Source organism: Ischnura elegans, chromosome 7, assembly GCF_921293095.1.
Source record: "Ischnura elegans chromosome 7, ioIscEleg1.1, whole genome shotgun sequence".
NCBI lineage: Eukaryota > Metazoa > Arthropoda > Insecta > Odonata > Coenagrionidae > Ischnura > Ischnura elegans.
The window spans coordinates 20,593,464-21,170,179 of NC_060252.1; the positions used below are offsets into that span (position 1 = coordinate 20,593,464).

Here is a 576,716-nt window from a genome sequence, read left to right on the forward strand (position 1 = left end):
CTTGTATTCTTGGAAAGACAGACTGGGATGCGAAGATGTATTGAGAGGAGAACTAAGGAGCATCATACGGCATATGGCGGATAGGCCAGCTTTTAATGCAGTGATTATATGAAAAGTGTAATGTAGGGGAAAATTGACAAAAAATCCCCCGAATGCAAGGCCAGAACATTTTTTCGAGGTTAGGGAAGGTGAACATTGATGGGGAATAGATTTTGGGTCAAGGGGCATTCTGAGGAGTTACGCTTCAAACTGCGCATTCAAATATTTCGAGGGACGGGATGTTTGAACTCCTAAACCCCCCCCCCCTGATCCTCCCCCACTCTCGGCGTTCTTGCCCGAGGAAGGCCAAGGGATAAGTGTAAACTAGTATTTGATAAGTATAATTGAGATTGATGAAGGATCTCAGGAAGAAGAGCATAAGGAAATGAAAATGACTGACTTGAGAAAGGGAGAAGTGGAGGGAAGATGTAAAACGATCATAGGGTTGCAGAGCCGTGAATGCATAACGGGTATGGAGTACCTTAGAGTAAAATTTCCTTCATTCATACCTTGATGATACTCGAGAATCCATGTATGCGTCTGTATACACGAATACCTAGACGAATGCACGAAGACTCAGCCGAGTAGACAGATACCTCGAGACCTGAGGTGAAGTGCTCATAGAAATTCATGTATATGTACAAATACCTCCAACCTCAGGTGGATACTTAAATATCCTTATGTACACAAACTATAACATTGACTATTCTGGGTGAATACCGCCCTTCACCCTCTGATCCCCTGGATACTCGAGTTCCTTGACGAACTCTGGTAGATATTGAATATTAGGACACGAGTGCCTGTATGTCTTCTTATTTATTTTTAATTGGACGTAAAAGTAACGGATAACTGACTTAGCTTCGTGTGTTTTAAGTTTTAAAAATGAAAAACACCTTTATTTAAACAATTTAGTTAATATTATTGAATGTTTTAACCTGGATTGGTCAATATAAACCGCAAATACAATCTGTAATATTCTTTAAAAATCCATGGCGATTTTGGGTTCTGATTCGTGCGACATTCAGGCTAAATATTAAATACTCTCCGTCAGTAATTATATTCAAAAGAAACTGCTTCGAACATTTAGAAGACATCAACTGATTCTGTCTAAAATTATTTTGAACGGTTAAATACCCAGCCATTGTCGTATGAAAATTTCAATTGTTCTATCTTGTGTTATCGTACTCGTGACCCGCCCTTTTATGAGTTTTTATCTTCCTTATCGTCATAAATGACTCCTAAAAATATTTATTTTGTTGCGCAAACACAAACACGCCCGTCTGATAAATTTCTCCCCGTCGTTTGTGTAAGCTGTTAGAAGCGATCGTACCCGGGGCAACTTCATGAAACTATTTTGTCGTGGGATTAATATGAAAAACTACCGAACTATTTCCAGCACGACTTTTACCGCCCATTACCTTGGTTTCGTCTTGAAATCCTCGTGTTTGGCTGTATTAAATCGTTAAGTTGATCCCAAAATTCAGCTGCTGATGTCGATCATCGTCCACGTCAAAGATGTAGGTGTTGAAATGGCCATTGGAAATTGATATGCCGAAAATTCGTTTTCATGCCTCGGGAGATCAGATTGTTGGGCATCATAATGATTTCCTCGAAGAATATTGGAATATCGACTACCTCTAGTTGGTAGTAAAAATTGTGCGTCGAGAAACACTACTCCCGGTTACGAATTTTAAACTGTAATCCAATATTTCCCTTAATTTTTGCCGTTTCAGAGGAGTAAACATTGGATCAAGAGAAATTACCTCAGATCCTGATGTAGCTCGATATTCTATTTATTTTTACTTTTATTGAATCATGTGTGATACATGTATATTTTGTAAGTGGAAAAAGGATTAACTTGTAAATGATTCTCTCTCCAGCAGTTTCTCTTACCATTTTCCGTATTTTTCCTATCCTTCATTCTTCATAGATTTGAGATAGTGTTTCTTGTAGTATTCCAAGCTACTTAGCCTGAGTATGCGGGTTAGAATTTGAACCAAACTCTCTTTAAAAAAGAATTAATCCATTAATAATAGAAAAAATCACTGGAAATAAAATACCAGTACCAAGTTTTTCTCCAGTTTATTATAAAATGTACATATCGTTATCAGTTTTTAATAAAAATATCAGAATTATTGTTATGACTGCTAATTTGAATTTTTTTTTAATGATTGATTTTGATTGTTTCACTTGTTTCACTTGAATGCATCTTACATCAGCTAGCGCTGCCTCTCCCGTTGAAGTCTCCGAGTTCTCGTCGCGACCTTTGTCGTTCATGTTCCGTACCACTGATTGGTATGTGGTCTGACGTCATGTCTTCGAGAGGAAAGATGTAGTGAGCATCACATTTAGTCGCTGACGTCTTTGTGTTAATAGAAATTCATTCTTTGTTTGTATTCGATGTTCCAATTCGCCGATCTCTGCCTAAAGTTCCCTCTGGATGTGGATTCATAATTTTTTTATAAATAAAATTGGAATATATTGAAGCCGTGTTGTTGGGCTAAAAATTCGTCTTCAATTGAGTGCCGAGTGATTTAAATTAGTTTAAAACTTGATTAGCGGTTTCAATGATCCTGCTTTTATCATGAAGGATGTTCTTTTGATCGCCACTTTGATCAGTATTTTGGAATTTAAGCGAATGAAATTTATATTTTCTCAATACGAGGAAATTTATGAACGTGCATCAACCCCAGCAACGAGATTCCAATGACAAACTCTTCTTTGACCCCAGTTTGATTTATATGTTGCGGATTTTATGATTTTTTTGCCATTGGTTGTTCGTAATGCGCAATCGGCGTCTGGCCTGAGACGAATAGCTTTTCTGAAAATATTTGGCGGGATTGTGGAGGGCAGGAGAGCGCGAGAAGGTAAAGTCACTCCCTGGTGTCGTGAGCGATCGACCTTGAGAGGTTTCCCTCTCACTTGGCTGCATAAAAAAGACTGGTAAAAGTGGCAGCCGCCATCTTTGGAAGACAGCGCTACCCTTCCGTGACACTCTTGGGCACTGTCACCTTTCCACAGCTTGGCCATTTGTGCTACGTGCACAGCGGTCGTTGGGTTCTTCATGTCTGCCGTAATTATTCCTTGCCGGAGTTCTTCAAAATCCGGTTCCCATGTCTCCTTCTTCCGTCGTGTTCACCTTAGTATAACCAGGTGGTCTGAAGCGGTGCCTTTGGGTGTATGCCACGATAAGGCCGGAGCAATAAGTGACCAGACAAATACCCACTACTACGCCGAGGTAGATGTTGTGTCGGAGGAATTCTGAAAACAAAAGGAGGACGACAATTATAGGGCATGAATTCACCAAGAAGCAGGATGGCAGCAGCGTTTATCACACCTTTTGCGCTATAAGAGTGTAACCGGCTCTCCGTTGGTATTTGCACAGGGGGCAATTACCATCGCGCCTTATCGATAAGATTTTCAGTGGCATCAAATACGATTATGTTTATAACTACTTAAAATTAGATGATGTTGTAATTTACAGTACCAACGTCAAAGACTATATTAAACAATTGAGAGTAGCGTTAATGCAGTTACGCCAGGCTAAGATCACTGTAAATCCGGAAAGAATTCTTTGGAGCAAAACGAAATCAAGTTTTTGGGGCACATAATTTCAGTAGAAGGACTGCATATTGATTCCGAGAGAGGGGAGGTCGTGCACGATCCCCAACGCAAAAATATAGAAGCAGCTATGAGGTTTCTAGGGATGCGTCGCTACTGCTCCCGTGTTATTCCAGGATTAATTAATCAGACGTTTTCAAGAGCGGTTTTCGATAAACCCTTAAGCCTCATATTCAAGTTATTAACCGCGGACTAGCCCGCGGGGTACCTTTACGGAGTCTCGTGAGATCTGGGTTAGAATTCCGGCCAGAAAATGTCATTTTTTCCTCTGCATGAATTTTCACACCTCACGCTGTTTTCGCATGAACTTGACTTAGCGTAGTTAAAGAGTTAGACCGTCATCAAAATGGTAAAAACAACTTAATTGTTAGATCGCAACTACTGAAAATGCCCGTCAAGCAATAAAAGCTCAATTTTTTCTTTAAATTAAGCAGTCGCAAGGAAGATTGTCATATCGAAAGGCATAGAAAGTGAATGGTTGGTTGTGTTCAGCCGCTCAGCCGTGGAGCTGTGCTGCGGCGGGCGGTAAATCGCAGCACGCCGCTTTTGCAGCAAGGTCGGATTCATGGGCGTACCCAGCGAGGGGCAGGAGGGGGGAGCTGCCCCCCCCACCCCTAGAAGCAAAAATCGCGAATGTCTTTAAAGGAAATAATATTTTTTCAAGCAAATAATTTTAGAAACTAAGTCATGGATATGGTTGGCGAGGAAAGGCAGCTTTTAGATGAGGTACGGAGGAGACAGAATGTATGGATGGAGCGAATCCTTAGCGGGGAGGGGATGTTGAAAATAGTGTTAGAGGGTTGAATGTTAGGGAAACGAGGAAGGGGAAGGAAAATAATAGGATTTTTGGATAGATTGAAAGGGAGTAGGCCTTAATGTGAATTGAAGAAGGTAGCGCTGGAAGGAAAGGGAGGCTCCCAGATCACTTCTTTAGTACTCCATGGAAACCTACCTTAATCGGTAGAATACTGTAATGATAATAATAATAAAAAAGAGCTGTTACAGTTTCCTGAAAGTGCTGATTTCATTCACCTTTTCCATGCTTAAATCTTACGTACAACTCGAACAACCATGGTTTGCCCCCCCCCCCCCTCTCTAGTTTTGATCCTGGGTACGCCCTTGGTCGGATTCGACCTCGGGGGAGAGTGGTGATGGGAGTTTAGTACTCAGTTATCTTTTGCACTAAGTGATCTGCAGAGTTGGTAAAAGTACTGAGAAAAAGTAAATTGGCTTAATTACAGTTACGTCATGAAAAAGTAATCAATTACGTGCATAAATTGCCTATTTTAAAAAGTAATCAGCAAAATTACAATTAAAATGTGGAATATTTGAATCATAGAAATTGATAAAGTTGCAATTTCACTTGCGTTAAATACAATTATAACTGCTGTGCAACAGTCATATTTTGTACCATCATAAGAAGGCTTCAACATAAGGATGGCTGAAACTTAATAAGAAAATTACATGGAGAGGGCGAAGTAAACTTCGATTTCGAGCAATTAACGGTTTCCATGAAAGTAACGATTCCTCTTTCACCGCAAGGAGTAAATTACAAATAGAAATTACATTTCGTAAAAAATATTCGTTACATAACTGCAAAAGTAATCGTTACAAGTAATCCGATCACTTTTACTCGACTATTTACCAGCACTGGTGATCTGTAATTTACTTCTGTGGTAAAATAATATTGTTGGAATTGCCGCCGAGTCTTTATTGCCGCAGCTCGTTAATTTACCATCAATGGCATCGACACCTGATGCAAACGAAAGCCCCCAAATTTTTTCATAAGAGGTCCCTCTGAAACCTCACCCCACTTCATCCAACTAGCTCATAAGATCTTCGCCGATTTTCTTTTATTTGACGGCCAAATGATTTGATTCCCTGGCATTACTTTAGGCATTTTGCCTGCTACGAAAAAGTTAGTTGCCTGACTGAGCGAAGTGAGTATGCAATATCCCATGAGTTCATATTCGAGAAACACAGTAAGTATGCAATGCAGGCGTGTCTTCGGTAAGTGGCGCGCAGACGTGACGGTAGTGGGAGCATGACTGTGAACTCCCACCCTCTGCAATTTCAAGTGCTTCGGCTTTGTTCAGCGTAGCGCATGAAAATCATCAAGTGAGTCATGGGAGAAACCGGAACCTTTCTCTATTTTCCAACTCGAGGGTCTGTTTTGTAGATGCTTCAGTATTAGATGGCGACATATGTTTTTTAATACCTTAAAATTTGGGTTTCTTACTTTTTTGTGCACGCCGAAAGTTGTTGATGCCTTATCCATGGTTGTATTAGACTATGGGTGAACAACAATTCATGAGTTTCCAAGGCTGTTGCCAGAATACGTTTTAGGTAGGGGTTCATTTTAGGAGTACGTCTCTGGGGGGCTCCCTTGAAGGGGGTACACATAAGACCGTCATCTCCACAACATTTCTGGGGCTGAACCCCTTGACTTGTTCGCTATGGCTTCGTTTGTTCCTGCAGTTGACTCAAACTGTCGAAACTAAGGTGGCGAGTGTAATTTTCAATGTGCTATTCCCATATCTTGTTCCTTTTCCATCATGTCAATGAGTTTGCGTCTGCCTCTTAGTAATTTTTTGGCTCACCCAGCGTAATTACCCAGGCATACCAAATGCAATGTCTTGCCAGTAACTTCCCTCAATCATTATTAGTGCTTCAAGGCCGGATTATATAAAAAAATAGCAGATAAATTGTCCATTCGGAGCACTTATCGTGAAGTTTGCAAATTCAAGTTCGCATACTTCATACGTCGCATGATCGATAGCGGCGCACAGTGAGCTGATATTGAAAAACGCTGGCCAAAACCTAAAAATGTTTTTTTTTCAATGGAAGTTGAAACTTAGCACATATATTGTCAATACATTAATGCATCTATTGATACATAACGTTTTCATAGGTTTTTTTCAATAATGTACATGTCCTTAAAGTTGAACAAAATTAGCAAAAATTGCCCGTATTAAATTTTTTTCTTAACTCAGAATATTAATACTAATGGTATAACTTTTGTAATATTAAAATTCAACCAAAATTCACATTGTTATTTATCGGTTTGTAATTGTTAATTTTCTTCGACTTTTACGAATTAGTTTTTATATTTGGGATCGATATGATACAAAATGGCGGACCTTGTTTGTCGTCAAATTTATGTTTCTATAGGATTGTAAGAATAGGGTCACCAAGTTCCCATGAGATTTTTACACCACATATGCTGCAAATCCTGTGGAGTGCGGAAGAGATTTTTCGACCCTGCGGCACAGCACAGCAGGCTGTAGGCCTCAAGAAAACCGTTATCGATGGATGTCGGAAAGAGTATATTTAAAGCTAAGAAGTTGAATTAAATATAAATTTAATTGTAAAAAATGCCATTTATTATAATTGATTTCTTCACTGTCTTGTGAAATTTATCGTCGTTACATTACAAAATTTCGCTGATTTCAGTAAATAGTTTTCCCATTTGCGTGTATTTAGGAATGAAAGAAGAAAAACTGCGAATTACTGTCAGATATTTGCACAAAAATTACAGACATGTGTTAGAATGTCCATCCGAAGACATAATCTGCGATTTTTTGGCCGTGCCGCGCAGTCCGTGGTTGCCCCCTTTACGCATGAAACACCACCACGCCACTATCGATAAGTTAGTGGCGTGTTTCACGTGTAGCGTGTTCGAAACCTGCGACGCAGCCGTAGTTTTCTTCCCGTGGACAAAAATATCATTATGTATACACAAGACCGTAGCCAGGGGAGGGATCAAGGGGGATTGACCCCCCCATCCGCCCCCGGAAATGAAAAAAATTAAATAGATACTTCATGCTCGCTTGGTGCTCACACGACGATGTAATATAGCGGCGCAGGGACATCTAGTAGTCCAATGAGACGTAAGTCAATAATTATTCTAAGCGAATTTGTAGGTGCAGTGTGTGAAATAATAGTGCTGTGAATTAGTAGAGAGGTGAGTGACTTATGAGCCTACTGAGGGACCGCAGAATTGACATCGACACCGAGGAGTTAATTCATTTGGTCGCTGCAAAAAAAAGCTAGAAGGCTAAATTCAATTTTATAATAATATTTTTATATTTTCCTTTAAGGGTTTATAATAAATATGTATATTTAACCGTATACGCTATTTCATTTATCTTATAAAAATAATTTTATGTTAGTCTACTATTCCATAAACCCCCCCTCGAAAATATTTTCTGGCTACGGCCTTGTGTATACAAAGAGTTCCTTCAACGTTTTGTATACATATATCGATGCCTCTTCCAGCGCTGAGTCGAAAAATGTGCGAACATCATTTGATATCTCCGAATTCTGTGCTGTTTCCTTTCGTATGAATGATTCTTTTACGGGAAGCACTTTTACTCATTACTAGTCGTAAGATTTGAACTCCATCCGTGCTGACTGGGGTTCGCGACATTGCGATTTATTCCGTTTGTCTTTGTTCTGATTGTCGAAATCGGCGATGATTTTCATGGGCTTCCTTGTTATTCCAGAAAATTCAAAAGCGTCTTTAGTCCGTATAAAAATGTCTCAGGTCATGTGTTAGCATTTTGAGCAATTCCATCTTCAATATTCACCACCAAGGACGTAAATTTATGATTTTTTTTCCTTATTGGATTCTGGTCAACCGTATTCCCTACTGTCTGTCGAAATGCCTTCTAGGGAAATATTCCCTTTCCGAAGTTTTGCGAAATAGTTGAGTTACCGAATGGCAAATATTCGCAGTGGATGGCGGCTGGATTAGCATATTTTCATTCAAGGATCTTCCGTTATGTTTTAGCGCTGAAGTTCATCGGCTAAAACCGTGCGTCAGCATTAAATCTCTCAGTTACAAATATTATTAGTCTTAAGTCGCATATAAATATTATTTTTTATTATCAAGACTTCTTCCCTGTACTTGACTTACACCGTTCTAAATTTCCTCAAGCGGACGAGGGAAGAATCGGAAATGAAGTTGTCAATTGCCTTATGTTTCATCCAAGGACGTCTACGAAACTTGACCTCAACGAAGGTCAGTAACTTCCAGCGTATTCGTGTCTCACTTCCTTCCTTTAGCTTGAACACATCTGGGCGCATCTGAAGCTCGAACGATACATATTTTAGCGTATATATGTGTAGTATACCGAATTATTTATGATGTTTAACGCTCTTTAGCAACTTAATGCCTTTAATCGCTCAATTGTGGATTCTGCGAAAGTTCATGACTAACTTAAGCAAAATATTTCTTCCACAATTAATCGTGAACTTTAAACCATGACTGTACCTACTGAAGACCCGTGGCCCTAAGATGCCTGAAATTCTGTGGTTATGTATCGCATGTACAGTGATCATTTGTTAGCTTTCTTTTGACTGCTTTGGTTATATAATCTAGCGTGCCAAAACTAAGATCTTAACAGGGAACGTTGTGGAGATAAGAGATTCTCGGAAATGGTTGTACCTTGGTTTTTTTCTCGACAAATTAAGGGAGTTATGTTAGTGAATGCGTATGAGCCCAACTGAATTTTACGGGGAGTTTTTCGAAGTTTTAGATTCCGCTTGAAGGTTTCTGGTCAGAAGGACTCTTTAAGCGTTAGACTTGATAAAGTAATATTTCTATTTTTACATGCTTAGCCACCGCATTGTAAAGGAATATCGCAGTGGTAAGAGTAGGGTAGACCGGGACGCGTTCACATGTTCTGTTCGTACACGTACATACACTGTTCTTTCAAAATGTGAGATTTCGTGCATATCGCAATTCAGTCTATTTTGATTTGATATATCCTGTCGGGCTTCTTTCCTGCTTACTATTGCGTTCTCGAAATCTGAAGATACTCATCTATCATAGAAGTTAATATTTTCTCGCATTTTTCTTACTTAATAAGTCGGCGCTCATGAAAAGTATGTATTAATTTGAATGAGAGATCATTCGTTCAATTTCTTTTCAATTCAAATCCATTCATATCATTCATTATTTCGGTAGAATTAAGGGGAAAATGTCTAATCATGATGTGAACTAGTGTTCAGGAGAAAAGAATTACTAGAGGGCATGTTTAAACACATACCGTGGGGCAGTTTTACACGAAATTGTATGTATTCTTATGTTTTATGTATTGTTTTGAACTTTCTTATTGATCTTATCTTAACATTCGTAAATTTCTATTATTTTTATTGATGATAGTCGTGTATTGCATGGAATTAACACCATTGCCTCGTACAATGTTATTTCGATAATAGTTAACAGAAAAATGTCACATCTACGCATTTACTCTATTTTTACTCCTATACAAGATTTCGATTACTTAAAAGCTGGCTATTTATTGTTAGATTTTCATCGTTTACAACTGATATAGGTGGTCGAAACGGCTGGGTTTCTTACTCAATATTTGCCCGCATTTTGAACAGGAGGGTCTGGATCTCAAAGGTATAGTCCTGCAATTCAACAACTTGATATAGTACTGACAAGTAGACTGATAACATCTTTAAATTTGGCTGTGTTTGAATAATTTAATAAATAAATAAATTATGAAAACTTTTTCATCGAATGTTTTAATAAGCTGCAAGGCACCCCATAATTGGTAAACAACTGTCTTCCGTACGGCCCTAGAGAAATGACTTCTACCGCTACGTTTATATTCACTATGAAAATGCTTTGAACTCTATTTATCAATGCTATGTTTTTATTTTGTTTACTTTTGTTCTGTTTGACGACATGTACCGCAACGCTTTTGTGTACCTGATAAATAAAGATATAAATAATTGTTACTAAATTCACATAAGTATATATATTGTATCCTACAAGCCGCATAAAAAGCGTTAGGTATTAGGGCACCATTCTGGAAACTGAAAATATTTTCTCAAAACTTTTTGGGTATGTTTATCAGGGTATCTATATTTAATCAACACGTCCTTGTGTGGGTGTAATTTTTTGTATTTTGGAACTGTGGAAAATAGAATTTAATCATCGCGTCCTTGTCTAATTGATTTGATTATCTGAAAATGAGTTGTATAGTGTGTTACAGCCTGTTGTTAGTGATAGTACAAGAATACCAGATTGGGGTGTAGTCGAATCACTAGAGAATAATATTGATAGATGACCAAGGTTTGATGGAATGATCTTTCGGGAATCGTGCCAGAATCACTATCGAAAGTTTTGGAATACCTATCCCGAGTTTGTTTTCTGAGAAAGAGTTAATCTATGGCTTGTTGTGTGATTTTTCTTATCCCCGATAATTCTTTTCACGGTTCCTTGTTTCACTGACAGTGAAATCATTTTGTTGTTCTGATCCGTAGCTGATTAGTGCCTGAAATAATTTTGAATAATCGTGGCCTCTCACGAGGAATTCTGATTGGCGAATTGGCTGTGTTTTTGCCGCCCTTTCGACGACCTTGTAAAAGGCTGCTGCCTGGCTTCTATAGCCCCTGAAATTAGTATGCACTTGCTCCCGATTCATTTCAAACAGCTAGAGAATGAACATTTTCTCCATTAATGGTGTAGATTTACGTAGACAGCCACCATCTTTCTCTAAAGGATATTATTTGAAGCTCCTTTCTAGGAATTACACCGTCTGTTGAGTGTGTAACGTGAATATTTTTGCTTCTCCTGTTGTGGAAACATGCAAGGCCTATGAAATAATACACGTGCTATATGTGAAGTAAAAGTGAGCACATTTATGATTTACATAATTGAGATTTGATGACCCTTTAAGTACGAAATTCGACGTTGTAGTTTGGTTTGCGTCGTTTCGTAACTTGAATCCTCAAAATAGTCCACGTCCTTGAATGTTACGAGTTGTATGCTGGTAAAGTAGTAATAAAATTCTTTGAAGTTTTTGAGCATTTATATATGCATTTAGAATTCTCTATTTTTATAAATAGTAAGTCAAAAGTTGAAAGTCTTGAAATGAGGTCAAAACAAATACGTAAATTCTAATTTTATGTCTCATACGGACAGCTTGATGAATTTTTTTCCCTGTAGAAGCATAGTTACCTAAACATTACAGGCACTATCAGACGTGGCATTTAAACGGTTTATCTTTGTCTCTCTTTTATATTTTTTCACTTTGTTGACGCTTCCTGCTGATTGATTTCGTACAACGCGTCTTTCCGGAATTTCGCTTTGTGACCACAAACAGCGCCAAATTGAAGAGGCTTCGCCTTGCCCTGGCGAACTCGGGCTTGTGCTGCGATCTTGCGGTCATGATTATCACCAACTGACTCGCCGCGCTGGCGTCATCGCAGCAGCAGCAGTGTATGAATCCATGATGAAGAGGAACCGAGGCGGGACGCGCTCTCAATGCGTGAAAGCGAAGCCGTGTGCGGGTTCGAGCGTCCGAGTTGGACTTCGCGGTAGTTGCGGTCAACGCGAGCGATAATCCCATTCGTCCACGGTCGATGTCGTATTAGTGTGAGCGGGGGAATTTCACGCCGGGAAATCCTTGTCTCGTGATGCGATTTTATTTGGAATTTCCCCTTCAGCTATACCTTCCGTTGATTATTCAAAGGGAACGTTATTTGCGTTTAAATTATTTTCTTGCCTACTAAATTCACTTTACAGTTATTTTTTTCGTTAATATAACGGCCACTAATGTTGAAATGGAAATACATCGGGAAAAATAATATAGAAATTGCGGAAAGCACACTGTTTTGCGTGAAAAATTTGTTGGTGGTACTTGCCCAATCGGCAAGCACAATACATACTCATGAAGGTAGTAGGTCTTATTAAGATGTGCTGTCAAAGTTGATTATTGTAATTTTGCTGCTATCTTCGTATCCACATATTGGGATAAATTAACTGTTTTCGCCAAAGTTCCAAAACTTACGTGCGAAGTGCTTTAAGCGTATTAACTTCATCAGAATACATAAAAGCCACATGGGCGTACCTGGTGGGGGGCAGCTGCCCCCCCTAGAAGCAAAAGTAAACTTAGTTCGAAACGAATTTGTTGAGAAATTTTTCTTTAAATCCAAGAATAGTGATATTAGTGTAAAATATGTAATTAAAATTAAAATATTTTTCCGAGCAAATAATTTTCAAAATTAATAAAGGGCTGTTATTATTTTCTTGATATTTTGTTTTCATAAGCTTTTCTTTTTTGCAACTTTAACTACCACGGCTAGCCCCCCTCTAGTTTTTATCCTGGGAACGCAGTTAAAATTACCGAAATCGCTTTTGGTTGAGGTTTTACCTTTTTATTTTTCAAAATTATCGCGATAAATTTACTTGTTACCGTTACATAAGCGAATGTTGTTTAAGTATTTCGAAACGAGAACTAAGGTTGACGTGAATGGTGCTGAATTGATTATGGCCATCACAATCTAATTATCGCTAAATTATTAGCCTTAATTCAAACAAGTACTTGTTTTAGAAACCCGCTTGATATATTTTGGGATAAAATGAAATAAGTCAATCAAGTTTGTGAATACTTGCAAGCATTAGCGAAGCTGTATGATCATGGCCAAATTTCTGCAAATCTCCGAATTAATCGCTTTGTTTGTGCTTATCAGAATGGTTCATGGAAATGCCTCCATTTCATCCATGTTTTGTAAACAAAGATAATCTTTATCTCTCATCGCCATCCTCAATTCAGTTCGGTAGCTAAGCTCCTTGTGCATTTAGTTCAATAACATTCCCATGCTTTGCAATCAACATTTATGTTTTATAGTTTCCTCCTCACTCATCCATGAACTCAGGAAGCTTCTTTCGCCTCTAGTTCAAAATATCAATTTTGTTTGTCAAACATGAGCCACGTTATCTATAATTAAACACCCGGATTAAAGTTTATATTTCAAAGGTCATTCATATCATGGAGGAAAACATAGTGCGGAGCGAATAACCGTGCTGCTGTGTGTGAACAGATTGGGTATGACAAACTCTAGCCTATTGTTATCGCCTTGGCTCAGAAGTCAAGGTGTTTCAAAAATGTTTAAAGTTTTCCGACGGATTACATAGTAAACAGGAATAACGTCAATGTATGAGCTATTTGAAATGTTCGGAGTTATTTTTTTAAGGCTTGGACAAGTAACTGAAGAAGAAAAATTCCAATTTTCATCGATAACTGCTGGGCACCTGGAGAAACTCCAAACCGGACAAAATTTAAGGTAAACTCCCTACCACCTAAAAATCACCATGTATTAGTTACAACCAGTTGACCCTTAAATTTTGCTTCATAAAAATACTGTACAGTACTTGATATACGTCTTACCGTTGGATTGCTCAAAGGTGTACTTGTTAAAAAGTAACTTCAATAGCGTCAGATGTTGAAATGGGGGGGTGAATTTCGTGTTTTTTTATCACGAGCGAACGGCTGAATGGGGAATCATTACTTTCCTTTTTAAAAAAATCTACCAAAATGTTTAAATGAACTGCGATTTGATATATGGGCTAACGATTCTCGGAAGTATTCTGACCTCATTTTTAGGCTGTGGAATGAAATTTATTGAATGTCGGCGATCCTGCTTGGTCAACTTTATTATCTAAAATAAATAAATTAATTACACTTGTTTGTTGTAAAAATACGGACGGATTTTTTTCTCCGTTTCCGATGCTACTTCTTACGATGTTACGAACCGATATTGTAATCATTAATGAAGACGTTCATGCTTTTTTAATAGAAAAGTCAGTTACAGTCTACTTTTATCGGATCCCCAATTTTCGTCGAATTTTCTCCAAATTACGGATTTTTCACTTATTTCTCTTTCTTGAGAATCTTAGATATGGACCAAAGCCTTGCGCGCAACAATTAAAGTAATTGTATGCTTGGTGCTCACCTTTATGAGGGAATGGTATATTATCTACATCGGCGTTCATGACAGATGACACCAGACGATCGAATCAACAAGCAGCCAAGTGATATCAAATTATATTGTACAATAATTCGTCCTTCTTAATTATATATAATCCGAGGGAATTGATATCGGATCGGATTATGCTCGGGTGGGTAGGGTCGGGGCAGGGTGTTTGTACGAATGACCTTATTTCCTCGCCGGTCCAAGGTTTATATTCGAAAAAATCATTTTCTCAGCTCGAGATAAATTATTTTCCTCCGACGGTAACAGAAAGTGGACATTTACTCTTATTTTCTCTCATTTCGCTGCGACGCTTGTTGATTCGATTGTCTGTTGTCATCAATTAAGTAAGCCGATGTACCATTCTCTTATTGAGATAAGTTCATATGTGCCATTAGTTTAATTGTGGTTACTCCGCTTTCGTCCGTATCTAGTGTTGTTTAGAAAGGGTAAAATGTGAAAAATCGTGAATTTTGTGAAAATCCGACAAAAATTGGCCATTCGATAACATTAGACTGTCACCGAAAAGTCTTCGGCTTTATGGTCCAATAAACAAAAGTCTTCCTGTCATCGCAGGTCATCTCGTGGCGAAAGCCCTGCTAAAACTTTGAGAAATGAAGCCAGTGTGTGTGGGGCAATGATTGCGCTTCCTGGTGAAACTTGTGGACCGCCAACTATTTCCCAGGAGTTGATGTTTCGGAAAAATTACGCCCGCCAGCTGGGGAACGCTCTCACCACTGTATTTCAAATCGGGCTGAAACTCTCATCCTTTGGCATCGTTGCGAACTTGAAAAGCTGGTGATAATTTTTTATGAGGAATTCAACTGCTTTATTTTGGCTCCGGAAGTCCCATTATTGACTAGCGTCTTAATCGATTCAGAAATGACCTGGTCGCTCCATAGAAATGTGTTAATGTATAACATTTTTTTATTATGGAGGGAGGTCGTGTGCGATTCGTGTGATAACACGAATAGATGCTTGAGAGAGTGCCAAACGCGTATCAAAACAGCAAAGATAAGGATTAATGCTACAGCGTAATTTGAATTATTGAAAGATTTTGATAAATCTAAATGTATTTTAGTTTTTTTTATATTCGTTGTTACCTTTTTGAACATCCTAATGAAAAACTAAAAGGAAGATGATAGTATAAAATTTAGATTCACGTATAGAATACGGTTTCTATCGAAAATTATTGTTTTTGTCACCCTGTTTTTCACAATCCTGGTACATGTCATCCAGGTGAAATCGTTTCTTTGAAGAGAAAATCAATAGTATCAAAATGGGATCAGTTTTTTACTATGCAGCTCATTGCGATCGAAACACTTAAGTCAATGTTGCCTCGAAATACTGTCGAATTAACTCAGTTAACATATTTATCAACTCTATTTTCGCTGTTAACGCGAAGCACGGCCTAATGCACTATGATAATAATAATAATAATGTCGTTTATTTTCGTAGGCACTGGGGCCCATGAGAAAATAAAAGTACAGCTTTCTACATTTCCATCTTGGTAGATAAAAAGAAGTAAAAAAGTAAATAAACATAATTACAGACAAATGCAATCAGTGCAGACCGCCAAGAGCATAAAAAAAACAATACAATATTTTCTACAAAAAAATAAATAATCGCACTTAGATATAACATACTAAATACAAGAATTTAAGGTGATGTTTGAGAGTATGATGAAGAGCTATGTATATCCCGTAACTGAAAACAACCATTGACTGGTCAATACAACTGGGCACATTATTAGGTAATTGGTGAGTAGGACATCGAAGAAGTACCTTCACTGCCGTACGAAATACCATGTTCAACTTGCGTGGTAAATTCTCTTTTTGTCTTTATTCACTCGTGGGAAAAAATGAATTTTCGGACTTCAACTACGAATGTATATTCCTAAGTTTTGTGTGATGACTTATCATAGTAAGAATGGCCTCTCGTGATCCCTTCGGCGTCTTCTGAATGTACGAGGTGTGTTAAGAAAATAACGAGAAATTTTTTTAAATTTATCGCGAGTTAGGAGAGTTTGATTTTTAAATTTCTTGATAGTGTAGTTACCGTCATCAAAGAAAACGAAATGCATTGATAGCGATTCCTCACCCACCATTAGTGTATTCATAACATGCAAAGTATTTGGTTTTAGAAATCCCAGTTTAGACGAATGGCAACGGTCAATTTTAAGCTCATTTGAAAAAGGCCAGATTGGCGCCGATGCGATTCCGATCCACGTGACGTCACATGGACCTAGTTTCTATTCGATAGGAGTTTTACATCGTCCGAGATTACTAATGCATGCATGAGGTACAGATCTCAGGGAACCATGCCTTAATAATCACCTATTAAAACTGCCTATGGTCGGAGAGTTTCCTTCGTTTGATAGGGGAATAATAATCCTTATTTAACGAATTTAAGTATACCGGGACTAGCCACGGTGATAACTTTTACGGGTGTCACCCGCAATGCACAATTGTGCGAAAAATCCACAGAGAAAAAATCATCGCCTTGACCGGGATTCGAACCCGGATCCCGGTCAAGGCGAAGGATTTTTTCTCTGTGGATTTTTCGCACAATCCTTATGTAAGCCAAGCGCTACGTGCTAGCAGGGTACTCGGCTACCTGCTAGCAGCCTGCGTCGTATCAGCGCTCAAGCCTCGCCCCAAGGTCACCTCACACGGCGACAGCTGGAACCAGAAATACGTCACACGGACTTTTCCCATCATTCCTACTTAGCAGTCGCGTTTACGCGCGCTTGAAATTTTTCACTTTTCGTTTAATCGCGAAAAATAGATATCGTCATTCGAAAATCTAAGAGCGTGAAATGCGTACTCCAGGAGTAATAATCTTTCGATTTAGGCAATAAAAAAATAATAGGAAACCACCCTATTGTGTTGGTATACATGCCCCTGGAGTGTGATAAAATTTTCAGCTGTATTCATAGCTTACTTTGTTTGCGGCAGCCGCTGAGATATTTTCATGAGCTGGGCGATTTTCGGCTCGCACTTTATTGCTTACTCGTGAAGTTTTGGCCAAAGACAATGCTGTAACGATGCCCTCCCAGCCTCCATATTCGCCATACATGGCTGCGCGTGAATGATTTTCTGTTTCCAAAAGTAAGGAGAACCGTAAAGGGCCTTCGTTTTACTAGCATAGATGAAATTAAAATAAATCACTGACAGAGCTAAAGGGTATTACAAATATCGAGAAATATTTCGAGGATCGGATGCAGCACAAGTGCTTTATCTATAATGGGGACTATTTTGAGTGCGACGAAATTAATGTAGACGAATGGATAAATAAATAAAAAAACTAAACTCCCCGTTATTTCCTGATCGCCTCGTATTTCAGTAATCCTAGCATTATAAAAAAGATGATTTTATGAATGGAAAGGAGCTGATGAGGGGGTCGTTACGTGGTTGAAGGAAAGGCTAGAGAAGGGTCGGCAATGGATCTTTGCTCTTCGAGATTCGGAAACGTGGGAATATAGGAGGGAGGAGGAAAAATGCCTTATGGCGGAGGGAGGGGGAACTGAAAGGGGTGATTCGTAAATTACAGTGCGATCTCGTTAATCCGACCCATACGCAGTCGTGGCATACCCGGATTATTGGAAACATACAGGGAACAAACAATGCACGAAAAGCTTTTTAATGTATAATTTTGCAATTAAATACATAAAGTGACGCCAACTCTCCATGCTACTCAGGGTGTGATATTCAAGGTAGATAACCAAGTTAATAATAACGATTATGGTCGATAAAGGAAGAATGAATCCTGAACACCAATGTGATTTCTTTTCCGGATTCAGTGGGTCTCATAACCAAAAACGTATGCAAATGAATAACTGGCAAACACCTGCATACATAATAATAAAATAAATATTTAATATGTATTGAAAACTCTTTGATTTAAAACTCATAAAATTATATTATACGAAGGGAGGTCGCTAGTGCTGCCCGCCGGATTCCTGGACGCGTCGCATTGCTGCAAGGCAGGATTTCAGATATTGTACTGTACTTCATATAAACCCACCTTAACTGGTATAGTGATTAAATAATAGGGTGGTTTCCTATTATTTTTTATTGCCTAAATCAAAAGATTATTACTCCTGGAGTACGTATTTCACGCATTTAGATTTTTAAATGACTATATGTATTTTTCGCGATTAAATGAACAGTGAAAATTTTCGTGCGCGCGAAAACGCGACGGCTAAGTGTGAATGCCGGGAAATCTCCGTGTGACGTCGTTCTGGTTCCCGCTGCCGCAAGTGAGGTGACCTTGGGGCGACGCTTTGAGCGCTGATACGACGCAGGATGCTTGCAGGTAGCAGAGTACCCTGCTAGCTGGTAGCGCTTGGCTTAAATTAGGATTATTAATACCTTATCAAACGAAGAAAACTTTCCGACCATAGGCAGTTTTAATAGGTGATTATTAAGAAATGCTTCCCTCAGCTCTGTGCCTCATGCATGTATTGGTAATTTCAGACGATGTATAACTCCTATCTACTCTTATAAAAACTAGGTCCCTGTGACGTCACGTGGAGTGGCATCGCGTGAGCGCCAATCTGGCCTTTTTCAAATGAGGATCAAAATTGACCATTGCCATTCGTCTAAACCGGTATTTCTAAAACGAAATAATTTTTATATTATGAATACACTAATGGTGGGTAACGAATCGCAATCAATGCCTTTCGTTTTCTTTGATGAAGGAAACTGCCCCATTACTAACCGCGGCGATACCGCGCCTTCTGTGTAGACCGTGGGTATCGGGTTGGTGTGGTGCCTAGTGAGTTGGCTTCCCACCTCGTGAGCTCGGGTTCAAATCCTGGCGGTGGCAGAGAATTTTCAGAGATGCCTGCTTGAATGTTGTGTGGTGGACATTTCAAGCGCAAACCTCCGTCCGTCGGATGGGACGCTAAGCCGCGGTCCCCTTAATACCTTTCGTGAAGAGCACGCTAATGCCTACGCCGGGTTTCTCTCCAACTTACCTTCCATACCATTCTCTACGGCGCGAATGACTTCAGCTTTAGGTTGCCTCCTCCAAATACCATCACTACCGTGTAGAGCGTCTTCTGGAGGTGACGCCGCACAGCAGGCGGAAATTGAAAAAAGCTTGACGAAACCCTAAACTTTCACTATTTTTTTGGTGAACAAAAATGTTACAGTCCGGTAGAATAATGTCGAAGGATCAAGGAACTATGGCTATTTAAATATTTGGTTCACCCTTTAATCATTAAAAGCCGTTGAAGACGAGAAAAAATATAAAAAATTTCAATTCTGAATTTCTGCAAAAATCGGGTATTTACTTTCGCTGGTTAGCCGATAATATGGTTTTCCATAAATTTCAAAGAATATTTTCTGAAAGATTAAACCTTTTCTAAGAAGTATACGGGATAGTTTATTTATTTTTATCAATTTTTCTTATAAAAATTAAACATTATATTCGGATTAAGGAGGTAAAAATAATTAGAAATCGAAAAAATCGTGGATCTGCGTTGAATAATGACGGAGATATTAGTTTTGTCAAGCTTTTTTCGATTTCCGCCCGCTGTGCGACGCTTCCTCATTCGTGAGGAGGGTTGTCTCGGTTGGCCCCCCGTCCGCTCGCCCGCATACTCTCGTGGCATTCCCACTCTGAATCTCACGCCCAGGCGTTAACCCCTGACTCCCGTTCTCCTCCGCTGACTTTCGGGCACTTTTCACCACGAATACAAATCCCCTCCAAAGCGGAAATTGGATCTCAGCTCTATATTCTCAACAGCATATTATTGGAGTGGGTAGAGCGATATCCTGTGTTCTGTAGATACTTGTAACCAAGGGTACTTATATTTTCATTTTCTCAATGGATGCAATACGTCTCTGTTAAATAAAATTTCAGGTAAAATTGTATTGTAGTTCCCGGTGAGTGAGAAGGCTGCTCTGGTCCTCCGCCGGGTCCGTTCGTTACGACGCACAGTGGGGCCAAATCCATAAAAGGTGCCCATAATTAGAAAAATAAAAGTTCGGGGTTATGATTTCTTTATACATGGTTGGGAAGGCACTTATTTGAGCTGCTGAGAAATAAGTTCGTGAAGCAGATAAGTGTGCACCTCTTCGTAAAAATCACTTTCAAAGTGACATGTGCGCTGCTGGGATACATAGCCTCCCTCTCGCTTCGAAATACCCTCATCTTCTAGACTCCTCCTCAGCTACCCAATTTGCTAAATTTAAAATTTAAAAAATAGAATCAACGCAACAATGTGCATAGATAAAAAATGTTGCTTTACCATAACATTGAAACAATATTAAAATTATTATTAACATAAATATTAACCAAGAAATTGCACAACTTTTATTCAAAAATAAAAATACGAACATCATTAAGTTATATAGCAGTGCTCTGCAGTGCTCTTATATAGTTATATTATTGTAGCCACAACTCTCGGCTATCAAAACAAAAAAAAAATTAACCGCCCCAACCCGCCCCTTCGTGAATTAATGAAGAAATACGTAAGTAACCTCCAACCGTATGGACGCCGAAGCGCGCAGCTCGTTGACACGTTGCATGCAAGAGGGAGCACTTACTTTATAATCGGTGTTGAAATGAGTTCTTTTGCAATAAATTGCCGCAACAAAGACTCAAGACAAAGTATGTACAAAGTCAATGCTATAATATCTCGTCCAGTAAAGAATGATATCCCTAATGTAGTTTAACCACGTTGCATGCATGGATTCGTAATTTCGAATGCTGCTTTGCAAGTGGCTTTCAGAATGTAAGTTAAAACCTGGCAGATCTGCAATACAAACGCTAAAAAATGGGTGGAGGAGCCGAAGAAGGAGAAGGACTTAAAAAGGAGCTTAGTTTAAACCGGCCAAAGCAGGTGTATGGTAGTAGTAATGACGACAACACAGCTCTAGAACTCTGAAATTTCCGCCAATAAAACATGCTTCAATTTGGAGCTTCTTCAGAGATTTAATACTGTTTTACAAGCTGTCTTCTGGCTATAGAATAAATATAGATATCTGCGAAGTGCATTCTATCTAAACAGCACGGCTATTGTTGAATTATATCACTGGTTTTGCATGCCAACAATGTTTACCCTAAATACTGTTGCACGAAAGGAATGCCATACAAAATTCATTGTTACCAATCGGAAAAATGTCAGAGGAAGTGCAGGAAGCGTACAACAAATTGTTGAGGAAATTCAGGGAAGATTTTACCCGAAAGTGCTCGAGGAAAAAAACTGTAGTGGACTTCGTCGTGAGATTGATGTTACATTCCGACTCGATTAATGAAAGTCATATTGTGATGCGGTCCAAGTCATCGACAGTTTTATGTTCCGGAGCCATGAATATTTTGTATGAATCCTACCTGATAGAATCAGGATCTTCATCGGAATCGGTAGACGATTCTTTGGATGGAACGAAGTCTGATTGAAATTTGTGTTTACGTTTACAAGCCTATGTGCGCAGCTCTTTTCATATTCAACGTAGAAAACCTACTATATAATAATGTGTGATGTAAATGTGTTTGTTAACTTTTTATATATTCTTAAAAAGACATTTAAGTTATTAGTTTTCATTTACTATTTAAAATAATAAGTGGGTTTATTCAATAATGCAGTTTTGTGCTGAGATAATTATTCATGGGACGAATTAGAGACGGATTATATTTAGTGTTTGCATTTTTTTAAGTGAGTGGTCGCGGGCCTGTTCATATTTTACGCAGATTGACTGTTATACAATAATGTTTTACAATTTCTTTGCTACCTTATTATGTTCCAGGCTGTATTTTTAAGCCATTAGTATGCATACATTCTTATAAAGTGTACAAACATTAAGATACATGTAACAATATCCGAAATTAATTCGTTTAAAATGTTTGAAAAATAAAAATAGCCATAAAATGATATTTATTTAAAATAATTCATAAAATTATTAATTGGTTGCCTTAAAGCTTTGAAATTTATTTCATATAATTTTCATAATCAGTTTCATATTCGTTATATTATACAATTAAAAATATTCCCCCCTTTCTACTGGACATATGGAACAATTACTGTCTTATTTTAGCAAAAATAACCAATTTTTTGGCAAAATATAAATTTTCTTTATATTTCAATATCATATTCGGAATTAGCGACCTCGAAAACTGTTATGTCCCAAATTTCAAGCAAATTACATGATATTTAATAATTATGACCAACTTTTAAGCATTTGGCCCCACTGTGCGACGCGTCGTTTTCCCGAAATAAGCCGTGTATGCGATTGGCTCTCTCATTTCTAGCCGAGTTAGTATCCCTTCAGTACTCCTTGTCGAATTGCCGAAGGACGTTCATAGAGTAGTTGCTCAGTTAGGGATACAACGAAAGTGACTACTGAAGATTTACATAGTGTAGTCTTGGCAAATAGAGAGGGGACTATAAACAAAGTTTTAATACATGGAGCGGGAATTGTGAAACATGACATTCTTCCTATTGGACAGCTTTCCGAAGAGGCATTGGAAGCCCGACACAAGGAAATTAGAAGATTAGACATTAGACACATCGAGAAAAACATACCAGTAAAGTTTATTTTTGGACTCAAAATTTACCTTATGCACAACTATTGGATAGCTTTAACGTTGTTAACAGTGGAAAAAATTCTATTTTCCCCTTGATTTGTCAAAGCAGAAGGTAGGCATGCCCCTTTAGAGTTTGCTTCTCGCATCACATTCGTCCATTTTAATTGTTATCGCCCATCTAAACAATATTGTGGCCTCCATAATCTTAAATAAGTTCAATTGCATCTTTACAATACACAATTTGTAGAAAGTTTCGTTAATTTACTAACACTTTAGACTTTAGCGACTTTTGGCCGGTTTTTTTCGATTTTAGCTCACTGTGCGTCGGTGGACATGCCTGTGAATGTGGGTTACTCGGCTATCGAATCGTCGGCAGTAACGAACGGAGTGACCCGATAAAGAAACCGAACAGCCCTCTCCAATCACAGAAGCCATATTTTCAAGCCCCTTATCTATTCTTTCGTACTATTTTTTCTGTATACGCCGTCAATGACCGTCAGGCACTCGCCAAACACATTGTAAACGCTGCGCTATCCGATGTCAACTATTCAGTTTGATGTGAACTTCGGGAGCATAGGAGGCGAGGGAGGGTCTGCCTGAGGGATCCCTCGGCTGAACCCCAGGGATCACTCTGGCGCCGACCGACCCTTCAGTGACACGTCGCTTTCCCTTCGCCCTCTCTCTTCACGTGCCAATGCCGTTCACCGCATCCCCCCTCCCTCCTCCGCCATCGCTCCCTCCCTCTTCGCCAACTTCTTCTGCCGTCCGTCATGAAGGGAGGAAGCTACCGGAAGTGATGCTCACGGCTTCCGTCCCTCGGCGCGTCTTCTTCATTCTTTATCACCCGAAACATTTTGCCCCGTTTACACCACGATCGTCGCGACGTTGATCGCGACTACTGCACGTCTACACGTCTAAAAGTTACCATCGTAACTCAGTGCTGCCCTCGTTGTGGAACTGTGTCAGATAACAACTGACGACGACACTGCGTGAGAAAATTGAAATCCTGGAAATTAAGAAGCAAAAGAATATTAATGTTTTCATGTGCTAAAACTGAAGCTAGACCGAACTGTCGGTAAAACGTTAAAGAATATAGGTTTCTTTATGGGAATCTGTCCAAAGTTTAGCAATATTCGTGCGGTAAAGACAGTATGGAATATTTTGCTAACTGGTCACTTTATTATAATATCGACTCCATCCGGACTGAACGTGTCCAAAATAAATTTTTCAAAGTAAATAATTGCGATTTATTAATCTCTTTGTCTGATTACATCACTTCATATATTCTTTCCCTAGTTAATTTGAAAACTCTTGCACGACCAAGGATCCTCCAACAAAGGCATATTCCTCTACAAAATTATCAATTAATATTTAGATTGTTCCAATCTCCTTTATTAGTAACTTTTAATGGATCCCGTCATAGCTATATAAATCCTCACCTGCTTGTTTTTAATTACCATAGAGCAAATTATGTCTTCAACTCCCACCTATGATGAGATAAAACTAAAACTAGTCACAACAGTCCGTGAAGTCTTTAAGAAACTAGATTCTTCGAGAGAATATGTCAAAACATTCAAGAATATTCACGCATTAAAGACAGTACATATTGCTGTTATAATTTAACTAGAAAAGGCTTAGATTTCGGCTTGATTCGGCACAAGTATTGATATCTCCATGTCCTCATCTAAATGTTATGGTTATTTCTGGCGAATTTTATTGTGAAATCCTGTATACAATGATTTAATTGGATAACATTTTGTGCATGTTTGTTATTTTCCATCATCTGTGAATTATAATGTAAGGATACATGGTTATGGGTTAACCTGTAAATAACGAAATGCATAAAACTGGTATAGTACAGAATATCCGATATCTTTTGGTAAATAGAACATCAGAAAAAACTTTCCCCTAACGTCCTTCCATTGCCTGTTGAATAATGTCTTCAATCGTTGCCATATATCTTTGATATATTAGAGTTATTTATGAAATATCAATTACTGTATCAAGATTGCAACGGCGCGAAAGAATCGTATATGCATCGATCTTCATTTCGATCTCTTTTTTTCTTGGCACACTAGCGATAACCATCGTAAGTTCGGCAGTGTTAGGTACTAAGGCCTACGATGGTAACTCTGCGCGTCTACACGACGTTTTGAGGTTACGATCGTACGGATCAACGTCGCGACGATCGTGGTGTAAACGGGGCATTTGTTAGCTCACCTTGCGTCATCTCCTCCGCATTACTTCCGGACTCAACTCCGATTTCTTTCGTTGGCATTGTTTTGCATCTACCAGCAAATGGATTGGGCTCATTTGCCTATTTGTTTTCGGTTGTGATTAGGTTTGAAAATAAAAAATGCATCCAGATTGGTTCATTGAAACGGGAAAAATAATTTTAAAATTATAATTTATCCATATTATTCATTCATTTGTTGTATCGCTTTTACTTTGTGCAAAATGCCTTGGTTATTATGTTTCCTTATTCATACAACACCACGTTATTCTGACAACGCGTTATTATGCGCCATTTTTATATGCTTTTGTCAACTGGCTAGTTGGGGTGAGTTAAAGACACCGACAGGTACAGCCCATGAGTCGCGACTTCGGCGCGGTCACTGTCGTTATGGATACCGGTGTATTACCGTCTTTTGATCCGTCGCGACGCGTCGCCTTACTTTTCCGCGACGAAAAATCGATGGTATTAACCATTTCGCTGGTAAGTTGTGGCGTCACGAAATCATGGCTAGCGCATCGTCACTTCTCCGGAACTCCTCGTCCTCGCATGGTTAATTGTTGTTAGCAGCAATGTTTTATGGGTATTTTTAATGAGAGATTCCGTCCCTCTATAAATGATAAAACCGTGAGTCAGTAATGTGCCATGATGACGTCACCAACTCAACTCTCTCAAATCTCTCTGTTTGCAGTTTATTTAATGTATTTTCTTCTCGTGATCACGTCTACCATAATACGACGCTAAACGAAGGATATTTTTCAAGTCGTATGAGAAAAACTCTTCTCCAAATTTATTCGGTTACTCGAGTACCATCTGGGTACTCGAATACATGTGGTACACTCCTAATCTTACCTTATATGAAAGGGAAGGTGGTTCCGGGGCGAATATTGACGCGCGTGCTTCGCAGGGGACCTTCTCGGCTCTTCTCCTCAAAAGGCACTTGTCACGCGGACGCCCTCCACTTCTCATTCACTCAAAGAGCGTTCACCCTCTCCTCTCTCCCCTCCTTTGCTCTCTCCACATCCCACCTCCAATCCTTGCTGCGAGAAAGCAAGGATTGAAATTATTAGCGTACCTTCCCCCTTGACAAGGAAGGCTGTCGTTTGGCTGGTTCTCTCCGTACCATCGTTTGACTATGAATAGGGTAGTTTCCTATTATTTTTTTAATGCCTAAATCGAAAGATTATTACTCCTGGAGTGCGCATTTCACGCTCTTAGATTTTCGAATGACGATATCTATTTTTCGCGACTAAACGAAAAGTGAAAAATTTCAAGCGCGCGAAAACGAGACGGCTAAGTAGGAATGATGGGAGAAGTCCGTGTGACGTATTTTTGGTTCCAGCTGCCGGCGTGTGAGGTGACCTTGGGGCGAGGCTTGAGCGCTGATACGACGCAGGCTGCTAGCAGGTAGCGCTTGGCTTAAATAAGGATTATTATTCCCCTATCAAACGAAGGAAACTTTCCGAACTTAGGTAATTTTAATGTGTGATTATTAAGAGAGGTTTCCCTGAGCTCTGTACCGCATGCATGCATTAATAATCTCAGACAATGTAAAACTCCTATCTACTCGTATAGAAACTAGGTCCCTGTGACGTCACGTGGAGCGGAATCGCATGGGCGCCAATCTGGCCTTTTTCAAATGAGGTTAAACTTGACCATTGCCATTCGTCTAAACTGGGATTTCTAAAACCAAATAATTTGTATATTATGAATACACTAATGGTGAGTAAGGAATCGCAATAAATGCATTTCGTTTTCTATGATGAAGGAAACTACCCTATTTTCATAAGTATTAAAAGAAAATAGAGATGGCACTTTTCCGCAGGTTTATTTAAAGTACGACGCGTTTCAACCGTTAGGTCATTATCAAGTACAGGTATCATTGTTAGGTCATTATCATGTACAAGTATCATTTTACTAGATAATGACCTAACGGTTGAAAGGCGTCGTGTTTTAAATAAACCTGTGAAAAGTGCCTTCTCTATTTTCTTTTAATACTCACAGGATGTCATTCCACTACATTTCGCCTGCTTCTGTTACTTTTAATATGAATTTTCAATTCACCAATTGGTTTCGAAGTAAGCAGATGTTTACGTTGTTTTCAACAAATCCATCAATTTTAGTAGTATAAAAAACTTTATTTCTATAAAATTTAATGCTAGATTTTGGCTTCCTTGTATCTATAGTTCAAGCTAATGGACCGAAAAATACTGGAGTACCAAGCGCTCCAAGTTGGGCAACTTGATTTTTCGCACAAAAACGGGTACTTTATTATAAAAAATAAAGTACAGGAAATACTATTGGGCCGAATATTTTTAAAATTGAATGATCTAATGTAGAAATAAATTCTCTTCCGTTTGCTTTTTGTTGCATTGAATTTGATTGCTTCGTTTAGACGATAGAGCTCTTTAAACTCGGGTGTCTTTATTTTTTTTCAGACAGTAGTAGCAGTCACATTTTGTTCATTTCAACTGAAAATTTTATTTCCATTAACCTTATCTCACACGATGAAAGAGACGAATCATGAGTTCCATAACATATTCCTGACGTCTCAAGTCCAATAGTATTTGGAGAAGGCGAAAGGCATTTAAGGTCTTTTACGCCACGCTGGAATGAATGGCAGAAAAGGTGGAAGAAAACCGACGTCGGCATTAGCCTGCGTTAAGGGGACCAAGATGAGCACCTAAGGGATAGCGAATTGCTTAAGGCGCCTCAGGTGATCACAGTTTAACGTCCCATCCGACGGACGGATTTTTGTAGTTCACTTCACGAGGCACTCCAGCAGGGATCGGGAAATCCCGGAAAAAAATCCGCTTCAACAATATTTGAACCAGGATCCAATAGGTTGTAAGCCAGCACTATGTCCATACCACACCTACCCGATCCCCCTCCTAAGTCTCAGTTGCGCAGCGAGGGGGGGGGAGTTGAGGGGGGAATTGGCTCAATCGGTGACGTCAACCAAATTTGATCCCAAAATCAAAAATGCAGAATAACCTTCCGGGATCGGAAAAGAAATGAAGCAATCAATCACTAAAACTTCAAAGCTAACATGCAATGAGCAGTAATGTACCAGAAATAATTTGTTCTTTTGATTTCACATAATATTATATTATTTATTCTACTAGAGTAAGTAATTTGGAAGGTTGAGAAGACTGGGAGGAAAGAGAACTACTCTAAAATCTTTAAGGAGCAGACGGGACGACTTAGTTGGCCATATTACGTGGCATGATGGCCTGATGAAAACAATCGTAGAAGGACAGGTGGAAGGGAAGAAGGGCAAGGGACGGCCCCGAATGAGTTACATAGGACATGTAATAAAGGATGTAAAAGATAAGAAACACATTCTTGTAAAAAGGAGAGTGGATAGGAGAGCTGCGTCAAACCAATATTAGGATTATTGATGGTGATGGTTAGTTACTCAAAAGTAGCTCAAAAACTTAAAAGGCTTAAAAACTTACAGTTGCATATCCACAAGGAGTGCGGGCGCTGTGTTGAATGCTTGAAAGAATATCTGCTCCCACCTCCAAGAGATATGGATCTTTGGTAACTCGGTACAGGTACATAGTCGATTCCACCAACTCTGGTCTGAGAGGGTAACCCTCCCTATTGGTTCCAGGCTCACCCTTTTGAAAAAAAAACGCGCAATGGGTGAGAAAATACTACTTCACCTCATTAGCATACTGAACTTATTAACATCAAGTGAAATTGAGATTACACCATAGGAGGAAACTATTATAATGAGAAAACTATTATAACTGAAGCTGTGTGAAATCTTTCCACTTTGGAAAATGAAAGAATAAACTCTGTTAGGTTAACTAGCAGACACCCGATAATCCGGCTGTGGTTTATCCGGGTTGCGGATTATCCGCGCATGATTTTTACCCTCGCTCAATTTTTTCGGCGATCTTTATAAAAAAAATAAAATAGGACGCAAAATCATCAGAATTACTGCATTAATGCTAGGATACACCGGGCTTATTATTTCCGTTAGAATCCTCTTCGTAAAACGGAAGCAATCGCACGCTAGCTGCATTCATGGGAGCACCGTGTTCCTGTTTTCCAAGCCTCACAGTGTGCGACCACACTCCTTGATCACGGATACACGTACCGCAGCAGTTGCAACCCGGGCCACTCGTGCGAGATGCGATTACGTGGCGTGGTGCCTGACAGTGTAGTTTCCGATGTTGAGCAGTGGTTTTGAAGCATTTGTGCAAACCACTTTTCTGTATCCGTGATCACGCAGCCATGGATGTGTGGGCTTTGAAACCAGGCCTTACATGGAGCATTAATAATACGAGTACAACCAAGTTATCGCCACTAAAAAGATCGTGAACTGGCAAAGAAAGCTCTCATTGAGTCCGGGGAGCACTCTAAAATAACAGAATACCTGCATAAATAATTGTTTGTTTTAGACAAATTATGAACATTGCAAGACATGTAAGTGAAAGTTTGGGTTATTCGTGTTTTCCGAATATTCGTGCCGTCTCTCCCCATCATTAGCCATTAGGATAATCGCGAGTGTACTGTATTGGAAAAGTAAGACCCCAGTTTCCACCAAACGATGCAACTATGTTATGAAACCCAGTTTGTGCTTTTTCAAATATATTAGTGAACCTAACTAAAAATACGTTCATTCTTTCATTATCCATGAGAAAACTATTTACCTCACATGAAATACACATTATTTCTACAATGCAAAAAAGGAAAAGCTTTGAAATCAGATTCTGGACACTAACTGAACACATTAACATGAGAACATTATTAAAACTATTCTATTACAGAAATATTTTGAGCGCGTGACTAGAGAGTTGATTAGTCATTGCAGGACGAAACACAAACACCAAAGCAAATGTAAGCCCTTTACGCATGTCCAAAATGTTCAGAAGCACATGGCTAAGTTACAGAAAATCACAAGACATGTGAAGCACAAGGGGTCACTGAGAAAAGACACATGATATTCTCATTGTCACTTCTAGAGGAGAATGCATTTACAAACCCATGCACTCATCACTCTGTCCAGCCGTTCAACTCGCTTGAAGCAGAATGAAACTTGATCACTCCATTCAAATGTGTCACAGATTCTGGATACAAAGAGTATGGTGGCGTTTCTTTCTGATTCATTTCCATAAACTTTAACTGATTATAAATGAAGAAGTACATCATTTATACCAAGGGTGAAATTTGTGATGTAATGGCTTAGCCATGGCAATGGATGCCAAATGATTTTTTCATGGCAACTTCCATCCTTAGCGTTAATGACTTAGAATCCATGAGCGAGAAAGTTTAGAGGTACTTGTAACATGCAGTAGAAATCACACAGTTCACTACATAATTAGCTTACTAACTTTTGTTTTAACACTTTTTCTGAGTACAGTTTTACCAAAAGTGACCCTTACCATGTAGCATCAAGTGCGTAAAAGAGGAGAGAAAAAGTAAGATTAAATCACATAAGTACACATACTATGATCGCCAATGATTTCTCAATTACTCGATGGGCTCATAATCCTATATGTACTGAGGCAAATGTGTCCCACCAAATGAATTCGATTCTAGGCAAAGCATGGAAAAATACATGCCTAATTTTTTTTAAAATTGGAGGAAAAATTTGTAATTGGGTATTTAGCATGCGGTCACATTCCAATCCATACGGTTGGATTACACTGGCGCAAAGGGTATAACAATTGAAAATTCCGGGTTGCATGGAATATATTTTTGGTTCCCACTCAACCGGGCAAATTTTAACCGGATAGATTTTTTTCAAGTACTCCCTAAGTTTGTCATATTCAGATTCGAATGAGCTTTGATTTTATCTATTTATGTATTCAGCATATTCACCTTGAAAAAAGGAACTGCAAAATTTTTTGGAAAAAAAGGAAATAACTATACATTGATACAATATTTATGGGCACAAGAAAACAACTAGACAAAAACCCAAGAGGGAAAAAATAAAAAAGAGTCAGGGTTACCTAACATTATGTACTAACCTGTGGTATGTTATAAAATTCCGGGGTGAAGCCGTACTGTTTCCAAACGCTGTGGTAATTGTGAAGAGATTTCATTGCTCTATCAATGTCGCCTGTTGGAGATTTGAGATGAAAATATTTCAAAGTTTCAAAAAAAGGAAGATAAAGATTTTTCTGCTCACTGACTTATGAGGGAGTAAATGGATTCATTAGGTAGTAAAATTTATTTAATCTCATGCCAGCTTTTTCACTAATAGTTAATACCATATATCAATCTAAAGAAGGATACACAATTTGCGGGTGAATATGTACAAAAGTGCAATAAAAAATGAAAATTGCACAAATTAATTAATTTGTAAGGACCAGACACTTATCAGGTGTGTGAATGTTAACTGTAATTTTTTAAAATATTAAATTGGAGAAGTATTGGCAGGGTGGAGACACATAAAGGCGAAAATATAAGAAAGGGTAGTAAAAAAAAGCTAAGTAACTGATGCAGAAATCTGAAACAAATGGCTTCGCTGACAATTTAATTTTCATGCGCAATACCCTCACACCCAAAGTTTTTTAAGGCAGCAAAACCTGAAAATAACATAAAAATCATTCTCAAAAATGCAAGTGATGATTAGGATATATACAAGACATTTCTTGCCATTTATTATGCATTTATAAAATTCTAATATCTAACTTTTGGCAGGAGTACCTATATCATGAAATCTGTCAATACTACCAGACAGACATTAATAAAATCAAGGTAAAGGAAGCAAAAATATTTTTCTTAAATTTTCCCAAGTTCTGACCTACCACCTTAAATAGCATTTAATGACGTAAACTTTGAGTAATAAGTTTTCCATTCAAATAATTTGGGCAGGAATTTAAGCACGCCAAAGATCTGAATATTTGAGGTAGATTTTTATCATTCCTACATAATATGAAGGACTTCTATCAAACACAAAAACTAATTTCATAAACAAATGTATCTGTAACTGTGTAAAGTAATCAGCCGTATAAAAAAACTTAGTACAATCTTAAAAATTTCATAAAAATTTAAATGCCCGGTTAGAATTGTATGCATACAAGATCGCAGCATGTTATGTCAGTCTTTCTTCAATTACGAGTAGATAAGTCCAATGGGTGGTAAAGAAGAGATAAAAAATTTATTAGATAGAAGCAAAATGGAAAATTCAATACAAATTAATATCATAGGATAAAAAGTCCAGGATTCCCTAACATAGTGGCATTTGAATCCACAGAGATCCCATTCAAAGGAGAAAAGGGTCATTTTAACATCCAATGCTCCAAACCCAAGGAGATATTCATCAGTCAGTATAACAGCCTACTTTTCAGCTACAAGCCATTCCATAAGTTATCACTAATCCTCCGAAAAAACTTCTGTCCTCTTCAAAGGGAAAAATCAACCTCCTTATGAGAAGAGTAGTATAAAAAAAAGGATTTTATGTTCTGAAAAATGTAAACTTAAGTTTATACATCAATTCTGCCTCAGATTTTTTTCTTTGACATAAACTAGGTAGATATAAGAAAAGGAAACCTACATGAATGTACATCCAGCATGGGTGTATCATGACAAACAACATGATCATATGATCATATTTTACCTGAAGTATAAACATACTTGAACTTCTTTGAAACATTTCCTGTGTTTCTTTCTACACCGTACACCAAAGCATTTTCAATAACAACCCTAAAGCATTTGCACAATATCTATTCCTCTTCACCAAATCTAATTTAAGCACATCTATTAAACGAGAATGTTTAGTAAAAGCGTTAGCACCCAACATAAAATAGACAAATTGAAAATCTGATGTTCATTTGTTTAGAAAAAGATCACCTACAGGACCATGCACAAATGAAGATTTCATAAGAGTTAATGATGGTTAAAAATTAGAGAAAAATTACGCTGACACAATCTGCAAGAGATGCTTTCAATACCTTCACTGACATTAGAAAAACATGTGAAGCATAGAAGTGACACAGTTATGGCAAATTTATATTCCTTACTGCTGTAAGGTAATATAAGATATGTATTTATAACTTCGATAAAATCCAGTCCAGGATCAAGATGTCTAAACACTCAAGAAAGAGAATAGAATGCATCAAAACAAAAAAATTGCCACTATTTAAAAGCAAAAGCAAAGAGACATCCTGACAGAAAGTTTTGCATTAATTAAATATTAGTTGCAAGCAAGAGAGCTGAAATGTACATTGAAGGATACGATACAATTTTAAAAAGCAAAGTAGAGTGTTTCTGCATGGGACAGATGACCCCAGTATGCTCTGCCTTTAAGGGCATCTGCACACAAGTCGACTGCTTCCCAAGCCAAGCTGCAAATCAGTTGAACAAACAACCGTTTCATTACTTAACAAATTTAAAAAATAAATACATCGGCAGCAGCACAAAGATTGAATGAAACACAGCAATTTCAAATCATTATCCATCTGGTTGCCTGCAGCCAGTCTTGCAGATTGCAAAACAACATCAATTGCATAGTTGTTATACCTTTAGAGCTTAAAATGTTTTCAAGCTTTGACTTTTCATTTCCTCTACATATTTATGTTCTTTATTCTCCTGGACATAGATAATAAAGGGAGCATTATGCGCAAGAGGGTAGGATGATGGGCTACTGATATATGAGCCTCCGGTTCTAATCTGGGTGAAGCCTTTAGACCCTTCGAAACAAAATCCTCCGATTGCACCCTGGCCCAGGGAAAGCACCTGGCCCTCAAAATGTTAACTTCACACGCCTTTGGCTGGTTCAGGAGTGAGCTGCTGGCGAAACTGTATTCATGTATACATAGATTATGGGCACATCAGCATACCTCTGCTACTATTAAAGAATCGACTAATCTTTAATCAGTCACACTTGTGAGGAAACAGAAATCATAAACTGGTTGCTCAAGAGTTATGCTCGCCACTGACATGCAAAGCAGTCAACTCATGTGTAAAGGGCCCGATGAAATATTGCATCCCCAGCATCTTTTCACCATTCCACCATGTTGTATAATACTGGACGTAAATATCCTTGAAAAGAGCTGAATCCAAACCATCTCATTGCTACAAATATGTATATAACCACTTCATAATTCACATATTTACTGACCAACTCCAAAGGACTCTACCCTCAATTTAAAGCTAGTTCTGAAATGCATTAATATGATTTCCCTGGCCAACTACTTGCATTGCGTATAGTATTTTTCTTTGATTACATATATCAATTTTGTACCAAATCATGGGCCATAAAACATTAAACATGATACATATCTGAACACGATTTCCACATCAAAGATTTGCTTTCAGTAATTTTATACTATTTCAAACTCATGTAAGCACTACTTGTGAAAATTAAACAATGCTGACAATGAGTGCTGAAACAACTCACTTTGTGCACATAAACAAAATTTGTTTAAGCACCTTACCCACCGATTTAAAATTACATTATGATCATCACAATCCTTTGTGAGAGCTACAATAAAGCCTGTATATCTGTGAAAAACTGACAGCAAAAAATGAACAGCAAAAATTAGCAAGAAAAATAGACTGTGTAAATACATGACTAGATAAAGCTAATACACCTCCACCTACACAAAAATAATCACAGGATGATGTCAGCATTTTTAAGGTATGGGTCTGCATCAGTTGGTTTTTAGACAACAGCTTTACAGACTATCCTGTCAACGTCTTCAGGTTGAGGGTGATGCTGTCTGCTCTTGGCTAATTAACATGCTAGTGGTGATCAGATTATTGCACGTTGATTGGCCTGAATTAGTCTCTTCCATGATGAGACAATAAACATGCAGTACACTGACCACCACCAGCAAGTAGACAAGACAAGAATCACACAGCATAACCTTTGACCTGAAGACACAGAGGTATACCCAAAAAATTCAGACATCAACGGGTCAATGTTGCAAGTATTTTCGACCTAACATAAATAATCACACTCTGATGTGGTTGAATGTATTCAGGGGGAGTCACAATGCGTTAGGGGGCGTGTAGAAGCATGAATGCAAACACAAGGAGGAAGAGAGAACAATGAAGCAGCCTACTAACCCACAAGACTCAAGGTGCCAGGCCAGAAAGCTTCGAGGCTTTGGAAAATGGGAAGCGCCACTTCACCCCTCGTCATGGACACCCAGAAGTGCCAGTCGTTCTGACGCAGATACCTAAAGATAGCCTTCCTGCTCTCGGCAAATGTGGCTGCCAACTCAGGTCGGTGGAGCAGCATGGCTCCCTTGGCCAAGTACTCATAGTACGAATCCACCCCGGCACCAATGCCGGCATCGAGAGCGGTCCACCGCCCACTCTGCACGTCAATGTGATTTCCCAAGAGACCAATTGAAGAGCGGTGGTGGTGAAGGGCATTCAAAGCCTTGAGCGCCACCTACAAACAGCACAAAATATCAAGTCACGAAATGAAAAATGCAAATTATGACAATTATTCTTTGTAGTTAAAGACTTCTTTAACGCTTTCACTGCTGTGAACGTACCTTTTCGTTCTCCCAGTAGCGTGCCGTAGACAAACTTTCCCTTCTCCATACCCTCATTCCTTCCAGGAAGGATCATCTTATCCCCAGACCATAAGTGAGTAACATGAATTTTTTCACAAATTTATTATTATTAACAAATGTAATAATTTGCAAACTAAAAAGACCCATATTTTTCCATTTTTTGATTCATCAACTAGGTACTTTACGAGTTATCTATGGCAAAAGCCAGCTGTCATAACCCTTTTGCAGAGAATTTGATGATGTCACTGACTGCGTGAGTGGGTCATTATACCGCACCCACTCTTGGCTTTGCGTATCGACTTTGTGTGGTTAACTTTTCTTTACACTATCGTGAGGGATTCCTTCTTTCTTTGAGCAGTTCTCTCTTGAACAAGTTAGTTGGCTGACATTTTAATGATGTTACCAGCTTATTGAAAAAGGGCAGCGACTTTCTGTTTTTTTTTTCATTTAAAACGTATAAGATAATAGATGAGTGAGGAAGATTCATTTGTCATCACTTATCCTCCCTTTCCATCCCTCATTTTCTTTTAATTCATTGCAATTTCTGGTCTAAATGAAAGATCTCATTGAGACAGTATACAAAGCAATCAATTTAAAATACATTGGCATTATGCTCACCTCTTCATAGAGGGGGTCTCCAGTCAGTCGTGAGAGGGTCCCAAACTCAACAATGTACGTCCCCACACCTGCAGTACAGGTGATTGTAGTTTCTCCGGGAGGAACGCCATATCGCAAGTTGACAGTACCATATGGCATTCCAGTCGCAGTATCAAAGGCAGCAAGAAGGCGACGTGCCACATCCTCAGCCAAACGAAGCAGGGGTCCATTGCAAGGCCAACCAGGCTCTACGTTCACCCCGGCTCTGTAAAAGAAGTGTGGTTATACATACATATGATGAGTATCTCATCCAGAAACATAAAAATAGAGAATAGAGAGTGTTTTCAGGCTTTATCTTGAAGAATTCTAACATATAATTGAAATAAAAGTTACTGGCAACTGTCTACAAATACGTAGTTACATCTCACGACCGGTTTCAGATTTTGTACAACCTGAATATAATACCGAAAGTATGGTAACCGCTCGTGAAATCAAACTAGTGGAAAATTGCCAGTAATTTTTCATTATTTTCAACGGAGCATTCCTCAGCTGGCAACAAGATGTGTTGCCATCTATCACAAATTTAAATTGGTTTACATAAGTGAACATTCGTGATCAGGGCGGGGCAAAATACAAAATAACTTTGACTTGGATATTTGAAAAACAAGCCACAGAATAGTACTTTAAATACATTTTACAATACAAAGTACATTTGTACAGAAACAAGGAGATCTTAAAAAAAATAACCTGCCTTGGCACGTTATGGATAGTTGCAAACACAAAGAAAACAATTCTAACGAAAACGAAGTAATCTCTGAAGCATAATGTCACAGAAGTGTTAACAGAGCTACTTCAAAAGAATTTTACAGATGTATTTTTTTACTTTAGAATGGGAAAATACCAAAAATCTGTGCTTGAAATACAAGATACATCCAGGACGTGAATTTGAAATACTTCTATGAATTTGAAATTTGGCCTTCCCTGCTCATGATGCGGACTTCCGAGCAACCTAAATTTCTCAGGGAAATAAGCTTTTTAAATAATAGGGTGGTTTCCTATTATTTTTTTATTGCCTAAATTGAAAGATTATTACTCCTGGAGGATGCATTTCACGTTTTAAATGACGATATCTGTTTTTCGCGATTTAATGAAAAGTGAAAATTTTCAAGCGCGCGAAAATGCGACGGCTAAGTATGAATGCTGGGAAAACTCCGTGTGACGTCGTTCTGGTTCCCGCTGCCGCCGTGTGAGGTGACCTTAGGGCGAGGCTTTGAGCACTGATATGACGCAGGATGCTAGCAGGTAGCCGAGTACCCTGCTAGCAGGTAGAGCTTGGGTTAAATAAGGATTATTTATACCTTATCAAACGAAGGAAACTTTCCGACCATAGTCAGTTTTAATAGGTGATTATTAAGACATGTTTCCCTGAGCCCTGTGCCTCATGCATGAATTGGTAATCTCAGATGATGTAAAACTCCTATCCACTCGTATAGAAACTAGGTCCCTGTGACGTCACATGCAGTGGCATTGCATGGGCGCCAATCTGGCCTTTTTCAAATGCTGTTAAAATTGACCATTGCCATTTGTCTAAACAGGGATTTATAAAACCAAATAATTTGTGTATTATGAATACACTAATGGTGGGTAACAAATCGCAATCAATGCCTTTTGTTTTCTTTGATGAAGGAAACTACCCTATTAGTGCTGTGAACCAAAATTTATATTCATGATGAAATGATCAATCAAATTCATAGCATTACAATGCTATGCCACGCAAATGCAAGCACTCTATTGCACATATGCAGGGCACTTCCTCCCTCACACCACAAAATGAGGAAAGGTAAGAAATAATCAACTATTTTCATCTGAAGCAGTTTAATCAATCATTTGCAAGGACATGGCCATGGCATGTAGTCTTACTCTGTTATTTATATTATATTTTTAAACACTGAAAAATAATAAATGGGGTGCTTTAATTCACTGTAGGCCTGGAAAAGAAATGTGGTTGCATGGCGAAATACACATAATGAGCATCTCATCCATCCAGGAGTGAATAGAAGGAAGAAAAAGGTGAGGTGCCTGTAAAACGTGCATTCCTAAGAAATTGTGAGGGAGGTATGGGATGAGTTAAAGCTGAAGGATTGAAGTTTAAACCACTGATGTTCGCAAATCATCAGGCATTGATTAACGAGATGGGAAAAGCATTGCAGGCACCGGTAGATGCATTAGAAAGACTGTGGGATGGATACGGTAAGAAGATTTATGATAAGACAAAAGTTATGGGGTTTTGTAAAGCATTGCAAGCTAAGAGTGCCGGGCTCTAGATGAAATTAACTTGAGCATGTGAATCAGTTCTCTCATTTGAGAAGCACATTAGAGAAAAACAGAGACAGCAGTAAAGACATCAGGAAGAGAAATGCAATAGCAAAGGAAGCATTCTTGACTAGGAAGTAGCTGATGAGAGGATCAGTGTGCAAGGACTGGAAGAAAAGACAAGTGACTCTCATTCAGAGCAAAGCACTTTAAGGTGTAGAAAATTGGACGTTGAGGAAAGAGGGCAAGAAACAACTAGAGGCATTTGAAAATGTGGGTTTGGAGAGGAATAAAGAAGGTGAAGTGGACAGTTAGGAAGAGGAAAAGCAATGCTAGACATGGTGGGTGAGAAGAGAAAGATTTTAGATGAGATATGGAAAAGACTGGGTATGGATGGAGAGCAAACTAAGCAGGGAGGAGATGTTGAAAAGAGTGCTAGATGGAATAATAATTGGGAGACAGGTGAAGGAGAATAAGATTTAAAGATAGAATGAAAGGGAGCAGGCTGTATTAAGATTTGAAGAGGGAAGTAGAAGATGGGTGTGCATACGGCCACAGTGATTCTCAAATGCTCCATGTAAACTTACATTAAACAATTCAATACTTTAATAATAAAAATATACATCATGAGATATTGTTATTTGAAATGAGTAAATTAAGCTAATGGCCACGAAAGCTTGCGTGACTAATTATAAGTGCAAAATGCAGCTGCTCCCGAAAGTTGTCGACACCAAATTAAATTAACCTAATGTTGATCTGAACCCCACCTACCATAATCCACCCATCACCTAAGTTAACGCTATGTGCCACTAGCCTGGGTATTCATATGAGATAGAGAGATGCAATCTCAAAGTGCCAAAATCATCTATTGAGGCATGGGATATGAAGGCATCCATATGATTACATTGTATCTGGCACCCACATCATTTTTTCAGGTGTGTGTGAAGGTGGCCTGACCCATTCTTTGGGGCCTTGAGGCAGTGCTATAGCAAGCGTTGATGTATCAAAAGGGATCCATGGGAAGGGGCGACAGTCCAAAGAGAAGAGAGAGGAAAAATGCGTTGTGGTCCCTTCAACGCCAAGATGCTCAGCCTCAATGGCCTACTTTGCCTTGTTGGAAATTATGCACTGTTTCTGAGGCATTATATAACCAGAGAATTTATTGATCCATTCAACCCTCTTATGTAACCACGAAAAACTCAACTTTTCAAGGAACCACTGGAGCCTAGAGCTTCCATCATGACCTTTTAATTACAGTTGCTTAAATAAATTTTCAATGCATGCATTTCCCTCCCACAGGTCTTCAACAGTACCATCAATTCCTTCAGCCCCAGAAGTCTCCCATTTCTTCAGTACTGAGTATTCTATTCATTGAATCTATCTATCCTTCGCATAATTTGTGGTAGGAACAAAGATTATCCTCTCCATCATACAGAGTAGTATAATTCCATCTCCAACAAAAACAAAGACTTTTTCAAACTACTCGCAATTCTTCTACATCTCACTTAGCTACAATTCAACTTCTCCACTTCAAGCAGAAGTGGACTATCAAAACATTTCCAATGCAAGCCCAAGTAAACTGGATTAAAATCACAGTCAGAGAATTTTGTCACTCATTTTCTATAATATAAAACATAGGACAAAGTAATCTAGATCATGGTTGCAATGGTGTGACTTAATGTTAGAAAAGTCATGATCCATAATCAGATTTATATAATGTACTCAGCGTTTTTAATCTGAAACTGAACGGCCCACACGAGAAATCTTGAACATTAAATATTCTAGTGTACATCCTTGACCTTTTCATTATTCCACAACTTCCAATACAAACATTCCCTATAAACATACACCTGATGGCACATTAGATCTACCTTCGCCAACGGTTACTTTTTAATATTTCAGAAAAACAAGGAGTATATAATAGCACTTAATATAAGTGTGCAGTGCTTATTATATCAATAGAAAAACTATATATCACATGCAACTGGTTTAAGAATTTTTTAATGAAAACTCCGCAATGACTAGAAAGATTCCACCAATTTAGAGATAAATTTTAGGCACAATATTCCCACGGAATATAATGCCAGTGTGCCAAGTGTTGTCAAACAAATGATACAGGTTGATCTGATATAAAACCGATAAGGAACCGATAAAATTAACACTCAGAATAGGTGTGAATTTTGATGCAAGATCTTAGATAGAGAGAGAATAAAAAAGACCCAATTTTTCACTTTGATCAGGCTAGTTATCACAAATTTGAATACTGTGAAAGGTTTCATTGAAAATTATGTCATCCACGCAATAAGCAAAGAAAGACAGGGCTTAAAATAAGAAACTACATCAATAAAATTATTAGATACGAAATGAAATGAACATTATTTTTTTTAACGCTAATGCATTGAGAAAGTTATTTCCATTAATTTAAGTACAGTAAAGACATACCTGTAGGACAGAAGATGTGCACTGAGTAATCCCCCAATAATTCTAATATTTGTTTCGAACACGGACACGTTGATATTGGCATCAAAGTTAGCATTGTTAGCCACTATATCTGCAACCCTCTGAAACTCACTATAATTGCCCATGACTGCAAGTGTATCGAGGGCATCTATTAAGGTGAGGGAGTAACTACCCCAAGTATCAATTCCATCACAACTAATAGGCCGTAATTCATCGTAAGGATATGCATATTTTAAATAACTGTCATATGCATGCTGGAACATGGACCGTACTTCTTCTCTGAAAAAATACGTACACAAAATTTGATGGTAAGAATGAAATCATAACATAGGAGCCTTGTACTTGGAAGGTGAAAAACTATATGTATAAAGGTAAATGGGCTCCAAACCTTAGGTCCTCCAAATCTTTGGTGCTATAATATCTTAAACCAGTTACAAGATTCACTGAAATAACATTAATTATTAAAAAAGCCACGTAAACACAAAAACATAACTTAAGCAGAAACATTTCGAACAAACACAAGAAGATCTATCAGCGAATGATGTGGCGCACATGCGCACCAATCGCCAATCGAACCAATTGGAAGAACGCGGCAAAGCGGGTGGATGAGTGAGATTTGAGAACGTGGAAGTTGACGAAAAATTCCTAGAGGTTCATGGAAACTTCAAGTAAGACGAAATTCTCTGCATGATATCATCTTGATTTTATTATTTTTTTGTCATTTATTCGTTGTTTATTTGTACCTTAATTTTTTCTGGATTATTTATGCACCTCATGTAATGTTATTAGCATGAGCTACAACTAAGGCAAGGGAGGTTTTATTTTTCTGTTGTGTATGAATTGTTTTGGCAGTCAAGTAAGAACTTTTTTATCAACTGCTATTGCGTCGTGTACCCTCATGAAATGTCTCGTTTTTTTAAAACTAAATTTTCTGATATTTCTCATGTGTCTGTCTTATGGTTTTGATAATATATTCTGGATTTTCGTTCAGCTGATTATCCTTTTTAACTTTGCGCCGCCTTAATTTAATTGGGAATGATCGCAGTTTTTAGTAGCATGGAATTTTGGAGTAAAGTTTTTAGTAACATCGGAACAGGAGCTCCTCCTCCTTCCATGCTGTCTCTGCGTTTGAGTTGGTCATGGGATGTTGTTTTTCCTCGGTGATAAAGGTCTTTTGTTTTTTATAATCAAAATAAAACATAAGCTTTCTTTTGTAAAAATGTGGCACCACTCCTTGGTGATATGTAGTATAAATAAAGTATTAATTGGAACCATCGTGTAATTACCCTGATATCACAACATGGGTTAACCATGTTGAAAACATTTTCATGCCGTGACAGCTGGGCCTGTCACAATCAGCAGAGCATAATTGTCAATCTATTGAACACTTTTTTAAATTAAAAATTTGTCTAGTGCGTATCATGTGCAAATAGTGTTACAACACTCTTGTAACCTATCATACTATCCATCACAGCCTGTTTCCCTGGGGTTCTTAACATTATATGTAAACTATTTGAGACTGTAGTCTTGAATTGAATTATTCATGTTATCTTTCATTATTCGCATTACATTGAATATTCATGAATAAGCTGTAAAGAAAAGATCAGGAGATGTACAAAAATTCTCAGTTTTTAGGATGACACCTATTGGCTTGCACTGATGAATACTGATACTGCTTGATTTTCAATGATGACATGATGTCATCCAGGGGCAGCCTGGCCAGGTCGGCAATTGCCAGGGTCCCGAGCTTAGGGGTCCCCCACAATGCTAGTTTGTATATCGTGAAGCACACATGAAAGGTGTAATAAAAAATGACACGGCTTACCAGAACCAAAGTTTTTTTGCAATTTAAAACTTTTCACTAATTTGCTTTATTTATTACAAACTCAGTGTTAAAAGGTCATAAAAATAAATGAAATAAAGGAGAAGAATAAAGAGAACCCGATTCTTTTGAAAAGGTTATTTGAAAACCTTTTTTTAGAGGGTTTTTTTAAGATTTGATTTAGTACATTTTGTTGGCTGTTAAATTCTCTCTTTTTGCTGTATTTTTTTGACGAAATTGCTATTTTTATTAGCTTTTTTATATATTTTTAAGAGCCAGAATAGTGTCAAAATCGATTACTGGGCATGCAATTTCCTACAATTATCCATAAGTAGTTCCCCATTGTGAGACCCAGTCACGGGACCCCATTCATCCGAGACTGCTTATATCTATATTAGTCTATGTTGGCTCAAACATTTCAGTGTGGGTTCGATAAAGCGTGCATGGAGCCAGGATTCATATTATGTCCTTTCAGGGGGTAGAAAAAGAAGGGGTGGAGTCAGAACACCCAATGCCTAGTGCTACAGTCAGGCAATTGATAATGTATCTACGAAATCTAATTTTAGGTCAGACACAGCTGCCCTCATAGTGATACCTGGCTACACTCATGGTCTTATATGGGTTTATAATTTCACTCTGTATATTATGAGGAGATCTATTTATCATTTGTGTCCATATTCTATATCCCATTCAAATTTATTTTTCTAATGATCTAAGTACTGATGGTAAAAATGATCTGTACTTGGTTGGAAATTTTACTTCACTCCAATTCCCATATTATACACCTGGTAAGTGCTGTCCATTCTGATGGAAAATTTCATTCATTATGAAGATATTTCATGTCTTGGAACAATGTGCCGTCTCGAGGGTTTTGTTCAAGTTTCTCAACCAATGCTCTTCAAATACTGTAATGAAAATAGCCACAGACTGAAATATTTGCTCCGTGCTTCTTGGCATTCTTTTTACACATTCACTGTGACACCAATTTATTGTAGTTTGGCGAGGAGCATTTATTTTGTTTATGTGAATTGGCATCTGGCAGCTCTGTGATCAACACCGGCATGATGCCAATACGGTGGTTTACTATTTTTTTTAATTGCCTAAAATTGTTTACCATTTTTAAATTGCCTTTGAAAGGTTATTACTCATGGAGTACGTATTTCAAACTTACCGATTTTTATATTGCGATATCTATTCTTCGTGATTAAATGAAAAGTGAAAAATTTCAAGCGTGCGAAAATGCGATGGCTAACATAAGTATGAATGCTGGGAAAAGCCCATGTGACATCATTCTGGTTCTGGCTTCCACCGTGTGAGGCTACCTTGGTGCGAGACTATGATTGCCGCCACGATGCAGGCTGCTTGCAGGTAGCTCTTGGCTTAAATAAGGATTATTAATTCCCTATCAAACGATGGATACTTTCCAACCATAGGCAATTTTAATAAGTGATTATTAGGAGATGTTTCCCTGAGCTCTGTGCTACATGCATACATTGGCATCTCAGACGATGTAAAACTCCTGACTATTCGTATAGTATCTAGGTCCATGTGACATCAAGTGGAGTGGCATCACTGAGCGCCAATCTGGCCTTTTTCAAATGAGGTTAAAATTGACCATTAACATTTGTCTAAACTGGGATTTCTATAACAAATAATTTGTATATTATGAATACACTAATGGTGGGTAACGAATTGCAATCGATGCCTTTCGTTTTCTTTGATGAAGGAAACTACCCTATTGGTGTCAGCCGTAGTGCATGTGTTAATTGATTTGTCTCATAATTGCTGTTCATAACTTCTGGTCAAAGTTTGAGGTGGTCCCATCATTGTAAGAATATATGCTTTGAATTCAACCATTATGAGGATTAGAGGGGCATACCGTATATGTCTGAATATAGTCCCCCCCTTTTTTTTTTTTTCAAAAAATGCCCAACGTAAAAGTAAAAGGGGGCACAATATTAAAATGCATTTTTTTTTATTTTTCCCGAAACTGAAGCCTCAAAATTAGGGTTGCGGGGACTATATTCAGAGAAATACTGAATGTATGTTCAGGAGCGGAGGTGGAGCAGGTTCCTCAAATGAGTAAAATATAGACAACAATTTTCTTGGTTGCTGTAAAATGGTACTGTTTTGTGAATTTATTTTGTGAATTAAGCATGATTGATGACGTGCAGTGACACTCTTTCAAATATATATTTATCTATTCAAATATAAAATTAATGGGGTATATTTATTTGAAATGAGTTGAAGTATCTTTTTATAAACCTTTGCTCTTGATATTGATACATTATATTCGCATTTCATTAATCTTACTTTCTGGATTGTCATTTTGATACCTTTGTAATGCTACTTCACATTATCCATGAATTGAATAAAATACAAAGTAAAGCCACTTGATTTGTCACAAACTTCTACAGGCATACAGAAAGCATCACAGAGATTTAAACAAATGAGGCTGGTTGCTGCTAGAGATTCTGAGTCTATGTGCTAGACATAGATTTTTTGAGCAATTAGGAAAAGATGTCTTTCAGAGAGAAATACAGAACATCACATTAGAACTTCTCAGTGTTTCCAGGTCGTACAGAAACAATAAATTAAGAGAGATATTTTGCTGAATGGATAGATATAGGAATTCATTTTTCCTCAAACTATAAAGGACAAATAAATGTTAGGCAGAACGTAGTACACACATTTCCTTTTTTTGTAATGGCTGATATCATATAAATCCCCCATCACTTGCCTATTGTAAAATTTTGCAAGGTAGTATTAAGATGTAATTGTATAGGTGTCTCCTCATATTCCTTCTTCAATGTGCACTCCCAACCAAAGCATAGTGTGTGTCCCATCTCAATTCTTAATGTAATTGGAGTTGGGTCGGGGCTATACTCCGTAACTGTTTAAGTTCATCAAATTTCCTAGTGGTGATTAATTTCAATTCAGGTTTAACCTTAAGCAGCACTTAATCATGTTTTTACATCTTGTAAAGAGTTTGATAACTATTTTTTAATACAAACAAAGCTTTCACCTTATTGATTTTTAATGATGTTACCTACTCCTTATTTAGCTCCTTATTGCCTGCTCATAGTGGCTGGCCTTAAGGACTGAGAATTTATTTTCAAAATTTGAAAGTATTTTTCGTAAATATAAGGCATTTAGTTTGTCTCCATGTATCTCACCTTCCATGTTTATTAATTCTACTTGATTATAGGCCGTATAGTGAGGCGGTTTGATTTTGAGGAATTGAAATTACTTCTCTGTACTGAAGTCCTCAATTTTTGGCTCTTTGTCGATGGGCTGGTGATAAATTTTCCTTGTTTCAAGGGTGATATGAGATATGATTGGGAAACATTTTTGGAGATAACAATTTTATCGGGAAACGTCGATTTTTTCTGATTTTACCTTCAGTAAAAATTCATTAGTTTTAAAATTTATTTAATTTAAAAATGTATTTACAAGTAAAACAGGCACAAAAATGAATGTTATCTCAGATTTTTTTCATATGCACTTGGTGCTGATGGAAAATATGTTTCTGAACAAAAGGTCAGAGACACACATGCCACTTCCAGAGAATGTTCAAAATTTTCCGTTCTTTACTTAGATATCACAGAAAATCATCCTCAGCAGTGGCCCATTGCAATTGATTTCGGTGGATACATCAACAGTCAGGTTTCAAATGCCACGGCAGGGCACAAAAAAATTATATCTATTCCTGGAGCGCATTGTTGTACTTCTGCTGTCATCCTCCACGCATGAAAGTGAGCAGGAGGGCTGACACGATGCCTAAAAGAGGGTTGGATAGTCTTGATGAAGAATTGCACAGGTCACCTAGGCAGAAGCACATGAAAACTTCTTTGTGGTTCCATTTGGTGTAGGCACACCTCTCTTCGCTGTCGGAAGGACCTCGTTGGAGGCAAAGCCTTTGAGTTGCAATGCCATAGTCTGTAGGGAGAGAGTGGAATAAGTTTAATCAGGTTTTTAGTTTATTGCGGTTAAGTATTAACCAAGTGCAGTTAAAATTTGAGGGAACTTCATAGAAGCCACATTCAAAGTTGACTCACTCCTGAAATTGTTATTCATTAAAATAGTTCAGGAAATGGATGGGAAATATAAGTTAAAATTAAAAAAAATATTCTGTTTGACTGTATGTTCATACCAGTTTAAAAGAAGAAAATTCTAGAGTTACTCTTGACTTTCCATGATTTGGTGATTTATTTACTTAGTTGGAGAGAACCTTTCATTGAGTAGTAGAATTGCGCTCAAGAGTAGAGCAGCAATGATCCATACGTACATGGCCAAGGAGTTGCTGAGAAACAGTGAACTGCGCTTGGCATCTGTTCCGATGTTAGAAAATTTCATGTCTACTTTTATTTCAAACTGTAACACAATCAAAAATAAAACCAAATTGAAGCAGAAGCTCATTTTATTAGCAGTGCTTTGCTTTAACTATGATCAAGAGTGGTTTGAACTTCACTGCTGAGTCAAGTTTATTATCAGTGCATTGTTAATTTGTATTTTTTTATAAATATGATTACATTACAAGATTAAAATTTTGTTGACTTGAGCATTCATTTATTGGGGCATTTGATGAAAGAAATTCCCAGTAAATTAATTTTCCAATAAACAAAGGTGATGTAATTTTCATGAAAAATCTAAAATATTTTCTTCTGATGGTACTTCATGATTGTTTATAATTTGGGTATTCCATATTACATTTACTGATGCTGACCTAAGCAAGGGAAATGTTCATTACAACAAGAATATCATAATGTCTAGAATGAACTATTATGTATATGTGACCAAAAAAAGATACGAAGTTCATATTGTCTTGAGAATCGTTATCAGGAATGAAGTTTTGTCATGACTCTGTTCTTCTTAAGTTTCTATTAAGTACGTAAATGCTATATTTATGACCAAATCACTATAGCTACATATAATAGGTAATGTGGTTGGCTTATTAAGTGGGTGGCCACAAATTTTGAGATCGAACTTCCCGGAGAGGCTCGAATTTCTAGACCAAAATTTTCCATTTTCTCTGAGAATTTTAAGTGCATGATTACATGTATTATATTATGGCTGTTATTCATAACATGAAGGACATTTTTAATGCGTTTCTGTAAAAAAAAATGGACAAACTTCAAAGCATAACAATCTTTCAAGCTGAAATGAAGATAAACTGCATTTTTACAAGTTGCCTTCTAATATTTTGAAGAGTCATCTCAAATTTACAAAATTTACTTCTTGATATCACTCACTTGTTTGTTGTCCTCGGCAAGTTTTCATTTGTGACACTCTTGGGGATATTAAGATAACTGAATTGCCACTGCATATTATACAGCAGTAAGGAACGGCCTTTATATGCATTTTGTAATGTCAGTGACTATTGGAGAGGTAGTGTTAAAAAAGAGAGGAGAGGGTTAAGTTTTGGTGATAATTGTTGGTTTCTAAGAACCAATCTCCAAGATCTTTTGACATTCATGGCAAAGGAAGAAGAGAGGAAAGTGATGCTCGGGGAAGGGTTGTTTTTAGCATAAGAGTTAACTTATTTACTAGTGCGATGCCTTACAATCTCTTCTTGGCTTCCATTTCAGTGTGTACTTATTTTCTACTTTGTCAAACTTGAAACCAATTAATTATGTATTATTTTCCTCTGTGTCTGTTTCATGACAATACTTTTCTATTGTGTGTCAAATAAGCATTGGCTCACTATCCATAATCACCTCATACTTCATACCATCTGTTTCTCGTACATTGGCTCTTGCATACTATGCTCATGCGTTAAGAATTACATCTGGTGGATTAGTCTCAATTAGCGAATTTAGGCTCAATTCAAATGACTACATATATTTAGCCAAATAGTGGCAATGTTTCAAAGTTCAATTCATGACGGCCTACAGCATGTAAGTTGAGGCCACTTGAAGGATTCACTTCCACGGGAATTGTTAATTTCTGGTGTGTGATCGTTGTTGCCTCAAGCTATGAATGACTCATTGAATAATTCATATGCTGATCCTCGAATGTGATCATGTTCATTCGGAATAACAGAATCACCCCCTATATATTGATAGGTGATGTCACATTTCAATAAATGTAAACACAAACTTTTTGCTATCATTGTAACAATCTATGATATTAAAAAGTATTTCACCATAGCTCACTGTATTATAACATTATATGTGTAAGTGTAGCATTCTCTTTTCATAATGTCTACTAATTTTTGTGACAGCCTGGAGAAGAAAATTTGAGGAGCTGTTTGAGCATAGAGAGGTCCTTACTCTGAATGTATCCTTAAATCCCAAAGCCTCAATAAGAAATAGGTTGTGAAACACCTGTATATAACAACCTGTAGGTATTTTGCTATACACTAATCTTAGTCATCCTCAAGGACTATCTCCAGCAAGAGTCATTCACCCTCTTCATGATCAGGTATTTGCGACTCTTTGCTGTGAAGTGCGATCACAGGCATTAACCCTTTCGCACCGAACGACAGGTGGAGCCTACAAGCATTTTCATGTGCTGAAGACCTACAGTCCAGCCGGCAAGAGTTGTCCGATGGCACTTTAAGAGGAGGGGCGGAGAACCCAGTGCCAGCACGGTTTGCAGCCAATCGCTGTCCCCCAAATGCACCTCACACTCTTGCCCAGTCATGCAACGTTGTCACGTGCATATGAAGCACTGAAACAAGCCTGGACAACCAAAACAAGCCCTTTCTGCAAATCGCCAAAACAAAGGATTCCGCCATTGGATCCTTCACGCTCGTCGTCCCTTCTGGCTGCTTTCTTCACTGATCCCTTTTGTTTACATGTGATATGGGCGTTTCCCTTTCTTACCTGGCAACCTTGCCCTCTACCCTTTCTAGCTGTCAACGGACAACTCTCGGTGGCCGGACTGTAACGTTGGGTATAGCTGGCGTGGATTTTTGAACGCAAACCACCTGACGTCAACTATAGCTGATGTGGGGGATTGAGGTGACTGATAAGGTAGCAATGATTGGATGCATTCAGGCCCTGCTGGAATCCCTGCTTAGCGAGGCCTTAGGACCACTCCTCGGCAATGAAGCCTAACCCTCTCACTCATTTATGATCCTCCTCGCTGCAGGAATCTGTTGTAAAGTGGTTATATTGTAAATGGTTTGTGTGAAGAAACATTTTGTTGCATACTCCAATTGCACTATATGTACTTTGAAATGAATTCTTAGATTTTTAGAGCTTAAGCAATTTTTTTTAAATTTAGCGATACTTATTATGGACCTCTGGATTTAGAGTCTTTGTACTTTACGGTAACTTTGTTATTATCAACGCTAGAAATCCATTTAAAATTCCACAGTGCTTAAAATATGTTAGTTATTCTCATAGATACGTAAATTATTGAAAATGTAAAGCAATATTTGGTTTAAAAAAAAAACACTGGTTACGCCATAAGTTGATGGTGAACTCATGCTAAGATTGGATTAGAGGGTCTAGTCCAGTAGCCAGTGTAATGGTTGGTTGCCTTTTTTAATTAGTTGGGTCCCAAATTGGAGGAATGAGAATACCAGGGCAACTCCCCTGAAAAAAGAGCTTTAAGCTGAAGAGCATAGAGAGTTGTAAAATATTCTTATGCTACTTGTAGCACGGAAAACGTTTTTCTGTCCTAGGCACCAGCAAGAACTCAGATAGCACAAACTAAGAGTTATCCATTTCTTATGGTTTTCTTACAGAAAAAATTGCTAAGCTGCTCATTCTGACATGAATTTAAAGCCTACCCGTTAAGTTCAGCAAGTCTTTATAAGAGCTTCACAACTGATAACATTTTCCTGTAAATAGAAAAATATGTACAACTGCAAGCGACCGGCTGGTGATGATACGAAGAATAAGATACTTTATCCTTGTGGCAGAAAAAAAATAACACCAGGGAGAACCGAATGTATGACCGACGCATCCGCAGTTCTATACGCTACCTACTACACCATGGCAACGGATGAGTGTGGGGGGCATAGTTACCAGTTTAAAATCCAATTATGTAGAAAAACTTGGCTGGTAGTTGCATTGAAAAATGAAATTATTCAAGGTTCACTCAATATAACATTTATGAATTTCAGTTTATGGTCTGATAACCTGATGAATACAATATATTTATATTAGAGATTCCTTCAGACATTTTTATATTATTCTATGTCGCTATTCTTGTTAAATTATGTGTTTTTCTTACAACCGTTATTTCCCCATCAGTCCATAAATGTGAATGATTTTCAAATTATAGCCGTATGATATTATTTCTACTCATATTATAGAACTGCCAATAATGGAAAACTTATTCCTATGCATAAATCCTTCAATGAATACTCTAAATGATGGGATAAAAACAGCATCTACAGAAGTGTTGAAAGTTAAGCATACATTTTGTCATTACTCTGGATGTTTGTCGGCCTGGCCGTAAGAAACCCATAACAAGCTTACTTGATATGCACCTTACTTATTTCTTCCTTTCACCTTATCTCAATGACTTATAATGTGCTAGCTGGGAAAGGGTTAAAATCTGGTGGCTAGAGGTTAATATGTGAGGAGTGTGAATAAAGTGGAATGGTTAATGTGACTCACCGTCATCTTTGAAGCTTGTTCCACCTTCTAAAAACTTTCCACACCATCCGGAGGCACAAGGGACGGCCTCAACTCCATGAGTTACATCAATAGACGTTGCATTATATGTGAAAGGGTCTCTGCATGTTCCCAAATCCCCACGGGATCGACAGGAAAAACATCTGCGGACCAATCCTGAAAGAAAATGCACCAAAATCAGCACTTGAAATCAGCTGGTGTCATTATTTCAGTTCCAAGTTTAGGTAGTCAAGAACTCCTCCATAGGTCAGTATTCCCCCATAGGAAGAAATGGAGAGAGGACATTTGGGGAGAATCATTCTTGGTTAATATTTTTAATCAATCATTTTTATTTAAAAAAATTATCCATGGAAAAATATGCACTAACATAAAAGGTTAATTAATGGTCAATTACTTGGGTACTTGTGTTAAGTATTAAATCAGACAAAAGTAGCTGGTTCCCAGTAAATGAATAAAAAATTTAATGTTTTCTTTTCATTTTTCATTATGTGATACTAAAAAGTTAGGATGCGCTTTAGATTGTTATTTTGTTCATGAGGCTTAAGTGTGTGATACATAATTATTGATTTCATTATATACATTGCCTTTTGCTTGATTAAGATCTGACATTTGCTAAACATGAATCCTCAGTTATGGTCTTTGGATAAATTCTCGGAAGAATTCTTTTTTTTTTAATTCTAACTTCTTTAACTAAAATTGTAAGTATGTATGTATTTAGCTAGCAATTATGCCATACATAAATCAGGTATTTTTAAAAATAAATTAAATGTTTTGCCACTTTTCAATGTCAAACTACAGCAATACACAGCTTATCCTCATAAATGAAAATTCTGCTTTTGATGTTCAGGATTGTAGCAGGTCTGTGTGGGGGGTCACTGCCTTGGTGGAAAGAGTCACTGTCTAACGTAAACTACATCCCTTTTAAAGTTTAGCATTAGTGCTTGGTGACTTTGAATTTTCAATACATATATACTTAGAAAGGAGGTGTCTATCCTGTCATTGCAAGATTTTTTTCATCTCAGCATTGATGTTGAGAATCAATCACAGACTTCAGACATAATTTTATTTTTAATGTGCTTTCATGCAGTTCCCAACCCCTAAAAGATATAAATCAAAGATTATCGTTATGGAAAAATAGAATTAAGTCCTGTATGTATGAATGAAATGTTTGAGTTGGTGTTTTGAACTTGCATTCCCTCTTCATGAGTGAAAAAGATCCAAAAAATATGTGAATAAAAGAGAGTTGTGTGAAAGAGGTGAATATTCAATTAAAATCAAAGGAACTGAATCATTTGTCAAGTATTTTATTTCATTGTGACTTGATGATGTGCAAATCAATCAATTTCGTTGCATACCTAACGTAAACTTTTTCTGTACTGACAAAATTTTATCATTCAACTGACCTGAAGTTAATCATCAGGGCTTACCTGGTAGTTATAATGATCGATTTGATGAATTCGGAAGTTTAAGTGATAATCGTCTTGTTTTTCTCAATTACTCATAAGTCAGTTGATGAGTCGATCACTTGCAACGAATCAATCACGGACGCTCCATCACACTAACATATACAGGGTGTGGAAATATTGTCACGAAATTTTAACCCTTGAGAGCTGATACCAGTAGGAACCAAGGTTTTTCTTCACATATATTCTCCATGCCGAAGAAGTATACTAGAGCTGTACTGTTGGCGTGAGTCAAAAACTCACCCCAAACAGCCAGTTGGCAGAAGTAATGAAAAATGGCGCATGTGTACCTTTGTCAGTATTAAATGTTGTGTGTGTGGAATAAGAAACTTGAATTTAAAACAGGAAAAACAACTGTTTTGAATTTTAAAGTTCAAGTTGTTATTGGATTTTGTTGCCTTTTTTTGTTTCTTTTTGTTATTTAATTATTTTTTGAGGCCGTTTTTGTTCTATTTTTTCTTTTTTTTTCTTTCATTTAATTTCTTTTTTAATATTTGAATATCACACAGTGCGTTCCATGAATGCAATAAGGAAACAATGCAGGAGAAGACGTACGAAAGACTAGGTCGGAAACGCAGCAGTTTTAAACGACAAATTTCGAGTCGTGCGCTCCGATTGGCGGCGAGTTTGCCCTGTTGCCTGGCCTGTCGGAGATCGCAATGTATCCAAGTGATCCGGCAACAGGGCAAACTCGCGGCCAATCGGAGCGCATGACTCAAAGTTCCTGTTTAAAACTGGTGCGTCTTCGACCTAAACATTATTACATTAATTTTGGTTCCTACTGGCATCAGCTATCCAGGGTTAAAATTCCATATCCAGGAAGGCCTGGAAATGTTTATTTTGTAAGACAAGATATATGGAGAATTTGTACTTGTTTTACTTTCGTATGCACCCCTTTACATTTTTATTCCTTACTATATTTATGCTTATTACTTAATTATGCTTATTACTATATTATATATACAAGGTATAGTTACTTTAAAATTAAAAAGAAGTTTAATCGGTAAATTATTTGTTTCAACATTGACTAGGTACACCCTGTAGCGCTTTATTTTCTTTATTTTGTCGTTGTTACACCTCTCGGCTGTTACAAAAATGCTGAAAATGGCATTTAATGGGGGGTGGTAATTCAAATGTCTCCGGAAGTAGTGATGACTCCGTTTCAATGTTATAAAAAATGCTTTAATCGCCGGGGAAACTTTGTGATAAAAATTAAAAGTAGAATTATTTGTTCTTGACTTAGGACAGTGTTGAGTTTGGCAAATTAAACTCAAAAACGAACGGGATCAACCTATGATTAGGCCAGAAAATGGTTAGAATTCCAAATTTATTTGGGTGTACTAGTTTGGACAATTACGAGCATGCATCTATAACGAAGGGGGAGAGATGCAAATGTGTCTGTGATTGTGATTGTGCGTTAACATATGCTAACTTTTTAACTGATTAGACTGCGGCATCCGATCTTTAGTTAATTTTGCTTCAATTTACTTTCATTTCAGTTATTTACGGGATAATCCATTGACTCATAGTCTTACAAATAATTTCACAGATAATAGAAATCAGAAAATTATGAACACGCACACAACTAACCCATAAAAATAAATTTTAAAAATCTATACATAATTGCAAGTAAATGGTTAAAATATGTAGGTAGATACAACAATATAAAATTTAAGTTATAAATATGTTCTCGTGGTAGAATTTTTACATTGAGTTCATCTTTGCCACAAGTGACTTTGAAATCTAGAAATAGACATAGAGAAATCAAAACTTTTGCCGAGTTTATTAAAATTCCTCATCATTCTTGATAGCGGGGAGTGAAATGTATAATTATTTCTGTGATAATTAACCTTCCTCGTCTTCATTAGAGTTGGGAAAAGCTAGTGTTTGCTGCTATATTTTCAAAATTGCCGTCTTTGCAGAGTATGAAATTCACAGGAATTGCTCGTTAGCCATTTTTTAATTGTCAGTTTTGAGAAAGTGCTCTGATTCCTTGGCTCCCTCGAACTTACCAAATCTCGATTGTTGTGGTTTGCAGGAATATAGACGAATATCGTACATGTGATGGAGTATCAATGCATGCTGAGGCCATGACCACTCGCGTGATCATCTCGGGATATTCTGACCAGAGTACATGATTTTTTTCTTTATTTTCCCAACTTAGGGTAGATTCGTTCCCCCCTGCCCGTATACACTCCTATTTTTTAGAATTCCTCCGTTCTGTTATGTTGAAATAGTTGTTATCTATGTTGTGACAATTTGAATGAGCCGTATACAAATGCAATTTGTTTTTATTGTTGGGGAAAGAGTTTCCTAGCGTTCACAATCAGTTAGTTTGATCTGTAGTTTCCTTGTTGGGGGAAGTTATTTTTAAATTTCTCCGGAAGGGAGAATACAGATTACACTGATTCTGAACGCAAGTAGACTTTTCCCAACCAGTCAAAACAACTAGTCTTCAAAGGATGACGGGGGAACTAACGTCTCTGCTGGCCTCCATTCGACAAGTGTCACCGTATTTGATTTATGAAGCGACATTACGGGACCGTGTCAGGGGTGCCGACTTAGAAAAAAAACTAGTGGAGGTTCTTGCCCCGAGAAATTTTATAAATAGTGAGTTTTTAAGTTTTTTAAATACATTTTAGAAGAGTCATATGATCAACATTAGAACCCTGGAAACTCGACTCTCGATAACGTGACACTCCGGTGAAAATCGACGAGCCTGACACATCTTTCCTCCTCCCACATATCGAATTTTTGGGGGGCCTCGGCCCCTTTCATGCCCCATGGAGGCGGCGCCAGTGGTCAGCGTTAATCATTCGGGTCGCTATTTCTATCGGCTTGATATTTGAGAGCTACCTTATGAATGTTCTGTGTAAATATTCATATTGCGTTTTTACTGTTCAAATGTTGGTAATTTCAGTGAAATTAAATTCCAAGTATCAGAATTTAATTAATGTTAAGGTCTAATATAATACTTTGTACAGTCCTCCAATATCTCTCTCAGTGCTAGGGTGGGGTTTCATATTTTTATTTTACTTTATTCATTAAAGCGTTTCACACTCTCCCCGATATGACTCTTCTTGAACCCTTTTAGGGAAAATTAACGTTGATTCAGTTTCTTGGAGTGTATGCATTGAAGAATTAAAACGGAAATTTTGCCTCCGTTTTAGTATATTTATACACCTTCATCATGGCTATGAATGAAGACGAGTACACATTTAAATGAAATAAGAGACTAAGAAAAATAATACCCACTGGAGACTAACAAAAGGTATGTCAAAATTCTAGTCACTTTTTAGGTAATTAACGACTGAATTATTTTTATTTTTTATTTTGTTAATTTAAAAATATTGCAACAGCCTTTTATGCTTTTAAGTATCAAATTCATGTGCCCATATTCATTGATAGCTCCGATGAAGGTTTGTGAATACACCGAAATATTTGCAAAAATTTGTTTTAAATTCTTCAAGAACTTTACTCCAAGACACAAATAAACGTTAAATATAGAGACTAAGAGAAATAAAAACGCAATTTATCAAACTATCCTTTAATTTGTATGATTATTTAATATATACTATTATTAATAACATTATTTTCGGGAGGTTCACGTAAGACAACTACCTAAATTTGTGGAGGGGCTGGACTCCGTGACCCCCTGTTGTTCGTGTCGTCTCCTTGTGCATGTTACGCCAGATGGCGACATCTTTGGGTCAGGTGATATCGTGAAGTCTGCTTATTATTACAGAATCAAGAGAGCCCTACTTCAATTTCTTTTCCTCATGAAATATATCTCTTTTTACGGTTTTAATTAATAGTGAGAAAGTTATGTATTTTCACTCATTATGAGCAATATTTCGAATGTATCTAACTATCGCGGCGTTTCATTTCAAAATAATTACTGGTGGAAATTTACTTGCATCCCATACGGTGAATTAATGTGAATATTCTCGAAGTCTGAGCGAATTGGAGTCCTTGAAATTCACTGGTGAATGGCTCGGAATTCCTGGCAATAGATCGCCTTTTTCGCTGATACTAATTTATGAAGATGAAGGTTAAAAATCTTTGGTTAAGAATGTGTACAATGACTTAACTTGTTACTTCTAATACTGCGCTATATAGCATTGCAAAGGAATTATCGGCATTTAGCTTACCGCCAAGGCTTTAGCGCTTTAGTATCTCTTTTAGGTTGTCAAAAATGCCGGACTCGTGAAAGTTTTATTGGTGAAATTAGTTAGCAGCGTTGACCTTGTAACTGAAAGCTCCAATTAGTTCCTTGTTAGATGTTAGTGTAAAGTTCTCCTTCAGTTAGTTATTGCCGTAATAAGTACTTACTATCCTTCTAGTAAGATAATTATTTCGCTCGTACATATTCAATTACTTCGGTATTATTCGGGGCTTGTTTCTGTTTTTTTAGTCATCAGTCAGCCGCAGTGATTTTTTCGTATTCAGAAAATAGGGTTTTCCTCATAATTTTTTTCTGCAAAATGTGTTGTGTAAAATTGCTATTAAAGTGTGTTCAGTGTAAATCGGGGGAGACAGGATTGGTATCTATGCTCGAGTGAATTACATTCCTCCTCTAGTTTTCTCAAATAATTTCTACTCTCTCGTAGTAGTCAATCTTATGATAAACTTCTATTGGCACTTAGTGTTTATCAACCGAAAATCCTTCTAAACCCTGGAATTACCCTCTGGTTTTATCTGATGGAAAATAAGCCGGAAGTTGCATTTCAAGAGAGGAGTTTTATTTTTTAATCTTGCTGTTTACTCCTATTTCTCTATTATATCCGTTAATTCATTCCAGAAAATTCGTAGTTTAGTTGATACAGTTGTATTCAAATCATAATACTCCTTGGGTAATGTGATATGAGGTAGTACCATTTTACTATAGTGTGATTTGAAGCCCCACAAATACCTACTATTTAAGAAGAGCGCTAATAATATGAGTATCGGTCCATCATACCCTGATTTTTCTCAACTTTTTTCATAAATTATGTGTTTTCAAATTTGGATAAATTTTCCATCATTCGTCTATATGTAGAACAGGATGCGTTGGATATAGGTTTTTATTTTTATGTTGATGCACACTTATATAAAAAATGCACGATTTTTCATGATCGTTTTTCCGGTCCATTGCAGTCCGTTATAATCATTTTTAAGTAGGAGTAAGGTACCTAGTTAATAGTAGAGTAATTACTTTGAGGTGCATTGATTTGTGCTGTCGCAAATATGATACTGTTGTTCCTTCAGTTCTCACAGTTACGAGGAAAGATATTGGTCACATTCACAGCGCCGGAAAAATTCACACGATTAACTTCTCCGAAGTTATTTTCATTTATTATCCATTTTGTGATATTTTTTGAAATTCTGAGGGAAAATAAAATTAGATAAATTGAAAGGTACGTACAAATGTAGTAAATTAAATCACTACAGTCGGGTAACCCTAAAAAAAAATTGGTGCAACGCATGATGAAATAAATGCATCTATCTTGAATTGATAGTAAAATATGGATTGATATTAATTAGTAATTTTGATTAAAAAACCTTGACAACCCTAGAAAAACTTGACAAAAGATCTGGTAAAAGTCTTATATTTTTTTTCTATAAATATCACTCGAAATACTGCTGTTAAAAACGTTTTGGTCATTGTAATAGTTAACTTTCTCCATGAGTGATGTAAATTACGGGGTACCATTGGCGGATCCAGGATAGGGAGAAAGGGGGGGGGGAGCTAAGTTGGGGGTTACCTCCCAGCAGTAGTGGGGGTCTGAACAAAATTACCATTCTATCTAGTGTTAATTGGATATCCAAGCCAAAAATAAAAATCTGATTGCAATTTACAATAATGTATTTTTCCGAAATGGAAAGGTACAAAAAACATACGAGTCGATACTTCCGTAGTCTTGATTGGTGTGTCCTTGCCTGAAAAATCCCAATATCCCTATAAGTTTATCTCAGCAAAGCGATATCTGTCTACTAAGGCGGTGGGGCGCGTATCAGAATGCATTTACAGTCGCCATTCAGCGATGTTTTCATGGGCGTACCCAGCGAGGGGCAGCTGCCTCCCCTAGAAGCAAAAATCGCTAAAGTCTTTAAGCAAAATCAGTACTGAATTGAAACGAAATTATTCAACAAATTTTCTTTAAATCCACGAAAAGTCATATGTATTAGTATAAGATATGTAACTAAAATAAAACTATTTTTTCAAGGAAATAATCTCTTAAACTAATAAAGCGCTGCTATAATTTTCTTAAAATGTTGGTTTCATTCACATTTCCCATGCTTAAATATCACAACTTGGCTCGCCCCTCCCCCTAGACAATGGCTTGCCCTAGTTATGATCCTGGGTACGCCTTAGGATGTATTTTTTACGTTCTGAGTGAGATAATTCCTATAGGAATATATGTTATCGTACTGTGCATTAGAGAGTTTCAAGCGCCCTATCTTCAATCGAAAAGAAAGAATTTGTTTCCGTTGTTCCCTGCTACGAATATTAATGCCGTGGCTTTTTAGGTTAGCATCATGCTCATTCCAGTTATAATACGATGTGCATTTCAGCCGAAGCTCACGTTTCATTTCTTCGTGAAGAGAGGATCCGAGATGCGCTATTTTGTTCGGGTGATATTTCTGGTGACTGTATTTTGGTCGCCCTTGGGTATTTCAATACTCTTCTGACGCTGCTCTCATGAGCACCCGGAATCACGTCTGACATCAATATTTGCTCCATTGTTACCGAGTGAGCAACAAAGATTCCGGGAATTTCCTCATTCCGGGTTGCACAAGATTAGCAAAACGCTGCTGCCAAATGCCTTGGTGAAAGCCAAAAATGCTCGCCAAGCACTCGTTGGCTCATCATGATTTCACTCGATCGTGGAACAAGTTTTTGTGCAACATTATCCTTTGTATAATTAGTTCATGCGGTAAATTTTGGTTAATCAAGGTGAACAAAGATGTTATTTTACCTTCCATTATTGTATTTTTGTTGTGTGCCCTCATGGAAAGAAATCTTTGTATCGGTACTTATTAGAAGTTGTGACTTTTGCCTTTCTTGTCTGTATCATCGCAGTTCTGTTGAGTATAATCTAGAAAATTATGTTTGGCCACTATAGGAAGTATGCAGGAGGCAGCGAGATGTATATGGAAGCCGTTTTTTGTAAATTTCACAGTTTTATGGTAGATATGTAAACCCCTTAGCATCCGAGTATTGAATTCAATTCGAAATGAATTGGTGACGCCTTAATATAGCCGTATTCCGATACATCAGTGCTGATAACTGTAGTATATTAAGTGTGAACGTTAAGATCGTACTCACCGTTTCCGTAGCCAATATTGCCTATGATGATAAGTAACACAATCCGAGACACAAAGCTCCAATCCATGGCTGCTGTTCGCTTAGGGATGCTGTTGTACTCCAAGTGTAGCGGATGAGTATCCCAGACGACTAGTCGCGTGCCACTTTTTGAGAACTTTTCTTCCCGAAATATGTGCCACCAGGTGAATGCGATCACAAAATGTTTTGATGTGAGAAAGCCAGCTGGAGTTGAGGCTCCCCTCTCGAGAGAGTCGCTACTGCCGAGCCGAGAAAGGTACCCAGGCCACGTCGGTACCGGTTTTCCCCCCCCCCCCCCTACCATTCCACTCTTTCCACCTCCTTCTCCCTCCCCTCCTCCACCCACCCTCTTTGAGGCCAAGCCGTTCCCCTCGCTACCAACCCCCTCTCTATAAAACACCACGCCCGTTCGACCTTCGCCTTCTATGCTGGTCCAGCCCTTATACCGTATAAACTACATGCTTTGTATAATGTAGTTTATATGATCTAAGGTCCAGCCATTTATAGGATGGCACCGAATGCATGTACTCGAGTACGGGTATTTCACTGATCAAGGCACGTACTCGAGTATGCTGTTAGTAAAGGATGCTGTAGGGGCTTGAACGCCCTCCTCCACCACCGAAAGTTGTTCATTTTGTCCAAATGTATTGTGTGCGAACGACTTAGCAGAAATTTTTTAGTGTATGATGCTTTTCCTGACAAATTTCTTAGTTTCTGAATTCATATACCTAACATTTTCCTTAAATATCTAGATAATGTGATCTAGTTAAATAGGATTTTTGCCTTGTTTTAGACTTAGCCCAAAAATAAATTTCTGCCCTTGTATTCTTGGAAAGACAGACTGGGATGCGAAGATGTATTGAGAGGAGAACTAAGGAGCATCATACGGCATATGGCGGATAGGCCAGCTTTTAATGCAGTGATTATATGAAAAGTGTAATGTAGGGGAAAATTGACAAAAAATCCCCCGAATGCAAGGCCAGAACATTTTTTCGAGGTTAGGGAAGGTGAACATTGATGGGGAATAGATTTTGGGTCAAGGGGCATTCTGAGGAGTTACGCTTCAAACTGCGCATTCAAATATTTCGAGGGACGGGATGTTTGAACTCCTAAACCCCCCCCCCCTGATCCTCCCCCACTCTCGGCGTTCTTGCCCGAGGAAGGCCAAGGGATAAGTGTAAACTAGTATTTGATAAGTATAATTGAGATTGATGAAGGATCTCAGGAAGAAGAGCATAAGGAAATGAAAATGACTGACTTGAGAAAGGGAGAAGTGGAGGGAAGATGTAAAACGATCATAGGGTTGCAGAGCCGTGAATGCATAACGGGTATGGAGTACCTTAGAGTAAAATTTCCTTCATTCATACCTTGATGATACTCGAGAATCCATGTATGCGTCTGTATACACGAATACCTAGACGAATGCACGAAGACTCAGCCGAGTAGACAGATACCTCGAGACCTGAGGTGAAGTGCTCATAGAAATTCATGTATATGTACAAATACCTCCAACCTCAGGTGGATACTTAAATATCCTTATGTACACAAACTATAACATTGACTATTCTGGGTGAATACCGCCCTTCACCCTCTGATCCCCTGGATACTCGAGTTCCTTGACGAACTCTGGTAGATATTGAATATTAGGACACGAGTGCCTGTATGTCTTCTTATTTATTTTTAATTGGACGTAAAAGTAACGGATAACTGACTTAGCTTCGTGTGTTTTAAGTTTTAAAAATGAAAAACACCTTTATTTAAACAATTTAGTTAATATTATTGAATGTTTTAACCTGGATTGGTCAATATAAACCGCAAATACAATCTGTAATATTCTTTAAAAATCCATGGCGATTTTGGGTTCTGATTCGTGCGACATTCAGGCTAAATATTAAATACTCTCCGTCAGTAATTATATTCAAAAGAAACTGCTTCGAACATTTAGAAGACATCAACTGATTCTGTCTAAAATTATTTTGAACGGTTAAATACCCAGCCATTGTCGTATGAAAATTTCAATTGTTCTATCTTGTGTTATCGTACTCGTGACCCGCCCTTTTATGAGTTTTTATCTTCCTTATCGTCATAAATGACTCCTAAAAATATTTATTTTGTTGCGCAAACACAAACACGCCCGTCTGATAAATTTCTCCCCGTCGTTTGTGTAAGCTGTTAGAAGCGATCGTACCCGGGGCAACTTCATGAAACTATTTTGTCGTGGGATTAATATGAAAAACTACCGAACTATTTCCAGCACGACTTTTACCGCCCATTACCTTGGTTTCGTCTTGAAATCCTCGTGTTTGGCTGTATTAAATCGTTAAGTTGATCCCAAAATTCAGCTGCTGATGTCGATCATCGTCCACGTCAAAGATGTAGGTGTTGAAATGGCCATTGGAAATTGATATGCCGAAAATTCGTTTTCATGCCTCGGGAGATCAGATTGTTGGGCATCATAATGATTTCCTCGAAGAATATTGGAATATCGACTACCTCTAGTTGGTAGTAAAAATTGTGCGTCGAGAAACACTACTCCCGGTTACGAATTTTAAACTGTAATCCAATATTTCCCTTAATTTTTGCCGTTTCAGAGGAGTAAACATTGGATCAAGAGAAATTACCTCAGATCCTGATGTAGCTCGATATTCTATTTATTTTTACTTTTATTGAATCATGTGTGATACATGTATATTTTGTAAGTGGAAAAAGGATTAACTTGTAAATGATTCTCTCTCCAGCAGTTTCTCTTACCATTTTCCGTATTTTTCCTATCCTTCATTCTTCATAGATTTGAGATAGTGTTTCTTGTAGTATTCCAAGCTACTTAGCCTGAGTATGCGGGTTAGAATTTGAACCAAACTCTCTTTAAAAAAGAATTAATCCATTAATAATAGAAAAAATCACTGGAAATAAAATACCAGTACCAAGTTTTTCTCCAGTTTATTATAAAATGTACATATCGTTATCAGTTTTTAATAAAAATATCAGAATTATTGTTATGACTGCTAATTTGAATTTTTTTTTAATGATTGATTTTGATTGTTTCACTTGTTTCACTTGAATGCATCTTACATCAGCTAGCGCTGCCTCTCCCGTTGAAGTCTCCGAGTTCTCGTCGCGACCTTTGTCGTTCATGTTCCGTACCACTGATTGGTATGTGGTCTGACGTCATGTCTTCGAGAGGAAAGATGTAGTGAGCATCACATTTAGTCGCTGACGTCTTTGTGTTAATAGAAATTCATTCTTTGTTTGTATTCGATGTTCCAATTCGCCGATCTCTGCCTAAAGTTCCCTCTGGATGTGGATTCATAATTTTTTTATAAATAAAATTGGAATATATTGAAGCCGTGTTGTTGGGCTAAAAATTCGTCTTCAATTGAGTGCCGAGTGATTTAAATTAGTTTAAAACTTGATTAGCGGTTTCAATGATCCTGCTTTTATCATGAAGGATGTTCTTTTGATCGCCACTTTGATCAGTATTTTGGAATTTAAGCGAATGAAATTTATATTTTCTCAATACGAGGAAATTTATGAACGTGCATCAACCCCAGCAACGAGATTCCAATGACAAACTCTTCTTTGACCCCAGTTTGATTTATATGTTGCGGATTTTATGATTTTTTTGCCATTGGTTGTTCGTAATGCGCAATCGGCGTCTGGCCTGAGACGAATAGCTTTTCTGAAAATATTTGGCGGGATTGTGGAGGGCAGGAGAGCGCGAGAAGGTAAAGTCACTCCCTGGTGTCGTGAGCGATCGACCTTGAGAGGTTTCCCTCTCACTTGGCTGCATAAAAAAGACTGGTAAAAGTGGCAGCCGCCATCTTTGGAAGACAGCGCTACCCTTCCGTGACACTCTTGGGCACTGTCACCTTTCCACAGCTTGGCCATTTGTGCTACGTGCACAGCGGTCGTTGGGTTCTTCATGTCTGCCGTAATTATTCCTTGCCGGAGTTCTTCAAAATCCGGTTCCCATGTCTCCTTCTTCCGTCGTGTTCACCTTAGTATAACCAGGTGGTCTGAAGCGGTGCCTTTGGGTGTATGCCACGATAAGGCCGGAGCAATAAGTGACCAGACAAATACCCACTACTACGCCGAGGTAGATGTTGTGTCGGAGGAATTCTGAAAACAAAAGGAGGACGACAATTATAGGGCATGAATTCACCAAGAAGCAGGATGGCAGCAGCGTTTATCACACCTTTTGCGCTATAAGAGTGTAACCGGCTCTCCGTTGGTATTTGCACAGGGGGCAATTACCATCGCGCCTTATCGATAAGATTTTCAGTGGCATCAAATACGATTATGTTTATAACTACTTAAAATTAGATGATGTTGTAATTTACAGTACCAACGTCAAAGACTATATTAAACAATTGAGAGTAGCGTTAATGCAGTTACGCCAGGCTAAGATCACTGTAAATCCGGAAAGAATTCTTTGGAGCAAAACGAAATCAAGTTTTTGGGGCACATAATTTCAGTAGAAGGACTGCATATTGATTCCGAGAGAGGGGAGGTCGTGCACGATCCCCAACGCAAAAATATAGAAGCAGCTATGAGGTTTCTAGGGATGCGTCGCTACTGCTCCCGTGTTATTCCAGGATTAATTAATCAGACGTTTTCAAGAGCGGTTTTCGATAAACCCTTAAGCCTCATATTCAAGTTATTAACCGCGGACTAGCCCGCGGGGTACCTTTACGGAGTCTCGTGAGATCTGGGTTAGAATTCCGGCCAGAAAATGTCATTTTTTCCTCTGCATGAATTTTCACACCTCACGCTGTTTTCGCATGAACTTGACTTAGCGTAGTTAAAGAGTTAGACCGTCATCAAAATGGTAAAAACAACTTAATTGTTAGATCGCAACTACTGAAAATGCCCGTCAAGCAATAAAAGCTCAATTTTTTCTTTAAATTAAGCAGTCGCAAGGAAGATTGTCATATCGAAAGGCATAGAAAGTGAATGGTTGGTTGTGTTCAGCCGCTCAGCCGTGGAGCTGTGCTGCGGCGGGCGGTAAATCGCAGCACGCCGCTTTTGCAGCAAGGTCGGATTCATGGGCGTACCCAGCGAGGGGCAGGAGGGGGGAGCTGCCCCCCCCACCCCTAGAAGCAAAAATCGCGAATGTCTTTAAAGGAAATAATATTTTTTCAAGCAAATAATTTTAGAAACTAAGTCATGGATATGGTTGGCGAGGAAAGGCAGCTTTTAGATGAGGTACGGAGGAGACAGAATGTATGGATGGAGCGAATCCTTAGCGGGGAGGGGATGTTGAAAATAGTGTTAGAGGGTTGAATGTTAGGGAAACGAGGAAGGGGAAGGAAAATAATAGGATTTTTGGATAGATTGAAAGGGAGTAGGCCTTAATGTGAATTGAAGAAGGTAGCGCTGGAAGGAAAGGGAGGCTCCCAGATCACTTCTTTAGTACTCCATGGAAACCTACCTTAATCGGTAGAATACTGTAATGATAATAATAATAAAAAAGAGCTGTTACAGTTTCCTGAAAGTGCTGATTTCATTCACCTTTTCCATGCTTAAATCTTACGTACAACTCGAACAACCATGGTTTGCCCCCCCCCCCCCTCTCTAGTTTTGATCCTGGGTACGCCCTTGGTCGGATTCGACCTCGGGGGAGAGTGGTGATGGGAGTTTAGTACTCAGTTATCTTTTGCACTAAGTGATCTGCAGAGTTGGTAAAAGTACTGAGAAAAAGTAAATTGGCTTAATTACAGTTACGTCATGAAAAAGTAATCAATTACGTGCATAAATTGCCTATTTTAAAAAGTAATCAGCAAAATTACAATTAAAATGTGGAATATTTGAATCATAGAAATTGATAAAGTTGCAATTTCACTTGCGTTAAATACAATTATAACTGCTGTGCAACAGTCATATTTTGTACCATCATAAGAAGGCTTCAACATAAGGATGGCTGAAACTTAATAAGAAAATTACATGGAGAGGGCGAAGTAAACTTCGATTTCGAGCAATTAACGGTTTCCATGAAAGTAACGATTCCTCTTTCACCGCAAGGAGTAAATTACAAATAGAAATTACATTTCGTAAAAAATATTCGTTACATAACTGCAAAAGTAATCGTTACAAGTAATCCGATCACTTTTACTCGACTATTTACCAGCACTGGTGATCTGTAATTTACTTCTGTGGTAAAATAATATTGTTGGAATTGCCGCCGAGTCTTTATTGCCGCAGCTCGTTAATTTACCATCAATGGCATCGACACCTGATGCAAACGAAAGCCCCCAAATTTTTTCATAAGAGGTCCCTCTGAAACCTCACCCCACTTCATCCAACTAGCTCATAAGATCTTCGCCGATTTTCTTTTATTTGACGGCCAAATGATTTGATTCCCTGGCATTACTTTAGGCATTTTGCCTGCTACGAAAAAGTTAGTTGCCTGACTGAGCGAAGTGAGTATGCAATATCCCATGAGTTCATATTCGAGAAACACAGTAAGTATGCAATGCAGGCGTGTCTTCGGTAAGTGGCGCGCAGACGTGACGGTAGTGGGAGCATGACTGTGAACTCCCACCCTCTGCAATTTCAAGTGCTTCGGCTTTGTTCAGCGTAGCGCATGAAAATCATCAAGTGAGTCATGGGAGAAACCGGAACCTTTCTCTATTTTCCAACTCGAGGGTCTGTTTTGTAGATGCTTCAGTATTAGATGGCGACATATGTTTTTTAATACCTTAAAATTTGGGTTTCTTACTTTTTTGTGCACGCCGAAAGTTGTTGATGCCTTATCCATGGTTGTATTAGACTATGGGTGAACAACAATTCATGAGTTTCCAAGGCTGTTGCCAGAATACGTTTTAGGTAGGGGTTCATTTTAGGAGTACGTCTCTGGGGGGCTCCCTTGAAGGGGGTACACATAAGACCGTCATCTCCACAACATTTCTGGGGCTGAACCCCTTGACTTGTTCGCTATGGCTTCGTTTGTTCCTGCAGTTGACTCAAACTGTCGAAACTAAGGTGGCGAGTGTAATTTTCAATGTGCTATTCCCATATCTTGTTCCTTTTCCATCATGTCAATGAGTTTGCGTCTGCCTCTTAGTAATTTTTTGGCTCACCCAGCGTAATTACCCAGGCATACCAAATGCAATGTCTTGCCAGTAACTTCCCTCAATCATTATTAGTGCTTCAAGGCCGGATTATATAAAAAAATAGCAGATAAATTGTCCATTCGGAGCACTTATCGTGAAGTTTGCAAATTCAAGTTCGCATACTTCATACGTCGCATGATCGATAGCGGCGCACAGTGAGCTGATATTGAAAAACGCTGGCCAAAACCTAAAAATGTTTTTTTTTCAATGGAAGTTGAAACTTAGCACATATATTGTCAATACATTAATGCATCTATTGATACATAACGTTTTCATAGGTTTTTTTCAATAATGTACATGTCCTTAAAGTTGAACAAAATTAGCAAAAATTGCCCGTATTAAATTTTTTTCTTAACTCAGAATATTAATACTAATGGTATAACTTTTGTAATATTAAAATTCAACCAAAATTCACATTGTTATTTATCGGTTTGTAATTGTTAATTTTCTTCGACTTTTACGAATTAGTTTTTATATTTGGGATCGATATGATACAAAATGGCGGACCTTGTTTGTCGTCAAATTTATGTTTCTATAGGATTGTAAGAATAGGGTCACCAAGTTCCCATGAGATTTTTACACCACATATGCTGCAAATCCTGTGGAGTGCGGAAGAGATTTTTCGACCCTGCGGCACAGCACAGCAGGCTGTAGGCCTCAAGAAAACCGTTATCGATGGATGTCGGAAAGAGTATATTTAAAGCTAAGAAGTTGAATTAAATATAAATTTAATTGTAAAAAATGCCATTTATTATAATTGATTTCTTCACTGTCTTGTGAAATTTATCGTCGTTACATTACAAAATTTCGCTGATTTCAGTAAATAGTTTTCCCATTTGCGTGTATTTAGGAATGAAAGAAGAAAAACTGCGAATTACTGTCAGATATTTGCACAAAAATTACAGACATGTGTTAGAATGTCCATCCGAAGACATAATCTGCGATTTTTTGGCCGTGCCGCGCAGTCCGTGGTTGCCCCCTTTACGCATGAAACACCACCACGCCACTATCGATAAGTTAGTGGCGTGTTTCACGTGTAGCGTGTTCGAAACCTGCGACGCAGCCGTAGTTTTCTTCCCGTGGACAAAAATATCATTATGTATACACAAGACCGTAGCCAGGGGAGGGATCAAGGGGGATTGACCCCCCCATCCGCCCCCGGAAATGAAAAAAATTAAATAGATACTTCATGCTCGCTTGGTGCTCACACGACGATGTAATATAGCGGCGCAGGGACATCTAGTAGTCCAATGAGACGTAAGTCAATAATTATTCTAAGCGAATTTGTAGGTGCAGTGTGTGAAATAATAGTGCTGTGAATTAGTAGAGAGGTGAGTGACTTATGAGCCTACTGAGGGACCGCAGAATTGACATCGACACCGAGGAGTTAATTCATTTGGTCGCTGCAAAAAAAAGCTAGAAGGCTAAATTCAATTTTATAATAATATTTTTATATTTTCCTTTAAGGGTTTATAATAAATATGTATATTTAACCGTATACGCTATTTCATTTATCTTATAAAAATAATTTTATGTTAGTCTACTATTCCATAAACCCCCCCTCGAAAATATTTTCTGGCTACGGCCTTGTGTATACAAAGAGTTCCTTCAACGTTTTGTATACATATATCGATGCCTCTTCCAGCGCTGAGTCGAAAAATGTGCGAACATCATTTGATATCTCCGAATTCTGTGCTGTTTCCTTTCGTATGAATGATTCTTTTACGGGAAGCACTTTTACTCATTACTAGTCGTAAGATTTGAACTCCATCCGTGCTGACTGGGGTTCGCGACATTGCGATTTATTCCGTTTGTCTTTGTTCTGATTGTCGAAATCGGCGATGATTTTCATGGGCTTCCTTGTTATTCCAGAAAATTCAAAAGCGTCTTTAGTCCGTATAAAAATGTCTCAGGTCATGTGTTAGCATTTTGAGCAATTCCATCTTCAATATTCACCACCAAGGACGTAAATTTATGATTTTTTTTCCTTATTGGATTCTGGTCAACCGTATTCCCTACTGTCTGTCGAAATGCCTTCTAGGGAAATATTCCCTTTCCGAAGTTTTGCGAAATAGTTGAGTTACCGAATGGCAAATATTCGCAGTGGATGGCGGCTGGATTAGCATATTTTCATTCAAGGATCTTCCGTTATGTTTTAGCGCTGAAGTTCATCGGCTAAAACCGTGCGTCAGCATTAAATCTCTCAGTTACAAATATTATTAGTCTTAAGTCGCATATAAATATTATTTTTTATTATCAAGACTTCTTCCCTGTACTTGACTTACACCGTTCTAAATTTCCTCAAGCGGACGAGGGAAGAATCGGAAATGAAGTTGTCAATTGCCTTATGTTTCATCCAAGGACGTCTACGAAACTTGACCTCAACGAAGGTCAGTAACTTCCAGCGTATTCGTGTCTCACTTCCTTCCTTTAGCTTGAACACATCTGGGCGCATCTGAAGCTCGAACGATACATATTTTAGCGTATATATGTGTAGTATACCGAATTATTTATGATGTTTAACGCTCTTTAGCAACTTAATGCCTTTAATCGCTCAATTGTGGATTCTGCGAAAGTTCATGACTAACTTAAGCAAAATATTTCTTCCACAATTAATCGTGAACTTTAAACCATGACTGTACCTACTGAAGACCCGTGGCCCTAAGATGCCTGAAATTCTGTGGTTATGTATCGCATGTACAGTGATCATTTGTTAGCTTTCTTTTGACTGCTTTGGTTATATAATCTAGCGTGCCAAAACTAAGATCTTAACAGGGAACGTTGTGGAGATAAGAGATTCTCGGAAATGGTTGTACCTTGGTTTTTTTCTCGACAAATTAAGGGAGTTATGTTAGTGAATGCGTATGAGCCCAACTGAATTTTACGGGGAGTTTTTCGAAGTTTTAGATTCCGCTTGAAGGTTTCTGGTCAGAAGGACTCTTTAAGCGTTAGACTTGATAAAGTAATATTTCTATTTTTACATGCTTAGCCACCGCATTGTAAAGGAATATCGCAGTGGTAAGAGTAGGGTAGACCGGGACGCGTTCACATGTTCTGTTCGTACACGTACATACACTGTTCTTTCAAAATGTGAGATTTCGTGCATATCGCAATTCAGTCTATTTTGATTTGATATATCCTGTCGGGCTTCTTTCCTGCTTACTATTGCGTTCTCGAAATCTGAAGATACTCATCTATCATAGAAGTTAATATTTTCTCGCATTTTTCTTACTTAATAAGTCGGCGCTCATGAAAAGTATGTATTAATTTGAATGAGAGATCATTCGTTCAATTTCTTTTCAATTCAAATCCATTCATATCATTCATTATTTCGGTAGAATTAAGGGGAAAATGTCTAATCATGATGTGAACTAGTGTTCAGGAGAAAAGAATTACTAGAGGGCATGTTTAAACACATACCGTGGGGCAGTTTTACACGAAATTGTATGTATTCTTATGTTTTATGTATTGTTTTGAACTTTCTTATTGATCTTATCTTAACATTCGTAAATTTCTATTATTTTTATTGATGATAGTCGTGTATTGCATGGAATTAACACCATTGCCTCGTACAATGTTATTTCGATAATAGTTAACAGAAAAATGTCACATCTACGCATTTACTCTATTTTTACTCCTATACAAGATTTCGATTACTTAAAAGCTGGCTATTTATTGTTAGATTTTCATCGTTTACAACTGATATAGGTGGTCGAAACGGCTGGGTTTCTTACTCAATATTTGCCCGCATTTTGAACAGGAGGGTCTGGATCTCAAAGGTATAGTCCTGCAATTCAACAACTTGATATAGTACTGACAAGTAGACTGATAACATCTTTAAATTTGGCTGTGTTTGAATAATTTAATAAATAAATAAATTATGAAAACTTTTTCATCGAATGTTTTAATAAGCTGCAAGGCACCCCATAATTGGTAAACAACTGTCTTCCGTACGGCCCTAGAGAAATGACTTCTACCGCTACGTTTATATTCACTATGAAAATGCTTTGAACTCTATTTATCAATGCTATGTTTTTATTTTGTTTACTTTTGTTCTGTTTGACGACATGTACCGCAACGCTTTTGTGTACCTGATAAATAAAGATATAAATAATTGTTACTAAATTCACATAAGTATATATATTGTATCCTACAAGCCGCATAAAAAGCGTTAGGTATTAGGGCACCATTCTGGAAACTGAAAATATTTTCTCAAAACTTTTTGGGTATGTTTATCAGGGTATCTATATTTAATCAACACGTCCTTGTGTGGGTGTAATTTTTTGTATTTTGGAACTGTGGAAAATAGAATTTAATCATCGCGTCCTTGTCTAATTGATTTGATTATCTGAAAATGAGTTGTATAGTGTGTTACAGCCTGTTGTTAGTGATAGTACAAGAATACCAGATTGGGGTGTAGTCGAATCACTAGAGAATAATATTGATAGATGACCAAGGTTTGATGGAATGATCTTTCGGGAATCGTGCCAGAATCACTATCGAAAGTTTTGGAATACCTATCCCGAGTTTGTTTTCTGAGAAAGAGTTAATCTATGGCTTGTTGTGTGATTTTTCTTATCCCCGATAATTCTTTTCACGGTTCCTTGTTTCACTGACAGTGAAATCATTTTGTTGTTCTGATCCGTAGCTGATTAGTGCCTGAAATAATTTTGAATAATCGTGGCCTCTCACGAGGAATTCTGATTGGCGAATTGGCTGTGTTTTTGCCGCCCTTTCGACGACCTTGTAAAAGGCTGCTGCCTGGCTTCTATAGCCCCTGAAATTAGTATGCACTTGCTCCCGATTCATTTCAAACAGCTAGAGAATGAACATTTTCTCCATTAATGGTGTAGATTTACGTAGACAGCCACCATCTTTCTCTAAAGGATATTATTTGAAGCTCCTTTCTAGGAATTACACCGTCTGTTGAGTGTGTAACGTGAATATTTTTGCTTCTCCTGTTGTGGAAACATGCAAGGCCTATGAAATAATACACGTGCTATATGTGAAGTAAAAGTGAGCACATTTATGATTTACATAATTGAGATTTGATGACCCTTTAAGTACGAAATTCGACGTTGTAGTTTGGTTTGCGTCGTTTCGTAACTTGAATCCTCAAAATAGTCCACGTCCTTGAATGTTACGAGTTGTATGCTGGTAAAGTAGTAATAAAATTCTTTGAAGTTTTTGAGCATTTATATATGCATTTAGAATTCTCTATTTTTATAAATAGTAAGTCAAAAGTTGAAAGTCTTGAAATGAGGTCAAAACAAATACGTAAATTCTAATTTTATGTCTCATACGGACAGCTTGATGAATTTTTTTCCCTGTAGAAGCATAGTTACCTAAACATTACAGGCACTATCAGACGTGGCATTTAAACGGTTTATCTTTGTCTCTCTTTTATATTTTTTCACTTTGTTGACGCTTCCTGCTGATTGATTTCGTACAACGCGTCTTTCCGGAATTTCGCTTTGTGACCACAAACAGCGCCAAATTGAAGAGGCTTCGCCTTGCCCTGGCGAACTCGGGCTTGTGCTGCGATCTTGCGGTCATGATTATCACCAACTGACTCGCCGCGCTGGCGTCATCGCAGCAGCAGCAGTGTATGAATCCATGATGAAGAGGAACCGAGGCGGGACGCGCTCTCAATGCGTGAAAGCGAAGCCGTGTGCGGGTTCGAGCGTCCGAGTTGGACTTCGCGGTAGTTGCGGTCAACGCGAGCGATAATCCCATTCGTCCACGGTCGATGTCGTATTAGTGTGAGCGGGGGAATTTCACGCCGGGAAATCCTTGTCTCGTGATGCGATTTTATTTGGAATTTCCCCTTCAGCTATACCTTCCGTTGATTATTCAAAGGGAACGTTATTTGCGTTTAAATTATTTTCTTGCCTACTAAATTCACTTTACAGTTATTTTTTTCGTTAATATAACGGCCACTAATGTTGAAATGGAAATACATCGGGAAAAATAATATAGAAATTGCGGAAAGCACACTGTTTTGCGTGAAAAATTTGTTGGTGGTACTTGCCCAATCGGCAAGCACAATACATACTCATGAAGGTAGTAGGTCTTATTAAGATGTGCTGTCAAAGTTGATTATTGTAATTTTGCTGCTATCTTCGTATCCACATATTGGGATAAATTAACTGTTTTCGCCAAAGTTCCAAAACTTACGTGCGAAGTGCTTTAAGCGTATTAACTTCATCAGAATACATAAAAGCCACATGGGCGTACCTGGTGGGGGGCAGCTGCCCCCCCTAGAAGCAAAAGTAAACTTAGTTCGAAACGAATTTGTTGAGAAATTTTTCTTTAAATCCAAGAATAGTGATATTAGTGTAAAATATGTAATTAAAATTAAAATATTTTTCCGAGCAAATAATTTTCAAAATTAATAAAGGGCTGTTATTATTTTCTTGATATTTTGTTTTCATAAGCTTTTCTTTTTTGCAACTTTAACTACCACGGCTAGCCCCCCTCTAGTTTTTATCCTGGGAACGCAGTTAAAATTACCGAAATCGCTTTTGGTTGAGGTTTTACCTTTTTATTTTTCAAAATTATCGCGATAAATTTACTTGTTACCGTTACATAAGCGAATGTTGTTTAAGTATTTCGAAACGAGAACTAAGGTTGACGTGAATGGTGCTGAATTGATTATGGCCATCACAATCTAATTATCGCTAAATTATTAGCCTTAATTCAAACAAGTACTTGTTTTAGAAACCCGCTTGATATATTTTGGGATAAAATGAAATAAGTCAATCAAGTTTGTGAATACTTGCAAGCATTAGCGAAGCTGTATGATCATGGCCAAATTTCTGCAAATCTCCGAATTAATCGCTTTGTTTGTGCTTATCAGAATGGTTCATGGAAATGCCTCCATTTCATCCATGTTTTGTAAACAAAGATAATCTTTATCTCTCATCGCCATCCTCAATTCAGTTCGGTAGCTAAGCTCCTTGTGCATTTAGTTCAATAACATTCCCATGCTTTGCAATCAACATTTATGTTTTATAGTTTCCTCCTCACTCATCCATGAACTCAGGAAGCTTCTTTCGCCTCTAGTTCAAAATATCAATTTTGTTTGTCAAACATGAGCCACGTTATCTATAATTAAACACCCGGATTAAAGTTTATATTTCAAAGGTCATTCATATCATGGAGGAAAACATAGTGCGGAGCGAATAACCGTGCTGCTGTGTGTGAACAGATTGGGTATGACAAACTCTAGCCTATTGTTATCGCCTTGGCTCAGAAGTCAAGGTGTTTCAAAAATGTTTAAAGTTTTCCGACGGATTACATAGTAAACAGGAATAACGTCAATGTATGAGCTATTTGAAATGTTCGGAGTTATTTTTTTAAGGCTTGGACAAGTAACTGAAGAAGAAAAATTCCAATTTTCATCGATAACTGCTGGGCACCTGGAGAAACTCCAAACCGGACAAAATTTAAGGTAAACTCCCTACCACCTAAAAATCACCATGTATTAGTTACAACCAGTTGACCCTTAAATTTTGCTTCATAAAAATACTGTACAGTACTTGATATACGTCTTACCGTTGGATTGCTCAAAGGTGTACTTGTTAAAAAGTAACTTCAATAGCGTCAGATGTTGAAATGGGGGGGTGAATTTCGTGTTTTTTTATCACGAGCGAACGGCTGAATGGGGAATCATTACTTTCCTTTTTAAAAAAATCTACCAAAATGTTTAAATGAACTGCGATTTGATATATGGGCTAACGATTCTCGGAAGTATTCTGACCTCATTTTTAGGCTGTGGAATGAAATTTATTGAATGTCGGCGATCCTGCTTGGTCAACTTTATTATCTAAAATAAATAAATTAATTACACTTGTTTGTTGTAAAAATACGGACGGATTTTTTTCTCCGTTTCCGATGCTACTTCTTACGATGTTACGAACCGATATTGTAATCATTAATGAAGACGTTCATGCTTTTTTAATAGAAAAGTCAGTTACAGTCTACTTTTATCGGATCCCCAATTTTCGTCGAATTTTCTCCAAATTACGGATTTTTCACTTATTTCTCTTTCTTGAGAATCTTAGATATGGACCAAAGCCTTGCGCGCAACAATTAAAGTAATTGTATGCTTGGTGCTCACCTTTATGAGGGAATGGTATATTATCTACATCGGCGTTCATGACAGATGACACCAGACGATCGAATCAACAAGCAGCCAAGTGATATCAAATTATATTGTACAATAATTCGTCCTTCTTAATTATATATAATCCGAGGGAATTGATATCGGATCGGATTATGCTCGGGTGGGTAGGGTCGGGGCAGGGTGTTTGTACGAATGACCTTATTTCCTCGCCGGTCCAAGGTTTATATTCGAAAAAATCATTTTCTCAGCTCGAGATAAATTATTTTCCTCCGACGGTAACAGAAAGTGGACATTTACTCTTATTTTCTCTCATTTCGCTGCGACGCTTGTTGATTCGATTGTCTGTTGTCATCAATTAAGTAAGCCGATGTACCATTCTCTTATTGAGATAAGTTCATATGTGCCATTAGTTTAATTGTGGTTACTCCGCTTTCGTCCGTATCTAGTGTTGTTTAGAAAGGGTAAAATGTGAAAAATCGTGAATTTTGTGAAAATCCGACAAAAATTGGCCATTCGATAACATTAGACTGTCACCGAAAAGTCTTCGGCTTTATGGTCCAATAAACAAAAGTCTTCCTGTCATCGCAGGTCATCTCGTGGCGAAAGCCCTGCTAAAACTTTGAGAAATGAAGCCAGTGTGTGTGGGGCAATGATTGCGCTTCCTGGTGAAACTTGTGGACCGCCAACTATTTCCCAGGAGTTGATGTTTCGGAAAAATTACGCCCGCCAGCTGGGGAACGCTCTCACCACTGTATTTCAAATCGGGCTGAAACTCTCATCCTTTGGCATCGTTGCGAACTTGAAAAGCTGGTGATAATTTTTTATGAGGAATTCAACTGCTTTATTTTGGCTCCGGAAGTCCCATTATTGACTAGCGTCTTAATCGATTCAGAAATGACCTGGTCGCTCCATAGAAATGTGTTAATGTATAACATTTTTTTATTATGGAGGGAGGTCGTGTGCGATTCGTGTGATAACACGAATAGATGCTTGAGAGAGTGCCAAACGCGTATCAAAACAGCAAAGATAAGGATTAATGCTACAGCGTAATTTGAATTATTGAAAGATTTTGATAAATCTAAATGTATTTTAGTTTTTTTTATATTCGTTGTTACCTTTTTGAACATCCTAATGAAAAACTAAAAGGAAGATGATAGTATAAAATTTAGATTCACGTATAGAATACGGTTTCTATCGAAAATTATTGTTTTTGTCACCCTGTTTTTCACAATCCTGGTACATGTCATCCAGGTGAAATCGTTTCTTTGAAGAGAAAATCAATAGTATCAAAATGGGATCAGTTTTTTACTATGCAGCTCATTGCGATCGAAACACTTAAGTCAATGTTGCCTCGAAATACTGTCGAATTAACTCAGTTAACATATTTATCAACTCTATTTTCGCTGTTAACGCGAAGCACGGCCTAATGCACTATGATAATAATAATAATAATGTCGTTTATTTTCGTAGGCACTGGGGCCCATGAGAAAATAAAAGTACAGCTTTCTACATTTCCATCTTGGTAGATAAAAAGAAGTAAAAAAGTAAATAAACATAATTACAGACAAATGCAATCAGTGCAGACCGCCAAGAGCATAAAAAAAACAATACAATATTTTCTACAAAAAAATAAATAATCGCACTTAGATATAACATACTAAATACAAGAATTTAAGGTGATGTTTGAGAGTATGATGAAGAGCTATGTATATCCCGTAACTGAAAACAACCATTGACTGGTCAATACAACTGGGCACATTATTAGGTAATTGGTGAGTAGGACATCGAAGAAGTACCTTCACTGCCGTACGAAATACCATGTTCAACTTGCGTGGTAAATTCTCTTTTTGTCTTTATTCACTCGTGGGAAAAAATGAATTTTCGGACTTCAACTACGAATGTATATTCCTAAGTTTTGTGTGATGACTTATCATAGTAAGAATGGCCTCTCGTGATCCCTTCGGCGTCTTCTGAATGTACGAGGTGTGTTAAGAAAATAACGAGAAATTTTTTTAAATTTATCGCGAGTTAGGAGAGTTTGATTTTTAAATTTCTTGATAGTGTAGTTACCGTCATCAAAGAAAACGAAATGCATTGATAGCGATTCCTCACCCACCATTAGTGTATTCATAACATGCAAAGTATTTGGTTTTAGAAATCCCAGTTTAGACGAATGGCAACGGTCAATTTTAAGCTCATTTGAAAAAGGCCAGATTGGCGCCGATGCGATTCCGATCCACGTGACGTCACATGGACCTAGTTTCTATTCGATAGGAGTTTTACATCGTCCGAGATTACTAATGCATGCATGAGGTACAGATCTCAGGGAACCATGCCTTAATAATCACCTATTAAAACTGCCTATGGTCGGAGAGTTTCCTTCGTTTGATAGGGGAATAATAATCCTTATTTAACGAATTTAAGTATACCGGGACTAGCCACGGTGATAACTTTTACGGGTGTCACCCGCAATGCACAATTGTGCGAAAAATCCACAGAGAAAAAATCATCGCCTTGACCGGGATTCGAACCCGGATCCCGGTCAAGGCGAAGGATTTTTTCTCTGTGGATTTTTCGCACAATCCTTATGTAAGCCAAGCGCTACGTGCTAGCAGGGTACTCGGCTACCTGCTAGCAGCCTGCGTCGTATCAGCGCTCAAGCCTCGCCCCAAGGTCACCTCACACGGCGACAGCTGGAACCAGAAATACGTCACACGGACTTTTCCCATCATTCCTACTTAGCAGTCGCGTTTACGCGCGCTTGAAATTTTTCACTTTTCGTTTAATCGCGAAAAATAGATATCGTCATTCGAAAATCTAAGAGCGTGAAATGCGTACTCCAGGAGTAATAATCTTTCGATTTAGGCAATAAAAAAATAATAGGAAACCACCCTATTGTGTTGGTATACATGCCCCTGGAGTGTGATAAAATTTTCAGCTGTATTCATAGCTTACTTTGTTTGCGGCAGCCGCTGAGATATTTTCATGAGCTGGGCGATTTTCGGCTCGCACTTTATTGCTTACTCGTGAAGTTTTGGCCAAAGACAATGCTGTAACGATGCCCTCCCAGCCTCCATATTCGCCATACATGGCTGCGCGTGAATGATTTTCTGTTTCCAAAAGTAAGGAGAACCGTAAAGGGCCTTCGTTTTACTAGCATAGATGAAATTAAAATAAATCACTGACAGAGCTAAAGGGTATTACAAATATCGAGAAATATTTCGAGGATCGGATGCAGCACAAGTGCTTTATCTATAATGGGGACTATTTTGAGTGCGACGAAATTAATGTAGACGAATGGATAAATAAATAAAAAAACTAAACTCCCCGTTATTTCCTGATCGCCTCGTATTTCAGTAATCCTAGCATTATAAAAAAGATGATTTTATGAATGGAAAGGAGCTGATGAGGGGGTCGTTACGTGGTTGAAGGAAAGGCTAGAGAAGGGTCGGCAATGGATCTTTGCTCTTCGAGATTCGGAAACGTGGGAATATAGGAGGGAGGAGGAAAAATGCCTTATGGCGGAGGGAGGGGGAACTGAAAGGGGTGATTCGTAAATTACAGTGCGATCTCGTTAATCCGACCCATACGCAGTCGTGGCATACCCGGATTATTGGAAACATACAGGGAACAAACAATGCACGAAAAGCTTTTTAATGTATAATTTTGCAATTAAATACATAAAGTGACGCCAACTCTCCATGCTACTCAGGGTGTGATATTCAAGGTAGATAACCAAGTTAATAATAACGATTATGGTCGATAAAGGAAGAATGAATCCTGAACACCAATGTGATTTCTTTTCCGGATTCAGTGGGTCTCATAACCAAAAACGTATGCAAATGAATAACTGGCAAACACCTGCATACATAATAATAAAATAAATATTTAATATGTATTGAAAACTCTTTGATTTAAAACTCATAAAATTATATTATACGAAGGGAGGTCGCTAGTGCTGCCCGCCGGATTCCTGGACGCGTCGCATTGCTGCAAGGCAGGATTTCAGATATTGTACTGTACTTCATATAAACCCACCTTAACTGGTATAGTGATTAAATAATAGGGTGGTTTCCTATTATTTTTTATTGCCTAAATCAAAAGATTATTACTCCTGGAGTACGTATTTCACGCATTTAGATTTTTAAATGACTATATGTATTTTTCGCGATTAAATGAACAGTGAAAATTTTCGTGCGCGCGAAAACGCGACGGCTAAGTGTGAATGCCGGGAAATCTCCGTGTGACGTCGTTCTGGTTCCCGCTGCCGCAAGTGAGGTGACCTTGGGGCGACGCTTTGAGCGCTGATACGACGCAGGATGCTTGCAGGTAGCAGAGTACCCTGCTAGCTGGTAGCGCTTGGCTTAAATTAGGATTATTAATACCTTATCAAACGAAGAAAACTTTCCGACCATAGGCAGTTTTAATAGGTGATTATTAAGAAATGCTTCCCTCAGCTCTGTGCCTCATGCATGTATTGGTAATTTCAGACGATGTATAACTCCTATCTACTCTTATAAAAACTAGGTCCCTGTGACGTCACGTGGAGTGGCATCGCGTGAGCGCCAATCTGGCCTTTTTCAAATGAGGATCAAAATTGACCATTGCCATTCGTCTAAACCGGTATTTCTAAAACGAAATAATTTTTATATTATGAATACACTAATGGTGGGTAACGAATCGCAATCAATGCCTTTCGTTTTCTTTGATGAAGGAAACTGCCCCATTACTAACCGCGGCGATACCGCGCCTTCTGTGTAGACCGTGGGTATCGGGTTGGTGTGGTGCCTAGTGAGTTGGCTTCCCACCTCGTGAGCTCGGGTTCAAATCCTGGCGGTGGCAGAGAATTTTCAGAGATGCCTGCTTGAATGTTGTGTGGTGGACATTTCAAGCGCAAACCTCCGTCCGTCGGATGGGACGCTAAGCCGCGGTCCCCTTAATACCTTTCGTGAAGAGCACGCTAATGCCTACGCCGGGTTTCTCTCCAACTTACCTTCCATACCATTCTCTACGGCGCGAATGACTTCAGCTTTAGGTTGCCTCCTCCAAATACCATCACTACCGTGTAGAGCGTCTTCTGGAGGTGACGCCGCACAGCAGGCGGAAATTGAAAAAAGCTTGACGAAACCCTAAACTTTCACTATTTTTTTGGTGAACAAAAATGTTACAGTCCGGTAGAATAATGTCGAAGGATCAAGGAACTATGGCTATTTAAATATTTGGTTCACCCTTTAATCATTAAAAGCCGTTGAAGACGAGAAAAAATATAAAAAATTTCAATTCTGAATTTCTGCAAAAATCGGGTATTTACTTTCGCTGGTTAGCCGATAATATGGTTTTCCATAAATTTCAAAGAATATTTTCTGAAAGATTAAACCTTTTCTAAGAAGTATACGGGATAGTTTATTTATTTTTATCAATTTTTCTTATAAAAATTAAACATTATATTCGGATTAAGGAGGTAAAAATAATTAGAAATCGAAAAAATCGTGGATCTGCGTTGAATAATGACGGAGATATTAGTTTTGTCAAGCTTTTTTCGATTTCCGCCCGCTGTGCGACGCTTCCTCATTCGTGAGGAGGGTTGTCTCGGTTGGCCCCCCGTCCGCTCGCCCGCATACTCTCGTGGCATTCCCACTCTGAATCTCACGCCCAGGCGTTAACCCCTGACTCCCGTTCTCCTCCGCTGACTTTCGGGCACTTTTCACCACGAATACAAATCCCCTCCAAAGCGGAAATTGGATCTCAGCTCTATATTCTCAACAGCATATTATTGGAGTGGGTAGAGCGATATCCTGTGTTCTGTAGATACTTGTAACCAAGGGTACTTATATTTTCATTTTCTCAATGGATGCAATACGTCTCTGTTAAATAAAATTTCAGGTAAAATTGTATTGTAGTTCCCGGTGAGTGAGAAGGCTGCTCTGGTCCTCCGCCGGGTCCGTTCGTTACGACGCACAGTGGGGCCAAATCCATAAAAGGTGCCCATAATTAGAAAAATAAAAGTTCGGGGTTATGATTTCTTTATACATGGTTGGGAAGGCACTTATTTGAGCTGCTGAGAAATAAGTTCGTGAAGCAGATAAGTGTGCACCTCTTCGTAAAAATCACTTTCAAAGTGACATGTGCGCTGCTGGGATACATAGCCTCCCTCTCGCTTCGAAATACCCTCATCTTCTAGACTCCTCCTCAGCTACCCAATTTGCTAAATTTAAAATTTAAAAAATAGAATCAACGCAACAATGTGCATAGATAAAAAATGTTGCTTTACCATAACATTGAAACAATATTAAAATTATTATTAACATAAATATTAACCAAGAAATTGCACAACTTTTATTCAAAAATAAAAATACGAACATCATTAAGTTATATAGCAGTGCTCTGCAGTGCTCTTATATAGTTATATTATTGTAGCCACAACTCTCGGCTATCAAAACAAAAAAAAAATTAACCGCCCCAACCCGCCCCTTCGTGAATTAATGAAGAAATACGTAAGTAACCTCCAACCGTATGGACGCCGAAGCGCGCAGCTCGTTGACACGTTGCATGCAAGAGGGAGCACTTACTTTATAATCGGTGTTGAAATGAGTTCTTTTGCAATAAATTGCCGCAACAAAGACTCAAGACAAAGTATGTACAAAGTCAATGCTATAATATCTCGTCCAGTAAAGAATGATATCCCTAATGTAGTTTAACCACGTTGCATGCATGGATTCGTAATTTCGAATGCTGCTTTGCAAGTGGCTTTCAGAATGTAAGTTAAAACCTGGCAGATCTGCAATACAAACGCTAAAAAATGGGTGGAGGAGCCGAAGAAGGAGAAGGACTTAAAAAGGAGCTTAGTTTAAACCGGCCAAAGCAGGTGTATGGTAGTAGTAATGACGACAACACAGCTCTAGAACTCTGAAATTTCCGCCAATAAAACATGCTTCAATTTGGAGCTTCTTCAGAGATTTAATACTGTTTTACAAGCTGTCTTCTGGCTATAGAATAAATATAGATATCTGCGAAGTGCATTCTATCTAAACAGCACGGCTATTGTTGAATTATATCACTGGTTTTGCATGCCAACAATGTTTACCCTAAATACTGTTGCACGAAAGGAATGCCATACAAAATTCATTGTTACCAATCGGAAAAATGTCAGAGGAAGTGCAGGAAGCGTACAACAAATTGTTGAGGAAATTCAGGGAAGATTTTACCCGAAAGTGCTCGAGGAAAAAAACTGTAGTGGACTTCGTCGTGAGATTGATGTTACATTCCGACTCGATTAATGAAAGTCATATTGTGATGCGGTCCAAGTCATCGACAGTTTTATGTTCCGGAGCCATGAATATTTTGTATGAATCCTACCTGATAGAATCAGGATCTTCATCGGAATCGGTAGACGATTCTTTGGATGGAACGAAGTCTGATTGAAATTTGTGTTTACGTTTACAAGCCTATGTGCGCAGCTCTTTTCATATTCAACGTAGAAAACCTACTATATAATAATGTGTGATGTAAATGTGTTTGTTAACTTTTTATATATTCTTAAAAAGACATTTAAGTTATTAGTTTTCATTTACTATTTAAAATAATAAGTGGGTTTATTCAATAATGCAGTTTTGTGCTGAGATAATTATTCATGGGACGAATTAGAGACGGATTATATTTAGTGTTTGCATTTTTTTAAGTGAGTGGTCGCGGGCCTGTTCATATTTTACGCAGATTGACTGTTATACAATAATGTTTTACAATTTCTTTGCTACCTTATTATGTTCCAGGCTGTATTTTTAAGCCATTAGTATGCATACATTCTTATAAAGTGTACAAACATTAAGATACATGTAACAATATCCGAAATTAATTCGTTTAAAATGTTTGAAAAATAAAAATAGCCATAAAATGATATTTATTTAAAATAATTCATAAAATTATTAATTGGTTGCCTTAAAGCTTTGAAATTTATTTCATATAATTTTCATAATCAGTTTCATATTCGTTATATTATACAATTAAAAATATTCCCCCCTTTCTACTGGACATATGGAACAATTACTGTCTTATTTTAGCAAAAATAACCAATTTTTTGGCAAAATATAAATTTTCTTTATATTTCAATATCATATTCGGAATTAGCGACCTCGAAAACTGTTATGTCCCAAATTTCAAGCAAATTACATGATATTTAATAATTATGACCAACTTTTAAGCATTTGGCCCCACTGTGCGACGCGTCGTTTTCCCGAAATAAGCCGTGTATGCGATTGGCTCTCTCATTTCTAGCCGAGTTAGTATCCCTTCAGTACTCCTTGTCGAATTGCCGAAGGACGTTCATAGAGTAGTTGCTCAGTTAGGGATACAACGAAAGTGACTACTGAAGATTTACATAGTGTAGTCTTGGCAAATAGAGAGGGGACTATAAACAAAGTTTTAATACATGGAGCGGGAATTGTGAAACATGACATTCTTCCTATTGGACAGCTTTCCGAAGAGGCATTGGAAGCCCGACACAAGGAAATTAGAAGATTAGACATTAGACACATCGAGAAAAACATACCAGTAAAGTTTATTTTTGGACTCAAAATTTACCTTATGCACAACTATTGGATAGCTTTAACGTTGTTAACAGTGGAAAAAATTCTATTTTCCCCTTGATTTGTCAAAGCAGAAGGTAGGCATGCCCCTTTAGAGTTTGCTTCTCGCATCACATTCGTCCATTTTAATTGTTATCGCCCATCTAAACAATATTGTGGCCTCCATAATCTTAAATAAGTTCAATTGCATCTTTACAATACACAATTTGTAGAAAGTTTCGTTAATTTACTAACACTTTAGACTTTAGCGACTTTTGGCCGGTTTTTTTCGATTTTAGCTCACTGTGCGTCGGTGGACATGCCTGTGAATGTGGGTTACTCGGCTATCGAATCGTCGGCAGTAACGAACGGAGTGACCCGATAAAGAAACCGAACAGCCCTCTCCAATCACAGAAGCCATATTTTCAAGCCCCTTATCTATTCTTTCGTACTATTTTTTCTGTATACGCCGTCAATGACCGTCAGGCACTCGCCAAACACATTGTAAACGCTGCGCTATCCGATGTCAACTATTCAGTTTGATGTGAACTTCGGGAGCATAGGAGGCGAGGGAGGGTCTGCCTGAGGGATCCCTCGGCTGAACCCCAGGGATCACTCTGGCGCCGACCGACCCTTCAGTGACACGTCGCTTTCCCTTCGCCCTCTCTCTTCACGTGCCAATGCCGTTCACCGCATCCCCCCTCCCTCCTCCGCCATCGCTCCCTCCCTCTTCGCCAACTTCTTCTTCCGTCCGTCATGAAGGGAGGAAGCTACCGGAAGTGATGCTCACGGCTTCCGTCCCTCGGCGCGTCTTCTTCATTCTTTATCACCCGAAACATTTTGCCCCGTTTACACCACGATCGTCGCGACGTTGATCGCGACTACTGCACGTCTACACGTCTAAAAGTTACCATCGTAACTCAGTGCTGCCCTCGTTGTGGAACTGTGTCAGATAACAACTGACGACGACACTGCGTGAGAAAATTGAAATCCTGGAAATTAAGAAGCAAAAGAATATTAATGTTTTCATGTGCTAAAACTGAAGCTAGACCGAACTGTCGGTAAAACGTTAAAGAATATAGGTTTCTTTATGGGAATCTGTCCAAAGTTTAGCAATATTCGTGCGGTAAAGACAGTATGGAATATTTTGCTAACTGGTCACTTTATTATAATATCGACTCCATCCGGACTGAACGTGTCCAAAATAAATTTTTCAAAGTAAATAATTGCGATTTATTAATCTCTTTGTCTGATTACATCACTTCATATATTCTTTCCCTAGTTAATTTGAAAACTCTTGCACGACCAAGGATCCTCCAACAAAGGCATATTCCTCTACAAAATTATCAATTAATATTTAGATTGTTCCAATCTCCTTTATTAGTAACTTTTAATGGATCCCGTCATAGCTATATAAATCCTCACCTGCTTGTTTTTAATTACCATAGAGCAAATTATGTCTTCAACTCCCACCTATGATGAGATAAAACTAAAACTAGTCACAACAGTCCGTGAAGTCTTTAAGAAACTAGATTCTTCGAGAGAATATGTCAAAACATTCAAGAATATTCACGCATTAAAGACAGTACATATTGCTGTTATAATTTAACTAGAAAAGGCTTAGATTTCGGCTTGATTCGGCACAAGTATTGATATCTCCATGTCCTCATCTAAATGTTATGGTTATTTCTGGCGAATTTTATTGTGAAATCCTGTATACAATGATTTAATTGGATAACATTTTGTGCATGTTTGTTATTTTCCATCATCTGTGAATTATAATGTAAGGATACATGGTTATGGGTTAACCTGTAAATAACGAAATGCATAAAACTGGTATAGTACAGAATATCCGATATCTTTTGGTAAATAGAACATCAGAAAAAACTTTCCCCTAACGTCCTTCCATTGCCTGTTGAATAATGTCTTCAATCGTTGCCATATATCTTTGATATATTAGAGTTATTTATGAAATATCAATTACTGTATCAAGATTGCAACGGCGCGAAAGAATCGTATATGCATCGATCTTCATTTCGATCTCTTTTTTTCTTGGCACACTAGCGATAACCATCGTAAGTTCGGCAGTGTTAGGTACTAAGGCCTACGATGGTAACTCTGCGCGTCTACACGACGTTTTGAGGTTACGATCGTACGGATCAACGTCGCGACGATCGTGGTGTAAACGGGGCATTTGTTAGCTCACCTTGCGTCATCTCCTCCGCATTACTTCCGGACTCAACTCCGATTTCTTTCGTTGGCATTGTTTTGCATCTACCAGCAAATGGATTGGGCTCATTTGCCTATTTGTTTTCGGTTGTGATTAGGTTTGAAAATAAAAAATGCATCCAGATTGGTTCATTGAAACGGGAAAAATAATTTTAAAATTATAATTTATCCATATTATTCATTCATTTGTTGTATCGCTTTTACTTTGTGCAAAATGCCTTGGTTATTATGTTTCCTTATTCATACAACACCACGTTATTCTGACAACGCGTTATTATGCGCCATTTTTATATGCTTTTGTCAACTGGCTAGTTGGGGTGAGTTAAAGACACCGACAGGTACAGCCCATGAGTCGCGACTTCGGCGCGGTCACTGTCGTTATGGATACCGGTGTATTACCGTCTTTTGATCCGTCGCGACGCGTCGCCTTACTTTTCCGCGACGAAAAATCGATGGTATTAACCATTTCGCTGGTAAGTTGTGGCGTCACGAAATCATGGCTAGCGCATCGTCACTTCTCCGGAACTCCTCGTCCTCGCATGGTTAATTGTTGTTAGCAGCAATGTTTTATGGGTATTTTTAATGAGAGATTCCGTCCCTCTATAAATGATAAAACCGTGAGTCAGTAATGTGCCATGATGACGTCACCAACTCAACTCTCTCAAATCTCTCTGTTTGCAGTTTATTTAATGTATTTTCTTCTCGTGATCACGTCTACCATAATACGACGCTAAACGAAGGATATTTTTCAAGTCGTATGAGAAAAACTCTTCTCCAAATTTATTCGGTTACTCGAGTACCATCTGGGTACTCGAATACATGTGGTACACTCCTAATCTTACCTTATATGAAAGGGAAGGTGGTTCCGGGGCGAATATTGACGCGCGTGCTTCGCAGGGGACCTTCTCGGCTCTTCTCCTCAAAAGGCACTTGTCACGCGGACGCCCTCCACTTCTCATTCACTCAAAGAGCGTTCACCCTCTCCTCTCTCCCCTCCTTTGCTCTCTCCACATCCCACCTCCAATCCTTGCTGCGAGAAAGCAAGGATTGAAATTATTAGCGTACCTTCCCCCTTGACAAGGAAGGCTGTCGTTTGGCTGGTTCTCTCCGTACCATCGTTTGACTATGAATAGGGTAGTTTCCTATTATTTTTTTAATGCCTAAATCGAAAGATTATTACTCCTGGAGTGCGCATTTCACGCTCTTAGATTTTCGAATGACGATATCTATTTTTCGCGACTAAACGAAAAGTGAAAAATTTCAAGCGCGCGAAAACGAGACGGCTAAGTAGGAATGATGGGAGAAGTCCGTGTGACGTATTTTTGGTTCCAGCTGCCGGCGTGTGAGGTGACCTTGGGGCGAGGCTTGAGCGCTGATACGACGCAGGCTGCTAGCAGGTAGCGCTTGGCTTAAATAAGGATTATTATTCCCCTATCAAACGAAGGAAACTTTCCGAACTTAGGTAATTTTAATGTGTGATTATTAAGAGAGGTTTCCCTGAGCTCTGTACCGCATGCATGCATTAATAATCTCAGACAATGTAAAACTCCTATCTACTCGTATAGAAACTAGGTCCCTGTGACGTCACGTGGAGCGGAATCGCATGGGCGCCAATCTGGCCTTTTTCAAATGAGGTTAAACTTGACCATTGCCATTCGTCTAAACTGGGATTTCTAAAACCAAATAATTTGTATATTATGAATACACTAATGGTGAGTAAGGAATCGCAATAAATGCATTTCGTTTTCTATGATGAAGGAAACTACCCTATTTTCATAAGTATTAAAAGAAAATAGAGATGGCACTTTTCCGCAGGTTTATTTAAAGTACGACGCGTTTCAACCGTTAGGTCATTATCAAGTACAGGTATCATTGTTAGGTCATTATCATGTACAAGTATCATTTTACTAGATAATGACCTAACGGTTGAAAGGCGTCGTGTTTTAAATAAACCTGTGAAAAGTGCCTTCTCTATTTTCTTTTAATACTCACAGGATGTCATTCCACTACATTTCGCCTGCTTCTGTTACTTTTAATATGAATTTTCAATTCACCAATTGGTTTCGAAGTAAGCAGATGTTTACGTTGTTTTCAACAAATCCATCAATTTTAGTAGTATAAAAAACTTTATTTCTATAAAATTTAATGCTAGATTTTGGCTTCCTTGTATCTATAGTTCAAGCTAATGGACCGAAAAATACTGGAGTACCAAGCGCTCCAAGTTGGGCAACTTGATTTTTCGCACAAAAACGGGTACTTTATTATAAAAAATAAAGTACAGGAAATACTATTGGGCCGAATATTTTTAAAATTGAATGATCTAATGTAGAAATAAATTCTCTTCCGTTTGCTTTTTGTTGCATTGAATTTGATTGCTTCGTTTAGACGATAGAGCTCTTTAAACTCGGGTGTCTTTATTTTTTTTCAGACAGTAGTAGCAGTCACATTTTGTTCATTTCAACTGAAAATTTTATTTCCATTAACCTTATCTCACACGATGAAAGAGACGAATCATGAGTTCCATAACATATTCCTGACGTCTCAAGTCCAATAGTATTTGGAGAAGGCGAAAGGCATTTAAGGTCTTTTACGCCACGCTGGAATGAATGGCAGAAAAGGTGGAAGAAAACCGACGTCGGCATTAGCCTGCGTTAAGGGGACCAAGATGAGCACCTAAGGGATAGCGAATTGCTTAAGGCGCCTCAGGTGATCACAGTTTAACGTCCCATCCGACGGACGGATTTTTGTAGTTCACTTCACGAGGCACTCCAGCAGGGATCGGGAAATCCCGGAAAAAAATCCGCTTCAACAATATTTGAACCAGGATCCAATAGGTTGTAAGCCAGCACTATGTCCATACCACACCTACCCGATCCCCCTCCTAAGTCTCAGTTGCGCAGCGAGGGGGGGGGAGTTGAGGGATAAAAAAAAAACCCGGAACTCGGAGAAAATGTAAAATTTAATCCATTTTAATTAGTTGGATTAATATTACGTATATTATAGTGTAAGGATTAGTAAAATATCCCTCATGAAGTCGTACAACTCACCACTTTCAACCATTTATCTTAAGAATTTTCTAGGGGAGGGCACCCGCACCTCCCGTATTCCATACTCCCAGTATTAGTTGCTCCAAAACCGCCCCCCCTAGCCTAGCTGCGCGCCTGCTATGTCTAGTGTGCCAACTATTTCTGGTTGCCATAGTAATATCTGAATTATTGAGAAGTGGAGGATTTCTATGTTGTCCTTATCTTTCGACTACTGTGCAGCCACCGTGAGCTATTCATTTACATTTGTGCGCTCTCGCGGGCGAATTCCGACGCGAGTCCCCTTCGGCGGCTGCAGCGAGCGGTGTGCTAGACGCATGTCACGCAGCGTGCCCGCCCGGACGCCCGCTCGATGAATCTAGGTCATTTCAATTTTCACGCGTTCGCTCGCGGACAATCGGCCGCTGTCCCCGTGCACTTGTGCGGACGAAGCGCGCTGCCGCGGCCGCCAGCGCCCTCTTTCGCCCTCCCACGTGACTTCGAGGCGACCGATGTTTAGGACAAGAGAGCCTAGATGCTAATCTACACTGGAAATATGCCGTAAGAAAGATGGTCAGTTTTCATTATTACTGCCATGGTCCTTGTATGCAGGGACCGTGATAACGGCTTACGTATGTATAGCCTGTGAGAGCGTCTCGCCAAACCGGAAGTGGGTGGTCAGTAATTCAGTTGACCACAGCGGTAAGCCTGAGAAATGAAAACTACGGGAAAGTTGTTGCGTTTATTACGTAAGTAAATCGATTTCTTCATCATGACCTCAATTTATATGGCAATTAATTATTTCTTGGAGTGAGGGACAGTGAAATAAAATGCAATGTGTTTGCCGACGTTTCAATATTATGGTATGTCTTCATCAGGGCTATAAATAATGGTTGCAATAAATTAATAACTATATAAAAATATGTTATTGTACATAAATGGAAAAGAGGAGACAATAATTTTGACATGCCTTATTTGCGATTTCTTTATCGATTGTAACGAGATTAGTGAATATCATGGTTACCATCAATTTGGGCAAACAACTAAATAAAATAATATCCGAGTAAATATTATGTTTACCCTTCAGTGAGTGAAATATTTCATTATATAGAAATGAATTAAGTAGTTTGATGCTAACTAGAAAGAAGTAAAAAATTCAAAAGTATGACTTACACCGACTATGGTTGTATCAAGTAACTCTATGTGGTTAAAAACATTGAATTATTGGGTACACAGTTATATAGAGCTTAAAATAAGTGCATTGAGTGCAAAGTGCCAAATGTCCTTCAAAAATTAGCTGTGCAAACATAAAAATTACAATTAAAACATAAGTCTGGAGTTTCCGTCTAAGCGTTATATCGAAATCGTAGTTCTTGACCGCTTTTTCTTGATGGATAATGTTAATGAGGTTTGGTATTTAAGTTAAAGTTATTTATTAAATTTTACCATGAAAGATTCGCTCTTTTATTCGATAATCCTTAGGTCGTAGTACAACAGCATTAATGAATTGACGTAATTTTTTGCATAGCTAAATAATACTCACAAAAATATTATGAGTTAATAAATTCTTTCAAACACTTTCTCAGTATTATTAAATTTGCATCGTGTAATTAATGCGGAGGTTCTAGGGAGGGTAGGAGAGAAGTCCTACGAAAAGCCTTCGGTAAAAACTGAACAATTTAGTCAGCCATATTATGAATTAATTTTTGAAGGACAGGTGGAAGGGAATAACGTCAGTGGGAGGAAACGGATGAGGTACATGGAGGACCGTGAATTCAGCAGAACAATGATGTAGGCAAGGGCGGTTCCAGGTTTTTTTTCTGCGGGTGAGGCACGAGGAACTGACACGCAAACAGTCTTCTCGTATTTGGGATTAAAACAACATACACAAAATACTATACGAAACATTTTCTTTATTTTAATATGAAAGTTATAAAAATGGAAATATTAATAAGTTACGTGTGTAAAAACGACAGTTTTCGGTCCCTTTCTCACAAGCGATGCTTTCTGGCTAGCGAATGACCAATGGCCGGAAAATCCGTCTTCTTCCCTTGGGATCAAGGCTTTAATGATTGAGGCTTCGTAATACACAAAACAAAATGAACTTACGATAACCGCATTAAAAATCTTGTCTAATTTTTTATCGTCTGCGGGAGGTCACGTGCCCCCTCCCGAATCCCGAAAATGTGTGTAGGTTTTTAAAGATTATGCGACAGGAGAATTAAGGGAAGAGCTGCGTCAAACCAATCTTAAGGCCGTTTTAAACGGGGCACGTACCTGCACAATCTGACGTGCGTACGAAGGCGCAGTCAAAATTGCGTCGTGTAAAGCGGTGAATTGCTAGAACACATGCGAGAATGCGTGGACGTGAGATGGCAAAATAGCCCCTGTTGTAATTTCGTTCATGCACTCGCGCAATTCCACGCCATTTTATAAATTAATGCAGCTCTAACCTGCGCAATTCCGTGCCCCGTGTAAAACGGCCTTTAGGATTGATGCTGATATCATTTACAATGAATAATGTTATCTTTGAGCATTATTTGTGCGGGCCGCATGATTTGGCTTGAGTATGTGTTGGAAGTGGCAAACAGCAGGGCCTTGCCCTACCTGTGGAGAGAGAGAGAAGAATGGTGGTTTCCGTGGCAATGACTCACCGGCGGTCTTCACGAGGGGCGACAGTTCCACCGTCACGCCCACCACGGCCGACTCGACGCCGTCCACGGCGCACGCGTAATTGGCCGCGTCTCTAGGGCCCACGGCCGGGATCACCAGCGTTCCCAAGGCGTCCACGGGTCCCCCCGGACCTCCCACGCCCCCGCTCTCCCCCAGGTACACTCCGTTCTTGGTCCACGTCACCACCGAAGAGGCCGACGCACTAGAAGGGTTGAAGGGTCCAGTATGTTACAAGAGTTATGATGGGAATCTTTACTGGAGCGTAGACCGAAGTATAGGCTTAACTTACTTAGGAAATTCGAAGGAGATGTTTTCTCAGACGACGTGAGTCATATCCTTCGTTTACCATCGCACCATGGTAGATGTGATCATGAGAAGAAAATAAAAGAAATAGTCTGCAAAACAGAGAGATTTAAAATGTCATTCTTCACTCGTACTATTGAGGATAGCAACGTTGTCTCAATTGATAGCATTAATGGCGCCACTCGCTAGGATCACTCATTGCATGTTTTTTTCCAGAGTTCTAACTTTGCATGTATTTGATCTAGGAATTACTAACCATTAGCAATTTTTTTGATTAATAAGCATGTATATTTTGCTAGTATGCGTAATATTTCTATGACCGTGCAGTGTGCATGTGGCGGTCCTCTTGCATGCTGCATGTTGGTGATTGGTCATCCCCTGCCAAACACCTTAGAGGTGGCTCGTAGGGAATTAAGTGGATGTTGATGGGCTCGTATGTGATCGGTCGTATCGAGTACATACCTCAAGACCAGGGACGGACTGGATTGGACGAGACCAGAGGACCCCCGGCCCTGAGAGGGGCCTTGGTCCTCTACTTCTGATATGCAAGCCAGTGCTCTTTAAATTCATGGCACTAACTTCCAGGCTGCGTATCCACATGTTAGCATATTAGCCACATTTTTACATTTATATAGGGTGGAAAAAATTGTCACGAAATTTCATCCCTGGATAGCCAGAAGAAACCAAAATTACCAATGATGATTAGTCGAAAACACACCAAAGAGAACTACTGATATGATATTCTAATGGGTTTCGTTGTATTTATTTGATGCCCTTGTACACATTTGTATACGTGTGTCATTAATAGGCGTGTACGAGTAACGTAGATTAATTTTGGCGCATCTGAGATTTAATATAAAGTAAGCAAGTATTCAATGTGGCTGGGGATTTGGCAAAAGCTGAGCCCAGCATTGAAATTAAAACCTTTGTATAATCTTCTTTCAATTTTCGTACTTAAAGTGCAGGTAAATGTATGTGTCCTCTGTACTCTCCATGAATATTTCATGGTGAAAGAGTGAGTTTAAAGAAGCAATGCATTAAGACAGCGCGAAAAGGAAAATTGAATCGTCACGCCAGCAATTTGTGGTCAGTCATCTCTTTTTGCATTTCGCTGACTAGATACGATGAAAAGCCGTGGTTGGAAAATGATTTCCACTGACTAAGCTTACGGCTTGCGGCATGTGGCAAACGTTGCTGTCTCTGGAATAAATGCACAGAAAATGAAACCAGAAAACCCTAGTTTATGGTGCGAATATGTAAGTTTTAAAATCTCCTTAATCCCAGTACAAACATTGTTACAATAGACGCACCAATATGAAGTATGCGGCTGAAAATACGATCGCTCATTGTTAAACGCTTTTGTTTAATCAGATGAGAGTCCACTACGTAATACCCTTCGAGTTACCTCTAGGGTGTTCGGCAGGGGGTGGCAAACACACATATGATCACAAATAAAATACGTGCAAGTTCGTTTATATGTATCCAGAAAATCTACATAATACCCTTCGAGCCATCTCTAGTTGTTTGCTGGATGCAGCAGCATGATATGATGAAGATCAATCACCAACATGCTGCATTCAAGAGGATCGAGACGTTCACATCGCCCGGTCGTAAAATATTATGCGTAATTACAAATATACGAGTACATTCATAGAAAGTGAAACTTTTCCGAGGTTATTAATTTCATACGAAATCCATGCGGGATTAGAACAATGGAAAACAAACAATGAGTCGACCTAACTAATGACGCCATTAATTCTACTAATCGAAAATATCATATTGAGGTAGAACGCTATTTACAAGTATTATTTATCAATGCGGTCACTCTACCCATCTTAAGTATTGAGTATGCTGCAATGTGAAATCACAGCACTAGCTCATTTATCTCTGGTAGTATATTTTCAAGGTGGGGGAAAATCATTACGAATTCATGTTAGGTATTTTTAAATCATCGCACTCCATGACATCTTATTAAAAATGAAATTGTAAAATTAATGAATGTTTAAAATACTCTGATGACGATCCATGTCGAAACCAAGATATTAGCTAATTTTTGTAATGCCCGGTATACAAAAGGCATGTAGTAGCACAAGCCGAGTCTCGTACAAGAGCGCATTTCAAATTACGTCATGTAAACTCTTTTTTTCCTCATTTTTGGATGCGCCGTAGGTGCGATTCAGACGTTAATCATAAAGTAAATATTTTTGATCTCTGCATTTCTTCAGGGTTTCCTTCCGCGTCAGCTTGTTTGTGGACAACCGTTTCGCTGGCTATCCTGCCAGCGTCTTCAGGTCGAAGGTGAAACTGTTGTCTATAAACAAGCTGACGCGGAAGAAAACCCTGAAGGAATGCAGAGATCAAACCATCGCCGCGGAAACCTACGTTCTAACAGTAAATATTTTTATTTATTAAATTATTATAACTGTTTTACATCTTGCTGTGTGTGTATTTAATTTTGTATTTTTTTGTCATAAGTAGCAATGGTTTTATTTTTTTCAATTAATCCTTCAAATACAATAAACGTATTCATCAATTGGCAACATTCAAACTGTAAGAAGGAAAGGAATTGGAAATGTCCGTTATAAAGTTGCTTGATGAGGCAGTATTAATGTTGTTAGAACTGTGGGGTCGTAATTCCTAATATCTGTAATTATTGTATAATTGGTTGCCCCGCCCCAGACTTAAAATTATTCACTAGTTGGGAGGTGAACTGATTCACTGTGGGGAGTTTATGGGCGGAAAGGACGTATGGAATTCGGATTAATTTTACTGGTTCACTAAAAATCGAAGGGATTTATTCTGGAATATATCTAGTTTTTTTCTAAACAGTTTGTAACGGGAAAATATTTCGCAGCCGTAAAGAAGTGTTGGCCTGACTAGGGAGGAATATAATTTAGATATAGAATTGTAGGAAAGAAAAAGATGTGGGGTACGAGAGTGGCGATGAATTGCTAGAAAGCATGCGAGAATGAATGGACGCGAGATGGCACAAATAGAGATCTAATTTCGTGCGCGCATTCGCGCAGTTGCACGCCAGACTGAGAAAATTCAAGACTATCTTCATTTTTATAATTATATTTCCCGTGCGAAACAGCCTTAATAAATATATATACGTACAAAAAATACGTTATTCTTTTTTAGTATGAAAACAATTGTCATCCCTTTCCTGAAATCCGTGAAGTGTGAATCATCTTAACAGTTTTTACACTTAATTCCGAGGGATAATTTGAGTTGAGTGTCCGAAGAGACTTTATAGGGGAGTTTTTTCATTAGAAGCTTGATATGCGTTGCTACTTTAGGCGCATTTTAATCGGCTTACGAAAATGCCCACAGCAAGGCGATCAGTGTAAAACGACCCATTTATTCCCAATATTTGCAATATTATATTTTCAGTCGTGAGGAATACCAATGAATAGTTATGAATTTGATGTATCACATCGTTGCGAATATAAATTTTGATTAACAGCCTATTTATACTTTATTTCTCCGAGAAATTCGGATCGCCTTTCTACGGCTAATCGAGTGGCGACTTATGTAAATTGATTCTATTGGCTCAAGCTTATTAACCGCTCGCTCAGGTAGAGATTCTCATCCGTAAAGATTTGAAGATTTTCATATCGTCTTTTACAAATCTATCCCCTCCCCATTGTGTGCCATTTATATTTGCTGTTTGTCGTTCATAGTAAAGGTCCCACATGTCACCAACACTCCAATTGAAGCCTCGCAAGAAAATACTTCTAAAGCTTCTTTTCACATTTCCGTAGGTTCATTGGGATAAAACTGAAGCTAACATTCAGCCTCAGTAACTCCTCTGAGTTGGAGCGTGTTTCATGAGGATATCTAACTTTTATTGCGCATTAAAGAATGAATTATTCTGATACACTGGGAGTTCGCCGAACTCTTGTGTATATACTTATGAGAGCAAAAGAATATTTATATACCCGTTGAATGAAAGACCATTGCGGGCATCTGGAGTAAATACTGCTCTGTATTTCGCGTTAAGTGATTGAAGAGTGCGTCCTGGAAAATTTGATTGAATTTTATTTAAACCGATCCTCATCATAAAAGTAAATTGGAGGTTTTTTATGCGAAATTTCTGGCAATACACATCGTTTTCCAATCGACTTGGCTCGTCATTCGCTGTTTGCTGTCTTTTTAGACACCATATTTATTTCTCTCAACTTAGCTTTGTAGTAAATCAAGATTTCATTGACTCAATAATCAATTAATCTGGCGTACTTCATGGCTCGAAGTCTGCATTCAACTGGAACGCATCGTAAAGACAAAATTTTCAACGCTGTGTGATTACGATTGATTCAATATAAATTAAATCACATTATTCCTTTTTCCCCGAGCTCTCCGTAGGAAGTTGACGTTCTACATTTATGGAGATAGTTTTTACAAAATGCTTGCTCCATGATCACCATCGCTCGCACCAGTGGCAGAGCCAGGAATTTCGTTCGGGGGGAGGGGGGGTCCAAAACCAGGGGGAAAATTTTTGAAAAACCGGGCACTAAGTAATCGGTTTTTAAATAATTTTAACACTTTTCATAATCGGAAAAACTTAATTTATTAAAGACACATTTTGTAAATTCCTGATTTTTCAATAGTTTGTTTTCTTTTATGAAGGACAATAATGGTGTTTTTATAATACAGGGGGGGGGGTCCGGACCCCCCGGTCCCCCCTGGCTACGCCACTGGCTCGTACCGAAGATTTTTCGAAAAATTCCTTGCGTGAGAAGCCGTTCAGTAGTTGCAGCAAGCCTTTCTCGAGTGTCTACGCAGATCTTGACCGTGCGAACTTCATCGTTTGTGTTATTGAGGCTAAATTTAGAATGGACGAGCACGCTCTCCCGTGTTTACAAAATTGCTTCCTCCACTTACTCTACTGCCGCTACTTCACTCACGACCTTGCATTTTCTTTTGGTTCGCGTTGATTGGGCTACTGCTGCACCTGTGCTGTTCCGTAAGCCAAGACGGTGTCGACGCGGTGGTTTTGAGGTGGCTGGGAATGGAACGTCATGGGAAAATATTACTTATAAGTCAACTATTCCTGAGAGTTCTGAGGAATATACTGTGATTGAACCCGAAGGTTGGTTCGAATGAGATAGAGCTCTCCCCGGACTAAGTAACATGCGTGAGTATTCGGTGGGAGCAGGTTTCACAAGTGTATCATACTTTTATTGCCCATGAAATAAAGAATTGTTCTGATACAGTGGGAGATCTACATCTACGTAATACCCTGCGAGATTCCTCTATAGTGTTCGGCAGGGGGTGATCAATCACCAGAATGCAGCATGCAAGAAGATTCCCACAAGCACACCTCAGGGACATAAAAATGTTACTTGCGAAAGCCCGACTCGGACTTGGCAAACGGACACGTCTCCGAATGTCTAGTTAATAATGTAATATTCGTAAAAACTAACTATATCTGCTTTGTTTTTTTCTGGTCTGACAACGTGTCGTTGTCCTAAGTGCATCGCCTGTGTCCGGTGAACAAGTGAGTTTCTTATTAAGGCCAGGATGAGTGCCGATTGGCTATTGTGGAATCACCCCGTGCCACACACCCTAGTGGTGCCTTGCACGGTACCTCGTAGATATGGATGACTTTGTTTGGGGAGATCAGAAGGCCTCACCTAGAACAAGGGCGTACCTTGGATCAAAACTGGAGGGGGGCAAGCCATTGTTGTTCAAGTTATAGGTAAGATTTAAGCATGAAAAAGGTGAATGAAACCAATATTTTAAGGAAACTGTAACAGCTCTTTATTAGTTTTTAAAATTATTTGCCTGAAAAATATTATTTTCCTTAAAGAAATTTGCGATTTTTGCTTCTAGGGGGGTAGCTGCCCCCTCCTATTCCTCGCTGGGTACGCCCATGACCTAATACCCTTCGATCAGTAGTCAACGGCATATCTTTAGTTATCCAGAAGTTGTATTGGCTTACGGAAGCTGCAGGTGTGGTAAACACAAATTCGCGGCATCGAGAGGAACCACCTCACATTGCTAAGATCGAGAACTGCTTCCCATTCGTGGCTGGTGTGGGCTCTGTCACGAAACCCCTTGCATCGGCATGCTGATGGATGCGATTGCATAACCACCGTTGCCTCCGTTCTTGCGATAGTGCGTCATCGTCGTTGGTCGTTAACCTCCGGGCAGCAGCCTTAGTGCAATTAGCCGCTTGAAATTCCCTCATGACACGCCTTACTCGACCATTCGCAGCGCCAACCCAAAAGCTCCTTCCATTAGTGAAATGTTGTGCATCAACTATTTAGCCAACTTGGAGCGAGGGCGCGCTGATAAACTTATTCCTACGCAATTCCATACAAGCTACCTCTAGGGTGTTCATCTACATCTGCATATTACCCTGCGAGCCACCGCTAGGAAGTTTGGCAGGGGGTGATCAATCACCAGCATGCAAAAGGATACATGCATGCAAGATTATGCATACCGCACAGTCATAAAAATATTTCGCATAGTAACAAAATATCAGTCCATATTCATGCAGGGAATCCAATGCATACTGCATGCTGGTGATTGATCGCCCCCTGCCAAACACCCCAGGTGGCTCTCAGGGCATTATGTAGATGTAATCGTAGCTTACTGAGTACTACTTCACCAATTTTTATATAAAGAAGGAATAGGAGTGGGCCAATGACACTACCCTGAGGGATGCCAGAAGTGACTCTAACCTCTTTGGCGATTGCACCGTCTAATACTACTCTTAGCACGCGGTCGCTCAAAAGGTCTCTAATCCAGGAAATGATATCTTCATCTAGGCCGCAAGATTTCATTTTTATTATCAACTTTCCGTGGGGTACTTTATCAAATGCTTTTCTGACATCAAGAAAAATCGCGTCTACTGGAATGTTGTCCTCTCCGGAGACTAAAATATCGTGGGCGAAAAGCGCTAACTGGGTTTCGCATGATCTACTTTTCCTGGATCCATGTTCAGTTCTACGGTCTTAATTTTGTCCTGGCAATATCAGCAATACGCTCAACGCCTATCACAACTATTCTTATTTCTAATGGTCTAAGGAACGAACTACAATTGTAAGTTATCCGTTCCGCATTCAATTTCTAATAGTTTCCTCTCGTGATCTTCTATACGGTGGTAATACACAATTTGTTAAAAATACTCCTCGTTATCTGAGAAATGCCTTCGTGGCGGCGGGGTAAAGATCTCGCCAGCTATTCCGGAGGTATAAGATTTCGAATATCGCCTTGATGGGTTATCCACGTGTCAGGGCTTGATAGCGTGTGCATTTCCAAACTCATAAAATGTATTAGAGGGCTTAACAGTTAAGATTCCCAAGCTTGCCATTGAACAGCTTGGAAAAAATCGCATCTTGAAAACGCGGTGAAAATCTACTCCACTGCGCCTTTACATTGCTTTGAGCTTATGCTTCTGGTCGCGTGCTATCCAAACTGCTAATGCTTGTGGGCTTTTCCGCAACCGCGGTTTTAACGGACTCGCTAAGCGCTCCGCTATCTCTGACTCACTTTATCTCCCTGACGCGTGACGCAGGCTCTGAACCCGAAATTTTTTGATGAACGTGTTTCTTTGGCAGTGGTTGAGCCCCCCTCTGCCGTTCTTTCCTGATAATACTGTGGCCAGGGAGACGGCCGCTGCTTTTGGAAAACGTGGCCACCACTCATCTCTACCTATACCGTTAAAAGCATGAGGATCGTCACTTTGCCCGATTTCGTTAAATACGAGGGATGTGAAGAAAGTAAGTTGAATTAGTTAATAAAAAGATACTATTTTTATATACGCATTGTTTATCCCACAACGGAGTCGTGAAGTCGCCATGTATTGAAATAATTCGTGCTGTGGAAAAGAAAGGCAATAGGGTGGTTTCCTATAATTTTTTTATTGCCTAAATCGAAAGATTATTACTCGTGGAGTATGCATTTCACGCTATTAGATTTTCGAATGACGATATCTATTTTTCGCGATTAAACGAAAAGTGAAAATTTTCAAGCGCGCGAAAACGCGACGGCTAAGTAGGAATGATGGAAAAAAGTCCGTGTGACGTATTTCTGGTTCCCCCTGCCGCCCTGTGAGATGACCTTGGGGTGAGGCTTGAGCGCTGATACGACGCAGGCTGCTAGCAGGTAGCTGAGTACCCTGCTAGCTGGTAGCGCTTGGCTTAAATAAGGATTATTATTCCCCTATCAAACGAAGGAAACTTTCCGACCTTAGCCAGTTTTAATAAGTGATTATTAAGACATTTTTCCCTGAGCTCTGCGCCTCATGCATGCATTGGTAATCTCAGACGACGTATAACTCCCATCTACTCGTATAGAAACTAGGTCCCTGTGACGTCACGTGGAGTGGCATCGCGTGGGCGCCAATCTGGCCTTTTTCAAACGAGGATAAAAATGGACCATTGCCATTCGTTTAAACCGGTATTCCTAAAACCAAATAATTTGAATATTATGAACACACTAATGATGGGTAACGAATCGCAATCAATGCCTTTCGTTTTCTTTGATGAAGGAAACTACCCTATTCTGATGCTTTTAAAAACGTAGCATACCATCAATTCATCTACATAATACCCCGCGAGCCACCTGTAGGATGTTTGGCAGAGGATCATCTGTCACCAGCATGAAATAGAACCCTCAAGTGCTAATAAAAATATTACCCTTAGTGACAAAAAATCCGTCCTCATTCATACAAAGGCAAAACCTGCCAATGGATAGTAATTCCTCTATCAAATCCATGCAAGGTTAGAACAATGGAAAGAGTGACATTTAAAATATCTTTGTTTTTAGCCGTCTCCATGCTATGTTCTTCCCTTCATCACGTCTAGCACAGCACGACGGTAAAGGAAGTATATGTTTCACGTCGTCCGAGAAAATGTCTTCTCCGAATGAGGAGCGCTTAACATACATAAACAATATTGGTGAACTGCGAAAATCCAGTGTTATGTAAGGTACCCTGATTTTTCTTAGTGAAATTATCTTTATAATTAATATTTTTATAATTTTGTCATCACCCTACTTTCCTTTGTGCATCTCTATAGCGCGTCATATGCGAAAGAAACGCGACGCGGACCAGTTGTTGCTGATCAAGGGCAGTCATCCGAGTAAATGTTAACAAGAGTGATTTTCGGGTTTTGCGAATGAGAATGAAGCTCGTTTTAATCGGGTCACGTAATTACTCATGTTGATGTATGTTCTAGCATGCATTTCGAATTGCGTCGTGTAAAGTAAGGAATTGGTTGAACGCATCCGCGGATGCATGAACGCGAAATGAAAAAATAGGGTCCGTTTTCCTATCGCTTTTTCCGTCACGTTCTGTTTTTCGACTGTCGTTCAATAAAAATCCAAGCGTAGGGGTTAAAATCGCTGTAAGAGGCTGTTCGTTCTCATTGACTTGAAAGATGCTATCAGAGACGATTTCAGTAACGAAAATAGAGACGTATCGAGTGATGGAAAAAGGGTTGAGATTTCCATCTATGGAGCCATTGCGAAAAATGATCGCATAAAACGGTAATTTTTCCGTAATCATTGGAACCATCGTTCGGAAGGGACGGAGGTTAAGGTGCGTTTGGTGGGGACATGAAGCAGGTAGTCCGAAGATGGGCGTGGTACACCCTCCGTAGGGTCCTTAATCCTCAACCCCTTCCTCGACGCGTTCGCCCTCGCTGGCCCGTGTCTTGGACCCTCGCAGGGGGGGGCCTCTCTCCCGAAAAGTGACCGCTACGACTGCAATTTGGAAATCAATCAATCAATCCAATAATCAAAAAATGACTGTTTGCATAGTACTCCTGTCAATCGTGCGATCAAGTACGTCTTTGTAGCGTGATTCTACGATGAAAAATAACGATTTTGTTAACTTTGCTAAACACGTGGCTGTGGACCACCGGAAAATGGCAACAACGCTTTGGAATGGGCAAAGTAGCGGGCTGTTTGAATGAGTTACGAGCATGATTTTGCCATCTGGTACCGCTCATTTGCACGCCAAGGCTTCAGTTAATTTACCTTCAGTTCCACATTCTTTACCTCTTGTTAATCTTGTTAGTGTTAATACCTCATCGATAAACTCGAATGGAAATCTCTATAAGACCGCAGACTGAAAAATAAACGTAGCCTAATTGATAAATTCAAGAGACATGTATTTTCTGGCGAAGGTAGACATATCTTACCAACGCCAGCGTACCACGTAGATCGAATCATAAAAAAAATATATGAGAGATATACTGTGGAACAGACAGATTCAGATTTTTTCCACAATTTATAAGAGACTGTACAGACAGCATAAGAACTCACAAATAGATTACATGAGTTATATTGTAGCTTATAACTTACTTTTATTTTTTTTATTTATCACATCCCCCGTAAACAGCACATGATGGCCTTTTACGACGAGGGTTTCCAATATTAACAAAGTACAACACAAACATCCATGCCCTGGATAGGGATCACCTACCCAGGCGGGATTCGAACCCACGACCTACGGTTTGGCAGGCGAGGACTTTACCCCACCGCCACCGACTTAAACATTAATGCATGTTTCTAAATTTTAACGACGGCTCAAAATGCTTGAAAAAATGCTTGACAAGTTTATACTGATAAAAGAAGACTATAATGAACAATGTAAAACAATTGACCCAGTATAATTTGATTTTATTACCTTTTCTAAAAACTTTCTTTTTTGTTTTGGAGTTATCCTTTAGACTAGCTAATTTTTTGCTACCTGCTCGAAACCCAAGCTAGTCTTGACCGACTTTCATTAGGCTGAGAGTCCAGATCGGAATTTCCGATATCGCCTTCATTCCTGCAACCCTTCCTGTATAATGCAAATTGCACGACATTTTGGATGGTCATTAATGGGGTGCATTTTTTTTAGCGCTTTAGAGTCCATATCTACAAAAAACTTTACTGCAATGGCTGAAAGAGGACTGAGTAGTATATGTTAGCATTTATGTGTGACAAATTCAAAGAATACCTGTCAGTGCGATAGTTAACGTATTCTTAACCCAGTATTCCCCAGACTGTATTCAGGGCTTTTAACTTCGGTTGTTTCGCATTTTCCGATTTATTTCGGCCTAATTAACATGAATTTTTGGAAAAAAATATTTTCATCATATTATATGATTTTCAAAATGCTGCGTGTACACAACGCTGGGAAAACTCCAGTAAATAAATGTAAAAAAGTAATTTTTTGAAGCTTATGTTACATCTTTTATTTTTTGTCTTGATTTGTACACTCAACATCTTCGCCGGGAGTTATCAGTATTCCTTTGGAAGAAATGCCCCTTGCATTCTGCCTTGCATTCTGTCTTGGCGGACATGCTGATGTATGTCATTTTTCCTAGGGTGTCTCGTATTTGTGGACCGATTTTTATGCCAAACGCCATCAGTCATAAAAATACAATTATATGAATGAAAATGTTGGTGGAAATGACAAAATTAAAGCTACAGATACTTAAAAAAGGTCAGTAAATCGAAGAAGAACTATTCTGAGGTAGAAACCTTTTCCTAGAATTAGAATTCTATAATGTTGCGTTAACGCAACGCTGAGGATGAATGGGTTAAAAAAATTTCTTTCCTTTCTCTGGAGAGAATATATAAAGGGCCTCGCAATCACCGTCTAAAACTCACGCAGCCTAACCACCTCTAGGGTGTTTGGCATGTGGTTTTCAACAATTATTTGCTATAGCGTTATTATTACAGCGCTATTTACCTTTACCTCTCTTACAAATAATCAGAAAGCCTTAGGGCTAAAATAATGGCCATATTTGCCCATTATTTTACGTTTGAATTCATTCGATGCCCCCAGAAGAGTTTCCTTTGTATCATTTTTCGATTTTAATAATTGTCCCGCATTTATTTTATTTTCACACAAGAAAGATCTACACGTGTCTTTTTCATTTTTGCGAGAGAAATTAGCTACTTCTCCCTCATTAGACTCCATGTAGAATACGCTGTCAGTGTTTGGGATCCTCGTGAAATAGGCTTAAAAAACAGAGTTAGAACGCGTGCAAAGAGGAGCTATCAGGTTCGTAAAAAATCATTACGATAGTCTTGGGTGACTGTTGCATACTTCACATACGATGTGGATATTGAAAAGAATGGAGAAGGTAAGATGGACGGAAAGTAAAAGGAACAACGAAGTGCTGGATATGGTTGGCGAGGAGAGACAGCTTTTAGACGAGGTACGGAGGAGTCAGAATGTATGGATGGAGCGAATACTTAGCGGGGATGTTGAAAATTGTGTTAGAGGGTAGAATGCTAGGGAAACGAGGGGGGAAGGAAAAGAAAAGGATTTTTAGATAGATTAAACAGTACATTAAACAAGCCATACAGTGAATTGAAGAAGGTAGCGCTCGACGGAAAGTGAGGCTTCCAAATCACTTCTTTAGTACTCCATGGAAACCTACCTTAATCGGTAGAATACTATAATAATATATGATAAATTAAAGAGCAGTGTATTTTCCGACGAAGTTAGCCATATATTACGAGCGCCACCATACTACAGGAAATCAGATTATATAAATAAATTAAGTGAGATAGGCTGTAGACCAGTCTGATTCAGAATATCTTCTTTTCCACGATCAAATAGAGACTATAACGGCAGTGTTAAAACTCAAAAAATGATTAGATGACTTGTATTGTTGCTTATGTAGAGCGATGGCTAGGTTCTAAAAACAATTCTCTCAAAAATAGCAACCTTTCGGGAGAGCAAAAGAAACTATTCATATTTTTAATTGTAACCTGAAATTCAAAATCAAAAATACATTTACTAAATAATAAATTCCACAATGATTTCAGAAGGGAACTTAGGAAGCAGAGCAATTTATAAAACGTGTACAGAAAGTCCATTACGTCATGTAATAAATTGAAGGAACTGGAAGCTAAAGAAAATTACGCTCCACAACGCTCAATAACTGAGTTAGCTCCACAGATCACTCCTTACTAAGAGATAATATCTTGAAGTCACTATCAGAAGGAAAGTTATCGCTAGACTGGAACATTGCAAGCGTTAACCCATATTTAAAAAGGGAAACAGACATGACCCAGGCAATTACCGTCCAATTTCAATAACATCGATCATAGGCAAGATACTTGAGCATATCGTCGTTAGCAATATCATGACTTTCTTGGACAGACGTAACTTCCTCCATGACTGTAAGCACGGATTCAGAAAAGGTAGATCATGCGAAACACAGCTCAAGCTATTTCATAACGATATTCTAAAATCTGGTGAATCGAAAAGACAAGTTGACGCATTTTTTCTAGATTTTAACTTAATCTGAACAAATGCATGTCGGTACATTTCTTGCGGAATTTGACCAACTATAACCATTTTTATTCTGTGCATGGTATTAACCTAGAGACAACAGACGAATTGAAGTACCTGCGAGTTACCATAACCTTGAACCTCTCGTGGGGAACACGTTTAAGGAATATCTGAGGCATGGCCCGGAAGAAATTAGGATTCGTCAAGCGTATTGTGGGAATATTTTCGGATGAGCAAGTGAAAGAAAGGTGCTATTTCGCAATTGTACGTCCGCAACTTGAATATGCAGCGAGTGTATGGGATCCGGTACCGAAAAACTCAATGCGCGAACTGAATAAAATACAAAGGAAGGCTGCGCATTTCGTCAAAAACTGCTACGGGCGTACAGACAGTGTTACCCAGATGTTAAGCGATTTACGCTGGGAGCCGTTGGAGACTCGGAGGCTGCGCGCTAGACTTAGATTGCTTGAACGATTGAGAATAGATGTCTTTAAGGGCGACACGTAGAACAAAATATGAAAGACAAACTATATTTCCAGGACCGATAGAAGCGATAAATTAAGAGAGATGTTTTGCCGAACGGATAGATTTAGGAATTCGTTTTTCCCCCGGACCATAAAAGACTTAAATAAATGCTAATCACAACTTTGTAGAGCACTTCATTTTTTATACGTAGACGGCTGGTATCCTGACACCCCATTCCACACGCCCAAATAGGCAGCTTGCGGGGTATAATGTAGATGTAGATGAACCATGAGGTATAAAATATGTGCCTTGTGGTCAATAATAACAGCCTCAGTTCTGATTTCGCACTCGCTGCCAAGAGGTCAAGGTTGTTGTTACCCCTGGTAGGTGTATTTTGCATAATAATATAATACGTAAAGGGAATCGCAGTCACCGTCTACAACTCACATAACCTATCCACCTTTCGGGTGTTTTTTTCGGGACTCGGGACTTTTTGAAGCAGTTCGACTGCTTTAACCCTTCAATATCCGACTCAGGGAATAATTGACCCTTTATCTCGACGCAGGTTATCTAATCGGAGACTATTTGGAACTGAAGGTAAATTAACTGAAGCCTTGGCGTGCAAATGAGCGGTACCAGATGGCAAAATCATGCTCGTAACTCATTCAAACAGCCCGCTACTTTGCCCATTCCAAAGCGCTGTTGCCATTTTCCGGTGGTCCACAGCCACGTGTTTAGCAAAGTTAACAAAATCGTTATTTTTCATCGTAGAATCACGCTTCAAAGACGTACTTGATCGCACGATTGACAGGAGTACTATGCAAACAGTCATTTTTTCATTATTGAATTGATTGATTGATTTCCAAATTGCAGTCATAGCGGTCACTTTTCGGGAGAGAGGCCCCCCCCTGGGAGGGTCCAAGACATGGGCCAGCGAGGGCGAACGCGTCGAGGAAGGGGTTGAGGATTAAGGACCCTACGGAGGGTGTACCACACCCATCTTCGGACTACCTGCTTCATGTCCCCACCAAACGCACCTTAACCGGGACGGAAAAAATCATCGTGTGAGCTAAGCTTTAACTAGGCGTTTCTATGTTGGTCGCAGTTTTTTACTCTAGTGCAGCCACCCTAAGCTCTCTTGTTTATTTTTCTCAGTGATGGGCAACCCTCTTTATGTCTCATGATTTGCGTTGCTCTCATTTTCCTTTTTTCGGATTTTCTTTACGACTCGCCCGATATTACAATTCAATGGACGCGAATTGGGTGTCTTTCCTGGGCCTTCATGGACGTTGGTGAGTGCGTTGAGCTTCCACAGCTGTGCTTTCTTCTGTGGGGAACAAGAGTAAATTATCGAGGTCTTCTTTCCGGTTTGTAGAGAAAAAAAAACATCAACTTATCCGATGGGAGTACTTAGAGTTAGATTTCGTCATCCATTCCCATTTTAAAAAATAGCGCTGAACCTGGCTCGATTAACGGGGAAATTAGCGTGAAAATTTGGAACGCGAAGTGTCTTAGCAATTTTTAATCGCTCTCCAACTGTTTTGCTAGCTCTAACCGTTAATCATGGACGATTGACATATCGGGATGGAAAATATCATGAACACAGTGAGGAAATAAGGAGGAAACTCCGGAGAAGAAATCGATGCGGTTAAAGGCCATTTGTAGAAAAAAGCAATAAATTATCCCCAAGGAACACTTGATATGAGCATCCAGTACCCGCACGCCATAGAATAAATTAGATTAGAACCTTGCAAAATGAACGGGAATTTGCATTATGGGAAAATTAGCGTGGAACATTCAGCCATTCTCTGCCAAGTTTAAAATTATAAACGCGAATGTTTGCTAAATCTACTTAATACCCAGCGAGCCACCTCCAGGGTCTTTGGCAGAGGGTGATCAATCACCAGCATGCAATTGGATTCCCACATGCCCACCACACGGTCGGAAAAACGTTACACATGCTAACAAATTATGCTACCACATTCATGCAAAGGCAAAACACGCCAACTACTCACTGAGGTTTTCTGCCAATAAAGGTAGAACTCACGAAACATGCTGTTAGAAATAATAAGAAAATTCAGAAGCATGCATTAAGGTATACATAAGTTAGTAGGCTACAATACAAGGCATCTAATCTACTTGTGAGTTCTAGCGCTGCCTTTATGATCTCTAATTGATCGTGGAAAAGAAGACATTCTGAATCTATCTGTTTTACAGTCTATCTCTCTTATTTTATTTCTATGATGTGATCTACCGTAGTATGTTGGCGCTCGTAAGTTATGCCTAACTTCGTCAGAAAATACACTGCTCTTAAATTTATCTATTAGGTTTAGTCTATTTTTCAGTCCACAGTCTGACAGGGATTCCCATCAGAGTTTATCTATCCACCATCTTTTCATCATTTGGTATGTTGGTTTGGAGTTCGGGTTCATTAACTCTTTGAGGTAGAACCGCTCATTGAGGAAAAAATCTCTTATCAGAGTGAAAAAAAACAAAGAACTATGATAGACTGATCTGCGATGAGGGAATTAGAGTAGAGACCCGCTCTGCATGAGTTCCTTACGTAATCAACTTGACTGCGAAAGGGTGAATACTGTAGAATAGGGTGGTTTCCTAATATTTTTTTATTGCCTAAATCGAAAGATTATACTCCTGGAGTACGAATTTCACGCTTTTAGATTTTTATATAACGATATCTATTTTACGCGATTAAACGAAAAGTGAAAAATTTCAAGCGCGCGAAAACGCGACGGGTAAGTAGGAATGATGGAAAAAAGTCCGTGTGACGTATTTCTGGTTCCCCCTGCCGCCCTGTGAGATGACCTTGGGGTGAGGCTTGAGCGCTGATACGACGCAGGCTGCTAGCAGGTAGCTGAGTACCCTGCTAGCTGGTAGCGCTTGGCTTAAATAAGGATTATTATTCCCCTATCAAACGAAGGAAACTTTCCGAACTTAGGTATTTTTAATGTGTGATTATTAAGAGATGTTTCCATAAGCTCTGTGCCTCATGCATGCATTAGTAATCTCAGACGATGTAAAACTCCTATCTACTCGTATAGAAACTAGGTCCCTGTGACGTCACGTGGAGCGGAATCGCATTGGCGCCAATCTGGCCTTTTTCAAATGAGGTTAAAATTGACCGTTGCCATTCGTCTAAACTGGGATTTCTAAAACCAAATAATTTGTATATTATGAATACACTAATGGTGGCAAGGAATTGCAATCATTAAATTTCGTTTTCTTTGATGAAGGAAAATACCTTATTTTCACCACGAATAGTTGGAGAAAAAGGCGACGCGTCGGATTGAAAAATAGAAATACACGTGTCCCTTTATTTTTCAAACTATTTCCATCGACGATTTTTTTAATTGATGGACAAGCGCACAAATGCCTTACTTCGTGTGTAAGGTTCCATGCAAGGCTCCTTGAATACACACGGATTTTGGATGGCTGGTAAAATATCGGCCGCCCTCATTCCAATAGTGATCATGTGTGTGCAGGCAGCGCTCCTCCGATAAAATATCGGCCGATTCTTCACCGGCCGTCCAAAATGGGTTTGTTTTCAAGGGGCCTAATCCATTCAGTGACGCATTAACAAGTAGGTTGTAAATATCTGGAGACGCTGTTTCCGAGTTTTTGGCGTGGTAAAAGTTCCGCCATTTTAGTTTGACAATTTGTGGACTCGGTCTCCGACTGATATTTTGAGGTGGCTAAGATTTATTCTTAAAATGAGCTAAATTAAGTGAAAAATGCTAATATAATCCTTATTATTTCGCCGGTGATTGTCATCGGATTTTTATCATAATTCGCGATACTTTTATTATTATATAAACTCAATTTCTGTTAATCACTTTACTGGTGGGGATATCCTTGAAAATATACTTTATCTATTACTGTAATTGATAGATTTACGTTGGAAATAATAAAATTCAATCCCTGTATAAGTGCAGGTAAATGGCGAGTTTTCTCTCATAAAATTTTATTTTCAGCTGAGCTGGTTGTGGAACGTAACCATGGTGATTGATGGATGAAATCTTCTCGGGTTTCCAACCGGGTCAGGGTCTGCATGGTGTAGGCCGACGTTTCGTTGGGAGACTTTCCCAACATCCTCAGGGCTGATGATGCCGATGTCGCGGTGTTTCGATATTTATACCCTCCTCCTTCACCTAGGTGGTCTCAGATTGGTCCGGGATTTTTCCTCCTTCCTCATCCTATTTAATGCCAGGTTCCAAGCGCTACTTAGCTGCAGTCCTCGATCTCTGTTGATTTTTTTGGGGTGAAGACGGATCTCTACGGCTTCTTTAGTTATACGGTCCCAATAGCCTCTTGTTCTTCCAAGTTGGGCAGTTTCTTCCCAGTGGATATTATGATTTTCCTGGACACAGTGTTCAGCAATGGCCGATTTTTCAAGTTGTCCGAGTCGGAGGTGGCGTCGATGCTCCTTCACCCTCGTCTCAATGGTCCTCTCCGTCTCTCCAATATACACTTTACCACATTCGCATGGAATGCGGTAAATGCCGGCTGTCTTGAGACCAATAGGGTCCAAAGTCTCCCAACGAAACGTCGGCCTACACCATGCAGACCCTGACCCGGTTGGAAACCCGAGAAGCTTTCATCCACGCTATTCACCGGGAAAAGCTCAGATTCTTCATGGTGATTGATGATAATTTTTCCCTTGGAAAAGATATATGAGGCATAACTTCGCGAAGCCTACCTATGAAGTAAGAAAAAAAGGTTTACATTGTGTGATCCATAGTTTATTTTAATGTATTAACGAGTTATGTCAAAAAATTTCACCAAATAGTTAATAGACACTTATGGGATTGTCAAAGTGGGCGTGGCTTGTCCTTCCCAAGCACCCCCATTCCGGCCACACTTCGCTCCACGCTCGAAACCAGTGGTGCCCCCTCCATGTAAGAATTTACAACCTCCTTGTACATTAACACCTGTATGAGTACCTGAAAACGGTTGTATCTGCGGAGAAAAAAACCCATCATGTGCTTACCCTGGGCAGACGAGCCTGAGTCGTTCTCCGTGTTGCAGCTCCACGAGCCTGTACCCTCCTCCGCCCTCGTCCACCAAGGTGCCCTCCTCCTGCTCCTCCTCTTCCCGCTCCGCCTCCCGCTCCACCTGCGACGACAGCTCCTCCGCGTCACCGCGACCTCTACCGCTCCTCGGCTCTCCGCTCTCGAACGCCCACTGCGACCTCAAAGGCGGTGCGGCGGCAGCTGTTCGAGGAAAAGCATCATCATCCCTCCTGAAGGCGTGTTCTCATACACCGCACACATATATTCATCAAAATATTACGCGTAATGACAAAAAATGCGTGCTCATTCGCGCAAAGGTATAATTTACCTACGGTTAAAGCACTCGGCCGGAAATCGAGGGATCCGGGTTCGAATCCCGGTCAAGGCGAATGATTTTTCCTCTGTGGATTTTTCGCACTACGGTTAGTAAATTATGTAGTAAATCCATGAAGGGTTAGGACATTGGAAAAATGGAAATATGCAGTGATTGTTTGAGTGATAACTTTGTGAAAGCGATAGAAATAGAATTTTAGAAATGTGCAATTAGTCGTCCTAGCGAGTGATGCCGTTGATTTTATCGATGGCATCGTAGCTATTCTTAACAGTACGAGGATGAGGAAAGAAATAATTTTTAAATCTCTTTTTTGCGGTATATTTCCTTTATTTTCTTCTCGTGTTTACGTCTGCCCTAGTGCGACTTTAAATGGAAGATATTTTTCGCGTCGTCTGAGAAAAAATCTCCGAATTTACAAAGTATATTTAGAATATATGTACATATATTGGTCTACGCCCCTGTAAAGATTCCCATCCTAACTCGCCTAACATATTGGAAATACCTCAGTTCCCTTATGTTTTTATTTTCATGTGACCTTTTTAAAATGTTGTATAAGTAGATGTATTAAATATGCGTTGGCTAATATGCGCTTTGCACTGTATATTTTAAAAATAATTTGGGATATTTAAGCAATCATATTTGAGTCCAATACAGCCCAAATGTTTTTATTTAACATATTTCAGTCGCTCTTAATGGTTTTTCTCGCTCGAAATCATCTAGAGCGGTTCAAATGCCTCTTTTGTTGCCATAATCCCCTTCAATCACTCCTCAAAATTCTGAAATTCGCGACATAATTAACTACTGACGAAACTTTAGTTTCACAGGAAGAATAAATTAAAAAAAGGTAAAGGCCATCTGCATAATGAAACAGTTTTCAACAAATTTCCCTGAACATAAATGGGCAATATTTCATTTTTTGGTTTAGCACGAAATCACTTCCCCACTAGATTCTTCATTTACGCAATCGACCACGGAGCAATCCATATTCCTGATATCAGATCTTTCGGGTTTTGTCTCAATAAACCATAATTACTTGCAATAGTATCGGTGTATACTTAAATCATGTTAAGGTCCATGTATAGAGAAGCAGTGGGGCAGCGAGGGGGGGTTTGGGGGATAACCCCCCCCCCCCCAGAGCTCAGAGAATTTTTTAAGTTTAATCCATTTTACTTAATGGATTAGTATTACTTATAGAATAGTGTTAGGATTAATCAAATATCTCTCATAAAGCGGTAAAACTTGTCATTTTAACTGCAGAAAAGTTTCTCGGGTTTTCCACCGGTTGATGTCGTCCATGTCTCCCGACGTTTCGATCCGCGACTTGCTGATCATCCTCAGGGGATCTTCCGAATGAATTGTCATTGAAATGTGATGTCCGAAATTGCCATTTTAACCATTAATCTTAAAATTTTCTGGAGGAGGACCCCAACAACTCCCAGTGGAAACGAGACTCCAGGGCGGGCTCGCAAGGTTACACTCCTGGGGCAGGGACTATAAGCGCGAGCTTTTTTCCTCTGCACCCAGAAAGGGAAGGACGGGAAGGAATAAGGAAGGAGTCGTCGCCGCGATAGGAGCCCGACGCGTCGCGACGCCTCCTGGGTGTGGATAGGGAAGGGACGAGGAATCCCGCACCGTCACAAAGGCGGGCCGGGCCTACTATTAGCGAAACCATGTGCCAGCGATTTTAGTGGGTTTTCCTATGAGGAAGAAAAATCCATCGATCAAATCGCTAGATCCCACAACTCCCACTTACCATGGTGGGTATGCAATACCCACACACCCCAAAGTATTAGTTGCGCCCTGTACCCCTCCTAGCCTTCATTCCTAGCTGCGCCCCTGTGGAGAAGGAACATTCCGACCCGATGACAACTCTTAACAGTACCCACGTGAACAGGCGTCTTGTATTCTTTGTTTATAAACATCGTCGTAATTGATTGGAAAGCCCTTGAAAGCCTAGCCACACACATATATTAGAAAATTAAATACTAATTCACAAAATAATGCGAAAATTATCAGTTGCAGTTCGATAACATTTTCCAAAAAGAAAACGATTTACCCTAAAAAAAATTCACAATATACGTAATTTATCACGGGAGATGAACTAAATAGTGATCGAAAAGTTGGCAAATAATAATGCCTTGCTTTATCGACCAAACCACCAAGAACTGCGTCCATCGCCAGTTGGAAGCTAATGATGCCTCTCCCGCAGAAGTTTCTCGTCCCCAACGAGCCTAGGGTCGACGGTCGACTGTATTTCGCGCCCTCTTGCAAGTCTTTGTTGTGGTCGGTGGGTTTGGGGGGCGGGGTTTTGGGTGGTTTGGGGTCTCTCCACGTTTTCCCTTGGCGCGGAGTCCCGACCGCCCGCCCGTTCGAGAAAAGGCGGGAAACGGGTGAGGCCCAAACACGATGGTCTTCGGCAGACGCCGATCGCCCGCCGGCTGGCTCCGTGGCGCGCCCTGGCGGTGGCGAGTGGAAGGGCGGGCGGCCGAGCGCTTGGCGGCAAAATAAAAGGCGCCTGCGAACTGGAGGTGGCGGGAGGGAGGGAGGGAGGGTGCTCTCTCGCTGCACCATGCATGCATTCATCATTGGCCGAATGAGTGCGCCACTACGTCACCACGCATGCGCTCTCGTTGCACCCACGTATGCCGGCTCCTTCCTCCGTCAGGTTAGATCCCATCAGGAAATATTAACAAGAGCCCGTATCGGGCCAAGGTTGAAACCGGTATCACGGAATGGGTCTGCTGACTACCCGCAACGAAAGCATTTGTTTACGTGTTGTTTATTTATATTTTAATTTACATTTCTATGAAACCGAATTCTCACGAAGAAGGATAAATCTCAGAATTTTGAGATAATCAATTTATAATAATTTAAATTGCTGATAACTTCAGGCTTAACTCTGTGAAACCTCTCCATGGTGGAAACAAAATAATAAAACATGTAAGGTTCCCTTGTAGGTACATTTAAATGTTCACGACCCGGGTTTCGTAACGTACCTGAAGATGAAACTACGATACGAAACCCGGGTCGTGAGCATTTAAATACACAAGTGAACCGTACAAAGTTTTATTCTTTCATTTCGAATTTAATTTGCTGTTTCTATTTTTTTTCTATTAAAATACGGAGTTTGGGCTTTATATGTTGGCTTCAGTTTTTGTTTACTGCGCGATCTTCGCGTCCTCCCTTGTTTACATTTCATCAGAAGTCTTCGAAAACTGTAGCGAAAAACTTACGAAAATTCCTTGGTCACTAGTGGTAGAACTAGCCTTTTTTTCTGCGTAATTTTCGCAGTTCAAGTTCTCTCGCGAGTGACATCGTAAAAGTGACTTCCCTAGTTATTCTTGGAAGAGCGTTAAAGGTGAGAGGAGCAGATTTTCTGAGACTGAGTCGGTATAGCCATAGTGTATTTGTGAAAGTACTGAAGTACTGTGAAATTACTGATTTATATTTTTTGCTTACCTCATTCAGGTAGAGTACACGCGTCCACCTTTTTTTCTACACATCTTCAAGGGAACCAAAAGTGACGCAATTTTATGCATGCATTTGTTTATGTGGTCAACGTACGATTTTAATTTTAGCCCTTGTACGTGTTGTTCCTGTTTTGCCTTGCAATTGCTCAATTGGGTGCTCAAGGAATGCTCATAAATGTATCAGTATCATAAGAAAGATTTTCCTAATTATTAAAAATTGCTGGCGGAAAGAAATATTTTGTAGAAAGATTATTTACGTTGCATCACAGATTCCGTTGATTGCTTGAACATTTTAATTTTTCGCTCATTGATCCAATTTTTACGGTGGATATACATACTAGCCAGAGAATTTTTTTAACTCAGCCTTAACAAGAATTGATATGTTCTGATTTACGGACGCAGGCTTTTCGGGCCATTTCCCCATTCCCCAATGCTATTTAAGCGTTAGCCGTTAAGCGTACGCAGGATATGATCGGATTGTCCTTTTAATTAAAGGTGAATTTTATAATATTATTTCCCAGGGCGAATGTGTACTTTGTTGAATGTTCACTTAAAACTTCTTTTGAGGGCTGACGTCAGAGCAGCGGCTGGGTCCTGTTAATTAGGAGGGCCTTATTTCGTGGAAAATAGTTGGGCATTTTTCTATTGTACTCAACAATAACACGGTGTTCGTGGCTCTTTTTCTCTAGCTTTTGTTTCCAAAAGCGTGTTTTCATTTTTTGTTTTTATTTTTTTTTGTTTTGCCACCTGTTTATTTACTTCGCCGCTCGTTTGTTGAATATTCAGTCATTAGAATACGTTAACAATATTGATTGACAATTATCAGGATTCAAGCCGAGTAAGAATTTTGACTGGCGTTTCAATGGATAATTCTTCCATCGTTCTCAGAGATATTCTTACTCGGCTTGAATAAAATCTTTAATAAGTGTAATTCGCTGAGAAAGAACTAAATCTTTTATCGAAAGTATGTTTTAACAGAAAAAACGAATATTCAGTTCTTTGCGCAGAAGCTTTTTCTTTATTTGTAAGGGTTGCGAATTGCAATCAAATGTTTCGATGATGAGTACCTATATGGGGCATATAGCTCGAGAAATAATAAATCATACCTCTGTTGGTGCACGTTCCTCGGCACTTCTCCACTTGAATGAAATCTGGCACGAGACGGAGTTGGTCCGTGATCTGGGATGGAATTCCTTCCAGTCTGAGGATGTTCTCCGATCTGCATGACAGGATCGGAGTCATACGGAACATTTCCGCCATCGGAAGTGTGAATCCTTCTAACGGTTGCTCTTCACCTTCACCACTCGCCTCGTCGTCTTCCGTTACATTAGGGCTGGTTTTGATGTCTGCCACAAGCACTTCACTAGAATTCACTTGACGCCGAACCAGTTTGGTGCCTCCGCCCTTTGTGGCCATAAATTGCGTGATTAAATATGCGTATTGAATAAAATTGCATAAATATATTGGTTGAGCACTTCGTAGCAGATATCCTTCAGAGCGACTCGGAGAAAATGTCTCAAGGCCTGTTCACACGGTTCATTAACACGTACGGGTTAGTTTCTAAATGTATGAACGCGAGAATAATCGCCAAAATGCACCTTGTAACCACCCACCTTGTGCGAATGCATGCACAGAAAATAGAACCTGTTCTAATTTGGTTCATGCATTCGTACGTGATCTGTTACGATCCACAAAAATCATTCATGCAAACAGACATTAACTCGTACGTGTTCATGTATCGTGTAAACAGGCCTTCAGAATTTAAGTATATTTCCAGGCGCGACAGAAACGATTATAAAGGAGACATATTTTGTCAAAATGATAGGTATAGGAATTATTTTTTACCCCAATTATCAACGAACTTAAATAAATGATACTTAGGGATTTAGTTGTCTCCCTTCTTTCACTTTTTGTCAGCGGCCAGTGGCGGATACATATGAAGGACTCAGGACGCGGGCAGACCCCCCCCCCCCCCTTGCGGGGCTGCCCGCATTGCCGAAAAATGCAGAACCCAATCGTAACTTTTTTGTAACATAAGATATGTCTTGTATGTGTATATAATCAGTTTAAATAAAACTATCTAAAATTTTGCACGCAACTTGATTATTTTTCATTATGATAAAAGTACAGGTAGCTCAAAATATCTTTTGCGCCCCCCCACTTGAGCTTTTCTGTATCCGCTACTGTAAGCGGCTAGTGTCCAAACACCCCCGCCACACGCCATATGAAGCAGTTTGCGGGATAGTATACAGATAGCCCGGTCAAAATAGACATTGACCCTTGCATAAATTCCCAACAAGCTGAAAACTTACACGATCGTTAGGAATACCACTCTAATGGGATCCTGAAAAGTCTTCATTGATACCGTATACCGATTGTAATGAGTTGTACCTTTGCTATTAAATAAAAAATGAAATCAACTTTCGAAATAAATACATTTCACACTATTTTCTAATAAGGATTTTTCTTTTTGACTCAGCTACCTATTTTAGGTACAGAAGGCTTGAGAAAAGTTTGGAAGTAGTGCTACCTTCAATTAGATTCGTTGATTATTTAAAAAATAAAAATAGTTTATTTTTTAGGTTGAACGGCTCAATGCAGACTCTTGAAGAGTAGCTTTTAATGTCAGTGAGGACCGTTTTATAGTCTGGGAAATAAAGTTTTACGAGCGAAGTCAATCTTATGGGCGAATTTTTGTGTGGCAACTTCAGCCGTAGCCGTGAGAATGGGCAACGAGTCGGTACCCGAAACGTCGGCGCTCTTACAAAATCTTACCCGCGCGCAATCCCGAGAAAAGTTTATAAAACAAAATACCAGACAAATGCCGTTGTGAAGAACCAGTACAAAATGCGGATTATGAAATTCAATTTCCAGTAAAGGTTGCGCGGATAATCTATTGATTGTGGCCGTTAGTTGATGAATGGCAATTTAAAAAGCATATTTTGAAAACGTCTTGATTGTGACTTATATTTTATTTCTCAGTCAAACCTCCTTAATTGCACGACCTCAGTTTAACGGCCCCTTGGTGTTTTTCTGTAGAAAGTCGATGATTTTCAAAGATAACGTGTGTGAAAGCTTTGAATTTAATGTAGACGGTGTGCAAGTCGGCAATCATTAACCTTCGACGTCTACCGATTGCAATGAGTTGTGCATTATGCCATCAAATAAAAAATGAAATCAACTTTCGAAAAAAATACATTTCACACTATTTTCTAATAAGGATTCCCTTTTTGACTCAGCTACATATTTTTGGTACAGAAGGCTTGAGAAAAGTTTGGAAATGGTTCTACCTTCAATTAGATTCGTTGATTATTTTAAAAATAGTTTATTTTTTAGGTTGAACGGCACAATGCAGACTCTTGTATAGTAGCTTTTAATGTCAGTGAGGACCGTTTTATGGGCTGAGAAATGAAGTTTCACGAGCGAGGTCAATGTTAAGGGCGAATTTTTGTGTGGCAAATTCACTAGCTATATTTCTGCAATACGTAGGATTCGATGTGAATAAGATACATAACGCAAGTGATAATGTATTCCTATTGAAAAATCCACTTCTGTTTACGTTGTACGGACAATTTCTTTCTCAATATCAGCTGTTCCAATGGAATGGCAAATGACTGTAGATGATATTTTCAGTTCGGTTATCTTATATGGAAACCTTATCGCGAACAGTCGATACTGGAGAGTGTGTTGTATGGGTGTGACTTTCCGTCATGACAGTCACGTCATCACTATGACTCTATTCCCCGTGACCTCATCCATCCTCGCCTGAGGATTCCGATATTGCAAGCCGCATTTTCGCCCACTTCTTTCTCTTTCACTCCTGTTCCATCTCTACCCTCCGATGCGAGCTTAGGCGTGTCTGCATTGGGTGCCGTTGCACCCACGCGCAATCTACAAGAGACGCTGAAGTAGTTTTGACAGCCCAAACTACCTTGTATTAAATGTAAACCTTAATCCTAAAAAAAAACTATAAGCAACAGGCAAATGTTATAACTTATAAATCGTATGCTCTATATTCAAGCCATCTATACCTTATTATCTATAATTAGTATTAGGCTTCATTAATAATGTATTTAAATATTCATCTAAGTAATAATATTTACATAATTATTACATCTCAATTCTTTGCAGACTTAACCAGAGACAGGTGAAGGTGCTAACATCATGTCCCGTTGAGGATATCGAAAAAATATCATGAGGAGAAATACGCATTTTCATTCATCATTTATCTTTTTAAAAACCGACGTAGACTAGATATGCTTAACTAATTCTCGGAAATTGCCGGTTATTTTTAAAAAGTCGATCGGATTGCTAGGTTTTCTGGGGTCCGTGGGCACTTTGAACTTACTGAAGTTCCTTACGAAATATCTTCGAGCCGTTCACCGGATTGCAATCCGGTTCTGCGAACGATTAGGAAATGTTTCGTTCAGCTTCGGGCGTCGCTTCATTAATATAGCAATCATTACGTATGAGGCTAAACCCACGAGACCAAAAAACTCTTAAATCATTTACATGAGTTAGTAAATTTGTAGGGGAGGCACATAAGCACTGTTGGAACCCACGCGAAATAATTCTAAATATGGAGGGGTTCCTTGTCGCCTTTGACTTTATTTTCAGAGCAAGTTTGGCGTTGTGCTTTGCTGGTATGCTTCCAAATTGCGTAGGTATTTTACCAAGTCCGTTCATTCCATCGGGACTACTACTTATAACACTAATTATAAGTCATGAAGATAACCTTCCTGGAGCGATGATTTCTGCTAAGTCGTATGAATCAATCAATTCCTCCAAATTCTATATTCCTCCTAAATTCTTCGTATGTGATGAAGATATATTTCGCAGGCGCTACAGACTGCGCCTTGCTCCTAATCTCAGCCCCCCTGAGATGTACCCCATCGAAGAACCTAAAGTTTATCTGCGGTATCTGCCCTGTGCTACTTTGTTTCATTAACTGATACCCTTTTCTCCGCTAAATTTCAGTTCGTTAAATAATACATTGCAATATTTCCACTCCACTTATTATACAAAATATTCATGAATTTCACCGTGCTCTGTGTTGCTATTCATTTCATAGAGGCAAATATTGTCCACTGATAGCGATTGGTAGTAATTCTTCGCCATCATTTGCTTTACTCTGTTTATCTGTATACCAGTGCCTTTTTCCTCATTACGGCAGCATGAAACTGTAATGATTATGTGAAGTCGTTCTAGGAACCATTGCATCAATGGGATATACCTCCTAGGTCGACAACTGCGAAATAGAGGATAGTATGCTTTAATAATGATGGGGAGACCGCTTGGGCGACTCGTAGTAGAAAATGCCTCTCCAAAAAAACGGATTTTGTTGATTACTTCGCTCCGAATCTGCTGGACAGGGCCAGACAAAGGGTGCCCACATCCTGCCCTTCTGGATACTTAAAGGGAAATCATATCAACTCACATGAGTGAACGAGGACTCTCCTTTCGGCATCTAGGTACGGGGTGCTGTCCCGAAAAACTCCTAAATAAAGTTACTGCCAATGAAACTGCACATTCTAATTTTTCCCCACTTATCCCTTTTGCAGTTTTAGCGATTATTTTCTCATCGTCGCAAGCCGGTAATCATAAGATTGGTTTGACGCATTCCTCTCTCCTATCTGCTTCCCTTTTCATGCATTCTCTTTTACATCCTTTATGACCTGTCCTATGTAACTCATTCAGGACTGTCCCTTACCCGTTTTCCCGTTCACCTGTACTTCGACGATTGTCCTCATCGTGCCTTATGATGTAGCCGACTAAGTAGGGTAGTTTCCTTCATCAAAGAAAACGAAAGGCATTGATTGCGAATCGTCACCCACCATTAGTGTATTCATAATATAAAAATTATTTGGTGTTAGAAATCCCATTTTAGACGAATGTTAATGGTCAATTTTAACCTCATTTGAAAAAGGCCAGATTGGAGCCCATGCGATTCCACTCGACGTGATGTCACAGGGACCTAGATGCTATACGAGTAGTCAGGAGTTTTACATCATCTGAGATTACCAAAGCATGCATGAGGCCCAGCGCTCAGGGAAATATCTCTTAATAATCACCTGTTAAAATTGCCTATGGTCGGAGAATTTCCTTCGTTTGAAAGGGTATGAATAATCCTTATTCAAGCCAAGCGCTAACTGATAGCAGGGTACTCTGCTACTTGCTAGCAGCCTTCATCGTAGCGGCGCTCATAGCCTCGCACCAAGGTGGCCTCATACGGCGGCAGCCGGAATCAGAATGATATCAAACGGGCTTTTCCCAGCATTCATACTTAGCCGTCGCGTTTTCGCGCGCTTGAAAATTTTCACTTTTCATTTAATCGCGAAAAATAGATATCGTCAATTAAAAATCTAAAAGTATGAAAGACGCACTTCAGGAGTAATAATCTTTCGATTTAGGCAATAAAAAATAATAGAAAACCACCCTGTTGTCCCGTCAGCTTTTTAGGGGTTTCAGATCACTTCTTTTTACCCACTCTTTTTAGCGCTGCTCTTTCAATTATACAGGTGGGTAAAAATTGCGTCACAAAGTTTAAACCCTGAATAGATGATGTCAGTAGGAACCAAAATTACTGGTGATGTTGACGTGAAAACGCACCATTATTGAAGTATAGAAACTTCGATCCAAGTGCTTCGATTAGCCGCGAGTTTGCTCTGTTGCCGGATGCCTGGGATACATCACGATCTCCGACAGGCAAAGCATGAGTTGCCCAGAGCATCCGGCAACAGGGCAAACTCGCGGCCAATCGAAGCACTTGGCTCGAAGTTTCTTTGGTTCAAAAATTGCGCGTTTTCGACGCAAACATCATCGGTAGTTTCGGTTCCTAGTGGCATTAGCTCTCCTGGGTTAAAATTTCGTGACATAGTTTTTCTGTATAATACTCTATAAATATATTTCAGTCAACCATGGTATAAATAAAACTTGTAAAAATCTCATGGGCTCGTATGAAAGCTGCCAAAGTTAAACGTGGGATTTTGTTTAGCCTTGAAAACCTGGTACATATTATGCTTGATTTTAATAAATTGATGTTAGTGGACTTCATTGGAGGTTTAGGTGGATTGAAAGACTTGGCAATATCAGCCTAATATTCTCCCGGAATGATGTATAAGAAAGAGAACCAATTTTATAGGGTGGCCGGATCCAATTATTTTTTAATCAGTATCACGCTAATTATGCGGTTTGCATTAGTCTGTCGGCCTAAAAGGCCTTCAGGGTAATTTTTGGATATGAGAAAAATTATGCATTCCTGTTTCATCTAATCAAGCGCGCATTCCATCTCAATAAGCTCGATGAATATTTCTTGGTAAGAATCAGTAATACATAACATTTTATGTGGCGGGTAATGCCATTAAAAAGATGTCTAAAGTTTGGCGACGGATTTACAACTTGGCTTTTCAGTGAAGCGCTTACTATGCTTACACTCAAGTTAATTATTCCCAGAAGCCTATGCATCGATTATCTATGTCCCTGCATAGACTTAACTCGATGCAAACTTTAACTACCGTTGTTGGTGATTAGGAACTCAACCCTTGCTCATCATTTTTTTGAGATTTTTCAAAGATATAATTAAGTGTTCTGTCTTGTCTATTTCAGTGCTTCGAGGGATTTTTAAAATTTACTTTCTATTTACTCTCATATTTTTTTTACTTTCCTATAACTTAATTATTGAAGATTGAATACTACACTATTACCTTTGACACTGGATGTGATAGGTCTCTTTTCGTTGCTTTTAACCGGCACTTTCCTCTCCTCCGCCTCTGACCTGCTGGTGACCCGCAGGCAACACAACTCCCCCACGGTTCCCACTCCGTGATTGCTTTCAGATCATGAGTTGGGGCTACAGTGCTATTATCGCCGTTGATACCCAAGTTTTCATCTAGAACCTTATTTATTGGATCTAAATATGTATCATAATAGTTTTTCCAACTCAATGCGTCGCCAACATTTGCTTCTGTTTCACTGACGTTCGCTATTGCTGAAAGTTACAAATGTCTGATAAGATAGTTTATCGGAGGTATGTTGTTTGAAAGCATTGAAACGAAACTTACTGTCAATCAAATAGTTGAACTTGTTTTCGTTTTCCTCGCCGTCAAGTCCTTGGCAATAATAAAGACCTTCATCCAAACTTGGTGTGTAGTTCTTCATGACCAATGCATGTTCCGGATTAACATATACTCGTAATTGTCTTGTCTCGAGTGTACTATTCCATTGCATTTCTTCAGGAGGTTTCAGGAATGGCCTGACTTGTTTGTACCAAATCTTTGGGTTGTGCTTATCTTTTTCCTCACTGTATGCATGAAAAAACGCTTAATGTACAGTCAATCAACAATATGAGAACTTAAAACTAATGAGTTATTGTGGCATTAATTTTATTCTCGGTAGCAAGTGGAACATTAAAATCGAAGTATACATACAAAAAGTTACCCCGTTATGATAATTATGCCTACGCAAATAATGGTATAAAAGGAAGAGCTAAGATTCGGAACTCTGCTTTAGTTATATTACGCTGAAAGACAGATGCAAATATGTATAAGTGATCTTTCGAAAGAAAAGATACTATTTATATTATATATTCCTAGCGATGACGGTGAAGTTTAAGAGAATTTCTAAGGTCATAGTTATACTTGTAAACTATAGAAGCCGTGACTCTACTATAGATCTGTGAATAAATACCAGAAGTGACATTCTATGATGATCTGTTGTGAGTTGATGGCATCCACAAGTTCGTATAACTCGTTTCGTTTTCCTGTTATTAAATGATTTTTTTGCCTGCATTGCTTCATTTTTCCTATTGCCAAGACACTCTTCATGATTAGGAGATACATTAATAAAGTTGATAATGAGATAAGCATGAGAACAGTAACAATTTTTATCCAAAGAATGAGTGCATGCTTCGTTTTCGCGGTATTTTCATCACATTTCGTTTGAGTTTCCGGGTGTTAGTCGAAGTTAATCCCACAATTCCAAGCGGGAGTTCGAAGACTGCGTCAACATGGCGGACCAGCTTGAAAGTGAGTAATTGGGTTGTAAATAATAAACCTTCAGGTTAAGACACTAGACGTTAATCAAATTGCTGTTCAAGTTAGGTAGTAACATCGTTACTTAATGCTTCATATTCCGAATCTATATCAGCGTCGTTTTCAGTCTGTAGTGTTTTTAAAGTGTGTTGATTTTTTGCCAATACGATTGAGATTCGAAATGCTTAGTAACGCATATAAGGTTAATATCGGTCCTAGATAGGGAGTTTATCAATTTAAAATGAAGTTTAATGTCTCTTCTGAATTAGAGGGGAATTATCTGGAGTGTTCGTGGTTATAAATTTGAAATAAGTGTTTTGTGATTGCGGCTTACGCTATGAATGTGATGAACGTGGGCGCTATTCTTGAACTACCTCAGGTGAATCTGCAGCTGCACTGCTGACATTTAAGAATGGTGGGATCACCTACAACAGTATCAAGCAAGAAGAAGATACTTCCATCGAAATAGAAGCAGAGGAGCCAACTACCCTGGAGCCAGCAGCTCTCGGTTTGCAGAGAGTTGGAGAAGAAGTGTCTCCTAGGCCAGCCTCGGGATTGGTTCTGAATAGACGTGGAATGGTGCTTATTTATTTCATATTTTTAAAATTTAGTTCCTGTGAATGCCCATTTCATTTTCACAAGCTCCTGATTTCTGTAGCACTCCTTATGTGAAAACCATGTTATTGTTCTCTGAAGTTCTTCCTTGTACCTAATGCTTAACCGATCGCTTGTAGTTTTTGAAAGCAGAGTTCCAAAATTCTTTGTAAGTGGTATAAAGAAGGATTTCATTGAATCCTTCCGAGTATGCCTTGGTTAACAAGTTAGCTAGGTAATGTTTTATTTGCAATAATCAAGTCAAAGTCTACGAAAAAGAATTCTTGACGACTTGCTAGAATACTGGTGACGATTCCCAGGTTGGTGTTGCTCTTTGGTGTTGGGAGCGTTTTAAATTATATCCAATTTAAATTAGTGCTTGTTTGATTCAGCTTACTTTGGGAACTAGCTTATTTTCAGATTGTTTGCATCTTAACTCCCTGCATGCTATTTCGTTGCCTTCGGCGGACAATCCATCTTAGTTGTATGTCTTTCAATAGCTAGTAAGTAGGATTTTTATTGTATTTCAAATAATTGAGAAAGTATATATTTTCTTCAGTAAATTAGATAGTTTTTGGTTAGTTGGGCCTCAATTCTTTCTCACCAATGAAAGGAGAGCCTAACAATCTCTTTTCATGATCACTTGCTAAACTCTGAATTTGGCTGAGTGAAACTAATCAACCAGTAGTAGAAAACTGGGTTCTGAGATCTAGTTATTATGCTTTTGAATGTTTAAATTTTAAATTCCTGGGGATATAAGCGAGTTAAATCTTTATTGTTAGAATGATGGACAAAGGTAATAACCTGTTTAATTTCTTTGGGGAAAGTGCTGGTGTTTATGTTGAATGGTAATGTTGATTAGAAACAATGGGAATTTAACAATATTTTTGCTGCCAGAAATGTTAAATTTATGATCTGGTTAAAATCATGTAAATATTTCCTTTGTAGTCGGGGTAATATTTGTGCTGTAATGTCATTCACACAGCCAAAGTCAAATTCTTTTTTTTTCTAAGTACTGATTTTCTCCAGAGATGGGATTATCCAGTACTCAATCTTGCCCTGGTCAGGCAGTACTAAACTTGCACTAAATGTGGACAAAAGGTAGTACATGGGATCATCCATTGCTCGACCTTAAACTTGAACTGAGTGAAGCATCATATGTTGTAATGTCATCATTCAAAGAATCCTACACCATTGCTAGTCTATTAGCTGAAGTGCTTAATTTCATAATTGGTTTGGTACAAATTTGATACTTTGGTACAATCTTGATACTTCTGATCTGTTGAATTATATTGTAGAAGTGTCATGGGAAATATATGCATTACACCTCTCCATCATAGCATGGAAAATTGCTGGTGAACCTTCCAATGTCGGTGTCTAAATGATGTGCCACTGTGCTGTGCAAATTTATATCTGGACTTCAGTTCATGCCATAATAATGAATTGTACATCTTTTTAAAGGAAATTTTATTCTCAATTCTGATTTATTTTTTTTATGAATTATTCAAAAGTGATAAATAACTCCGCTCACAATAAAATTAGCCGTTTTGTCAACTTCATGAACTTTGTAACTCAACCTATGGAAAACTACTACGTGTACAACATTCATCTTCCACAATAAGTTGCAAACATTAATGTAGATTAATAAAATGGCTTATACATATTTTTAGAATGCATATTTTGTTGTAAAATAGTGAAAATGTTTAAATACTATCTAGTCCTACAGTTTTCCAACAAAATATGCATTCTAAAAATGCGAAAAAGCCAAATTATTAGCCTTCATTAATGTTTGCAACTAATTGTGGAAGATGAATGTTGTAGACGTCGCAGTTTTCCCTAGGTTGAGTTACAAACTTCATGAAGTTGACAAAACGGCTAATTTTATGGTGCCCGGAGTCATTTATTAACTCCCGTGTCTTCATTTTTTAATTTTTCATAAAACAAAAAATAAATCAGAATTGAGACTAAAATTTCCTTTAAAATGACGTATTATTCATTATTATGGCATGCACTGACGTCCAGATATAAATTTGCAAAGTACAGTGGCACATCATTTTGATGCCGACAGTAGTTCAAGTATTGTGTTATACCTCCTGGGACAGTTTCTTACGTGTTAGATTTCTTTTTGCAATCCTGTACGCCTGTGATATCCTTGGACTTGAGGTGAAGTCTTTTTAGTAGAAGCCATGGGCGTACCCAGCGTGGGGGAGGAGGGAGTAACTGCCCCCCCTCTCCTCAGAAGCAAAAGTAAATTCAAAACGAAATTTTTGAATTAATTTTCTTTAAATCTAAGTAAAGTGACAGTAGTATATAACATTTATCAAAAGTAAAAATATTTTTTCCCAAAAAATAACTAAAAACTAATAAAGGGCTGTTATTATATTCTTGAAATGTTGGTTTCATAACCATTTCTGTATTACAACTAGAACGACCACGGCTTGCCCCCCTCTAGTTTTGATCCTGGGTACACACATGGTAGAGGCTGTGTGCCTAAAGGAAACTTTGATGCAAGCATTTGACCGTAATCTTCTAATTTAAGATTAATTTTTAGAGAGGCAACATGGGAGGCATGGCTCATTCATGCTCTCCTTTTCATTTTTAGGATGGTGACATTTCCCAGCATACATTGTCTTGGAGAGTTCTTGACAGTATTTGCAAATGTAGAGCCTCTAGTAACTGCAATGAAAACTAAGTTTTAAGTAGTGGTGGTAAAAAAATTTTGGGTTGTTATGCAGCGTCAATAGTCTGTTGGCCCCAAAGTTTCCTGGCTGAGAAGAGTGTCCAAACCGTCTTCCCTTCCTTCCCAAAACAAGGCAGTTTGAAGCCCTGTTGAAGGCTGCAATTGGCTAGATAAAAACAGAGGACATTGTTTGGGAGCATCCCTTAATTACATGAGGTGTTTAGGTGGGGGAGGGGGTTAAGCCGATTCTCACCAAATCTCACATTGGGTAGAGGGGGGGGGGTGGTCCCGGCAAGTATCACATAATTTTTTTCCGCAAGAAACTGTGTAAAATTGCTATCTTAGTATTCATAAATAATTGTCTTAACTAATCTTTAGGAAAAATAATTAATTTTTTTAAATAAATACAACACAATGAAACATAGATTAGGGTATTTACACTGAAAATATGCATTTTGAACAATCTCACGTGATATTAGAGGGAGGACGGGGGTCGAGCCAAATCCCACGATGTCTCACAAATGGGTAAGGGTGGGAGGTCCAAAAATCATCAAAATCACCTCAAGTAAATAATGGACACCCCCTTATGTCTGTGTATTAGAAATTTAATGGCATCATGGTAAGGCGCAGTACACATCATTTTTGCTAAATTAGTGGAATGTGTTTTGGTTTAGCTTCAAGACTTATTGAATCCAGGAAATGGCCGTTTTCACATGGCCACACTTCTGTAGCTCATCCTCCAATGAATAGGTGAATTCCTCAGCCTGCTTTCTACATTTTTTGTAATTGAGTTTCTTATTTTACCATCACATTGTTGTTGCTGTTTCATCCATGTTGAATGAGGGCAAGCGTTACAAATGTCAGTGTTAGTAAACAGTTTGTGGAAATAATCTAGCATATACTGCGCAATTGGGGTAATTCATTATCAAATCATCTGACATTAGAAAGATTTTGCCTGCTCTGCTCACCTGCTCAACATAGATTTTGTTAGTTCTTGTATAGCCTAGTATGTATTAGTTATGTTTAATTCATTTTTTTCTTATTTTGACAGTAAATTTGATACTGTTTTGTGGGTTTTGTCTAATGTTGGAATACTAAGTTGGATTGATTTATTTCTAAGTATGCTAAATTTAACCACAAAATTCATTTATATAGATGTTTTAGGTTTTTGATAGATAGAAAGAAAAATATTTATTGTTCAGGAAAAAATCCATAAGAACAAAAATAACATTAAATTACATAAATAACTTGGGAAATTGAGGGAAAATGGGTGTTATTTAAAGTGTATAAATTGTTCTTAAGGCAGGAAACAATTTTTCATGAACTTTTGACGGTGACTTCGATATAATTTTTCCTTTCCCATAATTTTGGTTTATTGATCACTGACCATTGATGAGAAAGAGTGGTCTCTTTAAACTTAGTTCATGGATAAGTAGGGTGGGAATTTTCTCTTTTTTTAGAAATAATAGAATAAAAAAAGAATTTTATCAAATTTTAAAAGTTTGCTCTCTGCACTGTGTATGCAAGTTTTGCCCAAAAAAGCTTAGATTTTTAAACTGCATCTTCGTTTCATTACACACACTTTATGTAAACTATGTTCCTCACAGTGCTCTAAATGGCAGGCTATGCAAAATAACAGTTTATCGTCTCATTTGGACTACCTTCATAATGCTCAATCCTGATACAATTACTTATTGGCCCATTTATGGTGTAAAATTTGGTATTTCCTCTTTGGTAAAAGAAAAATGTTTGTGGAAGCATCGTGCAGGAAGTGCTTTGTTTGAGGGACAGCTTTTTCCTGAAATTTCCTAGAGGCTTGTTTGAACACTTTCAATTTTTATGGCACTTAGCATAAAGCTTCCGCAAAGCAAAGAATGTACAGATGTTTGTCTTAGGCTTTTATTTTCACTGCTGAGGTAGAAATTGTACCCCTGACTGTTGAAGGTTTTGACAAGGGCTCCTTACAAAATTCTGTGTCTATTATTGATGTATCGGCAGTAGATGTATTGGTGAGTTAGAGCATTGATACTCCCATTTTTCCACTTTTTTTTAACAGCGTGAGGCATTATAATACATTTTCTTCTGAAATATTTTTGAAAGACCTTTACATCAGTCGAAATCAACTGAAAAAATTAAAATCATGAAAGATTCATGCGTCTTTGAATGTTGTTCTAAATTGAGAGGAAAGTAAGAATATTTCCCCGGTGAGATAACTTCCTTTATTTTAACTTTTATTTAGGACTGTATTCCCAGGTGAAGCTGGCATTATGTTATGGTTACCATAGACCTTGACCCGACCTTCACAGAGTGACACTTTTGCCATTTAAAGTTTTAGGTCATAAAAGTTGAATTTTTGGCTCATTCTTTTAACTTGACAGAAAACACGGCCTTCGTACTTTGTACTAGTGTCAAAACATTCAAGCCGTGAAAACATGGCCTACGTAGGGAAATTTGAAATTTTTGTGCAGTTACTTTTGGTAGAACTAGTAGAAGGCATAATGTTCATGAAGAATATTTCCTAAATTAAAAAGAGGTATAAACTAGCAAAAATATCCCTCCACAAAAAAATTTGAGTGTATATTCAACTTTAGTTAAGTGTCTCAAAAAATAATTATTATGGATTCAATGTGTATTAATTTCAATTTGGTCAGTATGTTCTACATGGATACTGGAAAGTGCGTGACTTAAGTGTTTCAAATTAAGAGTATAGTAATGTTGCTGACGTTGGTTGTTTGTTTTGTGTAATATCTGTGGCATTAAGCTAAAGCCTGTTTGAATTTGCAGCCTGCTCGTATTCGGAAAAAGAATCGGAGGTTGTTCTTCGATGAAAACATGGTGACACCAGTGGTTGCCAGATGTTCTCCAAAGAAACCACCTGTTATGAAAGGTGCTCCAAAGAAGCCTAAGTTGGAGGTAGTTATCGAGCCAGTTGTGACATCGCCAGACAAAAAAGTGGCCCAGAAGATTGGTGTTCGTCTTAGAAACCTTCTGAAACTACCGAAAGCTCATAAATGGGTCTGCTACGAATGGTTTTATAGTAACATTGACAAGTAAGTGACCTTTTAAGAGTTTAAGCTATCTAGCTTTGCATTTGTTTAATCGGATAATTTTTTCTGTGGATGAAGTCTCAATCCATTTTAACACACATCAGCATTGGTAGTGCTGGTAGCCAGTTTAACATTTGATGTGACATGTGAGGCAAAGTCGGTATGCATGTGAAAGTCACATCGAAATACATTGTCGATGACAGCACTTGCATCTGGCCTTCCAAGTTCATATCTTGCTGCACTTGCCAGTTCCGTGCCTGTTATTCTGTGAAAACTTCCATTTGATTACAAGGCCCCTGCCAATACTCACAAGTGGGAAATAGGCCTTACAGTTTCTAATCACCTTGTAGTTTTGAAAGTTGTTTAAACGAGAACTATCCAGAAACAACGTTATTTTCTTAAAGGTGTTTTGGGTTTTAATTTTTGTGACTTTTCCAAAGCTGTTTAATCATAAGTGATATAAATTGCTGCATGTGATCTCATCTTTGGAGAATCAAAGCCATTTATGAGGTGAAAAATGTAATTCTTAAATTCACATTAGGTCAGTAAGCTTTCTGAAATGCAGATTTCAATTACCGTTTTTATCTGAATATAGGTACAACAGATTCAGGCTTGAATTGGTGGAAGTTAGACATATTTAAATAAATAAAAGTGCTATGATATTCTATTCATTTAAATATATCTGAATATAGTCCCCCTTTTTTCCAAACATTTCCGTGGTAAAAGTAGAATGGGAAATATTCCTTTGAATTTTTAAAGTTTTTTCCCAAAATTTAATCCTCCAAATTAGGGAGGGGACTGTAATTGGAAAAATACGGTATGTGATTTGTGTGTCACTAACAAGCTTCACCTAACTCAATATTCACTCTTTATCTCACATACTTCATATTCACTCAGTTTCCGACGAAGTTTTAAAACAAATTTGGATAAAAGGTGATTAAACATTGTACTTAATATGATGTGTATTTATACAGCATGGTAATATTGCAGAGGATCGTAATAGCTGCATCCATGGAAGGATGGCAGTATTTTTATGAAAACCATTAAAAGGGGGTATCAGGTTGGTGCAGTGGCTAAAGTGGCTTCACACCCCATTGCCTCAGGTTCAAATCCCTGAGGTGGCAGGGAATTCCAGACACTGCTTAATCCGTGCTTCTGTGTTGTGTGGAGGACACTTTGTGAGAAGCATCTGTCGGATGGGATGTTAAGCAATGGTCCCCTTTATGTCTTCAAAATCCCCTTAAAGCAAGCTATTTCCAATGCAGATTATCTCTCCATAACCTTCCCCCATGATGCAAATGACCTTAGCTGTTGCTCGCCTCCTCCAGGTGCTATACTCTACCATTATAAGGTTTCTGTTGGTGAATATAACTAATTCTGGATGTTTGCATTGAAATGGGTCCCAAACGGAACAAGTAAGGAAGACCACGAAGCACTGCGTGACTGGTTCTAATAAAATCCAATTTCGATACAATACTTCATGCATGTATACTTAAAGAATTAGATACTTCATAATCAAGAGAGTGAAAATCAGGTTTGATCTTTGTACACAATTATCCTCATAATAATTATATGCTCATATATGTCCAACCGTCTTCAATGGATGTATGTGGGTCTGGTCTTCGTCCTATTTTATGTTTTATCAAATGGCTGAATTGATTTCTTTGCAAACCACACTTGGTTCCACTTTGCAAAAAGCATGCAAAAGAATCATGGGTAAGGTATAAATAGTCTCCCAGCCAACCTTGGTCTGGCCCAGTATCGCTCAGCTTAGGTGAGCTTACAGGAATGAGTGTGTCAATGTGGCTAATTCCTTGCCCTTGGTTTCTACTTTTTTTTTCAAGTTTTCGTTTTGTTACTCTTCCATTATTTATTATGTTCCATTTTTATTTTCAGACCTCTTTTTGAAGGTGACAATGATTTTATGATATGCCTCAAAGAGTCATTTCCTCAGTTGAAAACGAGAAAGCTCACCCGAGTTGAATGGTGTAAAATCAGGAGGATGATGGGGAAACCAAGGCGTTGTTCACAGGTATGCTGTATGGTCGTTAAGTAATTTTAATTTCCTATTCCCTGTCATCACTGAAATTTTTATCCTAATGTGCTCTTCATGAAGATTCATTGTGCCTCCAAAATATAGTCATTTTCTTGTGTACTTGATTCTTTTAAGAGCTAAGGGCTTAGGATCTTGGAATAAGTAATTTTATTGCTGTGAAAGAGGCACGAATGAAGGTCAGATATAGGTTGGGACATGTGGAAAAAAATTGCATTAAATACCATATTATGAGATTTGGGACAATTTTTATGTGGTGGAAGTTGAAATCTCATCTTCAATGATCATAAAGTTTTTGAGGGACAACCCTGGAAAATTTCAGTCATTGATGGTAAAATATCCTCATTTTCATGTCGCAAAAACCACAGAAGTATCAAGACCCAACCAAATAGGATTTTGTGTAATTTAAAAAAATATGATACAAATTTTGGTAATAAGCATGTTTAAGGCATAGACTTCTTTAAATGAGCATGATGGAGTTCAATTGTGCCTTCAAACATCACTTTAGTAGATAAATATATTAAGTATTCATAAAATAGGAAAAAAATGATTTTAAAGATAAATGCCGAAGCCTTGATGCTATCATGTATCCCTTTCAAACTACCTAAGAAGAGTCAATGTTTCCTACAATCGTGTGCATATTCCTATTTCTGTTTGGATTGCATTTGAAAGATTTGTGAAGAAGAAAAATGATGTGCGAATTCATTCTTTGGAAAATTGGAGTATTTATTTTAAGATTTAATGTTGTAATAAAATGTATTTTAGCGAAGTTAATCTTTTATCAGTTTCTTGACTAATCAAATCTTGTTTCTTTGTTTGTTTGAATGAAATTCAACAAAATGGTTAATTGATTTCAAATACTAGATAGATTTTAACTAACATGCGTTTACCTTTCAGGCTTTTTTTGAAGAGGAGAGGAGGGAGCTGGAATTGAAACGGCAAAAGATCCGGTTGTTACAACAGCGCAAAACTTCCGATGTGAATCATTTAAGGGAAGACCTTCCAGATGAGATACCATTGCAGTTAGTGATCGGAACAAAAGTGACTGCTCGGCTCAGAAAGCCTCAGGATGGCTTATTCACGGGTAGCATTGATGCTGTTGACACTTCAGATGATACTTACAGGATCACTTTTGAACGTCCAGGCTTGGGAACACATTCAGTGCGAGACTTCGAAGTGCTGGTAATATTTTGTTGAAAAACTGTTGATTTTAATGATTTCTTGTAGTATTGAGTGTTTTTCATTTAAGAAATTTCCTAGTTAGAGGAACTAATTAACTGTCTATTTGTTCTGGGGTGAATAATACGTTTTAAATTGCGTTCCAGTTAGCTTTGATGTATGAAAGGATAGATAGACTATTATTTAATCATATATCCATGAATCTAAGGCAAGGTTTTTCCCTCCTAACTCCTGTTGTAAAGAGTGTTTGTCTTACAAGTATATATACAGGCATCCCCCGAGTTACGTATGTCTCGACTTACGTAAATCCGTACTTACGTAAGCGATAACCGTATTTAAAATGATTACGTTAATTTTCGAATGCGAGCGCGAAGAAGTAGATATTCGCTCGTACAACCTATGGTAGAAAAAATATCGAATAGTTATCGAGTTTTTTACGTGCTAAAAATAACAAAGTGACCCATTTTTGTCATTCCTCGAAGGAATTTTCATTAATTTCTGTAGAAAAATCACTTATAAATCCCAAGTCAGCAATCATCGTGAAAATTTGCAGTTCTAGCGATGGATGTGGTTGCGCTCATTCCTGTACGATACAACTTGCACAGAGTATACTTGTGCCATTGGACATTTCCATCTGTGAAATTAAAAGAAAATGAAGCTCAAGCAGAAATCTTTATTGCGGAAAAGAATTGTTTAGTACCCACGTAACGGCATTGAAATTTTGAGTGTTAGCAATGAACGCCGCAAAAAAGTTGAGAAAAAGTTGACACACGATATTAATTGCGTAATTGTTTACATTTTTCTGGCGGGAAATTTTATTAAGCTGGATTTTCTCGTTCTCTCATATTGTGTGCAACTGTAAATGAATATTGCGTCATTGAAAGCTTTTCCCCACTCACTTTGTTGCACGTTAATGACGGAGTTGGCAGAATAAAAGCTCACTTTTAATTAGCTTCGTGCATTGGAAATACTCTTCGATGTTTCTAGCGAAGTAAATATTCAAATGATGATATTTTCACGTTATTTTATTGGGATATGAGAGAATTAAAGTATGTCGTGAAAGAAAGAAAGGAAAGTGAAAGTTGAGTTTATGTGCGTGTGAATGTATCTAAGAATATAGTAATTTACTGGTATTTTTTTGTGTGTTATTTGCTCGTAATCCTAGACACTCCTCCTACGTGTATTAACTGTGGCAGTGAAACCATCAGATTCATCGATCAACGTAATATGTAAAAGGCAGAAGATATAATGATTATAGTTAGGTGCATAGACGATGCATTCTTTGGGCCCTTAGATCGCAGTATAACATAATGAATCAATTTAAGTATTCAGTTTAGTAATGTAGCGTTGAGATACCGTATTTTCCCGAATCAACACGATCGGTCAACTCTGGGAATAATATTACGCATTTTGATTGGCAATGCTCGAGATGCAACTCTCAGACTATATTAATGTTTATCGATTTTGTATCTAATAACGTAAGAATACGCGGTAGAGTTCATGAATATCGCAGTGAATTGAATGAAACTTCACCAAGAATTTACCGCGCATTTCTCCGCTGAGAATTTCACCGTGCCGATTGCAATTTCCGAAGCACTAACGCAAAGGTTCGACTTACGTAAATTTCGACTTACGCAGAGTCTGCCGGAACGCATCTTTTACGTAACTCGGGGGATGCCTGTATGCAAAATTCTTGACTTCAAATGTAAGTTACCTAATCTATTGCGAGTTGCATGATGTAAAATATGGATATCCGAGTTTGCTGCCTAATAGCTTTGCAACAAAAACAAACATTAAAAATAGCAGCACCATAATTTAAAGTATTTCATTTTATGTTTATAAAAATGGCTTTCAATCAGATGTCGTTCGCACTTCCGTGAATTCCAAAAATTCATCTGTGTTACCCTTTTTTTGGCTTAGCAAATCGCCCATGTTTTAATTGTCACCACAGTACTTCTTGTGACTTGGTAGTAATGCCATAAATACATATAATTTGGAGAACTTAATTTCATAATTGGCCATGAGTTAGAGATTATCATCATTTTTCAAAATTAAATTTTTTTCCTGGTGGAGCTCCAAGAAGAGTGTTTTTTCTCATTTTTCTTACAGTACTGATTTGATAGATAAGAGGGATTTTTGGGGCTGGATTAATGTTAGCTCTTCTTTCAGATTTCTCTCATGTTATTTTATGGAAATGGACATGTTTCAAGTAAGCAATGAGACGAAAAAACCCTTAAAAAGAGCCAACAATGAACTTATTTTTTCATCGTAGCCTAATTAATTTTCATCGTAAACATTTTAGATTAATAGTAAATGAAATGTAATTTTTGGGGGATGATTGAGTTGATTGGTGAATACATTGCCTTTCATGCATTCCTTTCATATTTAAACTCATCAAATTCACCTGGGAATACTGTTCGTGATTTTCATTCTAGTCAAAAATTTACTTTGACATTTAATGATCAAATTCACATTATTGTCCGTAACTATCTTTGACAAGTCATGCCCGTCATTGCATCTTGATATTTTTCATTTATTTGTTTGTAATTTGCAGTTCCTTTATAATTTTTCTGGTATGGTTAGTTTTCAGTGTTATTCAGCTTGATGTAGTCATCTTAAGTGCTTCTATGTATTCTTTTGCAGTCAAATGAACCTCCAGAGACGATATTAGTTTCCAGTTTTGCACAGAAATTCAGACCGCGACAAATAACTCCATATTCACCACGACTGCCTTCAACTTCAAGCAGCGGCCCAGTGCTGGCAGCATCTATGGATGCATCATCGGCAGCATCGTCTCCAGCCAGTCACCTCCATAGCACCAACGATCCCTTATTGACGGGGCCACTTCCAGTGACATCGCCCACTACCAAAGCCATTGCACCTGCTGCTCAGGTCTGTCTGAAAAACAGGGAGCTTCCTGCCGAAGGAACTCTGGGAGGATTTCCAGTGCCGTTCCTGGAGATGATTGTGAGTCTTTCTCTGCTCTACTTGAATCTTGTTTGAGCTATCTAAGGGTGATGGAAATGCTACGATTATGTCAGTCTATTTTCTTGTGGATTCCTACCATTTCAATGAAAGAAAAGAATAATGTAAACATTTGTTCCGCAAATGTAACTAGTATTTTAAGTGTGACGATGCTGGTTACCTCATCCTTGTAGTAAGTTGGCTATGTGTTTCTGTTGGGGATTTAGTTGATGGGGATAATCTAAATAGCTTGCATGAACATGCTATCTGTCTTTGATAATGATTTTTTTTTTTTTTAATTTTGATAATTTTATTTGTAAGGAGGGCTCTGGGTTTTCTGCTTCCATTCTCTTTGTGTTATCGGAGGAAATAAAAAGGATTGTTTAAATTATAGATTTTTAAGAAACCCATTATTTGAAGTTAAATAGAAATGTACAGAGAAAGCCTCAACCAAATCGCTTTAATATTAAAATTACTTTTGTCTGCTACTATTCAATATTGTCTTAATTGAATAAAAAATTTCTTAGCTTTGTATATGATGGTAAGTTGACAGGTGAAAATGTGTAAATAAGTTTTCATATTCACTGTATGATTTGAATTTCGTTTTTCAATATAACTGTCCTTAAGGAAAGAATATAAAGATGAAATATTTAGTTGTATACTTCAAATATTGATTTTGGGCGGGAACAATCATTATCTATGTACTTAATTAATCAAATGGAATAGAATTAAGGTTGTTCTGTTTCCTTCTGGTGGTTGTCAAGAATTGTAGTTAACATTTTCTGAAGAAGCTTTTCTTTTTAACCTTTACCTTGTTGTGATAAAAGATTAGAACTTAGGTGTACATTTATGGTAAAAACTCTTCAGCTTTTCCTTTTCAATTATATATTAACCCTTTTACTGCCAGCCCATTTCAGGTGGGATGTACGAAGACTGTCAAGGCTACTTTCCGGAAATCGCAAGATTTCCAGTATTAGAGTTTTTCAGCCACTTAATTTTATTATTTATGGTGAAACCATCTTAGTAAGCTGCAGAGATAAAGTACTAATGTATAAATGAGACGGCAGCCATTGAAAAGGCCACAATCACTAAATATAAAAAGTCAAATAAGTGTTGAAAATAATGAAAGTATAAGGTATAGTGAAACAGTTAACCCTGAATATTGAACTTATAAAAGCATAGTCCTAAATGACCTGTTGATATTCATAAAAAAATTATGTCAGTGTTGTTTTCAATTGATTGTGTTGTTCTTTTTATCTTAACAAATAATTCATTTGTATTTATGTGATGAAAACTCCTTTTCTCTAGTAAGTATTAACTCAGGCCTCCCTGATAAAACTGCAAAAACTTAATATGATTTGGTGGCTGTAATACTTTTTTTAATCTACAGGTACGGCTCTCTAAAATATTAACCGTTAAGAAGGAGAAAATCACTCAGTTGAGAGAAATGAACAGTGAAGCCGAACGGATGAAATCATATGGGGCTGTAATTTTGCCAGAGGATTTCCAGCAACGATACGCAGGAATTGTCATTGAACTTGATCATCTGAATCGAGATTTGAAAGGCTATCTGAAGGGTGTACAACATTACTGTCAAGAGGTTAGTTTGAAATACATTTTTCAGGCTGGTGTTTGCTCTCCGGTAAGAGATTCATTGTACCATCGAGCTGGAATGTTGCTCATTTGTGCAGACAATTTGTATTGATATATTTTCTCCCTTTTTATGAATAACAGGTTGCTCCAGAGCCAAGTTTGGCTGCAATGCTTGCACCGTCACGACTGCGTGAGCGTTGTCGAGATCAGGCAAGCGACATAGTTCAAAGGTTTGCCAAACCTCTTGATCAAGTCAAATCCCCTGGGATCGACAGATCCATCTATTCTCTCATCACTGATCTCACGTCTCTGATGCTGCAAGTTAAGGTAATAATACTGATTTTTATATGTTCTAGGACCTAAAAGAGGCTATATAAGACAGACCACAACAGATACAATGGTTTAATAAATAATACACTTATGGTTTCTAATTATATTTATTATAGATCTTATGGTAAACAGTAAATATGTGATAGAATATACAGTCCTCATGTATCTCTGATACACTATTTGATAGAGAGATTATTAATGAAGGACACGTTCCATGTTTGAATGGAATAAAAAAAGTTTGTATTTGGATACAGTGCAACCTCGATAAAACGTGATCCCAAGGTGCTCAAATAAAAACTCACTAGAGTGAATTGTGGCTGTACTGTAGGTGGAGCAAACAATAGCCAATAAACCTACTTAACACTTATATAGGAATAGGATTGTTGTGGCAACGGAGATATTCTATCCAAGAAACTTAAGCATTAATACAGAAGAAAGGCAATGTTTTTTGCATCACTGAATTTAATTGCCTTAATAACAAACTAGCCATTCAATTTATAAGTGCTATAATGAGTAAAAATCATGCAAAGCATTGCTTTGTCAATCATTATCCCAGAACACCACCGATGAAGCTCGGTGTAGCCTTGCAGTAAAATGCAATTATCCTGGTGCTATTGTGTTCGATTTAATTATTTTTACGAATGGATAATCCGTAGCACAGATAATCAAGTGTTTACTGTTGTTTTAAATTTTAGTATTGAGTCCCTGCAGCATTATTACATTCTACATTGCTCTTGACATGGCAATACACTTTCACCTTTCCTTCAATTGTTCATTTTCTTTGTCATTCTTCGATCCCCTTGGTGTTGCTTCAACAGTGCAACCTCAATATAACAAGACCCCACGGTGCTCAAATAAACACTTGCTATAGCGAATTGTCACTTTACCGGAGATGGAGCAAATAATAGGCAATGAATACAGTGGAAGCCCCTTATAACGAGTACGGGATATAGCGACAAGCTCGAATTAGCGACAGCTACCCAAGGAACCATTTTAAACCCTATGATTTAAATGTAAAATAAATTCGTATTAGCGATAATGGCTCGATTCCTCTCTTGCGCCATTCGTAATTACGACAGGTTGACTTTTTGACCACGTGCCACATCTCTGGAATTCAATGCTTTTAAAACAGCATTTTTTCCGCCAACGTCGACGTCTACATGTTCCGTATTCTCCTATTCTTCTTTCCTTAATAAATTTCTCGAGTACACATTTCATTGCTCTTTTGTCATCTCCCTCCCGCGCCTCCGCAGTGAGGTTAATAATTATTCCACCCGTCTGCTAGCACCATGGTTGGTAAACGCAAGTCCTTGGATTTAAAAACCAAAATGAGAATTATTGCAGATTGTAGAAGTGGAGAGTGTTCAAAGAGTGAAATAGCGAGGCGATTTGGAATTAATACACCGACATTGTTCACTATTTTAAAGAAAAAAGAACAAATTGGTTCGGCAGTGCTTAAAGAAGGGCGTCCAAGCACTCAAAAACACCTGCGGCCCGGAGAGCATCCGCAGCTAGAAACTGCTCTTTTCTCATGGTTTTGCCAGCAAAGAGCCGCAGGGATTCCTATCACCGGCCCAATGATGAAGGCCAAAGCTGAGTATTTGTGTGAGAGGCTTGGTGAAGACAATTTTCAGTGCTCGGATGGATGGTTTGCACGATTTAAAAATAGGAAGGGGATATCCCTTCACAAACTATCCGGTGAATCATCAAGTGTTGACGTTAATGCTGTGGAAGGCTGGGCTCCGGTCCTTAAAGACTATTTGGACAATTACAGCCCCTGCGATATTTACAACGTGGATGAGACGGGCATATATTTTAACCTTCTCCCGGACAAAACTCTCACCACTCAAACGGACCCCTGCGAAGGAGGGAAGAAAAGTAAAGACCGCGTAACTGTTCTTTTATGCGCCAATATGGATGGTTCAGATAAGTTAAAACCGTTCGTGGTGGGGAAATCCGCCCATCCCCGATGTTTTAAGGGAGTTAAAACTCTCCCTTGCACTTACGAAGCAAATAAAAATGCTTGGATGACGGCTGCTATCTTCACGCAGTGGTTACGAGCGTTTGATGCCAGGATTGGTGGAAGGAATAAAAAAGTACTATTATTCATTGACAATTGCCCAGCCCACCCACCAATAGAACTAAGAAACGTTAAAATTGTGTTATTGCCGCCTAACACTACGAGCGTTCTTCAGTTCCAGTCGGCATTCCTATCAAAAAGTGTGCGCTACTGCCGCTAGAGGTCTCTACGTCCGCTGATATTGCGTCTGATTGCGTGAATCTCTACGAAACATAAATATTGCTAACAGACAGACAAAGAGTGGACTTCATTTATCATTTGTCCTTCTATTTATTTGAAACAGTTTTTCACCCTTTCCACCGAAGATAATTGATACGACTAATATGCTTTTAGATGCCGTAATGCTGTTCGGTTTCATGATTCCGTTAGCATTTGAGTCGGCTGTTTTGAAACACGATAGTAAACCATTCATACAGGCAGACTTGAAGCATAAGAAGATTACTTCCACATTCATTCCGCCGTTAACCTGAAAAAGATAGAATTGCAATGCTCATGTGGAACCCTAAAATTTTATCATGCCCCTTTCGTCACCCAATTGCAGCAGCCACCCATCATTTTCATTACTACTCGGAAAGATAGAAGGTATGAATTTTTTAACAGACTCCGAAGTTTTAGCATTTAATAGTCTGATGCATAGCCATAACTGGTAGTTATGACATGTTTATTTGGAGCATCCAAGAAATAAGGATAATAACAGCTCATAATGCACAGTTCAGTACGAGTGAGTCTGAAGCTGGGACTTTTAAAATCGACTTCTTAATGCCTCGGCATATAGCATCCTGCATAATTACATATGATTTGATCATAGATTGCATGTGAATATGATCATTAGGGAATTAAATGTTCAAAATAATGATTTAAAACTGCTATCATGCTGCAATTTTCGCCTCTCGGCAGAAACACCGCCTGATGAGTGATTTTTTTGTGACGATGTAATTGCATTCGGTAACAACGACAGCTCACTATAGCGACAGATTTCTCTGTTCCCAACAGCTGTCGTTATAAGGGGCTTCCACTGTATATGTATTGTCAAAACTTATGTAGGAACAGGATTGGTGCGGCAACGGAGACATTCTATCCTATGAGACATATTTTGGGTCTAAACTGTTTGGATGACATTGTACCTATGGATTACTTTAATAATCAACCTTATAATCTTTCATTCATGTGCTTTGTGAGATAACTGATCATCTCTATGGTGTCACATTCTTCCATCTCAGCAAGTGTAATCTGTACTGACATCTTCAATCTGGTGAATCTTAGTTGCCCGCTATGACATAAAATTTTCATGAATCCCTTCTTAAAGGAAGCTAGTGATGCAAAAATTGTAACTTGAATCTGGTCAGTTAAGAGTGCCAGTTTTCCAATACAGCCATAGAAAATAGGAACAGAGCATAGTTGGTGCGACAAGAATTGGTAAATGATCCATTGTAAAGTATTTGGTGTGCTGTTAACCCTTTCGCTGCTGTGAACGTGCCTTTACATCCTCTGTGACGTATGCTCAGTGCTTTTGCTGCATGTGACGGGTAGGTTTCCCGATGGTGGGCCGCAGCGAAAGGGTTGATCCACGTGCAAAGAAAGAAAATGCTTGGATGATTGCAATCTATGTTGTTTCTGTCAAGTTCAATGATTTTAAAAGTTTCAGAATCACATATCTATGAAATCTTGTAATTTCTTTTGTTGGAAATATTAATTTAGATGCAATCCTGCTGTATTTATGCTGTAACTTTTTCTCTTTTGTAGAATTTAGCAGATGCTGACCGTAGTGCCTATGAAATGAAGGTTCTCCAAGGGTCTTTGGATGAAATTAGAGAAAAGCTGAAGCCCGAAAACCAACAATGCTTTCAGAATTGTGTGGAGGTTCATTTACAACACATACAAACTGGATTTGGTCAGATGGGATCGTTGAACCATTCATTCAGTGCTCAGAAGACATAGCAGTGTTATTCCAGTGGTTAAGGCCATTTTTTTATAATTGTGGTCATAGATACATAGTTACTCAAAGTGTCAGGACTAATTGGTGTTGTGGCTGAAGCGTGTAGCAGTGATTGATTGAGTGGTATGGAGTTCTCTCAAAATCCTGTGTGCCTGAACGTTATGTGAGCTTTGAGTGGTATGGTCTCTGTTGAAGCCGAATCAACTTACGTCACCATCTTGTTTCCCTTTTTTTGTGTACAGAAATAAGTGTGGTGTGGATTTTTGAACGTTTTGTGATGTCTCTATGGTACAATTGTGGGTCGTGTATGGTAATTTCAAGTAACAAATTGTATATTGAAAGGTTGCATATTTCATATATTTGCTGGAAAGCAAATGATTTGTTACAGCATATCATTACCTCTTATTAAGATTTTTTAAGTTATCACTAGCTAGCATTTTGAGAAATATTTTAATCGCGAATTTACATGTTAACTGGGTATCTTGTTGAAACACTTTTAATAACGGAAAACCTAGTTAGGTACCGTAATTATTATTTAATTCTTCCTATGTGCGAGCTGCATAATTTATGCATTCAGTAAACTTAAGTTTATGAGTTGTCTTATGAAAGGAATAAACTAACAAAAGAAGTTCTACGAGATGTACTGGTACTTATCTGGTATTTTTTCAATTAAAGCAATCAGCTTATATTATCGACTATATTTTTATGGTATCCAAAAGCTTTTAACCAGTTATACGATTGTCATGTTGGTAATTACTATGTTACTATGTATTTGAGTGAAAGTTGTGCAATAAGAGATGTTTTGCTAGGAAAAATTGGAAGCTAGCAATGGTAAATACCAACAGGTTGGAGTAAATAATGGAAGGGGTTTGAGTCACATAATTTTTCTATGCTGTAAACAAGGATATATTTTTGTCTATCAGATCAATACAAATATATTTGTAAATTACTTGTTAATTTGTGTATATGAGAGGCATTATTATGGTTTGTCCTTCAATTTTTATAAGAACATTTTTGTTATGATATAGTACAATGAATAGCTGTAGACTGTTTTATGTGCCAAAACTTAATTTTGATGGTTCTGTTTGTAGCACTGTACAAGGCCTTGGAATGTGTGTTAATTGTAGGATCAATGTAAATAATGTAAATGTAAATATCTTCTACGCTGTAGGTCTATTGTTTGATGGTGCGACCTTTTCTTAATCACTTATATCATACATTAAACTAGCTTATTAATGTAGGAGAGGAATACTGTATGTAAACATTTTGTGTAAACTCACACTAATTCTATTTGGTAAGGCCTTTAATTATTCTGGTTATTATGCTGCTTGGGCTTCCTAAATTTATTCTTCTTTGAACTTGATGTGCGTTTGTCTTGAAAATGCACACTTTCTTTGCCTATATTTTTGGTAGCCAGTCAAAGATTTATCTGGGTTGGGCAGAAGTGCAGCAGAACTTTTTTTAGGAAACCCTTCAGTACAACACAGTGGAGTAGTCAGACTTTTAAAAGGACAAGGATGCTAGTAAACTGCCTAAAAGGTGGCAATTTTTTAGGATCCTTGAAGAATTAATGTATTTCACTGGCTAAACCATAAATATTGCTGTAGCTTTTGTAATTGTTTCTTTATTATAAATAAGGGTCGAACTGAGAGATATACCCTTGTTAAGTCTAGTCTAATTTTGTGAAATGATAGATTATTTTACTTTGGCTGAGCACGGTTTATATTAATAGGGTTAAGTATTAGTATTTTTGGTTAATTTAAATGAACTCATTCGATAAAAAAATTTTGAATGATATTTGCTTATGCAATTGTTTGTAGAGTGCAAACTAAGTTTGTTTGATATAGAGCCAGCCAGTTAATGTTATGATACCTTTTGAAAAATAGGACAAAATGGCATTTGTTTTGGTTTGAAAGGGACTCTCTGTACATACTGTGCTCTCACTGTGTAATCATGGGGATTAAGCTTTTTATTAAATATTATTTGTAACATATTGTGCTGCACACAGCATTTTTCTTGAATGAAGGTTTATTTTACTTGATGTAAAAGAAGTATATTTGGGTCCTGGTCTTGGAAGTTATTTTTAGGAATTAACATGTGCTTATGAAGAATTGGGGGTGTCAAGATATGTTGTGCGTTTCTTGATGTAGCAGAGTGTTGATCAGATTCAGCCAACCATTCATCTTTTAGATAGGGTTTTTCTTAGTTACGTGCGAGAAAAACTTTTGATTTATGATTGAAGGCTTTTCTGTAAATCAGTATTACTTTTTGCTTCATCAATGGAACGTTCAAATGTTATTTAAGACCCAAATAGGGGTAAAATTAAGGGTCATGGTGATGCGCTGTAGAGATGAAACTTAGGGTGCTTGAATAAAGTATTGAAGCACTTCTCTCTCCATTAAAGGTGGAGTGATATATCTGCCAAGTCATGCATGTGTTTGCTTTTACTGTTCAATTGGTTTTTTACTAAAGTAATTCTTTTTGTTTTTTTCTGTAGAAAGCAGATATAAAAAATTGGAAAATCTTGAGTTACACGAAGAGGTAGTAGTTAAGAAGGGTTTGTCAAATGCTTAATTTTTCTTGCAAGGGGAGGTAGGCATCCAAAATGGCCTTTTATGTGCCTACATATTACTTAAACACTCCCTTGGTGAAACAGCTCATTGCAGCCAGCATTTCAACCCTTGAGTCATGAGTGAGCTGAGAAGATTTGAAGAGCAATGGGAGTTTTCCCTCATGTTTCTGAGAATTGGCCAATGGCTAATTTTAATTGTGGGATATATATTACCAATCTTAGGTCTATCATTATCTTCTACATTCTCTGGAGTTGCCTACAGTAGTAACATTTAAGCTTAGGTGATACCATGGTCTCACTGGCTCAAAAAAATCATCCCTAAAAGGCTGTTGACAGACCCAAGGCACACGTAAGACTCACGGTTTGGAAAGTGAGAAGTCTCAAATGAAATTCCTCCTTCCCAGTCCGTATTGAATGGCCTCCTTAATAATGGGGTTCCATTACTCAGGGCAGTCAGCTATTCTCAACAAAATTATCGGAGCGGTCCTTTGTGGTGCCCTTTTCAGCACTGGTGTATTTTTCCATTTTTACCTGATGTGAGGCGGCATTGCTGCCCCTCCATTTTTATTTTGATAGTCTCATTCGTTTAAGCTCATGTGATACCTTCGTCTTTGACATTGTTCCTTGTGCTTGGTTATTACCAGCCAGGGAAACAAAAATCAGGACGAAGTCATTGGAATATTAAGGAAATTTGGTTACGGTCAGGACAAGGCTTCCGAGGAACAGATAAAAGATGAAAGTAGTCGTTACGTATTTGGGGTGTTGCTGTGTACAAGTGGCAAGGTAGGAATTAATTTTTCTCCCTGGATGGGCGGTAAGGTTATCACCAACTTGGCCCTACTTGACTTTATTGCTGCTACCATTACTGCTCGACACTATTTCACAATATACATACCTTGCTGCATTTTTCTAATAAAAACCCCTTATAAAACTTCTCTGCCATCCATATGAAGTCCGAGAAATTGATAATGGAAAGATTATATGAACCCTGAATTGGAGTATACCCACCCGGAGAATTCCTGGAAGCCGGTGAATTTAAGTTTTGAATCTGTGATATAATCTGATAATGCATACGTATAATCACATCCTAACAGAGACACATGGTTACACTTTTATATGAAATAATCACTTTTTCTAAAAGTTGTACATATCTATTTCTTAAGCACATTTTCCATCAGCACCTCAATTGCAATGGGAACATGGGTTGGCTGTTGTGTGTCAGCAATTTTTCAATATCTGGCAATGTTTTCTTTTCTGGCCCGTTGGTATCATAGTTAGTACATAGCTCGAGGGAAGATAAGGGTTCAGTTTCATTCCTCATCCCCACAATTGCTTCTTCTAGTTTTTGAATCACCCTTTTCCTACCAATGTTGGTTGCTATTTGACACTACATGCTTCATGTAACACCCAACTGTTAATCCAAGTCAGGTCCAAAATGTCAAAAAAATAACCATTGACTACATATTGCAGAGCACTTCCTGCAAGTGTTATCCAGGATATTGACTCCTACTTCATTTTTGTTGTAAAATTATCCCTTAACTGGCAGGGATGGTCTGGCCAGGTTGGATGGTCGTTAATCACCCAGGGTCCCATGCTTGGGGGACCCCTACAACTCTTGAGTCTTTGAGAGCATGAAATGCATCTACATATGTTGTAGCTTTGGTGGCAATCCCTGCAGCCGTATGGAAAACACTAGAGAGAGACTTAAAAAGATTCATAGCTCTGTATTTTGCCATTGGCATTGAGTTAACGACAGGTAGCAGGACTATGTTTTTATTAGAATGGGCCTAACCCAAGTAACATTTTTGGTTGGCCCTCTGTTGGCAGATGGGACACAGCGGTTGGCCCATGGTATGATTTGGCCACCTCGCCAACCGTATCCCAACCAACGATTCCCCAACGATGGGCCAACAGAGCATTACAGTCAGGCCTTCGTATTCCCAACCAGAGGCCAACCCCTCTCCAACGATACACCGTTAGCCCTTTTAAATTCTGCCATCCGTTTCCCAACAAAAGCTATATTTTACTGGCATTACTCATTTTTATAGAATGAAAGTTAAATTAATTTACCTTCTCACTTGATATGATACCGGTAGATAGAATCTTTACCTTTAACTCCCTATAAATCAAAATGAAATTAAATACATTAACAATCAATGCTATAGGACAAAGTAAGGTTACAGTGGTTAAAAGTCGAAAACAAAAAATCAATATCAGTTCAGAAGGTCCCTAACTTTTATTTTCACAAATTAGGACAATTTTTATTAGGACAAAATTAGGAAAATTTCAACAGCACCTTTCCATATTACAATATGGCACACACAAAAACTGTCCATCTTCTTTGTAGGGCAACAAAACACACTTAGATAAAATCTGGGTGGACTGCAATTTGCATCCAGGTACTAATTTTTTTACTACAAATATACCAATGGTACCACTTCTAAGAGGTAATTCAAAGAAATCCTCCTTAATTTCAAACATGTCACACTGCAAGATGTACACCCCTGAGTTATTTGATTCAATTGCCTTCACAATTCCTATTCTCTGGTCTTCGGTAACGAAATTGTTAAGTTTAGTCCATTTTACTTAATTGGATTAATAAGTGCAAGATTTAGGGATATTAATAGGAATCACAGAAACACTGATTGAGTATAATAGTTGATGTATTTTCCATAAAATAATAATTGTGCAGTTGTTAGTTAGGTTTACTCCTACAAATTCAATCTCATTCTCTTCAGAGAGGACTAAATCACTCACTTTTGTCCATTGAAACACTGTTTTCATTAAAACTTCCACTTATACTAGATATACCACAATCTGAAAAAATATACATATCAATCTATCTAAATTAATGATGAAAAGTTTAAAATTCCACGAAACTATCTGTTTAAAGTAACATGATTTTAGGAATGCCAGTTTTGTGAGACTTACCAAATGAGGTCAATGCCTTATTTTTGTTAGAAGCACTCGACTTGTTTTATTTAACTGCTATCACAAAGACAAAGCCCTTGCAACCAAACAAGTCTTGGTTGTTAGGTTGCTAGGGAAACATGTGAACCGTATCCTGCAACGTATGCAATCGAGGTATACATCGTGCTTATTCACGGCCCATATCGAACTTCCATCGGTTAAGTTATTAGACTCGAAACAGACAGATCTTATAAGTCTACAATTTTTCATGTGCCCTCCGGGACATATATACTACAAGTCGCATTAAAGAAGCCTCCGCTTCTTGGAACCATTTATGTCAAATACCATGCTGAAAACACCAGAAAATTAGCAGAAGATTACCTACTTAAAAAAGAGTTATACATAATTTCCAAAAATTATCTTATAATATATTCTTAAAAAATTAACTTAAAATAATTATTCTGCCTGCACATAGTCGGTAGCACTGACTGTCAAAGCAAGCGATCTTATGCCATCCCTATTTTTTAATGAATAGATGCTACCAATCCGATAATCATTTGATATGATAAATCGATTACAATGGACTTTCGCCCATCTCTACGTTGAAGATCTTGTCGGAATTTTGTTTGCAGCTCTCATGGCGGAAATTGAGGAAATGGTATGACGTCCCAACGGTGGCCCAATGATAATCTATTTCGTAGGGCCATCGTTGGGGATTTCCGTTGGGCCAACAGCATAAACCGTTTCGTTGGGCCGACGAACAATATCTGCATTGGGCCAACAGCGGAATTTGGTAGGCATATCCACCCACAATGAGCCAACCGTGACTACGGTTCCCCAACCGAGGCCTAACGGTCAATGTTACTTGGGAAGTTACCCCAATTCAAGATAACTTTGGCCCAAATTAAAAAAAAAAATATTGATCAATAAAAGATAGCCTTAAATTGAAGACACAAGATCTGACAATAATTTTAACCTCTGTAAAAACATTTTTTATGAATGTTAATGCTTGTATCCAAGGAATCATGAAAAGTTTAGGAGGACTATGTTACACTAAAGTTGATGGTACAAAATATAGTATACATAAATATCTTGTATTTCTACATACAAAAATCAAAAACATTATTGTGACCAGTGGTCAGTTTATATCAGGTATCTAGCCTACATGGAAGAGGAAGGCTTTATAGGATATGGTAGTGAGGTCAGCTGCGATCCATGGGCAAATCACAGCAAAGGTGGAGGAGAGAAAGATGGGAGTGGTAAAAGTGAGGATGATAAGGTGAATGAACTGAGAGTTGTAGGAAATAAATATTAAGCCACCCATATTAACCAGAATAATTTTCAAATCCTTCTCTGTTTCTGCTATGACAGCTATGTCATCGACAAATCTTAGCATACTAATTTTTTCTCCATGGATATTCACTCCCGAGGCCTTTTCTTTGATTTCATTAATGGCATTCTTGATGTAAACGTTGAAAATTCCAGGTGACAAAGCACACCTTGTCTCTCAACTTTCCTAATTCTTGCTTCTTCACAGCTGGGCCCTGATTTTATCACCACTCCTTGGTTTTTGTATAAACTGTGGATGGTTCTTCTGTCATTGTAAAGAACTCCAAATTCCATTTAGGATTCCAAGCATTGTGTTCCAATGCATATCAAAAACCTTTCAGTCCACAAATGCAACAAACATTGTCTTGTTCTTTTCCATTCTATTCTCAATGAGCAGCCTAAGGGCCAATATTGCTTCCTTTGTGCCTTTTCTTTTTCTGAATCCGAAGCGATCCTCATCCATATACTCGTCTGCTCTTCGCTCAATTCAGATGCATGGTGTTCAAAGTGGGACTGCTGGGTAGGAAGTTAAAGGAGTGTAGTTTGAGGTGATGTGAGCGCTGTGGCATATGCTAAACTATCTCTACATATAAAAGAGGATGTCTTTTTGTCTGTCCACTATTGTTTTCCTTGCGGCTGCAGGTATTACCACCAAAGCTACAACATAGGTGTATTTCATGCTTTTGAATCCCATAGTGCTACTTTTGGTTGCAACCAGTGTGTCCTTTGCATCTTTTTCTCATTATTGTTTGTTATGTCACACCATACAACTTCTGCAGTTGGATATCCTGCTGGGTAGGCACATCTCTTGACACTCTCATAGGGGGAAAACTCGAAGAATACTCCACTTACCTAGTAATCCTCTCGGAGCAAACCTTTTTACTGGAATATGCCATTCCACGAAATTTTTGGTCTATGTATATGATATGGAAAACCCGCAGGAGATGCAGGGGGCCTCCCCCAAAACATTTTTAAGATAAATGGTTGTGAGTTCACGGCCTTTTGAGGGCAGTAGCGGATGCAGAGAACACTCAAGGGGGGGTGCAAAAGATATCTTGAGCTACCTTTACTTTCAGCATGATGAAAAATAATCAAGTTATATATAATATAATATATAAATAAGCAAAGGTTAAGAAAGTTTCATTTAAAATGATTATACACCTCTACAAGATAATGCCATCTTATGATATAAAAAAGTTACAACAGTGGATCTGCAATGGTCGGCTATGCGGGAAGACCTGCGAGGGGGGGGCGTGTGCCCCCCATATGTATCCGCCGCTGTTTGAAGGATATTTTATTAATCCTTACACTCTTCTATAAGTAATTTAAAAAAATAAGGTAAAATGGATTTAACTTTTAAAATTCACTGAGCTCAGGGGGGGTCTATCCCCCAAAACCCCCTCGTGCTGCATCACTGCATACGCATAAGGATCAATGTTGTGAAGCAGGGTATTAGCATTTCTCATGCACGGTATGTGGAATGTGATTCATACATACCGTCACTGTAAGTGCTTTGTTCCTTTACCTAAACATCCCGGCAAGTGACAATCAATTCTATATTTCCTATTTCTATGGGTAATATCCTCCCTGAGCAATGCCGGGTGTCCTGCAGGCAATAATAATAGTTTTATTTGCCAGAAAACCAGAACAAATAGTAAGTTTCATATGCCTCGTAAAGACTAGTAACATATACAGGGATTCATATTCGAATTTGTAAATTAGGTCATCTGGTCACTTGCTATATAATAAATTCAGAAAATTATGTGGTATACAATATATAATTCAATGTAGAGTCATTAAATGTGAAGAAAAAAAGACATTAATAAAATTGGACACTGCAATTGCATTAATATTTCCACTCAGTTTGCAATGTCCAATTTTACTGATATTAAGAACTTCCACCACATTGTGGCTCACAGATATCTTACAAGAAAAAAAGAGATGTTACAGATCCTCATATTTGGGGACCAGGACCCTCCTCTCTCTTAATCCCCCCTGATGTGACTAAAATTAGCAACTCTGAGCATTGCTGTGGGCCCAATGCAGACAGTAACATCGTTGATGGGGTTATTATGTCTCTAAGGAAACTTCATGATGTTCGTCAAAGTCAGGCAGGTGATTCCAGCCCTTTGGATTTGCCTCTCGCTGCCCTTGGCTTGTATTCTGGACAGCAGAGCTATGGACAAAAACTTTAAATAGGTAATAGGTAATAAAGGTGGGAGGAGCTTAGTTCAATTAAAAGTCAGGAAAAATAATTTTTGTTAGGAAATGTCATGATATTTTTTTAGCAAAATGGATATGATATATAATATCTATGACATGGTATCATTGCAAAGCTCAGCAATGTCCTCAGGCATGATTCATTAAATGAATTCAGGGTATGGTACCTAGTTAATTTTTCCTTTATTTTCTTCATTTGAATGGAAGCAGTCCCCTTCAGCCCCACCTCGCCCAGAATATGCTCCTGCTTGGACAAGTGGAAAGGAGAAGGATAGAGTGCAGTGGTGAAAGAATGGAAAAGTTTCAGATGGCAGTGGGGAGAAGTAAAAGAGGTAGGCTCAGGAGGAAAGATAAAAAAGTGGTATGGGGAAAATGGAAGATAAAGGCTTGATGCAGGAAGATGGATAAGAGTGAAAGACTCATGGAAATGCTGACCCAATTTAAACATTGGAGTCATCATCACTGGTCAACAATCCTAAGATGGGTTTGACGCAGCTCTCCACTTCTATCCAATTCTCCTATCCAGTGGCGCAGCGAGGGGGGGTTTAGGGGGTTAAAACCCCCCCCAGAGCTCAGAGAAATATTTAAATTTAATCCATTTTACTTAATTGGATTGATATTACAAATAGAATAGTGTAAGGATTAATAAAATATCCCTCAGAAAGCCGTAAAACTCACCATTTTGAACTGTTTATCTTAAAGTTCCGAAATTTATTAATCTCGCACCTACCGCTTATCCTGGTGGGTATTCAATACCCCCACACACCCCGGTATTAGTTGCACCTTAACCCCCTCCAGCCTTAACATTTTCAGTACGGATGACATATATATATATGCCATGAAGGCTTTTCCACTCAGGCGGAAGACATAAATGTATGTCTTCGGGAGTTTGTTTTTCCACTGGTCACTAGGGTGCTCCGAGCGTGCCTAGCGTTACTTTTTCACCCTCCCGCAGTTCGGGAGTGACCTTACACCATTGCGGAAGTGTCTGTTCCTTGTTCTACGTGTTCCTTTATTTTTAATGTTTTTTTGTTTACTTTATTGCTATTTTTGGAACAAATTGGCAGGTTGAGATTTTTCTTTTCATTTCCTTCACCTCTTTTTCATTGTTCTTATCGTAAATATCCCATCATGTCTTACAAATGGATTATTTTTTTAAATTTGTTTTTTTTACATACCTTTTCCATTTGTTCATATTTTATGTGCTATCACAAAAATTATGATTAGACTTACTTTTTCATTAAAAATATTTATCCCCATTTCATACTCACTACATTATAACAAAAATGATCTTAGTGCAGTGCTTCAGTTAATTATGTCATATTTGAATATCTTTTTCTAGGAACTTTTTTTATTATTCCAAATTAAGTTTATCCTGGGTGATTTTTTTTTGGGTCTTTTTCCTACTTTTACAGCATATTTTCTCATTCGTTTCTCTAAGTCAATTACTAATCCTCTATTCATTTCCATTTCATTTTCTGAGTTTTTCATACATCTTGGGGTTAGTTGCAGATTTTCTCCCTTTTCATAAAAAATAACATATTAATCGCGTACGCAACACTGCATTACATAATATACAGTATTTGGTCTGTATTTTTTAACTCATGTATTTGTTTCTTTAGCTTTGTAAACGAAATTGTGGAAATGAATAGATAAATTCAGAGGCATTTTAAGCATTATGGCATTTAACCATTCTTTATTCCCTCGAATTAGTATTTTTACCTTATTTTTTAATTTATTCATATCTTATGTGCAACCACAAAAATTATGATCTGACTTATTTTTTGTCAATAACGTGTATTCCCATCTCAAAACTCACTATTTTATTCCAAAATGTTTCCATGCGGTCCATAAGTTCATATTTTATACTTTATTAATAATTTTTAAAATCATTATTGCTAATTACGTTTTTTTTTTACATATTTTAGGTTTTTTTCCTATTTTTACGGCATATTTTTTCAGTCATTGCTCCACATTAATTACTTAAGTAAAGTATACTTACTGACAATTTTCATCTGTTCATTATGGTGTTTTCATTTTGTAGGTCATTAATACGTTCCAGTGTTAGGTAGAGATACAGTCTTACTTTTCATAAAACCTAACATATGAATCACATATGCAACACTCCATTACACAAATTGTACTATTTTGCTGGATAATTTTTAAGGCTCAAGGTTGGAGTCCTTCCCTACCAGCGGCACTCCCAAGGATTATTTCAACTTGCAAATGAAATTTTCTTTGAAATAATCCTCTCATAGAAAAATGCAGAAAGCATTTTCATCCGAAATCCTTCACCAAAGGCCTTCACTAAGGGCATAATGGGTTGGAAGCCGTTGGGCAGGGAGAACTGGAAACTTGGCTGGGCCCTCCTCTCCACATGGGCGCAATTAGGGTTAATACGATTTCTAACGATTGGAGGAGTTTATAGTGCGAGTACCGATATTCGGGGAGAAAATGTGCCGTGATAGGTTATTAGGAATGATGCAGGCTCTTCATTTATCCAAAAACCCTCGAGAAAATGAACCTTTACCTAGCGATAGGCTGTATAAAATTAGACCCCTGCTCAGTGGCGGATACAGAAAAAACTCAAGGGGGGGGCGCAACATATCTTGAGTTGTCTTTACTTATATCGTAATAAAAGATGATCAAGTCACAGGCAAAGTATATGAAAATTTATTTAAAGTGATTATAAACATGTAAAAGACAATGCCATCTTATGATATAAAAAAGTTACAATTGTGGTTTTGCAATGTTCGGCAATATAGGCGGAGCCGCAAGGGGGGGGTGCGCGCCCCCCATCTGTATCCGCCACTGCCCCTGCTCGACTGTTTCCAGCAGTCCATGAAAGACATTGTTTCTTCAGGTAGGGAATTGTGCGTTGACAAGTCAATGGTGCTTTGGAGGGGTTGGCTGATATTTAGCCGATATTTATAGGGTAAGAGGCCTATGTATGGCACTAAAATTAACATACTTTGTGAGCTCTTTGGCCTTGTGTTGAGGCTCTTACTGTATGCTGGAGCTCGTGATATTGAAGTCAGCGGTCGGAGCCACGAAGAAAATGTTGTCCATAAATCGATGCGTGATTTCAAGGAAGTGGGACACAGTTTACGTATGGACACTTTTCATAATAGCGTGAAGCTGACCCAAACCTACTTGAAGAACGAACATTTTGGCCTGGCACTCTACGGGTAGGTAGAAAAAAGAGCCCGCATGATGTCAGCAGTGCAAAATTGAAGAAAGGGGAGATAACTGTCCGCTACACATATGATGCATGTGATTTGTGTTTACAAGTGGAAAGACAGTGGGGATGTCACAATGTTCTCCTCTGAATTTGGATGCAAATTTTTGGATGTGCCTAGCACAGAAGGGTCCCAAGCGAAAGCCTGAGGCGTTTGCCAAATACAACATGAACATATAAGGAGGAGTTAATCATTGTGACCAACTCTTGTCTTATTACCCTTGAGAGCACAAATCCCTTAGGGGGTATAAGGAGCTGGCAATTAATCTAATTCAAATGATAGTTGTAAATAGTTATATTTTGCATTATAACAAATTTAGTGGGGCTAAGAAAAGCCGGCATGAATTCAGGTTAGAGTTAATTGAATCCCTACTAAAAATAGGGTCGCAGCCGGCCCCTCCTAAGCCCATAGCTACCTCCCCCAGCCATGCTGGAGAGAAACAGAAGAAGCAGAAAAGTTGTAGAGAGTGCCATAGTGAAGGCATCCGTAGGACAGTGACTACGATTTGCCCAGAATGTGAAGGTCAACCAGGGCTCTGTCTAAGGCTTTGCTTTCAAATATATCATAAAAATTTGTAAGAATTTTTATTGGAATGTTTCAATTTTGCAATAACTCTGAGGTAACATACATTTGCTTTGATTAAAAAAAATTATTCCATAAATTTATATTTTTCTTGCCGTTCATCGTGTTCTACTTCTGTGACATGAAAAAATTAAATCTACGGCCTTTGAAACAAAAAAATTACACGTAAAGACTAATTCCAAGATATTTTCGTCATTATCCTAAGGCATCAACGGTAGAAGAAGTATTATAATCGGAAATATGAAAAGTTTACCACTTCATACATGTAAAATTGCATGTGTGTAATGCGGGTTGCGTGAATTGCCAATTACTGGTGATGGGTGGCATACATGTATGTCATTAACGTTTTTTACAAATTGCATGAAATAGAAACAAATAAAAATTGCAAATTCTGTTGTATTACTTCCAACACCACCGTAATGAAGGAAAATCACCCATCCGTCACTGGAGGTTATGGCGAAAATATCATCTGCATTGAATGTGTTAATTCCTGGCTGTGCCCCTCCTCCTATCAGCTAATCTTTTCACACCGACATATTTCTTCTCTTTCTCATCCTTCTTTACCTGCTCCGTATATTTCCTTCTAGGTCATCCTTGTCTGTTATTGCCATCTACTTCTCCCTTCACGCTTGTCTTCATCAGGCCATCATGTCTCAAGATATTGACTTTAAGATTGTTCCATCTTCTAATTGAGGTTTCCATGAGCCTTCTCTTCTGTCCTACTCTTCTTAGAACTTCTTCATTACTAACTCGGTCGATCCATTTGATCCTCATCATTCTTCTGTTGCACCACATTTCCAAGACCTCTATCCTTGCTTTCTCCGCTGCGGTCATTGTCCATGCCTCACTTCCGTATAGTAGCATACTCCAAATGTAGGTTCTTATGAATTGTTTCCCTACTTCCATACTCAAATTTCCGCTGTTAGCAGGTCTCTCTTTTGGTGGAATGTTCTCTTCACTTGAGCTATTCTGCTGATAACTTTTTTCTTGCTCCTCCCTTCACTATAGTTATCCTGCTTCCCAAATAACAGAGTTTATCCACCTCTACCAGTTTTTGCTTCCCTATTTTAATGCTAGTCTTCACTTCTTCTCTTCTGCTGCATACTAATTAGATTTCTTTCTGTTTAATTTCAACTGATATTTACCCATTACCCTACCTATATTAACCAGAATAATTTTCAAACCCCTCTCTGTTTCTGCTATGACAGCTATGTCATCAGTAAATCTTAGTATCAGTGGCGGATACATATGGGGGGCGTGCGCCCCCCCTTGCGGAGCCATCCTTCATTGCTGAACATTGCAGAACCACAATAGTGACTTTTTCATATCATAAGATGGCATTGTCCTGTATATGTGTATAGTCAGTTTAAATATACTTTCTTAAACTTTGCATGTAACTTGATTATTTTTTATTAAGATAAAAGTATAGGTATCTCAAAGCAATGGCGTACCCAGGATCATCACTAGGGGGGTGGGGGAGGGGCAAGCCATGGGATTTATGAGATTATTTCCTTGAAAAAATAGTTTTATTTTAGTTACATATCTAATACTGTAGTATTAGTTCTGGGTAGTAGTACATGGGTGCTGCAGCATGGGTCCCCCAATAATTTCATAGGTCGGCAACCCTGCTCATGGTCTATAAAAGCTTAGGCTAAATATATTTGGCACAGTGATCACATGTATGTACCGTTACTGCGTGGTTTAATCCTGATTGCAAATTCTCCTAAGAGGAGGATGGGGACCCCAATCTGGTTAATATCCATGATGGATAAGAATTATGTAGATATCAGATATGGATGGCTTTTGGCGGCAACTTTGATATTATGTGGATATTCATACAATACTATTGGATGAAAATTGGATATTAGGTAATATCCAAATTGAATATTATATAGATGGCATTTGGCGGCAACTTCAGATATTATGTGGATATCTAAGCAATATTGTTGGATGAAAACTGGATATTGTTTGGATGTTACAGTTGGATATTATAGATATTGCATGGATATTTTATGGATATCAATTGTTACTAGAGAGGTGGAAGGATGGTGGGGACTGCTGGAGTGATGGGTAAAAGCACATATAGGGCGGAGAAAAATATTGCCATGAAATTTTAACCCTGGATAGTGGCAGTGGGAATCAAACTTACTAGTAATTTTTAGGTCGAAAACATACTACATACATATTTTTAAACTATAGAAACTTTGAGCCAACCACTCAGATTGGCTCCAAGTTAACCCTGATGCAAGATGTGCAACTACTGAGCTAACAGGCTGCTTTGGATGCATAGAAATCTTGGTGGGCAAATGATTTGAAGTCATGAGTTGTTCAGAGAATCCATGCAACAGGGCAAACTTGCAGCCGACTGGAGTGCTAGGCTTAAAGTCTAAAAATGGTGTATTTTTGACATAAAAATTATCAGTAATTTTGGTTCCTTAAGACATCAGCTCTCTAGGGTTTACATTTTGTGACACAATTTCCTCCACCTCGTATAGTGGTTTGGAGGAAATTCAGCAAGGGACAGCATTAGTACCTGTTAAATGGGAAGCTTGGTAAGAGGGTGATAGATATAGATCAGGTAAGCAATAGGATTCTGGTGGTAGAACTTGGAGTGCAACCCACCAACCTTATGGTGGTTCAAGTTTGCATGCCTGCTAACATTCATAGGGAGGAAGAAGTAGATGAGGTGCGTGAACAGCTCAAGGAAATAATTAGGGAAATTCTTTGGTAAGGATAATTTAGTAGTGGTTGGGTACTGGAATGCCTGAATTGGGGGAGGGCGGGATGGAAATGAACTACATATGAAAATTTGGATTAGAAGGATCAATCTCCACAAAACGTACATTTTCTAGAGGCAAAATTAAAAAAAAATAATTTTTGTTTATTGAGAACCAAAATAGTGTAATTACAGCTTGTCAATCATACAATCTAATGACGTAAAAGGCAGAGATCGTCAGTAATATTTACTTTTTTTTTTCTTTTTTGCTGTCTACGGACATGATATGTATGTCCTCGGACATAATACAGAAGAGTGTTTACTCATGAGAATTTTTTAAAAATTTGTCATTGGATATTCTGTAACTGATCATAGTGTAAGTATCATCATATCTATTACCATCTGTTGTTTCCATGGAGTGCAGATTTCACGAACATGATGTCCACGGACACGACGATTTCCTCTAGATTAAGTTATAGTTGCGACTTACAATAAGTTAGGGCACTGTCCTCACTACACTGTACATGTATTTTATTGCTGCAAAAGGTATCTCAATTGTAATCAGTAAAAGATTTTACTTTAATTTTTGCCTGTCCGAGGACATGACTTATGATCATGGCTCTTTCTAAAAACTGAACCAAAATTTTTCTCCCAGCATTAAAACATTCACTAAAGCAAAAGTAAATTCAAGCAACCCAATATAGCCGACAATATCTTTCTCTACACACTGGTTTTTCAGGGCTGCCACCATATCCTATGAATAATTCCCCCTCTTTCCTGTGTGTCCGCGCACATTGCTTTCTTCGGTAGGACACACAATTTCATTTTATAATAAATATTATGAAATATAAGCAACCCAAAAATACTATTTTGGAATGCCTATATTTTTGTAACTTGTTTAATCAAAGATTTTATAATAAATTATTTGGTAAAGGTTGTTAATACAATAAACACCTCTTCGAAAATCTATGTGAGACTGTCCACGGGCATGACGAATCATAGTCTGTGGACATTAAATTTGGGGAATATGATTTTTTTTCTTTGCTAGTTTGTCTCTAAAATTAATAAAAGGGTACATAAAATAATATGTCACTTAATTTTTGATTTAACAGTTTTGATTTTTTTATGGCAGTCCATGGAGATAATTATGTACGATTGTGGGAGAATGACCCAGGAATGCCGAACGACAGAGGAGAGAAAGTGGCATAATTTTTAAGGAGAAACATGTTATTCTTCACAAACAAGCAGTTCAATCATCATAAAGGGCAGAGGTACAAATGTTAGAGTCTGTGAGATATAGGGAGATATAAGATAGACTATACCATGATGAGATAGAGGTTTTAGGAATAGTGTGAAAAACTGACAGAGCTTCCTTAGAGCAGATGGGGTTTCAGACCACAACTTAGTGCTTATGAAATAGGTATAACGTAAGATTTGAAAGACTTATGAAAATTAGAAAGACAAGGGAATGGAATGCTGAAGCACTGAAGGGGACTTTGAGGAGAAAATATCAGGAATTAGTGGAAAACAGCATCTGGAAGATTGAAAATAGGTACACAGACTGAAGAGGAAGGTTGGGATAATATTAAAACTGGAATAGCTGAAGCCGTGGAGAAGTCAATTGGCTATGCTGACAGTGTAAGGATAAAGAAACAGTGGATAAAGGAGGACATGATTAAGGAAATGGAGGAGAGGAGAAAGTGGAAGAACGTGGACACAGAGAAGGGCAAAAGAATGTACAGGCAAATAAATAATTGATTACGGTATGAAATTAAGAGGGCAAGAGAGGCTTGATGGAAAAGACAGTATGAGGAAATGAAAAAGTTTCAGAAGGAAGGAGAGGTAGGAATGCTGTACGCCAAGGTCAGTGGCGTAGCCAGGGGGATACAGGGGGTCTGGACCCCCCCCCCCCCAAAATATAAAACTCAATAATTTTTCTTCATAAAAGAAAAAAAATATTGAAAAGTCATGAATTTACAAAATATTTCTTTAACAAATGAAGTTTTTTCAGCTATGAAAAGTGTTAAAATTAGTTTAAAATCCATTACTTAGTGCACCATTTTTTAAAAATTTCCCCCTGGTTTTGGACCCCCCCCCCCCCGAACGAAATTCCTGGTTACGCCCTTGGCCAAGGAAAAGTTGCTGTTGGGTGGAAAAGGAGGGCAAGCCATGTTAAAAATTAAAGCGAAAGAAAGAATCATGCTAACCAAGCAAGAATAGGTTTGGAGTAGATGGAAGAAATACAGAAGTAGATGGAAAATTTGTATGATGGAAGGAACAGGCCGGAATGATTAAAAGTTGAGGAGGAAAGTGCAGTGGAGGAGGATGAAATTAAAATATTAGTGCAGCGGTGAGGGCAGACTTCCATTTGAATGTAATATGGTGTCAAAATGTAGTGCACGTCAGCTGAAGCCCAGAAAAAAATTTAAAAACAGGCGTCCAATATGCTATGCACTGATGGGTTAAATACTCCATGGAAACCTACCTTAATTGGTAAAATACTTTTGTGCAATAAATTAAGGGAAATCCCTTATTTTTCACAAAGTTATTCCCTTAACATACATTTCTCTAGAAATAGAACTAATAACTTCAGGCTTAACTGTGTGAAACCTTTATGGAACACACTTTGAAATGTTCACTATTATATTTGTGTAACTTGCTATGCTTATTGTTTATTTTCCATTATATATAAGTATTCATACTTATATATTAATACTGGAATTCACACAATGAGAATATGACATCATTAACATTGTGTCATCTGATGTGCCACCCAACCATCTTTTGAAATATCAAAGGGCCATTCCAGCATGGAATGGTTCACCATTTCGAAAGGAATAGCAAATTCAAATTTGGTGGGTTAATCCTCACACCAACTCAAAGCAGCAAGATTGTTTGACCATTTTTCTGCCAACCTTCCTGGCACATTCATTAATGCTTCAAACTGTTGCTGGTCACCAATTGGTAAGGTATTGCACTTCAGACTTGGATAGGATTTTTATATTAGAAGAAATGATTCAGTATCGTTGTTTGAATTAGTTTTATATATTGCATGATTTCATATCCTCGTCGTGCTGTAATAATCCATCACATATTTATTTCTTTCAATACAAAATGTCATGCTTTGTGTTAATTTAAAATACATTAACCTAAACTTGCACTGATCTTGATCCCCTCAAATATTACCTACCAATCTATCACCTTAAGTTTTTGCTGAACTTTCTTAACCAGAGTATGCATGAGAGAGAGTGAGAGGAAAACAAAAAAGGACCAAAATCCCGAACTGTAGTTGATGAATAATTCCAGAAACATTCGAACGGGTGAGGTAGCCTCTTGTCACCGAAGTTAAGCTCGGCATTGGGGAAAAATAATGTTTATGTACTGACACGCACACACACAGACCTTCACAACTCCTGTTCTCAAGATTTGCTCCTCTCAACAGCTCATGTTAGCGTACCAACCAGCAATCAATATCCCAATAACATCTAGACAGCAATGTCAGTGTTACAATATGGCACCCACGCAATATCCATGTTAATCCAATTGATGTTGTATGGATGCCAAATAGCCACCAAACAGCATTGCAGCTATGTCCAACAGTAGATATGGAGATCCGTGTTACAACATCTCTTAGATAGGTATCTTCACTGCATCTATTCCTCTTTCATGTATTCTAGAGCTCTTCCATTCTACACAGAACATATGCTACCAATGGATACTGCTTGGAGTAACAATTTTTTAATATCATAACTTCGATATCTATGTACCACTATTTTCACAACTTGTCATGTTATGTTACAAATATAATACCTATAATAGGGTATCTATACAACTATGTCAAATTTTTCCATGGTATAATAACAACATGTTTTGGATATATCAACCTTATCTACTTATCCGCTGGATATTGTCTGCTACTTGGGGTCAGATAAGAATAAATTCAGCATTATTTCTTACGAGAAACTGTAATGTCCCTTCTTGTTTAAAAGGTTGGGAAAAGCCAGATCTTCCCATTGGCCCAATACAAAATTAAATTCCCAGTGAATTAGACAAATTCATTCCACATTGGTTGAAAAGTATTCTGGAGAATTACTTTTTTCTTTTATTAAAAAAACTATAGGATGAGTCTATGAAGCCATTCTTTAAAAATTTCTGCAGTGAACTATCCAGATTATATCTCAATCCAGGCAAAGATTAATTTTCTCGATAGATAGCAAAATGACTGATGCCCACTTTCATGACATATATCTTAACCCATTCGTGCCGAATTAATCCTTGCCGCACCTGTGCGAGGTTTCTATTCCCTGAACAACGAGTGCCGCAACTGTACAGCACAGGTTAAAAAAAAGTGACCGTGGCAGACACAATAGACCCACGGACGGAGTCACCCCTCGAGATCCGCATTAGTGCGAGCCCAGTCCCTTCTTTGGCCGCTCAGGTCGACCCTTTCCTATCCTCTCCACAAGGTCAACTACTGTTATTTGCAGTGTTTTTTCCAACAAATACTTGTTCCTTACTTTTGAAATCCAATGCTAGAAATGAATTCATTGCTTTTTGCTGACCACACGGAAATTTCAAACAAAATTCTAACGTTAATACCAACGGAGTTATAGAACAAATAGTAAATATACTAAATCCATCTATATCAACATTTGAGCTTCGTTTAAAATTTCTGCATGCTCAGAAAAAAACACAAAATTCATTTTGTACGTAAAAAAATCAATGCCAACACTAAGTATTTGCATATATTAAACATTAATATTTTAGCCAGTTGACCGCGGACTCGGGCTAGGAAGGAGCTTTTAATCCTTTGAGGGTCTGGGGCAGAGGCTGAGGAAAGGGATTGGCACCTCGCTGAGTTGGGTCCAAAAATAGTTAGGGAGGGAACCACTGCCTTCTATGGACGCAAAAAAGCTTCGTACATGGGAATAAAGAAAATTTTCAAGAGACTCGTAATGAGGAAGAATTTCCCTCAACGAAGGTCCGGCACGAAAGGGTTAAGTGTATGACTTTGATGAAATTTAAGTTGAGTTTGTGACAGATATATTTTTAAGTGCGTTCTTGTTAAATTTTAAAACAATACAGCCACATCACATGTGTACAGTCTCTGGTATAAAACACACTCAAACAGCTTCAATTGCTAATGTGTGCTTTCTTTTTATCAGTGAATTTCCAACCAACTTGTTGAAATATACAATAAAAACTAGTTGCAAATGTAATAAAAGCATGTAGTGAAATTTATCTGATTTTGACCGCACGTAAGTAAATGTGTACCAAAGAGTCAACTTATTGTCAACTGGCCTGAATTTCAAGTTATTTCAGAAAATGAAAACAACATTAAAGGAACACTTATATGATTGCATCAGAGGATGGTTCCTACTAGAAAATATGCATACGTTTTTGTAAAAATATGCTATATTTTGCTCAACACAAGAGACCAAAGGTTACTCCGTTCTAACTTCTACTAATTGAAAAACATTGACTGCATGTTAAGGTACTTGATCAGGACTTTAATGCCACACTTGCAGTGGCATTGAATGCTCAGTAAATAAGTTTTGTTCCCTCTTGGTATATTTCCTGCTATTGAGTAGAAGTAACCATGGATTTTGGAGGCCTGTAAACCTGATCCCTCCTCATTCGCAGCCCTTGCCTGAATCAGTTCGTATCAAACTGGATTAATGAGGTGTTATCAGTGGCTTTTCGCCTTCCTAGTCAAGCAATCACCTCTCTGGCTGAAACAACTCCTTCCAAAGGAAATGCAGCAGGTGAAGAAGGCCTGCAAAGGAATTTTCTGTTTTTCCTTAATCTGTTAGGGGACTAATGTGAACTCAAACTTATGAGTCCTGAACATCGAATGTTTAGGTTTAGGATTTGCAGGCCTCAAATGGATACAAGCTAATTGATGAACATCAAAGTAAAAAGCAAATCTGTCATATCGAAGCATGTAAATGTTATCATCTGATTGTCAAGATGCATCATTGCAATGGCATCTATTCTCATATTTGAGGATAACGCCTAATATCCTGTACTCCCATTGTAATCTTTTGCTAATTTTGTTTCATCAACATCATGGAAAAAATAAGAAGGAAGTGCTCTCCTTCTATCAGAAGAATACCAAAACCTAGAATATGGGTTGGTTTCTTCTGGATAACGGAGTCATCCATTGACAAGTACTCTTTGAAATGGAATTTATAAGATTCAATTGAGAGCATATATCACGGGGAAGTTAAAATTGAATGCATACGCTTACCTTTGATTTCCCACATTCTCTCTACCATTTTGGGATTAATTTGATACAGAGCTTTAAACAAAATGTCACAATTTCAGCTAGTCAATATGGATTAATTTTGGAAGACTAATTCAGTAAGAAAGAAAGTGAATTCTTTAGAACATATGATATATATTTGAAGAGGGCTGAAAATTGTGTTCACACATTTTTTCCAAATGAATTAAAGTAATGAATTTTCTCCTTGCAGCTAAGTGTTTTACCGATGTAAATAACTGATTTAAATAACAGCAAAAAAAGCATTTATGTATTCATCATGATTTATGCTTTTTCAACAAAAACAAAGGTTATAACTTCACATCAAGATGTCTTCTATACAAGAAAGCACTGTAAAGTTAAACTACAGGAATGATGAAATTTTACTTTAAAAATTCCTGTTTAGCACCATCTCTCAAGGTAAAATCACACTACAGCAAATATGTATGCCGTTTTTAGTTTCGGTAGAGATGGGCTTTGAGCGAGTGTCAACCACCGACATATGAATCAACAGTAATATAAAAATTCACTGATCGTTCAAATCAACGATGTCCATATACCCTTTCAAATTCATTAAGCACACAGCAACCTTACAAGCCACCTAACACAGTCCAGTTAATATTAATGAAGTTCCTTATGGCCGACTCGAATTGCTCAACAAGAATCCATGCATGCCAAGTTCATTACAACAACGTCACATTCAGTCAATATTTCAAGCTCAGAGTCATTATTTCATCCTAGTGGAAAGACATTGAAAATTTTAAAAGACCTAAACACTCCACTTGCAACCAATTGATACTAACTGCTGAGACCTCACAGAAGAGGTGATCTTCAATTGTCAAGGTCAGTGAGGTGTTTCAAAAGCTCATCAGCATCACTCCCATCCTTCACACGGACAAGAACGGGCAAAGGCTTGTTATCTGGTTCTGAAGGCAAGGGACAAACCAGCATGACATTGTTCTTGCCGACACGGGTTGGGGTAGGGAGAGACGAGCTGCCACCATAGAGCACATTGAGGAGGACGGTCCCAATGGCGTTGTCCGCTCGCACCACAACTTGAATCTTTTTCTTCTTCTGCTCCTCATCCTCGGACACTGGCTTTATGTGCAAAGTGCCAACTCCACACTCATTGAATTTACCTTCTTTCTTCACAAACAGCTTGCAGCTATATAATTTAATAAAAAATGGTACATTATTAGATGATAAGCAATCAAAAGTCCTGTGATATCTGTCCTTTCTTAGGGTCAATTGCTGTTAAGTTAACATAACTTCTATGATCAATCAACAACAGGGCTGATATCCATTTTGCTAAGACTATAACTTTGCTGACTATATCAATTAGCTGGTTCGATTTTCTCTTAACATCAATTTGCAAGAGCTTGAAAATTGAGAGGCATGTATTTATTTAAAATGCAATCAATTCAATACGAGAACTAAAGGCCTGGTTACACGGTGCATTAACCCGTACGGGTAAATGTCTAAATGTATGAACGCGAGAATGAACGGAAAAATTAACCGTGTAACCACCCCAAAATGTACAAATGCATGAACGGAAAATAGAACCTGTTCTAATTTCGTTCATGCATTCGCACAAGTTGAACTCACAACAGAGCCACCTGGTGGCAACAAAAACTAAACGCCTCACGTTACGAGAAAATGTGTGAAAACTTGTGCAAACGCATGTACCATGTAACCGCTCATTCATGCTCCTCATTCACGCAAACGTCCATGAATTCAGACATGGAAACAGACACGCATTCATACATTTAACCCGTAGGGGTTAATGCACGGTGTAACCAGGCCTTAAAACTATCACATCATATAAACATTGAATTTTTCTCATCAATCAAGCAAAATAATAAGACACGACAATGACAAAGAGCAAAACTGATGGAGAAATATATCCATATGTTGGTTACAGATTGCTTAACTGCAAACAAATGCTTTTCTTGCAATACAGTGTTGCTTGGGCATGATTGCATGATGATTTGATGAACATCAATGCATTGGACATGTACAAAAAAAAATTACGAATCAATGTGGTTCTACATTTAACCAAATGTAATCCAGATGATGACCAAGATCCATTGATGGGCCAAATAAGCTTCTAAACGCGATGCAAGCGTGCAACTAGTGTGAGCTGACACATTGGACAAAAAAGATTATTACCGTTTAGTGTAAATTGCATCATCCTCAACGATTGGCTTGAATTCATCCTTAGGGGTATCTTCCTCATCTTCCTCCTTCTCTCCACTCTTTTCCTCCTCTGCTTTTGCCTCGCTTTTCGCAGGATTTAAGAAACTGAAAGTGCTATTCCTAAAATAAAAGCATGAAGGAAATGATGAATTATAGGGTGAGTTGGCACAAAATTTTGGATCGAACTGTCAAAAAAAACTGAGGCACAGATGGCATAAGAACACAACTTAGGGTACATGACTACAACGAAAGCAATTTCAGTGTTGCATATCTAATGTATCATAGCAATATAAGCGAAGAAAACACTAAGAATTTTAACAAATGAACTCACCCTCCGAAGGTGAATCCGGCGGATGGAAAGGATGTACTAGCACCACCCACTGCGCTTTGTGCCTGGCCGAAATTAAAAGTCTCCTTTGAACCGGATAAAAATGGGTTCACTTCGTTCTTTATGCTCATATCCTTTGTATCTTCCGACTTCTTCCCAAAGGTAAAACCTGACCCTATGAAAGCTGTACCAGAACCTTGGGCACTACTTGGTGAACCGAAAAATGGAGAAGAGGATGTAGTAGACACAGCAGATGTTGTGGTTAAATTAGTTACAGCTGGCCTAGGACCAAGAGTGAAACTAAAAGTGTTATCAGATGATGATTTTTCAGTTTTTTCTGTGGTATCTACATCCTTCGATGAGCTTTCACTGGTATTGTCCTTCTTTCTTTGACTTTCCGCGTTTTCTATGTTCAAAAGATGACGCTCATAGTCACGAAATATAGGAGTTAATATACATATTGGATTCTTATCCACGTGTGACTTAATCCACGCGGACACACTCTCATTAAGCCCTTTCAATTGAGCATAGTATTCACGGGAATGGGAATTTTCAGTAGATGTTCCTTCGCTGGCTCCTGATGAGGAAGGCACCGAGGATGACATTGTGGTAGGAGTGGACTGTGTAACTTTTACAGCTGTCGAACCGTCCACCTGCGTCCCGTTTGAAGACGAAGAAGAGCTATTGCTTCCCGGGCCAAAAGTAAAATTTGCTGTTTTTGGAGCACTCGCAGTGGAGGCAAAACCTCCGAAGCCGGCAAAAGCACTCTTCGTTGAACCCTAGAATATGGAAGGCTATTAACAAAAGCACTCATCAACAAACACAGGATTTCTTGAGAAGCACTAAAAATTATTCCTGGACCATTAAAAAGACAGGAAGGAGTGGAGCATGATAAAAAAAGACAATACAATATAACGACTTCATGAATGCCCATTTTGTAAGAACACTAAGTTGTAACCACATTAATGTGTTTAAACGCACAATGCAAAGCGATAGTACACATTTAAGATAGTTTTAACCGATAGCTGAAAAGCAGAGAGATAAAAGATTTTCCATGTGAAAGAATACTGGAGGGAGAAATAACATTTACATTCCCCAATCCTGGGTTCCTTCTCCTAGCTGTTTTGATTACTCGTTTCTTTAGCTCATCAGCGGAGGCCTTTTGGAATGTTCCTGGTTCTTCGGGTTCTTCTTCTTCATTCCAGTTGTCATGGTTTAATTCTGTGGTCGCCCCTCTTTTGGCCATAACTAAGTCCTGCGGGTGACGGCATGCACATTAAGTAGTAGCCGAAATCAAACAAAAAAACTAAAAAAATACTCTGTACAGGCAAATTAGAGCAAGAGATAAAAATGCAACCCAATTACTTCGAACAGACCCAATTCTGGAATGTATAAAACAATATACAGAAAGGTGTTTTCAACTAAGAAAAATCACATGTGACTCTTTGGACTCTAGTCACCTTTTCCACTTGCAAAAACAGCCATCAAAGAAGAAAAGTGAGAATAAAAATACAACAATTATTTTCCGTGAAAAATTGATGGGCTTACCGAAACGCCTCAACTTAACATAAGCACATGCAAAAGAAAATTTATACTTACCGATTTTAGCCTTCTTTTGTATTGTGACGTACGACTGCCGTTGCGCTCTCTTGCCGTTGTGTGATTGCGCTTCGGAATATAGTTCCTCAACGTAAAACCAATCGATTGCAAAAAATAGTTGCATATCGAATCCGAGCGTATAAAAGTTCACTATAATCTTAGTATAAATATTTTAAACAACTTTTTCTCTACAAGGTCGCTTTTTTCCGCCCATTATTAATTTGATAACAAAAGTTTCGACAGCGCAAGAATGTAGAACGAATCTGTTTTTGTGCCCTGCTGCTACCTTCGGATCTTAGCGCCCTATCGGTCTGCTACACCGTTGAGTGAGGGAGTATTGGTACCGAAGTGCTGTGAAAAAGAAGAATCAAGACTTAATCATGGAGTTATCAAGTATACTGGAAGCTGATATACAGGGTATTCAAAAGCAGCTGAAAAATGCTATATTGAACCACCAAGTAAGTTTTTATTTAAGGTTATCTTGCCTACTACCACGCTCTCGTTAGTTTTCATCGTTTTCACATAATAGAGGTCCGGCGCACTTCGTCATGATGTTGTGAGATTGTATATTTCAAAGTTATTTCTGCTGTAGATCGGTGTTTTTAGGTTATCGATTTATTTTATCACTTTTAACTCTTACTCAGCGTTTTTCATGTGAATACAATTTTGTTTTCGTGCTGTACCTCATGAGTTAAGCATTTATTTTTATTTGGTTGATCTTGCCTTTTGGATATGAATTGTTGAAGTTACGAACTCATTATTTACTCGATTATCGTTCCGTAAGTATGATTTATAGATTTATTTCTTTAGTACTTGTAGTTAAGAGTTTGAACTTCATAGTTTGAGATTGTATTAAAAGTAATGATATAGCGCATGTGGGACTTCGAGATCTGGGAGTGGGATTTTCCCTCCGTTTTGATACCTCAACTGAATTCGAAAGCTATTAAATTCATATTGAAGCTACTTGAAAGTTGTGAAAAAAGTTTAGGTATACATTTCAGGTTAAATTTACGACATTGGGATTGATCGTATAGAACTTGGAAACGTTTTCAACTTATCGTGCGCTGGACAAGGCCAGCGGTACGTGTGATGTATGGAGTGGTGCAAGAAGTTTTTAAAGACATAAAGAAAATAGATACCCAATTACCCGAGTGCTGGATATTTCGCTCTAAGCTCGGATTGTATATGAGTATTTTAAAGTGTTCATCTTAGTGTACCAGGCTGTCCGTATCCTTAGTTACTCTCGTTTCCGATCATGTTTTCCTTTTCAACCGGTGTTACGTGACCTGTGAAAATTTTGCTATCACCATAGCAATTTGGAAACTATACTACCAAGAAATCACCCCTATACTGACTAATTTTGAATTAGGTATTTTGATTTATACCTAAAGCAGGTAGCCAGTGATTTTGTTAATACATGTAGCTAATCTAATAATTTAATCTTTTTCAGATTGGAATGATGAAACTTAAAAAAGACCCCGAGGCAAGTACTTGATATTTTACCATAGCTAATTGAAATATTTTGTAACGGTTAATTGCTCGTGAATAAGCAATTGCCTTGTTGGTGGTAGTTTATTATAGTTATTGCATAATAATTATCGTACAGTTTCCTTTAACTTCTTGAAATGGTGATAAACTAGTTTACAATTCAATTTCGTAAACAGTCGAGGTGAAACGTTTCTTATTTACCCATTTTCAGAATGCTGAAGCGAAAAAACAAATTGCGGATGCTCAGAGTGCGATAATATCGCTAAGTACGAGTCAGGTGAGTACCTCTATCGACTATTTTCATTTTGTTTGGTTCTTTCCGAATCGTCATTTAATCCAAAGCACCCTTTTCTGGATTCTACGCTTCTTTGAATAGAAGTTCAGCTGTGTTGCCTAAGTTTTTGGTCCGAAAGTATCGATTTGTTTGTTCCCCTCCGTTCGCTCGTAACCGAGAGGGAGCGATTTTAGGAAACAAGTGCCTACTTTTTGACTTGATGACCTTTCATCGCTAACTAAAATTTATTGCCCGCTGTTTACGTAGGACATAAAGCATTGCGTGGAAACGTCAAGTGGTTGCCCTACACCATCACACTACTTTTTCTGCGGTATCCCTTTGTGTACCTATTTTTTTTTCTCCAAATTCTGCAGTTTGTTTCGTGGAAGTTTTTTTTTGTTTCCCAGTGACTTTAATGGAGTGAAAACGATGGACGTGCATTGAAGAAACTAGTGCAGTGGTTTAGAGAATTTAAGTGATTTTTTCATTCCTATGTACTAATGCAACTTAATTCAACAGTGGTATTTTGAGTGTTCCCGTCTCATCGCATTGAAGTGATTTATCGCTATCGTTTTTTCATTCCTTTTTTTAAATTTTGATTTAATTTATTTATTTTCTCCAAATTTAAGTTTTGGTGCTAAAATTTACGGTGCTAAAAAGCCTCTAACTTTCGATTTTATCGATGAGGGCGATGTCAGTAATCAAGATACTTATTACTTCGGAACTGGCCCATAAAATTTATGATACCTTCCATAGTTTTACCTGTTCGAGGTACTTGTACGAGGAAAGTGGTAGAAAAATTGGTTTCAGGAGTTATTTCGCCCTTATGCTTTCTCTTAATATTGTGTAGATCTTTGATTAAAAAATATTTTTGGGGTAGCAGAATATACCACGTAATTTATCTGCCTCTGCAGTTCCTCTATCATCGACGCAAGTATTGCCGAGATATCCGCTTTTTCGAAGTTGAGCATTAGCGTATTGAGACCCTTAGTTCTGGCCTGTGAAGGATGCCGTGTCGGCTGAGGGTATTGGTTGGCGAATCTTTTGCTGCGAAGCAGTCGCTGAAGGAACGCGCTAGAGGGAGCGCTACCCTTGCCGGTATCCGCTGCGTACCTGTGTGATAACTTTGGGTCGCGTGAGCAGATCGTGAGCCTCCGGGACCCCAAGGAGATATGCGCGTAAGAAGATAATTTACTCAAATGTTAACTGTTTATCGATATTTGTTTTACTATTTTCTATCTGATTTTATTTTTTTTCCGAATGCAATGGCGTCGTAAATGAATTTGACTGTGATTATATTCTAGAGTTTTGGACGTCCTCGTTCTTTTCAGTTATGCGATAAGAAATCGCACTGTGTTCTTCTCAACGTCAACGTTATGGCGTTATGATAGTCGGGTAATTTTATGTTCCGACCTCCCTACACGAGGCCAAGCGGCAGTAAAATTCTATGGTTATGAGTTATCATTTCCAATTTGCCACATTGCGTGAATTAATGCCGTAGTGAATTATCAGTGCGTCGGAAGTGTATTATGGTCACTCGTAATGTAAATCATTAATGGATTCCGTATTTTTCATATTATATGTTTCTCATAGTTTTTTAAAATCATGGTTGTTATCCCATTTGCAAAATTTCGTCGGTTATATATGGAATCAGTCGCTATTTTTTTTTTGCCGAGGTGTAATTCTACCAAGTGTGCTGCCATTTATTCTTAGTTATGGAAATAATACTCCTTGTATATTTGCATTTCGTTACTTACCCAAGACAATTTTCCTGATCTTTCTATCAATTCTTAAAAAATCGTTCCATCAAAAAGTTCAGTCGCTGATGTAACTCGGTTACTAGGCACTGTTGATGTCATGGACGATATCATTTCTTGGTAAGCAGCACAGTAAACAGAAATAAATTGATTTATTTCGACTGTAAAAAATCGCTTGTTCGGTTATCAATGGTTGGAATTTAGTGTCCTTTTTCTAATAAAATCTTTATGCATAAAAATGCCGTTGCGCTCTATTCCGCTGGAGTTGAAACACATTTTATATTTATTTAAGTACCGGATTATGCTCATTGTATCAACGTCTCGTTACTCGCTACTGCTCTCGCCTGCAGAAATGAGGGTCGTGAATGAAATAACTCTTTTTTTATTCCTGACCTTAATTCTCCTCTCGGAGTGGTCTTAGAAATTAAAGGCAAAAAATTAAAATCGACTTTTTATATTTGCATATTTTTTTGCGAGCCAAGCATTTGGCGTCGTAGAATTACTTGCTAAAAATAAATGAATGATGTCGTTGTCCACTTGGGATGATTATTTTTCATTTATTCCTGGCAGTGCAAACATATTTAAGCCATAGTTTTTACATTCGCCTTTGAAGCGTAGTTGTTAACTGCTTGATGCATAGGAGTGCTCTTCTGGATTTTATAGTGCAAATGAAAATATTCGTAAATTTGTACTTTTTGTACTAAGAGTTTGTCTCGTATTTTAGCGGGAGCATAAGTGTTTGAACAGTGTAATAGTCATCCTACTTTGTGGGAATTCTTTATCACGATAAATGTCGAAGAAATGTGAAAATATTTGACAAAAAAGGTTTAACCGAATACGTGCTGAAAATTTATATTAATTCGCGTAATTTTTTTCAGTCAGAGTATCGACTTTTAATTATTTAGATACCTTGGATAATTGATAATCGAAATTAGAATCCCGCGTTCTTTGATGGCGATAATTGTGTGATATTATCAAAGCGTGGCTGTGAATGCTTTTTAATCATCACGTTTAAGTGCTATAAAGCTTTCATCTGTCATTGAAGTCATGGCAAACTTAATCTTGGATGATCATATTTCCTATCACGACTCACAGACAAGTGTTGTATACGAGTATAGTGTGGAACTTTTGAAGAGTTTGGGTCAAAACTTCGGACCAGCACGTGCAAGTTCCCAAAAAAAAAGAATCTGTAATGCGATTTATTTTCAGTCGCTGTATTGACATTGATTTATTTTGATATTTTGAATAATTAATCTTGGAATTGATATCTCTGCGTTATTTTATTCCTGCAATTGTGAGATTATATCTTAGCTTTTTACATGTAGATTATACATGTTTTTTCTTTTTAATCATTGCATTTCAAGGGTGAAAAAAGCTTTTGTCTTTAATTAAATTCAAGGCTAACGTAATATTCGATACCTAAACACTTTTCCCATCCCTTTGTGCCGTCAATTGTAGACGAATATAATTTTTTAGTTTTGAACAGTCGTGGTTAACCCCAATCGGTTACCTTTTGCCCAGCTTAGAGTTTGAAAAATATTTATGAAGCTCAGTTTTTTCACTCAGGATATCGACCGTAATTTATTTAGATATTATGCATGATATTGGGGACTCTACTCTCTACTTGTGGAATTTTGAGGATCATGGCTGCGTGATTAGCGGGCGCTTTAGAGAGAACAGCTACGAAGTCTACGTTGGTGAACGCTCTTTTATTTTACGCGGGTAAAAAATGGAGGTTAGTCTTTCGATAGCGGGTGAGAATTTCCGTTCGAGTCGAGAATTATATCATGTCGGACTGCTTTTGAGAATTTTCCCGTGGCGGCGAGAGCGCCTCTCAAGGTTAACAAGTGTATTCTGATTCGAGGCCTTTTATCACATTTCGTCGACTCCTTTCCGATTGGTTTCCATCGAAGCTAACTTGCTGGCGGACCTCGGAGAATTCGTTGTTGCAGAATTATCTATTGCTATTTATTTTGCGAGTATTTTTTCGGTGTCCGCGATTCGAAAAGGCTTTGGCTAATGATTAGTCTCACCAGCCCATAGTATTGATCTCGACTCGATCCTCGAAACGTTGTCAGTGGCGAGAGAACTTAGGCGGTGAGAAACTCGAATAGCCTTCAATTACGCTGTGCGCCAGGAAGAACATAGTCTTTCGCGGGTGTTCGTCATTATGGTTTCAAAACATTTTTGACTACGTTTCCCCACCGATTCTGTACTTTCTCAAGAAAACATAGTGATGACTGATTAACTCATAATTCCACAAGTGGAGAACTCAATATGATGTAAAATATATAAATAAATCATAGCCTATACTAATGAACTAGTCATCACTAGATTCCTTTGGGGCCACTGAAGCATAGACGCGGTGAAATGTTCCAAAAAGTTTTTATTCGCCGTGAAGAACATAGTTTTTTTTTTAGTGATTTCTACCTATCTTAGTATTTTCATGTGAGAGTGGGGAGTGATTTCTTCATCAAAACAGAAAGTCGCAGGCATACGCCTATGTTATGATCTTAGCTTACTACAGTGCTTGCCGAATTCGGGGTTTGTTTAATTTCCCAATTTCTTACGTTTTGCCTCCTCCGAACTCCAAAGAAAAGATTCTTTCTTGATTTTTTAAAATCTTGGTTCTGACTTGGGAGGGTAAATAAAATCTCATGGGTGTAATAGAAGTTAAGGGGCACGGATGAATTTCCAGTAATTTTGAATTTTCCTGGTATAAGGATTTATTAAATTATTTCCTATGGTGTTCCTAGTATACTTACAAGTAGTTCCTATCTCGTTGTATGATGTCGCGGTATGTATTTTGTTCTCGTCATTTTACTGGTGAGATATAAATCAATGACAACAATTCTTTATAATTGGTGTTGGAGCTAGGCACAGCGATTCTTAAGCGACTTGTATCCAGAAAAGGCTGAATAAAATTTTCAGTTTTAATGGCTTAGTTAATGATTACCTTTTGCTTTATGTCTCAACCCCTATGAAATCATTACGTTACTTCTGACCATCAGGGTGAATTGTCTGTTGAAGGCGAGAGATTTCTAGGATCTCCTTTGGCTAGGTGGTGATAGTAAAATCTTATATTTTTGGAATTTCTGACTGAAGGGCCTCTGGAGGATATATACTTGTAACATAGCCCGTCTTTAAATATAATAAGTGACATTCAAGGCGAAGATTTTCGCGCTAAAAGATATAGTGTGTGAAAATGAAACACAGTTCTTCAAAGTTTTCATAACAGTTACCGTCGGTGAAGTGGTGTCACTTGGTTTTTCTCTAATAAAAGCTTCGCTCTCTTTCGAAATAAAAATGCGCTTATATAATCACAAATCCAATGGTTGCGTAACGATACGTTTTTCTTCCTTGCGGGGGGAAAGTGTAATACTTATGTTGGGTTTGAATGGTGGTTCTACAAAGGCTCATGATTTTACTTGCCTATGGTCGAAATTAATTGATGCAAATGCTTACAGATCCGTTGTATTTTCGTCAGCATAAGATAATGGATTGCTTTGGCTAGAACTTCAGCCTGTGATTGGAGGCGCGTGAGGTCTTTCAAGGCTACGTCTGCGCTCCGTGAAGCATGAAACAGCCAGTTACTTCCTCAACACCAGCTATGCCTGCTTGCACCTTTTATCATCTCCCGTATTCGAGCGAGGGATTGCGTTAGCTGGGCCCGGGGTTGTCATGGAAATCAGTCAGGATCTCTCATTCATGGCGTCATGGAAAATTTTACATCTCAAAAAAAAGTGCCGCCGTGCTGTCTGAGGTAATGAGTCTTCCCGGAAGATGCAATAAAGTTTCCAATTAGAAATGTGGAATTCACAAGAATAGATTTTTTCGTTGTGATTTAATAAGCCAAGTAAATTAAGTTAGTGCTTTTATATGTTCTATGCAGTAATCTTATTTGATGTGTCGATTTCAATTTGGCATATTATATTTTTTGAATGATATAAATACATATATGGATATAAAAATATTTATTGTTTAGGGAAAAATCCATATGTTAAAATTATATTAAGTTTCAGGCATATCGATAATTATAAAAATGTGTTAGAGTAAGATACGATATATGAGTGTACAAGTTACTGTTCTTTATAAAGCGTACATTGAAAATAAATGTACTGTAGCGTATTTACGTACACACTCTTTAAAATGTTTTTAACGTCGGAAAGGAGGGTGTGAAAAAGTTATGGTGAATTAATATTTCCGTGAGGGGAAATTCTGGGGAGAAGTTAGGGAATATTTATTCGGGAATCTTGCAAAAACCGTGATTAGGGTCAGATCGTTGTCAGTTACGCTATCTTCTCCTGCTCACGTAACGGTTATTTTCACTCCGTCATTGGAAATGGTTTATTCGTTGTATTAATTTGGAGGGATGGTTATTATTGAATGTGTTTTTGATTACAATTAGTACTTTTTCCTTGCTCTATGACTTTGTTTATCTAGATTTAATTTCCAAAATTCTATCCCGGGCTTCAACGTGATAAATTGAGATACGTAACCCTAGTGTTGTTCTCTTTAGCCTAAGTTGTTGACGTAAATTGTGCTATTAACCAGGGTATTCATTAATGTGAGTATTATTACAGCAAAAATTAATGTAGGTTTCGTGGTTGTGTCAATCCGAATGATAAACATAATATCGTTGTGTGTCATCCAAGTGAATAACCGATTTTTGAAGGCGGTTGTTTTGGGCCAAATTCCATTCTGTTTTCATCTCTGCTTTCCTTTTACTATTAAAATTTTCATTCACGAATAGTAAAGAATGCGAAACACGTCGATTAAGTAAAACAAATTTAATGAAGAATAGAATATTACCTGAATATAAGGCACTATTAAAAAGAGAGGCATGACTCAGTGAATTATTTGTATAGTTTACTTTTAGCCCACCTGTAATATTGATGAGTTCATATTTCACCTATTTTTTATTATTGTTCAGGAAAAAATCCATATGAAGAAAATAATATTCAGTGCCTTATTATTAATTTTTGTGTAACACGGCGTTCGTTTTGATATTTTTAGAAAATAAGTATTTGGCGTTGCTAACAAAATTTAAGTCATTTATTAATAACTTCATCATTTCAGTCTGTTGTCGTAGTTTAGTGCCTTTCAGTGCCTTTTAACTGCTCCGTTCTTCTCTTTATATCATATATTGCCCTCTTCTATCAATTTTAGTGCCATTAATATAATTGTGTCCGCGCCTGAAATCGTGAAATCCATTTGGGAATGATTTCATGTTTGCGTCATCAATTATTCATTTTTCTCTGCTCCCTCCCCTTTTGTCCTGTGGATACGCGATGGATTGATTTACGCAACAGTTATGAGGGACGATGGGGATTTATTTTTTTTCGTTCCGTTTCCGCTAACAGAGTTGTGCCGGCAGCGTGTCTCGAAATCAATACTCATGAAATACCATTTCGCCGGGTCGTATCGCTAAACACGGCGGAAGCACTGCTTTAACTTCCCCCAACTCCCACCACATTTCAACTATATCATCCGCTCGCCGGAGGTCGGCGAGTAAATAGTTATTCTAATAAGGCACGTTCATATTATGCTCTTATGTTTCTGTCCACTCCGTATAGCCATAGAATACACTTACTCTAAGGTATAGCCGTCCTCGTAGAGTGATGTTATTTGTTTCACACTTGGCAGAAAACCTAGCAAGCTCCGTCAGACCTTTTTCAACAATATGATTTTTTAAATGCATGTGATAACGGTGCTTCGATCTTGTGGTGGATTTTTTTATTAGAATTTTCTGTTGATTTTGGGATCTCGCCTTTTTGTAATTAATTTTGTAATTTGCCGACTTCTGTGGCGGCGGAGTAAAGTCCTCGCCTGCCAAACCGAAGGTCACGGGTTCGAGTCCTGCCTGAATAGAGTGCCCCTAGTTAGAGTATGGGTGTCCGTGTACTTTTAATAGTTATGAAAACCCCGATGTAAAAGGTCAAATAGTGCTGTTTTCGGTGGTATGGCAGTAAATAAATAAATAATGATCTGACATAACCAAGGTCTACCCATAACCAAGGTTAAATGATCTAAATCTAATAGTATTATAACATTTTTAAAAACTTAAATTAAGTTATTAGATGATCGTTCGCGTGTTTCCTCTGCGTTGAATGGATGAATTCAGCATTTTCAGGATCCCTCCGCGAGTGTTGACAAAGATTCATGTCAGCATATCATTCACCTGAGGTCGCCAGCGGGATAGATGGCGAAAATTTTGTTAATATTTGTCTAAGTACGCTGAATGCAAACGGAAATGTTAAATTCATCGAAATTATTAACTGTTTCAGTGGTATATTTGTCGTGAATAATTTAATTTCATTAAAATTTAGTGAAAATTCTACGCTTTCCATTTGCAGCGTTGACATAATTTTCAGCGTTATTGTTCATTATATATACGTCTGTGGGGGTGATTATGTTATTCTTATGTTTCATTTGTGCCCCGCTTTTAGTAATATTTATTTGATGCTGGAAACATTCCTCGTGCTTTAATACCGAATGTGGGAAGGTCGATGCGTCGTAATTAAAAGTCAAAATTAGTTTTACGTGTGTGTTTAGTTTTGTTCTAATTGTTAGGTTAGGTTATTCAAGACACAGACTCGTAGTTGGACCATCGTACAATTCACTCTCTTTCCCCCTTCCATTCCTCCTACTCATTTTGGTACCGTAACATCCGCTCGCCTGAGGCACACCGATAAACAGTCATTTTAATACGATGTGTTCTGCGATTGTTTTTTTCTGTAGCGATGTTATTATATCGTTGCCCTTTCTCTCTAACATTCCTCGTTGGGTGATATTTTCGTTTCATCTGTCGTATATATTTTTACCAGCGCCATGAGACTTTTTTTCAATGATATAATTTTTGTATGATATGTTTTCGGTCTTGCGAATTTAATCTGCCTAATCAATGTTAATAGCTTTTGCGGACGGTTTTTATAGCTTTTTTTTTGGAGAAGCATTCCTATAAAAATATAAATTTAACTCCTTATTCATTTAAGCTTTTTGGAATTGCTTTGTAATTGAAATTAATAACAGAGGTACTAGTTGTCAATTAGTTTTTCCTCATAAAAACAGTTGTTGTTTTATGAGAAACAACAGTCTATCTATTTTCATTATTTCCTTCGATAATAAACATTACAAATCTTAAATATCTGTTTCACTAGTGAATTAATCATGTGAAATTTGGTTTTATTCCGCTTCGTTGAAAATTATCCACGGTCCAATAGCTTAATTTGCTTTTCTTCTCAGCAATGTATATATTTTACTTAATTGTTGTCAATTTATAGATTAGGAGGTCGAATTCATGATGTGTTTATTTCGTTTCTTTTTGTTTTTCCAGCTATGTGAGTTTGTTACGAGAAATATTTTTCTGATTAATGTCGAATGCGGGAAGACCAGTGCATCGAAACCAAAATAAGTTGTACGCACGTGGTTTGTTTCTGATTTAATTCGCGGTTTGGTTACGTTAAGTTCCTGCTACGCAAGTGGTCCATCTTATTATTCACCTTTGCAACGCGAGGTGCGACTGAGTGCTTGCTTTCTTAATTTGTCCACTTCCTCGAATGATTTAATCAAGTTGTTAAGTTGTCACGCATGAATAGCGACCTCATACTAATCACCTGCGTAACTAGTCTTCGAGTAACTGGACGGCAAGGGTTTTATTTCGCGTACCGTCTTATTTTAGCGCAGTCCGTGATTTTAGGAGGAGGTGAGTGAATTTAATAGAATGTTGGTCGCGCGTCTTATCTGTAGACTCTTCGGTATTTGTATTCATTCCATCGTATTCAGTTGAAATACCCACTGTTTATTTTTTTGATATTATTTTATTATTGTCCTTATTTGAGTTTAGTTTGCCCTACTTATATCGAACGAAGCGTTTTGCTACGATTCTGTTTGGTGTGTTGGCTTCATTCTGTTGGAATTTTAACTTGAAAGCTAGTTTGGGTAGAGCTAATCCCTGAGTAAGGCGCAGGTGTGTGACTTGTATGTTCATGTTATGGATTATGGGGCTCATACTTGCCCTGAATATTCTCTCAGCGCGATTGTGTTCAAATATGGTTTAAATGCTGGCAAGTATATCATACTACCAGCGTATACATATAGTGCTTTTTTAGTATGGTGTGCAAGTCAGCGAATTGTTTTATCGGTTAGATTTACTACTTGTTAATAATAATCCAATATGTTCATCCTCTTCAATCATTCAGGCAGATGGTATAGCATAATACACGCCGAAATAATTTTTCTACTGTAATCCACTCTTGTCCTAAGTCAAAAATGGTCGTTGCTTACTCTCAATCGCTAAGTCCTTGAGTTAATCAGAGAACTCAATTCGTTCCCTAGTAAACAAGGGACAGTAATACTGCGTGGCTTCGTGGTGATTGGTCGGGGGCAGTCGGTTAGCTCAACAGCTTAACCTCTTTCATAAAAGTGTGTAAAACGCCGAAGATAACACAAGATATGACCATTGGACAGGGACGCCGACTTACAAAAAATATTGGGGGGGCCCAAACCGGGGATCCTGCCCCGGGAAATTTTATAATTAGTGAGTTTTAAGTTTTTAAAGCATTTTAGAAGAGTCATACGATCAACATTAGAACCCTGTTAACTCGAATATCGAGATCTGGACACTCCGGGGAAAATCGACAAGCCTGGCACATTTTTTCCTCACCCCCAAAACGAATTTTTGAGGGGGCTCGGGCCCCCTCAGGCCCCGTGGAGTCGGCGCCACTGCCATTGGATCGATAATAGGTAAATACCTCATTTTAAGGATGCGGAAGAAAGATTGTTGACTTCTTGTCTTGCGTTAGATCCGCGGATTCGCGTGACCTTACCCCCATAGGTATATACTACTACGGCTATAGCCATCTTCCTTTACGTTACAACGGACACAGCTAATTGGCTGATAGCGTCATTTGAATTTTAGCGGCTAGGTTCCTTATTTCGGACGAAAATTTTCCTTCCCTTAAAAATTCTACGAAGCAGATGTATGTTTAAATTTTTTGCTGGAACTATTTTTAAGACTTTATTTTCATATGTATTATTATTTTCCGTAAAATTCCTGAATTTACGTATTCCCGCGATGTGATAGCTGGCCTAAGCTTTCGCTTACCGTGTTTCTGAGTTGAGTGCTCTCGTTTATTCCCACTCTGAGGTGAATGCGGGTCGTTTTATTTTTAAAACCCAATCAAACACAATCGGAGATAAAAGCCCATCGAAAGGTGTACGAGCAGCACACCCTGGCGGCCTCTCGACCATTTCCGACCTCTTTTATTCATCAGCTTCGCAGCTGTTGCCTGTGAGCATTCTCAGCGTTGACTATCCGATTAGTGTGCTCGGGCCAGCCACTCCTCAGCCGTCCACGGAAATCGAACTTCGAAGGTTGTTCGCGTGACCCGCCCCGATGCCTCGCACCTCGTGAATGGCCGCGACTCCTAGGGGCATCAGCAGCAGCCGATAACCTTGCTTCCAACCCCCTTCACAACATTCTGTTACCCTATTCGGACCCTCGGCTGCACCATCTCATTCTCTCCTCGTTCCATGCATCCCGCATTAGTGCAACAGGTACCCCTTCCTCCCACCATGTTTTGGCCTCCCTTTTTCCTCACCCTTAACTAAGTTAAGGTTTATAAGCTGTGAGGTTGACTCGTTAACTTGAACGCACCGTTCTCCGACGAGCGAGGGAGGTGGTGTAGTCAAGGCCTGACGATGAAGATGAGTCGACCTCAGTGGCTTAGCGTGCTCGATGTAATAGCCCGCACCGCGTGCCTGTTGGCTCGCGACGGTAAAATACCTTCTTTTATTAATTCATCTTCTTAGCTATATCGGCCGTATTCATAGATTTCCGCTAAAACACGCTAGTATGGCGACTAATTTAGTCGGCTACTAAGACCTTTAAGTCGCATACTAAGATATGGTATTCATGAATTCTTCTAAGTGAGCTACTAACTTAGTATGCTACTAGCCAGCTCGGTAGCCGATACTCGGTACCGCTTTGTGTTCAACCCGCTAGGCTATGCTTGACAACACTGCATCCGACTCCTCCGAGGCGCGGAAAATTCGTAAAACCACCAATCAAAAGAAATTGATTCAGCAAAATGTATCAAGTTTCTACTTCATAATGGATAATTAGATGTGGTATCGCATCGCATAGATTTTTTTATTGCTGTACACAAAAATTATGCCGTACCATATATTTCTGAGTACTAATGAAGCATTAGTATGTTTGAGATGCAGTTATTCTTTTACAAACGGCCGTGGATATTTTTTTCACGAGTGTATGCGTTATTAGTATGGAAAAACATTACTAGTAACGTCAGTGTGTGAATGACACACATTTATTACGTTACAGATACCTACGTGCGAGCAATTAGTAACATATGTTTGCAACTCGTAAAATGTTATAGTTAAGGAAACAATAATCTGCCTCGCCACATTTAAATTTTTCAAATATTGACTGCGTAAAACTGCAGATACATAGAACATATAGTTTACCAGAGTTGGTTAATGTAAAAATCAAAGCATAATTAACCTAACATTGTTTTACTTATTTATTGCTGATAATATCACAAATAACACTACAACGCACACAATATTTCACTTTAGATTTCACGAGCTGTCTTTATGATACTCATAATCAGTACGTTCCAAATCAACTGATTTAAAGAAAAACTTGACACATAATTAATTTAAAACACTATAACGTAACACTAATAAAGCATGATAATCAGTTTTCCAATCACTCTGCACACACTGAAAGAATTTGCACTTCTTGAAGTTCGAAAGGATTCTTCACATCTCACTTCCCACTCGTCACTTGCGATTTAGAATCACTTCATGTTATTTCACTTTATCATTACGTAGAAAATGAAATGAACAGGCTGAAACATATTGCTAAACCAGTTATTGTATCATCAACAAACTTCCATTCTCACAATCACTCGTATCGTAACCACAGAATAGGGATATATATCTACTCTTTGCGGAAGATAGTAGCATACTAAGCTTAGTAGCCCTTACTAACTATCTATGAATACTATTTTGCTAGTATGCTACTACTTAGAACGCTACTTAGGCGTTAGTAGCTTGCTAGGGAAACTATGAATACGGCCGTGTGTTTATAGTTCAAAATTTTGATAAAAATAAAGTTAATGAATAATTTCACATGGTAAGTATTAAAAAAATGATAGTAATTGTAATCAACAACATAGTCCTGAAGTCTCGTAAGAACGCCACCTTAATACAACAGTTTATTTCTTTTATAGATAAAACAGACTTTTGCAATGAAGTTAATAATTCTGAATTTTGGATAATAATTTTATTCAGAGTTATGTGTTCATCTCTTTAGAATATTTCTTATTGTCATAGTTTGCAACGGTGGACGGTATGTTTCTTTCTGCCCCCGGGTGGCAGGATACCGTCACTTTACGCCACTATTGGGCTCGGTTGGTGTTAAAATGAAGAAAATGAAATTGAATCGAGTTTTCCCTTGGAGAGTGCTATCTTTATTTCCCTCTTTGATTGTCCTTTTGTCCTCATCGAGAGGAGGGAGTTGTTTGCTATCCGTTACGTTCTTTTCCAATGGCCGGGGAGTGGTCTTCTAGCTGGCAGTTGGTCGCTCGCCCGACTTACGCCAATTCCATTTCTCCCTGTCCTCCCTCGTTCGCCTTCCGCGATGATAACAGTATCTCCCTGCGCCCTTCTTAAACTGGTCGATCCGAGAAATCAGGCTCACTTCAAGATAATTTCAGATAAGTGCTGCCCAAATTGTAGTGGCCGCACTGAATGTGCTTTACTTGCTGTATTTTCTGGAAGTTTTTTCAAAAATCCGCATTTTCATACAGTCTCTCATGGCGATACCTGTTTTAAACACACGATGAATGTTGATTGATGCAAGGGTATGTGTTATTTTGGCAAAAATTTTATAATATGTTGAAGTAACGAGGTGCATCTTTCTACAGAAGTTAATTTTTATTTGTTCCGTTTTTCGTTGTTATTATCAAGTCAATCCGGAATCACCCAATGCATTTTGGTGGATTTTTGAATTTTATTATTTCAATGTGGACAAATTCCACTTAATCTGGCTTGGAATCTTCGGATTTTTATGTATTATAAAATATAAGTCACCGCTTAAAATTCACGGTAAAATGTAAGGGGTAGGTCCGAGAAATAACACGTATGTCATTTTCGTATTTTTGCACTCCTAATTGTAATTCAAATGTTGACTAAATAGTATTTCAGTACTATATTTCCCATTTTGTTTAAATTTGAAAATCTGCGTTATTGTGAAATCTATAATGGCGATATTGGTCTAAGCAAACGATGAATATTGATAGATGCAAGAATGCGTATGTCATTTTGATAAAATAATAATATTATGTTCTTTGCACCGTAATAATCGCAATAAAAATAAAATACTGGCACGAGACCGGATTTCTTTTTAAATTATCAGGAAATGAATTTTAAAATTATAGTAAAAACACGTTAAGTGCTCGAAAATGGCGCTCCGGTCTACACACGTTGTTAGAAAAAGTGTAAAATTTAATGCATATGAATTGGATCGTTCGCCAGCCTACCTCCTTAGCGTTTCGCCAGGTGGCACCAGGTGCTACGGGGTGAATCCAGAGCATTGAATATGGATTCTATTAGTTTGCTTTACTTGGTTTGTTATTTTCGGTTTTCGTTGCCCTTTCCGCTGGATGGCTGTGGCGGCATCCCATGGTGGTGTAGGAGTTTTTGTATATTTTATCTTGGTCTGTATATTATACTTATATACCTGTTAAAGGAATTTTCGCCGGGGCTTGGCGATACAAAGAAAATCCGTAACTCCAAATTTTCGGTAACAATATTTATAAGCGTTACTCAAAAATCTAATAGCATGAGACATCCTTCCATGTTTATGTAAAGGACGTAATAGCATGTATATAAGTAAATGAATATGTTTAATAAAACTTCAGTGAACATTAAGTCTGAGTCTGCTAGCACGTCATGTTTTTTCTAATTTTTATAAGTTGATATTTCATTTAATTTTCGCCTTCAATTTTAATATTAATTTGATGATAATTCAAGTTTGCATGTTTTTCCTAATGAATTACTTGAAGTAATCGTAATCTACATTTTTTCTAAGAATGCGAAAGCATTGCCTGAAGAGGCTCTAAAAATGTATCTATTTGTTAAAATGTTTTTCTTTTTTTTCCAAGGTAGCCAAGGCATGATAGAAAAGTATAGTTTGAAAGTGTTTTGAAAATCAAATTGTTTCATTTCTCGGTGGAACGTTGCGTGATACTCTTCAAGTTGAATTGTTTTACTCAGTTGGTCAATCGCGTGAAGTTTTATTGCCAAACTGGGATTCGCATTTTGATCGTGACGAGTTCAGCCACTGGTATGATACAAAGAGAGTGCATTTAAAATTTATATTTTCCTCTGATGCAAACGTACTCCTTTTAAAAAAGTAGTGGACATGAAAGTTCTTTTTTTCCTCTGAGGTATGAAGAAAAAAAACATTTTTAGTCGTGACGGCGCCTGGATATTCGGATATTTTTGAAAGGCGAACTCGTTGGATTTATCTCTGTGTTGTTACTTTTTTGTTGGAATTTTGCTTTGTTTCCGTCTATTCACTCAATGTTTTAATGCCGGCCATCGAAGCCCAAAAAATTATTATACTACCTGTTCGAGAAATTTACCTTTTCCTTGCGAATTTCATGGTTTTTGAACACTTATGAAGTGGATTTTGTTGGAATGTTGTCATCTATTTGACGCCTGTACCTGTTAGCTTTTGGAATATTATGTCTCGTATTGTTTGACGATTTTTTTTTCAATCAACATGCTGGGAGTTTGCTGAGTGTTAACTTTTAATTAATAAGCCTCTGGAGGTAAAGTCGTTACTCAAAGGGCTCTGTTGGTTGGTAATTAAATTGGCTGACTTCTAAATTTGGGATAGTCGTTCATTTTCGTTGCTCTGTGTAGGTCTGTTACTATCCTTAGGCTGTCATTGTGTAATAGTCCTTTCAAATTTCGTCTGAATTCTTAAAGCCTGTTTATTCGCGACATGATGTGACAAACTTTATTGCTTTTAATGACCATTTATTTTGGCACTGAAGGAAAGTTTGCTCGTTCTTGGGTCTGTAGCTACGAAATGTGCTCAACTCCATCGGAGTTAGCCACAACGGATATCACCCTATATACACGTGCTTAATACTTCGTAATTACTCCTTAAATTAAATCTAATTGCTCATCGAACTACGGGTGGCGAACTTCTTAGATGCAAGTAAGGAATAGATGCGTATTGCGCATGGGGTGTAAGGAATTATTATCAATAACACACTTTCTCACTTTGTTATTGATAATATGGAGCCCTTCCACCACGTACAAGCTTCGAGTTTCCATTTCATTGGTGTAAGGAATTGGTTTATTTTCCACTCCTTGAAAAATGCTTTTGTTTCGAGTAGAGTAGGGTAAGCTCCTTTCGTTTACTAATGTAGTAGAACGAGAACATTTTCTACCGGAAGGGTCTATATTAACCTGATACATCTAAACGTTATATCGGCGTAGAATTTGAGAATAGCTTTTTACATAGATTACTTACCCGACGAGGTTTAAAAGGGGACCATTCACGATTATCAATCACCTAACTTTTTTCCTTGCGTTACTGAAAGTTTGGAATGAATTGCAACCCACGGAAATCATAAACTTAGTTTTAGTGAAAGGTGCTACGGGCCCAGTAAACAGTTCAAATTTAAGCTAATGTCGGTCTTTGAGGGTTTTAACTTTCCCATCTCTGCTGTATACATTTTTGATAATTATTTTTTTGATATGATTATTTTTTATCTTGTTGTTGTTTTTTCTTCTCGATTATTGTGCGAAGGAGTTTTAAGATTTCTTTCCGAGAATGGGTTAGTTATTTTATTTGTAAGCTATGTTTTCCATAATGCGGAATTTCAGCTGGCCTAATTCAATTCAGTGACCATTATCCTCTCTAGACCTCGTTGCGAAATTTAATTTCGACGATAACTGGTAGTCATGCTTTAGCACGCCTTGTGGCCCTGGGCGTCGTCATTTTCGTGCGACTTGGAAATGTTCCAAGTGAAAACTTTTAATTCTTTGCGAAGAATACTTGTCTGGAGAATAAGATACGGTATCTAAAGAATCTCGTCGAGGTTGTGGACTTCGATTTGAAAATAGTTTCGAAGCTTGCCATATTATGAATGAAAGGACGCGCTTCCTGCTAATATTGATCTTGAAAGTTTGCCCCTTTCGAGGGGTTGAGTTGGTATAAATTTTGAGTGCTTTTGAAGTTTGTAACTTGTTATTTAAAAAAAAAGTTTGAAAGTTATGCTAGGGGAATCCGTTTTCGAAGTTGGCACTTCAAGTCATTACAGATTTGGAGGCATTACTGTGATGGATGCTTTTTTTTCTTCTTCAGTTTCTCTTAAAAACCGTCCCATACTTCTTTGCTTTGTGTACTATGAAGAGGGGAATATATGCTTACATCTAAGCTACTTAGAAATGCTGATTATCTTTTGCTATTTGCTTGATTTATCCGGAAAGGTTAGGTACCCAAACTTTGGTTAACCCTCGTTCGGTTATTTGGCTGACTTTAATCATGATAAGATACAGTTCACTCCAACTCCGAACACTGAACTGCGGCGTTCGTATACATCAAGTTTTTTATTTTAATTTGTTATCATAATTTAGCCAAAGCTTTTTTGACGCTATAAAAGCTATTTTACCGTATATGGTGAGTGTTCTTAGGAAACTAAAAGTGGAAAAATGAGTTGGTTCTACCTTCATAATGAAATATGTTTGTCAGACCTTTAATGCAGTGTGTTTTTTCCTTTAACGTTTTCCCATTTTTTATTGATATTTGATTATTTGACTCCGAGGTAATTTAATCTTCATCGTGTTGTTTTCATTCTTAATTCTTGTAAAAACTTACATATATAGCTTAGATACTTCGCTTGTTTTCTATTTAGGACACTTGAAGTACGGCTAAGGTGAACGAAGCGAGGGAAATGGCCTTATTTTCAATGTTTCGCCCTGCTTATGTTTTAATGACCTTCCGCCAAGGTTAAAGTCTCGCGATGAGTGTGGTCGGGTGCCCTTCAAGGGTCAACCGCTGTCACGCAAATAAATACATGTTGTATGTTGCCCTTTGTCGTCACACCGTTGTTTTTATTTTTTGCCTTTGCCAGGAAATAACACAGGAATTGTAACAAAAAAATTGCCGTTCCATACTTTTCTTTCTCCAATGTCAACTTTTTTCGGCTTTCTTTTCTGTTCACTTGTCGTGGAAATTTGAATGCGCGTGAAATTTTACCCGTTACGGTTTTTACGGGTTAGTGTTTGAGTTCGTTCGTTTCGCGCGCAGAGGAAGTCTTCGTCAACGCGTCTAATTTTACGTCCCTGCGCGGATTTTTCTCACCGGATTAATAAAAAAATATTCTTTGCGGCCGACATCGATTTTTATTCTGGTTGAATTAAGTGCGAAGTGTACACCGTAGGGGGACTGAGGAAATCTGAAGTCAATGTAGTTTCAGTCGATGGAATTGTATTATTGAACTCTGATTCAAAAGAAACATATGTATGCACTTTCAATAAATATTGTTTAAAATACAATTTTCACATGTGTGAATTTGGTGTTAAATATCGAACTTATGGTTAAAATATATAGCGATATATATATTGATAGATCCGCTCCTTTTTGAAATTGATAGCTGAAAGGTAAATATACCATTTTGCAGCAGTGCAGATGTACGATGCCAAGTTTAGTCATCTGATTTCGGCCATGAATATTTTTTCTACGCTGTATGCGGAGTTCGACTTTAAAATTCTACTCCCAGCTAGTACCATATTGTGAATTTTCTAATTCGTTTGCCTATAATACAAAGCGGTGTATTATGCTTATTTTTTCTCTATTAGACTATTATTTATCTTTAATTCCATAAATTAATAATATTTCCATAACTTTGGTCTTAATCGCCATTTCCATCAGTGTTTTACATTCGCATATTTTACAGCACTTACAGCTTGAAAGAGTATGATAGCTACAATAAATGTACATTCGTGGTATAATTCGCCTCGCGTGGGTTTATGTTAAAATTTCAATAATGTTGCAGTTGAAATCGCCTATATTATTACGCAAGCTTTCGCAGTTAAGAACAGATATCTTTCAGAGCGACACGAAGAACATATAACCCTACTATATGTCAAGTTTCAATGGTAACGATAAATTAAGGGAGATAGTTTCCGGAAGGATAGGTATTTCATTATTTTTTTCCCCGATGAATGAAGTACCTTAATATGTTTTGAGCGAAATTTCGTTTGCGCATTCCCTTTTAATTTGTTAACGGTGGGGAGGGGGGGTGTCGCTACACCCCCTGCCAAACGGCGATTGAGGCGGATTGCGGGGTAGTAGGTAGATGTAGGTGAACAGGGTTATTTTTGAATTGGAGTTTTATTTTAAATTTAATTTCCGAATATCTGTTTATTAACATTTCGAATTATTTTTAACGGCTTTTTCATTTGTTGAAACTTTTTTTGGTTAACGAACTTTTATTAGTTTCTCAGTGGAACTCACTATAGCCCGTTCGTTTAGTGTCACGGCGAAGTTTTTTTTAGCCACTTTAATTTTATGTTCTTCCTCCCATTTCCCTCAACGGTTAAAAAAAGTCGGTTTGCCCGTTAAAATAATTGCCTTGCCCATTACATAAAAGTTAGTTTTGCGGCCGAGATCGACTTTTTTATTCCGGTATTATGAGGTTTAAAGTGTGTTTCGCATTTGAAGTTCTTGGGAATAAATGTAATGCCACGGGAGGGAAATTAATCTGTCGCGGAGAATGCAAAGATTGGAATTGAACGATTTTGGCGACTAATCTCCCGGTATGCTTTGCACACATCCTCTCTGCCGTGTTTTATCACCTCTGTACGAGCATATATACGAAACACACGGTCGCTAGTGTGCGGGTTTGTGTAGCAGTTGTGCGCATGCGCTTGTCAATCGCGTGCCCGTTAAAAAGTCCTTGTGGGTAGTGGGAATCGATATAGCCGCGTGAAACAGTTTGGCACACTTGCCCTTCCACCTCCTCCCTCCCCTACATCTCCCTCCCCTCCGCCCCTCCATCCCCCGACCCCTTCATCCCCCTCCCCGCTCTGAATGGATTGAAGTTTTCTCCCAAGTTTTGAAAGGGAGGGATTTCCTCCCTAACCACGGTTATTGCCTGCGGTTCTCCCGAGCCTTTCTGTCGTTCGAATTTGCATGAATACTCCATAATGGATAGTAGAGATCAAGAAAGGACTATCTGAGTCTCTTTTGTCCCTGGTTTTGCCATCCGGGTTATAACTTTTCTTTGATGAGTTTATTTCCTCGAAATTTTCGAAGTTTTTTTTTATCCACCGTCGCGAGGGTTGGTTTGTAATTATCATCATTTACTCAAAAATCGAAAGCGGCAGTCTTTTTTAGCTAACTGTTTCATAGAGGAGAAACTTTCGTTTAAGTGTCTCGCGTGCACATGTCGTTTATTGCCAAGGATTATTTTTTTTATGATAACGCCGCCTATAGCGTTTTATGCGTTAGAGTGATAAGTACATTCAAATTAAGGCTTCTTTGAGTATTGTTGATTGCTATTTTGCCTTTGGCGTGCGATGTTATTATATCGGTGGCATATAATCTCAATTACGAGGAATTTTCTATGGTAGCATATAGACTTGATACAAATTATTAGGTTATTAATTGCTTTTATTGTTGTTTTACTTTCAGAATTTCTTCGTTGCGAGTATGTTTTATCATATGTCTTGTAAACGGTCATGTACTATTATAATAACAATGGGAAATGTATAGGCAAAACTACCCCTGCCTAAATTAAGGCATAAATTAAAAAAAGGCATTAATGTATTGATATTTCGACTCATTGCTGGATAAATTGAGTTTTTGTAAAGTAACTGTGAGATACTTTAAATTGTGGCGTTTTGGAAGTTGCTGATTAATAATTGAAAATTGTTTTATTTTTTTTCATACATATTGCTTAATATTCTTCGAAACGAAGCTGATTGTAAAAATATTGCGTTTATTATTAGAGCTAAGTGGTAGTAAAGAAATAGAGTGAATGTGTTTAAGGGGTTAATATTGGTCGTTCTTTTTGGTAAAATCCCATTACCTGCCCGTGAAGAGTCAGATAACTGAACTGTCATTTGCATAGGTGTTAATACCTTTCATTATACAACTCGCTCATAGAGTTAGGCTTGAGTATACGTAAACATGGTAATGATTTCCTCGAATCGGTTTTTTATATTTTTTATGGCAACTGTTTATTGTCTAGAGGGTACCAATGCACCTCTGGACTCGTGGGAGATCACTTCTTCGTCGGGAGTCTCTGGTAATTTCAAAACCTTACAGCCGAGTAGTTTTTAGAAGGGCTTAGAATGCTTTTGTGTTGTCCTAATGATATCTTTAGATTTAGTTATAATAATAGATTTAGGTGCTCTCTTGTTCCTAATTAAAGTCCTGTTTTTAGTTCAAAATCTTATTAATTATTCATAGATATTGCCTGTTTACTAGTTTCTGTTCTATGAAGAAGGGAATAGAGTTCTGGTTACGTAATGTTGTTTTTTTATGTAACTTCAGATATTTAATCGTGTCATCCTGTTTCTCCATTTCTTAGCAATATATTTTGGCTTCTGTTTTACGTATCACTTGGTACATACAAGCCCGGTGGCTGAATTAATGGCGGAAAACGGATCCTTCCGTGAAGTATCCTCTGTCTTGGTGATTCTTGTTTTTCGGTCCATCCGAAAAATTTTCCAAACTTTTCTCGTTAATCCTCCGCAACTTGAGCGCTTTGAGAGCGTCTTACTCGGAGGTAATCGCGCTCAATTATTCTTCTTCAATTTAATGGTATTCCCTGCTGTAGCGCTTCAGAAATTTTATTTGCACGACGTGTATGAAATTTCAACCAATTGGAAAGTTGTTTGGATAGTTACCAAATTACTTCTTGGAGTCTGTGCGATGCTTCTTGTTTCCTCTTTGGTTGCTCCGCTTGCTGTATTCATTTCCATATTTCGATGACGGGGACTCATCGTTCGGCGCGTTTAATCCATCCTAGTTCATTCCTATCATTAAGGAAACTACATGGCAAAATTTCTTAGCGGTGCTAGAAACGTTCTAATCGGGAACTTATGGAAAGATCAGGTAATATTTTAGAGTAAAAAAATATATTTCTTTACTTCTCACCTCCTATAGAGGTAAAAAAGTGTTCGCATTGTTTTGACAGTGAATAAAAACTGTATGGAACAATTAATCTAGTGAAAGATCAAGATCAAACGAAGAAGGGAATTGTTTAGGTGTCGTTAAAGAAAGATTTGAAAACGATGGCATAAAAGGTGAAGTCGAGGCGAGGATATTTTAAGTGTGCGGATTATGTAAGGAGGGGAATCGGTGGAAATGAGAACGTTGAAATATGGAGAGGCGAAAATGGGGGAATATGAATTAGACAAGCATTACGTAATGGGCGAGGAAGAACATGCAAAGGTATGGGATTTACCACTGTGCATTTTTAATCATCGTATCATATTGAAACTTCTTCATTGGTGCTTACGTTGGTAACTGTTAGCACTATCAATGGTATATGAAAGGGTGAGAAGCCAAGGGGTACAAGTGATTTATTTTTTCTATACGCAGTTATATACAGAAATTAGGTATAGAAAACAAACGAGATCAATTAGATATTTAGTACTTAGCGCATTTGATTTTCCACTCGATGTCAGCACAGAACGGAGACTCTCTCGTATCCCCTGGCAACCAATTTTTTTGTGTACTTCTTCTAACATTTAACTTCACCTAACTCTGTTGAGAAAAAAATCACTTGTACCCATTGGCTTCCAACCCACTCATATGCATGCGACCTCCTGCACATTTGCTATCTCTAAGTCGACTTTAACGCCATTATCAATTTTGGTGATTTATTAATGTCGATTTACGCTTGTAATTTCTTATCTTGTTTGAATGAATGTTAAGCCTTACGGTTGTTATCGGATTGGCTTTAAATGCTTTTATATCTATGTTATTTTAATTTACTGTTGTGGATTTTAAAATTTATTTTCGTGTAAAGGGGAATTTGCTTTGTTTTATGTCTGCAATCGTCATGAATTTCATGTGAGTGTTCTGCCAAAAATGTGAGATTTTTTTTTGTAATTAATGACCCCTTTTGCATTTGGATACCATGAAGCGTTTGTGATTTTCGTCCCCCATTTCTATGTATTAGGTACGTGTTCAATCTTTAAAATTTTAGAGTTTCAATGTATGAATTTGAGGGAATAAGGTCATATTTTTGAAATCTTTTACCCCGGAATTCCTTCCCCGTCTTTTTTTTTCGTCGCTGAGAGGTACGTTTTCGTGCTCAAGAATTTTGATGCCCTTTTTCCAGTTGAAATTAGTATTATTTTTAAATTCGTGACGTCTAATTATTATTTCGTCGTTTTAAATAGTTTTCTTTTTGAATTCAATTGATTCGGCTTTTACTTAGTGAAAATCCATGTTGAAATGAAAATACACAACCTTGGTAACTTTTCCCTGGAAAATTATTTATTGGTACTTTCTTTTTCTTGTTAGAGGAAACGACGCTTTTAGATAGCGTAATTTTTTTGACTGTTGAATTCTGATTAATTTTCTTAATTTGAATTATTATTGGTAAGGAATTATAGCACATTTTTTGAGAGTGCTGAAAGTAAGCTTAGTCTTCCATTGGAATCAATATAGCTAAATGCTATAAAATAAGGATATCTTTCTGCCATCTTTATAATATTTTTTTCTTAGATTTTGTTTGCACTCTCCGTGTTGCCTATTATCTATGTTATTTTAATTTACTGTCGTGGATTTTAAAATTTATTTTCGTATGTCTTTATCAACTGCAAATTAATGCAATAACTTCAGGCTAAGTACGCGAGGTAACCGAAAATGTTGTAACAGCTTACCCAAATCTGCAGGAATAAGCGTGGATTTCAAATATATTCTTTGAAAAAAATTAACGCTTCATAGCCTTGCATAGCTTGTTCACGTTAAAGTGTATAACCTGCGAAAACATTCACGTATTTTTTTCATGATATTTACCGAACTGATGGGGTTTATGTATTTGTTTTGAGTCGCGTAGCCTCGGGGGCGAAATCTTCCTGTGCATTCAATGGCATCCAAAATTGCGGAGCAGATAGATCCCGGGGAAGGGGCTGAAAAGCCCTCGGAGCGAAGAAACAATAGCAACCCGCCACTTTAACCCCGACCGGAGTGGCTCACGGGGAGAGAACCCCAACGATGTATATATATACATATCCCACTTTGTCATCCCTTCAGAGCTCTTCGCCCGACACTCCTACACACGCACACTTATATATATGTATGTGTACACACACAGTCGTCGTGGGCATGCGAACGACGCGCCTGCCCTCACACACACAAAGGCCCCGGCGATGAAGGTTCGGAAACTGGTGCGGAACTGATTACCGATTCCCCCGCCTCCCTTCCCACCCTTAAAAGATTCCATCTCCATTCCGCGGCGTCTTAGCTTTTCGCTTCGATTGCCGGGGCTCACACTCTCTATAAGCGTGTGCGCTCTGTGAATGACGACGATTTTACTTCGCGCGCAACCCCGCGGCCACGCGGGTTCTCTCCACGAGTGTGTGTTCGTTCCCTCGCTGGGAATTGAATTTCGGCGAGAAGGTTTGAACAGGCGGTGGCTGGGGTGTGCACGCTTCACCCATGATTGGCGAAATCCTGCCTCGCACGTATGCTCGACAGGGCGACGCTGTTATTCAGAAGAGGGCAATCGCAGGGAAAATTACGCCACAATGCTTAATCAGAGACAAGGGACTAGCTAACACGGCATGAGATATGAGAGGAGAGCGATCCGACGAATCCGTGTAAAATACATACAAAGTGGATCTCACAAAATTACACAATCCTCGTTGACCACAGTTGAGACAGCAAGTTCCCTGGGTTTGAAGAGGGTGTCTGCTCTTCAAGAAAGGGGAAAAGGAATTTTTAATATAGTAAACGCTTAGTTAATACTACTTGTTACAACTACTGGACACTCTGAAATAACATTTACTCCTATACAAAATGTGGTTTCCGAACTAAGCCTTAACCTCCAGAAAGTGGCATGGTTGGAATCATAGGTTTATAATTTCACTAAAAATCCCTATTTTATGACCCAATCTTAATCTTTTTGTTTTAGAATTTTTTATATGAATGGCGTTGTTTATATGTAGGCAGATTTTTTCTACGGGCAACAAGCTTTTACCAATCAGTCGGTATGCAAATTCCAACTATATGGTTGGCGCGTCACCCTCGCTTGATCGGGTGCTGTTTAATCTTTTTTCTTGACGTATTACTAAGTAGACTAAAGAGTGCGAATTTTTTCGGTTTCGGTGATGAGGTTAGAGTGCTTTACTCGGCAATTTCGTTTTTGGTCGGGCGTTTTTGAACTTGCTAAACCACAGTTAAACTTTCTGAAGCAACGATTCACCCTACTGCGATGTCATTATGCCATGAATTTCTTATGGTTTCACACCTTCACTTCTCATAAAACGCAATACCGTTCACTTCTCTGGCGCGGTGCATTAGGATGGCGAAGCATCCTTCTTGTTATGGATACCACTTCCCTCTCCGGAGTTGCAGAGTCATTTTGCTACCTGCAGACCATTTTGTAAACCACAAGGACTACACCCCCCCACCCTCCGATAAATCGTTCAAAGTTTCGCCACTTTATGTGACTTTAATGGCTTTCATTACTGAATATCCCTCCTATTTTGAAGACTACATGACATTGGCATTTCCTTCGGTAAGCAGAGTAACTTCCCAAAGCTCTGGGTCCCCCCTCCCATTGTTTCTTCCTCGCCGATGGCTTTTTCCCCCATCATCCGTCTGCTCCGCAATTTCGCTTGCCTTTGGCGTGCACGAAGGGTGGCGCTATTTAGCCTCCCGGCCTGCTTCCCTTGGTGCACTAAGGGGATGGCTCATTCGTCATTCTTGCCGCAAACGTTCCTCTCCGTTCCATTGTTGGGTTTATCAACGCTCACCCCTCGGCTATACTGTGTGCATGATTTCCCTTCCTCGCACGCGTTCTGACACGTTGCCTGCGGCTTTTGCTCCACCTCTGCGTGTCCTGTGAATCTCGAGTGTGTCAGCGCTCATAGGCTTGACGGCTCGGCTGTAGACGTGCCATTTGTTTTCTTTGATAGCTCATGGGATTGGACCCTTCTGCGTGGGAAACGCATCTCATATTTCTTGTTTGCGAATGCATTTGGTGGTAATTGGAAGTACATGCGCCATATTTACCGAGTGCCTTAATGTTTTACCGCAGAGTATTGTTTTACTTATACCCCGGTAAATCGTTCCGAAATTTTGTAAAACTGCCTAATTTTTCTATCAGAATTTTCCTTTTAGCGTCGTTATCTGGTGTGAAAAAATCGTCAACTGGAGCGGGTCTATGGTTATTAAAAATATTTTTCAAAACTTTGCTTAGGGTTCATATTGCCCTTTATTTGTAATAAAAGAAAAATTTTCCATTCCATTTGTATATTAATTTAGAATTTGTTCATTCCTGGTAACTTAAATTTAAGTTGTGTATGATTGATATTACTGTTGTATGAATACTAAGTATTAAAATAACCTAATGTCTTTTTTGGATAAACTTACTTATATATTATATGATTGATTTATTTACATTAATACAAATAAGGTGCATTTTCTGTTCCCTCATTGTATCCAGTGAGTTAAATAATAGGCTAATTTTTTCCGGCTTCCAGTCAACCCAAGTTTAGTTATCTCTTTTTTTCCCTCATTGACTTATGGATGCATTAAGTCGTATATAAGAGTTTTGTTAATTTTTTTTGGAATCGAGGTCAAAGATATCAATTAATGGGCGCTAGTACAAAATCAAGGAATTTATGTTGCGATTTTTTCAATGGACATATTGCACGCGGAGCATATCAATTCAGCGGCGAACAAAGCAGATATCCTATGACTCGTAATGGCGGCGGGACAACTGTTTGCGTTGACCTAGATTCACTCCATCGCTGCAGGAGTGGAACACTCCTATTCCCATAGATTACGACACCAACGTCGTTTTTGTTATCCAAGTGATTTAATCACCCGGGAATCATGGCGTATTTATCATGCTCCCGTAAGGATACATTTAACAGTGAAAATTTGCTTTATAAAATCAAGTTTTGCTCTTGCCAATGTTGTTTATTGCCCATGAAAAATTTTTTGGTCCAAAAGAGTGCAAGCTTGTTAAATGCTGACCGTACCGCATGATCATTTATTTCTGCGTCAAAAAAGTAGACCATAGGAAATCAAATGCTTTTAAATTTCTATGAAGTATATATATTAAGTATAAGATAGAATCTTCGATCCGCTTGCTGCTCAAAGATTTAAAAGCAAAATGATTTGCATGAATATATTTTTAAATACTGTAATTACGATGATTTAGTCTGAGTGCAGAAACCATCGGTATTCTTTACGAGCATAATACTAAGTCTCGTGTATTGATTTTTATCCTTCTTGAACGGGTCTCTGAGTATTTAATTAAACCTTATTTCATCGTTTCGAGGTTAATATTTTTGTGGCGTTAAGTATGTAAGTTACAGCTTCTTTTATTTCATTTTGCTCTGTTATTTTTCTTCGTCTTGTTAGCCTTGAATGTTTGAGGGAAGATTAAGGCAGTTGCCTTAAACTGAGTTTATTATATTCTCTTCACTGTAATAAAATTATTCTTTTAAAACTATGTTGAATTAAGGAGAAAATTTTTATCCCTCACCGTGATCATTTGGGATAATATTTCAGCCTTGCAACAGGTGAGCAAAAGACCATCTGGGGTTTCGAACCCGCGATCATCGGGTTATAAAGCCTAGAACCGCCGCAACCTTAAAATTTTGCTGTACCTCGATGCCTTTGAAATGAAAATTTGTCGTTGAATGATTTTGGGATTTCTTTTTTATGTAAATTGCAATTTTTCTCATTGCAAATTGAATTTGCAAAATGCAATGAATCAACAGCTTTTGGCTCAAGTAGTAGTATTTAAATTTAGGGTGCGTCGACGGCTAGGTCATTTCGCACCACTACTGTGTCATTTAATTCCAAAACGTATGTAGAAAGAGAGCCACTGCATATGGTGTCTTCGTACAAAGAGTGAGCATAATTAGATTTTATTTAAAATATGTATTTCTTTGAGGAACTGAAATGTATAATTAACGTTGGTAGGGTGATCTCATAAAAGGGCTTCTAGGTCTCCCCCTAGATACGTCTTCGCGCGTCGCGGCACTTAACCCAATTTATCAGGATATGTTTAATATTTGACGGGCACTTACAATCATCACATTGGGGAGCATTTGGCTCAGGTTTGTGGAATTTAGCCGTGGCGGGAGTGATAACAACATTTTACTCTTCCGCACATCGTTCACTCAGGGTGCAGGGACAGAATAAGTGTTGTGTGGTATTTTTCAATAGTGTTATCTCTCCAAACTTCACAGTGCGATGTAATAATATTTTCTTTTTGCTCCAGCGCAGACTCGCTCTATATACCTGTGCCTTTATTTAGAATAGATTTCCGCTTCACTCAAATACTGTTGTAAATAACCTCGGCGTGGATTTTCATTGAACGCCCTGCGATGTCCAATGAATTTGCGTGTACAGCTAATTTGCTCACCGATACCGGATGGGAAGTCAGTTGCCTTTTATCTTCCCTGCTCTCGGGAGTAATTAAAATGCTCGCCAATTATCAAGGGTTTCAAATTAAATCGCTAGGGAAGGAGAAGCGTTCGTTATGGCCCGGAGTGTAATTGGCAGAGATTCCCCCATTACCCTCTCCCTATGCCCTACCTAGCTTAACCCCGTCCCCCCCCTTCTTGGCCCTTTCTTCCTTTGGCCATTGGTCGTTACTTGGGAGAGTTGGTCGCTCGGCTTTTTCCGCCCAACCTCGGCCCCTGGCCCCTTCACCTCGGCATTTTGGCCAGGCGTCTGCACGCGCAGGTGCACCCCTCCACCCCCCCACCTCTGTCTATGAGCACGTGACCTCCCCAACCCACCTTCTCTACGATCCCCATCTGCTTGCTCCAGCGCAGACGCCTATGATCCCGGCCCCCTGCGATTGTGCTATTCTGTGATCATTACCGTCCGTTGATGATAAGTGGATTAACCTTGCACGTCCCGCTGTATAAATTGCTTCAAGTGTAATGGGGATAAACTCGAGTTTGTTCGGATGAACATGGTAACTCAGGATTAGGAATGCGATCTTTGGTTTTGGTTCAAATACACACGCTTTTTGCTTTTAAACTGAACTTTTTCTTCGAGTAATCTATTTTCCGCATTTCATCTTTTTCTTCTTCACGTTTACTTATCTTTATTTATTTAAATATTAAAAAAAGCGCTTTTTAGTTTTTGCGTTCTCTTCGTCAGATCATCACGCCACTCTTTATATTTTCAACATGCCACATTTATATTTCCTACTCTTCCTTCAGTTTTTTGGCATGGGCCTTCTTTAGCTGTCATGAAATATCTGACGCTATGAACATTTTTATTCTTTTATGCTCTTCGTAAACTTGTCCAGTAAATGGATGCCAGTCGCTGTTCGATTCATTCAAATTTGCAAAGCAGTTCGATTTTTGAAGGCTGCTTGTTCTTATTTTATTCTTTTCCTTTTTATGTGAAGGAGCAGTGATGTGGAGCAAAAATGATCAGTTTTCCCGCTCTCAAACTACTAGCCGATAGCCTCCTCTGCGTTCCAAACTTACGTGAATTCTATGAAAACTCCAGGCGTTGGCCCAAATACTCTTTGATAGAGACCGCAGAAAGTTGGACTGCTTAGGTGACAAACTTCTCTGAATAAATCACTTGTTGCCTGCATACACGGGACGAAGTTAATCTTGGAATATGATTGATATTCCTAGTTACTCCTTTTATGACAGTGAATGAAGAAGTCTCTTCTTAAGATAATTCATCAAACGGATCTTTTAAAGTAAAGTCTTCTCTTTAAGAAAAAATATTGTAACGGTTGAAGGAGCTAATGATTTGAAACTTTACATATAGCACTATTTTCAAGCACAGGAGTGTGAGGCAGATAAATGCTTTTTTGGTTGAATAATATGTGCTTAGAGCCGGTGATGAAAATAAAAATAATTTTATTTGTTATAAATGCGGCCTCTTTCTAGGTTATTGTGTATTGTTACTATTATTCGAATATTATGTTACCTTCTAGTCATGTTTATCCTTGACATGACTTCATTTCCAACTGGAAACTATTTATCATTTAATTGCATTTTGGCATAGAGTCAGTATTGGAGATACATGTAAATGAATCTGGTTTGAGCGTGGCCTTGTGATAGGTCATTAAGTTAAGTTTGAATTTTATTACGAATCACCAGTTGCCTCCTACAAAATATGTAGGGCAACCGTTACAGAACGGAATAACGCCCTCCCTATTGCTTCCGTTGTGGCTTTCCTGTTGCGATGTTTGTGCGAGGCGCAAAACCCCTTGTTTCCATGTTTGCGGAGCGAGCATGTAAGCTAAGGGAGGCATTGGTGTGGTCATAACACTTAGGCGAGGCACTCCTTCCGACTACGACGAGGCAGAGATAACACTCCTCTAGTGGGAGGGAAATTCGTATCCTGTGCGCGTCCCCAAATGTAGCCGAGCATGATTCTCGGGGGAATATTCCGCGGAAGTCGAGATGCCGGGAAAGCGGTCGATCAGTTTAGGGGCCATTTCAACGAGCCAACAGCACAGCCAGGGATGGGAGGAATATGGAGCTACTCGCTCGGAATTCCTTGAATAGTGGAAGAAAATGTTCCGCTCGAGGCTCATTGTTTTGCCTGACTCCTTGTCCCCTGCTCTCCTGACTCCCGGAGCCACAGCTGGAGCGAAATGAATATTTACCAAGTTACATTGAGGTGGGTAATCTCAGAGTACTGCATCGAAATGAAAGCTATTTCATAGGATGCCTTCTAGATTGCTGTAAAGCCTTAACGTCATTATTTCCATCCTTTTGAATACTCCACACACACACACACCACACACGAATTACATGACAATAGCAAAAATTGAGTAATTTTAGGTAGCCGCGAAGGATAACCTGTTTGACTGATAACCATAACCACCTTTGATAACCATCCAAAATAATATACTGTTTGAACACTGTTCGAATAGGTAGTTTCGTTCATATTATTGCTGCTGATATCTTGCTACCAGTTTCAATACGATTTATAATGGAAAAATGTAAAATCCCTGTAATAACTAAGTTTCTTTCGAGGTGTTTTTTCATGTTCGATTTTTCGTTTGTTGTTTTATCTCTTAAAAATACGTTTCCTTCGCTATAGTCACTGAAAGATTGGCGGTGATAAAAATATCTTATTTGCTCGCAACTTGGGATAATACGTCGTGATGTGGGTTTTCAGCCCTTAAAATGTTGCTCGTACAATAATCATCCTTCTACTATTGAAAAATAATAGTTACAACTTCCATACACGTTTGCTCGTGGAGTTATGTTTTCCTCTTATACATTAATCATCAGGTGTAACTTTAATTTGTTCCAATCCAATTACATTATCCGTTTTACTTCTCTCATTCGTTTTTTATTCTCTGGCCGGTTGAATTTTCATTCATCATCATCATTAGTCATCAATCCTAAAATTGGTTTTATGCAGCTCTACGGTTTGCTCTTCTATCTGATAATATTTTTATGGTAACGTATTTATTCTCTTTGACATCCTTTATAACCTGTCCTATGCAACTCATTTGGGGCGTCCCTTGACCTTCTTCCCTTCCACCTGTCCTACGGTTGTTTTATCTAGCCCCAATGCCTCATTGCACGACCAACCTAGTTGTCCTATCTTCTCCTCAGTCTTATTAGAAGACTTTTCTCTTCTGCGACTCTTCTGAGTCCTTCCTCTTCTGAGTACAAATTACTTGCTCGGTCGTTTTTTTTATCTTCATCATTCGAATATAATTTTTCGCCTCAACATCTAGTCTTATCATCTTGTTTTCCTTTTTATTGAATATGATATTTGGTATTCGCATTCACCATCTGCTCCGCAAAGGCTAGCGTTTTCTGTGATCCCCACCCAGAGTTTCATCTTGCCTTGGTTGTATTATCTTGCGGTTATATCGTAGAACAACAGTTGCTACTCCGAGAGCATGAAACTCGTCTAGCATCATCTCTAGGGCTGAAGTGCCTGCAGCGTTCATGAGCAATTCTCGGAGCGTACAGGTGTGTTCATTTCCTCTTATCCTCGTGATGGGATTTTCGCTTTCCTCTTCTTACACGCCAGAAAGACTCGCGTCATTCTGAGAAGCCTTAAAAACTTAACGGTTCTCTAGGGAACTAGTGATTATAAAAATAAAGCTGAACTTCGTTTTACTTCTCCGCGATGAACTTTATTATTTCGCTCCTTTAATCCTATTCTGTTGCATCGTCGAGCGTCTTTGTTTGCAATTTGCATCCATGCAAAACTTTTTGTTTTTATCCTATTTCTTTATAAATATTTCATGTATGATTTTAGGTATTGTGAGGTGCGTGGTGGTCCAGTGGATATAACGTTGGAGTACTGACCGGACGTTCCTATGATCGTATCCCTGGTGAAATTTTACGTCCCACTAAATCGAAATATTTACAGTGCGAGTGGGCCTAGAGAAAGAACGTGTGGTATCACACACTTTTGGCTTAGTTTGGAGAGAGCTCTGCCCTCGACAATCCAAATCAACATAAGGGGTGAATCACCGGGTGAGCGATTGAGTTGGCTAGTTCATGATAGTGCCACTTATACACCAAGATTCCCATTATTTTAGTGAAAACGCGCGAGTTTTACGCCTTCCCCACCGTTGCAGCTACTTTGATAGCTACAGATTCGGGTACAGCAAAAAACTCAAGAGGAGATGGTAGCATTGATTGAGGAAATGTTTTCTTTAGAGTACTCCTCACTCCCGCTGTGTCGGCTGTATTTTGTATTTTTTTTGCCACTGCCTTTTGTCGTATCATGAAACGTTCAAAATAATAAAAGATTAAAAAATAATTCGGAACGTTGGCCTTGCAAGATTGACAAAACCCTCGAGAATTTTTCGTTGTATAAATTAAATTGTTTCAGACTCGAATTTTTAGAAGTTGTTGTTATCCATGAGTCACTATGGTAATGCCACACAATTATAACTGTTGTTTCTTTCTGCTCAGAAATGGACCAGAACTGACGAAACCCTGGTCGATTGATATTTCATTAAGTCTGGAGTATTAATGCTATATATCAAATATGAGTAAAAAATTAAATATTCCTATATTCAATTAAAATCATGAAGTAATTTTTGGTAACAGATTATAATAGGTTTGTCTTCAAATTTTATTCGATTGCATTTGAAATCGATTTTCAACTCCGTGCACGACCAAGTGTTGCCTCCCCCGCAGCTCCTTTGCAACCTCCCCCATTCAATCCCTCCCACGGAGGCATTCGCGTCGGGAGCGCTCAGAATTTGCATAACATCGATGAGCGGTTGGGTGCGACATTCGCGGGGGAAGGGCGGGTGCGGAAGCCGTGCTAAGCGCTAGATACATCGGTTTAAGGTGCACCCTCCTGCTTGTCACCGAGATTGGAGCCTGCATGAACTCTTATTACAATAGAGTGTTCTACAATGGGCCATCTACATCTATATTATACCCTGCGAGGCATCTCCAGGGTGCTTGGCAGGGGGTGATTAATCACTAGCATGAAGCATGCAATTTATATACCTCTAGGGCACCACGTGGTCATCTAAAATATCTATAAAATAATACCTATTAAATGCAAACACTCTGTCGTAAGCCCCCACCTAGCGTGCTTTGCTCCATGCAACACAAGATGGTAACGCAATCACTCTTACATAGTAAGCTGCAATCTTCCAGCGATTATTAGTTCAAAATCCATGTTAAATCCATCCAAATAAACCGGACGGGTTTAACGCGAAGAAAATAGGTAAAGAGATACTAAAAAAAAGATAATATTTGTTGTCACCTTACTCGCATTAAATAGGTTTACGAAACTCGCAGACGGTGGAGCAATCCTAATTTTTACAGGTCCTCGTGGTGAGGGGCGTTAATCGAGCTTAATAGTCATTATAATACAGTTTCTACAAGACATAACGTTTCAGTGCTATTCCTTGCGAGTGCAAATTCTCTATTGCAAATATCGAGAATTAATGGATCGCGACGCTCTCATCGTCGCGATGCGGATGTTTTTGAGAACTGATTAACATGAGCCTTGAGTGGCAGCATAAATCGAGCTTCTAGCTACGGGATGGACTGGGAGCTCCTCTATGTAACTCTCGCATGCATTCTTGCTGCGGGTCGTACCCCCCCCTCGTATTCCCCTCTCCCCCCACCCTCCACCTCCCTCCTGAGCGCTCGGGTAAACTGGGATGATTCCCATCTGATTCCACCGCAGGCAGATACCGAAATGAGGTAGCGGAATAATTAATATCTCCATGCCTCTCGACGGGGTAATTGTTTTCCCCGACTTGCGTACATCCTACGCTAGTCTCCTGTCTCGCCATTTACTTTTTGCTTTCCGCATTCATTATCGTCCCCATTTTTTCTGCCGGCTTGTATTAACATTCGGCGAGTTTTTTCCCCCCTTGCTGTTGGCCGTAATATTACTTGACTGCCGTACTTTTCGTCTGTTTTTATTTTATATCAGGAAAAGGAGCGTGTATTCGTAAATGTTTTGAGAGCCACGCAGTTCGATTGAAAGCGATCATATGAAGCCACTCAATAGTATTCCAGTTTATCCACCGTATGGAGATAGAAAACTCTTCATTTACATTCGTTGAGTAACATCCCTTGAGTTCTGTAATTTTTCATCATTTTTATCTTTGGGAGATACCGTTTACACGTTTGGTAAATTTTTATAGAGTCAAGTGGTTTTCTGTTAATTGAATATCCTGAATAAATTCCAATTCATCCCCGATGCAGGAATTCTTATTTTAATCAACTTTGGTGCTATCTTTTCAATGATTTCTTTTATCGAAATTTCCGCGCTCCATGAAGCTGATTTCACTATCGGCCTCATGTAGCCGTACTTTGTTTTCAGTACTCCTCCCGCTGTTCAGTTGAGGAATTAGAGTACTGAGTGCGGTAGAAGAGTCTTTCATAGTTATCTTGTCCCTTAGGAGGCAATAGGCTCATTTCACCGGAGGGGATGACTCACAATCAAAGTTCTTATCGGTAAAGGAATTCAGGGAAAGTCGGAGGCTTTGGAATGTTTCAGGAAAATCAGTGATAAGCTAGGCCGTCTCGTCCATTGATTCAGGGAAATTGTCTTTACACGCAAGTTATAATAACCGCCGTATCATCGGTTGGCTAAGGGCTTGACTTTTACGCGGACAGATGAGGTAAAATTGCTTCATCAAATGCATTCATTCCATGTAAATCCATTTTTGTCTTTTTTTAGGAAAATTAAGGCTCCTGTAACATCGCATTTAATTGCATTGTTTATTTATACTCCATCGCTGTATATTTATCATGTTTTCTTATCTCCAGAGAATTTTAGAGTAAAATTATCCTGCTCCGCGCTCAGATTGTCCGGGTTATTTTGGTAGAATATTTGTTTGCAATGCGAACTACTTGCAATGGTTTGCAAGCACTACATGATATTTTTATCCGGGAAAACGTAATTCACGGATTAAGTTGTCCTTCATCTGGCAAGACGAGTGAATACGCGACGTAATGATCGGAAGGAGAGTGAAAAAAATCAGGGGAAATCAAGATTTTTGTAAGGGATATTCAGGAAAAAGTCAGGGAATTTGAACAACTCTTGTAGCTCTGTAAATGAGAATTTGAGGCTTGAAACGGGGTCTCCAGAGGAATCGTGTCTGCTCGAAACACACTTCTTGTCCCTATACGCGCTCTCTTTCGCCTCATAATGCTTATTTGCGACTATCTCCTAAATGACGTCGACTCTCCGCTCTCCCTCTGTAGCTCTATTCACAGAAATCTGAATCCAAATTTAATGGCTATGCGGAAAACGGGGAAAGCATTTTCTCCCGGTTAAATGCCGTCTCGATGTTTATGGAGGTTAATGATTTCGTGTTCGCTAATCTTTTTAAGGGTCGTCTCAGTGCTCTCTTATTGTTTCTTCCCCCGATTCTCTCTCTTTCTACACCGCTTTCTGAACTCATTTCGGTCCCGCGTAGCATGCGAAACATCGTTTGGTCGTCTCACATTTCCTCCTATGCCCACCCTCCTCCTTCGCGTCTCTTCCGCTTCCGAGTGTTGCTGCATTAAAAGATTTCATCTGCGCCATAATTCATCCCTTTCCCTTCGACGATCATCTCCCGACGCACTCTTCTGCGCTCGTTAAAAGAGGCGCGGCATTCCTACCAAGTCGTTCCCCGAAGGGAAGGGGCGCGTGGGTGGGGGGGAAGCAGTTTCCTTAGCCGTTATACATTGGGAAGGTAACGGGCTTGAATTTCCAGCCCCTTTGCCGCCGAAACTGATTATGCAACTTGGAGGAGTTTTAATGTAAACATTCTGCGAGACAATAATCGAAATACATCTTCCTTCCCCATCTCACCTGCCTTTGTCTCCCTCCCCCTCTGCTGTCTCTCCCCCCACTCCTCGTGGTGAGTGGCAGGTATTGAAAGGGCTCTTTTGGGGTGGGGTAGGCGAACGGCGAGGGTGATGGTGTAATTCGGAAAAGGTTCTCTTCGGATTCATTTGTGTTCTCGCGTCGTGGATGACGCGCGGAATGAGAATCGGGGCGTAGGTTGAGAGCGAGTCTTTATGTGACGCGAAAGAAACAATTGGGCTCCCGAGCGTGGTATTAGACTTCCTTTTAGACTTTGTCCCTCCAGACAAAGAGAGCTCACGTAAGCGTTACCGTCAGATTTTTGTTTACGTGATGAATTCGAAGAAAAGGGATTATGGGAGTTCCGTCGGTTTATTTTCCCCTCTTGCGTTGTACTTACCGCACAACCCGGCTGCGTGCCGTACGTTTTACGAATAATTGATACTTTGAGTGCACCTTTTTGTGCTCGGGGTTACGCTATAATGACGCGTATTCTCATTTCCATTGAGTAAAAACAGTCATGAATTGTGCGAAGGTAATTAATATTTGGTTTAAACTCGAATTTAGTGTTGATGATTAATTAAAAGGCCGCTTTACTGTGATTTTTAACTTCGAGATATGTAATAAAATCAGAAGAAGCAAGCTTGGTGTAGTTTAATTTTTTTCATATCGAACTTGCGATTTTCCACAGTTATGGAATAATCGTGGTCATAATCATAATACGACATGTAAGAGTAAAATATAGTATATTAGGAATAATATTTTAAACTCGAATAATTAATTGCATATTATCCAAATTTATTCAACAAAATATTTACTGGAAAGATCTGTTCTGATTTAGATTAATTTAAACAATTGTATTTTTGTTTTATTTGGATAAGTATTTGCGATATGGGAAACTACAGTGGGACCGATAGAGCTTAAGGAACTTAATGGATTATTTTAGCATTTTATATTTATTTTTGTTTGTTTACCAGAGGCTTTCAGTTTGTCTTAGGTTTTAGGCTGTCCTATTTGTAATATTCTTCAAATTTGCTCGGTATTTCATTTCAACAACATATTTTTTGAATCTATTTTTCTTTACAATGTATCAGAGTTCTCATCGGCATTTGTTTCGCTGGGACACTTTTAAATACCTGATTAAATAGAACTATGCCCGGGGAAATTAATTTCTAATTTTAAACGGGCTATCGTTATAATATTCTATGTTAATATTCGTGCAATGTTATAAGTTATAACAAATTCATAATATTAAGTTATTTTTGTTTCTAGCTTAATAATTTTGGGTTTGAGTAGTTTTTTTTAGCGGTACTTTAGCAGCTGTGCGACCTTTAGAATCGTTGATATTCATTGCAGTGATATAAATTGTTCTTGTTTAACAGCAGTTTCCAAAACCTCTGGAGCCGTGACGGCTTAATTCTCTGTGGGAAGTATCTGAATCAGTGGCTACCCTTGTACAGTTGAATTATGACTGCTACATTTTCGCCGTTATTAAGATTTTCCTGGTGTTTCCCTATTCCGCAAGGGGAATACCATTTGGAAGTTCTAGGAATATTCTCCCGACGGAGTTCCAACATCAATTCAACGGGCGTGAGGCTGAATACAAAGTAGATTTTAAATTCTCCTGTACGTTGTTCTGTATTGATGACCGACAGCATATTTTTTCATTGGAATGTGAGCCTAAACACTAGTTAATTATGTTAAATAAGGATGAATTTTTTGTTTTCTCTTTCTGGACACTTCTAGTGTAATTTGTTATTTGTTGATTCATCTGAATTGTGCACTCTCTCTTTCTGTATTGTGTTAACTTTGTTCGACATGGGTACGATTTTGCTGATACATCGTGGTAAGTGTGCGAGGTAAAGGTACCAGTATATTCATCATGGCCATTTTCTGCAGCACAGTTAATCTTTTTAGAAATATATTAGCTCGTTTTTTATCGTAAATTATTACAGAGTTTTTAATTGGGATCAAGTGTTATGTTAATATGTTTGTCTACTTTATAAATACCTATATTTTATCTCAAGTTGGATACGAATTGAGTCTCATGGTTTACTTGGCTAACCGCATGCCGTTCGAATGACTTGAATGTAATCACTAAATTTTTGTTTTCGGACCTAGATTACAGATCCATGTGTCCCATCATGGTTTTAAAAAAGTAGTTACTGATCAATACTAGCGCTGAAGCGTTTTTTTATTAATGTGGAGTTAAGACTTCAATTATATATTCAAAGTAATTCTATATCGAAAACCGGCCGTCTTGTCTACACGAATGTTGCGCACGTCAAGGTATTATTCCACGGAAAAGAGTCCTTTAGCTATTGCTCCAAGTTGGCGAAAGATGTTCGTGCAGGAGCATAATCGGCGACCACATTCTCTGGAAGGCAATGGGTGTTGCGGTGCGTTTAGGATGCACTTCATTGCTTACCCATTCGTATTCAAGCACGGCGTTAGCCGGAAAAATTAAGCAGTTGTGGAATAATTTCAGTATTTTTTGATTTAAAGTTCACTATTTGTTTTCTGATTACGTATATCGATAACATTATGAAAGATTTGTATGCAAGTAATATTTTTATGAATAAGTTTCGGAGAGTCGTTTAGTTGGCTTGTTTTGTTTAGCATTTGTAAGCAGGGTTTGGGAGTTTTTTGTTTCCTCTCAATACATTCACCTCCTCAAGGAGGAACTCCGAGAGGAAATCTGAGATCCTCCTCCGAGAGGGGAGAATAGGAGAAGGGAGAAAGTCCAAAAACTCTCACGAGTTTCTGAAGCCAGAATACTCCCTCCCGATCGAGGAAGAGGACATTTAGTCATGGAGGAAGAGCTATTTTGAGGATTATTTCAGGTAACCAAATGTTCTCCTCTTGTTAGAGCTATGCTGTGAGGACTCTGGGAGGAAATGAAAAGTGGGTCCCAACCGCCATTAGGGTCCCTCGGCGCGAGAGGTCCGACCCTTTCCTATTGTCCGTGTGGGGATTACCGCGGCCCATTCCGGCTCTCAGTGTCCCACTCAAGGAAGGGGCTCATGGTCACTTATTTGTTTATAAGTTAAAATAACTAAAAACTTTCATGTTGAATTTATTGAAAATCAATGCGAGGAATTAAATTCTGTATGTTCTGCTGATTGGTTCCAAATTTTAAACGGAATTCTAGCGTTCATATTAACGGAGTTGATCATCACCTAGAACAATTTTTGGAGACGCTAAGGTTAGATGTTTAATTATTATTTCTATAACTCACTAGCAAGTTTGTAGGAGCGATATTGTAATGATTTACATCTAAAAATATACGTTAATTTGTTAGCTCCATTCCAGATGTACATTTGCGGTGAAATTCGATAGAATATTCGATTTAACTTCTATGAAAAAAAGCCCTCGTAATGTAATAAAATATGATTCTCTCAGTTCTTTGTCGTGAGCCAAAATTACAGCGACTATTTTTAATAACCTCTTACCAACCTTTGAATTCAAAGGTATTATAAACGAATTTCGCTATAAATACTGATTAATGCATATCCTAAAAATTCGTAAATTTAATGTACGATAATGTATGATAAGGAATGTTTTACGTAGACACATGTTGTGAGAAGCATTCCATACCATTGGAGGAAAGACAACTGCTCTACCCAGGTAGTTACTCTCATATCTTGGATCTCTGGTCAGGTTGCACCTCACAGAGTTAGTTCGGGACACATTAGCGCATTGATGTTTTCTTGGAAAAACTTATTATCCTCCAACTGGAAGACCCAAGAGTATATTGGTGTAAGTATTCTCCTACTGAAATATGTACGTGGAAGGTGATAACCTCACTCTTCTCGGAATAGCTCATTTTCTTTTCAAAATTTTCTTGGCGTGTATTCAAATTTAGCCTCTGTACGCATTCCGCTACCTATACCAGGGATGGTTTTTGTGGAGCCCTGCTGTGCGATGCAGTCCATACCATGAATGAAAGAGAACTGCACCACCCAGGTAATTACACTCATATCTTGCTTCTCTGGTCAGGATCCAGGTGGTCTGCTTTGTGCCCCTCACGGGCTTATTTCGGGACACATTAGCGCGTTAATGTTTTCTAGGAAAAACTTATCATCCTCCAACTGGAAGACCCAAGAGTATATTGGTGTAAGTATTCTCCTACGGAAATATGTACGAGGAAGATGATAACCTCACTCTTCTCGGAAAAGCTCATTTTATTTTCAAAATTTTCTTGGCGTGTATTCAAATTTAACCGTAAATGTTCTGTATGCATTCCCCTTCCTCCTCCTGCAAGGATTTTTTTTCAAATGATGTTTCGGTGGAATTACATTTTTTCTTGGAATTATACAGCCAGGATTTTTTTCTTGAAGTGCCTTTCGTTTCGCTTTCGTTAGTTTTGCTTACGTTCTCGACCTGTTCGGAGTTGCTTGGCCGAGAGGAGCGTTAGGCAAATTTCCTGGACTTAACTTGCACTGGGAAAATGTCCCGGCTAGTAACGGATCAATCGATCCTGGAAATACTTACGCAAACAGACAGTGAAGACGAGGATGTGAAAATGAGGAGTGTGGATTTTGGCATCATGGATCTAAATTATGTTAATATCATAAATCGTAAATACCTAGAAGTAGGCTAGGAACATTGAAATATTTAATTCCCTTTAAAGTATTTGTTGGTCTATGATATAATGCCGTTTTGCTGAAAACCCTAAAAATAACCGTAGAACTTCGTTTAAAAGTTCTACAGGCATTGCAAAATGAAAGGAATACATTGATGAACTGACATTTAATGCAACAGTAACAATTAAAAAAAATTAAAATTGCACTGGTAACAATTAACTGACCGCAAAAGTACGCCGGGATGGGCTGCTCTCGGGGAAAAGGGTCGAGGATTATCCCCACTAGGAAAGGTCATTATGGGGAGGAAGCGACTACCTGGTCAGTCCCAAGCCGAAAAAAAACTCCGTACGGGGCGAAAAAGAAAATCTCAAACCCTTCGTAGAGCCAAAAACAAATTCCCGCGAAGGAGCATTTATTGTTAGTCATCGGAGAATTTCGCAGTTGTTCACAGCCCTGCGTGTCTATGCCAAAAATGTCTCCAAAAACTGTCCCATATGGCCCAAAAACTGCGCGGAATAATTTATAAGTGCTCTCCAAAAATGTTTCAAATATAGTTAAAGTTACTAGTCATTTTAAATTCAAAGTTTTGCCATTTCTATCACTTCTACAGTTAACTCTTTCGCTGCTGTTCAATCTCCGAAAATCTTCTCCTCACATGCTGCGAAAATGTTAAAATGCGTTTCGTGGCCCCATGGAGCAGGTACTTCCAGGATGGGTGTGGTGCACACTCCGAAGGGTCGCTAATCCGCGGCCCTATCCTCGACGAGCTCATCCACGCAGGACCGTCTCCTCGACCCTACCAGCGGGGGGCCTACCTCCCGAAAAATGACCACTCTGACTGCGATTTCTAATTCAATTACTCAATGTGATCATCAAAAGTAATTGTTTTCATCGCACTCCTGCCAATCAAGCAATCAAGTACGTCTTTGAACCGTGTTTCTACGATGAAAAATAACGATTTGGTTAACTTTTCTAGAAACGTGGCTGCGGACAACCGGAAAAATGGCCATTTCAGCAAAGTTAACAAAATCTTTATTTTTCATCGCAGAAACACGGTTCAAAGACGTACTTGATTGCATGATTTTCGGGAGTGCGATGAAAACAATCATTCTTTGATGATCGGATTGAGTAATTGATTTTCAACTTGCAGTCGGAGAGGTCACTTTTCGGGAGGTAGTCTGCCTGCTCGTAGGGTCGAGGAGACCTGCGTGGGTGAGCTGGTCGCGGATTAGCGACCCTTCGAAGTGCTTCGGCGTAAGTGCTGACCGCATGTCTCCACTCTGTCCAGAGCTTTGCCTCATGAGCCGTAAATACTTTTTTTGTATTGCTCTAGCTCATTTGGGAGGAAACTCTTTTCGGAGGAAAGCCTTTTCATTCTCCTCTTCACATATGTTGGAGGAGAAAAAAACTCTCAGAGTTTTTGTATTTCCTCTGAACAGAGTTCTCCTCCCAAGAGTTTCGGAGGTAAGGAGTTGGGAGGAATCCCTCCTGACTTTCCTCCAAGGAGGACTCCCAAACCCTGTTTGTAAGCATTTCTAGAGAAACAGTGAATGAAAAGTCTCAAGTTTTGAGCGTAGAATATTTGTCTTCGTCAAATCTTGTGTATGCGTGTTAATTGGGAATTGATTTAATAGATTTCATGATTTTTCACGAATAATCTGAAGAAACATTTGATGGCCACGTAAGATTTTGAGTGCTAAAATCGATTTAAAAATTATACTTTTTGGTTAACAATAATCAGAAATTCTTTGATTAACAATAAGTATTATTTTTTTAATCATTGAAAGTATGATGTCTTTTATCGCTAAGGTAATTAGGAAATCATACCGGTCAATACATTGAATTTTTACATGTAAATGGAAATATCCCTTGTATATGTTAAGTCCTTTTAGAAGGATTTGATAGTTTCTGCCTGGAAAGAGTTAGTGGGAATCCGCAGGTGGCTCAGCTGTGGAATCGATCCTTTTGCCTTGCGTATCTTGAGCTATTCCCTCAGTTGTGTTCTCTGCTTGTGTTTATCCGCTCTCTTGTCTATTCTCAAATCTTTGGACTTAAATTTGTGATATCGTCGTGGAAAATAGCCAATTCTATAAGGTGACGACGACTAAACAGTAGAAGAATTCATAAACGAACAGATTGTCTGTTATATTTAATCTTGACTCCATCAACTTCTGTATATTTTGCCGTCAAAATTAACTTTAAGCAAGTTTTCAGTAAAAAAATCTTAATTTTTTATCATACAATGGATAATGCGAAGGGTGTAGTTACCTTAAGTGGAGGAGCGATTGGATTCTGGCTCAAGGGTTATGACATCAGAACCCTGGTGAACCCATTTGTCACCAAAACTCTTCGAAATGCGTGGTGTTCCAGGGGAAGGAAACAGCCATTTTGCCCTAAATATGTGTTGTTCACTTACCCAATGCCTTGGTCCGGAATGACCTCTACCCGTTCCGATCCAAGTCCATTCTGGTGTTAAATCACTGTGTGAGTGAGGGATCACATACGGATACTTAAAGAATACCCGAATAAGCTATGAAGTCCTGCGCAGAGTCTTGAAGTCTCGATATATTTACATACCATATTATTCACTTCTATCTTGTAGATTTGTTTGTGTTTGCTGCTCAATCCTTCCAGTTCGGGAGATATATTTTTATCCATACGTAGTGACTTGCATTGTCACTCCTTAAAATATAGTTTCATTTTGTTTCGGTCGTAGCTCATTTTCTTTAGTTCTGGAGACTTTTTTCCTGATTGATATTTTATATATAACAGGGTAAAATAAAATTCGTCGTCGTTTCTGCCTCCGTGAGCTCAAGGGTTGGAAGAGTGGGTGGAGTCGGTGGCTGGTTGTGACGACAAAGGGGATTCATTTAATTGGACCGCTGGATGCTGGGTGAGGGAGCCCAGGTTGCCGTTGTCGGGGTAATTGATTGACGACTCGAGTGTGCGGAGGAATGGAGTCGAAAGAGGGGATTCGTGGCGATAAGACGAGTGCGGATTGTGACGAAGGGGCGTGCGTCTCGTGCGAAATGGCCCGCGAAGAACAAATGACGCACGCCGCTCGTCTCTCCGGTTTCCGGCCAACTTAAGCCTGGTTTATGCGTCGAAGCTGATTGCTGCTGGCGTGGCTCAGAAACGATATCTCAATCCAATAGGGTAGTTTCCTCAATCAAAGAAAACGAAAGGCATTGATTTCGATTCGTTACTCACCAATTAGTCAAGTATTATATTAGTATTATATCAAAATTATCTGATTTTAGAAATCCCAGTTTAGACGAATGGCAATGGTCAATTTTAACCGCATTTGAAAAAGGCCAGAAGGAAAGTTTCCTTCGTTTGATAGGGTATTAATATTCCTTATTTAAGCCAAGCGCTGCCTGCTAGCAGGGTACTCTGTTACCTACTGGCAGCCTGCATCACAGCGGCGCACATATCCTCACCCCAAGGTCACCTCACACGGCGGCAGCGGGAATCAGAATGACGTCACACGGGGTTTTCCCAGCATTCATACTTAGCCGTCGCGTTTTCGCGCTATTGAAAAATTTCACTTTTTATTTAATCGCAAAAAATAGGTATCGTCATTTAAAAATTTAAAAGCGTGAAATACGTACTCCAGGAGTAATAATCTTCGATTTAGGCGATAAAAAAGTAATAGGAAACCACCCCATTATCAATGCTGAAGTTTCACAAGCAATGGGACTAAAATTAAGGCCCTGATCCGTCCCATGGAAGTGTGATTTATGTTTTTTTCATTTTTTAATTAGTTGAATATTAGTGGTGCATTTTTATCGGCTTGCAAAAATGCTCGCTACGCGGCGATAAGAGCATAGCGATCAATTAATTGTAATCATTTTCTATATTTTTTTATGTGTATAACCCATGCGTTTTTTCTTTCTTGACCAAAAATAGAAATTGAAGCAGGTCCTTTTCGGGTCAAAATTCAACCATTTTTTGATAGTTTTTCTTATGAAGCCCTCATTAATGGAGAAGAGAAATTAAAAATGAAAACTTCAGAAGCACATCTGTTCTTTCATGCAAAGTAGCGTCCCCTGTGATTTTCTATTTTTTATGAAATTGGCGTTCATATTTTTATAAAGGATGATTGATGTATTAGGTTTTTCCATATCGCTGCCGAAGTGCAAATTTCTGTTTCTGTTATTATTTTGGCTATTCATTTTCAAGGGATTCATTTCATTCCATGTTATTCATTAGGACATGTCAGTAGTCTAAGTCAATCATCTCCCTGCTGAATTTTTACAGACGTGTCGTGAAGCTTTTTATGGTGTAATGATATTTGATGTAATTTATTCTGGTGGAGGTAAAATGTGTTTTTAAGTACCTTTTCTTGGCGGTGGATTGATTTCCCGGCCTAAGTTACGTTTGTTTTCACTCGGTAATATACTTTAAGATTTCTCCATGCATATGTATTACACATAAGATCGAATATTGTTAAAAACGAATTTTATAATCGTCATGGCACTCATGGATTCTATATCATGGTATTTAATTCTTTGTATGTGAAATTTTAAAATGCTTCTTACTGAATTTAAAAAAATATTGACTTGTTATTATTAATTTGTGAAAGTTGTCCTTTTATGTATTTTGGCACCTAAATAGATATTAGCCGTATACCTCATAGTTATCATTATCACGATCGAGCCTCATTTATCAATTATTTTATACTAAATTTCTATAAATGTGTAGTGATAATTACCACCATAGACAAATAAATGCTATCATCTTTATTTGAGAATATTATTCCTCGATGTTAGTTCATGGAAGGTTTTATCAACGGAAAAATTATCTAACAGAGTCTAAGCATGCCATCTCTCCTTGATATTATGAATTCAGGTTTCTACGTGAGTGAGATGTTGAGTTGAATTAACTTTCCGAGCCATATGTTTATCTTTAGCTTCCGACTAATAAAAACGGACCTCACAAAAAAGTTCCCGTGAAAATGTCGCGAAAATAGAAAATTCGCATTAGGAAGAAGTGAGTCAATTGTAATACCTCCGGTGCTCTTTTCTCTCCTGCTCCCGTGTGCTATTTTTTTTCTTTTTGACATCCGCCCGAGGATCGGCTTAAGGGGGCGGCGTCCAGTGCGGGGTGGTGGGGGATTTTGGTGGGCGGGGTACTTTGATGGGGATGGGGTTGGGAAGGGCGACCTTGGGTTGTCTAGGCATGCGCCTTGCCGCAATGGAGCGAGCGGGGAAGGGGTAAAGTTTGATTCGTTTATCAAACTTGCGAGGTAGGCGAAAATTGGTCTGAGGTTACACTGAAAAGTTTCTGTCGGACGGAGTCTGGGGGGGAAGGGGGGAGAGATTTCAGAACTTTTTGTTCGTCCTAGTTTAATGCCGCTGTTAACGCAAACTTGATAGCGCGATTAAGTAAGACTCCTGTGAAAAGTTGATGCGAGGATGGGAATGAAAGGTCTATTTCGTTATTATACTCGTTAATTTTTGCAGCGGCTCGGCGCTCTCCTCTCCCGTTCTTCATGGAACTCCCGTTTGTTTTAAAAGTTTAATGCGCCGTTGAAATTTCTTGCGCAAGTCATTTGGAAACTATTCGTACGGTCAAAACGTGCCTTTCTCACATTTCCATCCTTATTATTAATTCAGTGAAATGCTAAAAGGCTCGTAAATTTCTGTTAATGCGCTTGCCTCGTTGATCTTGGTGCTGTTTTCAATTGTTTATGCACATTTGAGCATATCCCATTCCCTATTTAGCATTCGCCCTAGCTTATTGCTAAAGAATGAAAATATTTAGGTATTTCCTACTTTTGGAAATGTAATTTTAAGTCGCAGTTTATAATAGTTGCGATAAAGTTAGTTATAAAATGTTCTGGTTATGTTTTTCGCCCAAAGTAATGTGTTGGGTGTAATGATGTCATTTTCACAATATCTGACCGTTTACGTTCTTTACGGCATAAGACTTTTATATAGCTTAACGTTTCCGTTCTTGTAAGAGAGTGGCTCCATGTACATCTTATTTCTCGGCTGCTATATCGGTGTTGAACCGCCGTGGATGAGTCGTGAGCAGCCCTGGCTGTTTATTTCGCGGAGTTGGCATCATCGTAGTTGAAATGCGTTCTATTTTTCTCTTAAAATCTTTCCTGCTGGGTTTCTTTTTAGTCTGTAATCTGTTGAATCCAGTTTAATCCAAGGGTTCGCTGTTTTCGCTTACTATGTAGTTTCCCTAGCTTGTTTTCATCTTTGTTATTTTAATGTGCTACGGCAAAAATATTCCCCAGAATGTTGCCTTTCCTAACTAGTCAGGGTGACTCTAAACAGTCTTGAAAATATATATCGAGTTTCCTCTCTTGTTATTCGTCGCTTCGTCATGTATTTTGCAATAGATGCCGTATAACACACATTGTCTTCAAGATGTGCCCTTGATATATTTTCAATACATGGAGGGTTATGTGTTGTTTTAGCCAAGTATTTTCGTTCTTTACGGCATTTAGAATGTATAAATCAGGTCTGTGGACGTACACTAATAATATTATTTTGGATTGGTACATATTTTTGTGATTTTGGGAATTGAAATGCTCCAGAGTTTCTGAAATATTTACTATTGGTTTTATTAGTAACTATTGGCACTTGTAAATGTCGTACGAGTTGAAATTATGTTTTAATCCCTTTTTTCCATGCGCAATTTTTACCGTGCTCGGGGTCCCCTTTTCAATTTTGCCTTCCCCTTTTTTTGGAGGCGAATTGGGTAGGAGCATTGAGTCGATGTACCGTGACCTGCCCTTAAAAGAGCTTGCCTTACTTAGTTTATTACGATCGAGAGTGCGGTGCATTGGTGGAGAAACTGAGTAACTAACTAATTTACTCAGAAGTTGTAAATTGTCTCAATTTAGCGGCGAATATGAGACTCACTAATTGTGATCTCGGAGTTTCTAATTAAGGCCGTGAACAAGGGTTTAAACCAGCATCCTTTTTTTTCTTTCGCTTCCCTCTTTCCACTCCGGCTTCCCGCTTTATCTTTGCCGCTTTATATAACTCGATAAAGAATCTGAGGGGATGGCTGTTCAGGCGAATGCCCCTGGTGATGGCAGGATATAGGCGGGAAATATCCCATTGAGCGTCTGTGGCGTTCTTTCTTTATCACTAACAAAGAGGCGAAAGGAACCTCGGGTAACGTACTTTGAAAGAGGAAAGTTAGATGCAAGGATTTCCTCCTCGATTAGCCTATGTGTTCCCTCTGAGTTTCTAAGTAGAATTATCGGTAAACTTCAGGTTTCCAAACCCGTAGTTTAGTGCGTTTTACAATCCATTTTGTTGACGGAGTATTGCCAATTTCCTAATCTCCCTCTCGAGCCCACTTCTATGTTCTACCCCGCCAGCCGTCTCAATGGGAATGTTTGGTATTCGTCAAAAAAGAGGTGTGCTTCGGATTCACATGACTACTCAGTTCCACGTGGCATTTAATTTGGTCTTTCACTTTTATCTGAAAAAAGTGAATTCATGTTGGTACATATCCGTTTGGTACAATTTTTCTCTGAATTTGTTTCTTTTGGAGCTGAAAGAAATACCAGTAATTCGAGTAATACTATGGGTATTGTAATATTTAATCATGCATTTGTAATACATAGTCGATATATACTGTACTAATGTGGCATTCAGGTGATCCATCAATTTTCGAAATTCATCTGGTGTATCTGCGTTTTTTTTCGGTTTTGGTGTTATGTTCTTGCTTCGTGAACATGTTCCTAGTTTTATTCGAGAGCTTTATGCTTGTGATTTGATAGTGGAGGTAAAGCGTGTGGAAACGAGCAAAGTCATACTAGTTTCTTAAATATTGTGTACGTGTGTTTAACTTTTGACTACTTTTTTATTTTTGTGTTTGTAAATGTATTCTGCAGAAATCACAATCTCATTTCCTTCGTAGTTGCAATGAAACATTTGAAAAAAATTGGTCTCTTGATGTATTTTCTCCTAGATTAGGAAGAAATGCATGCCTTGGTGCCTCTACGATCGGAATTTTCTTCAGTATTATTTTCGGCTATCATCTCAGGTCGTGTCCTTTTATTTTTATTTATCTTTAGGTACATAGTAATGAGTTCTATGGCTTGCTCCGAAAAGCAATTTCCTCGCATCGCGACTGCAATCGAATGTGTTTTGAAAGCAGTGTATTTTAACATCGTAGGAGTGCGCTACCTGGTCAGTATTGTGTGGGATACGAGACTGGGTGGATTTTATCGAACAGAATAACAATCCCAATCGGAGTTTCTTAAGGTCTAACAATTAGTGATTATAAGATTTTCAGAGGACTATTGTTTCTTACTCTCCATTTACTGTCGTTTTTGTTATCATCAATCTTAAATACTTAAAGGAGCCATATTTTTATGTTTTCCTATGTATCAGTAGCTTCCGTTTTTTTCTATTAATCGAGTTTAAAAAGACAGTTCTTAGCTTATGACTTTTTTGGGAAATTTTCGGGATTGAGCTGACCCGTCTGCTAACGCTTTGTTTTGAACTCCTTTCGCGGCCAATTTTTGTGTGTTTTGAGCGCAGTGTGCAAAGGGGAAAACTTGTTCCTTGAGAGCGATTATTTGCCAATGAAATATTAATGAGGGTATTTTCCGTCGTGTTTTTCTTGCGTAATTTGTCTGGTATATCGTTCCGCGCCTTTTTTTAACATCCCATGTTATCATGGTTAGTGATGATTATGTTAAAACATTTTCCTCTCATTCTAACGGTTTTTTATTGTATGTTGTTTGCACTTCCATTCGCTGAAAGAATTTCGAAGAGAATGTATGCGCCCTTTCCCCTCAGTGAAATGTTATCGTATTCCTCCTCTCCACTCGGAATTTTCCATTTAGAGCATTTTTATCTGGAAATAGTCATGAGTTCAGCGGCTTGCTCCCCAAAACAACGTTCTCGCATCGCAAATGCAATCGAGTGTTTTTTTGAAAGTAGTTTATTATAACATCGTCGGAGTGCGCTACCAGGTAGGCATTTTGTACAGTATTCGCTAAAACTGAACTTGGTGGAACTTGACTTTTTATGAACCGACATGTTCCCTCCGTCACAACACGAACTGTGCCGCAATTGTGAAATGAGCGTTAAATGGCTCACGATGGTTTCTTGACGTAAAATAATATTTGATGCTTTCCCTGTGAATTATGTGGATAAACTTTCTAAGATAGAGTCGGATGAGGGTTACAATACCTACATCTGATAGATTATTTAACGAAGTCGATACAATTTGAAGAGGGATAATTTCATTAGATTTTTTTATATTCATACATGATTATTGCTACTTCATGTTTGGTGGAATCCTCCTACTCTTACAGTAAGTGGTAAAAATATGATAATGAAACTAAAAAAAATGTACCATGTGAAAACGACATTAATTTTTGTATGGCAACAGAGAAGGTGGGTATCGGTGTATACAATTAAAGAAGCACTGGAGATGAAAGGATTCATTATATTCCGAAACATCGGAAAAGGGTCAATTTTTATAATCATCCAGATCGTTGTGAACCAAAAAACGCTATTTTTGATTCAGTACTCCATACTTGGCGTAAATTCTTAGTTGCGCCTAGTTAAGTCAACTTAAGTTTTGTGAATAAGGTTAAACGGAATCGTTTACATGTATTTTGGCTATTCCTCCGTGTGATCGTTCACTTAATCGCGATCCACCCGTTTCTTTACGACTCTCTTTCTATCCTGTTTTGTGGCGAAGGTGTGCTGTAATTGGAAATGTGGAATCGTATCGGATTGAGCGCCTTGAATGTCTCTGGGGTGAAACCGATTTGCTCCGCCGTTTCCGTTGGCCAACGATCCACACAGCTTGTGTCGACGGTCCTGCCTGAATTCTAAGTGAAACAAAAGTCCTGGAACCGTACGGCACCTGCATTGGATCTGAAGCTGTGATTTGTGTGTGGAAGAAAATGTACCTTACGTATCCTCTCCCCCTATGTAATTACCATATTTTGGAGGGATTGCGATCATCATCAGTCATTCCTGCAATATTTTCGTCAATTGCCGCCCATTCATTTGTTTGTAGAAGCTTGATGGTTGCAGTAAAAAAATCATCAGCCTTATCAAAATCTTCTAGTCGTGTTAGCTGTTATGAATCAGTTTATTTCAATTTTGCCTGTATTCCTGTTGTTTTATTACTTAGGTAGTAATTGTTTTTGTGATACTTTCTATGTGAAATGAATCACATTTAATAGCGTGTGTCTAAATGTGGATTACACGAGTTGCTCTGAACACCGAGTCAGTCAGAAGTTGACTCTTGGTAGGATCTTAAGACGCATGGGGATCGTGAATTGCTCAAAATACCAAGTCATTTTCAGTATTTTGATAATAAAATGGATGATCTATCGAGCACTACCAGCTATCGTGCAAGTATAGTATGTGGTCCTCTATCAAGTTCCTTTATCCTAGTATCGTCCACTTTATTTTCTTTTGTATATTAATATAATAGCTGTACTTAACGGTATATTAAAAAAAGTCCCAGAGTTTTATTACATTTATTTTTCCTCTCCAAGAATCGATGAAATAGAACTTTTGGAGACCAATAAAAATGTATTGTTTGCGACCCTGGTGTCAGCGGAACTTATTCAGCTAAAATGTATCAACGATTTTTAACTAAGAATGTGTGAATATTGAGTACCCTTGTGGGCTTTTATCTATTTTAGTGACACTTTAAGGTATGCTCTTTAGGTTACGTTCGTGCAGCTGTTCTAGACCCCAAATTTGACCTGAAATCAGCCTTCATGTATATGTACATTTTTCCTCTCTACGCTTGTATATTACGTTTTAAATGCTTAACGTTAAGTTAAACTGGGAGCGTGCGGCTGAGGAATGACTGGTTTTAATTCTAAATGCGTTGTATACTTTATTAAATAGGTCAGGTCGTCCATTTGCTATTCCCCGGCCTCCTACCTGGAGTACGACCGCTGTGCGGCGTGGCAATAAATGGCTTTTCTATTCAGGAGCTGGATTCACGGCTGCGCGATTCAAAAGAAGCATTTATCGCATGTTTTATAAAAAAAAGTTTTTCCTCTTAGACGACATCTATTGAGGTTTATAAGCATAGTGAGGGTCGAGAAAGTATTGGTGCTTCAACTCTTGTATTTTTAATTTATCCCTTTTTCAATATATGTAAGCCGACCGTAGTGCTATTTTTGTCTAACTAACTTGATTTGGGGAGCAATTCTATTTTAGCAAAAACGCTTCAATATCGTACGCTACGATAAAATAGGGTATCTTATATCCGCCTGCTTGATTCCGTTTTTCGTATCTTACCTTCAATTTACGTACGTTGCACTAATTTATCACGTGACAGAAACGAAACTTCAACCTTAGATTAGCCATTTATGTTATATTATTTTGCGATAATCCCGCTAGATTTAGTTGCTAATTCCTCAGAAAGTAGTTCGAATTTAAACCGAAATTTTATTTTTTTACATTTTATTTCATTATTATAATCATACAACGAACAGTACATCAGTATTTGTTAAAACGGTGTATGCATTCCTGAATTAATCAAAAAATTTCGTATGGCTAGATTAATATTACATTGCCTTAAGAGCCTGAGCAATGTGAATTTTCAAATGCAATTACGGATATGTATTGCGCGGCATATTCCCTTGCATTGAAGGCATAAAATCCCGTTATTTATGGCCATTAGTCGATAAAGCACATTTAGAATAGAATATTTTGAAAATGTCACTAGAGTTATGTGCGTTTCGCTTCGAAGGGTAACCTCCTTAATCTTAAGAGTATGCGGCTGAGGAATGAGAAGGAGTGATGCTAAATACGATTTCTGGTTTATTAAATGGGCCAGGTCGTCCATTTGTTATTCCGCGACCTCCGACCCCGACCGTGCGTCGCGGCAACTAATGGCTTTTGCATTAGCCTCTCTCCTCTCGCGACGATAAGCTCGCTGTTTCGGAAATGACCCCACCGAGCACGCGGGGTCGCGCTCCATCCGCGCCCGTCTTTTGTTTGCGCTCCTCATGCCGTGGGTGGCGGCGGCGTCTTCTTTTGCCCGGGAATCTTCTTTTTCGCTTGAGGGGGGGGACGGAGCGGTGGGCATAAATCCCTCCCCACCCGGCTTCCCTCCATGCTGGACTTGTTTGCTCGTATGCCTTTGTTTCCTCTTTTTCCGAAATCTTTTATCCCTTCTCCCGATTATATTCCAGCCACGCATCCGTCTGATCCGATGAAATTTGGGTTTCTGGCGGTGGGCTGGCCAAATACTGGAACTGGAACGCGTGCCAATGTTTTATATAAGACAGGTTCTATGTAAAATTAGTGTGGGAAGTGTTGAGTCATGTTTAAAATTTTTTTATTGCGTGTATTATGGTGAAGGTACCAATGTCTCTGGTATTAATTAGGACGGTTTCAATGCAAAATTGCTTTGGGAAGTTAAAAAAAAAAGCTTAAATATTTTTCCTTGTGAGTAATCTGGTTATGGCATAAATTTCTCTGGCTTTATAGTCTCATTGTCGTATTAGTGTTTTACTATCTGTTCAATGGATCTTACTAATTTTATGCCATGCTAAGTAATATCACACCACTAAATGGCTGTAAAGACTCGGTTGATTTTGGCGTTCCGTAGTTGGGAAGGCTGCCAAGTTTGCTCGTATGCTTTTGTTTCCCCTTTGCCGAAATCTTTTATCCCTTCTCCCGCTTGTATTCCAGCCACGCATCGTCCGCATCCATCTGAATCCGATGAAATTTGTGTTTGGAAATGGGTGGTGGGCTTGGTAAATCGTGGAACTGGAGTGCGCGCTAGATACACACGGAGCGCCAGTGGTTTAGTTAAGGGTAGTTTAATAAAAGTTAAGTAATTCGTCGAAATGTTTGTCGCTGTGTATTCAGGTGAATAAAGGGGTTTGAGCATCAACTTCTCTGGTGCTATAGTGTCACTGTCGAGTTATTTTTACGTGATCAACTTCTTGTTTTCGCCGTGAGACCGAAAAATTGATGTGCTCACGGAAACTCGTCCTATGTTCGGGGATTTTATTACGATATATTAGTCAGGGAAATTAGTGTACCCTTGTGGAAGGCCAGGATGAAGTGAGGGAATTGAAAAATCGGATAGCAGTTGTAATCATGAAGAAGCAAACATATCAACAAGTGTCACTTGTAGATTCAGTCGTTATAAGCAAGCCTGCGCTTTTCAGTGGTAACGAAGAAAAGAACACTGAGCACTGCATCTTTTATCCACATTTTCGCATTTCCTTTCGGCTGGACCGTGTTTCTCTTTCCAACCATTTTTCTCTTCTCCATTTCCATTTCTTACTCGTTGTCTTTCCTTTGGTGTAAGTTTATGTATCTCCTTTATTTTCTTTAAATCTTACCGGGATTTTTACCTTTTTAAATCGTTGTTTATTATCAACGTTTCGGCGGACGACTCATCCATCGTCAACAGGGTGAATGGAAAGGTTTGAGTGAATAAAAACCGTTGAGATATCACCCTGATGCCGAGTCGTCCTCTCAAACGTTTGTCATATACAACGATATGAACCAGGGGAAACCCCGGGAAGACTTCACGAAAATATTTTGCCGAGAGAGAATTAAATCGTTTCCAGTTTTTTTTCCGATAAGTGAAGTAAATTTTTATAATTTATGTATTGTTACCTGGCCACTATAAAATGGCAAGTATATGCTGTATGTGGTTATATTTCTTTAAAATTAAAAAAAGTAACTTTTCATCGGTAACCATCCTGGTGTAGACCACCTGGAATAAATTGACTTGTGTTAAATTTTGAACCAATTCAGCTTTTATCGCTCAGAAAGAGGGAGGGATTTCGAGTTTTCCAGCGAATTCATTCTCCAGAGCCGTGTGCATAACTCTCGCAGCTTCTTTTATTTTCCCATTCCAACCCTTCTTATGTATATATGAGGGTATGTATCCAGTTTATGTGTTTTCCTCAAGAGTTAAATATCTTTTATTGGTAACTAGGTATCCTAAGAAAGAAAGTCTGGTAATAAGTGACGTTGGTTAAATTCAATTATTTAAAGCCAATTCAGCTTTTTTTTTGCTCTCAATGAGGGAGGGATTACGAGTTCTTCACTTAAGCAAATTCATTCTCTCGAGCCGTGTATATATTCCTCTCGCTGCTTCTTTTATTATTCCACCTCCTTCCGTCTTATGCCGCTCTTCGTTTGTTCACTTCTTCCCTAACAACCGCGTATTATACTATGCATCATCATATTAGCCAGCGATTGGAAAATTTGTTTGAGCTCCAGCGCAGCTCTGCACTCAATTCTCCAAACAGGCTTTTAAAACTTGCATTAATTATTTAGTTAATTATCTTTTTCTTTCACTATCCTGAGGAAGCAAGCATGGTAAAAGTGGCTTGTGCTAAATTCAATAATTTTGAGCCAATTCAGCTTTTTTTCACTCACAAGCAGGGAAGGATTTCGAGGTCTCCGCCTCCTTAGCATTTTCATTCACGCGATCCGTATATTCCTCTCGCTGCTGCGTCTTTTATTTTTTCATTGCCGCCCTTCTTTTTCTTTTCTCTCTTGCCTTTCGTCCCCCGGTGCGCGTATGCGAGTGTGCGTATGTGTATGTAACTGGAGTGTGTTTTTCTGTGGAGTGGCCCCGTATGCGTGGAGAGGGAGAGGGGCTGCTCTTTATACTATCTGTATCGATCGCGCGGAGAAGGCACTGGGGGGGTTGGGATCTCTTGGCGTGGGAGGAGGCACGGACTTATACTCCGTCCGGGATGTGGCGGAGAGAGGGTCTTTTTGGGGGGGTGTCTCTCTCCCCCCCCCGTGTGGAGGGGTTTCGGATGCTGGCTTAGCGAGAAAGGTTGTCTGAGGGTAGGTGGGGGTGCAGGGGACCGTGTGTGTGTGTTTGGGGTCGAGGTAGACGGTTCAGCCCTCTCTCTCTCGAGGAAAATAGAGGAAAAAATAACGTCCAAAAGGGTTGCGAAGGGTAGCGCGCGGTGGCGTGATGAAGCGGCTCTGCTAACGTTGGGAAGAATAAATAAACGAATTTACGTCGTTAATTCGGTGGCTTCTTGTACTAAGTTCTCTCGCCCCTGTGCTCAGCGATAATATGATGTAATTTGGCATTATTAGTGTGGTAGCGTAAACTGTAATTTATAGCCCTCGCAACCGTGCATTATGTCCATCATCTATGCCGGCCAGCAATACGGAGATCAGTTTGACGCAGCTCTGCACTCAATTCTCATATCGGCTTGTCTTTTGCCACTGAGATAATTATGATATATATTTTCAGGCGGGGCTTTGTAAAATTTATTTTATTATTTTCAAGTGTAATATTAATTCTTAATTAATCATTGCGTAGTATTTATAACAAAGCAATAATCTCCACCATTAATTTTATGTCAGTTGACCTGGGTTTCGGCAGTTCATAGCCATTTTCTAGGTTCCTTTTTTTTCATTGTGTAACTTAGATAATTCTTCTGTTGCACGACCGTCATCGCCTGTCCTGTTTCTCATACGAGGCCTTCCTTTTCCTCCCACCTGTCCTTCAGCGAATATTTTTATCGCAATATCTTTTCGCACGATATGTCCGATTTAGTTGTTCTGTCTTCTTCTCAAGGTTATCAAAAGACTTCTGTCCCTCTCTACTTAAAATCTTCCACATTACTCACTCGGTTGTTTTATTTGTATCCATCATCCTTCTGTAACATCACGATAAAGAAATGTATAGTTTCCGTTGTTATTCTGTAACCTTGATTCCTCTGCTGTTTTGAAGTTAAATAGAAATATTATCAAGAAATAACAACTACAATTTTTTTACCATCGGAGGTGAATAATACTAATCATCATTAATGTCCAAAATTAATATTTTAATTTAAACTAACCTTTGACACCAGGAAATTAATATCTTTATTTGTATGAGTATCTAATTGCACTATTTTTATAGCAACAAAACTTCCTATGTCTATAGGAATTACTTCATTAATTCAAGCGGTGTTTATTTTTTTAATCACAAAATATGAATCTCAAAATGCATAATTTTTTTTATACATTGTATTACTCGTATATTTGGGGGTATGCTGGTATTATACATGTATAAAACTAGAGTAGCTTCAAATGAACTTGTTATAAAAAATTAGATACCATTTTTTAGTCTTATTTTTATTTAGTGGATTATTTAGAATGAAATTTGTATTAATTGACCCGATATTATTAAGAAGACCCATCCTCTTTGGCTCACTACCATGATAAGCATGTTCCAAATGTAAGTCCAATTGAATTTCTTTCTTAATTCAGTGCTTATATTCCCAGCACTTTAGATACTACTATTTTTGAGGAATCTTCTATTTTTATTTCCTTCCTTCTTTGTTCATCGGTGTTCTATTTATTTTATCTATCGAATTTTGTGCCCTAATGCTTTATTTCTGGAGTTTTTTCTATAGCTAAAGGTGGGTTTGGGTGTGGATATCGTACTTCAAGGTGAATAATATCCCCTTTCACTGGTGTGACCTTCTCTGGAAAATGGCTTGGCGTCTCCTTCGCTGCGTTGTGTTCTCCAAGTGATGGATCAGGAAGCGTAACTCCGCATCAGCTCGCTGTATAATTCTCTCTTTCCTTATTCTCTTCCTCGTAGTAGGAAAAAAAAATATTTGTTATCTTCGCATTGAGAGACTCCGGGTATTTGTTTCCCTCGCTGTTGAAATTCGAATTCATTTTATTTTGCGGCTCTTTACCTCCCACTTCTTCCGTTGACCTTTCGTGAATGCGTTCTGTTTTGTTTTTTGTTCTCGTAACATTTATGACCGTCTTTATTAGTCGTAGATTTTCAGTTTTGTCCTTCTTTGCCTTTCAGGCGATGCATGTCGTTGCTATTTTTGGATAAATCTTTGTTGAGGAAATATGCTCCCTTGCGAAGTAATATTAAATGCGTTTAGTCTTTTTTCATTATATCAATATTAATATAAAGTCTTGGTTTAAAATGGCTCTTAGTTGAGAAACATATGTGTAAAACATTGAAATTTTCTTGGAAATTACTTTGCCTGTATCTCGGTGAAGTTTCATTGGTCGCTATTCACAAGTTCCTTTTTCATTTTCATTCCTGACGCCTGGTGATAACGTTACAATTGAGCTTAGGTAATCATTGCTTACCAATCGGATGCGAAATAATCCTCTTGCTTTCATCTTTTTAATCTATTCTGATGCTCTGCGCATGCGTAAAAGTGATTTCACAATCACTGGGCTGAATTGGAGAAAAAGGAATGCCTGAATAGTGAATTGATGCCGGTGTATCGGAGAAGTTTTGCAATAAATTTAAATAAAGCACGTTACGAAAAATTAGCTTTACAGCTTTGAGGCGACTGTAGAATAAATTAGCGCGGGCTGGAGGCCAGAAAGGAAGAAAAGATCTTCTAAAGAAATAGCTACCAACTGCCGCACACAACATGTTGAAATTTAGTGTTTTTTTTACCAATCTCGTTGTTTACGCCTTCATTCCATTTTATAACAATGTTATTATTTTTCATCCCAATATATCTTTTTCAATGATTCACAGCCTATGATTTCACCCTGAAGACGATGGCAGACTTAGCCTTCGAAACGTCGGTGCAGAAAAACCATTGGACCCGGCGGGAAACCCGAGAACACCTCCTCCAGTCTATTCGCCGGGAAAACCTGAGATCCTTCGTTAATTTTCCTGTTAACTTAAAATCGACCAAATTCTGCGCCAATTTTATCAGGTTTTGCGCTAATATTTTCTTCGCCATTGACGTATGGAATATCACCACAAGTGTTAATTATGGCTAATCTTTTGTATGAACCAGCCTTTAGGGTGATGGAGGCAGTTAAAACAATCAACAGCAATCCTTATCGACGTTTGTTGCCCTTTCATCAACCGCCGAGAAATTGAGGGGCCTATATTAATTACCTATCTTTCGTCTATCTCCGCAAATGTCAGTGATGATTCTAATGTGTTCCTTCGTGGGCAATGTTTGCGATATGAACGTGCTGGGGTCGCGTGGGTGTGTTTGGGTCGAGAAGAGGGATTCCTCTGGTCTCGGTGGGCTGATTTCTTTCCAGGGCCTCCAAAGGGGCGTGTGAACATCTCTCCGCCACCCCTGTGTCCTTCTCCTCTTTTCATGCAAACTTTATCGCAGTTATTCCTTCATCCCTACTCGTCCTTACCGCGAAAGATTTCTGTGTTTGTCAGGGACGTCGTTAATTACGCTCTCTTCCAACTTCGCGCCTCTCACTGTCAAACCTTGATGCGCGCACGCTCTCGTTCGATGTTATCTCTATGTATTCAAATTTTATGTGTATTCACTACAATTATGTTGCTATAAAAATCTGATATTTGTTCATTTCATTCATTTTAAGATGTAAATACAAACATTGTCATTTTTTAAGGTAATCAAGTTGTCAAATACTCCTGTTACCTCTCCCTTATTTCTAGTCACTCGTTTCGCAAAAATTGCATAAGTAAATTAACTCGCATCTTATATTGTTCTAGTTTGTCGACACCTAGTCTGTCGTCATAGGATTCAGATATCTGGACCAGTAGGTTTTAATTGACAATAAGTTAGAATTCTTCAAGATTATGCCTTTAACCACTCTTCGTGTATGTTGTACTTCATGGCCAGTGTATTTCTAGTGAATGTAAATTCTGTATCTAACTTTGCTTGCGTTCCTCGTGGCTCTATTCGTCATCTTCCATTTCGGCGTCAGAAGACCCCCTCCTCACGTACCATTTTTCATTCCTCCTACGCCGCCTCCTTCCCCTGGAGAGAGAGAGAGAGAGGGTGGGGGGGTGGTTTGCAGGCGCGCGGGGTGGCCACGCAAAGGAAAACCCTTCTCCCGTGCACCTCTCTCTCCGTGCGCCTGACAAGTGGGTGTCTCCCTACACTCCTCTCCATCCCTCCCTCCCTTCCCACCCTCCCCCCTTTCCTCCTCCACACCCTGAGAACGAGCAAGAGTTGAGCGCTCGCTCCCAACTTTGACGTGCTTTGCCCCTCCCTATCCCACCTCCCCCCCCCACCCCTTACTTGGAGCCGAGATGTACAGGACAGAACCGGGGAGTTTATGAACACTCGAATTTCGATTGTCATCTTTTTGAAACAGGTAGGCCTGTCTTAATGTATGCCCTCATGGCGATACTATGACAAATGCCTTGTAAAGCGTTATCTAGGCTGCCAATATTTGGTTTGTATTGTATTTTTCTTTATAATGATTATCATATTTATCGCTTAATCGAAACTGATGGCTCATGAAGGTTTTTATGTGATTTTTATCCATTACATTGTCTCCTGGTTCAAAAACAGAAAGCGGAAGGTTTTATTGATTTTAGTAATAAGAGCCCAATAACCCACCTGAAATATTACTAATAATACTTAAAATGGATTGATATTTTGGAAGAAAGGGAAATGGTACATAAAGCAAGCCATGAAATTATAAATATTTGCATATGTTTCTCAAACTCTGCCAAAGCATTTTGTCAGAAGCGGCGTAACTTCTTTGGTAATACTTGCCTGAAATATAGCCTCAAATGATGCTAATGCTTTCTCTGGTGCATAGTTATTTAAAATGAAATTGAATTGTCACATAAAATGAGGCGGTCGACAAGATTTGAAAGGTAAAATACATTGAAGTCTGCCATAAGAATGCTATTGGAAGCGCACGGCCCGCGTTCTCTTAGGCCGTATATAAATAATGGTGGCGGAGGTCTGTGCTTACATCTTGGAGGTTTCCCCCCACCCATGGCTAGCCCTCTTGCGAGGAAATCCTCGATGCTTTTTCCTCCTCGTTCTCTGTTGTGGGAGAGAGAGAGAGAGAGAATGGAAAGACAGCGGTTAAAACTTTGCAACTCTCCGACTCTGATTTTTTTTCATCCCGATCCTCGTTTTTTTTCTCTCGCTCCATATCGCTTCGTTTGTTTTATTTACTCTCACTGCTGTATTCATTAGTATTTAAAATTAAGGGCGTTTTCGTTCGGAGTGGAGCAAGTGATTTTTTTTGTGTATCTTGCCACTCGAGCGGTGATGCAACGAATATATGTGATGAAACAAATGCGTGTGCTTCGTCGGGAAATTTCGTTCTTTGTTTCGTTCGATTGTGTGGCCCAAAGTGAATGTGGCAGAGTGTTTTCATTGTTTTTTATTTGGTGGGAGTGTTTACCCGTCGCCAAAAGTAATTTAAGAAAGTGGTAGAGAAGAAAGGGGACCTGGATTGCTGTTTTTTGAGCTAGCATACCCATCGCAGTAGGTTTGTCAAACGTTTAAATTTATTCTTGAAACGCTTGTTGCCTCCGAAATATGATATCTTTTCGTATGTATTCGTAAATGTCATTTTGATAACGGTATTGAATGCGAGTATAATTGTGGCAAGCTAATTATTTTCCCGTGTATTTTCCCCTGTTTGTTGAAAAATGCGATGCAGTGGATTATTTTGCCTGATTTAAGAAAGGAGTCATTCTTTTACTCCAGAAATTGTGATTACGTAAAGGAATTGAGTGGAAGTGAAATGTTAGTGTAAAACGAGAAAAAGAAATCTTCCTCATTCAGGCAGTCCTTCGTAAGTTTAAAATTTAAATTTATTGCTAAAAATTTAGCAAGCTGCTGCCATTTTTCATGAGTTGAGGATGTCATTTGAGTTCAGGTTTGTTCAACCCGTTCAAGGATAACCGCTCAACAATTGTAAGAATCGATCAGAACTTTGTAAACAACAACGAACCACGTGAGACCGATGCGCGAAACCAAGAAGTAGCTGAAAAGGGGCGATCCGCTTGACAGGAGTGTGTGGCGTCATCGACTTGTCTTCGAAAGGGTTAATTCAGTTAATTTTTCGCAGCTAATAGCTCGAGACGTAAGCGTCGCGACGGATCGAACGACGGAAGAAAAGGGCTCTCTTTTTATTTAAAACTGTATTGCAGTCCGTAGTAAAATAAAATTAGTGGAGCAGCCTATTCCCTTCTTGGTATCATTAATCTATTTGCCGTTTCAAACGAGTGTTGGCAGAAAGCACTTATGTACTGAGTGCAAAATTTTCATTTCATATGGAATACAGCAGGTTTTCATTCCAACCGAAATAGGGGATAAATTGATCTCTTGTGTGTCATATTGTTTTCGGTAACGCACGCGCTTCCCTGACAATTCCGGCTGTGCGCTATTTGCTTCATACGTCATGTATGCTTTATTCATTTTAAAAAAAATCCTATTTATTCAGTCGGCTACAATAATGTCGCAGAGAGTTCATGAGTTTTCACTCACAATTTATCCGGAGATCTGCCGGGTGGCGGCTTCCGTCCCCTTCCCGTTTCACAGTTCAGCACCCTCGGACGGACAAAAGGTGTATGTGTGCTTTTTGGTTGTCCCTTTCCGCGAATCACGTCAATTTATGTGCAACACCATCCGCCCACAGAAGTCTCTACAATGGATACCGTGGCTTTCACGCGCGCGAGCTCTATGGGGGTGAAAAGTAGCCTTGGAAAACACGATAAAACCTGTAAAAAAAGCAAAGACACACGAGTTTGGGGAGCTGTATAGTCCAATCGAAGCAACAATTTCAATGCAATGAAAAGCAGTTTATTTCTTCTTAAAGAAAATATCTGCCCCGTAGTATTTATTGTGCTTAATTTTTCTCTATCAAGTACCTGTTCCAGCGTAAGATCACGTTTTCCAACATTGGGCGCATGGTATTCCTGTAATTTACATTATCATAACTTGTACATTACCATAATTTGTTATGGTATAAAATCAAACATAGACCTTAAAAACCCAAAATAAGAAATAGGCAAAAGCTTAAACTTCTAAATCGTTGATAGTATTTTTTGTTTGGGATGAATTTGAACCCTTACTTCATATTCATTCATATAAGAGACCAAATTTATTATTTAAAGGGCTCATTAGTCCTCTATGATCCCTGTGGAAAAAGTCTGAACCAGTTTTTTTTTCTGTCTCTCTCCTCCCGCGACCCCCATTCACGCACTTCGCACGCTCTCTTTTCTTCCTCCGTGTCCCTCCTCCCTCTCTCTTTCCGTCGAATGTCGCCCTCTCCCTTTCTCCACATTAATTCTCTTTTCCTCCCTTCTCGCTGCAAAACGTGTCATAAAAATCCTTCCTCCCACATTCTACCGCACACCCTCCGTCTCTTTCTACTTCCTCCTCCCTGGGGGTAACATATTCGCCGCCCTTTCTCTCCATCGCACATACATACACCCCCTGAAACCCTCTTTTGCACCCCTATACCCGTCCCCGGCGGCGGCAGCGGTGGAGAGTTGATTCTTTTCGACGGGATGTGGTTGTGAGGGGGTGGGGATGGGAGGGAGGACGGCGGAGGGGAAGGAGGAGTGAGGCTTTCCTCTGGTCGATGTGAGGGATGTCTTTTTTCCTCCCTCCCCCAGCGTGTGCTTACCTTTTTTCCATCTAACATCCATTTTGAAGCTCTTTTCGAACACGGAAAAAGAGTGGCGAGATGGCGCGGAATGGAGAATGATTTTTTTTATTCGGAGTTTATTTTTATAAATTGAAAACAGGGATAAAAGCTGGCGTATCCTTCTCTGTTTTGTTCCTCGTCTGACAGGAATATGCCCCGACCCGAGCGCCGAGGCAGTAGTCGCTCCTCTGTGCCAGCTATGAAAGCCTTCTGATTGTGGGTAAAAACATTTGTAATGCTAATGGTGGATTTGAGTGAGTCGGCGGGGCCACGGTGCAGTTGGGAATGTATATAACCATGTAACGTTGCTGAGAGGAAAAATTTGTTCAATTCAGAACCGTATCTCTTTCTCATAAATCGTCGTAATCTGCAGTGCTTTTTTCATAATTCGCAGCGTATAGTTTTTGATGGAATTACCTCTTTGTAATTCAAAACTCTGATTTTTAATTTATAATAATTTGCTTTAAATCGTAAATATGGGCCTAAAATGAGTAGTGGAAAGGAATTTACTACTGCGCGCTCATAGGCCATGACTTCGGGAATGGGGTATTTTCAATTCTAACTTTCTTTCCTATCAATCAATTTTCAAATAATATAATAGCATGGATAATATGTAAGTAATCTTTTTGATGAATTCTTTATTTGAAATTTAACCTTTTGGTTTTCCTAGTTTTTTTCTTTTTTCTCTTGTGCATTTTGTGACTTATGAGAACTTATCGCAATCAAATTAGCCTGAATTCCTAATGCATTATTGAAAGTGGATATTAGTGTAGTTGTATTCTTTTCATTTCTAGAAGTAGTGGTGAAGTATCAATTCCCTTGAAATTCATGAAGTGTTTCTTCGACCGAGTATCGTTCTACGCGTTTTTCAAACACAATGGCCGAATCGTTGCGAAGGCGCTCTGGCATCGATTTCGAGGGTACCTATGGAGTATGAATTGAATTGAATTTCTCGAATAAAAGAGTTCTTTTTTACCTGAAGGAAACGGATTTTCCCTTTGAGAGATTCTCTGCACGGATGGAGAAATCCTTTTCCATGCGGGCGTAATCATTTTCAGACTTGGCATAATATCGATCCGCTTTCGCAAGAGTCTCTCGCACTTATATTCGGGAAGAGAGGAAGGGTGATGGGTGCGCTTCTCAGAAAAATACGCGTTCTCTCTCGTTCAAGTTCCGTTGAAATGATCCTGTATGGTGCGGAGTGACTTGGGGAAAATGGATGGGCTCTGAGTTGCTGGCGAGATGTGTTGCAGGCGAATGTTTCCCGAGATTAATGCGGTGGTGCATCGTTTATTCTCGTGAAGCCCTGCCTCCGTCTGTGCTGGTATTTTTTGCTTACATTTTTACGAATCGTGGGAAGTTATGCGGAATGACTTTGTAGATTCGCAATCTCGACTGTTTTGCCTTGTATGCTCAGTGATAAAGTATTTCAACTTAGTAGCCCTTTACTCTTGCTTGTCAAGTGCACTCTTATGCGGAAAATTTATGTCCTTAGATCTTTGAACTATGAGTTTCAAATTGAAGTAAGTTATCGAGGACATTTATTAACGGTGCGTGGCATGTAAATACTATGGAACTTGGATAGTTCAGCCATGAAAGGAAAAGGAGATTTGAGTTATTATACGAAATGTCAAATTGTATACATTTCTTAAATATGATCTTAAAACTAAGTTATTTCACGTTAAATGCTCAGTAAAATTTATTTTTGACTAAATACCATGTTGAGAACCTAGTTTTATTTTGAATATTTTAGTAAATAATTATTGAAATCATACAAATTATTAAAAAAATTGGATGCCAACGCTACAAGATATACAAAAAATTCTAATTATAGACAAATTTAAAGTAAACAACGTCGAGCATCGATTCGAACGTAATGGTAATTCCTGGTGCCTGGGAGAGGAAATTCTCATAAATTGTTTTTACTTCTAGGCCTTTTTTGTGATGCATAATAGGAGTGTGTTCGCGCACGGAAAAATTTACCAGTCTACACTTCAAATTTTCTCGCAAAATGAACAGATGTACGTTATCTCTCGAAATATACGAACTATGGGTAATGCTTGTGTGAAGCAGCATTTGATTGTCGTTTAGTTTAATCAGACACTAAGATCTGGTAAAAGCGATCGTGATGATTGGAAGTCATTGGATAATAGTGATTATTGTAGGCAAGTTCGTTTCCTGTACAAATTTTTTATTAAGTTCATCTATCTTCCCATTTTTTTTAATTTCATGAAATGTTCCTTTCTGAGTGTGACTTTCAATGGGAGTTGCTAGTCCATACCTTAAACGAAGCATGAGTTCAGTCTTCGTTGTTCATATCAATGGCAATAATTTTTCTTGCGTATTTTTTGTTATTATGTTTTTCGAGTAGGTATTAGGGAGAAATGGCGTATTATTTTTATGTAAAGTGTCAATTTTCACTCGATGAGTCGTCCTGAATAGCCTTGCGTGAATCAAAGAGATGGCCGAAAAAATATCGGTTTCCCATTTAGGCCACATCTCAACTCGGTTTTGTGATCTAGTTGGTGACAGGGGGTGAAGACTTATTAATCTCCGTCGTGTGTGATATCTTCATCCTCTTGTGTTGAACCAGTAGTTTTGCCTTGAAGTACTGTTGCCACTTTTTACAGTGTGAAATCAGATGGTATTAGGAAATGATTTAACTCGATGGTACTTTTTCATTATCATTCTCCATCGGGCGAGATTATACTCAATCTCTGTCAATGCGCAAATCGCTGGAATGACTTTGTGTATTTTGGCACCGTTAAAAAACATAAGGTTTACTGTATTGGCTAATGAGGGACATCGCATTTGCCGTCATTTGTATTGGAAATGTGGTTATAAAGTACACTTGTAATTCATTTTTCATTCATGTTTATCTTTTTCTTCTCTTCTTGCCTTTCTCGTAGTTTTTTTGTTTACTGAAGGCGCCTTTTTATGTGAAGAACGAATAGCGAATGCCTCCAACGAAAACGCACAGATACGATATCCACTTTGCAGGTCGTCGGTTTTCATTATTCAAGGTCATATGGATTATTATGTCGAACGAGCATAGTGGTAGTGACACGTCTATATAAAACAAAAAAAAAAAAAACATTTCAATCTACACCTTCTCCCGATCATTCAACCCAAATAATGCGGAGTGAACGAAAGATTTGGTGGAGCGCAAAAAATATCGGTTTCCCATTTGGTTTCCTCGACTTTTTTTGCTCGCTGCGTGATCGAGTTGGTGACCGGGGAGAAAAACTTAATAATCTGCGTTAAGTGAGAGCGGTGGTTGGGTGGGGGGGGGTGCGGTGGACTAAGTGGGGGATGGGGATGGTGTGTTTGGCAAGAGAGGCCGCGCAGTGGGGAGAAGAAAGAGACGGAGGTCGGAAATCAATGGGATGGGATGGGTGGTTAATGGGATGAGTGCGGGGCTTTAGGAATATAAGCTCTGGCAAGGGATGCCATATCGATACCAGTGCATCGAATGGCTCGATATTTATGGTCGATGTATCGAAAGCATCGAGTGGGGAGAGGGTACATGAACATCATCTCGTTGTGTAACGTCAGTATCCCGCAAGTGATATAAAATTCCTTGAAATCTCAATTTGGCATCGCCCCTCTTTATTACACAACTCTTTCAAAATTTCTTTTTAACATTCCCCTTGTTTTCATTAATAACACATATCAACGTTCATTTAAACATGCAATAAACAATCTAAAACACCAACCGAGCAAAATATACATTAACGTGTAAATTAATAAAATAAAAACCCAAATAACAAACGAACATTAAATAAGTAAATTTAAATAAAATGGAGTTAGACAAGGCACGACCTAACAATTGTTTCCAAAGCACTCAGATTCAGTTCAGAAAATGGCAGACGATTTTACTCGGTGGAAAATCATCTTAATTAATTCAGAGAGTAAAAATTTGCATGAGTTTTCTTTCAACAATTATTTTTATTGAAAAGTAAACTAGTGAAATAAACGTGAGATCATAGAGTAAGTAAATACTTACTCTATGATCTCACGTTTTTTTCAATGGCATGTTATTTTTTTTGGTAATTTTCAATGGCATGTTATTTTTTTTGGCAATTTTCAATGGCATGTTATTGGTGTTATCCAAAGCGAGCCATGATCAATATAACGCACTTATAAATGCATTAACTACGTTAATTTCACTTGATTTGTGTCCGAAGTTTCACGTGTCATTGCGGACAGTACTTCGAAATTTCATTGAAAACGAAGCCACATAGGCAAAATTTTCACTGAGTGAGTGCGATTTTCGTCCAACCGCGGCTAAGTTTTTAGAGGTTAGACAACACTGTTTCAAAGAATGGACGAGTACGGATGAGTTAAGATAAGTTAAGAATTATGTATAAAGCAAGCATAACTTTTCCCCCTTCATTAATGATCATCATCTAAAAGAATGCGAACATAATGACGGGCAAGGACTGAAATGGGTTGATTGACGTACCTATATCTATAAGGAAATACAAGAATCATACTAACGATAAATATTATTTTCAAAACATTTTTAGCTTCAGTTAAACTGAATTATGCTGTCATAAAAATTCTATACGCTCAAAAATCGATACGTATCTTTCAAAACTGCCATTTCTTTTGTTTTCCTACCCCAGCCATCGCGAACGTAAGATTTTACTGAATTGCAAGTTTTTCTTCTTGATGAAGACCTCTTTTGCCATTGCTATCCTTTTATGTCTGTATTACTTTCGCAGTCGTCGGTGACCATATTTCCTTGATAAGGGTAGGCTTTCACTTTTTATAGTATACCTTTTATTTTCACACGCATATTATTTTCGCAGTTTACTGGCATCGCCTTTGCATTTCCTAGAATTATCTCCATCCCTTTTTCTTTCAATGATAAAAGTTGCGAGGTATTACGTTAAAGCTACTGCTGTGGCAGTCAACTTGGACGTGTGAAGTAGGCTTTTAAGAAAACGTCGCAGCATCGACCACTCGATGTTTTTATGGTAGGCGTGGCTCAGCTCTCGGCAGAGGTGCGGGGCTGAGGGGAGTGGGATTAGGAGGAGTGTGGAGGAGGGAGATAAAAGTTCTGGGGGACGGAAGAAGTGGAAGCGAAAAAGCGGAGGAACAAAGTTTCGGCTCCGATGTGGGGGTGGGCGATGGAACAGGATTCGAGCGCCCCTGCGTTTTTCAGCTTTCCTCGGACCCAGCGCGGAAGTCATTGTCGTACTCGTCTGCTCCTCTGCCGGAAGCTGAACATTTTTCGCGATTCTCCCGTTTTATGTCCACCTGTCGTTCCGAATTATGGCCGGGAACCTTGGCAAACTTTAACTATCTAGCTCTCGTCACAAATACATCGGTTATAGTGCTCTGATCATTAAATTTGTGTCACTTCCACATGCACATAATGCCCCGCAAAGTAGTCTCAATAGGCGTGTGGCGTAGGATGCTATAACGAAGTTCCGCCTAGCATTTATAAGTCCTTCATTGTTCTTGGGGGTAAGAAGTTCCCACACCTATTCGTTCGGCAAATATCTCTCATAATTTATCGTTTTTTCGGATCTAGGAATGTAATATTTTTTAATATTATGTTCTCCGTGTCGCTCTGAAAGATATCGATTCTCAATGTCTCAAGCAATGTAAGCCTAGCGCGCTGCCTCCCAGTCTGTAGTGGCTCCCAGCGGAATTCTTTTAACACATGAATAACGCTTTCTGTACGCCCGTGTCAGTTTTTGACGAATCGTGCAGCTTTCCTTGTATTTTATTAAGTTCACGAATTTAGTCCTCTACACTGGATCCTATATGCTAGAGAACTTCGAGAAATCGCCGTTGGGGAGTTTTTCAATAATTTCTGCGAAGATCATGGCGTTATTGTCAACAAATACGGTGCATTTTGCTGGTGAATTAACGCGAGATATTTCAACTTTAATATTCAATCAGTCTTATAAGCTTAATGGGTTTTAGCTTTTCTCTGTAATCGACTATTCAGTCTTGGAGGCGGTTCCTTAGAATTAAGTTTTTATCTTCTATGGAATGATAACGCTTCTGTTTTACATATTTCAACATATGCTTCTTGTATATCGCTTGAGACCTTCATATACCGATCTTCACTTCCGCTTATCTTTCTATGATTGTCATCTTCACGTTAATATGTCTTATGATGAGCCCAATTAAGTGTTTACCCTCTTCTAATGAAGGTGTTCAAAAGACTTCCCTTATACTCTTCTTTAGACTTTCGTATTGCTCTCAAAGTGTAAAAGTAATGATTCGTATTGAAGTAATGAAACGTTTTATGTCGTGTGGGCCACATGAAATTTCAGGCAACGCCTGGCTGACTATTTCTCTGGATTACTACGACCTTCCTCGGCTGCGATAAATGCGGTAATCTTTCCTTTACGAATTCTTTTTTGGCTCACATGCCCGATTTTGTTACGACGCAACGGCTCTTTCTTTGCGGTAAACTGTGTTCTCAATCTTCCCTGAGATGTCCATCCTCGGATTTCTTTTCCACGCAATCCTTTTGGAGATAAATTTGATTCATTGGTATTTGGGTTGATTGAGCTCTGTTATCGCATCGATTCGGGTGATTGATTGGTCCCGAAGTGCATTTTTTTAATTTTCTATGCGTGTATTGGTGTCTTGTGTGTGGATGCGTGCCTTTGCTCGTCCAAGGATTCCTCCAGACTCGGTCTATCAATCTTTCCTCTCTTGCTTCTTGGAAGGGAGTTCGTGGTGCGTGAGTAAACAGGGGTCGGAGTTGTCGGAAGTTTTAAGAGTGTAATTTTTTATGTCGTTCTTTTTTTATTTGCCGAGTCAGCTTTAGGTATAAAAAATATCTCTCTCTCTGTAGGCCCCTGTGTGATATCGAAAAAAAATCGCCAAGATTTTATTAGTCAGTATCGATTAACTCTCTTGTCTTCGTCGAAAATAGAATGGGCTAACTTTAGTTTTCCGGGAACTCAGGTCAAGGAGTCAAGGTTTCTGGGATGGAATGTTAATTCTGGAGTTAGTTTCATGAGTGTTTTTTTTTTGCTTTTGATGCTCCACTAAATTGCATTTGAGAAAATTAACCCAGTATAGTCCCCAAATTTTTTCAGTATCGATTGAGATAATTAGCAGAACTTTAAGCTTAAAAAAATAAATTTAAGGCTGATCTTTAATTTTCAGAAAGTTTCATCTTTTCGATAGATTTACTGGAACTTTCTGGGAATGGATGGAAATTTTACGAGAGGAGTTGTTAGGAATTCGGTCGTAAACATGTCGGTTTTGAGGACCTTTTTTTCAACAGAATAAAAAAAGTAGCTCCCTAAAAACCTTTCCAACGCGGATCATGCACGAAACTTTTGAACCCGCAATTTCGGGGGAGTGACTCATTCGAGCGTGAAAAAAAAGTTGTGGGCGAAACTTTTTTCAAACTGGCGCGGATAATGAAATTTCCGGGCATGGTCTCCGGAGCAATAGGCGGTCAATTTGTCGCTTTAATTATGAGCGGGAACCGTGTCGCCTCGGAGTTTGGAAGCAGGGGTCGCAGTCCCCCGCTCACTTGTCACGGCCGGGTCTCTTTTCGTGCGTGCCTAGAATACCCGATTGGGGAGGGGGAGTGTGGTCTAAGATGCGTGCCACAGTGCGTCCCGTGCCGCTCTGGCATTTGGGGAGGAGTAACGAAGATGATGAACGAAGAAGGGTGGTTGGACTCAATCAGAATGGGGAGGAGGGAGATATCTCCCCTTGGGAAGAGGGGGTGGGCTGAGAGAGTGCCCCACAGTGGCCTCACCCCTCCGTTTCGAGTGGTGGGCTCCGTGGTGGGATGAGTTAGTCCACTTTTACTCTCGTGGGCACATCTTATGGGGAACGTATTGGCTTTGTGGGTAGATCCCTTAGCCAAGGGTTCCCGGTTCAAATCCATGAGTAAAAACTACACCGAAAATATTATCCATCTGCAAAAAAATCATTCTATTCATATAATTAATAGTAGCGGGCGTAACTTGGTGGAACTCCATAATCGCAGGAATGGAAGGATCAACAACTTGATAATGTTACTCTGTAACGAAGGATCAACAACTTGTTTTTCACCTTGATAATGTTACTCTGTGACGAAACCATGGTCGGTCTCAATAAATTACTATGTGGAAATAGCAAAGTTGTTGATCCTTCTATTCCTGCCATTCTATCCATGTAGGGAGTATACTGGCACCGGCAGTAAAAAATCGTCGTCGGCGGCGTCCGGTCGCATTTTGAGCGGCGTGTCGCGGCGACCCACCACGCCGATGATCTTCAGGGGGCGCTTCAGTCACTAACCATTAAATTGGAGTTCTAAGGATTAAGAAGCGTGAAGCTGAGATTAAATGTTGAGCATTTAGTCTAGTACCCAGTATTTATGGAAGATAAACATCATATTTTTTTTCTGAGTTGGCAGCGCGGCGCCCACTTCTAGTTGGCAATTCGTAAGTGACGCTGACAAAGACGATGATTTCGGTTGTTGGTTCTTTAACTGCTAGAGTTATGATCGGGGATTCAAAATTTAATTTTTGCTGGTTTACTGCTATTCGGAAATAATTGATCCTTTCGTAATTTATTGCTCAAATATTATCATGGCCTTGGCATCCGCCAATTCGCGTATTAAATTTTGACTCATGCAGTGGCTATGCCTGTTCAAAAAATAAAAATGATACTTTTACTTTATGTTTTAGCGCTATAAAAATTTCCAATTGCGTGTAAATAATTTACGTACATGTGTACTGTTATTAAGTGTATTTTCGCTATAGCTTCATTTCAGGATGAACTTTGTCATCAGCACTTAGTCTTCATTTTGCATTTATAATTTCAATGCCCTTCTGTGTGGTGTTATGTTTGTATATATCTAGTTCATATCTCAATTCGTATGCGTTACACGTTTTCTTATTATTTAACATGAAGTGTCTATTTTTTAGTCAGTTAAGTTTTCGGATTTCATTATTGTTTCATTTATGAAGGTAAACTAAAAAATTTTGGGTCATCAGGCTGCAGTTAAAAGTTTATCCTCTTTTTTTTTTGTGCTTGCACATCTGATAACTTCGGTTAAACGTGAATTTAGGAGCAAAAATTTCTGCTAAGGGTAGCCAGAAGTGCCCAGAAGTTTTTCTCTTTTATTGGTATGATTTCCGTTGCGCTGTTTTTTGTGCGTGATGAATTCCCGAGAATAAACAATGCTCCCTCGAGTGTATTAAAGTTTTCTCAATTTCCATGGATACGACTGTAGCAGGAGGAGAGTGTTTCACATGGAACTTGGAAGGGCAGCAGCGGCGTGTGCAGGAGCTAATTGTGTGTGTGTGTGAGAGAGAGAGAGGGAGTATGAGGTGGAGAAATGTTTTTCTGCGTAGAGGCTGCACTCTTTTTAACGATTCAACTTGCGGAGGAGTGGGAACGCATTCGCTATTCAAATCCACCCTCTCCGAGACAGTCATGAAAAATGAGAGTTCAGATGAATGGATACCGAGTGACCAAGGGAAGTTCGTGGAGTAAGCCACAGTCCGTCACGTGGAAGCTCGATTTACGCTGCCGCTTCACTCACTTTTTAATCGGTTTACAAACATGCCGGAAGCGCGGTGGTGAACGCAGATTATACCATTTATTCACAAAATTTGCAATTCAGTGTGTGCATTCGCAAGGAATAGCTTTAAAAAATTGGGAATTCGATGGATTATTTCGTAAATAATGAACCTTTCGGTGAAAATCCTTAGGTACTTACAGGTTACTTACTCTAGAAATTCGGTTTGCTCTACCGTCAGCGACGCTAGTGGCTACTTTTTAAACCCCTTAAAATGTGTGGCGGGTGACTTTTGTGGCCGACTGGAAAGTCGTCTATTAAAGTGTTCGTGATAGTGAGCCTCGTCAATGAAACAGCGTGTTCACAGACGTGAAAACCGAGAATCATTTATGAAATTTCTGTAGGATGATTATTATTGATGAATTGTTCGCGAATAATGGTTTTAAATTTGGGAATATATATCCTTTATAAATAAACTACCGATGTTAACATAAGGTGTGCTGCTGTTTATTGGATGAACGTAACATGATGTTGTGACCGATGGTACGCATGGAGAAAAACCAACGAGCAATATCGTAGCCATTTTTTGTCTACTCTGTGCGGATTGTGAATGTTTACTAATTAGAAGTAAACACTCGTTACCGTCAGTATCACGCGAAGAGACATTTGCTCCTTTTGAATGCGTATCGCACAATGACGTTAACACGGTCCATAAACGTATTCATAAAGTAATATTTTACCTATTTTGGCTGTAATTTGAAGCCATTCATCCCTCTGAGTCTTATAATAATAGTATAGAGCTCATAGTTAATAGTATTTAACGACTTTATTGACGCTATGTTTTAATTCTAACTGTGAAAATCCTTACTCTAATTAACTATAACAAGAATCACTCCGGCTAACGTCCATAGTGCGAGTGTGCAACTTTGAAGTTCTTCACAAGGTAGGCTTCGGAAACTTTTGAATGAGCATTTTCTATTTTGACTTGCTGCGAAGGGAGAGAATGGGGGAAGGGATCGTCTTGAGGGAAAAATTGACGGAACAAGAAAAGTGGTGTGCGTGAAGTGCGGGTGGTGGCGGGGAGGATGAGCGTTCGTGGAGTGTGGACTTAATAGCGTCAAGCAGAGAGAGAGAGGGAGAGAGACCTGTGCGCGCACGGCGAGCGTCTTGTGTTACGGCCCGGAAAAAGGAAAGGCCGCCCCGACGAGTTCTGAAAGGCAAGCAAGAGGGGGTGGTTTTGGCTCGCAGGGTTCTCAGGGAACGATGAGAGAGGGGGGGGGGGACGCTTTTGAGCTTTTTCGTGGAGTATGTGCGCGAGGAGTAATTACGGGGAGGTAAGGAGAGGGTGGGTTGGGCGCCGTGGAAGGATTAGGGACGGGAGGGTGGGGAATAATTAGGAAAATAAGTGGAAAAGGGGATTAAGAAAGCGGAGGGTTGGGAGAGAAAGAAGGGAAGGTGGCGAGGGGGAGGCAAGGGGGTGTTTTGGAGATTGGTCGTCTTGGGCGGCGTGCGAGCGAGGAAGGAATCTCGCTTCCCGTCGACGTTTGATCATTTCCTCAAAGATTGAATCTGCTTTTCTGCTCCGCCTTTCCTTCCCTCGAGTCGGCTACTCCTTATTAGGATTCCCCGTCTCCGCTACGCGAGCGGAGAAATACTAATTTAGAGGCACACGTCGACACCTCGTGTACCACTCTGTTGCAATCTCGATCGGTGTGCGTGATATCACTGGAGTGGATTAGCTTAGCCGAGTTGTGTGCGCTAATTGGAGTTCATGGGGGCCGACATGGATCAATGCTCGGCTTTGTTAACTCTACACCACCCTAAAAGTTACCCGGATTATGTGCCTTGCCTCGTGCGCGCATTATTTTTGCGTTGGGAAATTCACAAATGCTCAGCATACATCCTCTCCTCACCTTTATCCCTCGTTATTTCCTCCGCGTGTTTTATTTATTCCGAGCGGTTCTGAGCTCTTCATGCTTCCGGGTTCATCACTCTGGTTTTTGTTGCGAGTGGTAAGTTATGCTTTCTGAAGTCAAGTGGGTTGCAGCGAGTGAGACGTTTTCCCTCATATGTCACGCACACACGATCTCTCTTTTCTCAAGGGGCTTCCCCTGCAGCTACGCTCTTCAAAACTAGCAGATTAACAAAAATTATTTTAAAAACTATTTTGAACCTACCATTTTCACATGTGATATCCTTGTATAGAGGTCATAGAGATGAATTAAGAATTATAGCGTGATGATTTCTCATTGAATACGGTGTACATTTACCATTTTTCCCAGCAGTTTCTCTCGACTGTAACGGCATCTCCATTCAACTGCCATATTTTGGCTTCATTGAAGAGTCATTGTAAAGTGGTTTGTCTCGGTGTCTCGGTTTTGTTGCTGTCATGGCCCTTATGCTCTGATCTGCCTTTAATAAGTCTTTGTCAAAACAAATTTTATTCTAGTTGTAATTAAAATTTTTCCAGTTCTCCACGCATTGATGGATATTGCTACAAGAGCCCTGAGAAATTTGTTTTTTTTCTATAAATTCCAAAATATATATAATGGATAGGGCATTTTTTTTAAATGGCAGTATAAAATCTTCATATGCAAGTTTATGAGGTGAGAAGTTACGGGAGGCAGTTCGAGACCAATAGAGAAGTTTTAGGCAACAGGTCCTTTCATGTTGATACCTATTTGTTTCGTATTTATCGACCGTCAGGGGTGGAACGTTATATTACGTCGTAGCGTCGCCGAAGAATTGGCAGTTACCGTCGGGGTAAAGATTTCAAACTTTTATCTCTGTGCTGGCTACATTAAAGAGCTCAGCAATCAGGAAAGTGCACTTACTAGGTCATGTGCGCTCCCTAGGCGGACGATTTGGATTCATGGAGCAGTTAGGGAGATATCACTTTTAATGCAGTGGTATCGAATGATGCCACAATATTGTTGCTTCAAGGAAATGTTGGTAATAAATTATACAAATTATGAATGGAAATGCATAGACATTAAACGATTAACTGTGGTATCTATGCAAATACTGCCTGGAAAGAATAAAGTGTGAAGTGTGATAAAATGATTTGAGATGATCCGAACACTGAAATGAATGTATCATTTATGTGTAATTGCTGTGGATCATGATTAAAAATTAAAAGCTATGGTGAAAATGGGGATGAAACATTTGAAAAGACGTGGTCATTCTTCCACGTCCACCGTCGCCTCACGTCAACAATTGATCTACTTCAGGTCACCTTGCATGCCTACCACATAGCCTACTTAATTTACACAACTTCCCTTAAGGCACACATTTCAGCATCAATTTCAGAACCAATTATTTTTACGTATTTTACCTGAGATCTAGAAGCAATCGAGTAGTTTTGTTTTGAGTAATCTGCACGGCATATAGATTTAATGACTACTTCATAGTATCGACTGTTGTTAAGGGACTTAAGCTATTACTTGGGTTATGTATGTACACAAGCCTTTAAAAGTCTTTTACTCCGTGACCTAATACACTACGGTTGGGTTTTTCCTTATTTCTACTTGGCGATGCCGTTGGTCTTGGGAGTTGGGGCCTTAAATTGTTTTTTTGTTTAGCTTTTGAGTTCGTAATGAGAATTTAGGCTTAAAATAGTATTACGTTAATTTTACGTATCTATTATGTCTCACAGTTACTTATAAACGGTGTTTACCTCTCGTGTAGCATTTGGTATAAATGCAATATAGGTTCCATCACTTTGCTGACATCACCATTTTCTAAAACCTCTGAATATTTTTGTGAAATCTTCCATGGTTATGTTAATCTGACTTGGTTATGAGGCACTGTTTTATTAATTTTACTAAAGAAGCTGTGGGTTGCCTGGAATAAAAGATATGTGAAAAGGAAAGAGTGATGCAATGCATTAATATTGTATTTGTAGCTCTGTGATGTTAGAAATGGTAAAATTATTTTTTAGATGCGCATTTATGCAATGCTAATCTCTCCCCTCTCACCTCCAGAGCTGAAGTACAAATTTGCTGGAATTTCGTCACCTTAGTCGCGGGTTTCAACGTTATTGGATTCCATTGTATGCTGAGAGCCAAATAAATTGCGTTTGAGAAGCTAACGGATCGCCGAAATAACTTCGCATTCGCACATTGAATCCGTAATGCATTCCAATGAAGCACACTACCTACGCAGAACTTCCTCGAAGTCCTCCTCCGCACCAGCGCCTCCCTCCGCGTAAATATGTGATAGAGGGGTGGATAATCGACTTCTCTGCGTGGCGGAATCGCTTAGTACATATTCTGGGTTGGCAACGGCGATATGCGTTTGTTGTCATGTTGTTTATTTCGATTGAAAGTCTTATGCAGGGTTCCCACTCAACCGTGAAAACCTTAAAACCGTGAATTAGCCGTGAATTTCGTCTACCATGAAAAAACCTGGAAAAAGCCGTGAATTTCGTCCTAAAACCGTAAAAATCTCTCAATCTTGATAATAATACCTTCCCAGAAAATTTCAACTTCGTTCGTAGTGAGCGCACTTCTATTCATTGTAGTGATGAGCGATATATCGCTAACTGTGATTGAATCACCGTTACTGAAAAGTAGCAGTCACTGTCGGTGATTCAATATTCGAAATCACTGGATTCGGTGAAGATAGCTCTGGCTGCTACCAAGTGATATGCGATATATCGCCACCTGTGATTGAAGAGAAGTAGCCGATCACTGCCGGTGACTGAAAAAAATATCGAGTTACGCGAGAACAATAGAAACGTGTTTCGCGCTCCCCCCTCTTCTCACCCACTAACCTTTTTCAGCTTAACTCCTTTAAGGTTCCCAGTTCCTGGAGGTCAACTGCTGCATGTGTCACCTATTAGCCCAAAAGGTATCTTACAATGATATTCAGCAATTGCTATTACGCTTTTATTAGATTGAAATGTTAGTAATTTGCACGTAATTAAAAAAAACGAGACCAAACACGACGTATTTTAAGCAAGGAAATAGATGGAAAAATACGATGGTGATTTTTGGCGAAACGCGATATCCTTGTAGCTGAGCTTCTCGGCAGTTAATTCTGCATTTTGTTCCGAAAACATGATATCAGGTTGTTATCAGTTATCAATTTACGAGCTATACTATAAGTCTCACTTGTCAGAGTTACTGACGAAGGGATATCTTCTCAGGATTTTTGTTTCTCCCTACTAACAATCCAAATTCATCTGCTCATCGGGCGCTACGATAGTTAGAAAAGAATGGGTATCTTTAGGGTGAAAAATGTCATGGCGCAGTCATATATGGTCACGCTTCGCCCTCTGAAGTATGCTCTGCGTACCCCCGTACGCGATAGCATCAGTTCCGAACTTCTCCTCGTACGAGTGGTTCCCTACTCTCCAGGGTGGCTGGACTTCGAACCACCGAGTGTTTTCCATGTGGGTTTAATAAAGTCAGGTTCCATTTTCACTAGTTTAATTTTATTCGTCTTCGGACCATGGCCCCTCCGAAGAAACTATTGAGATCTTTAAGAGATGGACTGGAAATAATTGAACATGAAGAAAAGAATCCGGGCTAGATGCGCGTGAATATTGCAGAGCGCCTTGGGTTGTCCGCTAGCACATGACGGTAGGGGTGGGGGTAGAGTGAGCTACCTGGAGAAAACAAGTAGATATATGAAGGCGAAGATCCAGGTGGGCGTGCCACTGACGATTAACGCAACATTATTCACGCTTTACACACTACCTCAATTATATTAAAAATATATTCATTAGACGGGAACAATTCAAGTAATAGACTATTTTTGGCCTTCGTGATCCATCTCACAACCAGTCACTGCGCCGGCGAATGAGGTTGTTTTAGGCACAACATGCACATTGCTCTCGTGAATACGTGTACCGGAAATGGTGTTTGATGGATAAGAATTTTTACATCAGACTGAAATCCATGATAGCAGTGTAAATGCCGAGTGGAGAGCAAACATTTTTTTAGTGAGGTGGCGTTTTCCTTCAGAATTTTGAAAGAGATATGGGTCGAATCAACAATATGACCTATGTGTCTTGATAAAGTACTACTATTCCTGTTATTATCTAAAATATTGTTTGAAACCTTTAATGAATATCTTAATTACTCGCCAAAATCCTGCGTTTCCTGGGACATAGGCAACCTACCAAAAAATAAAGCATTGATCGTTTTTCCGCATTCATTTTATAAACGTATCGTTATTAGGAAAAAAAGTTTTTCCCCTGGTGGAGTTCCAAAAAAGGAGGGTAGTCTTAGAATCGTGTTCGTCTTAGATTTGTGCTAATACGGTGTATGAAATTGTTTTTCGATTTATTATGTTCTATAAACAATTTTCATAAAATATTTTCCGTTAAATAAGAAAGAATCAATTTATTATATTCTATAAACAATTTAAATAAAATATTTTCCGTTAAATAAGAAAGATGGGGGAAATTCGGTTACTGTGCAGTAATAACAACGTGCGCAAAAAACTATCTCTCGGCGAGGAATTAAAAAAGGACCTCGGGTGTCCGGACGGAAGAAGGTCCGAAGGGTTTTCGGCGTCCAGGCAAGAGCGCGGTTGGGCTGGTCCTTTAGTCGGCCCTGAATTTTGCAAACGATAGATCACGTCATAACAGATATCACTTTTCATTGCGGAGTTAGTCGCGTACGTTAATTTTCTGTTGATATACGGCCAGTGATTTTCTTATTGTTGGCTTATTAACGGACCGTGAATTTAGCGAAATTGAGACCGTGAAAACCTGAAAAAAAACGTGAAAACCTGAAAAATAACCGTGAAAACCTGGAAAATAACCGTGAAAACCTGGAAAAAGCCGTGAATTTCATTGTTCAGGTAGAGTGGGAACCCTGCTTATGTCTATCCAATTCAATTTTGAAATTTAGTTATGGGTAAGGATGATTTGAGTGTGGTGGATGTATTAGGTGAGGAACGACTTAGGTATGGAATGGATTGACGGATTGATGGACGGATTGGTGGAAGGAATTCAAACGGGTATATCATGAGGGATGACTATCCCCTGAGTAAGATATTGGAAGGGAAAGTGAAAGGAAATTGCTAGAAAGGAAATGAGAAAATGTTTACATGTTGTCGGATTTTTGGGAGAACTGGAGTTTTTATTTTATATTTTTAATAATCTGACTAATCAGTCCTTGACTCGTTATGACCCTGGAATCCTAGAAGGCGTAGCCTGTGTTTAGGTTTCCCTGGGACCGGACAAGCATTTTACACTTACCCATGTCCTGAGTTGTGAAAAACCCACTCAGGGGGGACTCGACCTCACGACGCCAGGATCAGTCGGCGTGGGCTTTACCCTTCCTCCACCAGGGCCGTTACCCGGAGGTGACGTGGTATTAACGCAAAATAGAGAAGTTTTGATCATGATCAAGAATAAGTATCAAGATTAAAATAAACTCTATTTATATGTGTTTCATTTTCCTTTTTTTGCGTTATAATATTGAGTGAAGGGATTTCATCACAGGACTCAGCTTTTGCTTTTTTTGCTGCGCAACCACCTCGAGCGCTCTCGTATACATATTTTTGCTCTGAGCTGCGCACCAGTTTCTCCTTTTTGCGCCTCCCGCCCACGCGGCCGTTTCATTAAACGTCTTGTTTATGCGAAAGTAGAAGTGCTCAACGGAGAGAAATTCCATATAATTAGGGGGGCGGGGACGCTTTCAGGGGGGCTGAGGTGCAACAGGGGGCCAGAGCGAGCGAGGGAGGGTGAGACGACGACTAAAGTTTAAGGGTGTCGCGGGAGCGTGAAGGAGGAGTAAAAGGGAATAATTTAGGATGTGGGGGGGAAGGGTTTGGGGGTGCGGAGACGGTCGCGCGGGGTTGCGTTGTCTCTCTCTTCGGATTGGAGAATTTCAGGGGACGAGAGAGAGGCTTTATTCGCAACAGCTCACCTTGACTTCAGACGACGCGTCACTCCCACTCAAGCGGTCGTATTTGGACTTCACTTGTTTGCATCTGTAGTGCTGTCACCTTGAAATTTTCATGATGTGGAGACTGTGGAGTCGACATTTGCCTGTATTACAAATGTGATTAATTCACTTTTAAGAAAGTATTTGGGTAAAAATTCCAGTCTGTGCACTAGGTAAATGTAGATATGCGTGTACTCTGAGCACCATTAAAATCTCAAAATAATAGCGTAATTTTTGAACCAGTTACCTATCAGTCACTGGAAAAGACTGGCCTAGTGAGAGTGCGTACCCTGGTGGCTGTGACTCATAACATAGATATTTCTTGAAGTGAATCTCCAATGGGCCGAATCCGACTTTATGAGGAAACGTGAATGTTTTTTGTAAACACTGAAAATTGGTGTGTGGGCTAGGTCACATTGTTTCGGAGATTTCAATCTGGTCGCATTGTATGATGTCAATAATAGCTTTTTCTTTTCCTTACCCATTAGTAATATTTTCGCTTAACTACTCCTGTCGGTGATTAGTGTGGTATTAGACTACTGCTAGATTCCAGTAGCAGTGTATTAGCTGTCAATCACGTTAGACTTCAACAGCCACTGTGGGTCCAAATATCAAAGTTTCTTTCTCTCTATCACTTCCGGTACGGAGAGTTGTCGACGTCAACACCATTTCCTTGCAGACAGAAAGTCCTTAACCTTGTGAAACTTTACCGGAGACCATAATGGTGTCCGTATACGTACTATCCAGTTCCAACTACCAAACTTTTGCTGGATTTTATGCACAGTTTTAAATGGGATTTAGTTTTCTTGTCACTTGGCTATTTATGTGTCCGTTCGTATACGTGAAAGTCGTTTATAAATTATCATAAAAAATATTTTTATGATAATTTATTAACTTCAAGTGCAAAATATATTTATCAGTTAATTAGATGGAAATGGGCATAATATTTACATTTTAAATCTGCAATTGCTGTGCTAGTTGTTCATGCTTTCGGTAATAGTTATGAAAAAAGAAGTACCGGTGAATTCTAATGTTGCTTTTTATAAGTTTTATTACTGATATTCGTAGAAATCAGCCTGTTTATTTGTAAAACATTTTTTCACAACATAAAGGATTTTAATGAACCACCCCCAGCCTGAAGATATCCTGGAAACGTTAAATGGATTTCAGTATGGTGCGCAGAACGACCATTACTGCTGCCATTTACTTGGGTTATCTTAATTTATTTTTTACAAATTTTGTAAAGGTGCCTTTAACTCTTCCGCGTAGAGAAATATTTTCTGACCGCCTTAAAAATTCGAGGACGATGCCCATAATTCAGGTCTACGCTATGTATTTTCAGCCAGCTAATGCTGGATGGAGTGCCGTGTTTAGCGGTATTTATATATATCTTCGCGTGGGGTTGGTTCTGTGGGTGGACTCCTCACTCCGCATTGGAGAGCTCGAGGGGATGATTTGAGCGGTGTTTTCCGGCCGGGGGTGCGGGCGGAGCGAGGGGTGCGGGTGCTGCACCCAGGGGCGCGTGGGACGACTCTCCTCGGATCCCGCGTGGGTGGGCGCGACCCGAACCTCTGCACCCGACAGCCGCGCAAAAAACACTTCGGGCGTGTATCGGGGAACTTCGCAACTCTCCATAAATACAAGCTCGGAGTGTAACTTAAGTGATGGATTCAGGCCTTACACACGATGTCTCTTATTATTAACGCAAACAGTTAAAATTGTATAGGTTCTTTAGCACTTGTTTACTTTAGCACTTCTTTACTTTAGCACTCGGGATATTTCAGCGATTTATCAGCGATCTTATTGTGATCACAATGATAATGAGGATCAATAAACCAGATCATGGTGAGCTATTAATACGTAATTAGTATGGAATTTTTTATATATTTATATTGGACTCCGTAATATAGTCACGCTCAACATACTATTAATACAAATGAGATTGTTGTGGAAAAATAAAACATTTCAACTTCTCATGAAATGTTTTTTAAATGTGAAAATTTGTACTTCGTCTTTATGGAGCAACTTCACAGTTTCACGTCGCGAATCATTTAAAAAATGTTTATCAAGATTCGAACGCTTGCCTTCAAAGGCTGAAAACAAACGACTTCGATCAAATTCTATTGTAGAATCAAACGTGGAGTTCATGTTCGCAAAATGTAAAAAAACTGCGCGGAGAATATTTTCCTAACATAGATTTCTTAAGTGAAACTCGCTTCTTCCGCGCAGATGAGTAACATTAAGTTCCGCGATGCCCATTAGTGGGGTAGAAGGGAGTGTAGTTGGTTTTGCGGTTCTATCGAAAGGGTGAGTTCCTTTTTTTTGCCACCGACTCCGTGCTTATTTTTCGGGAAGTTGAATATCCATCTCTCTCCCTGTTCCGCCCTCCCCGAGTTTCCATCCCCCGACAGCTTTTTTGCGCCCTCCCCGAGTGCCTCCCGAAGAGAAGTCTTAAGGCTTCTACTTCCCCTTGTCCCGCAGAATCGCTTCCACCAATTTTCTCTCTCTTAATGTAGCTGTCTCTCTTCCCTCTCTTCTCACCCCACCCGCTCTCCTTACCTCTCTCTCTCTTGGGGTTGCTGTTGTTGTCGTTAAGTTCCGTTCTCTGTTCCCTCTGCTTCTGCTGCTCCCGAAGCCTTCTCTTCTTTCCACCGGGACAATGACTTCCCTGTTTTGTCTCCCTCCCTCCCCCGGTCGAGGGAAGAATGGCAGCAGCCCTTATACCCCGTTGTAACTCCTGCACCGCTTTTATTCGCCTCCGTACTCCTCCCCATTGTGTTTCAAGCAGTCCCTCTCTCATCGCGTCTTCTCCCTTTCATTACTATTCGCTTCTGCTTTTTCAACTCTCTTTGTGCTTATCGGTCGTCATCCCTCTTCCCACATTCCTCTCGCTTCCAATCCGATCCCTCATCCCCTGCCTTCTTCTCCTAATTCACATTTTGTTTATCCTCTCCGATCGCTCTGCGAAACTATCGCTTTCAACTGCTGACCGTGTTCGCTTGACACTATTCCGAATCATTCCGGTTTTCATTTCGAACGGTCGATTACGATTGGTTTGCAACGCGATTGGAATTTGTTGTGTTTGAAAATCGCGAAAATTCCGATGATCGTATTAGCCCTCGTAGTGAATCGTCGGAGTGAAAATTTTCAAACACAACAAATGGCGATCGCATTGTTACCAACCAGAATCAAGCATTCGCTGCGACAACCGATCGGAATTATTCCGAACAGTAATAAGCTTTCCGATGAGCAAATACCCCACCCTCCTGGATGGTTTTAATGTGGATCACGGTTTCATTTTACCCCCATGTTTCTACCTTCATTTTTTCCCCAATCCTTCGCATTCGATGGTTTTCTCATTCTGCCTCGCTGAAAGATTATTTCCCATGATTAGGTCGAAGCGATCGTTTTTCCAATTAAAATCTTGAAAATTGGAGTCGGGAGAAAACAAGGGAGGGTATTTTTTTCGCAGCGTCGAACGAGTTTAGGCGGCAATAGGCCATGGATGGGCTCGGAGATTTCTTTCTTGTTTTAGTTTTGCCCGGAGAGTCGTCGCAGTTTTTCTTAATTTCCATCATGGCTCTCCCTGAGTCGTGTGTCAACACTCGAGGAAGTTTTTTTTTCTTCCGCTCGACCTCTTTCCACGATTCAGCGCCCCTGATTACTTTCGTAATTGTTTAGACCTTGCCGATTAAATGTAGCATTCAACCTCTCCGCTTCCATTTCGTCCTGCACAACGCAAACCCCTGCCCCCCCCCCCCATCGCTGTCCCCTCTAATAAAAGCGCCATAAATTTGTCCCTTTCTTCTCCTCGGAGCGCGCTTTCCTGCAGATATGTCCGTCCTGTCCCACCCTTTGTCCTTCTCCTGGCCATTCGTTTCCCTTTTCTGGCTCATATGACCACATTTTTTCTTGTCACGTAACCTGCAAATCTGAGTTGGTCATAAAATAATTTTATTCCGTTACCCTTTGCCAAGCATTAGAATGCTTTTAAATTGTATCTCAGTTGGAATTGAAGGCCATCTGTAGCGATGATAAAAGGCTTCAGTGGAAAATTTGGTATTGTACCAAAAGCGAATCTTTTCTGATTAGCAGCAACAGTCGAGATTTATTGTTTGTTCTTTAATTTTAATTTTTTTTCTTATTAGAGAATTATGCCCTAGAGAGAAATCTATTATAACAGGTTTAATATAGTAGGTCTATTATAATATAAAATAATTATTTTATGCATACCGAACGAACGCATGCTTCGGTATATCATAGAAATAACGCTAGTTTGGCTATTTCCTGAAAAATTGGCGCTACACTTTATGTGAGCGATTTATTATTAGCATTTTTCAATGACGCATTACGTTTATTATTATGTTTATATTTTTGTGTTCTTGCTTATTGTGGGTTATGCTCTCTACTGATGCATATTTTATGCAGATTCATGGTTATTTGGAAAATTACTTCCGTGTCATCTGAAGCTTGCATTTACCAACGTATTTCCCTGGAGACCATCGGGCGCGAACAATGAGTTATGTCTCCTTGGCATCCTTTTGAGCATCTTTCAATCCTCCTCCTCTCCTCAATCATCCCTCTTTCCTTTCTGTTCTGCTCCTCCCTGCTCCTCACCGTTCTCCACCGAAATCTCTCTATTTCTCCCTCTGCGCATGACTGTTGCCGTACCACCTTTTCCATCCCAACTTCCTCCATTTGCCTCTCCCCCCCTTCCCCTCCAGCTCCATTCTCCACAAGTCCCGTGACATTTTTTTCCCTTCTTCGCCGTTGCCAGGCAATATGGAGGACATAAAACGCTTCTTTCTTCCCTCTAGCTTTTCCCTCCTGCTTTGGCTTCCACTCCATAGCGAAACCGCTACACGGCCGGTCTCCAGCGGGCCCTGCTCCTTTTTATGATCTCGAAATAATACCGCCGAGCTGAGAGCAATCTTTTCCTTTTCGAGGGTGGGTTTGCATGCGGGGGGGGGGGGGGGGGGACAGGGGGGGACGATTCGGCCTTGTAGTAGTGCCTCCCCCCAACCCCTCCACCCATGGGGAGGCTTAATGATTTTCATTGGGCCATTTTATCTCTTTCCTGCTCCCGCACTTAAGTCCGAGTCCTTTCCCGATGTCCATCCCTTTTTATACCCCTCTTGGCTCCGAGCTTTTCTGCTCCGAAGACCACTGGGAATGTTTAAATAAGATGAGATAATTTTCCTGAAGGCTTTTCCTTTCGCATTAAAGGTCTCAAATCGTAGGTGGTAACTATGGAGTAGCAGGGGGTAAACCTTTACGGAGATATCAGTAAGTTCTCACAAAGAAAATGCGGGAAAAATATTCCACTGGGGAAAAATCATTCGTACGCAAAGAGCCTCAGACCGGAGGCGAACCTCGGCAATTCTTCGGGAATAAGTGCGGAATAGGCTGCGGTAAACGTTGAAGGAGCCGTAATTTAAACGTATCAGGCTCATATCGGTGGAAATTTGATGAACTCATATAATTGTGCGCTCGTAAACTACTCATGTCAGGAAAGCATTGATGGTAAAACGATAAATATCCGAATCATTTGCCTTGCATGAAAATTTATTGAACACAAAGTAATAAAAATGAGAGGTCTTTACTCCAAGAAATAAGCCTAAAAATATGCTCTGACGTTAATAAGGTATCTCATTTTATCGAATAATCGATTCTTTCATAATGGCACAAGGTGCTGAAACCATTGTCGTTTGAGTTATTAAATTTTCTGTGTGGGAAGTTGCCAGTATTTTTAATTTTAGACATGGCTTGTGTGGGAATGCGCATGGAGTGCGAAAATATCAAGAGCGATCGAGATACTGCCCGATTTGAGACCTAAACCCTAGGAATGGGGTGCGATGCCCAACATAGAATATGGTACCGAGTGTAAATGTATTTCCGGTTTCGTGTGTCACCTCGCCGTCCGAACCCATCAGAAATCCTGATCAGTGAAAAAGATACCTTTGCATCGTAATGGGGCACACACTTCGTGTTCGGCTTGTCTTTTTTGGTGACGGATTACTCGCTTAAAACTCATGATATGGCCTCCAAATTTTCTGGATGTATAAAGAAGAACGTTTTCAATATGTCTCTGTCAAATGATAATTTTAACTTTTATTTCTTAATATTTTCTCACTTGTATTATTTTTAAATATTGAAGATACAGGTTGTGCTAATGTTGACCAGCGTGCATTATGAAATATGATTTGATGATTTCCCGACGAATGAGGGTGAACTCTTTTCAGGATTCCCACCGGGTTGAATTCTCCATATAGTTTTAAGCGCCGACTTCGTCCTCATCCTCATGGCTGCTGAAAGTCGTTTTATTTGTTTTTTTTTTGTTTTCTTAGTCTCATTATTATAATTAATTTGTTGTATTGCCTAGTTAGTAAAAATTATTTAAAAAGTATGATGTCAGTTCTTTTGTCGAAGCTGAATGTGTTTTATAAATATAATCTATTTCATGATATAACCTTTTATAATATCTTTTTCTTTACCGGAAACATCCCGAGAAAAGTTTACCGTCGTGTACTGTGTTTACCTTAAAAATTTCACAGTGATAGCATAAGATATACTCGAGTGATCTGTCTTTGGGGAGGTATGCCTCCTCTTTATGGGATAAAGATCTCAATGCGGATTCGAGTGATCCTAGTTCAAACCCAGGTTAACATGAACGATATTTCGCACGTGTAATATTCGCTTTCAGGAGTTCTTCCGATGTGCGACGTGGCAGTGGCGGTGAGTGGCGAAGGAAGGAACCAGCCCCTTTTTTAGGAGTTTATTTGACTCGCGTGCGTTTCCCTCGTCATTTATATTGTGCCAGAAACGGTTTGAGTGATGTATTTATGAGGGCAAAGAGGGGAGAGCCTTAGGCTAGGATGGGGATCCTTTTGTTGTGCTCCCGAAGTTGGGGGCGCAACTATTCCAAACTTCTTCAATATACTCAGTCAAGGGAGGTGACGGTGACATGGCAACGCTGTGGCTTCTATTCGGAAAGTTTTCCTTTTTCGCTAGTTTTATTTCCGGTTTGGGATTTTCATATCGGGAACTTTTTCGTGGCGACCACAGTACCCAAAAATTTCGGCGCTAGTTTCCGGTGGCCGTTTGAAATATATACAGGACTGAATCTTCTCTGTGGTTTACGCCCTGCTAAACATTGTTTTTCTGTGTGCAATGTCATTTTACCTGTTTAGTTTGCCAGTTCATTGTTTCCTTTTATCAGATATTGCTGAGTATCAAGGTAGTGGAATTCAATGTTTGCGTTGTAGCTAAAGTGTGGTGTGGGTTTTCCAAAAGAATTTATCTTTATCTAGCGAAGTGCCTAGCTGGCCGATTTAAATTTTGCAAGGTAGTTTTTACGTTGAATTTGATATATATGAACATGCCCCTGTTTCAATTTCCTCTTTAGAGCCAGGAAAAAAACTTATCCTTCCATCGCGGCTGGCTTAAACCTCACCCATGTAAGTTGCCCTCCTGGAATTAACATATTAATTTTGGAAGAGGTAGATTCTTTCTATTCTGTAGGTTTTTAGTATTTTTTCATATTGAGCTGTTTGCTGGACTCAACATTTTCATGTATTAGTTGGAATTGGTTATTTTGGTTAATTTTCTGCTCGTGTACCTGAAGAAACTCCTTCAGAAGTTGTTTCTCATTTTTACAGATTTTACAGATGTTGTACCTGTCAAGTATGTACTTCTACTCTTTACTGTAGTGCCCAATTCTTTATCGTTATCCTTCCAAAGAATATTTTATTATTTTTTAAGCGAATTTCCTGCTATAGTTGAACGCATTTATTTTCTGATGATATCTCAGTTTAAGAATATTAAAGTTGCTTTTCCTTGAAGAGTGTACGGAAATTTTTTAACTGAGATCTGAGAGAAATCTGAGGGAGTTACAGTTGGATCGGTATTACATTACTGTTGGCGGTGTGATTAAAAGGACTGAAATTTTATTCTTACTGTTTTAAACGATCGAAAGCTCATTATACAATATCATCCATCTTAATTGTTATTATTAGCTGTCTTTGGCACCTTTTTTATTGGTTAACTGTGTTTAAACTATTCAGTTCATCATTTGCACTATTGTTTTCGAAGTGAGGCCTCGTGCAAATGGTAACATGGCTTTAATGCCTAAGATAAAGTAGTTATAGTATTTTCATTGTTGAGGATCTCATTTTCCCTTTAATCTTTATGCAGGTGAAATAAGACGTAGCGAGTGCAATTATTCGCTTCGCAATGGCAAAATGTTTGTCTTTTTTTTGATATTTTATTTCATTGTTTTTCTAAATCTTCTATTCACTTCCGTGGCAAAGGTACCCTTGCTGTTATCGCAGCGACAAGGATTTCTATCATCAGGGCTCAGCTAGAATGTGTTGCTGAGTTTTTATAGCAAGTGTTTTTCGTTTTCAGGGATGCAGGATAGTTACATTCATAAAATACATTGTTTGACGTATTAATATAAAACCCTAATTTTTCTATTTTTCATAGTGACACGCATTTTGAAGTCAGATATTCTTGTACAGTTATTTCAATACTCTTTGAATGCATGGAAAAATGCCGTTGATAATATTATTTAGTGCGTATTTAGCCATGAAAATGCAAGTTAAGTTTGCCAAATCGTCAGCCGTAAGTGATTCTTTTACAAAGTAATCAAAACACAGGAATTGCGTCTCTTCGTGTAAAAAAAATCCGTACATTTAGTGTAAATACTCCGCGTGGAAGGTCAGCTATTATAACATTAATTTTCAAATTAAAAGTTATCCTTCAGCGGTTGATAATTTGCCAATGGTCATTCGGGATTTGGTTTATTCTGCGGCGTACTTAGTTCCCTGCAGTCTCTTCGGTCTCTCCGAGGCGAAATTATTAATTTTGACTCCCGCCCTTGCTGACGTTGAGAGAAAACTGTCGCCCTCCGTCCTGTTCTTTGCTGGCTGCGTCCTTTGTGGCTGTAATTCGTTGGAGTAGTTCTAAATGAGCTCCTATTAATTTTAAAGTCTCATTTCGACATTAGTCATCTGCTTACGCCGTCGCAGAATCATCATTCAACCCTCGCCTTGTTAAAGAGCTCGTTTCTTTCCTTCCGTGTTTTTCCAGGTTGGAAAATTCTCTCATCCCGTCCCATATACCATTCAAGGACGATTTTAATTTTAATTTTTGTTTTAGCAGAGTGCTATTACCAAATATTTATGGATGTCGCAATATCGTGTCCTTGCAGTGGATGTTTATTTCTTGCACTGTACGTACATTACGGCTGTGGACTCCACAGTGTGGAGGCACCGTTAAAGTCTATCTCATTTCTTCCTTTTCTGAACGCTAGAAGTTGTTTACTTTCCATTCATCGCGGTATTGATTTGATATTTATGTTTTAAACGGAATAATATTGTGTTGTATGTGGTATAATGATCGTGCTCTAGTTGCTACCTGTAGTAAAAACACATTAGTAGAATCGTTTATGCTGCGGTTGCTGCAACTTTAATGATGTGTCACTTTAACAATGAGTTTATCTTTATCATGGGAATTTTATTTAATACTTTTGCTTTCAATACTCCTCGATGAAATGAATTATGGCTATGGTTTTGATCGAAGATTCCATCCAATATATATGCTTTGAGTGAACTGTTATATAAACTCCTTAGTCGCGATAATGTTGGAAATTTCTTTTCATCTCATTCAGTGTGCATAGCCAATCATCGCTGTATGCCTAAAGCCTTTTGCCTTGGAGGAATTTTTTTTTATTGGCGCACATTTTAGGTGCTCGTCTCGGGTAATTTGTATTTCAGGCGGTTTGTAAGTAAGGGTGCTGGCAAGGTGGGAATCCTTTCGTCTAATAAAAGCGATCAATCAATGTGCGAGCATCCGTCGATTAATCTCAGCCCCATACCGTTCATTTCCCTCCCTCCGACATTTGCCCGAGGAAGGAGGACGCGAACAAATGACGCACGACTCCGCACCCACGCTCCATTTGCTGATAGATTCGTCAACAGCATTATCATAGACTCATCGGTTCCTTGTGCCGTGAGAGGGAAACGTTTATTTCTTTCTTTCCTTGCCTTATCCCATTCCTCGTCGTTTTTATCTTGGGGAGCATCTTAATAAGTTTTTCAATGAACGCTACCCACTTCTATGATTAACACTTAAGATTTTCTGCTTTTCTTCGGTACATTAGAGTTATTGATTACATACTCTTGAAAATTCATCTCTGCTTTTCTGAATTGGAAACGTTGTCGCCTAAAGAAATGCCAGGAAAATGCAGTGTTGTCTGATTTTTATTTGTCGGCCGAATATTCATCATGCATTAAAAAAAATATTCTTGTCGAGGTTGGCCTTCAGTACTTCATTTTATTGCGCTTTATTGTTTTGTTATAGAAAAATCTTTGAAGTTTTTATAACAAAAGTTGTGTAGCCGGAACGTGCAATGCTTACAATTAAAGAGCCTTGGGAATTCAGTCTTGTGTATTTATAATTCATGCTCGAAATCTTTCTCCATCCCTTCGCCAGATTTATTAGGCGACAGTGTGGAGCCTCAACGCATTTTTACTGCTGCTGCTCGCCAATCAAAAGGATTTATTATTTTATAGTTAGAAATACAACCATATTGTTCTTGAAGTATTTGCTATTATTTCTTTGTCAATAATAACTGTGTCTTTAGCGATATAAATTGTATATCTGGGAGATTATTCAGTGATTTGCAATTATTAAGAAATTATATCTGGTTCTTTTTTTTAATTTGATTATTCCTTTCATAAATCGAACTAGACGTGTTGTAGCATCCAGCAGCCATTGCTAGGCGTGAGCCGGCACGTAGGCATGCTAGTCCAAAGTGCAAGTCTACGAGATGACCCGCTCATGATCGGCGGATATCGGTCCTGGGGTAGATAAGAGGGTGTTTTGACCTTCCCTTATCTAAAACACCCTTAAAAGGGTATGCTTAGCTTCGCTCGCGGCTGAGTTGTGTCGAGACGACTCGCTGGGCTGGTCACGGCCAAGGGGCTGGGGAACATAATTGTTCGTTCTGAAAGGGAATAAAGTCGCTATTATTGGGTCAGAGTGACTCCTTTTATTTCCGGCACCTGATCCTTCCATTCGAGAAACGCTCGTATTGTCGCTAATATCTCGTTCGAAGACTAGCGGGATACGACTGTAAATGATTCAGTCCATTTCTATGCGTGGAGTTCTTTCCATTAAATGAATCGGAATTTTTGTCGCTTTCATATCATCATACATTGCTTGGTATTTTGCATGATGCAGATATATACTTCTTTGCAAAGTATATTTAGTTACTTGACGCACGCATTCCCTTCTGCAGTGAATGATATGTGATTCAAGTCACATCTCTGTGCGATCAGCGTTTGTTTTTATATTTTCTGCAGTGACTGCTGGAGAAGTAAAACGTGATTAGGTCATGGTTGACTTGCTGTACGGAATAGCATTTTATTGCTGGTATTTCTCAGCGGTAGAGAACTCAATTAAATATGATTTATGTGTATCCTGATTTTGAGGTGAACGGCTATTTGAACCGAAGAATAAAATAATGTCAGAATCTTTCGGTGTTTCATGAGTATGAAACAGTTATTTTTCAGCAATTTGTATTTATGAATTCTCCTAGAGCTCTGCTTCAGGTTCTTAGCTTCATTTCAGCAAATTTTCAGTTATGTTTAATGGAGAGTGTTTGACACCTAATTTTCGCTAATTAAGGTTAGTTGGAAAAGATGTTGGCATCACGGCCATTTCAATTTAGTGGTGAATCGTGTCTGGCTTGTGTTGTTGCTCTAGCGCATTAAATGGCAATCGTACTTGTCAGGTGTATACATTCACCGTACTTCTAAATTTGACACTTATTGCTTATATTATATTTTGATTACAGCGCGTCAGTATTTGGATGTATTTAATTGTATCTTCCATTAGTAGAACTCAGAATTAGTAGGGCTCAGAAACGGAACTTAAAAGGTTGGGTAGGCTACGTTTCAGGAAAGGCTGGAGCGGCTCACAACAGACTCTTTCTTCTACGTTCTAGTTGACTCCTCGGAAGTCATATGCCGATCAAGTATCTATTGCATTGCCTCCTACAATTTTAGGCCTATCTCTTTTCTTAGATATTTGGAAAGGATTAATGTCGTAATTGATGCATCAAAATGAAATTATTTCTGTGCTCTTGAAGCCAATCGTCCGTTCGTTTACAAAGTAAACGCACTACGGAACTGGTGTAAGAAAAACGTGGGAATGTTAGCGAAACGAGCCGTTACTGCATAGAGGGTGAGGTTAACGTTGTTCTCGTCACTTTTGGGGTTTGGAGCGAATTTTCGTCTGCAGGACCTCTGCCAGTGGCGTCGTATCCTACCCCCCAACCCCAACCCACCCTCCCAATCGTGGCCAGGGTTCCCTTTCAGCTGTGGACCCCTATTACCGCGCACATCCCCCGTCCCTTGGGCTTATGTTCTTTCGACGCCTCAAACCGAACCCCTAATGGTCCACCTCGCTCCCTCTATCCATCCCTTCCCTCCCCTTTGCTCCTTCCGTGGACCTCCCCCATCTCAATGCTTCTCATTCCTCCTCCTCCCCCCTCCGATCGCTTTCATTCCTCAGATTACTTCTTCCACTTGCCTTGGTAATTCCATCCTTTCCCCTTTGCCAACTTCCAAGTTTCCGATTTGTCTTTTTTCTAAGATAAACTCTTTGAACCATCTCGTTTTGGCGCCGCCAATGTGTTGAATCTTTGCGCATGGTGCGTTCTGTTTTGTTGGAAAATATTATTCAGTTTTTAGAAATGTTAATATGTACCTGTCATATGTTAATTAGACACCTTAAGGTATAATTGCGCTGAAAGTAACTAGGCACCTACGTGAATTAAATAATGCTTGCTTAGATTCAGCCAAATATTTAATCGTCAAAAAGTTTTGAGAGTTAAATTTACCCAAATAAATAATAGGTTGTAGTTCAAGCGGTGAAAATACTAAGTGATTAAATAAGCGAATTAAAATATATTGATCTCGAAATTCTCAACGGGTCTGCGGCTGAAACTGTTTTCATGTCGACGACGCCATTTGCCATCTTCCTCCGGGCTAATTATTTTCTCAGAGCCTTTGTGAATCTTATGTTTAATCTGTTGCATTTTGCATATCGTATAAAACAATGTTCTACTCCTTATTTCGTCATAAAGATCCATTTTGTTTTTAACATTGCTATTTTTTCTGATCACGTTATTGATTCTATATTCCGCTGTATTTTATGTTGACGCTATATTCTCTGTATTGTTGTTTCAAGAGCAATCTTCTAAGTACTTTTCTGCGTCTCTTTCCCGTTATGTTTCACTTTTTCCACTTTTGCATGTGATCTTTACTGATAGCTTTGGTTAATTTATTGTAGCTTAATCCTGAGTCATAAAATAAATCCCTTTGCTCAATTTGTTTGATAATGGGTTTTATCGTTTGATATTTTGTCAAAATGCAAAAAATACTTTATCAGCGCTGAAATCCTAGCTTTTAGACATGTTTTTATAACGGTACGGTAATAGCTTGACACTTGAGAGACCTAGCAGTCATTCACGGATAATATGTTTCCCATTGTAGCGTACTAAAAAAACCTTGTAAAAGTTGAAGAATCTTGTAATAGTGTTGCAGATAGAGTATTTTAGGTGTGGCAATGGTAATCGTGCATTAGCTAGAATCCGCGGCTTTAAGCGAGATAAATTATCTGGTGAAACGGGCGCTAACCAATTAGCTGATGGTATAAAGCGGTGTTTTTTTTATCTTTATAAGTGTCTGGCGATCTAATTATCTTTGTAACAACGAGGGCCCCTAATTCTTTTTTTTTTCGCGGCCACCGCGAGACTGTTTCCATGGCCTGCGTATTGTGTTCATAACATTTACTTTTTTTCCTTTGGCTCCATGCTCCGCATGTTGTAAATTGATGCGTGTGGCTGGTGTCGGCCATCATTTTTACTCGAATAAAGGATATTTTCCTGTTGGGTGAATGTTTTATCCCAGCGTGGCCCATTTATCCTCCCCCAACCTCACCTGTTAAGAGCCCCTCCTTCCGTTTCGTCATTTGCGGCCTTCCAATCCGTCCTACGCTCGCATTTCCGCCTTCATCACACTCCCCTTCCCCCTCCAGCCACCCTTTCTCTTCATTTGCCTCCCCCGCCATCCGTCTCTATTGCAACCACCCTCCCCTCCCCCTTCTTCCCCATATTTTTCGAGCACTTTATCCACGGATGGTTTACCGAGAGTTTTTATGGTAGTCTAGCCCCCATTCTTTCCCCGCGCGACATAAGTAATGAAAGTGGATGTTTGTCTTATTATTTTTTATGGTCTCTTCCGCTCCCTCCCTTCCCCCCGGGGTCCCCTTTCTCTTTCCAGCGACAAAAAGTTCTCTCCAAGTCGTAGTGTCGGGGCAACTCCCGACTCCGGTTCTTCCTTGGGCCTGCGGACAGTGGCGAAGCTTTCCTTCGGAGGGGAAGGTTTTCCTTCTTCCAAACCCCGGCCCGCCCACTCTTCTCAGCGCCAACGCATTCCTAGTTGAAGAGTGGGGCCCAAGTGTTTACGCTTCTTGGGAATTTATGTTGGCTTGTTTGCATTTAAATAAGATGTGGAGTTGTGAGTGTGAGGGCGGGTGGCTAAGTTTCCTTCCCGAATTCTGTTCTGCACTGTCGAGTGTGCGATGTAAGTGTAAAAGCTTATGTTCTGTTAGTTCCCCTAAGCTCTCAACAGCTCAGAGAACTAATATTGCAAAAGTGGAAAGATTTTACTGTTTTGAAGGTTGTCGAGAGGAGATAATAGTTATTCTCTCATCCACTCTGCCCAAGTTCCTTGAATATTTTTCGCGATTTCCCTTTTTCACATCTCTTATTATTTGTTGAAGATTAACTGTTGTTTTATTTCCACAGATATTATTTTATAACCGACCTACCGTTTCACAATACGTACGTAAGGTACGTTTCAAAATACACACTGTCATTATTACCTTGATATTGATAGTGTATATGGTCGAAACCTAGTTTGGTAAGGAAATAAATCTCTGGAAATAAAAAAAACTGTTTCTTCTGTATCATGATATCGATTCTCGATTTCTACAAGGTATCGCCAAAGACTTAAAATTCGATTCTCTTATTATTTATTTAATGCTCGTTAGCTTGTTACAGATAAGAGGTGTATACATAATTTTACAGTTAAGAAACGAGGAAGATGCGTTTCCCTTAAGGGTTATTCCTGTATGGGGATCAGAATCTTCTATTAGTGCTAAAACAACAAAAATGCAATGTATATTTAGCGGTGGCAGAACCGTATTTTCGCCTAATTCCCTGCACTATTATCGAAATTTCTCCTACATAATCTTAAAACACTGATACAAACTGTTCTCATGTCTGAGGTTGCTTTTGTGTGGTCTTTACCTCTTTGACGCGATGGCAGTATCGTGTAGCGAATAAACGGGAGCGATGCAGTAAAACGTGAAATCTCGCCGAGACGGCCCGAGGCCCCGCCGAAATGACGCGTCGTTAATCCGCGTGCGGCCGTGTGACTTGAATCTTGAGTCGGAGATGTACCAAAATGAGTTTTGCGCGTATCATTTCACTCACAATGGGCTACGTGGAGTTGTTATTTGAATGTGCACTCCTGGATACGTCTTTTATTTGGAGGTGTTCACTTGAGGTGGTTACTTGAAATGTTGGGGGAAATGTAAAAATTAAAAATGGTTATGCGGTGTAAACTATTAGAAAATGGAAGAACAAATAAAACCGCACTCGTCACCGTATATATGTATGCCTCATTTTGTATGTCTTTTTTAACGTACTCAACTCGTGAAATCTCTTTACTTTCGATTTAAAATAGGTTTATAAAATTATAGGTTTGGATGTTTTAAAATTCTCGCATAGTAATGGAAACGGGGCTTAATGGATTCGGAATTAAGCTATTAAACGAAATTAAATTCTAAAATGTGTATTTCGTTCCCAAATGAAAATTATTTGACTCCAATGTGAAATGAATGAATTCCGTAACGACAAAACAGCAGTAAGTGTTTTATTATCGCTCTATTTATTACTAAAATTATGATGAAAAGTGCTTCAAAAGCTGTGATAAAAGGAGACACCTTATGATTCTCCTAACCTATCGCTTATCTATCTAGGGAATTTATTTGAATTAGCTTTGCATAGGAAACTAGTAGAAATGTTTTTTTTTTAAATGATCACTTCATTTTATTTTGAACGTTGTATTTGAATGGGGTCTTAGAAATTACCGACTGTGATGGCCTTATTTCTGGAAGCGATTCGCAGATTCAGGAATTCGTCATCAGAGCTCCATCTAGAGTTCTTAATGTTTGTCTTCTCGAGTCTTATTTCGCTTGCGACTGTTCCAAGTTTCAATCCGAAAAGGAACCAATCCGCTTACGTTATTATTTCCCCTGTGCGCTCTTTGAGTTAATACGTCGTCCGAGAGGTGTAATTGTTTTCCAACTCTTTTAACTCTGCGAATTTTCTCTCGGCTAAAGAATTTCATTTTGGCTCCAAATCCTGGCGTCAGAGTAGAGTAAGGAATAGCTCTACGCCTTCTTTTATTTAAGCCCTCGTCCTCGTCACCCCTTTCTCACGAAAGTTCAACTGTAAATTACTCCTCACCAACATTTCCTAATTGAGAGTTTTATTTTCGTAAGCTGTTTATTTATGCTCTCAACTACTTGTGCGGGAAGTTAAGAACAGAGGGAAATGGCTGGGATGCCGTCTCTCTCTCTCTCCAGTTTCATTAAATCTCTGTGTACGTTTATTGACTTTTCACTCCACTCAAGTTCTTGCTGAAGGCCATGAAAGCTGTTCCGACTTAATGGCCGGGACTTGATGCAAAGTTTTCCCCCATGGCTTTCCGTATCCCTTCCCCGGCAGCCCTTCGCATTGAGGCGTGAAGTTGGCAGATAAAGGCTACACGCTGCTGTATTTCAATACTTCCGAACTGATATTCTGTGTCTGTCATCATCATGGGCTGTTGACTTCCCGTTTTCATTCCTCTGGGAGTTACTCAATTCGTCTAGTACGAACTGGGGCATTCCCGAATGAAGTTTGTCACTGCTGGTCTTTTTCATTAACTTTTTTTTTGGAGATATTACTTTTTGAATAAATTTGAATGACTCAAATGGGTTCTTATCGGGTTCTAGAGCTTCCGTTTGAAACATGGGGCTTCTCGTTGGCATGCATGGCCCTGGTAATATGAGTAGTTTAGTTATCTGTCTCTTGCAGTGGTCTTTGACTTGAAGGCAGCTTGTATTTGCGAATCATTTGGAATCTTATCACTTGCGTCACACGATGGAGCGTGAATTCACTTCTGAAACTTTACAAAAGTGACTTCATTTAAAAGCATAATTTGTTGAGTTGTTGCTATCATTCTAAATTATAACCGTCTGTGATATGAGGTAAAATTTTTAGGTTCCTTTTTAATATTTTCGCAACCTAAGTGAATACCAGGAATTTTCATCTTGCTTATCATTTTAATTTTCATATCCCGTAGATGATACGTAATCTGCCATTCTATTTGGTTCATAATATCCTCTTTCCAAAACTTGGATCGCTTGTTTCGGAAATGGGTGTAAATCATTGGGTGCAAATAAATTTATGCTCCCAACCGTTGATCCTCATGATTTTTCCTTAGAACGCGTCGTTTCGTTCAATCATCCTTTGTGTAGTCTTTTATTTTGCCTTGGCTAACCTTTCTTTTTTCAATCATCCTTTGTGTAGTCTTTTATTTTGCCTTGGCTAACCTTTCTTTTTTCAATAATTAATTTTTTTTAAATCTATGCATTTTATTATCTAGAGTCGAAGAAATACGCTTTTAGAAAGAAAATGTAAGAAATTCTAGGCAGGGTCTGGCGTTTCTTCTGCATAGGATTACAGGACCACCTCGAGGTACGCATTATGAGTGAAGGCGAAAAATGAAAGCAGCTTGAGTGGATTTCTTCTCCGGATTGGCTTCTAAATGATAGAATTTTAGAGGTATAACTAATTTAAAAATGGCTAAGTCGGGTAAGCCTTCTTATGCGATTAGAAGTCTATTTTTCAGAATCAACCACTCACAATATGACTGCGTAAAAGGTTACTCGAAAAGCTTGTCATTCGGTAATGAAACAGCTTAAGATATGTGAGCGTTTGTAGATATAAAATTTCAATGGCATTTATTGTTGGCTCAATCTAATCTTGAGGCTTGAGCTTGCGTCATTAGGAATAGTTTTTTTTCTCTGGTATGTACGCGAGTGGCAGATGTTGGAAGTTCTTGCCGTGTTAAGGGTTTGCGTTTGGAAACTGAAGAACATATTTCCCATTGAGTCCAACTTTGGCGAACTTGGAAACTCCCACCCACCGTCTTTTGTTTCGCCCGTAAACATCCCGGGGCTGTAGTTTGCGATATCGCTTCGAGGGAACGTAACCGAAGCGTATTGGACCCGAGTGCAAAATTTACATTCGTAATAAAGAAAATTTACGCGCCCGTTATTCAGAGAGCAATCAAAATTAATGGCCCGTCTTGTCTCTTAATTGCCTCGCTTCCTAAAACCTCTTACGCGCACCGAGGGTCGCTCGTCGCGTTGCATGTGTGCAGAGAAGTGCGGGACTTCGTCCGGATTCAGGAGGATCGGCAGGTGACTTGGGAAGCCCACTCAAGAGCCATGCGGTCCATTATAAGTGACAGCGTTGGATCAATCAATTATGATGGTAGAGGAGAGAAAACGTCGAAGAACAGAACTTGAGTAAATAACTATGAAACGCCTGAATAGATAATATCGACGGATTCGGGCTATAGCGGAAGGTATCCATGGTAGAAAAACTGTTGCAATTTTCCTCAAAATTTATTAACACACACAACGCATTTCAACTCTCAGAGCCGTCATCAGGAACAAGACTTATAGATTGCAAGCTTTTGAAGACGTGACTTGATTTTAGAATTATTGATGACGAAGTCTTAAGAAAAGTAGGAGAGAAGAGAAGCCTTGTGAAAATCTAGATAAGAAGACGAAGCAACGTAATCGGCCTTATCTTGAGACATGACGGCCTGATGAAGACAATCGTCAAGGGAGAAGTTGAGAGCAAGAACGGAAGAGGAGGACGTGGAAGAAATTATGTATAAAACGTAAAGAAGGATACGAAGGAGAATAAATACGTAGTTGTGAAGAGATAAACTGATTGGCGAATTGCGTGGAGAGCTGCGCTAAACCAATCTTAGGATTGTTGACCAGCGATGATGATGAACTAAATTTTCAGTCTGGCCAAGAACATCCCGCCTCTGGCCTTGCTCCTGATGAGCTTTTTGTGGGCAGAAACTCGTTGTGTGTTAAGTAAAACTTGTGGAAGAGTGCACCAGTTTTCCTATCGACATGGATATATTTTTTCAGTTTTTTGCTAATATTACTATTTTACTAATGCTAACAATGCTAAATTTTACTATTCAAGGGATTATATTGCTGCAATTGGTTAAAGATAGATGTAAAGAATCCCTCTCATGCGAGGTAAAAAAAATATATTAAACTTGGACAAAATCTTCAGCGCGCTTAGAGAAAGTTTAGCGTGTGTAGCAAAATACATGGGTAAATATATTTTAATTGCCTATCATCGGTGTTTGTCAGATATTCGTGAGTAAACCTGATTATATATATATTTTTTATAAAGTTGACGACTTGCCATTTCCATTATAAATACAGGTAATTCTGGCTTAGAAAGAAGTGCGTGTTCATGGTCATAACTACAGTAGAACTCGCATATAACGAATTTTAGGGTATCATCGTTCTTTTTGGGTATAAACGGGATTTCGTTTTATCCATAACAAAGTATTTTCCCTATAAATCACAGGATTGCCGGCTAATATTCCGTAAATCTTCTTCTCGCAACAGAGCCGTAACAATCAACCATCGTCCCTTCCTTTCTATCAAACGGTTGTAAAGGGAAGGATTTTAAGATCAACAGTGGAACTATGTGGTGATGACCGCACGTTAGAACAACTTATGATGAGTTGAGGAACTGTTAAGTAGCCAAGATGACCGTAATTTCTTTATAAAAGAAGAAATAATTTCCCAAGGAACCAAAGATTAGTTCGTAATAGCGGGGATTTCGTATCTTCCGAACTCGTTATATGCGGGGATATTGACATTGGCGATAATAGGAAAGTCCAAGGGACCGGAAACTCACCTCGTTATAGGTGGTATTTCGTTACATGCGTGATCGTTACAAGCGAGTTTTACTCTACTAGTAAGCAGGTAGAGTGTTGCCAAAAACATCCCGCCCCTGGGCGGCCCAAAGTCTGAATTGGTGCGTGTGAGTTTCGCTGGGGGTAGAAGGTGGCTGCTGCCGTCGGGTGTCTCTTGGCGGGGGTGGGTATAGAAAACGGATATTTCACTCGAGGCGGGCGGCTGCTGCGAGGGAAGTTACGGGGAACTTAAAAGGGCCTCACTCACTCTCATCACACAGCCCCCATAACCCGTGCCGTCAGAGAGTCTCGCGAGAAATTCCCCTTCTTCCTCCCTCGCTTCCCAAACCAACCTATCTAAGCACCGTCTCAAGATCCCAATTTCCTCCCGAGCGAAATTTCTCCCCCCAAAACCCTTCCCTCCCCCTCTCCAGCTCCTGTTTCGTAGACGTCTTCTTCTTCTTTCGCACCTTCTACCTCCCGCCCGCCTCGTCTCCCATCTAAATTATAACCTCGTCAAGATACGCAGAAGACGGACGCAGAGCAGAGATCCACAGTGCTGCTGTCTGTTCTGCCGACGCAGATTTATGTATCTGAAGGGCTTCGTGTTCCGCTTTCTAGACAGAGGGACTTCCTTGACATGATGGGGAGTACTTACTTACTTAGTGAAATTAATTTCGTTTCCGGTAGGTATTTCTTTTTAGCATAATTCTACGCGAATTCATCTCAACTCCATAGGCTTTACTCGTAATATATTACTTGCCTTCTGAAAGAAGTTTTTACTCCCTCAATTTGTGTGACGCATAACATAATCAATTCATGCAATGGCCATTTATCTTTTGCAAGTTATGCCTATCAAATTATATGGTTCTAGCGTCACCGGTGGTGTATTGATACTTCTAATCATTTTGGATATTTTGGGCGTATATTTTTAATGTTTTGTTGATACTGAATATTTAGGGTTAAAATTAAAGGTCTCCTTATGCAAAAAGTACGTGAAGGTTTGACGGATTGATCTATGGAAAATTTTTGGCAAAGCTGATGTACTTGTTTCTTTGAGATTGCAACCAGTCTTTTTAAAAATTTTTACATGTGACTGTATTCAGATTTAAAAAGCTAATTGAAAAAGGCCGAGGCACCCTTTTGGTGATCCACCTTTGTGGGATTGCCAGAGAAATTTGCTAGAGAAATTATGCACGCAACGAGGACTCTCACTTTGTGAACAGGGTAGTGTTTTTACCTCATCATAAATTGGGAAATGCTCGCCGACATAATGGTATACCTTGTGAATTTCTCCTCCATTCTCATGAAATTCCATTCCATGGAATCATGTCTGGAAATTTGCTCTCTATCGAATTCTTGGCCAGAAGCTGAAGGCTTTTGCTCTTCCGCCATTCTATCCCGATATTAATTTTAGCTCGTTTGAGAAACGTGATCCCATCTCCGTTAATCCAGAGCATTGTATTTTGAAAATAAAATCACCTACCGCTGTATTTTCTCCCTCATTTATGTGGTGGTTTTGGGTGATTATATTTCTGTTCCTTATCTGTAAAATGGAATAGAATGCGTTGTATAATTCTCTGTTATTGAGGTGTACGAAGAAAGTCGATGCTTGGTTTGATAGCGGAATTTGCGAACCTGAATTTCATTCTTACTCGCCGATATCCTTTGATGAATGCAGTTTGTCATCACTTAGGATGCGAAATGATATTTGCAACGAGGTTAAAACCTAATGGGATGTTATTTCCCTAGTAGAATTTTTAATTTCGTCGCTTGATACTTTTCAAGGACTAAGTCATATTCGGCGTTGATAATGAAGGTAGAATTAGACGTTTTTAATGGATGGTACAGGTTTTGGGAGAATCAATGGCAGTATATTTAGTATAAATGTTTTGGATATTTCTGTTTTACCTAAGTATTACCTTGATTATGTCGTAAAGGTGTCCGGCATGCCTTTCTTTTGGGCACGGCCTGTGCAAACAATTAACGTTAAATACTAACCATTGCACAAGTGCGGCATGAATCAAAGACCTTCCTGGGGAAATAAGGATTAAAATTTGATATAAAAAGGAATTAAATTCTCTGTTTTGCTTGAAATTGTGATAAAAGTTGACTAATTGCTGGAATAATTATAGATTCTTTCATGCAAAGAGAATGAATTTACAATTTTTCACAATGAGTTTAGGTGTTATTCCTACTTATGGAATAGGGTAGTTTCCTTCATCAAAGAAACCGAAAAGCATTGATTGCGATTTGTTACCCACAATTACTGTATTCATAATATACAAATTATTTCGTTTTAGAAATACCGGTTTAGACGAATGGCAATGGTCCATTTTTATCCTCATTTGAAAAGGGCCAGATTGGCGCCCATGCGTTGCCACTCCACGTGACGTCACAGGGACCTAGTTTCTATAGGAGAAGATAGGAGTTATACATCGTCTGAGATTACCAATGCATGCATGAGGCGCAGAGCTCAGGGAAACATGTCTTAATAATCACCTATTAAAACTGGCTAAGGTGGGAAAGTTTTCTTCGTTTGATAAGGTATTAATAAACCTTTTTTAAGCCAAGCGCTACCAGACAGCAAGGTACTCAGCTACCCTCTAGCATCCTGCGTCCTATCAGCGCTCAGAGCCTCGATCAAGGTAACCTCACAAGGCGGGAGGGGGAACCAGAAATACGTCACACGGAGAGATTTCCTTACCCGTCGCGTTTTCGCGCGCTTGAAAATTTTCACTTTTCATTTAATCGCGAATAATAGATATCGTCATTTAAAAATCTAAAAGCGTGAAATACGTACTCCAGGAGTAATAATCTTCCGATATAGGCAATAAAAAAAGAATAGGAAACCACCCTATTATAAGTTGGTTGGAGTTATTGATCGCAGTTACTTATGGTCATTCCGGATTCAGCCTTACATTTTTAGTTTCACCAAAATTCATGTTCCTACAATCGCGGAGTATTCATTTTCCCGCAGAAGCTAGTAATGAGGGCAGGCAATCAATGCAAAGCCTGCAAACTCCGAACGGAATATTATTACGAGAGGCGAAATGGAGGCGTTGATGTGAAAGGGAAAGAAGATGGATTGGGGAAAAAGATGCGTATATAAGAGGGACGTATAAATATGGCGCCCTTAATTTTAAAATTGGAGCACGCGGCCACCACATCGCTCTTCTGGGGATGCTCCTCTCGCTCTCCCCTGCCCAGTCCATCCCCGCTGCCGTGTTAAACTTATTAACCTTGTGTCTCCCTCCCATCTCGAGGAAGCTCCGTCATTACTTCCGTTCGTCCGCCCCTCCACGACTCTTAAACCCTCCAAAATGCTCGCCCGCGTCTTCTTCTACTTAAGGAAGTTGGCACGAAGTAGGTGTCACTTTCATGACGATTTCGAAGCATGTTCTTCAGACTGTGAATCATGGACCGACGATAGCGAAAGATAGGCATTTCGTGCTATATTCCTTGAAAATCGCTTTAGGAAGTCCACATATTTATAGTTTTATTAGCTAACAATTAGCCTACGGTAATTGGTGATTGACGGTACAGTATACTTGAAAATTTCATGGCCTTTCTATAGGCAAGTAATATGCCACGAAAATAAAACATAATACAACCGGTATACTGGAAGTGATGCATCCCCTTATGAAGGATTCACGTACATAAGGAACGAAGTGCGTGGAATTTTTTCTATAATTTCAAAGTATGCTCTTTAATAAGTGATTCATCCTCGGACGATACAAAGTTTTGATGTCCATTTTCGTTCCGTGCTATTAGTATTTCGGTTACGGGAGTTGGACTTTGAATAAAAAAAATTCATTGCATTTTCTCAGTGATTGAGTATGGAATTTATAAACTCCACGCTACATTTTTCTTTCAGCAAACGATTTCAAATGGTTTGAATTGAGATTAAAATGCCTCTATTCAACATATTAAATGCAGGTGTGCCCAAAAATATTGTTATTTTGACTGGAAACTATAATGGAAAATGTAGACATTTTTTGTCGAAATATCAAAAGTTTGAGGTAAGAATTCTGGTGGAAAAATCAATTAATTTGTCGAAAAGATTAAAATATTTACGATTTTGAGAGGTATTATGATTAGAGATACGCGAAAATCGCACTTTCAATATCAGTTTATCGCATTTAATATCGTCTATTTGTTTATTTTCATAATGAGGTAGATGACGATAAAATGTAGTGAAACAGAGTTATATGACAAAATACAGAAAATTTTAAATTATTATGTTGTAGAACAATAATAAATTAAGGAATAAGACGTATAAGTGGCGGAGGTGTGGCTTGCCCGCGCCCACTTGTAGTTCGCGGCCACGTAGAGTCCCAGCCAACTAGCTGCTGGCCAGTCGCTCACATGCTTTAAGCGGTTAATGTCGGCGCAGCATTTAAAATTCGCTCGGCCCAAAATGTACGAATTTTGCCGTCGAAAAGGCAAATTTGCGCAAAAATATCATAAAAGTCCAGTCATCGCATCTATGTCGCATTTATTTGCGCACATCGCATCTACATCGCATTTTCGATTTTCACGCATCTCTAATTATGATTTATTTGTAGAAAACAGTGGATGCTTTTGTCCAGTAATCTATTCAAATGAGTCTAAATTGATATGTTGATATGTAATGTTATTAATAATTTTAAATAATGTGCCTTTCTAAAAAAACCGAGTTACTCTGGTTGAAAAATGTGATAGACTATTCATTAGTTTCAAGTGGAATTTTCAAAACTTCGACTCCAAATTGGTGAATGCAGGCATCAACCAATCTGGAAAAGATTTATCACATCAATCATGCCGATACATTTTGGCATATTTTTGCAGGTATTACGGTACGCTCTTAGGAAAACGTGGCATAGCGAGGCACCGTAGACTGCGCCCCCACCTCCTGCCGCTCGAGTTGAGGTATTTCGGAGGCGCCGTTCGTGATTTCCGGCGCCCCTTGCGGCCCCTTCCGCACCTCCCCGCGCCCCCCTTCCCGACACCGCACCACCTGCGTTCTCCATCCGCCGCGCTCCGCTTCTTCCCGTCTCGTTAGCTGTTTCAAGTGCGTCGCTTTCTCACGGTCGAATATTCCGAAGCAGAAGCGGCGGAAGAAGGAAGATGCCTCCGTGGAGAGAGGTGGCTCCACCCCTCACTCTTCGCCGCGTTTTAATCTGGCACTCCTTCCACGAGCGTACCGAGGAGGTATTTTTGTGCGACGTTTTTTTCCGACTCCGAAATTATAATTTAATTAGATTTTTATTTTTACGTTCCATCCGGCTTCCTTTTCACCGAGAAAGCTTTTTCGCATGGTGGTTGGTTTTCTGTGGGTATTGAGGGACCCCGCCTCCTTTGATCTTTCTCACTTCTGCTCCATATTTTGGCTCTTGAGGATTGACTAAATGAAAACGACCCTTTCATCTTTTCAATTAGAACTTACTCTAGCTTTAAATAGTTATATGCAGTTATTTGGTGTTCTAATATGCTTAAAATTTGTTTTCGAAATCATTTTATATTAATTTTCTTCTGGTGGAGCGTATTGTAAATTCAAGGTACTAAATTATCAAATGTATTAAAAATTTTATGTTTAAATGTTAAATCTCATTGCTAATCCTGTGTGCTAATTTGCTCCTTTGAAACGCTGCGTGGGCGAGCAATGATGTAATTTGTTCGCTCTCCCAATTTTAAACGCCCAAAAGTCTTTCAAAGTGGCTTTGATGATCTCTCAACCTATTAGATGAAAATGCATTTGTTAATCACTACGTTTAATAGCCATTTTCATGATTTCTCTTCAGGTTTGGTAAAATTAAATTTGATTTCTGTCTCCATGTCTCTACGCTACGATTATGTAATTATCTTCGAATACTGAGTGGCCCATTTTCGAAAAAAATTCCTTGTATCTTATCACTGTGGAAATTTGTTGCATAAGAACGAAGAAAGATTTTATGTTATACAATTTTTAAATTTTAATTTTATTGTTATTATTTTTGTATTTTAAATTTAAATTTTCTTTTACGATGTTGCAACGGCCCGAAGGACGACAGTATGACCGTCAAAATATTTGAAGGAGCTAGTGCACTCTTCTATTGACCAACCTGACCGAGTGTTTTTATCATCTTTTTGAAGTACTTTAGTGTAGTTTTTGTTCTTCATTCGTGTGGTGAAAGTTTTCTAACAAATGTATCTTTTCATTCACAGGTAGGTGCAACTGCATTAACATTGGACTGTTGAGGATTTCAAATTGCTTCCTGCTAGTCTTATGGTGTTCTCCTGAGAGGAGTAAGTAGTATTTCACTGGATAGCCTTCACTTACTGACGGCGAGGAAATACTGCTAAGAGCCGTGGATGTGTTTTCGGAAGAGAGAAATTCTAGTTGGACACGAAAGGCTCTCTCTCCTAACAGTTATGCAACCTATCGTGCACGTGTTTGATGCGGGAGCACAGTCGCATGAATTGCAGGGGTAAAGCATCCCAATCCGAGGTTGTTCTTTGGCCTTGTCGTCCCTTCGTAAATTTTCCCAGTCCGTTCTCCAGAATCACGGAGAGTTTTTTTATTCCTTGGCTAGCTTAAAGCTGAGACCAGCAATCTTTCACCAAATCTGTGGTAGCTCCAAATTGATTTTTTGCTTCGAAATAATAGAAGCCATTCTCAATTATTTTTCGCTCTAATTGACGGTTAAGTATGACCTGAGACGGTTTGAATTGCAGCTACTTGTATGACTTCCGATTTTTTTATAACTAATAATTACTCTTCTTCAATTTATTCAACTATAGTTGTAATAAGAAAATTCATGCAACTGATCGTTTAAGCGGCTCATTGAACGATTTCCAGTTCGGGAGGGCTTCATCTTTTTATGAGCTCTTAATTTTTGTTTATCTACACGTAGACAGTGAATTAAAGGCCATTATTTCACGCTATATTTTTGCCAAACATGTGTTGGGATTAGTTTTTCATCAGATAGTCGTAGAGAGTTGTGTGAACGAAGGGGTACATGAGAGTCCATTTAATCAATTTCGACCTTTACAGATTTATCGTCTAAGGCCATGTGTTTTTGTTGCTTGTATCGTAATATTTTTCTCGGAGAATTTTAAAAAATCTATTAAAAAAGTCAAAATTATCAGCCCTGAGGAAATGGCCGAGTCGGTTATCGAAACATAAACAGTGTTACATTTCCTTGATTCGAGAGATTTTCACACTGCATTTTAATTTCCTCTCTCCACGTTGGCTCCCGTGATCGTAATAGTGTTTCACATACAGTGGTATAAAATTGTAGTGCTATTTCCGTTGCTACCTCAGTATCAATGTCATCACGCGGCTCCGAGCTATCGTGTGCATTGAAGTGATCATCCCATGCGAGCTCTGTGCTGAAATAAATGATGGTCTACAATTGTCCACCAACCTGAATTTAATAGCATTTTTTTGGTCTCTCTGAAATTAACTTATTTCGTCGGTCGAATCCTCTGGTGCTTATGCTAAGGCTTTGCCACCCTTTCGAATGCTTGCTATTGTTATTGAGCTGAATTTTTAAGACACCCTTTTTGTCCGAATGTGTCTCAGTGTTTCGTATTTTATGGGTAATTTACGAGGAGAGTTCTCGGTTGTTTTATGGTCCGAGACAAGTGTCGGTTTTCTGAGATATTAGTATCGCTCCCCCTTTGCTTTCCTCTCCCGTTTCTTTGCGTGGCACATGCACCCCCTCTTATTTTTCTTCCTGTTCTTGTGGCAGGAATGAAGTCTACCCTCTTCCCGTGGGCACAACACGTAAATAACCTGTGCGGTGAATACATATGTATGCGGCTTAGTTTTTTTTTTTCCTCGCGTGTCGTGGGGAAAGGTCGCCAGGGGGTGGTTTAGCATAATATTGCATGGCATGCTTTTATTATTCCTTCCTCGGTGCTCCTCCGTATTGGACAAGGGGTCGTATGTAAATTTGGTTGCCTCTCTGCTATGGTCCGTGTTCTCCCTTTCCTGGCTCTTTCTATTAGTTGTCGGACGGCCCTGGATCAATGGGGCGCTCTCCAATATTTTAGCCTCGTTGATAGATCGCTTTATCGACAACTGGAGCTTCGGTGAATATGTAATCCGCTACATCAATTGCCTTGAACGCCTTTGGGTCACGTAGCGTTCAGTGTCGTCGGGGTAGTTCAACACTTTAGAGTTTTGGGCTTTCTCCTGCCTATGCCTTATCTATCACGGCCTTATTTTTTGTGCCAGTCGTTAATAAATGGCATTTATTTGGTTCGAATCGTTTTATTGAATTCATCTACTGTACAACTCCGGGCGAATACTTATATTATTTCTAATTTCAACAAATTTTCTACTCTCCTCCGTATTCAGTTGTCGTTCTATTTTCTTCATTACCTTAAAATATTTCCTGTTTCTAGTTTCATGCTACACACGTTACGTCTGCGGGTTTTAGATGTTTATTTATGCTGATTTTTCCCCCTTATATCAATTAGTTTTTTTTAGAAAGCTATTTTTCGCTCCGTACTCCTTTAAAAAAAATATTCTTCCCTATCATCATGCCCCGTATTTTTGGTTTTTTATTTTTAATGATCCTTGTTGAAGCCGTAGGAAAGCCAAAGAAAAAGTCAGGGGTGGCTCAGGGGAGTAAACTCGTCTCCCCTGCCCAGATGTGTGGAATCCAAAAAATTGTGGCTATATTCTAGGTGAGCTCTATCCTCGCCTATCAAAGGCAACATTGGGTCGAAGTATTTAGTGAGCGATGATTTATGGTAAAGCCCTTCCCGAGTGAACGTAACTATCTTAAGAGAAGTCATTCTACGCCTATAATTTGAATGTTTTCCATGCTATAAGTCTTCCCTTGTCGTGTTCAAACCGCTTGATTCACTTCCTCCTTGTGCTCCCGTCGAATTTTCGTAATGGGGTGACATGGATTTGGAGTGTGTTTTAGTCTTGCCTCTTTCGATGCATTTGCCTTGAGACAACGGACCGCAGCAGTGGGGTTTGCCCCAACATCCGGCCAAAGTTCTTCAGCGTGGCCGCCCTGCTGTATGCCAAGCCTACCCTTCCCCTTCCCCGGGACATGCCTCTCTCCCTCGCCCCATTAATCCCGTAGTTTTGGAAACTTTTTCCTCCCTCACCCGCCTCCCCCGGCGTCTATCGCCCAAGTGTCCGGGCGCCTCTTGCGTCCCCCGCCCTCTAGACCCCGCTCCTATTCCTCGGGAATTAAGGGGGACGCCTACTGCGGTCGGTGAAATACAAATCACGATCACGTATCTTTATATATTGATAAATATGGAAAATATAAATAATATACATAAATGCAAACAAAGATTGACATTTATGCGTCACTTTGGACGAATAAATTTGAAAATTGTTTTTCCACAAAGCTTTTTTTCATTAAAACACGACCATGGTTTCGACGATCGGAGTCATCTTCTGGTGAGGCATACATTGGTGCACAATCTTAAATGCTAGTGAATAAATGCTAGGGGTACACCTATATTATTTAAGATGGTGCATCAATGTGTTACTCGCCAAAAGATTGCTCTTATCGTCAAAACCGTGGTCGTGTTTTAATAATAATATTCTTTGGAAAGACAAAATTTAAATTTATTGTTCCAAAATGTTCAGCAAATTCCACAGATTATCGCCGGAAACCACCAACTTTGTTATGCATCACCATCCAAATGATACTTTTACTGAGGAACATTCACGTGTCGTAATGAAACTCATTCGTTAGAAAGAGGAAGATGATTTTGCCACGTTTATTTTCACCACAAGACTTTCCACACTCAATGAAACTCTTAACTTTCCATATTTACCAGTAGATAGAGCGGCTCCACTGTTATATTAAGTAACTAATTCGTGCAATCAAGATAAATCTTCGCTAGCCCTTGTTTATATGTGCCCGAGATATCAGCAGAAAATTGTTCCTCAGAGCAAACCTGCCAGGAAAGTGAATGAGCGAGTGCGTATTTGTGTCTTCTTTTGTTAGTTTTATTTTCGTTTCCCTCTCGAATAATAACTTGTTCTTCGTATTTCAATCAATTCTTCTTATTTCCCCTCTACATTACTGGACGTCAATAAATGGAAGGTGGAACCCAGTACGCGCATTTGCTATTATATTTTTTCTGTCAAAAGTCGTCCTAACAACCCCTGCCGCACGGCTATTAAGGCCGTTTTACACGGGGAACGTACTTGCACAACCTGACGTGTGTACGAAGGCGCTGTCAAAATTGCGTCGTGTAAAGCGGTGAATTGCTAGAACATATTCGAGAATGCGTTGACGTGAGATGGCAAAATGGCCTTTGTTGTAATTTCTTTCATGCATTCGCCATTTTAGAAATAAATGCAGCTCTAACCTGCGCAATTCCGCACCCCGTGTAAAACCACCTTTAAGGTGGCTTACGGGGTGTTACGTAATATGTAGATAATTCAAGAAAACAAGTATGTATGCAAGTAGGAAATTTGTCATCCGCCCCGTGGGCGGCGGAAACTTACGCTTCGCCCGTTTTTCCTCATCTTTCACTCAGGAATTCCTCGCCTTCCCTCGCCCTACCCCCTCCTCTTCTAACTCTCTCCTCATAAACCTTTTCCGATAGATTGACTGACACTCGGAGTTCCCCAACGACCCCTCTCTCATGTCCCTAAAATTATACGAAGGGTTTGCAGTGTGGTCAATACTCTGAGAGAGTCCTTGTTTGCGGCTTGCTCGTAACTTCTAATCACGTTGTGGAACGTGACATCCTGGGGTCCAATTCTTATGCTCGTAAGTCTACTTTGACGTAATTTAGGGGTGTGCCGCTGCGATGAATTTTGTTAGTTTTTGAAAGTCAGGAACAGAAATTTTAATGCAATACGTTGGTGGTTTTAGCATTGATTATTAGATTATTAGGAGATTAATTTCTAAGTTGCTTCGTCGGAATAGATTTTAGCTTCATCGCGTGGAGCTATCGATAACAGACTCCAGAAATTTTTTAACGTGTTTCTGTGGACGGTTATCCACCAGGGAGCTGCCATTTCCTCATTCATTTGGGATGAGTAGGGCACGTTTTCCTTGTTAGCTCTGTTTACGTTCTTCTGTATTCCTGAAAAGACACTTTATTAACTCAATACAAAGAGTGCCGTAATTGACAGATTCAGGCTTCACTTCGCAGATTTTTTGTCTTTTATTCATACTAGAATTTGTGGTCTTACTCTTCCCTACAATGTATTTTTCGTATGCACGAAGCAGGTCTCTATCTTGTGGTATCGCCGGGTTATGATCTGATAGTGAAAAGCATCGTGCAAATAAAACAACAATAACGCGTACGTATTCAATGCTCAGGGGCCTTGGTAGCCCAGTGGGTGAAGCGCTTGGCTTCTCATCTAAGGGTCCCAGGTTCAAATCCTGAGAGGACTTCGGACGCCCCAAGACACAAATAACCGAAGTGCGAGGTTGCACTTTTTATAAAAACTTACACCACCTACCTTGAATTTGTGCATTCACGCGTGGGTGAGCTCTACCCTCACATACCCAGACTACCCTTCTAAGGTGAATCACTGAGTGAGTATTCTCCTACTCTTTAACGTAAAGTAATTGGTAACTTATGGGAGTAGTAGCAGCTCTGTAGCAAAGTAATTTACATGCCAACTGCACATATGTTACACCCGTGGGCGTGATCCGTTTTCATTTGGTCCAATGGCTTTTAGGCACTCGGTGGCTCATCGTGCCGGATTAAGCGGCGTCATTGATTTTACGACTGGCGCAATCTGGACCCTTTTCTCACCGCACACGGCGCCCGGGGATTTGCCCGCTCGGACGGACTCTCGGCCCTTCATTTATCACGTCTGGAATGACACACCTGCCCCAAAGGAGAGGGGAAAAGCGTCGGAATTAACTTTCTGTGAAGGGCGACAAAGGGTCACGACTCCAAATGTCCCACCGGAATAATACACAATTTAAATGTATGATACAAGCCCGTGCCTCAAGAGATTATGATACCTTCTTGTTATTCATGATAGCCTTTCTCGATCACCCTGCTGATTGACTCTGATACCGTTAAAAAATCGCTCATCGTCCGCTTTCTGCAAGAGGCGATAATTAAAATCAAACTGGTCGATTAAACTTCTCTAAATATTAATCATCTCTCGGCACTGTTTATGGGCTTATTCATCTATCTCTTTGACAGATTAAGCGGAAATAGCGGAATGGGAGGGATGAGGTAAGGGTAGTATGGGGGAAACTAATCAGGTCGGCTCTTTGCGATGAATTATTAGTGCGCTGAGGAGGGCCCTCGTGAAGTGAAGGCGATGTTGTTGTCGTGTGTTTTTTTTCCTCGGCGTTAAACAGTGCTTCCTCCTTCCGCTTCCAGGGATCGCCTTGCGTCGAGGAACCTCCCCAAACTGTGCATTAATATTCACGACCCCGCCGCCGGGGGATGGGTATTCAAAGGGTCAGATTAGAGCCGGGGTCGGCCGATTTATATTTTCCTCGTTGCGGCATATTTCCTATATAGCTTTATCGAACTGCTGCCGCACAAGGGACTTCGCCGAAACCCCCCCTCCTCCAACAAACCCCTCCCCCTTCCCGTCTCCCCCTCTGCTCATCCTCCCCGTCATCCCCCTTTCGAAGTGATGGATGGGCCCTTTCCCTCATCAAATCCGTAAACACCAGCGTTGAGCATATTGCAATTTCCATCGCGAATCTATTTCGACCTCTGATGTATGTACCTGCTACGGATTTCGCGACCTCCTTGCGATTATCACCGTCCTTAATCGTAATGGCGCTGTCTGTTATTGACTCCAAGAATCTTTTAGTGGAGATATCTGGCTGGATGTAGCTCGATATTCGTTGAAAAGGCGAGTGGTGAAAAGTTTCGAGGTCCATTTTGTCCAGCGATAATCTTTTGGGCACACCCGCGTCACAGTTTAAAAAATAACTACCTAAAGTTAGGTGTCAGTCCCTGAAGACTTCTTTAGTGTAGTGACAATTGTTTATTGGACCTCAATGTATTATACCGTTAAGTGGGTTGAGATGTGAGAAAGATTGCGGATAGGAGTGGGGCAATGTTTCTTTTCCTTCTTGAAATGACGGGAATTCAGGATGAACTAATGGCATATACTTTTTTCAGAGACCAAAGATATGCCATTAGTTCATCCTGGCTTTATTTTATTTCTTGAAGTTAATGAAATTTCGCTCAATCTTTACACGGAGTCATCGTATTAGTGCCCCACTATATTACCAGGTCCGACAGAAACGAATAATATAATGACATATTTTGCCTAACAGATAGGTATAGAAATTCGTTTTTCCTCTGAACAATAATGGTATTTAATAAATGGCGAGCGGAACTTTGTATGCGCATTTCATTTTTATTTATTAACTGCTGGTAACGGCTAGAATCACCTGCCACATGCCTATTGAGGTGGCTTAAGGAGTAGTGTCTAGATGTAGCCTTAATGTATCTGTTCCACTATGTTCCAATTAGCTGAAATATAGGCGAAAATGTTGTCCTAAGTAACTGCAATTCGGTAAAAATACCTGACAGTACGGATCATTTATACGCTTAGTCTTTTCTTCGCCTGAGCTCAATCAGTTTTCTTTCCCCTACCGTAATCCAATTTGGCCTCGGAAATACTTCGTAAAGCGTACCATGTGACCTCTGTATCATCCTTTAATGTAGCGGCTTCCGTGTTGCGTAGTAGAGTAATGTAAATCATTTATTGATCGCTCCTCGCGTCAATCCTTATACCCTTGATAATGGTGTCTTGTAGTATTTAAAATGCCTAAGTGGTCGTTTGTCGGCTTTAATGAATTTTTTAAGATTTTACTCCGCATTTTGGACCTTCCGTATTAACTTGAAATCATTTCAACGCTCTCGGAATTAGAGTTGTCACCATAAGATTGAGTTAGCGCATCGCAGGTGTGATCAGATGTTTGTGACTTACTTTATTCTTGCCCTTTTAACTAATCAATTCGCTTATGAATTTGAAGAAATGTTTCATGGAACCCCCTAGAATTATCTCTGGTGGAAAGCGTGTAGTGAAGATGAATATCTCGAGGGAGGTGGTTCCATTAAATAGAGGGGCTGATCCAACTATTCGTTGCCAAGACCTCTACACATTCCCATTATAAAAACACTTTTGTGGCTTGGGGCATCGCGTCGGTAAAAACTGATATACAGTCCAGCGTGGGACACATTTTCCTCTTCGCCTCGATTACTAGAATTGGATTCCCAGGGTATTTTCATGCCCTTTTCATGGTAATCAATAAGAAAATACCTTTAGCGATTCAATTGCGACGACGCGACGACCTTTCCTGCTAATGTAATTGGCTTTGCTTTTTGGCGTTGAACAAGCGAATCCTGTTTCCTACATTGATTGGCATTTCGTATCTGGTATGAAGTGGGAGTCCGAATGTCAATCCTCTTAATGACGGGCGCGTGGAATATTTTTTTCGCAGATGAGAACGTTGCAAATTCTCTAGCGCTGCTCTCGTAATCACGATGTACACATGCCTTTAAACAGACTCAGTATTTATTCTTGCTCTAAATAGTTTATCTATTTTTCTCATCCATAATATCTGACGTGCTACTTTGAAATTAATCTTATAAATGAGTCAATGCTATTTCCATCACGCCATGTTCTTGCGGTGCACACATTGAAAATGAACTCTAGTTTTACTAAAAGCGCTCTGCATGAATCGCGTGAGCGTATTTCATTGGTGGTGATTTTACGACTGTCCCTATGATGGTAAACACTTTTATTGTACTATTAGGACTAAACGATTCTTTATCTCCGTAATTATTCACTTTACAGTGTTAGATAGACAACTTCAGACGTCATTGCGTGGAAGTCCATCATGCGCGCACACACGCTCTTCGCCTCGATTACTAGAATTGGATTCCCAGGTTATTTTCTGAAGGTTGGTTTGGATTGGTGAGGGTAAAGCTCACATTGAACTAAGCCACAAACTTGTGAATTTCGAACATTCGGGGTAAATCGTTATTCAGTCTCTATATTCATTTGGGTTAAAAATGCTTGCATTTTACTGACGGTTTTATTTTTCAAATATCTAATTATTTATCGAAAGGAGAGCGTGAAAACTCTGGGGATTTTCGTCAGGGAAGGGAGAGGTAAATGGTCAGGGAATTTTAAAAAAAAGTCAGGGGAAAGGAAGAGTTTCGTCTGGAAATATCGGGTAAAGAGGTTAGAGAATTTGTATTTATGGTTATTTTAACAACACTGTGACGCTATGAGGATGTATGGCAATGGCGATCATACCCACACGGTGCAGTGGCCTCTCGCGGCGTTACTCTTCTCCTCGCCGCTGACTCGACGAAGTGAATCCCGAGATGTCGTGATGAAGATAGTCGCTTCCTCCGCCTCCTTCCTTCGCCTCCAAACCTTTCCTCTTTCGAGTCGCATTAAGGGCATCTCGGAGCAAGGCACGTGGAAATATCGAGGAAGGAGGTTACCGCGAAATGGCGCGGAAAAAGGAAGCTGCAGAGGCGTGTGGGGTCTTCGCTTGGTTTTGAAGGATGGCTCCGGAATGAGGCGCTTAATGCCCGACTTCGATTGGCTCCCAGAGAATGAGCAATCGCCCGCCGTCTGTCGGTGTAATAATCGATGTCTGGAAGGGATTTTATGAACCAACGTATGGGAACATGAAATCCCCGGGTGTTATGATCATGCATTTTAATTTACTCTGTCTGAAATTTTATTGTCGATTGTAAATGAATTTAATAATTAAGGGACCCATATTCATCTGTTTTCAATGAGTCGCGGCGCCTACTTCTCGAACCATTCGCGGCGTTGAATCTACGGCCTTTCCCCTTTCGCAGATAACTTGATGACGTCACAAACTCCTGCATAGCGGGTCAACGCTTATCCCATGCTACTTCTATTTATTTTTTGGTTTTATTTTTTATTAAATACTTTTTTAAATGATTTGCAATTTCTGGTGTGAGTGAACGACCCCATTCTCCGAAGTTAGTGACGCTCTAGTAAATGGCAAAGAAGGGTCTTTGAGTCCTGCACCAGTTACTTCGATCACTCCATGGTTTGTATAAATTAGCGATATGTCTATCACTCCATTTATGTACTCTCGAGTTCATCATTACAAATGAAAAAATGTGACAAATAGCGAGATTATTTATTCCGTATTTTATCCCTTTTTGATAGTTATTGTATCTGTTGATTTATTCGGTTATCTGTTACACGTGCTGTACTATCTTCTTCAGTTGTAAACGATTTTAAATAAAAATGTAGCATCATGAAAACATTCATAATATTCTTGTAATCCGTGGTATCTAAATCCTCATATTTGTGTACATGTTATGAGTCATCGTTTATTTATGGAGGGTAATCATTTCATTAGGAATAAGACCGCTCGGATTTCCTGTGGCCTTTAGCGTTTCAGAATGATTTTTTTTCGGAGAATAAAACTATCGTCGAATGTGTTTCATAAATTTCCCGGGGAGCTTTCTGCGAATCGGATTACGGATGAGAATGATCCAGACCGTGCAAAACTCGCAGAAGAGAATGCGGCGCTGCGATGAGCAGAAAAGAAAAAAAAATGTCTGCCTCGAATTCATCTGCTTCGCGTGAGCTTATTCTGGTGAAGCACCATATCACAACTGAACATATTTATTTTGCTTGTTGTTACATTTTTTTTGGATCTACATCCACCGCTACCTCGTCCGTGGCTCTTTGAGCATGTTTGCAGTATTTCATCTCGTTGGCACCCCACAATCCTTCTCCCAGAGAAAAAATGCGTCGATCTAGCCCTCTTGCGCTGCGGGGCGATCCTTTCAGTATTTTTATTACGAGCCTGATCCCAGGAATCACTCTGAGCTTCCAGTTTATTAGAGTTGACTCCTCACATCGCAGCAAGAATTATTATCGCGCATTGTGATCCATTAAAATTTGTCATAAGACGTATACCACTATCTACTATATTGCTCGACCTTATGGATGTAACTCGTTGATTAATTGGCAAACTATGCGAAGAACCCTTAGATAAAAAATCATTCGCCTTGACCGGGATAAATGATTTATTAACTTTTATTGAATTTATTTATTTATTAATGATGCGAATGATTTTTTCTCTTTGGATTTTTTTGCACAATTTGTGCATTACGGGTGACTCCGTAAAGTTATCACCGTGGCTAGTCCCGCTATACTTAAATCAATTCGCAAATATTTTACGACTCAATATTTTGATTATTCTATGCTAAAATATTGCGCTAATTATAATTATGCTATTGAAGGTGATTCTATGTCCTAATCTTTCATCTTCGGTGAGGATGATGTTACGTGTGATCTGGGTCATTGGGTCTGATTGGGTCTGATGGTCCCATAAAGGTGATACAAGGCGCATAAGCATGCGATAATTTTTAAAAAATTTTGTCTGAGATAAGTACCTAATATTCTCGCGGATATTTTCAGTTTTTTTTCTCTTTATTATATTAATAAATTCCAACGATAAATATAAATTTTTAGGTTAAGCTTGCATGTGAATTTGTATATTTTGAAGTCTTTCCCAGTTTTGAAGACATTTTTACGTATCGACGGTCGGAATTCCGTTTTTATTTACTTTTATACGGAAAATTTGTGATATCACGAAACACTGCAAACATTACTCCATTGTATTTTTGGTGACTTTAGAGACGTGAAAATTTAGTATTACTTAAAACGACTTAATTGAAGACTGGAAGCAATTAGTTGCATGTTTCATTGTTATTTCCTTCATTTATATACCCGCGTAAGAGTAATTTTTTACTTATGCAGGGATGAACATTAAGTAGAACGTTGATCTGAACTGGTTACCTCTCAATTGCCAAAGGATTCACTTCCTGGGATTATTTCGTGCCTCCACAACCCGACTCCTACATACTTCTGTGAACTCTCCAACTACCGCAAGGGAGTTACCCCGATGTCCATTTGAACTTATCATGACCTCCCTCTAATTCCTCAAGCCCATTCTAGTTTTTATTTTAACTTATTTCTTATTACCGCGTCAAACTTTTGGAATTATTTACCGATAAACGTAAATAATCAAAAAAACTAACAGTCGTTGAAAGAAAAATAAAATTCCTATTTAAATACCCGCATTTTAGTTTATTTAATATTTTTATTTTTGTGCTTATCATCATGTTGAATTCATGTTACAAGTTTCTTTGTGATTTATTTAAAAATTTTAAACTAATATCTTTTCGTATTACATGAGTTATTTATTCGTTTCTGAGCTGAATTTAAAAGTGTAATCTCGTGTCTGTTGTTATCGACTACCCCAGAGCACAAATAAACTTAAATGTAAACATTCATTCATTCGCCATTTGAGGGACTTAATTTGGATCGTGAGTCGTGACTTACTCCTTGCGTTTTCGTTAGCTTTCCATAGCGTGCATTGTTTGGACTTGAAGTGCATCTGTGTTGCCCACTTATTGCAGCCCCGGTGGCAAGCTTGTGGTACTTTTGGGGTCAAGTCGCTCTTGGGCCGTGATTTTGAAGACCTTGGGACCGCTCCGTCAAGTCTCTCTCGAATGCTGTCGCGTTTGATTTCCTCGCCGACGCCGCACTTCCCGAGACTTCCCGCTCACTAGGCCTCCTTCACACGGACTCCAAAGCAAGTCCCAATTCCGTGGATTTGGCCTGCCGCCTACTCCCATCAGGAGTGCTGCTGCTTCTGCTGCTGCCACGTGAAATATTCAAGGGGCTCGCTCGCGGACTGTGTGCCCTTGTGTGTGTGGTCGCTCTCCTTCACATGGGCCTCCATATTCTTTCCCCCGACGTGCGGTCTTTTCAGTGCCTACCGGGAGTTTCCCCTTTGCAGGGACCCAAGAATTGCGGCTGCCAAAATTCACCTCTTTAAGTCACCTACGATTCCCTAACGAGAACCCTCGTTTTGACCAATAAAAATATAATTGAACGTGAATTGATCGACGACTTTTACTAATAATGTATTAAATATTAGATGCGGTAAGGACAAGTGGATTACATAGCTTTCGTGAACGGAATTCATAGACGCGGAGATTATTATTTGTTCGGAATTTACAATTATCATCTGATAAAAGTCTGAAACATGTTAAATTTGTTCACAGAGGTTTATGTGATAATTGTAATAATTTTATGCGATAGAATGACTTGTATCCGCGTAGTGGAGTCGGAGCGACGTTCGAAGGCGTTCAATAAAAAGCTATCTAATATAAAATGCGCTCCTAATATTGGAACTGTCTAAAACCAGCACAATTGGACAAGGAAAAATGTGGCGTGTTTTTTTTCCTGCATATCTGTTCGATAATTAGTTGTTCGTATTCAAACTCGTGCGCGCGTTATTGTTGCGTCGACAATCGTAGCAATTGTCGTTCTGCCCCGAGTGGTCTCCGCCGTTGACGCGGTGAGGACGCTGGAGGCTGCGCTGGACCCCCCTGAGAGGGTAGCGGATCGATTTTTTTGAAGTAGCTTCGGGAAGGAAAACCACGACGAGGAGCAGAAACTTTTTCTGAGAAGCCCCGCTAAGGAAAAGAGCGGGGGAGTAGAAAATCCCGTTTTTGGATGGGAAGTCAGTTCGGAGGAGGGTGTTTCAAGGTGGGGTGGGATTGTGCGGGTTTTTGGTTGTTCTGGGAAAGTTGGCCGATGGCGGTGCTGTAGGTGGGCTCTTCGAATCACTTCTGTACATGCGGATGAATCGTTCTTGCGAGTCGTTCTAGTGAACCTAGTTGAAACATTGCGCGGCGCGAATCAGACGAAGACAGTGAACGATGTGGACCGAATGGACCGTGCAGATCAAAAAGTTTTTTTAAATTATTTATTCCATCCAGTACAAAAACAGCACGAGACGAATTACAGAGGACTTACAATAACAGGAGAAACAATTTAATAATATTATGCAACGTAATAAACAATGAACAAAAAATATTCAACAGTATTTACAACTAAATATCAAAGAATAGTAAATTTCATTGGGCGGTCCGAGGAATAGGGGGAAAATTACTGTAGTGATGGTGCAATACGGATGAGGGATGAAAAAAAGGATCAAAATTTGGAACACATCTTAAAATTAAATGAACGATTCGACTTGAAATGAGCGTTGCATAATAAACGAGCACTGTAAAATAGAACGAGCCAGGTGCTAAGCAAAATGAACAATGCGACGCTCATCCCCCGTACCAGTTTTGGACGAATCACGCAAATTTCCAATGTAAATTTTAGTTGACGGATTAAATATTCCAGCGCCCTGTCCCGTGCACTCGCCACGGATGCTAGGCGCGGCCAGGCATGCGCATTATGTTGTGTAAAGGCCATTTTACACGGGGCACGGAATTGCGCAGGTTAGAACTGCATTGATTTCTAAAATGGCGTGGAATTGCGCGAATGCATGAGCGAAATTACAACAAAGGCCATTTTGCCATCTCACGTTCTCGCATTCTCGCATGTGTTCTAGAAATTCACCGCTTTACACGACGCAACTTTGACTGCGCCTTCGTACACATGTCAGATTGTGCAAGTACGTGCCCCGTGTAAAACGGCCTTAGCGCTCTCTGTTCGCTTGTGGCAGTTTTTGACGAATCGCTGTTGGATAGCCACAAGCCATTTAATTCACCGTGAACAATTTAAAACAAATGGCTTAATCCAATTCGTTCGGTTCGTAAAGGTGAATCGTTCATGATTCTCTCATGACCGATGCAGCTCTCATGGTGGGGGAAGGGGGGACGATGGGATGGGGGCGTGTGCTTCCTTGCTTCCCTCTTCTATTGCCGTGTCCGTGCTGGGAGGTGGGAGAGGCAGGGGATCAATCTAAACTGCCTCTGGCCGTGCTTTATGTGATTCCGATGGGCCCCAGGGACCTCGGAATGTTCGCGAGGGAGTTGGGCTTCTTACCACCGCTCTTTCTTCGCCTCAACCATCCAGCTCACTATACAGCCACCGCATCCTACGCTTCTTTTTTTTTTCTATTTGGTCGGGCTTCCCACCCTAAGGTTCCCATTTCGCTTCTCTTTCTCTCTCTCATTGTTTTTTCCCCCATCACTTTGCTCCGTAATGTTCCCCGCTCAGCTGCCTCTGTATCCCCGCAGACTGAGCACTGCTTGTCTCAGGCCGTTCGCGTGACCGCAGTATCTCTCCTCGTGCACTGCCGTCTGTCTACACTCGACCCCGGTGAAATTGCACGTCGTTCTGAAACACGCAACACGTGACTTAAAACCAGGAATGGGGTGGATTTCGAATGTTATGTGTGCATTTTATGGCGTTATAAAAATATTGTTGACTATCTTATGATGCGATAAGCATCTTTCAGTATCATGCGATAATGATGCGGTAAACATCACCCAGTATGGACGATTAGTAGTGAATACTGTATTTTCATATCAATCCATTTCAAACTCAGTCATTGTTATTACATACAGTGTCCTGTTGATTCAATGTTTCCGTTGTAAACCATGTTTTCATTTCCTTTTTCGCACGTGTTCGTTCTTCTTCTAGGAATTGTTTGATTTAAGATGTATGCTTAAAAGTTCTGTAAATTACGGCGGAAAGAATTTTAAGTGTAATATATTCGTCTAATTTTTATTCCATTTTCGTGTTAAATATTTGAATAAGTAGCACCCAGTATAACTTCACTGTATATATGCGAATTGTAATGCTATAATAACTTTTTATTCTGTCTGTTTTTCTCGTGCTTTACGTGGGACTGAAAGAAATTGTTCAATGATTTAAGGGTCTTAACAATGGAGCCCCATTCATCTGCCATAGGCTCTGGCATACCATATGAAAAGTGTGTCTTAGGCAGACATTACGAGTTATCTTTTAATTAGGAATAAAAAGTAAACCTGAAAATTTTCCATTAGATATTTTATCTGTGTCCTTGTCCATAATATATAATTATCGGATTTTATTATGTGGCTCAGTTCAAACATCAATCTTGTTGGTGCTTAATCTCGATCGAACGGATAGCAGTAGAAATGTATGTTGATTGAAATTTTAAGAGTGCTCAATACTGGCTCTATTAAATTTTTACGTAACGTTTGGTGGACGCGAAGGTTTTGGTGCAATAGGCATTTGGCCCCTTTGAGCATTATTTTCCAGAATCCCGTATCCGTGCTACACTGTCACTCTGTGCTCTCATTTCCTCAAACGCCGTCACTCCTCTCATTGGGCATCCATTCCTCGCCCCTTCCTCGCTAATACAATCCGCCTCGTGTCTTCTTTAATCTCTCGCACGTCCTCCCATTTCGTCCCCTCCTCCTCTGCCTCGCTCCCTCCTCCACGAATTTTATGCTTACTCGAGCCCTTTCTCCCCCGTCTTCCTCCCGAGAATGTTTCGCGGTTTCTCCTCACGTGCGCTTTTAGTGCCGCACCCTTAGGTATTTCCGCTTTTCTTTTATTTTCTGCTTCCCTGCTGCTCCCTCGCTACAACCGCCCCCGGCTCCCTCTCTTCCTCTACCCTTGCTTACTCTCTCTCTTTTTCTCTCTCTATTGCTTCTTGTTTTTTCCTTTTTTGTATCTCGTGCGCTGTGTCGGTTCCCATTGTTACATTGGTGCGTGTCTTATCGCCATCGCTTTGTTCACTGCTTCCCTTTTTAATGCCTCCCTGTCGTAGTTTTGTATCTGCTACTTCTCTGTTGCTTTAGATATTTTAATGGAGTTTTATTATGTGCTCCCCTTTTGAGGGAAAATCATTAATAGCTCTTTTTGAGAGCGTTTCTTCCACGAGGCTAATGTATTCCTCCCTACCATCTGCCGTCTTTCATAATTCCGTAGGCAAAACAATTTTTTGTTTGTTATTTACGCATAGGTGAGGAAGAAAAAAACGGATTTCTTCTCCTCTGATAAGGTAGATAGTGGTATCATTTTTAGAACAATTTATACAATTTGTGTATTTTTAAAAGTTCATTCGAGTCGTTTATTTATTGGTCCTAAAGGATGGAATTGTATATTTTACATGTTAATGGAGAACAATGTCCTTATTCCTTTACTGGATTATGCTATCAAATTTCAGCTTGAGGGAGCTATCATTGGGAGCAAATTTTGGTTTTCCATGGCACCGCTCTAGGGTTAGTTTTGGATGAAGTATTTTGTTTAAAAATACGAGTCATGCCTGGTGATTCATTTTCCTTGAAATCTTAAAAATTGGCTCCAGTGTACCCAATCCAAGTGTGCTTCTCTTTTGGCACATAATCGGGATCAATTTTTTAGAAGCACAATTTTTCCCGTAATTTAGTGGAATAAGGTCATTTTGCAGTACAATTATTCGTAAAATATCGTACAAGTTTTTTTTTTTAAGAGCCGAATCGCTCTTAAATAACCCGTGTCATTATGAAGGGACCAAACTTAAGCAAAGTTATAACACCATTTTTTTCAACGACGTTTTGAGTGAAAAACGAATGGGCACTGAATGAAAAAGTGGGTGGACTGTTACAAAGTATATTTATTCAACGGTTTGAGTAGTAGATCCTCAAACACTTTTTATAAGTCATCCGGAAATTATTCTTCCGCCCCGTAAAGTTTTTCATATGGCCCGTTTTTTTTCCATCCAATTCGCCGTGATATTTGTGCCCGAGCACATGTGCAAGGATGGAAAGAAAGTCGTTGATGTAAGCCATATCCCAACCCCCTCTGTTTGTCCCTCGGATTCCCGGCGTCCCTCCCTCCCCATGGCTCCAATCCAGGAGCACCCTCGCTTGCCCTCTGCACCCCTGCCTCCTCCCCGACCCCCCCTAGCCATCACCGCACCGCATTTACGTCGACTCTCTCTCTCGACTAATTTTTTCGTCGACTCTACCTTTTTTTTAACTCCGCGCAGGCCTTTCATCCCTCTCCATTACTCTTTTCTTTCTCTCCGACTTCTTTTTTTTTTTAAATAATTAATTTTCGTAAAATTCTCCCATCTTTTCATTTGACATACTTCTTCCATGGCGAAAATCCGTGAATTTATGTCGAGGGCGTTTCGCTGAGGAGAAGCGATCTCGTGGAATCGTGGTTCGTTTTTCTTTCGAGTGCCATCCATATTTCTTTTTTCGTTGCGAGTGAATTAAGTTTTAACTTGCCGCGTTAGAGTTTAAGTATTTTCGTTTCACTTTCTAGGCTCTACACACAGTGGATAAAATGCATTCTTTTCTTCTTCGGTGAACGGAAGAGTTTTATGTGGGAAGCGTATTTTCAGCGAGTGTGTTGTTTTTTCGTAGTATTTGAAACGCAAAAAAAATTTAGTTGTATGAACTAATGTGCTTGCTTTACCGAATTTATGCATTTATTTTTATTGCATTTTCTGCTGCCCAGAATTCATCTCCTCTTCTTTTGAAGCTTAGAATTTAGATTTTCGCGGCGAGTATCGTGTACTCAATTTTGTCATCTTTTAAAAAGATGTAATTTTCGCGCTGGCTGTTAAAAAAGTTGTAAATATTTTTTCGGCATAAAAAGGCCTACGTAAATCTTTTAATGGTTTTTAATTGTGTTCAGAGAAGTTTGATGGTCGGTACACATGATAACTGTAAAGATTCATCTTTAAATATTTTAATTGTGTTGTCATTTGAGATAGATTTTGATGCTGAATTAGAAAAGAGGAAAAATATTAAATATTTATATTTTCCGGTGTGATATTAAAAAAAAATTTCGTGCCATTCCCATCGAAAGATGTTTCCTAATGCTGGCAAAATTTTAATGCACATCTTGCGTTATATCTGTTGTATCAGCTGTTGCTGCCTACTCTATCATTGTATCTAGCACAATAGAGGTAACATGTCTTGAAGACGATAGACAAGTCGTCTTGCGGAACGCTTAGCAAAATTTCAGAGGATCACCCGGTTCAATGACCGAAAAACATTCAGAAGCAGGAGAAAAATGTTTTTTTTTAACAGTGTGTGATTATCGTGGCCATTTCGAGTGGATTGCGTTTTGGTGTTGTTCTTTCGTCTCGCATGCGAAATTTGGACAAATGTGGAGTCTATGTTAATGCTAGGGTTTTGACTGAGCTTTGACCCCCTATGCATTCATGGTTCTCTTTGTTTTTTATTCGCCATAGCCCATTCTGCCGCTCGCGGTTTCCGAGCGAGTTAAATTAATGTGGCGGGGATTGGCCGACTGTGAGTGAGTTAACGTGCGGCTTTCACTCGATTCATTCTGCTCTCTCCTTCCTCCCGCTAGATGTCCCTGGCGCCTCATTCAACACGGGTCATTTTCACGGGTAGGGATTGCTCGGACGATGGCTTTTATGACACCGCGGAAATGCTAACTCGACCTTTCTTTTTTCCGAATCATGCGTTCACTTAAACGCCACTAATAATAATTCCGTATCTTTTTATTCTTTCGCATTGTTACTTTAATGTTAACAACTTTTTCCTCTGAGGGGACAGAAAAATTGGCGTTCTCAATGATTAAAAAAACGATACATTTATGCATATCACTGGAACTATCTCTGAAAAAGTAGGTCCCCTCAACATACGGTCACTTTTCATGCAGTCATTAGAGCTCTCATCTGATATTTCCCTCCATTGTGACCAAAGAACTGACCGTCCGATTTTTATTTAGGCAAAGATTAATCATGATACTAATGAAATGGCGAAATTTGTATCACTTTTTTTATATATTTATATTATTTATACCAACGACATTAATTTTCAAGATGTAATCAACATTTTTGAATGCTTAAACCACCCTATGAAAATTCAATTTTCCAAAAATAAGCTACGGAAAGCGAATTTTTTTCATCGCAACTCAGTGGTGTGAAACTAGTACATATTTGGAAATTATCTTGAAAATAACATTCGATTCGTTTATTAGTGGAACCTCGTAGACATCAAATAATATCAGATTTTGGAACACTATTTATGAAGCATTATTTGCGAAATGTTTTACTGTACCTACTGTTTTTAATGTCATTTTTAAAATTTTACCGGTCTCAGTATCGGTGGGGATAAGTCCTAGCCTGCCAAAGCGAAGGTCGCGACTTCGAGTCCCGCCTGGTTATCTAGGGCATGGGTGGTCTTAAGTGTATTTCGTCTATCACATCAAAATGGTAGTTGTTGGGTAAACCTGTTAGCAGTTAGGAAAAATAACAACTTTGCTTTCTATGACTTAACCTTTAACTGTCGGCAACTTTCAGTGCACTGTGTCATTTTCAAGACTAGTGACTCGTGACTAGACTTCCAGCATTAGTCTTGAAAAATTATGCAGTGCATTTGAACTAGTCGATGATTCAAGGTTAACCTGTGGAAAGCAAAGTTATTATTATTTCTAACTTAAAATGGAGGCCTATATAATTAATCGTAGCGGGCGTAACTTGGTAGAAATCCATAATCGCAGGAATAGAAGGATCAACAACTTTGCTATTTCCACATCGTAATTTATTGACACCGACCATGGTTTCGTTACAGAGTAACATTATCAAGGTCCTTATGTTACTCTGTAACGAAACCATGGTCGGTGTCTATAAATTACGATGTGGAAATAGCAAAGTTTGTTGATCCCTCTATTCCTGGAAGCCTATATGGTTAATGCCTCAACAATTCAGTGCATCAAACCTGTTAGCATTCGAGCAATTATCGTTACACTTAAGGCGTAGCTTTTCTAATGTGGTAGAGAGAGGTTGGCGTAGTTTCCACGCGACCGATGCTTCTTCAGTCGATTCATTCCGCCTTCCCGGTTTATATCCTTCCTTTGTACCGCCACTTGTCGCTCCGTGTCGTCCCGAGAGAGAGAAGCGAAGGTCTCCCTTGGGTCGCCAGTTGACCTTCCACTCTCCGCTCCCCCTCGCTGAACTTCTCTATGCTGCCCCGACTCGTTCCCCGGCAACTGCTGTTTCCTTTCTTCCTTCATCTTGCGCACTCCCCTCCACAGATAGAATACCCTGGCAACGGTGTCTTCCGCCCTAGCGAGCTCCTGCCACATTCCCACTGCCTTCACATCGGCCCCTGCGGTTCCATCCCTCATCCTATGCCCCCCTCCCTTTTTCCTCTCCGTACAAGTACATACCTAGAATTCTGGACTGCATACTCTGTCAGGAATTTTGTCCAACCGGCTGCCGGAGTCGGGTTTTCCACTTATTACCAGACTAGTCAAGAAGGTCAGAATTGCTGCGCGAGTTTTAATGACAATGGTGCTATATTGGTGGAGGTGGGTATTGGACCAATAGAAGAAATACCTAAAGAAATTAATTTGTGTTATTACGAAAAAAACTTGAAAATAACGCAAATTATGCAATAAGAGAATTGGCACTGCGTTAGAAAAACACATGAAACGGACACTCGCAGACAGAATACTGTCTGGATATGTAGGCGGAAGTGACCTATAGGCAAAGAGGAAAAAAGCATCGGAATTCCCGTGTCTTGTGCGCAGACCACTAAGCTATCGTGGTTCTTTTACTCCTGTAGTTTTCTTGAGCGCATCGTAATTGGTGTTATGGCTATTAAAAAAGTATCTAAAAGATATCACAGTTTACTCATCACAATGTTGTGCTCCTGAAGACTGTGGTATGATTCCCGCTTTAGAAAAAGTTCGCACGTTGGGAAAAGTTATTATTTTAATAATTCCCAACCCAAATAAATCCGCAAAACGCACCATGGAAATTTTTCTTTAGTACATCAAACTGGAATTAGTTCTTCGTCTATTTTTATAAAATGACATGCCAACTTTATATCTTGGATGGCTTAAATGCTCCGAAAAAGTCAGTTTCCTATCGAAGTATCTTTCATGTCAATTAATTCATCAAAGGTTAGGTTTGGAATTTATGGGGAAGGAGAAACTATCTCCACGCCATTGAAGTGGAATTAAATGGCTCTAGTAATATCAGTATTGCCGTTCCTATCGATTTCGGGTATTAGTAGTGGGAAGAAGTGTCTATCTGGTGATCAATAGATAGTTACATATGTATATATATGCATCACGATGACGTCCTCGAATGTTTCCAAGCAGCGCTCGCATTGAAGCGGAGTGCGACGGGTGGAGATGCTCACTTATTTTCCCTCCCATCGATTCGCCCCGTCTCAAATGTGACACATCCCACGGAGTGATCGGGAGCGAATGTTCGCGCCACTGAGAAATGGGCCTTCGCACGCTCACAACCTCCTCTTCGTCGCATTTGACTCCGCTTAAAGGCAGACTCCAGACTCACTGCAGCTCTCGGTGGCGGGAAGATGTTTTCTGGCCCCTTCCGCAGTTATATTCGTAAGAGTAGGCTCACACATTTGTGCTCGGCTATTGGCATATTTTTGGAGTTTTCATTTCACACATAAAAAGTTAAAAATGTTTTATCTGTAAGATCTTTGAGGAACCCGATGAGAGAACGATGCTCCAAATAGTTTTATTGTACTTTTTAAAAGTAAATTTTTTTTTTCAAAGCTCTTACTTTTGTTGTAATAGATAATCCTCGGAATAATTGTACTTCAGATATATGGACCAGTCAATGACAATTGAGGAATAGAGGGACAGAGAAATTACAGTAGCTATATGCGGATGATGTAATGATAACAGAATTCAAGGAATCTAGAATGAGATGGGTTGGACATTTGCAGATAATGAACGGGGAAAGAGTCGTTAAAAAAGATTTCGAAGGAAAGGCAGAGGAAAGGCGAAGTAGAGGAAGTGGAAGAGGATTTGAGGAAGCTTGGGTTGCGGCGGTGGAGGAAAGCAGAAGAGGACAAAAAAAAGAATAAAGGGAAGCTGTAAAGGAGGCCAGGGTCCTCCTGGGGCTATAGCGCCGAAGATGGTGATGAGATAGTGTGTTGATTCAACGATTTTCTTTTCAGTAAGTCTAAGTCTTTAAGAACATGTGTTGATTTCCATTCACGGGTGATACTGATGCTTTGTCATGGGTTAAATTCTATTAAATTTACATTGTTTTATCTAAAATTTATTCTATACATTGCCAACAGCGGTTATTTTCAGTTCCCGAGTTCAGCAGTTTGGTATCATTATAGTGACAAATGACATTCGACCTTTCCCTTTGCGACCTGAAGTGACGGTCTCACTACCTTACCGTCTAAAGCCGGTTATAGAGAGTTATGCGCTTAATCTTAGGGAGTCGTAACATCATAGTTGGTTTAAAATTACGGCTTTTTTCCGCAACAACAATTCCTTCACAACCGTTATCAATAGATTTTGTGTAATCTTCAGATCTTTCTTAATTATGTGAAGATAATACTGAACGTGTTGAAATCGGTTGTAGAAGGAAAATTTAATCGTTAAATTAGATTAAATTGAAAAAATGAAATAGCTTGTAAATTTTAATTTAACAATGTGTTTAAAGCAAATCCGGTGTATAAGGAGTAGAGAGAAGACGGGACGAGGAGTAGTGGGGGAATGGGATCGGCGTGTGGGGGTGGGGGGAAGGTATCGGTCGGGGGAGTGGGGGGTGGTCTTTGGGAAACTTCTTACCCAATCAACCGAACCTCTCTCCACTCTGGATCTCTTACTTTAATAACTTCTGCTCCACTTCGTTCTCTCTATTCCCTTCCTCCCGTCCGGCCGCTGTTCTCTCCAACCTCAGTATTCCCCCCTCATTCCTTTCCCACTCTTCAGGGGGTTCACTGCTAAGCAGAATGCGCCGCTGTGGATCACCCATCCAATGTTTCCATTTTTGTAGCTTTGAAGTGGCTCTGGGGCACTTCTTTTTTCAACATGTTCTCTGCAAAGGATTGGTCTGAGCTCTCATTATGACACATTCTTTTTTCAGTGTATTTTAAGGGAAAGTAGACATCCAACTAACGTTTTTTCTGTTTTCAATATTTAATTCTGCAGTGTAACTGACCGCAATGCAGTATGCCTGACAACACAGTGCACTTAATGATGACGCAGAAGCATTGAAACGCGTTGTACTCAATGAAAAGTCTCAGTGGCAAAATATTTTCTTTATTTACCTATTATGTACTTTAAAATTATTTATGTTGGCAAGCCTAAATGACGAGTCTTAGTCATCACTGTGGAACGATAGGTGGAAAAAATAACAAGAATCCTCGCAATTCGTGCGCAACGCGTTAAGAGCAAGGAAATGCTGACTCCGGGTTTCACTTTACCACTCAATTCCTATCATTTTCCTTGTCCCGAATGGCCTAAGCTGTCCTTCACCTCCTCCATACCATACTTCGGTCTAATGTTGACAAAGGTCTACTCTACATATTCCAAAAATTTCGGGATGAGAACGTTATTTTAACTCGAGTAATTGGACCCGAGAAAAGGTGAGCGCGGAGGAAGTTATTCGCCCCCTCAACTCCTGCGGTCGAATCATCTATTATTTTCTCGTCGTCAGGGATCCTCCTCCCTCCCCTTTGCGTCCCTCCCCGCCCCCATGTTTCCAATCTTTCTGCACGTCAAGGGAGCGTATCACTCTCTCTCTCTCTCCTGGACCCCTCCTGGCCTTCCGCTCCATCCCTTCCGTGTCCCCCTGTCATCATCATCCTTTCACTCCCCCACTTCGGCCCATCCGTCGACACCGCACCTTCTTCCATTTACCCTCTCGGGTATTATCCTCGCCTGTAATGATGGGCGTCTTCGATAGGTGCCACGCGGGACTCTTCCGGAGATATTGGACTTTCCCATTCAAGCCTCCACCGGGGTATATATTTTTTTTAAACTTATTAAGGCGATTGCCCCGCACGTTTCTGAAGATGGTGCAGTGCACGGGAAATAAACCCCCAGAGGATTTGGTTGAAAGTCGACGGAGATTGCCTATTTCCCATCCCTTTTCACCGCCCTTCAACCGAGTTATTCTTGAGATACCGTGAATATTAAATATAAAAAACGTTGTGATCGTGAGAAAATTGAATGATATCATTCAAAAGGGAAAGGTTTATCACGCCGTGAAGTTGATTACCGTTTTATGCCTTCTACGAATAACTCCGTGGCAGTATTTTATCGCTCGGGTGAAAGTACGCGGAATAAAGTTACCCGTTTCAATCTACCTAAGGATGCCTATAAGTATGGTATGGCTTCAGGTCTATTGCGTGTCATAACTTAGTGGAATTCCGCTGAATAATTTGCCCTGTCACCAAGTAGTTTGACCGGAAGATGGCTTCTGTTTTGGAACATGTGGTCTGACAATATTTTCTTGATCGATTTTAAGAGTAAGTAATTTTGAAGCTTTTGATGAATTTTCAGTATTTGAAACCTCTTTAGTATTCATCATCCATGCCCAATAATTAAATATAATAAATGTTCATTAAATATTTCATTTTTAAGCATGATGGACCTAAAGCGTTTTGGCTGCTTGGTAGTATAACTCAAATGAAACTATTTTAATACTTTTATTACAGACCAGTTATTACGAATTGTGTTTTCTGATTGTGTTTGTGCTTAGATTATTTCATTTGTATCATCTGTGCTGACAAAGTCGTTTTGTTAGGTATGGTAACTAATGCAAAGCCGTTGAGATAGCTTGATGTACTCGTTTATAGTTAGTTCCTGTAATGCAATAAAATTGGTCTCTCGGTTTGGTTAAACGAGAGATCCATATTTATTTTGAATTAACCCTGAGCTCGCTTTTGCCTCGACTGCTGAGCCCCATCGCCACCGCTTCAAGTCTAAATTTTGTTTGCTTTTCGCTCCCTTTTCATTTTACATTAAGGGCGTCATCCGGATTAAACGCCGGGGGAATTTGAAAAGCTTTTATCGGAAATTCGCCGGCCTCCATTCCCTCTCCCCGACGAATATTTTATCCACAACTTCTCCACTCGTCCGTTTCGCGGAATTACCATTTTTGCCCCTCCTAATGTGTTTGGGTATTTCGTTCCTGCGGATGGAACAGCTTATGACATCAGGTAATGGAGATGTGTTTTCCTTCTCTAATGCGACGTAAGTATATTTCCCATCCTCTACTCCACGGTTATCGGGTGCGGATTGTCATTTCGTTTCGTGAAAGCGTTGTTTTCTTCCCAATCACATTCAGTTGAGTTTTTATTCATTCCCTTGTGCGTTTGTATTGTAGTTTTCTCGGGTTCAGCATCAAAGAAAAGTTTACCGCGGAACGGAATGGTCAATTATGCCTATCGTGGATATCGGCGCTGAAGAAAATCATGATGATTAGCGGCAACTGTAGAATAACCGACGGCAGCTAAACAATGACGACCTGAGCTCCATCTAGATACGGCGCGCCCTTGGCCAGGGGTAGTTTGGGCACCTTTGATAAACAGTAGACATTTTAAGCGTTCATCACAGAATTTTTTTGTGAGTTGATAGACGGCGCTTTTCATAATGTATCTAATTAATTTCGTCCGTGAAATTTTATTATCGTAATTGTGATACATTTTACATGTAATTATCCACTTCCTTCAGTTTATGCATTTTTTCTTAAAAATATGTCCACCAGACAGTGGCGAATCTAGGATAAGGAGAAGGGGGGGGGCTAAGTGGGATTTATCTCTCAGTAGTAGTGGGGGTCCGAAGAAAATTGCCATTCTATCTATTGTAAATTGGATACCCACGGGGGGGGGGGCGCCTATAGCCCCCTCATCCCTCCCCCCCATAGATCCGCCACTGCCCCCAGATATACGAGTTTTAGACCACTTAGTGTTGATAGGTAATTCTATGGACGCCATATATCTAATTGAAAATAACTTTCGTGATTATGTCACAATTTTTAATTTCAATATTTCCGTTCAATAACTAATCACTGTAAATGTAAAAATATCGGTGAATATTTCTTGGAAAAAAATATAAACTAACTGCTCATGCAACATTCCATTCCTGTTAAAATTTGATGCAAGAAACGGAAAAATATAAAATTCGTAAAATATGTAATCATTTCACGTTAAAAAACGTCGGCGAGATTTAATGCTTGCTCTCATCGCTAGTATAAACCGATATCTATTTGACTCGGCACATCGTAACGTCGACCATGCCTAACCGACTCACGTAGTGGTGTACCCTATAGCACTTCACGCATACCGTACGCTTTGAATATCTCACGTAATCTTCCCCTTGTCTCTTTTAACATCTCGGCCATATCTTCAGTGGTAATTGAAACACAAAAATGGTCACCGTCTATCGCTTTTGTTTTCCTCCTCTTTCCAGCAGCCCCTTGAGTGAGTTTTGAGCGCGGCGTTCCTTGGGCGCTCCTCCGTCTTATCGGACCCCTAATAAGATCCTCTTCCTTTGCCAAACTTCCCTTATCTCCGGCCGTGGCAGCACTTCCGTCCCCATCCAATCTGTTTACTCTCACGGCCCTCCTTTACTCCCACATTTTCTTTTCGCGCCACCTTTCCTTGTGTGTGCTTTCCGATGTCCCTCTCTTTGTGTTTTCAAACCGTCTTCAGCCATGTTCTCCCTTGTTCACTCGTTTTATTCCTTAATCTACCTTTAACTAGAATTGGGTTGTTTACTGAGATCCCAAATCGGTCGCTATCCATTCAAAAAATTATCTAGATGGAAGTCAAACATCACTTTCGACGAAAAGCTAATCTATCTCATGTAGCCGCTCTCTCATAATTTTGAAATAAAAAAACTCGGAAGTTTCCGCTTATTTTTCGTGAGTTGGTGACGTATTTGAAGGTATCGTCCACTTACTATTTCGAAGATAACCGCGCATTATGGGAAGGAACCGCTCTTAAGAGCAAAAGTAAGAACAAAGCACGTGAAACTCATTTGCGAGGACGAGGAGATGCGGAGGAGCGGTGACCGGATCGAGAGGATTTCGTGACGCCATCCACTTATCTGCGAAAGGGTGAAAGCCGTCGTTCTTTCGCTGCGACTAGTCCGAGAAGTCGGCAACTCTGTGGAATCGGAAAAAATTGGTTTAATTTTGAACTAGGTATCGTAATCGGCATTTAAAAAAAATTGACAAACCATTTTTGAAAAATTGTCTTTTTTAATATCCTGTATTTTCAAAATATTGTTGCAATACTCATATGCTGCTATTGTTTAATCCTACGACGCATATATCTTCCACCGAGTGAAGTCCGAAGTAGTTGAGCTTATGTGTTCTTTACAAATACTCCTGTATTTCTGTAGCTTTCCTTAGTATACACCTTTCATCATTGCATAGGACCTGGATTTATAGGTCGTGCTTTCTTTATTATGAAATATTACATTTTAATAAGAGTGTATTTATTTGTTGAGGATTGGACTGCCGGATGATGTTTTTACCAGTACCTTTGCTGGGACTCAAGAGCCCGGTTTACACGAGTCACGCAAATTACAACCTAATGTAGGAACTTACATGTCAAAATGTATGCTGCAAAGTGAATTGAACAATCGCAAGATGGCTAAATACCCCCTGCTCTAATTCTAAAATTAATTGAGAAAAAGATGCTACTTGAATATGTGCTATTTTGTTTGCCCCGTGTAAAACAGGCTTAATGCCAGTGACTTCGTCATTGTCATGCATTTTATATGCCAGTTTGCGTGTAATTTATTAAATTTATCAATTATGCTCTATTTTTTTCAATATTTAACGTTCAGTTCATTGCTTTATTCTCTTCATGTATCCCATCATTTGTCTTTCTCTGAGTGTGGATTTTCCGGTCCGCCTAGTTGAGTGAATGGTGGTAGTTTGTAGTCGACACTCGTCTTTTGAACGGCGCTACTCTCGCTGGAGTGGCTCCTTGCGCTCCTGAGCCGGGATTAATTTTGCAAGGGCGTGCCGTGATGGCCCCTCACTCAGCGCCCCGCACAGACACCTCGTTTTCCTCGATACTCACCTGCCACCGCTCGCGGCCCAGGAAATGCTTGTCAACGCTCTCTCTCTCCCCAGAGGATTTTATTAAGCCCCTCCAACGTCACTGATTTCCCGCGGCAACAAGCTTTTATGTCTCCTCTCCGCTCGCGTGTTACGTGAAAATAATGGGAAGAATGAAGCTGCACGATTTACACGACAAATTTTTTAGGATCAGGTGCCCAGGAACAGTGCGTATTATAATGGGGTCTTTCTCTCAGACCTGAAAACACCATTCATAAAAAAAATTCGTTAGATGTGAAGGGAAGGGAAGTCACGCCGAAAGAAATCTTCCACATTCAGCCTGTCGCACATAAGTTAAAGCTATGAATCCGCGAAAGTTGACCCTCATATATCTTTAGTTGGTGACGTAATTCGAGTTCAGTTTTATTTACTCGTTCGGGGAGAACCGCTCATTGACGATAGGGATCGCTCTCTAAGTGTAAACATGAGAGAGCGATGCGCTATGCCAAGGAGTTAGCCGAGGAGCACTGACCTGCTCGGCAGAGTTTGTGACGTCATCAACTTATCTTGGAAAAGGTGAGGTCCGTCGATTTTGTTGTGACGGTGGAGTGCTATAGAGTGGGCGACGGATGGAGTAAGGGAAGAATACGTTCCAATTCAGCCATTATGGGTGTCGTATTTTCAACATTTAAAGAAAACGAGGATCTTGTGTCCTATTCAGTCAGCATGAGCTCGTGACATCATCAACGTTTCTGCAAAAAAGTTAAAGGCCGCCAATTTTTTGTTGACAAGTGGGCGTTGAATCGAAAATGGGAAAATATGGGTCTCTTTACTTTTCTAACCCCTATCAAAATAGAAATAAAGGGGCCCATTGTATTTAAACCAACCTGACTTTACTCTTATTTTCCTTGTAGTTTCGATGGCAAGTTGTAATATTTTTTTGTTCTCTTCACTTGATTACCGATACAAAAATCGCCACGAAATGTGTGCTGAAGTAGGCGTTGCTACAACTCCTCGTGCTCATGTAATGGACTTTCCTTTTCGTGGCGTTGCCCATCATGCAGACCCTAAAGCACGAAGCCCATTGCGAACGGCCGGCACAGCATTCTTCGGTCGTTATGCTCGCTAAAAGGTTGTGTGTATCTCCAGTGCTCCCGACCTGAGGCACAAATGGGCAGTTTATTTGGGGAGGGAATCATAGGTCAGATTCGGCATCCACGGAGACGCGGTGCAAAGAACAGCACAGATTTGGGGGCTATACGTCGAACTTCTCGTTCCAGATCTGCACTGGGTCCTGCTTCGACGAGAAATGCCACAGGGGAAAGAATTATCTTTCATTGATCAATAGAATAGCATCTCTTCAGTTGTCCCACTCATCTGCTCGTAAAAATAAGTATAGGAAGGGAGAAAACTGATGAAACTTCAGATTCGTGCGGCAAGTTCCAAAATGCTGTCCGGCGTGAACGGATTTAATTGCCAGGAGATCGTTCCGTTTCCGTGCCAACTGTTCACCTCGGTTTGCCTTACCCAACAAACAAGCGAACCGAGCTATGCCGTACCGTGCCGGCAGTTCGTAATCCGTTTCCTGCTTAAATCCTGTTGAAAAACAGAAAAATTCACCGTCTATTATTCGCGGTCAGAATATTCCAGGCATGGCGTGGTGAAAAGGAAAGACTTTGCTCGCCTATGTGTGTATGACATCACTTTTAGAGTGGCTTTTCTTGTTTATTTCACCTCGTGGGCCACTTGCCGCGGGGAGACAGACGTGTTGCCCCGGGGGTGGCTTCGCTTCCCTCACGACGACAGCCGCCCCAAATGCACTCAAAGAATTAGCGGCCATTTACACCAACTTCCGACAAACCTCCATTTCGATCCTTCTTCTCTCTCTCTCTCTCTCTCTCCGATTCCTTACTTTTCTCTCTTTCTGTCCATCTCCTCTGCCCGCGGCTGACTCCTATCATTTCTTTTTTTCCCATCCTCTCTCTTCAGGTTTGATTCGTTTCCCTTCTTTTATTCATTTCTCATGCCCTTCAAAATAAAACCTCTTGTTTTCCTCGAAGTTTGTTCTTTGCTCTTTCGCTCGCGCGCCACTCTTTCCTCCTCCCCCCCCCTAGAAGAGGGAGAGAGATGCCGTTTTCTCAGAGAGAAAGGCGAAGAGGTGTGGTCCACGGAGCGGGATTTTCATTGGCTGAGGAGTGGTGGTGGGTTGGGGCGGGGTGGTGGTGGGGTAGAGACTATCTGAGTTTAGACGTGCACTGGGATATATTGGAAGGTTGACGGATGAGGCGGCAAAAAAGGATATTAATGAAGAAGATGGGGTTGATGGGTGCTCGCGGTGTCTGCGATATTGGTAAATGGGCGGCGGGGTTTAAAAAATGTGTGACGGGGGAGCGTTTTGCGTCCCGATCGATGGCTAAGCGTTTCTTCATCATGGGGATGATGTTTGTGTGTTTTCCTCCCTTTTACAAGCTCCCGGATTTTATTGAGCGCCGAGATTTATCTTGTCGGCCTCAACTTATCCCGCTTCTTGGTATAGTTTGTCGAGCGATGCTGTATTATTTAATCTTATATATAAAAGAAACTCATCATTTCTTGTTCAAAAATAACTTGTTTGGCACATCTCTCGTGTAATTTCACCTATCGTTGATTAGTTTCTTGGAGTGTAGGTCATTAAGAATTAAAGGCAATTTTTTTCCCAACATTCCAGTATATTTTTATACCCTTATCAGATCTTTTTTTTGCAATGAATATGGTTTCTTTATTAACCCTCCAAGACACTAATCAACTTTACAAATTGAGGTTAAGAGAAAGATAAAAATTCAGTTTCACCTAACTCCATTCTGAATTTTAGTATAGTTTTTCTCACCCATTCTCACTTACTACTTCTGGTACTCTCTATAAAAAAACTTTTCTGCTCGCTTGAACTTTTTTGCATATTGTTTCTGCGGATATTGGAAGAAAATACCATGTGATTGCTAATTTATATGAATGGTCGAGGTCGTGCCTACCATTCATCTTACTTTCGGCGAGTTCATGAGATTATTCTTTAGTTATCGATGTGTTTGAAAGTATTTAGCATTTATAAGCAATTTATTCAATCAAACATTTGGACATGGCTATGAAATTTTGAAGTAAGTACTATTTTTTTACACCCTTTCCCCATTAATGTTGATTGATGCCTTAAAATGCTTTTTTCACTTATTAATTTCAAGTATTGTGTCATGCCTACCATTCATCTTACTCTCGGTGACTGTTTTTATTTTTGGAAATTTTTAAATTGATTAAATTAATGTATGCGTATCATCTTACTCGCTGCAATCCGTTGTTGGGAACTCGATGCTAATGACGCCTATTGGATTTATACTTCGGAAGAAGAGGAAAGTTGGGGTCGCTAATGTTCCCTCTGGGCGTCATTAATCATGTGTCTCGTTTTTCAGTCGGATTACCAACTGCGATTACTTTTTACACAACATTCTAATGCAAAATAGAACGACTAACCTCCGAGATAATCTTATCGGCCGTTATCTTCTAGAATTTTTAGACAGTGAGGTTATATGTGTCTCAGTAGTTTTGTTTTTATTACAGAAAAGTTTCTGGGGTTTTCCACCGGTTGATATCGTCCATGTCTCCCGACGTTTCGATCCTAGTTAGTTAGTTAGTTTTTAACAATTTCGATAATGAAAAACCTGAAGTATTTGATGTACATTGATCAAATAGATCAATCGTGAGAGTAATTTGGATGTCCTAAATAGAGTTAGAGAGACGTATTTTGTAAACCTGAGGAAAAGACGAGACAGCTTAATCGCAAAGGAAGGTTTCGAGGCAGCTGGTGATAGGGGATGTAAAACCGAAGAATTTAGTTTAATTAAAATGATCAGGGGAATTAGATAAATTGGGTGGAGAGCTTCGTTAAATCGATGAAAGGATCGAAAATGAAATGGAGACTTCGTTGATTTCCACTGATTTATTTCGTCCGTACGACATGTTTCGAATCATAGAGATCATTATCAAGTACAACAAATTTGATAACGACCTCAATGGTTCGAAACATGTCGTGCGGACGTAATAAATCAGTGGAAATCAACGAAGTCTCCTTTTCATTTTCGAGTATTAACTTCCACATAGTTGAGCCTAATACAATTTGACCAATGAAAGGATTTTTGTTGATGACAAAGAAACTTTAGTATGCGTACGCATGTAGTGGAGGATTAAAATTGTTACTTTGTAATGAGTTAAAGAAATCACGCAGGTAATCATCGTCCAGTCGAATGATTTACTTGCAGGAATAAGCATGTTAAATTCCACTAATCAGTTTCTTGGGTGTATATGTCTGCTCGAAAAAACTTATTCAACGTGAGTCCTTCCGACAATGGGCTATCGTTAAATCACAATGTATAATTCCTTAATCTCCAAACAGTAAAATATTTCGTGATACATCATCTCTTTGAATATAATCTGTACTTGAGATTGAATTCATTCATTAAAAATCTTATTGTGTAATAACATAAATGCTTCGGCTCCCAAAATAACTGAAGCGATCTTCAAATAGTAGCGTGAAAGGATGAAATAAATTGCCTTTCTCTGTAATCAATTCACTACACGTCTAGCCCCAATCCGCTTTAATGAAAATGCTTTCCCCTCTAATATCTTTTTTCTTCTTTTGTTATATTTCCCTGTTTTTCATCACTTTCAATAATTTTTACAATAAAATGAGGCCAAGTTTTATATTCTTATTTGTGTGTAAAGCTTTTACGTGAGGTTTCGTGATTTCATGAGAGGGAAGGATCGTGAGGAGATAAAGAACCTATGTATTAATACGATCAAAGATATTTGCTTCTGCTTTGAATGAATTTTATTTGTAATTGGATAACAAATCGTGTCTCTATGGTTAATTAAATCATTGTTATGCTAGATAAAAAAAACTTCATTTCGATTCCCTCATTATTTTCCTGGATGAATGAAGAGTCGCAGAGGATCGTATTTCACAATATACAGGGAAATTCTTTCTAAAAAAATTTGCGCCTCTTTTTTTTATCTCCTTTGTAATTTCCTGACGTCTTCGAAGCGAGTGGGTGAAGGATTCAACGTTTCATTGGGGGAAAATTCGCCCCTAGAAAGCTATCTCATTAAAATTCTTCCTTTGCTCTTTGGCTTCTGAGTGAGCGTGTGTATGTATACATTATGTATATGTACATAGTGATATTTCAAGATGAGAGAAATTATTAATGAGACAGGATCTCATGCCATTTTAAATTAATCGAAAATACATTTTTTCTTGACGTTTCTTGTGTGATTCGTAAAATATCGCCGTCATTCAGACGCTCTGAACATCTTAGTTTGCAAATATCATTCCGAAAGGGGGTGATTTAAAACTTTTTTTTAGCTTCTTTTCACGAGTCATTTTTTTCTGATGATATTGTGCATTATACCCATTGATGATCGGCCAGGATGAATGGTCAATCTTTGGTGTTGATTTAAATTTGAGCATTTAAGCCTAGTTCTCAACAACTTCACTTGACTTTAGCGGATGTAACTTCTGATTTGAAAACTAAAAAAGAGCGGCAGGTGGATTACAACAACTTCAAATGACATTACTTGATTTTGGATAATTGATACTCAAGAAAAACTCAATTTCTCTCGAGATTGACTGCAAGCAAGGAATATAATATTAACGAGTAGCGAAGATTATTATTTTTATTTACGATAGACTTAAAAACTATCATAAGCCCTGGAAATCGATTTCACTATTGATTCGCAGTTTTTGCCATGATTGAATGAATGTGCCATTAATTGGTCTGACCTATAAATATTTATGTAACTCCTAGTAAGACTGTTGTATACATGGCTAAATACGTCACCATGAAGCTCCGTCCACGAAAACTTATTTCTTCTTTCAAAATATCATGCAATCGACTCCGTCATTGCTGAATAACTCGTTATATTCTTTTAATATTTCCTTCGATTGTCTTTTTTTCTCTAAATGCCTTGTACCTACTTCAGGAAAGGTCACTAGTGGCTTCGCATAGACATTTCGGTGAGTGTTATTTTTAGTTTAGATCCCATTGGGCTATTTATATGATTACTTGATTCGGAGTCGTCTCAAAGGAAGATTCAGAGCTGTTATTTCAGTGGGATTCGTAATGATCCAATTTTTCCCTGGAGAAGGACATCATGCGCCCGCCTGCGCAGCGTGTCTTCTTCCCTGGGATATATAAAGAGTTCAATCAGAAGAATGAATTGAATGTAATTTTATCCCGCGATTGGTTCAAAATATTTGACTATCTATTGTTTCTTAATAACTATACAACTTCGTTTATATTTTCTTCAGTCTTCTTTTTCATTATTAATGCTGTAAGAAAGGTCAGTTCGAGTGGAGATATTTTCTTTAACATTTGTTTTAGTATAACTCCCACTATGCTTATTTATAAGATAACTTGATTCGGTGTCGTCACAATGGAATTGTGGAGAGCTGTTATTTCGGTGGGAGTCGTAATGAACCAATGTGTCCCTGGAGCCGGAAATCATGTGCAGCGCGTCTTCTTTCTATACCTTATGAGTGGATGGAGGGGGAAGAAATCTGTTTTCGTGGTCGGCAGGCCGATGACGTACACGTCGGGGGACAAGTCCGGGATAAGATGTGATCATCCCATCTGGTAATTGATTCCTCCTCTGGAAAATAAGAAGTACGTGAGGGATGGAAGGGATAACGAGTGGGGTTGCAGCCGCCTGCAATCGGGGGTTTCTCAGGGGTGAGGATTGCTCCCTCGCCCAAGAGGTCCAAGTAGGCTCGTTAATTGGCTGGATTAGTTCACGCCGGATTTGGTGGGATCAAGGGTATCGGGAATCAGGCGATGAAGGTTTCTGAGTCGCTATATGGAGGGTGGTTGAATTGGGGGTGGCTGCGTTGTCCCTTTCCATCTGAAGGATTTTTGCGAGTGGGGGCGAGTTATCGCCATAAGGGGTTCTGGAGAAGTGGACCCTCGGAAAGGTTCCCTTCTCCTCGACTACTGTATTGGGAAGGGTTCTTTTGAAACAATGAGGAGGTGGATCGGGTCTTTTTTTTCCCTCCCGGGTCTTCTTCTTCTTCTTCTCTTTGGGAAAGACGCCGGAAAAGTTCCTTTGAACCCGACGAATAGTAATTTGTTTCGAGAGTTTCAAACGGGAAATAAGGGGTGAGAAGGGGGGACGCGATGCTTATTTCCCTGTAAAACTTTTGTCCAGAGAATAATAAAAAGAGCCTGAAGATTGTTCATCATTATTTTAGCGGGAGTTTGCCTAATCTAAAATCAATGTTTAGTTCCTCATTCCCCCGGGAAGCATGCGAATTGTTCCGTGGAAATTTTTATTTGCCATTAAGTACGCTTAAAACTTTTTCGTTGAAATTGACTCCCCTGAAAAGGTATGCTGTCTAAACTAAGGCTGTTATCTCGTTGTTATTGGTTGACCTTGGCTAGAGTCGTTTTATATCGATCGCAAAAGATGTTTCTTGACGCTGGTTGAGATGAATTCAATTAGCGAAGAAGAGTGGTTCCGCTATGATTATAGCTTAAATGAAGTATTCTATACCCCTGTTACAATGCCAGCATGAGAAGATATGAAAAAAAAACGATTCTTGGGGTAATCCCTGATCAAGCTATTTTTATTTCAACCGTTCGTAGCATTTTAATTTTGTTTCATATTTTTTCATTGGAGTATTATTCGCTTAGGAAATAATAGTGCTTTAATTAACTTTTCAGGCAGACTCGTGGAAATATTGAGTATAATAAGCATATTTATAGGACTTCGTTGGTATCCATGCGGGAAATAACGTTTAGCAGAAAAGCCTTTTGATGGGTTTTTATTACAATTGAGTTAATTCAAGTTTAATAAACTGAAATTTAACGTAATTTTTGAGCTCACTGAAAAAATAATGAATGTAATAGGTATTTCATAAGGGGGCTCAAAAGGAGAAGTGGTGAGTAATAACCTTTTTAAGGAAAGAGAGAGAGAGAGAGTTAGGGGGTGGATAAGTGCCGTGGGGTATGTCGGGGTAGTAGAATTCATCACCCTGGACCCTCTCTCTCCGTTGAAGGGTGTGGCAAGGTATCGAAGTCTAATAAGGTTATTATTTCCATGCTCTCTCAAGGATTTTCTTCGGAAAATATTCATCCTCTCTCCGAATCTTAAAGGAGGAGGGAAGGTATTTTCTTTTTTCTCTCGTTATTTTTTTCATTTTTGATTTTGGCATTCCTCTTTTAATATGTTGGCGGCATAAAGGGCTCCTGGGGCGGAGGAGGAAAAAGTTTTGAAGGGAATGGGCGCAGGGAGGAAGTTGGGGGTGGGAGTGAGATTATGAGGAAGCAATGGGGGCTGGGGAATGGAGGGAGGTTCAGTTTCTGAGCGTTGTAGGGATTTGGACGGGCGTTGAAAAATTGCTCCTCCAATGGCGGGGGGCTGCTTCGCGAAAAGGATTCTGTGATTAGATGAAAAATTGTTTTATCAAATGAGGGGTCATAAATCCTGCTTAATTCCCCTGCCCCCTCTTAGCCTCATCGTCTGCACCTTTATGCGTTTTATTGGGCGGCCAGATGAAAAGATCTCTGCCGGGACTCCTCTTCCCTTTGCATTACAAATGATGGTCTCCGTCTCACTGTTTGTGTTTTTCACTTAGCTCTTCGAAATTGAGGAAGCGAGTGGAATCTCTTCATTCATTTCCTCTTAAAATCCTCCGCTATTCATGCTTGAAGTTTTTTTAAAAGCAAACATTTACTTTTTCAGTCATTTACTGTAGCAGTTGGATGTATTCTGAATCGGATATTTTTTATTATAAATCCGTTTGCTTTGAAGCGACTGTCCTCTCAGTCTATGGATTTCAAGAGATGAATATTTCTGAGGTTTCTTCACAATTGCGTGGGCCTCTCTGTGCATTTTTTTTAAAATTAGGCCCTTTTTTAATATCTGCGAACTTTGAAATCACTTTGAAAGTCCTTCTTCCTCTATTCACGTGTAGGTAGATAGTTGCTTGTCTCCTTACAGTCGTACATCCATGTCTATCAGTCGGCTGTAATTATTCAGCAGTTAGTAGTTGCATTGTTATTTCGGGCGGGAAGCGCACATAACTTACTCAAAGGGCGGAAGAAAATTTCCCAAATGAGAAATCACCTATTTTTGGCGATTTTTTGATGTAGTTTTATGTCAGCTACTGCATTTAAATATCTGTTTAATTGATTTTTGTGGACTCCTCGACTTCGAATGAATTAATAAAGATGGGTTTTTAGTTACGGCCAGTTGCACTCGAAATCCTACGAATTTTGTTTCCAAAATAAGTTGATTGCAAGTTCTTTGGCCGGTGCCAATATACTTCTCACATAACTCCTAAAGTTTTTGCATGGATCCGGATTTTAAAGGAAGTCCATGCGAGGTACGCCTGTTGGGTTATAAATCGTGAAGTGATGCTATTTTGCAGTTTACCTCCCTTTGATCGCAATTCACCGTTTCTTTCAGCAGTGGAGAAAATTCTGTCACCCCGTCTCATCGGTTGTTCCGCTAGCATATAACTTTTTAAGTTGCCTTATGTAAACTACCCCCTTTACTCATGTGTCCTTCGTGCTCTGGAAAATTAGCAAGTTTACGCTAAATATATTTTTTAAATGCTTATTTTCTTTTACATGGAGTATTCCATTTTGTTAAGCTAATTTCTCCATTTTATCATTATTAATTATGTTTTAGTACACGAGAACGTCAAATTTACTCATTCGGGGAAGAGGGGGGGGGGGGATTTGACAAGTTTGGGGAAGGGGTGGGAAACAGACGCACATTGGGGAGACACTGAGAAAACATGCAATCAAAGAAATGCGGGAGAACTTGAGAATTTCAATTATTTTTTTAGTTTCATATATGTTTGTAATATTAGAATTTGAAAACGAAAATTGAGATATTTGCTTCGTATCGTTTTTTGAATGTTTCCCTCATGTCGCATGTATATATATTTTGCTTAGCTTTTATTCCCGATATATTTCGTGGCTAATTAGCCTTCAAATAAATTCCTACGCGAGATTTAGACCTTAGAAAGCGACCACTTCGCGCATCGGTGGCTTCGCGAATGCACGTCGTTACCCGGATAATTCGTGGCGCAGGAGGTGCAAAGGGGGGAACTGCGTGAAAGTGCTTAGGTTGGGGCGAAGGCCTTGGTGGCATTTACCACTCCGGACTCTTTTGAAAGGTATTTGCGAGGCCTTGGCGCGGGGAGCAGAGGCGCGGGCGGGTGCGGCTTATTCTGTGGATTCCCTTGGCGCCTCTCGAGGAAGTCCCACCGTGAAACGGAGTATATTTCATTTTCAGGAAATTTTCAAATATTCTCCTCTATTAGGGTCGTTCTCATGGACAAGAAATCGCTTTATACGTACTGTGTGAATTCGGTGGATGGAAAGGAATGAGCACTTACGAGGAATAAAAACCTTCCACATTCAAAAAATATGTCATTAATAAATGTAAAAAAATGCCAAGGTTGCCACCCACTGTTCATGAGTTGGTGACGTCTTAAGATTTCCAGTTAATTTTCTCGTTCAGGGAGAATCTTTAACTGCGGGAAGGGATCACTCACAAGCGTGTTAACAGATGATCCTCGCGATGCAGACACAGAGCTGAGATGTGGCCGAGGAAAGGTTACCCGCTCGTGACGTCATCAACTTATCTACGAGAGGGTTGAGGACGTATATTTTTCGCCTCGAATCGCTCGAGATGTAAGCGATGGATAGAAAAACGGAAGGATAAGGGTCTCGTTATTTTTCAAACTCCATGAGAAACGACAGTAAAAGAAAAGAATATTGGTGAATCAGCCCATTGTAATTGATGTAATACTGAATAATGGACTTTCCGAGATATAATTTGCGGAAATAAAATGTAAAAAATCAGTTAAAATATTTATTAGCGTTAGAAAGAATTTTCACTTCGCACAGAAATTTCGTATTTTGCGATTAGAATATAAATTCCTTACAATGAAGAACATTAGTCATGTTTTAAAGATATTTTTTTATTTTTGGCATCGAAGGATAACGTCCCAAAAAAAATCATTTTTTAGTCGACGCGTAGGGACACTTATATAATTGTGACAGTGATCAGTGAGTAAGAAAAAAACAGTGTGTATTCAGAAAAACCATGAGAAATAAAGATACGGGTGTTGACCCTTTCGTTCAGCCTAAAATAGTTAAGGTCAGTAGTGTAGAGGAATATGTTAGAAGCGAATGATAAGTTTAAATATGTTTCCTGACTGGTATTCGAACCCAGAACCTCGATTCCCAGTCGCGGCACATATTTATCCTTTGACTTTCTGCTTCTACCTGCATTGCACTTCAAGTCCATTTCCTTTTTGTTTTTCTATCCTTCTCTTTCCTGTTGTATTTATTTTGATTGATATGTTACCCTTATGGCGTGCTGTGGATAAATGGTCATTTGTACACATATATATATAACTTTTGCGTGCTAAGGATTTATTAAGTATTTGTTTTGAGTCGCGGAGTCGGGGCCGAACCGTTTTAATACTCCCTAGCCTTGTCGTCTCAATACCTTTATAACCTCACCTGAACCTCACGTTGTCTTAGTGTAGGTACGTGTATCTTTCCGCATCTTTTTCCTCCCCTGCCCGCTGTCTGTCCTCACCTCGACTTCTCTCCCTTCTAACAAGTTAAGTAATAAGATGGAGTGGAATGCGCTAAAGTTGGATTGATTTTCCTTCTCTCCGTCCCGCCTCTCGAGGCCGCGGGGCATGACGGGGAGTGGGCGGAGCATTTGCTTGCCTTGTCGTGGAGGGAGGGAGGTTGAAGGTTGGGGGAGTTTAAAGGGTGTTAGGGGGCAGGAGGAGGTGGGGAGTTGTTCCTTGCCTCGATCGCGGGGCCAGAAGAATGGGAGGCAGATAAGATCGTGATTTTTTATTTCTTTCTCTCGCTCCTTCCATCGGAGTATTGATGGGAGGGCAAGAAATCGAGTGGGAACCGGGAGAGAGAAAGGCATAAGATGCAAGGGGAAGAAGAGATTCTGTTGGCGAAAGAGGGAGGTGTGGGGGGGAGGGAGGGTTGGTGGAGGTGAAGGGAAGGAAGCGAATTTTCCAGGAAGAAGAAGAAGAGGGAAACATCCCTCCAGGACGCGTTTCGCTGTTGCGAGTTTAGTCTTTGCGGATCGGACGTCTGTAAAAGTCGATTCTCAAAAGCCCCTCATCCCTCGCTTGCATATTTCCTCCTAAGACGCTCTTGAGCCCCGTTCAAAACTACTTACTTGGCGTATATTTATGCTTTGAAAATTTGTGGCATATTTCTTTAATCAAAGTACAAAGTGCGCATCAATCGTGGCGTACATTTTGGAGGAATTGCGATTATGTCTCTCGATAAAGAAACTATTTTAATTGCTACTGGTAAATTTTATAGTGCCCTCCGGCGTAAACGTGTCTGGATTCGAGTGTGGGTAGGCCTCAGATGTTCGGTGATTTTATTCACTCAACCCCACGATTCTTTTTCATTCTTAACCTCAAGTAACATTTCATGGTCATACTTGATGTTTACTTATGTATTTTTATTGTTTTTTTTTAACTTTCACCGGCGTCAGATAAATTAAAGTAAAAACAAAATTTACTCTATTGAGTGTGTTATCAATCTATCTATGTATAAAGTATATTAATATTTTTACAGCTATACAAATTAGTTTTTTATATCATTTTATGAACTTCGAGGTCCTCTTATTTCTTTGAGGGAAAAGCTATGCCATGTCTTTGCATGGGTTTTTGGGGTTCGGTGACAGAAAAACGAGTAAAAAGATGCAAAGTAAGTTTACTCAAGTATTTTTCTCTTTGGTAAAATTTTCATGATTGAGGTGGAATTAAAAATTGATAAAGTTCAAGTGTTACTTCCAAGTTATGATTTCCAGAAGATAGCTGACATTTTTATTCTTAATGAATTTATGTAGTCCAAGTAGCGTCGGGAACAGGAGGCAAAATACGACTGAATAAGAGGCATTTACGCATCCTCTTAAACTATAAATGGGTTGAAAACCCGTGGTAAAAAAATGCAGTTGGTCTATTGTAAACTTGGCCAATTATGTTTCTGCAGCTGTTCGGGGTTTCATATTGTCTCGTTGCGCTAAGCCGGTCTTAAAACAGTGCTTCCCGAGCCGATGCCTCGTTTGCCATCTGTCCAGGCTCGCCTGCCAGCCCCCATTCATCCCTGCTGCGATCCTGCTCGCGCCTTCCGGCACGAGCGAGTCTGGGTTCGAGCGTTGGTGTAGGTTTGGAGGCCCCAGCAATCTCGTGTTCTTAATGTGTATTTTTTTTTGTAAGCCTGCCACTGCGGATTCTTGTGTGTAGGATTGAAAAGATGAAGAAGAGCGAATAAAAAAAGAACACCCCCGTTTTCTCGGAAAGCTTTATATACATCGCACTGCCCCGCTCGGAGATTTTCTTTTCTCAACCGTCTGAAAGAACTGGGAGAACATGGGCACAGGGTTTTATGTAATAGAGCGACTCGCGGGGGAATGATGAGAAGCGATTCTGATACGAGCGGCGATTCCAGATTCCTCTTGCTTTCTTGGAAGTTTGCCACGTAGCACTAACTCGCGGGATTGAATGAGGTGGGTCATCAGGAATTTCGATGTGGAAAATGGATATCAATTCCTTGCTGCTGCAAGTCGGAATATAAACTCATGGTTACCAAAACCTTTATTTAAGAAGTGAACGAGCGTCTCAGATAAATATCGGATGCTATTTCTGTTGATTTACTTTGAAATCCTTATTGTGTTAAAGTGTGTGCGAAAATTCTTTCAACTTTTTTTTTCATCACTATCTACAAAATATTTTTTAAAGTAATAGATGTCAATTTTCTTCTCTTAAGAAAATTTTCCATGAATCATTTTCAAGGAATTTTTTTCCATAAACGACTTGAAGTTATTGAGCATTATAAAGAGCAATTCCTAATATAAGGTCACATTGTATCCCAAAATGTTATCATTAATTCGTCATAATTACTATAGATGACTCATTCTTTTTCGGTATAACATTATAGACCTTGTTTCAGTGATGCGAAATGAAATTACTTCAGCATTTGTTACAGAAATGATATAATTATATCTTTTGGAGTTTTTCATGGTTCTAAATTTACTGCTCATTTAAGATCGATTCTCGCTCATTTTTTATCACTGCGTGATCGAAGTGAATGTCAATGGAAGTGAGGTAATGAAAAGACAGACTAATCACTAAAACCGCTGTATAACCAATTACTAAATTCATATTTTCCCATGCATGTTTTTCGCTGACAGAATTTTCCTGAATCAGTGCTGTTTATTTGTTTTATATGGTGTTTCGTAACAAACAAATATATTAAAATTTTCAATGAGGTAAAATGTATGCGTAATGATTAATAATACGTAATTATTAAATACAATATGTTAGTGGAAATAAACTTGTCGGATAAATTTCGAATCATGTTTTTAGTAGTTTTAAGGTTATGGTTTCTCCGTGGCTATGTGTCGAAAAAGAGGCACTTTTTCGAAAATATTATTTGTTAATACAGGTGTCTCATGTGGCCTATTTTGTTATCAGAAAAAGCATTCAGGCTGCATGGGAAACGGAGTACTGACCGAATGCATTTTTCAACGTACACATTCCTTCAATTTGGATCAACGATAGCGCCATTTCTATTTATCTTGCATTTTATGCCTTCATTTATGGCATTATTGCGCTTATAACTGCGAAAGTATGATGATGAGGTGCCTATAAATCATGATTGAATGTCATGTCGCTATGTATATCTATTTTGGTCAAGACTGAGTAGGTAAAACCTGTACTTTGTTGTAAAGTAGGTTATAACCTATAGTTTTGACAGTTAATAAGCGATTATTATTATTTAAAAAATTTCTACGCTTGCACAAGCGTGCCTTAAGGTAATTCCGTGATAAATGCAACTTCCAGGAAATTTCGCAAAGGAAGCCAAATGTTTTCATCGATAGTCGATTAAGGTCAGTCGAGGAGCATACTTTAGTACTTTTTAAAAATGGCTTTTACGTAGTTTCTTGTTGGAAGCTAGTCTACTTCCATTACGTCCTCGTTTATTTGAATGTACACATTCTTTACTAGCTCATACATTTTTGTTGATACTCAGTCCATCTTAAGTGTGTTTTTTACATTGCTATTTAGGCTATGTGAATTTGAACGAATGACCTCGATGCTCAAGTTATTTTTTCTGCCATGTGTTCTCCATGTTCTTTTCGACACGGTCATGTATGTACATCGATCTTAAGCAAACGAAACCTACCGCAAATATTCCATTGGATAATCGATCGATGATCCCCTGTTTTCCTCTCCCTCTTTTTATTTTTGGGGTTCTTCGGAAAGAATGTGAGATAGATTCGTTTTCGAGGTGAGTGTCAATGGAAGTGAGATAAGGAAAAGCCAGACCACCTCCTCTATTTTTTGCTGTCACTCCGCTATGTCCTCACCCGGAATCTTGGTTTCGGAGTGCTTTCCAAGAAAACAATTGAGCCTGTTTTAATTGGTGAAGGTGACTGTTCTACTCAGATTAATTTTTCGTCACTGAAGATCTGAAGGTTCAATTTTTGGTCTTTATCTTTCTGTCAAATATTTTTCATTTGTATTTAATGTTCAATTAATAACGAGCAAGTGGCGTACAAATTATTTTTGAAAAATTTCCTTGGCATTCGCACTGGGTATTGTCATCTAATTACGTCGATGTTTTGATGTACAACTTGGTATACTGTGAATTCTGGTAAAGCAGAAAGAATACACTCAGAAAAAATAAACTGTTTTTGAAACGTGGGCGTTATTAGATAACATCACCCGGTGCGGAACCTTTTAAAATGCTATTCAACTGGAAAATCGTAATTCATCTATAATTTATTATAAACATATTAAATCCGTTAAATGACTCCGCGGTGTAATTTTTCTTTGTAAATGTGGAGCATATCTGCTCTCATTATTTAATGGATTAATCTGTTGTAATTATTCAGATCTCACTGGTATTTCCAGTTAATTCTCTCGGTATGATTGTTATCATATTTTTTCTCAATACGATTTTGCTGTGATAAATTCACAGTTTTCGGCCGTATTTCGACTTATCCTTCTCATTTTATTCATAGATTCATATTCATTGCCCGTAGTAGAAAATTAAGTGCAAAAATGTTTTAAATGGAGTATATTTAAAAAACGTATGTAATTGCTACGGGAGAGAAATGGGTATTGTTCTGCGAAGAATTCATCATTGCCAAGGGAATCGTAATTCTGTTTCAAAATTGCTTTTATTTCCAGTGATTTTATTTGCTCATTTTTTTATTTAGGAATAGAAAAATGACTTTTCCCTAATGAAAAATAATCCTGTGAATTAATTGCATAATGCATTAAAATATCACGTCATTTATGTTGATGTGATTTATAAGTAATACTATATTATTTTATTTGGCAATTTTTAATTTATGGCAAAAATAATAGTCAAATTGTAAACTAGGTGCCTGGAATAGTCTTTCAGATTTTCAATTCATTCACTTTTGACCCTCAGTTACTCACTTAAATGACTTCAATCGAAATGTATCATCCTTATGGTGATGAATGTTTTGAATGAAAATTTTGCTATCAAAGTATTTCTCGTGTCCTCACTTTTTGAGATACGGCACGTAATTATTCGGTCCACGTGGACTTTTTTCTAACCACGTAACTTTTTCAACAAAGAAGCAAACATAATGTGAAAATTTTCATTGAAAACAAACAACATTAAGAAGGATAATTTTCCAAAGGAGCTATAAATTAATGCTTTTCGTCAGCAACGAGCATAACATAAGAAAAAATACGGTTCAAGACACCCATTCACTTCAGTGGAAAAACTACCCCGAAAATTGATATAACAGGCGCTTGAAAAGGTGCAAAATATTTGTCAAAAAATTAACCGTCACGGAGAATCATTTCAAAACACTAAAAACAATCGCGGTCATTTATATTGTCCTTTAAACAATGATGCCAAAAATATAAGTAGCAACCCTCTAATCAAGTAATTTTGGACGCATCCAAGCATGCTGGCAGGTAGCGAGTACTTAAAGAGCGCTGATGACGATAGATGTTTTGCTATTAATTACGATAAATAAGAATGAGTCTAGATGACCATAATTATTCTTTTGGGACGTTTCAGAAAATACTGGACGAGGAGGAGGAATCTGCTTGCAAAATTTTGGCAATGAAGTCAGGCAACAGACTCGTGAAAATATTTTTAGGCATTGGGGCATTGCTCTATGGTAATCATTTGAAGCAATATATTTTAGGCTGTATGGTGTGTTCTACCAAAGAGTAGCTGAGGAATTTGAAAGCGAAGCTTCAGCAACGCCTGATATTTTATATACAAGGGAGGAAATGAACTGTGGGCAAAAAAGTTGCTTAGTAGGGTGCATTGTCGAATGTAATGCCCAATACCCGCCTCTGATATCCGTTTCGAGCTGCATTTTGAGCCCGTCTGTACAGCTCATCGTGGAATTTTTCGAAATCAGCGGTTAATTACTGCTACTTAATTACGTTATTACCTCTTGTATCTTAATTCTATTTTGTCTGAGTGAAAGATGTGGTAACGGAAACGCAGACTCAATTTCGCGGCAGTTCAACTTTTAAGAAATAATATTCGGCCATTTGTTTTTCTTTTTCGTTTCATTTTATGCGCATTATAAATGCTGGGCGTCGCGTCCCTTGTTATCATCAAGGAGAAGCAAAATATTAAATTCCGATTTGATACAATAAGCGAAAGCTAGGGACACATTCGTTTTCGTTTCCTGAAAAGGCTCTTAGATAAACCGAAAAAAAATATTTAGAACAGTACATATTCAAAATTTGGAGTGAATTTTCTGCCTATTTTATGAGACATAAATCCGCATCACCTCGGCCAGCTAAATAATACCTGGTGACGTATATTTATTGTTTATTTTTTAATGATGAAATCCTGTGAATATATGCTTATGGCAAGCGTCGAAGTATCTATACTATCCATTTTAACTCCTTCTTTTCAACTTGTTGTGTCCTCCGTGGCTTATAAGGCAATATCAGATACTTTTTACGAGCCCATAAAACGGGATATCGTTATCCGTTAAGGATGGAATTTTTATAGGGAAACCTTCGACTGCTAAAGCGTATTTTTTGACGAAGGGAAACCAGCGTCTTCAGAATTCGCGCTCGGCCCTTTTGCCCTTTGCTAACAGCATCGCTTTGCCCTTTGCTAACAACTTCGCTTTTTTGTACTTCATCGCCATCACTAGTCTCGACTACTTTCGGTGATCCGAGTTCGATCCATCCTGCACGAAACGTCTCTTTTGAACTGTGCGCTCACTGCATTCATGGCGTCGTCTAGCGTTCGGGGCATTCAACTCCCGTATTCTCGCCGTGGGTGCTAGAATAAATATACGCAAGGGGGGTTCTCGGCTTTTCTCACGCGATAAAGATGAAATGGCAAAATCTGAACTGACGTGATTGGCCAATTCTATCGAAAGAATTCGTTTGCCCAGTGTTTATATCGATTGAAAATTAATTTAAGTATTAATAGCGGGCGTGATTTGGTGGAAATTTATTATTGAAGGACTTGATAGAATAAAAAACTTTGCTTTTTATGAATAAATTTCCCTATTTATAAAAAAAAATTATAAGTCATCACGTGGAAAAAGCAAAGTTTTTATTGCTTCAACTCCAATAAAAATTAATAATTTCTGTGACCTTTGCTACTAAACAGAAGGATACGGATTAAGATTTTAATAATACTTATTGGTATGTATTTTATTATTATTAAATATATTATTTTTCTTTTCCCGTACAAATCCCTAAGTTTTAGGTTTCAATATGGCCATGGTTTATAATTAATGTTTCGTATTTATATTTACTCCTAAATTGGGGCGAACTTCTGCCGTCGAGTTTGGTCCGAAGTTGGTAGATCTTTTATGGCCACGACAACGGTGATATGTTTCCCTTAACTCTTTTGCTGTCACAATTATGTGCGTGGCTCGTGATTTTTTTTATTAACACATGATGCGTTCATGATCAACCCTGAAATAAAAACGCGGCGTCCCGTTAATTGTCATCAACAATGGAAGTGTCTCATAAATTGATGAACAAACTGTTTCATGTAATTTGGAATGCTAAGCGAATTAAATCTACTTCAACTTATTAGTATGACTAGCCAGTATTGGAGGGTAGATTTAGTGAAATAATTTAAATGATAAAAATCACATTTAAATATCACTTGAGACATAAAAGATGCTTCGGACGTGGGGAATAGTTCGAATTACTGACGCTTCAGAATTTTATACTTTTTGTTTCGCTTTATTTGAAATTGTGAGAACCTCTTCTGGGGAATTAATTTTTAAAATGATTATTATGCTAAAAATATGTGAGAATAAACATTTGATACAGGTATGTCTTAAATTGAAACATCCAGGGATACTAGTTGGAAGATGTCAACGACGTACGCAGTGGCGATTTGGAGAATCCGAGAATGCGATAGCATCATCGTGGTGTTGCGTCGAAGGATCGTCGTCGGTGAAGACACAGTCATCACAGTACATCACTCTTTTCCCCCTGCCCTTATTATTTCCGTGGAATTATCGGGTCACATATTTCGAGGAAGAGGCTTTCTAATTCCGTCCATCTTGCGTGGGATTAAATTCCCATCTCCCCTCCAATGGCGCTTGTTTGCTCTCCTTTTTGCCTTTTGAGATGACAATATTACTTCCGCCCCGCTTTGATCCACCATCCCCACTCCGCCCATGACTTCCCGGCGACATCATTGCCTCGACTCCGCGAGTGCATGGATTCATTCCGTCTTCGACATCCCCACCTCCTTCACATTCTCTTTCTTTCTTCGCCTTTGTCTCTCCCTCGGAAGTTATGGAAGAAAATTAGGGATTTCATGCGGGAGTGGAAACTTTTCCGTTGGAGGTCTTTTACCTTGTTTTGCCCTCGCTAAATGAATTTATGCCGCGCTGCCTTTGAGGTTTTTCAGAGTAGTTCGCGTAGCTCTTACGCGCGGTTGAGTCCCTCGTTGGAGTAATTTCCTTTCGGGTCTTCCACCAGGTGAGGTATCCAACTCCGACGACGTTTCGATGAGCGAGTCGTTAATTGTTAAAGAGCCTCATGCGTCTGATGGCCCGTGGAAAAAAAGATCACTCAAAATCACATGTCACCTTATAAATCGCTAGAAATTTCATCTTGAGTTTACCAGCAGTTTACGCTGTCAGGGGATAAGTCGTGATCTTCATGTGTTTATCGTCTTACTTTTTAAGTCATCAGAAGTTTTCGTTTCCTTTTTGTTGTGTATGTTATTTAACTTTCTTATGGCCCACTCGTGCCCGTGAAAGGATAACCTAATTTCCCAATTATAATTTTTATCGGGAATTAACTATATTTGGCATCGTCAATAAAATATTTAAGCACTTAAATCACGAAAAAAACATCTCATTCGCCTGATTTCGTTTGTTTTTTTTAACCAAAGTTTATCTAATATTTCCTTGTTTGTTGTTAGAGTAGTAGAAATGGAGATACATATGAAAACTTATGATTTGGTATTTTAGTTGCTGCTACAAAAAGATTATTTAAATTTGGATTGATAAAAAACTTTGATCTAATGCCTCCACAAATATTTTTTGATCTTATTATTATATTTGGAAATATTTGGCCCTTCATTGCGAAAATTCAATTGAAAACAAGAATTTTATGTCTTCAATATGTTTTGGCATCATTTCTTTTTTATGTGTGAATTTCCTACGAGGAAATTAAAATTTATGTATTTTTCTAATTCCTCTATTGTATTATTTTTTTGTAATGAGAGGATTTACTGAAATTGGTTCATTATTTTTGATAAGACGCAAGTAAACCCAGCTTTGATTTTTCTGGGAAAAAATTATAATTTTTGAGATTTATGTTAATAGTGCATAAGTGGCTAAAGTTGTGAATTATAGGGTCTAGCAGGTTAAAATAACGCTGGCGATAACCTCATGGTTAAATAGAGTCAGCAGATATGAAAAAATCATTTTCGGCAGACTTAGTATTTCTCAAAGCTTTAAGAAATTAACAGTATGGTTATAGGCAGTAATTTTGATTATTATTAGTGTGGTAGACATTGTTGTTGTTAATATTTATTCTCAATCAAAATAGTATTACAAGCTGATCAATAATCGTTGCTTTCAACATTCAAATAGAATTACTCGTGGAATTAATCGAATTAATCCCGTTGATATAAATGGCGCAAAGCAGTCATTCGTGTTTTTGACCGTGTTCCACCAGTTTTAAAAATCTAAAAAAAAATAGGAATATACTTTGATGAAGTGGTATCAGCATATATTTTTTCGGCAAGTGTATTGTTACCTAAAATTTTTGATTTAATTTTACAAATTTCAAACCTTCGTAGAATTATAGTTTTCGGCTAAGAATTTTTGAAAAAAAAATGAGGATGTTAGAACGTAATAGCATATACATTAAAAATCAAGATAACGTTTTCCCAAAATAAAAACTGGACTTATGGTTAAAAAATAAAAAAATCGTGTTTCGATTTTTTATAGATTAATTGCCATTGTGGTGGCCTGAAACTTTGGGGAAACATAATTTTTGATGCGCTTTAAGTGTACATTTTTTAATTTTCAAAAATATCTAGGGGCACTTTTCACCATCTTTACCAGCTAGACCCTTTCAGATGAATAGAGAAAATTAGTTTTCTTGGAGCTTAAAAGCCGGACGTATTACTTAAATGCTTCCGTTATTTAATTCCTACATCAACGGGAAATTAATGAGACTTAAAGGGACTTAGGTGAGTATCCGGAGTGCTCATCGTGAGGGGGCGGACCTGTACGTGGTCACGGGGCCTGTGCACAAAGTAACTCAATCGCGGAAATCGCTTAGTTGGGACAATATATGCTCCCACGTACGTGGCGAGCTTGTTTTCTATCAGGTCTGTTCTATCAAGGGCTCACTTCCATCACGCTCGGCCTCTGAAAGGTTACACCCCCTCGTCATCCGACACTGCCAGCCCCCTCGGCCCCAGCCACCTGAGACCCGCATTCCCCTCCACCCCCACCATCATCCTATTTCCTCTCGCTTCTATTTTCCTCCCTCGTACCAGAAGGCTCTGGTATTTTTTTTTACATCCCATGCCATCTCATTTACGACGCAGATTACGTTACTCAATCATTTATGGATGAAGCTTTTTCTCTTTATTCCATGCCGCAATCGTCTCTTTCACCCACTTTATATATCCCTGTCCGTACCCTTGAAAAAGTTTTCGTTCGCACAATCTCTGTATGGTTGAGTTGCTAGAGCTATATTCGTGTTTAATTCCTTCACGCCCTCTCCTCGAATTTTTATGTGCTTTTTTTCAATGAAGCGTGGAGGGAAATTCATATAGGTTTAAATATAATTATTCGCTGTTCCCTCTCGTAGATTATTTATTTCTTATGTTTGATTTCTTTGTGATTATATAGTTTTTTTTCGGTATTCGAAAGCTCATATTTTTCATACGAAATATATATGATGCACGTTTATGTTTAACTTTAAAAGATGTCGTTATTAGTCTCTTTATTCATCACTTTTCATATGGCCAATATTGTTTGAATTCTTACTTTTTAAAGGATAATTTTTTTCGGAAGCATTGTCCTTTCGGTGCATGTTTTGAAATTTTATTTCCTTTAGGCGCGCGAGTGTATATACTATACATGTTATTTATATATTTTTTAATATGCTTAATGGCTTGATTATTACTGAGGTACGCCCTTTGCAGAGGTTATGCCTTGTATACGCGAGTGGTGGTCGATAATTAATATTGATGGCAAGGGTTTTTCTTTTTGCGTGGAGAACTGCTCCCTTGATATACTTCATATTTTATATTGCCTCTTCTCTATTTTACGTGGAAAAATATTTCTTCTCTCCCTCGTTGTTAAAGGTGACAACAGGGTTGATTTAGTTGTTTATTCCTCATTTACGTAAATATGAATTGAAAACGCGGTTTGTTCTCGTTACGTCCTTCAATTTAGAGAAACTCAAAAGTTACTCTGTTTAGACTGTAGGTGAATCAAAATCGGAAGATTCAAGTGTGGCTGAGTGGAATTTTCCATATTGAAATAAATACTTGCAATTTGCCGCGATTATATTCGTGCCAGTGAATTACCATTCAAGTGTATCTGCTTGAGAGAATCCGGGATGCACTCGATGCTGGAAACAGTGTAACTCGGTTCATGAATCAGGTTATTTATTTTGGTGGAATCGTATTTTTGTGTTTTGTGCTCATGTAAAAGGGACTGCAATAGAAAGTTAGAAATGGATGGGTACAATGTACAGGGTTTCACACGGCACGATAACCTGGAAAGTCGGGGAGAGTCATGGAATTTCTTTGCCGAGTGAAAGTCATAGAATGTTAGTGATAATGATACAGAAAAATGGTGTTTGGTGTAAAAGTCAAGTGGGTGGTTTGCCCTCCTTTAGCGTATCGTCCATTTCTGAACATATTCATCCCAATTTCATAATGTGAATTCACTTAATTTGTTGCATGGTTATGATTTTTCTACTCTTTGATCACATTTTTATCTACCGTAGAAATTAATATTCCTTGAAACATTTATCTCAAAATAGTCTGGGAAAATGCGAAAATCGTCTGGAACGTGTGGAAAAGTCGCGGCATTCCGGGTTGATCTTTGAATGGCTACCCTCGGAACCAATCTTATGATCACAGCACTGTGAAATGGAAAGTCTAATTTTCCATGATGGTGAATGTATGGAGTGTAATTGGAAGGACATGCTATGAACTCGACATGAAAATGACTTGCACTGATTTCTCGTCGTAAACGCCTTAATCATCACGTCGTCCCGCACACGTTTTTCCCCGTGATCGTCGTCGCCCTTATCTTCCCTCACCCCTTGTTGCCTAGGCGCTCTGAAAAGCTCCTTGGCTCGCACCCTCATTTTTTCCGCCCGCTCCTGGCGATCCGTTTTCCGTTTTATCTCCTTTGCTCCCCCTCCTGCCGTCACCTCACTTTATATAGGGAGCCTTTTGAGGCACCTTTCGGGTATGGAGGGATAGGGGGGGGGGGGACGCGTGGTGGACGTTGGCCGCAGTGACGTAAAACTAATGCACGTGGAGCGGTTTTCCCTTGTAGTGTCCGTCGGGGCGGAAAGGGGGGGGGGAATTGGAAGGGGTTTTTCTGGAGTGGAGCTCGATAGAAGCTGTTTGCGGAGCTGTGTTTCGTCGTCGGGGGAAAGAAAAGGCGGGGGGAGGGGGAGAAGTTTGGCGCGTGAAAAATGGATATTTCGGAAAAAGGGCGTTGAAATGTAGGAGGGAGTAAGCAAGCTAGATGGCTTGTTGTGTCCAGTCCCGTCCTTATTTTTCTCCAATTCCTCCTTCCATACCTCCCGCTAGAGTATCTTGACTGTGGGCTGACTCACAGCAATAACATTAAGAGTATTTGAAATAGAAATTAGAGTTGTATCGAATCCGGACGCATAAAAATATCTAAATGCCATCCTGTACATAAAGTGAACTTTATTCACGCATGAATATTAGAACAATACTCTCTCAGTATTGAATTTAAAAAAGTCAATTGAGTTTACTAATAATTAACTATAGCGGATAATTACAAGGATACATATTTGAGAAAGGTTAAAAACAAATGGATTTTTTTGTCTGAAATGGTGGTAATGCTTGAATTTGGTTAATTTTTATTGATTTTTTGTTCCAAAGTCTATATGCTGAAGCGATCTCCGTTTTTTTGTTTTCTTTTGTATCCGGGATCATTACAATTTATTTGCGCATTTCTGTTCAAATTTAAAGCATAACGGACCATATAATTGTCTGCTATGTGGAATGCCATTCCAACGTATGCAATTGAGTACGCGTGTTACAAAAATCCTTTTTATTTTCATTAAAATATAATAAATTTATGTATGCATTCCGTGTTTCGATAGAGCTGGATTATTAATAAATCTCTATCATATTGATCTATATTCCCAGGCTCTTTTTGCGGTAGAGCGATCTAAATCCCTCCTCCTCCTCCTTGTTTTGTTCGTCGGCATTTCCCGTTGATGGAGTGGTCGAGGGATGGAGTTGGAGGGGGTGGGGGGTTGTTTATGAATCCAATTCACCTCGTCGCCATGGAAACCGATGTGCGCCCGGCGCGTGTGACGGACGCACCCACGTCTAGTGAGCGCTCAATCGCCTCTGTTGCGAAGTCTCTTTCTCTCGGAATTCATCTGCAGGGATTATTTAACGAATAGGAAACTCATGGCCGTAATGCGATTACACTGATTAATTCGTCGAAGCTTTTCTGAGGATGTTGGTTATGTAGGGATGGGTTTACTCTCGGCCGCCGTTGTAGTGAGTGATCTAGTCTTAGATGGACAGCGTGACGGTGGGTTATGTAGATTAGGTAAACATTTGAGGGGAGGGTGCTAGATCAATATAAGTGTCAGTAATATTTCAAATTAACAATAAATGCAAAGTTAAAAAAAATATGAAGGAAGTATAATAGTGATTTTGGTGTTTTTGGGGAAAATTTCGTGGAAAAAAAACTACCATAATTTCTCCAGTATAACGCGCGCGTTGTGTATGTTTTTTTTAATTCGAAGTTATTTTATGCGTGCTGTACATAAGGTGAATGAGTGCACGATGTATATAAGAACTACTGGCAGGATACTTCAATGAAATATTTTTTAGCATTAAATTATTAAATTTGTAATATCATGATATTTATTGCGTATTTCAATGGCTCCGAGAACATGAATTTCAGTAGCCGAAGTTCTAGAGTGTCCTGCTAGGATTATGTACGAGTTTGCGTTATGTTTGAACTATTGGTGACATGACGAAAATAATCAAAGGTTGACTTGCGCGTTCTACTTGGGAATTTCGTGTAATTATAATAAGCTTAGTTGGCGATGCAGCTCATGCGATGAGAAGTGGTTCAGCGAGGCGCTAACCTTATCCAGTGAGGGCAAAATTCGCTCCCTTGAGAATGTCTTCACGTCCCCTTAAACGTCAGTGTTTCGTAGACTTTGTTGGTCAGCACTGAAGAGGTAATACAAAAAGGAACAGTTTTCAGATTTTTTTTGTCGGTGCGGCCAAGAATGAAACGCTAAAATTTCGTGAGGGGTCGACTCCGACAATAACATTTGTATACGTGCTGTGTATTTCTATTCGTGAACAAAAGTGAATCATATGAGGTACAAAACAGAATAAATTCAGGCAATAGAAGTATGGACGGTGTCGGCATTTACCGGCCAGCTGTACGTAAATGAAGTGCCCACCTGCTCTTGGCTCTCAGCTGAAAACACTGGCATGAACGCGGTTAAAGCAATTACGGTAACATTTAGCTGAATTCGGAGCCTTTTTTCCTGCTTTATAAATTTTGGAAACTTAATTTTTCCATCAGCATGGTCATATGGTTTCCATTGATTTAATTATCTAAGGCACTCAGCTCGCACAGCCACTAAGAGAATTGCCATTTTCATAATTAAGAGCACTAATTAATTGAAGCATATTTAGTGGTAGTGAAATGGGAATATGGTTAATGCGTAAGCCTTTAATATAATTCTGATGTATAGACAAACATTTGTAAAACTTTCGGGTTTGAAATAGAGAAAAATGTGTGCGTTGGGTTGTGAGGGTGCTTTAGTCAAATGTGGAGTTTAGGGGCTGTAATCCACCCGCCCCTTTCTGCCAACTTGAGAATGTTGTCCATTTTGTGTTTAGGGATCGACGAACCCTTTCGATTCCTTTCATTGCGTACCTGCGAGTCGGCCAGCTGGATTGCGCCCGCCAGAGAATCGCATCAAGTGGAATCTGGCGCTTGTAGGCCACGCACTCGTGGGAAATCAAAAGAGGGGCGATTTCTTAGCAGTGACGTTTCCCTTGCGCTTCCGTTTCTCGTTTGTTTTTCTCCTCATTGGCGCAACTTCATCCCTGCGGAGCTATCTCGCGCACGGACTCCAAGACGACCTTAAATCATCACAATCGACTCCATCGCTCTTCTTTTTCTAATGATGTTTTTAACGAACATGTCGACATTTTCTTCGGTCGAATGAGCGGGGTGGACAGCGAAAGGGTGGAGGAGGTCGAAGGGCAAAACGAGGTGAGAGGTGGAATAGGGGCAAAATAAAACTATTTTAGGTAAAAAAAACTCATTTTTTCATGCCAATATTTTTGTTGAATTAAATATCTTTGTAAAGAGGGTCTGTGGTGTATTAAACAACAAAAACCAGTCATTTATTAGGCATTGTTTTGTGCAGTCTCACTTTGAACGTATGCTATCAGATCACTGCGCCATTTGTGGAGCCACATTATTTCGAATAGAGCAAGCTACAAGTTACATACTTTTCCTCATGTATTTTGATTAAAGTTGAAGTCTTTTTCGTAGTTTATTATGACTATCTTGCTATTTAAATTTGAGCGCTAAGTAGTGATCTTTTTTTGTAAGCATTCATTTTTATGAATTCGATACCTTAAAAAAAAGTATCATCCTTTATAAATATTTTGAAGTAATGTGTTCTTTTTGTGTGACTAAAGAAGGTAAAGGTTCCAGGGCTTTACGGAAAGAGTACATCGAAACAGGGATACCAGATCTTTATGCATATAGTTATGTATGAAACTCTGCTCCTGGGACTCCCACAGTTATGAGAGATGGTCCTCGTGATTATGGAGTGCTGCAGGGGCGCCAGCGGTGCGGATGCGAAGCCAGATATAATAAAAGATGGCACTCCAGGAAGGAATGATTAAGTGCGTGTCAGGATGTCCCCGCGGGAAGGAACTTTCACACTCGAACATGTATGCATGCCTGAGACTCCTCTCCAGGAGTGGAGTTTGAAAAATATGAAGGGGAGTAAATTTTTTAAATGCGACAGTCGAAGAAACTATAACTTGGCTTATAGACTTCTCTTTTCGTGTCTATCTGCTTGAATGACATATAAGTCATCCTAAATGAATAGCTGCATCCAAGGTGTACATTCGTAAAGTATCATATTCTGACTTACTAAAGCATCTTGCATTCTATGACGATATGCCTCGAGTGGTGAGACATCACTATTTAGGGCTTATAATTAAATATCCATAATTTGATATCTTAAGAATTAGAAATCGCACTTGGAAGAAAATGAATAAATCAATTTATATAAGCAAAAAGTGGCCAAAAATATCATTTTGCTCCTAACTATAAAGTTCTCGTGAACTTCACTTGTACGACAGCAAGTTCTTGTGCTTATCACCATGGTGGACTATTGCATCAATGCGATTTCTACTGGGAGACATTAATGGTTTAATCGTTAGTAAAATTATCAGTAGTGATAGCAGCGAGGAAAAACAATCGCTGCAGTTGGTCTTAGCATCGAAGGAACGGTTTCACCTAACGATTGGCTCTTGAACGAATGTTTCTAGAGTCTTATAAAGGTCGAATTCATTTTGATGACAGAGAGGATAATACTGCCGTTAACTCAAACCTACAATACGGCGTATTTAAATTCGAGTACAGAAAACGCTGTTTGGATGAAGAATCTCATTCATCCCGTCACCGAACCCTCGGAGTTGAAGCATTAACTAAATTTCCCGAGTTCCATTGACCGCTAGGGATGGGACTACTGCACAGCCGAAATTCCAAGATTCCTGCAGAGCAACCCCTCTGCAGGAATCTGCATCGGAAATGAAGCTGGAATTTGGGCCATAACTCAGTCTTAGCAGTTTCAAGTTTGTTCTTTGAATAATATCTCAATTATCACTCCACTTAATAGTGTCACTTAACTAATTCATCGTGCTCTATTAAGGTGACTATGCCCGCAATTGATGAAGATTGGAGCGCCAACTAAGAAAAGAATCATTGACGAACAATTTTGAGAAGAGCTGAAACACTCTTCTAGACAATTACGATGTTCATTCAAAACGGCGAATTGACTTGAAGTATGTCTCCTGTATGTAACTGGTGGTACTAGGCAGTCATACCCTCAATGGCAGTATTTCAAACTTCTTATTTTCGAATCGTGCCCTCATTTGACTGAATATATCCGATGGAAAAGTTCATCAAAATTGAGACATGTACTTGCCTTGCGAAAATCTGTGTAATGAATGTAGTAAGAAATTGGATGTAAGTTTATGCACATAGTGTTCGCTTTACACGATGAAACTTTTTTCAAAATAACCTGTAAAATAATACATAAAATAAACTGGCTTTGATTACAAGTACAATGGTGTACTCTGGTTTAATTCGGGCCATTTCTTTCCATCGGTGAACAGAGGGAACCCCAAGCGACTCAGCGTCTAATTTTCAGTACGGAGGCTCATTGAAATGAAAGGACGAGTCATTTTGATTGCGAATGAATTAAATCAAAAGGAATTGATTCCTCCGTGAGACAAGTTGTTCGTTTCACCTGCGCATGAATACGACGCTTCACACTCTCAAGATACACTATATTCTGTATGAATAAAAAAAGCTTACCCTTTTCTGGTTGAAAAAAGTGTGAAAATCCTGATAAAAAGTGCCCTGCACCCTGAATGTATCAATTAATATTCCTCTTTGAACTCTTTTAGAGGACCAGATTCTATAACGATTCTCTCAAAGGCAAGCGTGTCACTTAACTCTAATACATCTTTTGAATATTAAATTTCCTTTTGACTCACATTGCCAGATTTAAGCTATCGTGTTGGAAAATAGTAAGCTATATTTTGGAAGCTAGCTCTGTCACGTAAATTTAATTACTATCCCCCACATGCCATTAGCTATTAAAGCTCCTAATCATGTCAGCTGGAACTATATATGTCGGCAGAAGTTTATTTCAATGCTAGAGAATTTTTAGCATCTGCTTTAGACAATTTTAAAAATTTCCGCAAAATGCGAATCTCAGTCATAACAGCGTGGTTCTGTGAATAGATTTGAGTGCGTTGGGGCAGTGTGCCCTATTTTAAGGCTAATGATCGCTACTTTTTCCTGGTAAAACCTTCTGGCTGATGATAACCATGAGGGCACAGCAGACTTTATTTTTCCTCGAGTTATTATTTTTAAGGGTCATCCTATCGTTGTTCCTTTCTCTCCGGCCTAACAACCGTAGGACACATCCTTCTCAGAAAACGACTTGGATGGTACTTCCCAATACGCAGAACTTACCACTATTCCACTTCCTACAAATAGGTATTTTCGTCGAAAGTTTTATCCGTCCTCACTTCAACGGAATGGAAACAGAGAAGTTTTGGGGTAGGCATGGCTCTCTCTCTCTCAGCTATTTTTCTCTAATTCCTTGGGCATGTTCAATGGGATGCGAGGAGGAAAGGCGGAGTACAAGGGAAAGGTGAGCAAGGTTGAAGAGGAGATTGAATGGGGGGTCGATCTTTTTTCTTCCGGCCCCAAGGGTATGCTGCTTGTGAGGAGACTGAAAAGAGTGGGAAGAAGGAGATGCAAGCGGACCGTGATAAATAGGGGGTAGGGGAAAGGCGGGGGGAGGTTTTGGATGGACCGCAGAGGGATGCTGGAGGGGACGGGCATGCTCGCTGCGGGAGACAAGCACGCCTTCACCACTCGACGACGCCACGAATATAAATAACGACAGCAGAGCGAGTTGTGTCGGTATGGGCGCACTGGGCTTTTTCCTCCCTCCCTACAAAAGGTTGCGAATTCTATTCGAGAGCAATTTCTGAAATATTTGTCCGCGGGTCGGAGATCCGGGGTCCGGCTCTCCGTCCGTTGAGTCCTCAGCGTAGGGTTTTATTTCTGGGGCGAGGGTGAGGCGCTAATTCATTGGATCGCTCCCCGAGTCTTTCGAGCGGTTAATTAAGTTCTAATTTCACCCTCCTGTGCGGGAAGACTTTATGGGAAATGCCGCGCACGGTAGGTATGCGTTTTTCCAATTAATTTGCTAGAGGGAAACGTTTTCTTTCCGGAATTAGATACGGTGCACTATTAAAAAATGGTAGAACTCACAAACTTGCTGCTAATTAGTTTCCAAAGAGCAGAATGTGCCTATTTGAACTCTGCAATTAGAAAACATAAAAGTAATATTTTTCAGGGTAGTAAAGGGAAATAATTTGCCAGAGTGGCCGAAGAACTGCAAAACAGATTTAAAAAAAGTCATTGACTCTGTGTATATCGCCAGAAATATTCTACGGGATGCAATTTTCAAGTCTTGTATGTTTCATCAACTATGATATATTCAAAATCAAAATTTGAATTTTATAACATTGCAATAAAACTTATTTTTTACGAATTAACTATCATCGTATGAGATCTATTCGGATTTTGCTTATTAAATGCGACGGGTGGTTTCAGCTGAAAAATTTAAATGGTGACAATTGCTCCAGATTGTATGCTTTCAAAATTGAAAGGGAAAGAGAAAAATTAATGATTGATTTTTTATTGCACCCCTGCAGTCATTCCGGAAAACGGGAAATAAAAAATATCAAACCAACATTCGTGCTCATGTTTCATGTTCGATTAGCTAAATGGTGCCTTGTAAAAGAATGAGAATCAGAATTTGCTCTGGGTTAAAGCTCAATGTTTGTTATCTATGTATTTTTGATTTTAATGAAATAATATTATTTTGATAAGTCAAAGGCATTGGTGGTTATAATGTTTTTTCCTCGCTTCATTTCATTAGTGTAGGTCGGGAAATTTTGGAACCACTCAATGCCACCGTATGAATCTTCCTTTTCTTAAGTTTTGGAGGCTTTGGTCAAAATGTAAACTTGCTTGGCCAACGTTTCGCTTATGAGCTCATTGTTAAAATAATTGATCAACTAATTGGCCTTGTGAATTGCTCAGGGATTGCGGCTTCGATCGCATGATACGTTGCGAGAACAACCTGTGTGTCGGTTTGCTTCATACTTTGTGCGATCAACCGTGGCACATTCCCGAATACATCCAACATCTCGAAGCAGGATACAATTCCAGCTCCTAGCACAACTTCATCTCAATCTCCACGCGACAAAATAGAGGGGGATTAAAATATTAGGAAAAAAATAAGGTAAGTGCGGGTCCTGTGCAGGGATAGGTCCACTAGGCCCGATGATATTGCGAGTTCGCGTTGCGACGGACCCAAGCCGCAAAAGCGCTCTCGCCCCGAAAAACCTTTCAACTGCACGCGCCGTATTCTTGTCTCTCAATGAAAACTTGCCGAGTAAATCCCAGGGGTGGCTGAAAGGAGAAGGGCGAATTGAAGATAGGAGGGGACGGGCGGCGCTTGGGTCCTGCTGAGAGCTACGAACAAACATAAATCCGGGAGGAAGCATCCCCGATGAAAAACCACGTCCAAAGGGAGACCGTGAGCGAAAAGAAGTGCAATCGAAGCCATGGATCCTTGAAGGGAGGAGAAGTGGCGAACATGGTGAGAGAATCTGAAGATGACTCCTTGTTTAGTCAGCCCCACCTTGTGCTTTCATTGTTTTTAGTTTCTTTGTTTAGAAGTTGGACGACTGATAGCAGTAGGGAGGAATCCGAGACTCCTGTGATTATTGTATTGCATGGCGGGTATTTGTAGATGGCGGAGGACTTCAGAAATAATATCGTGATGAAAAATGGGTAAAAGTTCTTGTTTTTTCCTGGATGCTGCGAGGGGTATGGACCTGCAAAGAAAACGGGCAAACTTTCCAGAGTGAATACTAAATATTTGCTCAACGCTTATCGCATGGCAACGCATATTCGTGGGTATTATTTTTATGTATCTATTATTGAAATTTCATTCAGTGAGGCATAATTTTTACGATGACGATATGTATGACAGCAAAAGCTTGCGGAAAAGAAAAGAGGTGATTGATCGATGAGGTGGATAAAGAAATGTGCACGAATAAAGAGGCCTGTGCTGCCCTCACGTTAAATCTCTCGTAACCTCTTGTGGGGTCGACAGAGGTCTAGACTCACGTCCATCCCTTACTTTTTGCCCTCATCTTCGCTCCTCCCGCTCTGCGCCCTCACTCATATTGCCTTCACGCACCTGCGGGACTTCTCTACGAGGCACCCACCTGCCGCACCCACCTCGCCGCTCCTTCCCTCGCGTCTTCCCTTTGCTTGCACCCCCGCCAACGCCTTCCCATTTCGCCATGCTCCGTCAACTTCTCTCGGCTCCCCTCCTTTCTCTTCTCTTCCCATTTCCATTCCATCCTCTCTTCATTCCTCGTCTCACGATGCATCCTCTCCGCTACCAGCCCCCATCTTCCTCTTCTCTGCTCACATTTTCTCCCATCGCCCTAGCCGATTTGCTTGGACTTGAATTGTAGTCCAAGAAACAAGTACTAATAAAAGACCTAGCTGAGGAATTGCAATGGAGAGATGACCTTTTTTTGGTATCTACATGGTTTTTTTTGTCTGCTGAGTACGAATAGAAGGTTTTCCAACAAAATACCTGTCTGGAAAATGATTTTTCATGAGAATATCAATGTTTTGTCATATTTATTTTAAATTTGCAGCTCCATTTCGGCGGAAAATACGTAATCAGTGGGTTCAAATTTAAAGTCGGATTAATATGAACTACAAAATCAATTCAATTCATTTTTTTTGAGGAAGGAATGGAAGTCAAACTTAATGACGTTTGAAAATCGGTCTTAAAATCGCTTCCCCTCGTTGCTGCCTGTTGCCAGTGCGGCATTTAGAGAATGCGATCATTGATTTTTTGTGTTGAGGAAGTGGTGATGACATCCGTTGTTTCAGCCGCCAGACGAAAAGAAAATGTAATCAAGTACATCATATTGAAGCTGAATTTTTTTAATGGATAGCTTATTAATGCTCATTATGACATATGTAGCTAACTCACGCATTCAGTGATTCAAACCGAAAAAGAAATCTCTCGTGATCCGGTCTTTAGGGTGGCCCCGACTCTACGATGGTATAGAAGGACCTTATGATCGTCTCCGGGAATCAATGTAGTTAAATCGAAACTTGAAGCTATTACGTGGCGGAAGGCCTCCATATTAGCAATGAAAGAATTTTCGTTTCTTCCACAATTTATCTAAAAAACGAACTTAACAGCCGAAACCGATTGTAATTTTTATATAAATTGTGGAAGTGACGAAGTTTTATTCGTCGCTAAAATCATTGTAATATTTTATTTGCATATTTTATTGTTGACATGGATGATATTTTCGGATTTTTTTGTTATATGCACCATTTACAAAATTGTGAATACAAATTTGGAAAATTTATGCGGAATTTTTTTAATCGATCGATTTTGTCATGAAATAGTTTCCCCCAGTTTGCGAGCTGTCTCTATCTTGCGAAAAGTGCGTAAGTTGTCTGGTGTGAGGCTAAGATCAACTGTAGGTGCGGGAAGGAAAAGCAGTTTGCTAGTCTTGGCTGTGCGGATGCTCCTGTTTACTCAGGAAAAAGCACTTAGAACACTTAAAAGTTAATTTTATTTTGGAATGAGTGCAAATCTGCCTGGCTGTAATTGCATTGTTTTTTCATGCACCCGTTGAATAAGCTTTTCAGTTCAAGGTTGAAGTTCAAAGTGAGGTTTTACGATGTGATGTATCATCTTGATTAACTAACAATCCTGGTTTGCTTTAGAGAATGGATTTATAAAGGCGAGGATTTATAATTTTCAGACCATACTTATTCTTCGTGGGTGCAGGAGTTATGGAAAGTTTCTGGGGTCTTTCCAGTGTCTATCTTTTTTATGGGGAAGCTAGTTGCTAGTTCATTGCTCTTTGAACGCACATACAAATTGAAAAAAATTGTCGGTGTTTATTGTGACCCAGGTTAAGAATCTTATTGTAATCGAGTGTGGAAAATTTCGGGCATCTCCGAAAACAAATCTTATCATATGATCTTCTTCTTTCCCGGCGTATTATGCTTGTAAAGTCTTCTCGGGTTTTCCACCGGGTGAGATGATGGTAGGGCGATGTTTCGATGGCTGCCTCATCATATCTGCCTTATCTGCTCCCTTTTCATAATAAAATGTGATAAATTATGTGGACAATGAAAAGGAGACTTCGTTGATTTCCACTAATTTATTTTGTCCGTACGACATGTTTCGAACCATAGAGGTCATTATCAAGTACAAAAATTGTAATTTTTTTGGTCTTGATAATGACCTCCTTTTCATTTTCGAGTATTAACTTCCACATAGTTGAGCCTAATACAATTGAACAAATTATGTGGAATTACAAAGTCTTTCACATTTCATTATGTTTAGTCGATAACATGAAGTCACGACCGAGACGACGAATTACATGAAGAATCTTAGTTTAAATAGGCTAGTAATGATAACGCGTTAAGTATTAAAATTATTTACACAATGCTGAATCAGTTTTTTAAATCTCATTGTCAGTAAACCGCCCAAACCTTTAAGGTATTAGTCTGAATAAGTTTTCTAGTCGTTCAGCGTTTTACTTTCCGGAAATAAATTTGATAAACTGTTTTGATTTTGTTGTTATTTTCCATATCCAAAGCTTTTGAAAACTTAGCTGGTTCGCTACATCCAGGAGTGTGTGAACTATTAAAAAATCGCGGGAGTAATTTTCTTTCAGAAGTTAGGTAGCTGGCCTCAGATCCATATTTCTACACCCATCAAGGGGAGATTTCAAGTTTCAGCAAACTTCCCATTCTCAATTTGTTCTTTTTGGAAAGTTTTAGTTTTTGTAGTTTCGCATGAATTTTTATGGTTCTTTGGCAAGAGAAATTTGCAAGGCTTACCAAACGCGTAAGCGGTTAGTGCCATTAATTCAAAAACTTGTGTTGAGGATGGAGGATAAGTTCCGAAATTAAGACAAACGCCCTATACTTTTTTTCAGTTAAGAATGTTCCGGAAGCAATTTGAAAGTTTCCACAACTTGCTTTGTGACCAAGGCAGTGGAACTTGGTCTTTACAATTTTGATTCTTTTTGGTTAAATTTTTATCGAATTTTGTATAACTATTCAGCTATTCAATATGTTGCTCGAAAATGTTTAATCTAGGGATTGTTGAATCCGATACCCCGGATCCAAAGTCGCGGAAGACATCGGATCTGGATCCGAAATTTTAAATGATAGCTTCAGTAAATGCAACTCGTAATAAGGGTGGAAAGAGTTCCGATTCTCTCTTCAAATGTGCTGTCGCATGCGTTTTCTTGTCCCACACCACTGGTCAGTGGTTATCCGAAGGTTTTTCCTATTTTCATTTCCAAACCCAAGCGTAACAGTTTAGTATAAAATCGTTTTAGGCTTAATTTTGTGGAATAATGCTATATCCATGACTAAAGCACAAATGGTAATATCCACACTATTTTATTTATCACTTAACCGCCCATGGTTTCGACACTTGGTGTCATTTTTCTTGGTGTCATTTTCCTTAAAAGGCGAAAGCATGTGTCGAAAGTCGAAGTGTCGAAAGTCGAAGAAGTGTCGAAACCATGGTCGGTTAAGTGATAAATAAAATAGTGTGGATATTACCATAATCTTTAATCATGGTAACAGTTTAGGTCCTGACCATGTAAAAATGTTAAAAAAACTTGAAAGCCTATAAAAATTATTTTTAATTTATAAAAATATTAAAATGTGTATGAAAATCTAAAGAGCATTCCTTCGATTGTACGTACCCAGAATAAACTTGAATAATTACTTCGTTTAATAGCAGGAATTTGAAAATGCATTTGGATCCGAAAATATCCGAACCGAAAGATCCGGCTCCGAATATCAAGGATCCGATCCGAATCCGGATCCGAAAAAAATCCTTGATCCGTCCATCCCTTGTTTAATCCGAAGATTAAGTGAAGTGTCGTCGGAAAGTATTAGGAGAATGGAAATATCAAGCGTGCAAAATAATCACGTATATGATGTTTCTCTTTTAGTTGATCTATCACTCACTTCCTCTGAGCATAACCTAAGAGAAGTGAGATTAGGCACTGTGTTCTCTACTTGTGCACTGGGCATTTCTTTACTTAGTTTTTTTCTGGCAATCGACGTAAACTGACGCTCTCGTTAAAGTTGATAAATTTGGAAAAAATTGGCCTTCGACTCAAGCATTCTGGACTTGTAACCCTCGAGTCATTGTGACCTAATGCTGAATGATTGTTGATTTTTCTAGAGCACGCTGGAGGAATAAGGGCGACGGGCATCTTTCTTTTAGTAAGGACGGTGGAAAGTTAAGCGTATGAAAACAACCACCTGTATTAAGTTTTTCCTGTGATTGATAAATCACTTCTTTTGAGCATAACCTGGGGAAAATGAACTTCGAAATGAATTCTGGAGCAGCGTATTTTATTTAATTGTTCTTGGCTCCCTATGCCTTTTTTTTTAGCAATAATCTTTGTAACCTGACGGTCATCATAAAATTGATAAACTTTATGCCTTTAGGGCTCTGCGGCTAAAATATTTGGCCTGTGACCCTCAGGACAATGTAGTCTCATGTTATTGCTCGCTGATTTTTCGAGTATCCGATGGCCGCCTCTCCCCAATGGTCTAATCCAATCCGGACTTCGCTTAATTTCAATTTTACTTCCGTGTTGTGCATCGCGTCCATTCATCTGTGGGCTTATTCTTGATTCCGTGCTTGTTTACGGAGAGTTATCGTCCCCTACCTTCGTCTTTCCTCTGAATCCTTGTCTGCCTTCAAATTACATCCCTCCCTTCTGTAAACACTGCATTCACCACTCACTCTAACGTATCCTCTAGCATTTCCTTTCTTCAGTTTCATTTCTCTTTATGTTTATTCGCGTGATTGGTTTTTAATGTGCTTTGGAAATAGGCCATATGTTTTATTTCTCACTTAACCCTTAACCGGTGACGTGCAGTCTGAGAGACGGCTGCGTTTCTAAAATTATGAATATTTTCAAAATATCTATAATTCTCGTTAGCTTCATATTTTTGCATAACAAGGACATCCCACTCTAAAAATTTAACGTTCCTTTTATTAATTTATGTAAATTTGCAATTGAACTCGATTAGCGGTCTGTGAGACCGCACGTCACTAAGAATGCATCAAGAAAAGGAATAAGCGGGATAAATTTCATGGCTACTTACTACTTAGCCTTCCAACTTTAACATTTAAGGCCTTTTTTGAATCTGGCGAAATATTGTTGCATAAATATAATAATTATAACTCAAGTGTTTTTGGCATCAGTTTTTTGATCCTGCTTCAAATCACAATTTTTTTGAGAGTGTAAATTTTTTATATAAGTTTTAAAATAGTTAAGCATTCAAAGAAAAATTAAACAATACAATAAAAATGACGTAGCAATATTTTATGAATTTTTGAATAATTGCGGTCTCCCAGACCGCACGTCACTGGCAGTGTAACAAGAATTGCACGTCACTGGTTAAGGGTTAAATTTCTCTCTCGTTTGAGTTTAGGTCGTTGCTATAATTTTTAAGGTAGATGCTAATATTAAACTTAAATTTCGTGTATCCAATACAGCATTATTTTATTTTGTATCTATGATTGCGGAAGTGGTTCTTAAAATATTAGGCTTAACGAAAGCTGGGTTATGAGAGCATTGTAGGGGATAATGAATTAAATAATTAACTGAATAAGACATTTCAATATTTCTACTATTGTATTTTCGCACTAAGGATTTCGTTGTCACAAAAACATTTTAAACTGCTTATCATACAGGATATGATATAGATTGATGATTTATTTGATAATTATTTTGATAACCACTTTTGAAAGATCACAGCTATCGTATATTGCCATTGCTTTGGTTTGATTCATAGTCGCACCCTTACTCAGTCAGTATGGAAACTACCTTACAACTTTTGCCGTATCATTTTAACGCGAGGAGTACCTATTACTGATTTTATATGTTCATAGGTCGTAATACTCTGTTTAAGCTTTTTTCTGCATTGACGAAAAGATGATAATATCCTCAACACGGCACGTTTTCAGCAGTGCGGCATAAATTTACCCCCTGCGTTCCCTTTTAAGGTTTTTATGCCGTCGTAAGGGTCCTCCTCTTTTCAATGCTAACCGTTTCTTGTCCGCCTTGGATCGCTGCTATCTTCACTTTCCCCGCTAGTACCCTCGTGATGTTTAAACCTTTCAGTTAGACCTCGATTGAAGTCGGGACGATTCGTTTTTGCGTGACTTATTGGCCATCGTGCCTTTCCCTAGGAGTCAACTCCGTCATTTTCGCAAATCGCCGAGAATGCTTTTGGAGGTGCTAACCATTCCGAGAGGGCCTCTTTCTTTCCGGGTCTGAGGCGCGCGGGGAGTAGACTAATGGAAAAGACATCCTTCCTCCTCACCCAAATAACAAGCCGGACTACAATGTCGTTTTTTTTTAAGGCCGACCCTTTTCGTTCGTCCTCAATTTCAACCAGGGCCGTGATAAAATGTTATTTCGCTCCCATTTCCTCAGCGCTCGCTCCCTCCCCTGCAGCCCCTGGGTCACGCCACGCCAGCGCTGCCAACGGCCGACCCGCGCAACTCCTCCCGCCGCATCTCGTATTCCTCTCCCCAGTTCCCTCGTTATCTTTCCTCTCCGTCCCTACACTCCTTTCCTCAACATCACCCTCGACTTAGAATCCTTTTTCCTCTTCGCCCGTGCTTCTTCTTCATCTCCCTGACGCCCATGCTAAGGAGGCATCACCTTGGCAACCACATTCAGACCAAATCTCACATGTATATCTAGGGAAATCTCATAAACATAGTGTATATAGATTTACGTATTAGAAGGGTATACCAAATTACTTTCAATATCGTAATTAATTTAGAATTATAGTCCATAAATGTTCCCGGAAAGTTTTGGAAGGACATTTTTGGTGGCTATTTGCAGCCTGGGATCTAGTAAGGGCTAATGCCGAAGGAATACGCTAAAAGTTGCCACTTTGTTAATTAGCAGCATTAGCAAGGATTGCACGGTAATTTAGAATGATAGTTGTTTTGTCACAACGGAATTTGCATCCAAGTTTTAATCATCGTTTTTCCTTTGCTCACATGAGTGTCGTTGTCATAGTCTGTGCAAAATTTCGAATTGTAATGTGCTATTTCAAAAAAAATGTGGAAATCCGAATTTACCTAAATTCAGTTTTCGCCAAAAACGCATCACGACTTCTCAACCAGTCTTACTAAAACGTTTTTTGAGGCGTACTACAAGTAGAAATCTTACGCTGTCAACTTTAAAATTTCCAGTATCAACCGAGTAGACCTATGCGTATATTGCAAGTGTATACATTTTGCCTTCAAGAGTAAGTGATGCGTTTTCTTAAGAAAAAACATGCTGAGTTTATAAATACAGTATTTTTCAAAATATGTACCTATGAAGTCATTTACGGTTCACTATGTACAAATGCAAGGTTGCCACTCATCTGGAAAACCTGCTAAGTCAGGGAAAGTCATAGAAATTAGTGTACGGAAAGTCGTGGAATGTCAGGGAAAATTTCAAAGAAATCTGAAATATCAGATTTGCTGAGAAAGTTAAGTGGTGATTCGTCTTCATCCTCTGATGTGGTGATCTTCTTTCGCTGAACATTCTATTGCCAAGATACCCTTCAGATGGTGCTCCATAAATTGAAATTCATATTTTTACATGAAGTTTTCTTAATCTGTTTTTAGGATATTGTTTTTGTAAACCCGATTAAAGTTTCATCTCCTATCAACATTCTCGTTATTAATTTTTTTCTAATAGTATGGAAAAATCGGACATCCTCAAAAGTTTCTAGGGAATTTCAGTTGGGCAATTAAGTGACCACTGCGAAAAGTTTAAAACCATTTATTTAATTAAAATTTTGAATGTAGTTTAGTGTTATTAAGTTGCGCGGTGGAATCGGGTCCTCGGCCTTCTCCCTTCTTCCCCTCCTCTCGGGTTATTCATTCCGTCAGCTCTTCTTATCCTTCCGCACTCTTACCCCGTATTTCCCTTTGTCCCCTCGAAAAAACCTCTCTTCTCCGTCCTGGAACAGGAGCGTCTTTCTTCCGTCTTCCTTGATCTCGTATTCAGAGAGCGCATGGCTGTCTAAGAGACCTTGTCGCGGTGTTTGATTCTCGTCCGATAATCAGCCATGATCTCTCTCTCTCTCGGTGCTGAGCCAGTGACGTTTGAATCTTGTGAGTCCGTCTCGTAACCACCCCTCGTGGCGGAAAAGATTTACGTCTGAATAAATTCACAGTTTTGAGCGTATTAATGCGCGGCTCGGCTCTTCAATTACGTATTCAATATTTTCTCGCTGTTTTAATTATTATAGGAGAGTGATAGCTTAGTGGGTATGGGGCTTTGCTACTAATCGACGGATTTCCAGTTCAAATCATGGATGAAACCTTTGGACATCCCCAAACTAATATCCTCGGGGTGCTAGATGGCCTAGGGGAAGCTTCTTTGTATGTTTGTTATTCACACACTAAGGCTTAGTTATGAGGGAGCTCTATCCTCACCTATCCAAAGCAACCATTTTGTGGAATCACTTAACGAGGTCCTGGAATTATCTAACACTTGTCATTTCATCTTTTATGGCATCGTTATAAAATTCTTTTTTAAAATATTAATACCATCGGGAAGTTAATAATCAGATTAGTGCACCTTAGCGATGTATCCGGAAAAGGTTATCAGTTGTGCATTAATTTGTCCTTATCCTTTAATATTGAGAATCTCAATCGCCTTGAACTGATGGCAACAGTAAGGGCGGTTTATTTTTTAGGGGTCTTCAAAAATCCATTTTTCCTTGTTCCGTCCCTGGAACTCCGTTAACAATACGAATTTACTGAACTTCCTCCTTCATTTTGTGTGCTTTGCCTTTATGTCTGTTTAGGTCAAACTATTGTGTAGGATTTTTTTCTTGCCTTCGTTAAGACTACGTTCATTTCGCTACTTCCTGTGACATACTTTGTAGCATATATGAGTTAAAATTTTTAATGATAAAAAGCAAATGGATTAGTGGAGACTCTTCTAATTTACTCCGTCACGTTCTTTTGTACTAAGGCCGAATTCCCTTACTTGATCCTGCAGATGTATAAGTATGCCCTACGGAAATACAGAATCTCCAGGCCGGAACCTGGAAAATGTAATTACCTGAATCACACGATTTCTTGTACTTGTAATATGTTTTTTTGGGTTAATTACGATTTTGCATCGGTAAGGTTTGTATTTCACTGAACGAAATGGTAAGTGGGTGTAATCATGGTTACTCTTAAACGAAATTGAAAAACGTGGTAAGTTTAGGAAATCTTAATTTTATTCATTGGATATAAAAAACTGACGATCGCGATGCAACGCAGCTACGAACAAACTTCATGTCTCGGAATTACTCGATACAGGCAGTTCTTTACTTGCTAATATTCTCGCAATTATTCTAGCATGGCCGATGATCGTGCGACTCAGCCATAGGTTAAAGATCGAACCTATATTCTTCAGTAAGGACTTGACTTATTTGTTCTTTCGCAATGGTGCACCTCTGCTAAATATTTTCTGCGTGTTATTATTGCTCACGAATTTCGGTGGCTCGTCGCCTCGTAATAGGTATCTGATTGAGTGTTGTGGATTTGAAGGGAATGTATGTATGTTCTTCTCGCACATCGCCTGGGGAAGTTTTAATAGACAGCGTTTTCATTCTCGGAGCGTTGGCGTTGCCCGCGCATTTGGAAGTAGATTAATAGAATTTTTGTTGTGCTGGAAATCCGCAGGTGTGGAAATTGGTGGAAAAGAGGTCCCGGAAACGGAGGAGCGATGGCAAGCCAGCCGCAAAGTGGGAACGCAACCTTCATTAACACGGACACTCGTTCTCAGTTCAACCCCCTCACCACTGTGTTTCTCTTTTCGTCCGCGCATTCCTGCGGTGGCGTGGCTGCAGTTTCATCTTCTGTTAGCCCCACCTCGTCGTTTGATGAGAGAGCAATGTACAATTTATGTCATGAGCCGTCCTCATCAGCGTCCAAAACATCCCATCTCGCCCGTGAGACTGTGTACGTATCTGGCTCCTCTGCAAATCCCCCGAAACTATTCGTCCGCCTTCGCATTATCCTCTCGGACCCTTCTCAACGTCCTCCCCCCTTCCGCTCCTCTTTACGTTTCAGATTCAATTTGCCCTAAAGTAAGGCCTGAGCTTGTGTCACCCATATCTCTACTCAAAGGGGAGTGAAAAAATATACGAGGAGCATGGGAAATGCTAATGTCAAGCTTACGAAATTTAAAATGTGTACAGTTCGTCTACATCTACATACTACCCCGCAAGACGCCTAAAAAGGTCTGTGGCTGGGGGTGTTTGGAGACCAGACGTCTACTTATAAAAAGCAAATGCTCAAACAAAATTACGAATAGCATTTATTTGAGTCCTTTATGGTTCTGGGGAAAAACTAATTCCCATATCTATCCGTTCGGCAAAACATCTCTCTTAATTTATCGCTTCTGTCTGACCTGGAATTATAGTGAAGCTCTTAAGATGATGTTCTCCGTGTCGCTCTCAAAGATATCCATTCTCAATTGTTCAAGGAATCTAAGCTCAGCGGACAGCGAGTATCTATAAGCTCCCAGCCTAATTCGCTTAACATCTGAGTAACGCTGTCTGTACGCCCGTGGCAGTTTTTGACGAAAATGTTGCCCTGTTTCCCAGTTTGCCCAGTTGTGGTATCAACCTAGCCAATTTGGATTATTTAGTCATTTTAAATTTTTTAGTAACTTTATTTAAATTATGTTTTGTTTTAGCCCTCGTTTTTTTTTCTTCATCGGGCTAAATATTGCCTCCTGGCAATATTCCTGTCGCATGGAATTTTATCAATTGCATAATTCTTGCTTTACATCCTTCCTTTTTTGCTCCTTCTACCTTATCCGAGGCCTCCTTTCCATTCCACTTGCCCTTCGACGATTGACGTGCCTCGATATGGCGCGTCGAGCTTTCCCATATTCTTTCAAGGTTTATTTAGTGCTAATTTTGGACATTTGTTTTTGAAAATATTGGATTCGATACAATTTTGTAAACTAACTGTTGATAAAAAAGGCGCATTAAATTATTCATCTTCATAACGTAGTCAGAAAATTGATAAAAAAAATATGTTTACGTAAGAATTATAAATCAAATTTTTAAATATTTCTCAGAATACGTATCATCGTAGAGTGTGAGAAAATGCGATTATAGTCTGAAAAGGCAGTGCGATACCATTTGGGTGACCTCACTGATTTTGTTGAATGTATCGATGGTACAAAGAATCGATGCAATCGCCAGAATCGGATTGGGAAGAAGATCGGATTCGATAAACATTTTCACTCGCCCCGGAAATCTGGAACAAATATCCGGGTGGTATTTTCCATCCCTCGCAATGCTACCCTCTGACCCCTGTGCTGCCCTCTGCTGCTGACTCCTCCGCAGTCTCCTTTTCACTCTGGACCACTTTTATATCCCTCTCTCTCCCCATTCTTTGATCTCCGACTCCGAATTCCTTATTCCTTTAAAGTTTCGCGCTTTGGGGAGGAAAAGGCGTGTTGGGAGTGGGGGTTGAAGGATTAAGTGGAAGAGCGTGGAGGGGGAAGTTGGGAGGGGATCGGCAAAGGGATTTAAAGGATGAAAAGAGAGTGGAGGCCCCTGGAGTGAGCTGTATTAAAAAGCAGGGGCGGCAGCGTCGTGTTTATATATTCGCCATCCGGATAGAATTCTTTTAAGCCCATATTTACGCTTAATACCGTCACGCAATGTTAATGAATAAGGGCACTCTTCCCCTTCAGCCCTATCTCTCTAGAAAGGTTTACTGTATTTCTCAATGGACCTTGTTTTTTTTAAAGCCTGACATCCCCTGCGACGTTTTATGCTGTCTATTTAGTCGTAAATACTAAAATGTTTTAATCTCATCGCAAAAAAGGGACTTGAAATTCGTCGGAATACCTATTTGGAGGTATAGTTTTTATTAAATACGATTATTTTTCTGCAACTTCCGTAAATTTAATTTTCGTACTTGCTTTTGTTCTGTTTCTTTTCTAATTATTTGTGATAGCAGAATTATAGGATTTTTGTGAGGAGGAAAATGTGACTGGCTTTATGAGTCCATCTCAACTTCAAAAGGCCTCTTAATTTCCTGCTAATCTCGTTGATTTGAGTTTTTAATTTATTCATCATGTGAGTCCTTTTCAGTAAAATTATGTTTTCTGTTGTGAACGCCGTCTACTAATAGTAAAATGCCTAATGTTCATGCAATTTTGTTTAAGAGACTCAGTTCTTTCATCTTGTTCCTTCCTATTTAGCGAGTGTTTATTCTTAACTTCATCAAAAATTGCTACCCTGTGAAAAGAACGTCATGAAAGGTTCTTTTTCTGGGAGTAGTTTTCTTTGTAAGTAGTTTCCGATGACTTCCAGTTTAAGTTAAATTAATATCAACTTCATGCATTTTATCAAAGATTCTAAGGATATCCTTTGATCCTCATGTCTTCGACATAAACTTAATCTTTAACCTGTGTTTTCACTATTTTTCCTTCACGTTTTAGACTTCTGTTTGCGCATTCTATGGGATATCTCCTCTTTTTTCTTTTAATTTCTCCAGTACTCGATATATTACTCACAGTCCTTCGTCTCATATCCGTTTCCCTCCATATGCTGTGTAAGACTTCAAATAATAAGCTAACTTGTAACTAACGTGCTAACACTGCATTAAGGTTTGGAGCTAAAACCCTTGATAAGTTTTCCAAATTAGGTGATGCATATCTCTTCACCGAAGATTTAAAAAACCCAAACCAATCAAAAAACTACAGGGCTTTGATTACATGAGAAACAATGTGATCGATAATAATTCGTTATTCCTCTGTATCTGAATCTGCAAATGAAACATAATTGTCATCTATCGCAGACAACCTAAATAATAACGTTTAACTGCAAAGAAAAAGTAATTGAGAACACCATTAAAATTGCAAGAAGGGTCACCACGCTGTTTATATACTAGGATTTGAGAAATTTGAAGCAGAAAATTATTTCTCCTCAACTGTGACTCTTGAAAAGAATTCAGGCATGGGAGAACACTCTGCCGATTCGGCGCGTCCTGCTCGGATTCATACCCGGGGCGAATTACGCTTTTGAGGCGAAATTTTCCAATTCATGATCGAATGGGTATCGAGAGGTAAATAATGTCAAACTTCTCTCGGCACTCTGTAATTCTACCGTCAGAGGGGGTTAGGGAATCACTCGGCGAAGGGTGAGCCGCGGTGCGGGAAAAATGGGAAGGGTGCGGATTGTGAGGGTTTTTTTTTCTTTATTTTTTGCGTCAGGGATCGAGAATGAGAGGGGCGGAAGGGGGGTGGTTCCTGACGCCATCCGCCACCACTGGTTGGAATGATCAGGAGGGGGTTGGTTTTGCTAAGAAGGGGAGCGCGGGAGATGAAGCAAGGGGGAGGGAGCAAGAAAGCGTGGCTCGACAGAAGGAAAAAAATATAAATGAGAAAGAATGATTGGAGAGAAAAAGTTTTCCGGAAGACGGAGCGAGAGAAGAAATGTGGACGGGGTGGGGCGGAGGCTGAATGAATGAATGGATGAGGTTGAGCGGGTGGAATGGGTAAATACGTGGAATAATGTACGAAAAAGATTGAGGGCCCAGATAGGTGTGTCTCCCTCATCCCTCCCTTCCCTTACATTCCCCCTCCCACTCATTCTTCCCTTTTTCCGCATTCTTATCATCGTCTCCACCCTCCCCACCCATCCTCTCCCCCTACGCCTTTGTCAGGGCCAATTCTTAGGCACATCACACATGACATCTCCTTCTTATTCCTTCCCAGCCTCCGCTCCGGAAATCGTCTCTTATATATATGAGCACGCAAACTAGATTGTGCGAAGGGTGGGGGGGTTCATTGTAACCACGGAATGCGTTATCATGAGTTACTTTTTGCATCCGATATGGGTAATTTGCTCGTATACTCTTTTTTATTACGATCTTTCACGTCTCGTGTTCACCAAATCGCTGTCGAGTCATTGTAAAGGGGACGGACCAAACACGAAGATAAGGTGTCTACCTCAGCACTCATAGTCTAGAAGTAAAGTGTCAAAAAAATAGTTAACTAACGTTAAGGTGGGATGATATTGTTCGAATGTAATTTGTATGTTGTAAGGGAATGGAAAACTTTTCCCATCCGGAACGACTGCGTATGGTTCCCCATACGCAGTCCCCCATACCCCCGTATAGATTGCATTTCCAAAATTCACATTAATTATTCCTCTTTTTCTTCTAATTTTCGGGATATAAATTGAAGGAAACCGGAAACGGGAAACCTTCTGGAAGGGCTGGATCAATTATTGCATTTTGCCTATAAATAGGTGAGTGACGACGCTGTCATTCACTCAAATTTTTTGAAGCATTCACCTGTTGTAGTATTGAGGAGTGGGGTACGAAGGCATAAAGTACTGGTATAACTGTGGATTAGAGTTGTTTTGAATGGCGCTTGCTGGGGATTCTTTTCTTACGTGAGCTAAAAAGGTTGAACCAATCCGAGTGCCTTCAGTATTTCATCAAAAGCCATGGCTACCCTTATTTTATAATTAGTTTATTTCAGTGTTTTTTAAATGAATATTCATGTATTAAATGCTATTCGTGTACGCATTCTCATTGGAACGCCACAATGAGATCACTAATTTTATTTTATTGTCGACTGTGATAGGGTTTGAAAAATAAAGTGCCCTGTAATTTTCTGTTTTTCGTTCCACCCTTCTGCTTCTTTTAAAGCTATTCGAGGCGAAATATAGATGCAATTCTTTCACATATTAGCTTATGACGTCACGTACTCACTGGTCGTCTCGTCTGTGCTTCTCCTCGCCTTTGTACTCTGGGTCTATTGAGGTACGATTTTGTTTTCACCTCATTCCCACGCTCTATAAAAAGCTCTCCATGAACGAGTGATTGAACCAGAACTTGAATGACGTGAAAAGTGGGCGGAAACATACCCGGTGTCTTATTTTAAACTCGTAGAGAATGGCTTTGTGATGAAGATTATATTCCGTGACATCCCTTTCCCTTCCATCTACCAATGCCTTCCAATGAAATGCGATCTCGGGTAGAGTGAACGTCCCCAATGCAAAATGTTCCAAGGGTGAGTAGTTTAGTGTTTTCCGAGGATCCTCTAGGACTTTTCGTCCTAAGTGGGCGTATTCATTTTGGTATCATCGGTGAACTGCGTGTCCCTGGATCAGTTTCACTCTTGGCTCCCTTGCAGCATCAGCAGCAGATCCCTTTCTCCTTTTGCTCCCGTCCCCCTGAGGGTCCTCCGCCGAAAGGGAAGCGCGCGGCTTTTCCGCCTGCCGCATTATCCTCCCTCCGTGACTCTGCTCTCCAAGCGTCACTCACTCCTCCTCCCCTCGCGTCGCTTTCCCTCCCTCCCTCCTGCATTTTGTTTGAGCCACGCCAGAGATCCCGACACCAAAATATGCGAACCCTCCGAATCCGTATGTTTCATGCGGTCGAGTTTGCGTAGCCCTGATCCAATTACGTCACGCCAAAATCTTTCAACTAGTTGATCGACAATATTAACATCATTATTTACGCCAAGGATGATATTCGCATACGAAAAAATCGTTTGGCTTAGCTGGTATGCGAACCAGGATCACCCGGTAGCCTGTCATGTATGCTATTTCACTTACACGAACGAGGCATCTTCTTCCAAGGCGAATTTCAGGCTGTTGGTGTTGACGTCTGAAGCCGACATTGACGTACTGTAGAAATAAATCGTGACGGAGACGGTGGTCGTGCTTGCGAAGCCACCGATGGAGAAATAAAGTAAATAAAAAAATAAATGCTAAACGGTGTTAATTTTTCCTGGTGAATACTTCTGACGAATATTTCCCGGGTTTTCAGCCATGCTAATGCATTTATGCAAGCCAATTGGTGTTTATAACTTTGCACGCGTCCGCGTGACTCCGTTCTAAGTTACTTCTTTCATGCAGTGCTTTGGTTGACATTATTTACTTGATATTCCGATCGGCGTATATTTTATTGCTGTTTAATCGCAAGTCGTTCTTCTTAGCATTTTTGTGGTGTCCAACGTGCTCAGTTATTTCGTCATCTTCAAATGTAAATCAGGGTATATGAACGTGTTGGTCTCTCTCCGTGTCTGTTCTGGTTTTCATCTGTCTGAGTCTGTGGACGTCTTTCGGCCTGAAGCCTCCGATGCCCTTGTGGAAGCAATGCTAATGCTGAAGGTGAAAACCCGTCGACATGGAGAGGTATTATCTGCTCCTCGACAGCTGACGAAGAAGGTAAAGGAGTAAAGGTTTTTCACTCCGAGTTGGCTGCTTGTAATTCCCCTGGGAGTGAAGTCTTAAATGAGTAGAAATGGCCTTCTCCATGATGTTTTTACGTACCATCTATATCCCCAGTCCGTGTTTCTATTCGGTTCCTGTTTCCGGTCCAATGGGCTCCACCATTTTTTTCAGACTATCGATCATTTTAGAGTTTGAAAAATAAAGAGACCGATTTCCGTCGTTCAACACGTCGTCCACGTCTCGAACTATGCGCGACGTAAAATCGTTGGCCTTGACCCTTTAACAGTTAAGATGATGACGGCGTGAGGTCATGCCTGGCATTTTGATGACGCAACATCCCCTTTTCTTGGACTTCTCGTCGTTCGTTGTTGTTAACATTCTAGATAGCATTTCCTCTTAATTAAATCGAAACTTGACCTTGAACGAGGTGGAAGGACTCCGTATTATCAAAAACAGACACTGCTACTTCCACAATGTATTTAAAATATTTCTATGTTTTACCGTTTTCAGCTGTTTATTATCCTGGACATGGACATTATCATGGACAGAAAATATAAAAAATATGATGAGGACAGGCTTATATATATTATGGTTGTTAATGGAGGAGAGTTGGTTCCGAGCTGGAATTGGTAATTCCTGGAGTGGAAGGGGGCGTACAAAGTTTGTCATTCGGGTTGTGGGGGTGGGGATTTGGGAGGGTGATTAGTAATAAGGGGAATGGGTTGGGAAAGGTTATGTTGTTAACAAGGTTTCCGTTTGTAGCTATCTCCCGAATTTCTAAGGCATCCATCCTCCTTCGTTTACTGGTGAAATGGAGTATTTCTGGATCGAAACTGCTTTGGTGCCCCATTTCCCAAGAGGTGCCTGGCTAAGGCTGTCGTATCATGCTTGGAACCAACCCCCCTCAATAAACAACCATTGTATATTTATACTTGTCCTAAACAATCTTTTATATTTTCTGTCCTTGATAATGGTGTAACAGCCGACACCGGTCAAAAAATAGAAAAAAAAAAATATATGGTGGATTTATCCATGTTTGTTGTTGATAATATTTCCTCTCCTCAGTGAAATCTTCTTTCGAAAAGATTAAACTCTAATGACGTCACCAACTCTTGAAAAGTGGGCGGCACGTTTCCCTTTTATTATTTCAAATTGGTGAGAGAATGGCTGAATGGGTAAGGTTTATTTTTCGTCGTAACTTTTCTCGACTTCCATATTCCGAATTCTTTAAATTAATTACGATTTACGGTCAGAAGGAACGACCTCAGTCTTTACCGATGTATCACTGTTATGGAAAATGTCACTACTGTCGGCGTCAAAATGATGTGCCGCTGTACTTTGCAAATTTATTACTCGCCTTGTGTGCATGCGGAAACAATAAATAATTCGTCAATTAAATGGAAATTCCATTTTAAATTCAAATTATTTTTTAATGTCAAAGTCAAACATGTAGACGCTAAATGACGTAAAATTTAATTATTTTAGCATTCACAGTAGGCGAGATAAAAATTTCCAGAGTACCGCGGCATATGATTTTGATGCAGACAGTAGGCTCTAAGCGCTTCGCATTAAGTCGATTGCCTCATTTGCTTACCGTCCGCAGCTCGCTTCTGCATTTCGTGGTTCACCGGCGAACCCTTCCTTCGACAAAATATGCGAACCCGCTGAGACAGAGTATTTCACGCGCTTGAGTTTGCGAAGTACTGTTTCAATTCCGTCTCGCGCCGGTGGTGGAAGGCTTGCCCCTCTTCGGGGCTTCGGAGTGAGCTGTTCTTTGCTTACTCATCGTGCGCATGGGCGGCTGAACGATTCGCGCGTCGTTTATTTGGAGCGAGACGGTCACAGATCCAAATTCTACGTTCGCTAGTATACATACGAGCCGTCTGATGTTATTTACACCTCGTATGTATTAAAAACTATTGGCTGCAGCAAATCTACGCTATATACAGAGCTACTGTATTATATTTGTGGGTATCTATACTTTTCCGTTTCTCTGAATTTGATTTTTTATACTGGTTCAACGTTGATTTCTTGAGATAAGATACACATCTACATTACATTACATCAACGTACATTTCTTGAGATGAGTTGCACATAAGATTGGAAATGTACGCATATCTTAGCATTTTGTATTTACTTACGAAATCAATTTGTGATTCAACCAGAAGGTTAATAGGAGTAGGCGAGGGTAGAGCTCTGGGCCATCCCTCACTTCGAGGATTTATATTGGGAATGTCTAACGGCTCCCTCCGGGATTTGAACCCGTGGCCCTCTTGTCACCAGCTGGGCGCTCCGCTTAAAAGCCTTGAACGTTTCCAGAGAAATGCCGCTTTTTGTATGATAATGCTAAAAATGGGGGTTATAAATCGCATGCGATCATGCATGATGCCATTTCCGTTAGGTGAGGCAATTCAATACCTATCTAATTGCATTATTTTTGGTATGAATAAGCGTCTATCTCTTTGAGGAGATTAAATTTTTCAATAATCCTATTTCCTGTATTGTTATTTTTTCCAATGTCATTTTATCTGCGATAAATGGCTTCCATTTGGCTAACTCATAATTCATAGAAACCAATATTCCCTGCTATTTGATGAAGTGGCAATGCTTTTTCAGTATTCTTATCGTTTCGAAGAAAAACTATTTTGTTGCAATTATGTGAAAACGTGATTTAATAAGGATTAATTTTCCTGAAAGTTCTGTGTATGCATTCTTATGTTATATTTCTCAAAATTTATGTTCCTCATTTGAATGAAATAAGTTTCTTGAGAAGTTGTTGGGTCGCCAAGTCACTCAAAGTTGAAGTCAAGTTTGTCCCCCACCCCCTCGCCGCAGCTCCGGAACACTCCACAATACGCGCCCCTCTTCTCTGATATCGTTAGCGTGTATCCAATTATATCCCTCCGCATCTATCTGAATGCTGAAATCGGTTTGTGAAAGAAACTTTACCCTTTTCGGCCTTCCCAGGCGTAACGAAGGCCTCCTTTAGGAAGAATCGACGATTGTCCTAATTTTTCTTTTTTTATGCTCTCGGTGTCCTACGATGTCAAAAGGTTTTTTGATGGCTACTGTCTTGTTACTGGGAAAACAGTAATTATGCTTTCTTGTGTGGATGGATGTCGGATTCTTTAGTGTTGAGTCAATCTTGGGGATGAATAGTATCTTGATTTTAATCAAAAATGAAAATTTTGAAGTAATTTATTTAGGTAAAACACTTTTATAACAGAAGGCTAATTAGCTAGGAAATTACTTGGCTTTCTCTGTTACTGTTCTTCGAGTATTATGAAAATGTTAAAGCCTCTTTTATTTCCCCCTCCGTTTCGTATATGCTTCTTTCTTGCTTGTAAATATGTTTATTCAACTCGTTTTCGTGCTTTTTTCTCCATTTTTCTTTATTGTTGTATCCAATGCATTTATTGGGATGGATGATGAAATTACTCATAGAATTAATCTTTTAAAGGATTGTCCATGGTACCGTGAAAGATTCTTCATTTCAAAAAGTGCAATATGAAGTAGAATAAAAAATCCTTCTGGATGTCCTGTATGAGTTTTTGCTTCCATGAACCACTTCGTAGAACCCCTTCATCGGCCGCTGTGGCGTACGTAAGCTGTAAAAAATTAGAAGTGTAGCATTATGAGGATGGCATATTGTGCCAAAATCTTGATCGAGAGTAATGAAGCGGTAGTGGAGAGATTAGTGTAAAATATCAACTTGGTGATGTTACCCTTCACAAGTGGTGTGGGTATACTTGGCTTATACTTATTAAGGGTTAGTCATTAATTATGAATTCACCTTTGGCCTAATTCGCTCGATTGTTTGAGTATCCCTAGGGGTTAATAAATGATGGCCTGCAAATCTAATTCCGAACTGGAATGCCTTGTTTTATCCAAGATTTTGATGCCGTATTTTTTCAAGCCGTGAGGACAACCAATTGAAGGAGTAAAAATTAGGTTTATGAACATTTATGATCTAGCCTCCGTGACTAAAAACCGCGTAAATATCAAATTTTTCATTCCATTAGGATATAGAGTATCGATTCCAAAGCTCAGTGATTCTTTTTTTCGAACGGAAGAAATTTTATGGCCTCTTTCTCCCGTAATTTTAAGTTCGTTAAGATTTTCTGAATGCCTAATTTCAGATAGCGCGTTGGTTAGACTGATGGCTTCTTGAAAATATTTTACCTTTCAAAAAATAAGTTTAATTACTAAATGTAAGACGTTTTTTTTAGGGTTCGTAACTCTCCAGAAAACATCACGGTAGGAGGTTACGTCCTGTCGCCTCAATTCTCCAGATTTTAAGAGTTATATTATTTATTTGGATATCAAAGATTTATTAGAAGAGAGCGCCGACATGATTTTGCATTTCAAAGTTCCACATCTGACGGTCTGGCGAAGCATTGGTGATGACATTTGAGAAGAGCAGCAACTCGGAGTAACGTACATATTATCCTTTCTCCCGCCCATCGCATTCTCCTTTCATTATCCCAGCAGTGTTTGCTCCGCAGAGCCACCCCTGGCCGCTTCTCCCCCCTCCTGATCCCTCCCTCCCTCGCTCTTATTGTACCCTCACATCAAGGCTACATCCCCCTTACCCCCTCGCCCGTCTATCTTTCCCCTTTCACTCAGTCCTTTCATTTTCCTCGTTTCCTCCCCATTTATTTCGTTTCCTTTTCTCCCCCCCCCCCTCTCTCTCTCGTCGCTAACTAGGCTTTCCGAAATGCAGAAAGATAAGCTCAAGGTGTCCAAAGAGCGGAGAAAAATCTTGTATTATTCGTGAATTCTCTGAACCAGTTAATTCCCGTTGATTATACACCAATTCTGTTATGAGTTAGGAGTCAATGACTCTTAAGGTCATTGAATGAGTGGGATACATCACCTCTTGCGGTAGCTCCGAGCACAGTCATTATAAAAAAATTTTACTGGAGCATTTTTTCAATGTCAACGCTAAAAAATAACTTTTTCTAAGGTTAAGAGGAACGATGTCTATTTGCAACTCGACAATATTATGGGTATAATAGGCGATGACCGTTTAAAATCCGTTAATGTTATTTGCACATCCATGTTATTATTAGGTTATCTCCAAACGTTCCAGTTCATCCAAGCGTCTTTCATTTACTCTGCAAGGATTTTAAGTTAAAAATGTTGTGAAGATAGCTCAGTCTATTGTTTCGCCAAATGTTATTTCGTGTTAACATTTTTTGATCGCTTTCTTTGTTGATTACCTAACTTCGCAGTTCATATTGGGATTGACGCCTTGAATCGCGGTACAGCAATCAAATGTTGCGTTTCCGCAATCCGTAGCGAGTGCAAATGGCTACCCTTGCATTTAGACCGGACGTTTCGAAAACATCTGCCCTGTCCCCTTGGAATTACACGTACGCCCGCGACGTGCTTGTCTCTGCTCTCCTTCCTGCCAGATAGAAATTTGATGAGACGAAAGATTAAATGCTGCCACGTGTTGGCTGCAAACGGACACCTCGGGCTGACGTGGACAGCTAAAGGGAAGCGGTATATTTGGAACACTTTGTCAGTGACGGCTTTCGCCAGCCTACACTCATTCCTGTTAAGTGGAAACTGTGAAGGATACACCTCTGAAAATCATCATTTATTACTGTTGACCCTTTGAATGATTAGTGATGGCAAAAAATGGGATACAAATCGGGAAATTCTCCGCAAAAAAGCACCTAGATAACCGGCATGATTTTCTCACATGTGCTTAGCGATTGCTCAGCTCAGATTGCTTTCTTGAACTTAAGTTACGGTCTAGAATAATATTGACGAGGTCCGGTTAGCGCTTGCGACGAAAGGAAAGCGCATCGGAGTACGAAATATGATCAAAGTGTGAATAAAAGATGAATGATAGCCATAAAGAGCTGCAAGCGCGCTGCGTAGCTGCAACTTGTAGGCTTGCTCTTCCGCTAGACACAACGCTTCAACTTGTTTAAGTTGAAAGGAGCAATGGCAAAGATGCCATGCTTACTGGGCAATTTTACGCCATAAATACCACAACGTCACGTACTCTTTTCTCGCATTTTCAAAATGTTGTCACAATTTTGTTTTCAATTTCAGTTACATTCTTGAAACAGAAACTTAGATCCGGTTAGCATGTGGATTTAAAGTAAACAATTGAGGTTAGTAGTACTGAATACATTCAGAGCTGAATAATGGAGTACTATCGTTACAACAAAGGCTGTCTACGCGCTGTATCGTTTTTGCTATTAAGCTTTCGCTTCCGCGAGACCAATCATTGTGAACAGAGAATGCCGTCTTTATAAATTTCGAATGAAAATGAAATGAATATCCTTAGACATGGATGGATAAATAAGATCTAATTTATTTTAATGGGATCGAATTGTTTGCACATTAAAAGGCACTTTCATTTTCCGTCGTCGGACGCAAGAACTCAAATGGAGCACACAGAAAGACGGACAAACCCTCAAGAAACAAAGCAATGAACTTGATATTACATGACAAACTCCACGTCGCTCAATTGCCCCGATGCAGAACAAATAATGATGATTCCGAAAGATTCCACTTTAAATGCACATATTAAGTGTATACACACGGAAACCCTTTTCCCCCGATATAAAGTTCTGTTTTCCGTCCGAAGGCGGAGCAGGGAAACATTAGGAGGGGTTGGAAGAGAGAAATGGAGGGATAGCTATCTGCAGGAGAATTCTCGGAAGGTTAGACACAAGTGGAAGATAGGATTTCTCCTTGGGGGGGGGGGGGGAAGGGGGGTGTGGAAGGTGGTGTAATAGGAGAAACTCCTCTTCCCACTTCATCTCTGCCGTCCCACCAACAAAACAACCGGCAATTACAAAGCGCACGCGCCTTCCCAAACGTCCTGAGACAGATACAGAGAGCGCAGCCTCTGTGCTTTACAGACCGGGAAGATCCGAATTTCGATTGTCATGTGCTCGAAATTAGTTTGCTAGTTCTTGTGTTTTTCGTATGGGGATAAATGAAGGAAACTTTTTTATAGTTATTTAGGCTTCTAATATTTGGTCATCACCGTATATTTTTGTACAGTAATTATCATATTTATCAAGTAAACGCTACTGATTGCTCAGGAAACGCTTATATCCTATATTTTTGTTTAACTTTTAATAAAGTTACTTTTGCCTTGTAATTTCAAGAGCGGTTATCCCCTTCAATTTTCTCCCTCTCTTGTATCATCAAACTTGTACAAAATGTCTTCCCTCTGTTCCACGGATCCATCTCAGGTGGCTAGAAGGATTTTCGCTCCCTCCCTCTCGAGCGCCACATAGAAGTTTTCGAAATTTATCGACTTTTAAAACCGGAGATGGGAAATAGGAGAGGCGGAGAGTGGGGTTGGGACGGAAGGGGGGAAGGCTACGTGATGGGGTGGATTATACACGAAGCGTGGGGAGGCTGAAGACTCCAGATATGGTTTTGTTTTTTTTTCTTTCATTTTTTTCGAAAAGGCGGGGTGCAGAGGTAAAGGTGGAAGAGGTATTTGCGGATGAGGGATGAAAAGGAGAGGGGGCGGAATAACTGGGGGGGGGGGGGGCGCTGAAAGGAGGAAAATGGACTGGAAAGGGGGGGGGGGGACAGGGGGTCATGAATATCAGCGCCCCGAGCACGAAGAGGGAATCCAGCTTCTCTCGATTGCGCAAACTTTAGGATACTTATATTCAAGCTAAAGACGTCCTCATTTGAAAAAGAAAAAAATCTGTTCCCTTCTCACGGAGAAACTTGTATGCACTCACGCATCGTACCGCCCTACCCCTCAGGAGAAAAGGCGAACGTGTGGAGTGGGTACACTGAACGGAAACTGTGATTGCCGAGTAAACCATTCAAATCATCCGAAGACATTCCCTCGCTTTCGGAACCTATGTCATGACTTCCATGAATCGGGAGTTGAAGATGGAAATATTTCAATCAGCTCGAATATGCTTCTTCTGAAAAGCATTGAAGTATCGAAATTAAAGATTACTATTAAGTTTATAAAGGCAGGAATGAAGCCTAATAGTTGGATCGATTGTAGCCAAAATTTATCGTGTTTGTGTTTTTCCAGTGTTAGGTCTTATCTATTTTTCTATAATAGATGTACCATCAAAATCGGAATCGATTTTAAAAAAGGGGAACATTTGATTCCGATTCGTATTATGTATCACCACGAACATCTTGTGGCTTTTTTCATTGTCCCGCTACGTACTCTGGAGGTGAAAAAACTCCGTATCATTTAACATCTGGAATCTTTTAAATTTACTGTGGCAATTAAAAAAAATATAAGTGGCTTTCATAGCCTGTGTTTCTTTTTCTTAAACTAAAGTTTAAATGGTTTATCCCTCTGTCGGTAGTTTCAGAAGTTTTAATTGTTTGCTCTTTGTTAGCAATAGTACATTTCTCGTGTTTTGGCATTCTCTGCATGAAGTCATAAAATTCTCCGAAACTTACGTCGGAAATATTTGACGCACCGAGACTCTTGCAAAATAGCACGGGTATATATACGATCTCTTATCTGAATATTTTTGAGTGTAGCTCTTTGATGTTTCAATATTATCTTTAGGGATTCGATTTGCTAATTTCTCAAAATAAGGAATTTATCCGTTATTTTCGTAAAGATTGGTAGAAATAATCGTTAAACGATATTTTTTCAAGGGGTAGAAATAATCGTTAAACGATATTTTTGCAAGGGGTTCTTCACTAACCGTTCCATTAAATTAAGAATAAGATAAGTTGTTTTGCAACGGAAACTTTCGGATAAAAAGAAGATATTTGATGCCGATATCGGACTGGGTAGAAATTTGGAATCGTGATCGACGAGGTAAAAAATTAAGAAGTATATTTTATGGCTAGAGTGAACTAGTTATATTTTTAAAACCTTTTTTTCATCATAACTTTTCAACTGAAGGGTAATTAAAATCCAAACTTTTATGGAAGAAAATGTGCCAAAGATTTTGTTCATTCTAAATTTAATGAATTATTACCTTTGTGGAAATATTTTGAATTTCGTTCGCGTTACCGAATTCCCCCGCGGAAATTTATTCCGCGATTCTTTCGCGGCGGTGAATCTGAAAATGTCTTTTGTCTTAATGAGGTTAACAGGATTGCTTATTGTTGTGAGCTTTGAAACGCGTCGGCAAGATGGCGCTGGCGGCCTTTTCTTTTCCTTCATTCGAGGAAAAGTGGTTGTTCGGGCCCGCCACTCCGGGAAACACGGAAAGCGAACGCCAGAAATCAATAACATAACTCACGGAGCCAGTCCCCTCGGAAAGAAAAAAAAACAACGGAGGAAAGCGAAGCCCCCTTCCCTCACTCACTCTCCCGAAGTTTTTAGTAACATTTTCCTCGCGCCCTTCTTGCTTCCGTTCTTTTTCCACCAGGAGTCGCTTCAATCGCGCGAGAGCAAATCACTCCATTCTCTTTCTTCCCTCCCCCCTCCTCTCTCTCCCACGGTCTCTCTTTATTTCCCATGGCGCAATTAAAATGATCCATTAATCAAACAGTCATTTCTGGCCATCCGAAAGTCCGTCCGCCCCACGCGCCCCTTCGCTTTGTATTTTCATTTTTTTCCCCATTCCTCGCGATTTCGATCTTTTGAGCTTACGCACGGCCGAAGGATTTCTTTAATTTGAAAAAATCTCCTTTGAGTAATTTTTCCGCCCTCTCACTTAAAAAGAAGATAAAAAGGAAGGCTCAAGAGTGGTGTTAATTAACGTCCAATTTAATCTCGTTCAGGATACCGTCGGAATTAGTTTCGTCAGCGTGGGATACGATCATTTCTTCGCTCATTTCTTCCTTCATTTCCTTCCAGTTAGTTGGACGTTAGTGTCGAACGCTTTGGTTTCAATCGTATCGCGATTTGCTTTTTGGAGTGAGGTGTTTCAAATCTTGACCACCAAATCACAGAGCTTTCAGCCGCTATGGTAGTGGTTCAAACCACCGCACCAATAAATGAGTAGACAATGCTTTTAATAACGACAATTTTGTGGTTCTAATCTTAAAGGTTGCCAAGGATTTAAAAAATGTTTTGATTTTAATGCTGAAATTCTGGTTATTTTTATTGAATTTTATGTATTTTTTGCGTAAATCGGATGCACACCTATTAATATATTATTGATTACACATCCACAACCTCAGATGTGGGCAATTTGTATGGATTGGTTTTCAGAGTTTGACGATATCTCAAATTAGCGTTATAGCATCCATCAGAGCTGGGATTCATTTTTAGAAATAAATCGTGTCGCACTTATAAAATTGCCCTATAAGGGGTGATGTTTTTTCGTTATTAAATTTTAAGCCGGCATCAAATTTTGGAGTTTTTAACTTCTGTGTATCTTGATACTTAGCCATTTTTCCTCTTATATATCGCTACTGAGGGGAGTAATTAAGTTTGCATTTGTCAGGCACACTATCTGCCTCCGAGCCATGGTGAACAGATTTTTAAGAAATTGTTCCTGATGGAGGAAGCCATTTCGCCATATTTTCTCAATATGCTTTTCCCCAGTTTTCGAATAAAAAGTATGCGATTATCATCTGATTTGTCATAAAGAAATGAGCGTCCAAGGAATAAGGCCTACCGTCAAACTTTTAGATCCTCGCTAAGTTACGGAAACCCCGATTCTTTTGTTTCTCGTTAGTCCCTCCTCTCAATCTGGAATATCTTTTCAAAGTTATTCCGAGTTCTTCCGCGGGCAATCTAAAGAGATCAGTCATGACAGATGAAGAAGGCAGTTATTCACTTCTCCGAACGACGAAATGGCTGGGGAACTTGGAAGAGCAAAAAAAATGTTACCATTTCCTTTTCCTCTCCCCCCCTCCTTCTCCCCAACCCGAAGATAATCCCCCGGAAACTTAATATTTAAAAATTCAATTCGCAGCGTCATCCATTTTCCCGAGCACTGCGTCTTTTCCTCTTTGCCCTCTAAACTGATTAGTTTTCTCACTTAGGCATTCCTTCCTCTCTGTCTCTTCTTCTTCTTCTCCACAACTCTCCCTTCTCCCTTGTTCAACTTACATCGCGCAGTGGTCCCAGACTCAGAAATAATCGCCAAATTTATCAAAAACTTTTCCGATTGGCGTAAAAATTCATTGATAAGAAATCGAAACAAAACGAACTTGCAATACATTTAATAAAAGGACGAAAAATTAAAAATTTGCAATAAAAAAAAAGAAAAGGACAAAAATTGCAAAGAAATTGACTGAGAACGGCTAAATCATCATACAATATTTATGGGAGTCACGATAGTTGGCTTGTTTTGAGCTACGTAATCTTCTATATTATTTCTACTGTATAGATACCTTTTTCTCAACTTATACGCAACCAAACTCCAGAAATGAGGTACCAAAATGCACAGAATTTATCAGAGAACATGCGACGGCATATCTTCTTCTGTTTCCTAAAATTGGTTATTAATTAAATTAAAAAAATAAAATATAAAACCAAAAACCGGTAAATATTCCTGACGTTAACGGCGCACAAACTGATACATTTGTTCATTTGCAACAATATCTCGCATTCTTTAAATAACTTTTATCAAAATGCGGCTGATTCCACATTCAAGTCTCCTGTTGATACGTAAGTATGAGTCATCATGTGCGTTTTACAGAGGATAGTGTAATTACTTCCAATGTTGTGTTTAAAGAGGTCCTCTGACCTCAATTTGTACATGAACATTCCAATTAAATTTGTACATAAGACCCTGCCTTTTTTTCTACATTTTAAAATTAGAAACGCGCCTATCCCTCTGAGGACCTGCATTGAAAAGAGCGATGGAAGCCCGCTGGGAGCGGGCGCATCACGCTCGTAGATTTTTATTATGATAATTCAGAGGTAATTGATTTAATGCTACAAACAATAGTTTAAGAATACAAAAAGAATGGTTTTAATTAGAAAGGTTGTTATGTCTTGAAGTATTGGTCTAGAAGAATATAAAATTCATGCATAACACTTAAAACGAAAGAAAATAATTAAAAATCAAATGTAAAATCACTAATAATCTGCCGGATGATACAGAGTTATTAAAGGTTTAATCTGCTGGAATTCTAACATATTTGTTAATTTAAAATTACTGGGAAATTTTCACTAACAATTAAATTGCACTTAAAGATTGGTTTCAGTATCTATATTTTGTATTATCTTCCTTTGAGAATAATAATACTGTGCTTTGTAATCGGTCGTGAAGCGACATTTATTTTTTTGTGGATAATCGCGAGTCAAATTTATTTTTTTACTACTTTTCAGAAAAAAGTTTTTATCCACTTTAAAATATGTCTACTTGGGCCAATGTTTTCCCGAGGTGCTCGCCGACAATTCGGTCGGAAAATCCCGCGTTATAAATCCACCCTCTGTCTCCCTGGAAAGCGCTGGCGACTTGGAGCGCGCGCCCCCTCCATGCAAACGACAAAATTAATCCTTTTGAGTAGTTTGGGAAACTTGGCGATCTGCTGTTTCTCATCACCATGCCTAATGAGCGAGAAAAATTCCCAGCGAAGTTAACCGTCCTTTCGCCCCGCTCACACCCCTATTATTCTTAACCTTTTCATTTTGTGGGAGGAAGAAGTTTAAGTGACTAAGTTCGTTCCCTCAAGTTTTAAACAATGGGATACTTGGCAGATTCGATATTGGGTCTCTTACGAAATTTTTCCCCGCGGCAGAGCCACTATGCGGGGTGGTAATCCATGTGATGGAGAACTCACTTTTTTGGCCCCTGTAACTTTATCAGACGGTGTCATTGGATAATGTAATTGTGATAATTAAGCGGCATCAACACGATTAATGTCGTTTGCGGTAATGGCATTTGCGACCAAATTTTTCTTTGGTGCAAGATTGAGAGGGAATTATGAATGTAGCTCCCTTAACTAAATGAAGTAACAATGGAAAGGTGTATTTTATCATTATCCTTTTTATATCAATAGATTTATTTTCATTGTGTCTGGTATTATCCCGCGCGAGTTCCTAACCAAAGAAATAGCATACTAATCATTTAAATGTGTCAAATACATTTTTACACGATACCTCCGTATTGCAATATTAACAGAATTCATGTGTACTAACTGTATTAGAATATTTTTTTATTAAGTAATCTTGTCAAGTCTTATTGTGAAATCTACGTTAATTAAACGTAAGGGATTTTTCATTATCAACGGGTACCTGCTGATGACGCCGCAGCGTTGAAACTAGTTGTAACAAGTGAAATAAAGAAACGGGAAAGTCCATTGATTATTTATCCTCAAATTTTTATAACCCGCCAAGCCGAAATGCTATCTTTTGAATCACACGGAATACATGAAATATGAGTGGCAAGGTTATTTTTTCTATAGAAACAACGGATGAATTTATAGCGCTCAATCGATGTATTCTATCCCTCGTTCAGGGAAGAGCCCGTCACGGAGAGCTGTCATCTTTTTCGGCCAGCTTTAAGGGGTGAGCCCTCTTTTTCTGTTTTGACCCTTATTTAAGGATTGACGATCCGTCCTCTCACGGCGATCGCGTCTGTATCCGCTCCTCTCTCGCCCGAGTGCCGGGGGGTTGGAAGTGGGTTCCGCAAGCTGAAGTTGGTGTCTCCCTCCCCATGAACCCCTCACCCTCCACACACCCCTCTGGGGGCATTCCGATGCGCCAGATCCCCGAGATGGCCCACGCTAAATTATCTCTTCCCCCCCGGCGAGACTGAAAGTCGTTATTTTTTTCTTTCTTCGGCTTCGGGGCCAATTTGAAAGAGAGATGCGTGTGTGTGTAAAGTATATATATGGGCATTCGCATTGTGCTGCTGCGAGGATCCTATAGTGGATTGACTAATGGCATTGGAAGCGGTGATACCAGATAATGGAAAGACGCTACAAGGAAGTGAGGTGTCTTAGGGGATGGGAGAAATATCGGGAAGAGTTATAAATGAAAATACGTTTCCTGAAGCAATTTATTCGCGAAGATTTCTTCCGTCCGATTATTTTAGGAATCTGTGAAAAGAGAATAAATTCCGCTGTATTTCGTAACATGTATTTTACGTGAAGATGTTGAAATACTCTTTGGGGAATATGTATTTCCATACCTATTCAGATTACCTGCTCTCTATGTCACCATGAAAAGTAGCGCATATGGCGAGAGGAAATCATGGTACTGTTGTGGTTACGAGCGCCTCAAGAACCTTGTCTGATAGTGTTTTGCTGTTAGCTAAAATTTTTCTCTTCATTTGCAGTTATCAGATTTTGATTTATATAATGTATTTATTTTTATAAAGTTGTCTTAAATAATTCGTGCTTTTACGGAAGTTATTATATTTTAATATATTTCATTGCCGAGCATCCTTTTTAGTCCGCCGTAGTTATGTATTTAAATCATGATGCTCTTATTTAAACGAGAAAACTTGTGCATTGTGTAATGTAGGTTTATTCCTGATTCCTCTATGTTTGCGAAGAGAAAGTTGTCAGTTCTGACCTCATTAGCATCTAGTCTTTGATTTATTGTAATTGAATAATCGACGGTTTGTAATTTTTTATCTTTTGTTGAGGCAAAGTATGCATGCCATCTCAATAATCCGCGGCCATTAGACCCACCCACTGCTCTCTGCGATCTTTCTCGCGCATTGACCACCTGAGATGTGGCCCCAGAAAATCGAATTTAAACTCCGTCTATGTCTCAGTTTTGAGTCAAATTTCATTGATGCTGTTTTTTTAAAGGTTGGTCATACACACATATCTTATTTACTTGAATCTAGCAAAATGTAATTAAGTTATAGATTTGTGGTGTTCAAGAAAGGCAATTTTCGGAGTTAGTTGAAGGAACAAGGAAACCCTTCTTGGCAGATTGCTGTACTTGGTGAGACATTAAATCTTTTTCTATAAAAGAGATGCTTAAGGAGAAAGTTTCGTGAACTCCATCTCTTTATAGTCTGTAGTTTTCCGAACAGCTTTTCGCAGTCTCGTGGGACCAATAATTCTTCTCCGTAATCGCTCCAAGTTCTCACTTATTGCTTCGTATTATTTGTTTCTCTACTGAACTCGCCCGCGCTTTACTTTTGGCCTTCAAGCAATGCTAGTCATCCCTTAACGGGAGTATTTCCTCGGTTTTTGCGCATCAAATCTAATATTTTTTTTTGGTTCAATGGGTTACTACATAAGGTCGCTTCGTAATTGACGATAATACCTTGAACGATTTTCAAAATCCACTCAAATGTTCTGGAAAATAGCTATGAATGTAATTATTATTGAGGTTGATGATTTTCGTCGCGGAGTAAATATTTGGGGTCCTTAGATTGATCCATAGCATTACATTTTCGTAGTCATTCCACATGTTGGTCCTATCTCGCTGTTCTTTGTGGGCGCGAAACGTTATCGATGAAGTCAACGAGTTATGTGCAATAACTTACCCCCATCCCAGTTGCCAAATCTGCGACATTCCACATTCCTGTCGATTTAAGCCTAAAGACGTAAATGTATGTTATCGCCAAGAATGTGAATCATGATTTTATCATGCTGATTATTCCATGGCAAATGATTCATTCCGAAGATGCTCTCAGACCAAACGCATGATAAGTAATTTTCATAGCAATGTGAAAATTGCCCACGTTTCGTCTAATGAACGGCTTAGTCTTCCTCTAGATCTATTTCCACGACTTATTTAATAGAAAATACGTTTCTTCAGATACCAACATTTTCAACTTCAGGTACAGATTTATATCAACATTTAGAATGCAAAAATTTTATTCCTGAAACATGTAAATCGAAAGCGATTTACTCACATCATTACGTATTTCATGTTTACGTGACCTGTTTACCTTTTTTTCTGTATCGTTAGGTTGCGATTGCGTAGGTCTGCCTTCTGCCCCTGAGGTAGTTGCAATACCTTGAAAGGCGCGTGAAAATAGGGAATAATTTATTTTAAATAGCGCTGTATAATTATTCTTTTAATACGAACCGGGATCCAATTTAATGTCTGTGGAACTTTCAACTCTCGTTTGTTACCATTTAGTTGCTATAATCTTGCTCGCGCTGAAAAAAGGGCACACTTTACTACTCATAATTTTTCGTTCGGTATTTCCCTTCGATTGGATCACTCCCGTTCGACGCTTCACGCCTCCGACTCCAGCGCCCCCTCTCCCCAGCAAAATTCCGAAAACTTCCCCACATCTCGGCGCCATAACCTCGGGGAAACTCCGTGAGTCAGCGCGCAGACTCGTGGGCGGCGCGGGACGAGAAACGGACGTTCTGCGCGTGCGCGGAAGAGAGAGAGAGGGACTAACTTGTCGCGCGTTCCCCCTTCTTTCGAGAGATTGCGAAGCGGAGGGGGAGAGAAAAAAATGTGTAACTTTCTGGAAAGTTTTAGTTTCGACCCTCGGTGTGAGAGCAGCGGGGAGGGGTTGGGAAGTTGGTTGGAAGTCTCCAACCCCCCCCTGAAACTCGGCAGACTCACCATCTTCTTCTTCCCTCGATTCAAAAACTCTTTTCAGGCCCCCCTACCCTCTCTCTTCAGCCCCTCCTCCCCACCATACATATATATCCCCCCTGATCCCTTTTCCCATTTCTCATTCTCAAACGACTTGTCTCATTCCCTTGGCCACCAACCGTCCGCTCTAACCTCCCACGCGTTTTTCTTCTATATCTCTCTCTCTCTTCCCCCCTCCCCCGATAGCTTTTTTATTATTCGTCGAAATGTGAGAGGGAGAATGGTTTTGTCCCTTGGTCATCGATTTTATTGATCGCCGTCGCGTAAGCGATTAACGCATTTGAATGATTCCACCCTCGACTCTCCCTCGCGTGTTATAAATACACGCTCCACAAAGTGTCACGGCTGCGTCAATGGCGATCGAAAAAAAAAATCGCACGCTTTTTGACGCCGTATTATTTTATGTCATCCCGGCCTATCCACTCTTTTTTTCCTGATTCTCTTCGTTGATGTTTAGCTTCACACCTTTTTGTAATAATGTATTTTTTTCTTAAGTTTTTTCGACGTTTGATAAATATTCTTTTGTTCTTTGCCCAGTGTTTTGCCATTTTTATAGGAATCATCAATGCTAACATACAGCTCTTTCAAGAGGAATTTTCTCGACGAGTATTAGTTGGTAAACGTTATAGATGAGCGTAGTAAACGTTGCTGGATGTTTCCCATCAGGACTCTTTATCATTATTTATTTTTTCTGGAGTGTTGGTCGGCGTTTAGTGAATATTCTTTTGTTCTCAGTTCAGAATTCCGCCACTTATCATGGGAATATTGCAGGCTGAAATAGTAGTAGTAAATTAGAAAGAGAAATATTTTGACTGTTTTTTCATGTGTAAGCGTTGGTCGAAACAACTCTAAGAAAAATTGACGGCTGGTAAAAATAACAGATCGGTAATTTGAAAGTGTTTTGTTAACGCTTAAATATTGTGATGTTGGAAGAGAATGACAGCTTTCAAGATCGGAAGGGAGCGTCCTGTAATCAACCTGACGTTTAAAGCACCCTTTCTGCGTTCTGAGTTTTTAGTGAAAGAAATGCTCCAATTTTTTAACTTTTTAATTTGCACCCTTTTTTAGGTATATTTATTCTTTGAACTAATAAGTCTTGTGATTTTATATGTTAAGGCGAGTTTTCCGTAAATATTTCTAAACTTTGTCCAATGTCTGCCGTTGGAAGTTTTTGGGTTTAGAGAAATGTCCATTGCTGTTTCGACAAATGAAATATAGTCACATGAAGTTATTTAGCTTTGCTCTAAGTGCATTTTAATGATTATGTACCTGTTATAATGCATATGCTGTTAATATTATGGCCAATATTCGAATATTTCTGTCCATGGGAGTACAAATGAAATCGATTCATTGTATGAATGTGTTTATATTAATATTTTTTAAAGATAAATTGTGCAGGAATGTTTATGATATACTTCTTTTTACGATGTACCTTTTACGTAAGTGACAAACTTTGCTGTTATCATTCTTAAATTTTCGTGGAGGGTTGGGGTAGATATAATACTTATGTTTATTCTTAAGGTTTTGCTTTTTTGCTGAAAAAAACTCTGACATAAATCGACTGGTGTAATGATACACAAGTTCACAAATTTCAGAAAAACTATGTTGCGACCTTGACACATAGAATGGACGAAAAAACTAGATAAATAATGTGTACATTGCACGAGTTCACTTCAATTCTCGTATTTTTAATGAATTAACTATTATTAATTTTTATGTTTTAGGATTTTAATTTCCCCATTTTTATCTGATTAAGCCAGAAATAATGTTGTTCTCTAAAAAAAATACAACCTGTGACAGGCGTCTCTTTGCCAACAGAGTGGCACTCATTCTCTTTAAGTTCATTAATGCATTAGGATCACTTTACAATCGGTTTATCCCGTATTAACGTCATTGAGTCACTCACTCAGTACTTCGAATGTTCCCCCGTATTCTACGCCGTAAATCCTGAACATGCTCTGTATTTTCATGGCCTATTTTAGTGTGTTCGAATGAGCAAAGTGTATGTTGTCGACTTTTTTATACGGCTCGTAAATTTCAGTCGCTCACTCCCCCACCCTAGTTTCATATCAACATCCACCAGATGTTGCGAGAGGCGTGATTATTGTCGGAGCGGAATTCATGGAAGCTTCCTCCATATTCCTCGTCGCTCCCGTAAGCCCGCGAGCAATTTATTGCTCCTCATGGGTTCATTAAGGCGTACGCAATCTTCCACCTCTTCCTCCGTGATTAGGCGGATAAACGTTAACAAGCCATGCGCACTTGTGCGTTATAATCCCAGCATATTGTTTCGGGAAAGTAATTTTTGAACTCTTTTTAAGGTCGTGGCTTAATTGAAAGGTGAGATGCAGTCTTCTTCACATCGGGGAGGAGGAAATTAGGAAAAATGTAGGAAAAAGTTTTGTGATTTATGAACTGTCGCCACAATTAGTCTTGGTGAAGGTAGGAGATAGAAAAAAAGGAGGACAGTAAATTGGGGAAGGGAGGAGTTGCGCTACCTAATGTTCCGTAGGTTCGGTGCGCATTAAATAATCCCCTCATTTGCATCATAAAACCTACCCCCCCCTCTCTCTCTCCCGGCTCCTTTTTTTATATCATTTCCGATTAATAAACGTCCTCCACTTCGCCCCCATCCGCCCCTTTCCCCTGCCGCACTTCCATCCGGGCGACTAGCAATCCGAGCGAAAGCAACTCACCCTCGCGGCGGCTGGCCTTAAAATTATTCCATCGAAACGCTCGCCTCGTATGACAATGGGTTTATGTGAGAAGGGGGGGGGGGTCGGTAGGAGTGGGTGGGGTGAAAGGAAGGGATGTGATCATGTTGGTTGGGTATTTGGAGCCATCTGCTGACTTTTGGGGGAATTTCAGTGGGGGTGGTGCTCGCGGGAGGAATAGGGCTCGGAAGAAGGAAAGCGAGAGAAATAGATTTTTTGCGTCGTGGGTTCATCCCCAATGCTACTGCCATCCACCGCGCCATGGTTTTTGCAAAACGCTCCCATTCACTTGCCCAGCCTGCTCAATCGACGCGTGGGTCTTCTCGGGCTCTCTACCGGTTAGCTTTTTCAATGGATCCAATTCCCTCCATTCTTTGATGATGCAGCCTACATAATGGACGTGGAGACATCTACATACTACCCAGTTAGCATCCTAAATAAGGCGTGTGACAGGGGATGTTAGGACACCAGCCGTCTTCTTAATTAAAGCAAATGCTCAAACAAATGACAAACAGACTGCTCCTTGGTGAGAGAGATTTTCCCATTGAATCACATGAATTGCAATGAGAAAAATTCCCCTGGACCGAGAATCGAACCGAGGACCATTGACTTTCCGGGGCACTGCGGAAACTACTACGCCATCCTGGTTCTTTAATTGTCATGGCGATGTAAGGAAGCTATACTGATGTTCATTCATTGTATGCGGGTATTACAGGAAAAATCGGAGCTGAGATCTTGTGCAGACCTTGCGTCCTTATTTTCAATAAATTCAGTTTAATATTTTCTTGAAACGGACGTTGATTCCCCTTTGTTTTCTCCCCACTGCAGCACCATTTCACTTGTATTTACTGGGTGTTATTTTAAGATCTTACTTTGGAAAGTTCATGTTGATGGAGATGCTCATGGCCAATTATCGATTGGGATATCAGGGAATAGAAATTTTTGAAGGTATTGCTTACTTATTATTTCTATGTCGGCAGTAATTTAGAATTTATTTCGTTTTCAAACATTTCCAACCCCTGATAACGAATTTTGGGGGAGTTTAAGTTTTCTCGCTCCCGGGAAAGGTGAGCTCATCTCTCGGGATTATTCCTTCCGCCACACCGCCGTTCCTCGACCTCTTGCCTTGCAATCCCCAATCGAAGCTAATGCTCTTGTCGTTTTACGGTATGGAAATTCCTTTCGCCTCAAAGCCGTTTGGGGAGTGTGGAAGCATTTTATTTTTTGTGAAGGGGGAATTTTCTCCGAATTAAAAATTGGAAATTGTGCTTTGAGTCTCTCTTGCGGCAGCTGCTCAAATGATCTTAACCCGGCAGTCTTTGGCGTGATTTTTCGTCGCAAGTCTTATGTGAGGTTATTTAGGAAACGTCGCCTTCATTTCAGATAAATTTTCGTTGCCTCGGTTTCTCGATGACTTGCATGACTCATACAGATTCATTTTACTTTTTGTGTTCATGTATTTCGTTACGTGTGCTAAAAAAGCACCTTTGTGAAATTAAAATCAAGTTCGAAATAGGATTCCTGCGAAAGAATGCAATTTTGGATGCGATTCGATATCAATACGATTTTACAGTTTTTTTTTCATGTTGATAAATTTTATGCGAAAAATTGGTAAAACAAGCTCGCCATAAAACATGCTCATAGCGAATGGTAAACATTTTTCCATCCTCCCATTAGAGCCACTTCTTAGGTGATTGACAGGGGATAGCTAATCACTAGCATGCAGCAAGTACCCCATATTCGCAATGAATTGTTGTACAAATTTTGATGATTGCACGCACCTACGCATTTATTAGCAAAGCATCTATAAATAATATTCACTTGGCGTAGAAGTTTAAATTTGCTAAAGGATGGTAATGGAAAGAAGTGGATCCTGAATAGATGAAATATATTTTTTTTAAAGAGTTAATAATTGCCTTTATTTGCATATACAAACTTGGTGATAAGGCGTCCCTATTTTCAAGAAATGCAGTTTTATATGTTCTTGAAACGAATTTTGCGTCCCCTTTGTTTTGTCCTCATTTCAGCATATTTTTTTTACTGGGTGCTATTTTTTGATCTTTCATTGGATAGTTTATTTCAGTGGAGTCGCTCATTGCGGAGTAGTGATTGGAGAATCAGGTCATAGAAATTTTTATAGGTATAGCTCACTGATTACTTCTCCGGAGGGAGTAATTTAAAACTTATATCGTTTTAAACTTACCGTTTTCCATTTTCCATTCTCCCTCCAACCCTCCCTAACGACTTTTAGGTGTCAGATGTAGAGAATCGATTCTAATTTATCAACCCGGCTCTCCTCCTCGCACGGGAATATTACGCCTCTAATTCTGCATGCTGCGCCTGCTTCGAATTTTAAATTCCTATTTTTTATTCTCTCGCGTGCCTGTTTTTTTTTACGTGCTTCGTACTTTCGGAAGCGAATTTGATTATGCCTCCTGATTAAAGCAGGGCGTATCAGGAAAGGGTCGAATTTATTTTTTGGCCGAACCAATTTTTGCGCTTTCCTTATTATTGTGTGTTCGTTATATTCGTGTGTGCGTTATCAGCCTTTCCTCTTTTGAAAATTTTTTCTCGCGCTTTCCATGTAGAATGGATTGAAGCCTAAAAAGTCCGACGCACTGTGGAGTCTAAATTATGATACTTATTTAGAAGTTTAAAATAATTACTGGGAGAGGTTTAGATGGACAACGGAACTAACAAATACAGCATGCTATACAAGAATTGACGTTGATTATTTTATTATTAAGTCCTGATTATTTTAAGTTATGAATAATGTAAAATCTAGTAAGTCGATTTTAATTGATGCTGTAATGATGTGCGGTGTTCGCGCGGTTAGATTGCTATTTTATTCGTTTACAATAATGCCGGATTGACAGAAAAAATTGTTGTCGTGCAATTTTTGAGTATGGTTTAAAATTTGCATGGTTTAAATGTGGAAATAAATTTTCTTCTTAGATTTTGATGACCGGATATGACGCCGGTGTCAAAATTCATAAATCCGGGATGACAGAAATCCGAAAATTCATAAAATCATTGTTTAATATTCAATTTTCAATCACTGTACATTTATTCATTTTCTCCTCCAAGTATAATAAACACAACATTTTTTCGCTACTTCTCGTATGAGTGTTAGTTTTTAATAGGGTTGTTTCCTATTATTTTTTTATTGCCTAAATCGAAAGGGTATTACTCCTGGAGTGCGTATTTCACGCTTTTAGAGTTTTAAATGACGATATCTAGTTTTCGCGATTAAATGAAGAGTGAAAAGTTTCAAGCGCGCGAAAACGCGACGGCTAAGTATACTAGCTAAGTTAATACTACTATCCCCTGATACTAAAACTGCGATTCAAAACAAACGCTTTTTAAATTTTATTCATCTTTACATGAATATAATTTTCAAAGTGTAACTGTCGCATGCGTAAAATAACGGTCTCCTCACTGGAATCGTGGCAACTCTAATTTTCCTTATGTTTGAAAAGTAGTGGTACTTAAGGGTGATTTGCAGAAAAATGTGGAATAATCATTTTGGCTGTCAAAGTCAATTGATCATTCCTCTTCCTTGTTTATTCGTAAAAGTGGACTGGGAAGCAATGCTAAGAGAGTACGAATCGCTTGGAAACCTGTTAGATCTCGATACCATGTATTTGCGTGGTTGGAGTTCAATTTCCTATGCCGTGTGAATTGAGCCAAAAACGTTTATTTACGCAGGTAAGAATATAAACGCAGCTCACTTGAAAAATATATATTACTTATGAAGGATGTAAGGTAAACGAAAAACCGAATGTATTATTATCGTATAGAAGAATTGAAAATATTTCTCCTTAATTTCTTATGTTTTACCACGTTTTTATGGACTCAAAATTTTAAAGGCAAAATTGGGAAGCACTGCATAAAACAGTTGACTTTGTATGCAGTCACGCGCACGGGCTCAAAGTTATATACACCGATAATGAAATTGGGAAACTAATATTTCAAAAGATAAAAAAATTGATCTAGAAAGCCACGTTTTTATTGAAACTAAAAAGAAGAAAATATCACAATGAATTAAAAAAATTGTTTAAAAAAAACACGTTTTTATTCGAACTAAAAAAATGGTCCAAGGTCACACGCTTAAAATTTTTTTTCAATAAAAAAAAGACCTTTTCAAAACCAAAAACGTGGTGCGCAGCAGTGTCAGCCTCTTAAATCACATTCTTTATCCTTATATATTCATTACATTACTACAATTCAAACGTCAAGTACATATGTGGTGATGAATTTATATCACTCCTATGTCAGTTGTACGGCGAATGCGCTCCTCGTTTTTGGTTTTGAACTTGGAGTCTACTTTTTATTTGTAAGCGTGGCACTTTTGGCCAAGGGAGCGTGGTTTTAGTATTTTCTTCTTTTTGATTCGAATAAAAGCGTGTTTAAAAAAAAAATAACTCGTCAATTTAGCATTTTAGCATTTTACATCTGCAATCACGAAGCGCATTACCACTCTGGGGACAATAATGTGTTGATGATAATAATTGCAAGATATCGCTTTTGATTCACTGCTATTGCAATCAAGTTGGACGCAAAACTAAGTTTCTACAATGGAGTGATTTTTAATTAAATGATATTTACTTTCTTTTCCCGTAATCCCTTCCAGTTGTACGTAGTTCCATGTCGCCATGGAAGTGGTCTCAATTTTCTCTCTGTTGTAGCTCTCATTCTCCCCATCCAACTATATTTAGAGCTACTCTCGCCGCGTCCCGCTCCTAATTCAATTTTTATGTCAGAAACAGTGGCAGCGCTGGGTAGTCCCATCTTCCCCGCGGACTAAATCGCTCCTCGTCCGCAAACTCAAAACCATTTCCCTTACCTTTGATATATTTATATTGCGCTGAACAGGTGTGGCGGACGGAAGGAGGAATAAAAAGAAAAGCTTTGTGGGAAGCGTTGCGAGTGAGATGACCGACCCTTTCCGAGCACGCATGTGTGCTTAATAAATAAAGCGTAAATTGGCAGAAGTAAGTGAAAAGGGACGGAAAACCATGCTGCAGTCTTACTGTCGACATGAAAATGATGTACTGTTGCACTTCAAACATTATTACCTTGTGGCGAATATTTCTCGGGTTTGCAGCCAGGTCAATACTTTTATACAGCCTTGAGGATGGGAGACAAGTCGTCTCCCGAAACGTCGGCTTGAATAAAAGCATTAACCTGGCTGCGAGCCCAAGAAATATTCGTCAGAAGTATTCACCGTGAAAAATTTAAATCGTTTTTTATTATCACCTTGGTTTGTCAGCGCAACACCATCATTATGTGCGTATTGTTTAAATATAGCATTTTTGTTATTTTTTATTCTATTTTGTTTCCGTTTTGGATACTTTTTTGCACATTTTTACAAAGATAATGATGCTACTGGGGAATAGCGCATTCCGCGTACCATAAAATTATATGATTTCTCAACTTCGTTAATTTTGGAAACTCAAATGGAAAGAAGTCAGAAAACTAGAGCAGTTATATTTTACATTTACACTCGAGCCGTTATATTTCATATTTTTGTTTATTAGATAAGTGGTTTGCCTGCTTCTTTATAACAGTTACCTCTGACCTGTAGAAAATAATAATAATAATAATATTCGTAATCATTTGCACTTTTTTCAGCCTAATTTGTTTGTGCACTTTATTTTCCCTCGCGTCTACCTCCTCGTACCTTGAGGCTCATTCCCATCTTTGTCCTCGTTTATTATGTTCAATTTTTTCCTCCTCTGCCCAGTCCTCGTAAAGGCGGCCGAATCATCCCTTCGCGTCCCCATTTCGGCCACTCCTCCCCTTCATCTCTCTCGTTAATTACGTCCCCGTGGTGGATTCGTTCCACCGAGAACGCGCCCTTGTTCTTCCGACTCCCATTCAGTGCTCCGTGTCCGCGGTGACGACTCGTGCCTCCCCTTCGCTCGGAGACCACGGCGAGGAGATTATTACATCGAGGAGCCCCCACTCTGCCCCCTAGTAGCTTCATTTACGTTGCCTCTTTTGGCGCATTTTAATCAGTTTTATAAAAATTTCCGCAGCGGACGCTTTCCTTCCACTCGACCGGACTAGACTATTTTTGAGACGTGTTACACGTCTAATATTTTTAAAAATAAAACTTTTATCACCTTGAAATTTCCAGGGCAAACACGAGCTGCGTTCAGAAAATTACCCAAACTTAATTATTAAATATCTCGCGAGTTTGAAGAATCCGATTGCCAATTTTTTATTGTGTTGGCATACATACCCCTGAAGTATTATGAAATTTTTAATAAGTAGAAAGTATTCATTGTTTATTTTGTCTGTGGCAGAAGCAAAGGTTAGACGTGTTTTTATGACCTTGGCGGTTTTTGGCTCGCACTTCATTGCTTGTTCGCTTTGGCCAAAATCAATCCTGTAACGATGCCCTAGCCTCCATATTCGCCAGACATGGCTCCGTGTAACTTTTTCCTGATTCCAAAAAATTAAAAAGAACCTTATCCCCTCCCACTTAAATTTATTTTCAGAATATCGTGCTTCTACCCTCTATTATTTTTTCTGTGGTTCTATTTAAATGAAATGGTAGGTAATGAAATTATATTTTTTGTAATTAACGTGGAACAGTGAAATAAAAAATGATAATTATTTCATATAAAAAAATGTATAGTCGATCCGAGTCGGTCGAGAAAATACATCGAGAAAACAGCTATCGCCAATCGTATATAATAATTATATTACTTCCCATACATCAACGCATCATGTTTTATATAAGTTCTAAGCAAATTTGAGTTCTTTATTTACATTAAGGATGTTTTTACGTTGTTCAACCTTCAAAATATTTTATTATGAGAATCTGATGACGAGCTACTCACGTCATTGCGCGATTTGGCATGACGATGCAAGTTCATGACGAGCTAGACTCTTCATTATAGCTCAAGGGGTTAAAGGGTCGTCGTTTGAAAAGCACAGATGTTATTAAAGAAATCGCTGACAGAGCTAAAGACTATCCCAAAGATCGAGTTTTTGAAGTGTCTCGAGGATTGGAAGAAGCGCTGGCCAAAGTGCGTAATATCTACTGTGGACTATTTTAATGGCGACAATAATAATGTAGACGAGTAAATAAATAATAAAAAAATAAAATCCCCGTTAGTTTCCTGGACACACCTCTTAAATTAGACTTTACTCAAAAGTTTCCTGTATCTCAAATATATATTGTTGGCATCTGTGGTAATACCGAGGTAAATTTTTTAAATTAGAGATACAGAAAAATATCGACGAAGGTCTAATGTCTCCCTGAAAATTTACTAGCAATTCAATCAGCTTTAAACGAGTAATAAATACGTCATTAAAAAATAACGGTTGAGTGGTTTAGGTGTGCGCCCTATTCACCCATTATTCCCCAGACTGCATATAGGACTTTTAACCTCGGTTATATCATATTTTACGGTTTATTTTGGGCTAATTAAGATTAATTTCAGACAAAAATATCATATTCATCATGGTATATGATTTGCATAATGTTGCGTTTACGCAATGCTGGGAAAAGTCCGGTAAATAAAAATAAAGAAGAAAATTTCAAAACTTAGGTTGCATATTTTATTTTTAATCGTCTTATCTGATGATATGTTCAATAATTTTCTGCGTGGAATTAAGCGTAGAACTTTTCACAACATATGTTATCTTTGATTTTCACACTCGACATCTTCGCCGGGAATTAAGTTCCACTGATAAATCACTCATGGTTTTAATGTTAAATACATTCATTTTATTTTTAAAAATTAGCAATGAGTTAAAATTAAGCAATTCACGGAAAATTAGCTTCCCGGACGTAAATGATATTATTTTGGACGTAAATGAAAAAAACAACGTGGACGGGACGCCATCTGTCATTCGTCTGGATGGATAGCCGCGAACTGTCGCGCGCGTACTATTAAAATTAAGTTGATCAGTTTCTTAACGGACTCAACGACTTTTTCGGAGTTCACGTTTTCATTCCATTTTTTTATCCATGTTATTTTTCATCTCATGGTTCCTTCATCCATGAATCACGGTTAGAAGTAATGGTTTCAGAAGCGCATTAAACACTAAAACAAATGACTATAGTAAGACTCTGCGGATTCCTAAAACTTTGCACTGATTTTCGCGTTAACTCAAAATTGATCCCACCTACACGCTAATTGTCCTGCTAGTTTCACCCTGTTCCACGTTAATTTTTTCTACGAATGCCATGGGGACAATATGGGTACTGGAATGTCACAAATTGTTGGCCTTGAAGACTTTTACCTACGCGATCGAGTTTTTAAATCCCCAAAAAAACCTATTTTGGCTGCTCAGAACTTTCTCGTAATTTTGAGGCGACCAAATTTTAACACTTGAATGTAAACTTCATTTATGAAATTTTAAAGTAGGAAAATATCACTCATTCAATCAATTAGTGATTCAACTCGAAGATTATTAAGGTTAGGTGAGTGTGGAGCTCAACCCGGATAAGACCGAAGGCGTGTGAACTTTACACAGGGTATATGCTCCCCACGGATGATTTATCGAGAATTTTTTTTCTATCAATCGGGCTTAAGATATTAAGTTTCGGTGATAAATTACCGAACGCCAATTACTATACTTGCAAATGGGTACTCCCATTGTTAACGACCCTTCCTCATCCAAGCTGGCTGCTATTATCCGCTCCGTCTCACGAACTCCTTGCGTCTTCTGTTCCGTCCCCGACTGCACGACCCCCTTCTTCCCCCGACCTTCCTCAACGCATCCCTCACTACCCCTATGCCTCCACCGTCCCCCTCCACTCTTTCTTCCAATGATCCATCGCGTGTGGTCCGCGAGAGCAGACTGTGCTTCCCTCCATCAACCGTGCTCGAGCGATGTTGGCTTTTGTCAAGCTTTATCAACTCCAATAATTGGAAGCGTGCCCTCCCGCGTTCCCTGCGGTCAATGGCCTTCCGCTGCAGACCTCGTGCATAACGGATTTTCCCTGACGGTGCACAGTGTGTCGCGGAAACCCATTTTTGTGGACGAAATTCCAAAAATGATTCCAATCTGAGCGAAATTATGCATTTATGGCCGCTTTCGGTGGCGGAACACAAAACCGAATCAAAAATTTTTGATAGCGATAAAAAATGCAGCTCATTTTGGTGCAACAATGTAAAGCCGCATGCACTTTTCAAGGATCGAGGTAACAAAAGCAATGCAACAATTAAAGCAGGTAGTTATCCAATATGGCCTTTTAATCAGCCTTCCTTCTCGACTATGTCCTATTCTCTGTCGAACACTTCTGTAATGTATTCTGATATTCTTTCATGAAATATATTTTAATTTAAGAATCTTCTCCTTTTGTATCGATTGATACTGTTTCTTCTTTATCAGACGCTATTTTACCAGAGGCTGTTTAAATATTGCTACAATGTGACTACTCAGATAAAATGACGATTTTCTTCGTAAGATAGATTGAAATGAGCACGGATATTTACTAAGAATGTTTTGTCTATTTCACTTTTGAGTTTTTTCTTTAACGCATGCCTATGCATTGGCTTTTGGTCGCGTGGCGGAGTCTCTTGTTTCCCTACGTGAGGTAGGTAGGCCAAGGAAGGACAATTTTTTGTATGAAATTAATTATAATAATAATTTAATCTATCTATTGAAATGCATGATATCCCAGGGATCGACAGGAATCTCATTTTTAGTTATAAATTTATGCAAGCATTCAGTGACCAAAAATAATTTGACACTACGTTTTCATAATGTAAACTTATATTAGTATTTTTTTTTAAATATGCGTCCGCATGTCGATAATAAACTTTTATTGAATACGTTTTACGGCTCTAGAAACAGCTAAAATTTTCGATCTCTATTTTCCTTTGAAGTAAGATGTCGCTACTGGTTTCGCTGCACACTCGCTTCAACTCGAATTCGTCGGCGGTAGTAACTTCAACAATGGATTGCGCTTACATGTCTTTATTTTTTTATCGGAAGATAGCGTGTTTAAACGTATCATTAGCTGCTATATTCAGCTCAACAATCAAAGTATAATATTTCGAGATTTCATTTTTTTGTATTTTGGCCGCGAAGTTGGGTTTCTGCAGCAAAGTGCGACGCCTTGAGGACCCGAGTTAATCTCGGGTAACTTGAACGTCGTTGAAGTTGTGCGTGCGACGTTTTTGAAAGAAGCCTTGTCTTGCTGGAGAAGACCGAACTATGACTTTGCTCGAAAGTATTTGTCAGTTCAAGTCCACGGGAAGCAAGAACTTAAGCTGATCTCCGCTCACCGCGGAGTTTCATGTCTCCATTTCCCCGCTTTGTCGGTTGGGGAATTCTTTGATTTTGTCTCAAAGTTTATTCAAGTATTGCGTGGGAGGAAATTGCGCTACTGGAAGTAAAGTGTGCATTTTCGGTAATTCTATCCATTGCAACCTCAGGTTTTGCCGCTACCAGTTTTAAGAAACAAGCCGGAGTGTGAGTGATTTTATTTGATTCATGTCTTCCCTTTTGTAAGTTAGAAAAAAATTCAAATGATGTCTCCGAGACATTTAGCAGATAAATAAAAAAGAGGACAGCTGTTAACTGCAACTGCTGCTTCGGATGAATTATGTTAATGAACCACAGTTGGGTATCAGTTTAAATATCTCCCGACTTATCGCTTTATTTTCTATTGAGACAGCCATATGTGAGGGAGTTGGGGCGCAGGGGTTTAGTGGCCCTCTCCGAAACGAAGAAAATATTTAGTAAACAAACATTCTAAATCCGGCCCTTTACGGTTGTTGTAGTGCTTTCTATCCGTTTGCGACAACTATTATACTTTTTTGATGTTTTAATTTCACGTTTATTTGAAATACAAAATATAATGAGGCATGCATATTAAGAGTGACATGACTTAAATTTGAATCGATCTTCCTACCTCCTCCTCCTCCCACGAAGATTTATTCCGTAAATATATGCTACTGAGTTACGAAAAATGTTGCTTGTTTGAATGTAAGGCTCGTCTCGACGTAGTATTTTACTCTCAGGCTATGCCGTGCTGGTTTCCTGTCGTAGTGGTGCTTGGCTCGCTTGTATTCATATTGTTAGAGATGCTTTCTCTCATCGGAACTAAAACTTTATCTCTATGTATTACATCATTTCGATTTATATCTTTTCGTTCTGGCCATATTTCCCGAAAAGACCGTCCGGTTATGCTGGTTTAATATTGTGCCACTTGGGATGCCAGTCGGGTCACCCATCATCCTGCAACTACTGCAGAGTTTAATCCTTTAAAGGCCGAACTAACTTATCAACTGATTTTATTTTATTTTTTTGTATAAACTATTTATTTTACAAATAATTAAGAAACATGAAATAAACCCCGAAAATTTTTTAAATGCATTTTCAAACATGTTCCCAATTGGGACCACGCCAAAAAATTATGCTATCGCTTGCAAAATAAATAAACACTTGGCGAAAAAACTAAGTTTAACAATTTAATGTATAGATTGATAATTTTAAATAAATGAGCATTTGTTACTGGAGAGTGAGTGTGGGGGAAAATATCGAATAAACCGTATACTCTCTTCAGAGGTGATGAAAAGAACCAATTTTGAATAAGTATAATTAACGACCAATGCGTACTTTAGTCATGCGATTCACTTCCATACTTTACTTAAATAACAAAAGCTATAAAAGTAATCACAGATACGAAGCATAATTTTCATGATTTTTTATGAATTTGTTCCCAACTGGGAATATTGAATTGTAAACGGTGGGCGCAAGGCATCACTCGCTTTTTGGTGTCCCAGCGTGCAGTGCGGCGTGCGCTGAAGGGGCGAGGGCGAGGGAGTCCCTTCACTTCGTTGTGAGGTGCCCGCCTCGGGCCCGGGAGAAGCAGTCTCTGATACCCCGAAGTTAAGGGAACTGCCCTGGGAGAATGTGGCGATGCGTGGCATTCGTGTGTGTACGTACCTTTGCGGGGGTTTTACTCGCGTGGAAAGGCCCGTTGACTCGATATCCATTCTCATGCCTCCCCGCAGCTGGGGAATAATGTTTCTGCATCAGTCGCCCTGCTGTTATTTCGCCACGGCTCTGAGAATGTTTATCTAGCTTAACGCAAATGTCCACGCAGACTCTCAGGGTGTTAATACCAGTTTAGTGCCCCAGGAGTCCTGGTTTTTCAATTTTTCTCTCGTTGTCTTATTTTTTCAATAAATTCCATGAGTATATATGTGCAGTTGCTGTCAACACATGCGTACTGTTATACAAACTGTCCCAAGGGTCATGTGTCATTTATATGGGTAATGTAGTCGCCCCTTAAGAGAAAATGAACCTGCGTCGGAGTTGCCTTAATAGGCAATAATGTCCATCCATCCGAGTTTTGTTTCTCTCTTCGCTTGATTAAAACTTGCAAAAAAGTCAATTCTTTCAGTTTCGAAGCTATTAATGATCCTTTTTTTATCAGTGCTATTGATAAGCTAATTTAGCGATATAATAATAGAGCCAGCTTCAACTGGCCGTTACACACCTAACCTTGCTATTGAGCCCAGCATGTTTAAATCAGGGAAGTGGAGATGTTCTCTCAGTTTATTTGAAGCTCTATGATATGGTGTTCTTTTTTTTAAACTTATTTTACCCAAAATATGCCGGTTTAGATATAGTTCTTCTGTTAAACCATCAAAAAAAGCATTGCAAGCATTCTCTTATAGCTAACAGAAATCAAAAAATCAATATTACTCGGGATAAAAAAATATGGTAGGAAAATGGGGGAATCTGAGGTAATTTACTCCCTGTATAGCCTGAGATACTAGGAAAGGAGGTTCACGGTATGGTGTAGGTCCTTGCGAGAGATATATATCGTGTTCCCTGTCACATCTCGAGGTTCTTGGGTTTTAGTGCGAGTCGGATAGTTCACGAGAGAGAGATTCCGCTTTTGAGTGGGATCGTGGATTTTCGCTCGCTTGATTATATATTCAGCTTACTTCTGAGGAAGGTCGGAGGGTTGGAGTGGAGGAGTCATTTATGTCGTCGTGAGGGAAGAAAGCGCTGACAGGCCTGGAGCAAGATCCGAGGAAATAAATTCTATTCAATTATCTCCCACTGCCTTCTCTCCTTCAGCATCGTTGGACCCTCCAACCCGCCCTGCGCCAAATGTCCCCCCCCCTCTACGTAATTCTGATTTTCTCCCTCTTCGCTCGATTAACGCTTTTGTTTCCCTTAATTTTATATCTTTCCTCCCCCTCATATTTGCATCGTTTATTCATCCTTTGCTAAACTGTTGGCCCGACTTTCCTCCTCGTCGTCGGAATTAAAATTGGATTCCGAGTGTATGGGATCCTCTCTTCTGTGTAGCTGGACCGAGTCCTTTGCCGTTTCCTTTTTCGAAATAAGATTTTTAGCGGCGGTTTATTTGCTTCATCTCATTTCCTTGTTTGCCATTAATCCTTTCTTTTGCTCGGATATATGCGCGAGTTTCGGTTGTTTTTCTCCCTTTTACGAAATGCTCGGAGCCTCATTCTCTCCGCCCTACCCCGCGGTGATATTCAGCTCAGTGTCTCGTATAGGTTTTTGGAACTCCTCTTTCTATCTAATCACTGAAGTGATTTGCTTCAAAATAGCGGCAGAAAATATGGCCGGAATTGGGGTGCGCACAATGGGTAAGACTTTCTGGTGGGAAGATGCCGATTCCATTGTATTCATTATTTTTTTAAAATTTCCTACGCGAAATATCTGTTCGTAAATGTATTTATGGTCGTGAGACTTCTTCATGAGAAGAAAATGTTCTATTATTAGCGCTGATACGGTGTCGTGAGTCTCTAAACATTTCGCCGCCGATACTGGTCGATTTTTAATGGAATATACTATGATTATTTCTTAGAGAGGAATATTTAGTCTTTTCTTGAACAAGCTCTCTTTTAACGTAATAAAAACTTCAGTATGAATTGATTTCTACATCCTTTTCCTATTATATATCAGTAATGTAAATGGAACTTTAAAGATTCAAAATCAGCTCTTTAAACAGCGTGCGTGATATAAAAAAGCTGCTACCATTATAAGTCACCAATAGGATTTCACTAAGGGCCGGTTTTGTAATGTCTGGTTAGCCTTAACCGGAACACGGTACAGCCAAAACTTTAGCTGGAGAATGTTAGTAAGTTACAGTAAGTAAAAGTAGTTAAAAATAACGTTTAGTTAAATTCATAATCTCCATCACAAGGATGAGTTAACTCCATTTTTCATGCTTCGCAAAATTTTAACCAGACATTATAAAAACGGCCTTTGGAGACTAAAAATCTCGATACAATTTATTACAAGATTTTTTCAAAAAGAAATATTTTTTATTTAATGGCTTTTCTCTATTTCGCAGCATTTTATTTTTCGGGGCATAAATGTAGTCCTAGCTCAAAGATAGTCATCGTCACATAATGATGGCATCATTCGTCGACATCTTGTTTTCGACAACCTCGACAATTTATTTTATATTTCTTTAGTGGGATGCGGAATGTTATTTTGTTACTTTAAGTTTGAAACGGAACACCACTGTGCAAATGAAAGTAGTTCTTAATTTATATCTTATTTTGTTTGATAACAAGACCTTTTGTGAGCCAACGTAAAATAATATATAATGGAAACGACTATTTTCAGCTTTCTCTCACAAAAAATTGTTTTTGGGTGTTCCTCTTATAGTTTACTTTTATAAGGTACTCGTGTCTTCGTAGTCTTAACTTGAAGGAATTTTATTCTACGTGATTTTTTCGTTAGACGATGGTAGTTTCGCTCGTCGGGAGCGTGGAGGCTCCTTTCCTTGCTGCATATTGTTAGTTTTTTCTCGCAGCGAGCGTCTTCGTTAATCGGAACGTTTGTATTTACGAGTGCCATGAATTTCCAAGGTGCTCTCCAGGGCTTTCAAGTGCCCCACCTTATAGCCTATATTCATAAAAATGCTCGTGTTCCTGGGGTCGTGAAGTGTTCCTTTTTTCTTCCAAATTTTGTACGGAACAATTGCCCCTTTTATGATTATCACGTCCCGCGTTAAACAAACGACCCGCTATCGGGGCAATTGAGGTCTTGTTTGTTACTGCATTCACATCGTTTGGTAAAAATATTTGGAACATAATATCTTTCTTAATTTTTTTATTTTATAAGTGTTTTAACAATTCTTTTTTTTAGAATAAACGTTCGCGATGAATGTCTAGTTTTTCGCTCTTTTTGTTTGAAGGGAAATAAATGTTTACAGTAAAGCACGAAAGTGTGTCCGTTATTGGAGGAAAATATGGATTTTCTTCTGTTTGCACCCTTTATTAAGAGTGTCCGCTGTTTGGATGTGTTAGTACCATAAAGTTCAATGTTCTGTCGCCGAGACATAAAAATCTGTGCGTAAATGGGAGGTGCCCGCTATTTGGAGGTATCCGCTCTTTGGAGGTATCCGCTCTTTGGGGGTATTCGCTATTTGGAGGAATCCGTCGTGCGAGGTTTTGACTGTATGGTTTATGCACTTCGCCCGCCTCATTTCTTTCTCTCTCTTCCGTAGCTCACATTTGTTTTCTTGGTAATGATCCACCTGTTCTGCGGAGTGCGCTCGAAGCAAGCAGTGATCGTCATTTGTCAGAGCTACTACCCTCCCCTCCTGCTGCAGGGATATGGAAACCGATGAAGATGTTTATCGACCCATTCTCCCCAGCTCCTCCCGTCTCGTCGCACGGAACGAAACTACACAATGTGTCTTTGCTTGAGCTTTTGTGTTGAGCTCTCCGAATGGTTTTAACTCATTTTTGATCCCATATCATTCCGGCTTTTCTCATTATCTAAGCTTTTCTGGGGAGCCGGGGCAAAGTTTACCGCTTGCTGCTCGCGAGGAGATCTCGTTCATTCGACTTCCGTTTTGGCGTTTCAGACTCAATTATTTCCAAGTCGCTCGGGCCAAAGTTTCGCCCTAATGCGAGGGAGGGCTCAACTTTCTCAGCGAGCGTGTTCTGGAGACGAAACAACTGGAATGTTAATTACCTTTATTTATATTTCACGCTTGTAGCAAGTTAGATTGGTTAGAATTTTATGTGTATGTGACTCGTTAAATTCGAGTTTTAATACACTGCCTCATAAAATGTATCCACATTTAAAGTATGTTTACTCTTAAGTACCTGAAACGTTTTACTTGAATATAAAACGGATACTTCTTCTGCATCAATGGCGTAACTATGGGAGGGTGAGGGGATATATCTCCCCCCTCCCCAAAGCCTCAGAGAAATCAAAAAAAGTATTTAAAAATCTTGTCTGGATTTACTACAAAATAAATGCATCTGCTAAAAGTTGAATTTTAAGAGCCAAAATGATGTAAAATGCATTTTCAGGCATGATATTTTTTAAAAAATTTCCTGAACTCCCCTTTTCCTGGGGGGGTAGCCCCCACTAACCCCTCTCATCCCCCACAAAGCCCCCTTACCATCCCATATTCCTAGTTACGTCACTGCACTGCATTATCCTGAATCTATGAAAAATTGAAATGTCTTGATTAAGTACCTTTTGGTTTTATCCACGTGATTTCATTGTGGGACTGATGTGAACGAGTATACTTTCTAAAAAATTGGCTTTCTCTCTTTTATATTTTATGCTAAGGATATGTAGATTCTACTCCGCAAGCCTGTTGTTCGGACACCAGCCATTTGCAAAAAAGGAAGGTGCTTGTTGGGGTGATTCGTCTTTTGAGTTCGCTTACGATTTATTAAGTCCTTCATTGTTCGGGGAAGAGCCAATTCCGAATACATGCGGCAAAATATCTCTCGTGGTTTCCCATTTTTGTCGGATGTAAAAGTATGTACGATGAGGTCCTGAGTTGTTGTTGTACGTGTCGCTCTGAAAGACCCATTCTCATTAATGCTCGGGCATTTTTCTTTTGCGGTAATTACGACGGGGAACGGCGTGAGGTGAAGCGACAACGGGCAGTGCAAACTAAGATTTTTCCAAAGGCCCTCTTCGTCTCTTTCATTCATGACATTTTTCAATTAAAAAAAAACTGAGAAAATCATTCTAATGCCAATTTTTGGTGCACTCTGTGTACTTTTGTAATCAATGTAGCACTTTAAATTTCTACAAAATACTGCGGAGTGATTAAACTCACGCACGCGCAAATTCTATCCACGTCTTTGGATATTTATGACCAGGCCAAGGACCTATGAACGTGCAAATGTCTATTAACTTGTCCAGTGGGTATTCACCCGGCTGTAATCACCGCTGAACACAACACTGAATAAGAATGATAATTTATGTCCCTGTGTTATTCTTCCAATAAGTCACCTAACTTTATGAAACTACGACAGATATTGGAACTTAACCTAGTTTTTCCTATCAATATGCTATGCCTACGTCAAAATTAAATTCATTAACTCGTTTTTTTTAGAAGTTATACTAGAATTTTCGCTCAAAATAGCACTGGAAAACGAAGTGGAAAAGTATTTTCAGTGAATATTCAGCAGTTGAAATTATGTTACTTACTTAAAAGGCTCGCTGCTTAGTAATTGAAAAACTGTTGGTTTTCCAATAAAAATGCCTATAAATTCGTCCCCTTCTAGATCTTTCAAAATGGGTCCCATTAACCCCTGTATCATCAACTCTGTTGTCAGGAAAAATATGGATGGCACTTTAAGCTATATTGGATCCAAGTTAATTCTATCCACCGACGTGAAAATTGGAAAACGCAAATTTCGCTTGTTGTAAATTTTTTTTTAACGTGAGAGTATCCCATCATGTCTGGTATCAAAATAAGTGCGACCGCTCGGGATTATATTGTGGTGGTTTTCCCTTGCCTTCCATATCTAAGTAATGTAGCTGCTTAAGTAAATTTTACAGCGCCTGTAGTGAAATATGTGTCACTGTACCGACCACTATGGTCTCTCCCTTCACGCATATGAAAAAGAGCTGCCGCCCTGTCCCCTGAGTAATGGGAGGCCTAATAGACGGCGACATCCTAGTGCCAAGTCACTGCTCATTTAAAAGACCGTTAAACCTTGGAATGCCGTCGCTTTTGGTAAACCACTGTTTATTCGACGAGTTAAATCGCTTATCTCTCAACAAACCTTCTATTTTTTTACGTAGGCCCGCCTAAGCCTGGACGATCTTGAAAATTCAATATAACTATTATTGTGGGATAAACATCGTACCCGGGAAAAAAATCGGACCCGATGAAGTATCGACTCCATATTTTTTTATCGGATTATACATCGTGATATTTTATTGGCAGGCAATTTTTATCTGATGGCATCTCGTGACCTGGAGGTGATTTAATTCGGAACCGATAAATATATCGGGCCGACTGTACTGGACAATCCTTGATCACCAATATCCGAAACTCTATATCCGATCCGCAATGAATTTGGATATCATGATATCTCACCATGTATCGATATATCTCCCTGGCCTAGACCCAAGGTTCGAAATCCGGTGGTGTGGCTTTTAGCTTAATTAGTGTGTTGAAAATTAATGATTAATCATAATTGATGATTAATTCGTCCGTCCCTTCTTTCTCATTTCAGAAATTCATCCTTCAGAAGTTACGAAATGACATGCTGGCAAATGGACTGACGAAAAGCGGTAGTGTCAATGACTCTGTCGCTAGGAGACCCAACCCCATCATCACCGTCAACGGATCCACAGCACCCTCCCTGGGCAGCTCCCACGGTGGCCACCTGCACAACCATCCGTACGTGTCTCCGGTGAAGCACAGGGCCCCGGGCGTGTCCATCGGGACCGAGACGATCGGGTTGGCAGCCGTGGGCCGGGAGAATCAGCCTCCCAAGGCGAACGGAAACTTCGCGGCGCCATCGGAGGCGTCGTCGCCTTTAGGGGGAAAACTTGCGAATGAGGGACCTCCTTATTTGCATCGACCGCACCCCACGCCTCCTCCTCCTCCGAATCCATCCATTGCCAATCGTCAGCGGAGCCGATCGCCTGTAGGCTGCAGTCCACAGCGGTTGGATGCCAGGTAATATGCTCATTCAACAATTTTAATTTGATCAGGGTGACCGGTGACCGGGGAGAATCGGGAATTGTGCGTGAAATTTTAGTCTCTGGGATTATGCATGAATCATTCATGAATATTTGCTCTAAAGTGGAATTTCATAATATTTTTCTACAGATTCATTTCACATAAAATTTTGCCGATTCAGGGCCCATTTTCACTTTAAATTATGACGAATTTCTTTAGGTGCCAAATGGTACATTCGTAAATTTAGTATAAAATTTCTGTTACTAAGTGTAAGTCTTTAAATTAGGATTGTGAAATAAGGCATATAATATTGTTTAAAATTATTGAAGTAGTTTAGGTGTTTTAAAATTCCTATCTTTCGCAGTAATCGCATGAGATTAACGTGAAAGTTCGTAAAATTTCCTTAGAAAACTTGGAATTATGCATGAATTTTCCTGCTTTGATTGCCTGGACTCCCTGTCTATCGTCACTTGTTACAGTGTTTGAACTATAAAGACACCAATATTTTTCCGTTTTTTGATTCGTCTCCTACTTCTAGAGCTAATCGAGGAGGAAAATTGATGGGCTATACCCTAAAGCAGTTAAGTTAATGATGTCACGGACTCTTGCCGAGCGGCTCACTGCTCCTCGGCTGCCTTTTGCCCTCGCACATCCGTCTCACGTGGTTCGTTTTTATTTACACTCCAGTGAGTGTATCATTGGGTGCTTTCCATTCATGCGACTCACTTGTTCACTAGTGTCAACTCACGGAAACTAGTTATAACTCTCAAATTCCTGCACGTCATCGTTTGTTGACTTGTGTCACAACCCCGCTATTACGTACATTTCCCCAAGAGAATTTATAATATGTATTATAGATTGTAAATATTTTTGGCATTGATGGTTTATTGTTGAAGTAGCAGGTCATGTAACCATGGTCTTAGCAATTGTTCATGTATAGTCATGTATTATGAGGCCAAAGCCTTGCAAGTCTTAGACTTCTACCCATACCATCAAATGACAATGACGTTGATATTTATTGCGGGGGACCCGAAATGCCATGTGGGAGAAAAATGTACCTCTAAATTTAATTCTTGGGGAATCCGAAAGTAGATATGTCTGCCCTTTAATAAAAGTTTTGGCTTATTTTGAGACTGAATGTGTGAGAAAAGCCAATTAAGTTAATTTAAACATCAAAATTGACGTATTATCAGAAATTGGATTAAATCATGTTAATTGAAATGAGATGCCTTTGGTTATGTTCTAGCCTTAAAGTAGGCCATAATCATGCCTATTGGGCAATTTGGCGGAGAGACTGAAGGAATTTTATGGTTCAAGGCACATTTTTTTTGCAATAATGTGAAAAATTAAAATGCACTATCTACATTGCCCAAAAAATATTTTTGCGAAACAACCATTTGGCCCTTAGTTTGAGGTGAATATACACCAATTTTACATTTAAATACAGAAATTTTAATCTAAATATGTGACTCCTTCGGTTAAATGAAGAGTGTTTGTTGAATTGAGATGGAATAATCCCATAGTTAAATGGAAAAAGTTTCATAATATTATGGCAAATTAAGTTAATACCTTGGTAAACTGTCACAGATTTGGCACTAGGTCAGTGCTTTTTATCCTGTCACTTCTTAAGTGTACCCTTTGGGCTAACTGTTGGTCATAATTTTATTGCTGTTATCCTTTTCTAAGGTGTGAATGTCCGCTCTCTTGTTTTTTAGACCAAGAGTTAACTTGGCGAGTCGTTCATCGTTGAGTCCCTATTCGTCTGGAGGTGAGGATTTGGATGAAGATGATGATGAAGACGAGGAAGAGGTGCCTCAGTCCAACGTTTATGAGCCTGAAGATGACATGGAGGAACTGCGCTACAGCTCAGATGATGAGAAGAAGGATGTGTTGCCACCGAAAGAGGAAGTCGCACCTCGCAAGCCGAAGGCTCCTGCCCATCCGTCGGATGACCATGACATTGATAGCAAGCTGAAATTCTTTGCTGCTCTTGGTAAGCATCTGTATCTAAGCAGTTATTATGCATAAAATTTCCTTGGAAATTAAATCAATTGAGTTAGATCACCAGCAACTGATAGTTAAATAAGCTAAGGAATAATTAAGGTCTCTCATATTTCTTCATATTTAAAATTCCTTTCCTGCTCTTAAGCTTATGCTCTGTTTTGATTTCCTTTCATTTTGAAATTCATACTAAATTGCATGTGTAAGTATATTAAATTTGAAGGTGATAACCCCACAAGTTTTGCATGAGCACCGTATTATTGTATTTCTCTTCTCCAGTTCAAGCCAGCTTTTATGGCCACTGCTTACTCTTTTGAAAAACATTTTGCAATTAATTCTGTAATGAATAAACTGATTGTAAATGCATTATGTGTCATATGTTACTAATTAAATTATCAATAAAATCTGCTTGAATTTTCTCAGGTCTTGTTACGAGGGAGACTTGCTCGGAAATGCAGAGCAGAAGAGGAGAACGGAAAAGAAGAAGCACAGCAAATCCACAATTCGTTTATGGCAATTGGGACTTATCCGTGGTAGTATTCTCCTTATATTATATCTTTTTATTATATATATTTTTTTACTGCAGGTACTTGTGCACAGTCAAGGCCTATTTTATAGAAATAATAGTCAAAAATTAAATTCATCATCATTATCAACTGATTGTCTGCCCACTGGCAGGTCCCAAACAAGAAACCTTCCCTTGTCCCAGGCCTCATCCTTGGTTTCCCTTCACAGGGTTCCCACTCAACCTTGAAGACCTTCAAACCGTGAATAAGCGTGAATTTCGTATACCGTGAAAAAAAACCTGGAAAAAGCCGTGAATTTCGTCCTAAAGCCTTAAAATCTCTCAATCTTGATTTTACAATTGTTGTACTGCGATTGACAGATTAAAAGAAAAATGGATATTTCGATCATATTTCAATGTCAGTCACGCGCAGACATGGCCACGGATTTATCTCCACACGTATATTCGAAGCGCAATTATTTGTCCGTGTGCCATGATGACACATTGACCTTAAGCCAGTACCAAAGCCGGAAGTCTGCTAACCAAAGTGTTCATTAACATTTGCAAAAATTCAGACACTTCTTAACTTCCCTGGCACCCTGGTCCCTCCATTTTCCCACTCACAATCTCAAGCGCTGAATTCTGAAAACGATATGTGACGTCAGGAGAGAGAGCACTTTCATTGCTGCGTGTGCATTCACGGTGTCTGTCACGTTTGTTAAATTTGTAGTTAATGTGCGGCCGATGATTGTTATGTGATCAATATTTCTGCCTGAAATGGTTTATCTAAAAACAGTGAATTTGAAGACATTTAGACCGTGAAAACCTGGAAATAACCATGAATTTTATAATTTAGTTGGAGTGGGAACCCTGGTTTATTTCTATTTTTCCTCACTTCATCAGTCATTTACAGTCTTCTCATCCTCCTCTCTTTTTTCCATCTACTGTTCCCTTGACTGCCGTGCTTAAAATACCTTTCCCTCTCAAAATACCCCCAATCCAATTTCCCTTTTTAGTTTGCATGGTTTTCAATGACATTCTTTCCTCCGCAACTCTTTCCAGCACCCCCTCATTCCTCATTTCATATATCCATTTCATTCTCTCCAGCCCACTCTGCACTCAAATCTCAAAAGTGTTGATCCTATCCTTCTCTTTTCTTCCCAGGGTCCAAATTTTGCATCCATACAACATTATGTACCACGCAATATTTCACCAATCTCTTCCTCAGTTTCAGGTTTATGCAACTGCATGACACCTTTCTCTTCCTAATAAAAGCTTCTTCTCCCATAGCTATTCTTGATTTGATCCTCACCTAACTCCTCCAGTATCATTCATCATGTGTCCTTGATATCTATTTTTATTGACCTGCTCTATTCTCTCCCCATTGATCAGGACATTTACATTTCCAACACATTTTGTTCTCTTAACTTTCATTTTCTCAGCATTTCTTTTTATTCCCTAGTGTTTCATTCCATCCTCTAATTTTTTTGTCATCCCTTGAAGTGCCCAGCTATTATCAGTTAAGGTCTCCATATCATCAGTACCTACCTTATGTTTTTTATCTATTGTTCTCCAATGCCTCTCCCATTTCCACTTTCCAGGTTTTACCTCTATCCATCTGCTTAATAGTGTGGGGGAAAGTAAGCAGCCCTGCCTCACTACCCTACCCAGGTCCATCCATTCTGTCAAGTTTCCATTTACTTAAATAGCCACCATCAGGGTCTTGCTTACCTGTCTCCTGTCCTCCTAATCTATCTACTCCCTTTATTCAAGAATATGCATTTGCTCAACCCATTTTAACCTGTGGAATGCTTTTTCCAAATCCATGAAGTAGAGGCTTACTCATTTTCCTGTTATATCTTTCACCAATTGTCGTCAGTGGTGCAACGGCTTCTCATGAACCCCTTACCCCTCTGAAGCCAAACTCCTTCTCAAGTATATTCTCTGAAAAATTAAAATTATTGTTTCATAGTTCTGGAGAGTTTGAAAAAATAATTAATGTGTAATGGATGATTTATGATGATAATGAACAAAGAGAGAAATAACTTTGACTACACAAATAACTACTCGACATTTTCTATTTCAAAATCATTCAAACCTGCTAATTTTATCTATGAGCACTGCCATTAATGTATCTATTATCTCACAGTTTGTGCTACTTATAAATAATATTTCACTATTATTCTATAAACTGGCCCTAGGAGCTGATCTTATTCCTTTTTCATTCTTTTTTTAAATGCTCAGTTCTCAATTTGAGTAGACTGAATACTACATATATGTACCTTCAATTATGTCGGTCATTTTTGTTAAATTTATAAAATAAAACCTTAACCTTAAAGTTGTTTACAAAAAGAAGTTCTGAGCTGAGAATTTTGTTTTCTTGTGGGGCTCTAATGAAGTTTAAAAGTTGGAAAGATAATGACTTATTTCTAGAGGTACCAAATTTTTGCATGTTGTGATAATGCACTATTAGCCTTTACATAATTGTAATACATACTGTAGAGAAATGTTAAACTTGGTCTAAGGACAAAACTTTTAGTCTTTCTTACAATAATCAATATGAAAATAGTATAGATGAATGAACTTAATTTTTTTGCTATTTGTAGAAATTTTGTACCTATACTTATTTACTTAATTTAAAGCTGAGTATAGTATTTAATGTAATCCAATTTGAAGGAGGTTAAATCTGCTGGAATAGTCTTGTTTGTATGCTTATATAATTTTCTTCTGAATTTCAGAAACGGAAGAAAAACGGGTATCTACTAACCAATTCGTCTCCACTACAACTCCGAAAACGTGGCCGCCCTCGATTGGATGGTTCATCGGAGCTTGCATTGTTTCCGACTTCCTTCTTGCCACTGCCCAAGTCACTCTCCAATATTCCTTACTCGGGTTCAAGGGACGTCAACCCTCTCGGCAGTGTCGACCACTTCAACGAGAATCAGCATCAGTACGGGCTCAGCCATAGCCACCAAATGCTCGGTCATGCACTTGGTGGCGCTCTAAAGCCTTCTCAGCATTATTACGCTCCTGAATCCCTTGGTTCCAGCCATCATACGAAGAAGCCTTTGGAACACATCAATGGGAACATTACAATAAGAAAATTCTGTGTGGTCTGCAAAAATATATCCGGTAAGGCTTTTTACTCATTACACTGCTTACAAAACAGTGGAACTCAGATAAGAAGTTCCCAGATTAGAAGTTTTCCCATCTAAGAAGTTAAATTTCCAAGTCCCAAATTGAAACCCATAAGTTACATGCCAATTTGTCCTGGAAAATAAGTTCCCGCTCTATCAAGTTTTCCTGTCTATGAAGCTTTACTGACAATGCCTGAATGACCTGTTTCTATTTAATTCTACCCACGTAAGAAGTTTTGGAAGATTTTTGTATAAATTTGGATTTTTATCAAGTCTAACATCTTTGAAAGTTGACAGATTAGAAATTTTGTGCTCATATTCGATTGGTAGGAAGTACTGTCAAATATTCTTTGTGAGATTATTTGATATTATGATATTTTTCTGAATTTGGGGTTCATTTCACAGTGCTTCTGGCGTATATGGAAGCATCATTAAATGTTTGAAGTTCGGTAATCCTGTTTGATGTTGAGCGTAATGGTAGTGTTGTCTTGTAACTTCATTCATGGCATTCCAACAATTGAGAATTGCTGAAGGAGAAGCAATTAAAATCATTTGGGCAAATTGGGCAATTAAATGTGACTGGATGGTGCCATTGATTGGAGACTACTTTGTCCAATGTACTCGTCAATTTTGAATTTCTGTACATGCATCAGCATCAAGAAATTGTGGTTCATTTGTATTGGTTATATGTTTATAGGTACCCGATATTTGTATTTCCATAAGATTATAACCATCCCTGAAGATTCTATTAAACATTAGAAATTGGTTGGACGAGTTCCACTTTTTTTGGTTCGTCTTTTAATTTCGTTTGAGGTATTGGTTTTTGATTCGGGTTCACTATCAATTTATTCATTTTCAATGCTTAATTTTCAAAAGTTATTAATGATATTTGCTGAGTTATGATGAAAGTAACCTGAAATAACACTTCTAGTTCTCTTTCAAGTTATTGGATTAATAGCATCACACCTTCGAAAGTGTGTAATTAATAAATTATGCTTCAGAAAAGAAATTGATTCCTATTTCATTTGCAACTTTGGGGACCAGTTGAATCTAGAAAAGAAGAATCAAGCCATTCCACCCATTATAGAAATGAGTTGGTGATTGATTAAAGTTTTTTATTAAAGCTTTGACAGTGGAAGTTGATAATATATGTAAAAATGTCAATTCATTTGATTTCGATAGGTCCATTGGTGCTATGTGAAGAATGTGATGTTCGGTATCACCCGTTTTGTGGAAAGCCAATTGATGGCAAACGCCACTGTCCGAAATGTGAAACTCATCACAGCGCCAGTGGAGGATCAGGAGTTAGCAGCCGTGCCCCAAAGGATGAAGTGAGCGCTGGGACAGTCACATGCCGAGAGGCGGCTGTCTCGTCTGCCAGCTCACCCTCCACCGTCTCGTGTAGTGCCCAAGTCTCCACTACCAGCTCAGCATTGCACACTTTGGCTGCAGAACGAGCAGGTACTGAAACTTTTTCCATCGTCAGGACCCACTAAAAATGATCTTATAGTCTGGATTTTTTTTAAGTGATAGAAATATTTGCGGAGTTTGGAGACTTACTCATTTCAGAGTTTATGTTTTGAGGTTTCTTTAATATTATGAATGGGAAACTCAGGTTGTATCTTAAAAACTGAATATTAGGCTGAAAGTTTCAAGTGTAATGAAATAAAATAAAATTTGGTGATTGCTACAATGTTCAGTCGCAGGAGAGAAGCAATAGTCAGCCATTTCATGCTAAATATTTTGCATAGGTAGTGCATATTTTTTGTAAAGAGCTTCCCAATCGTCTCAATTTCCTTGAGGATATGGCTTCTTTTCCAGCCTCTCATTCAGCCTGTATCTTTTTAGTAATTATTTTCATTTGTTATTATTGCATCCTTTCATGAAAATATTGTGCTAAATATTTTTTCTGAGTTCCAATGCATAATATGTACAACGTGTTTCTTCAATCAAAATTTATGTACTGAATTCTGGTGGAAATTCTTTTTCGTATAAATGTTCAAAATTCTTTGTCTCATGCGCAAGGGTTAATGATCAGGGAAATAAGCATAATCAGGGAAAGTTTAGGGGATTATTTGAAATGGGTTTAGGCAAAATGTTCATTTGATTGACTTTTTGTGCTACGAGTCAATTTAAATCATGATTTGGATTTTGACTGAAATTAAATGTATGAGCTACTTTGTTTCTATGTGTTTTGGGACATCATACTTGCGAAGTAATGGGTACATTTAAAAAAGAATCCAAGTACATAGATATACAGGGCAGAGAAAAATTGTCTCACAAAATTGTAACCCTGGATAGCTGATGCCTGCTGGAACTAAAATTACCAATGATATTTAGGTGGAAAAATGCACCATTTTTAACTACAGTAACTTTGAGGCAATGGCTCTTATTGGCCACAGATTTTCCCTGTTACTGGATGCCTTGGATGCATCAAAATCTCTCGCAGGCATTCGAAGTCATGAGTTGTCCAGAGCAATCAACAATAGAGCAACCTTGCAGCCAATCTTCTTAAGCTCAAAGCTTCTGTAGTTTAACCTTTTTGCTGCTGTTCAATCTCTGAAAACCTTCTCCTCACATGCGGCAAAAAGGTTAAAATGCATTTCGTGGGGCCATGGATCAGGTACTTCCAAGATGAGCATGGTGCACCCTCCGAAGGGTCGCAAATCCGGGACTGTTTCCTTGACGAGCTCACCCTCGCTGGCCCCTCTCTTTCACCCCTCGAGCGGGGGGCCTCTCTCCCCAAAAGTGTTACCCCTCTGACTGCATTTTGAAAATCTATCAATCAATCTGATCATCAAAAAATGATTTTTTTGCATCGCACTCGTGCCATTCAAGCAATGAAGTACGCCTATGAACTGTGTTTCTGTGATGAAAAATAACGATTCTGTTAACTTGGCTAAATTGGCCATTTTCCGGTGGTCCGCAGCCACGCAAAAAAGAGAGGGACCAGGGAGGGTGAGGTCGTATAGGAAAGGGTCCTGGATTAGCGACCCTTCAGAGTGTTTCGGCGAAAGTGCTGAGTGTATGTCAGGGAGGAAGAAAAAGTACGTTCACTGCAGCCTGCCGTGCGAATGTACCAAGTACGTTCACAGCAGTGAAAGGGTTAAAAATTTTGCATTTTTGACTTAAGCATCATTTGTAATTTTGGTCCCCATTGGCATCAGCTATCCATGGTTAAAAATTCTGGACCATTTTTCTCCACCCTTTATTTAAAAAAAGAAATTTGTATTTTATTGATTCTTGCTCTTCATAAATTTTATGCAGTGTGATCAAAAGGGGTGTGAGGAAAAGTGTGGGGAAATGATGACTGAAAGAGAGGGAAAAGTGGGGAAATTTTAATTGAGGACTTACCTGAATACTGACCGACTCTCGTCGTTCATGTGGCTAACCCTTGTTAGCCTGGGGAAGTAGCATGGGGAAAGTTTTTGAAATTTTGAAGAGTAAAAATCCAGGCTGTAACTAAATTTGATGATTTACTAACCCACTGATTCTATGTACTTTTTACAATTCAAACTTTATCTTTTTTGCATGCAGTCCATGGTATATTATTGACAACTTTAAAAAAGATAGGTAATTATTGACATGTGTTTTATTTTAGAAAAATTGTGTATCACTTTTGGAATTAACATGGAATGCTATGATGTTGTTCTCTCATGGGTGCCATGGTGGCTTGTGGTTTCTGTTTGTGGAGTAGGGAAGATAATTTTTTAAGAAAAAACTCTTTTGTGTAATCCTTTCTCCTATACTAATTCTGTTGCTTAAGCCTCATTCAAGGCAAATTAAATTGGCGTAACTATGCAGTTTAACACTTAAGAAGAGGGTCTTCTGGTTCACAACTACTGAAAGTGGTGTAACTCGACTCATGAATAGTCACTAGTTGAGAAAAGGTCAAATACTCCTTAAAAGGAGGCATTAGTAAGGACAATAATGGTGCCTATTGACAGCCAGGGAGCGTGGCATCCTAGTGGTTTGAGCATTTGGCTGCTGATTTCAGAGTACTGGGTTCATATCCCAGGTGGAGTACCATCTTTGTATACCCCAAATCTATATCATCGAAGTTCGAGTTTGTCCAGGGGAAGAAACTGACCCCCCTGCCCTGAATGTGTGACATTCACTCACTTGTGCCTTAGTATGGGGTGAGCTCTGCTCTCACCTATCCCAACCTACCTTATGGTTGAATCAATGAATGAGTGTGTGTTGAGAGTCATTCTAACTATTCATAGCTCTCTTACATCAAATTTGTGATTGATACACAGTCTGAGTTGTGATAATTAAAATACATAGTATTTCATTTTTTAGATCTGCATAGTAATCATTCAAGTGACGCCAAGTTGAGTTGCATGGAATGTGGCTATAAGCATTTAGGGGGTTTGAAGGAGTTAGCTCTAGCATTTTCATTTAATGCATATTCAGACCTATTGATTGCTTTCATTATACCTTGTAACATGGGTGAAGAGAACTTTTATTTTCTTTGTGTAGTATTAGTTTCTATCTTTGGGTTAATATTTATGAACTGAATATCAGAGGGAATTTTTTCATTCAAGTTTTTCATTTTTTTTCGTTAATCAATTTGGTTTGTGAACTTTTTTGTCCTTATTTCTTACATTGAACCATAGATATAATTTTAGATGTATTCAAGAGATGAGGAGTTGATGGCTAACATGCTCACACCTTGAAATGATTTATAACTTAGGTTTGGTTGATGATGTATCAAAATTAAAATATCCATCAATCAAGAATATTGTTATGAAGTTAATAATTTATCAGCTTTTCAAAGCTATGCATGATTGTATGGGGAGATTTATAGAGGGGGGCACGTGTCCCACCCAGGCACTTGAAATATAGACAAAAGTTTTAAAACGGTTATCATTATGTTCATTTTGTTTTGTGTATCATGGAGTCTCAATCATTTAATTTCATAGTGATAACTTTCATAATCAAATAAGGAGAATATTTTGTACAGTAATTTTGTATCTTGCTGTTAATCTCAAATATGAGAAGATTGTTTGATTGTCAGACCGCCCTTGCGTAATTGTAATTACGAGTGTTTAGCAAATCTTATTATTATAGAATGGGTAACAGATCCAAGTGTAAAACTTTCATGCAATGAAATTCCTTATGGCAAACTTACAAACTTAGGTAGAGTCTCCGTTAATGAAAATGTTAACATTGCAAAGCCATTACTTTGCTCCTCAGACTTATTCAACTCAGGCACCCATTTTGAATCTCTTGTAAATTATAAAACCTATGTACATTGTATGATGCCAATGTTTGCATCCCAAAGGTGGAAAAAAAACTTTCTACGCAAAAATTGATCATAAACATACATTTCAAAGGTAATTTACAGTAAATTTGGAGATGATGCTTTGAGTTTCTGTTTATGGTAATCGAGCAATCCATTTCCTTTCTTATGGTATCGTTTGCGTAGCTTATCATTAGTGCATTTGTACGTTATTCGAATCACTTTTTCCATATCTTATCTTTTATTTTCCTTGCCCCTTTTGAATTCATGAATTAATTCAGCTACCACAGTATAACTTAATGGGATTAGCTGAATGGACGGTATGATAATTTACTGATTTTTTGTGTCAACGCATCTAATTAATGATGGAACAGAGGCCAAAATTTCTGCTGTGCCTTAAGTAGCGTAGGTAATAATGTATTGTGTCCTTTTTGAGATAATACTTTAAGGTATTTATGAAATCGAAACATGTTTCCATTCTGTTGTTGTTGGGTAGAATACAGACAAGAGAATGGAAAATGTTTGGAGGCATATTGGTCTTAAGAAAGAAGAATATTTTCTCTAGAATAGTGATCGCCATTGAGTGCATAAGATATGCCAGAGAGAAAAAACTATGATTAATAATAATATGCAAAGTCATACAAGTTAATGCTGTAAATTATAAGACTCAGATGGCATGGACATGACATTAAGCAAGCTTTGTGTCATACACTAGACATTAACATGGCCATGCACTAGGAAATAAGGAAAACAGATAACCACTCTGTCATTCCTCATTGGTGGTAGTGTTTGGTAATGTCACCATGGTTGTCCATCATTACCAAGGTCACACATTCGAGTCTTCATTTTATTTTTTTACTATCTGTCATATAAAAATTCTTTAGCAGCTTTTCAAATTTACTAAGTTTATTGAAAGCAATATCGAAATGAGCTCAGTTTATATTATCTTGTTATTTTTTAATCTAAATGTTGGGTAGTCAGGGCTTTAAAAGCATTTCCATAAAGTTGGTATTTATGTGTGCCTGTTAGCCGTCCATAAGTATAGAAGAAATGGCTATGACGTATCTTTAAGTTGGTCATTGTATAATGTGAAACTATGTGTATGTAGCTCATTTTTGAGGTGTAGTGTTTGTAGGCGGAGAGTTCACCTTCACAGTTGTTTTATATACTTCTCCTTTTAGCAAAAGTGGAGGAAAAAAGAAGGCTGCTTTTGAGAAACCAAGAACTAAACGCTGAGAAGGCAAAACTTGAAAAAAAAGTGTCAGAACTTTCAGCTGATTTGTCGGTAAGAAGACAATGAATAATATGTGATTGCACTCAAAGTGTTGATTCTTTACTGAAATGGTAGCTATGTCTGTTTCATTGATTTGTTTAATATCTTTTTTACATTTCATGATTATTTTTAGTTTAATTTTTAGTGCCTTGGAGAGATTGTAGTGTTAGGTATGAGCTGTGCATCCATATTTTAGTCATTATATATTTCTTTTACATTGCACATAAAAATATTGTTGTGCTGTTAATCATTCTTTAATAAGTTTATTCCATTAGCTTTTCTCTAAGGAGTATGATGACTTTGTACTTCCTCCATTATGTTTATTTTTTATTTACTCTGTGTAATTATTTGTTTTTTCTTAAATTCTAATTATGCTGTAAAATTCTTCCATTACTATTTTATGTAGGAGAAGTTTAGCTTTTAAAATGTATTTTCGATGTATCTTCACTAAAGATATTTGGTTTCTGTGTATTCTGTTCACTATCTGATGTACATATATGGTCTGCGTATTTGTATTTTTCATATTTTACTTTTATGTGTATGTGTTTTACATATTTTACAATTATATTTATTTATATTGATTTTTATTAGAGTTTTAGACTCTTTGAAAAAAAATAATGCGTAGAATTAATCAGCTTCTGTCTGAAATGCTTATTTCCACCTTCTTGCCTATTATCTGGTCCATGAGTATATTTCCCAGTTAATCACATTTTATTGGTGGTGATTTTTTTCTTCAATGATTTTCTTATCCCTGTTCAAAGTTTAGAAACTCTACAACTCCTATGAAAGGAAAATATGCATCAAGTCTCTATCGCAGGCAAAATTTCAATTGCTTAATGATTAAAATTAACTACCCTTAACTGTACTCAGTGCCCTAGGAATTACTCAGTTGAAGTAAGTACTATAATTTAGGGACTATCAAATCAGGTGCAAGGAAGATGTGATTGTATATACCTGCTAAAGCACTGAGCAAGAGAAGGGCATAGTTCAGTTTACCTTCCTCCATTATGTTTTGGAAATACTATTTAGGGTGTAAACCTCTCCCCCATACTCCCCAATGAAACCCCTCTTGAAATACATTTCTATCTCCCAAATAGTGTAGCTCGCCTCTCTCGGGAAAATTTTTTTATTTTGGATTTAAACTAATCCAGAACATTTTCTTGGATTCCTGGACACTGCCCAGCTGTATAAGAAGTTGACCCGCCCTTGTTTCCTGAATTTAGTATTGTCATTTTGACAGAAAAATATCAAATATATGCTTGTGTTTTCATTCATTGTAGTAATCGATCCTATATTGGTGACATTTATAATTTATGTTGGATGAAAAGGAGAATTGAAAGCTGTGGCTGTTAAACATTATAAATGAAAGCTCCAATAAGATATCCGTGTATATAATTTGCTGAAGCCTTCATGACAACTGTCGAAAGATGAGAACTAAATGATGTCATAAAATTTGATCTCATTATACAGTAGATTCCGTTTAATGGGTCCACCGGTTACTTGGAGCAGATCTTGAAGAACAGAACCCAATAGAGGAATATCCCAGAGTAGTCTCTGCTTAATTGGGACAGCATGCCTCCTTATTGGGCCATAAGTTGGCGACATGGACTCTATACTCGCGATGAAATTAAAATTTTTTATTTTCAGAATACTATTTTTTTATATTTTCCTACCTTGATTTTTCTCAAATGTTCCTATTGTTGCTCTTTTTTGAAAGCTCTTGTTGTTATATTATCCACAAGAGGAAGGGCTTTTCTTTAATATTCAGCATTTCTTTAGCGTCGCCCGAGTCTGTGAAAAATATTTTTAACTAAATTGTTATAATTCTTAAAAATGATAGTAAATTAACTAAACCCACTGATTTATCAATGAAATTAATAGTTTAATAAACGTATGTTGCATTATAAACATTCTTTAGTCTTCTTTCTGTCATTTCAACGTTTGTTTATGCCCATATACAGGATAGTTTGCCTAATGGGGGCAGCCGCTTAATTGGGGCGAAGTGCACTAGTCCCCGAATATCCCAATTAACCGGAATCTACTGTATCTATATTTTCTCATCATTTTATTTTTTTGTTATCTGGTGTAGATGCATATTTAGCTATCAAAGTTGTGAGTGCTTTTAAATTCAAATTTAATTAAGCCTTGTTGACTTTACTGATTACTATTGTATCTCATGAATGCCTTAAATTTATATGAAAAGAATCTTCCCATAGCCACAATTATGATGGTGCATGCTAAAATTATGTATTTTTTGCATTGGTTTTGAGCAAGCATGATGTTAGAGCTTTACTAACACTTTTAATCTTTGCTTTTTTGTGGAGAACGTGCATGTGTGCTAACATTGGAGAGTGAAATTTATTTTACATTTGAAGGTTTTACTGGTGCTGTTCCGTTTGAAAGGATGCACTTCCCTTGCAAATAAGTTTTGTCTGTGGATTATTGACTGTCAAAAAGTTGTCATTGTGTTGCAGCAGCTTTAGTTTGATTATGTATTTTGAATTACCTATCTTTCAAAAGTTAAAGAGCCGGCTAAACTTCAACTATGTACATATTTGATATTTATTTATTTTCCTCTCCTTTATCCTCAGTCGATCAAAGTCAAAACTAATTTTCCTGTTGACAAGGCTCCATGCTACTTTATTCAATGAAGGGCACCTTTGATGTACGAGTTTGGTTATCTTATGCATAGTGATCGGTGGGCTTAATTTAAAATTGATGACATTTGGAACTCTATTGAAAGATTGAGGTCATAGGGGTTCAAGCACCCCAAAATGTTTGAGAGACGTGGTTTTTAACCTTTGTTTTAAACATGGTTAAAAAGCTAATGTTTAGAATATATTTTTACCCAATCAAATGTTATGATGCATCAATTTAAATTTACATTATGAATAACGAACAACAACTGATAACGTACTAACAAATACATATTGTTCGCTTTAAAATTGACGTGCCTAAATGACGAGAATCTTCGTCATCCGTCCGGAACGTTCGGGAAAAAAATGACGAGAATTCTCGCCATCCGTACGCAACGTGTTAATATTCACATACATATGTCCTCCTGACATAGAAAATCACGTGTACTTGATCTAAAATGTGCATTACATCCTTTAAATTAATTTACATCTCCCTGATACATCGCTAAGTGAGTTCATTATTTTTCAATATATGTATCTTCAATCTAATTAGGCTCCAGTTGATTTCCTTTGTTGTTGATTAGTGTGTGGTATAGAGCTGCACAATTTCAGGAAGAGACAAAAGCATCAATAATGTGACTGGCTATGGTAATACACTTTTATTGCTGCTTCAATTCTCATGAGTCAGCTAGCAATCTTGCAGGTAAATAATTGCAAAGATTTCCCCAGTCGTTATGGTTCCCAGTTGGACGATTGCCTTACAAACTGACACTGCGAGGGAAGGCAAGAGGGATTGGAAGAGAGATTGAAGGAGAGAGATTGCATTGCCTAGGGAGAAAACAGCTAGCGAGTGGTTGGTACCCCTACCTCTTTGGGAATCGCTCTCAACAAGAGGGGAAGAAAAGGGCCCTGGGTCTCTTTACCTCTATGTGAACAGTATAAAAAGTAAAAAAATTAAATTTAACTCTCAATGAAAAATCAGCCTAATGACTGGGGGCATTTGTAAATTATGTTAATACTTTTTTTTACATCATCTACCTCTTTAGATCCAACTCCAAACTGACAAATGCACTTTATTGAAATTGAGTCGAATTGTTTCTAATTGTAAGTTGCCTTGGTGTCTTTCCTGGAGTTCTCCATTTCATTTTTTTATCAATCTGTTTTCTTCCATAGTTCACAGTTTCAAAACGTGGATAATAAGAAGGTAAAACATATGACTACCACCTTGTGCATTCCAAAACTTTCACACAAATTTTTGTGTGAATTCAAAATCGACCAAAGCCCACTCTAATTTTCCTGTTAAGTCAGCTAGGCTCCTTGCTACTTAATTCAATGAAGGACGCCTTTGATGTACAAATCCTTTGATCTTATGCTTGGTGATTGCTGCGGTTAATTTAAAAAAATACTATTTTATAAAAGGGCCTCATCTTCCACACGTTTCTACCTTTTCAGTGTACGACCACATTTCATGTTTGTGTGCAGGCCTTCATTGCAGTTTACCCCCCCTCCAAATACACCCCTAAAAAAATCTTTATCAGAAAGAGTTTTTCGAATCAATTTACATCCCAAATATTTTTTTAAAATCAATTTGAAGTATAAATAAAATCACAGAGAATGTTCTTCTGTCTCTTTAGGCTCAAGCTGCTCGGAAGAGGGATCTCCTATCTGCTGAGGAGAGGACCAGAAGATCCATCAAAAAGGTGCAGGATTTCATCAGGAACATACAGCAAGGCTTCAAGCGGTCAGAAAATGATGAAGTTATCTGTGTGAGTCCTGTGCTTGCTGCTCCGTGTTCTGTGGTCACCAGCACGTCAGATGGCGTACAAACATCCTGAGGTGCGCTGCGACCCCGTGCCCCATAAATATACTTGTCTGAAAAAGAGTGAGAGAAATATTTTTTGGTGCCCTGGGGTCTTTAAGTGGTTGGCTTTCGTCCTGTCAATAGTGGACCACTGAGACTGATATGAAATGTGAAGTATGATTTTTACATTGGTGAAGAAAAAGCTCAGCTTTTGATTGGGGCCACTGCATTTGGTGAATCATGTTTCACCTAGGTTATTCAAGGCTCCAATCGTATTCGATGGCAGAACCAATACCTTGAAGTCTACTATTTTTAAAAACTACTCTCTTATGTTCCAAAATACTTGAAGCTGTGTAAATAGGCAAATCTATTAACTGAAAATGGGTCTACCCTTTTAAGCATGATCAAATTGTTTAACACAATGAAACTATTACATGACAAGATTTTTACTATGTAAAATACCATATCTAACCTCGTTTTCCACCAATTATTTTTTTTATTTAGGGATATATAAATAGAAAAAATCTCCTTTCTGATAAAATGAAATCTAATGATACTCATTAGCTATGGCTTTAGTTTTTCCCGTTTTATCAATTTTTGTATGGACCAGAAACCAATTGTGATTGTGTGGTTGAAATTGATTTAGTTAACTAGAGATCTGGTCTGCCCATTTTGAATATTTTTTTTATTTTGCTGTTATCTCATTTGTCGTAAGGCTGTGTAGTCTTTCGTAGAAATTGTTGTTACCCTTGCATTTTTGTTGATGAATTTTCATGTGTGACTTTTTTTATGACTTGGCACATTTCATATTTCCAAAAAAAAACGCTGGTTGATTTAACCTTTGTTTAAGTGATATTTCCTCTGAAATCTAAAAGAATGTGTTCATTAAGTGTAAATGGTTTAAAAATTATACCTTAACAATAGTTTTAATTTTGCGTATTTATTTTTAAATTACAAAAGAAGGTTTCGTGGTACAGATTTGAGAAAACTTCAATATAACTGGCAATTCCAATGTTTGAGATTGACTAATCTCACTTTTTCATTCACGAGACTCCGATCCCATGTAGGAATTCAATACCTTCTCAAGCATGTATTAGAAAGTGTTTTATATGCTCAATCACAAGCTTAAGAGCCAATATATACATAACATATATATTTTTGTGAGGAAAACATATCCTCTAATGCATAGAATTGGTGTTCTTCCATAAAATGACATTATTTACTCTGTAACTAGGAAAACGTTTCACTGGGGATCAATATATACTCTAGGTTGATAAGTCATATCAATAAATTAATGGTGAATTAATTGTGAGATTCCCATGATATGAAATTACGGGGTCATCCAAGTTTTTACTTCACGTTCATACTTTTAATATGGGACCGAAGAGTAGACTCTGTGGGGTCATGATATCTGGCCCCCCTTGTGTTAGTTACTAAATGGAAGTTGTCATGCAATATATACCCTTTGATTTTGGAAGAAAAACTTTTATGTAGATAGAATCTGCAAACATACGCACAGTTTGTATATAATGTAATAATACTTGCATGCAACACAGATTTGGAAAACTCAAATCTCCTATATGAAATGCATTGTTAACTTCTCCCTTGCTCATGAGTAGGCCAAGTGGGCAGTACAAATGATAAGTTATGTTAATTTATACCAGTGTTTGAAAATACTCCTTGATAGCTGTGTAAAAGATAGTTAAAAGGGTATGTATCGACTTAATGAAAACAATATTGGCTTAAAGCCATGTAAACTTTATATTTTCACCGATTTCTAAAGGAAATGAATTTAGTGGTGATGAAGCATTCCAATTTTGCGTAATAAAATGGCAAATTATGGTTAAATATATGTTACATTACTTTATCTTACTGGCCAGAAATTTTATTACGGCATCCAGTGCTTATGTTTACAACAGTATTGTTTATTATGGAGAAGTTTGAATCCAATCTTCATATTAATGAGTCAAGGGCTTTCAAAGTTGTACAAAAATATCTATGTCCTAGAGCCATTTTGATTAAGGCACATGTTTCTTGTCAAAGAATTATCAAAATAACCATTCGCAATGGTGAAAATTATTGTCACTAGAAGTCATCAAGAAAGGCTAAAGTAAATAGCGAGTAAGAAAAATATTTGGCCTTTTAATGAAATTTTAATCATCCTATAATCAGTAAAATGTAATAATGTTTTAATGGTCGTGACGATATTTTCATTCATAAAAGTGGTGCAGTTGTGTGATAAATGGTATGATTGTACATTTTTTGGATTCTCGCAAGAAGCAGGTTCTCAAAGGAGGGCCGAGTATCCACTGAGAGGCTGGTAATGAAACATAGAGCTTCAGTTGTCTTTCAATTGGATAACTCCCAAAGTGCGAGACAGTCTATGAGTTGAGTATCAATATTATACTTTTACTAGCTACATCTGCAAAAATCTTGGGTTGATTTCTCTTGGTACATAACAATAGTGAAACTGTGACAATTGAAGAGTGAAAAAGTATTTTTAGACAAATTAAAGTGTAAATGTTTCATATTAAATCCAGAGAATGATTTATTTGCAGTGATAAGCAACATGTTTGGCTATTGCAGTTATATTTTTTTTTACCTCATAGTAATAAATTCCAGAAGAAAAGATCAAAATTGAAGTTCATGTTATTTGATTAATTTCCTCCATCAACAAACTGTTCCTTAACAAGGATGCGTATTTTGAAATATGATTTGATGCTTTCCCAGCGAATTATTTGGGTTTCCCTCGGGATTCCCTCCAGGTCAGGTCCGGCCTTAGGGCGGGGCGACCGCCCCGGGCCCCACGCTATGGGGGGCCCCGCGTTCTTGAAAAAAAATTAAAATATACGGTAGTTTTGAAAACGCAATTTCAACTATTACTGTATTGTTAAGTCCGTGCTAGGCAAAAAATAATATTATGAAAAAGGAGTAATAATGCAGTAATTTATTACCATTTTGACCTGCATTTGAAAATAAAACTATCTTTTTTCATTTCACAGTAATTGCTTTAGGCTTACAACTAATTAACTTATATAATCTAACTTATAAAAATACGTACCTATTGAAAAAGCACACTTTTTATGTTTATTTTACGTTATAATTTTGTGAATAAATATAATTATAAATTTTATTTGTATTATACTATTTTGAACTCAACTGCGTGATGGTATCGTAACGGCGTAATTGCGAAGTCTGAATTTGGGAGGGGAACACATACTTAGCCAGAGAGTGGTAGGGATTCAAAATGCTCGAGTTTTTAGATGGGGTATAGAGTTTAATATTTTAAGTGAAGGGCAGCGCACTTTAAGGTTCGCCCCTAGCCCCGCACCTGCTTGGGCCGGCTCTGCTCCAGGTTAATTCTTTCATAACAGCCAATGTTTGAAGCCCCTTGAGTATGCCATTAGAACATGGCTTATCTGCAATACATGGTTCTTTGACAAGAGCAATAAAGGCCGGCTTAAAAACAGCAATAAAGACGGGGCATGTCATTACGCAGGTTAGCACTGAAAACATTTTTTTTTATTGCGAGAATGCGAGCTCGGAATAAAAGCGGGCTATTTTGCCATCTTTGCATCCATGCTTTCTCAAATGTGTTCAAGTAATTCACAGCTTTACACGATGTAATTCTGACTGTGCCTTCGTGCATATGCCAGATTGTGCAATGACCTGCCCTGTGTGAAACGGCCTTAAAAAATGCAATATTTTCATTTATAAATGTACGAACTTCCAAAGCTTTTTTCATTCTCCTCAACCATTTTTTAACAAAGAGCACATCCAACTCTTTATGACTATTACATTATGCATTAAAAAAATGGAACAAACAAAATTACATTGGCCGCGCACAAAATTAAACTTACTTTTTATGATTGCTAAGCTAGTCATCCATGGAAAAAATAGTGCATTCTCTTCAAACATCCAAGAATCCATTCCACTGAAACTTTTAAATTATTGCAACCTTCTCCCACCCCTACCACTTGAAATAAATTAAAGCAAGCATCGGCAGCTATCATCATTTCCCATGAATTAGCGACCAGGAGTGGGTCACAAAACTTTATGTCAAGAATTATGGCGCATCAAGCAGCAAATATCCATGTGCCTAAATTATAATTATGGAATAATTTCATTACATCTCATTATCCACGCTTCCTCGTTCAGAATGTACACAGATGAATTTTAAGCGGCTTAATCACTAGAATACCAGCTCACTGCAATTTAGATTCCTTAATTATGTAATTTATATTATGTCAAAAATTTAAATAAATCAACATTCAGCCCTGATGATGAGTGCCGAGACGTTCCGTTTCCTTTCCACTTCTTTTCGTTTACCGTTACTTTTTTTCCGATTAATTTTCGCTCTTTTTCCGTTTCCATACCGTTTCTTTTCGGTTTGCATTCCGTTTCTTTTCCGATCCCTTTTCGATTCTTTAAATTTCATTCTGTTTACTTGCCTTATCCATTCTCTTTTTTTTCAGATATATTTCCGTTTCCTTCCCGTTTCTATTCCGCTCCTTTTCCCTTTCCATGCCGCTTCTTCTCCATTTACATTCCGTTTCTTTTCTGTTTCCTTCCGTTTTTTTTATCATTTCATAATCGGATTTTTTTTCCCGTTTCTATTCCATTTCTTTCATTCCATTTCATTCATTTTAACGTCGAAATAAAAAAAATGAGAAATGATTTTGCAGAAGTGAATATTCTTGATAATTATTACAAGAGGAAAAAAGCGAAATGATAATTCGGAGGTGAGTATTTTATACATTAAAGTTATTTTACTGCCGAATTAATAATATCCAAATGATATCGCAGAAATTTATAATTTCTAATGTTTATTCCATTATAAGTGAGAAACACAAAAAGTGACATTTTATTTAAGAGATTTTTATTTTATATTTTACCTCTATTTTAATGCCAAAGTAAAAAAAGTGAAATGATATAGCAGACGTGAATATTTTGATATTTATTCAATGGCAAGGGACTAGTGGAAAAAGTGAAAATATAATTCAGAGCTGAGTATGTATTTAATTACCTTTCTTTAATTCGGAATAAAGAAAATGCGAAATGATATATATATATATGGGGAACTTACGCGGAAAGGCTGTTTCTACAAATTTTCGATGGGACGCTGCCCATCTTTCTCAAGTGAGAAGAGGAGGAAAAGTGAGGGTAGAAGGAAGGGTGCATAGCAGAGGGTAAAGATGGAGGGGGGAAAACGGTTGACGGGGATTGGTTGTGTTCTAATGGGCGCGGTTGATTCCTGGTCCAGAAAACGCACGGAAAGCCCATATGCATGCCTGCTCCAAGTCCTTCAGCTCTAGGGGGGTGGTAGACGGGGGGAGGGAGGCTAATATTCCCACTTTATAGCATTGGTCAAACAGAGCTTTGTGGGAGGAAGCATGAACGGCGACTGGAAGGGAAGCAGAAACAGAAGAAACGCTATTGCACGAAGAGCGATGCCCGTTCATTCGGATGCACAGGGGAGTGGTGGATAAGCCGATATAAAAAGCCGGGCATTTCTGGCACAACAGTATATATACAATGTTTTTTGTTGTGCAGGAAATGTCCGGCACTGAGGGGAGAGGGAAGGCAAGGAATTGATCGGGAAGGGGTTCGGTGATGAGGATGCGACAAGTTTTGCATCTTGCACGGTTGCAGGGCGAGGGCTGGGGTTTAATGGAGGTATTTTGCTTTGGCAGCGGTTTTGTTATTTTTAAAATGCTGGCCAGATTTGGTGGTCTTTTAAAGACGAGGGAAGGGCATCGCGGGAAAAATCTGGAAGTGGCGGTATTGTCTGAGAGGATGGGGAAAAGGTCTATTAGGGTCCTACCTAGTACGTCCACGCCCGGAAAAAAGGTCGTGCACAGGGAAAGAAATTGCGACGAATTGTCCCCGCCTGGTTGTTTCGGGACATATGGTTTTTTACGGATCTTATTCCGGAGGAGGGATTCCGGGTAACCCCTTTTCCGGAGAGCATAGTATAAATTGGACAGAAATCTGTTAAGGGAGTCTGGATTATTACATATTCAATTTTAAGGAACAAGTGGGAAAATGTGAAATGAAAATTCAGAGGTTTGTATTTTTTATATTAACTTTATTTTAATGCCGAAACATGAAATTGCGAAAGGATATCGCAAATGCGTATTGTTTTATCAGAGAGTTTTTTATTTTCGATATTACCTCTATTTCAAGCCGAAGTAAAAAAATACGAAATGATAAGAAAAAATTAATATTTTAATATTAATTCAAAGAAAAGGGACTAGTAGAAAAAAGCGCGTTAACAATTCAGGGCTGATTATTTTTAAAATACATTTACTTAAATACGGAAGTAGGAAAATGCGATTAGTTATGACCACGATTTCACTGGGAAGAGAAAAAAATAAAAATTTGATTATAAATGAAATTCCATTTGTAAACGCGATTTCACTGCAAAAAGGAAAAAAATTAAAATTGTGATTTGGAAATGAAAATCCTTGTTATTAAGGCGATTTCTCTGTAAGGTGTGAAAAATTTTATAATATGAATTGTAAATGAAAATCATAGTTATAAGCGTGATTTCAATGCGGAGAGTAAAAAAATTTATTCACTCTCTAAGTGAATTGGCCTTTACAACAAGGATTTTTATTTCCATGTTGCATTTTAAATTTATTCACACTCCGCTATGAAATCGCGTTCATAACAAGGATTTCTATTTCCAAGTAACATTTTTAATACTTTCACTCTCCGCAATGAATTGTCGATTATAAGAACGGTTTTCAATTCATAATCGCAATTTTAATTACTTCAAACTCGCGTTTATAACAAGGATTTTCATTAAAATCACATGCTTAATTTCTTTACTCTCTGCAGTGAAAGCGCGTTTATAACATTGATTTTGAATTCCAAGTAATATTTTTAATTTTTTCACTCTCCGCAGCAAAATCGTGTTTATACCATGTATTTTCACTTCCGAGTGACATTTTTAATTACTTTACACTCCGAAGTGAAATCACTTTTATAACGAGCATTTTCATTTACGAGTAACATTTTTAATTTTTTCACTCTCCACAGTTATATCGCGTTGATATCGCATTTACAACAAGGATTTTCATTTCCATGTAGCATTTTAAATTTATTCACACTCCGCTATGAAATCGCGTTCATAACAAAGATTTTTATTTCCAAGTAGGATTCTTAATTTATCCACTCTCCGCAGTAAAATCGCGTTTATAAAAAGGATTCATTTCTAAGTCAATTATTAAATTATTTCACTCCTGCAGTAAAATCGCGTTGGTAACAGGGATTTTCTTTTCGCAATGATATCTCGTATAAAATAAGATAATAAGAATATATGATATATCAATTTTCATTTACAATTCACGTTGTTAATTTTTTCACACCTCGCAGTGAAATCGCGTTTATAACAAGAATTTTCATTTCCAAATCACATTTTTAATTGTTTCACTCTTCGCGTTTATGTCAAGGAATGCAATTTGCAAATCATATTTTTAAATTTTTCATTCTCTTCGGAGTGAATTTGCGCTTATAACAAGGATTTTCATTTCCAAATCACATTTTTAATTATTTCTTTCTCCGCAATTAAATCGCGGTTATAACAAGCATTTTCATTTGCTAGTGACATTTTCATTTTTTTCACTCTCCGCAGTGAATTCGCGTTAATATCAGGGATCATTTTTCCGAAATAACATTTTTAATTTTTTTACTCTCCTCGGTGAATTCTAGTGTATAACAAGGATTTAATTTTTTCAACATTTTTAATTTTATCAATGCACGCACTGAAATCGCGTTAATATCAAGGATTCTCATTTTCAAATCACTTATATAATTTTTTTACTCTCCTCAGTTAATTCTAGTTATAAACAAAGATTTTCACTTCCAAGAAGTGTTTTTAATTTTTCACTCTCCGTAGTGATATCGCGTTTATCAATGATATTATTTTTCAAATCATATTTTGAATTTCTTCATTCTCCGCTGTGAATCGCGTTTATCACCAGGATTTTTTGTAATGTATCATTTTTAAATTTTTCACTCTCCGCAGTGAAATCGCGTTTATAAAAAGGATTTTCATTTCCAAGTCAATTATTAAATTATTTCACTCCTGCAGTAAAATCGCGTTGGTAACAGGGATTTTCTTTTCCAAGTCACATTTTTAATTTTTTCACTCTTTGCAGGGAATTCGAATTTACAACAAGGGTTTTCATTTCCATGTAGTACTTTTAATTTTTTCACTCTCCGCAGTGAAATAGCGTTGATAAAAATATTTTTATTCCCAAGTCACATTTTTAATATTTTCATTGTCCGCAGTGAATTCCCGTTTATAGCAAGGTTTTTCATTTCCAAGTGTCATTTTTAATTACTTCACTCTCCGCAGTGAAATCTCGTCTACAGCAAGGAATTTCATTTATATTTTACTTTTTCACACCTCGAAGTGAAATCGCCTTAATAACAAGAATTTTCATTTCCATATCACATTTAAATTTTTTCACTCTCCGCAGTGAAACCGCGTCTATAATAAGGATTCTCATTTCCAAGTTACATTTTTAATTTTTTCACTCTTCGCAATGATATCTCGTATAAAATAAGATAATAAGAATATATGATATATCAATTTTCATTTACAATTCACGTTATTAATTTTTTCACACCTCGCAGTGAAATCGCGTTTATAACAAGAATTTTCATTTCCAAATCACATTTTTAATTGTTTCACTCTTCGCGTTTATGTCAAGGAATGCAATTTGCAAATCATATTTTTAAATTTTTCATTCTCTTCGGAGTGAATTTGCGCTTATAACAAGGATTTTCATTTCCAAATCACATTTTTAATTATTTCTTTCTCCGCAATTAAATCGCGGTTATAACAAGCATTTTCATTTGCTAGTGGCATTTTCATTTTTTTCACTCTCCGCAGTGAATTCGCGTTAATATCAGGGATCATTATTCCGAAATATCATTTTTAATTTTTTTACTCTCCTCGGTGAATTCTAGTGTATAACAAGGATTTAATTTTTTCAATATTTTTAATTTTATCAATGTACGCACTGAAATTGCGTTAAGATCAAGGATTTTCATTTCCAAATCAATTATATAATTGTTTTACTCTCCTCAGTTAATTCTAGTTATAAACAAAGATTTTCACTTCCAAGATGTATTTTTATTTTTCACTCTCCGTAGTGATATCGCGTTTATCAATGATATTATTTTTCAAGTCATATTTTGAATTTCTTCATTCTCCGCTGTGAATCGCGTTTATCACCAGGATTTTTTTTTAAAGTATCATTTTTAAAAATTTCACTCTCCGCAGTAAAATCGCGTTTATAGTGTATTTTCATTTGCAAGCCACATTTTATTTTTTTCGCTCTCCACGGTGAAACCGTGAATTTAACAGGGATTATAATATCAAATAGTAACAGGTGTTTTCATTTTCTGGTAACATGATTAAGTTTTTTAATTCTCCGCATTGTAATCGTGTTTATAACAATGATTTAATTAACAAATCATATTTGATATTTTTTAATCTTATGCAGTGAATTGGTTTTTTTTAATAAGGATATATTCATTTTCTTGTCACGTTTAAAGTTATTTCACTCCTGCAGTAAAATCGCTTTTGTAACAAAGAATTTCATTTCCAAGGCACATTTATAATTTTTTCACCCACCGCAGTGAATTCGAGTTTACATCAACGATTTTAATTTCCAAGTAATATTTTTAATTTTTTCACTATCCGCAGTGATATCGCGTCCGTAACAAGGATTCTCATTTCAAAGTCACATTTTCAATATTTTCACTATCCGCTATGAAGTCGCGATCATAACAAGGATTTTTTATTCCAAGTTTCATTTGAATTTTTTTCACATTCCGCAGTGAAATCGCGTTGATAACAAAGATTTTTTTTATGGCACATTTTTAATTTTTTTACCGAATGCAGTGAATTCGCATTTTCAACTAGAATTTCATTTCCATGTAGAAATTTTATTTTTTCACTATTCGCAGAATATCGCGTTTATGACAAGGATTATCAATTCCAAATCGCATTTCTAATTGTTTTACACTCCGCAGTGAAATCGCGTTTATAACAAGGATTTTCAATTCCAAAACACATTCCTAATTTCCTCACTCCCTGCAAAGTGCGAAAAAATAAAAAATGTGACTATGAAAAGAAAATCCTTGTTGTATAGGCGAATTCACTGCGGAGAGTTAAAAATTTAAAAATGTGATTTGATATTATAATCCTTGTTACAAACACGATAATACTGTGGAGAGTGAAAAAATTAAAAATGTTACCCGTAAATGAAAATGGTGGTTATAAATGCGATTTCACTGCGGAGAGTGAAGTAATTAAAAATGTCACTTGGAAATGCAAATTCTTGTTACAAACGCGATTTCATTGGAGAGTGAAAATGTAAAAATATTACTTTCGTACACAATGCGTTCCCGAAAACTTGTACGAAAGTCGAACCATTGACTTCCATACTAATTAGGGGTTACGTTCCAAAAGAGCGGAATATACGCACTAAGACCTTTTTTTCGCGGATTTTATTACAATTGACTGAATTTTAATAATATGTCAATAAAACTCCTCAAATCATCTAATTTCTTTCGAAAATACGCTGAAAATGCAAATAGAAGTTTGAAAAACAAGCACTCCGTTGGCTATCGAGTGAAACTTCCTCTTGGCGTTTAAGTTGACATTCCACTTATTACATCCACTATAAATACAAGGACATATCAAGAAGCATAACAAAATGTAGTTGTTGAACCCGCACTCTGGATACCTTTTAATTTTTACACCAAAATTCGACATTCGGCAGGTGACATTCGTGATCGCGTATATTTCGCATGTTATTCAAAAAAACAAAAGACAAACGGAATTCGGCTGATATTTCGTGCAATATCGTTGCTGAAGTTGTACATGAATTAAACAGCACTCAAACGAAAAAAACACAATTAGAAAGAAGATCTTACTAGTTTTATTGAAAGCTATTTGATGATGTCCAGTCAACTTCTTTTGAAAAATATCTCCAATGAAGGCTGTCTTCTTCTCTTGATAAAAGAGCCTATAGCAGGCAGTCTCTCTCCCAATAAATCACCTAGATTAGAGTCAACTACCAGGAATTCCCTTCATTATATACGTTCGTGTTATTCGCCATTTGAAACAATTGAATGTTGGGATGCGCAATAAACATCGCGGGAATTAATAAAAAATTACAGCCCAACGTCCGAAAGTCCGATTTAGCGTACGAAAGTCAAGTAAAAGGTGTCAATTTTGAAGTACGAAAGTGCGAATATGAGAGTGAAATAATTAAAAATGTTACTCGTTAATGAAAAAGCTGTTTATAAATGCAATTACACTGCGGAGAGCAAAGTAATTAAAAATTTCACTTGAATATGAAATTTCTTGTTAAAACGCGATTTCATTACACTGCGGAGAATGAAGAAATTAAAAATGTAACTTGGAAAATGTATCATTGTTATGAACGTGATTTAACTGCGTGGAGTGAAAAAAGTAAAAATGTTATTAGGAAATGAAAATCTTTGTTTTAAATGCAATTTCTCTGCCAAGAATGAAAATTTTTAAAATAGTTCTTGCAAATGAAAATCTTCGCTGCAAACGTGACTTCACTGCAGAGAGATAAAAAATAAAAATATGACTTGGAAATAAAAATTCCTTGTTATAATCGCGAATTCACTGCGGAGGGATAAAACATTAAAAATGTGACTTGGAAATAAAATTACTTGTTATAAACGTAGATTCACCGCGGAGATATTAAAAAATTAAAATATAACTTTGAAATGATATTCCTTATTACAATCGCAAATTCACAGCGGAGAGATAAAAAATTAAAAATGTGACTTGCAAAGAAAATTTTTCTTGTAAACGCAATTTCATTGCGAAGAGATAAAAATTTTGCGAGACGCGAATTCACTGTGCAGAGAAAAAAAAATTAAATTAAAGGCATATTCACTACGAAGAGTAAAAGAAATAAAAAATATGACTTGGAAATGTAATCCTTGTTAAAAACGTGAGTTCAATTCGTAGAGATAAAAAATTAAAAATTTGACTAGGAAATGAAATTCCTTATTGTAAACGTGAATTCACAACGGAGAGTGAAAAAATTAAAAATGTGACTTTGAAATGAAATTCCTTCATATAAAATGAATTTCACTGCATGGAGTGAAACAATTAAAAATGTGACTTGGAAATTAATTCCTTTATTTTATACGCGAAATCACTGCTGAGAGATAAAAAAGTTAAAATGTTACTTGAAAATGAAAATCCTTGTTATATATGCGAATTCACTGCGGAGATATAAAAAATCAGAAATTTGAATTGAAAAAGAAATTCGTTCCTGTAAACGCGAATTTACTACGGAGAGAAAAAAATTAAAAATGTGACTTAGAAATGATATAACTTGTTATTACCACGAATTCACTTCGAATAAGTAAAAATTACAAAACTTGACTAGGAAATGAAACTCCTTGTTATTCGCGAAGTCAGTGCGAAGGGATAAAAAATTATATGTGACTTGGAAATGAAATTCCTTTTTGTAAACTCGAATTCACAGCGGAGAGATAAGAAATTAAACATGTGATATGATAATCCATGATATAAACGGGAACTCACTTTTAAGAGAGAGAAAAAAATACAAAATTCGACTTGGAAATGACAATCCTTGTAAAAAACGCGAATCAACCTCGAAGAAATAAATATATTTAAAATGTAACTTTGAAATGAAATTCCTTGTTAAAAACGCGATTTCACTGCGGACGGATATAAAATAAAAAATGACAATTAGAAATGAAATTCCTTGTTACTGCGGAGAATGAAGGAATTAAAAATATGCCTTTGAAATCAAGTTCCGTGTTATATACCCGAATAAACTGCGAGTGTGAATACATTAAAAATGTAACTTTGAAATAAAATTCCTTGTTATAAACACAAATTCACAAGGGAGAGTGAAAACATTGAAAATGTGACTATGAAATGAAATTCCTTGTATTAAACGCGAATTCATAGCGGAGAGTGAAAAAAATAAAAACCTGAATATGAAATGAAATTCCTTGGCATAAACGCGAATTCATAACGGAGAGTGAAGAAATTAAAAAAGTGGCTGTGGAATGAATTTCCTTGTTATAAACGCGAATTCTTAGTGGAGAGTGAAAAAATTAAAAATGTGACCATGACATGAAATTCCTCGTTACAAACGCGAATTCACAGCGGAGGGTGATATAATTAAAAAATTGACTATGAAATGTAATACCTTGTTATAGACACGAATTCCCAGGGGAAAGTGAAAAATTAAAAATTCGACGATGAAATAATGAAATTCCCTGTTATAAACGAGAATTCACAGTAGTTAGTGAAAAATTTAAAAATGTGACTATGAAATGAATTACCTTGTTAAAACGCGAATTCACAGCGGAGAGTGAAAAAATTAAAAACGTAACTATGATATAAAATTCCTTGATATACGCGAATTCACTGCGGAGAGTGAAAAAATTAAAACCGAGTCTATGAAATAAAATCCCGTGTTACAAATGCGAATTCACAGCGGAGAAAGAAAAAATTAAAAATTTTACTATTATGAAATGAAATTCTTGGTTATGAACACGAATTCCCAGCGGAAAGTGAAAAATTTAAATATGTGACTATGAAAAGAAATTCCTTGTTATAAACGCGAATTCACTGCGCAGAGTGAAAAAATTTAAAAATGTGACTAGGAATTCAAATTCCTTGTTATAAAAGCGAATTCACAGCGGAGAGTGAAAGAAGTAATAAATGTGACTAAGAAATGAAATTTCTTGTTATAAAGGCGAATTCAAAGGAGAGAGTGAAAAAATTTAAAAATGAGACTAGGAATTCAAATTCCTTGTTATAAACGCCAATTCACAGCGGAGAGTGAAAATATTAATAATGTGACGATGAAAAGAAACTCCTTGTTATAAACGCGAATTCACAGCGGAGAGTGAAAAAATTAAAAATGTGACTATGAAATGAAATTCCTTGTTATAAACGCGAATTAGGAGCGGAGAGTGAAAAAATTAAAAATATATACAATGAAATGAAAATTCTTTGTTTTATTAGGATTTCAATGAGTAGAGCGAAAAAATAAAATATAGACTGTGACATGAAACTCCTTATAAACGCGTATTCACAGCGGCTAGTGAAAAAATTAAAAATGTGACTATGAAATGAAATTCCTTCATATAAAATAAAATTCACTGCATGGAGTGAAAAAATTAAAAATGTGACTTGGAAATTAATTTCTTTATTTTATACGCGAAATCACTGCTGAGAGATAAAAAATTAAAATGTTACTTGAAAATGAAAATCCTTGTTAATTACACGAATTCACTGAATTGATATAAAAAGTAAAACTGTGAACTGTGCTGAAAGTTAAAAAAATTAAAATGTTACTTGAAAATGAAAATCCTTGTTAATTACACGAATTCAATGAGGTGATATAATAAGTAAAACTGTGAATTCGAAATGAAATTCCTTGTTATATACGCGAATTCACTGCGGAGATATAAAAAATCAGAAATTTGAATTGAAAAAGAAATTCGTTCCTGTAAACGCGAATTTACTACGGAGAGAAAAAAATTAAAAATGTGACTTAGAAATGATATAACTTGTTATTACCACGAATTCACTTCGAATAAGTAAAAATTAAAAAAATTGACTAGGAAATGAAACTCCTTGTTATTATCGCGAAGTCAGTGCGAAGGGATAAAAAATTATAATTGACTTGGAAATGAAATTCCTTTTTGTAAACGTGAATTCACAGCGGAGAGATGTGTGACATGAGATATGATAATCTATGATATTAACAGGAACTCACTTTTGAGAGAGAAAAAAATACAAAATTCGACTTGGAAATGACATTCCTTGTAATAAACGCGAATCCACCTCAAAGAAATAAATATTTAAAATGTAACTTTGAAATGAAATTCCTTATTAAAAACGCGAATACACTGCGGACGGATAAATAATTACAAAGGACAATTTGAAATAAAATTCCTTGTTACAAAGGAATATTCACTGCGGAGAATGAAAGAATTAAAAATATGACTTTGAAATCAAGTTCCGTGTTATATACCAGAATTAACTGCGAGTGTGAATACATTAAAAATGTAACTTTGAAATAAAATTCTTTGTTACAAACGCAAATTCACAAGGGAGAGTGAAAACATTGAAAATGTGACTATGAAATGAAATTCTTGGCATGAACGCGAATTCACAGCGGACAGTGAAAAAATTTAAAATGTAACTATGAATTGAATATCCTCGTTATAAACTCGAATTCACAGCGGAGGGTTAATAAATTAAAAATTTGACTATGAAATGAAATTCCTTGTAACAAACGCGAATTCACAGCGGAGAGTAAAAAAAATAAAGACGTAACTATGAAATAAAATTCCTTGATATAAACGCGAATTCACAGCGGAGACTGAGAAAATGAAAAATATGACTATGAAATGAAATTCCTTGTTATAACCTCGAATTCTCTGCGGAGAGTGAAAAAATTAAAAATTTGTGTATGAAATGAATTACCTTGCTGTGAACGTGAATTCACAGCGGACACTGAAAAAATTATAAATTTGACTATGGAAAGATATTCCTTGTTATAAACGCGAGTTCACTGCGAAGTGTGAAAAAATTAAAAATGTGACTAGGAACTCAAAATCCTAGTTATAAAAGCGAATTAACACTGGAGAGTGAAAAAATGAAAAATGCGGTTAAGCAATGAAATTCCTTGTTATAAATTCCAATAAACGCGGAGAGTGAAAAAATTAAAAATGTGTCTATTAAATAAAATTCCTTGTAACAAACGCGAATTCACAGCGGAGTATGAAAAAATAAAAATATTTGTCTATTTAATGAAATTCTTTGTTATAAACGTGAATTCACAGCGGACAGTGAAAAAATTAAAAATTGACTATGACATGAAATTCCTCGTTACAAACCCGAATTAACAGCGGAGGGTGAATAAATGAAAATTTGACTTTGAAATGAAATTCCTTGTTACAAACGCGAATTCACAAGGGAGAGTGAAAAAAATAAAAACGTAACTATGAAATCAATACCCTATTTATAACCTCGAATTCACAGCGGAGGGTGAAAAAATTAAAAATGTGACTATGAAATGAATTTCCTTGTTATAAACGCGAATTCACAGCGGAGACTGAAAAACTTAAAAATTTGACTATGAAATGTAATACCATGTTATAAACACGAATTCCCAGGGGGAGTGAAAAAATTAAAAATTCGAAGAAAAAATGATAAAATTCCTTATTATGAACGCGAATTCACAGCGGAGACTGAAAAAATAAAAAAATGTGACTATGAAATAAAATTCCTAGGTACAAACGCGAATTCACAGCGGCGAGTGAAAAAATAAGAGATTTGTCTATTAAATGAAATTCTTTGTTACAAACGCGAATTCATAGCGGAGAGTGAATAAATTAAAAATATGACTATGAATAATATTCCTTTTTATAAACGCGAATTCAGAGCGGAGAGTGAAAAATTTAAAAATTGACTATGAAATAAATTACTTGTTACAAACGCGAATTTCGCAGCGGATAGTGAAAAAATTAAAAATGAGTCAATGAAATAAAATCCCGTGTTACGAATGTGAATTAACGGCGGAGACAGAAATAATTAAAATTATTGTTATGAAATGAAATTCCTTGTTATAACCTCGAATTCTCTGCGGAGAGTGAAAAAATTAAAAATTTGGGTTTGAAATGAATTTCCTTGCTGTAAAAGCGAATTCAAAGCGTAGTTTGAAAAAACAGAAAATTTGACTATGAAATGAAATTCCTTATTATAAACGCGAATTGACAGCGGTTAGTGATAAAATTAAAAATGTGACTATGAAAAGATATTACTAGTTAAAAGCGAATTCACAGCGGAGAGTGAACAAATAAAAGATTTGTCCATTAAATGAAATTCTTTGTTACAAACGCTAATTTACAGTGGAGAGTGAATACATTAAAAATATGACTATGAATTAAAATTCCTTTTTATGAACAAGAATTCACAGCGGAGAGTGAAAAAATTAAAAAAGTGACTATGGAATAAAATTCCTTTTTGCAAACGCGAATTCACAGCGGACAGTGAAAAAAAATAAAAACGTGTCTATGAAATGAATATCCATTTTAAAAAACTCGAATATACAGCGGAGGGTGAAAAAATTAAAAATGTGACTTTAAAATGAATATTCTTGTTATGAACGGGAATTCACAGCGGAGACTGAAATAATTAAAAATTTGACTATGAAATATAATTCTTTGTTATAAACACGAATTCCCAGCGGAGGGTGAAAAAATTAAAAATGTGACTATGAAATGTATTCCTCGTTGCAAACGCGAATTCACAGCGGAGGGTAAATAAATTAAAAATTTGACTATGAAATGAATTTCCTTGTAAAAACGCGAATTCACAGCGGAGAGTGAAAAAAATAAAAACGCAACTATGAAATAAAATTCCTTGATATAAACGCGAATTCACTGCGGAGAGTGAATAAATTATAAATTTTACTATGAAATGAAATTCCTTGTTACAAATGCGAATTTACAGCGTATAGTGAAAAAATGAAAATATGACTATTAAATGAAATTCCTTGTTATAACCTCGAATTCTCTGCGGAGAGTAAAAAAATTAAAAATTCTAGTATGAAATGAATTACCTTGCTGTGAACGTGAATTCACAGCGGACACTGAAAAAGTTATAAATTTGACTATGGAAAGATATTCCTTGATATACACGCGATTTCACAGCGGAGAGTGATGAAATAAAAATGTGAATATGAAATGAATATCCTTGCTATAAACTCGAATACACAGCGGAGGGTGAATAAATAAAAAATGTGACTATGAAATAAAATTCCTTGTTATAAACTTGAATTCACATCGGAGAGTGAAGAAATAAAAGATTTGTCTATTAAATGAAATTCTTTGTTACAAACGCGAATCCAATGCGGATAGTGAATAAATAAAAAATATGACTATGATTAAAATTCCTTTTTACAAACGCGATGTAACAGCGGGAAGTGAGAAAATTAAAGATTTGTCTACTAACCCTAGAATGACGGGATGGGTTCAATGGACCAAGTTGGTAGTTTTGAAAGTTTATAATTATGTCAAATGACTTGACATAATTATAAACTTTCAAAACAACCAACTGATGACTTTTACAATGTTTGAAACACCAAATTGCACAAGGCCGAAAAGTATCAGTAAAATATTATCACAACTTTCAAAAAAACAGCAGAAATATTTCCATTATTTCGCATTATTTTTTTTATAAACCCAGCCACTGCTCGTAAATACCATATATATGGTCGGATTTTAACCCGATAACTTTTTTAATGTTAGAAACAGCAATTCATACAAGGCCTACAAATATCAGTAAAATATATTTACAAGTTTAAAAAATACAGCAGAAATATTTCCATTAATTAGCATTATTTTATTTTTTAATAACCCATCCACTGCTCGTAGAAACCATAAATATGGTCGGATTTTAACCGTGTAACTTTTTAAATGTTTAAAACACCAATTTGCACAAGGCCTACAAGTATCAATAAAATATATTCCGAACTTTCAAAAATACAGCAGAAATATTTCCATTAATTCATTTTGTTTTATTTTTTAATAACCCAGCCATTGCTCGTAAAAACCATAAGTATGGTCGGATTTTAACTGAATAACTTTTAAAATGTTTGAAACACCAATTCACACAAGGCCAAGAAGTATCAATCAATATATTATTACAACTTTGAAAAATACAGCAGAAATATTTCCATTAATTCGTATTGTTTTATTTTTTAATAACCCGACCACTGCTCGTAAAAACCTTAAATTAGGCCGGATTTTAACCGGATAACTTTTTAAATGTTTGAAACACCAATTCACACATGACCTACAAGTATAAATAAATATAATCACAACTTTAAAAAATACAGCAGTAATATTTCCATTAATTCGTATTGTGATACTTTTTAATAACGCAGCCACTGCTCGTAAACACCATAAATATGGTCGGAATTTAAACGGACAACTTTTAAAAAGTTTGAAACACTAATTGTTACAAGGCCTATAGCATCAGTAAAATATATTCACAACTTCCAAAAGTCCAGCAGAAATATTTCCATTAATTCGCATTATTTTATTTTTTAATAACCCAGCCACTGATCGCAAAAACCATAAATATGGTCGGATTTTAACCGTATAAGTTTTAAAATGTTTGAAACACCAATTAACCGGATAACTTATACAATGTTTGAAACACATATTTGCACAAGGTCTTAAAATATCAGTAAAATATATTCCCAATTTTAAAAAATACAGCAGTATTATTTCCATTAATTCGTATTGTTTTATTTTTTAATAACCTAGCCACTGCTCGTAAAAACCATTAATATTGTCGGATTTTTACCGGATAACTTTATTAATTTTTGAAACACCAATTCACACAAGGTCTACAAGAGTCGGTAAAATATAATCACAACTTTCTAAAATAAAGAAGAAATATTTCCATTAATTCGTATTGTTTTATTTTTAAATTTCCAGGGCACTGCATGTAAAAACCATAAATATGGTCAGATTTTAACCGGATAACTTTTAAAATATTTAACAGTTCAATTCACACATATATAAGTATCAGTAAAATACAATTAAAACTTTCAAAAATACGGCAGTAAGATTTCCATTAATTCGTATTGTTTTACTAAATAATAACGCAGACACTGCTCTTAAAAACCATAAATATGGTCGGAATTTAACCGTATAACTTTTATAATGTTTGAAACACCAATTTAAATAAAGCCTAGAAGTCTACGTATAATATATCCACAACTGTTAAAAGTACAGCAGAAATATTTCCGTTAATTCGTATTGTTTTATTTCTTAATAACCCAGCCACTGCACGTAAAAACCATAAATATGGTCGGATTTTAACCGTATAACATTTAAAATGTTTGAAACACCAATTAAAAATAGGCCTAGAAGTATAAATAATATACATTCACAACTTTCAAATGTACAACAAAAATATTTCCATTAATTTGTATTGTTTTAATTTTTAATAACAGAGCCACTGCTCGTAAAATCCATAAATCCGGATGGATTTTAACCGGATAACTTCTACAATGTTTGAAACACCAATTCACACAAGGCCTAAAAGTATCAGTAAAAAAAAATTTCCCAACTTTCAAAAATACAGCAGAAATATTTACATTAATTCGCATTATTTTTTTTATAAACCTGCCACTGCTCGTAAAAACCAAAAATATGGACGGATTTTAACCGCATAACTTTTAAAATGTTTTAAACTCCAATTCTCACAAGGTTTACAAGTATCAGTACAATATAATCACAACTTTCAAAAATACAGCAGAAATATTTACATTTATTCGCATTATTTTTTTTATAAACCTGCCACTGCTCGTAAAAACAAAAAATATTGTCATATTTCAACCATACATATGGTCGGAAATCAACCGGTAAACTTGTTAAAATGTTTGTTTCACCAATTAACACAAGGCCTACGAGTATCAGTAAAATAAATTAACATGCTTAAAAAATACAGCAGAAATATTTCCATTAATTCGCAACGTTTTATTTTTTCGTAACCCAGCCACTGCTCGTTAAAACCATAAATATGGTCGGATTTTAACCGGATAACTTTTAATATGTTTGAAATACTAATTCACACAAGGCATACAAGTATCTAAAAAATGTAATTCCAACTTTCAAAAAGACAGCAGAAATATTTCCATTAATTCGTATTGTTTTATTTTTTAATAATCCTACCACTGCTCGTAAAAACCATACATATTGTCGGAATTTAACCGGATAACTTTAAAAATGTATGTTTTACCAATGCACACAAGGGCTACGAGTATCAGTAAAATATATTAACAAGCTTTAAAAGTAAAGGAGAAATACTTGCAGAATTCTCATTATTTTATTTTTTATAAACCTAGCCACTACTCGTAAATACAATATAAATGGTCGGATTTTAACCGGGTAACTTTTAAAATGTTTATTACACCAATTCAGACAAGGCTTACAAGTATTAGTAAAATATAATCATATCTTTTCAAAAAACAGCAGAAATATTTCCATTAATTGGTATTGTTTTATTTTTTAATAACCCTGCCACTGCTCGTAAAATCCATAAATACGGTCGGATTTTAACCATATATTTTTTAAAATGTTTGAAACACCAATTAACAAAAGGCGTACAAGTATAAATAAAATATATACACAACTTTCAAAAGTACAGCAGAAATATTTCAATTTATTCGTATTGTTTTATTTTTTAATAACAGAATCACTCCTCGTAAAAGCCATAAATATGGTCGGATTTTATTCGTATGACTTTTGCAATGTTTGAAATATCAATTTACACAAGGTCTACAAGTATAAGTAAAATATATTCACATCTTTCAAAAATATAGCAAAATATTCCATTAATTCGTATTGTTATATTTTTAATAACCCAGTCACTGCTCGTAAAAACCATAAATATGGTCGGTATTAACCGGATAACTTTTAAAATGTTTGCAACACAAATTTACACAAGGCCTACTAGTATCAGTAAAATGTATTCCCAACTTTCAAAAAGATACATAAATATTTCCATTAATTCGTATTGTTTTATTTTTAAATAACACAGCCACTGCTCGTAAAAACGCAAAATATGGTCGGAGTTTAACCGGATAACTTTAACAATGTTTGAAAGACCAATTTGCACAAGGCCTACGAGTATTAATTAAATATAATCCCAACTTTCAAAAATACAGCAGAAATATTTCCATTATTTCGCATTATTTTTTTATAAACCTGCCACTGCTCGTAAAAACCAAAAATATGGTCGGATTTTTACCGGATAACTTTAAAAATGTTTCAAACACCAATTCACACAAGGCCAAGAAGTATCAATCAATATATTATTACAACTTTGAAAAATACAGCAGAAATATTTCCATTAATTCGTATTGTTTTATTATTGAATAACCCATCCACTGCTGGTTTAAACCATAAAAATGGCGCGGATTTTAACCGGATGACTTTTAAAATGTTTGAAACACCAATTCACACAAGGCCTCTAAGTATCAATAAATATATAATTACAACTTTGAAAAATACAGCAGAAATATTTCCATTAATTCGTATTGTTTTACTTTTTAATAACGCAGCCACTGCTTGTAAAAATCATGAATATGGTCGGATTTTAACCGGATAACTTTCAATATGTTTAAAACACTAATTCACAGAAGGCATACAAGTATCAGTAACATATAATAACAACTTACAAAAATACAGCAGAAATATTTCCATTAATTCGCATTGTTTTATTTTTTAATAACCCAGCCACTGCTCGTAAAAACCATAAATGTGGTCGGATTTTAACCGGATGACTTTTGCAATGTTTGAAACTCCAATTCAAACAGGGGCTACAAGTATAAGTAAAATATATTCACATCTTTCAAAAATATAGCAAAATATTCCATTAATTCGTATTGTTTTATTTTTTAATAACACAGCCACTGCTCGTAAAAACGTAAACATGGTCGGAGTTTAACCGGATAACTTTAACAATGTTTGAAAGACCAATTTGCACAAGGCCTACGAGTATTAATTAAATATATTCCTACTTTCAAAATACAGCAGAAATGTTTCCATTATTTCGCATTATTTTTTTTTTATAAACCTGCCACTGCTCGTAAAAACCAAAAATATGGTCGGATTTACACCGGATAACTTTTAAAATGTTTCCAACACAAATTCTCACAAGGCCTACAAGTATCAGTAACATATAATAACAACTTACAAAAATACAGCAGAAATATTTCCATTAATTCGCATTGTTTTATTTTTTAATAACCCAGCCACTTCTCGTAAAAACCATAAATATGGTCGGATTTTAACCGGGTAACTTTTAAAATGTTTGAAACACCAATTTACACAAAGGCGAGAAGTATACGTGAAATATAACCACAACTGTCATAAGTACAGTAGAAATATTTCCGTTAATGCGTATTGTTTTATTTTTTAATAACAGAGCAACTGCTCGTAAAAACCATACATATGGTCGGGTTTTAACCGGATGATATTTACAACGTTTGAAAAACCAATTCACAATAGGCCTACAAGTATCAGTAAAATATAATTACAATTTTCAAAAATCCAGCAGAAATATTTTAATTAATTCGTATTGTTTTATTTTTTAATAACCCAGCCACTGCTCGTAAAAACCATAAATGTGGTCAGATTTTAGCCGGATGACTTTTACAATGTTTGAAACACCAAATTTTCAAGGCCGAAAAGTATTAGTAAAATATATTCATAATTTTCAAAAATACAGCAGAAATACTTGCATTAATTCGCATTATTTAATTTTTTATAAACCCAGCCACTAATCGTAAATACCATATAAATGGTCGGATTTTAACCGAGTTACTTTTAAAATGTTTATAACACCAATTCACACAAGGACTACAAGTATAAGTAAAATATATTCACATCTTTCAAAAATATATCAAAATATTCAATTAATTCGTATTGTTTTATTTCTTAATAACTCAGTCACTGCTCGTAAAAACCATAAATATGGTCGGATTTTAACCGAATAACTTTTAAAATGTTTGTAACACAAATTTACACAAGGCCTACTAGAATCAGTAAAATGTATTCCCAACTTTCAAAAAGACATAATTATTTCCATTAATTCCTATTGTTTTATTTTTTAATAATACAGCCACTGCTCGTAAAAACGCAAAATATGGTCGGAGTTTAACCGGATAACTTTCACAATGTTTGAAACACCAATTTGCACAAGGCCTACGAGTATTAATTAAATATATTCCCAACTTTCAAAAATACAGCAGAAATATTTCCATTATTTCGCATTATTTTTTTTTATAAACCTGCCACTGCTCGTAAAAACCAAAAATATGGTCGGATTTTTACCGGATAACTTTTAAAATGTTTCAAACACCAATTCTCACAAGGCGTGCAAGTATCAGTAAAATATAATCACATCTTTCAAAAATAGAGAAGAAATATATCCATTAATTCGTATTGTTTTATTTTTTAATAACCCACCCACTGCTGGTTTAAACCATAAATATGGCGCAGATATTAACCAGATGACTTTTAAAATGTTTGAAACACCAATTCACACAAGGATACAAGTATCAAAAATTATATAATTACAACTTTGAAAAATACAGCAGAAATATTTCCATTAATTCGTATTGTTTTACTTTTTAATAACGCAGCCACTGCTTGTAAAAACCATTAATATGGTTGGATTTTAACCGGATAACTTTTAAAATGTTTGAAACACCAATTCACAGAAGTCATACAAGTATCAGTAACATATAATTACAACTTACAAAAATACAGCTGAAATATTTCCATTAATTCGTATTGTTTTATTTTTTAATAACACAGCCACTGCTCGTCAAAACCATAAATATGGTCAAATTATGGCCAAATAACTTTTAATATGATTGAAACACCAATTTACACAAGGCTTACAAGTATCAGTAAAATATAATTACAACTTCCAAAAGTCCAGCAGAAATATTTCCATTAATTCCTATATATTATTTTTTAATAACCCAGCCACTGCTCCTAAAATCCATAAATATGGTCGGATATTAACCGGATAGCTTTAAAAAGGAAATATTGAAAAAATGAAATACTGACAACAGGAAATATTGAAAAAAACAAGTATAGAAAAGGAAATATAGAAAAAAGGAAATATTGAAAAAAGGAAATATTGAAAAAAGGAAACATTTAATAAAGGAAATATTGACAAAAGGACATATTGACAAAAGGAAATATTGAAAAAAGGAAATAATGAAAAAAGGAAAAATTGAAAAAAGGAAATATTGAAAAAAGGAAATATGGAAAAAAGGAAATATTGAAAAAAGGAAATATTGAAAAAAGGAGATATTGAAAAAAGGAATAATTAAAAAAAGGAAATATTGAAAGAAAGAAATATTGAAAAAGGATATATTGAAAAAAGGAATAATTTAAAAAAGGAAATATTGAAAAAAGGAAATATGGAAAAAAGGAAATATTGAAAAAAGGAAATATTGAAAAAAGGAAATATTGATAAACGGAATATTGACAAAAGGAAATATTGAGAAAAGGAAATATTGAGAAGGGAAATATTGACAAAAGGAAATATTGACAAAAGGAAATATTGACAAAAGGAAATATTGACAAAAGAAAATATTGAAAAAAGGAATAATAAAGAAAGGAAATATTGAAAAATGGAAATATGGAAAAGAGGAAATATTTAAAAAAAGAAATATTTAAAAAAGGAAATATTGACAAAAGGAAATATTTTAAAATAGGAAATACTGAATAAAGGAAGCATAGAAAAAAGGAAATATTGACAAAAAAAAATATTGAATAAAGGAAATACTGAAAAAAGGAAATATTGACAAAAGGAAATATTGAAAAAAGGAAATATTGAAAAAAGGAAATATAGAAAAAAGGAAATATTGAAAAAAGGAAGTATTGAAAAAAGGAAATAAAGAAAATAGGAAATATTGATAAGAGGAAATATTGAAAAAAAGAAATATTGAGTAAAGGAAATATTGAGAAAGGAAATATTGACAAAAAGAAATATGGAAAAAAGGAAATATAGAAAAAAGGAAAAATTGACAAAAGGAAATATTAAAAAAAGGAAACATTGAATTAATGAAATATTGACAAAAGGAAATATTGACAAAAGGAAATATTGAATAAAGGAAATATTGACAAAAGGAAATGTTGACAAAAGTAAATATTGACAAAAGGAAATATTGAAAAAAGGATTAATAAAGAAAGGAAATATTGAAAAATGGAAATATGGAAAAGAGGAAATATTTAAAAAAAGGAATATTTAAAAAAGGAAATATTGACAAAAGGAAATATTGTAAAAAAGGAAATATTGAATAAAGGAAGCATAGAAAAAAGGAAATATTGACAAAAAAAATATTGAATAAAGGAAATTTTGAAAAAAGGAAATATTGACAAAAGGAAATATTGAATAAAGGAAATATTGAGAAAGGAAATATTGACAAAAAGAAATATTGAAAAAAGGAAATATAGAAAAAAGGAAATATTGACAAAAGGAAATATTGAAAAAAGGAAACATTGAATTAATGAAATATTGACAAAAGGAAATATTGACAAAAGGAAATATTGACAAAAGGAAATATTGAATAAAGGAAATATTGACAAAAGGAAATGTTGACAAAAGGAAATATTGACAAAAGGAAATATTGACAAAAGGAAATATTGAATGATGGAAATATTGAGAAAGAAAATATTGACAAAAGGAAATATTGAAAAAAGGAAATATTGACAAAAGGAAATATTGACAAAAGGTATTATTGAATAAAGGAAGTATGGAAAAAAGGAAATATTGATAAAAGGAAATATTGAAAAAAGGAAATACTGAAAAACCGAAATATGAAAAAAAGGAAATATTGAAAAAAGGAAATATTGAGAAAGGAAATATTGACAAAAGGAAATATTGAAAATAGGTAATCTTTAGAAGAGGAAATATTGAAAAAAGAAAATTTTTAAAAAAGGAAATACTGAAAAAGGAAATATTGACAAATGAAAATATTGACAAAAGGAAATATTGAGAAGATGGATATATTGAAAAAAGAAAATATTTAAAAAAGGAAATATTGAAAATGGAAATATTGACAAAAGGATATATTGAAAAAAGGAAATATTGAAAAAAGGAAAAATTGAAAAAAGGAAATATTTACAGAAGGAAATATTGAAAAGAGGAAATATTGAAAAAAGGAAATACTGAAAAAAGAAAATATTGAAAAAAGGAAGTATTGAAAGAAGGATATTGGGAAAAAAGGAAATATTGAAAAAAGGAAACATTCTGAAAGGAATAATTGACAAAAGGAAATTTTGAAAAAAGGGAATAATGAAAAAAGGAAATATTGAGATAGGAAATATTGACAAAAAGATGTATGGAAAAAAGGAAGTATTGAAAAAAGGATAGTGAAAAAAGGAAATATTGAAAAAAGGAAATATTGAAAAAACGATATATAGAAAAAAGGAAATATTGAAAAAAGGAAATATTGAGAAAGGAAATATTGACAAAAGGAAATATTGAAAAAAGGATATATTGAAAAAAGGAAATATTGGGAATGGAAAGATTGAAAAAAAGAAATATTGAAAACGGGAAATATTGAAAAAAGGAAATATTAAAAAAAAGGAAATATTGAGAAGAGGAAATATTGAAAAAGGAAAATATTGAAAGAAGGATATATAGAAAAAAGGAAATATTGAAAAAAGGAAATATTGAAAAAAGGAAATATTGAATAAAGGAAATATTGACAAAAGGATTTTTCGAAAAAAGGAAATATTTAATAAAGGAAATATTGACAAAAGGAAATATCGAAAAAAGGAAATATTGAATAAAGGAAATATTGAATAAAGCACATATTGACAAAAGAAATATTGAAAAAAGGAAATATTGAAAAAAGGAAATATTGAGAAAGGAAATAATGAAAAAAGGAAATATTGAACAAAGGAAATATTGAAAGAAGGTAGTACTGGGAAGAGGAAATATTGAAAAAAGAAAATATTGAATAAAGGAAGTAAAGAAAAAAGGAAATATTGACAAAAAAAATATTGAATAAAGGAATTATTGAAAAAAGGAAATATTGAAAAAAGGAAATATTGAAAAAAGGAAATATTGAAAAAAGGAAATATAGAAAAAAGGAAATATTGAAAAAAGGAAGTATTGAAAAAAGGAAATAAAGAAAATAGGAAATATTGAAAAAAGGAAATATTGAAAAAAGGAAATATTGAATAAAGGAAATATTGAGAAAGGAAATATTGACAAAAGGAAATATTGAAAAAAGGAAATATAGAAAAAAGGAAATATTGACAGAAGGAAATATTTAATAAAGGAAACATTGAATTAATGAAATATTGACAAAAGGAAATATTGACAAAAGGAAATATTGACAAAAAGAAATATTGAATAAGGGAAATATTGACAAAAGGAAATGTTGACAAAAGGAAATATTGACAAAAGGAAATATTGATAAAAGGAAATATTAAATTACGGAAATATTGAGAAAAGGAAATATTGAGTAAAGGAAGTATGGAAAAAAGGAAATATTGAAAAAAGGAAATACTGAAAAACCGAAATATGAAAAAAAGGAAATATTGAAAAAAGGAAATATTGAGAAAGGAAATATTGACAAAAGGAAATATTGAAAAAAGGTAATATTTAGAAGAGGAAATATTGAAAAAAGAAAATATTTAAAAACGGAGATATTGAAAAAGGAAATATTGACAAATGGAAATATTGAAAAAAGGAAATATTGAGAAGATGGATATATTGAAAAAAGAAAATATTTAAAAAAGGAAATATTGAAAATGGAAATATTGACAAAAGGACATATTGAAAAAAGGAAATATTGAAAAAAGGAAAAATTGAAAAAAGGAAATATTGACAGAAGGAAATATTGAAAAGAGGAAATATTGAAAAAAGGAAATACTGAAAAAAGAAAATATTGAGAAAAGGAAGTATTGAAAGAAGGATATTGGGAAAAAAGGAAATATTGAAAAAAGGAAACATTCTGAAAGGAATAATTGACAAAAGGAAATTTTGAAAAAGGGAATAATGAAAAAAGGAAATATTGAGATAGGAAATATTGACAAAAAGATGTATGGAATAAAGGAAGTATTGAAAAAAGGATATTGAAAAAAGGAAATATTGAAAAAAGGAAATATTGAAAAAACGAAATATGGAAAAAAGGAAATATTGAAAAATGGAAATATTGAGAAAGGAAATATTGACAAAAGGAAATATTGAAAAAAGGTAATATTTAGAAGAGGAAATATTGAAAAAAGAAAATATTTAAAAAAGGAAATATTGAAAAAGGAAATATTGACAAATGGAAATATCGAAAAAAGGAAAAATTTAAACATGAAAATATTAACAGAAGGAAATATTGAAATGAGGAAATATTGAAAAAAGGAAATACTGAAAAAAGAAAATATTGAAAAAAGGAAGTATTAAAAGAAGGATATTGGGAAAAAAGGAAATATTGAAAAAAGGAAACATTCTGAAAGGAATAATTGACAAAAGGAAATTTTGAAAAAAGGGAATAATGAAAAAAGGAAATATTGGGATAGGAAATATTGACAAAAAGATGTTTGGAAAAAAGGAAGTATTGAAAAAAGGATATTGAAAAAAATAAATATTTAAAAAAGGAAATATTGAAAAAACGAAATATGCAAAAAAAGGAAATATTGAAAAAAGGAAATATTGAGAAAGGAAATATTGAAAAAAGGAAATATTGGGAAAGGAAAGATTGAAAAAAAGAAATATTTAAAACGGGAAATATTGAAAAAAGGTAATATTAAAAAAAAGGAAATATTGAGAAGAGGAAATATTGAAAAAAGAAAATATTGAAAAAAGGATATATAGAAAAAAGGAAATATAAAAAAAAGGAAATATTGAAAAAAGGAAATATTGAATAAAGGAAATATTGACAAAAGGATTTTTCGAAAAAAGGAAATATTGAATAAAGGAAATATTGACAAAAGGAAATATCGAAAAAAGGAAATATTGAATAAAGGAAATATTGAATAAAGCACATATTGACAAAAGAAATTTTAAAAAAAGGAAATATTGAAAAAAGGAAATATTGAGAAAGGAAATATTGAAAAAAGGAAATATTGAAAAAAGGAAATATTGGGAAGAGGAAATATTGAAAAAAGATATTATTGAATAAAGGAAGTAAAGAAATAAGGAAATAATGACAAAAAAAAATATTGAATAAAGGAATTATTGAAAAAAGGAAATATTGAAAAAAGGAAATATTGAAAAAAGGAAATATTGAAAAATGGAAATATTGAAAAAAGGAAGTATTGAAAAAAGGAAATAAAGAAAATAGGAAATATTGATAAGAGGAAATATTGAAAAAAGGAAATATTGAGTAAAGGGAATATTGAGAAAGGAAATATTGACAAAAAGAAATATGGAAAAAAGGAAATATAGAAAAAAGGAAAAATTGACAAAAGGAAATATTAAAAAAAGGAAACATTGAATTAATGAAATATTGACAAAAGGAAATATTGACAAAAGGAAATATTGAATAAAGGAAATATTGACAAAAGGAAATGTTGACAAAAGTAAATATTGACAAAAGGAAATATTGAAAAAAGGATTAATAAAGAAAGGAAATATTGAAAAATGGAAATATGGAAAAGAGGAAATATTTAAAAAAAGGAATATTTAAAAAAGGAAATATTGACAAAAGGAAATATTGTAAAAAAGGAAATATTGAATAAAGGAAGCATAGAAAAAAGGAAATATTGACAAAAAAAATATTGAATAAAAGAAATTTTGAAAAAAGGAAATATTGACAAAAGGAAATATTGAAAAAAGGATATATTGAATAAAGGAAATATAGAAAAAAGGAAATATTGAAAAAAGGAAGTATTGAAAGAAGGAAATAAAGAAAATAGGAAATATTGATAAAAGGAAATATTGAAAAAAGGAAATATTGAATAAAGGAAATATTGAGAAAGGAAATATTGACAAAAAGAAATATTGAAAAAAGGAAATATAGAAAAAAGGAAATATTGACAAAAGGAAATATTGAAAAAAGGAAACATTGAATTAATGAAATATTGACAAAAGGAAATATTGACAAAAGGAAATATTGACAAAAGGAAATATTGAATAAAGGAAATATTGACAAATGGAAATGTTGACAAAAGGAAATATTGACAAAAGGAAATATTGACAAAAGGAAATATTGAATGAAGGAAATATTGAGAAAGAAAATATTGACAAAAGGAAATATTGAAAAAAGGAAATATTGACAAAAGGAAATATTGACAGAAGGAATTATTGAATAAAGGAAGTATGGAAAAAAGGAAATATTGATAAAAGGAAATATTGAAAAAAGGAAATACTGAAAAACCGAAATATGAAAAAAAGGAAATATTGAAAAAAGGAAATATTGAGAAAGGAAATATTGACAAAAGGAAATATTGAAAAAAGGTAATCTTTAGAAGAGGAAATATTGAAAAAAGAAAATTTTTAAAAAAGGAAATACTGAAAAAGGAAATATTGACAAATGAAAATATTGAAAAAAGGAAATATTGAGAAGATGGATATGTTGAAAAAAGAAAATATTTAAAAAAGGAAATATTGAAAATGGAAATATTGACAAAAGGACATATTGAAAAAAGGAAATATTGAAAAAAGGAAAAATTGAAAAAAGGAAATATTTACAGAAGGAAATATTGAAAAGAGGATATATTGAAAAAAGGAAATACTGAAAAAAGAAAATATTGAAAAAAGGAAGTATTGAAAGAAGGATATTGGGAAAAAAGGAAATATTGAAAAAAGGAAACATTCTGAAAGGAATAATTGACAAAAGGAATTTTGAAAAAAGGGAATAATGAAAAAAGGAAATATTGAGATAGGAAAAATTGACAAAAAGATGTTTGGAAAAAAGGAAGTATTGAAAAAAGGATAGTGAAAAAAGGAAATATTGAAAATAGGAAATATTGAAAAAACGATATATGGAAAAAAGGAAATATTGAAAAAAGGAAATATTGAGAAAGGAAATATTGACAAAAGGAAATATTGAAAAAAGGATATATTGAAAAAAGGAAATATTGGGAATGGAAAGATTGAAAAAAAGTAATATTGAAAACGGGAAATATTGAAAAAAGGAAATATTAAAAAAAAGGAAATATTGAGAAGAGGAAATATTGAAAAAGGAAAATATTGAAAGAAGGATATATAGAAAAAAGGAAATATTGAAAAAAGGAAATATTGAAAAAAGGAAATATTGAATAAAGGAAATATTGACAAAAGGATTTTTCGAAAAAAGGAAATATTGAATAAAGGAAATATTGACAAAAGGAAATATCGAAAAAAGGAAATATTGAATAAAGGAAATATTGAATAAAGCACATATTGACAAAAGAAATATTGAAAAAAGGAAATATTGAAAAAAGGAAATATTGAGAAAGGAAATAATGAAAAAAGGAAATATTGAAAAAAGGAAATATTGAAAGAAGGTAGTACTAGGAAGAGGAAGTAAAGAAAAAAGGAAATATTGACAAAAAAAATATTGAATAAAGGAATTATTGAAAAAAGGAAATATTGAAAAAAGGAAATATTGAAAAAAGGAAATATTGAAAAAAGGAAATATAGAAAAAAGGAAATATTGAAAAAAGGAAGTATTGAAAAAAGGAAATAAAGAAAATAGGAAATATTGAAAAAAGGAAATATTGAAAAAAGGAAATATTGAATAAAGGAAATATTGAGAAAGGAAATATTGACAAAGGAAATATTGAAAAAAGGAAATATAGAAAAAAGGAAATATTGACAGAAGGAAATATTTAATAAAGGAAACATTGAATTAATGAAATATTGACAAAAGGAAATATTGACAAAAGGAAATATTGACAAAAAGAAATATTGAATAAGGGAAATATTGACAAAAGGAAATGTTGACAAAAGGAAATATTGTCAAAAGGAAATATTGATAAAAGGAAATATTAAATTACGGAAATATTGAGAAAGAAAATATTGACAAAAGGAAATATTGAAAAAAGGAAATATTTACAAAAGGAAATATTGACAAAAGGAAATATTGAGTAAAGGAAGTATGGAAAAAAGGAAATATTGAAAAAAGGAAATACTGAAAAACCGAAATATGAAAAAAAGGAAATATTGAAAAAAGGAAATATTGAGAAAAGAAATATTGACAAAAGGAAATATTGAAAAAAGGTAATATTTAGAAGAGGAAATATTGAAAAAAGAAAATATTTAAAAAAGGAGATATTGAAAAAGGAAATATTGACAAATGGAAATATTGAAAAAAGGAAATATTGAGAAGATGGATATATTGAAAAAAGAAAATATTTAAAAAAGGAAATATTGAAAATGGAAATATTGACAAAAGGACATATTGAAAAAAGGAAATATTGAAAAAAGGAAAAATTGAAAAAAGGAAATATTGACAGAAGGAAATATTGAAAAGAGGAAATATTGAAAAAAGGAAATACTGAAAAAAGAAAATATTGAGAAAAGGAAGTATTGAAAGAAGGATATTGGGAAAAAAGGAAATATTGAAAAAAGGAAACATTCTAAAAGGAATAATTGACAAAAGGAAATTTTGAAAAAGGGAATAATGAAAAAAAGAAATATTGAGATAGGAAATATTGACAAAAAGATGTATGGAATAAAGAAAGTATTGAAAAAAGGATATTGAAAAAAGGAAATATTGAAAAAAGGAAATATTGAAAAAACGAAATATGGAAAAAAGGAAATATTGAAAAATGGAAATATTGAGAAACGAAATATTGACAAAAGGAAATATTGAAAAAAAGGTAATATTTAGAAGAGGAAATATTGAAAAAAGAAAATATTTAAAAAAGGAAATATTGAAAAAGGAAATATTGACAAATGGAAATATTGAAAAAAGGAAAAATTTAAACATGAAAATATTAACAGAAGGAAATATTGAAATGAGGAAATATTGAAAAAAGGAAATACTGAAAAAAGAAAATATTGAAAAAAGGAAGTATTAAAAGAAGGATATTGGGAAAAAAGGAAATATTGAAAAAAGGAAACATTCTGAAAGGAATAATTGACAAAAGGAAATTTTGAAAAAAGGGAATAATGAAAAAAGGAAATATTGGGATAGGAAATATTGACAAAAAGATGTTTGGAAAAAAGGAAGTATTGAAAAAAGGATATTGAAAAAAATAAATATTTAAAAAAGGAAATATATAAAAAACGAAATATATAAAAAAAGGAAATATTGAAAAAAGGAAATATTGAGAAAGGAAATATTGACAAAAGGAAATATTGAAAAAAGGATATATTGAAAAAAGGAAATATTGGGAAAGGAAAGATTGAAAAAAAGAAATATTGAAAACGGGAAATATTGAAAAAAGGAAATATTAAAGAAAAGGAAATATTGAGAAGAGGAAATATTGAAAAAAGAAAATATTGAAAAAAGGATATATAGAAAAAAGGAATTATAAAAAAAAGGAAATATTGAAAAAAGGAAATATTGAATAAAGGAAATATTGACAAAAGGATTTTTCGAAAAAAGGAAATATTGAATAAAGGAAATATTTACAAAAGGAAATATTGACAAAAGGAAATATTGAGTAAAGGAAGTATGGAAAAAAGGAAATATTGAAAAAAGGAAATACTGAAAAACCGAAATATGAAAAAAAGGAAATATTGAAAAAAGGAAATATTGAAAAAAGGTAATATTTAGAAGAGGAAATATTGAAAAAAGAAAATATTTAAAAAAGGAGATATTGAAAAAGGAAATATTGACAAATGGAAATATTGAAAAAAGGAAATATTGAGAAGATGGATATATTGAAAAAAGAAAATATTTAAAAAAGGAAATATTGAAAATGGAAATATTGACAAAAGGACATATTGAAAAAAGGAAATATTGAAAAAAGAAAAAATTGAAAAAAGGAAATATTGACAGAAGGAAATATTGAAAAGAGGAAATATTGAAAAAAGGAAATACTGAAAAAAGAAAATATTGAGAAAAGGAAGTATTGAAAGAAGGATATTGGGAAAAAAGGAAATATTGAAAAAAGGAAACATTCTGAAAGGAATAATTGACAAAAGGAAATTTTGAAAAAGGGAATAATGAAAAAAGGAAATATTGAGATAGGAAATATTGACAAAAAGATGTATGGAATAAAGGAAGTATTGAAAAAAGGATATTGAAAAAAGGAAATATTGAAAAAAGGAAATATTGAAAAAACGAAATATGGAAAAAAGGAAATATTGAAAAATAGAAATATTGAGAAAGGAAATATTGACAAAAGGAAATATTGAAAAAAGGTAATATTTAGAAGAGGAAATATTGAAAAAAGAAAATATTTAAAAAAGGAAATATTGAAAAAAAAAATATTGACAAATGGAAATATTGAAAAAAGGAAAAATTTAAACAAGAAAATATTAACAGAAGGAAATATTGAAATGAGGAAATATTGAAAAAAGGAAATACTGAAAAAAGAAAATATTGAAAAAAGGAAGTATTAAAAGAAGGATATTGGGAAAAAAGGAAATATTGAAAAAAGGAAACATTCTGAAAGGAATAATTGACAAAAGGAAATTTTGAAAAAAGGGAATAATGAAAAAAGGAAATATTGGGATAGGAAATATTGACAAAAAGATGTTTGGAAAAAAGGAAGTATTGAAAAAAGGATATTGAAAAAAATAAATATTTAAAAAAGGAAATATTGAAAAAACGAAATATGCAAAAAAAGGAAATATTGAAAAAAGGAAATATTGAGAAAGGAAATATTGACAAAAGGAAATATTGAAAAAAGGATATATTGAAAAAAGGAAATATTGGGAAAGGAAAGATTGAAAAAAAGAAATATTGAAAACGGGAAATATTGAAAAAAGGAAATATTAAAGAAAAGGAAATATTGAGAAGAGGAAATATTGAAAAAAGAAAATATTGAAAAAAGGATATATAGAAAAAAGGAAATATAAAAAAAAGGAAATATTGAAAAAAGGAAATATTGAATAAAGGAAATATTGACAAAAGGATTTTTCGAAAAAAGGAAATATTGAATAAAGGAAATATTGACAAAAGGAAATATCGAAAAAAGGAAATATTGAATAAAGGAAATATTGAATAAAGCACATATTGACAAAAGAAATATTGAAAAAAGGAAATATTGAAAAAAGGAAATATTGAGAAAGGAAATATTGAAAAAAGGAAATATTGAAAAAAGGAAATATTGGGAAGAGGAAATATTGAAAAAAGATAATATTGAATAAAGGAAGTAAAGAAAAAAGGAAATAATGACAAAAAAAAATTTTGAATAAAGGAATTATTGAAAAAAGGAAATATTGAAAAAAGGAAATATTGAAAAAAGGAAATATTGAAAAAAGGAAATATAGAAAAAAGGAAATATTGAAAAAAGGAAGTATTGAAAAAAGGAAAGAAAGAAAATAGGAAATATTGAAAAGAGGAAATATTGAAAAAAGGAAATATTGAATAAAGGAAATATTGAGAAAGGAAATATTGGCAAAAGAAAATATTGAAAATAGGAAGTATAGAAAAAAGGAAATATTTAATAAAGGAAACATTGAATTAATGAAATATTGACAAAAGGAAATATTGACAAAAGGAAATATTGACAAAAGGAAATATTGACAAAAGGAAATATTTAATAAGGGAAATATTGGCAAAAGGAAATGTTGACAAAAGGAAATATTGACAAAAGGAAATATTGATAAAAGGAAATATTAAATTACGGAAATATTGAGAAAGAAAATATTGACAAAAGGAAATATTGAAAAAAGGAAATATTGACAAAAGGAAATATTGACAAAAGGAAATATTGAATAAAGGAAGTATGGAAAAAAGGATATATTGAAAATAGGAAATACTGAAAAACCGAAATATGAAAAAAAGGAAATATTGAAAAAAGGAAATATTGAGAAAGGAAATATTGACAAAAGGAAATATTGAAAAAAGGTAATATTTAGAAGAGGAAATATTGAAAAAAGAAAATATTTAAAAAAGAAATATTGAAAAAGGAAATATTGACAAATGGAAATATTGAAAAAAGGAAATATTGAGAAGATGGATATATTGAAAAAAGAAAATATTTAAAAAAGGAAATATTGAAAATAGAAATATTGACAAAAGGACATATTGAAAAAAGGAAATATTGAAAAAAGGAAAAATTGAAAAAAGGAAATATTGACAGAAGGAAATATTGAAAAGAGGAAATATTGAAAAAAGGAAATACTGAAAAAAGAAAATATTGAAAAAAGGAAGTATTGAAAGAAGGATATTGGGAAAAAAGGAAATATTGAAAAAAGGAAACATTCTGAAAGGAATAATTTTCAAAAGGAAAATTTGGAAAAAGGGAATAATGAAAAAAGGAAATATTGAGATAGGAAATATTGACAAAAAGATGTATGGAAAAAAGGAAGTATTGAAAAAAGGATATTGAAAAAAGGAAATATTGAAAAAAGGAAATATTGAAAAAACGAAATATGGAAAAAAGGAAATATTGAAAAATGGAAATATTGAGAAAGGAAATATTGACAAAAGGAAATATTTAAAAAAGGTAATATTTAGAAGAGGAAATATTGAAAAAAGAAAATATTTAAAAAAGGAAATATTGAAAAAGGAAATATTGACAAATGGAAATATTGAAAAAAGGAAAAATTTAAAAAGAAATTATTAACAGAAGGAACTATTGAAATGAGGAAATATTGAAAAAAGGAAATACTGAAAAAAGAAAATATTGAAAAAAGGAAGAATTAAAAGAAGGATATTGGGAAAAAAGGAAATATTGAAAAAAGGAAACATTCTGAAAGGAATAATTGACAAAAGGAAATTTTGAAATAAGGGAAAAATGAAAAAAGGAAATATTGGGATAGGAAATATTGACAAAAAGATGTATGGAAAAAAGGAAGTATTGAAAAAAGGATATTGAAAAAAGGAAATATTGAAAAAAGGAAATATTGAAAAAACGAAATATGCAAAAAAAGGAAATATTGAAAAAAGGAAATATTGAGAAAGGAAATATTGACAAAAGGAAATATTGAAAAAAGGAAATATTGAAAAAAGAAATTATTGGGAAAGGAAATATTGAAAAAAGAAAATATTTAAAAAAGGAAATATTGAAAAAGGAAATATTGACAAATGGAAATATTGAAAAAAGGAAAAATTTAAAAAAGAAATTATTAACAGAAGGAAATATTGAAATGAGGAAATATTGAAAAAAGGAAATACTGAAAAAAGAAAATATTGAAAAAAGGAAGAATTAAAAGAAGGATATTGGGAAAAAAGGAAATATTGAAAAAAGGAAACATTCTGAAAGGAATAATTGCCAAAAGGAAATTTTGAAATAAGGGAAAAATGAAAAAAGGAAATATTGGGATAGGAAATATTGACAAAAAGATGTATGGAAAAAAGGAAGTATTGAAAAAAGGATATTGAAAAAAGGAAATATTGAAAAAAGGAAATATTGAAAAAACGAAATATGCAAAAAAAAGAAATATTGAAAAAAGGAAATATTGAGAAAGGAAATATTGACAAAAGGAAATATTGAAAAAAGGAAATATTGAAAAAAGGAAATATTGGGAAAGGAAATATTGAAAAAAGGAAATATTGGAAAAGGGAAATATTGAAAAAAGGAAATATTGAAAAAAGGAAATATTGAAAAAACGAAATATGCAAAAAAAGGAAATATTGAAAAAAGGAAATATTGAGAAAGGAAATATTGACAAAAGGAAATATTGAAAAAAGGAAATATCGAAAAAAGGAAATATTGGGAAAGGAAATATTGAAAAAAGAAAATATTGAAAAAGGGAAATATTGAAAAAAGGAAATATTGAAAAAAGGAAATATTGAGAAGAGAAAAAATATTGAAAAAAGAAAATATTGAAAAGAGGAAATATAGAAAAAAGGAAATATTGAAAAAAAGATATATTGAAAAAAGGAAATATTCAATAAAGGAAATATTGACAAGAGGATTTTTCGAAAGAGGAAATATTGAATAAAGGAAATATTGACAAATGGAAATATTGAAAAAAGGAAATATTGAGAAGATGGATATATTGAAAAAAGAAAATATTTAAAAAAGGAAATATGGAAAATGGAAATATTGACAAAAGGACATATTGAAAAAAGGAAATATTGAAAAAAGGAAAAATTGAAAAAAGGAAATATTGACAGAAGGAAATATTGAAAAGAGGAAATATTGAAAAAAGGGAATACTGAAAAAAGAAAATATTGAAAAAAGGAAGTATTGAAAGAAGGATATTGGGAAAAAAGGAAATATTGAAAAAAGGAAACATTCTGAAAGGAATAATTGACAAAAGGAAATTTTGAAAAAAGGGAATAATGAAAAAAGGAAATATTGGGATAGGAAATATTGACAAAAAGATGTTTGGAAAAAAGGAAGTATTGAAAAAAGGATATTGAAAAAAGGAAATATTGAAAAAAGGAAATATTGAAAAAACGAAATATGCAAAAAAAGGAAATATTGAAAAAAGGAAATATTGAGAAAGGAAATATTGACAAAAGGAAATATTGAAAAAAGGAAATATTGAAAAAAAAAAATATTGGGAAAGGAAATATTGAAAAAAGGAAATATTAAAAAACGGAAATATTGAAAAAAGGAAATATTGAAAAAAGGAAATATTGAGAAGAGAAAAAATATTGAAAAGAGGAAATATAGAAAAAAGGAAATATTGAAAAAAGGAAATATTGAAAAAAGGAAATATTCAATAAAGGAAATATTGACAAGAGGATTTTTCGAAAGAGGTAATATTGAATAAAGGAAATATTGACAAATGGAAATATTGAAAAAAGGAAATATTGAGAAGATGGATATATTGAAAAAAGAAAATATTTAAAAAAGGAAATATTGAAAATGGAAATATTGACAAAAGGACATATTGAAAAAAGGAAATATTGAAAAAAGGAAAAATTGAAAAAAGGAAATATTGACGGAAGGAAATATTGAAAAGAGGAAATATTGAAAAAAGGAAATACTGAAAAAAGAAAATATTGAAAAAAGGAAGTATTGAAAGAAGGATATTGGGAAAAAATGAAATATTGAAAAAAGGAAACATTCTGAAAGGAATAATTGACAAAAGGAAATTTTGAATAAAGGGAAAAATGAAAAAAGGAAATCTTGAGATAGGAAATATTGACAAAAAGATGTATGGAAAAAAGGAAGTATTGAAAAAAGGATATTGAAAAAAGGAAATATTGAAAAAAGGAAATATTGAAAAAACGAAATATGGAAAAAAGGAAATATTGAGAAAGAAAATATTGACAAAAGGAAATATTGAAAAAAGGTAATATTGACAAAAAGAAATATTGAATAAGGGAAATATTGACAAAAGGAAATGTTGACAAAAGGAAATATTGACAAAAGGAAATATTGATAAAAGGAAATATTAAATTACGGAAATATTGAGAAAGAAAATATTGACAAAAGAAAATATTGAAAAAAGGAAATATTGACAAAAGGAAATATTTACAAAAGGAAATATTGAATAAAGGAAGTATGGAAAAAAGGAAATATTGAAAAAAGGAAATACTGAAAAACCGAAATATGAAAAAAAGGAAATATTGAAAAAAGAAAAATATTGAGAAAGGAAATATTGACAAAAGGAAATATTGAAAAAAGGTAATATTTAGAAGAGGAAATATTGAAGAAAGAAAATATTTAAAAAAGGAAATATTGAAAAAGGAAATATTGACAAATGGAAATATTGAAAAAAGGAAATATTGAGAAGATGGATATATTGAAAAAAGAAAATATTTAAAAAAAGAAATATTGAAAATGGAAATATTGACAAAAGGACATATTGAAAAAAGGAAATATTGAAAAAAGGAAAAATTGAAAAAAGGAAATATTGACAGAAGGAAATATTGAAAAGAGGAAATATTGAAAAAAGGAAATACTGAAAAAAGAAAATATTGAGAAAAGGAAGTATTGAAAGAAGGATATTGGGAAAAAAGGAAATATTGAAAAAAGGAAACATTCTGAAAGGAATAATTGACAAAATGAAATTTTAAAAAAAGGGAATAATGAAAAAAGGAAATATTGAGATAGGAAATATTGACAAAAAGATGTATGGAATAAAGGAAGTATTGAAAAAAGGATATTGAAAAAAGGAAATATTGAAAAAAGGAAATATTGAAAAAACGAAATATGGAAAAAAGGAAATATTGAAAAATGGAAATATTGAGAAAGGAAATATTGACAAAAGGAAATATTGAAAAAAGGTAATATTTAGAAGAGGAAATATTGAAAAAAGAAAATATTTAAAAAAGGAAATATTGAAAAAGATAATATTGACAAATGGAAATATTGAAAAAAGGAAAAATTTAAACATGAAAATATTAACAGAAGGAAATATTGAAATGAGGAAATATTGAAAAAAGGAAATACTGAAAAAAGAAAATATTGAAAAAAGGAAGTATTAAAAGAAGGATATTGGGAAAAAAGGAAACATTCTGAAAGGAATAATTGAAAAAAGGAAATTTTGAAAAAAGGGAATAATGAAAAAAGGAAATATTGGGATAGGAAATATTGACAAAAAGATGTTTGGAAAAAAGGAAGTATTGAAAAAAGGATATTGAAAAAAATAAATATTTAAAAAAGGAAATATTGAAAAAACGAAATATGCAAAAAAAGGAAATATTGAAAAAAGGAAATATTGAGAAAGGAAATATTGACAAAAGGAAATATTGAAAAAAGGATATATTGAAAAAAGGAAATATTGGGAAAGGAAAGATTGAAAAAAAGAAATATTGAAAACGGGAAATATTGAAAAAAGGAAATATTAAAGAAAAGGAAATATTGAGAAGAGGAAATATTGAAAAAAGAAAATATTGAAAAAAGGATATATAGAAAAAAGGAAATATAAAAAAAAGGAAATATAGAAAAAAAAGAAAATATTGAATAAAGGAAATATTGACAAAAGGATTTTTCGAAAAAAGGAAATATTGAATAAAGGAAATATTGACAAAAGGAAATATCGAAAAAAGGAAATATTGAATAAAGGAAATATTGAATAAAGCACATATTGACAAAAGAAATATTGAAAAAAGGAAATATTGAAAAAAGGAAATATTGAGAAAGGAAATATTGAAAAAAGGAAATATTGAAAAAAGGAAATATTGGGAAGAGGAAATATTGAAAAAAGATAATATTGAATAAAGGAAGTAAAGAAAAAAGGAAATAATGACAAAAAAAAATATTGAATAAAGGAATTATTGAAAAAAGGAAATATTGAAAAAAGGAAATATTGAAAAAAGGAAATATTGAAAAAAGGAAATATAGAAAAAAGGAAATATTGAAAAAAGGAAGTATTGAAAAAAGGAAAATAAGAAAATAGGAAATATTGAAAAGAGGAAATATTGAAAAAAGGAAATATTGAATAAAGGAAATATTGAGAAAGGAAATATTGGCAAAAGAAAATATTGAAAATAGGAAGTATAGAAAAAAGGAAATATTGACAGAAGGAAATATTTAATAAAGGAAACATTGAATTAATGAAATATTGACAAAAGGAAATATTGACAAAAGGAAATATTGACAAAAGGAAATATTGACAAAAGGAAATATTGAATAAGGGAAATATTGGCAAAAGGAAATGTTGACAAAAGGAAATATTGACAAAAGGAAATATTGATAAAAGGAAATATTAAATTACGGAAATATTGAGAAAGAAAATATTGACAAAAGGAAATATTGAAAAAAGGAAATATTGACAAAAGGAAATATTGACAAAAGGAAATATTGAATAAAGGAAGTATGGAAAAAAGGATATATTGAAAAAAGGAAATACTGAAAAACCGAAATATGAAAAAAAGGAAATATTGAAAAAAGGAAATATTGAGAAAGGAAATATTGACAAAAGGAAATATTGAAAAAAGGTAATATTTAGAAGAGCAAATATTGAAAAAAGAAAATATTTAAAAAAGAAATATTGAAAAAGGAAATATTGACAAATGGAAATATTGAAAAAAGGAAATATTGAGAAGATGGATATATTGAAAAAAGAAAATATTTAAAAAAGGAAATATTGAAAATAGAAATATTGACAAAAGGACATATTGAAAAAAGGAAATATTGAAAAAAGGAAAAATTGAAAAAAGGAAATATTGACAGAAGGAAATATTGAAAAGAGGAAATATTGAAAAAAGGAAATACTGAAAAAAGAAAATATTGAAAAAAGGAAGTATTGAAAGAAGGATATTGGGAAAAAAGGAAATATTGAAAAAAGGAAACATTCTGAAAGGAATAATTGACAAAAGGAAAATTTGGAAAAAGGGAATAATGAAAAAAGGAAATATTGAGATAGGAAATATTGACAAAAAGATGTATGGAAAAAAGGAAGTATTGAAAAAAGGATATTGAAAAAAGGAAATATTGAAAAAAGGAAATATTGAAAAAACGAAATATGGAAAAAAGGAAATATTGAAAAATGGAAATATTGAGAAAGGAAATATTGACAAAAGGAAATATTTAAAAAAGGTAATATTTAGAAGAGGAAATATTGAAAAAAGAAAATATTTAAAAAAGGAAATATTGAAAAAGGAAATATTGACAAATGGAAATATTGAAAAAAGGAAAAATTTAAAAAAGAAATTATTAACAGAAGGAAATATTGAAATGAGGAAATATTGAAAAAAGGAAATACTGAAAAAAGAAAATATTGAAAAAAGGAAGTATTAAAAGAAGGATATTGGGAAAAAAGGAAATATTGAAAAAAGGAAACATTCTGAAAGGAATAATTGACAAAAGGAAATTTTGAAATAAGGGAAAAATGAAAAAAGGAAATATTGGGATAGGAAATATTGACAAAAAGATGTATGGAAAAAAGGAAGTATTGAAAAAAGGATATTGAAAAAAGGAAATATTGAAAAAAGGAAATATTGAAAAAACGAAATATGCAAAAAAAAGAAATATTGAAAAAAGGAAATATTGAGAAAGGAAATATTGACAAAAGGAAATATTGAAAAAAGGAAATATTGAAAGAAGGAAATATTGGGAAAGGAAATATTGAAAAAAGGAAATATTGGAAAAGGGAAATATTGAAAAAAGGAAATATTGAAAAAAGGAAATATTGAAAAAACGAAATATGCAAAAAAAGGAAATATTGAAAAAAGGAAATATTGAGAAAGGAAATATTGACAAAAGGAAATATTGAAAAAAGGAAATATCGAAAAAAGGAAATATTGGGAAAGGAAATATTGAAAAAAGAAAATATTGAAAAAGGGAAATATTGAAAAAAGGAAATATTGAAAAAAGGAAATATTGAGAAGAGAAAAAATATTGAAAAAAGAAAATATTGAAAAGAGGAAATATAGAAAAAAGGAAATATTGAAAAAAGGAAATATTGAAAAAAGGAAATATTCAATAAAGGAAATATTGACAAGAGGATTTTTCGAAAGAGGAAATATTGAATAAAGGAAATATTGACAAATGGAAATATTGAAAAAAGGAAATATTGAGAAGATGGATATATTGAAAAAAGAAAATATTTAAAAAAGGAAATATGGAAAATGGAAATATTGACAAAAGGACATATTGAAAAAAGGAAATATTGAAAAAAGGAAAAATTGAAAAAAGGAAATATTGACAGATTTGAAATATTGAAAAGAAGAAATATTGAAAAAAGGGAATACTGAAAAAAGAAAATATTGAAAAAAGGAAGTATTGAAAGAAGGATATTGGGAAAAAAGGAAATATTGAAAAAAGGAAACATTCTGAAAGGAATAATTGACAAAAGGAAATTTTGAAAAAAGGGAATAATGAAAAAAGGAAATATTGGGATAGGAAATATTGACAAAAAGATGTATGGAAAAAAGGAAGTATTGAAAAAAGGATATTGAAAAAAGGAAATATTGAAAAAAGGAAATATTGAAAAAACGAAATATGCAAAAAAAGGAAATATTGAAAAAAGGAAATATTGAGAAAGGAAATATTGACAAAAGGAAATATTGAAAAAAGGAAATATTGAAAAAAGGAAATATTGGGAAAGGAAATATTGAAAAAAGGAAATATTAAAAAACGGAAATATTGAAAAAAGGAAATATTGAAAAAAGGAAATATTGAGAAGAGAAAAAATATTGAAAAGAGGAAATATAGAAAAAAGGAAATATTGAAAAAAGGAAATATTGAAAAAAGGAAATATTCAATAAAGGAAATATTGACAAGAGGATTTTTCGAAAGAGGTAATATTGAATAAAGGAAATATTGACAAATGGAAATATTGAAAAAAGGAAATATTGAGAAGATGGATATATTGAAAAAAGAAAATATTTAAAAAAGGAAATATTGAAAATGGAAATATTGACAAAAGGACATGTTGAAAAAAGGAAATATTGAAAAAAGGAAAAATTGAAAAAAGGAAATATTGACGGAAGGAAATATTGAAAAGAGGAAATATTGAAAAAAGGAAATACTGAAAAAAGAAAATATTGAAAAAAGGAAGTATTGAAAGAAGGATATTGGGAAAAAATGAAATATTGAAAAAAGGAAACATTCTGAAAGGAATAATTGACAAAAGGAAATTTTGAATAAAGGGAAAAATGAAAAAAGGAAATCTTGAGATAGGAAATATTGACAAAAAGATGTATGGAAAAAAGGAAGTATTGAAAAAAGGATATTGAAAAAAGGAAATATTGAAAAAAGGAAATATTGAAAAAACGAAATATGGAAAAAAGGAAATATTGAGAAAGAAAATATTGACAAAAGGAAATATTGAAAAAAGGTAATATTGACAAAAAGAAATATTGAATAAGGGAAATATTGACAAAAGGAAATGTTGACAAAAGGAAATATTGACAAAAGGAAATATTGATAAAAGGAAATATTAAATTACGGAAATATTGAGAAAGAAAATATTGACAAAAGGAAATATTGAAAAAAGGAAATATTGACAAAAGGAAATATTTACAAAAGGAAATATTGAATAAAGGAAGTATGGAAAAAAGGAAATATTGAAAAAAGGAAATACTGAAAAACCGAAATATGAAAAAAAGGAAATATTGAAAAAAGAAAAATATTGAGAAAGGAAATATTGACAAAAGGAAATATTGAAAAAAGGTAATATTTAGAAGAGGAAATATTGAAGAAAGAAAATATTTAAAAAAGGAAATATTGAAAAAGGAAATATTGACAAATGGAAATATTGAAAAAAGGAAATATTGAGAAGATGGATATATTGAAAAAAGAAAATATTTAAAAAAGGAAATATTGAAAATGGAAATATTGACAAAAGGACATATTGAAAAAAGGAAATATTGAAAAAAGGAAAAATTGAAAAAAGGAAATATTGACAGAAGGAAATATTGAAAAGAGGAAATATTGAAAAAAGGAAATACTGAAAAAAGAAAATATTGAGAAAAGGAAGTATTGAAAGAAGGATATTGGGAAAAAAGGAAATATTGAATAAAGGAAACATTCTGAAAGGAATAATTGACAAAATGAAATTTTGAAAAAAGGGAATAATGAAAAAAGGAAATATTGAGATAGGAAATATTGACAAAAAGATGTATGGAATAAAGGAAGTATTGAAAAAAGGATATTGAAAAAAGGAAATATTGAAAAAAGGAAATATTGAAAAAACGAAATATGGAAAAAAGGAAATATTGAAAAATGGAAATATTGAGAAAGGAAATATTGACAAAAGGAAATATTGAAAAAAGGTAATATTTAGAAGAGGAAATATTGAAAAAAGAAAATATTTAAAAAAGGAAATATTGAAAAAGGAAATATTGACAAATGGAAATATTGAAAAAAGGCAAAATTTAAACAAGAAAATATTAACAGAAGGAAATATTGAAATGAGGAAATATTGAAAAAAGGAAATACTGAAAAAAGAAAATATCGAAAAAAGGAAGTATTAAAAGAAGGATATTGGGAAAAAAGGAAATATTGAAAAAAGGAAACATTCTGAAAGGAATAATTGACAAAAGGAAATTTTGAAAAAAGGGAATAATGAAAAAAGGAAATATTGGGATAGGAAATATTGTCAAAAAGATGTTTGGAAAAAAGGAAGTATTGAAAAAAGGATATTGAAAAAAATAAATATTTAAAAAAGGAAATATTGAAAAAACGAAATATGCAAAAAAAGGAAATATTGAAAAAAGGAAATATTGAGAAAGGAAATATTGACAAAAGGAAATATTGAAAAAAGGTAATCTTTAGAAGAGGAAATATTGAAAAAAGAAAATTTTAAAAAAAGGAAATACTGAAAAAGGAAATATTGACAAATGAAAATATTGAAAAAAGGAAATATTGAGAAGATGGATATATTGAAAAAAGAAAATATTTAAAAAAGGAAATATTGAAAATGGAAATATTGACAAAAGGACATATTGAAAAAAGGAAATATTGAAAAAAGGAAAAATTGTAAAAAGGAAATATTTACAGAAGGAAATATTGAAAAGAGGAAATATTGAAAAAAGGAAATACTGAAAAAAAAATATTGAAAAAAAGAAGTATTGAAAGAAGGATATTGGGAAAAAAGGAAATATTGAAAAAAGGAAACATTCTGAAAGGAATAATTGACAAAAGGAAATTTTGAAAAAAGGGAATAATGAAAAAAGGAAATATTGAGATAGGAAATATTGACAAAAAGATGTATGGAAAAAAGGAAGTATTGAAAAAAGGATAGTGAAAAAAGGAAATATTGAAAAAAAGAAATATTGAAAATACGAAATATGGAAAAAAGGAAATATTGAAAAAAGGAAATATTGAGAAAGGAAATATTGACAAAAGGAAATATTGAAAAAACGATATATTGAAAAAAGGAAATATTGGGAAAGGAAAGATTGAAAAAAAGAAATATTGAAAACGGGAAATATTGAAAAAAGGAAATATTAAAAAAAAAGGAAATATTGAGAAGAGGAAATATTGAAAAAAGAAAATATTGAAAAAAGGATATATAGAAAAAAGGAAATATAAAAAAAAGGAAATATTGAAAAAAGGAAATATTGAATAAAGGAAATATTGACAAAAGGATTTTTCGAAAAAAGGAAATATTGAATAAAGGAAATATTGACAAAAGGAAATATCGAAAAAAGGAAATATTGAAAAAAGGAAATATTGAGAAAGGAAATATTGAAAAAAGGAAATATTGAAAAAAGGAAATATTGAAAAAAGGAAATATTGGGAAGAGGAAATATTGAAAAAAGAAAATATTGAATAAAGGAAGTAAAGAAAAAAGGAAATAATGACAAAAAAAAATATTGAATAAAGGAATTATTGAAAAAAGGAAATATTGAAAAAAGGAAATATTGAAAAAAGGAAATATTGAAAAAAGGAAATATAGAAAAAAGGAAATATTGAAAAAAGGAAGTATTGAAAAAAGGAAAGAAAGAAAATAGGAAATATTGAAAAGAGGAAATATTGAAAAAAGGAAATATTGAATAAAGGAAATATTGAGAAAGGAAATATTGGCAAAAGGAAATATTGAAAATAGGAAATATAGAAAAAAGGAAATATTGACAGAAGGAAATATTTAATAAAGGAAACATTGAATTAATGAAATATTGACAAAAGGAAATATTGACAAAAGGAAATATTGACAAAAGGAAATATTGAATAAGGGAAATATTGACAAAAGGAAATGTTGACAAAAGGAAATATTGACAAAAGGAAATATTGATAAAAGGAAATATTAAATTACGGAAAAATTGAGAAAGAAAATATTGACAAAAGGAAATATTGAAAAAAGGAAATATTGACAAAAAGAAATATTGACAAAAGGAAATATTGAATAAAGGAAGTAAGGAAAAAAGGATATATTGAAAAAAGGAAATACTGAAAAACCGAAATATGAAAAAAAGGAAATATTGAAAAAAGGAAATATTGAGATAGGAAATATTGACAAAAGGAAATATTGAAAAAAGGTAATATTTAGAAGAGGAAATAATGAAAAAAGAAAATATTTAAAAAAGAAATATTGAAAAAGGAAATATTGACAAATGGAAATATTGAAAAAAGGAAATATTGAGAAGATGGATATATTGAAAAAAGAAAATATTTAAAAAAGGAAATATTGAAAATAGAAATATTGACAAAAGGACGTATTGAAAAAAGGAAATATTGAAAAAAGGAAAAATTGAAAAAGGGAAATATTGACAAAAGGAAATATTGAAAAGAGGAAATATTGAAAAAAGGAAATACTGAAAAAAGAAAATATTGAAAAAAGGAAGTATTGAAAGAAGGATATTGGGAAAAAAGGAAATATTGAAAAAAGGAAACATTCTGAAAGGAATAATTGACAAAAGGAAATTTTGAAAAAAGGAAATATTGAGAAAGGAAATATTGACAAAAGGAAATAATAAAAAAAGGTAATATTAAGAAGAGGAAATATTGAAAAAAGAAAATATTTAAAAAAGGAAATATTGAAAAAGGAAATATTGACAAATGGAAAAATTGAAAAAAGGAAAAATTTAAAAAAGAAAATTTAACAGAAGGAAATATTGAAATAAGGAAATATTGAAAAAAGGAAATACTGAAAAAAGAAAATATTGAAAAAAGGAAGTATTAAAAGAAGGATATTGGGAAAAAAGGAAATATTGAAAAAAGGAAACATTCTGAAAGGAATAATTGACAAAAGGAAATTTTGAAAAAAGGGAAAAATGAAAAAAGGAAATATTGGGATAGGAAATATTGACAAAAAGATGTATGGAAAAAAGGAAGTATTGAAAAAAGGAAATATTGAAAAAAGGAAATATTGAAAAAACGAAATATGCAAAAAAAGGAAATATTGAAAAAAGGAAATATTGAGAAAGGAAATATTGACAAAAGGAAATATTGAAAAAAGGAAATATTGAAAAAAGGAAATATTGGGAAAGGAAATATTGAAAAAAGGAAATATTGGAAAAGGGAAATATTGAAAAAAGGAAATATTGAAAAAAGGAAATATTGAAAAAACGAAATATGCCAAAAAAGGAAATATTGAAAAAAGGAAATATTGAGAAAGGAAATATTGACAAAAGGAAATATTGAAAAAAGGAAATATTGAAAAAAGGAAATATTGGGAAAGGAAATATTAAAAAAAGGAAATATTGAAAAGGGAAATATTGAAAAAAGGAAATATTGATAAAAGGAAATATTGAGAAGAGAAAAAATAATGAAAAAAGAAAATATTGAAAAGAGGAAATATAGAAAAAAGGAAATATTGAAAAAAGGAAATATTGAAAAAAGGAAATATTCAATAAAGGAAATATTGACAAGAGGATTTTTCGATAGAGGAAATATTGAATAAAGGAAATATTGACAAATGGAAATATTGAAAAAAGGAAATATTGAGAAGATGGATATATTGAAAAAAGAAAATATTTAAAAAAGGAAATATTGAAAATGGAAATATTGACAAAAGGACATATTGAAAAAAGGAAATATTGAAAAAAGGAAAAATTTAAAAAAGGAAATATTGACAGAAGGAAATATTGAAAAGAGGAAATATTGAAAAAAGGAAATACTGAAAAAAGAAAATATTGAAAAAAGGAAGTATTGAAAGAAGGATATTGGGAAAAAAGGAAATATTGAAAAAAGGAAACATTCTGAAAGGAATAATTGACAAAAGGAAATTTTTAAAAAAGGGAAAAATGAAAAAAGGAAATATTGGGATAGGAAATATTGACAAAAAGATGTATGGAAAAAAGGAAGTATTGAAAAAAGGATATTGAAAAAAGGGAATAATGAAAAAATGAAATATTGAGATAGGAAATATTGACAAAAAGATGTATGGAAGAAAGAAAGTATAAAAAAAAGAAGAATTGGAAAAAGGAAATATTGAAAAAAGGAAATATTGAAATAACGAAATATGGAAAAAAGGAAATATTGAAAAAAGGAAATATTGAGAAAGGAAATATTGACAAAAGGAAATATTGAAAAAAGGAAATATTGAAAAAAGGAAATATTGGGAAAGGAAATATTGAAAAAAGGAAATATTGAAAAAGGGAAATATTGAAAAAAGGAAATATTGAAAAAAGGAAATATTGAGAAGAGAAAAAATGTTGAAAAAAGAAAATATTGAAAAGAGGAAATATAGAAAAAAGGAAATATTGAAAAAAGGAAATATTGAAAAAAGGAAATATTCAATAAAGGAAATATTGACAAGAGGATTTTTCGAAAGAGGAAAGAAATATTGAATAAAGGAAATATTGACAAATGGAAATATTGAAAAAAGAAAATATTTAAAAAAGGAAATATTGAAAATGGAAATATTGACAAAAGGACATATTGAAAAAAGGAAATATTTAAAAAAGGAAAAATTGAAAAAAGGAAATATTGACAGAAGGAAATATTGAAAAGAGGAAATATTGAAAAAAGGAAATACTGAAAAAAGAAAATATTGAAAAAAGGAAGTATTGAAAGAAGGATATTGGGAAAAAAGGAAATATTGAAAAAAGGAAACATTCTGAAAGGAATAATTGACAAAAGGAAATTGTGAAAAAAGTGAAAAATGAAAAAAGGAAATATTGGGATAGGGAATATTGACAAAAAGATGTATGGAAAAAAGGAAGTATTGAAAAAAGGATATTGAAAAAAGGGAATAATGAAAAAATGAAATATTGAGATAGGAAATATTGACAAAAAGATGTATGGAAGAAAGAAAGTATAAAAAAAAGAAGAATTGGAAAAAGGAAATATTGAAAAAAGGAAATATTGAAATAACGAAATATGGAAAAAAGGAAATATTGAAAAAAGGAAATATTGAGAAAGGAAATATTGACAAAAGGAAATATTGAAAAAAGGAAATATTGAAAAAAGGAAATATTGGGAAAGGAAATATTGAAAAAAGGAAATATTGAAAAAGGGAAATATTGAAAAAAGGAAATATTGAAAAAAGGAAATATTGAGAAGAGAAAAAATGTTGAAAAAAGAAAATATTGAAAAAAGGAAATATAGAAAAAAGGGAATATTGAAAAAAGGAAATATTGAAAAAAGGAAATATTCAATAAAGGAAATATTGACAAGAGGATTTTTCGAAAAAGGAAATATTGAATAAATTAAATATTGAAAAAAGGAAATATCGAAATAAAGGAAAATTGAATAAAGGAAATATTGAATAAAGGACATATTGCCAAAAGAAATATTGAAAAAAGGAAATATTGAAAAAAGGAAATATTGAAAAAAGTAAATATTGAGAAAGGAAATATTGAAAAAAGGAATTATTGAAAAAAGGAAATATTGAAAAAAGGAAATATTGAGAAAGGAAATATTGAAAAAAGGAATTATTGAAAAAAGGAAATATTGAAAAAAGGAAATATTGACAAAAGGAAATATCGAAATAAAGAAATATTGAATAAAGGAAATATTGAATAAAGGACATATTGACAAAAGAAATATTGAAAAAAGGAAATATTGAAAAAAGAAATTTATTGACAAAAGGAATTATTGAAAAAAGGAAGTATTGAAAAAAGGAAATAAAGAAAATAGGAAATATTGAAAAAAGGAAATATTGGAAAAAGGAAATATTGAAAAAAGGAAATATTGAATACAGGAAATATTGAGAAAGGAAATATTGACAAAAGGAAATATTGTAAAAAGGAAATATAGAAAAAAGGAAATATTTACAATAGGAAATATTGAAAAAAGAGGAAAGATTGTATTAATGAAATATTGACAAAAGGAAATATAGACAAAAGGAAATATTGAATAAAGGAAATATTGACAAAAGGAAATGTTGACAAAAGGAAATATTGACAAAAGGAAATAATGACAAAAGGAAATATTGAATAAAGAAAATATTGAAAAAAGGAAATATTGGGAAAGGAAATATTGAAAAAAGGAAATATTGGAAAAGGGAAATATTGAAAAAAGGAAATATTGAAAAAAGGAAATATTGAAAAAACGAAATATGCAAAAAAAGGAAATATTGAAAAAAGGAAATATTGAGAAAGGAAATATTGACAAAAGGAAATATTGAAAAAAGGAAATATTGAAAAAAGGAAATATTGGGAAAGGAAATATTAAAAAAAGGATATATTGAAAAGGGAAATATTGAAAAAAGGAAATATTGAAAAAAGGAAATATTGAGAAGAGAAAAAATAATGAAAAAAGAAAATATTGAAAAGAGGAAATATAGAAAAAAGGAAATATTGAAAAAAGGAAATATTGAAAAAAGGAAATATTCAATAAAGGAAATATTGACAAGAGGATTTTTCGAAAGAGGAAATATTGAATAAAGGAAATATTGACAAATGGAAATATTGAAAAAAGGAAATATTGAGAAGATGGATATATTGAAAAAAGAAAATATTTAAAAAAGGAAATATTGAAAATGGAAATATTGACAAAAGGACATATTGAAAAAAGGAAATATTGAAAAAAGGAAAAATTGAAAAAAGGAAATATTGACAGAAGGAAATATTGAAAAGAGGAAATATTGAAAAAAGGAAATACTGAAAAAAGAAAATATTGAAAAAAGGAAGTATTGAAAGAAGGATATTGGGAAAAAAGGAAATATTGAAAAAAGGAAACATTCTGAAAGGAATAATTGACAAAAGGAAATTTTTAAAAAAGGGAAAAATGAAAAAAGGAAATATTGGGATAGGAAATATTGACAAAAAGATGTATGGAAAAAAGGAAGTATTGAAAAAAGGATATTGAAAAAAGGGAATAATGAAAAAATGAAATATTGAGATAGGAAATATTGACAAAAAGATGTATGGAAGGAAGAAAGTATAAAAAAAAGAAGAATTGGAAAAAGGAAATATTGAAAAAAGGAAATATTGAAATAACGAAATATGGAAAAAAGGAAATATTGAAAAAAGGAAATATTGAGAAAGGAAATATTGACAAAAGGAAATATTGAAAAAAGGAAATATTGAAAAAAGGAAATATTGGGAAAGGAAATATTGAAAAAAGGAAATATTGAAAAAGGGAAATATTGAAAAAAGGAAATATTGAAAAAAGGAAATATTGAGAAGAGAAAAAATGTTGAAAAAAGAAAATATTGAAAAGAGGAAATATAGAAAAAAGGAAATATTGAAAAAAGGAAATATTGAAAAAAGGAAATATTCAATAAAGGAAATATTGACAAGAGGATTTTTCGAAAGAGGAAATATTGAATAAAGGAAATATTGACAAATGGAAATATTGAAAAAAGGAAATATTGAGAAGATGGATATATTGAAAAAAGAAAATATTTAAAAAAGGAAATATTGAAAATGGAAATATTGACAAAAGGACATATTGAAAAAAGGAAATATTGAAAAAAGGAAAAATTGAAAAAAGGAAATATTGACAGAAGGAAATATTGAAAAGAGGAAATATTGAAAAAAGGAAATACTGAAAAAAGAAAATATTGAAAAAAGGAAGTATTGAAAGAAGGATATTGGGAAAAAAGGAAATATTGAAAAAAGGAAACATTCTGAACGGAATAATTGACAAAAGGAAATTTTGAAAAAAGGGAAAAATGAAAAAAGGAAATATTGGGATAGGAAATATTGACAAAAAGATGTATGGAAGAAAGGAAGTATTGAAAAAAGGATATTGAAAAAAGGGAATAATGAAAAAATGAAATATTGAGATAGGAAAAATTGACAAAAAGATGTATGGAAGAAAGAAAGTATAAAAAAAAGAAGAATTGGAAAAAGGAAATATTGAAAAAAGGAAATATTGAAATAACGAAATATGGAAAAAAGGAAATATTGAAAAAAGGAAATATTGAGAAAGGAAATATTGACAAAAGGAAATATTGAAAAAAGCAAATATTGAAAAAAGGAAATATTGGGAAAGGAAATATTGAAAAAAGGAAATATTGAAAAAGGGAAATATTGAAAAAAGGAAATATTGAAAAAAGGAAATATTGAGAAGAGAAAAAATGTTGAAAAAAGAAAATATTGAAAAAAGGAAATATAGAAAAAAGGGAATATTGAAAAAAGGAAATATTGAAAAAAGGAAATATTCAATAAAGGAAATATTGACAAGAGGATTTTTCGAAAAAGGAAATATTGAATAAATTAAATATTGAAAAAAGGAAATATCGAAATAAAGGAATATTGAATAAAGGAAATATTGAATAAAGGACATATTGCCAAAAGAAATATTGAAAAAAGGAAATATTGAAAAAAGGAAATATTGAAAAAAGTAAATATTGAGAAAGGAAATATTGAAAAAAGGAATTATTGAAAAAAAGAAATATTGAAAAAAGGAAATATTGAGAAAGGAAATATTGAAAAAAGGAATTATTGAAAAAAGGAAATATTGAAAAAAGGAAATATTGACAAAGGGAAATATCGAAATAAAGAAATATTGAATAAAGGAAATATTGAATAAAGGACATATTGACAAAAGAAATATTGAAAAAAGGAAATATTGAAAAAAGGAAATATTGACAAAAGGAATTATTGAAAAAAGGAAGTATTGAAAAAAGGAAATAAAGAAAATAGGAAATATTGAAAAAAGGAAATATTGGAAAAAGGAAATATTGAAAAAAGGAAATATTGAATACAGGAAATATTGCGAAAGGAAATATTGACAAAAGGAAATATTGTAAAAAGGAAATATAGAAAAAAGGAAATATTTACAAAAGGAAATATAGACAAAAGGAAATATTGAATAAAGGAAATATTGACAAAAGGAAATGTTGACAAAAGGAAATATTGACAAAAGGAAATAATGACAAAAGGAAATATTGAATAAAGAAAATATTGAGAAAGAAAATATTGACAAAAGGAAATATTGAAAACAGGAAATATTGACAAAAGGAAATATTGAATAAAGGAAGTCTGGAAAAAAGGAAATATTGATAAAAGGAAATATTGAAAAAAGGAAATATTGAAAAAAGGAAACATTGAAAAAAGGAAATGTTGAATAAAGGAAATATTGAGAAAGGAAATATTGACAAAAGGAAATATTGAAAAAAGGTAATATTTAGAAGAGGAAATATTGAATAAAGAAAATGTCAAAAAAAAGGAAATATTGAAAAAGGAAATATTGACAAATGGAAATATTGAAAAAAGGAAATATTGAGAAGATGGATACATTGAAAAAAGAAAATATTTAAAAAAGGAAATATTGAAAATGGAAATATTGAAAAAAGGAATTATTGAAAAAATGGAAATATTGAAAAAAGGAAATATTGACAAAAGGAAATATCGAAATAAAGAAATATTGAATAAAGGAAATATTGAATAAAGGACATATTGACAAAAGAAATACTGAAAAAAGGAAATATTGAAAAAAGGAAATATTGACAAAAGGAAATATTGAAAAAAGGAAGTATTGAAAAAAGGAAATAAAGAAAATATGAAATATTGAAAAAAGGAAATATTGAAAAAAGGAAATATTGAAAAGAGGAAATATTGAAAAAAGGAAATATTGAGAAGATGGATATATTGAAAAAAGAAAATATTTAAAAAAGAAAATATTGAAAATGGAAATATTGACAAAAGGACAGATTGAAAAAAGGAAATATTGAAAAAAGGAAAAATTGAAAAAAGGAAATATTGACAGAAGGAAATATTGAAAAGAGGAAATATTGAAAAAAGGAAATACTGAAAAAAGAAAATATTGAAAAAAGGAAGTATTGAAAGAAGGATATTGGGAAAAAAGGAAATATTGAAAAAAGGAAACATTCTGAAAGGAATAATTGACAAAAAGAAATTTTGAAAAAAGGGAATAATGAAAAAAAGAAATATTGAGATAGGAAATATTGACAAAAAGATGTATGGAAGAAAGAAAGTATAAAAAAAGGAAGAATTGGAAAAAGGAAATATTGAAAAAAGAAAATATTGAGAAAGGAAATATTGAAAAAAGGAATTATTGAAAAAAGGAAATATTGAAAAAAGAAAATGTTTAAAAAAGGAAATATTGAAAAAAGGAAATATTGACAAAAGGAAATATTGAAAAAAGGAAATATTGAAAAAAGGAAATATTGAAAAAAGGAAATATTGAGAAGATGGATATATTGAAAAAAGAAAATATTTAAAAAAGAAAATATTGAAAATGGAAATATTGACAAAAGGACAGATTGAAAAAAGGAAATATTGAAAAAAGGAAAAATTGAAAAAAGGAAATATTGACAGAAGGAAATATTGAAAAGAGGAAATATTGAAAAAAGGAAATATTGGGAAGAGGAAATATTGAAAAAAGAAAATATTGATTAAAGGAAGTATAGAAAAAAGGAAATATTGAAAAAAAAAATATTGAATAAAGGAAATATTGAAAAAAGGAAATATTGACAAAAGGAAATATTGAAAAAAGGAAATATTGAAAAAAGGAAATATAGAAAAAAGGAAATATTGAAAAAAGGAAGTATTGAAAAAAGGAAATAAAGAAAATAGGAAATATTGAAAAAAGGAAATATTGAAAAAAGGAAATATTGAAAAATGGAAATATTGAATAAAGGAAATATTGAGAAAGGAAATATTGACAAAAGGAAATATTGAAAAAAGGAAATATAGAAAAAAGGAAATATTTACAAAAGGAAATATTGAAAAAAGGAAAGATTGAATTAATGAAATATTGACAATAGGAAATATAGACAAAAGGAAATATTGAATAAAGGAAATATTGACAAAAGGAAATGTTGACAAAAGGAAATATTGACAAAAGGAAATAATGACAAAAGGAAATATTGAATAAAGAAAATATTGAGAAAGAAAATATTGAGGAAGGAAATATTGAAAAAAGGAATTATTGAAAAAAGGAAATATTGAATAAAGGACATATTGACAAAAGAAATATTAAAAAAAGGAAATATTGAAAAAAGGAGATATTGAAAAAAGGAAATATTGAGAAAGGAAATATTGAAAAAAGGAATTATTGAAAAAAGGAAATATTGAAAAAAGGAAATATTGGGAAGAGGAAATATTGAAAAAAGAAAATATTGATTAAAGGAAGTATAGAAAAAAGGAAATATTGAAAAAAAAAAATATTGAATAAAGGAAATATTGAAAAAAGGAAATATTGACAAAAGGAAATATTGAAAAAAGGAAATATTGAAAAAAGGAAATATAGAAAAAAGGAAATATTGAAAAAAGGAAGTATTGAAAAAAGGAAATAAAGAAAATAGGAAATATTGAAAAAAGGAAATATTGAAAAAAGGAAATATTGAAAAATGGAAATATTGAATAAAGGAAATATTGAAAAAGGAAATATTGACAAAAGGAAATATTGAAAAAAGGAAATATAGAAAAAAGGAAATATTTACAAAAGGAAATATTGAAAAAAGGAAAGATTGAATTAATGAAATATTGACAATAGGAAATATAGACAAAAGGAAATATTGAATAAAGGAAATATTGACAAAAGGAAATGTTGACAAAAGGAAATATTGACAAAAGGAAATAATGACAAAAGGTAATATTGAATAAAGAAAATATTGAGAAAGAAAATATTGACAAAAGGAAATATTGAAAACAGGAAATATTGACAAAGGGAAATATTGACAAAAGTAAATATTGAATAAAGGTAGTATGGAAAAAAGAAAATATTGATAAAAGGAAATATTGAAAAAAGGAAATACTGAAAAACCGAAATATGAAAAAAAGGAAATATTGAAAAAAGGAAATATTGAGAAAGGAAATATTGACAAAAGGAAATATTGAAAAAAGGTAATATTTAGAAGAGGAAATATTGAATAAAGAAAATATTAAAAAAAGGAAAAATTAAAAAAAGGAAATATTGACAAATGGAAATATTGAAAAAAGGAAATATTGAGAAGATGGATATATTGAAAAAAGAAAATATTTAAAAAAGGAAATATTGAAAATGGAAATATTGACAAAAGGACATATTGAAAAAAGGAAATATTGAACAAAGGAAAAATTGAAAAAAGGAAATATTGACAGAAGGAAATATTAAAAGAGGAAATATTGAAAAAAGGAAATATTGAAAGAAGAAAATATTGAAAAAAGGAAGTATTGAAAGAAGGATATTGGGAATAAAGGAAATATTGAAAAAAGGAAACATTCTGAAAGGAATAATTGACGAAAGGAAATTTTGAAAAAAGGGAATAATGAAAAAAGGAAATATTGAGATAGGAAATATTGACAAAAAGATGTATGGCAGAAAGAAAGTATAAAAAAAGGAAGAATTGGAAAAAGGAAATATTGAAAAAAGGAAATATTGAAAAAACGAAATATGGAAAAAAGGAAATATTGAAAAAAGGAAATATTGAGAAAGGAAATATTGACAAAAGGAAATATTGAAAAAAGGAAATATTGAAAAAAGGAAATATTGGGAAAGGAAATATTGAAAAAAGGAAATATTGAAAAAGGGAAATATTGAAAAAAGGAAATATTGAAAAAAGGAAATATTGAGAAGAGAAAAATTTTGAAAAAAGAAAATATTGAAAAAAGTAAATATAGAAAAAAGGAAATATTGAAAAAAGGAAATATTGAAAAAAGGAAATATTCAATAAAGGAAATATTGACAAGAGGATTTTTCAAAAAAAGGAAATATTAAATAAAGGAAATATTGACAAAAGGAAATATCGAAATAAAGAAATATTGAATAAAGGAAATATTGAATAAAGGACATATTGACAAAAGAAATATTGAAAAAAGGGAATATTGAAAAAAGGAGATATTGAAAAAAGGAAATATTGAGAAAGGAAATATTGAAAAAAGGAATTATTGAAAAAAGGAAATATTGAAAAAAGGAAATATTGGGAAGAGGAAATATTGAAAAAAGAAAATATTGATTAAAGGAAGTATAGAAAAAAGGAAATATTGAAAAAAAAATATTGAATAAAGGAAATATTGAAAAAAGGAAATATTGACAAAATGAAATATTGAAAAAAGGAAATATTAAAAAAAGGAAATATAGAAAAAAGGAAATATTGAAAAAAGGAAGTATTGAAAAAAGGAAATAAAGAAAATAGGAAATATTGAAAAAAGGAAATATTGAAAAAAGGAAATATTGAAAAATGGAAATATTGAATAAAGGAAATATTGAGAAAGGAAATATTGACAAAAGGAAATATTGAAAAAAGGAAATATAGAAAAAAGGAAATATTTACAAAAGGAAATATTGAAAAAAGGAAAGATTGAATTAATGAAATATTGACAATAGGAAATATAGACAAAAGGAAATATTGAATAAAGGAAATATTGACAAAAGGAAATGTTGACAAAAGGAAATATTGACAAAAGGAAATAATGACAAAAGGAAATATTGAATAAAGAAAATATTGAGAAAGAAAATATTGACAAAAGGAAATATTGAAAACAGGAAATATTGACAAAAGGAAATATTGACAAAAGGAAATATTGAATAAAGGTAGTATGGAAAAAAGAAAATATTGATAAAAGGAAATATTGAAAAAAGGAAATACTGAAAAACCGAAATATGAAAAAAAGGAAATATTGAAAAAAGGAAATATTGAGAAAGGAAATATTGACAAAAGGAAATATTGAAAAAAGGTAATATTTAGAAGAGGAAATATTGAATAAAGAAAATATTAAAAAAAGGAAAAATTAAAAAAGGAAATATTGACAAATGGAAATATTGAAAAAAGGAAATATTGAGAAGATGGATATATTGAAAAAAGAAAATATTTAAAAAAGGAAATATTGAAAATGGAAATATTGACAAAAGGACATATTGAAAAGAGGAAATATTGAAAAAAGGAAATATTGAAAGAAGAAAATATTGAAAAAAGGAAGTATTGAAAGAAGGATATTGGGAATAAAGGAAATATTGAAAAAAGGAAACATTCTGAAAGGAATAATTGACGAAAGGAAATTTTGAAAAAAGGGAATAATGAAAAAAGGAAATATTGAGATAGGAAATATTGACAAAAAGATGTACGGAAGAAAGAAAGTATAAAAAAAGGAAGAATTGGAAAAAGGAAATATTGAAAAAAGGAAATATTGAAAAAACGAAATATGGAAAAAAGGAAATATTGAAAAAAGGAAATATTGAGAAAGGAAATATTGACAAAAGGAAATATTGAAAAAAGGAAATATTGAAAAAAGGAAATATTGGGAAAGGAAATATTGATAAAAGGAAATATTGAAAAAGGGAAATATTAAAAAAAAGGAATTATTGAAAAAAGGAAATATTGAGAAGAGAAAAAATATTGAAAAAAGTAAATATTGAAAAAACGAAATATAGAAAAAAGGAAATATTGAAAAAAGGTATTATTGAAAAAAGGAAATATTCAATAAAGGAAATATTGGCAAGAGGATTTTTGGAAAAAAGGAAATATTGAATAAAGGAAATATTGACAAAAGGAAATATCGAAATAAAGAAATATTGAATAACGGAAATATTGAATAAAGGACATATTGACAAAAGAAATATTGAAAAAGGAAATATTGAAAAAAGGAAATATTGAAAAAAGGAAATATCAAGAAAGGAAATATTGAAAAAAGGAATTATTGAAAAAAGGAAATATTGAAAAAAGGAAATATTGAGAAAGGAAATATTGAAAAAAGGAATTATTGAAAAAAGGAAATATTGAAAAAAGGAAATATTGACAAAAGGAAATATCGAAATAAAGAAATATTGAATAAAGGAAATATTGAATAAAGGACATATTGACAAAAGAAATATTGAAAAAAGGAAATATTGAAAAAAAGAAATATTGACAAAAGGAAATATTGGAAAAAGGAAGTATTGAAAAGAGGAAATAAAGAAAATAGGAAATATTGAAAAAACGAAATATTGAAAAAAAGGAAATATTGAAAAAAGGAAATATTGAATACAGGAAATATTGAGAAAGGAAATATTGACAAAAGGAAATATTGAAAAAAGGAAGTATTGAAAAAAGGAAATAAAGAAAATAGGAAATATTGAAAAAAGGAAATATTGAAAAAAGGAAATATTGAAAAAAGGAAATATTGAATACAGGAAATATTGAGAAAGGAAATATTGACAAAAGGAAATATTGAAAAAAGGAAATATAGAAAAAAGAAAATATTGACAAATGGAAATATTGAAAAAAGGAAATATTGAGAAGATGGATATATTGAAAAAAGAAAATATTTAAAAAAGGAAATATTGAAAATGGAAATATTGACAAAAGGACATATTGAAAAAAGGAAATATTGAAAAAAGGAAAAATTGAAAAAAGGAAATATTGACAGAAGGAAATATTGAAAAGAGGAAATATTGAAAAAAGGATAAACTGAAAAAATAAAATATTGAAAAAAGAAGTATTGAAAGAAGGATATTGGGAAAAAAGGAAATATTGAAAAAAGGAAACATTCTGAAAGGAATAATTGACAAAACGGAATTTTGATAAAAGGGAATAATGAAAAAAGGAAATATGGAAAAAGGGAAATATTGAAAAAAGGAAATATTGAGAAAGGAAATTTTTCCTTTTTTCGTTTTTTCAATATAACCTTTTTTCAATATTTCCTTTTGTCAATGTTTCATTTGTCAATATTTAAAACAATATATTTTATGACAAATGAAATATTGACAAAAGGAAAAATTGAAAAAAGGTAATATTGAAAAAACGAAATATGGAAATATTGAAAAAAGGATATTGAATAAAGGAAATATTGAAAAAAGGAAATATTGAAAAAAGGAAATATTGAGAAAGGAAATATTGACAAAAGGAAATATTGAAAAAAGGAAATATTGAAAAAAGGAAATATTGGGAAAGGAAATATTGAAAAAAGGAAATATTGAAAAAGGGAAATATTAAAAAAAAGGAAATATTGAAAAAAGGAAATATTGAGAGGAGAAAAAATATTGAAAAAAGTAAATATTGAAAAAAGGAAATATAGAAAAAAGGAAATATTGAAAAAAGGTATTATTGAAAAAAGGAAATATTCAATAAAAGAAATATTGGCAAGAGGATTTTTGGAAAAAAGGAAATATTGAATAAAGGAAATATTGACAAAAGGAAATATCGAAATAAAGAAATATTGAATAAAGGAAATATTGAATAAAGGACATATTGACAAAAGAAATATTGAAAAAGGAAATATTGAAAAAAGGAAATATTGAAAAAAGGAAATATTAAGAAAGGAAATATTGAAAAAAGGAATTATTGAAAAAAGGAAATATTGAAAAAAGGAAATATTGAGAAAGGAAATATTGAAAAAAGGAATTATTGAAAAAAGGAAATATTGAAAAAAGGAAATATTGACAAAAGGAAATATCGAAATAAAGAAATATTGAATAAAGGAAATATTGAATAAAGGACATATTGACAAAAGAAATATTGAAAAAAAGATATATTGAAAAAAAGAAATATTGACAAAAGGAAATATTGAAAAAAGGAAGTATTGAAAAAAGGAAATAAAGAAAATAGGAAATATTGAAAAAAGGAAATATTGAAAAAAGGAAATATTGAAAAAAGGAAATATTGAATACAGGAAATATTTAGAAAGGAAATATTGACAAAAGGAAATATTGAAAAAAGGAAGTATTGAAAAAAGGAAATAAAGAAAATAGGAAATATTGAAAAAAGGAAATATTGAAAAAAGGAAATATTGAAAAAAGGAAATATTGAATACAGGAAATATTGAGAAAGGAAATATTGACAAAAGGAAATATTGAAAAAAGGAAATATAGAAAAAAGAAAATATTGACAAATGGAAATATTGAAAAAAGGAAATATTGAGAAGATGGATATATTGAAAAAAGAAAATATTTAAAAAAGGAAATATTGAAAATGGAAATATTGACAAAAGGACATATTGAAAAAAGGAAATATTGAAAAAAGGAAAAATTGAAAAAAGGAAATATTGACAGAAGGAAATATTGAAAATAGGAAATATTGAAAAAAGGATATACTGAAAAAATAAAATATTGAAAAATGGAAGTATTGAAAGAAGGATATTGGGAAAAAAGGAAATATTGAAAAAAGGAAACATTCTGAAAGGAATAATTTACAAAACGGAATTTTGAAAAAAGGGAATAATGAAAAAAGGAAATATGGAAAAAAGGAAATATTGAAAAAAGGAAATATTGAGAAAGGAAATTTTTCCTTTTTTCGTTTTTTCAATATTACCTTTTTTCAATATTTCCTTTTGTCAATGTTTCATTTGTCCATATTTAAAACAATATATTTTATGACAAATGAAATATTGACAAAAGGAAAAATTGAAAAAAGGTAATATTGAAAAAACGAAATATGGAAATATTGAAAAAAGGATATTGAATAAAGGAAATATTGAAAAAAGGAAATATTGAAAAAAGGAAATATTGGGAAGAGGAAATATTGAAAAAAGAAAATATTGATTAAAGGAAGTATAGCAAAAAGGAAATATTGACAAAAAAATATATTGAATAAAGGAAATATTGAAAAAAGGAAATATTGACAAAAGGAAATATTGAAAAAAGGAAATATTGAAAAAAGGAAATATAGAAAAAAGGAAATATTGAAAAAAGGAAGTATTGAAAAAAGGAAATAAAGAAAATAGGAAATATTGAAAAAAGGAAATATTGAAAAAAGGAAATATTGAAAAAAGGAAATATTGAATAAAGGAAATATTTCCTTTTTTCGTTTTTTCGATATTACCTTTTTTCAATATTTCCTTTTGTCAATATTTCATTTATCATTATTTAAAACAATATATTTTATGACAAATGAAATATTGACAAAAGGAAATATTGAAAAAAGGAAATATCGGCAAAAGGAAATAATGGCAAAAGGAAATATTGAATAAAGAAAATATTGAGAAAGAAAATATTGACAAAAGGAAATATTGAAAACAGGAAATATTGACAAAAGGAAATATTGACAAAAGGAAATATTGAAAAAAAGGAAGTATGGAAAAAAGGAAATATTGATAAAAGGAAATATTGAAAAAAGGAAATACTGAAAAACCGAAATATGAAAAAAAGGAAATATTGAAAAAAGGAAATATTGAGAAAGGAAATATTGACAAAAGGAAATATTGAAAAAAGGTAACATTTAGAAGAGGAAATATTGAATAAAGAAAATATTTAAAAAAGGAAATATTAAAAAAGGAAATATTGACAAATGGAAATATTGAAAAAAGGAAATATTGAGAAGATGGATATATTGAAAAAAAAAATTTTTAAAAAAGGAAATATTGAAAATGGAAATATTGAAAAAAGGAAAAATTGAAAAAAGGAAATATTGACAGAAGGAAATATTGAAAAGAGGATATATTGAAAAAAGGAAATACTGAAAAAAGAAAATATTGAAAAAAGGAAGTATTGAAAGAAGGATATTGGGAAAAAAGGAAATATTGAAAAAAGGAAACATTCTGAAAGGAATTATTAACAAAAGGAAATTTTGAAAAAAGGGAATAATGAAAAAAGGAAATATTGAGATTGGAAATATTGACAAAAAGATGTATGGAAGAAAGAAAGTATAAAAAAAGCAAGAATTGGAAAAAGGAAATATTAAAAAAAGGAAATATTGAAAAAACGAAATATGGAAAAAAGGAAATATTGAAAAAAGGAAATATTGAGAAAGGAAATATTTCCTTTTTTCGTTTTTTCGATATTACCTTTTTTCAATATTTCCTTTTGTCAATATTTCATTTATCATTATTTAAAATAATATATTTTATGACAAATGAAATATTGACAAAAGGAAATATTGAAAAAAGGTAATATTGAAAAAACGAAATATGGAAATATTGAAAAAAGGATATTGAAAAAAGGAAATATTGAAAAAAGGAAATATTGAAAAAACAAAATATGGAAAAAAGGAAATATTGAAAAGAGGAAATATTGATAAAGGAAATATTGACAAAAGGAAATGTTGAAAAAAGAAAATATTGAAAAAAGGAAATATTGAGAAAGGAAGTATTGAAAAAAGGAAATATTGAAAAAAGGATATATTGAAAAAAGGAAATATTGAGAAGAGGAAATATGGAAAAAAGTAAATATTAAAAAAGGAAATATTGACAAATGACATATTGACAAAAGGAAATATTGAAAAAAGGTAATATTGAAAAAACGAAATATGGAAATAAGGATATATTGAAAAAAGGACATATTGAGAAAGGAAATGTTGACAAAACGAAATATTGAAAAAAGGAAATATAGAAAAAAGGAAATATTAAAAAAAGGAAATATTGAAAAAAGGAAATATTGAAAAAAGGAAATATTAAGAGAGGAAATATTGACAAAAGGAAATATTGAAAAAAGGAAATATTGAAAAAAGTATTGAAAAAAGGATATTGAAAAAACGAAATATTGAAAAAAGGAAATAATGAAAAAAGGAAACATTGAAAAAAGAAAATATTGAATAAAGGAAGTATTGAATGAAGGATATATTAAAAAAAAAGAAATATTAAAAAAAAGGAAACATTCTGAAAGGAAATATTGACAAAAGGGAATTTAAAAAAAGGAAATATTGAAAAAAGGAAATATTGAGAAAGGAAATATTGACAAAAATATGTATGGAGAAAGGAAGTATTTAAAAAAGGATATTGAAAAAAGAAAATATTGAAAAAAGGAAATATAAAAAAAGGAAATATTGAAAAATGGAAATATTGAAAAAAGAAAATATTGAAAAGAGAAAATATTGAAAAAAGGAAATATGGAAAAAAAGGAAATATTGAAATAAGGAAATATTGAGAAAGTAAATATTGACAAAAGGAAATTTAAAAAAAGAAAATATTGAAAAAAGGAAGTATTTAGAGAAGGATATGTGGAAAAAAAGGATATATTGAAAAAAGGAAACATTCTGAAAGGTAATATTGACAAAAGGAAATTTTGAAAAAAGGAAATATTGAGATAGGAAATATTGACAAAAAGATGTATGGAAGAAAGAAAGTATAAAAAAAGGAAATATTGGAAAAAGTAAATATTGAAAAAAGTAAATATTGAAAAAACGAAATATGGAAAAAAGGAAATATTGAAAAAAGGAAATATTGAGACAAGAAATATTGACAAAAGGAAATATTGAAAAAAGAAAATATTGGAAAAAGTAAATATTGACAAAAGGAAATATTGAAAAAAGGAAATATAGGAAAAAGGAAATATTGAAAAAAGGAAATATTGACAAAAGAAAAGATAGAAAAAAGGAATTATTGAAAAGAAGGAAATATTGAATAAAGGAAATATTGACTAAAGAAAATGTTGACAAAAGGATATATTGACAAAAGGAAGTATAGAAAAAAGGGAATATTGATAAAAAGGAAATATTGAAAGAAGGAAGTCTAATAGAAAAAAGGAAATATTGAATGTAGGAAATATTGAATAAAGGAAATATTGACAAAAGTAATATTTAAAAAAGGAAATATTGACAAAAAGAAGTATATAATAAAAGGAAGTATTGGAAAAAGGAAATATTGAAAAAAGGAAATATGGAAAGATGGAAATATTGAAAAAAGGAAATATTGAAAAAAAAAATAATTGAAAAAAGGAAAAATTGAAAAAAGTTAAACTGAAAAAAGAAAATATTGAAAAAAGGAAGTATTGAAAGAAGGGTATATGGAAAAAAAGGAAATATTGAAAAAAGGAAACATTCTGAAAGGAAATATTTACAAAAGGAAATTTTGAAAATAGGAAATATTGAAAAAAGGAAATATTGAGATAGGAAATATTGACAATAAGATGTATGGAGAAAAGGAAGTATTGATAAAAGGACATTGAAAAAAGGAAATATAAAAAAAGGAAATATTGAAAAAAGGAAATATTGAAAAAAGAATATAATGAAAAGAGAAAATATTGAAAAAAGGAAATATGGAAAAAAAAGGAAATATTGAAAAAGGAAAATATTGAGAAAGGAAATTTTGAAGAAAGGAAATATTGAGAAACGAAATATTTACAAAAAGAATTATGGAAAAAAGGAAGTATTTTAAAAAAGGATATTGAATAAAGGACATATTGAAAAAAGGAAATATAGAATAAACGAATTATGGAAAAAAGGAAATATTGAAAATAGGAAATATTGAGAAAGGAAATATTGACAAAAGGAAATATTGAAAAAAGGAAATATTGAAAGAAGGAAATATTGAAAAAAGGAAATATTGAGAAAGGAAAAATTGAGAACTGGAAATATTGAGAAAAGGAAATATTGAAAAAAGGAAATATTGAAAAATGGAAATATTGAGAAGAGGAAATATGGAAAAAAGAAAATATTTAAAAAAGGAAATATTGAAAAAGGAAATATTGACAAAAGGAAATGTTGAAAAAAGGAATTATTGAAAAAAGGAAATATTGAGAAGAGGAAATATTGAAAAAAGAAAATATTTAAAAAAGGAAATATTGATAAAGGAAATATTGACAAAAGGAAATATTGCAAAAGGAAATATTGAAAAAAGGAAATATTGAAAACAGGAAATATTGACATAAGGAAATATTGAAATGAGGAAATATTGAAAAAAGGAAATATTGAAAAAAGGAAATATTGAAAAAAGGAAATATTGAATAAAGGAAATATTGACAATAGGAAATATCGAAAAAAGGAAATATTGAATAAAGGAAATATTGACAAAAGGAAATATTAAAAAAGGAAATATTGAATAAAAGAAATATTGAATAAATGAAATATTGACAAAAGGAAATATTGAAAAAAGGAAATATAGGAAAAAGGAAATATTGAAGAAGGAAATTTTGAAGAAAGGAAATACTGAGAAACGAAATATTTACAAAAAGAATTATGGAAAAAAGGAAGTATTTTTAAAAGGATATTGAATAAAGGAAATATTGAAAAAAGGAATTATAGAATAAACGAATTATGGAAAAAAGGAAATATTGAAAATAGGAAATATTGAGAAAGGAAATATTGACAAAAGGAAATATTGAAAAAAGGAAATATTGAAAAAAGGAAATATTGAAAAAAGGAAATATTGAAAAAAGGAAATATTGAGAAAGGAAAAATTGAAAACAGGATATATTGAGAAAAGGAAATATTGAAAAAAGGAAATATTGAAAAATGGAAATATTGAGAAGAGGAAATATTGAAAAAAGAAAATATTTAAAAAAGGAAATATTGAAAAAGGAAATATTGACAAAAGGAAATATTGAAAAAAGTTATACTGAAAAAAGAAAATATTGAAAAAAGGAAGTATTGAAAGAAGGGTATATGGAAAAAAAGGAAATATTGAAAAAAGGAAACATTCTGAAAGGAAATATTTACAAAAGGAAATATTGAAAAAAGGAAATATTGAAAAAAGGAAATATTGAAAAAAGGAAATATTGAGAAAGGAAAAATTGAAAACTGGAAATATTGAGAAAAGGAAATATTGAAAAAAGGAAATATTGAAAAATGGAAATATTGAGAAGAGGAAATATGGAAAAAAGAAAATATTTAAAAAAGGAAATATTGAAAAAGGAAAAATTGACAAAAGGAAATGTTGAAAAAAGGAATTATTGAAAAAAGGAAATATTGAGAAGAGGAAATATTGAAAAAAGAAAATATTTAAAAAAGGAAATATTGATAAAGGAAATATTGACAAAAGGAAATATTGGAAAAGGAAATATTGAAAAAAGGAAATATTGAAAACAGGAAATATTGACATAAGGAAATATTGAAAAGAGGAAATATTGAAAAAAGGAAATATTGAAAAAAGGAAATATTGAAAAAAGGAAATATTGAATAAAGGAAATATTGACAATAGGAAATATCGAAAAAAGGAAATATTGAATAAAGGAAATATTGACAAAAGGAAATATTAAAAAAGGAAATATTGAATAAAGGAAATATTGAATAAATGAAATATTGACAAAAGGAAATATTGAAAAAAGGAAATATAGGAAAAAGGAAATATTGAGAAAGGAAATTTTGAAGAAAGGAAATACTGAGAAACGAAATATTTACAAAAAGAATTATGGAAAAAAGGAAGTATTTATAAAAGGATATTGAATAAAGGAAATATTGAAAAAAGGAAATATAGAAAAAACGAATTATGGAAAAAAGGAAATATTGAAAATAGGAAATATTGAAAAAGGAAATATTGACATAAGGAAATATTGAAAAAAGGAAATATTGAAAAAAGGAAATATTGAAAAAAGGAAATATTGAGAAAGGAAAAATTGAAAACAGGAAATATTGAGAAAAGGAAATATTGAAAAAAGGAAATATTGAAAAATGGAAATATTGAGAAGAGGAAATATTGAAAAAAGAAAATATTTAAAAAAGGAAATATTGAAAAAGGAAATATTGACAAAAGGAAATATTGAAAAAAGGAAATATTGAAAAAAGGAAATATTGAGAAGAAGAAATATTGAAAAAAGAAAATATTTAAAAAAGGAAATATTGATAATGGAAATATTGACAAAAGGAAATACTGTAAAAAGGAAATATTGAAAAAAGGAAATATTGAAAACAGGAAATATTGACAAAAGGAAATATTGAAAATAGGAAATATTGAAAAAAGGAAATATTGAAAAAAGGAAATATTGAATAAATGAAATATTGACAATAGGTAATATCGAAAAAAGGAAATATTGAATAATGGAAATATTGACAAAAGGAAATATTAAAAAAGGAAATATTGAAAAAGGAAATATTGAATAAATGAATAATTGACAAAAGGAAATATTTAAAAAAGGAAATGTAGGAAAAAGGAAATATTGAAAAAAGGAAATATAGACAAAAGGAAATAAGAAAAAAGGAAATATTGAAAAGAAGGAAATATTGAATGAAGGAAATATTGACAAAAGGAAATTTTGACAATAGGAAATATTGACAAAAGGAAGTATAGAAAAAAGGGAATATTTAAAAAAGGAAATATTGAAATTAGGAAGTATAATACGAAAAAGGAAATATTGAATTAAGGAAATATTGAATACAGGAAATATTGACAAAAGAAAATATTGAAAAAAGAAATATTGAATAAAGGAAATATTGACAAAAGAAATATTTAAAAATGGAAATATTGACAAAAGGAAGTATATAAAAAAAGGAAATATTGAAAAAAGGAAATATTGAAAAAAAAATATGGTATGAAGGAAATATTGAAAAAAGGAAATATTGACAAAAAAAAAATAATTATAAAAAAGGAAATATGGAAAATAGGATATATTGATAAAAGGGAATATTGAGATAGGAAATATTGAAAAAAGGGAATATTGAAAAAAGGAAATATTGAAAAAAGGAAATATTGAAAAAAGGGAACATGGAAAGAAGGAAATATTGATGAAAAGAAATATTGAAAAAAGGAAATATTGAAAAAAGGAAATATTGAAAAAAGGAAATATTGAAAAAAGGAAATATTGAAAAAAGGAAAAATTGAAAAAAGGAAATATTGAAATAGGAAATATTGAAAAAAGGGAATATTCAAAAAAGGGAATATTGAAAAAAGGAATAATTGAAAAAAAAAATATTGATAAAAAGAAATATTGAAAAAAGGAAATATTGAAAAAAGGAAATATTGAAGAAAGGATATATTGTAAAAAGGAAATATTGAGGAAGGAAATATTGACAAAAGGAAACATGGAAAAAAGGAAGTATTGAAAAAAGGACATTGAAAAAAGGAAATATCGAAAAAAGGAAATGTCGATAAAAGGGAATATTTAAGAATGGAAATATGGAAAGAAGGAAATATTGAAAAAAGGAAATATTGAGAAAGGGAGTATTGAAAAAAGGAAATATTGAAAAAAGGAATTATTGAAAAAAGGAAATATTGAAAAAAGGAAAAATTGAGAAAGGAAATATTGAATGAAGGAAATATTGAAAAAAGGAAATATTGAATAAAGGAAAAATTGAGAAAGGAAATATTGAAAAAAGGAAATATTGAAAAAAGGAAATAATGAATAAAGGAAAAATTGAGAAAGGAAATATTGATAAAAGGAAATATTGAAAAAAGGAAATATAGAAAAAGGAAATATTGACAAAATGAAATATTAAATAAAGGAAATATTGAGAAAGGAAATATTGACAAAAGATATATTGAAAAAAGGAAGTATAGAAAAGGAAATATAGAAAAAAGGATATATAGAAAAATGGAAATATTGAAAAAAGGAAACATTTAAGAATGGAAATATTGACAAAAGGACATATTGACAAAAGGAAATATTGAAAAAAGGAAATAATGAAAAAAGGAAATATTGAAAATTGGAAATATTGAAAAAAAAAAATATATAAAAAAGGAAATATTGAAAAAAGGAATAATTAAAAAAAGTAAATATTGAAAAAAGAAATATTGAAAAAGGAAATATTGAACAAAGGAATAATTTAAGAAACGAAATATTGAAAAAAGGAAATATGGAAAAAAGGAAATATAGAAAAAAGGAAATATTGAAAAAAGGAAACATTTAAGAAAGGAAATATTGACAAAAGGACATATTGACAAAAGGAAATATTGAAAAAAGGAATTAATGAAAAAAGGAAATATTGAAGAAAGGAAATATTGAAAAAAGGAAATATTGAAAAAAGGAAATATTGAAAAAAGGAATAATTAAAAAAAGTAAATATTGAAAAAAGAAATATTGAAAAAGGAAATATTGAACAAAGGAATAATTTAAGAAAGGAAATATTGAAAAAAGGAAATATGGAAAAAAGGAAATATTGAAAAAAGGAAATATTGAAATAAGGAAATATTGACAAAAGGAAATATTGACAAAAGGAAATATTCACAAAAGGAAATATTGGGAAGGGAAATATTGACAAAAGGAAATATTGACAAAAGGAAATGTTTACAAAAAGAAATATTGACAAAAGGAAATATTGAAAAAAGGAATAATTAAAGAAGGAAATATTGAAAAAAGGAAATATGGAAAAAAGGTAATATTTAGAAGAGGAAATATTGAAAAAAGAAAATATTTAAAAAAGCAAATATTAAAAAAGGAAATATTGACAAAAGGAAATATTGAAAAAAGGAAATATTGAGAACATGGATATATAGAAAAAAGAAAATATTTAAAAAAGGAAATATTGAAAATGGTAATATTGACAAAAGGACATATTGAAAAAGGGAAATATTGAAAAAAGGAAATATGAAAAAAAGGTAATATTGAAAAAACGAAATATTGAGAAAGGAAATATTGACAAAGGAAATATTTAAAAAAGGAGATATCGAAAAAGGAAATATTGACAAAAGGAAATATTGAAAAAAGGAAATATTGAAAAAAGGAAATATCGACAGAAGGAAATATTGAAAAGAGGAAATATTGAAAAAAGGTAATACTGAAAAAAGAAAATATTGAAAAAAGGAAGTATTGAAAGAAGGATATTGGGAATAAAGGAAATATTGAAAAAAGGAAACATTCTGAAAGGAATAATTGACAAAGGGAAATTTTGAAAAAAGGGAATAATGAAAAAAGGAAATATTGAGATAGGAAATATTGACAAAAAGATGTATGGAAGAAATAAAGTATAAAAAAAGGAAGATTTGGAAAAAGGAAATATTGAAAAAAGGAAAAATTGAAAAAACGAAATATGGAAAAAAGGAAATATTGAAAAAAGGAAATATTGAGAAAGGAAATATTGACAAAAGGAAAAATTGAAAAAAGGAAATATTGACAGAAGGAAATTTTGAAAAGAGGTAATATTGAAAAAAGGAAATACTGAAAAAAGAAAATATTGAAAAAAGGAAGTATTGAAAGAAGGATATTGGGAAAAAAGGAAATATTGAAAAAACGAAATATGGAAAAAAGGAAATATTGAAAAAAGGAAATATTGAGAAAGGAAATATTTCCTTTTTTCGTTTTTTCAATATTACCTTTTTTCAATATTTCCTTTTGTCAATATTACTTTTTTCAATATTTAAAACAATATATTTTATGACAAATGAAATATTGACAAAAAGGAAATATTGAAAAAAGGTAATATTGAAAAAAGGAAATATTGAAAAAAGGAAATATTGAATAAAGGAAATATTGAGAAAGGAAATATTGACAAAAGGAAATATTGAAAAAAGGAAATATAGAAAAAAGGAAATATTTACAATAGGAAATATTGAGAAAAGGAAAGATTGAATTACTGAAATATTGACGAAAGGAAATATAGACAAAAGGAAATATTAAATAAAGGAAATATTGAAAAAAGGAAATACTGAAAAAAGAAAATATTGAAAAAAGGAAGTATTGAAAGAAGGATATTGGGAAAAAAGGAAATATTGAAAAAAGGAAACATTCTGAAAGGAATAATTGACAAAAGGAAATTTTGAAAAAAGGGAATAATGAAAAAAAGAAATATTGAGATAGGAAATATTGACAAAAAGATGTATGGAAGAAAGAAAGTATAAAAAAAAGGAAGAATTGGAAAAAGGAAATATTGAAAAAAGAAAATATTGAGGAAGGAAATATTGAAAAAAGGAATTATTGAAAAAAGGAAATATTGAAAAAAGGAAATATTGGGAAGAGGAAATATTGAAAAAAGAAAATATTGATTAAAGGAAGTATAGAAAAAAGGAATTATTGACAAAAAAAAATATTGAATAAAGGAAATATTGAAAAAAGGAAATATTGAAAAAAGGAAATATTGAGAAAGGAAATATTGAAAAAAGGAATTATTGAAAAAAGGAAATATAGAAAAAAGGAAATATTGGGAAGAGGAAAAATTGGAAAAAGAAAATATTGATTAAAGGAAGTATAGAAAATAGGAAATATTGACAAAAAAAAATATTGAACAAAGGAAATATTGAAAAAAGGAAATATTGACAAAAGGAAATATTGAAAAAAGGTAATATTGAAAAAAGGAAATATAGAAAAAAGGAAATATTGATAAAAGGAAGTATTGAAAAAAGGAAATAAAGAAAATAGGAAATATTGAAAAAAGGAAATATTGAAAAAAGGAAATATTGAAAAAAGGAAATATTGAATAAAGGAAATATTGAAAAAAGGAAATATTGAATAAAGGAAATATTGAGAAAGGAAATATTGACAAAAGGAAATATTGAAAAAAGGAAATATAGAAAAAAGGAAATATTTACAATAGGAAATATTGAGAAAAGGAAAGATTAAATTAATGAAATATTGACAAAAGGAAATATAGACAAAAGGAAATATTGAATAAAGGAAATATTGACAAAAGGAAATGTTGACAAAAGGAAATATTGACAAAAGGAAATAATGACAAAAGGAAATATTGAATAAAGAAAATATTGAGAAAGAAAATATTGACAAAAGGAAATATTGAAAACAGGAAATATTGACATAAGGAAATATTGACAAAAGGAAATATTGAATAAAGGAAGTATGGAAAAAAGGAAATATTGATAAAAGGAAATATTGAAAAAAGGAAATACTGAAAAACCGAAATATGTAAAAATGGAAATATTGAAAAAAGGAAATATTGAGAAAGGAAATATTGACAAAAGGAAATATTGAAAAAAGGTAATATTTAGAAGAGGAAATATTGAATAAAGGAAATATTTAAAAAAGGAAATATTGAAAAAGGAAATATGGTCAAATGGAAATATTGAAAAAAGGAAATATTGAGAAGATGGATATATTGAAAAAAGAAAATATTTAAAAAAGGAAATATTGAAAATGGAAATATTTACAAAAGGACATATTGAAAAAAGGAAATATTGAAAAAAGGAAAAATTGAAAAAAGGAAATATTGACAGAAGGAAATATTGAAAAGAGGAAATATTGAAAAAAGGAAATACTGAAAAAAGAAAATATTGAAAAAAGGTAGTATTGAAAGAAGGATATTGGGAATAAAGGAAATATTGAAAAAAGGAAACATTCTGAAAGGAATAATTGACAAAAGGAAATTTTGAAAAAAGGGAATAATGAAAAAAGGAAATATTGAGATAGGAAATATTGACGAAAAGATGTATGGAAGAAAGAAAGTATAAAAAAAGGAAGAATTGGAAAAAGGAAATATTGAAAAAAGGAAATATTGAAAAAACGAAATATGGAAAAAAGGAAATATTGAAAAAAGGAAATATTGAGAAAGGAAATATTGACAAAAGGAAATATTGAAAAAAGGAAATATTGAAAAAAGGAAATATTGGGAAAGGAAATATTGAAAAAAGGAAATATTGAAAAAGGGAAATATTGAAAAAAGGAAATATTGAAAAAAGGAAATATTGAGAAGAGAAAAATTTTGAAAAAAGAAAATATTGAAAATAGGAAATATAGAAAAAAGGAAATATTGAAAAAAGGAAATATTGAAAAAAGGAAATATTCAATAAAGGAAATATTGACAAGAGGATTTTTCGAAAAAAGGAAATATTAAATAAAGGAAATATTGACAAAAGGAAATATCGAAATAAAGAAATATTGAATAAAGGAAATATTGAATAAAGGACATATTGACAAAAGAAATATTGGAAAAAGGAAATATTGAAAAAAGGAGATATTGAAAAAAGGAAATATTGAGAAAGGAAATATTGAAAAAAGGAATAATTAAAAAAGGAAATATTGAAAAAAGGAAATATGGAAAAAAGGTAATATTTAGAAGAGGAAATATTGAAAAAAGAAAATATTTAAAAAGGAAATTTTGAAAAAGGAAATGTTGACAAAAGGAAAAATTGAAAAAAGGAAATATTAAAAAAGAAAATATTGAGAACATGGATATATAGAAAAAAGAAAATATTTAAAAAAGGAAATATTGAAAATGGAAATATTGACAAAAGGACATATTGAAAAAAGGAAATATTGAAAAAAGGAAATATGAAAAAAAGGAAATATTGAAAAAAGGAAATATTGAGAAAGGAAATATTGACAAAAGGAAATATTGAAAAAAGGTAATATTTAGAAGAGGAAATATTTAAAAAAGAAAATATTTAAAAAAGGAAATATTGAAAAGGAAATATTGACAAAAGGAAATATTGAAAAAAGGAAATATTGAAAAAAGGAAATATTGAAAAAAGGAAATATTGAGAAGATGGATATATTAAAAAAAGAAAATATTTAAAATAGGAAATATTGAAAATGGAAATATTTACAAAAGGACATTTTGAAAAAAGGAAATATTGAAAAAAGGATAAATTGAAATAAGGGAAGATTGACAGAAGAAAATATTGAAAAGAGGAAATATTGAAAAAAGGAAATATTGAAAAAAGGAAATATATAAAAAAAGGAAATATTGACAAAAGGAAATATTGAATAAAGGAAATAACGAGAAGGGAAATATTGTCAAAAGGAAATATTGAAAAAAGGAATTACATAAAAAATAAAATATTGAAAAAAGGAAGTATAGAAAATTGAAATATTGAGAAAAGGAAATATTGAATAATGGAAATATTTAGAACGGAAATATTGACAAAAGGTAGTATAGAAAAAAGGAAATATAGAGAAAAGGAAATTTTGACAAAAGGAAATATTGAATAAAGGAAATTTTGAAAAAAGGAAATATGGAATAAAGGAAAAATTGAGAAAGGAAATATTGACAAAAGGAAATATTGAAAAAAGGAAATATTGAATAAAGGAAATATTGACACAAGGAAATATTGAAAAAAGGAAATATAGAAAAAAGGAAATATTGACGAAAGGAAATATTAAATAAAGGAAATATTGAGAAAGGAAATATTGACAAAAGGAAATATTGAAAAAAGGAAATATTGAGAAAAGGAAACATTTAATAAAGGAAATATTGACAAAAGGACATATTGACAAAAGGAAATATTGAAAAAAGGAAATAAGGAAAAAAGGAAATATTGAAAAAAAGAAATATTGAAAAAAAGAAATATAGAAAAAAAAGAAATATTGACAAAAGGAAATATTGAATAAAGGAATTACAGAAAAAATGAAATATTGAAAAAAGGAAGCATAGAAAATTGAAATATTGAAAAAAGGAAATATTGAATAATGGAAATACTGACAAAAGGAAATATTGACAAAAAAGGAAATATTGAATAAAGGAAATATTGAGACTGGAAATATTGACAAAAGGAAGTATAGAAAAAAGGTAATATAGAAAAAAGGAAATATTGACAAAATTAAATATTGAATAAAGGAAATATTGAAAAAAGGAAATATTGACAAAAGGAAATATTGAAAAAAGGAAAAATTGAAAAAAGGAAATATTGAGAAAGGAAATATTGAAAAAAGGAATTATTGAAAAAAGGAAATATAGAAAAAAGGAAATATTGGGAAGAGGAAAAATTGGAAAAAGAAAATATTGATTAAAGGAAGTATAGAAAATAGGAAATATTGACAAAAAAAAATATTGAACAAAGGAAATATTGAAAAAAGGAAATATTGACAAAAGGAAATATTGAAAAAAGGTAATATTGAAAAAAGGAAATATAGAAAAAAGGAAATATTGATAAAAGGAAGTATTGAAAAAAGGAAATAAAGAAAATAGGAAATATTGAAAAAAGGAAATATTGAAAAAAGGAAATATTGAAAAAAGGAAATATTGAATAAAGGAAATATTGAAAAAAGGAAATATTGAATAAAGGAAATATTGAGAAAGGAAATATTGACAAAAGGAAATATTGAAAAAAGGAAATATAGAAAAAAGGAAATATTTACAATAGGAAATATTGAGAAAAGGAAAGATTAAATTAATGAAATATTGACAAAAGGAAATATAGACAAAAGGAAATATTGAATAAAGGAAATATTGACAAAAGGAAATGTTGACAAAAGGAAATATTGACAAAAGGAAATAATGACAAAAGGAAATATTGAATAAAGAAAATATTGAGAAAGAAAATATTGACAAAAGGAAATATTGAAAACAGGAAATATTGACATAAGGAAATATTGACAAAAGGAAATATTGAATAAAGGAAGTATGGAAAAAAGGAAATATTGATAAAAGGAAATATTGAAAAAAGGAAATACTGAAAAACCGAAATATGTAAAAATGGAAATATTGAAAAAAGGAAATATTGAGAAAGGAAATATTGACAAAAGGAAATATTGAAAAAAGGTAATATTTAGAAGAGGAAATATTGAATAAAGGAAATATTTAAAAAAGGAAATATTGAAAAAGGAAATATGGTCAAATGGAAATATTGAAAAAAGGAAATATTGAGAAGATGGATATATTGAAAAAAGAAAATATTTAAAAAAGGAAATATTGAAAATGGAAATATTTACAAAAGGACATATTGAAAAAAGGAAATATTGAAAAAAGGAAAAATTGAAAAAAGGAAATATTGACAGAAGGAAATATTGAAAAGAGGAAATATTGAAAAAAGGAAATACTGAAAAAAGAAAATATTGAAAAAAGGTAGTATTGAAAGAAGGATATTGGGAATAAAGGAAATATTGAAAAAAGGAAACATTCTGAAAGGAATAATTGACAAAAGGAAATTTTGAAAAAAGGGAATAATGAAAAAAGGAAATATTGAGATAGGAAATATTGACGAAAAGATGTATGGAAGAAAGAAAGTATAAAAAAAGGAAGAATTGGAAAAAGGAAATATTGAAAAAAGGAAATATTGAAAAAACGAAATATGGAAAAAAGGAAATATTGAAAAAAGGAAATATTGAGAAAGGAAATATTGACAAAAGGAAATATTGAAAAAAGGAAATATTGAAAAAAGGAAATATTGGGAAAGGAAATATTGAAAAAAGGAAATATTGAAAAAGGGAAATATTGAAAAAAGGAAATATTGAAAAAAGGAAATATTGAGAAGAGAAAAATTTTGAAAAAAGAAAATATTGAAAATAGGAAATATAGAAAAAAGGAAATATTGAAAAAAGGAAATATTGAAAAAAGGAAATATTCAATAAAGGAAATATTGACAAGAGGATTTTTCGAAAAAAGGAAATATTAAATAAAGGAAATATTGACAAAAGGAAATATCGAAATAAAGAAATATTGAATAAAGGAAATATTGAATAAAGGACATATTGACAAAAGAAATATTGGAAAAAGGAAATATTGAAAAAAGGAGATATTGAAAAAAGGAAATATTGAGAAAGGAAATATTGAAAAAAGGAATAATTAAAAAAGGAAATATTGAAAAAAGGAAATATGGAAAAAAGGTAATATTTAGAAGAGGAAATATTGAAAAAAGAAAATATTTAAAAAGGAAATTTTGAAAAAGGAAATGTTGACAAAAGGAAAAATTGAAAAAAGGAAATATTAAAAAAGAAAATATTGAGAACATGGATATATAGAAAAAAGAAAATATTTAAAAAAGGAAATATTGAAAATGGAAATATTGACAAAAGGACATATTGAAAAAAGGAAATATTGAAAAAAGGAAATATTTAAAAAAGGAAATATTGAAAAAAGGAAATATTGAGAAAGGAAATATTGACAAAAGGAAATATTGAAAAAAGGTAATATTTAGAAGAGGAAATATTTAAAAAAGAAAATATTTAAAAAAGGAAATATTGAAAAGGAAATATTGACAAAAGGAAATATTGAAAAAAGGAAATATTGAAAAAAGGAAATATTGAAAAAAGGAAATATTGAGAAGATGGATATATTAAAAAAAGAAAATATTTAAAATAGGAAATATTGAAAATGGAAATATTTACAAAAGGACATTTTGAAAAAAGGAAATATTGAAAAAAGGATAAATTGAAATAAGGGAAGATTGACAGAAGAAAATATTGAAAAGAGGAAATATTGAAAAAAGGAAATATTGAAAAAAGGAAATATATAAAAAAAGGAAATATTGACAAAAGGAAATATTGAATAAAGGAAATAACGAGAAGGGAAATATTGTCAAAAGGAAATATTGAAAAAAGGAATTACATAAAAAATAAAATATTGAAAAAAGGAAGTATAGAAAATTGAAATATTGAGAAAAGGAAATATTGAATAATGGAAATATTTAGAACGGAAATATTGACAAAAGGTAGTATAGAAAAAAGGAAATATAGAGAAAAGGAAATTTTGACAAAAGGAAATATTGAATAAAGGAAATTTTGAAAAAAGGAAATATGGAATAAAGGAAAAATTGAGAAAGGAAATATTGACAAAAGGAAATATTGAAAAAAGGAAATATTGAATAAAGGAAATATTGACACAAGGAAATATTGAAAAAAGGAAATATAGAAAAAAGGAAATATTGACGAAAGGAAATATTAAATAAAGGAAATATTGAGAAAGGAAATATTGACAAAAGGAAATATTGAAAAAAGGAAATATTGAGAAAAGGAAACATTTAATAAAGGAAATATTGACAAAAGGACATATTGACAAAAGGAAATATTGAAAAAAGGAAATAAGGAAAAAAGGAAATATTGAAAAAAAGAAATATTGAAAAAAAGAAATATAGAAAAAAAAGAAATATTGACAAAAGGAAATATTGAATAAAGGAATTACAGAAAAAATGAAATATTGAAAAAAGGAAGCATAGAAAATTGAAATATTGAAAAAAGGAAATATTGAATAATGGAAATACTGACAAAAGGAAATATTGACAAAAAAGGAAATATTGAATAAAGGAAATATTGAGACTGGAAATATTGACAAAAGGAAGTATAGAAAAAAGGTAATATAGAAAAAAGGAAATATTGACAAAATTAAATATTGAATAAAGGAAATATTGAAAAAAGGAAATATTGACAAAAGGAAATATTGAAAAAAGGAAAAATTGAGAAAGGAAATATTGAATTAAGGAAATATTGAAAAAAGGAAATATTGAATAAAGGAAAAATTGAGAAAGGAAATATTGAAAAAAGGAAATATTGAAAAAAGGAAATAATGAATAAAGGAAAAATTGAGAAAGGAAATATTGATAAAAGGAAATATTGAAAAAAGGAAATATAGAAAAAGGAAATATTGACAAAATGAAATATTAAATAAAGGAAATATTGAGAAAGGAAATATTGACAAAAGATATATTGAAAAAAGGAAGTATAGAAAAGGAAATATAGAAAAAAGGATATATAGAAAAATGGAAATATTGAAAAAAGGAAACATTTAAGAATGGAAATATTGACAAAAGGACATATTGACAAAAGGATATATTGAAAAAAGGAAATAATGAAAAAAGGAAATATTGAAAATAGGAAATATTGAAAAAAAATATATATAAAAAAGGAAATATTGAAAAAAGGAATAATTAAAAAAAGTAAATATTGAAAAAAGAAATATTGAAAAAGGAAATATTGAACAAAGGAATAATTTAAGAAACGAAATATTGAAAAAAGAAAATATGGAAAAAAGGAAATATAGAAAAAAGGAAATATTGAAAAAAGGAAACATGTAAGAAAGGAAATATTGACAAAAGGACATATTGACAAAAGGAAATATTGAAAAAAGGAAATAATGAAAAAAGGAAATATTGAAGAAAGGAAATATTGAAAAAAGGAAATATTGAAAAAAGGAAATATTGAAAAAAGGAATATTTAAAAAAAGTAAATATTGAAAAAAGAAATATTGAAAAAGGAAATATTGAACAAAGGAATAATTTAAGAAAGGAAATATTGAAAAAAGGAAATATGGAAAAAAGGAAATATTGAAAAAAGGAAATATTGAAATAAGGAAATATTGACAAAAGGAAATATTGACAAAAGGAAATATTCACAAAAGGAAATATTGGGAAGGGAAATATTGACAAAAGGAAATATTGACAAAAGGAAATGTTTACAAAAAGAAATATTGACAAAAGGAAATATTGAAAAAAGGAATAATTAAAGAAGGAAATATTGAAAAAAGGAAATATGGAAAAAAGGTAATATTTAGAAGAGGAAATATTGAAAAAAGAAAATATTTAAAAAAGCAAATATTAAAAAAGGAAATATTGACAAAAGGAAATATTGAAAAAAGGAAATATTGAGAACATGGATATATAGAAAAAAGAAAATATTTAAAAAAGGAAATATTGAAAATGGTAATATTGACAAAAGGACATATTGAAAAAAGGAAATATTGAAAAAAGGAAATATGAAAAAAGGTAATATTGAAAAAACGAAATATTGAGAAAGGAAATATTGACAAAAGGAAATATTTAAAAAAGGAGATATGGAAAAAGGAAATATTGACAAAAGGAAATATTGAAAAAAGGAAATATTGAAAAAAGGAAATATTGACAGAAGGAAATATTGAAAAGAGGAAATATTGAAAAAAGGTAATACTGAAAAAAGAAAATATTGAAAAAAGGAAGTATTGAAAGAAGGATATTGGGAATAAAGGAAATATTGAAAAAAGGAAACAACCTGAAAGGAATAATTGACGAAAGGAAATTTTGAAAAAAGGGAATAATGAAAAAAGGAAATATTGAGAAAGGAAATATTGACAAATAGATGTATGGAAGAAAGAAAGTATAAAAAAAGGAAGAATTGGAAAAAGGAAATATTGAAAAAAGGAAATATTGAAAAAACGAAATATGGAAAAAAGGAAATATTGAAAAAAGGAAATATTGAGAAAGGAAATATTGACAAAAGGAAATATTGAAAAAAGGAAATATTGAAAAAAGGAAATATTGAAAAAGGGAAATATTGAAAAAAGGAAATATTGAAAAAAGGAAATATTGAGAAGAGAAAAATTTTGAAAAAAGAAAATATTGAAAAAAGGAAATATAGAAAAAAGGAAATATTGAAAAAAGGAAATATTGAAAAAAGGAAATATTCAATAAAGAAAATATTGACAAGAGGATTTTTCGAAAAAAGGAAATATTATATAAAGGAAATATTGACAAAAGGAAATATCAAAATAAAGAAATATTGAATAAAGGAAATATTGAATAAAGGACAAATTGACAAAAGAAATATTGAAAAAAGGAAATATTGAGAAAAGGAGATATTGAAAAAAGGAAATATTGAGAAAGGAAATATTGAAAAAAGGAATTATTGAAAAAAAAAAATATTGAAAAAAGGAAATATTGGGAAGAGGAAATATTGAAAAAAGAAAATATTGATTAAAGGAAGTATAGAAAAAAGGAAATATTGAAAAAAAAAATATTGAATAAAGGAAATATTGAAAAAAGGCAATATTGACAAAAGGAAATATTGAAAAAAGGAAATATTGAAAAAACGAAATATAGAAAAAAGGAAATATTGAAAAAAGGAAGTATTGAAAAAAGGAAATAAAGAAAATAGGAAATATTGAAAAAAGGAAATATTGAAAAAAGGAAATATTGAAAAATGGAAATATTGAATAAAGGAAATATTGAGAAAGGAAATATTGACAAAAGGAAATATTGAAAAAAGGAAATATAGAAAAAAGGAAATTTTTACAAAAGGAAATATTGAAAAAAGGAAAGATTGAATTAATGAAATATTGACAATAGGAAATATAGACAAAAGGAAATATTGAATAAAGGAAATATTGACAAAAGGAAATGTTGACAAGAAGAAATATTGACAAAAGGAAATAATGAAAAAAGGAAATATTGAATAAAGAAAATATTGAGAAAGAAAATATTGAGGAAGGAAATATTGAAAAAAGGAATTATTGAAAAAAGGAAATATTGAAAAAAGGAAATATTGGGAAGAGGAAATATTGAAAAAAGAAAATATTGATTAAAGGAAGTATAGAAAAAAGGAATTATTGACAAAAAAAAATATTGAATAAAGGAAATATTGAAAAAAGGAAATATTGAAAAAAGGAAATATTGAGAAAGGAAATATTGAAAAAAGGAATTATTGAAGAAAGGAAATATTGAAAAAAGGAAATATTGGGAAGAGGAAAAATTGGAAAAAGAAAATATTGATTAAAGGAAGTATAGAAAAAAGGAAATATTGACAAAAAAAAATATTGAACAAAGGAAATATTGAAAAAAGGAAATATTGACAAAAGGAAATATTGAAAAAAGGAAATATTGAAAAAAGGAAATATAGAAAAAAGGAAATATTGATAAAAGGAAGTATTGAAAAAAGGAAATAAAGAAAATAGGAAATATTGAAAAAAGGAAATATTGAAAAAAGGAAATATTGAAAAAAGGAAATATTGAAAAAAGGAAATATTGAGAAAGGAAATATTGACAAAAGGAAATATTGAAAAAAGGAAATATAGAAAAAAGGAAATATTTACAATAGGAAATATTGAGAAAAGGAAAGATTGAATTAATGAAATATTGACAAAAGGAAATATAGACAAAAGTAAATATTGAATAAAGGAAATATTGACAAAAGGAAATGTTGACAAAAGGAAATATTGACAAAAGGAAATAATGACAAAAGGAAATATTGAATAAAGAAAATATTGAGAAAGAAAATATTGACAAAAGGAAATATTGAAAACAGGAAATATTGACAAAAGGAAATATTGAAAAAAGGAAATATTGAAAAATGGAAATATTGAATAAAGGAAATATTGAAAAAGGAAATATTGACAAAAGGAAATATTGAAAAAAGGAAATATAGAAAAAAGGAAATATTTACAAAAGGAAATATTGAAAAAAGGAAAGATTGAATTAATGAAATATTGACAATAGGAAATATAGACAAAAGGAAATATTGAATAAAGGAAATATTGACAAAAGGAAATGTTGACAAAAGGAAATATTGACAAAAGGAAATAATGACAAAAGGTAATATTGAATAAAGAAAATATTGAGAAAGAAAATATTGACAAAAGGAAATATTGAAAACAGGAAATATTGACAAAGGGAAATATTGACAAAAGGAAATATTGAATAAAGGTAGAATGGAAAAAAGAAAATATTGATAAAAGGAAATATTGAAAAAAGGAAATACTGAAAAACCGAAATATGAAAAAAAGGAAATATTGAAAAAAGGAAATATTGAGAAAGGAAATATTGACAAAAGGAAATATTGAAAAAAGGTAATATTTAGAAGAGGAAATATTGAATAAAGAAAATATTAAAAAAAGGAAAAATTAAAAAAGGAAATATTGACAAATGGAAATATTGAAAAAAGGAAATATTGAGAAGATGGATATATTGAAAAAAGAAAATATTTAAAAAAGGAAATATTGAAAATGGAAATATTGACAAAAGGACATATTGAAAAAAGGAAATATTGAACAAAGGAAAAATTGAAAAAAGGAAATATTGACAGAAGGAAATATTAAAAGAGGTAATATTGAAAAAAGGAAATATTGAAAGAAGAAAATATTGAAAAAAGGAAGTATTGAAAGAAGGATATTGGGAATAAAGGAAATATTGAAAAAAGGAAACATTCTGAAAGGAATAATTGACGAAAGGAAATTTTGAAAAAAGGGAATAATGAAAAAAGGAAATATTGAGATAGGAAATATTGACAAAAAGATGTATGGAAGAAAGAAAGTATAAAAAAAGGAAGAATTGGAAAAAGGAAATATTGAAAAAAGGAAATATTGAAAAAACGAAATATGGGAAAAAGGAAATATTGAAAAAAGGAAATATTGAGAAAGGAAATATTGACAAAAGGAAATATTGAAAAAAGGAAATATTGAAAAAAGGAAATATTGGGAAAGGAAATATTAAAAAAAGGAAATATTGAAAAAGGGAAATATTGAAAAAAGGAAATATTGAAAAAAGGAAATATTGAGAAGAGAAAAATTTTGAAAAAAGAAAATATTGAAAAAAGTAAATATAGAAAAAAGGAAATATTGAAAAAAGGAAATATTGAAAAAAGGAAATATTCAATAAAGGAAATATTGACAAGAGGATTTTTCGAAAAAAGGAAATATTAAATAAAGGAAATATTGACAAAAGGAAATATCGAAATAAAGAAATATTGAATAAAGGAAATATTGAATAAAGGACATATTGACAAAAGAAATATTGAAAAAAGGAAATATTGAAAAAAGGAGATATTGAAAAAAGGAAATATTGAGAAAGGAAATATTGAAAAAAGGAATTATTGAAAAAAGGAAATATTGAAAAAAGGAAATATTGGGAAGAGGAAATATTGAAAAAAGAAAATATTGATTAAAGGAAGTATAGAAAAAAGGAAATAAAGAAAATAGGAAATATTGAAAAAAGGAAATATTGAAAAAAGTAAATATTGAAAAATGGAAATATTGAATAAAGGAAATATTGAGAAAGGAAATATTGACAAAAGGAAATATTGAAAAAAGGAAATATAGAAAAAAGGAAATATTTACAAAAGGAAATATTGAAAAAAGGAAAGATTGAATTAATGAAATATTGACAATAGGAAATATAGACAAAAGGAAATATTGAATAAAGGAAATATTGACAAAAGGAAATATTGAAAAAAGGAAATATTGACAAAAGGAAATAATGACAAAAGGAAATATTGAATAAAGAAAATATTGAGAAAGAAAATATTGACAAAAGGAAATATTGAAAACAGGAAATATTGACAAAAGGAAATATTGACAAAAGGAAATATTGAATAAAGGTAGTATGGAAAAAAGAAAATATTGATAAAAGGAAATATTGAAAAAAGGAAATACTGAAAAACCGAAATATGAAAAAAAGGAAATATTGAAAAAAGGAAATATTGAGAAAGGAAATATTGACAAAAGGAAATATTGAAAAAAGGTAATATTTAGAAGAGGAAATATTGAATAAAGAAAATATTAAAAAAAGGAAAAATTAAAAAAGGAAATATTGACAAATGGAAATATTGAAAAAAGGAAATATTGAGAAGATGGATATATTGAAAAAAGAAAATATTTAAAAAAGGAAATATTGAAAATGGAAATATTGACAAAAGGACATATTGAAAAAAGGCAATATTGAACAAAGGAAAAATTGAAAAAAGGAAATATTGACAGAAGGAAATATTGAAAAGAGGAAATATTGAAAAAAGGAAATATTGAAAGAAGAAAATATTGAAAAAAGGAAGTATTGAAAGAAGGATATTGGGAATGAAGGAAATATTGAAAAAAGGAAACATTCTGAAAGGAATAATTGACGAAAGGAAATTTTGAAAAAAGGGAATAATGAAAAAAGGAAATATTGAGATAGGAAATATTGACAAAAAGATGTACGGAAGAAAGAAAGTATAAAAAAAGGAAGAATTGGAAAAAGGAAATATTGAAAAAAGGAAATATTGAAAAAACGAAATATGGAAAAAAGGAAATATTGAAAAAAGGAAATATTGAGAAAGGAAATATTGACAAAAGGAAATATTGAAAAAAGGAAATATTGAAAAAAGGAAATATTGGGAAAGGAAATATTGAAAAAAGGAAATATTGAAAAAGGGAAATATTAAAAAAAAGGAAATATTGAAAAAAGGAAATATTGAGAAGAGAAAAAATATTGAAAAAAGAAAATATTGAAAAAAGGAAATATAGAAAAAAGAAATTTTGAAAAAAGGTATTATTGAAAAAAGGAAATATTCAATAAAGGAAATATTGGCAAGAGGATTTTTGGAAAAAAGGAAATATTGAATAAAGGAAATATTGACAAAAGGAAATATCGAAATAAAGAAATATTGAATAAAGGAAATATTGAATAAAGGAAATATTGAATAAAGGACATATTGACAAAAGAAATATTGAAAAAAGGAAATATTGAAAAAAGGAAATATTGAAAAAAGGAAATATTAAGAAAGGAAATATTGAAAAAAGGAATTATTGAAAAAAGGAAATATTGAAAAAAGGAAATATTGAGAAAGGAAATATTGAAAAAAGGAATTATTGAAAAAAGGAAATATTGAAAAAAGGAAATATTGACAAAAGGAAATATCGAAATAAAGAAATATTGAATAAAGGAAATATTGAATAAAGGACATATTGACAAAAGAAATATTGAAAAAAGGAAATATTGAAAAAAAGAAATATTGACAAAAGGAAATATTGAAAAAAGGAAGTATTGAAAAAAGGAAATAAAGAAAATAGGAAATATTGAAAAAAGGAAATATTGAAAAAAGGAAATATTGAAAAAAGGAAATATTGAATACAGGAAATATTGAGAAAGGTAATATTGACAAAAGGAAATATTGAAAAAAGGAAGTATTGAAAAAAGGAAATAAAGAAAATAGGAAATATTGAAAAAAGGAAATATTGAAAAAAGGAAATATTGAAAAAAGGAAATATTGAATACAGGAAATATTGAGAAAGGAAATATTGACAAAAGGAAATATTGAAAAAAGGAAATATAGAAAAAAGAAAATATTGACAAATGGAAATATTGAAAAAAGGAAATATTGAGAAGATGGATATATTGAAAAAAGAAAATATTTAAAAAAGGAAATATTGAAAATGGAAATATTGACAAAAGGACATATTGAAAAAAGGAAGTATTGAAAAAAGGAAAAATTGAAAAAAGGAAATATTGACAGAAGGAAATATTGAAAAGAGGAAATATTGAAAAAAGGATATACTGAAAAAATAAAATATTGAAAAAAGGAAGTATTGAAAGAAGGATATTGGGAAAAAAGGAAATATTGAAAAAAGGAAACATTCTGAAAGGAATAATTGACAAAACGGAATTTTGAAAAAAGGGAATAATGAAAAAAGGAAATATGGAAAAAAGGAAATATTGAAAAAAGGAAATATTGAGAAAGGAAATTTTTCCTTTTTTCGTTTTTTCAATATTACCTTTTTTCAATATTTCCTTTTGTCAATGTTTCATTTGTCAATATTTAAAACACTATATTTGATGACAAATGAAATATTGACAAAAGGAAAAATTGAAAAAAGGTAATATTGAAAAAACGAAATATGGAAATATTGAAAAAAGGATATTGAATAAAGGAAATATTGAAAAAAGGAAATATTGAAAAAAGGAAATATTGGGAAGAGGAAATATTAAAAAAAGAAAATATTGATTAAAGGAAGTATAGAAAAAAGGAAATATTGACAAAAAAATATATTGAATAAAGGAAATATTGAAAAAAGGAAATATTGACAAAAGGAAATATTGAAAAAAGGAAATATTGAAAAAAGGAAATATAGAAAAAAGGAAATATTGAAAAAAGGAAGTATTGAAAAAAGGAAATAAAGAAAATAGGAAATATTGAAAAAAGGAAATATTGAAAAAAGGAAATAAAGAAAATAGGAAATATTGAAAAAAGGAAATATTGAAAAAAGGAAATATTGAAAAAAGGAAATATTGAATACAGGAAATATTGAGAAAGGAAATATTGACAAAAGGAAATATTGAAAAAAGGAAATATAGAAAAAAGAAAATATTGACAAATGGAAATATTGAAAAAAGGAAATATTGAGAAGATGGATATATTGAAAAAAGAAAATATTTAAAAAAGGAAATATTGAAAATGGAAATATTGACAAAAGGACATATTGAAAAAAGGAAAAATTGAAAAAAGGAAATATTGACAGAAGGAAATATTGAAAATAGGAAATATTGAAAAAAGGATATACTGAAAAAAGAAAATATTGAAAAAAGGAAGTATTGAAAGAAGGATATTGGGAAAAAAGGAAATATTGAAAAAAGGAAACATTCTGAAAGGAATAATTGACACAACGGAATTTTGAAAAAAGGGAATAATGAAAAAAGGAAATATGGAAAAAAGGAAATATTGAAAAAAGGAAATATTGATAAAGGAAATTTTTCCTTATTTCGTTTTTTCAATATAACCTTTTTTCAATATTTCCTTTTGTCAATGTTTCATTTGTCCATATTTAAAACAATATATTTTATGACAAATGAAATATTGACAAAAGGAAAAATTGAAAAAAGGTAATATTGAAAAAACGAAATATGGAAATATTGAAAAAAGGATATTGAATAAAGGAAATATTGAAAAAAGGAAATATTGAAAAAAGGAAATATTGGGAAGAGGAAATATTGAAAAAAGAAAATATTGATTAAAGGAAGTATAGAAAAAAGGAAATATTGACAAAAAAAAATATTGAATAAAGGAAATATTGAAAAAAGGAAATATTGACAAAAGGAAATATTGAAAAAAGGAAATATAGAAAAAAGGAAATATTGAAAAAAGGAAGTATTGAAAAAAGGAAATAAAGAAAATAGGAAATATTGAAAAAAGGAAATATTGAAAAAAGGAAATATTGAAAAAAGGAAATATTGAATAAAGGAAATATTGAGAAAGGAAATATTGAAAAAAGGAAATATAGAAAAAAGGAAATATTTACAAAAGGAAATATTGAAAAAAGGAAAGATTGAATTAATGAAATATTGACAAAGGAAATATAGACAAAAGGAAATATTGAATAAAGGAAATATTGACAAAAGGTAATTTGACAAAAGGAAATATTGACAAAAGGAAATAATGGCAAAAGGAAATATTGAATAAAGAAAATATTGAGAAAGAAAATATTGACAAATGGAAATATTGAAAACAGGAAATATTGACAAAAAGAAATATTGACAAAAGGAAATATTGAATAAAGGAAGTATGGAAAAAAGGAAATATTGATAAAAGGAAATATTGAAAAAAGGAAATACTGAAAAACCGAAATATGAAAAAAAGGAAATATTGAAAAAAGGAAATATTGAGAAAGGAAATATTGACAAAAGGAAATATTGAAAAAAGGTAACATTAAGAAGAGGAAATATTGAATAAAGAAAATATTGAAAAAAGGAAATATTGAAAAAGGAAATATTGACAAATGGAAATATTGAAAAAAGGAAATATTGAGAAGATGGATATATATTGAAAAAAAAAATATTTAAAAAAGGAAATATTGAAAATGGAAATATTGAAAAAAGGAAAAATTGAAAAAAGGAAATATTGACAGAAGGAAATATTGAAAAGAGGATATATTGAAAGAAGGAAATACTGAAAAAAGAAAATATTGAAAAAAGGAAGTATTGAAAGAAGGATATTGGGAAAAAAGGAAATATTGAAAAAAGGAAACATTCTGAAAGGAATTATTAACAAAAGGAAATTTTGAAAAAAGGGAATAATGAAAAAAGGAAATATTGAGATTGGAAATATTGACAAAAAGATGTATGGAAGAAAGAAAGTATAAAAAAAGCAAGAATTGGAAAAAGGAAATATTAAAAAAAGGAAATATTGAAAAAACGAAATATGGAAAAAAGGAAATATTGAAAAAAGGAAATATTGAGAAAGGAAATATTTCCTTTTTTCGTTTTTTCGATATTACCTTTTTTCAATATTTCCTTTTGTCAATATTTCATTTATCATTATTTAAAACAATATATTTTATGACAAATGAAATATTGACAAAATGAAATATTGAAAAAAGGTAATATTGAAAAAACGAAATATGGAAATATTGAAAAAGGGATATTGAAAAAAGGAAATATTGAAAAAAGGAAATATTGAAAAAACAAAATATGGAAAAAAGGAAATATTGAAAAGAGGAAATATTGATAAAGGAAATATTGACAAAAGGAAATGTTGAAAAAAGAAAATATTGAAAAAAGGAAATATTGAGAAAGGAAGTATTGAAAGAAGGAAATATTGAAAAAAGGATATATTGAAAAAAGGAAATATTGAGAAGAGGAAATATGGAAAAAAGTAAATATTAAAAAAGGAAATATTGACAAATGAAATATTGACAAAAGGAAATATTGAAAAAAGGTAATATTGAAAAAACGAAATATGGAAATAAGGATATATTGAAAAAAGGACATATTGAGAAAGGAAATGTTGACAAAACGAAATATTGAAAAAAGGAAATATTAAAAAAAGGAAATATTGAAAAAAGGAAATATTGAAAAAAGGATATATTAAGAGAGGAAATATTGACAAAAGGAAATATTAAAAAAAGGAAATATTGAAAAAAGTATTGAAAAAAGGATATTGAAAAAACGAAATATTGAAAAAAGGGAATATTGAAAAAAGGAAATATTGAGAGGAGGAAATATTGAATAAGGAATATATTTAAAAAAGAAAATATTGAAAAATGAAATATTAACCAAAGGAAATATTGAAAAAAGGAAATAATGAAAAAAGGAAACATTGAAAAAAGAAAATATTGAATAAAGGAAGTATTGAATGAAGGATATATTAAAAAAAAAGAAATATTAAAAAAAAGGAAACATTCTGAAAGGAAATATTGACAAAAGGGAATTTAAGAAAAGGAAATATTGAAAAAAGGAAATATTGAGAAAGGAAATATTGACAAAAAGATGTATGGAGAAAGGAAGTATTGAAAAAAGGATATTGAAAAAAGAAAATATTGAAAAAAGGAAATATAAAAAAAGGAAATATTGAAAATAGGAAATATTGAAAAAAGAAAATATTGAAAAGATAAAATATTGAAAAAAGGAAATATGGAAAAAAAGGAAATATTGAAATAAGGAAATATTGAGAAAGTAATTATTGACAAAAGGAAATTTAAAAAAAGAAAATATTGAAAAAAGGAAGTATTTAAAGAAGGATATGTGGAAAAAAAGGATATATTGAAAAAAGGAAACATTCTGAAAGGTAATATTGACAAAAGGAAATTTTGAAAAAAGGAAATATTGAGATAGGAAATATTGACAAAAAGATGTATGGAAGAAAGAAAGTATAAAAAAAGGAAATATTGGAAAAAGTAAATATTGAAAAAAGGAAATATTGAAAAAACGAAATATGGAAAAAAGGAAATATTGAAAAAAGGAAATATTGAGAAAGGAAATATTGACAAAAGGAAATATTGAAAAAAGAAAATATTGGAAAAAGTAAATATTGACAAAAGGAAATATTGAAAAAAGGAATTATAGGAAAAAGGAAATATTGAAAAAAGGAAATATTGACAAAAGAAAAGATAGAAAAAAGGAAATATTGAAAAGAAGGAAATATTGAATAAAGGAAATATTGACTAAAGAAAATGTTGACAAAAGGAAATATTGACAAAAGGAAGTATAGAAAAAAGGGAATATTGATAAAAAGGAAATATTGAAAGAAGGAAGTCTAATAGAAAAAAGGAAATATTGAATGTAGGAAATATTGAATAAAGGAAATATTGACAAAAGTAATATTTAAAAAAGGAAATACTGACAAAAAGAAGTATATAATAAACGGAAGTATTGGAAAAAGGAAATATTGAAAAAAGGAAATATGGAAAGATGGAAATATTGAAAAAAGGAAATATTGAAAAAAAAAATAATTGAAAAAAGGAAATATTGAAAAAAGTTATACTGAAAAAAGAAAATATTGAAAAAAGGAAGTATTGAAAGAAGGGTATATGGAAAAAAAGGAAATATTGAAAAAAGGAAACATTCTGAAAGGAAATATTTACAAAAGGAAATTTTGAAAATAGGAAATATTGAAAAAAGGAAATATTGAGATAGGAAATATTGACAATAAGATGTATGGAGAAAAGGAAGTATTGATAAAAGGACATTGAAAAAAGGAAATATAAAAAAAGGAAATATTGAAAAAAGGAAATATTGAAAAAAGAATATAATGAAAAGAGAAAATATTGAAAAAAGGAAATATGGAAAAAAAAGGAAATATTGAAAAAGGAAAATATTGAGAAAGGAAATTTTGAAGAAAGGAAATATTGAGAAACGAAATATTTACAAAAAGAATTATGAAAAAAAGGAAGTATTTTAAAAAAGGATATTGAATAAAGGAAATATTGAAAAAAGGAAATATAGAATAAACGAATTATGGAAAAAAGGAAATATTGAAAATAGGAAATATTGAGAAAGGAAATATTGACAAAAGGAAATATTGAAAAAAGGAAATATTGAAAAAAGGAAATATTGAAAAAAGGAAATATTGAGAAAGGAAAAATTGAAAACTGGAAATATTGAGAAAAGGAAATATTGAAAAAAGGAAATATTGAAAAATGGAAATATTGAGAAGAGGAAATATGGAAAAAAGAAAATATTTAAAAAAGGAAATATTGAAAAAGGAAATATTGACAAAAGGAAATGTTGAAAAAAGGAATAATTGAAAAAAGGAAATATTGAGAAGAGGAAATATTGAAAAAAGAAAATATTTAAAAAAGGAAATATTGATAAAGGAAATATTGACAAAAGGAAATATTGCAAAAGGAAATATTGAAAAAAGGAAATATTGAAAACAGGAAATATTTACATAAGGAAATATTGAAAAGAGGAAATATTGAAAAAAGGAAATATTGAAAAAAGGAAATATTGAAAAAAGGAAATATTGAATAAAGGAAATATTGACAATAGGAAATATCGAAAAAAGGAAATATTGAATAAAGGAAATATTGACAAAAGGAAATATTAAAAAAGGAAATATTGAATAAAGGAAATATTGAATAAATGTAATATTGACAAAAGGAAATATTGAAAAAAGGAAATATAGGAAAAAGGAAATATTGAGAAAGGAAATTTTGAAGAAAGGAAATACTGAGAAACGAAATATTTACAAAAAGAATTATGGAAAAAAGGAAGTATTTTTAAAAGGATATTGAATAAAGGAAATATTGAAAAAAGGAAATATAGAATAAACGAATTATGGAAAAAAGGAAATATTGAAAATAGGAAATATTGAGAAAGGAAATATTGACAAAAGGAAATATTGAAAAAAGGAAATATTGAAAAAAGGAAATATTGAAAAAAGGAAATATTGAAAAAAGGAAATATTGAGAAAGGAAAAATTGAAAACAGGATATATTGAGAAAAGGAAATTTTGAAAAAAGGAAATATTGAAAAATGGAAATATTGAGAAGAGGAAATATTGAAAAAAGAAAATATTTAAAAAAGGAAATATTGAAAAAGGAAATATTGACAAAAGGAAATATTGAAAAAAGTTATACTGAAAAAAGAAAATATTGAAAAAAGGAAGTATTGAAAGAAGGGTATATGGAAAAAAAGGAAATATTGAAAAAAGGAAACATTCTGAAAGGAAATATTTACAAAAGGAAATTTTGAAAATAGGAAATATTGAAATAGGAAATATTGAGATAGGAAATATTGAAAATAAGATGTATGGAGAAAAGGAAGTATTGATAAAAGGACATTGAAGAAAGGAAATATAAAAAAAGGAAATATTGAAAAAAGGAAATATTGAAAAAAGAATATAATGATAAGAGAGAAAATATTGAAAAAAGGAAATATGGAAAAAAAAGGAAATATGGAAAAAGGAAAATATTGAGAAAAGAAATTTTGAAGAAAGGAAATATTGAGAAACGAAATATTTAAAAAAAGAATTATGGAAAAAAGGAAATATTTTAAAAAAGGATAATGAATAAAGGAAATATTGAAAAAAGGAAATATAGAATAAACGAATTATGGAAAAAAGGAAATATTGAAAATAGGAAATATTGAGAAAGGAAATATTGACAAAAGGAAATATTGAAAAAAGGAAATATTGAAAAAAGGAAATATTGAAAAAAGGAAATATTGAGAAAGGAAAAATTGAAAACTGGAAATATTGAGAAAAGGAAATATTGAAAAAAGGAAATATTGAAAAATGGAAATATTGAGAAGAGGAAATATGGAAAAAAGAAAATATTTAAAAAAGGAAATATTGAAAAAGGAAATATTGACAAAAGGAAATGTTGAAAAAAGGAATAATTGAAAAAAGGAAATATTGAGAAGAGGAAATATTGAAAAAAGAAAATATTTAAAAAAGGAAATATTGATAAAGGAAATATTGACAAAAGGAAATATTGCAAAAGGAAATATTGAAAAAAGGAAATATTGAAAACAGGAAATATTTACATAAGGAAATATTGAAAAGAGGAAATATTGAAAAAAGGAAATATTGAAAAAAGGAAATATTGAAAAAAGGAAATATTGAATAAAGGAAATATTGACAATAGGAAATATCGAAAAAAGGAAATATTGAATAAAGGAAATATTGACAAAAGGAAATATTAAAAAAGGAAATATTGAATAAAGGAAATATTGAATAAATGTAATATTGACAAAAGGAAATATTGAAAAAAGGAAATATAGGAAAAAGGAAATATTGAGAAAGGAAATTTTGAAGAAAGGAAATACTGAGAAACGAAATATTTACAAAAAGAATTATGGAAAAAAGGAAGTATTTTTAAAAGGATATTGAATAAAGGAAATATTGAAAAAAGGAAATATAGAATAAACGAATTATGGAAAAAAGGAAATATTGAAAATAGGAAATATTGAGAAAGGAAATATTGACAAAAGGAAATATTGAAAAAAGGAAATATTGAAAAAAGGAAATATTGAAAAAAGGAAATATTGAAAAAAGGAAATATTGAGAAAGGAAAAATTGAAAACAGGATATATTGAGAAAAGGAAATTTTGAAAAAAGGAAATATTGAAAAATGGAAATATTGAGAAGAGGAAATATTGAAAAAAGAAAATATTTAAAAAAGGAAATATTGAAAAAGGAAATATTGACAAAAGGAAATATTGAAAAAAGTTATACTGAAAAAAGAAAATATTGAAAAAAGGAAGTATTGAAAGAAGGGTATATGGAAAAAATGGAAATATTGAAAAAAGGAAACATTCTGAAAGGAAATATTTACAAAAGGAAATTTTGAAAATAGGAAATATTGAAATAGGAAATATTGAGATAGGAAATATTGAAAATAAGATGTATGGAGAAAAGGAAGTATTGATAAAAGGACATTGAAGAAAGGAAATATAAAAAAAGGAAATATTGAAAAAAGGAAATATTGAAAAAAGAATATAATGATAAGAGAGAAAATATTGAAAAAAGGAAATATGGAAAAAAAAGGAAATATGGAAAAAGGAAAATATTGAGAAAAGAAATTTTGAAGAAAGGAATTATTGAAAAAAGGAAATATTGAGAAGAGATAATATTGAAAAAAGAAAATATTTAAAAAAGGAAATATTGATAAAGGAAATATTGAAAAAAGGAAATATAGAATAAACGAATTATGGAAAAAAGGAAATATTGAAAATAGGAAATATTGAGAAAGGAAATATTGACAAAAGGAAATATTGAAAAAAGGAAATATTGAAAAAAGGAAATATTGAAAAAAGGAAATATTGAGAAAGGAAAAAATGAAAACTGGAAATATTGAGAAAAGGAAATATTGAAAAAAGGAAATATTGAAAAATGGAAATATTGAGAAGAGGAAATATGGAAAAAAGAAAATATTTAAGAAAGGAAATATTGAAAAAGGAAATATTGACAAAAGGAAATGTTCAAAAAAGGAATTATTGAAAAAAGGAAATATTGAGAAGAGATAATATTGAAAAAAGAAAATATTTAAAAAAGGAAATATTGATAAAGGAAATATTGACAAAAGGAAATATTGGAAAAGGAAATATTGAAAAAAGGAAATATTGAAAACAGGAAATATTGACATAAGGAAATATTGAAAAGAGGAAATATTGAAAAAAGGAAATATTGAAAAAAGGAAATATTGAAAAAAGGAAATATTGAATAAAGGAAATATTGACAATAGGAAATATCGAAAAAAGGAAATATTGAATAAAGGAAATATTGACAAAAGGAAATATTAAAAAAGGAAATATTGAATAAAGGAAATATTGAATAAATGAAATATTGACAAAAGGAAATATTGAAAAAAGGAAATATAGGAAAAAGGAAATATTGAGAAGAGGAAATATTGAAAAAAGAAAATATTTAAAATTGGAAATATTGAAAAAGGAAATATTGACAAAAGGAAATATTGAAAAAAGGAAATATTGAAAAAAGGAAATATTGAGAAGAAGAAATATTGAAATAAGAAAATATTTAAAAAAGGAAATATTGATAAAGGAAATATTGACAAAAGGAAATACTGTAAAAAGGAAATATTGAAAAAAGGAAATATTGAAAACAGGAAATATTGACAAATGGAAATATTGAAAAGAGGAAATATTGAAAAAAGGAAATATTGAAAAAAGGAAATATTGAATAAATGAAATATTGACAATAGGTAATATCGAAAAAAGGAAATATTGAATAATGGAAATATTGACAAAAGGAAATATTAAAAAAGGAAATATTGAATAAAGGAAATATTGAATAAATGAATAATTGACAAAAGGAAATATTTAAAAAAGGAAATGTAGGAAAAAGGAAATATTGAAAAAAGGAAATATAGACAAAAGGAAATAAGAAAAAAGGAAATATTGAAAAGAAGGAAATATTGAATAAAGGAAATATTGACAAAAGGAAATTTTGACAATAGGAAATATTGACAAAAGGAAATTTTGACAATAGGAAGTAAAGAAAAAAGGGAATATTTAAAAAAGGAAATATTGAAATTAGGAAGTATAATAGGAAAAAGGAAATATTGAATTAAGGAAATATTGAATACAGGAAATATTGACAAAAGAAAATATTGAAAAAAGGAAATATTGAATAAAGGAAATATTGACAAAAGAAATATTTAAAAATGGAAATATTGACAAAAGGAAGTATATAAAAAAAGGAAATATTGAAAAAAGGAAATGTTGAAAAAAAAATATGGTATGAAGGAAATATTGAAAAAAGGAAATATTGAAAAAAAAAAATAATTATAAAAAAGGAAATATAGAAAATAGGATATATTGATAAAAGGGAATATTGAGATAGGAAATATTGAAAAAAGGGAATATTGAAAAAAGGAAATATTGAAAAAAGGAAATATTGAAAAAAGGGAACATGGAAAGAAGGAAATATTGATGAAAAGAAATATTGAAAAAAGGAAATATTGATAAAAGGAAATATTAAAAAAAGGAAATATTGAAAAAAGGAAATATTGAAAAAAGGAAATATTGAAAAAAGGAAAAATTGAAAAAAGGAAATATTGAAATATGAAATATTGAAGAAAGGGAATATTGAAAAAAGGGAATATTGAAAAAAGGAATAATTGAAAAAAAAAATATTGATAAAAAGAAATATTGAAAAAAGGAAATATTGAAAAAAGGAAATATTGAAGAAAGGATATATTGTAAAAGGGAAATATTGAGGAAGGAAATATTGACAAAAGGAAATATCGAAATAAAGATATATTGAATAAAGGAAATATTGAAAAAAGAACATATTGACAAAAGAAATATTGAAAAAAGGAAATATTGAAAAAAGGAAATATTGAAAAAAGGAAATATTGAGAAAGGAAATATTGAAAAAAGGAATTATTGAAAAAAGGAAATACAGAAAAAAGGAAATATTGGGAAGAGGAAATATTGAAAAAAGAAAATAATGATTTAAGGAAGTATAGAAAAAAGGAAATATTGAAAAAAAAAAAATATTGAAAAAAGGAAATATTGAAAAAAGGAAATATTGACAAAAGGAAACATTGAAAAAAGGAAATATTGAAAAAAGGAAAAATAGAAAAAGGAAATATTGAAAAAAGGAAGTATTGAAAAAAGGAAATAAAGAAAATAGGAAATATTGAAAAAAGGAAATATTGAAAAAAGGAAATATTGAAAAAAGGAAATATTGAATAAAGGAAATATTGAGAAAGGAAATATTGACAAAAGGAAATATTGAAAAAAGGAAATATAGAAAAAAGGAAATATTTACAAAGGGAAATATTGAAAAAAGGAAAGATTGAATTAATGAAATATTGACAAAAGGAAATATAGACAAGAGGAAATATTGATTAAAGGAAATATTGACAAAAGGAAATGTTGACAAAAGGAAATATTGACAAAAGGAAATAATGACAAAAGGAAATATTGAATAAAGAAAATATTGAGAAAGAAAATATTGACAAAAGGAAATATTGAAAACAGGAAATATTGACAAAAGGAAATATTGACAAAAGGAAATATTGAATAAAGGAAGTATGGAAAAAAGGAAATATTGATAAAAGGAAATATTGATAAAAGGAAATACTGAAAAACCGAAATATGAAAAAAAGGAAATATTGAAAAAAGGAAATATTGAGAAAGGAAATATTGACAAAAGGAAATATTGAAAAAAGGTAATATTTAGAACTGGAAATATTGAATAAAGAAAATATTTAAAAAAGGAAATATTGAAAAAGGAAATATTGACAAATGGAAATATTGAAAAAAGGAAATATTGAGAAGATGGATATATTGAAAAAAGAAAATATTTAAAAAAGAAAATATTGAAAATGGAAATATTGACAAAAGGACATATTGAAAAAAGGAAATATTGAAAAAAGGAAAAATTGAAAAAAGGAGATATTGACAGAAGGAAATATTGAAAAAAGGAAATACTGAAAAAAGAAAATATTGAAAAAAGGAAGTATTGAAAGAAGGATATTGGGAAAAAAAGAAATATTGAAAAAAGGAAACATTCTGAAAGGAATAATTGACAAAAGGAAATTTTGAAAAAAGGAAATAATGGAAAAAGGATATATTGAGATAGGAAATATTGACAAAAAGATGTATGGAAGAAAGAAAGTATAAAAAAAGGAAGAATTGGAAAAAGGAAATATTAAAAAAAGGAAATATTGAAAAAAGGAAATATTGGGAAGAGGAAATATTGAAAAAAGAAAATATTGATTAAAGGAAGTATAGAAAAAGGAAATATTGACAAAAAAAAATATTGAATAAAGGAAATATTGAAAAAAGGAAATATTGACAAAAGGAAATATTGAAAAAAGGAAATATTGAAAAAAAAATATAGAAAAAAGGAAATATTGAAAAAAGGAAGTATTGAAAAAAGGAAATAAAGAAAATAGGAAATATTGAAAAAAGGAAATATTGAAAAATGGAAATATTGAAAAAAGGAAATATTGAATAAAGGAAATATTGAGAAAGGAAATATTGACAAAAGGAAATATTGAAAAAAAGAAATATAGAAAAAAGGAAATATTTTCAAAAGGAAATATTGAAAAAAAGGAAAGATTGAATTAATGAAATATTGACAAAAGGAAATATAGACAAAAGGAAATATTGATTAAAGGAAATATTGACAAAAGGAAATGTTGACAAAAGGAAATATTGACAAAAGGAAATAATGACAAAAGGAAATATTGAATAAAGAAAATATTGAGAAAGAAATTATTGACAAAAGGAAATATTGAAAACAGGAAATATTGACAAAAGGAAATATTGACAAAAGGAAATATTGAATAAAGGAAGTATGGAAAAAAGGAAATATTGATAAAAGGAAATATTGAAAAAAGGAAATACTGAAAAACCGAAATATGAAAAAAAGGAAATATTGAAAAACGGAAATATTGAGAAAGGAAATATTGACAAAAGGAAATAATGAAAAAAGGTAATATTTAGAACTGGAAATATTGAATAAAGAAAATATTTTTAAAAAAGGAAATATTGAAAAAGGAAATATTGACAAATGGAAATATTGAAAAAAGGAAATATTGAGAAGATGGATATATTGAAAAAAGGAAATATTGAAAAAAGGAAATATTGAAGAAAGGATATATTGTAAAAGGGAAATATTGAGGAAGGAAATATTGACAAAAGGAAATATCGAAATAAAGATATATTGAATAAAGGAAATATTGAAAAAAGAACATATTGACAAAAGAAATATTGAAAAAAGGAAATATTGAAAAAAGGAAATATTGAAAAAAGGAAATATTGAGAAAGGAAATATTGAAAAAAGGAATTATTGAAAAAAGGAAATACAGAAAAAAGGAAATATTGGGAAGAGGAAATATTGAAAAAAGAAAATAATGATTTAAGGAAGTATAGAAAAAAGGAAATATTGAAAAAAAAAAAATATTGAAAAAAGGAAATATTGAAAAAAGGAAATATTGACAAAAGGAAACATTGAAAAAAGGAAATATTGAAAAAAGGAAAAATAGAAAAAGGAAATATTGAAAAAAGGAAGTATTGAAAAAAGGAAATAAAGAAAATAGGAAATATTGAAAAAAGGAAATATTGAAAAAAGGAAATATTGAAAAAAGGAAATATTGAATAAAGGAAATATTGAGAAAGGAAATATTGACAAAAGGAAATATTGAAAAAAGGAAATATAGAAAAAAGGAAATATTTACAAAGGGAAATATTGAAAAAAGGAAAGATTGAATTAATGAAATATTGACAAAAGGAAATATAGACAAGAGGAAATATTGATTAAAGGAAATATTGACAAAAGGAAATGTTGACAAAAGGAAATATTGACAAAAGGAAATAATGACAAAAGGAAATATTGAATAAAGAAAATATTGAGAAAGAAAATATTGACAAAAGGAAATATTGAAAATAGGAAATATTGACAAAAGGAAATATTGACAAAAGGAAATATTGAATAAAGGAAGTATGGAAAAAAGGAAATATTGATAAAAGGAAATATTGATAAAAGGAAATACTGAAAAACCGAAATATGAAAAAAAGGAAATATTGAAAAAAGGAAATATTGAGAAAGGAAATATTGACAAAAGGAAATATTGAAAAAAGGTAATATTTAGAACTGGAAATATTGAATAAAGAAAATATTTAAAAAAGGAAATATTGAAAAAGGAAATATTGACAAATGGAAATATTGAAAAAAGGAAATATTGAGAAGATGGATATATTGAAAAAAGAAAATATTTAAAAAAGAAAATATTGAAAATGGAAATATTGACAAAAGGACATATTGAAAAAAGGAAATATTGAAAAAAGGAAAAATTGAAAAAAGGAGATATTGACAGAAGGAAATATTGAAAAAAGGAAATACTGAAAAAAGAAAATATTGAAAAAAGGAAGTATTGAAAGAAGGATATTGGGAAAAAAAGAAATATTGAAAAAAGGAAACATTCTGAAAGGAATAATTGACAAAAGGAAATTTTGAAAAAAGGAAATAATGGAAAAAGGAAATATTGAGATAGGAAATATTGACAAAAAGATGTATGGAAGAAAGAAAGTATAAAAAAAGGAAGAATTGGAAAAAGGAAATATTAAAAAAAGGAAATATTGAAAAAAGGAAATATTGGGAAGAGGAAATATTGAAAAAAGAAAATATTGATTAAAGGAAGTATAGAAAAAGGAAATATTGACAAAAAAAAATATTGAATAAAGGAAATATTGAAAAAAGGAAATATTGACAAAAGGAAATATTGAAAAAAGGAAATATTGAAAAAAAAAATATAGAAAAAAGGAAATATTGAAAAAAGGAAGTATTGAAAAAAGGAAATAAAGAAAATAGGAAATATTGAAAAAAGGAAATATTGAAAAATGGAAATATTGAAAAAAGGAAATATTGAATAAAGGAAATATTGAGAAAGGAAATATTGACAAAAGGAAATATTGAAAAAAAGAAATATAGAAAAAAGGAAATATTTTCAAAAGGAAATATTGAAAAAAAGGAAAGATTGAATTAATGAAATATTGACAAAAGGAAATATAGACAAAAGGAAATATTGATTAAAGGAAATATTGACAAAAGGAAATGTTGACAAAAGGAAATATTGACAAAAGGAAATAATGACAAAAGGAAATATTGAATAAAGAAAATATTGAGAAAGAAATTATTGACAAAAGGAAATATTGAAAACAGGAAATATTGACAAAAGGAAATATTGACAAAAGGAAATATTGAATAAAGGAAGTATGGAAAAAAGGAAATATTGATAAAAGGAAATATTGAAAAAAGGAAATACTGAAAAACCGAAATATGAAAAAAAGGAAATATTGAAAAACGGAAATATTGAGAAAGGAAATATTGACAAAAGGAAATAATGAAAATAGGTAATATTTAGAACTGGAAATATTGAATAAAGAAAATATTTAAAAAAGGAAATATTGAAAAAGGAAATATTGACAAATGGAAATATTGAAAAAAGGAAATATTGAGAAGATGGATATATTGAAAAAAGATAATATTTAAAAAAGGAAATATTAAAATGGAAATATTGACAAAAGGACATATTGAAAAAAGGAAATATTTAAAAAAGGAAATATGAAAAAAAGGTAATATTGAAAAAAGGAAATATTGAGAAAGGAAATATTGACAAAAGGAAATATTTAAAAAAGGAGATATGGAAAAAGGAAATATTGACAAAAGGAAATATTGAAAAAAGGAAATATTGAAAAAAGGAAATATTGACAGAAGGAAATATTGAAAAGAGGAAATATTGAAAAAAGGTAATACTGAAAAAAGAAAATATTGAAAAAAGGAAGTATTGAAAGAAGGATATTGGGAATAAAGGAAATATTGAAAAAAGGAAACATTCTGAAAGGAAGAATTGACAAAGGGAAATTTTGAAGAAAGGGAATAATGAAAAAAGGAAATATTGAGATAGGAAATATTGACAAAAAGATGTATGGAAGAAATAAAGTATAAAAAAAGGAAGATTTGGAAAAAGGAAATGTTGAAAAAAGGAAATATTGACAAAAAAAATATTGAATAAAGGAAATATTGAAAAAAAAAAAATATTGACAAAAGGAAATATTGAAAAAAGGAAATATTGAAAAAAGGAAATATAGAAAAAAGGAAATATTGAAAAAAGGAAATATTGAAAAAAGGAAATATTGAAAAAAGGAAATATTGAATAAAGGAAATATTGAGAAAGGAAATATTGACAAAAGGAAATATTGAAAAAAGGAAATATAGAAAAAAGGAAATATTTACAAAGGGAAATATTGAAAAAAGGAAAGATTGAATTAATGAAATATTGACAAAAGGAAATATAGACAAAAGGAAATATTGACAAAAGGAAATAATGACAAAAGGAAATATTGAATAAAGAAAATATTGAGAAAGAAAATATTGACAAAAGGAAATATTGAAAACAGGAAATATTGACAAAAGGAAATATTGACAAAAGGAAATATTGAATAAAGGAAGTATGGAAAAAAGGAAATATTGATAAAAGGAAATATTGAAAAAAGGAAATACTGAAAAACCAAAATATGAAAAAAAGGAAATATTGAAAAAAGGAAATATTGAGAAAGGAAATATTGACAAAAGGAAATATTGAAAAAAGGTAATATTTAGAACTGGAAATATTGAATAAAGAAAATATTTAAAAAAGTAAATATTGAAAAAGGAAATATTGACAAATGGAAATATTGAAAAAAGGAAATATTGAGAAGATGGATTTATTGAAAAAAGAAAATATTTAAAAAAGGAAATATTGAAAATAGAAATATTGACAAAAGGACATATAGAAAAAAGGAAATATTGAAAAAAGGAAATATTGAATAAAGGAAATATTGAAAAAAGGAAATATTGGGAAGAGGAAATATTGAAAAAAGAAAATATTGATTAAAGGAAGTATAGAAAAAAGGAAATATTGACAAAAAAAAAATTTAATAAAGGAAATATTGAAAAAAGGAAATATTGACAAAAGGAAATATTGAAAAAAGGAAAAATTGAGAAAGGAAATATTGAATGAAGGAAATATTGAAAAAAGGAAATATTGAATAAAGGAAAAATTGAGAAAGGAAATATAGACAAAAGGAAATATTGATTAAAGGAAATATTGACAAAAGGAAATGTTGACAAAAGGAAATATTGACAAAAGGAAATAATGACAAAAGGAAATATTGAATAAAGAAAATATTGAGAAAGAAATTATTGACAAAAGGAAATATTGAATACAGGAAATATTGACAAAAGGAAATATTGACAAAAGGAAATATTGAATAAAGGAAGTATGGAAAAAAGGAAATATTGATAAAAGGAAATATTGAAAAAAGGAAATACTGAAAAACCGAAATATGAAAAAAAGGAAATATTGAAAAAAGGAAATATTGAGAAAGGAAATATTGACAAAAGGAAATAATGAAAAAAGGTAATATTTAGAACTGGAAATATTGAATAAAGAAAATATTTAAAAAAGTAAATATTGAAAAAGGAAATATTGACAAATGGAAATATTGAAAAAAGGAAATATTGAGAAGATGGATATATTGAAAAAAGATAATATTTAAAAAAGGAAATATTAAAATGGAAATATTGACAAAAGGACATATTGAAAAAAGGAAATATTTAAAAAAGGAAATATGAAAAAAAGGTAATATTGAAAAAAGGAAATATTGAGAAAGGAAATATTGACAAAAGGAAATATTTAAAAAAGGAGATATGGAAAAAGGAAATATTGACAAAAGGAAATATTGAAAAAAGGAAATATTGAAAAAAGGAAATATTGACAGAAGGAAATATTGAAAAGAGGAAATATTGAAAAAAGGTAATACTGAAAAAAGAAAATATTGAAAAAAGGAAGTATTGAAAGAAGGATATTGGGAATAAAGGAAATATTGAAAAAAGGAAACATTCTGAAAGGAATAATTGACAAAGGGAAATTTTGAAAAAAGGGAATAATGAAAAAAGGAAATATTGAGATAGGAAATATTGACAAAAAGATGTATGGAAGAAATAAAGTATAAAAAAGGAAGATTTGGAAAAAGGAAATATTGAAAAAAGGAAATATTGACAAAAAAAATATTGAATAAAGGAAATATTGAAAAAAAAAATTATTGACAAAAGGAAATATTGAAAAAAGGAAATATTGAAAAAAGGAAATATAGAAAAAAGGAAATATTGAAAAAAGGAAATATTGAAAAAAGGAAATATTGAAAAAAGGAAATATTGAATAAAGGAAATATTGAGAAAGGAAATATTGACAAAAGGAAATATTGAAAAAAGGAAATATAGAAAAAAGGAAATATTTACAAAGGGAAATATTGAAAAAAGGAAAGATTGAATTAATGAAATATTGACAAAAAGAAATATAGACAAAAGGAAATATTGATTAAAGGAAATATTGACAAAAGGAAATGTTGACAAAAGGAAATATTGACAAAAGGAAATAATGACAAAAGGAAATATTGAATAAAGAAAATATTGAGAAAGAAAATATTGACAAAAGGAAATATTGAAAACAGGAAATATTGACAAAAGGAAATATTGACAAAAGGAAATATTGAATAAAGGAAGTATGGAAAAAAAGGAAATATTGATAAAAGGAAATATTGAAAAAAGGAAATACTGAAAAACCAAAATATGAAAAAAAGGAAATATTGAAAAAAGGAAATATTGAGAAAGGAAATATTGACAAAAGGAAATATTGAAAAAAGGTAATATTTAGAACTGGAAATATTGAATAAAGAAAATATTTAAAAAAGGAAATATTGAAAAAGGAAATATTGACAAATGGAAATATTGAAAAAAGGAAATATTGAGAAGATGGATTTATTGAAAAAAGAAAATATTTAAAAAAGGAAATGTTGAAAATAGAAATATTGACAAAAGGACATATTGAAAAAAGGAAATATTGAAAAAAGGAAATATTGAATAAAGGAAATATTGAAAAAAGGAAATATTGGGAAGAGGAAATATTGAAAAAAGAAAATATTGATTAAAGGAAGTATAGAAAAAAGGAAATATTGACAAAAAAAATATTTAATAAAGGAAATATTGAAAAAAGGAAATATTGACAAAAGGAAATATTGAAAAAAGGAAATATTGAAAAAAGGAAATATAGAAAAAAGGAAATATTGAAAAAAGGAAGTATTGAAAAAAGGAAATAAAGAAAATAGGAAATATTGAAAAAAGGAAATATTGAAAAATGGAAATATTGAAAAAAGGAAATATTGAATAAAGGAAATATTGAGAAAGGAAATATTGACGAAAGGAAATATTGAAAAAAGGAAATATAGAAAAAAGGAAATATTGAAATAAGGAAATATTGACAAAAGGAAATATTGAAAAAAGGAATAATTAAAAAAAGGAAATATTGAAAAAGGGAAATATGGAAAAAAGGTAATATTTAGAAGAGGAAATATTGAAAAAAGAAAATATTTAAAAAGGAAATTTTGAAAAAGGAAATGTTGACAAAAGGAAAAATTGAAAAAAGGAAATATTAAAAAAGAAAATATTGAGAACATGGATATATAGAAAAAAGAAAATATTTAAAAAAGGAAATATTGAAAATGGAAATATTGACAAAAGGACATATTGAAAAAAGGAAATATTGAAAAAAGGAAATATGAAAAAAAGGAAATATTGAAAAAAGGAAATATTGAGAAAGGAAATATTGACAAAAGGAAATATTGAAAAAAGGTAATATTTAGAAGAGGAAATATTTAAAAAAGAAAATATTTAAAAAAGGAAATATTGAAAAGGAAATATTGACAAAAGGAAATATTGAAAAAAGGAAATATTGAAAAAAGGAAATATTGAAAAAAGGAAATATTGAAAAAATGAAATATTGAGAAGATGGACATTTTGAAAAAAGAAAATATTTAAAATAGGAAATATTGAAATAAGGGAAGATTGACAAAAGAAAATATTGAAAAGAGGAAATATTGAAAAAAGGTAATATTGAAAAAAGGAAATATATAAAAAAAGGAAATATTGACAAAAGGATATATTGAATAAAGGAAATAACGAGAAGGGAAATATTGTCAAAAGGAAATATTGAAAAAAGGAATTACATAAAAAATAAAATATTGAAAAAGGGAAGTATAGAAAATTGAAATATTGAGAAAAGGAAATATTGAATAATGGAAATATTGAGAACGGAAATATTGACAAAAGGTAGTATAGAAAAAAGGAAATATAGAAAAAAGGAAATTTTGACAAAAGGAAATATTGAATAAAGGAAATTTTGAAAAAAGGAAATATGGAATAAAGGAAAAATTGAGAAAGGAAATATTGACAAAAGGAAATATTGAAAAAAGGAAATATTGAATATAGGAAATATTGACACAAGGAAATATTGAAAAAAGGAAATATAGAAAAAAGGAAATATTGACGAAAGGAAATATTAAATAAAGGAAATATTGAGAAAGGAAATATTGACAAAAGGAAATATTGAAAAAAGGAAATATTGAGAAAAGGAAACATTTAATAAAGGAAATATTGACAAAAGGACATATTGACAAAAGGAAATATTGAAAAAAGGAAATAAGGAAAAAAGGAAATATTGAAAAAAAGAAATATTGAAAAAAAGAAATATAGAAAAAAAAGAAATATTGACAAAAGGAAATATTGAATAAAGGAATTACAGAAAAAATGAAATATTGAAAAAAGGAAGCATAGAAAATTGAAATATTGAAAAAAGGAAATATTGAATAATGGAAATACTGACAAAAGGAAATATTGACAAAAAAGGAAATATTGAATAAAGGAAATATTGAGACTGGAAATATTGACAAAAGGAAGTATAGAAAAAAGGTAATATAGAAAAAAGGAAATATTGACAAAATGAAATATTGAATAAAGGAAATATTGAAAAAAGGAAATATTGACAAAAGGAAATATTGAAAAAAGGAAAAATTGAGAAAGGAAATATTGAATGAAGGAAATATTGAAAAAAGGAAATATTGAAAAAAGGAAAAATTGAGAAAGGAAATATTGAAAAAATGAAATATTGAAAAAAGGAAATAATGAATAAAGGAAAAATTGAGAAAGGAAATATTGATAAAAGGAAATATTGAAAAAAGGAAATATAGAAAAAGGAAATATTGACAAAATGAAATATTAAATAAAGGAAATATTGAGAAAGGAAATATTGACAAAAGATATATTGAAAAAAGGAAGTATAGAAAAGGAAATATAGAAAAAAGGATATATAGAAAAATGGAAATATTGAAAAAAGGAAACATTTAAGAATTAAATTATTGACAAAAGGACATATTGACAAAAGGAAATATTGAAAAAAGGAAATAATGAAAAAAGGAAATATTGAAAATAGGAAATATTGAAAAAAGGAAATATTGAAAAAAGGAAATATTGAAAAAAGGAATAATTAAAAAAAGTAAATATTGAAAAAAGAAATATTGAAAAAGGAAATATTGAACAAAGGAATAATTTAAGAAACGAAATATTGAAAAAAGGAAATATGGAAAAAAGGAAATATAGAAAAAAGGAAATATTGAAAAAAGGAATTATTTAAGAAAGGAAATATTGACAAAAGGACATATTGACAAGAGGAAATATTGAAAAAAGGAAATAATGAAAAAAGGAAATATTGAAGAAAGGAAATATTGAAAAAAGGAAATATTGAAAAAAGGAAATATTGAAAAAAGGAATAATTAAAATAAGTAAATATTGAAAAAAGAAATATTGAAAAAGGAAATATTGAACAAAGGAATAATTTAAGAAAGGAAATATTGAAAAAAGGAAATATGGAAAAAAGGAAATATTGAAAAAAGGAAATATTGAAATAAGGAAATATTGACAAAAGGTAATATTGACAAAAGGAAATATTCACAAAAGGAAATATTGGGAAGGTAAATATTGACAAAAGGAAATATTGACAAAAGGAAATGTTTACAAAAAGAAATATTGACAAAAGGAAATATTGAAAAAAGGAATAATTAAAGAAGGAAATATTGAAAAAAGGAAATATGGAAAAAAGGTAATATTTAGAAGAGGAAATATTGAAAAAAGAAAATATTTAAAAAAGCAAATATTAAAAAAGGAAATATTGACAAAAGGAAATATTGAAAAAAGGAAATATTGAGAACATGGATATATAGAAAAAAGAAAATATTTAAAAAAGGAAATATTGAAAATGGTAATATTGACAAAAGGACATATTGAAAAAAGGAAATATTGAAAAAAGGAAATATGAAAAAAAGGTAATATTGAAAAAACGAAATATTGAGAAAAGAAATATTGACAAAAGGAAATATTTAAAAAAGGAGATATGGAAAAAGGAAATATTGACAAAAGGAAATATTGAAAAAAGGAAATATTGAAAAAAGGAAATATTGACAGAAGGAAATATTGAAAAGAGGAAATATTGAAAAAAGGTAATACTGAAAAAAGAAAATATTGAAAAAAGGAAGTATTGAAAGGAGGATATTGGGAATAAAGGAAATATTGAAAAAAGGAAACATTCTGAAAGGAATAATTGACAAAGGGAAATTTTGAAAAAAGGGAATAATGAAAAAAGGAAATATTGAGATAGGAAATATTGACAAAAAGATGTATGGAAGAAATAAAGTATAACAAAAAGGAAGATTTGGAAAAAGGAAATATTGAAAAAAGGAAAAATTGAAAAAACGAAATATGGAAAAAAGGAAATATTGAAAAATGGAAATATTGAGAAAGGAAATATTGACAAAAGGAAAAATTGAAAAAAGGAAATATTGACAGAAGGAAATTTTGAAAAGAGGTAATATTGAAAAAAGGAAATACTGAAAAAAGAAAATATTGAAAAAAGGAAGTATTGAAAGAAGGATATTGGGAAAAAAGGAAATATGGAAAAAAGGATATATTGAAAAAAGGAAATATTGAGAAAGGAAATATTTCCTTTTTTCGTTTTTTCAATATTACCTTTTTTCAATATTTCCTTTTGTCAATATTACATTTTTCAATATTTAAAACAATATATTTTATTACAAATGAAATATTGACAAAAGGAAATATTGAAAAAAGGTAATATTGAAAAAACGAAATATGGAAATATTGAAAAAAGGATATTGAAAAAAGGAAATATTGAAAAAAGGAAATATTGAAAAAAGGAAATATTGAAAAAAGGAAATATTGAAAAAACGAAATATGGAAAAAAGGAAATATAGAAAAGAGGAAATATTGATAAAGGAAATATTGACAAAAGGAAATGTTGAAAAAAGATAATATTGAAAAAAGGAAATATTGAGAAAGGAAATATTGAAAAAAGGAAATATTGAAAAAAGGAAATATTGAAAAAAGGAAATATTGAGAAGAGGAAATATTGAAAAAAGAAAATATTAAAAAAGGAAATATTGACAAATGAAATATTGACAAAGGAAATATTGAAAAAGGGTAATATTGAAAAAACGAAATATGGAAATAAGGATATATTGAAAAAAGGACATATTGAGAAAGGAAATGTTGACAAAAGGAAATATTGAAAAAAGGAAATATAGAAAAAAGGAAATATTAAAAAAAGGAAATATTGAAAAAAGGAAATATTGAAAAAAGAAAATATTTAAAAAAGGAAATATTGAAAAAAGGAAATATTGAAAAATGGAAATATTCAATAAAGGAAATATTGACAAGAGGATTTTTCGAAAAAAGGAAATATTGAATAAAGGAAATATTGACAAAAGGAAATATCGAAATAAAGATATATTGAATAAAGGAAATATTGAATAAAGAACATATTGACAAAAGAAATATTGAAAAAAGGAAATATTGAAAAAAGGAAATATTGAAAAAAGGAAATATTGAGAAAGGAAATATTGAAAAAAGGAATTATTGAAAAAAGGAAATATAGAAAAAAGGAAATATTGGGAAGAGGAAATATTGAAAAAAGAAAATAATGATTTAAGGAAGTATAGAAAAAAGGAAATATTGACAAAAAAAAATATTGAATAAAGGAAATATTGAAAAAAGGAAATATTGACAAAAGGAAATATTGAAAAAAGGAAATATTGAAAAAAGGAAAAATAGAAAAAAGGAAATATTGAAAAAAGGAAGTATTGAAAAAAGGAAATAAAGAAAATAGGAAATATTGAAAAAAGGAAATATTGAAAAAAGGAAATATTGAAAAAAGGAAATATTGAATAAAGGAAATATTGAGAAAGGAAATATTGACAAAAGGAAATATTGAAAAAAGGAAATATAGAAAAAAGGAAATATTTACAATGGGAAATATTGAAAAAAGGAAAGATTGAATTAATGAAATATTGACAAAAGGAAATATAGACAAAAGGAAATATTGATTAAAGGAAATATTGACAAAAGGAAATGTTGACAAAAGGAAATATTGACATAAGGAAATAATGACAAAAGGAAATATGGAATAAAGAAAATATTGAGAAAGAAAATATTGACAAAAGGAAATATTGAAAGCAGGAAATATTGACAAAAGGAAATATTGACAAAAGGAAATATTGAATAAAGGAAGTATGGAAAAAAGGAAATATTGATAAAAGGAAATATTGATAAAAGGACATACTGAAAAACCGAAATATGAAAAAAAGGAAATATTGAAAAAAGGAAATATTGAGAAAGGAAATATTGACAAAAGGAAATATTGAAAAAAGGTAATATTTAGAACTGGAAATATTGAATAAAGAAAATATTTAAAAAAGGAAATATTGAAAAAGGAAATATTGACAAATGGAAATATTGAAAAAAGGAAATATTGAGAAGATGGATATATTGAAAAAAGAAAATATTTAAAAAAGGAAATATTGAAAATGGAAATATTGACAAAAGGACATATTGAAAAAAGGAAATATTGAAAAAAGGAAAAATTGAAAAAAGGAAATATTTACAGAAGGAAATATTGAAAAGAGGAAATATTGAAAAAAGGAAATACTGAAAAAAGAAAATATTGAAAAAAGGAAGTATTGAAAGAAGGATATTGGGAAAAAAAGAAATATTGAAAAAAGGAAACATTCTGAAAGGAATAATTGACAAAAGGAAATTTTGAAAAAAGGAAATAATGGAAAAAGGAAATATTGAGATAGGAAATATTGACAAAAAGATGTATGGAAGGAAGAAAGTATATAAAAAGGAAGAATTGTAAAAAGGAAATATTAAAAAAAGGAAATATTGAAAAAAGGAAATATTGGGAAGAGGAAATATTGAAAAAAGAAAATATTGATTATAGGAAGTATAGAAAAAAGGAAATATTGACAAAAAAAAATATTGAATAAAGGAAATATTGAAAAAAGGAAATATTGACAAAAGGAAATATTGAAAAAAGGAAATATTGAAAAAAGGAAATATAGAAAAAAGGAAATATTGAAAAAAGGAAGTATTGAAAAAAGGAAATAAAGAAAATAGGAAATATTGAAAAAAGGAAATATTGAAAAATGGAAATATTGAAAAAAGGAAATATTGAATAAAGGAAATATTGAGAAAGGAAATATTGACAAAAGGAAATATTGAAAAAAGGAAATATAGAAAAAAGGAAATATTTTCAAAAGGAAATATTGAAAAAAAGGAAAGATTGAATTAATGAAATATTGACAAAAGGAAATATAGACAAAAGGAAATATTGATGAAAGGAAATATTGACAAAGGGAAATGTTGACAAAAGGAAATATTGACAAAAGGAAATAATGACAAAAGGAAATATTGAATAAAGAAAATATTGAGAAAGAAATTATTGACAAAAGGAAATATTGAAAACAGGAAATATTGACAAAAGGAAATATTGACAAAAGGAAATATTGAATAAAGGAAGTATGGAAAAAAGGAAATATTGATAAAAGGAAATATTGAAAAAAGGAAATACTGAAAAACCGAAATATGAAAAAAAGGAAATATTGAAAAAAGGAAATATTGAGAAAGGAAATATTGACAAAAGGAAATAATGAAAAAAGGTAATATTTAGAACTGGAAATATTGAATAAAGAAAATATTTAAAAAAGGAAATATTGAAAAAGGAAATATTGACAAATGGAAATATTGAAAAAAGGAAATATTGAGAAGATGGATATATTGAAAAAAGATAATATTTAAAAAAGGAAATATTAAAATGGAAATATTGACAAAAGGACATATTGAAAAAAGGAAATATTGAAAAAAGGAAATATGAAAAAAAGGTAATATTGAAAAAAGGAAATATTGAGAAAGGAAATATTGACAAAAGGAAATATTTAAAAAAGGAGATATGGAAAAAGGAAATATTGACAAAAGGAAATATTGAAAAAAGGAAATATTGAAAAAAGGAAATATTGACAGAAGGAAATATTGAAAAGAGGAAATATTGATAAAAGGTAATACTGAAAAAAGAAAATATTGAAAAAAGGAAGTATTGAAAGAAGGATATTGGGAATAAAAGAAATATTGAAAAAAGGAAACATTCTGTAAGGAATAATTGACAAAGGGAAATTTTGAAAAAAGGGAATAATGAAAAAAGGAAATATTGAGATAGGAAATATTGACAAAAAGATGTATGGAAGAAATAAAGTATAAAAAAAGGAAGATTTGGAAAAAGGAAATATTGAAAAAAGGAAATATTGACAAAAAAATATTGAATAAAGGAAATATTGAAAAAAAAAAATATTGACAAAAGGAAATATTGAAAAAAGGAAATATTGAAAAAAGGAAATATAGAAAAAAGGAAATATTGAAAAAAGGAAGTATTGAAAAAAGGAAATAAAGAAAATAGGAAATATTGAAATAAGGAAATATTGAAAAAAGGAAATATTGAAAAAAGGAAATATTGAATAAAGGAAGTATGGAAAAAAGGAAATATTGATAAAAGGAAATATTGAAAAAAGGAAATACTGAAAAACCAAAATATGAAAAAAAGGAAATATTGAAAAAAGGAAATATTGAGAAAGGAAATATTGACAAAAGGAAATATTGAAAAAAGGTAATATTTAGAACTGGAAATATTGAATAAAGAAAATATTTAAAAAAGGAAATATTGAAAAAGGAAATATTGACAAATGGAAATATTGAAAAAAGGAAATATTGAGAGGATGGATTTATTGAAAAAAGAAAATATTTAAAAAAGGAAATATTGAAAATGGAAATATTGACAAAAGGACATATTGAAAAAAGGAAATATTGAAAAAAGGAAAAATTGAAAAAAGGAAATATTGACAGAAGGAAATATTGAAAAGAGGAAATATTGAAAAAAGGAAATACTGAAAAAAGCAAATATTGAAAAAAGGAAGTATTGAAAGAAGGATATTGGGAAAAAAAGAAATATTGAAAAAAGGAAACATTCTGAAAGGAATAATTGACAAAAGGAAATTTTGAAAAAAGGAAATAATGGAAAAAGGAAATATTGAGATAGGAAATATCGACAAAAAGATGTATGGAAGAAAGAAAGTATAAAAAGAGGAAGAATTGGAAAGAGAAAAATATTAAAAAAAGGAAATATTGAAAAAAGGAAATATTGGGAAGAGGAAATATTGAAAAAAGAAAATATTGATTAAAGGAAGTATAGAAAAAAAGAAATATTGACAAAAAAAATATTTAATAAAGGAAATATTGAAAAAAGGAAATATTGACAAAAGGAAATATTGAAAAAAGGAAATATTGAAAAAAGGAAATATAGAAAAAAGGAAATATTGAAAAAAGGAAGTATTGAAAAAAGGAAATAAAGAAAATAGGAAATATTGAAAAAAGGAAATATTGAAAAATGGAAATATTGAAAAAAGGAAATATTGAATAAAGGAAATATTGAGAAAGGAAATATTGACAAAAGGAAATATTGAAAAAAGGAAATATAGAAAAAAGGAAATATTTTCAAAAGGAAATATTGAAAAAAAGGAAAGATTGAATTAATGAAATATTGACAAAAGGAAATATAGACAAAAGGAAATATTGATTAAAGGAAATATTGACAAAAGGAAATGTTGACAAAAGGAAATATTGACAAAAGGAAATAATGACAAAAGGAAATATTGAATAAAGGAAATATTGAGAAAGAAATTATTGACAAAAGGAAATATTGAAAACAGGAAATATTGACAAAAGGAAATATTGACAAAAGGAAATATTGAATAAAGGAAGCATGGAAAAAAGGAAATATTGAAAAAAGGAAATATTGAGAAAGGAAATATTGACAAAAGGAAATAATTAAAAAAGGTAATATTTAGAACTGGAAATATTGAATAAAGAAAATATTTAAAAAAGGAAATATTGAAAAAGGAAATATTGACAAATGGAAATATTGAAAAAAGGAAATATTGAGAAGATGGATATATTGAAAAAAGATAATATTTAAAAAAGGAAATATTAAAATGGAAATATTGACAAAAGGACATTTTGAAAAAAGGAAATATTGAAAAAAAAAAAAATTGAAAAAAGGAAATATTGACAGAAGGAAATATTGAAAAGAGGAAATCTTGAAAAAAGGAAATACTGAAAAAAGAAAATATTGAAAAAAGGAAGTATTGAAAGAAGGATATTGGGAAAAAAGGAAATATTGAAAAAAGGAAACATTCTGAAAGGAATAATTGACAAAAGGAAATTTTGAAAAAAGGGAATAATGAAAAAAGGAAATATTGAGATAGGAAATATTGACAAAAAGATGTATGGAAGAAAGAAAGTATAAAAAAAGGTAGAATTGGAAAAAGGAAATATTAAAAAAAGGAAATATTGAAAAAACGAAATATGATAAAAAGGAAATATTGAAAAAAGGAAGTATAGAAAACAGGTAATATTGACAAAAAAAAAATATTGACAAAAGGAAATATAGAAAAAAGGAAATATTGACAAAAGGAAATATTGAAAAAAAGAAATACAGAAAAAAGGAAATATTGACAAAAGGAAATATAGAAAAAAGGAAATATTGACAAAAGGAAATATTGAAAAAAGGAAATATAGAAAAAAGGAAATATTGACAAAAGGAAATATTGACAAAACGAAATTTTGACAAAAGTAAATATTGAATAAAGGAAATATTGAGAAAGAAAATATTGACAATAGGAAATATTGAAAAAAGGAAATATTGACAAAAGGAAATATTGACAAAAGGAAATATTGACAAAAGGAAATATTGAATAAAGGAAGTATAGAAAAAAGGAAATATTGACAAAAGGAAATATTGAATAAAGGAAATATTGAAAAAAGGAAATATTGACAAAAGGAAATATTGACAAAAGGAAATATTGAGTAAAGAAAATATTGAGAAAGGAAATATTGAAAAAAGGAAGTATAGAAAATAGGAAATATTGACAAAAGGAAATATTGAAAAAAGGAAATTAAGAAAAAAGGAAATTTTGACAAAAGGAAATATTAAAAAATGGAAATATTAAAAAAAGGAAATATTGACAAAAGGAAATATTGACCAAAGGAAATATTGAATATAGGAAATATTGAGAAAGAAAATATTGACAAAAGGAAATATTGAAAAAAGGAAATATTGACAAAAGGAAATATTGAATAAAGGAAGTATGGATAAAAGAAAATATTGATAACAGGAAATATTGAAAAAAGGAAATATAGAAAGAAGGAAATATTGACAAAAGGAAATATTGAATGAAGGAAATATCAAAAAAAGGAAATATTGACAAAAGTAAATATTGACAAAAGGAAATATTGAATGAAGGAAATATTTAGAAAGGAAATATTGAAAAAAGGAAGTATAGGAAAAAGAAAATATTGACAAAAGGAAATATTGACAAAAGGATATATAGAAAAAAGGAAATATTGACAAAAGGAAATATTGAAAAAAGGAAATATAGAAAAAAGGAAATATTACAAAAGGAAATATTGACAAAAGGAAATTTTGACAAAAGGACATATTGAATAAAGGAAATATTGAGAAAGAAAATGTTGACAAAAGGAAATATGGAAAAAACGAAATATTGTCAAAAGGAAATATTGACAAAAGGAAATTTTGAATAAAAGAAGTATAGAAAACAGGAAATATAGAAAAAAGGAAATATTGACAAAAGGAAATATTGAATAAAGGAAATATCGAAAAAAGGAAATGTTGACTAAAGAATGTATTGACAAAAGAAAATATTGAATAAAGGAAATATTGAGAAAGGAAATATTAAGAAAGAAAGAATAGAAAAAAGGAAATATTGACAAAAGGAAATATTGACAAAAGGAAATATAGAAAAAAGGAAATATTGACAAAATAAAATATTGAAAAAAGGAAATATAGAAAGAAGGAATATAGAAAAAAGGAAATATCGAAATAAGGAAATATGGAAAATGGGAAATATTGAAAAAAGGAAATATTAAAAAAAGGAAATATTGAATGAAGGAAATATTGAGAAAGGAAATATTGACAAAAGGAAATATTGACAAAAAAAATATAGAAAAAAGGAAATATTGACAAGAGGAAATATTGAATAAAGGAAATATTGAGAAAGGAAATATTGACAAAGGAAATTTAGAAAAACGGAATTATAGAAAAAATGAAATGTTGAAAAAAGGAAGTATAGAAAAAGGAAATATTGAAAAAAGGAAATATTGTCAAAAGGAAATATTGAGTAAGGAAATATTTACAAAAAAGGAAATATTGAATAAAGGAAATATTGAGAACGGAAATATTGACAAAAGGAAGTATACAAAAAAGGAAATATAGAAAAAAGGAAATATTGACAAAAGGAAAAATTGAATAAAGAAAATATTGAAAAAAAGAAATATTGACAAAAGGATATATTGAAAAAAGGAAATATTGAAAAAAGGAAATATAGAAAAAAGAAAAATTGAAAATAGGAAGTATTGAAAAAAGGAAATAAAGAAAATGGGAAATATTGAAAATAGAAAATATTGAAAAAAGGAAATATTGAATAAAGGAAATGTTGAGAAAGGAAATATTGTTAAATGAAATATTAAAAAAAGGAAATATAGAAAAAACGAAATAGTGAAAAAAGTTATATTGAATAATGGAAATATTGAGAAAGGAAATATTGACAAAAGGAAATATTTAAAAAAGGAAATACTGACAAAAGGAAATATTAAAAAAAGGAAGTATAGAAAAAGGAAATATAGAAAAGAGGAAATATTGAAAAAAGGAAATATTGAAAAAAGGAAACATTTAATAAAGGAAATATTGAAAAAAGGAAATATTATAAAATGGAAATAATGAAAAAAGGAAATATTGAAAAAAAAAAATATTGAAAAAAGGAAATATTGAAAAAAGGAAATATTGAAAAAAGGAAATATAGAAAAAAGGAAATATTGAAAAAAGGAAGTATTGAAAAAAGGAAATAAAGAAAATAGGAAATATTGAAAAAAGGAAATATTGAAAAATGGAAATATTGAAAAAAGGAAATATTGAATAAAGGAAATATTGAGAAAGGAAATATTGACAAAAGGAAATATTGAAAAAAGGAAATATAGAAAAAAGGAAATATTTTCAAAAGGAAATATTGAAAAAAAGGAAAGATTGAATTAATGAAATATTGACAAAAGGAAATATAGACAAAAGGAAATATTGATTAAAGGAAATATTGACAAAAGGAAATGTTGACAAAAGGAAATATTGACAAAAGGAAATAATGACAAAAGGAAATATTGAATAAAGGAAATATTGAGAAAGAAATTATTGACAAAAGGAAATATTGAAAACAGGAAATATTGACAAAAGGAAATATTGACAAAAGGAAATATTGAATAAAGGAAGCATGGAAAAAAGGAAATATTGATAAAAGGAAATATTGAAAAAAGGAAATACTGAAAAACCGAAATATTAAAAAAAAGGAAATATTGAAAAAAGGAAATATTGAGAAAGGAAATATTGACAAAAGGAAATAATTAAAAAAGGTAATATTTAGAACTGGAAATATTGAATAAAGAAAATATTTAAAAAAGGAAATATCGAAAAAGGAAATATTGACAAATGGAAATATTGAAAAAAGGAAATATTGAGAAGATGGATATATTGAAAAAAGATAATATTTAAAAAAGGAAATATTAAAATGGAAATATTGACAAAAGGACATTTTGAAAAAAGGAAATATTGAAAAAAAAAAAAAATTGAAAAAAGGAAATATTGACAGAAGGAAATATTGAAAAGAGGAAATATTGAAAAAAGGAAATACTGAAAAAAGAAAATATTGAAAAAAGGAAGTATTGAAAGAAGGATATTGGGAAAAAAGGAAATATTGAAAAAAGGAAACATTCTGAAAGGAATAATTGACAAAAGGAAATTTTGAAAAAAGGGAATAATGAAAAAAGGAAATATTGAGATAGGAAATATTGACAAAAAGATGTATGGAAGAAAGAAAGTATAAAAAAAGGTAGAATTGGAAAAAGGAAATATTAAAAAAAGGAAATATTGAAAAAACGAAATATGATAAAAAGGAAATATTGAAAAAAGGAAGTATAGAAAACAGGTAATATTGACAAAAAAAAAATATTGACAAAAGGAAATATAGAAAAAAGGAAATATTGACAAAAGGAAATATTGAAAAAAAGAAATATAGAAAAAAGGAAATATTGACAAAAGGAAATATAGAAAAAAGGAAATATTGACAGAAGGAAATATTGAAAAAAGGAAATATAGAAAAAAGGAAATATTGACAAAAGGAAATATTGACAAAACGAAATTTTGACAAAAGTAAATATTGAATAAAGGAAATATTGAGAAAGAAAATATTGACAATAGGAAATATTGAAAAAAGGAAATATTGACAAAAGGAAATATTGACAAAAGGAAATATTGACAAAAGGAAATATTGAATAAAGGAAGTATAGAAAAAAGGAAATATTGACAAAAGGAAATATTGAATAAAGGAAATATTGAAAAAAGGAAATATTGACAAAAGGAAATAATGACAAAAGGAAATATTGAGTAAAGAAAATATTGAGAAAGGAAATATTGAAAAAAGGAAGTATAGAAAATAGGAAATATTGACAAAAGGAAATATTGAAAAAAGGAAATTAAGAAAAAAGGAAATTTTGACAAAAGGAAATATTAAAAAATGGAAATATTAAAAAAAGGAAATATTGACAAAAGGAAATATTGACCAAAGGAAATATTGAATATAGGAAATATTGAGAAAGAAAATATTGACAAAAGGAAATATTGAAAAAAGGAAATATTGACAAAAGGAAATATTGAATAAAGGAAGTATGGATAAAAGAAAATATTGATAACAGGAAATATTGAAAAAAGGAAATATAGAAAGAAGGAAATATTGACAAAAGGAAATATTGAATGAAGGAAATATCAAAAAAAGGAAATATTGACAAAAGTAAATATTGACAAAAGGAAATATTGAATGAAGGAAATATTTAGAAAGGAAATATTGAAAAAAGGAAGTATAGGAAAAAGAAAATATTGACAAAAGGAAATATTGACAAAAGGATATATAGAAAAAAGGAAATATTGACAAAAGGAAATATTGAAAAAAGGAAATATAGAAAAAAGGAAATATTACAAAAGGAAATATTGACAAAAGGAAATTTTGACAAAAGGACATATTGAATAAAGGAAATATTGAGAAAGAAAATGTTGACAAAAGGAAATATGGAAAAAACGAAATATTGTCAAAAGGAAATATTGACAAAAGGAAATTTTGAATAAAAGAAGTATAGAAAACAGGAAATATAGAAAAAAGGAAATATTGACAAAAGGAAATATTGAATAAAGGAAATATCGAAAAAAGGAAATGTTGACTAAAGAATGTATTGACAAAAGAAAATATTGAATAAAGGAAATATTGAGAAAGGAAATATTAAGAAAGAAAGAATAGAAAAAAGGAAATATTGACAAAAGGAAATATTGACAAAAGGAAATATAGAAAAAAGGAAATATTGACAAAATAAAATATTGAAAAAAGGAAATATAGAAAGAAGGAATATAGAAAAAAGGAAATATCGAAATAAGGAAATATGGAAAATGGGAAATATTGAAAAAAGGAAATATTAAAAAAAGGAAATATTGAATGAAGGAAATATTGAGAAAGGAAATATTGACAAAAGGAAATATTGACAAAAAAAATATAGAAAAAAGGAAATATTGACAAGAGGAAATATTGAATAAAGGAAATATTGAGAAAGGAAATATTGACAAAGGAAATTTAGAAAAACGGAATTATAGAAAAAATGAAATGTTGAAAAAAGGAAGTATAGAAAAAGGAAATATTGAAAAAAGGAAATATTGTCAAAAGGAAATATTGACAAAAGGAAATATTTACAAAAAAGGAAATATTGAATAAAGGAAATATTGAGAACGGAAATATTGACAAAAGGAAGTATACAAAAAAGGAAATATAGAAAAAAGGAAATATTGACAAAAGGAATAATTGAATAAAGAAAATATTGAAAAAAAGAAATATTGACAAAAGGATATATTGAAAAAAGGAAATATTGAAAAAAGGAAATATAGAAAAAAGAAAAATTGAAAATAGGAAGTATTGAAAAAAGGAAATAAAGAAAATGGGAAATATTGAAAAAAGAAAATATTGAAAAAAGGAAATATTGAATAAAGGAAATGTTGAGAAAGGAAATATTGTTAAATGAAATATTAAAAAAAGGAAATATAGAAAAAACGAAATAGTGAAAAAAGTTATATTGAATAATGGAAATATTGAGAAAGGAAATATTGACAAAAGGAAATATTTAAAAAAGGAAATACTGACAAAAGGAAATATTAAAAAAAGGAAGTATAGAAAAAGGAAATATAGAAAAGAGGAAATATTGAAAAAAGGAAATATTGAAAAAAGGAAACATTTAATAAAGGAAATATTGAAAAAAGGAAATATTATAAAATGGAAATAATGAAAAAAGGAAATATTGAAAAAAAAAAATATTGAAAAAAGGAAATATGGAAAAAAGGAAATATTGAAAAAAGGAATAATTTAAAAAAGGAAATATTGAAAAAAGGAAATATGGAAAAAAGGAAATATTAAAAAAGGAAATACTGAAAAAAGGAAATATTGACAAAAGTAATATTGAAAAAAGGAAATAAGGAAAAAAGGAAATATTGAAAAAAGGAAATATTGAAAAAAGGAAATATTGAAAAAAAGATATATTGAAACAAGGAATATTTAAAAAAAGGAAATATAAAAAAAAATAAATATTGAAAAAAGTAAATATTGAAAAAAGGAAATAATGAAAAAAGGAATAATTAAACAAATGAAAAAATGAAAAAAGGAATAATAGAAAAAAATAAACATTGAAAAAAGGAAATATTGAAAAAAGGAAATATTAAAAAAAGGTAACATTGACAAAAGAAAATATTGAAAAAAGGAAATAAAAATAATGGAAATATTGAGAAAGAAAATATTGACAAAAAGAAATATTGACTAAAGGAAATATTGAGAAAGGAAATATTGAAAAAAGGAAGTATAGAAAACAGGTTATATTGACAAAAAAAAATATTGACATAAGGAAATATAGAAAAAAGGAAATATTGACAAAAGGAAATATTGAAAAAAGGAAATATAGAAAAAAGGGAATATTGACAAAAGGAAATATTGACAAAAGGAAATATTGACAAAAGGAAATATTGAAAAAAGTTAAAATAGATAAAAGTAAATATTGACAAAAGGAAATATTGAATAAAGGAAATATTGAAAAAAAGGAAATATTGAAAAAAAGAAAAAATTGACAAAAGGAAATATTGAGTAAAGAAAATATTGAGAAAGGAAATATTGAAAAAAGGAAGTATAGAAAAAGGGAAATATTGACAAAAGGAAATATTGAAAAAACGAAATATAGAAAAAAGGAAATTTTGACAAAAGGAAATATTAAAAAAAGGAAATTTAAAAAAAAGGAAATATTGACAAAAGGAAATATTGACCAAAGGAAATATTGAATATAGGAAATATTGAGAAAGAAAATATTCACAAAAGGAAATATTGAAAAAAGGAAATATTTACAAAAGGAAATAATGACAAAAGGATATATTGAAAAAAGGAAATATTGAAAAAAGGAAATATAGAAAAAAGAAAAATTGAGAATAGGAAGTATTGAAAAAAGGAAATAAAGAAAATGGGAAATATTGAAAAAAGAAAATATTGAAAAAAGGAAATATTGAATAAAGGAAATGTTGAGAAAGGAAATATTGTTAAATGAAATATTAAAAAAAGGAAATATAGAAAAAACGAAATATTGAAAAAAGTAATATTGAATAATGGAAATATTGAGAAAGGAAATATTGACAAAAGGAAATATTTAAAAAAGGAAATACTGACAAAAGGAAATATTAAAAAAAGGAAGTATAGAAAAAGGAAATATAGAAAAAAGGAAATATTGAAAAAAGGAAATATTGAAAAAAGGAAACTTTTAATAAAGGAAATATTGAAAAAAGGAAATATTATAAAATGGAAATAACGAAAGAAGGAAATATTGAAAAAAAAAATATTGGAAAAAGGAAATATGGAAAAAAGGAAATATTGAAAAAAGGAATAATTTAAAAAAGGAAATATTGAAAAAAGGAAATATGGAAAAAAGGAAATATTAAAAAAGGAAATACTGAAAAAAGGAAATATTTACAAAAGTAATATTGAAAAAAGGAAATAAGGAAAAAAGGAAATATTGAAAAAAGGAAATATTGAAAAAAGGAAATATTGAAAAAAAGATATATTGAAACAAGGAATATTTAAAAAAAGGAAATATAAAAAAAATAAATATTGAAAAAAGTAAATATTGAAAAGAGGAAATAATGAAAAAAGGAATAATTAAACAAATGAAAAAATGAAAAAAGGAATAATAGGAAAAAATAAACATTGAAAAATGGAAATATTGAAAAAAGGAAATATTAAAAAAAGGTAACATTGACAAAAAGAAAATATTGAAAAAAGGAAATATAAATAATGGAAATATTGAGAAAGAAAATATTGATAAAAAGAAATATTGACCGAAGGAAATATTGAGAAAGGAAATATTGAAAAAAGGAAGTATAGAAAACAGGTAATATTGACAAAAAAAATATTGACAAAAGGAAATATAAAAAAAAGGAAATATTGACAAAAGGAAATATTGAAAAAAGGAAATATAGAAAAAAGGGAATATTGACAAAAGGAAATATTGACAAAAGGAAATATATATAAAGGAAGTATAGAAAAAAGGAAATATTGACAAAAGGAAATATTGAAAAAAGTTAAAATAGATAAAAGTAAATATTGACAAAAGTAAATATTGAATAAAGGAAATATTAAAAAAAGGAAATATTGACAAAAGGAAAAATTGACAAAAGGAAATATTGAGTAAAGAAAATATTGAGAAAGGAAATATTGAAAAAAGGAAGTATAGAAAAAGGGAAATATTGACAAAAGGAAATATTGAAAAAAGGAAATATAGAAAAAAGGAAATTTTGACAAAAGGAAATATTAAAAAAAGGAAATTTAAAAAAAAGGAAATATTGACAAAAGGAAATATTGACCAAAGGAAATATTGAATATAGGAAATATTGAGAAAGAAAATATTCACAAAAGGAAATATTGAAAAAAGTAAATATTTACAAAAGGAAATATTGAAAAAAGGAAATATTGACAAAAGGAAATATTGAATAAAGGAAGTTTGGATAAAAGGAAATATTGATAAGAGGAAATATTGAAAAAAGGAAATATAGAAAGAAGGAAATATTGACAAAAGGAAATATTGAATAAAAAAAATATCAAAAAAAGGAAATATTGACAAAAAGAAATATTGACAAAAGGAAATATTGAATGAAGGGAATATTAAGAAAGGAAATATTGAAAAAAGGAAGTATAGGAAAAAGGAAATATTGAAAAAAGGAAATATTGACTAAACGAAATATTGAATAAAGGAAGTATGGATAAAAGAAAATATTGATAACAGGAAATATTGAAAAAAGGAAATATAGAAAGAAGGAAATATTGACAAAAGGTAATATAGAAAAAAGGAAATATTGACAAAAGGAAATATTGACTAAAGGAAATATTGAGAAAGGAAATATTGAAAAAAGAAGTATAGAAAACAGGTAATATTGACAAAAAAAAATATTGACAAAAAAAAATATAGAAAAAAGGAAATATTGACAAAAGGAAATATTGAAAAAAGGAAATATAGAAAAAAGGAAATATTGACAAAACGAAATTTTGACAAAAGTAAATATTGAATAAAGGAAACATTGAGAAAGAAAATATTGACAATAGGAAATATTGAAAAAAGGGAATATTGACAAAAGGAAATATTGACAAAAGGAAATATTTACAAAAGGAAATATTGAATAAAGGAAGTATAGAAAAAAGGAAATATTGACAAAAGGAAATATTGAATAAAGGAAATATTGAAAAAAGATAATATTGACAAAAGGAAATAATGACAAAAGGAAATATTGAGTAAAGAAAATATTGAGAAAGGAAATATTGAAAAAAGGAAGTATAGAAAATAGGAAATATTGACAAAAGGAAATATTGAAAAAAGGAAATTAAGTAAAAAGGAAATTTTGACAAAAGGAAATATTAAAAAAAGGAAATTTAAAAAAAAGGAAATATTGACAAAAGGAAATATTGACCAAAGGAAATATTGAATATAGGAAATATTGAGAAAGAAAATATTGACAAAAGGAAATATTGAAAATAGGAAATATTGACAAAAGGAAATATTGAATAAAGGAAGTATGGATAAAAGAAAATATTGATAACAGGAAATATTGAAAAAAGGAAATATAGAAAGAAGGAAATATTGACAAAAGGAAATATTGAATATAGGAAATATCAAAAAAAGGAAATATTGACAAAAGTAAATATTGACAAAAGGAAATATTGAATGAAGGAAATATTAAGAAAGGAAATATTGAAAAAAGGAAGTATAGGAAAAAGGAAATATTGACAAAAGGAAATATTGACAAAAGGATATATAGAAAAAAGGAAATATTGACAAAAGGAAATATTGAAAAAAGGAAATATAGAAAAAAGGAAATATTACAAAAGGAAATATTGACAAAAGGACATATTGAATAAATGAAATATTGAGAAAGAAAATATTGACAAAAGGAAATATTGAAAAAACGAAATATTGTCAAAAGGAAATATTGACAAAAGAAATATTGAATAAAGGAAGTCTAGAAAAAAGGAAATATAGAAAAAAGGAAATATTGACAAAAGGAAATATTGAATAAAGGAAATATCGAAAAAAGGAAATATTGATTAAGGATGTATTGACAAAAGAAAATATTGAATAAAGGAAATATTGAGAAAGGCAATATTAAGAAAGAAAGAATAGAAAAAAAGGAAATATTGACAAAAGGAAATATTGACAAAAGGAAATATAGAAAAAAGGAAATATTGACAAAATAAAATATTGAAAAAAGGAAATATAGAAAGAAGGAATATAGAAAAAAGGAAATATCGAAATAAGGAAATATGGAAAATGGGAAATATTGAAAAAAGGAAATATTAAAAAAAGGAAATATTGAATGGAGGAAATATTGAGAAAGGAAATATTGACAAAAGGAAATATTGAAAAAAAATATAGAAAAAAGGAAATATTGACAAGACGAAATATTGAATAAAGGAAATATTGAGAAAGGAAATATTGACAAAGGAAATTTAGAAAAACGGAATTATAGAAAAAATGAAATGTTGAAAAAAGGAAGTATAGAAAAAAGAAATATGGAAAAAAGGAAATATTGTCAAAAGGAAATATTGACAAAAGGTAATATTTACAAAAAAGGAAATATTGAATAAAGGAAATATTGAGAACGGAAATATTGACAAAAGGAAGTATACAAAAAAGGAAATATAGAAAAAAGGAAATATTGACAAAAGGAAATATTGAATAAAGGAAATATTGAAAAAAGGGAAATATTGACAAAAGGATATATAGAAAAAAGGAAATATTGAAAAAAGGAAATATAGAAAAAAGAAAAAATTGAAAATAGGAAGTATTGAAAAAAGGAAATAAAGAAAATGGGAAATATTGAAAAAAGAAAATATTGAAAAAAGGAAATATTGAATAAAGGAAATGTTGAGAAAGGAAATATTGACAAATGAAATATTAAAAAAAGGAAATATAGAAAAAACGAAATATTGAAAAAAGTAATATTGAATAATGGAAATATTGAGAAAGGAAATATTGACAAAAGGAAATATTTAAAAAAGGAAATACTGACAAAAGGAAATATTAAAAAAAGGAAGTATAGAAAAAGGAAATATAGAAAAAAGGAAATATTGAGAAAAGGATATATTGAAAAAAGGAAACATTTAATAAAGGAAATATTGAAAAGAGGAAATATTATAAAATGGAAATAATGAAAAAAGGAAATATTGAAAAAAAAAATATTGAAAAAAGGAAATATGGAAAAAAGGAAATATTGAAAAAAGGAATAATTTAAAAAAGGAAATATTGAAAAAAGGAAATATGGAAAAAAGGAAATATTGAAATAAGGAAATAATGAAAAAAGGATTAATTAAATAAAGGAAATATTGAAAAAAGGAAATATGGAAAAAGGTAAATATTAAAAAAAGGAAATATTGAATGGAGGAAATATTGAGAAAGGAAATATTGACAAAAGGAAATATTGAAAAAAAATATAGAAAAAAGGAAATATTGACAAAAAGTAATAATGAAAAAAGGAAATATTGAAAAAAAGGAAATATTGACAAAAGGAAAAATTGACAAAAGGAAATATTGAGTAAAGAAAATATTGAGAAAGGAAATATTGAAAAAAGGAAGTATAGAAAAAGGGAAATATTGACAAAAGGAAATATTGAAAAAGGGAAATATAGAAAAAAGGAAATTTTGACAAAAGGAAATATTAAAAATAGGAAATTTAAAAAAAAGGAAATATTGACAAAAGGAAATATTGACAAAAGGAAATATTGACAAAAGGAAATATTGAATAAAGGAAGTATAGAAAAAAGGAAATATTGACAAAAGGAAATATTGAAAAAAGTTAAAATAGATAAAAGTAAATATTGACAAAAGGAAATATTGAATAAAGGAAATATTGAAAAAAAGGAAATATTGACAAAAGGAAAAATTGACAAAAGGAAATATTGAGTAAAGAAAATATTGAGAAAGGAAATATTGAAAAAAGGAAGTATAGAAAAAGGGAAATATTGACAAAAGGAAATATTGAAAAAAGGAAATATAGAAAAAAGGAAATTTTGACAAAAGGAAATATTAAAAAAAGGAAATTTAAAAAAAAGGAAATATTGACAAAAGGAAATATTGACCAAAGGAAATATTGAATATAGGAAATATTGAGAAAGAAAATATTCACAAATGGAAATATTGAAAAAAGGAAATATTTACAAAAGGAAATATTGAAAAAAGGAAATATTGACAAAAGGAAATATTGAATAAAGGAAGTTTGGATAAAAGGAAATATTGATAAGAGGAAATATTGAAAAAAGGAAATATTGACAAAAGGAAATATTTAAAAAAGGAAATACTGACAAAAGGAAATATTAAAAAAAGGAAGTATAGAAAAAGGAAATATAGAAAAAAGGAAATATTGAAATAAGGAAATATTGAAAAAAGGAAACATTTAATAAAGGAAATATTGAAAAAAGGAAATATTATAAAATGGAAATAATGAAAAAAGGAAATATTGAAAAAAAAAAATATTGAAAAAAGGAAATATGGAAAAAAGGAAATATTGAAAAAAGGAATAATTTAAAAAAGGAAATATGGAAAAAAGGAAATATTGAAAAAAGGAATAATTTAAAAAAGGGAATATTGAAAAAAGGAAATATGGAAAAAAGGAAATATTAAAAAAGGAAATACTGAAAAAAAGAAATATTGACAAAAGTAATATTGAAAAAAGGAAATATTGAAAAAAGGAAATATTGAAAAAAGGAAATATTGAAAAAAGGATATATTGAAACAAGGAATATTTAAAAAAAGGAAATTTAAAAAAAATAAATATTGAAAAAAGTAAATATTGAAAAAAGGAAATAATGAAAAAAGGAATAATTAAATAAATGAAAAAATGAAAAAAGGAATAATAGAAAAAAATAAACATTGAAAAAAGGAAATATTGAAAAAAGGAAATATTAAAAAAATAAACATTGAAAAAATGAATAATTGAAAATAGGAAATATTGAAAAAAGAAATATTTAAAAAATGAAATATTGAAAAAAGGAAATATTGAAATAAGGAAATAATGAAAAAAGGATTAATTAAAAAAAGGAAATATTGAAAAAAGGAAATATTTAAAAAGGTAAATATTGAAAAAAGGAAATATTGAAAAAAGGAAACATTGACAAAAGGAAATATTGAAAAAAGGAAATATAAATAATGGAAATATTGAGAAAGAAAATATTGACAAAAAGAAATATTGACTAAAGGAAATATTGAGAAAGGAAATATTGAAAAAAGGAAGTATAGAAAACAGGTTATATTGACAAAAAAAAAATATTGACAAAAGGAAATATAGAAAAAAGGAAATATTGACAAAAGGAAATATTGAAAAAAGGAAATATAGAAAAAATGAAATATTGACAAAAGGAAATATTGACAAAACGAAATTTTGACAGAAGTAAATATTGAATAAAGGAGATATTGAGAAAGAAAATATTGACAAAAGGAAATATTGAAAAAAGGGAATATTGACAAAAGGAAATATTGACAAAAGGAAATATTGACAAAAGGAAATATTGAATAAAGGAAGTATAGAAAAAAGGAAATATTGACAAATGGAAATATTGAAAAAAGTTAAAATAGATAAAAGTAAATATTGACAAAAGGAAATATTGAATAAAGGAAATATTGAAAAAAAGGAAATATTGACAAAAGGAAAAATTGACAAAAGGAAATATTGAGTAAAGAAAATATTGAGAAAGCAAATATTGAAAACAGGAAGTATAGAAAATAGGAAATATTGACAAAAGGAAATATTGAAAAAAGGAAATATAGAAAAAAGGAAATTTTGACAAAAGGAAATATTAAAACAAGGAAATTTAAAAAAAAGGAAATATTGACAAAAGGAAATATTGACCAAAGGAAATATTGAATATAGGAAATATTGAGAAATAAAATATTCACAAAAGGAAATATTGAAAAAAGGAAATATTTACAAAAGGAAATATTGAAAAAAGGAAATATTGACAAAAGGAAATATTGAATAAAGGAAGTTTGGATAAAAGGAAATATTGATAAGAGGGAATATTGAAAAAAGGAAATATAGAAAGAAGGAAATATTGACAAAAGGAAATATGAATAAAAAAAATATCAAAAAAAGGATATATTGACAAAAAGAAATATTGACAAAGGAAATATTGAATGAAGGAAATATTAAGAATGGAAATATTGAAAAAAGGAAGTATAGGAAAAAGGAAATATTGACAAAAGGAAATATTGACAAAAGGAAATATTGAATAAAAAAAATATCAAAAAAAGGAAATATTGACAAAAAGAAATATTAACAAAAGGAAATATTGAATGAAGGAAATATTAAGAAAGGAAATATTGAAAAAATGAAGAATAGGAAAAAGTAAATATTGACAAAAGGAAATATTGAATAAAGGGAATATTGAATTAAGGAAATATCGAAAAAAGGAAATATTAACAAAAGGAAATATTGACAAAAGGAAATATTGAATAAAGGAAATATTGAGAAAGGAAATAATGAAAAAAGGAAATATTGAGAAAGGAAATATTGAGAAAGGAAATATTGACAAAAAGATGTTTGGAAAAAAGGAAGTATTGAAAAAAGGATATTCAAAAAAGGAAATATTGAAAAAAGGAAATATTGAAAAAACGAAATATGGAAAAAAGGAAATATTGAAATAAGGAAATATTGAGAAAGAAATATTGACAAAAGGAAATATTGAAAAAAGTATATATTGAAAAAAGGAAATATTGAAAAAAGAAAATATTGAAAAAAGGAAATATTTAAAGAAGGATATATGGAAAAAAGGCAATATTGAAAAAAGGAAACATTCTGGAAAGAAATATTGCCAAAAGGAAATTCTGAAAAAGGAAATATTGAAAAAAAGAAATATTGACAAAAGGAAATATAAAAAAGGAAATATTGAAAAAAGAAATATTGAAAAAAGAATATATTGAAAGAGAAAATATGGAAAAAAGGAAATATGGAAAAAAAGGAAATATTGACAAAAGGAAATTTTGAAAAAGGAAATATTGAAAAAAGGAAAAATATAGAAAGGATATATTGAAAAAAGGAAATATTGAAAAAAGGAAATATTGAAAATAGGAAATATTGAAAAAAGGAAATATTAAAAAAAAAATTATTAAAAAAAGAAATATTGAAAAAGGAAATATTGACAAAAGGAAATATTGAAAAATGAAAATATTTAAAAAAGGATATATTCAAAAAGGAAATATTGACAAAAGGAAATATTGAAAAAAGGAAATATTGAAAAAAAAAATATTCAGAAAGGAAATATTGACAAAAAGATGTATGGAAAAAAGGAAGTATTGAAAAATGGATATTGAAAAAAGGATATTGAAAAAAGGAAATATTAAAAAAACGAAATATGGAAAAAAGGAAATTTTGACAAAAGGAAATATTGATTAATGGAAATATTGAGAAATAAAGTAATGACAAAAGGAAGCATTGACTAAAGGAAATATCGAGAAAGGAAATATAAAAAAAAGGAAGTATTGAAAATAGAATATATTGAAAAAAGAAAATATTGAAAAATGGAAATATGGAAAAAAAGGAAATATTGAAAAAAGGAAATATTGAGAAAGGAAACATTGACAAAAGGAAATTTTGAGAAAAGGAAATATTGAAAAAAAAAATATTGGGAAAGGAAATATTGACAAAAAGATGTATGGAAATAAGGAAGTGTTGAAAAGAGGATATTGAAAAAATAATATTGAAAAAAGGAAATATTGAAAAAAGGAAATATTGAAAAAACGAAATATGGAAAAAAGTAAATTTTGGCAAAAGGAAATATTGAGTAATGGAAATATTGAAAAGAAAGTATTGACAAATGGAAGTATTGAATAAAGGAAATATCGAGAAAGGAAATATTGAAAAAAGGAAGTATAAAAAAAAGGTAATATTGACAAAAGGAAATATTGACAAAAGGAAATATAGAAAAAAGGAAATATTGACAAAAGGAAATATTGAAAAAAGGAAATATAGAAAAAAGGAATTATTGACAAAAGGAAATATTGAGAAAAGGAAATGTTGACAAAAGTAAATATTGAATTAAGGAAATATTGAGAAAGAAAATATTGAAAAAAGGAAATATAGAAAAAAGGAAATATTGACGAAAGGAAATATTGAATAAAGGAAATATCGAAAAAAGGAAATATTGAGTTAAGGAAATATTGAGAAAGGAAATATTGAAAAAAGGAAGTTTAGAAAATAGGAAACATTGACAAAAGGAAATATTGACAAAAGGAAATATAGAAAAAAGGAAATATTGACAACAGGAAATATTAAAAAAAGGAAATATTAAAAAAAGGAAATTCTGACAAAAGGAAATATTTACCAAACGAAATATTGAATAAAGGAAATATTGAGAAAGAAAATATTGACAAAAGGAAATATTGAAAAAAGGGTATAATTGACAAAAGGATATATTGACAAAAGGAAATATTGAATAAAGGAAGTATGGAAAAAAGGAAATATTGATAAAAGGAAATATTGAAAAAAGGAAATATAGAAAGAGGGAAATATGCACAAAAGGAAAGATTGAATAAACGAAATATCGAAAAAAGGAACTACTGACAAAAGGAAATATTGAATAGAGGAAATATTGGTAAAGGAAATGTTGAAAAAAGGAAGTATAGAAAAAAGGAAATATTGACAACAGGAAATATAGAAAAAAGGAAATATTGACAAAAGGAAATATTGACAAAAGGAAATATTGAATAAAGGAAGTATAGAAAAAAGGAAATATTGACAAAATGAAATATTGAAAAAAGGAAATTTGGAAAAAAGGAAGTATAGAAAAAAGGAAATATTGACAAAAGGAAATATAGAAAAAAGGAAATATTGACAAAAGGAAATATTGAAAAAAGGAAATATTGACAAAAGGAAATACTGACAAAAGGAAATTTTGACAAAAGGAAATATTGAAAAAAGGAAATATTGTCAAAAGAAAAATTGACAAAAGGAAATATTAAATAAAGGATGTATAGAAGAAAGGAAATATTGACAAAAGGAAATATTGAATAAAGGAAATATTTAATTAAGGAAATATCGAAAAAAGGAAATATTAACAAAAGGAAATATTGACAAAAGGAAATATTGAATAGAGGAAATATTGAGAAAGGAAATAATGAAAAAAGGAAATATTGAGAAAGGAAATATTTAGAAAGGAAATATTGACAAAAAGATGGTTGGAAAAAAGGAAGTATTGAAAAAAGGATATTGAAAAAAGGAAATATTGAAAAATGGAAATATTGGAAAAACGAAATATGGAAAAAAGGAAATATTGAAATAAGGAAATATTGAGAAAGAAATATTGACAAAAGGAAATATTGAAAAAAGTATAAATTGAAAAAATGAAATATTGAAAAAAGAAAATATTGAAAAAAGGAATTATTGAAAGAAGAATATATATGGAAAAAAGGCAATATTGAAAAAAGGAAACATTCTGAAAAGAAATATTGACAAAAGGATATTCTGAAAAAGGAAATATTGAAAAGATAATATTGACAAAAGGAAATATAAAAAAGGAAATATTGAAAAAAGGAAATATTGAAAAAAGAATATATTGAAAGAGAAAATATTTAAAAAAGGAAATATGGAAAAAAAGGAAATTCTGAAAAAAGGAAATATTGAGAAAGGAAATATTGACAAAAGGAAATTTTGAAAAAGGAAATATTGAAAAAAGGAAATATATAGAAAGGATATATTGAAAAAACGAAATATTGAAAAAAGGAAATATTGAAAAAAGGAAATATTGAGAAGAGGAAATATTGAAAAAAAAAGTATTTAAAAAAGGAAATATTGAAAAAGGAAATATTGACAAAAGGAAATATTGAAAAAAGAAAATATTTAAAAAAGGAAATATTGACAAAAGAATATATTGAAAAGAGAAAATATTGAAAAAAGGAAATATGGAAAAAAAGGAAATATTGAAAATAGGAAATATTGAGAAAGGAAATATTGACAAAAGGAAATTTTGAGAAAAGGAAATATTGAAAAAAGAAAATATTGAGAAAGGAAATATTGACAAAAAGATGTATGGAAAAAAGAAAGTATTGAAAAAAGGATATTGAAAAAAGGAAATATTGAAAAAAGGAAATATTGAAAAAACGAAATATGGAAAAAAGGAAATTTTGACAAAAGGAAATATTGAACAATGGAAATATTGAGAAAGAAAATATTGACAAAAGGAAATATTGACTTAAAGAAATATTGAGAAAGGAAATATTGAAAAAAGGAAGTATAGAAAAAAGGAAATATTGAAAAAGGAAATATTGACTAAAGGAAATATAGAAAAAAGGAAATATTGACAAAAGGAAATATTGAAAAAGGAAATGTAGAAGAAAAGAAATATTGACAAAAGGAAATATTGACAAAAGGAAATTTTGACAAAAGCAAAAATTGACAAAAGGAAATATTGATTAAGGAAGTATAGAAAAAAGGAAATATTGACAAAAGGAAATATTGAAAAAAGGAAATATTGAATAAAGGAAATATTGACAAAAGGAAATATCGAAAAAAGGAAATATTGAATAAAGGAAATATTGAAGAAAGGACATATTGACAAAAGGAAATATTGAAAAAAGGAAATATTGAGAAAGGAAATATTGACAAAAAGATGTATGGAAAAAAGGAAGTATTGAAAAAAGGATATTGAAAAATGGAAATATTGAAAAAAGGAAATATTGAAAAAACGAAATATAAAAAAAAGGAAATATTGAAAACAGGAAATATTGAGAAAGGAAATATTGACAAAGGGAAATATTGAAAAAAGGAAATATTGAAAAAAGGAAATATTGAAAAAAGGAAATATTGAGAGAGGAAATATGGACAAAAGGAAATATTGAAAAAAGGAAATATTGGGAAAGTAAATATTGACAAAAGGAAAATTTGAAAAAAAAAATATTGAAAAAAGGAAGCATTGAACGAAGGATATATGGAAAAAAGGAAATATTGAAAAAAGGAAACAATCGGAGGGAAATATTGACAAAAGGAAATTTTGAAAAAAGGAAATATTGAAAAAAGGAAATATTGAGATAGGAAATATTGTGAAAGAAAATATTGACAAAAGGAAATATTGAAAAAAGGAAATATTGACAAAAGGAAATATTGACAAAAGGAAATATTGATTAAGGAAGTATAGAAAAAAGGAAATATTGACAAAAGGAAATATTGAAAAAAGGAAATATAGAAAAAAGGAAATATTGACAAAAGGAAATATTGAATAAAGGAAATATCGAAAAAAGGAATTATTTACAAAAGAAAATATTGAGAAAAGGAAATATTGAATAAAGGAAATATTGAGAATGGAAATATTGAAAAAAGGAAGTATAGAAAAAAGGAAATATTGAAAAAGGAAATATAGAAAAAAGGAAATATTGACAAAAGGAAATATGGACAAAAGGAAATATAGAAAAAAGGAAATATTGACAAAAGGAAGTAAAGAAAAAAGGAAACATTGTCAAAAGGAAATATTAAAAAAAGGAAATATAGAAAAAAGGAAGTATAGAAAAAGGAAATATTGACAAAAGGAAATATAGAAAAAAGGAAATATTGACAAAAGGAAATATTGAAAAAAGGAAATATTGACAAAAGGAAATATTGACAAAAGGAAATTTTGACAAAAGGAAATATAGAAAAAAGGAAATATTGAAAAAAGGAAATATTGAAAAAAAGAAAATATTGAATAAAGGAAATATTGACAAAAGGAAATATCGAAAAAAGGAATTATTGAATAAAGGAAATATTGACAAAAGGTAATATCGAAAAAAGGAAATATTGAATAAAGGAAATATTGAATAAAGGACATATTGAGATAAGGAAATATTGGAAAAGGAAATATAGGAAAGAGTTAATATTGAAAAAAGGATATATTGACAAAAGGAAATTTTGAAAAAAGGAAATATTGAAAAATAGAAATATTGAAAAAAGGAAATATTGAGATAGGAAATATTGACAAAAAGATGTATGGAGAAAAGGAAGTATTGAAAAAAGGATATTGAAAAAAGGAAATATTTAAAAAAGGAAATATTGAAAAAAAGGAAATATTGAAAAAAGGAAATATTGAGAAAGGAAATATTGACAAAAGGAAATATTGAAAAAAGGAAAAATTGACAAAAGCAAATATTGACAAAAGGAAATATTGATTAAGGAAGTATAGAAAAAAGGAAATATTGACAAAAGGAAATATTGAAAAAAGGAAATATTGAAAAAAGGAAATATTGAATAAAGGAAATATTGACAAAAGGAAATATCGAAAAAAGGAAATATTGAATAAAGGAAATATTGAAGAAAGGACATATTGACAAAAGGAAATATTGAAAAAGGAAATATAGGAAAGAGTTAATATTGAAAAAAGGATATATTGACAAAAGGAAATTTTGAAAAAAGGAAATATTGAGATAGGAAATATTGACAAAAAGATGTATGGAGAAAAGGAATTATTGAAAAAAGGATATTGAAAAAAGGAAATATTGAAAAAAGAAAAATTGAAAAAAGGAAATATTGAAAAAAGGAAATATTGAGAAAGGTAAATATTGACAAAGTGAAATTTTGAAAAAAGGAAATATTGAAAAAAGGAAATATTGAGAAAGGAAATATTGACAAAAAGATGTATGGAAAAAAGGAAGTATTGAAAAAAGGATATTGAAAAATGGAAATATTGAAAAAAGGAAATATTGAAAAAACGAAATATAAAAAAAAGGAAATATTGAAAACAGGAAATATTGAAAAAAGGAAATATTGAGAGAGGAAATATGTACAAAAGGAAATATTGAAAAAAGGAAATATTGGGAAAGTAAATATTGACAAAAGGAAAATTTGAAAAAAAAAATATTGAAATAAGGAAGCATTGAACGAAGGATATATGGAAAAAAGGAAATATTGAAAAAAGGAAACAATCGGAGGGAAATATTGACAAAAGGAAATTTTGAAAAAAGGAAATATTGAAAAAAGGAAATATTGAGATAGAAAATATTGACAAAAAGATGTATGGAAGAAAGATAGGATAAAAAAAAGGAAATATTGAAAAAAGGAAATATTGAAAAAAAATATATTGAAAAGAGAAAATATTGAAAAAAGGAAATATGGAAAAAAAGAAATAATTGAAAAAAAGAAATATTGAGAAAGGAAATATTGTTAAAAGGAAATTTTGAGAAAGAAAACTATTGAAAAAAGAAAATATTGAGAAAGGAAATATTGCCAAAAAGATGTATGTAAAAAAGGAAGTATTGAAAAAAGGATATTGAAAAAAGGAAATATTGAAAAAAGGAAATATTGAAAAAACGAAATATGGAAAAAAGGAAATTTTGACAAAAGGAAATATTGAATAATGGAAATATTGAGAAAGAAAATATTGACAAAAGGAAATATTGACTTAAAGAAATATTGAGAAAGGAAATATTGAAAAAAGGAAGTATAGAAAAAAGGTAATATTGAAAAAGGAAAAATTGACAAAAGGAAATATAGAAAAAAGGAAATTTTGACAAAAGGAAATATTGAAAAAAGGAAATATAGAAAAAAAGAAATATTGACAAAAGGAAATATTGACAAAAGGTAATTTTGACAAAAGTAAATATTGAATAAAGGAAATATTGTGAAAGAAAATATTGACAAAAGGAAATATTGAAAAAAGGAAATATTGACAAAAGGAAATATTGACAAAAGGAAATATTGATTAAGGAAGTATAGAAAAAAGGAAATATTGACAAAAGGAAATATTGACAAAAGGAAATATAGAAAAAAGGAAATATTGACAAAAGGAAATATTAAATTAGCAAATATAAAAAAAGGAAATATTGACAAAAGGAAATATTTACCAAAGGAAATATTAAATAAAGGAAATATTGAGAAAGAAAATATTGACAAAAGGAAATATTGAAAAAAGCAAATATTCACAAAAGGAAATATTGAAAAAAGCAAATATTGACAAAAGGAAATATTGACAAATGGTAATATTGAATAAAGGAATAATGGAAAAAAGGAAATATTGATAAAAGGAAATATTGAAAAATGGAAATATAGAAAGAAGGAAATATTGACAAAAGGAAATATTGAATAAACGAAATATCGAAAAAAGGAAATATTGACAAAAGTAATTATTGACAAAAGGTAATATTGAATAAAGGAAATATTGAGAAAGGAAATATTGAAAAAAGGAAGTATAGAAAAAAGGAAATATTGACAAAAGGAAATATAGAAAAAAGGAAATATTGACAAAAGGAAATATTGACAAAAGGAAATATTGAATAAAGGAAGTAAAGAAAAAAGGAAACATTGGCAAAAGGAAATATTAAAAAAAGGAAATATAGAAAAAAGGAAGTATAGAAAAAGGAAATATTGACAAAAGGAAATATAGAAAAAAGGAAATATTGACAAAAGGAAATATTGAAAAAAGGAAATATTGACAAAAGGAAATATTGACAAAAGGAAATTTTGACAAAAGGAAATATTGAAAAAAGGAAATATTGTCAAAAGCAAATATTGACAAAAGGAAATATTGAATAAAAGAAGTATAAAAAAAGGAAATATTGACAAAAGAAAATATAGACGAAAGGAAATATAGAAAAAAGGAAATATTGACAAAAGGAAATATTGAAAAAAGGAAATATAGAAAAAAGGAAATATTGAAAAAAGGAAATATTGAGAAAAAGAAAATATTGAATAAAGGAAATATTGACAAAAGGAAATATCGAAAAAAGGAATTATTGAATAAAGGAAATATTGACAAAAGGAAATATCGAAAAAAGGAAATATTGAATAAAGGAAATATTGAATAAAGGACATATTGAGATAAGGAAATATTGGAAAAGGAAATATAGGAAAGAGTTAATATTGAAAAAAGGATATATTGACAAAAGGAAATTTTGAAAAAAGGAAATATTGAAAAAAGGAAATATTGAAAAAAGGAAATATTGAGATAGGAAATATTGACAAAAAGATGTATGGAGAAAAGGAAGTATTGAAAAAAGGATATTGAAAAAAGGAAATATTGAAAAAAGGAAATATTGAAAAAAAGGAAATATTGAAAAAAGGAAATATTGAGAAAGGAAATATTGACAAAGGGAAATTTTGAAAAAAGGAAATATTGAAAAAAGAAAATATTGAGAAAGGAAATATTGACAAAAAGATGTATGGAAAAAAGATAGTATTGAAAAAAGGATATTGTAAAAAGGAAATATTGAAAAAAGGAAATATTGAAAAAACGAAATATGGAAAAAAGGAAATATTGAAAAAAGGAAATATTGAGGAAGGAAATATTGACAAAAGGAAATATTGAAAAAAGGAAATATTGAAAAAAGGAAAAATTGAGAGAGGAAATCTTGACAAAAGTAAATATTGAAAAAAGGAAATATTGGGAAAGTAAATATTGACAAAAGGAAAATTTGAAAAAAGAAAATATTGAAAAAAGGAAGTATTGAACGAAGGATATATGGAAAAAAGGAAATATTGAAAAAAGGATACATTCTGAAAGGAAATATTGACAAGAGGAAATATTGAAAAAGGAAATATAGGAAAGAGTTAATATTGAAAAAAGGATAAATTGACAAAAGGAAATTTTGAAAAAAGGAAATATTGAAAAAAGGAGATATTGAGATAGGAAATATTGACAAAAAAATGTATGGAGAAAAGGAAGTATAGAAAAAAATATATTGAAAAAAGGAATTAGTGAAAAAAGGAAATATTGAAAAAACGAAATATGGAAAAAAGAAAATATTGAAAAAAGTAAATATTGACAAAAGGAAATTTTGAAAAAAGAAAATATTGAAAAAAGGAAGTATTGAAAGAAGGATATATGGAAAAAAAGGAAATTTTGAAAAAAGGTAACATTCTGAAAATAAATATTGACAAAAGGAAATTTTGAAAAAAGGAAATAATGAAAAAAGGAAATATTGAGATAGGAAATATTGACAAAAAGATGTATGGAAGAAAGAAAGGATAAAAAAAAGAAATATTGAAAAAAGAATATATTGAAAAGAGAGAATATTGAAAAAAGGAAATATGGAAAAAAAGGAAATATTTAAAAAAGAAAATATTGAGAAAGGAAATATAGACAAAAGGAAATTTTGAGAAAAGGAAATATAGAAAAAAGAAAATATTGAGAAAGGAAATATTGACAAAAAGATGTATGGAAAAAAGGAGGTATTGAAAAAAGGTTATTGAAAAAAGGAAATATTGAAAACAGGAAATATTGAAAAAACGAAATATGGTAAAAAGGAAATTTTGAAAAAAAGGAAATATTGATTAATGCAAATATTGAGAAAGAAAGTATTGACAAAAGGAAGTATTGACTAAAGGAAATATCGAGAAAGGAAATATTAAAAAAAGGAAGTATAAAAAATGGTAATATTGACAAAAGGAAATATTGACAAAAGGAAATATAGAAAAAAGGAAATATTGACAAAAGGAAATATTGAAAAAAGGAAATATAGAAAAAAGAAAATATTGACAAAAGGAAATATTGATAAAAGGAAATTTTGACAAAAGTAAATATTGAATAAAGGCAATATTGAAAAAGAAAATATTCACAAAAGGAAATATTGAAAAAAGGAAATATTGACAAAAGGAAATATTGAAAAAAGGAAATATTGATTAAGGAAGTATAGAAAAAAGGAAATATTGACAAAAGGAAATATTGAAAAAAGGAAATATAGAAAAAAGGAAATATTGACAAAAGGAAATATTGAATAAAGGAAATATCGAAAAAAGGAAATATTGACAAAAGGAAATATTGACAAAAGGAAATATTGAGTTAAGGAAATATTGAGAAAGGAAATTTTGAAAAAAGGAAGTATAGAAAAAAGGAAACATTGACAAAAGGAAATATTAAAAAAAGGAAATATTAAAAAAAGGAAATATTGACAAAAGGAAATATTTACCAAACGAAATATTTAATAAAGGAAATATTGAGAAAGAAAATATTGACAAAAGGAAATATTGAAAAAAGGAATAATTGACAAAAGGATATATTGACAAAAGGAAATATTGAATAAAGGAAGTATGGAAAAAAGGAAATATTGATAAAAGTATATATTGAAAAAAGGAAATATAGAAAGAAGGAAATATTGACATAAGGAAATATTGAATAAACGAAAAATTGAAAAAAGGAAATATTGACAAAAGGAAATATTGAATAAAGGAAATATTGAGAAAGGAAATATTAAAAAAAGGAAGTATAGAAAAAAGGAAATATTGACAATAGGAAATATAGAAAAAAGGAAATATGGACAAAAGGAAATATTGACAAAAGAAAATATTGAATAAAGGAAGTATAGAAAAAAGGAAATATTGACAAATGGAAATATTGAAAAAAGGAAATATCGAAAAAAGGAAGTATAGAAAAAAGGAAATATAGAAAAAAGGAAATATTGACAAAAGGAAATATTGAAAAAAGGAAATATTGGGAAAGTATATATTGACAAAAGGAAAATTTGAAAAAAAAAATATTGAAAAAAGGAAGCATTGAACGAAGGATATATGGAAAAAAGGAAATATTGAAAAAAGGAAACAATCGGAGGGAAATATTGACAAAAGGAAATTTTGAAAAAAGGAAATATTGAAAAAAGGAAATATTGAGATAGGAAATATTGACAAAAAGATGTATGGAAGAAAGAAAGGATAAAAAAAGGAAATATTGAAAAAAGGAAATATTGAAAAAAAATATATTGAAAAGAGAAAATATTGAAAAGAGGAAATATGGAAAAAAAGGAATAATTGAAAAAAAGAAATATTGAGAAAGGAAATATTGTTAAAAGGAAATTTTGAGAAAGAAAACTATTGAAAAAAGAAAATATTGAGAAAGGAAATATTGCCAAAAAGATGTATGTAAAAAAGGAAGTATTGAAAAAAGGATATTGAAAAAAGGAAATATTGAAAAAAGGAAATATTGAAAAAATGAAATATGGAAAAAAGGAAATTTTGACAAAAGGAAATATTGAATAATCGAAATATTGAGAAAGAAAATATTGACAAAAGGAAATATTGACTTAAAGAAATATTGAGAAAGGAAATATTGAAAAAAGGAAGTATAGAAAAAAGGTAATATTGAAAAAGGAAAAATTGACAAAAGGAAATATAGAAAAAAGGAAATTTTGACAAAAGGAAATATTGAAAAAAGGAAATATAGAAAAAAAGGAATATTGACAAAAGGAAATATTGACAAAAGGTTATTTTGACAAAAGTAAATATTGAATAAAGGAAATATTGTGAAAGAAAATATTGACAAAAGGAAATATTGAAAAAAGGAGATATTGACAAAAGGAAATATTGACAAAAGGAAATATTGATTAAGGAAGTATAGAAAAAAGGAAATATTGACAAAAGGAAATATTGAAAAAAGGAAATATAGAAAAAAGGAAATATTGACAAAAGGAAATATTGAATAAAGGAAATATCGAAAAAAGGAATTATTGACAAAAGAAAATATTGACAAAAGGAAATATTGAGTTAAGGAAATATTGAGAAAAAAATATTGAAAAAAGGAAGTATAGAAAAAAGGAAATATTGACAAAAGGAAATATTGAAAAAAGGAAATATAGAAAAAAGGAAATATTGACAAAAGGAAATATTGAATAAAGGAAATATCGAAAAAAGGAAATATTGACAAAAGGAAATATTGACAAAAGGAAATATTGAGTTAAGGAAATATTGAGAAAGGAAATTTTGAAAAAAGGAAGTATAGAAAAAAGGAAACATTGACAAAAGGAAATATTAAAAAAAGGAAATATTAAAAAAAGGAAATATTGACAAAAGGAAATATTTACCAAACGAAATATTTAATAAAGGAAATATTGAGAAAGAAAATATTGACAAAAGGAAATATTGAAAAAAGGAATAATTGACAAAAGGATATATTGACAAAAGGAAATATTGAATAAAGGAAGTATGGAAAAAAGGAAATATTGATAAAAGGAAATATTGAAAAAAGGAAATATAGAAAGAAGGAAATATTGACATAAGGAAATATTGAATAAACGAAAAATTGAAAAAAGGAAATATTGACAAAAGGAAATATTGAATAAAGGAAATATTGAGAAAGGAAATATTAAAAAAAGGAAGTATAGAAAAAAGGAAATATTGACAATAGGAAATATAGAAAAAAAGAAATATGGACAAAAGGAAATATTGACAAAAGGAAATATTGAATAAAGGAAGTATAGAAAAAAGGAAATATTGACAAATGGAAATATTGAAAAAAGGAAATATCGAAAAAAGGAAGTATAGAAAAAAGGAAATATAGAAAAAAGGAAATATTGACAAAAGGAAATATTGAAAAAAGGAAATATTGGGAAAGTATATATTGACAAAAGGAAAATTTGAAAAAAAAAATATTGAAAAAAGGAAGCATTGAACGAAGGATATATGGAAAAAAGGAAATATTGAAAAAAGGAAACAATCGGAGGGAAATATTGACAAAAGGAAATTTTGAAAAAAGGAAATATTGAAAAAAGGAAATATTGAGATAGGAAATATTGACAAAAAGATGTATGGAAGAAAGAAAGGATAAAAAAAGGAAATATTGAAAAAAGGAAATATTGAAAAAAAATATATTGAAAAGAGAAAATATTGAAAAGAGGAAATATGGAAAAAAAGGAATAATTGAAAAAAAGAAATATTGAGAAAGGAAATATTGTTAAAAGGAAATTTTGAGAAAGAAAACTATTGAAAAAAGAAAATATTGAGAAAGGAAATATTGCCAAAAAGATGTATGTAAAAAAGGAAGTATTGAAAAAAGGATATTGAAAAAAGGAAATATTGAAAAAAGGAAATATTGAAAAAATGAAATATGGAAAAAAGGAAATTTTGACAAAAGGAAATATTGAATAATGGAAATATTGAGAAAGAAAATATTGACAAAAGGAAATATTGACTTAAAGAAATATTGAGAAAGGAAATATTGAAAAAAGGAAGTATAGAAAAAAGGTAATATTGAAAAAGGAAAAATTGACAAAAGGAAATATAGAAAAAAGGAAATTTTGACAAAAGGAAATATTGAAAAAAGGAAATATAGAAAAAAAGAAATATTGACAAAAGGAAATATTGACAAAAGGTAATTTTGACAAAAGTAAATATTGAATAAAGGAAATATTGTGAAAGAAAATATTGACAAAAGGAAATATTGAAAAAAGGAGATATTGACAAAAGGAAATATTGACAAAAGGAAATATTGATTAAGGAAGTATAGAAAAAAGGAAATATTGACAAAAGGAAATATTGAAAAAAGGAAATATAGAAAAAAGGAAATATTGACAAAAGGAAATATTGAATAAAGGAAATATCGAAAAAAGGAATTATTGACAAAAGAAAATATTGACAAAAGGAAATATTGAGTTAAGGAAATATTGAGAAAAAAATATTGAAAAAAGGAAGTATAGAAAAAAGGAAATATTGACAAAAGGAAATATTAAATTAGCAAATATAAAAAAAGGAAATATTGACAAAAGGAAATATTTACCAAAGGAAATATTAAATAAAGGAAATATTGAGAAAGAAAATATTGACAAAAGGAAATATTGAAAAAAGCAAATATTGACAAAAGGAAATATTGAAAAAAGCAAATATTGACAAAAGGAAATATTGACAAATGGTAATATTGAATAAAGGAATAATGGAAAAAAGGAAATATTGATAAAAGGAAATATTGAAAAAAGGAAATATAGAAAGAAGGAAATATTGACAAAAGGAAATATTGAATAAACGAAATATCGAAAAAAGGAAATATTGACAAAAGGAATTATTGACAAAAGGAAATATTGAATAAAGGAAATATTGAGAAAGGAAATATTGAAAAAAGGATGTATAGTAAAAAGGAAATATTGACAAAAGGAAATATAGAAAAAAGGAAATATTGACAAAAGGAAATATTGACAAAAGGAAATATTGAATAAAGGAAGTAAAGAAAAAAGGAAACATTGGCTAAAGGAAATATTAAAAAAAGGAAATATAGAAAAAAGGAAGTATAGAAAAAGGAAATCTTGACAAAAGGAAATATAGAAAAAAGGAAATATTGACAAAAGGAAATATTGAAAAAAGGAAATATTGACAAAAGGAAATTTTGACAAAAGGAAATTTTGACAAAAGGAAATATTGAAAAAAGGAAATATTGTCAAAAGGAAATATTGACAAAAGGAAATATTGAATAAAGGAAGTATAAAAAAAGGAAATATTGACAAAAGAAAATATAGACGAAAGGATATATAGAAAAAAGGAAATATTGACAAAAGGAAATATTGAAAAAAGGAAATATAGAAAAAAGGAAATATTGAAAAAAGGAAATATTGAAAAAAAGAAAATATTGAATAAAGGAAATATTGACAAAAGGAAATATCGAAAAAAGGAAATATCGAAAAAAGGAAATATTGACAAAAGGAAATATCGAAAAAAGGACATATTGAGATAAGGAAATATTGAATAAAGGACATATTGAGATAAGGAAATATTGGAAAAGGAAATATAGGAAAGAGTTAATATTGAAAAAAGGATATATTGACAAAAGGAAATTTTGAAAAAAGGAAATATTGAAAAAAGGAAATATTGGAAAAAGGAAATATTGAGATAGGAAATATTGACAAAAAGATGTATGGAGAAAAGGAAGTATTGAAAAAAGGATATTGAAAAAAGGAAATATTGAAAAAAGGAAATATTGAAAAAAAGGAAATATTGAAAAAAGGAAATATTGAGAAAGGAAATATTGACAAAGGGAAATTTTGAAAAAAGGAAATATTGAAAAAAGAAAATATTGAGAAAGGAAATATTGACAAAAAGATGTATGGAAAAAAGATAGTATTGAAAAAAGGATATTGTAAAAAGGAAATATTGAAAAAAGGAAATATTGAAAAAACGAAATATGGAAAAAAGGAAATATTGAAAAAAGGAAATATTGAGGAAGGAAATATTGACAAAAGGAAATATTGAAAAAAGGAAATATTGAAAAAAGGAAAAATTGAGAGAGGAAATCTTGACAAAAGTAAATATTGAAAAAAGGAAATATTGGGAAAGTAAATATTGACAAAAGGAAAATTTGAAAAAAGAAAATATTGAAAAAAGGAAGTATTGAACGAAGGATATATGGAAAAAAGGAAATATTGAAAAAAGGATACATTCTGAAAGGAAATATTGACAAGAGGAAATATTGAAAAAGGAAATATAGGAAAGAGTTAATATTGAAAAAAGGATAAATTGACAAAAGGAAATTTTGAAAAAAGGAAATATTGAAAAAAGGAGATATTGAGATAGGAAATATTGACAAAAAGATGTATGGAGAAAAGGAAGTATTGAAAAAAATATATTGAAAAAAGGAATTAGTGAAAAAAGGAAATATTGAAAAAACGAAATATGGAAAAAAGAAAATATTGAAAAAAGTAAATATTGACAAAAGGAAATTTTGAAAAAAGAAAATATTGAAAAAAGGAAGTATTGAAAGAAGGATATATGGAAAAAAAGGAAATTTTCAAAAAAGGTAACATTCTGAAAATAAATATTGACAAAAGGAAATTTTGAAAAAAGGAAATAATGAAAAAAGGAAATATTGAGATAGGAAATATTGACAAAAAGATGTATGGAAGAAAGAAAGGATAAAAAAAAGAAATATTGAAAAAAGAATATATTGAAAAGAGAGAATATTGAAAAAAGGAAATATGGAAAAAAAGGAAATATTTAAAAAAGAAAATATTGAGAAAGGATATATAGACAAAAGGAAATTTTGAGAAAAGGAAATATTGAAAAAAGAAAATATTGAGAAAGGAAATATTGACAAAAAGATGTATGGAAAAAAGGAGGTATTGAAAAAAGGTTATTGAAAAAAGGAAATATTGAAAACAGGAAATATTGAAAAAACGAAATATGGTAAAAAGGAAATTTTGAAAAAAAGGAAATATTGATTAATGCAAATATTGAGAAAGAAAGTATTGACAAAAGGAAGTATTGACTAAAGGAAATATCGAGAAAGGAAATATTAAAAAAAGGAAGTATAAAAAATGGTAATATTGACAAAAGGAAATATTGACAAAAGGAAATATAGAAAAAAGGAAATATTGACAAAAGGAAATATTGAAAAAAGGAAATATAGAAAAAAGAAAATATTGACAAAAGGAAATATTGATAAAAGGAAATTTTGACAAAAGTAAATATTGAATAAAGGCAATATTGAAAAAGAAAATATTCACAAAAGGAAATATTGAAAAAAGGAAATATTGACAAAAGGAAATATTGAAAAAAGGAAATATTGATTAAGGAAGTATAGAAAAAAAGAAATATTGACAAAAGGAAATATTGAAAAAAGGAAATATAGAAAAAAGGAAATATTGACAAAAGGAAATATTGAATAAAGGAAATATCGAAAAAAGGAAATATTGACAAAAGGAAATATTGACAAAAGGAAATATTGAGTTAAGGAAATATTGAGAAAGGAAATTTTGAAAAAAATAAGTATAGAAAAAAGGAAACATTGACAAAAGGAAATATTAAAAAAAGGAAATATTAAAAAAAGGAAATATTGACAAAAGGAAATATTTACCAAACGAAATATTTAATAAAGGAAATATTGAGAAAGACAATATTGACAAAAGGAAATATTGAAAAAAGGAATAATTGACAAAAGGATATATTGACAAAAGGAAATATTGAATAAAGGAAGTATGGAAAAAAGGAAATATTGATAAAAGTATATATTGAAAAAAGGAAATATAGAAAGAAGGAAATATTGACATAAGGAAATATTGAATAAACGAAAAATTGAAAAAAGGAAATATTGACAAAAGGAAATATTGAATAAAGGAAATATTGAGAAAGGAAATATTAAAAAAAGGAAGTATAGAAAAAAGGAAATATTGACAATAGGAAATATAGAAAAAAGGAAATATGGACAAAAGGAAATATTGACAAAAGGAAATATTGAGAAAGGAAATATTGTTAAAAGGAAATTTTGAGAAAGAAAACTATTGAAAAAAGAAAATATTGAGAAAGGAAATATTGCCAAAAAGATGTATGTAAAAAAGGAAGTATTGAAAAAAGGATATTGAAAAAAGGAAATATTGAAAAAAGGAAATATTGAAAAAATGAAATATGGAAAAAAGGAAATTTTGACAAAAGGAAATATTGAATAATGGAAATATTGAGAAAGAAAATATTGACAAAAGGAAATATTGACTTAAAGAAATATTGAGAAAGGATATATTGAAAAAAGGAAGTATAGAAAAAAGGTAATATTGAAAAAGGAAAAATTGACAAAAGGAAATATAGAAAAAAGGAAATTTTGACAAAAGGAAATATTGAAAAAAGGAAATATAGAAAAAAAGGAATATTGACAAAAGGAAATATTGACAAAAGGTTATTTTGACAAAAGTAAATATTGAATAAAGGAAATATTGTGAAAGAAAATATGGAAAAAAGGAAATATTGAAAAAAGGAGATATTGACAAAAGGAAATATTGACAAAAGGAAATATTGATTAAGGAAGTATAGAAAAAAGGAAATATTGACAAAAGGAAATATTGAAAAAAGGAAATATAGAAAAAAGGAAATATTGACAAAAGGAAATATTGAATAAAGGAAATATCGAAAAAAGGAATTATTGACAAAAGAAAATATTGACAAAAGGAAATATTGAGTTAAGGAAATATTGAGAAAAAAATATTGAAAAAAGGAAGTATAGAAAAAAGGAAATATTGACAAAAGGAAATATTGAAAAAAGGAAATATAGAAAAAAGGAAATATTGACAAAAGGAAATATTGAATAAAGGAAATATCGAAAAAAGGAAATATTGACAAAAGGAAATATTGACAAAAGGAAATATTGAGTTAAGGAAATATTGAGAAAGGAAATTTTGAAAAAAGGAAGTATAGAAAAAAAGGAAACATTGACAAAAGGAAATATTAAAAAAAGGAAATATTAAAAAAAGGAAATATTGACAAAAGGAAATATTTACCAAACGAAATATTTAATAAAGGAAATATTGAGAAAGAAAATATTGACAAAAGGAAATATTGAAAAAAGGAATAATTGACAAAAGGATATATTGACAAAAGGAAATATTGAATAAAGGAAGTATGGAAAAAAGGAAATATTGATAAAAGGAAATATTGAAAAAAGGAAATATAGAAAGAAGGAAATATTGACATAAGGAAATATTGAATAAACGAAAAATTGAAAAAAGGAAATATTGACAAAAGGAAATATTGAATAAAGGAAATATTGAGAAAGGAAATATTAAAAAAAGGAAGTATAGAAAAAAGGAAATATTGACAATAGGAAATATAGAAAAAAGGAAATATAGACAAAAGGAAATATTGACAAAAGGAAATATTGAATAAAGGAAGTATAGAAAAAAGGAAATATTGACAAATGGAAATATTGAAAAAAGGAAATATCGAAAAAAGGAAGTATAGAAAAAAGGAAATATAGAAAAAAGGAAATATTGACAAAAGGAAATATTGAAAAAAGGAAATATTGGGAAAGTATATATTGACAAAAGGAAAATTTGAAAAAAAAAATATTGAAAAAAGGAAGCATTGAACGAAGGAAATATGGAAAAAAGGAAATATTGAAAAAAGGAAACAATCGGAGGGAAATATTGACAAAAGGAAATTTTGAAAAAAGGAAATATTGAAAAAAGGAAATATTGAGATAGGAAATATTGACAAAAATATGTATGGAAGAAAGAAAGGATAAAAAAAGGAAATATTGAAAAAAGGAAATATTGAAAAAAAATATATTGAAAAGAGAAAATATTGAAAAGAGGAAATATGGAAAAAAAGGAATAATTGAAAAAAAGAAATATTGAGAAAGGAAATATTGTTAAAAGGAAATTTTGAGAAAGAAAACTATTGAAAAAAGAAAATATTGAGAAAGGAAATATTGCCAAAAAGATGTATGTAAAAAAGGAAGTATTGAAAAAAGGATATTGAAAAAAGGAAATATTGAAAAAAGGAAATATTGAAAAAATGAAATATGGAAAAAAGGAAATTTTGACAAAAGGAAATATTGAATAATGGAAATATTGAGAAAGAAAATATTGACAAAAGGAAATATTGACTTAAAGAAATATTGAGAAAGGATATATTGAAAAAAGGAAGTATAGAAAAAAGGTAATATTGAAAAAGGAAAAATTGACAAAAGGAAATATAGAAAAAAGGAAATTTTGACAAAAGGAAATATTGAAAAAAGGAAATATAGAAAAAAAGGAATATTGACAAAAGGAAATATTGACAAAAGGTTATTTTGACAAAAGTAAATATTGAATAAAGGAAATATTGTGAAAGAAAATATTGACAAAAGGAAATATTGAAAAAAGGAGATATTGACAAAAGGAAATATTGACAAAAGGAAATATTGATTAAGGAAGTATAGAAAAAAGGAAATATTGACAAAAGGAAATATTGAAAAAAGGAAATATAGAAAAAAGGAAATATTGACAAAAGGAAATATTGAATAAAGGAAATATCGAAAAAAGGAATTATTGACAAAAGAAAATATTGACAAAAGGAAATATTGAGTTAAGGAAATATTGAGAAAAAAATATTGAAAAAAGGAAGTATAGAAAAAAGGAAATATTGACAAAAGGAAATATTGAAAAAAGGAAATATAGAAAAAAGGAAATATTGACAAAAGGAAATATTGAATAAAGGAAATATCGAAAAAAGGAAATATTGACAAAAGGAAATATTGACAAAAGGAAATATTGAGTTAAGGAAATATTGAGAAAGGAAATTTTGAAAAAAGGAAGTATAGAAAAAAAGGAAACATTGACAAAAGGAAATATTAAAAAAAGGAAATATTAAAAAAAGGAAATATTGACAAAAGGAAATATTTACCAAACGAAATATTTAATAAAGGAAATATTGAGAAAGAAAATATTGACAAAAGGAAATATTGAAAAAAGGAATAATTGACAAAAGGATATATTGACAAAAGGAAATATTGAATAAAGGAAGTATGGAAAAAAGGAAATATTGATAAAAGGAAATATTGAAAAAAGGAAATATAGAAAGAAGGAAATATTGACATAAGGAAATATTGAATAAACGAAAAATTGAAAAAAGGAAATATTGACAAAAGGAAATATTGAATAAAGGAAATATTGAGAAAGGAAATATTAAAAAAAGGAAGTATAGAAAAAAGGAAATATTGACAATAGGAAATATAGAAAAAAGGAAATATAGACAAAAGGAAATATTGACAAAAGGAAATATTGAATAAAGGAAGTATAGAAAAAAGGAAATATTGACAAATGGAAATATTGAAAAAAGGAAATATCGAAAAAAGGAAGTATAGAAAAAAGGAAATATAGAAAAAAGGAAATATTGACAAAAGGAAATATTGAAAAAAGGAAATATTGGGAAAGTATATATTGACAAAAGGAAAATTTGAAAAAAAAAATATTGAAAAAAGGAAGCATTGAACGAAGGAAATATGGAAAAAAGGAAATATTGAAAAAAGGAAACAATCGGAGGGAAATATTGACAAAAGGAAATTTTGAAAAAAGGAAATATTGAAAAAAGGAAATATTGAGATAGGAAATATTGACAAAAATATGTATGGAAGAAAGAAAGGATAAAAAAAGGAAATATTGAAAAAAGGAAATATTGAAAAAAAATATATTGAAAAGAGAAAATATTGAAAAGAGGAAATATGGAAAAAAAGGAATAATTGAAAAAAAGAAATATTGAGAAAGGAAATATTGTTAAAAGGAAATTTTGAGAAAGAAAACTATTGAAAAAAGAAAATATTGAGAAAGGAAATATTGCCAAAAAGATGTATGTAAAAAAGGAAGTATTGAAAAAAGGATATTGAAAAAAGGAAATATTGAAAAAAGGAAATATTGACAAAAGGAAATATAGAAAAAAGGTAACATTGACAAAAGGAAATATTGAATAATGGAAATATTGAGAAAGAAAATATTGACAAAAGGAAATATTGACTTAAAGAAATATTGAGAAAGGAAATATTGAAAAAAGGAAGTATAGAAAAAAGGTAATATTGAAAAAGGAAAAATTGACAAAAGGAAATATAGAAAAAAGGAAATTTTGACAAAAGGAAATATTGAAAAAAGGAAATATAGAAAAAAAGGAATATTGACAAAAGGAAATATTGACAAAAGGTTATTTTGACAAAAGTAAATATTGAATAAAGGAAATATTGTGAAAGAAAATATTGACAAAAGGAAATATTGAAAAAAGGAGATATTGACAAAAGGAAATATTGACAAAAGGAAATATTGATTAAGGAAGTATAGAAAAAAGGAAATATTGACAAAAGGAAATATTGAAAAAAGGAAATATAGAAAAAAGGAAATATTGACAAAAGGAAATATTGAATAAAGGAAATATCGAAAAAAGGAATTATTGACAAAAGAAAATATTGACAAAAGGAAATATTGAGTTAAGGAAATATTGAGAAAAAAATATTGAAAAAAGGAAGTATAGAAAAAAGGAAATATTGACAAAAGGAAATATTGAAAAAAGGAAATATAGAAAAAAGGAAATATTGACAAAAGGAAATATTGAATAAAGGAAATATCGAAAAAAGGAAATATTGACAAAAGGAAATATTGACAAAAGGAAATATTGAGTTAAGGAAATATTGAGAAAGGAAATTTTGAAAAAAGGAAGTATAGAAAAAAGGAAACATTGACAAAAGGAAAAATTAAAAAAAGGAAATATTAAAAAAAGGAAATATTGACAAAAGGAAATATTTACCAAACGAAATATTTAATAAAGGAAATATTGAGAAAGAAAATATTGACAAAAGAAAATATTGAAAAAAGGAATAATTGACAAAAGGATATATTAACAAAAGGAAATATTGAATAAAGGAAGTATGGAAAAAAGGAAATATTGATAAAAGGAAATATTGAAAAAAGGAAATATAGAAAGAAGGAAATATTGACATAAGGAAATATTGAATAAACGAAAAATTTAAAAAAAGGAAATATTGACAAAAGGAAATATTGAATAAAGGAAATATTGAGAAAGGAAATATTAAAAAAAGGAAGTATAGAAAAAAGGAAATATTGACAATAGGAAATATAGAAAAAAGGAAATATAGACAAAAGGAAATATTGACAAAAGGAAATATTGAATAAAGGAAGTATAGAAAAAAGGAAATATTGACAAATGGAAATATTGAAAAAAGGAAATATCGAAAAAAGGAAGTATAGAAAAAAGGAAATATAGAAAAAAGGAAATATTGACAAAAGGAAATATTGAAAAAAGGAAATATTGGGAAAGTATATATTGACAAAAGGAAAATTTGAAAAAAAAAATATTGAAAAAAGGAAGCATTGAACGAAGGATATATGGAAAAAAGGAAATATTGAAAAAAGGAAACAATCGGAGGGAAATATTGACAAAAGGAAATTTTGAAAAAAGGAAATATTGAAAAAAGGAAATATTGAGATAGGAAATATTGACAAAAAGATGTATGGAAGAAAGAAAGGATAAAAAAAGGAAATATTGAAAAAAGGAAATATTGAAAAAAAATATATTGAAAAGAGAAAATATTGAAAAGAGGAAATATGGAAAAAAAGGAATAATTGAAAAAAAGAAATATTGAGAAAGGAAATATTGTTAAAAGGAAATTTTGAGAAAGAAAACTATTGAAAAAAGAAAATATTGAGAAAGGAAATATTGCCAAAAAGATGTATGTAAAAAAGGAAGTATTGAAAAAAGGATATTGAAAAAAGGAAATATTGAAAAAAGGAAATATTGAAAAAATGAAATATAGAAAAAAGGAAATTTTGACAAAAGGAAATATTGAATAATGGAAATATTGAGAAAGAAAATATTGACAAAAGGAAATATTGACTTAAAGAAATATTGAGAAAGGAAATATTGAAAAAAGGAAGTATAGAAAAAAGGTAATATTGAAAAAGGAAAAATTGACAAAAGGAAATATAGAAAAAAGGAAATTTTGACAAAAGGAAATATTGAAAAAAGGAAATATAGAAAAAAAGAAATATTGACAAAAGGAAATATTGACAAAAGGTAATTTTGACAAAAGTAAATATTGAATAAAGGAAATATTGTGAAAGAAAATATTGACAAAAGGAAATATTGAAAAAAGGAGATATTGACAAAAGGAAATATTGACAAAAGGAAATATTGATTAAGGAAGTATAGAAAAAAGGAAATATTGACAAAAGGAAATATTGAAAAAAGGAAATATAGAAAAAAGAAAATTTTGACAAAAGGAAATATTGAATAAAGGAAATATCGAAAAAAGGAATTATTGACAAAAGAAAATATTGACAAAAGGAAATATTGAGTTAAGGAAATATTGAGAAAAAAAAATATTGAAAAAAGGAAGTATAGAAAAAAGGAAATATTGACAAAAGGAAGTATTAAATTAGCAAATATAAAAAAAGGAAATATTGAAAAAAGGAAATATTTACCAAAGGAAATATTAAATAAAGGAAATATTGAGAAAGAAAATATTGACAAAAGGAAATATTGAAAAAAGCAAATATTGACAAAAGGAAATATTGAAAAAAGCAAATATTGACAAAAGGAAATATTGACAAATGGTAATATTGAATAAAGGAATAATGGAAAAAAGGAAATATTGATAAAAGGAAATATTGAAAAAAGGAAATATAGAAAGAAGGAAATATTGACAAAAGGAAATATTGAATAAACGAAATATCGAAAAAAGGAAATATTGACAAAAGGAATTATTGACAAAAGGAAATATTGAATAAAGGAAATATTGAGAAAGGAAATATTGAAAAAAGGATGTATAGTAAAAAGGAAATATTGACAAAAGGAAATATAGAAAAAAGGAAATATTGACAAAAGGAAATATTGACAAAAGGAAATATTGAATAAAGGAAGTAAAGAAAAAAGGAAACATTGGCTAAAGGAAATATTAAAAAAAGGAAATATAGAAAAAAGGAAGTATAGAAAAAGGAAATATTGACAAAAGGAAATATAGAAAAAAGGAAATATTGACAAAAGGAAATATTGAAAAAAGGAAATATTGACAAAAGGAAATATTGACAAAAGGAAATTTTGACAAAAGGAAATATTGAAAAAAGGAAATATTGTCAAAAGGAAATATTGACAAAAGGAAATATTGAATAAAGGAAGTATAAAAAAAGGAAATATTGACAAAAGAAAATATAGACGAAAGGATATATAGAAAAAAGGAAATATTGACAAAAGGAAATATTGAAAAAAGGAAATATAGAAAAAAGGAAATATTGAAAAAAGGAAATATTGAAAAAAAGAAAATATTGAATAAAGGAAATATTGACAAAAGGAAATATCGAAAAAAGGAATTATTGAATAAAGGAAATATTGACAAAAGGAAATATCGAAAAAAGGAAATATTGAATAAAGGAAATATTGAATAAAGGACATATTGAGATAAGGAAATATTGGAAAAGGAAATATAGGAAAGAGTTAATATTGAAAAAAGGATATATTGACAAAAGGAAATTTTGAAAAAAGGAAATATTGAAAAAAGGAAATGTTGAAAAAAGGAAATATTGAGATAGGAAATATTGACAAAAAGATGTATGGAGAAAAGGAAGTATTGAAAAAAGGATATTGAAAAAAGGAAATATTGAATAAAGGAAATATTGAAAAAAAGGAAATATTGAAAAAAGGAAATATTGAGAAAGGAAATATTGACAAAGGGAAATTTTGAAAAAAGGAAATATTGAAAAAAGAAAATATTGAGAAAGGAAATATTGACAAAAAGATGTATGGAAAAAAGATAGTATTGAAAAAAGGATATTGTAAAAAGGAAATATGGAAAAAAGGAAATATTGAAAAAACGAAATATGGAAAAAAGGAAATATTGAAAAAAGGAAATATTGAGGAAGGAAATATTGACAAAAGGAAATATTGAAAAAAGGAAATATTGAAAAAAGGAAAAATTGAGAGAGGAAATCTTGACAAAAGTAAATATTGAAAAAAGGAAATATTGGGAAAGTAAATATTGACAAAAGGAAAATTTGAAAAAAGAATATATTGAAAAAAGGAAGTATTGAACGAAGGATATATGGAAAAAAGGAAATATTGAAAAAAGGATACATTCTGAAAGGAAATATTGACAAAAGGAAATATTGAAAAAGGAAATATAGGAAAGAGTTAATATTGAAAAAAGGATAAATTGACAAAAGGAAATTTTGAAAAAAGGAAATATTGAAAAAAGGAGATATTGAGATAGGAAATATTGACAAAAAGATGTATGGAGAAAAGGAAGTATTGAAAAAAATATATTGAAAAAAGGAATTAGTGAAAAAAGGAAATATTGAAAAAACGAAATATGGAAAAAAGAAAATATTGAAAAAAGTAAATATTGAAAAAAGGAAATTTTGAAAAAAGAAAATATTGAAAAAAGGAAGTATTGAAAGAAGGATATATGGAAAAAAAGGAAATTTTGAAAAAAGGTAACATTCTGAAAATAAATATTGACAAAAGGAAATTTTGAAAAAAGGAAATAATGAAAAAAGGAAATATTGAGATAGGAAATATTGACAAAAAGATGTATGGAAGAAAGAAAGGATAAAAAAAAGAAATATTGAAAAAAGAATATATTGAAAAGAGAGAATATTGAAAAAAGGAAATATGGAAAAATAGGAAATATTTAAAAAAGAAAATATTGAGAAAGGAAATATAGACAAAAGGAAATTTTGAGAAAAGGAAATATTGAAAAAAGAAAATATTGAGAAAGGAAATATTGACAAAAAGATGTATGGAAAAAAGGAGGTATTGAAAAAAGGTTATTGAAAAAAGGAAATATTGAAAACAGGAAATATTGAAAAAACGAAATATGGTAAAAAGGAAATTTTGAAAAAAAGGAAATATTGATTAATGCAAATATTGAGAAAGAAAGTATTGACAAAAGGAAGTATTGACTAAAGGAAATATCGAGAAAGGAAATATTAAAAAAAGGAAGTATAAAAAATGGTAATATTGACAAAAGGAAATATTGACAAAAGGATATATAGAAAAAAGGAAATATTGACAAAAGGAAATATTGAAAAAAGGAAATATAGAAAAAAGAAAATATTGACAAAAGGAAATATTGATAAAAGGAAATTTTGACAAAAGTAAATATTGAATAAAGGCAATATTGAAAAAGAAAATATTAAAAAAAGGAAATATTGAAAAAAGGAAATATTGACAAAAGGAAATATTGAAAAAAGGAAATATTGATTAAGGAAGTATAGAAAAAAGGAAATATTGACAAAAGGAAATATTGAAAAAAGGAAATATAGAAAAAAGGAAATATTGACAAAAGGAAATATTGAATAAAGGAAATATCGAAAAAAGGAAATATTGACAAAAGGAAATATTGACAAAAGGAAATATTGAGTTAAGGAAATATTGAGAAAGGAAATTTTGAAAAAAGGAAGTATAGAAAATAGGAAACATTGACAAAAGGAAATATTAAAAAAAAGGAAATATTAAAAAAAGGAAATATTGACAAAAGGAAATATTTACCAAACGAAATATTTAATAAAGGAAATATTGAGAAAGAAAATATTGACAAAAGGAAATATTGAAAAAAGGAATAATTGACAGAAGGATATATTAACAAAAGGAATATTGAATAAAGGAAGTATGGAAAAAAGGAAATATTGATAAAAGGAAATATTGAAAAAAGGAAATATAGAAAGAAGGAAATATTGACAAAAGGAAATATTGAATAAACGAAATATTGAAAAAAGGAAATATTGACAAAAGGAAATATTGAATAAAGGAAATATTGAGAAAGGAAATATTAAAAAAAGGAAGTATGGAAAAAAGGAAATATTGACAATAGGAAATATAGAAAAAAGGAAATATTGACAAAAGGAAATATTGACAAAAGGAAATATTGAATAAAGGAAGTATAGAAAAAAGGAAATATTGACAAATGGAAATATTGAAAAAAGGAAATATCGAAAAAAGGAAGTATAGAAAAAAGGAAATATAGAAAAAAGGAAATATTGACAAAAGGAAATATTGAAAAAAGGAAATATTGACAAAAGGAAATACTGACAAAAGGAAATTTTGACAAAAGGAAATATTGAAAAAAGGAAATAAGGAAATATTGACAAAAGGAAATATTGAAAAAAGGAAATATAGAAAAAAGGAAATATTGAAAAAAGGAAATATTGACAAAAGGAAATATCGAAAAAAGGAATTATTGAATAAAGGAAATATTGACAAAAGGAAATGTCGAAAAAAAGAAATATTGAACAAAGGAAAAATTGAATAAAGGACATATTGACAAAAGGAAATATTGAAAAAGGAAATATAGGAAAGAGTTAATATTGAAAAAAGGATATATTGACAAAAGGATATATTGACAAGAGGAAATATTGAATAAAGGATGTATGGAAAAAAGGAAATATTGATAAAAGGAAATTTTGAAAAAAGGAAATATTGAAAAAAGGAAATATTGAGATAGGAAATATTGACAAAAAGATGTATGGAGAAAAGGAAGTATTGAAAAAACGAAATATGGAAAAAAGGAAATATTGAAAAAAGGAAATATTGAGGAAGGAAATATTGACAAAAGGAAATATTGAAAAAAGGAAATATTGAAAAAAGGAAAAATTGAGAGAGGAAATCTTGACAAAAGTAAATATTGAAAAAAGGAAATATTGGGAAAGTAAATATTGACAAAAGGAAAATTTGAAAAAAGAAAGTATTGAAAAAAGGAAGTATTGAACGAAGGATATATGGAAAAAAGGAAATATTGAAAAAAGGATACATTCTGAAAGGAAATATTGACAAAAGGAAATATTGAAAAAGGAAATATAGGAAAGAGTTAATATTGAAAAAAGGATAAATTGACAAAAGGAAATTTTGAAAAAAGGAAATATTGAAAAAAGGAGATATTGAGATAGGAAATATTGACAAAAAGATGTATGGAGAAAAGGAAGTATTGAAAAAAATATATTGAAAAAAGGAATTAGTGAAAAAAGGAAATATTGAAAAAACGAAATATGGAAAAAAGAAAATATTGAAAAAAGTAAATATTGAAAAAAGGAAATTTTGAAAAAAGAAAATATTGAAAAAAGGAAGTATTGAAAGAAGGATATATGGAAAAAAAGGAAATTTTGAAAAAAGTTAACATTCTGAAAATAAATATTGACAAAAGGAAATTTTGAAAAAAGGAAATAATGAAAAAAGGAAATATTGAGATAGGAAATATTGACAAAAAGATGTATGGAAGAAAGAAAGGATAAAAAAAAGAAATATTGAAAAAAGAATATATTGAAAAGAGAGAATATTGAAAAAAGGAAATATGGAAAAAAAGGAAATATTTAAAAAAGAAAATATTGAGAAAGGAAATATAGACAAAAGGAAATTTTGAGAAAAGGAAATATAGAAAAAAGAAAATATTGAGAAAGGAAATATTGACAAAAAGATGTATGGAAAAAAGGAGGTATTGAAAAAAGGTTATTGAAAAAAGGAAATATTGAAAACAGGAAATATTGAAAAAACGAAATATGGTAAAAAGGAAATTTTGAAAAAAAGGAAATATTGATTAATGCAAATATTGAGAAAGAAAGTATTGACAAAAGGAAGTATTGACTAAAGGAAATATCGAGAAAGGAAATATTAAAAAAAGGAAGTATAAAAAATGGTAATATTGACAAAAGGAAATATTGACAAAAGGATATATAGAAAAAAGGAAATATTGACAAAAGGAAATATTGAAAAAAGGAAATATAGAAAAAAGAAAATATTGACAAAAGGAAATATTGATAAAAGGAAATATTGACAAAAGGAAATATTGAAAAAAGGAAATATTGATTAAGGAAGTATAGAAAAAAGGAAATATTGACAAAAGGAAATATTGAAAAAAGGAAATATAGAAAAAAGGAAATATTGACAAAAGGAAATATTGAATAAAGGAAATATCGAAAAAAGGAAATATTGACAAAAGGAAATATTGACAAAAGGAAATATTGAGTTAAGGAAATATTGAGAAAGGAAATTTTGAAAAAAGGAAGTATAGAAAATAGGAAACATTGACAAAAGGAAATATTAAAAAAAAGGAAATATTAAAAAAAGGAAATATTGACAAAAGGAAATATTTACCAAACGAAATATTTAATAAAGGAAATATTGAGAAAGAAAATATTGACAAAAGGAAATATTGAAAAAAGGAATAATTGACAGAAGGATATATTAACAAAAGGAAATATTGAATAAAGGAAGTATGGAAAAAAGGAAATATTGATAAAGGGAAATATTGAAAAAAGGAAATATAGAAAGAAGGAAATATTGACAAAAGGAAATATTGAATAAACGAAATATTGAAAAAAGGAAATATTGACAAAAGGAAATATTGAATAAAGGAAATATTGAGAAAGGAAATATTAAAAAAAGGAAGTATAGAAAAAAGGAAATATTGACAATAGGAAATATAGAAAAAAGGAAATATTGACAAAAGGAAATATTGACAAAAGGAAATATTGAATAAAGGAAGTATAGAAAAAAGGAAATATTGACAAATGGAAATATTAAAAAAAGGAAATATCGAAAAAAGGAAGTATAGAAAAAAGGAAATATAGAAAAAAGGAAATATTGACAAAAGGAAATATTGAAAAAAGGAAATATTGACAAAAGGAAATACTGACAAAAGGAAATTTTGACAAAAGGAAATATTGAAAAAAGGAAATAAGGAAATATTGACAAAAGGAAATATTGAAAAAAGGAAATATAGAAAAAAGGAAATATTGAAAAAAGGAAATATTGACAAAAGGAAATATCGAAAAAAGGAATTATTGAATAAAGGAAATATTGACAAAAGGAAATGTCGAAAAAAAGAAATATTGAACAAAGGAAAAATTGAATAAAGGACATATTGACAAAAGGAAATATTGAAAAAGGAAATATAGGAAAGAGTTAATATTGAAAAAAGGATATATTGACAAAAGGATATATTGACAAGAGGAAATATTGAATAAAGGATGTATGGAAAAAAGGAAATATTGATAAAAGGAAATTTTGAAAAAAGGAAATATTGAAAAAAGGAAATATTGAGATAGGAAATATTGACAAAAAGATGTATGGAGAAAAGGAAGTATTGAAAAAAGGATATTGAAAAAAGGAAATATTGAAAAAAGGAAATATATTAACCCTTTCACTGCTGTTCAATCTCCGGAAACCTTCTCCTCACATGCGGCGAAAATGTTAAAATGCGTCTCCTGGGCCCATGGAGCAGGTACTTCCAGGATGGGTGTGATACACCCTCCGAAGGGTCACTAATCCCCGACCCTATCCTCGACGAACTCACCCTCGCAGGACCGTCTCATCGGCCCTACCAGCGGGGGCCCTACCTCCGGAAAAGTGACCGCTCTGACTGTAATTTGAAAATCAATCAATCAATCCGATCATCGAAATATGATAGTTTTCATCGCACTCCTGCCAATCAAGCAATCAAGTACGTCTTTGAACCGTGTCTCTGCGATAAAAAATAACGATTTTGTTAACTTTGCAATAAAACGTGGCTGCGGACAACCGGAAAATGGCCATTATATCAAAGTTAACAAAATCATTATTTTTCATCGCAGAAACACGATTCAAAGACGTACTTTATTGCTTGATTGGCAGGAGTGCGATGAAAACAATCATATTGTGATGATCGGATTGATTGATTGATTTTCAAATTGCAGTCAGAGCGGTCACTTTTCCGGAGGTAGGGCCCCCGCAGGTAGGGCCGATGAGACGGTCTTGCGTGGGTGTGTTCGTCGAGGAAAGGGTCCTGGATTAGTGGGTCCCTTCGAAGTGCTTCATGGAAGTGTTGACCGTATGGCAGGGAGGAACGAAAAAGTACGTCCACCGCATTCTATCGTGCGGACGTACTAGGTACGTCCACAGCAGTGAAAGGGTTAAAAAAGGAAATATTGAAAAAAGGAAATATTGAAAAAAGAATATATATTGAAAAGAGAGAATATTGAAAAAAGGAAATATGGAAAAAAAGGAAATATTGAAAAAAGGAAATATTGAGAAAGGAAATATTGACATAAGGAAATTTTGAAAAAAGGAAATATTGAAAAAAGGAAATATTGAGAAAGGAAATATTGTCAAAAAGATGTATGGAAAAAAGGAAGTATTGATAAAAGGATATTGAAAAAAGGAAATATTGAAAAAAGGAAATATTGAAGAAACGAAATATGGAAAAAAGGAAATATTGAAAAAAAGAAATATTGAGAAAGGAAATATTGACAAAAGGAAATATTGAAAAAAGGAAATATTAAGAAGAGAAAATATTAAAAAAAAAAGTTTTTAAAAAAGGAAATATTGAAAAAGGAAATATTGACAAAAGGAAATATTGAAAATAGAAAATATTTAAAAAAGGAAATATTGAAAAAGGAAATATTGACAAAAGGAAATATTGAAAAAAGGAAATATTAAAAAAAGGAAGTATAGAAAAAAGGATATATTGACAAATGGAAATATTGACAAAAGGAAATATAGAAAAAAGGAAATATTGAGAAAGGAAATATTGAAAAAAGGAAATATTGAAAAAGGGAAATATTGAAAGAAGGAAATATTGAAAAAAGGAAATATAGAAAAAAGGAAATATTGAAAAAAGGAAATATTGAAAGAATGATATATTGAAAAAAAGAAAATATTGAATAAAGGAAATATTGACAAAAGGAAATATCGAAAAAGGAATTATTGAATAAAGAAATATTGGCAAAAGGAAATATCGAAAAAAGGAAATATTGAATAAAGGAAATATTGAATAAAGGACATATTGACAAAAGGAAATATTAAAAAAGGAAATATAGGAAAGAGTTAATATTGAAAAAAGGATATATTGACAACAGGAAATTTTGAAAAAAGGAAATATTGAAAAAAGGAAATATTGAGATAGGAAATATTGACAAAAAGATGTATGAGAAAAGAAAGTATTGAAAAAAAGATATTGAAAAAAGGAAATATTGAAAAAAGGAAATATAAAAAAGGGAAATTTTGAAAAAAGGAAATATTGAGAAAAGAATATAGTGAAAAGAGAGAATATTGAAAAAAGGAAATATGGAAAAAAAGGAAATATTGAAAAAAGGAAATATTGAGAAAGGAAATATTGACAAAAGGAAATTTTGAAAAAAGGAAATATTGAAAAAAGGAAATAATGAGAAAGGAAATATTGACAAAAAGATGTATGGAAAAAAGGAAGTATTGAAAAAAGGATATTGAAAAAAGGAAATATTGAAAAAAGGAAATACTAAAAAAACGAAATATGGAAAAAAGGAAATATTTAAAAAAGGAAATATTGAGAAAGGAAATAATGACAAAAGGAAATATTTAAAAAAGAAAATATTGACAAAAGGAAATAAAAAAAGGATATATTTACAAAAGGAAATATTGACAAAAGGAAATAAAAAAAGGAAATATTGACAAAAGGAAATATTGACAAAAGGAAATATTGATTAAGGAAGTATAGAAAAAAGGAAATATTGACAAAAGGAAATATTGAAAAAAGGAAATATAGAAAAAAGGAAATAATGACAAAACGAAATATTGAATAAAGGAAATACCGAAAAAAGGAAATATTGACAAAAGGAAATATTGAGTTAAGGAAATATTGAGAAAGGAAATATTGAAAAAAGGATGTATAGAAAATAGGAAACATTGACAAAAGGAAATATTGACAAAAGGAAATATAGAAAAAAGGAAATATTGACAAAAAGAAATATTAAAAAAAAGGAAATATTAAAAAATGGAAATATTGACGAAAGGAAATATTTACCAAACGAAATATTGAAAAAAGGAAATATTGAGTAAAGGAAGTATAGACAAAAGAAAATATTGACAAAAGGAGATATTGAATAAAAGAAATATTGAATTAAGGAAATATCGAAAAAAGGAAATATTTACAAAAGGAAATATTGACAAAAGGAAATATTGAATAAAGGAAATATTGAGAAAGGAAATAATTAAAAAAGGAAATATTGAGAAAGGAAATATTGAGAAAGGAAATATTGGCAAAAAGATGTATGGAAAAAAGGAAGTAATGAAAGAAGGATATTGAAAAAAGGAAATATGGAAAAAAGGAAATATTGAAAAAAGGAAATATTGAGAAAGAAATATTGACAAAAGGAAATATTGAAAAAAGTATATATTGAAAAAAGAAATATTGAAAAAACAAAATATTGAAAAAAGGAATTATTGAAAGAAGGATATATGGAAAAAAGGATATATTGAAAAAAGGAAACATTCTGAAAAGAAATATTGACAAAAGGAAATTATGAAAAAGGAAATATTGAAAAAAAGAAATATTGACATAGGAAATATTGACAAAAAGATGAATGGAGAAAAGGAAGTATGGAAAAAAGGATATTGAAAAAAGGAAATATTGAAAAAAGGAAATATAAAAAAGGAAATATTTAAAAGAAGGAAATATTGAAAAAAGAATATATTGAAAAAGAAAATATTGAAAAAAGGAAATATGGAAAAAAAGGAAATATTGAAAAAAGGAAATATTGAGAAAGGAAATATTGACAAAAGGAAATTTTGAAAAAGGAGTTATTGAAAAAAGGAAGTATTGAAAAAAGGAAATATTGAAAAAAAGAAATATTGAGAAGAGGAAATTGTGAAAAAAAAAAGTATTTAAAAAAGGAAATATTGAAAAAGGAAATATTGACAAAAGGAAATATTGAAAAAAGAAAATATTTAAAAAAGGAAATATTGAAAAAGGAAATATTGACAAAAGGAAATATCGAAAAAAGAAATATTGAAAAAAGGAAATATAGGAAAAAGGAAATATTGAAAAAAGGAAATATTGACAAAAGGAAATGTAGAAAAAAGGAAATATTGAAAAGAAGGAAATATTGAATATAGGAAATATTGACAAAAGGAAATATTGACAAAAGGAAATATTGACAATAGGAAGTATAGAAAAAAGGGAATGTTGAAAGAAGGAAGTATAATAGAAAAAAGGAAATATTGAAATTAGGAAATATTGAATAAAGGAAATATTGACGAAAGAAAATATTAAAAAATGAATATTGAATAATGGAAATATTGACAAAAGTAATATTTAAAAAAGGAAATATTGACAAAAGGAAATATATAATAAAAGGAAATATTGAGAAAAGGAAATATTGAAAAAAGGAAAATATGGAAAGAAGGAAATATTGAAAAAAGGAAATTTGGAAAAATAAATAATAGAAAAAAGGAAATATTGAAAAAAGGAAATACTGAAAAAAGAAAATATTGAAAAAAGGAAGTTTTGAAAGAAGGATATATGGAAAAAAAGGAAATTTTGAAAAAGGAAACATTCTGATAGGAAATATTTACAAAAGGAAATTTTGAAAATAGGAAATATTGAGATAGGAAATATTGACAATAAGATGTATGAAGAAAAGAGAGTATTGATAAAAGGATATTGAAAAAAGGAAATATTGAAAAAAGGAAATATTGAAAAAACGAAATATTGAAAAAAGGAATTATTGAAAGAAGGATATATGGAAAAAAGGATATATTGAAAAAAGGAAACATTCTGAAAAGAAATATTGACAAAAGGAAATTCTGAAAAAGGAAATATTGAAAAAAAGAAATATTGACATAGGAAATATTGACAAAAAGATGAATGGAGAAAAGGAAGTATGGAAAAAAGGATATTGAAAAAAGGAAATATTGAAAAAAGGAAATATAAAAAAGGAAATATTTAAAAGAAGGAAATATTGAAAAAAGAATATATTGAAAAAGAAAATATTGAAAAAAGGAAATATGGAAAAAAAGGAAATATTGAAAAAAGGAAATATTGAGAAAGGAAATATTGACAAAAGGAAATTTTGAAAAAGGAGTTATTGAAAAAAGGAAGTATTGAAAAAAGGAAATATTGAAAAAAAGAAATATTGAGAAGAGGAAATTGTGAAAAAAAAAAGTATTTAAAAAAGGAAATATTGAAAAAGGAAATATTGACAAAAGGAAATATTGAAAAAAGAAATATTGACAAAAGGAAATATCGAAAAAAGAAATATTGAAAAAAGGAAATATAGGAAAAAGGAAATATTGAAAAAAGGAAATATTGACAAAAGGAAATGTAGAAAAAAGGAAATATTGAAAAGAAGGAAATATTGAATAAAGGAAATATTGACAAAAGGAAATATTGACAAAAGGAAATATTGACAATAGGAAGTATAGAAAAAAGGGAATGTTGAAAGAAGGAAGTATAATAGAAAAAAGGAAATATTGAAATTAGGAAATATTGAATAAAGGAAATATTGACGAAAGAAAATATTAAAAAATGAATATTGAATAATGGAAATATTGACAAAAGTAATATTTAAAAAAGGAAATATTGACAAAAGGAAATATATAATAAAAGGAAATATTGAGAAAAGGAAATATTGAAAAAAGGAAAATATGGAAAGAAGGAAATATTGAAAAAAGGAAATTTGGAAAAATAAATAATAGAAAAAAGGAAATATTGAAAAAAGGAAATACTGAAAAAAGAAAATATTGAAAAAAGGAAGTTTTGAAAGAAGGATATATGGAAAAAAAGGAAATTTTGAAAAAGGAAACATTCTGATAGGAA

The 576,716-nt window shown here is 34.4% G+C and overlaps 6 protein-coding genes and 1 long non-coding RNA gene across 13 annotated transcripts; 2 read left to right on the forward strand and 5 right to left on the reverse strand.

Moving 5' to 3' along the window:
* Positions 1-2,214: 2,214 nt before the first annotated feature.
* On the reverse strand, positions 2,215-26,190 carry LOC124162223. Its single transcript, XR_006865512.1, has 2 exons — positions 26,054-26,190; positions 2,215-3,300 (listed from the first exon to the last, which is right to left on the reverse strand). It is a non-coding gene; the product is annotated as an uncharacterized LOC124162223 (long non-coding RNA).
* Positions 26,191-28,632: 2,442 nt separating this feature from the next.
* Positions 28,633-41,592, reverse strand: LOC124163102 (ER degradation-enhancing alpha-mannosidase-like protein 2). Its single transcript, XM_046539904.1, has 6 exons — positions 41,450-41,592; positions 41,044-41,340; positions 36,310-36,553; positions 35,234-35,564; positions 31,186-31,277; positions 28,633-28,824 (listed from the first exon to the last, which is right to left on the reverse strand). The coding sequence occupies exons 1-6, from the start codon at positions 41,566-41,568 to the stop codon at positions 28,648-28,650; spliced, it is 1,260 nt and encodes a 419-aa protein (XP_046395860.1). The 5' UTR covers positions 41,569-41,592; the 3' UTR covers positions 28,633-28,647.
* A 4,710-nt stretch (positions 41,593-46,302) lies between these two features.
* Positions 46,303-60,524, reverse strand: LOC124163104. The gene is made up of 3 exons (XM_046539905.1): positions 60,250-60,524; positions 51,460-51,633; positions 46,303-46,822 (listed from the first exon to the last, which is right to left on the reverse strand). Exons 1-3 carry the CDS (start codon positions 60,314-60,316, stop codon positions 46,620-46,622), a joined length of 444 nt encoding a protein of 147 aa, XP_046395861.1. The 5' UTR covers positions 60,317-60,524; the 3' UTR covers positions 46,303-46,619.
* Positions 60,525-63,300: 2,776 nt separating this feature from the next.
* Positions 63,301-123,708, reverse strand: LOC124163101. The gene is made up of 7 exons (XM_046539903.1): positions 123,530-123,708; positions 122,905-123,143; positions 122,548-122,831; positions 115,951-116,248; positions 111,019-111,241; positions 91,975-92,195; positions 63,301-64,386 (listed from the first exon to the last, which is right to left on the reverse strand). Exons 1-7 carry the CDS (start codon positions 123,706-123,708, stop codon positions 64,223-64,225), a joined length of 1,608 nt encoding a protein of 535 aa, XP_046395859.1. The 3' UTR covers positions 63,301-64,222.
* Positions 123,709-123,755: 47 nt separating this feature from the next.
* On the forward strand, positions 123,756-144,322 carry LOC124163100 (protein lin-9 homolog). Its single transcript, XM_046539902.1, has 9 exons — positions 123,756-123,867; positions 124,253-124,452; positions 129,932-130,197; positions 132,091-132,226; positions 133,145-133,429; positions 136,070-136,393; positions 137,781-137,990; positions 138,125-138,310; positions 142,137-144,322. Exons 1-9 carry the CDS (start codon positions 123,849-123,851, stop codon positions 142,329-142,331), a joined length of 1,821 nt encoding a protein of 606 aa, XP_046395858.1. The 5' UTR covers positions 123,756-123,848; the 3' UTR covers positions 142,332-144,322.
* Positions 144,323-164,408: 20,086 nt separating this feature from the next.
* LOC124162935 (nuclear pore complex protein Nup50) lies at positions 164,409-168,421 on the reverse strand. 4 transcript variants are annotated; one of them, XM_046539683.1, is made up of 6 exons: positions 168,283-168,421; positions 168,144-168,151; positions 167,774-167,938; positions 166,687-167,462; positions 166,329-166,475; positions 164,409-165,324 (listed from the first exon to the last, which is right to left on the reverse strand). In XM_046539683.1, exons 1-6 carry the CDS (start codon positions 168,404-168,406, stop codon positions 164,991-164,993), a joined length of 1,554 nt encoding a protein of 517 aa, XP_046395639.1. In that variant the 5' UTR covers positions 168,407-168,421; the 3' UTR covers positions 164,409-164,990. The 4 variants fall into 4 exon arrangements, with proteins under 4 accessions (XP_046395639.1, XP_046395641.1, XP_046395643.1 ...); XM_046539685.1 differs by lacking the exon at positions 168,144-168,151 and having other exon boundaries at positions 168,283-168,364; XM_046539687.1 differs by lacking the exons at positions 168,144-168,151; positions 168,283-168,421 and adding an exon at positions 168,232-168,256.
* Positions 168,422-168,519: 98 nt separating this feature from the next.
* On the forward strand, positions 168,520-411,735 carry LOC124162933. 4 transcript variants are annotated; one of them, XM_046539679.1, is made up of 11 exons: positions 168,520-168,740; positions 169,733-169,765; positions 169,982-170,047; positions 392,049-392,497; positions 394,216-394,493; positions 394,925-395,034; positions 397,745-398,138; positions 399,326-399,604; positions 401,681-401,716; positions 404,570-404,673; positions 408,932-411,735. In XM_046539679.1, exons 1-11 carry the CDS (start codon positions 168,663-168,665, stop codon positions 409,130-409,132), a joined length of 2,028 nt encoding a protein of 675 aa, XP_046395635.1. In that variant the 5' UTR covers positions 168,520-168,662; the 3' UTR covers positions 409,133-411,735. The 4 variants fall into 4 exon arrangements, with proteins under 4 accessions (XP_046395635.1, XP_046395636.1, XP_046395637.1 ...); XM_046539680.1 differs by having other exon boundaries at positions 394,925-395,031; XM_046539681.1 differs by lacking the exon at positions 401,681-401,716.
* Positions 411,736-576,716: the final 164,981 nt, after the last annotated feature.

Coding starts and splice junctions, on each gene's coding strand:
- LOC124163102 (XM_046539904.1), bottom strand. CDS start 41,568: ATGTTTCTGCTTAAGTTATGTTTTTGTGTTTACGTGGCTTTTTTAATA. Junction 36,554..41,043: donor GCACATCTTCTGTCCTACAG/GTATGTCTTTAC, acceptor CTTCTTTTACAG/AGCCGGGGTGAACGTAGAGC. Junction 31,278..35,233: donor TGGCACCTTGAGTCTTGTGG/GTTAGTAGGCTG, acceptor AATCTCCAACAG/GCGACATTGATAGAGCAATG.
- LOC124163104 (XM_046539905.1), bottom strand. CDS start 60,316: ATGGATTGGAGCTTTGTGTCTCGGATTGTGTTACTTATCATCATAGGC. Junction 51,634..60,249: donor CAATATTGGCTACGGAAACG/GTGAGTACGATC, acceptor ATTTTCTTTCAG/GATTGGTCCGCAGATGTTTT. Junction 46,823..51,459: donor AACAAGCTTCAAAGATGACG/GTGAGTCACATT, acceptor CTCTCCCTACAG/ACTATGGCATTGCAACTCAA.
- LOC124163101 (XM_046539903.1), bottom strand. CDS start 123,708: ATGCTTATCTCATTATCAACTTTATTAATGTATCTCCTAATCATGAAG. Junction 123,144..123,529: donor ATCATAGAATGTCACTTCTG/GTATTTATTCAC, acceptor TCATGCATACAG/TGAGGAAAAAGATAAGCACA. Junction 111,242..115,950: donor AGGAACGTGCACCAACAGAG/GTATGATTTATT, acceptor TTCCTCGAACAG/CTGCCGCCGCACCGCCTTTG.
- LOC124163100 (XM_046539902.1), top strand. Junction 124,453..129,931: donor TTCTGAATAGACGTGGAATG/GTGCTTATTTAT, acceptor TTGAATTTGCAG/CCTGCTCGTATTCGGAAAAA. Junction 136,394..137,780: donor TGCCGTTCCTGGAGATGATT/GTGAGTCTTTCT, acceptor TTTAATCTACAG/GTACGGCTCTCTAAAATATT.
- LOC124162935 (XM_046539683.1), bottom strand. CDS start 168,406: ATGCAACTATTTTTTGCAATCGATTGGTTTTACGTTGAGGAACTATAT. Junction 166,476..166,686: donor GCCGGATTCACCTTCGGAGG/GTGAGTTCATTT, acceptor CTTTTATTTTAG/GAATAGCACTTTCAGTTTCT. Junction 165,325..166,328: donor GATGCAATTTACACTAAACG/GTAATAATCTTT, acceptor TAAATTATATAG/CTGCAAGCTGTTTGTGAAGA.
- LOC124162933 (XM_046539679.1), top strand. CDS start 168,663: ATGGAGTTATCAAGTATACTGGAAGCTGATATACAGGGTATTCAAAAG. Junction 398,139..399,325: donor GGTCTGCAAAAATATATCCG/GTAAGGCTTTTT, acceptor TGATTTCGATAG/GTCCATTGGTGCTATGTGAA. Junction 401,717..404,569: donor GACAACTTTAAAAAAGATAG/GTAATTATTGAC, acceptor TTCTCCTTTTAG/CAAAAGTGGAGGAAAAAAGA.